This window comes from Podarcis tiliguerta (assembly GCF_965153285.1).
Source record: "Podarcis tiliguerta genome assembly, chromosome: 8".
NCBI classification, from domain to species: domain Eukaryota; kingdom Metazoa; phylum Chordata; class Lepidosauria; order Squamata; family Lacertidae; genus Podarcis; species Podarcis tiliguerta.
In genome coordinates, this window is record NC_139541.1 from 64,912,794 (window position 1) to 65,489,509 (window position 576,716).

General features: G+C 45.3%; 1 protein-coding gene across 9 annotated transcripts; it reads left to right on the forward strand.

Moving 5' to 3' along the window:
- Positions 1-28,916: 28,916 nt before the first annotated feature.
- PTPRU (protein tyrosine phosphatase receptor type U) lies at positions 28,917-395,231 on the forward strand. 9 transcript variants are annotated; one of them, XM_083454719.1, is made up of 32 exons: positions 28,931-29,309; positions 180,226-180,354; positions 215,238-215,509; positions 217,459-217,540; positions 219,238-219,353; positions 221,223-221,397; positions 222,611-222,904; positions 245,638-245,946; positions 268,454-268,563; positions 272,921-273,122; positions 284,609-284,711; positions 286,669-286,942; positions 290,953-290,989; positions 302,170-302,308; positions 313,643-313,672; positions 318,310-318,467; positions 326,674-326,864; positions 331,443-331,515; positions 335,871-335,947; positions 337,920-337,937; positions 340,226-340,262; positions 341,320-341,417; positions 341,538-341,654; positions 347,633-347,787; positions 354,409-354,544; positions 355,886-356,035; positions 357,065-357,241; positions 365,854-365,994; positions 371,038-371,163; positions 378,230-378,387; positions 383,243-383,378; positions 390,995-395,231. In XM_083454719.1, the coding sequence occupies exons 1-32, from the start codon at positions 29,237-29,239 to the stop codon at positions 391,055-391,057; spliced, it is 4,356 nt and encodes a 1,451-aa protein (XP_083310845.1). In that variant the 5' UTR covers positions 28,931-29,236; the 3' UTR covers positions 391,058-395,231. The 9 variants fall into 9 exon arrangements, with proteins under 9 accessions (XP_083310851.1, XP_083310843.1, XP_083310845.1 ...); XM_083454720.1 differs by having other exon boundaries at positions 357,068-357,241; XM_083454722.1 differs by lacking the exon at positions 313,643-313,672.
- Positions 395,232-576,716: the final 181,485 nt, after the last annotated feature.

The following is a 576,716-nucleotide window of genomic DNA, read 5'->3' on the forward strand; positions in this document are numbered from 1 at the left end:
CAAAATATTATGATCAGTATCGTAATATGAAGGCGCCGAGGGCCTTCTGGCGGTTCCCTCACTGCGAGAAGCAAGTTACAGGGAACCAGGCAGAGGGCCTTCTCAGTAGTGGCACCCGCCCTGTGGAATGCCCTCCCACCAGATGTCAAAGAGAAAAACAACTATCGGACTTTTAGGAGACATCTGAAGGCAGTCCTGTTTAGGGAAGTTTTTAATGTTTGATGGATTATTGTATTTTAATATTTTGTTGGAAGCCACTCAGAGTGGCTGGGGAAACCCAGCCAGATGGGCGGGGTATAAATAATATTTATTATTATCATCATCATCATCATCATCATTATTATCATTATTATCATCATCATCAGTATTCGCTGTTGTTTTCAGTCTACAAACAATACAAAATTGATGATTCCCTGCACATTTGCACAGCATTTCCTTTGCATTGAAAAGAACGAAGTGAAATAATGCAATTATTACATAATTAATTATGTTAAATTCTGCCACAGTGAACCGTGAGAGGTATAACATGGGTTGGAACCCAATCTGCAGCCGAACAGAAACAGCACTGCATGTGGCAAACATGGGGCCAAACAGAAATCAATGCCTTTTTAAATTCCTACTCCAGACACCCCTTTTATTGCACATTCATGATGATTTGTACTCACAACACCATTGGGGCAGTCATATGTCACCCCACTTTCAATGCGCCTGCCAAAATTGTGGGGCAGTTATGCTGCTGCATTTCCAACCAGCGCATAACTTCTTGCTTAAACCTCGTGATTTTTCAACCCACAAATGTTCTGGCTCTCACGCTTCTGCCCCAAAGCACGATGATAGCAACTCTTACTTTGAGAGTAATGAAGAGAGCTTTATTCAGGCTGACAACAGTACTGGCTCAGCAGCAAGCACTGGGTGCAGACGTCAAGAATCCAAAGCACACAAGCAAGGCAAGAGATGCAGAAGAGATCAGAAGCAATAAAGACATACCAATTGTTGTACCCCTGCTGCCAAGCTTTTAGAGAAGAGGTGGGCAGAGTTCACTCATGAAACACTCTTGTGTCATGGGGCTGCCACATGTGCAAACACACTTTCTGCCTGGGTGGATTTGTCTGATTGCACCCATGAAAGTGGTTCCTGGTTCTTGGTGACAAGATGGTGTCCGATTCTAGTTCCTCCTCCTGCTCAGCTCCTCTCACTGGCTGGTCAAAGCCCTCCCGGCTCCCCAGAAGAAGAAGAAGAAGAAGAAGAAGAAGAAGAAGAAGAAGAGAAGAAGAGTTTGGATTTGATATCCCGCTTTATCACTACCTGAAGGAGTCTCAAAGCGGCTAACATTCTCCTTTCCCTTCCTCCCTCACAACAAACACTCTGTGAGGTGAGTGAGGCTGAGAGACTTCAAAGAAGTGTGACTGGCCCAAGGTCACCCTGCAGCTGCATGTGGAGGAGCGGGGACAATCTGGTTCACCAGATTACGAGTCTACCGCTCTTAACCACTACACCACACTGGCTCTCAGTTTTGTGCTCCACAGGAGGAGCACTGGTGACAACCAGCACATCTGTTTCCCTTTCTTTCTCTCACGGTTCTGAGGGTGGTTTCACAGTCAATCTCTCCTCCCAGAGAACACTGGGAACTATAGTTCCATGAGGGGAATAGGGGTCTCCTAAGGCTACTTAGCACCCTTAGCAAACTGCAGTCCCCATGATCCTTTGGGGGAAGTCAGACTGTTTAAAGTGCTATGATGCTGCTTTGATTGTATAGTGCAGATGGGACCTGAAATTGACATGGTTGCCCACCACGTATTCCTGAGAGATACGGATTGCCATGCCTTGACCAGAAGAGTGAACCAAGAACAGTCAATTGCTGGGCTGAGCAGGCTGCCCTTTGAATTCTGTGGTTTGCACGGCAGAAAGGGACCGCTCTCAAAACAACAGCCTGGGGACATGAGCGACAGACACTGACCTGTCCAAACTGGGGCAGCATCTTCACCCAAGCAGAATTGCTGTCATCACAACAAGGTCAGCTATTAAGATACAATTGGGCTCCTCGCCAGGCAGCCTGTAATCACACACTTTGCCTTTGAAAACATTTATCCTTGGAATGGAAGTGACAGTCTTGGGAGTCCGGAGCATTTGCAATCACTGAGAAGCCTATATTTTCCTTCCAAATGACTGTACTTGGAGAAAGATTACTTCATTTCAACCTGAGTGTTTTTTCCTTGTGTCAAGTGTCCAGAGTGTTGATCCAGGTTGGGGGAATAGCAAGGTGTGGGGGAGAAGAGGCACTGGGGGAACTGGATTCTTCACACTCAATCAAAGGGGACCTCAGAAGTCATTTAGCCCACCCGCTGGGCAATGTAGGAAATCCCCTACTACAGCGACCCTGATAGGGGTCAATCACCCTATTCCAAGGCAGTCCCTTCTACTGTCAAACACCTCATACCACCAGGATGTTCTTCCTAAAGTTTGGTTGAAATCTCCTTTGTTGCATTTGGGAACCCTCTGGTTTTGGTCCTGCCTGACCTACCCCAGCCAGCGTAATCCTCATCACAGGAGGCCCAGGAGGCCCCAGCCTTACCCCAAGCCCTGGGACCGGTTCCATTTCAGGGTGAAGAGCTGGGATGCTGGGATGTGACTAAGGAGGTGCCATCTGCATCCGGGATGAGTTTGACCTCTGCAATCAAAGCCAAATGGGTTCCAAGCCTGAGGGAAAAGCGGTACCTTAAATGCTAGATGGAAACCTGGTCCATCCATTGTGAGTCAAGATCTCGTTGGGAGTTAAGACCCTCCTTTCATAGAGGCCTCTGGAGAAAGGGAAGCTGATAGAAGAAGGGGAAGTTGGTGTATGGCTCCACCAGCTGTAATAATAATAATAATAATAATAATAATAATAATAATAATAATAATAAAATAATACTTGCACTTTGACGTGCTTTCGAAGGTTGGCAGGAGCAGGGACTGAGCAATGGGAGCTCACCCCGTCGCAGGGATTCGAACCACTGACCTTCTGATCAGCAAGTCCTAGGCTCTGTGGTTTAACCCACAGTGCCACCCACGTCCCAAAGCGCTTAGCTTGTTTTTTAATTACTATTTTGTTAATGTTGTTAATATTGTTTTATAGGTTATAAATGCCATATTCATTTGCTAATCATAAAATATGACTTTTGCTGTAATTGTGATGTTTAGCTTATTTTTTAATTGCTGCTTTGTAAAGAGTGTTTTATAGATCACAATTGCTTTACTGTTAATTTGTTAATTATTCTATATTATTTATGCTGTATTTACGATGTTCTGTTACATTTTATGACGTTGTTGTTGTTTATTGTTTGCAAGCCATTTTGGGATTCATTTGAATGGAAAGCGGCAGAGAAGTACAATCAATCAATCAATCAATCAATCAATGAATCAAAACTGGGGCTTCAGTTTGAAGGAGTTCCAGGTCACATTTGGCATTGGGCAATGAATGTTGCAGAGGGGGTTACTTCTAATGCTCAGCCCTGTGTGTGTTTGTGTCTGTGTAGCCAGCAGGGCACTCTCCAGCATTTCCAAGCAATCGCACAGAGGCTCAACAGGCCTCCAGCTTCCCACCCTGCTTCATTACAGTTCAGGTTAATAAAAATGTTCATCTCGACAGGCCCACCGAGGGGAAAAAAAACACAATTAAAAAAGCCCAGCACTTCATTAAATTGCATCCCAGCAGGAATTGCAGGAGAAATATGACATGTCGCTACTGTTCCTGCTGCCTTCGCCAGAATCGTTATAAATGGGCCAGAGACCTGTTATGTAGGCCTTTCCTCTCCACCCGCTAAACTCACGAGTTGCATGCAAAGTTGAAGTCAAGACGTGAGCCCTGCTTGCTTTGGTATGAACTTTGGAAGCATCGGTTCTCATTGTGGTTGCTGTTCATGGGCTGGGATGAATGGGAGGCGCCCAAGGCAGCTGTGGCATCCAACGTGCAACTTGAGAAAAATCAAGATGTCCTGGTAGCTCCTCCATCCCCAAAGACAGCACTCTTTGTGTTCCCTATGCCATGTCCTCAGGGGTGGAGAACATCCCTTTCCAAAGGACCATATGCCACTGGTGGGCGGGGCCAGAAGCAAAAGTAGGTGGAGCAACAAACACAAATGTTACCTTTGTACAGTAGGCTGGTTTCTATGCATGGTGCTGCTTCAGAGGAAGGAAGGGGGCAAGGCCTGGTGGGAAAGACACACATCCATCTCATCTTCTCCCACAAAGGTTCACCTGCCCAGTAGCTTCCTCTTTTTTTTGCATTTTCTTTACCCTTCCTCTTGCTTCTCCCTGCCACACCCTCTGACCATTCCAATTGCTCTGGGCTGCTCAGCCTAACCTGCAGTGATTGGCAGCTGTTTCAATCTAACTTAAATGAGCCCCAGATCCTGCCAAACAGGCTTGATTGGGCCTCAGTCGAATCCAGTACATAGCCCTGGTGTATATGCTAAACATTCTTGTGGGAGATTGTAGTCAAATATAACCATAGCATGTGTAATGCTAGTTAATACATGAAGGGGTTAAGACCATAGATTTGTACTGCTAGACTCAGCTAGGTCATGGTCACACACCCCACCTGGAAGGAAGTGGGTTAAATTTCTTTCCTTTGTTTATCTCTCTTTCGCATCATGTAACCAGTGAGGGAGGGCATCTGCGGAGGTCGCTCCCAGCCCAGATGGCCGCATGGCTCCTAACAAAGCCATCTTAGTGTTTCTACACTATTAATTTAGAAACACACTCCCTCTTAGCCTACCATGTGAACTCTGTAAGGAATGGAGGTCTGACTATAGGCTCAAACCATGTGATTAACTCACTAGTCACTTTTGTGTTGCTAGACCAACTATTTTGAATTACTTTGTCACACTGTGTAACCAAGATTTTCGCACCTGTGTTTTACCTACTGCTACATGGGTAAATGCAAGAATACGACCTTTGAAGAAGTTTTGTAAGTAAAAGCCATTTAAATTATGGGTCTGTTCACTGCTAGAGGGGTAGAGTAAGGGAGAGTGCTGGAAGCATTTTTAAGTAGGATATTTTAAAGAGTCTAACAACTGATATTTCCCATGCTTCACTGTGCTGCTAGCTCATGTTCATTTTTAAAACTCTGCTGAGACTCTTTTACTGAGAAGAACCTATTCAGTCCTTTGTTTCTGGATATAGCTATCCAGAGCTTTCTTTTCAAACTACCAAATGGGGGTTAATTGAAGCTAAGAACTATACTATCTCATCCCTCTCAGTTCTTTCCTGACACAGAACATAATCTGAGCTAGCGTACCTCCTTCCCTCTTTTGCACTTTGAATAATACAACAGTAACACCTGAAGCACCAGGGACCCTGGAAAATGTAATTTTCCCAGGGCACCTGAATCCTATTTATTTATTTAGAAAACCTTATTTACTGCTTAACATTCAGGAATTCCAAAGCAGGGTACAAATGGAGTAAATTCAAAGAATAACAATAAATAGTATAAAACGATACAGTTGAATGCATTTCCTACAGTTTCCACAGTGACCAACAATGTACACCCGCCAGTACCGGTCAGGAAATGCTTTGCTGAAAGTATAGAATAGATGGCACATGCCGTTTCACATAGTTTCTGTCCTTGGCATGGATCAAGCACTCTGAACATCATGTGTCTCAGGCTCCCGTGACACCTTGAATTGGGCTTTCATTGTCCTCTGCAGCTCAAAGGACGCCGAAATCAGCTTTTAATAAGCACTGGAACCAATTCTAACGGTATTTTTGTGTTTTGTGTTCAATTATTTATTGAGCATCTGTAGTGATCTGGACATTTAGAAGAGAGGAATCAAGAGTTGGGCCCTGCCCACAGGCTGCCAACAGCCTATAATAAGCCACTCTTGCGATGGAAATAGCTGTCCTCAGTTGTGTCATTCATCGACGCAGGGCATGCCCCTTGCCTCTGTTAGATCAGCTGTTGTTGAAGGGAGCTCTGACAGGTCTCTGGGCTCAACCTTGCAGTCAGCTTGTGTCACCATCTTTCTCTACCCAGATCTCCCTGATCAGTTCCCCAACTGCAGCAGGCAGCAGATACAGCGCTTCCTGCCCGCAATGAACAGAGACTGAAAATTGCAACCTTTGTCAATTGGGGTGATTTTTTCATGAAAGGAAGCCAGTTTCTTTCCTTGTGGAATTGCTTGGTGACATTTTTTGGTGTCTCGTGGATGGTCCTTGGCTTCCCTTCTCTATGGCTGCGTACACACCACACATTAAAAGCACATTGTCACCCCCCCCAAACAATCCCGGGAACTGTAGTTTGTTAAGGGTGCCGGGAATTATAGATCTCCAAGGGAATAAACTACACTTCCCAGAATTCTTTGGAGGGAAATAATGTGTGTTCAATGTGCTTTCAGTGTATGGTGTGTACACGGCCTATATAGGTGGAGCAACCTCTTGTTTGGCTTGGCATCCTTTTGTAAAGAAGTGAGGAACCTCAGCTCTCTACGCCAGTCTACCTGACCCTTATAACTCTCCCCAGGTGATGCCCTTCTTTCCAGGCCACACCCATCATAGACCCCAAGCACAAGAGCACTCTCCCATCCTGTGGTCTCCTGCAACTTTTATTCAAAAGCATATTGCCTCTGACAGTACAGGTAGACTGTAGCCATGGATAGCCTTTATCTGCACGAATCTATCCAATCCACTTTTAAATCCATCCATGTTTGGGGCTGCCACGACTCCTGTGGGAGGAAACTTTTGTCTGTTTCGAATCTTCCAACATTTGACTTCATTGCATGTCCACGAGTTCTAGACTTATGAGAGAGGGAGGAAACCTTTTCTCTGCTCATTTCCTACACACCATGCATAATCTTATAGACTTCTGTCATGTCAGCTCTTACTCACTTTTTCTCTGAACTAAAATAAAACAAAGCCAAATATTGTAACCTTTCCTCATTGGGGAGTTATACAGATGCAGCAGATTTATAGACAGGTTTATAGAGAGACATAGTCCAGGATGGTCAACCTGCAGCCCTCCAAATGTTGCTGAACTGCAATTTGCTCACAGTCCCCAGGATTCATAACAAGGAGACATGTAGCAGGGCCTTTTTTGTGGTGGGTCCTTGGATATGGAAGAATCTCCCCCAGAAGCTGGTCTCTGTCCCCTTTGTTGTTGGAATTCCAATCTCGGCTAAGGACACTGGGTTGTAGCCAGCCTACTTTTACTCAGAATGCTGCCAAGTTACTCATGCCCATTGGGTCTACTCTGAGGAGGACTACCATTTCTCTTTACCCTAAGCCAGGCATAGGCAAACTCTGCCCTCCAGATATTTTGGGACTACAACTCCCATCATCCCTAGCTAACAGGACCAGTGGTCAGGGATGATGGGATTTGTAGTCCCAAAACATCTGGAGGGCAGAGTTTGCCTATGCCTGCCCTAACCCTTCTCCATTTGACATGGTGCTGTTTTCCTGAATGGTAGTAAGTGCCGATTTCTGTTTTTCTAATGACTGTTACTTTAGGAATACAGTGGTATGGGGCCTCCTGCTGCTGCTGCACCGCCGGAGCATGATTTCTGTTCTCATCCTGAAGCAAAGTTCTTTACCTGAGGTACTATTTCTGGGTTAGTGGAGTCTGTAACCTGAAGTGTATGTAACCCGAGACAAAGCTTTGCTGCAGTCCTTTCTTGTGCATTGCCCTGAGCCCCGTTGGAGGGAAGGAAACACAACATTCAACTTCACTGGATTTCCACCATTTCCAGTATCAGGAGAGATAGAGAAAACCTTTTCACTAGCCACTTCCCTCATGTCTCCTCTCACTTACCTTCTCTCAACTAAAAAGCTACTTTTACTCCTAGGGGAATCGCTCCATCCACTTGATCATCTCGGTTGCCCTTTCCTGAACCCCTTTCCAGCTCTACAATATTATTTTTGAGTCGAGGTGACCAGAACCGTAGATAAAAGCACCTGCTATTACAAGCGGAACAGCTGAGGGGTACACATAAAAGTCTGGTTTCAGCTACGAAACCCCATGAGACTTGTCCCCGAGGCAGCAGCTGAATCTCCCACAAGGAAATATCCTTATTAAATAGCACCAGGCCATTTTTGCAGTCCTTAAAAGCATCGACCGCAGCCCCCAAAACAATTGTGGTTCTGCTGTCAGGATTATAGCCTGAAGCGACGCTGCTGTTATCTGTGATCTCGTCAGATTTGACAACCTGTAGAGGGCAGCGTGTGTCACTGCTTGGCTCCAGATACCTCAAAGGGGAATGGAGGAAAGAAAACTGTGACACATTGTTCAATCCACAACTCAGTTAAGGCAAAGCAGTTGGGCTTTTAGCCTGTGGGGATCCCGCTGAAGCCAACGTAACCTGACAGATTTAAACTCCAAATAGTTCTGACTTCACAGGGTTGTGTCATTGGATTCTCTTGGCGGTGGAGGTTGGTCCATTGGGGCAAATGGGGCACTGCCCTTCCAGCTGCACTCTGCCCACATCCAGCTCCCACTTGCCTGCCTTCTTACATCCAGTACATGGGGAGGCCCTAGTTACCACCTTCCTCTTCCTTCGTCTTAGGCCACATTCGCACCATACCTTTAAAGCACCATGATGCCACTTTAAAAACAGTCATGGCCTCCCACAAAGGATTATGGGAGCTGTTGCTTGTTAAGGGTGCTGAGAGTTGTTAGGAGGCTCCCACTTTGCTCACAGAGCCTCAGCCATTCAATCAATCCTTCTTCTTAGGGAACTTTGGGCACTGTAGCTCAGAAAGTCAACTGTGCTGGTCCCGAGGGTTAACTGTGCGGCGAGGTCCGAGTCCAGTCCGAGGTCGAGGGTGCAGTATGGAGGCTGTCCGTCAAAGCTGAAGCGGGGTCCAAGGCAGGGAGTCGAGTGAGGTCAGGAACTCTGGCAGAAGAGCAGGACAGGGTGCAGGCAGGAACAGGCTACCAACAATGTTGCTCCCGCAATCTGGGGCTGGCTGGCTTTTATCTGCTCCGAGGTATAGGGCAGCCCTGATCCACAGGTGACTCGCCTCTCCTGGCCTGGAGGTGAGCACTCCTCCTGCAGTAACTTAGTTCCCTCCGCCTCTCTGCCCTGAGTCTCTGCAGCTCAGGAGAGGCTGGAGGGTTACAGGACCCAGAGGCAACCTCAGCTTCCCCTGACGGGGCTGAGAGTGGAGCACCTGCAGGCAATGGGTCCTCCATCACCTCAGGAGCCAGAGCAGACTCAGCTGATGCCTGCACCTGAGGATCCAGCACAGGCGAGGAGCCTTCAGGCTCAAACCCCAGCCCCGGCTTAGCTGGTTCTGGAGGCGGGGAATCCTGCGCAGGCTGGGATTCCTCAGGTTCAGCCTCCGAGTCTGAATCCCAGGCCATCACATCATCACTGCTAGATACATTGTGTATAATTTAACCTTCCAGATGTTGCAGAACGACAGCTTCCATCAGCCTCAGCAAGCATAGCCAATGGCTAGGGGTTATGAGAAACATCTGGTGGGCCAAAGTTTCCCCACATCTGATTTATATGGCTCATGGGCTCACAACATTAACGCCCCAGGAGATCTTGCCTCCCCATTGGGCTCTCTCCATGCCAGAGCTTTGGGTCCATCGCAGAGCAAGAAAAGTTTCTGAGCTTCCAGCACCATTCAAAACTCACACACAAACTCTAGCTGTTGTCTTTCTGTCTTACAAGGTGATGCTGCTTCCAGCTCGGTGAGGGTGGGAAGGAGGGTTCCCCTCCCCCGCTGTTTGTCTCTATGGCAACACAGCAACCTCTTTGGACATGTAAATGGAGGTACTTAACTGGCCAACGAAGGCAATTTTCTTACAAAGAAGCTGGTCTGGCCAGTTCAGCAGGTTTGCTCTTATATATCCTAACCCCGCAGATAGCAACCCCCCCCCCCCCGGCAAACAGTTCCAGAAATAAGTTCAGAGATTCTGTGAGTTAAACAAGGAGCAATCCAAGTGGATTGCAGGGCGGAATGTGTAGCAGAAGCAGAATGCAAGGCAGAATGAACTTAAGGAGTAGCCAAGAGATGAAGTGGGGAAGCAAGAGATGGAGTGCGGAATATCCTCTCATCCCTAAGATGGAGTGTCTGCAATATCTTATCTTGATGGTTGGGCTTTCTTATTATTGGAGCCTGTCCTGCTGCGGCAAATGCCTCCACTTTCCCCTGCCTGCTCTTCAACTCCCCTTCCCTTAAAGGGAATAACTCAGCAGAGGAGCAAGATTGCTGCAGCCAGGACCATCTTTCAGTTTTTGTCAAGCCTGCCTGGAAATACACTCTTATGGATCACATCTCTCTATTAATAGCCCCAGCTTTTAGACAGCCTTGGGGAGAGAAAGGCATGAAACTTATGGAACGTGTCAGAAAATGCTGCATGGGGGTAAGAACTGAAGAAGAAGAAAAAATCTCATCTGGCCCTGGGAAGAGCAGCTACTCTCTCAATTCTCCCATCCTTTAGCAGCCAGTGTTATTAATACCCCTAACGAAAATGTGATTGCATCTGGCTGGAGGAAGATGGAAGAAGGGAGCGGCCTGCCATCTAGCCAAAATATTTTTTAAAAAGAGGAAAGTTTACATTATAGTTTCCCCCCATGACTTCGATGCCGCTGCGAGAACTTTGCTTCCTCTGAGAATTTCTTTCACTCTTACAGATAGATGTTTTCCACTGAAAGAGATAGCAAGAGGTTCCATTCATGCATAGAGCCTCCCACAGAGTAGGGAAATTGCAATGAATTTGCGTTGGTGTAGGTCAGAGATCCACATGGGGCAAGTTCCTTTGCTCCTAGGTCCCAACTGCATTCGTACTACTGAAAATCTTATTTTGGGGAAATGGGAACACACACATATATATAATCTATTAAGCAGTTGTAACGCTGGTAGGGCTAGTATGACAAAGCATCAGACTCATTCATGGTTCTGTGATCTGTGGTGTGGGCAGCAAAGCTTCATGCTGGTCTCTGTGCCACAATACAGTCGTACCTTGGATCCCAAATGCCTTGGTACTCAGACGTTTTGGCTCCCAAACACCCCAAACCTGGAAGTGAGTGTTCTGGTTTGCGAACGTTCTTTGGAACCTGAACGTCCGAAAGGGCTTCCGCAGCTTCCGATTAGCTGCAGGAGCTTCCTGCAGCCAATCAGAAGCCGTGCTTTGGTTTCCAAACATTTTGGAAGTCAAACGGACTTCCAGAAAGGATTCCGTTCGACTTACAAGGTATGACTGTACACCAAACTGCTCTACAAAGAACTTCACTCTCCTTTCCCCAGTGAACACCCTGCTTCTCCCTCTCATAGAATCATAGAGTTGGAAGCGACCTCAGGTTCATCTAGACCAACCTCCTGCAATGGAGGAATCACAGCTAAAGAATCCCTGACAGATGTACACCCAACCTCTGTTTTAGAACCTCATACGAAGAAGACAGTCCACCACCTTCTCAGCTAGTCCATTCCCCTCTCTCCCTCTCCCCACCTCTCATTCTGATAGTAGCTTCAGAATTTTTCAGGCTTCAGCTCAGCTCAGGCTGGACCCAAAGCATAAAACAAGGCTGCTGGATCTTGCCAAGGGCCCATCTATTGCAGCATCCTGTTCTCACAGGGTCCAACCAGATACCTGTGAGACTCCTGTAAGCTGGATACAAGAGAAGAGCACTGTGCCTACCTTTGATTCCCAGAAACTGGTATTCAGAGGCAGAATGCCTCTGAGAGTGGAGGTAGATAATTGTCATCAGTGGCTGTTGACAGGGCCTTTGTAGACAGAGTCATGATCAGCCAAAAGGCAAGGCACAGAATTAGCTTGGAGATGGCGACTGTAGCGGTAGCTCAGGGGCAAATCATTTGCCTTGCATGCAGAATGTTTCAGGTTCAGGTTCAGTCCCAGGCATCTCTAGGTAGGGCTGAACATGTCCCTTCCCTCACATGGTGGAGAGTTGCCGCTGGCCAGTGTTGGTGATACTGAGTTAGATTGTGATGGCCTGGGATTTGGACTCGGATGCTGAACCTGAGGGATCCCAGCCTGCACAGGATTCCTCACCTCTAGAACCAGCTGAGCCGGGGCTGGGGCATGAGCCTGAAGGGTCCTCACCTGTGCTGGGTCCTCAGGTGCAGGCATCAGCTGAGTCTGCTCTGGTTCCTGAGGTGATGGAGGACCCATTGCCTGCAGGTGCTCCACTCTCAACCCCGTCAGTGGAAGCTGAGGTTGCCTCTGGGTCCTGTAACCCTCCAGCCTCTCCTGAGCTGCAGAGGCTCAGGGCAGAGAGGCAGAGGGAACTAAGTTCCCTCAGGAGGAGTGCTCACCTCCAGGCCAGGAGAGGCGAGTCACCAGAGGATCGGGGCTGCCCCATGCCTCGGGGTAGATAAAAGCCAGCCAGCCTCAGTCCCAAGTTGCAGGAGCAACATTGTTGGTTGCTAGTTCCTGCCTCCACGTTGCACCTTTGACCATGGACCAGACTTGGACCTCGCCTCTTGGGTAACCCACGGGACCAGCACATAGATGGGCCAATGGGCCAACTCAGTAGAAGGCAGTTTCCTGTGTCCTCAGGTTGCTATTGTTCTCCTGAAAGGACACTTTGACGTCACTGCTAGAAACTGAGCCAGATAGCTACTGGCTTTGCATTCCACCACCTTCCCAAAGGGAAAACAACCCTTGTTTCTTTAACCCAACATGCCTTAATGCAACTTGAGATCTTTTTTGTGTGTGTGTGTGTGTGTGTGTGTGTGTGTACACGAAGCACAGTCAAATTGAGTTATGTCTGCCAAGCGCTTCCTCCATCTCATTTTAAGAACCAAACTAGACAGCACGTGAAATGTGTGAATGCATTTTTCATGTATTTGTTTTTTGTTTTTTTAAGTGCATGATGGGGAGGAGCAATGAATCAAGACTGGGATAGCACTGAACAAAAAGAGGAGATTAAACCCTTTCCTCCCATGCCCCTGATGGAAATTGCCCCTCCCCAAAGCTATTTTTTTACACTCCAGATATTTCCACTCATGATCACTTCTCCAAGCCTTCAAGGTTGCTAATTCATAGGATCAGAGTTGGAGGCAGCCCTTGAAGGCCATTTGTTCCAGCTGCTTGGTTGATGGAGGAAATCCAGAGCAAGAACATCCACAACACATAGCTGTGCAACCTTGGCGGGGTGGGGAAGAGCTGACCACCCCACGAAGTGAATTGGTTCCACTGCTGAACTGCTTTTACTCTCAATAAGTTAAGAACATAAGAAAGGTCCTGGTGGAAGTTGGAGCCCAACTTCTGGAGGGCCTCAGATTCCCTATCCTTAAGACAGACAGAGAAAAACAACAACACAGTTTTTATTGAATTCAGTGGGACTAATTTTTGAGCAGGGAGAAGGCTGAATAGGTGGCAGCTGTGACTGGATAGCAGCTTGAGCAGGAGGATGCTATTTTGTCACCTGGAACCAGGCATCACCTCCACAGATTGGAGCAGGTCCACCTGCCCTGGCAGGACACACACTTGCAACCCCGATAGTCTTACAAGATGAGCACCATGCCTCGTAACTGAAAGCTTGGGGTGAAGGGTGGAGAAACTTGTTGGGACATCCTCGTCTCTTCAGTCCACTTCTTCCCCTCCTCCTGAATTGTGACCCCTGAACATTTTGGCTGCTGCTGCGCCTGTACCATTACTTGGTACTTTCTTTCTTACTTCCAACTAAGAGCCTCTGCCTACTTGCGTTGAGTGGAAGCCAGGACAGAGCCCTACATATAATGCCTTGGCTTGAACCTGGGACCTTCTGCATGCAAAGCAGAACACTCCCTCACTGCATGCTCTCCCACTCAGCTATGGTCCATCCATTGATGTGATGACCTACATAACTACAACTCCCATTATCCCTGACCATAGGCCACACTGCCTGCTGTTGTAGTTTACAATACCTGGAGGGGGCCACATTAGTTATCCCTGCTCTACTCAAATAAACAGCATTTTTCTACTTTTGCTTCATCCTCTTGCCTTCCGCTGGTCGTCGGAGCCATCTCAAAGCCACAGGTTTTTCCTTTCCCCCTTCTTTTTTCTCATTTCAAAAGGAATAAAGAAAAAAGCTAGTTAATAATTAAAACACAGAGAGAGTGTGGCAAAAAGCACCAAATGTACCATAGTGATGTCAAAACTTAAAGCAGACATCAATGCTTTGATTCCCCGAGATGTGTGCTTATTGTATAAGCATACTGCGGATAGGTGGAGGGAAGAGTTAGTGGGGAGTTGTTCGCAGATTGGAAATATTTCCTTCTGTGTTTTGACGGATTCCCCCTCCTCTCGCTGTTTGAGATAGCCGAGGTTGAAACAGAGAGAAGAAAAATATTGTGCTAGGAGAGATGCATCTACAGGTGTAATAAACCAAGACTGAAAAGCACAAATGTACCCTTATTCGGTGCTTTCCCCCCAAGAAAAATAGGAACTCACCATGAAGTTGTTACAATAAGTTGCTGGGTGACTCAGGATAGCCCTGAACAAGATGCTGGTTTGACAACAGCCTCGTTCAGCACTTGCAGAGATGCTTAAAAATACAGCAAGCTGTCTTCCTAGCTGATTTGGGGGTCGCCCCTGGTTCTGGTGCAGGTCAAATAAATACGCCCCCATCTCCCTCATTCTCTTAGATCAGGGGTCAGCAACCTTTTCCAGCCATGGGCCGGTCTACCGTCCCTCAGACCATGTGGTGGGCCGGACTATATTTTGAAAAAATATATATGAATGAATTCCTATGCCCCACAAATAACCCAGAGATGCATTTTAAATAAAAGGACACATTCTTCTCATGTAAAAACACACTGATTCCTGGACCATCTGCGGGACGGATTGAGAAGGCGATTGGGCTGCATCCGGCCCACGGGCCTTAGGTTGCCTATCCCTGTCTTAGATTCAGGCAGATGGCTGAGACTGCCCTTGAAGGGCCTTTGTGCAAACATATGCATGTGCAGTGGTAGAGGTCTGGCTTAAAGCCTTCTACTGCTACATGGGAGACAGATTGAAGAAGAGGGAATATGAATTCTGGCCGGTCCTACGCTTTCTCTTGCCCCATTCCTCGCTCACCTCAGATTTCTCTCTACTGCCCAGCCCTGATAATGTGTACACAGTGACCTGTGAGTAGGCCCCATTGAGCATAGTGGGAGTTACTTTTGAGTAAATGTGCAATGGATCACACCACTGAAACATGCAACCACTGTAGTTTTTCACAGACATGGCACATCTCCCCTCTAATGAAGAGAAGGTTGGCTGAGCGTAAACTCATCTCGTTCAACATGGTCTATTTAGACTGGCAGCTATCTTGGCCCTGGACATGCAGAGTTCTCTGACAGCAGGAAGAAGCTGTAGTAGAGCGACAGAGCATCTGTGTTGCATGCAGAAAATCCCTGATACAATCCTGGGTATCTTCAGGTAGGTCTGGAAGAGAACCAGAAACCTTTGGCTCCTCTTCTCCTTGAACTGTGTCTACCTGAGCTAGTCATTAGAAGCAGTATTGTACCACTTTAAGCAGTCATAGTTTCCTCCAAAGAATTTTGGGAACTGTAGTTTGTGATGTGTGCTGAGAGTTGCTAGGAGTTACAATTTTCAGAGCTCTCTTTCAAGAGGGATTTATTGTTAATTTACTCTGGAAATTGTAGCTCTCTGAGGGGAGTAGGGGTGTCCTAGCAACTCTCAGCATCTTAAACAAACTACAGTTCCCAGAATTCTTTGGGGAAGCCATGGCGGGTTAAAGTGGTGTGATACTGCTTTAAATGTGTAATTCAGATGGACCCTAAGAACTAGTGCCTGAGTGCCCTTTCTCCCTCCCTCCCTCCCTTCCTTCCTCCCTCCCTCCCTTCCTTCCTTCCTTCCTTCCTTCCTTCCTTCCTTCCTTCCTTCCTATCCCTTTTCCTTTTGTGCTGTGTCTTTTACATTGTGAGGCTGAGGGCAGAGAATTATTTATTGCTGTAAGCAGCTCTGGGAACCTTTCTGAACTGAAGAGCTGGATAAAAATGCTTTCAATAGAATACAATTTTTGTGTTTTTTTAAAAAAATGTCTAATCCCTTTTAAAGAGTGCATCGCTGAATCTTGTATTAGTAGATTCCCTAAACCTTTCCCTTTACTTTTAACTAGTCCTGTCTATGCCAAACAGTTTTCTTGGATGACCCTTGAGCTATGGTATAATGCAGGCACCTGCAAACTTGGCCCGCCAGCTTTTTTTAGGACTACAACTCCCATCATCCCTAGCTAACAGGACCAGTGGTCAGGGATGATGGGAATTGTAGTCCGAAAACAGCTGGAGGACTGGGTTTGGGGATGCCCGCTATAATGGGACAGCGGCTGGATCTCTCTACCATAGTCACTTTCTCCTTGCAATGCTTTAAAAGCAAATCAAAACATCATTTTCCCCTGTCCCCCCATATGGAAATTGCCTTAGCCATTTCTTTTCTAGTGAAGATGCTCCAAAACCCTTAATCATCTGGGTTGCCCTGTCTTTTACTCCACCTTTCCGAGCTCTATAGATGGCAAGCAAGGCTGCCATAGACCTGCCTTTGCTATCAGACGACAGGCAGAGCAATCAAGAGGGAGAGAGAGCCTGCCGCTTACATAAGAGCATCTTTGACTTCATGGAACATTTGATAATATTTGGCCGCCGTCTAATAATAGGCAGTCAATTGACAATGTCTCACCGGTCAATTGACTGGCGTGCTTAGCACAATTTAAATCCGCCTGCAGCCATGTACTTGCTGGGGGGGCTTTTCCAAACCATTTTTCCCCTCCTCCCCCGTGCAGGGAACTGCGTCATGCTTCATCAGCTGCTGCATGCAATCTGAATAACCTTCTCCCAACTATAATGATCGCCACTGGGAAAGAAATCACATTTCCCCGGCCCCTTGCCAACCAATCCCTGCCTGCCCACCCCCAAGATCATGAAACCATTGCGATTGCAAATGGGGGAACATGGTCACGAGATGGGCCATCAAGATGTCTGCATCATCCAGCATCTGTCGTGGCCCATATCTGAATAGAGGGACCACTGATGATCTCAATAACCACCGGTCCCTGTCTTTTTCCTTCTGCTTCTTCTCCTTGTTCATCTGTCCTCTCCAAGTGAGTGAGCAGTGAGGGGAGCAAGGGGATTGGGCAGGAAGCCAAGGCTGTTTCTAAGGGTGTAGAGATGTTGTCCATCCTCTGCAGGAATGGGGGGAACTTTTTCAGCCTTAAAAATGAACCAAGGAATTCCTTCTCCAAACAATGAGTTTAGAAACCCGCCTACTACACAAAACTAAACACACCCTTTGTTATCCTCCAATTAGACAAACCAGAGGCATGGGAAAGTATGGAGTATCACAGGAGTCACCAACCTTTTGGTGCCAGTTTTGAAATTTTGGGGGGCCAGTCTCAACATGGCTACCAGAGTGGTCGTGGCATAACACAACATGGCGGCCACATCTGAAAGGGTGAGGAAAGAGACAAGAGCACAAAATGATGCTGTCTCCACCTAAATGGGAAAAAAGTCTGAGGAAATGTGGGCATGTGTTTAATGTAGGTGGGGTCACTCCAGCGTATAGCAGAACTGAACAGGAAGAGCAAACAGCCTCATTGCAGATATTCGAGGGGCTATTTAGTGAAACCTTTTATGGGTGCCCCAGGTGGTACTGGGAGATATGCTGGCACTTGTGGGTGCCATTTTGACGACGACTCAGGTAGCGTTAAGACGGACCACAATATGGCCTCAGGTTGGTTTCCAAAGACGTTTTTAGTCACTGTAATTAAAATGGGCATTTCTGTTCAGCCTGAATATTGACGCGCTGGTGACGGCAAGAGCCAGTAACAGATTTTGGCACCAGTGTGTATATCTATTTTTTCCCCTATTACACGTTGTTAAATATACCCTTCATTCAACCCAGTCTATTGATTTCAAAGCAACGAGAGTTAATAAAACAGACGGCAGGAGGTAAAAGGAGGGGAGGGTTATGCAGTCACAGACAGCTAGAATGAACTGCTTTCATTCACCCAGCTAGACATCTGCCTTGTTAGTTAAATGTTTAAAGTTCCCTTCTCCCCTCTCACTCTTTCTTTTTCTTTTTCACAAAAAGAGCCCCATCAGCAAAGAACGAGTGGAAGTTAGGACGATCACGTATGGTGTTGCTGTGTGTGCGGTTTCTTTGGCTGAATACTCATATTTGTTGATTACCTTCCCTGCTTGAGATGAGAGGTCTGCTTCGTACATCAACTTTATATATGTTAGGGGTAATATAAGCTGAGAGGTTAATGTGTACAAACTGCAGTTGAAATATGCACCTTCCCCAAGGGCTGTTTGAGATTGCACAAATTGACAGCGAAGTGTGCACAGTTCCCGCCCCATGAATTGATTATGTGCATATTCTCCATGAGGCCTGGTGAATGTGCACAATCACCAGCTACTCTGCACATGAACTAGTCAACTTACATGTCAGGTAACAGGACAGCTCTCACCAACCTGGTGCTCCCCAGATGTTTCAGATGACAACTCCCACCAGCCCCAGCCAGCACGGCTGGTTGGAGGAGTTGTCCAAAACATCTGGAGAACATCAGGTTGGTGAAGGTTGTTCTTTCAAGTCCTTCTCTCAGCTCTCCTGGTACCTCTCTTGCCCCTGCCCAGAATCCCAGGAGGAATTAAACTCCAAGAAGAAGAATTCCTGGAGTCTTTGTGAATGGAGTGATGCGTCTGTTCTGTGTTGGCCAACAACCTTAATCCTGGTAGTAGTAGCAGTAGCAGTAGCAGCAGTAGTAATAATAATAATAAATAATAATAATATCATCACATGGGGCAGAAGGTGAGGCTCAGTGAGAGGGTGGGCTATGAAGATAATTGAGTTATTCCTCCAGTTAATGATCCAACAGTGAAAAAGAGAGGAAAGCTAACCTGCCTTTGAACAAGAGCCTTCAAGGTAGCTTGATATACCTGCTCTCAAGATTAATCTGTGGTTGGGCTTGCCAAATGGTGGGAAGTCCATATTAGACAAAAGGAAGCTCTTCAGCACATAGCCCATAGTTAAACTATGGGATTTGCTGTTACATCATCATCATCATCATCATCATTACTTCTCACCATTCACCTTAAAGTCTGAGGGTGGGTTGCAACATTAAAACAAATTAAAAACAGTTGAAAACATCAACAAAAGTGTCAAAAGCCAGGGTAAAGAGGTGCATCTTCAGCATCCTTCGGAACCTGTATAATGAAGGAGCCACAGATACACCTCTGTGGGGAGGGACTTCCACAGCTTAGGAGCCGCCTCAGAGAAGGCCTTCTCCTGGGCCTCCACCCCCTGAGCTTTTGAGGACAGAGGGACTTCCAAGATGACACCCTCTTCTGATCTCAGCACCTGAGAGGGGTTGTAGGGAAGGAGGCCTCAGATATTTGAGGCCTGGGTCATTTAGGGCTTTAAACACTAACATGAGCAGCGTAACCCGGAAATGAATTGGCAACCAGTGCAGCCGTTTAAAAACAGGGGTTATACGAGGTCCAAATGGACCCCAGCCAGCATTTTGGACCAAATAAAGTGTCAGGCTTAAGGGAATCCAATCCCTCCCATGGTGGCAGTCTAGAAGCAGATAACAAAGAGTTCTTACCAAGTCTTTATTATTCAATATTCACAGAGAGAGAATGTAGAGATGCCGTCCCTCTCCTATTATATGTCATCCCTGTGTCAGCTGATCTGTGCTTTCTGCCTCTGAGCTTTCTGATCTCCTACTCTCAGTGCTTGCCTGGACCTGGGAGGGGTGGGTCAGAAATGCTTTCTAAAGACACTGAGTCTGTCAGCTGTCTCTCCCCTGGTGCTGCTTCTTCTTCCTCCTGTTCCTCTCCCAATATTTCCCAGCTTCTCCCTTCTGCAGCCTCTGAACGATGACCTTCTGTGAACCACTGTTGTAAATCTATACTGTCCTCCTCTTCTCGGGAAGGTTCAGGAGGAGGGGGGGTGGTCCTCACCATTCCTCCCCAGTGTCACGGTCCAGTTCATGGGCGATCAAAGTCCTGGCAGGGGATGTCAGGTCCGGGGGCAAGATGGCGGGGTGGGAGCAGGAACAGGGGTCCAGAAGCCAGGATTCAGGAAGCCAAGAGTCCAAGGGTCAGAGAGCTGGGAGTCAAGAAGCCAAGGATCCGAGGATCAGGAAGCAAGGAGGCACGAAGTCAGGGGTCCGAGGATCAAGAAGCAAGGGGTCAAGAAGCTGAGGTTCAAGGATCAGGAAGCAAGAAGCCAAACGCAGCAAGGCAGGGAGTGTGTTGCTCTGGCAAAGAGCCGAAGGGAAATGCTGACCTTATATCCCTTCCCAGCTCTTGCCACCAGGTGCTGTGAGTTACCAATCGGCCTCTCCTGTGAGGCCACACCTTGCCTCTTCGGAACAAACTTAGGAAGGTCTCATTCCTGCAAATTCCTATTAGTCACAGGGCCTGGCTCCTGCACACACACCCGACACCCAGCCCAGTCCCTGACATGAAGTTTCTGATTCACCTTCAAGGGCAGCCCCACACAGACCGCATTGAAATCCAGCCTGGAAGTCGCCAGAGCATGGAGCACAGTCGGCATGCCATCTTTGTCCAAAAAGCAGCTGTAGCTGGCAAATCAGACGGAGCTGAATAAAGGCACTGCTATAGCATGTCATGATGGCTATCCAACTTGGATGGCTTTAAAATGGGATTAGGCAAATTCTTGGCAGACAAGGCTATCAATGGCTACTAGTCACAATGGAGATATGTTACCTCTAGGATCGGATGAAACATGGACTTTGGGAATCACAAGCAGGAGAGGGCTATTTTGCTCTTGTCTTCGTTGGCAGGAGGTCCACAGAGGCATCTGGCTGGCTACTGCAGAGACAGAAGGCTGGATTGGAAAGACCTTTGGTCTAATCCAGCAGGGTTGTTGTAATGCCTTGTTCCTGGGATCTCCCTGTGGCTTTTTCTTTTTTGGGGTGTGTGAAATGGACTGTTATTTTTTAGAGCCGATTCAGCTGGTTTTTATGACTCTCGGATTTTCCCCATGAATAAGTTAAGATCGCTTAGTGCTCCAAGTATCATTTGATTTAGTTAGGGGAGTTCCTTCACTTCCCAAGTGGAAAAAGAAAGGAGTTTGTTTTTGAAAGGAAGTCTGGAAAGATAAAGAGAGCGGCAAGAATAGACACTACACCGGAGACCGTTGCAGGCTGGTAAGGATGGGCAAATCTGTTTATTATGGTTTCTCGAGGTTTCTCATTTTTCCAATCTTAAAATTCATTTCTCCACATCAGAGAGGGTTTTTTTTTGAAGCCCTCATGAAAATTCAGCTACACTTTGGTGCAAACATCTCCTAATAGTCACATACAGTGGTACCTCAGGTTACAAACACCTCGGGTTACAAACACTTCAGGTTACAGACTCCACTAACCCGGAAGTAGTACCTTGGGTTAAGAACTTTGCCCCAGGATGAGAACAGAAATCATGCGGCGGAGGCATGGTGGCAGTGGGAGGCCCCATTAGCTAAAGTGGTACCTCAGGTTAAGAATGGTTTCAGGTTAAGAACGGACCTCCAGAACGAATTAAGTTCATAACCAGAGGTACCACTGTATATGTATGTCATTTTGCCTAAAACACCTTTTTGCAAAGCGTTTTTTCTGAATATAAGGCCTGCTTGCATGCCATTCTTACCAGTACATGTATATTTATACATGCTTTATCCCCTGGCAGATGCATTTTTGCTCCCATTACTTGGCTGGAGAACTTAATTGCAAAATTCAAAGAAGTGTGAAGGATGATGGTGTAAGTGCAAATTAGATAGGTTTGCCTTTAAATGCAATATGAATTTCTCCTACATTTCTACGGGATGGTGAGGTTAACCCTCAAGCCAACAACTGTGTCTGAGCAGGGCCAGTGCAAGACATTTTGCTGCCTGAGGCAGAGCAGCAAATTCCAGCCCCTGCTCAAGTCCTGGTGCATAGTGGGTGGTCAAATTATTTTTGCACCCAAGGCAGAAAATCTTACATGCATTTCTCTCTCTCCCTGTCATGACATATACAATGGTACCTCTGGATGCGAACGGGATCTGTTCCAATCCTGAAGTGAACACAACCCGTGTCCGTGCGTGCGCAGGTTGCGATTTGCCGCTTCCGCGCATGCGTGTGACGTCATTTTGAGCGTCTGCGCATGCGCGAGCGGTGAAACCCAAAAGTAACGCGCTCCGTTACTTCTGGGTCGTCACGGAGCACAACCTGAAAAGGCTTAACCTGAAGCAACTTCAACCCGAGGTATGACTGTATGTTAAACATCAAACAATTTGCTGTCCTTTCATGGCATCCAAATTCAGCTGCCTGAAATGGGCATCTCACTGTGCCTAATGATAGGGCCGGCCCCAACAGAGACACTTTCGCCTTCCTTGACATCTCAATGCACAGAGTGGGCATAAGTCCTGCTTCCAATAGGCGGCAAATAAGAAACAACAGAAGAACCCCTCAAGGCTCAGAAAGGTGGAACTTATTAAGACCAGCTCTGTGGTTAGAGCCACACATCACATGCGTAGTTCAGGTGCGAGGTGAAGCCGAGTGCAGCATTCTCTTCCTGGACATGCCAGTGGGGGGTGGGGCCAGAGACAAAAGTGGGAGGAGCAAGAGGGTAGTCTCTGCCTTGGTACAATTCCACACACTCCCTTCTTTCCTGCATTCAGGCAAGCAAGAGGCACGATCAGAGTTCAAGGACATATTCCAGCCGGGCAAAAACACTCAAGGAGGGAGCAAAGCAGGGGCAGGGAGGGGTGGTGGCCTGGGGAAGAGGCTTGGGAAGAGTCCCAAGGGCATGGCAGATAGTCATGGAGGGCCATGTCTGGGCAGGTGGTCCCCGATCATTGGTGTAGTGATTCAATCCTTTTGCTGGCCTTTCTCTACAATGCAGGTACCGAGACTATAACCTAGAGTGGCATATGGGCAGGGAGAAAGGCTTTGCCACTCCTTTCCCCTCCTTGGCTGAAAATCCTCACTTTTATCCCTTGTGGGGTACAGCCTCCACCTCCACCCCCCACATCTGAGCCAGGATTTTTCATCAGCCCCACTTCTCCCCCACGCAACCCTGCTTGAGTCTGAGGTGTCTCTTTTCTACCTGCTTTCCTGGGTTTATCTGTATAATTTAGATAATTCCCTGCACAATTTCTCATCAGAGCCATTGATGCGGAGATTGAGCTGGCAAGGGTGGGGTGCGGTGGGGGTGGGAAAGGAAGAAGAGGTAGCTGTGGTGTGTGGGTGTGTGGATGATGACATCCTTTGCACAAGAGATGAGAGAACCTCCCCGGCCACCCCGGCCCATAAATGGACTGATCCTGCCTTTGAAAGTGGCTCTCTGCATCCAGGACTCTCTGCCAGGCTGGATAAGATGCTGCCTGTCGTCTTGGTGTGCGGGGTGCCTCTGTAGAGCTGGCTGGTTGCCTTTTCCTTTTGCTCGCTCCCTTTCTCTCCCTCCCTCTCCTTCTCTCTTTTCCATTTCAAGGCGACGGGGAGCTCCCTCTTTCATCACTCCTTCCTTTCCCTTTGCCAGCTCCTAGTTATCTTGGCTCCCCTGCATCTGTATCTAATGAACACCACTCACATATCTGCGCCACAGCTGGTTTGATTTCATGTGCCGGCTTGTCACACTGTTGGTTTGCGTATTACACAATTGCCGCGCGCCTTCCTTGAAGACTTGCCCACTCGGCTCGCCCTCCTCCGCCTCCTCTCTGTTTTCTTCTCCTTCCAGCTATTTCTTTCTTCAGTATGTGTAAATAGACTGTGTCCTCTACCTTCTTAACACCACATTGAAAGTCTGGACAAGCATCATTACTTGGGGAGAGAGAGGAGGGAAAAAAGAAACATTAACAATAATGGGCTGTTCTGTTTCTTCCCCTTATCCTTGTCTATAAGGAAGAAAAGCTTGGAAAACTAGCCTTGCCCAGCCAGATGTACTCCTGCCTATCCATCACAGTATCAGGGCCTTTCTGTCTCCAGTAATCCTCTGGTAGCTTTCCCCAACCTGGTGCTCTCTGGTAGTTCTTGGACTCCAACTCCCATCATCCATAACCTTTGATCATGCTGGCTGGAGCTGGTGGGAGTTGGAGTCCAACAACATCTGGAGGTCATCAGCATATGGAAATCTGGTCTATACTGACTAATGGGGCCTCGCCAAGCTTTCAGACAGGGGTTAGCAACTTTCCTGCCCTACTGGGAGAAAAGAGGAAGCCTATAGCTTGTGCATGTCGGATGTGGACTGACAGGGGAATGTGCCAGGACAGGGGATAGCAAATAGAAGACAAGCCTGACCAGCCCTCTTGCACCTCTGCAACGGCATGGCCATAAAGCATGAGGATGGTCATTTTAGGGTCCAGGTGTAGAAAGCAAGAACCCAAACAGATCATACTAAGCTGCCTTATACTTGGCATATAATTTGTTCATCTAGCCCAGGGCTGGGGAACCTGTGACCTTCCCGTTGCTGTAGGACTAAAACTCCCATCATCCCTAAGTATTGGCCATGATGGGAATTGGAGTCCAACAGCATTTGGTTGGGCCACAACCCTGATCTAGCTCAAGATTGTCTACTCCATCTGGTAGGGCCTCAGGCAGAGCTATTTCCCCATCACCTGCTGCTACCTGGCCCCTTTAACTCAGGGGTGGGGAACCTGTGGCCCGCCAGGTATTGTTGAACTCCATCTCCCACCAGTCCAATCAGCATGGCCAATGGCCAAGGATGCTGGGTGTCCTAGTTTGATAACACAGGTTCCCCAGGCCTATTTTAACTGCACATGCTCAGGAATTGAACCTGGGGCCTTGGCATGCAAAGCAGGTGTTCTACCACTGAGCTGTGGCCCTTCCCAAATTATGAGAACTCATAGAAGTCCCATGAAGCTGAATGCTGGAAGATTCGGGACAGATAAAAGAAAGGACTTCTTCACACAGTGCGTACTTATACGGAACTTGCTTGCACAGGAGGCAGTGATAACCAACAACTTATATGGCTGTAAAAGAGGATTGGACAAATTCACGAAGAGGGTTGTCAAGCCATGATGGCTATGCTCGGCCTCCACAGTTGGAACGCTTCTGAAAACCAGTTGCTGGAAGCCACACGCAGGGAGAGTACTATTGCGCTCGGGTCCTGCTTATGGGTTTCCTACAGGCATCTGGTGGGCCAGTGTGAGAACAGGATGCTGGACTAGATGGGCCTGATCCTGCAGGGTCATATTATGTTCACAAATCATAAGACACCAGGTGGGATTCTTGCTTCCAAATTAGGTTAAGAACCTCTTTAAGTCTCTGCGTGCTCACGAATGACTTCCATAGCATGAATGCTGAAATCAGCCAGTTTCCAACTGAACATACATTATGGCTAGGGACATAGTCTCCAATTGTCCCTATTTTCCAGGGACTGTCCTGCAGTTAAGAAAGCCATACTGGCTTCTGATTTGATTGTGGAATGCCCCTACTTCCCCCACCAGTGCTGGCACTGCCAAATTCAGGGAGAAGGTTAAGCCACCGCTTGCTCTTAGTGGCAGTGGTGGCTGCGAGGCAGCATCCCATTGACTCTCCATAGCCCCTCCATGGCTACCACCACTGACCTCCTCTCTTGGGCAGCTTGTAGCGACTTCTGGAGAGCGGGTGAGGAAGAGAAGAGGCTGCCTTCGCCAAGGCCCAGACTCACATGACACACCGGCTCTGGGGCGCAGGCAGAGGGCAGGGCTACCCTGGGCAGGCAGAACGGAGCAGAGGGCAACAAGTCTCAATTTATTTAGTTTTTAAAAATGCTTTGTGCATCTGCGTCTAATCTTGCCCCTTTCTAAAATTTATTCACTGGTGCATGTTTTTTTTTTTTTTTTTTTTGTACATCGACCACAGAATAAATTTAAATAAAATAGGAATTAAGGGTGTGTGTTTTCCAGGACAGTGGAGCTTGTGTGTTTTGTGTCCCTTGGTGAAGTGATGGTGGCACTTGTCCTTCTTCTGATAGGAAGCACTCTTTTTTGGGGGGGTGGGGGTGGGAGAACAAAAAATGGGGGTCAAGGAGGCTCAGTTGCAGGGGGAATGAGAAGGGAAATGATAAATGTTCCCTTTTCATCTGCGGAATGTTGGAGGGCATGTAGGAATGCTCTACATTGTTAAGCAAACTGTGCAGTCAGAGCACCAGGAAATTTTTGGGCCTGGGGGCACAGAAGGGGCAAAGTGTATTTCTAGGTGGGAGAGTTGTTGCCCACATGTCAAGATCTTTGAAAGAAAAAACCCCCAATATATTTCAATGGCAGGAGTCCAGCAATTGGAGGGGGGGGGGAGGGAAAGCTCCTTGTTAGGGAGGTCACTTGCCTCCTTTCCACTCCTCTGGTGCCAACCAAAGAACTGAGCTCATTTTCACCTTCCAGATCAGAATGCAATTAGACTCCAAATATTTCACTTCTCTATTTTTTGCGATACATTCCTCTACTCAAACAACATATCAAAATGTGTTTTTTAAAAAGAAGTATTTTAGGATAATATATGTTTGAGAAATGCATCATTTGAGACATCATAAATCTGTATTTTGTGAATTATAATCTTTCCCCCCATGGACCACTGGGAAATTGCCGAGGGTCTCAGCAGACCACTTAATGATTTTCCTGCCTGTAGTAGCAATTGTAATTCCAAAGAATTCAGATTATTACAATAAAATACAACATATGAAACAAAAGAAGGATTAAAGGTACCATGAAAAATTAATACGAATAGTCAATGTGCTGTCTCCAGTCTTCAAACACACCACCAAATAGACCTTGTGGATCACTGATGGTCCAAGGATCGCTCAAAAACAAACCAACCAGAGTTATATAGTCTACAATTTTATATAGATTTAAATATATGTTTAAAATGGTGGTGCTCGCAAAGTGTTTGAAGCTGTATCTGTAGTAAGAACCCCACTCTGTGTTCCATGTCCTTCTTGCTCTAATGCAGATTTCTAATTCTGTAGGAATTTACGTGCAGATCTATCACCACCACACAAGCTTTCTTAGTTTAACTATGTGCTGTTGGAAGAAATACCTTTGTTTCCTGGATTAGATGGACTTTTAATGTGACCGAACAGAGCCCTGCATGTACTTAGCTATATTATCATTTCTCTGCACCACCCTTGTCACCCAAGGAGACATCAAGGCAACACTTGCAGGGGTTTTGAGCAGTCTCCCATCCATCCAACAGCTGGCCAAACCTGCACCCACTCAGCTTCAGCAAGATCACCGCATCTGGGATCTTCAGACCATGCCCTGAGACAGCATCTATAGCCCTGCATTGAAAACCCTCTTTGCCCTCTGCTCCTCCAGCAATGCATCTCCACAGCCTTTTTCATGCCGCAGGGTTTTCCGGTGGTGGCAGAGCAGAAGTGGAACCGGTTGCGCGGCAAAAGCAAAGTCAGACGTCCGCTCTCTCCCCATGTGGGGAAGTGGTCTAGACGTGCACAGAGACATTCTTTGGCCTGAAAAAGCCAGTGTTTTCGAATGCGGTGGATGTGTGCTGAAACCACCTTCGCCACACTTTTGAATCAATCTCTGACTTCACCCTAAAATGACTCCAGGATGCATTTTATCCTAGGCATGAAAGAGCAGAGCAGCTATGAGGGAAAGCGCTGCTGCATTCAGGTCTTGCTTGCAAGCTTCCCATAGCACAGTGATGGCCAGACTTGGCCCTCCAGCTGTTTTGGGACTACAACTCCCATCATCCCTAGCTAACAGGACCAGTGGTCAGGGATGGTGGGAACTGTAGTCCCAAAACAGCTGGAGGGCCAAGTCTGGCCATCACTGCCATTGTGGATCTGACTGGCCACTGTGAGAACAGGATGCTAGATTTTGGCTCAATCCAACAGGGCTTGTCTTATGTCTGCTCAGAGGTTTGCCCCACTGAATTAACAACAACAACAACTTGTTTTTCCTCTCTCTGTCTTAGAGAGGGAGGATCTGTGGCCCACCAGATGTTTTTGTCGACTCCAGTGCCCACTGTCTTCGACCCAGGCTGGGATTAATCTAGGTCATTTCTCCCTCTCTTATTTAATTATTAAATTTATTATGCCGCCCTTCATCCCAAGATCTCAGGCTGGTTCTTCCTCTTCTTCCCCGATTCTGATGTGCTCATGCATTTCCCTTCCTCAAACAGAGCCCAGGGCCATCTACAGAGCAAAGGATAATGGCAAAACGACATCAGCGATGAAAACAAATACATAACTAATTGATTGATAAATTAACACACAAACCAAACCCAGAAATCTGGAGCAGTCGTTCAGGACATTACCATGCCAAATGTAAAGGGGTTAGGGCAGTGGTACCCAACCTTTCTTTGGCTATGCCCCACCTAAGCATCTCTAAAATCCTGATCACCTCCTCCTGTGACATATAATTCTTATTATTCAAAAATTGAATTCATGTTCACGAGGAGGAAGCCTAACAGGCCATTCACTTTTAATAACTCATTCTCGAATTGCCCCCCCCTTTAAAATCAAATCCCCCTGCCCCCGTGGGACGTGAGCCCCAACTTGGTAACCACAGGGTTAGGGTGAACAGAAATGAAGAAGTGTTGCTGGAAACCATAGTTGGGGGGGGCGCCCATGTGCTCGAATCCTGCTTATGGGTTTCCTACAGCCATCTGGTTGGCCACTGTGAGAACAGGATGCTGGACTCCATGGGCTTAGGGCCTTATCCTGCAGAGCTCTTCTTCTGTTCTTAATATAAATTGCTACTCTATTCACTCTCTCTCTCATTCACACACGCGCGCGCTTGCCTTATAGATGCGTAGATAACAGCGGCTCCGAATTGCATTCCTGTTTTGCGCCCCCCGCCCCCCCTTGCCTGCTCTTCTGCCTGCCCTTCCTCACTTCGACCAGCAGGCGGCATCCTCTGCCTTTCCAATCCTGGCCTTCGCCTCCCGTTCAGAGCCGTCGTTTCTCTCCTCCTCTCTCTCTCTCTCCCCCCCCTGCACTTTTTTCTTCTCTTCCCTTCCCTGGAAGCCTGACGTCAGTTCGGTGCTGCTCACCCCCCTTCTCTCTCTCTCTCTCTCTCTCTTTTTTGGGGACGAAGGTTTTCGGTTCCAATCAGGTTCCTGCTATTTCAGCTGCAACTGGGGGAATCAATGGCTTCTCTCGGCAACTTTCCGGCGCGCCTCTGAGAAAAAGCTTCTGCTGAGCTTTGGCAGAAGAATAATTCTTTTTTTTTTTAATTATTTAAGAGAGGAAGAGGAGCAGGGGAAGAAAAGAGAGAAGGGAGTGAGGGACGCCAAGAAGCTTGGAAGAGAGAGGAAAAAAAGAACTTTTTTTGGAGGGTGGCTTTCTGCTCTCGTACAACATGCAGAACACCCGGGCTTTGATCTTCATGTTAACCTTCCAGATCTGCTCTTTGGAGACCGAGACGCCTACAGGTCAGCACCCCGAGACCCTCGAATCCTTCCTCCCCGCAGCCCCCTTCTCCGCCCCGCTCGCTCCCTCCGGCCGCCGCTGCGTTTCGCAGCCTGTTTTCTTGGAGAGTTTGGCTAGGCGTTTCGCGGGAGTTTTGCGCGCATTACTTGCGTTGCTCAACTTGTGCTTTCGCTCTCCTCCCTCGCTGCTTTGCCTGCCTGCCTGCCTTCCTTCTCCCGCTAACTTCGGAGGCGTCTCGCAAGGAACGAGCCGGCGGGTTCTCAGCGCTTGGGAGGCGGCGGCAAACCGGAGTTTGAAACGGACCTGTTTGCCTGGTGGCGCATTTCCTCGTCGGCGTTCGTGGTCCAGGGAAGAGGGTGGCGGGCTGCTGTTGTTTTTGGAGAGCCGGGGCGGGCGGGCGTTGTGTGTGTTTAAATTCCTGCTCGGGAAGAGGCTGTAAAACGAGCCACCGGGAAAACTTCCTCCCCTTTCCCTGCTCTCGCTTTCGGTCCTGCCTAAAGTGATTTAAGGTCCCCGAGAGCTCCGGATTGGTCTGACCAGAGAAGGCACTGGGGCTAAGGGGAGTTCAGTGCAACCCTCAATCTCAACCCCCTCCTCAAATATCCCGGGCATCTCCCCCAACTCTCTTTAAACTGCGGCAGATTTGACGCTTTTAAGCTATCCCAGATGATATATTTTGGAGACCTTTGGGGTTTGGCTTGAATCTGCGTTTCCTCGGTCCCTTTTCCCTTTTTTTTGTCCACTTTCTCGTCGGCGGTGGTGGTTGACCGACCGTGCAACCCTAAGTGCGTCTACTCGGACGTAAGCCTCACTGAATTCAGCGGGGCTTACTCCTACGTAGGAGTGTGTAGAATCGCAGCCTGAGACTTGTGTGTTGCCGAAGGCTTGCAAACGTGTTTCTGGGGAAATAAGGCGGAAGGACCGGTTAGCTGTCTCCCTCATTTCGCTTCCGAATACATATGTTTGTATGTGTATGATTTGAAAAGAGGATACAAGCCAGAGATCACACTCTTTCTCCTGTCCAGTGATGATGATGAAGATGATGAAGTACTTTATGGATGAAACTGTCTGAAAAGGGTTTTCCAGGAGATATTGTCTCTGAGTGCTTTGGCTCACAGTGCAAGAGGGGCGCCTAAACATTTACCCATCTCCTTGCAATAAGTCCTGGGATGCCCCCTTTAGAGGATTGTGTGGCACCGTTTCACCGGGACCCCTTTAAAGTATCGCCACCTTAAGGGATCCCCGGGGGTGTCCAACATACCCCGAGGGTCTTGTGCCTTTTTTTGGGGGGGGCTTCTCTCCCCCCTTAACCCTGCAAGTTGTCCTGACTGTACTTTGCAAGGAGAGAGGTTCCAGGGGCGAGAGGAAAGTGACCGGATAATATACTTGCTCGATTTGCCTTTATCCCGAAGGGAGAACCGTTTCCTTAGAATAAAACACCAGCAAATGGGCCAACTTTTGACTTTCCCCAGTCACTGCTTTTACTGCAAAGCTTGTAAAAGGCAGTAGAAAGTGTGACTCTCTCTATGTGTGTTGTGTTGAGAATGCAAAGGCTGGCTTTTATTTTCCTTGGCATTTTTTTAAATAAAAAAAACAGCTGGAGAAATGTCTTTGACACATCAGACTTACCTAGCATGGACTAGGAATAGATCTGCGTTCAGCACAGATGATTTCCTGTGCTGTTGGCCTGTGAGCAACCACTTCAAACTTGCCTTTATTTGCTAGGAATAGATCTGTGTTCTCCATAGACGACTTGCTGTGTTATTGACCTGTGAGCATCCACAATGTGTGTCTCTCTCCCCCCCCCCCCATGAGAGTCACATCCTTCCTTTAAACCAACACATCACAGAAGGGAACAAAAGAGACCGCTAAGCATTTTTCTTAAAATGTCAAACAGTTAATATTTTTAATGGCACCTCTACTTTTTTTTAATAAAAAAAAATCCCATCCCAATATTGCCATCTCAACACCTGACTTGCATGCCGCCTTTGAAAATATATTGCTTGCAATGAAACCTTTATAAGACCAAGAGCTGTAGGTTGTGGAGAGTTGTTTTTCCTTTCCCCAAAGTGCTACATTCTAAGCCGAGTGTTGTGGTTTCTTTTTAATTCCACTTTGCAGGCATTTTTCACCGACTGAGGTTTCTGTTTTGATTGACGATCCAGTACATTTGTGAACTGTGTCTGGAAACCTACAAACGTCAGTTGACCGGATCGTGGGTGTCGCTGGGGGAGCAACCTGCCCCCACCCCCATAGCAACAACCCCCTGCTTGCTGTGTTCTGGAAACACTTGCTTCCTAAGTCATATCTGGTTTGGCTGGGTCTGCCCCCCCCCCAACTGCTTGCATAAATGCATAGTGCTCAGCGTCTGCTTTCAAGCATTCTTAAAGTTTAAAAAGCTGCCCCTGCGATTTGAAACCAACACCGGTTCTAGTGACAGACGACTGAAGGGTTGATAGGCTACGTGCAAAAGTCTTCAATGGGTTTAATGTGCAATCGGTCCTTCGGGCATCAAGGGATGTTGAGAAGGTGGGATGGCGGGTGGAGGTTTCTCTCGGGTCCTTTCTGCTTCTCATTACCGGCAGTAGCAGGGAGCAAAGTTCCTCCAGATGGAATGAACGGCTCTGGAATGCTCTTGGGGGTGGGGGCACACATGCCTTATTATTATTGCCTAGCCTTTTCCCAGCTGCGGCATGTGGGGTACAAGAGAAGTGAGCTTTTTGCCATCAAGGTGGGAGTTGGTGCGTGGAAGACCTCAGGATCCTCCAGATCTTAGCCCCTCAACCCAACGCTTAGAGGGGAAGGACTTCAAGTGCCCTGGCCCTGTGGATTTCTCTTTGCAGAGCGCTAATTACATCAACATAACATAATAAGCATGGTGTTCCTTCTAGCACAGTTGCTAAAGTGTGTGTGGGATGGTTGACACTGCAAGTTTGAAATCAGTTCTCTTGGGGGCAGTGGGAACTTGCCTCTCCAAGTTAAGGCACAGCTATGGGGCTGGGGCAGGCCTTGCATAGGGAACACCCCCCCCCAGCAGTATCTAAAGCAAGGACGGGAACCTGTGTGCTGCCCCCTCCCCTCGATTTCTTGGAATCCCATCGGCATGAGATGTGATGGGAGTCGTAACCCCCCAAAAAAAATATTGTTAAGGGATGATATGTTTTGACACTGGGGATGCCTCCTGCTGTCTGAGACAAAAAGAAAGCAATGTTTTCGCAGAGCTGCATGCTGAAAGCCCTGTCTCCCAGTTCTTGAGCAACTTGGCATTCTACTTTCATTTCCTGCTGATATTCTGCAGTCCTTGAGCATCTGGACTTGCCTGGATATTCTTGAGTTGGGGCTTTACACTAAGTAGTTAAAGGGCCATGATAACTCAGTGGTGGAGCCACATATAAGGTCCCAGGTTCCGTCTCCAGCATCTCCAGGTAGGGCTAGTGGAGACTCCCTGTCTGTAACCCCAGAGAGCTGCTGCCAGTCAGTGTAGACAGTACCAGGGTAGATGGACCAATGGTCTGACTTCACACAAAGCAGCCACCTCCTATGTCCCTGCATTGTATAGTATAAGCATATTTTTATCTGTCATGTGTGCATGTCTATGAATAGGGAATATGCATCTTTCTTTTCAGTGGAGGGCTGTGATAGGGTTTTCTCAGTGGTGATTTTTTTCTTCAACTGCAATGTCCTTTCTCGAACAGAGGAAAGCTTCTCCCTGCATAAACCCAAGCATTCATTACACCGGTAATGGTAGGAGTATCGAAAGCTGCCTTCCACAGACAATTGGCCCATCTAACTCAGTACTGTCTGCACTGACTGGCAGCAGCTCTCCAGGGCTTCAGGCAGGCCATGGAGATGTCAGGGATCGAACCCAGGACCTTCTGCATGCAAATCTGATGCTGACCCCTAAGCTACAGGCCTTCTTCCTCAGGTGTTGATGGGGAGCTACATTCCTTTTACATGAGCCTGATACTCCAGGTGATACAAATTTGCAGCAAGTTTCCCCCACCTGCCACTCACACCAGCAGAAACTCTACCAGTACTGTTGCTTTGAATGCCCTGCAGGCTGCCTGGCTGAAACAGATGCGGTTATATGGCAACAGTCCTTCTCTTGTGCGATTTAGATAAGTTGCATGAAGTAAGCCACCCATACTCATTAGCAGAGTCTGCAAACTTGTTACTGATTAAAAGCTTGTTCCATCAAGCCCTGAACATCACAGGCAAGGGGAGTTTGTCCTTTTTCGGAGGCTGTTCTTGATAGCTATATATCTATATCTCCTCTGCCATTGGAATGAGCAAAGTTCTTTCCTTGAACCTCACGCAGGTCGCTGCTTGTGCATTGGTCACTTGATGGCTGCAGTGTCAAGTGACAACTTCTGTGCAAGGAGACCCCCCCCCGCACTATGCACCAATCATAGCTTAAATCTGCCTCCCCCAATTTGGTGCCCTCCAGATGTTTTGGATTATGAAACCCTCTTAGGGCGTTTCCCTCAAATATTTCTCTCACAACTTCTAGCCTCGGGATGGCCTGACACTTTGCTTGTGGATGGATGGTGCTGTTTTGGCCCCATCAGCAATGGAGCTCCCAGCCTGAACTTTGGAAACAGAGGGAATGATTTGTTGCCAAGTCCTGGTAGTTGAAGAGGGGCTAAGTCCACTGGTTGTGCCTTCTGCTTGTTGACGTGATGTACCATGTAGAGCCAACAAGCCGTGCATATGCAGATTGATTTCTAGTCACACTCTGCAGACAACGTTTAGGTGCTGACCTTCGGATCGGTCTGCAGAGGCTGCCCACTGTATAGGCAGTGGTAGAACACACATTTATTTCAGCTGCACATATGTAGGTTGCAAACACCTCTTAGCCAGTGCCATTGGACTCACTTGATCTTCCCTGGGGCTGCCAGCCAGATCCCCAGGGCTGATCTGAACTCTCCAGGTGTGCCTGGCCCACTCCAGGTCACAGGGAGAGGGACTGAATCTCCAGGTGGATGAGAGAGCCTTCAGTTTTTATTATTAAGAAGGCTAGAATACCCTTTGGGTCCCTTCCAATTCTATGTATGGCTGTGTGTGCAGCTTGCAAGCTTCAGCCAGGCAGGAGCCAGCTACAAATTATTGCACAGGACCGTGTTTGTGTGTCAGCCTTCCTCCAGTCCCTCCTCCCCTCTCCCAATTAACTTCTGTCTCCAGGGCTCAGTGATGGGAGGGAGCATAAAGGGAGAATGACCATGGCCTATTCTCATGACATCACCAGGGGTCGCCCCAGTGGCTCAGGTTCGTAAACTGAAGTCTCAGTGGCTGGGATGCTGCAGACCTGGCAACCCTCATCTCCTCCCCCCCCCCCCAATAAACCTGTATAGGATTGTTCTGCACATCACCGTGAGCTATGGGGACTAAGAGGTCACAGTTAGGTCTTCCAAAAGGATGAAACTTCCACAGGTGCCTGCAGATTCCCAGCCACTGGGCAGTGGTGAAGGTAAAAATGAATTCCATGGGGAAAAATGGCGGAAGCTTTTGGCTCAAAGGGTGAACAACCACAAAGGAAGAGCATAAGCAAATTCTGTATGGAAGTGGCCATCCTTTGGGATGCCCCCCCCCCCGCTTGCTTCTATTATGGGAATGAAAGCATTGAATGAGTACCATGTTTCCCATACCTGTACAACAGAAATTCCTTCTGGCTGTGTGCCTTTGCACCCTTCCAGATCAGCTCTAGATAGTTGGGAGAGCCTCCGGAGCAGATTCCATGCAGTAAAGCATAATGGCTGCTGAATGTGACCTGATGTACCCTTTGCCAAATGGTCGCAGGGTGAATTGTAAAATAAAATAAAATAAAAAAATAAAATAAAATAAAAGGTAAATAAGGTAAGATAAGGGTAGTCTACAATTTAAAATAAAAGCCTAGCAAATAGTGAATATCAGACTAACAGTGCTCAGAGAGAGAACATCGGTGTTGCATGTGGAAGGTCTCAGATTCCATCTCCGACATCTTCAGATAGGGCTGGGAATGGCCACTGTCTGAAACCCTGGAGTGGGGCTTCTGGTCAGAGTAAACAAAAAGAACACAAGATGAGCCTGCTGGATCAGACCAATGGCTCATCTAGTCCAGCATCCTGCTCTCATGGTGGCCGACAAGATGCAAGAGCACTGTGCCCTCCTGTGCACAGCAACTGGTATTCAGAACAAAATAAAAAAATTCCTTCCAGTAGCACCTTAGAGCACACAAAAGCTCATACCAATAACAAACTTAGTTGGTCTCTAAGGTGCTACTGGATGGATTTTTTAAAAATTTTGTTTCAACTACGGCAGACCAACACAGCTACCTACCTGTAACTAAAACTATGGTATTCAGAAGCATTGCTCCCCCTCTAGCACTGTGGAGGCAGAGCATAGCTATGATGGCCAGCTGCCTTCAGTAGCCCTCTCCTCCAGGAATTGGTCCACTCCTCTAAGTCAGTGGCCACCACTGCCTCCGGTGCCATATTACCAAATAGGCAGAGTAGGCACCAGCCTATGGGCCTCATTGCCACTTAGGGGCCCTGCGACAACGGATCAAAATAACATTGATTTGATCTTGAAAGAAAATTACAATCAAGCTATCTTAGTTCAATGTTATCCCATTAAAGGAGGGGGCCCCTGAGATTTTGACTGCCTAGGGGCCTCCACAGGGTTTAATCTGGCACTGATTGCCCCCTGTGGGGGTGAGTGTGACGTTAACATATGAGAGAGTGCTGGAAGTGAAATAGTTAAACAGGTTACCCAATCAGGACCCAGGGGGGTGGAGTCAGTGGGACTATAAAACCAGCTCTGGGAGGGGCAAAGGGGGGAGTTTGATGAGGAGTTCATTGGAAGTTGGGTGGTTGGTTGGAGTGGGAGTGAGTTGGGATAGAGTCTGTGGTTAGCTTGAGTTAGTGTAGCGAAATAAGCTGAGTCAGGAACAGTTAGGGGCTAGGAAGACAAGTAAATATCTGAGAGGTGGTTTAGTGAGCAGGTAGCGGAAGTTATAGGTCTGGATAGGCACCCCATGAATGTAATTGACCGCTACCGTTTATGAAACCACATGCTTGTTAAACAGCAATAAATAAACAGAAGTTTATGTTTCAATTTAACCCTGACTGGACTCTGTTGTCCCAGGTAGGGCCTGGGTGGTGGCAGTGAGAAATTAAGTGGTGGCACAGGGATCAATAGATGGTGAAACGTCTGGGGACCCTGTGTGATCGCTACAGTGAGTTCCACAGTTTAACTATGTGCTGTGTAAAGAAGCGCCTTGTCTTATCTGTCCCAAACCTTCCAACATTCACGAGTTCTAGCATTATGAGAGAAGGAGCAAAACTTTTCGCTGTCTACCTTATCTGCACTGAGCTAGATGGAGCAATGGTCTGACCTGGGGTAAGGCAGCTCCCAATGTTTTGCTACCTGCAGTCCTCAGCAATGGGTTGTGTGTGTGTGTGTGTAAGCAACTCCTGCCATCGCACGCGGCAACATTACCGTGGCAGCGCAACAAATGTGTGCTGTACTCGGGGCGCATGTGTGCCCTTGTAGCTCCGAGTAACTGTGTGGTATTGCCGAGTGCTTCTGCAACACAAACAGAAAATGAAATACTGTTCTGTGCATGGATGTGCTCCTTGCCTACAAGGAGGGGGCAGTGTGGAAAGCCAGCCAAGTTCTAAATGCTCCCGGATATGATGGATGCACTAGAATAAACAATCCCATATTTCTGCAGTGACGTTCCTCGGGTTCCTGCTGGATTGAGGGGGGGGGGGCGTTGGCCAGGTCTTCTCTGGCTAATGTTACTTGGATGCGAGTTACAAATTCAGTGGGTGGGTGGGGGGTTGACTTTGGACTGGATTCAGGATTCGGAGGAAATGTCTGTTGGAGGCGATGAGGTTTGCTGTAATTATTCTTTGCCAAGTTGTCGTCCAGGATCTGGCAGCTGCCTCTACATTTCCATGTGGGGACTCCAAGATACCCACCCCCAATGGGAAATGGCCTTGCATGCAAAATGTCCCAGATTCAATCCACAGCATCTTCAGGCAGGGCTGGGAGGGGCCCCCATCCCCTTCCTGGAAGAGCCACTGTCGATCAGTGTTGTGACAGTAGCAGCTGACTATGTTATTTGTTGCTGGTTCAGACGGAAATCCCTGAATACAGTGTTAGGAGAGGAAGGGAGTGTGTGTTTTTGAGTTGCTTTGTGTTGCCTGTTAATAAAATTCTTCTAGTCCTCATGCACTTCGCAATGTCATTTGTGTCTGCTGAGGTTTTGGAAACAAGAATGCATGTTTTAAAAAGACTCGATTTACTATATTGCTCAGAATTTATGGGGCCTAAACTGTTACCCTTCAACTTCAAATAAGGGATTTGCTTGTAACAGTAAAAAGGTAAAGGTACCCCTGCCCGTACGGGCCAGTCGTGTCCGACTCTGGGGTTGCGTGCTCATCTCGCTCTAGAGGCCGTGAGCCGGCGCCGTCCGAAGACACTTCCGGGTCATGTGGCCAGCGTGACGAAGCTGCTCTGGCGAGCCAGCACCAGCGCAGCACACGGAAACGCCGTTTACCTTCCTGCTATAAAGCGGTACCTATTTATCTACTTGCACTTAAGAGTGCTTTCGAACTGCTAGGCGGGAAGGTGGGACCGAATGACGGGAGCTCACCCCACCGCAGGGATTCGAACCGCCGACCATACGATCAGCAAGTCGGTTTTACCCACAGCGCCACCCGCGTCCCTGCTTGTAACAGTAGTCTGCTCTAAAACAGGGGTGATACAGGGTTTTCACGTACCACAGAGCAGTGTCCAGAAAATCGGAACAGCTGGCATGGATGTAATTTCTGTAGAATTGATTCAGGTTTTGGTTGCAAAGCAAGCATGTACCAGAATATGTCTGCTTAATCCCTCATGTTTGCGCAAAAGACTGTCTTGCTTTTGGCCTGGAGTAGGGCTGCATATACCCCCACAGAAATCCTCTCAACTGTAAGTTGTTAAGGGCGCTGGGAATTGTAGCTCTGTGAGGGAGTAAACTACAGTTCCCAGAATTCTTTGCATGTGTGCTTTTAGTGTTTGACATCTACACAGCCAATTTAATTACAGTCATACCTGTGGATAAATACGCTTCAGGATAAGTATTTTTGGGTTGCGCTCCACAGCGACCTGGAAGCGCGTTACTTCCAGGTTTCACCACTCGCGCATGCGCAGTCAGTCAAAATGACATACCGCGCATGCGCGGAAGTGTCGAAACGCGACCCGCAGACGCACAGTCACGTCTTACGTTCTGTTCAAGATACGAACGGGGCTGCAGAACGGATCCCGTTTGCATCCCAAAGTACCACTGTATTAGTTTCACACTTCTGTGTAAAACAGGAATAGCAAAGCCCTACATGGCAGGGTTGTTGTGAGGAACGAATAAGGTGCAGATTGCAAAGCACTCTGCAGATGCATTTTTTAAAAAACCCCATGTATTTTAAAGACAACAGGGCATTTTTATGTGAACGACATTCAACTAAACCTTACGATCAGCAGGTGGCCCTTACTCCCTCTTGGCTGCGCTTCCAAGGTTGTCTCCAACTGTTGCACCCCTCGTGATGGAACGCCCTGTTGTTCCTGTTTGAATGAACTTCCCTTGATCCTTTGGTCCTAATTGGACCATTACTGGAGAACACAAGGAGGCTTCTTCTTTGTTCCTTAAACAATGTGGGTGAGGAGAGAGAATCTGCAACCCCCTCCACTAGGAAGGGATTCTGAGACAGAGAGCCTCATGCAAAGAGCCAAGCGACCTCGCCGGAGAGATGGAATGGAAGGAGAAAGCTATGGGATGGAGGGAGGGAGGGTTAAGTGACGGGGTGTCCTCAAGCATCCTAAGGCATCCTGAGTGGGCTGTGGAGCCCTGGCAGCAGCTTGAATATTAATCGGGTCAGCCACCTTTCCAGATGTAGCCAGAATGGTGGGTGCTGTAATTAGGAAGCCTGCTGAGATTTCATTCATGTATTAATTATGATTGTCTCTGTGAACAGAATAACGGCTTCTTCGCCTTTCTTCTACTTCTGGTCTGTTGCTTTTAAAATGCACTTAGTCAAGTGAGCAGGGAATGCAGAAGTCTTGTTTTCGAACCCGGGGGGATGCAAATGAAGTCCGCAGGGGGTCGGTGTGGAGAAGGGAGCGCCCTGATCAACTCTCTACTCCTCTGCCAAGCCTAACAGCCTGAAGTTGTTTTCGCTCCCTTCTGCTCCTCAAAATGACCCGCCGGAGTCTTCCAGAGAGTGAATAAATTCCAGCAGAATAAGCAGCTGCCACCACCGGGTTGTTGTGGGCGAGTTTTCCACTCACCTTCCTCTTTTTCGGATCCAGGAATCTGGATGGGCACCAGCACTTGGTATCCTGCTCTGCTGAGGCCTGTCCTGGATTAACTGTGTCAGCTGGCTGGGAACTGCCTTTTGAATTTCCCACAATGCCCCAGGGCAATGGTGTGCTGCAGGCATTGTGGCCATCCCAATCTGACCTGCGCTGATTGCTGGGCTGCCTCCTGAAACCCATCGAGACAGATGAGGATGCTTTTGCAGAGGAGCCCCTGGACCAGTCCAGAACTTGCCCTTCAGTGGGAAATCCTCCATATGAGACCTTCTTCAAATTATTATTGAATCCATAGGCTTCAGTGTATCACAGATGGATGTAAGCAGTGCTTTTTTCAGGGGGGGGGGATGCAGAGGTATGCATACCCCAAAACATTTTGTGAATTCAAGTTTGGCCTCATTGAGGGGCAGTATTTCAAGATGAGTAGGAAAATAAGAGGTGAGGCAAAGACAGGGAGCACAGCAGTAGGGGCAGCCAGCTAGTTTTGTCCTCCTCCTCCTCCCTACTATATTCTACAAAGGCAACAATGGGACTAAGGAGAAAGAAGCAGATAGGCCGTCCCACCCCTCTGGACTGGCTGTAAGTCGGAAGACAGGCAGATGTTGGTTGGTTAGTGGGGCAGTGTCCCACTCAGCCTAATAGACGTGTCTCCACTGTGGACTAATCTATACAGGTCAGTTAAAACGTTATAAATACATTATAAACATGTGACACCAGAGGGCGCTGTAGAGTAGTATAAAATCATCAATGTAAAATTGCATTGAGAGCTATATAACAGGTTTTTTCTTTTTAGTGTTTCTACAGTCAGTAGAGGGATGTGGGTGGTGCTGTGGGTTAAACCACAGAGCCTAGGACTTGCTGATCAGAAGGTCGGCGGTTCGAATCCCTGCAACGGAGTGAGCTCCCATTGCTCGGTCCCTGCTCCTGCCAACCTAGCAGTTCGAAAGCACGTCAAAGTGCAAGTAGATAAATAGGTACCGCTCTGGTACCGCGCTGCTCTGGTTCACCAGAAGTGGCTTAGTCATGCTGGCCACATGACCCGGAAGCTGTATGCCGGCTCCCTTGGCCAATAAAGCGAGATGAGCGCCGCAACCCCAGAGTCGGTCATGACTGGACCTAATGGTCAGGTGTCCCTTTACCTTTACCTTGCAGTCAGTGTAGATCCAGCCTATGTAACGCCCACATCATCAAGGACAGGATAGAAAAATGCTTTGCTGGATCTGGGGCACATCCAACCCAGCAAATTGTCTCCAGCTAGCCAGGCACCTCTGGAAGCTCACAAGCAGCATTTGAAATTTAGCACCTGGCTATCGGCCACCTGTGGCCAAGTGAAGATGCCCGGGCACCAGGATGGTGCCTGACATCTCCACCATCTGGAGGTGCATGCCTTGGGATCCTTGGATCTTGACTGTTTTCAAACACTAGCAACACATCCTGCAGAATTCTATCATCTGTTGAATTTTATCTGTACAATCAGAATGAATTTCAGGAGCCAAAAAGTCGTATTGAAAAATGCGTCTTCAGAGCCATCTGGCCCCAAAATGTCAACTAGACATTCCGCTTTTGGCGACTGCAAGCCTGGTTTAAGGAGCCATTTGGCACCTAGCTTATATGAGTATCTGACACTGCTCACAAGCAGTTAGGCTAGAGCAGTGCAATGCTAAACTTTGCTTGGTTTCCTATCTCCATTCCATCCCCAAACTCACCTGGTGTTAGGAAAGCGTAGGGACTGACCGTAATTCAGTGGGAGAGCATCTGCTTTGTATGCCGAAGTCTCTGGCATCTCTGGGTAGGGCTGGGAACGTCCCTTGCTTGAAATCCTGGAGAGCTGCTGCAAGTCTGTGCAGACAGTACTGAGCTTGATGGACCAGCATGTTTCTAGTCCTTTGGAGAGGGATGGGAGCTTATTTTGCTTTTAGGGCAAAGCAGCTTCTACCCCTGATCTCAGCCCACCTTTATGCACTTGCTGCAACTTGTAGCTTTAATTGGTTTCAACAGCAGGCTAACCGTGTTAAAATTTATGAATGGGGACCTGGTAGCAATCTAAATAAATAAATAACCCATAATACCAAAGTGTGCTGCTGGGGAATGATGGATTGCTGTAAAATGAAATAGCCAGGCCTTCCAGCAACAGACAACCTGATATTCAACTAGAGAGGAAGGAGGGAGGGAGGGAGGGAGTTAGTGAGGGAGACAGAGATGACCAATGTAACAGAGTTAAAAGTTGGACACTTCCCACCAGAAAGTTGTAATGTGGCAGCTGGAGGGTTGTTTGGATAATTATGGGATGAGGAATGGTGCTTGCAGTCAGGTTCATTGGCTTTATGTGGGTCTCTTAATTTTACTTTTTGATCTCTTGCTGTTTATTTTATTTTATTTTATTTTTGTATATAAACCACCCATGGGAACAGGGCTGGATTAGCCATTAAGCAACATCAGCACACGCTTAGGGCATCAAGGGAAGAGGGCCACCACAGGAATTTTCCGTTGCCAGGTTTTTAACATTAATGGTCACAAATTGCTCAGCTGAGCATTCATTTTCTCAGTTGAAGTATATTAAAAAATCCCAGTAGAACAACTATGCAACAAGGCAGGCTGGATGTCTCATCTCTGCTAAGTATAGAAGCAGACGTGTTACATAATATTAGTTTTGAGGATCTGATAAAAGACTTTTTAATTAGAAAAAGTAGGAAAATCCCCCCCCCCCAGATATAAATCAAGTTGAATTGCAGTACACAAAAAGAAACATTATTTTCCATCATATAGTAGGTTTTGTTTCATTTCAAAAAATAAATAAATTATTTTACGGCCTATTATTGTTTATATTTTGAATTAGATACATAGGGGGGCACCAAAATATTTTAAGTGCTTAGGTATGCCTAAGCAGCCTTCCCATTTGGTCCACCAGGCCTTTTCAGTCTAGCCATGCCTACTTGCCCTACTTGACATTGTGTATAGTGGGGAGGGAGTTCCATAACTGAGGGGCCACTACCGAGAAGGCTCTGTCCCGGGCCAACCTCTCCTCACCACCTCTGAGTGCTGAGGGACTACTACGAGGGCCCGGTCTGCTTCTATTTGTACCTGGGAGGGTCTGTAGGGAGTGCGGCAGTCTTTTAGACATTTGGGACCTATATCATTTAAGGACTTTAAACACGAACGTGAGCACATTGAATTAGGCCCACAAATGACTACAATTCCATTCCATTCCTGCCCATCAGCTGTTCTACTTAGGGCTCCAAAGTCCTTCATATAGGAAGGACATAGGAAGAACATAAGAAGTTGCTTCATACCAGGTCAGACCATTGGTCGATGTTTAGGGTTGCCACATTCCAAAAACTGAAAATCCGGACACAAAAGATGTTGAGCATTTAGGACATATAGGTGGTTTCCGCCCAAATACTGCTTCTGACGGCTGAATCCCAGCTATGTCCAGGAAATTCAGGATGTATGGCAACCCTAATGTATCTCAGTATTGTCTACACTGACTGGCAACTGATTTCAATCAGGAGTCTCTCCCAGCCCCATCTGGAGATGATTGGGATTGAACCTGGGACCTTCTGTTTGCAAGGCAGATGCTCTGCCACTGAGCTATGGTCCTTCCCCATATGAGGGCCTCATGGTGGTCATGTTGAGGACCCCAGCTCCAGTGCTTACACTGACCAACTCAACAAGGTTACATAGCGGCCTGAGCAGTTCCAGGAATAGGAGTAGTTCTGCATGCTGCAGGCTCTTTGAGAATAAACTAGCATGGGCAATCACAACAGCTCCAAGTTGGCTTCATTAATCCTAGATTCAAAAAACCAAATTCCCAAGCTACTGCTTTGAACATAAAGGAATAAAGGACTTTCAAGGAATGAAGATGGTCTGTCAAGGGCATGGTCTGTCACCTTCCAGCCAGAGAAACCAGACAAGGCCAGCTGTTTTACTTGACCTCTTCTGTGCTCCAAAGAGGGGGAAGTGCAGCTCAGCAGTGGCCAACAACACCCACCCAACCAAGGATTCAGGCCAGCCTCCACCGCTCTAGCTGCCAGAACCATGCCGTCCTTTAAGCGGACGACACGGAGCTTGCCACCATTACCTCCTCAGCAAACCGGAAGTCTGAGGTACTGCTTATTTCTCTCCCTCTGACAGCTTCTGCCATGGTAGCTAGAGGGAAGAGGGGCTCTCCACTGGATCTAGATCCCAGCATGATTGAAAAATATTCACGAGCAGCCCTGAGGATGGAGCTGCGGTTGACATTCCTCAGCTCGGTGTGCGTGCATCTCCCCGCCTCAACGCTTTCCTGAGTTAGTGACTTGGAGTTCATTTCTCTGAATGTATATTTATATTTTTCCAGGTTACTAAACTCTGATAATCACGTCTATAATCCACGATAGTCTGTTTATAATGGGCTCATAAAAAGACGAGGATGAAAAGGATTTGCATCCTTGCCGTTGTTCGGAGGGTGGCCAAGGCAGCAGCACAAGGCAGGTGTATCCCATCCTTTCTGAAATAGCTCAAGGGGGACGTACACAGCTATTTAAAGTGGGGGTTCAGAGTTTTTAGGGGGTTTTGAATGCCTTATGCAGATTTTTTAATTTCATTGTTCTGTATGGGACAATGACAATAAAGATATCATATCGTATTTCATCTCCCATCCCCATAACAGCCCTTTTGAGGTAGGTTAGGCTATGAGGCTGTGATTGGGACCGCCCAGTGAGTTGTGTTCACCAATGGGGATCTGGACCCTGGTCTTCTAGGTCCTAGTTCAACACTCTAATCACTCTGTGTGAATTCCTTCAGGTTTTGGTGGCCCATGTCAGGATTGCAAGCTGCCAACCTTGGTGGAAAATGCCTTGTTTGGTGCAACAAGTCAGAAGCCTCTCAACTATCTGGTTTCCCTGCATTAAGTTGGAGCATTTAAGGGAATATTTTTCCACTGTGTCACTTTATTTGCAAATGGATCCTCCTCTCCTGCTTCTTCTGATTATTGTGCTCCTTGAATAATGTTTGTTACCTCTTGGAACAAGCCGGAGCTGTTTCCCACCTGAGGGGAGAACCTTTTTACACGGTGAGCAGGAAGATCCATGTAGGGCAAAACTGCTTCCGTTCCACAGTATGTTGCAAGGGCTGAACAGATCAAGAATCCACGGCCAGCTCTGCCCTGTGCAAACACTACCTTTTCTGGGCATCCATGGCAGGGAAACAGCAAGCAGTGAGCTACGGGGCACAAGCCTGGGACCCCACAGCCATGGTGGGGGTCTCAAAATGACTGCGACTTACTTTCTCTTTTCTAAGCCCCATATCTTTACAGAACAGGAACACTGCTGCTGTTAGAGTGAAGCTCTAGACCAGTTCCGGGAGACCTCAGTCCTGAGTGCGAATCAGGCACTTAGGACTCTCCATGGGCCGACTCCCACTTGCCCTCCTTTATACCCTCCTTGATGCCTTTGCTTAGCTGAAAAGTGTCCCTTGAAGCTTCTTGCTTCCCTGGATAGAGAGCAGTGCGTGTAGAAGCTAGACTACTGTACAAAGATAACATGGGCATGCATTGCTCCGCCCGCCACCAGCATGTGGCCCCTGGAAGGTTGCTTGGAAGGCAGTGTGCCCCTTGAGCTGGAAAAGGTTCCTTGGTCCTTCTCCAGACAGTGACACAAAGCCTTCTTTGCTGTGCCCCAGAGAGGGATAGCTTGGTGCAGGGATGAGGAACCTGTGGTCTTCCAGCTGCTGCTGGACTCCAACTCCCATCACCCCTGATGGCTGGCTGTGATGGCTGGGGCTGATGGGAGCTGGAGTCAGTGACATCTGGAGGGCACCTGTTCCCCCATCCCTAGTGTTAGTACACTGAGTGGCACCAGCTCTCCATCTTCAAATACCTGAAGGGAAGATGGAGCAAGCTTGTTTTCTGCTGCTCCAGAGGGTAGGACCCAAACGAATGGATTCAGATCACAGGAAAGGGGAGTCCCACAAAACATTAGAAAGAACTTTGTGTGGGTAAGAGCTGTTTGACAGTGGAACAGACCCCTCGCCCCCCCCCCGAATGTGGTAGACTCTCCTTCCTTGGAGGTTTGTAAACAGAGGTTGGATGGCCTGTCAAGGATTATTGATTCCTGCATTGTGGGGGCAGGAAATTGGACTAGAGGACTCTTGGGTTCTCTTCCAACTGTACAGTGTTATGATTTTAGGACTTTGGAGAAGTTGAGGATGGGACCGGGGACCTTCTCCAAGCAAAGGATGTTCTGTGCCACGCTGAGCTACAGCCCTTCCCCATTTGACAGCCATTGATCAATAAGTGATGTGTAAACGTAGGTTGGAAGATCAAAGCTGGGCTGCAACCAGCTGAAAGCAAAAGTTGCCATGGGGTGTGTGTTGTGGGGAGGGGGAAATGCTGCCAGCTTGAGCCACCGTCCTTTCTCAAGTTCCAGCCTGTTTGTGGTAATGTATTCTGGAGAGCCATGGTTAATTCATCCTCTTCCCTGGCCTCCACGTTAGCTCTGCCTCTCTCCTGCTGAGAGCGCTATTGTCTGGAATACTGAACAGGCACGTTCTCTCTTTGAACGCCTGCTTGGGATTGGGGTCAGGGATTGGAACGAATCGGCTTGGCTTCCATCCGCCAGATGCGTCTTCCCCAACTGTTGCCCTGTGCGTCTTCATCAGGGCAATGGAGTGTGATGGAAGGGAGAGGGTCGTTGTTTTTTTTTAAGGGGGGAGACAGAAGAAGAAGAGTGTGCTGCGATGAGAGGGGACTTGCTCATTGCTCAGGAAAATAAACCTGTGTGGGACACAAGGTTTCAGCATTACAAAGTGCCTTCTCTGATTTTCTATTTTAAAAGAAAATTGTACAGTGGTACCTCGAGTTACAGACGCTTCAGGTTACAGACTCCACTAACCCAGAAATAGTACCTCAGGTTAAGAACTTTACCTCAGGATAAGAACAGAAATCGTGTGGTGGTGCCATTAGCTAAAGTGGTACCTCATGTTAAGAAAAGTTTCAGGTTAAGAGCAGACCTCCAGAACGAATTAAGTTCTTAACCCGAGGTACCACTGTACTTGAATGCCCTGTGAGACTGTGTGTGTGTGTGTGTGTGTGTGTCAGCAACTGACTTCTTGAGGCTCCCTTAAATGTTCAGTTTTCTTTACTTTCATTAACAAATGCAAAATGGAATATGGCTCTGCTCTGTCTCCAAAGTTGGAGGCAGTAATGTTTCTGAATACCAGCTGCTGGAGACCACAGGATTGGAGAGTGCTCTGCTGCTTGAATCCTGCTTTCAGGTTTCCCCACAGGCATCTGATTGGCAGGGCCAGCCTGCCCATAAGGTGGCTTGAGGCAGCTGCCTCTGGTGGTGGGTTCCTGTGAGGCAGCTCCTCTGTGGGTGCCCTGCCTGTCCCTGTTGCTGCTGCCAGAGAAGCAAGGAGAAGCGGAGGCAGCAGCTTCCAGTAAAATCTCACGAGACTTCCATGAGATCTCATGGGAAGCTGCTGCTGGGAGACCCCAGTAAGTGAGGTTTTGGTGGGCAGGCAGGTGGGGCTCCAATGGAAGAGGAAGTGGCGCCTTGCTGTTTTGCCTCAGGCGGCAAAATGAGACGGGCTCCTTCTGCTGGCTGGCAACTTCAAGAACAGGACACCGGATTATATGAGCTGTTGGCCTGAACCAACAGGCTCTTCTTACGAGAAAACGTTAGGGAAACTCTCTCTCAAGCAATATTTTCTCTTTCAGAATGAAGGAGTATGTTCTCTTTCACAACGAGGAATATTTTCTTCTTCAAAGCACTGCTTTTAAAATAAAACCTCTGGGAAACGCCTGGAACCAAGGTTCAAAGGTGGTCATTTGAGACTTGCCCTGAGATATTTACCCTTGAGGTGCGCTGAAGCCCTGAGAATGGGGGACGCCATAACCCAAGTCTTGGTGCTGAACCTTGGAGCCTGCCAACCTTACCCAAGCTTCTGAAGATGGAATAAGCGAAGCAAGGAGAAATGTGAGGAAAACAGTCATTTCTGAGGGAAAAAACCCCATGCCCCGTTCCCTTCTTTCTCCCCTACTCCTCTGGAAAGATTTGGCCCTTGGGGCAATGGCAGCCATGGGGGTGGTTTCGGCAAGGCCAGGGAGTGCCGGTTCCCTTGGGAGCTATTGCATTGCAGAGGCCACCACCTCCGCTGCTTTCCAGGTCACTAAAGCATCACTAATGCCCATTGATTGGGGATCATGTCGTGTTTTCCCCTTGACTGCCTCCTGGGCCAGTGGGAGAGAGTTCAGTTGCAAACTGTTATTCCCTCCCTGCGGGCTGAGCCCCCAAGCGCTTAAAAGCTAGCATGACAAATTGAATGAGCAAAGGGCAGGCCCTGATATGTAAGGGAGGTCCCTGTTTGCAAAGGACTTGGGATGAGGGGAGAGGTTGAGTTTTGGGGGGTGGTCCAGAGCAGGGATAGGAGGTGTCTGTCTGTCTGTCTGTCTGTCTGTCTGTCTGTCTGTCTGTCTATTAGCTTTTTAAGGCAAACCTGCCTAATTCACAACCAAAATGGCCATCGGAAGAGCCAACTTTCAAAATTCGTGCCACCCTGAATTTTGCATTGCACTTCTGCAACCAAGTAACACATGCAGAAATACACATGCTAGGGTAAAGCGGGCACATTAACGCATATGTGAGTGAAAATGACATACAAAATGCATCCTGTTGCTTTGCAAAAATGTGCATGTTAGGCAAAATTGCACCAACAAATGTGCATATTAGGAGAGATTTGCTGATGAGTTTTCAGGTCCTTAAAATTTTTTAATTGCAAACTGATGTGGAAATGAGAAGAACTGACAAATGGGGGGAAAAATTGAGAAACTGAAATTGTCAGATCTGCTCCTCCTCTAGGCCAGAGATCAGTGGTAGAGACCATGCTTTGCTCCAGGTCTGCAGAATCACATGCTGCAATAGATCTGGTTAGCCTTTAAGACACCACAAGACTCTTTGGTTGTACAGGAGGAGCACAGTTAGCTCAGTTGGTTGGAGCCTGGTGCTGGTAATGCCAAGGTCATGATCCCCACGTGAGCTACCTGCATATTCCTCCATTGCAGGGGGGCGGACTAGATGATCCTTGGGGCACCTTCCAACTCTACAATACTATGATGCCAAAAGTTGGTGTCTCTGTCAAATCTGAGTTTGAAATCACACCCAGTGAGGAAAGCAGAACAAGCAACAAGAGCCAGGGACTCAACATTGGGACAGTTTATAGAGATGTGATGCTCAAGAGGGAACCAGCGGAGAAATAAATAATGGGACCACATAATAAAATAAAAGAGGGGACCTAATGTGACCAAAAGGGATAATAATACCACTAATAAAAACAAATAGACGATAAGAACAGAAACCTTCACTTTAAGTTCTCCAGCAACTGCGCGCTAGAAAGCATTGTATGTTTTCAAAAAAAATAAGGAACCCATAAAAATAGGACAAGAAAAATGAACATAATGATCCTCAGTACAAGAACAGAAATAATAAAGCAATAAAGCCATAATCATCATAATGCAATGTAGGAAATAAAAGCCAAGTTCTTTTGCGTGTTAAACTCCCTCCAGATCAGCTACTATATTGTTATAATTTTATTTGTGTTTATATCCTACCCTTTTCTCCAAGAAGCTCAAGGTAGAGTGCATGGGTTTTGCCCTTCCTCATTTAATTCCTGCAACAACCCTGGGAAGGAGGCTAGGCTGATAGGCAATGACGGGCCCAAGGCCACCCACTTCTCAGCCAAGCGAAGCAATAAATTAATAAGACAAACCACTTAGAAGCTTTTTTTTTAAATGAAGCAATCAATTTTGCTAATAAAAAAATGGTATGGGGTGGGATCCAAACTCTACCCATTGTGTTTGCTTCATATATTTTAGGGGAGCCTGTAGGTTTCTCACTATTTCCAAATTGTCTTGTAAGCGCATTCCATTTTTTAAAAAAAGATGACGCAAACCTTTTATGATCAAGTGTCCTTGCTGCATGTTGCTGCCAGCTTATCATTATGGTTTCACCTGCTAAAATTTCTAGTTTAAGTTTCCTTTATTGGTAAACGAGATCTCCTCATCATCCAGGGATGCCTCTCTCCTTTACTGGCAACCATGTGCCAAGATCGCTCACAGAAGCATTTTTTAAATCCCCTCTAAAGTCACTCTGACCCCGTAGTCAGCTTCTTTGTTGACAAAGGTTAGCGCAAGAGCCAAACGTCTCTGTGGCTGCCGTCCAGTTTGGTTCCTCGTCATTGCACTTGGTTTGCTGAGTCTGGTGGTCCTTTGGACCAGGAAAGGTCGGATTAACAGCATGCAGGGTTCTCTTGTCTGTGTGATCCACGTTAACTTTAGGTACCATGCGCCGCTGGAGATAAATTCTAGCAGTTCTCATAGCTTAAGGTTACCAGATTTTTTTCAAAGAATCCGGAGACACTTTTTTTTTTTTTAAAAAAAGAGAAAACAAGTTATTAAAAATAATAATTAAGAAGTACTATCTTCTCTTCTGTGGTCTCCTCTGTCTCACAGCCTTCCTCGGGGTCCCGGCCTGCTCTCTTGGAGCGCTAGCCGCTGTGGAGTAGGCTTGGGCCGGGCCTGGGCTCTGCCAGGTTTCCCTGCCCTCCTTGTGCTCTCCTACCTCTCCTTCACAGTGGCGGCAGCGGCGTGGCAAGGTCAGGGTTCCCCTCTTTTTACTCCTTCCTCTTCCTCTGTCTTCCTTCTCACTGCATTGGCTCTGGGGTTTTCCTGGCTGCGGAGCACTGCTGGGCAGTCGGCCGGGTGGCCGGGTGCTCTCACTCCCGGCTCGATTTGGGTCGGGGGGGTTAGCGGTTCCCCCACTTGACGCACCAGTTGTCCCTGGTTCCCCCTCTGCAGCGGCAGTCTCAGCAGCCCGTAGCCAGCCTTGTAGCGCAGTTGGTTCTGACTGGCTTCAGAATCTGCTTGCTACTGTGGCGCTCGCCATTTAGCCTCACCGGAAGTCCAAGTATGATGTGTCTTGTGCCGTTGAACCAATCACACAACATTCATTCCCTACTAATAAATCTACAAGACTTAAAATATAAATCCAGGGACATTAAATGAAACCCGGGGACATTCCAGGGATGGATTATATCCAGAGACTGTCCCCGGGAAACGGGGACGTCTAGTAACCATATCCTAGCTATTAGGAACCCAAACACTTTCCTTAGGGGACACAACTGATCCCAAATCCCTCTCCACAACCCATGCAACTTTGCAAAGTGGGGGAGGGAATTGAAGTCAGGAAAACTTTGAAGGAAGAGTTAATTCCCTTCCCCCAGTCCCATCAGTCATGACCCAGATCTCTCTCCCCCCCCCCCCCGCCCCACTGCATGGCTGCTTTCGGCTGGCATTGTAATCCTATGCATCTGATTGGAGTTGCAGTCCAATAACATTCGAACTAAGCAAACCTTGTGCTCTCCTGTTGCTGTGGACTACAAGTACCATCAGCCCAGGGGTGCCAACTTGAATAAAATATAAGGGGGGGGGCAGGTAAGGCCTACCCCACATAATCAGTTACAAGACCCAGTGAATGCACACCATTTGAAGGGCAATGCCCATCAGCTTTGCCCCCCATCCCCCTCAAATATTTTATTGGCAGGACCTCAGCCCCTAGGCGTTAGCTCCTATGTACCAACCCCAGCCAGAATGGTGCGCACTAGCGTGATCTAAGCAACTCACAAGCTGAAACAAACTCTGCTGACTTGGGCTGATGGAGGTTATAATCGGAAACATCGAGGAAGGCTGATCTGAGTGAGCCACAGACTGGAGAAGAGTTCAAGGACTGCCACTCAAATGTGACACATCTCTTGATCAGTAAGCTTAGGCTTTTGGTTTGATCATACTGTTCCTTGTTTGACCAGGAGCCGCCTCAGAAGACCAGCTTCCTTCCTGAGGTTCTTTGATTCCCCAAAGCATGACACTAATCTCCCCTTTTCCATGCTTCAAGCGCTTTATTATTTTTACATCTCATTACAGCAGACATCGCTAATGGCTTCAATTAGTCTAATCCTTAGGACTTGCTAGTGCTTAGACTCCTGTAACTTCAAAATATGGATGCATATGCTGCTTACGGAATCTGGCTTCCTGAGAATATCAGCCGTCCTTAAAAACAAAGCAAAGCCATGCTAGGGGAGGAGTGGATGGGGGGATTTGGATCAGGGCCATGGCATCGGGGGAGAAGATTTAATTCTCCCCCTCCCTGCAGTTTTCATGACTCAAAGTATCCAATCTAGCTACCATTAGCTCTCTCTCTCTGTGTGTCTGGAATGACTCCTACCTGCCTCCCTGCCCCAACAGTAGTGTTCGAGGGGGAAAGGGTTAACTCCCCACTTCTCCCACTGTGACTCCTTGATCTAGGCCACATCCACACTGTACATTTAAAGCACTATGACAAAAGTTTAAACTGTCATGGCTTCCACCAAAGAATTCTGGGAGCTGTGGTTTGTTAAGGGTGCTGAGAGTTGTTGAGAGCTATCTGTTCCCTTCAGGGAGCTATAATTTCCAGAGTTCCCTGTGAAGAGGGACTGGTTGTTAAACCACTCTGGGAACTGTAGCTTGGCGGGGGGGGGGGGAGATAGGGGCCTCCCAACAACTCTCAGCACTCTTAGTAAACTACAGCTCCCAGAAATCTTTGGGGAAAGGCATAAAGTGGTAGCATGGTGCTTTAAATGTATGGTGTGAATGTATGGGAAAGGGGAGTAGAATAGAATAGGGCAGCTTCCATCCTGAACGTGTTTATTCTGCATCATTTTGTTGCACGTATCACTTGTTACTTAGCTAGTGTGATGGGCTGGCTGGAACCCCCCAAGGGATTGGTGGTGGGATGAGGATGAGCGGTCAGAGGGAGAAGAGGGAGGAGGAGGTGTTTGAAGCTGAAGAGGCAACAGGCTTAAGTGAGCAGGAAGAGTCTGTGGCAGAGAGAAGTCCAGAATCAGAGGCAAAAGCAGAGGCTGGAGAAGGGGGGGCCAAGAGGAAAGATGAGTTAGGTTGATGAAGAAGCCAGGGAGATTCCCTCTCCTGTTTTGACCAGCTCCCCTCCTGCCTGGTATCCCAGAACCAGAAGAGGTATGAAGAGGGGGGAGCAAAGACAGGTATGGCAACAGAGTCTCAGATTGCTTGAGAAGTACCCAGGGCAGGAGGAGACTTAGGCAACTGTGGGAAGGTGTGGACCTTCATTCCCCACAACTGCCTCATATGGGCAAGTTTTAGCTGCTCATTATCCTAGGTACTCGAAGCTCCCGCTTGCCTTTCTAGAGGCAGGTGGGCAGGAGGTGAAGGCTATTAAATGGGTAGCAAGCTGACCACCATGTTACACACTTAATACCATGTAGCACATTTGCTTGAGCCGTGGCTGCTTAAGCCCCTGTAAACATACTTTCTAATAATCCTTTATTAACACACAGTGCATAATGGTCTTGTTAGATGTGTCTGGCAACCTTTCATTTGATTAAATGTCAGGTTCCAAATTTAACATCTGCTATGAGAGCTTTGCTGTTTGCTTTTGCCTTTTTGCCTGGTCACTGCTTTTAATTTTTATCTAATCGGCACGGTGGTTTCTCGCTCTGTTGACTTGGGTGTGAAAGAATCCCTTGCGCTTTTTGGCTTTCTGGAAGAAATTCCCTCAGGTTGTGTTAGGAACTACTGGCATAGTTGTAGGAGTGAGCAGACAAGCCCCACTCTTTTCCTTAGGGGTTCTCCAGAGGAGAAGTCATCTTGACTTTCTTGCTCAAAGCTTGCATGGAGCTTAAACAATGCTTGTCTTTTATTGAGCATTTGTTTGTGAGGCGGTCATGCAACAGCAAGCATTCATCCTGATTTGCTTGTGGGGTGTTATATGCTGTACATCTTCCCTGTTAAGTCTTCCTTCATTCCACACTTTTCGATGCATTTTCCTGTCTTGTGCCAAAACTGAAGCTTCTTTTAAAAAGTGGATTTGTTCCACTTGTGTGAGAGAGCACTCTAGTCCATTTTAATTGTTTACCTAAACTGGTATGCACTGGAATCCCTCCTCCAAAATACTAATAGTCTGGAGCAGTGTTAGAAACTCAGATATATAAGCTAGATACCAAATGGCAACTTAAACTAGGTTATGGTCATGACAATGGAATGTCTACAGTATCTGCCATGGGGGCTCCATCCAATGTTACGATTCTCTGATTCTGTGATCTCAATTACATTGCATGACTGAGCTTGCTCTTACAAAAAAATTAAAAAATTGTCCAGTAGCACCTTGGAGACCAACTAAGTTTGTTCTTGGTATAAGCCAGGGGTCAGTAACCTTCTTCAGCCATGGGATGGTCCACTGCCCCTCAGACCTTGGGGGGGGGGGGGCGGCGACTATATTTTGAAAAAAATATATGAATGCATTCCTATGCCCCATAAATAACCCAGAGATGCTTTTTAAATAAAAGGACACATTCTATTCATGTAAAAACACCATGCAGGCCCCACAAATAATCCAGAGATGCATTTTAAATAAAAGGACGCATTCTACTCATGTAAAAACACGCTGATTCCTGGACCGTCCACAAGCCGGATTTAGAAGGCGATTCGGCTGCATCCAGCCCACGGGCCTTAGGTTGCCTACCCCTGGTATAAGCTTTCGTGTGCATGCACACTTCTTCAGATACATGAAAGTTTATACCAAGAACAAACGTGTTGTTTAGTCATGTCCGACTCTTTGTGACCCCATGGACCAGAGCACGCCAGGCACTCCTGTCTTCCTATGCCTCCCGCAGTTTGGTCAAACTCATGTTGGTAGCTTTGAGAACACTGTCCAACCATCTCATCCTCTGTTGTCCCCTTCTTCTCGTGCCCTCAATCTTTCCCAACATCAGGGTCTTTTCCAGGGAGTCTTCTCTTTTCATGATGTGGCCCAAAGTATTGGAGCCTCAGCTTCAGGATCTGTCCTTCCAGTGAGCACTCAGGGCTGAATGGATAGGTTGATCTTCTTGCAGTCCATGAGACTCTCAAGAGTCTCCACCAGCACTATAATTCAAAAGCATCAATTCTTAGTTGGTCTCTAAGGTCCTACTGGACAATTTTTTATATATATTTTGATTGTGTCGGACCAACACGGCTACCTACCTGAATCTTGCTCTTACAACAATTCAGTTCTCCCTGTATGCAAAAATTAAAAACACACATGGTGGAAATGGTATTTACTATGAATTAAGGCAGAAGTTTTTAAGCTATGGTCACCAAACTGGTGCTCAGAAATCTCCATGTAGTTGTAATTGGACCTGTGCCAGTAGTAAAATATGCCTGGCATCTGGCTAGTTTTGAACACTGGTCTGGAGGCTTCTGAAATGCCCTGAGCGTTTTGGGGTGTGTGCATGTAACAAATCTGGGGACAGCTGAATTCAGGAATGATCAGGATCATTGAGTAGTATATCAATTTTGGAGACTGAGTAAATTCAGGATTACTTTATCGAGAGAGGATTGGGGTAACTGAATTGTTTTGGGAAATGAGTTGACTTGTGACATTTTAAATTCTAAATTTACACCTATACATGTAAATTAGTATATGCAAATGCTATGCAGATGTGTGCTGATGAGCCCACACCTCTAATAAGTACACAGCAGTGCTCCTGCATTGTTGTATTTAAGATCTGAATGTCTTCCTCAATAGTGATATTGGAGAATGTTGTCTTCCTTCTGGGAAACTCTTCGCTTAGGTCGTCAAGCTAATTTAGCTAGAAGTGTGTGGCAACTTGGATCAACATGGTACTTAATCAATAAACTTGCCCTTCCAGTTGCAATCAGAAATTCTGTCCTCCATTTCAGTGATTGCAGCATCGATTTGCCAGTAGCAGATTTCTCTGTGTTGTGCAGAAGTTGCTTAAAAAAATTATTATTATTATTTTTAAAGAGTCCTAGGCTGCTTACGAAGGATTGAGCGAGGTCGTCTGGCAGATAAAAGTGTTGGATTGGGTTCAAGTTCTAGCTGGGTCATTCCCAGGATTCTCTGGGGAAAGCCATGTGCTTAAATGTTGGGTTTCATGCCACCCCCAATCTCTGCAAGATTCCAGGGCGTTCCAGAAACTCACCCAGTGCTGTGCTTCCATTGGGAAATCAAGGCAGAGCAGAGACTAGTGTAATCCAAGTTGCTGACTGGTGACCATTAGTGGGAGCACATCCCATAATTTCCCTATGTGCTATGTGAAGAAGCACTTCCTCTTGTCTTATCCTGAATCCTCTGACAGTCTGCTTCATTGGATTCCACCCCCCCCCAAGTTCTTCTGAGATGGGGAGAAAAAACCTTTCTCTGTCAGTTTCCTTCACACCATGTATCATTTCGCCCGCTTGTGTCATGGTCCTTCTTCGTCACCTTTTCTCTAAACTAAGGAAACCCCTGGAAAGGAAGGGTGCTCTTGCAAGGGCCTGTCCTCAAGGCACATTTCATGACTGTTCTGACCCATCCCCAAAGCAGAATCAACATTCAAAGGAGTTCTTTTGCTTTGCCAAGCCAGTGTTTCTGGGAATAAGCTTTTGATGTGAGCCAAAGGTGGGGGTGAGGGGGAATCATTTCTTCCTGTCTCTGTTATTTCCTCCTGTACTGTCTTGTTTCGGAGGTGAGGATATTCTCGTGCTTCTCTTGAACATAAGAGAGGTGTGTGAGTGGTTTTTAAAAAAATAAAAATAACATCACCAACAGATGGGTGATTACAGAGGGAGCTGGTCAATTTTGCAGCGACGCGGAAACAGTACAGCTGGGAGCTGGTGATCAAAGGCAGCCGGTTTATGCCTGAGAGCTGTACACACCAAAGGCCTGTTTCTTATGACCCAAAGATAGCCCAAAGACACATTCTCTGTACAGGTAAATGCCGCTGGGAGGAGCCGAAGCTGATTGAGAGATGTCTTGCACAGGTTCCTGTTTCAAATCAAGTGCTTTAGGGTAGATTTTTTATATAAAACGTGTGTGTTTAAATCCTACCCTCCAACATTTCTCTGATAAAAATAGGAAAGTCCTATTCAACAGTAACAACAACAACAATGATTTTATTATATATACCCCACCCATCTGACTAGGTTGCCCCAAGGCTGGACACCTGCTCCAGAAGGATACCATGAATTAACACAGGCACATTTCTCTTGTCTCTCCCCCAACAAAGGTCATCATACAGGGTGACCAGAGCAGTTTCTGTGCCAAAACTGGGCCTGAACACCAATGGAAATGGATCTAGAAAATCAGTTTCCTCCAAGAGCACCTGGATCTGGTCTGCAACCACCGCTCAACAACCTTGCCCCAAAAGGGGACATTGAAAACTAGCCAGTAGTCACTTAGATTTCCTAAACCCACGGAGGGTTTCTTGAGGCATTACTCACCTCCCTGGCCTAGCTAGCTAGCTGTCCCCCTCTCTGCTAGTTTTTTATCAGGCAAGAAGGGCAAGAGTCCAGATTGCAAGTGGTAAAAGGTAAAGGGACCCCTGACCGTGAGGTCCAGTTGCGGACGACTCTGGGGTTGCAGCGCTCATCTCATTTTACTGGCCGAGGGAGCCGGCGTACAGCTTCTGGGTCATGTGGCCAGCGTGACTAAGCCACTTCTGGCAAACCAGAGCAGTGCATGGAAACGCCATTTACCTTCCTGCCAGAGTGGTACCTATTTATCTACTTGCACTGTGTGCTTTTGAACTGCTAGGCTGGCAGGAGCAGGGACCGAGCAACGGGAACTCACCCCATCGCGGGGATTCAAACCACCGACCTTCTGATTGGCAAGCCCTAGGCTCTGTGGTTTAACCCACAGCGCCACCCACAAGTGGTAGCCCTGACCAATCTGAGCACCTTTTCCACATCCTCAACTGAAACTCACCCATCACAACAGGACTGGGCGGTGCTGTGGACACCCCTTGAAATTCATCTGCTGCAACAGCAGAGTCAAGATCTCGGTGGAAGCAAGTGATTTTATCCTCAAAATGCTTCGCAGTGAGCTACCTTTGGTTCCACCATCTCCTTCAGGCCAGACCGTAAAATGCCCTGCACTCTGCCAGGCGGCACAGCAAGGATGCAATGGAGGCAGCAAAATAAGCCTTCTCTGCTGCCTTCACTACCACTAGGTAGGATCTAGTGAGAACCTGTTGGAAGCCTCTGCCGCTTCTCCTGGCTTCCCTGGTGACGGCAGGCAGGGCACCCACTGGGACACTGCCCTGTGGGATTCTGCCACCTGAGGCAGCTTCCTCAATCTGCCTCATGGATGGGCCGGCCCATCTCCTCTGTAAAGCAGGACGTGTGGCCTCTTCAGAAAGTGCTGTTGCCAATGCCTTAAAGCTCAGCCATTGATTTCCTTTGCCCAGCTGCTGTTCTTCAGCGCCAGCACCAGGTGATGCAATAAAAGCAGGAGATCAACGCAGAGCCTGTAGATGTCTCCAGGGAGGGCCGGCCTTAGTAATTAAGGACATTTGAGGAGCTGCAGTGGGCCCGACTTCCATGCCAAATTAACAGCCAACAGCAAGGCCTTCTCTGGTTAATATTTAAACAGTGTTTTTAATGTTTATAAAGTGACTTCTCTTCTTGACACTTGAAATGGGCCCCTTGCAGGCTCGGCTGCAGAAGGAGATTTATTTTATTATTATTATTTTATTTACTATCGACACCTTCTCGCTGGGACAGCAGCACAGAGCTGCAAATCTATTCCGAATGACCCAGCTTGAAAACAATTCTTTATCCGAAAACAGGCTTCAAGAGACACTGCGAAAGCAGACGTCACGAAAAGGGCAACCGCCTGCCAGACTCCTTATTTTATCATAGCTGAATTTCGGAGCTGGTGCTTGGCCAATTGGCACCACAGAACAGGAGTTTCTTCGACCCTGTCCTTGCTCCTTAAATGTCCTCAGTTACCAGGACCACCCATCCTTTGAGATATACATTGGCTCTGGGTCCATCAGCTGTAAGGTGGACAGGTCAGGAGCATCCCAGATCTTGAGATTTTGGGGCCCAAACCTGATACCTGGGTGCCGCCCCTGGTGATGGAGGTTAATTGGGAGAGTGGAGTGGAGGAGGGCAGTTCCCCTCCGCAGCATTTATGCTATAATTTGCAGCCCACTCTTGCTGGGCTGAAGCTTCTTAGCTGCATTCACAGTTTTCTCATTTTATTAAAGGCGCTGTCGTCCAACTGGAAATTCAAGCCCTCTACCTGCCACCTGCAGAGAGCCAGGCAAACCTGGAGACATCAGGTCAGACTCTGGAGGTCTGGCATCGCTAATCCCCTCCTTTTATTGCACTGTGTGGTGGTGGCACTGAAAGAAAGCAGCAGCTCAAAGGAAATCAATGACTGATCTTTAAGACATCGGCAACAGTGCTATGCCTTCGTTCTCTTCTTTGGATCTGGCTGCCTTAACTCGCTGAAAGGAACTGCAAATACAGGAGCTTAAATCTCGCATTGGGTGATTGATTTTTGGAATACCCTTTGAAAAATATTTTTAAATTTGCATTTGTGGCCCTTTTCATGACTCGTGATTTGCATGCACAATTTATCTGTGCCGTGTCAGATGATAAATTCTGCACACATGGATCTGATTGCGTTTGTTCAGAGGAATACCATTTTTGCAACAGATGCCCCTGACTTTCCAGTATGCTGAGGGAGGGAGGGGGAGAGAGAGAGAGAGGGGGAAAACCCCCCTCACTCTACCCAATTTCTCAACACCATGCATAATCTTGGATGCCTCTTCTGTGTCCTTTACTCTTTCGATGTTGCAAACTGCCCTGAGATCTAAGGATGAAGGGCAGAATACAAATTTAATAAATAAAATAAATAGCCTTTTAAGCGAAAGATCCCCGGACTAATATCTAGGGTAGATACTAGTCTGGGCGCCCCACAATCCTGTTGTGGTAAGCAGTCTCTGGGGTTGCCTGCCCATAAATAAAGGCCTGGCTGAACTTGCCTGGGGTTGGAGGCAATTGTTCATTGCTTGTTCGACTCCTGTAATCTCAGCGGCTCTGGCAACTGCTTAGCAAATGGGGCAGCTTCTCCCTTAACAGCTGAGGATCATCTTGCGCCCGGAGGCCCATGGAATTGATGGCCTCCCTAATTTTTATCTCTGCTGTTCGAACTACAGATGTTTCTCTCCACCACAAAAGTGTCTGATCCTCCTCCTGATATTTACGAGCTGTTTGCTCTCCTTTGCACCCCGAGGTCTTGGGTTCCACAGGTGGCTAAGTTTTGGTTTTCAGCCTTTTCGGTTTGTAAAGTTGTGCAGCCTGCAGGACTGACGACTTGGCTCCTCTGAGCTTTCCAGTGTGATTCCAGATCTGGGCAGAGTCGTAAATCGGGTTGGGGAGAGCGATGCTGCTGCCTCAGCCCAGCTGCTTGAGGGCACTGCTGTGCAGAGATTCCAGGGAGAATGGAGATCATATTGTGGGGCTCTAAGAAAAACACACAGGCTTGCATTTGTTTATATAGGGTTGGGAATGTGTTAGGCATTTGGCACAGGTGCAATAAGACCGGCAATGGAGAAATGTGCCTGTCATCTGTTGTGTGGGTTAGAGAGCTTTTAATCAATGCCTGTGATTCTGGATTACAGTTCCCTGCACTTTGTCTGTTGAATGCAAGCTGATTCCATGGGGTAGTGGAAAAGACTGGGTGGGGTGACTGGCAGTAATGGGTTGCATCCAGCTAAATTTTACCCAGAGTGAGCCCACTGAAATTAATGGACCCAAATTAGTTACGTCCATCAATCCAAATGGATCTGCTCTTGTCATACTTATACCCTCCAACATTACTCTGATGAAAATAGAGATGTCCCATTCCATAATGATAATTTTACTATTTATACCTCACACATCTTACTGGGCTGTCCCAGCCACTCTGGGTGGCTTCCAACAAAATATTAAAATACAATAGTCTGTTAAACATTAAAAGCTTCCCTAAACAAGGCTGCCTTCAGATGTCTTCTAAAAGTCTGGTAGTTTTTCTCTCTGACATCTGGTGGGAGGGCGTTCCACAGGGCGGGTGCCACTATCGAGAAGGCCCTCTGCCTGGTTCCTTGTAAGGCCCTTGGCGCTGGACCTCAGTGTCTGGGCAGAACAATGGGGGTGGAGACGCTCCTTCAGGTATTCTGGACCGAGGCCATTTAGGGCATTAAACATGAAAAAAACTTCCCTATACAGGATTGCCTTCAGATGGTTCAGGGGTCAGATAACACATTTCTCCAATGAAAATTGTTGTTGTTGTTGTTTAGTCATTTAGTCGTGTCCAACTCTTCGTGACCCCATGGACAAGAGCACGCCAGGCACTTCTGTCTTCCACTGCCTCCCGCAGTTTGGTCAAAATGAAAATAGGGACATCCTAAGGAAAAGTGGGACATTCTGGGATCAAATCAGAAACCAAGATGGCTTCTCTAAATGAGGGACATCCCTGGAAAATAGGGACACTTGGAGGGTCTGCATACTCAGTCCTGGTACCTCCCACCACTCCTCTTTGTCCAGCCAGTCCCTAACAATGTTTCATAGAATCCCCCCCTCTTTGGAATGCAGTGCAAAATCTGAGCCCTCTGCTCTTCCCTGCTAGGACTTTGAGGGTGTTTCATTAAACCGTTGATTCTCTTTCGGTGTGCAGACAATTTCTGATGGAAGTGTTCCTCTTCTGTTCCCTCCCCTGTGCAGAGGAGAGCCTCGTTCAGCGACCTTTCAGAGAGCTCTCAGAATGAGAAAACAAACAAGGCTTTAGCCTTGACTGGCAGTTCCAATTAGGGAAGAGGCAGGAGGGTGGCGGTTCTGGGCCTCACCTGACGCATCTGCTGCGATGACTGGCAGGTGCCCCTAGCCTGGAAACAGGACTGGATCGGCCCACCTGCTATGCTAGCAGCTGGTAGGATTTTGTCCTTATTAGATATCCTATGTTTGTGTGTGGAATGGGAGGGAGGAAGCAGCTGCTGCTTCTGGGGTGGGGGTGATTCTCATGGGTGACGTTTCCCCGCTCTTTTGCTTTCCCCTTGGAGATTCTGTGATCTACTTCTGTTTGTGCAACGGACAGAAAAGCTTTTGATCTTTGTGAGTTCAGAAGCTGATGATAATGATTCCAATCGATGGCAGGAGAGTGTAGGGAGAAATGTGCCTTTATAGGCATCAGGGGGGTGGAGGAGGGTTATACTGGAAACGGAGAGCTGCTCCAATATAGCAGTGGTCTTGCGGACGTGATGGTATGCGTTGCTCCTAGGATGAGGATGGCTGAATCCTTGCCTTTCGCTAGTATAGGGATGTGGGAGATTCGATGGAAAAAGAAGTGAGAATTGCTACACTTTGCGTCTTCATCTGTGGCCAGGCTGAATGGAAATCAGGCGAGCAAATACGATCCGTATTTGTTGATAAAATGGCTGTTTTTAAGTCTGCAAGCAACACATAATTACTTTTTTAATGTTGTTTTGATGTTTCCTTCACATTGAAACGAATATAAGTTCCTTATGTTACGTAAATAGATGCATAAGTTATGTAATTTACATAAAATGGCAGGCAGTAAGATGAGTAACATAGTATTTGGGAGAAACTGAACTGTAGGGGAATGGAAACAGTTCTTTTCTCTGAGAAATACAGGTTGGAACAAAAACCACTGCTTTCTTACATCCCAACTTTTGTTCCCTACTGTGTTCCTCAAATTCATGGCCTACTCTGAGTTAGCGGCAGCCCTTGGAAAAGTGGCTAAAGAGTACCCGTCCCACCTTGTACACCCACTTGCCCATGGACTGATCTGGTGGCTTACTATGAAACTGTTGAATAGTTATTTGTCGCCATTTTATTTTCCTAGAATGCCTCAGGCACTGTGTCGTTCCAGGGCATTCTGGGGGGGTGGGGGTGGGGGAACCTGGTGGCTGCCAGTGGAGGCTGTCATTTCTCTCAATCAGAATGAAGTAACATTTGGGGCATTCTGGGAAAATAAAATGGTGGCTGCCTGGAAGTGATTGCAGCAAGAAGAGAAGAGAGAAAAGGCCATGAAAATGAATCTGACAAAAGCAAAACAAAACACCAATCTAAAATAAATGAATAATGAAACATGTGTGTATGTTGGAAAAATAATTGGAATAATGAAATGAAACTATTCCCCCCCCCCAGCTTGTATTCCGGTATAAATCCAGTATCTAAAATACGTTTGTGCCAGATACAATATGTTAAATCAGGTATGGGGAACCTTTGGCCATTCAGATGCTGCTGAACTACAGCTCCCATCAGACCTAGCAGGCACGGCCAATGGCCAGGGAAAACAGGGGTTGCTGTTCAGCAACATCTGAAGGACCATACATTCCTCCACACTTGTGCTAAGCACGGCTGCTGTGCAAACTTGATTCATGAACAAAGGGGGCAGCCCCAGTAGCCCCAATAGTTTCTTTGCAACCATGGCTGCCATTTCCACAGCTACTAAACTGAGAGGGCTGGCCTGAACAACATAAATATTTTTCCTTCTTAGGAACTCCCATTCATATCTGACTCCACTTTTGTGTATATTTCTATCTGTGGTGAAGTGGTTGTGGCAGGGCCGTCTTAAGCATATCCAGCGCTGTGGTGCAAATATCTCTCTGGCGCCCCCCCCCATTTGCCAGAGTTGTTGACCTTTGTTAAGGGGGTGGGGGACTTTGGTTTGGCTTGTTTACATTGCATGGTTTGACGCACGCTCGGTGCTACACGTAAGTAAGAGGCACCCAGATGGCAGCCCAGACAGCCTCCCGCACCCTCCCACAAAGCCTCCCTCTAAGCGCACAGCACCCTTTACCTGCCCTTGTCCAGGGAAGTCTGCATGACAGGAGGGTCAGCAAGCAGATCAGGTGGCTCACCGGCTGTCCCATCCTCGCTCTGCGCTGGGATTGCACAGGGCGCTTCCCTGCTCTACTTGCAGACTCCACAGGGAGGCGCTCAGGCAACAATGCGGCCAGAGAGGGGTGGGAGAGACACACCCTCCCCGCCCCACCCTGTGCCCGTCCTGATTGCACCCGCCAGGTGCCCAGGCAGCCCCAGCGGGAGGGGACACAAAGGGGCTTCCCTGAGCCAGATGCAGCATGCTCTGATGGGTGGCTGAGAGGAGAGGAGCGGGCTGTCCCAGAGCAGGGAAGGGAGCACACCCCGACTCTCCTTCCTGGACACTCAGCCTGTGGCGCCCCCTAAAATCTGTGTGTAAGGCGTCCCTGGGTTGTGGGTTTGTTTGTTTGTTTGGAGTGAGGAGGGGTAACTGCTCATGATAGCGGGTAGTGCCTTTGGCCCCACAGGCACCCAAGAACATATGTTCATCATCAGCACACCCATGCTCTTGAGATGGGGTGAGACTACCTGTGAATGGGGAGGGATTTCCCCTCTTTCTCATTCTCTTTCTCTTCAAAGTGACTTGCTACTGAAAGGCGAGATCTGGTGGGCTCCATACAGTCCTGGCGTTTTGCCTGTGGAATGTGGTTTGTGGTTTTTATCTCAGCATAGCCAGTGGTATCGGATAGTGCATCTTCACCAAACACAGCACATGCCCTTGTGTTTATGTGCAACTCAATCCAAACCAAGATCGGTGAAGCCATATCTAGCAATTTGTGGCTTGCTTGGTGAGAGCGACTGGGTGGAGGTTTCTTCTGTTTCCTTGTCAGTATTATCTGTTTCTTCTTCACTGATTTCTTCACAGGAGAAGCCTGTCTGTGCGGCTTTTGTGGGGAGAAGTATCTGTCTGTGTGTTCCTCAGTGGAAAAACTTTGCTTGCCTTTGAAGATGATCACGTGGTACTCTCTGTTAGCCAAAAATCACAGCCTGCTACACAACATCTTCACCCGCTCTCTGTGATAGGCAAGGGGTGAGAAATCTGATTCAGTTAACATTTAAAGGTGACCTTGCTTAATCTGGTTTTTCTGAAACAATCTGTGAAGCAAAACACAGCCATCCTTCAATGCTGCAGATTTTGCAGTACAGTTCTCTGGCCAGGTAATGTGCACAGACAAAAATGCACACGTTCAGTTAAAGTGTACATAAAAAGTTAGCAAAAATGTATGTTAAGGGAAATTGCTTTGCAAAAATGGGCATATCAGGCAAAATTGCATACAAACACATGACTGTTAGGAGAAATTCACACTAAAACAGAGGAATTTTCATGAGGACTTAAGAAGAAGAGTTTGTATTTGATATCCCGCTTTATCACTCCCCTTCAGGAGTCTCAAAGTGGTTAACATTCTCCTTTCCCTTCCTTCCCCACAACAAACACTCTGTGAGGTGAGTGGGGCTAAGAGACTTCAAAGAAGTGTGACTGGCCCAAGGTCACCCAGCAGCTGCATGTGGAGGAGCGGAGACGCGAACCCGGTTCACCAGATTACAAGTCTACTGTTCTTAACCACTATACCACACTGGCTCTCTTAAAATTCCCCTCTTGCAAATAGATGTGGAAATATGAAGCAATGGAAGACTGGAAAAATGAGAAACCTAGAGACGCCAAAGATGACACATTCACCCATCCCTTTCTTTAACTATGGAATAGGCTGCTTGGCGAAGGGTACCCAGATGTGGTGCGCTTTCGCTGTGGGGTGCTTACAGATGAAATGTTCATTGAGCATCCATTCTGATCTGTTTTCAGGGAGGTTAAACAACATTGACTATTGAATAGGTATTCATCTTTATTTGTTTTGCATGGAAGTTAGATAGCATTGGCTACTTAATGGGCATTCATTGCGATTTGTTTTGCAGGGAGATGAGCCAATGCTGGCTGTTTAATGAGCATTCATTCCGATTTGCTTGCAGGGAGACTAGAATATGTTGGCTATTTAGTGGCCATTAATTCCGATTTTGCTTGCAGGGTGGCTCAACAATGCTGGCTATTTAATGAGCATTCATTCTGATTTGCTTGCAAGGAGACTAGACTATGTTGGCTATTAAATGAGCATTGATTCCAAATTGCTCGCGGGGAGGTTAGATTACATCAAAGTGCATGACATCCCAAACTTTCCAGTGCATTTCTCCATCACAGCCTTACCACCAGAAGTCTAATCTTTTGAAGAAAGTGGGTTTGTAGCTCAGTAGACTGACTGGCAGGAATTTTCTTCCACAGCCTTACCTGGAGATGATGGTGATTGGACCTACTAGCATCATCTGCATGCTGAGCAGGTGCTCTGCCACTGGGCCAAGGCCCTTCCTCATTTCCCCCATATAAATGTCCATGCATTTATACAGAGCCTCCCTCCCCCATCCTGGAATCCCAGGTGGCATCTTATGGCTCCCAGGCAGTCTCCCATCCAGGCAGTGACCAGACCCAAGCCTGCTTAGCTTCAGCAAAGTGGTGGCCTCGCCTGCCTTCAGATCTCACCCTGGACTTGAAAAGCCGAGTGCTGCAGCTGGGATGGTTTTTGGCATTTATATACCGCTCAATTAACCATGCCCTCTGGGCATTGCTCAAGTCCAATCAATAACATACAGATACAATTAAGAACAATGAAAAGTCGATAAAATACAGATGTAACGAAACGATAATGAAAAGCAATCGATAGGAAAGCGGCACCAGAAGAAAATTAGCGCAAAACCGTATGGAGTGGCACAAGATCAATAAAGCAGCACCAAGACTCAACAAGAAGGATGATGGGTTGCTTTTGTTTTGTTTTTTTAAAAAAGGTTTGTCTAGGAAAGAGGCTGCAAAAAAATGTGTTTGTGGCACCCTTGCTTCTTAGCTTTGCTGGGGCAAAGCTTGTACTTAGGTTGCCTTTGTGTATTATATATTTTGCATGCTTTCCCTGACATTAGCTTTAATCTGTACAGTGGTACCTCGGGTTAAGAACTTAATTCGTTCTGGATGTCTGTTCTGAACCTGAAACTGTTCTTAACCTGAAGCACCACTTTAGCTAATGGGGCCTCCCGCTGCTTCTGTGCCACCACGGCACAATTTCTGTTCTCATCCTGAAGCAAAGTTCTTAACCCGAGGTACTATTTCTGGGTTAGCAGAGCCTGTAGCCTGAAGCATCTGTAACCCGAGGTACCACTGTATATGGGCAGAGCAGTATTATTATACTTACCAGTGTGATGGGGCCATTGAAGCCTATAGGCATGAGCTTTGAGCAATACTACCAGCTTGTGGTGGGTGATTAGCAGGGCTGTGTGTGTGTCCTGAAAGTCTACAGTTAGAGGAACTGGGCAGATCATGCAGCACCTTGAGGCTCCTGGCACATCTGAAATTCATTCTGACTGTGCAGATAAGATATCATGGATAGAATTCTACAGAATGTGGGATTAGTGAGTGAAAACAGTCACGATCAAATGATCATGCACCTCCAGATGGGGGAGATGTCAGGTGGTATCCTGGCACCCAGGCATCTTCTCTTGGTTGCAAGATAGTTAGCTGCAAAATGCGCCTGGCGCCTGGCTAATTTCGAACGCTGCGGGTGACCCTGTCATGGTTGATGGGTGGGTGAGTGGCACCTGCAATCGTTGGTCGTTTTCAGTCGACACCAGCCTGAAAGGTGGCCAGGCTTGACTTGGAATGGGTCCACATGCTGTGTGTGTGTGTTGGGGGCAAAGTTCATGCATGAGTGCTGCCCTCTCCGCCCCCCAGTTGACGTTCACTAGCAGGGAAGGATCATTTGCACCAGCCTGAGAGCAAGCAACTTGGGGCCTTGCAACATGCTTCTATTTCAGAGAGCTGTGTCTGTTTTCAGAGATGGGGGTGGGTGGGATGGATGGAGGATCAGCTGCATCTCTGTTCCCAAAAGAGGCTGCAACTTCCTGCGTAATTACCTGAATAAATGCTCTTGACATAATAAGTAGGTACTGCTTGCAAAGCCGAGTGCTGCGGTTGGGATAATTGAATTAGTCGATGTGGGTGGCTCTCAAAAGAGAGTGTAGACATGAATATGTGTGTGTATGTGAAATATATATATAAGTTTGATCTTCCTGCCATAGGGACATAAACATTGGCCTTATAGCTGTTCAGGTTGCTTTGGTCACCAGGCAGAGGATTGTCTACTCTGACAGGAAGCAGCTCTGCAGGACCTCAGGGTGAGAAAGGTCTTTCCCATCGCCTGCTCCCTGCTTCTTCTTCTAACTGGAGGTGCTGGGGATCAAATCTGGGACCTCCCCACTTGCAAAAGCAGGTTCTCTGCCCCAGAACAACACCCCCTCCCCAAACATGCCGGCTTCTCTGCCCTCCTTCAGGGCCCTTGTCACAGAACTGTGCCACAGGCCTTGAGGTCATTGAATCATAGAATCATAGAATCATAGAGTTGGAAGAGACCACAAGGGCCATCGAGTCCAACCCCCTGCCAAGCAGGAAACACCACCAGAGCACTCCTGACATATGGTTGTCAAGCCTCTGCTTAAAGACCTCCAAAGAAGGAGACTCCACCACACTCCTTGGCAGCAAATTCCACTGTCGAACAGCTCTTACTGTCAGGAAGTTCTTCCTAATGTTTAGGTGGAATCTTCTTTCTTGTAGTTTGGATCCATTGCTCCGTGTCCGCTTATCTGGAGCAGCAGAAAACAACCTTTCTCCCTCCTCTATGTAACATCCTTTTATATATTTGAACATGGCTATCATATCACCCCTTAACCTCCTCTTCTCCAGGCTAAACATGCCCAGCTCCCTTAGCCGTTCCTCATAAGGCATCATTTCCAGGCCTTTGACCATTTTGGTTGCCCTCCTCTGGACACGTTCCAGTTTGTCAGTGTCCTTCTAGAACTGTGGTGCCCAGGTCAAATGCATCCATCCTCCTGCTGCCAACAGACATGGCCTCCCCCTTCCCGTCCGCCTGTGAGCATCAGTCGGGGGCACTGTGGGTGGAAATCTAAACACTTAGCTACCCTTGCTCCATCCCTATTCTCACAACAGCCCCCAGGCATTCCTCCCACAGGATTAGGCCTTGCCAGAGGTGTTTTTCACTGGCTGCACACAGCAGTGATTTACGCTGCAACATTCCCCTATCTTGAGTAAATGAAAGCATGGTACAGCCTGTTGAGAAAAGTCACTGATGTAAAATGGGAATAGCCAACAAGATGCCCTCCGACTACCACATGAGATTATTGGCCATGCTGGGTGGGGCTGATGGGAGTTGGAGCCCAACAACATTGAGTGGGGGGCACCATGTTGACTGGTGCAATAGCCAGCCATAACCTTCTACCTGCCCCTGTTTTCTGGGCTTTGTTTATGGTAAATATGAAGCCCCCTTTGGGTTTTTGTAGTTATGAAGGGGCACATTGAGGAGGAAATATTTCTGGGGCCCTTGCAGGCCCCACCTCATCCCCATCATTATTCAGCCCAGTCATGTGGAATGTTCTTCATAGTCACAGAATTATAGAGCTGGAAGAGACCCCTGAGGGACATCTAGTCCAACCCTATTCAATGCAGGAATCTTAATTAAAGAATCCATGACAGATGGCCACCCAATCCCTTCTTTAAAAGCTCCAAAGAAGGAGAGTCCACAACCTCCCAAGGGAATTCGTTCCACTGTTGAATAGCTCTTACCACCAGAAAATTCTTCCTGATGTTTAGTCGGAAACTCCTTTCTTGTAACTTGAATCCATTGGTTTGGGTCGTAGCCTCCAAGGCAGGAGAAAACAAGCTTGCTCCCCCTCCATGTGACAGCCCTTTAGATATTTGAATATTTTGATATTTAAATATTCTTCCAAAACAGATGCAGCAAGCATCTTTCAACCTTTTAACACCTGCTGAAAACTTTCCCGGTCTTCCAGGTTTATGCAAGGCAATTAAGAGCACGTCTTTCCAATAATAGTTAGTTCACTGACTTTGATTTTAAATTGTTTAATGTGTTTTTATTATATATAGATATTATTGTAAACTGCTTTGATATTAAGATATATGGGGAAATAGCTTGCAAAAATATAAGGCAAAACTGGCATCCAAACATGTGGGGATTGGGAGAAACGTACCCTTAAAAAATGATGACAAATTATTCATGATGACTCTATTTCTAAAATCGCATGGAAATGGGGCAAACTAAATTTAAGACTAGGGAAAAGGAGAAACCGAAACTGACAGGTCTGCCCATCACTAGTTTTAGGCACCAGTGAGGGAAAAACGTCTCTGGGAAGTTGTCTCATATATACATGAAGACGAGAGAAAGAAGATGTTGTAAAGAAAAGAGGGAACATCTGTTTACAAAAGCCCAGGAGAGAAAGACAAGAAGCAATGTGTTTGGAGCTGTGGCAGAGCAGAATTTGGCTGGGTACCAGGAGATGCTACCTAAGCACAAGGATGCACATTGTTCAAAGGAATGGTGGGCTCTTCTTCCCTGGAGGCTTAAAGAAACAGTTGGACCTCTCATTGAATGGGTCTAGGAATTTGTGCTTCCCTAGAGGCCAGCCTAGGACACCCATGATGTGTGTGTCATTCCTGCCATTCTCAGGGCTTGCTGAGACAGCTCAGGACTGCACCATGCTGGCCTTTGTGGGACAACTGAGCAAATCCCAAGAAGATGCTCCTGGCCATGATGGCTATTTATCCCTCCAATGTCAGAGGCAGTAGATGCCTCTGAAAACCAGTCGCTGGGAATCTGTGGACTTCCCAGAGGCATCAGGTTGGCCATGGTGAGAACAGGATGGTAGACTAAATGGGTCTTTGGCTGGATCCAGCCTTGCTGTGCTATTGAAAAAAACAATAGCATAGTATCCAGTCCACAGAGCATGGGAATAGGTATTGTTGGAGGGATGACTGCTGTGCTGCTGTTCTCTCCCAGATGTTTGTTCCAGCAGAAGAAGAGGGAGCTGATGGTCATGACAAGACACCATGTCTCTTAATGGTTTGGGGAAAGGGCCATAACCCAGTAGTAGGCAGCTGTCTTGCATGCAGAAGTTCCCTGGTTCAATCCTGGGCATCTCCAGGTAGGGCTAGGAAAAAACTCCTTTCTGAAACCCTGGAGAGCCACTGCCAGTCAGTGCAGGCAGTGCTAAGCTAGATGGACCAGCTGGTCTGACTCAGTATAAGCCAGCATCCTATGTCCTTACAATTACAACTTTGGTAACCCCTGAAGAAGACTATAATCTGACCTGTCCTAAGGCAGCTCCCTCTGTTCCTGATTTTCCAAGTGGCCTCGTAAGGCAGCCTTCGCTTGCAATACATTGCGATAATCTTACCTAGATCTTGCCAGCATATGGATAAGCTGTGGCACCATCAGGTTTACTTGGGAAGGGTCAATATCGACAACTTGTTCCTGGTGCAAGAAATGAGCTACTGCTGTACGTCGTATTGTGCTAAAAAGATGCAAATTCTGCCCTTGCGGAAATCTGTTCTGAGGAGGAGGAGGAGGAGGAAGAAGAAGAAGAAGAGGAAGAGGCTGATTGTGGCTTCCACTCACTGGTGCTTCGACTCTGGCAGTGTGTATGTGTGTATATATATATATTGAAAACCTCCTGGGGATTTTGCTTGGGTCCAATTATGTTAGATGAGCGCATTACCAGCCCTCGTTTTGCTTTTGGCTTGCTTGAAGTTGCTTCACTGACACACGTCAGCGTTGCATAGTGTTCCTGTGACAGAATATGGCAGCTTACCTTGTTTTTGCACTTTCCCCCTGCAGCCTAGCCTCAGGGTTGCAGCAGGTATAGCAGGAAGCTGGAGATACTGATGATGCTGGAACAGCAGTAGCATCTGCTTGTGCAGCTATAGGAATAGGAAGGAGATGTTGCCCAGGGCTGTCTCTCCCCCACCTTGTAAATATGGTGTCTAAGGAAGGAGTGATTCACCCTCCCAAGAAAGGAGAGGCCCCCGAAAAAACATGATCCCTCGTGCTCGAAAGAAGCCTTGCAAGCCAATTTCAGGCTGTGCTCACACTCCTGTTTACTGTGCGCTCACAGATTTTCCAGCGCTGGATTTTTAATCGGTGTTCATGTGATGTTATCAAAGTGCATACTCTACCTATCTTGCATGGTATTAAAAATGTTTAATGCTGCCATTTCTCAACCTAGCTCCAGCTATTCCTAACTGGTCTCTGTCCAAGGTATGAACACCTTTGCATAGGGTAACGGATGTCACTTCCCATGTAGAAAAAAAAGATGTTATGTTTGCCTCTTTCTTTTGCACATCCTCCAATTCAGTGGTGGCCTGTGGTCACTGGCGCAGGTAAGCGCAGAAGGCAGGGAGGCCAACAGTAGGTGGCGCTGGAGCCAATGACAGGCAGAGCCAATTCTAGCTTTGCCCTCATTCTCCTCCCAGCTGAATTCTACAAGGGAAAAACTGGGACAAAGGAGGAGGAAGCTGACAGCCCGTGCCATGGCGCCACCCCAGGGGCTGGTTTTAAGTAAGAAGACAGGCAGGTGAGCCTAATGGACCGGCCTCCTCTGCTCAGATTGTACTTATTCCTGACCTCTCATTTTACCTTGGTGCAAACGGTGATTTAATAAGCTAGTCTGATTGGTTGATGGAGCAACTTTTAAGTCCCGGGTGGGGTGCGGGAGGTCAGAAATGCTTCTTGCTTTTCTCCTCACAAAGTTATCCAGAATCTTTTGGCATCACACATTTTATCCTAATGCAAAAAGCCGCTGGGAGTCTAGCAGCAGCTTCCATTTATTTGTGCTGGCTGCTGTTCAGCTGCTGTTTTGCACTAACAATGATGTAGTGGCATGTTGCCCATTAAGGGAGGCGAGGTGAGGGAGATCACAGAACTAATAAAGTCCCTACCCGACCACGGCCCAAGGCTTATTCTATTCTCCAGGCCCTGCAAAAGAATTGCTGGATAGTAGCCCAGCTGGGGACAGTGATTGTGTTCGAGCAACTAGCCGATTTGTGGCTGTGCATCTCCAGTCCAAAGGCGCCACTCTGTGTTTCAAAGAAACTAGCAGGTTGAAGGGTAGTGCTTTCAATAGCCTTTTGTGCACAAGACAAACCTTGATTTGTGCCCATGTCAGACTATAAATATGAGTGAGTACAGATGAGAGAGATGAATTTCCATAAAAATATTAACTCCATCAGGCTCTGCATTACATTCTTGAGGACTGGAAGCACAAGTTGTCTTAATACAAGTGTGGGGAAGCTTTGGCCCTCCAGGCATTGCTGAACTACAACTCTAACCAGCCCCAGAAAGCATGGCCAATGGGCAGGGATGATGGGAGGTGTAGTTCATCTAGAGGGCTGGAGGTTCCTCATATCTGCCTTAATACTTTTTTGCCATTTTTAAAAGGCGGGCTTTGAGTCTATTTGCTGTATAAAAAGAGCTCTTTCAAAAAAAGATATATCCTGACTTTCAGTCCAACGAAAGGATCACTCAAATGATCTTCAAAGTATCTTATGACTGTAATAGCACATGCGTATGCAAACCCCAAACCCACATAACTCAGCAGCCTTCAGTCTTCCGTGGCCAATGTATGGGGCCAGAGTGAGTTTTCCTTCTGCTCTGCAATCCCAGGGTAACTGGCAGTCAGAGTTGCATATTCTTTCTGGCAGGGAGGAAGAGGAGGAAGCAAGCTCGCTGCCCCTGCTCCTTCTCTAGCTGATGGATGAGACCAGGCTGCTTCCTCCCTCCCTCCCTCCCTCCCTCCCCCTCCCTCTCTCTTTCTCACTTTCTCTCTCTCTCTCCCTTCCACCCGCAACCCACTTACAATAATGTTCTTCCTGGGGTGCAATTTGGGATGTTGGAGAATTCCGACAAAAGCAGAAATGGGAGGACAAATTGTTGCTGCTTGTTTATTCACCCCATGTCCAGAACGGAAATCAATCCATTGGATACGATCAGCATTCGCTGTTGCTGTTGCTTTTAGACCACAAATGATATGCAATGGATCACGTTCCCTGGCCGCCCATTTGCATTATGTTTACTTTGCATTGAAATAATTGGGGTTGAACAACAGAAGGACAATGTAATTTGCCATAGCAGACAGTGCTGGAAGATGAACTGCAGCAGAATGGAAACAGTTCCGTATACGATAAATATGAGTGGGTGGGTGGGTGTGCACTGGAAAATAATGCCTTCCTACATCCTTAAGTGTAACCTCCCAGTAGTCTTGAGTCCTCTGGCTTGTAGCAGAGACCAAGATGTGGCTGCCTGCAAACTAATGCCCAAGGCCAGAACAACCCAATCAAATAATGATAATGATAAACAAACCCAGCTAATACATGGTCCTTCATCAATCACAACAATCACAGAGTTAGTTTAATCATGAGACACTTATCACAAGCAAACAATTCTAACGGTAATCAAAGCCCCCATTACTCATTATCCATAAGGCATGAGCTATTTAATAATCCATTCGAATTCTACTTGAATTAACCGGCAAATAATTAAAACTCAAGGACCGGGAGAGCAGCCATATTTCTGGCCCATTCCAGCATCTTACAACATGTGACCATCTTTGAGCACATCTTTCTCTCTCTTTCACTATCCCTATATATCAGTTGCTGTTGAGCATATATAGAAATTGTTGAACCTTTATTTTAAAACTCCCACAAAATAAATCCCAATTAATGGACCTTTTTATGCCATTCTTCTCTAAAATTCTCAGGATGACTCACAACCATCATAAAAAACCCAGAAAGAAGACTAAATGCTTAGTTGCAAGAAACAGATAAATTCTCTAGGCAGAAGCAGTGAAACAGCATCTTCTGCAAACATTAAGCTCTGGGCGGTTTAAACAGATAGGGCAAGTGCATGTGACAGAGGTTCCTTGAAGGGGCCCAGCAAGCCCCGCCCCTCATATCAGAGCTGACACTGACTGCTACCCCAGACCTCCCCTAAGCACCAGTATACATTGTTGAAAACTGTATCTCTACCTTGGGGATTCTGTGGCCTTCTAGACATTGCTGAACCGTGACTTCTTATCATTAGCTTATATATAAGGGAGAAACCCTATTCAATGTGCACTTAAAGTCAAGTTCACGCATCGCGAAACAATATGGGAACCGAAGCAGGGCCATCCTTTGAAATTTGCCCTAAACCGAATTTTGCAATGCAATTCTCCAATTAAGCAATGTTTGCAAAAATGCATATTTTAGGGGGGAGTGTGTAGGAACATGAATGTATTAGGGAAATAATTTACAAATATACATTATATTACAGAAGATTACTTGGGAAAAAAAGTGTGCATTAGTCAAAGCTGCATTATACAAATATGTTAAGAAAAATTCGCTCTGAAATGCTTTTTTAATAAAAAGCAAATTGCTGCTAAATGTGGAGACCAGAACTTATGATTGGAAAAATGTGAAACAGAGAGAACTGAAATTAACAGATCATTCCATCCCTAAATACCCCGCCCTCATCTACTGATGTAAAATCCAGTACATAGATTTGTATTTTGGATTACAGGTAAATACAAAGAAAAGCCACAACATAGAATTAATCCTGGTATGACACTATGGCAAGATATTAGCTTTGCCCTTGGGGGCATTCTGGTGGTGAAGGGGTGTGAAATGACCCCCGTCCACCTACTGAGTCACAGTGACCCTCCTGTTCTCTTGACAGGTGAATGGAGCTTCAAAAATGGGTTGAGGATAGTTTTGGTTCTGCATTCATTTGCAGTGCATGCATGGCTTTGTTTCTGTCTTCTGGCTGTTCCTGAAAGTGAGATGTACTTTGGTCTTTTCTCTTTCTCTGTTTTATAGCAAATTATTATCTGGATCATCTGGACTCCTTGCTTAGGTGTGTGTTTCTGAATTTTTTTGTTTTGGCAGCAGATGCTCTTGTAGCAAGGACTGAATTGGGAGACCCTCAAATCTCCTGCAGCAGGGGTGGGGAACCGTAGACCTGGGGCACACACTGCATGTGGCCCTTGAAGCATCTCTGTTTGGCCCTCAAGACCCTCCGCAGGCCACACCCCTTGCTGGCCTTGCATTACACCTTTCTTGAGCATTGCTGCCTAGCTGGAATGTATTTTTGAACGTCCTCGGATACAAAGGTATAAGGGTGTGTGTGTGGGGGGGGGGAATAGCTGTGCAAAGGTAAAATTTACATTTCTGGCCCTGCCCACTTTCCCTCTGGCCCCACCCATCACTTGCATGAGGCCCTAGGAAGGTTGCCTAGAGGGGAATATGGCCCTCAGACTGGAAAACCTTCTCCCCACTCCTATACTGCAGCCTTTCCAATGCTGTGATTTTTTTAAAAAAGAAAACAATCCTGTTCCAATATTTGATGGAGAGGAAAAAAATCTCTGAAATTAGCAAAAGGGGAGGGGAGAGAGAATGATCACGGGCTCCCCCAGTTCAGTATATTAAATCAGAAACCTCCTTGTGTTCGCTGGAAAACAGGTCCCAGCAAGGCCTCTATTCTTGCTTTAACTCTCCTTGCTCCTACTGGCATTTAACTTCCCCTATAATTTCCCTGCTCTCACTTGTCAGCAATATTTACCAAACACGGCGCTCACAGGGTCGTTCAGTGGATTAATGCTCAAAGCCGAATTCCACCTCTTGGGCCAATGCAGCAGGAAAAGTGTTTCCTTTCTAGGGGGGAAAACGGCTTAAAAGCTCAGATGCTTGGAGTTTGCACTCAAGAGTTTCTCAATGAGATTATTTAAAGATGCTGCCGCAGGATTCTGAGGGCTGTGCGGCATGCTTTTAAGGCCGTTGATGATGCCGCGCATAATTCCCAGGTGCGGGTGCTTTCTTGTGGATATGAGCAAGCACAGTTGTTTGGATTAATGGACCAGCAAACTGCCTGTTGTTATCATGGGTGGGGGATGTGTAGAGGGAGCATCTCCACAGTTCAGGGTGTTCTAGAGTGGGATAGCCAACATGATGCCCTCCAGATGTTGTTAGACTCCCAACTTCCAGCAGGGGCAACAGTGAGGAACCCTGCAGGGTTGTAGTCTGGCAACAGCTGGAACAGAAGCACAAAGCCTCCAGACCGTCTGCTGAATTAGATCCTTGGTCCATCTGGCTCAGCAGGGCTGACTGGCAGAGGCCCTCCAGAGTTTCAGGAAGGGGTCTCTCCAGGGATTGAACCTGAGACTTTCTGTATCCAAAGCAGATGTGCTTCCACTGAGCTGTGGCCCTCTAGTTGTTGCTGGACTCCAACTCCCATCCGCCTCAGTCAGCTTGGCCAGTGTTCAGCTATGATGGGAGAAGAGCTAGAAATTCCCCAGGCAAAAGACATGTTTTGAGACTGGAGCAGGTCCAGTTGCAACCATGTGGATGCCAGGCAGGTGATTGACATCTCCATCTGGCTGGCCCCTCCAGCTTTCTTAGGCAGGTAAGCAGAAGAGCTTATTTGAGGCATTTATATCCCACCTTTTTCTCCAAGAAGTATAGTCGCACCATCATTCTTGAACAGAATGCTCCCGGAACCATTCAAAAACCAAGGCGCGGCTTCCGATTGGCTGCAGGAGCATCCTGCAGCCAATCAGAAGCTGCAGAAGCTGCGCTGGACCTTCGGCTTCTGAAAATGGTACAAAAACCGGAACGCTCACTTCCGGGTTTCCATCATTTTGGAGCCAATTTGTTTGGGAGCCAAGGCATTTGAGATCTAAGGTACGACTGTATATGGCTCACTCCCATCTCAGTGAATGCCTAAAATGACCTTGTGAGGCAGGTTAAGAGACTGTGACTGGCCCCAGGTCAATCAGTAAGCTTCCTGACTGAGTGAGGAATTGAACTCTGATTTCCTAGGCACTCTAACCACTATACCACACTGGCTTCCTAGAGTACTTCTGCTATAGGACAGCTATATAACAATAAGAATATATTTTTTATTTGTACGCCACCCATCTGACTGGGTTGCCCCAGCCAACTCTTTAAATTAAGTAGGTAAATAGATATGGGTAGAACAAAATGTCACTTAGAGAAGGATCTGAAATATTTTCATGGAAGCTTGATTTTGTTTTATTCTGGATTGTTTTATTCAATGTTTTAATGTGTTGTAAACCACTTTGAAATATATTATTTTAAATATAAGGTGGTATAGAATCAAATTAATAATAATAATCTCACTGTAAAAAGAAAAGCGTCTAGACATTCTGTTGTGGAGACCTAGGTTTCAGGTGCCATTTGGCAATTAGCTTATATATTTGAATTTCTAACACTGGGCTTGGGAGTTGTAGTAGGGTTACCATACGTCTGGAATTTCCTGGACGTACCTGGAATACTATAGTCAGAAGCAGTGTCCAGGTGGAAATCAGTAAAAATGTCCTAGAAAATCCAGATATAGAGCAACCCATGTCTGCAGTGTCATTTTTGCTGATTTTCCTTAAAAGTAGCTCCAAAACATCAGGTTTTTTTGGTGATTTTGCCAAAACAGCTCAACAACTTTGCCCCTCCCCCCAAGGAAAAGCTCAACAACTTTGCCAAAAAAATTTGTCCAGACTTTCACTTTTTGAAATATGGCAACCCTAATTGTAGTAAAATGAGATCTGGGAAGCCAAAGGCTCCCCATTTATCATCTAGAAGCTGCTACTATAGCTGAGCCAACGTAACGATCCAGGTTGCTTTGTTGTCTCAAGACCAGCTGAAGGAAAATATAACAGCATTTGCTGTGAAAGATTTGTGGAAGACATAGGTGAGAGGCTGATCAGCCAGGGTGTCAGAGCAACATGTTGCTAAATCCGCATCTTACCCATCAACTTGCCTCTTTGATTCTAGAGCTGGGGTGGGAACCTGTGGTCCTCACGGTGTTTTTGGACTGTGGCTCCCATTGACCCTGACCATTGGCAGTGCTGGTTGTGGCTGGTGGAGTCCAGAGGACTGCAGAACAATTTTTGCTTGACTGTCTCTTTGGTTGTGAATGTAGGGAAGGATAAGAGCATCGCTGGCTACGATGGCTGTTCTGGCAGCTAGCAAAAAGAGTTCAGGCTAAGAAGCCTAGCGATAGCAGGTTTTTTTGCCTTTCCTATTGGAAAGCGCAAAATGAGACACAAACACAAAATGCTTGTTTAATATTGAGAGCTTGTAACTTAAGCTGCGGTGCCCCAGGAGAAAATTGCTAATAGGCAAAGCATAATTGCTGAGTTGGAGTGTAGGTGCAAGGAAGGGGGCGGGGGAGGAATCCATTTATTCTTATTCAATTTATTAAGCCCCACTGAAAGCAGCTTTAAGAATTCACAATGGCAAAAAATGCAGACCCAATATGTGGGTCCTGAAAATAGTGTCAAGTAAAGGGGTACATCTTCATCGTTCACTGCAAGCTGTATAATGACATCGCCAGACATACCCCTGTGGTGAAGGCGGGTTACACAACTCTGGGGCTGTCGCAAAGAATGGCCTCTTCCAAGCCGCCACCCACCCCGAGCTTCTGAGGGAGAAGGAACTACCAAGAGGTAAGGCTGGCCCACTCATGGGGCAAAGTGAGGCGACTGCTTCAGCCGGCAGAATCCACAGAGGCAGCAGATCTTGCCTCCAAGGAATGCATTGCCCCAGGGCCGTCTTTACCCAGGGGTTCAAGGGGTGCGGTGCACCTAGGCGCCAAATTCTGTGGGGCGCCAGGCATCCGCTGCTGAAGCTGCCTGGGATGTTCAACCGGTCGACCTCGATCGCTGGGTCATTTCCGTTCTCTTTTGTGGAAGAGCTGCAGAATCGATGTATCCGGCGCCACCCCCTAGTGATGTCTTTCATTTTCACATGATCTCAAAAACGGAAGACTGTGAGCCGCACACCCCCCAAAATTCAACAACTTTGACCTGCCCCCCCCCCCCCCGGGGTGGTGTGCTGGGTGGATCTTTGCACCCCGGTGGTGCGTATGCTAAAGACGGCCCTGCATTGCCTGATGCTGATGCTGTGGCCGCACGCTCAGTAGAGGCTGGATTTGCAACCACCTCAGCAGGCCCCCTCTCATGCCACCCCTATAGTGGCCTCCTGGCGAAGAAGAGGCACTGTTGGTCTCCTTTCGCTATTGTTCCCAATGTAGATTTTTACCCACTCGCTCTTCCCTGGCAGGGAGAGGCACCATTTTGTGGTTCACCCCAGGTGCCATAATGTAATAAATGCCAAAATGCCAAGATAACAATAATAATAATAATAATACAGTGGTACCTTGGGTTACATACGCTTCAGGTTACAGACTCTGCTAACCCAGAAATAATACCATGGGTTAAGAACTTTGCTTCAGGATAAGAACAGAAATCGTGCTACGGCGGCAGCAGGAGGCCCCATTCGCTAAAGTGGTGCTTCAGGTTAAGAACAGTTTCAGGTTAAGTACGGACCTCCAGAACGAATTAAGTACTTAGCCCGAAGTACTACTGTAATAATTTTTTTTTAATTTATACCCCACCCTTCCCGGTTCAGAAAACCGGGCTCAGGGTGGCTAACAACAAATTTAAAACACTTAATTGTGATACAACAAAAAACAGCATAAAATACAGTATGCCATCTCTGCCCATCACAGTGTCTGGAAGGGTAGGAGGCAGCATACCAGATAGTTGGGGCATGAGTCCTTAGGGCTTTTAACACTAATGTGAATGCCTTATATTGGGCCTGGAAACAAACTGGCAACTTATTGGGAGCCCATGTCCCTGTTTTATTTACATGGAAGGCATGTGCTCTCTACCCTTGAACTCTGGTTCAGTCCAATCCTCCTGCAGCCATTCCTTATTACTCCTGCTGCCAGACCAGCTTCCCTCTCTTTTATTTTTATTTTTTCCGTCCCATCTGTTTCCTTCCAGCCTGCCCTTGCTCCTGCCTCCGTGCCTTAGCGGCTCCGTCTCAAATACCTGGTGGCCGCATTTGAGAAAACAATAGCATATGGTGTTTTGCTGATCAACCGCACGGCGTTGCCCCACTGTGAGCCTCGCAGCTTCAGGTTTGCTCCCTGAGAACGCTTGCCCTTCAAAGGTTATTTCCCCTTCCTGAGGGCAGGCAGGTGTCTGTTCATGCATCTACGCAGAGCAAGAGGACGGCATGGCTTTATTTTCCAGACTCTGTGTGCGTGTGTGTCCTCTCTGGTGCCCAGATTTCTGAGCTCCGGGGTAGCACTGTTAGCTCCAGCTGAGAGATTTTGGGAGCAGGGTGTGTGTGGACGCCTGTGGGATTAGCATCAGCATTTCTTCTTTTTGAGCCTTAAAAACAATAGTGGCATTAATGAATGCTAATTAGCATGCCTGGCAGCCTCGTCTGAGTGGCACAATCATTTCCTCTGTGATGCTCTTGCTTGATGGCATGTGCTGTGCCACGGAGCGAAGGGTGGATGACTGGCGCTCAGGAGGCTTGAGACGGGCACGCTTGTTTCAGCAAGACAGACTTGGTGAACTTTCGCTGCCAGTTCCCGCAGCAGTAGCTGCTCATCTGGAATGCCAGAGTCCCGTTGGGCAATGCTTGGAGAGTTTTTAGGTGCTCTGGACAGGACTGGAAGCAGCAATTAACATCCTGTCAGGGCCCACAGCTGATGCCACCTCACCCCAGCCTGATAGAGAGGATGGTGCTGAACTACATCTCCCATCACCCCTGGCTAAACGGCCTCGGTCCTGTATATCTGAAGGAGCGTCTCCACCCCCATCGTTCTGCCCGGACACTGAGGTCCAGCTCCGAGGGCCTTCTGGCGGTTCCCTCACTGCGAGAGGCCAAGTTACAGGGAACCAGGCAGAGTGCCTTCTCGGTAGTGGCACCCGCCCTGTGGAACGCCCTCCCATCAGATGTCAAAGCGATAAACAACTACCTGACATTCAGAAGACATCTGAAGGCAGCCCTGTTCAGGGAAGTTTTTAATATGTGACATTTTAGTGTATTTTTCATCTTTGTTGGAAGCCGCCCAGAGTGGCTGGGGAAGCCCAGCCAGATGGACGGGGTACAAATAATAAATTATTATTATTATTATTATTATGGCTATTGGTTGCACTTGCTAGGGATGACTCAGCCACAGCTGGTGGGTCAAAGAAACCCCACACCTAACAACTACTAACAGTGGTCTCAGTTCTCCAAGCACTGGTCCTCATGTAGCCAGAACGGCACCAACCACATTTAAGAGGGAGATATCAGCAGGCTTGGGGTGTACAGTAGTACCTCAGGTTAAGTACTTAATTTGTTCCGGAGGTCTGTACTTAACTTGAAACTGTTCTTAACCTGAAGCACCACTTTAGCTAATGGGATCTTCTGCTGCCGCCGCGCCGCCGGAGCACGATTTCTGTTCTCATCCTGAAGCAAAGTACTTAACACAAAGTAATATTTCTGGGTTAGCGGAGTCTGTAACCTGAAGCATATGTAACCTGAAGCGTATGTAACCTGAGGTACCACTGTTTACCAAAATTTGCAGAACTACAAAAACAAACAAACAAGCAAAACTAAATGATGGGACCCCCAAAACACCTCTGTGAGAACTGAGCATGCTCAGTGACACTGGAATACCGACTGACTGATTGGGAGATGAACGAACATGCAATGGAATGGAAGAGGCAGAGGGTGATTTAGGGGAGCACGACGGGTTCAGTCATGCTGAGCGTGGAACCTTAGGGGTGCTGCCAGGGACCCCACAGCTATTATTTATAGTGGAGCACGAGAGGTGGAGGGGCATCAAATTTGGGTGCTGCACAGGGCACTGCTGAAATTAAAGACCCCAAGATCTGCCGCTGGAAGAGGGAATGGCGTGTTCCATCATGCTGCAACATTTTGCTGCGGGCCCCATTTCTGCGAATGCTGGCATTCCTTGGAGGCGACTGTTTACGTCTAAGGATAGTGTTCTGTTTACTAGATGGGTTTTCACAGTGTGATGTGCAGTTATTACCGTGGGTGGGTAGGAAACGAGGCAGTGCTAATTACTCATCCAAGGTGTGACAGAATTGTGCATCCGCCTTCTAGCTTTCAAATGAGAGTAACAGTGACCAGTCCCTTTTGAGACTCAAAGTGGCTGTTGGCTTTGCAGTCTGCTCTCCTCCAGATTGTGTGTGTGTGTGTCCCTCCAGGTTTCCCCCTCTCTGTATTTACAACTCTTTGTAGCAGACAGTTTTCTGGCTCTGTTTGGTTGAGCGATAATGTCCTATTGATTTTTACACCCGGTGATAATCCTAGTTGACTTTTCTTTGTTATGACAATATCAAGCAAGGATGGTCTGAGCTGGGGTGGACTCGATGTGTCAGGAAAGCTTTGTTGTTGTTGTTGTTTTATTAAAGTCAATTTTTTAATAACATATTGTGAGTGCAAAATTACTCCTTTCTGTTGATGATGGCCATTTCTCCTGCCAAGTTATGATGGCCTGAACCCAGAGAATAAATAGTAAAATCCATGGCCCCCAGTTGCAAAATATTCCCAGGGTATCTTTCAGCTTTGGAGAATAACTGACCAAGTTGGTGGTTTGTGCAAATCATATAGCCTTTAAAAAGTGAAAAAAGTAGAAACCAACATGGTGGACTATTCATGGAAGAATGGAAGCCCGTTTTGGAATATCTGAAAAAATACCATAATCACATGAAATCGTGAGCAGGATTTGAAATATGAGCACCAGTAGAAGATTCATAACATATGAAATAGAAGAATATGCCTTAGTTGAAATGTTTATTGGAATGCAGTATATAAATGGGATGGGATTATGAACAGCATGGAGGGAAAGGCAGGAAGTCAAAGTTTAAAGAGAAATGCACAACAAATTTGGAATCTGGAATATATATGTAAAGATTTCAAAGTTTAATAAAAAGAATTGATCCCAAAAAGTGGAAAGGTGAGATTACACAGAAATGAGTATGCAGATGCTGCACTGAATGCAGCTAGTGATGCCTGGTGCCCAGTGGGGATGGTAGGGTGGAAAGCAGGGACCCTGGTCCACCTATGTTAGGATTATTTATACTGACCGGCAGCAGCTTCAGGCAGGGTTGGACATTCCCAACCATGGCTGGAGACTGAAACTGGGATTTTTCTGCATGCAAAGGAAGTAACTCCAGGGGCATACGAAGTAGGGGGTGGAGGGGGCAGGCCACCCCGGGTGCCACTCTGGGGTGTGTGTGTGACAAGATGGCTCCTGCCTCCCCCCAGCTGTAGAGCGGCCGAGGGTGCACGCAGTCTGTATGGGTGCCACTAGCACGGCGACCGTACAGTCCATATGGGATGCCACTTGTGCGGCAGCCCGTACGGCTGCCACCTTGTACGGAGTGTGCATGTACGGACTGTGCATGCGCAGCAGCCTGTATGGTTGCTGTGCATGTGCACTCTGTACCGGATGCTGCACATGCGCAGTTCGTATGGGCTGCCCCACCCCGGGTGCCGGAGAGGGTTTCTCCGCCACTGAGTAGCCCTTCTCTCTTCTCACTCTGTCTTACATAGGAAGCTGTCTTTTATCAAGTCAGACCATTAGTTCATCTAGGTCAGTAATGCCTATTCGGAGCTGCAGCAACACTCCAGGGTATTAGACAGGGGTCTCTCCCAGCCCTGCTTGGAGAAGGTGGGAATCAAACCGGGGACCTTCTACATGCAAAGCAGATGCTCTGCTGCTGAGCTAGAGCCCGTTCCTTCCCCCATGTCTGTTATGTATGTATATGTTTAGCTGGCTCTCTCTTCTCCCTCTCTCCCACAGGTATCTTTCATTAAATATCAAGGGAAAGGGCACCAGGCAAGCAGTTATTGTTCCGGTATTATTCTGTTGAAAGTTTGCTAGGTTCAATTTCCTGCTCTTGGTTTGATGTGGACCATTTCGGCGTGAAGTGGCAATAAAAGGGAAGCGTTTAGGATTGCAGCAGACGGGCCGCACTTGAATCACAAAATCGAGGGGCTTGAACACAAGTGGGGTGCCTTGTCTGAGCAACCACTTGGCAGGAATTGGTGCTTGCGGCCGCGCAGACAGTTGTCATTGAACAGGGATTGTGCAAAGCCTCAGCGCCACAAGTGGAAAATAGGTTTGGCTTGGTGTGTCATAGGATAGCGCATGGTTCTTCTCATGCGAGCCCACCCACACTTTTCGATCGGCGCTGCTTAAAAGCCCTTTCCTTTGCCAGGCATAACTAAAAGGGAGAGACTGGGAAGATTCCCCCCCCTCCGGGCCAGTTCTCTTGAATTCTCCTCAATGATTCACATGCACGCATGTTTATCCTTAAGCCCTACACGGCTTAGGCTTCGGGTATCTGAGGGACTGTGTTCTTTCATAGAATAGCTCAGCTGGATAGCTCCGTTGGTTACAGCGTGGTGCTGATAATGCCAAGGTTGCAGGTTTGATCTCCACATAGCTGCATATTCCTGCATTGCAGGGGTCTGGACCAGAATCAGTGGTGTCCAAATTTTTTTCAAAGGGGGCCAGATTTGATGAAGTGAAGGGCAGTGGGGGCCGACCAAAGGGCTGACCAGAGTTGTTGACCTGTTTAAAGGATTGAAGTTGTTGAGGGTTGTTTTAGGATTTTACCCTAGGAGATAAACACTGCCACAGGGGCCAGATTAAACCAACCGGCAGGCCGGATTAGGTCCCCAAAACGGACTTTGGACATGCCAGGACTACACGATTCTGTCAGTTTGCATTCTTAGCAGGGGTGGAGGAAGGGGGTGCGGTGGGGGCAGGTCACCCCGGGTGTCACCACTGAGGGGGGTGACAAAATACCACTCCTGGGAGTGATGCGGTGGCTTGGGCGCCCGCAGGTTCTGTGCTACCCCAAACAGTCCGCCTGCCGCCTCCCCCTCAGCTGTAGGGCAGCTGAGTGGGAGGAGGCAGGCAGACTCCTCGGAGGCACCATGGAGCGTCCTGCCCTGGCTCGCCCCTGGGCGCAGGTCACACGCACCACCTCAGGCGCCCAATCGGCTTGCTCCATCGCTGTTTCTTAGTGCAGAAAGTATTGATCTGCTGTGCAGAGATCTTTGCTATTCTAATCAATTCAAGAGGGTTCCGGAAGCTTCGCTGTGTGAAAGAAGCAAGCAGAAGGTTCACGATGTTTGGGTTATTCCTTCAGAGAAGCTGAGTACAGCTGGCTTAAACTGGTTCTGTCAAGATCATGCTTACTATAAAAGTAAGGCCAGAAGGAGCCTGGGTTTCACTTTCTCTTTCTCTTTCCCTCCTGGTGTGGTGTTCTGTACATAGTATGCTTAAGTGTTAAGATTTAGTCTTATTATAAGTTATTGTAAGCTTAAGTTAAGTCTGCTGCAACTGGATTTCTTATGGACAGTGCCAATCCTGAATGTGTTGGATTTGTGACCATTATGCTCAGTTGCCTTCAGCAGCAGTAAAGCTCTGCTGGATGAAATATTAATTGCCTCTGGTCTATTTTTGGGAATCCCACAACGTGTTTAAGTTTTTACTTTGCTAACTATACATTGGAACCTGCTCTGGATCAATATTGAGTAGAATTTCATGACAGATCCTCAGGGTCCCTTCCAACTCTATAATTCTGTGATTCTAGGAAGCTACGCTGGCTCTGAGTTCTTTTGGAGAGGCCTTTGTCTTGGTCACATCAGCATGTTTGGAGGTGACACAAGAGAGGACCTTCTTGGTGGTTGCACCCAGGCACTGGAGCTTACTTCCTTGTGAAGCCAGATGGGTTCCTTCCTTGTTGCCCTTCTGCCAGCAAGTGAAGGCTGTCCTATTCTTGCCAGGTTTTGGGGAACTGACTGCTTTTAAGGAAAGGACTTCTAACAGTGCTGTGCTATTTTTACTCTCTGTGTTTTAACAGATTTGTTTTTTATTGTTTTTCTGAAATCCTATTGCAATTTAATTACCCTTGAACTGTTGAACTTTTATATGCTTTTAGCTGTCTTTGTTTTATCCATGTTTGTTTCAATTTTTGTGCCCCGGTTGGCTCCTGCTGCAATGCTGCCACTGTATGAATTGGTCCTACATTGTGTGTCATCAGGGGCTGAATTGGACCATGTGAATGAACCTTAGATTAGAGAGACTTGCCTGCCGGTATTCAGGATCAGGGCACGTAGTTAGGTTTTCTTGTTTGAAGAAGTTTTAAACAGGAATGCCTGTTTTAAAATCTCAGCCTCGATCCCCGCTATGGGTCACTCGTCACCTAAGCCAGTCCAGAAAGAGAGGATATTAAAACCATGAACTGAGAAGCCAAGTGGGGAAGATGGGCAAACAAAGAGACAATATTATATTCCTCTGGGATCTCTGTGGTTGTGACCATCTCAGCTGCCGTTTGTCCTCTTATGTTTGGCAGAGGGCTGCTAGTTTTGAGCATGCTCCACCAGCCGGTTTGTAGCGAGTGTTTCCAAAATCAATTTGAAAGCATTGTTTTGTTTTTGCACCTGGAGAAGTGTGAACTTTTGATCGCCACAGTGCACATCACACTCCCCAATTAATAAGATGTTTGGGATCTCCGAATTCAGCACATGTTGACAGCATGGAGAGGGGCCATTTCACAAGTAAGACTGGTGTTCGTTTGCCAGGAAAGCCAAGTATGGCTGACAAGCAGCAGCAGAACTATGGGAGGAGAGCCTTGGCCATTATTTCCACTCCAGATGCCACATGTGAACTGCGCGATTGAGTTATTCATGTGTTAACTCATTTTCACTACAAACTTGATTGTGGTGCGCCAATGTTATTGTTGTGTCTTCTCCCAGTGTGTCCTGGGAATTGTAGTTAGCGAGGGGCTGTTGGAGATCTTTGACCCTGCCTCAAAGAACTACACTCCCCAAGGTGCCTCTGAAAGCATGAGCATTAAACTAGTTTAAGTCTGTAGTGTAGATGCAGCCTTCAAGAATCGCAACTGGCACAGAATGCATTGAGGCAAGCAGGTCTAGGAGATATAGCTGCCCCACAAATCTCGATTACCAGGCTGCCTTAGCCAGTTCTTCTGCTCATACTGCTTTTTTGTGAGAGAGGGAAAAATGTTCCTCCCTGCTACAAGTTATTTGGGAAATAATTTTCTTTCTGGTGTTTCAGTTTGTGACTTCTAAACGTGCCCAATAGTGGCTTCCAACTGCTTTCTTGCCCATAATAGATTGCAATGATATATTGCTAATATGCAGCAAGGCTGGCTTATCACATACCTTTTTTCAGAAATAAAGACCCTTCCCTCCTCGCTATTTTGTGTTGCCTCTTGGATGCTCAGCATTAGCGGGTGGCAAGTGTGTGTGTCTATGAGTATGTAGTTTTTATTATTATATACTGCCTTAATATTTGTTCCCTTTTTGCTCAGTTTTCTCCACGGAAGAAATACAAGGTGCTGAGACTTAAAAGAATGGGAGGGGAGCTGGCAGAAATACCCCATAGCTCTTAAAGAATCTACCAAACACTGGGCCACCAGCGCCCCCTGGTGGTTGCACTCGAACAATTAATTTCAGCCTCTTCAAGAATTGTGATGGTTTCAGTGCTAAGCAGGGCATGAACAAAAGAGTCTCGTTAATATTCAGAGTGGGAAGGAAAATCAATTGTTGACAAATGGCAAAAGCAATCAAAGCATATGCAAACAAAAGCTAATTTCTCTGTTATTGCTGGGAGCAAGGGAGCCTTTTTTTTTTTTTAAACACACACCAAATTTTACCATTACATGTTCCCTCCAATTTGGGGAATAACAAAATTAGTTTCTCAAATGGTCTTTTAAAATGTATGACATCTGGATGTGAGAATCAGTGCCTAGGGGGGGATTGGGGACTCTGAGAAATGATCTGCCTATTTTGGAAATAAATTTGCAACGAAAAGAGACACACATTCCCATTGGGTCTCTCTCTCTCTCTCTCTCTCTCTCTCTCTCTCTCTCACAAACTGTAACCTTTCCCTTCCTTTATTTATTTAAACCATTTTAAAACCCCCTTTTATTAACAATTCCAAGACAGTTTCTAATACATAACTATGAAAAAAGCAAGAAAAGTCACATAAATACGTTTTATTGGACAATTCCCAGTAGCTTAGCAGTCCCATCGGCACCGTACATTTAGAGCGCTATCATACCACTTTAAACAATCAAGGCTCCCCCAACAGAATTCCGGGAGCTGAAGTTTGTTAAAGATGCTGGGAGTTGTTAGGAATCTCCTGCCCCCCCCTACAGAGCTACAATTCCCAGAGTTACCTGGGAAGAAGGCTTAACTGTTCAACCACTCTGGGTTCTTTAGGGGGAGCCACAACTGGTGGTTTAAATGTGCTATAAATGTAGGGTGCAGACGGGGTCTCCATCATAAGGACATAAGAAGAGCCTGGTGGTTCAGGGCAATGGCCCATCTAGTCAAAATATCCTGTTCTCACAGTGGCCCAGCAGATGCCCATGGGAAATCAGCAAGCGGGATTTGAGCCCAAGAGCACTCTCCCCACCTTTGGTTTCCAGCAACTGACATTTAGAATCTAGTTACAGGTAGGTAGCTGTGTTGGTCTGCTGTAGTCAAAACAAAGTAAAAAAATTCCTTCCAGTAGCACCTTTTGTTGTTGTTTACTCGTTTAGTCATGTCCGACTCTTCGTGACCCCATGGGCCAGAGCACCCCAGGCACTCCTGTCTTCCACTGCCTCCCGCAGTTTGATCAAACTCTGGTTAGTCGCTTCGAGAACACTACCCAACCATCTCGTCCTCTGTCGTCCCCTTCTCCTTGTGCCCTCCATCTTTCCCAACATCAGGGTCTTTTCCAGGGAGTCTTCTCATGAGGTGGCCAAAGTATTGGAGCCTCAGCTTCAGGACCTGTCCTTCCAGTGAGCACTCAGGGCTGATTTCCTTAAGAATGGATAGGTTTGATCTTCTTGCAGTCCATGGGACTCTCAAGAGTCTCAAGTAGCACCTTAGAGACAAACTAAGGTTGTTCTTGGTATGAGCTTTCGTGTGCATGCATTGCTGCCTCCAACTGTGGAGGTTGTACAGAGGCATCATGGCTAGTAGCCCTCTCCTCCATGATTCATCAAGGCAGCTTCCTTTGTTCCTCTGCTCCTTTGAGCTCCTAGGAGGAAAGGCAGAACAGGCTCAGGCTCTGCAGCAGAGCACCCTGTCTCCAGAGTTCTCACCAAGCGAGTGATCTAGAATTTTGGAGGCATGATGTCTAATAGCCACCAATAGCCTTCTCCTCCATGCATTTGTCTAATCCACTTTTAAAGCCATCTAACTTAGCGGCCATCACTGCCTCCTGTCAACAGCCCACTTTAAAGATAACCCTAAGGAGAAAGAGCAGAGGCCTTGAAGTTGTCCATCAGCAGAGCAACACCTGGATAGCAGATTGAATAGGTTCATGTTCCACCTGGTCACAGCCGTCCCCACTATGTTTTCTATTTAAACCGCAGTATTAATTTCTAAGCGGCATCTGGCCGTGCAAATTAACATATGGAAATTTAATGCAAATCTCTGCCCTCTTCCCCCCTCTTTCTCTCTCTGTGTGATGCATAAGTAGCCATGTTGGGTACTTCTCTGAACTGTGGCTAGCTCGGGGATTGCACAGATATTAGGCATGCACCTTCTGCTGCGAAAATTAAAACACACCAATGGATTGGAATGCCAGATGTCACCCCCTGGAAGACAACTCTTTAGACCTGGTTATTTAGCTTTATGGCTTGTTTATTTGCGAATAAAGTTCTAAAGTTTTCTCGGTGCTGCATAAAGATGACAAAGAATGCATATTCCCTGCCTGCAAGCTTGCAGTTGTTATAGATGGGATCTTATGGGGAAGGGGGGGGAATGCCATTTGGAGAGGACCAGGTGGGGACCCATATGGGGCGTGGCATGTAGATGCCTGTTGCACTAGTGCGCAGGGGTGGTTCTCACTATGGGATCTAAGCCAGCTCCTCTCTCTTCCCTGTCTTTTTTGGGGATGAGTATGGGTTTTTCCCCCCCTGGTGATCACATAGAGTGATGTCATGGACTGGCTGGAAGCAGAGAAACGATGGCAGGCACCAACTGGGGCACTCCCAACATCCCTTTCTGTGGGTCACCGAGGGGCGTGAATCAGGAAGGCTTCTCTGCTCATCTGAAGAGGCAGGGCTTAGCTCAGCCATGAAATCTAGCTTAACAGCCTGTTTGAAAAAAAGAAGATCCCCACACATTTTCCTTCCACGCACACCTGTTTTGTTGTAAACTAAAAGTGGCCTTAGTTGACCCCAGCTATTGCCCGTCTTGCTTATTTCCTGCCTCCACTTGCAATCAGAAAAATTGAGTTGTATCCAATTACATCACACTCAAACCTATTGAAATCAATAGACTTTATTAGCCTGAGTCCATTGGTGAGTCTACTCTGAGCGTGGCATAGTTGGCTGCCATCCTCCCTCTATGTTCAGAGGTGAGTTGCTTATGTAACTATAATGGCACCATCCATGCTGAAGAGGGGAGGTATTTTCCAGACTTGTGGGAAGATGAATTCTAGGGTAGGAATAGGGAACCTCTGGTGCTACTGAAGTTGCTGAACTATAATTCCCACAGCCCTCACAAGCATGACCAGGGATTATGGGAGCTGTAGCTCAGCAACCTCTGGAGGGTCAAATGTTCTCCACTCCTAGTCTAAGGGAGGGAAACGCCCCTCAAAACAGCCCAAGGAGTATTGAGAATTCTTAGTAACTATAGAATAAAAAAGGTAAAGGTAAAGGACTCCTGACAGTTAAGTCCAGTCGCAGACGACTTTGGGGTTGTACGCTCATCTCACTTTACTGGCTGAGGGAGCTGACATTTGTCTGCAGAGAGTTTTTCCAGGTCATGTGGCCAGTATGACTAAGCCGCGCGTGGCGAAACCAGAGCAGAGCACAGAAACGCTGTGTACCTTCCCGCCGGAGCGGTACCTATTTATTTACTTGCACTTTTGGGTGTGCTTTCGAACTGCCAGGTTGGCAGGAGCTGGGACTGAGCAATGGGAGCTCACCCCATCACGGGGATTTGAACCGCCGACCTTCTGATCGGCAAGCCCAAGAGGCTCAGTGGTTTAGACCACAGCACCACTCGCGCCCCTATACTATACTATACTATACTATACTATACTAGTAATCCTATAGAATGCTGGCTGTTATTTCTGAGCGGTGCTGTGATGGCTTCCCTTTGGGAGGTCAAGTTCTCTGTTTCCTGACCGATTCACTTGCTATGAGCTGATCGTTATGATCATGGTCTGGATAGCAGAACTGGCCTGCACTCCTTAGAGTGGGGTAGAGCACGTTCCTTGTGTGCAGAAGACCTCAAGTTTGGTCCACAACATCTCCACGTAGAGCTGAGAAACATTCCTGACTGCGAGTTTGGGGAGATGCTTCCAGTCACTGAGGTTGATGGACCAATGGTCTGATATCAGTATAAGTCAGCTTCCAATGTCCCTTCTCTTTTCGAGAAGGCCCATCACTTAGTGGTAGAGCATTTCTGTTGGCTGCAGAAGGTGCCAGTCAGTTTAGGGACAATACTGAACTAGATGGACCAGCGGTTTGACAGCATAAGTCAGCTTCTTGCGATAATTCCAAAGAAACGATTTATTTGAGGAAGAATCTGACAAGTACATATCAGACAAATATGTTCCTTCCCCATGGCTACATAATTTCTTTAAGCCTGACTAACTGGAGTGCCTTGCAGCTTTCTAGAGCAAATGTTCAAGCTGTGCATTCGTCTTCTCCCCTCCCACTCAAGGCTGAATTATTTCTTTGGATATTGGAAATTGACTAAGGCTGGTCCCTTCCTGTCAAGTTTCATTGTGTGGACCCTTCATTTCCAGTGACAGGCCTGCCCTCTGATTTGATCAAGAAATTGACAGGCAGCCCCCTTAAAAGCTTGTTTTTTTTTTTTACCGAATTTATTTCCTCCCCCTTCTCTAGGCAGCTTAGTTTTGCTTTCCTGCAGAAAACTAATAAATGACGCTGTACGGTCCTTGCACAAAAGTTCAATTATTAACTATTGGGACTTTGCCGGGAAGCTTTTGAGAGAGGAAGATGAGACGAGAGTTGAGACAGAGAGGACAAATGATCAGTGCTTGATTTATTCTTCATGCTTGGCTGTTAAATTCAGAACTGAGAACCTACACTAATGGGCGACACAGGGAATTCTTCCTTGCAAAACAAGACATGCCCATGGCTTTCTTGAAACAAGATGTTCTGGATTCTCTCTGTTCCCCACACTTGTTTGCTTGCTTCACATGTATATAAATGGATGTAACCCCCTGCCCTCTTGCTGTGACCTGGAATTACTTCTGGTGTATGACAAAAACCCTTCACTTCTTTCCTTGGCTCTTCAACTTACAGTATTTTTCTGTGTATAACACGCCTCCGTGTATAAGACTCCCCCTACTTTGGGGACTCAAAATTAAGAAAATGAGGGGGGATACCTCAAAGTTCCTCAGCTTTTTTGGGGGGAGGATTGCCCATAGTTGTTGAGTTTTTTTTAGAGAGAATTGCCGAAAATCGCTCACCTACCAGATCGACAATGCCACTTGCACTCGTCACAAAAGCCACCTATCCTCTGTCCCATCACTGAAAAAAGCATCAAATCGCCTGCCCAATTGCCACAGCGACAGCCAATCAACTCCAGCCCTTGCCGCAGCCACCAATAACAATCTCCGACTCGTGGCAGCAACCAATTACACGTCCCCACAATGCACTATCCGTGTATAAGACGACTCTCAATTTTTAACATAATTTCTGAATGAAACAACCTAGCTTTATACATGGAAAAGTATGGTACTTGCAAGGAAGCCCAGGGCTGTGATGCTTCAGTTAGTGTCGTACGTATCCTACTATTGTGATTCAAAGGGTTTTGACCATGTTTGCTATGAATGGACATAGCAATCCAAGATTTCCCCCTCTCTGTTTTGATATTGCTGTAAACAATCACAATATGTCCAGAAAACTACAGGGGAGAGGCTCTTAAAAAGTCTAGTGTGAAGCGTGAAAACAATGGGTGGGTCTTTGTCTTGCTTGTATCTTCAGAATTGGAGTAGTGTTTCCTTTTCTTCTGCACCTGGGTTGCAGCGTGCCAGGTTACAAGGGCCAGATTCTGCTATATTTATTTGATTTTTGAAAAAATAAGATGTGCAAATACAACAGACTGAAATACATAATAAAAATAGTCACAAATGCCAAGAGGAGTAAAAAATAAATAAATAAAAATCATCATCATCATCTTAGAAAAGAAGGAGGAATAAAATATATTTCAAGGGTCATGTTTATACAAAGTATATCAAGCATTCATAAATGTTGCTGGATAAAACCACACTCATTAAGAAGTTTCCAAGCACAATTCAAAGTGTTGGTGCTGACCTTTAAAGCTCTAAATGGCCTCTGTCCAGTATGCCTGAAGGAGTGTCGCCACTCCCATTGTTCAGTCCAAACATTGAGGTCCAGTTCTGAAGGCCTTCTGGCGGTTCCTTCACTACGAGAAGCGAAGTTACAGGGAACCAGGCAGCAGGTCTTCTCACTAGTGGCCCCCGCCCTGTGGAACACCCCCCCATCAGATGTCAAGGAAATAAGCAACTATCTTACTTTTAGAAGACACCTGAAGTTTTTAATGTTTAATGTTGTACTGTGTTTTTAATATTCAGTTGGGAGCCGCCCAGAGTGGCTGGAGAAACCCAGCCAGATGGGAGGGGTATAAATTTATTATTATTATTATTATTATTATTATTATTATTATTATTAGTATTTGTCAATGATGAGATTGACTGGTCATATAAATCACAAACTGCTCCCATGCAGAGACAAAGTCCTTAATTCATTTTATTTCTATGCCACTTTCCCACAAAACAATAAAGCTCAAAGCAGCAAAGAAACAAGTATGGATTTCAAACAACACTAAAAAACAATTTCATAATAGCATAGCAGAGCAAAAATATAATAACAGAGGGGAAAAAACACATTTCAGTATTATACATGATTACTTAAACAACATGTAGCATCCAATAGCAAAAATAGCAGGTGTTTATTCTTCTCAGTATTATTCTAAGGGGGAAAGAGACCCTCTCCTAACCTAGTGAAATTACCTGAGTGAATATTTCAATGTTGATGAATGTTTGCTTAATCCAATCAAAATATAGCAACAAGATGTTTCTGAGTTCAACATGTGGGATGTGGATCTCATAAAATTACATTTCTAGACGGAAAAGTTCAGTGCATTCTTTCAAGATTTGTAGCATTTTTTTTGGGGGGGGGGGGAGGCAGCAATATACAAGAATCATATTGTTCCACACTTAACCCATGGTGTGCTATTCCAGGGCTCCTGGGTGCTCACCCAGGGTGTGTGTTTCCTTTTGGAAATGAGGTACAGCATATATACAACCTGAGCCTATGATGGAGGGGTTCGCAGCATCAACACCCCAATATTTCAAGCAGGCTTTGGAAAAGAGTACAGCAAAGGCGGCTGCCTGATGCCAATAGTTTGGGGGTTTCCCAAGTTCTGCTACACTTAAAGATCAATTCTTACAAGTGCAGCCCAGTTATTATGTCGCGGCTGTAACTGTGCCAGTTCTGCAGATCAAAGCAGTCAAGTGAACATACACAGCATAAGGTGATCTTGCAAATAAACCGGCTCTTGCCTGTAGTGGCAACTGGGAAGCCATTGGCTCTTAAGTCAGGGCTTCAGTTTCTAGGAGCTGTCCCTGGATGTGAAAAATAATAATAATCTATGTACCAGCCTTTGAAGATGCCAGAGAGCCATAAATGGATGGCTCTGCGTTCAGCTGGAAACCAGCACAGGAGCCTGTCATAGTGAAACAAAGAGAGCAAGTGTTCTCTTTCTCTATTAACCTCCAGATGAAATGCCTCTGTGAAATCTCTTTGAACCTGACCAGGAAGCAGGCCTGGCCTTTGCCCAGCCTTCCCATTGTGGTCTCTTGTTTCACCCAAACTGGTTTGACCGGCCCTGAGAGTTAACAAGGCATTCCGTTCTGAAATTCTCCTTCCCTGTCCAACGGTGGAGGTGTCACTTTCTCCAGATGGCTGCCCCCAACAGCTCAGCCGTAGTTTTCCTCAGAAGGGGCAGTGTCCCTTGTGGTAATGGAGCATGGAGAGCTGTCTACTTTGATTAGGAAGGGGCAAATCTGTCGGATTCAGTTTCTCTCAGGTCACTTTCGCACCACATAGTATGATACCTTTTTAAACATCCACTTAAAGCATTCTTAATACTACTTAAACAGTCCTGGCTCTCTCCCTCCCCCCCTGCAACCCACAAAAAACTAATCCCAAGAGCTGTAGTTTGTTAAGGGTGCTGAGAGTTGTGAGGAGACCCCCATTTTCCCTCACAGAGCTACATTTCCCGAAGTGGTTTAACAACCAATCTCTCTTTCCATTGGGAATTAGGAATCTCCTAACAACTCTCAGAATTCTTTGGGTGAAGCAGTGGCCATTTGAAGTGGTATCATCCGGGTTTAAATGGATGGTGCGAATGTTGCTTTAGTTCCTTATTTTTCCAATTACTATTTTTGTTTAAAACACCGATACCCTTGTCTTTTGCATGTTAGCTCTGGTAAGAAGCAGTTAGAATAAGCTTAGCTTAATTAGCCGACAATAAGAAACATTAAAATCCCATAAAATATGCAGCCCAAACAATAGGATGAGATAAACACACACGATAAATAAAGCAGCAGATAAAACCTACAGTAGATTTTTTAAAAGGAAAGACAATGGCGACAGCAATTAAGAGGAAACCCAAAGAAAAACAGCAGAAGTCGAACCATCTTGTCCTCTGTTGTCCCCTTCTCCTTGTGCCCTCAATCTTTCCCAACATCAGGGTCTTTTCCAGGGAGTCTTCTCTTCTCATGAGGTGGCCAAAGTATTGGAGCCTCGGCTTCAGGATCTGTCCTTCCAGTGAGCACTCAGGGCTGATTTCCTTAAGAATGGAGAGGTTTGATCTTCTTACAGTCCATGGGACTCTCAAGAGTCTCCTACAGCACCATAATTCAAAAGCATCAATTCTTCTTTTTAACAAAAGCTATGCTTTTCCCAATAGTGATGTATGGAAGTGAGAGCTGGACCATAAAGAAGGCTGATCTATCCAGCTCAATATTGTCTGCACCACCCTTTCTCAACCTTGGGTCCCCAGCTGCTGCTGCTGCTGCTGTTGTTGTTGGAGTACAACTCCCATCATCCCTCACCACTAGTCTTGCTAACTAGGAATGATGGGAATTGTAGTCTAACCTTGGGAACCCAAGGTTGATGTTATGTACTGATGTTCTCCCCCTGGGCCAACAAGGGGATACTGTAGATAGTTTTCACTCAGGTCCACGTCAGTTATTTTAGGCGGGAAACCCTGGGTTGTTGTTGATACAATGTTGACAGCCGGCTCCTATAAAAGCAGGCCGGCTGAGCTGTTTGCTGTTCAGTTCTGTCCAGCTACAATAAAGAGCTGCTCTGGAGAAATCACTGTGTCATCTACTATGTTCGCCCACAACTTAACACTGGCGATGAGGATGGGATCAATGGACATCAGAGCACAGCCAGATGCAGCCACCCTCTGAGCAGAGCTGAATCACTGAGCTGAATCACTGAGCGAAATCACTGAACAGAACCAATTCAGAGCTGACTGTTCTGGCTAGAGCTCGGTGTTCCATCCATCGCCCATCACGCTGGCATCGGAACCATGGCTTCACTTGTGCCTCTACCGCCATTTGCGCCAGCCTCTGAATCATGGGACTCCTACCTCGCTCGGTTCGACTGCTACCTCCAAGCCAACGAGCTGACGCAAGTATCACAGGAGCGTAAGTGGGGCCTATTCCTCAGCCTCTGTGGGCCTGAGGTGTTTGAGACGGCCCGAGCATTGGTTGCACCTGAAGCAGTCCAGGCAACACCATGGGACACGATCCAAGAGAAGCTCCGCAACCACTATGCACCAAAGCCGTCCAAGATTGCTGCCCGCCATGCGTTCTACCACCGGAACCAGGCAGAGGGGGAGTCAATCAGCAACTACACCACCGCCCTGCGACAGGCTGCAATGCACTGCGAGTTCCGAGACTTAGACGATGCCCTGATGGATCGAATCGTCTGCGGGGTCCGGGACATCCATCTGCAACGGCTCGGCCAAGCCAGACCTCACGCTACAGAAAGCCATTGAGGAGGCTGTGGCCTCAGAAGCTGCTGAACGCTCCGCCCAGGAGATCCGCAAGTCCAGCAGCCCGCGTCTTGCTAGGAACCCACTTCCAGTGCATCACGAAGAGGCCAGCAGTGATGAGGCATTCTCCAGTGAAGATGATGATGTGCACCAGACAAAGCGGGAGCGCAGGAAGTTCCAACAGAAGTCCAAGGGCCAACCGGAATGTGCCGGCTGCGGAGGCAACCATTCCCGTGCCAAGTGTCGATTCAGAGACGCCATCTGTAGGAAGTGTTCCAGAAGGGGCCACATCGCTAAGGTCTGCCGATCGGCTCCGTCTGACACCCCCCCTTCACCAACTCGCAAGTCCAAGTCTTCACTCCAGTCTGCCAAGGAGAGCTGTTTCGCTCTCACCAACTGCCGCTGCCCGTCTGGAACCACGATTGGCCAAACCTACTCGCCTACGCGACGCAAGCTGAACGTCACGGTGCTCATTGAAGGAGCTCCATGTGACATGGAGATCGACACCGGGTCTGCCCTGTCCATCGTGTCTTGGAGCACCATCAAAAGACTGGTACCCAGAGTGTCCAAAAGGCAACTTGACTCTCACCGCGTACACCTGAGAGACTACCAGGGAAACGACATTCCCGTGGTAGGCGTTGGCCGGTTCCAGATCGCATTCAAGGATTTTTCGGGCCTGCTCCGGTTGGTGGTGGTCGAAGGCCAGCGGCCAAGCCTCCTAGGGCTAGACTGGTTTGATGCCCTCGGCCTGGAAGTCACCGGCATCAACTGCATCTCTAACGCAGAGACTGAGGGTCTGATCAAAGACTTTGTCAAGGTTTTTGACGGCACTTTGGGGCAATATACAGGTACACCCATCTCCTTTAGCCTTGATCCACAAGTTGTCCCCATCAAGCTAAAGCCACGCCGGGTTCCCTTTGTTCTCAAGGCTAAGGTGGACGAACAACTGGACAAGCTGATCGCCCAAGGAGTTTTGGAGCCGGTTGACCACGCCAAGTGGGAAACCCCCATCGTCACGCCTGTCAAGCCAGACGGGTCGGTGAGAATCTGCGCTGACTACAAGTGCACGATCAACAAGGCACTTCAGCAGCACGCTTATCCGGTTCCTGTTGTCCAACACCTGCTGCATTCCCTGGGTGAAGGTAAGGTCTTCGCTAAGCTGGACCTTGCCCAAGCCTATCAACAACTGCCCGTCGATGATGCCACTGCTGAAGCCCAGACGATCGTCACCCACCGAGGGGCATTCCGTTGCCGCCGGTTGCAGTTTGGGGTGAGTGTGGCTCCTGGCATCTTCCAAAGCCTTATGGAGCATCTCCTGCAAGGGCTTCCGGGCATGGTACCATATTTTGATGACGTCTTGGTGTCCGCAGACTCACACCAGCAGCTGTTCGAGTGCCTCCGTGCCGTGCTGACCAGGTTCCAAGAGGCTGGGCTCAAGGTAAAGAGGGAGAAGTGCCAGATCGCCGTTCCACAGGTGGAGTTCCTGGGCTATCTTATCGACGCCTCCGGACTTCACCCGACCACATCCAAGATCCGCGCTATCCAGCAGGCCCCCATCCCAAAGAACAAGACGGAGTTGCAGGCGTTCCTGGGGCTGCTGAACTTTTATAACATGTTCCTGCCCCACAAAGCCACGGTGGCTGAGCCTCTTCACCGACTCCTCAGCACAAAGACGCTTTGGTCCTGGGGTCATCGGGAGATGGCGGCCTTCAACGCGGTCAAGGCTCTCCTTTCATCGGACAGTGTGCTGGTACAGTACAGTGAATCCAGGCCGCTGGTCCTTGCCTGCGATGCCTCACCTTTTGGCATCGGCGCTGTCCTTAGTCACCGTTTTCCAGACGGAAGAGAAGCACCGCTCGCCTACTTTTCCAGGACGCTATCTCAGACGGAACGGAATTACAGCCAGCTCGACAAGGAGGCACTGGCACTTGTGGCTGGAGTGAAGAGGTTCCATGAATACCTCTATGGCAGGACTTTTGACCTCATCACTGACCACAAGCCGCTCCTGGGCCTCCTCGCCGGTGATCGTCCAACTCCACCGGTCCTCTCGCCGCGCATGCTGCGATGGACTGTTTTCCTGGCTGCCTACCACTACCAGCTCGTCCATCGCCCGGGGAAATCGATGGGCCATGCTGATGCCCTCAGCCGTTGCCCTCTTCCAGCATTTGTGGAAGACCCGGCTCCAGCTTCATCGCTCCTCCTGATTGAGGATCTTCCGGAAGCGCCTGTATCGGCTGCCACTGTGGCCTCCGCATCTGCCCAGGATCGCACCATCAGCCGTGTGCTCAACTGGGTGTGGAGGGGGTGGCCACAAGGGCCTTTTGCATCGGAGTTCCAGCCCTTCACAACCAGACAACACGAACTCTCGGCTCATCGCGGCTGTCTGCTGTGGGGAGACCGCGTCGTGATTCCCCAAAGACTCCGTCAACGCGTCCTGGAGGCTCTTCACGTTGGCCACCCGGGAATTGTCAAAATGAAGGCGTTGGCTCGGTGTTACATCTGGTGGCCTAACATGGACGATGCCATCACTGCCTGGGTGTCCGCCTGTCAAGCGTGCCAAGAATCAAGGCCTGCACCACCGGCAGCTAAGGGACACACCTGGGAGACGCCAAAGACACCCTGGTCGAGGGTGCACATCGATCTGGCTGGCCCCTTTCACGGCCGGACCTTTATGGTAGTGGTAGACGCCTATTCCAAATGGCTGGAGGTGGCCCTGATGCCCTCCACCACTACCGAGGCCGTCATCCGGGTGCTGCGAGGACTCTTTGCGACGCATGGGTGTCCTGATGTCCTTGTCTCCGACAACGGACCGCAGTTCACGTCAGGCACTTTTGAGCGGTATCTTTTGGGACTGGGCATCTGCCATGCCCTAACGGCACCATTTCATCCATCCAGCAACGGGCAAGCGGAGAGAATGGTGCGCTCGGCAAAAGAGGCACTGGTGCGCCTGGACCGGGGAGACTGGCACGAGCGGGTCGCCGAATACTTGTTCGTGCAACACATCACCCCTCATGCGGCCACAGGGCGGAGTCCTGCTGAACTGCTTATGGGCGCCGCCTCAGGTCACCGCTCGACCGGCTGCACCCGGACTTTGCCGTGGCTGAACCCCCAGGCTGTGCCAACGCGCCACGGTCTTTTGTTCCAGGAAACCAGGTCTTTGCCTGGAACTATGTGGGGGACATTCCTTGGGTGCCAGCCACAGTAGTGGGAGTCACTGGACCTCGCTCGTACCAGGTGGCACTCGAAGACGGACGCTTGTGGCGCCGGCACATAGACCAGCTTAGGCGCAGGGTTGGGGACTTGGACACTACCGTGGTGCCCCCAACTGCGCTCGTGGCTCCAGAAGAGAAACTTACAGATGGCGAGGCTCCACCTACACCTCCCTCGCAAACTGCCAGCGTGGAGCCGAACCAAGCCACTTCAGAGGGTCTGCCAGACTTACCACAGACTCAGACCACTCCACTTGCGGAGGCTCCACCCACAGCAGCGGATCCAGGGGATTTGGTTTCAACGCCACCTAGGGTCGCACCACAGCCTCAGCAAGAATTGGGTGGCCCTCCGGACTTGGCTACCAGTCCACGGCGGTCTGGCAGAGTTTCCAAGCGCCCAACTTATTTAAAGGACTATGTTGTTGGACATGTATCACTGTTGGTTTAAGTATGGGAAATGTAACCGATATGCTTTTTGTGCCTAATTGAACCATTACGTGTAGTGCTGTATATAAGGAAACCATTACGATTGTAACTAACGCCTTATCTCGGTGGGGAGGGGTGTTATGTACTGATGTTCTCCCCCTGGGCCAACAAGGGGATACTGTAGATAGTTTTCACTCAGGTCCACGTCAGTTATTTTAGGCGGGAAACCCTGGGTTGTTGTTGATACAATGTTGACAGCCGGCTCCTATAAAAGCAGGCCGGCTGAGCTGTTTGCTGTTCAGTTCTGTCCAGCTACAATAAAGAGCTGCTCTGGAGAAATCACTGTGTCATCTACTATGTTCGCCCACAACTTAACAGTTGAGAAAGGCTGGTCTACACCAACTGGCAGCCTTTCTCCATGGTTTCAGATGGATGTATTTTCCAGCCCTACTTGGAAATCCCGTGGCTTGAACCTGGGAACTCCTGACTGGAAAAGCAGATGCTTGACTCCTGAACTGCAGCCCTTCCCATAAACCTTATGGGGTTGATACTCTTTTTATATATACAATATTTTTTATAAAATTTTCAATTTTACATTTCCCTTTCCATGGTTCATTTTGCATATCACACATCCCTGCATATTTTACTATAACCATTCAAATCAATTTTCCACTTTTACATGCATCAAAAATTATTTACTCTGTTAAATTTATCTTAATGCTGCCAGCGTTTTCAGCTGTATATAGTTATTTTCCATATATTCAACAAATGTTTTCCAGTCTTCTTTAAATGTATGTTCTTCTTGCTCTCTTATTCTGTATGTTAAATCTGCAAACTCTGCATATTCTCTCAATTTAAGTTGCCAATCCGTTTTAGCTGGGACCTCACTCACTTTCCATTTTGGGGCTAACAAAACACGGGGTGCAGTTGTTGCAAACACAAATAACCTTTTCTGACACCTAGGAATTTCAATCTGGGTTATCCTCAACAAAAAGGACTTTTGGTTTTTTGGGGGGAAAGTAGTTTTAAACATTTTTTTCAATTCATTGTAAATCATTTCCCAATATACCTTAACTTTTTTACATGTCTGCCACATGTGAAAAAATGTGGTTGATATTCTTGACCTGCTATTTTAATAAATTGTAAGCCTTTTATTTAGCCTAGCGGTACTTCACCTCCATTTTGTGGAGACATCTGTGTATGTGTATGTCAGGTGGTGGTGGTGTGGTTGCTCGAGAGCAAACAGCCAAGACTCCAACCTGTCTTTTCCAGGCTTTATTATCTGTACAAACTATTTTACATTGCAGAGTGTTGCAAGTCCATGTCTGCTCAGTTGCTAGCAGAATCTGGGAGTGGGCGGTTCTTCAACTTGCCCCAGCATAGCAGTCTTTTGACCCCCATCCCACGTCTCCTCTCTCTGCACGTAAACCAAGTGCACAGAGAGGGCGTGGGCAAAGGGGGACCTGCTTCCCCCCCCCGCTTTGCTCAGGCTCAGTGTTGCGGCTCTCTCTTGCATCTTCCGAGCCCTTCCTCCCCTCCCCATTGGAGGCGGGGCTTCCTTCCTCACCGGAGGAAGAGCTGCTTCTCAAGATCTTCAGAGGCTCCCTGTAACCCAACTGCCCTTCCACCTCTTGCCTCTGAGGTGATAGCAGTTCCCTGACAGTGTAGAATTATTTTTTTAGATTGAGATTTATGAGTCCAACTGGGATGAAAGCTGCCCTACATTCTGAGCGTTCAGATTGTACCTGTGGGTCACTGAAGTGCATCTTGGGAGCACAGCCTATTTAGTGCAATGCTCTGTATTCACCCCTGTGAATCGTGACGTCCTGTGTCACAATGGGCCATTCTTTGGCTGGCCATCGTTGGGGGGCACAGCTCAGTGGCAGAGCCACTGCTTTGCATGCCAAAGGTTGTAGGTTTAATCCCCAGCATCTCTGGGTTGCACTGGGAATTCTCCCCTGTCTGAAATCCCAGAGAGCTGCTGCCAGTCAGTGTAGACCTTATTGAAATAGATGGCTCAATGGTCTGACTCTGCAGCAGCTTCCTATTATCACATGTGTGAGAGTTTTGACACAGTCTAACTGAAGGGTGAAAAATAAGCAACATCAGAATTGTACCTAGAATTATTTTCTGATGTTGTTGTTTAGTCGTTTAGTCGTGTCCGACTCTTTGTGACCCCATGGACCAGAGCACACCAGGCACTCCTGTCTTCCACCGCCTCCCACAGTTTGGTCAAACTCATGCTGGTAGCTTCGAGAACACTATCCAACCATCTCGTCCTCTGTTGTCCCCTTCTCCTTGTGCCCTCCATCTTTCCCAACATCAGCATCTTTTCCAGGGAGTCTTCTCTTCTCATGAGGTGGCCAAAGTATTGGAGCCTCAGCTTCAGGATCTGTCCTTCCAGTGAGCACTCAGGGCTGATTTCCTTAAGAATGGATAGGTCTGATCTTCTTTCAGCCCATCGGACTTTGAAGAATCTCCTCCAGCACCATAATTCAAAAGCATCAATTCTTCGGCGATCAGCCTTCTTTATGGTCCAGCTCTCACTTCCATACATCACTACTGGGAAAACCATAGCTTTAACTATACAGACCTTTGTTGGCAAGGTGATGTCTCTGCTTTTTAAGATGCTGTCTAGGTTTCCTGATACAAATAAGCTAATAAAAGATTCAGTGCCCAGATTTCTCCTTTCTGATCAAAGGCCTTGGAAGATGATACTTTTGTTTTAATTGCAATTTGTATCTCAAGTTTTTGTCTTTTGCAGTATATGGTATTTTAAATACGCCCCCCCTTGCATTAGCATTAGCTTTCATTTTGAACAAGCATAGGTTTTAAATGCTCATGTTTTATTCTGTTATTACTTTGTTTCAGTGGGTATGTGATGGTAACAAAATGATTGATTGATAGATTGATTGATTGGTGGAGGTGAGCAACATCTGAGCAGGCTTCACCATGCCAACCACACACACGGAACAGGTGCAAAGAAAAGAGATTAGCTTGTAATAAGCCCTGGTTTTAATTATGAACGTATTACGGTGCGGGCATATCAGAGCCAGAGCTCATTATACAGATGGGAATTATGAACAGGAAAGAGTTGTAATGTGGATCAACTAATTAGAAGTTTCAGCAGCATCTCTTAGATTCCCCCAACCATGAGACACTGGGGGAATATAGCATCCCACAATTAGTCCAGTGTTAGCAGGTGGTAAAAGGAGAACAGTGAAGGCGCCAGCCTCATAACAATAGGCAGGGAGTTCCAGAGTTGTGGGTGCTGCCAAGACTGATTTCATGCAAATGTGGAATGAGTGTTACATGGCACCTGTAATAATGCCAGTTCTGCACATATCATTCATGTGTCTCGGGGCGGGGGGGGGGTAGTACCCATGCTTTTATATATGGGGTGAAACCAGGTTTGTGGCATATTACAAAAGAGCTTATTTATTGTCTGTCTGCCTGTCTGTCTGTCACCATGTAATTCAAGGAATTTTCAGCATTGCTTAGATCAAGCAGAATACAAACCCCACTGTCTCCCCACTATGCAGAATTTTCAAAACTTTACATGACCCCTTTTAGTTAACACCCCCCCTCACTAAATAGACTGACCCACTGTCTAGCCTATGGGCTGTCCAGATGGTGCCCTCTAGCTTTTGCTAGACTCCAGGTTCCACCATCTTCTAGGTGTGATTACAGCCAATCCGGGATCCTGTTGCAAGCAAGTTGTTGCCCTGATGCTACACAGCGAAGCAGAGCCAAAAGCAGCCAGGTATGATGGGAGTTGAAGTCCAGCAACATTGAGGTGTGTGTGTGTGTGTGTGTGTGTGTGCTCACCCAGACTTTCCATGTAGCTAAGCACACTTTCAGCCTAAATCCCCTGCCTTCTTGGCACTGCTAGACCACTAGAAGTACAGTGGTACCTCAGGTTACATACGCTTCAGGTTACATACGCTTCAGGTTACAGACTCTGCTAACCCAGAAATAGTGCTTCAGGTTGAGAACAGAAATCGTGCTCGGGCGGCGCAGCAGCAGCAGGAGGCCCCATTAGCTAAAGTGGGGCTTCAGGTTAAGAACAGTTTCAGGTTAAGTACGAATTATTTAACCTGAGGTACCACTGTACAGGTCTGTTCTGTAATGGAAGGAAAACGGCTCAAACTGAGAAATGCTGTAATGCTATTGCGACTGCCTTTGCCAGCCTCAAAGGGCTGGGAGATGTAGTGTGCACATCTGCGAGATGCTGGCCCGCCTGGGGCTCTGTAGCTCAAGTTTTAAAGAGCTGGAAGAGGCAGATACAATAGCAAAGCAGCCTCCTTTTCAATACTAGAAAAGAGAATTGCTGCAGGAGCCTGCTCCATCCATTTATCCCCCTTCCTTCCTTCCTTCCTTCCTTCTTGAAAGGCAGAGCCTTTCCTATCAGAAGAAGGGCAAGATTTGCCACTACCACACCAAAAGGACACAGCACACATGCTGTCCTGAGAAAACCCCTTGATCCTGATTTGATTTGATTATTTGATAGATTTACAAAAAGAAAAGCACACACCAATAAATAAATTGTAGAAAGGGGCAAGATGAGACATGGATGCACAAAGCATTTAAAAAAAAATCAAGACTCATTGCGCCCCTCCCTGCTCCCCCTTCCTTCCCGTCCAGGGTGGCCCTGCCCCTAACTGCACCTCTGAGCCAGCACACCATGCAGGGCTGGGCCTTGTCAGCAGCAGTCTCATTGCCTCCTCCTCTCCAGCAGCTGCTATGAGAGCCAGTGTGGTGTAGTGGTTAAGAGTGGTGGACTCGTAATCTGGTGAACTGGGTTCGCTTCCCTGCTCCTCCACATGCAGCTGCTGGGTGACCTGGGCTAGTCACACTTCTCTGAAGTCTCTCAGCCCCACTCACCTCACAGAGTGTTTGTTGTGGGGGAGGAAGGGAAAGGAGAATGTTAGCCGCTTTTAGACTCCTTAGGGTAGTGATAAAGCGGGATATCAAATCCAAACTCCTCCTCCTCCACCACCACCACTTCTTCTTCTTCTTCTTCTTCAGCTGCCCAAGGGAGGAGGCCGGCAGTGGTGGTCATGGAAAGTCTATGGAGAGGCAATGGGATGCTCCCTCAAGGCTATCATTGCCAACTCCTCAGCTACTCAGGACAAGCACTGGGTCCTCCTGCTTCCTGAACTCAGCACTGGTGGGGGAAAGAGAGACATTCCGGGATCAAGTCAGAAACCGGGATGGCACTCATAATTCCAGAACTGTCCATGAAACATAAGGACACTTGGAGGGTATGCAATATCAGGAGGCCCACTGGTTTTACAACCTTGCTATGAAGACACATAATTGTGGGAGAATCTCAAACTTTTTTTGTCTTAAAAAGTTTGGATCATGTGTTGCAGCATAACGTGAGAGAGAGAGGGGCAGAGAGACAGAGAGAGCGCGCGCGCACATTTAATGAACATTTATTGAAGCTTCCCGGTATTGTTTTTATTATTGTTAATAATTGTCGCACCTTTTAGCAGACCTTGTCAGTCATTACTTTGAAAGCCCAAAGCCTTTCCGTTCTATAATTAGTAACTGCCACAATGCCTTCCGTTTGCTTAGAGCTCCTTATCCAAGAATGTTAAAAAATATATCACAAGTGTTAATTAAAGTCTTACAATATCCAGGTCTGGGTGATAAAGATAATTGCTTCGCATTCAGAGTGAAAAGCCGTAGGCTCAGAGGGTGTGGAACACAGGGACAGGGAGATGGGTTTGCGTGTGTGTCTGACTGTACATCGGAGCGAAGGCCAAGCTGGTCCAAACCACGGAGAGCAAAACTCAAAAGTTTGATCTTCAATGCCCTTGCTTAATTTTTCTTTTGACTTTCTTGTATTTTTGTTCTCCCGTTGGGGATGCAAGACATCTGAATAGTAAGAGCAGAGGAAGCTGCTGTTGGTCCATCTAGCTCAGTATTGTCCACACTGACTGGCAGTAGCTCTCCAGGATTTCAGACAGTTTTTCCAGCTCTGTGTGGAGATGCCATGGATCGAACCTGGAACCTCCTGCATGCAAAGCAGGGGCTCTAACCACTGGGCTACAAGCCTTGCCAAAATGACCGCTTTGTGGGTCCTTATTGCATGTCCCTTCTAGCTATTATTCCCTCTCTCTTGGAAAAAGAACAGACCAAAAATCCACTCCTATGTCTTTAGGGCTGGGGGAACAGAAAGGTTGCATTGTTGGAGTAGTGTGTGCATTTCCCCCCGTTGGGAAAACAAGCACCACTTCCTCATCTCAGCAGGGTACAAAAAGGGCATCTCAGTGGAGCTGCCCTTAGGCCGGGTTCAGAAGTTCCATTAGTTACAGAATGCAATGGCCAGGTGATGGGATGCATCTGGCCAACAATGTGTGACGCCATTGTTTAAGCGTCTGTTCTAGGTGCCTATCTACTACTGAGCTAGGTTCAAGGTCCTTGTATTCATTCACAAAACCTTGACCAACTTAGGTCCAGGGTACCTCAGGGACCCCCTGAACCGTTACATCCCAGCTCCATCACCAAGATCATCTGTTGGAGCATCACTGGTCATTCCCTAAGTTGTCATTTGATGACAGCAAGAAAAAGAGACTGGAATGGCACTGGCCCAGGCCTGTGGAACAGTTTGCCAATAGAGCTTTTTTTCTGTGCGAGCTTTTGAGTGTCCGCTGAAAACTTTTCTGTTGTGTTGGGCTTATGCAGGTAAATAAGATTACATCTTTGCAAAATAGTTGCCTGCTTTCTGATTTCAACTTTTTTGTTCCACGTTCTCTCTTCCTGTGGTCTTCACCAACTGGTTCAGGCAGCTCCCCATGTTTGTGCATTTGTGGAACGCACAACTACACACAGCTGTGGCGACAGTGCTTAGCCATCATAGCTAGTAGACATTGAAAGCCTTCTCATCCATGAAAATGTTTTCTTTTCAATGTAGGAGAATATTTTAAAAACATGATCCTCAGCTCCTGTATTGTCAAGCCCTATTGCCCTTTCCACTTCCTTCTACTGTAAGGATGGGCAAATCTGTCAGTTTCAGGTTATTTGCTTCCCATTTTCCTCATTTCAAGTTCTGTTCTCCACATTTCCACATTTGTTTGTGAATTTATTTATGTTTCTCAAAAATACCCAGTAGTATTCAGTAGCATTTTGGTCCAAGTTATTCACATTTTGGTATTTAAATTTGCCCAGTATATGCATTTCTGCATAGCACATCCCCCCCCAAAGCATGCATTTATCTATGTGACTTTCCACCAATGTATGCAATTATATGCTATGCACACGTTACCCCTGTATATGCATTTTTTGACACTGCTCGGCAGGAGAACTGCATTGCAAAATTCAGTGAAGTGCAACTTTAGAAGGATGGCTGCCTTTCGGTTTTCATCTTGTTTTTGGAAAGTGCAAATTTGGTAGATTTGCTTTTAAATGCAAACAAAATTAAATGTATCCCCCATCCCTAGTGGACGGTGCTAATAATAATAATAATAATAAATTTTATTTATATCCCGCCCTCCCCAGCCGAAGCCGGGCTCAGGGCGGCTAACAACAATAAAACAGCACAAACAACACTTTAAAATCATTCATTATAAAATTAATTAATTCAAGCCACTGGCAACCATTGGGCCAGAGCTCTGCGAAGATTGCCAATGGAGGGAGTCAGGCTGTGCCCTGGCGAAAGGCCTGGTGGAACAGTTCTGTCTTGCAGGCCCTGCGGAAAGATGTCAAGTCCCGCAGGGCCCTGGTCTCTTGTGACAGAGTGTTCCACCAGATCGGAGCCACGGCCGAAAAAGCCCTGGCTCTAGTTGAGGCCAGCCTAACTTCTCTGTGGCCTGGGACCTTCAAGATGTTTTTATTTGAAGACCGTAAGTTTCTCTGTGGGGCATACCAGGAGAGGCGGTCCCGTAGGTACGAGGGTCCTAGGCCGTATAGGGCTTTAAAGGTTAAAACCAGCACCTTAAACCTGATCCTGTACTCCACCGGGAGCCAGTGCAGCTGGTATAGCACCGGGTGAATGTGATCTCGCAGCGAAGACCCCGTAAGGAGTCTCGCTGCAGCATTCTGCACCCGCTGGAGTTTCTGGGTCAGTCTCAAGGGCAGCCCCACGTAGAGCGAGTTACAATAATCCAGTCTGGAGGTGACCGTCGCGTGGATCACAGTGGCTAGGTCAGGGCGAGAGAGGTAAGGAGCCAACTGCTTAGCTTGGCGGAGATGGAAAAATGCCGCCTTTGTTGTAGCTGCAATCTGCGCCTCCATTGAAAGGGAGGTGTCGAAGATTACACCCAAACTCTTAACGGACGGTGCTGGCACTAATTGCACCCCCGCAAGAGATGGGAGTTGCCCCCTCAATCCCATATCGTCCCGTCCCAGCCACAGGACCTCTGTCTTCGAAGGATTTAACTTCAACCGGCTCCCACGTAGCCATCCAGCCACAGCTTCCAGACATCTGGTCAGTGTGTCTGGGGCCGAGTCAGGATGGCCATCCATCAACAGATAGAGTTGGGTGTCATCAGCATACTGATGGCAACCCAGCCCAAAACTCCGGACAAGCTGGGCGAGGGGGCGCATAAAGATGTTGAAAAGCATCGGGGAGAGTATCGCACCCTGAGGTACTCCACACACCAAGGAGTGGCGCGATGACAATTCCCCCCTAAGCGCCACCCTCTGTCCCCGACCAGAGAGAAACGAGCGCAGCCATTGAAGGGCTGTGCCCTGAATCCCCACGTCGGCAAGGCGGTGGTCCAGAAGTTCGTGATCGACCATGTCAAAAGCTGCTGACAGATCTAGAAGAATCAGCAGCCCCGACCCACCTTGATCCAGCTGTCTACGAAGATCATCTGTTAGGGCAACCAGAGCCGTCTCGGTCCCATGACCAGCGCGGAAGCCGGACTGGAATGGGTCGAGAGCCGATGTTTCATCCAGAAACCCACCAAGCTGTTCAGCAACCGCTCTCTCAATCACCTTACCCAGGAACGGAAGATTCGAAACTGGGCGGTAATTGGATAGATCTAAAGGATCTAATGATGTTTTCTTTAAGAGCGGGCGCACCACTGCCTCCTTCAATTCTCCTGGGAATGTCCCTGTGCCAAGGGACAAATTGATGATATCCCCCAGGAGGGCCCGCACCTCGTCTGGACACGCTCTAATCAGCCAAGACGGGCACGGGTCGAGAGGACAGGTGGTGGGCTTTCCAGCTCGGAGGAGTCTGTCCACATCGGCTGGGGATATCCGGTTGAAGTGGTCCAATACTGGACCCGAGGACAGTCGAGGGGCCTCCAGTTCCTTTATTGTATCCAAATTGGCAGGGAGGTCATGGCGGAGCAACAAGACCTTCTCCGCAAAAAAGCTCGCAAATGCCTCACAGCTGTGTGTCAAATTGTTATTTAAATTTGGCTGTCCCTCAAGGGACGTTAAAGACCTGATTATCCTAAATAATTGCGCCGGGCGAGAGCTAGCGGATGCAATGGAGGCCGAGAAGTAAGACTTCTTAGCAGCCTTCACCGCCATCTCGTAGGTTTTCATAAAAGCCCTATAAGATGTTCTTGAGGCTCCGTCACGGGCACCCCGCCATACTCGCTCTAGCCGTCTGAGGTCCCGCTTCATTTTCCGGAGCTCCTCGGTAAACCAGGGAGCCCGGTTTCTGCGGGGTCGCAGAGGGCGCTTAGGTGCGATCTCATCGATGGCTGCCAGGAGCTGGATATTCCAGCCCTCAACAAGCTCAGTCAATGAGTCGCCAGGGGGAGCAAGGTCCCGCAAGGCTTGGCGGAATCTATCAGGGTCCATCAGCCTCTGCGGGCGAGCCCAAATTGGCTCGCCACCTAAGCAGGGTGGGGGTGGAAAGTCAATCCTGGCTTTCAGAGCGTAGTGATCAGACCATGGTACCTTCATCGAAGGAGACATGATCACATCTATACCTACGCCAAAGATCAAATCCAGCGTGTGGCCTGCTTGATGTGTGGGGCCCGAAACAAACTGGGAGAGCCCTAGTGTCGCCATGGAAGACACCAGGTCCAGAGCCTGTGAGGAGGGAGTGGCATCAGCATGGGTGTTGAAGTCCCCCAATACCAATAGGTTAGGGAACCCCAAGGCCCAGCCGGCCACCGCCTCCAATAGGCCTGACAGGGTGGCTGCTGGTGCGCTAGGTGGCCGGTACACCAGCCAGACAGCCAAGCTCTCCTCGGAGCCCCACACTAGGCCAACACATTCAATGCCGGGGATCGATGGCGATGGTAGAGCCCTGAAAGGACAATCTTCCCGGATTAATAATGCCACCCCTCCCCCCCGGCCCACAGTCCGCGACTGGTGGAGGACAGAGAAACCCGGGGGCGCCATCTCTCGCAAGGTAACTGTTGCCCCTTCGCGCACCCAGGTCTCCGTCACACAAGCCAGGTCGACCCCCTGCGAGATAAAGAAATCTCGCAGGGTGGCGGTTTTGTTGCCTATAGACCTGGCATTGCACAACACCAGTGACGGAGGTGAGTAATCCTTGCTCACCCTACCCTCGTCCCTCGGGATGAGGCGCAGATTGGAAGGGGTACGAGCATATCCATATCTCGATCCCCTTCGCCTTAACTTAAATAGAAACGGGATATGGGTGGCGCTGTGGGTTAAACCACAGAGCCTAGGGCCTGCTGATCAGAAGGTCGGTGGTTCGAATCCCCACGATGGGGTGAGCTCCCGTTGCTCGGTCCCTGCTCCTGCCAACCTGGCAGTTCAAAAGCACGAAGTGCAAGTAGATAAAAAGGTACCACTCCAGCGGGAAGGTAAACGGCGTTTCCGTGCGCTGCTCTGGTTTTCCAGAAGCAGCTTAGTCATGCTGGCCACATGACCTGGAAGCTGTTCTCCTGCTCCCATGGCCAGTAAAGCGAGATGAGCGCCACAACCCCAGAGTCATCCATGACTGGACCTAACGGTCAGGGGTCCCTTTACCTTTAAATAGAAACATTCATTCAATTTAAATAGACATTTTAAAGGATAACTGCATTTCAGTTCTCATATGTGATCTGAGAAGTGTGAATGAGGGATGGTGCAAATGATTTTTGAAAGATGCATTTTGCTTCACCTATTGTTTCAGAAAGTATGACTTAGGTGGGTTTGCCTTCAACCATGACCGGAGTTAAATTTCTCCTCCCCACCCCTGTTCTAACACTTCCCCCTTTAAGCCAGCTCAACCTCCTCGTTCTAGCCTCATTCAACTGGAGCAGGCTTCAACCCATTCAGACCCCAAACCCAGGACCCACCTCTAAGCCAGACATGCATTTGAGCAACTCATTTCTTAACCATTCACCTTATACAGTGGTGCCCCGCAAGATGAATGCCTCGCAAGACGGAAAACCCGTTAGACGAAAGGGTTTTCCGTTTTGGAGGTGCTTCGCAGGACGAATTTGCTATGGGCTTGCTTCGCAAGACGAAAATGTCTTGCGATTCCTGGGGTTTTTTTTCCGCTCCCCACTCCCTTTTTCTAAGGCACTAAGCTGCTAATAGCCTTTTAGCAGCTAATCCGCTAATCCCTTAAGCCTTTAATAGCCGCTAATAGCCGCTAAACCGCTAATAGCGCTAATCCGCTAATGGGGTTGCTTCGCAAGACGAAAAAACCGCTAGACGAAGAGACTCGCGGAACGGATTCTTTTCGTCTTGCGAGGCACCACTGTATTTGTCTGGCTCCTTTTACAACCCACCTTGAATCAGGCAGTGGCCTGATAGTGGTCCTGGTCCACCAGCTGAAGAACAGTGTTGTACTGTACATATAGACCAGGCTTCAGAGAAGGAGTTATTAGGAAACACTTTCAAGTGAAACACCTTTTCCTAGGAAATACCTTCACTGGGAATGTAACTTCTCCTCCACTTTTTGTAATGAGTTCTGCCGATAAAAGGAAGAATTCTCTCTTTCTCACTCTCCCCACCCCCACCTCTCTCTGTTCTGTGCCAGTCTTCTTGGCCCCCCTTTCCGGCCCCCTCCCCAGCCCTTTGTTTCAGGGATATGTTACTTTTCTCTTTGCCGCCGCTGGGTGCGACTGAGTCCCCCCCCCCGCTGCGCCGGCTGAAGCGACTGCATCAAACGAGCGCCCTTCTTTTAATTGCCTCGACAACCTGCAAACCAATAAAGCGTCCTGTGTTCTCGGGCCTTGTGAAAAACACAAAGACATCAATACGATGTCACTTCACTCCAGCGTGGTTTTGTCTTGTAATTTATTGACACAAGCTCAGCGTGGAGCCACAGGGACGCAGAAAGAGTCTGTACAGCATGCTCTCACCTCTCCTCCGCCCCCTCCTTTGTATTTCTTTCTTATAAAACAGAGACCCTGGATCCAAGACTTGGGTGAGGTGACCCTGGGGATCAAAGGTCAGGGAAAAAAATAGTATTTGGGCCACTACCGTGCTGGTTTGTCTTTGCCCTAAACCTTCAGGGCTGGGGAAGGGAGATGACAAACTATAAATAAGGCAACCCTTCCCTTTCATCCTATTCCACCCTGTTGTGCATCCATGCAGGAGAATGAGCTGCAGGAGAAGGGTGTGAAAATAACTATGGAAAAGGCTGGGAAAACTTCCTAAAGGTAAAGGTAAAGGACCCCTGACAGTTAAATCCAGTGACAGACGACTCTGGGGTTGCGGCGCTCATCTCGCTTTATAGGCCGAGGGAGCCGGCGTTTATCTGCAGACAGCTTCTGGGTCATGTGGCTAGCATGACTAAGCCGCTTCTGGCACAACACCGAAAACAGAGCAGCGCATGGAAACGCCATTTACCTTCCTGCTGGAGCGGTACCTATTTATCTACTTGCACTTGTATGCTTTCGAACTGTTAGGTTGGGAAGAGCTGGGACCGAACCTGGGGTTGCGGCGCTCATCTCGCTTTATAGGCCGCGGGAGCCGGCGTTTGTCTGCAGACAGCTTCCGGGTCATGTGGCCAGCATGACTAAGCCGCTTCTGGCACAACACCGAAACCAGAGCAGTGCATGGAAATGCCATTTACCTTCCTGCTGGAGCGGTACCTATTTATCTACTTGCACTGGTATGCTTTCGAACTGTTAGGTTGGGAAGAGCTGGCACCGAACAACGGGAGTTCACCCCGTCACAGGGATTCGAACCGCCAACCTTCTGATCGGCAAGCCCAAGAGGCTCAGTCGTTTAGACCACAGCATCACCCATGTCCCTCTTGGGAAAGCTTCCTAGAAATGTGCAGTTGACATTTGTATGTTTTCTGATTTATGGTTATGGGGGCTGGCCCATTAGGGCAAAGGGGGTGCTCTCCTACCAACTTCTGTCTGCCCTCATGCAGAGCCCAGCTGCCCTGCCTTCTGACTTGCAGCTTGTTCAGGGAGTTGTAGTGACTGTCGGCTTCCGCTCCTCCTCCTTAGTCTCAATGTTGCCTTTGTAGGGCTTGGCAGGTTAGAGGAGGGTGGGGGCTTGAATGAGTTGTCACTGCATAATATTGGCCTCCATGCCTTCCAACCTACAAGGCCCAACAGGCATCATTCTGGGAAGCCAGGATGAGTTCTGTAGCCTTTTTGAGATGTGCCCACACTGGGTTCGTTCATGCAACGCCAACCCAAATTTCTGCACAACAAGAATGACTGCTGTGGTTATGAGCTCCTTGCTTTCCTTTCTCCAAGTTGATTTCCACCCTCATTGCCTATTTAGTGGCAAACCACACTTTGCTACCACATTTGGGCAAACTGTGCTTGCACAAACCATATCCCACCCCTCAAAAGTGGACTTTAGCTGGGTCCCACATTGGTCAAAAGGCAATATGGTAAGTTTTGTACAAATCATAGTTTGCCAGGTTTGTCACAACAAGCCATGGTTTGGCTCTAAATAGGAAAGAAATTTGACGTGCTCTGTGTGCGCTAAAGCCCATGTATTTCCAGGTGAGAGGATTAGAGTGCATCAGACAGAAAATGCATTTGCTTGAGACCTTGGAGAGCTGCTGTCGGTTAGAGTAACAATTCTGAGCCAGAATTGATCCAGGGTGGTATAAGGCAGCTTCCTATATGGCTGAGAGAGTGGTTGGAATTAATGCAGCACATGGTTTGAAGACTCTCAAGTGGTAGTGGTTATTAGGCCTAAGCCAAAATGTGTAGCTTTTTGCAAAACGGTGCCCCTCCCCTGTACCAAAGACACCCCCTCACTATGTCTTAAGGTACAATCAATCAGTGGCAAAAAAACAAAACAAAACGACATTAACCGTATCTATAGAGTTATGTGTAGGTAATTATTGTCCAGAAGATAGTCATAAAAGATAGCTTCTATTTCCTTGAATATTACAATTTGCTGTAGGAAATAAATTGCATGAATTTTCAGCTCAGTGCAATATAGATCGGTGTTTTGGAAATGGCACCATTTCAGCAACTGTATCGTGACCAACTGTTATTATTATCATTAATCGATTCCATTGAATTTCATCCAAACAATTATTAGTCTCAGAAACTCTGTACGGCTGAGATGCATTTACAATAGTGCAAAAACCATTACACAGATGTATGCTATAAGAAAATACGAAGAGCCTGTTGAGTCAGGCCAGTGGCCCATCTAGTCTAACATCCAGATGCCTGAGTGAAACAGCCCTCTCCTCTCCTGCAGCTTCCAGCAACTGAAATTCAGAACCTTTCATACCTTTGACCACGGAGAACAGAGCATTGCCTTCATGGCTAGCAGCCCTTGATAGCCTTAACCTTCACAAATTTCTCTAATCTATTAAAGCCACCCAAGTTGGATTTTTATCATTCCAGAACATAATGAAAAGTGACCGTCATTGAAAACCTTTATTTGATTGCTCATTAGATGCTCTTCTAACTACGTCATATTACTATTATAATAGACCAGATGTTATCAAACTGTTCTGTTACTGTTGGAGGGTTACTTTTCCTCCAGTTCTTAGCTAGGGAGGTTTTTTTTTTTTTTGCAACTATTATTTCCAAGTCTATTTCTAATGCTAAAAGCAAAGTCTTGGAGTCCAGGGATAATGAGTAACCTCTTATCTCATTGTGTTGCAAATTAAATGCCAGAATGTCTGTATTTATTTATTTTTAGCATTTCCAGAATATGTGCAAAAGACTCTGCCCTTGGAGTGAGACAAGACTCATTTGCTTTCCACACCAATTAGATAAAGGACCGGGGAACTATGGCCTTCCAGATGTTTTGGGGCAGGGGTCAGCAACCTTTTTCAGCTGTCGGTCGGTCCACCATCCCTCAGACCATGTGGTGGGCTGGACTATATATATATATATATATATATTTTGGGGGGGATGAATGAATTCCTATGCCCCACAAATAACCCAGAAATGCATTTTAAATAAAAGGACACATTCTACTCTTGTAAAAACAAGCTGATTCCCAGACCATCCGTGGGCCGGACTGAGAAGGCGATTGGGCTGCATCCGACCCATGGAACTTAGGTTGCCTACCCCTGTTTTGGGGCTGCAACATCCACCATCCTTAACTGTTGGCCGTACTGACTGGGGGAGCTGCAGCTTCTCTGCCTCTGATTTAGAGCAGGGAGCTACCCCAGTAGGTTTGGCAGCAAGCTTGGGGCAAGCATGAGAGAGCTTCTTCAAGGTTCAGTTGGGGGACTTGGGCACCATTTTCAACCCATCTTCTCTACAAGGGGACAATAAAGGGGGGTAATATCCTTAAGAGGGATATTGTAGAGTTGGAAAAGGTTCAGAAATGGGCAACCAAAATGATCAAGAGGATAGAGTGCCACCCTTATGAGGAAATGTTGCAGCCCCTGGGATTTTCAAGTTCAGAGAAAAGTTGAGCAAGGGGCGAGTAAAATTATGCAAGGCATGGAGAAAGTGGACAAAGGAAAGTTTTTTTTCTCCCTTAACAAATAGAACTCACTTTGACAGGGTTCTGTGGTCTATTCAGAGATGACTCTCTGATTGTATGTGGTTGTTTTATCTTTGTTCAATAAAATTAAATTAAAAAAAGAACTCATGAACGCACAAGTAGCTGAGTGTTGGAAGATTCAGGACAGATTTTTTAAAAAGTATTTTTTCATGCAGCCCATGGTTGAACTATGGAACTTGCTCCAACAGGAGGCAGTGATGGCCACCGACGTGGATGGCTTTGAAAGACAATTGGACAACTTCATGGAGAAAGCTTCTGAAGGCTACTAGCCATGAAGGTTATGCACTGCCTCTACAGTTGGACGCAGTAATGCCCCCAGTTGCTGGAAACTACAGGAAGGGATACAAGGGACGTGGGTGGCACTGTGGGTTAAACCACAGAGCCTAGGACTTGCTGATCAAAAGGTTGGCAGTTCGAATCCCCACAATGGGGTGAGCTCCCGTTGCTTGGTCCCTGCTCCTGCCAACCTAGCACGTCAAAGTGCAAATAGATAAATAGGTACCACTCTGGTGGGAAAGTAAATGGTGTTTCCGTGCGCTGCTCTGGTTCGCCAGAAGCGGCTTAGGCATGCTGGCCACATGACCCGGAAGCTGTAACCGGCTCCCTCGGCCAATAAAGCGAGATGAGCGCCGCAACCCCAGAATCGGCCATGACCGGACCCTTTACCTTTACAGGAAGGGATAGTTCTCTTGTGCTTGGGTCCTATAAGGGTTTCCATAGTTGGCCACTGTGAGAACAGGATGTTGGACTAGATGGGCCATTGGCCTGTTCCAAAAAGCTCTTCTTGCATTTCTTATCCGGCTTGTGGATGGCTACGGCAATAGGCAGAGCTGTTTGTATTCTGCTTTCCTTTCCTTCAAGACTCTCTGGATCTAGTTATTAGGGAATCAATAGCTTACTCCCCACCTGGCAGCTGGTGCGCCAGTGTGATTGATTTGCTGGCTTCAGCTAAATTGCCACCTTGTACCTCCTTGTCAATCTTCTAATGTTTTTTAGTTTGTTTGTTTGCACAGCTCTTCCCCCTCCCCTCCCGCATGCTTTTCGCCAGACCCTCCCCCCCCCCGCCACCACAATGAAGATGTTTAATTTTAGGATGCGTTAGACTCACATGCTGTTCCGTACCAACCGCCTTCAACCTTCTTCAGTTGCGGGGGGAGTTACAGAGAATATTGAAGTCTTCATTGTTCGTTGCGCATAATAAGAGCACATGCAATACCAATCTCAACAGGATCAGACGTGCTTCTGAACGCCCACCCCCTTTGTCTGCAGGCACAGCTTTCAGAAAGGAGGGGGACGACGGGGAAATACTGGATTTTAATAACTGATACACGTGATGGCTGAGTGCTTTCAGTAAAAGGTAAAGGTACCGCTGCCCGTACAGGCCAGTCTTGACAGACTCTAGGGTTGTGCGCCCATCTCACTCAAGAGGCCGGGGGCCAGCGCTGTCCGGAGACACTTCCGGGTCACGAGGCCAGCGTGACACCGCTGCTCTGGCGAGCCAGAGCCGCACACGGAAACACCGTTTACCTTCCCGCTAGTAAGTGGTCCCTATTTATCTACTTGCACCTGGGAGTGCTTTCGAACTGCTAGGTTGGCAGGCGCTGGGACCAAACAGCGGGAGCGCACCCCGCTGTGGGGATTCAAACCGCTGACCTTTCAATCGGCAAGCCCTAGGCGCTGAGGCTTTTACCCACAGCGCCACCCGCTTTCAGTACATGCCGCAAAATAGAGGATGAGCCTTAGCACCCAGAACCTCTGCTAGAAAACCGTAGAGGTTCTCTGTGCATTTGGGGAGGAAGAAAAAATTATGTGGTGCAGGGACAGTGCTACTTAAGTGCGTAGGTTGGGGTGGGACAAGGTTTTCAAGACTGGCAATTTCACCTCCCTTCTTCTAGAGAGCTCTAGTGCAGTCTTCTCTCTGATCTGCCAGCTTCATATTTTTAAAAACATAAACAACCCCCTCAGCAACCCTCAAGAACTGGTGTTTCATTATTATTATTATTATTATTATTTAAAGTAAAGTAGATAAGAATGGATCAGGCCCATCTAGTCCAGGATCCTGTTCTCACTATGGCCAACCAGATGCCTGTGGGACACTCGCAAGCAGGATTCAAGTCCAAGTACACTCTGCCTGCCTGTGGGGTGCAGGTGGCGCTGTGGTCTAAACCACTGAGCCTCTTGGGCTTGCCGATCGTAAGGTTGGCAGTTTGAATCCATGCGGCGGGGTGACCTCCCATTGCTTTGTCCCAGTTCCTGCCAACCTAGCAGCTCGAAAGCAAAACAGAGCGAGCAGATAAATAAGTACCTCTGTGGCGGGAAGGTAAATGGCATTTCCATGCGCTCTGGCTTCCGTCACGGTGTCCATTTGCACCAGAAGCGGTTTAGTCGTGCTGGCCAAATGACCTGGAAAGCTGTCGGTGGACAATCGCTGGCTCCCCTCAGCCTGAAAGTGGGGGTGAGTGCCACACCCCATATTTAATTTTTGACTGGACTTAACTGTCCAAGGGTCCTTTACCTACCTGTCCTTTACCTTTACCTACCTGTGGCTCAGTGGTGGAAGAATTGCTGCTTTCCAAACCTTGCAAGGCTCACTGGTTTTTTTGCTTGCTAAACACACACACACACACACACACACACACCACACCGCACCACACCACACCACACCCCTCATTGGTTCAGTGGGTGAGAAGAAATCAGCATACCAATTTTGGGGCTGGTATAATTCCTCACTCTCATTCCAGAGGTCAATATTTGGGGGATGAGGGTGGGGAAGAGGCTGGATTTGGTGGATCCAAATTCTTCTCCCCCCCATCAGCCCCTCACATGCCGCCATAATGTCTACTTCATGGCCTCAAAGATCTCCAAATGCTGAGGGGGAATTTCGCTGTGGACGTAGAGCTTTGCATTGCAGCACCAGGTTGGCTTCCTACCTTCTAACCTCCATAGAATCATAGAATCATAGAGTTGGAAGAGACCACAAGGGCCATCGAGTCCAACCCCCTGCCAAGCAGGAAACACCATCAGAGCACTCCTGACATATGGTTGTCAAGCCTCTGCTTCAAGACCTCCAAAGAAGGAGACTCCACCACACTCCTTGGCAGCAAATTCCACTGTCGAACAGCTCTTACTGTCAGGAAGTTCTTCCTAATGTTTAGGTGGAATCTTCTTTCTTGTAGTTTGGATCCATTGCTCCGTGTCCGCTTCTCTGGAGCAGCAGAAAACAACCTTTCTCCCTCCTCTATATGACATCCTTTTATATATTTGAACATGGCTATCATATCACCATCTTTGAGCCCAGAGAGAGAGAGAGATATCCACTGTACCCAGCGGTTTCTACCACTCTTCCTGGGAGTTTAGGATGGCTCCCTAAAGACCTTTACATCTTGAATTGCTGCGGTCAGCATACAAAGTGGGCTACTGTATTGTGAGTTAAGGAATGCCTGATCATGCAGGAACTGCTTCTTGGTGCCACGGGATTCACCAGGGAAGACATTACCCAAATACTCTTGGATAGTGCTGTGTTGTGGGTGTGGAAGAAAGTTACTTCTAGTAACAATTCCCCCCCCCCTGTGGTTTTTAACCTAGAATGTCTGGTGAGAAATTCAGCTGCTTTTCTTTCCAGGGATGGGATGGCAATTAGGAGCGGGGAGGGGAACTGTCAAGGCTGCTATGGCAACAGCCCCAAATTATGATGTTCATTCAGAATTGCGGGCAAACTGTTACCAGAGGTGGCACCGCAGATGGGCTAGGTCTTGTAAGGAAAACTTGTTGTGAATAAGAGCTTTGTGATTTTCAGATGGCGGATGCACAGAGACAGGCATCGCACACTGAGAAGTGGTCACAGCAGGTTCTCCACTGACTAGGTGAACCCAGCTTTGCGGCTTGCCTCCTGCAATTGCATGTATGCAGTGGCGTAGCGTGGGGGGGTGCAGGGGGGAGCGGCCGCACCAGGCACAACATCTGGGGGGCACGCTCGCACTCGCAGCTCTCTGCCCCTACCTGGCTCACTCACTCTCTCTCACTGCAGTGCTGGCTGTGCGAATCCGATCCGAGCCGCCGGGTCGCCGCCCACTGTGGAGGGGAGGGTGCCAGGCGTGTGGTGCGGTGCGGAGAGAGAGCGAGGGACTATCTGGGGGAGGGACAGTGCAGCGGGGGTGGGGGCACAAATTACTTGCCTTGCCCTGGGTGCTGACAACCCACGCTACGCCACTGCATGTTTGCCAGCTGAACTCAGGGAGGGTCAGCTTTTGAAGAAACACCCCCTCTTCTTCTGCCTTGGGCAGGCTAGCTGCATTTTTTAAAAAAGTATATTTTAAAGTGGCATGTATACTATCATCGGGACTGTAAAAACTATTCATAGGATTGCTGATGGGAGAGCCCGTCTGACCTGCGATGGCTGTTTGCTTTTGCACTTAGGAGGTATTTCCCAGACCTGCTCAGAGATGCTGACCCTGGGACCTTCTGTAAGCAACAAGGAGCTATAACCATTCAGCTCTTCCTGAGAAACAGGGCTGGATTTGGGGCAGTCTGGGCGGTTCCCCTGCACAGCGCTCTCAAGGACAAAATTGAGAAGAGCCGTCACTGAGAAGATTCATTTGGGGGCACCAAATTCTGGCCACACTCAGGGGGTCTATACTGGCAAAGATCACCAAAGCCCACCCCTGCTGAGAACAGATCTCCCAGCTGTTGACTCAAGGGCCACGCCTAGGGGCAAAACATGGGAGAGAGGGTTGCAGAGAGTCATCTACACACCACCCACAGACATCAAACACGGTTTTGGTTTTGCCTTGCAGCTGGTAGGGATGGAGGGTTTTTTTGGTTTTTTTTAAGAAGTAGGAATCATCTCTTCCATATTGATGATTGGCAGTCCAAGGGCTGCTCATTGGAAGAGTTAGAATGGAGCAGAAGAGGGCTGAGACTCACCCCCACCCCCTTTGGAGATCTGCCACCCAAGTACAATGCTCTACTTTTAATATTAAACATGGCACAAAACTCCATTATTTCCTAACTCTCCAAAGCACACATAAATATCCAGCCAATCCATCTTATATGGGCTTGAACTAATGCACTGCTGTCCTCTAGTGGATGGAGTTGGAACATCTCAACAGTGCCTTCAGCCCTCGAGTCAGACTTGCCCCGGACCTTGGCTGTTGATTTGGGGTCTCTCCCATGGGATTTCAGTGAAAGTTCTCTCTGAGACATTGCAAGTTGCAACAGAAATTTGGATGCAGAAGACCTGTGAAGTCCTCAAGCCTGCTGGAGCTAGGCAAGTCTCTGGACCAGCCGGAGACTTTAGGAAACCTCACGAGTTGGTGGTTGGAAATATTCTGTGGATATCATTGTTATGATGATGATGATTTTATTTTTTCATTATTGCAAACATGTGTTTATGATTCTGAACAACAACACAAGGGAAACACACCAAAGATTGGTGAAGGATACAGGATGGCAGGGAAGGAAGGAAATGAAGAAAAATAAAATAAAGAGAGAAAGCAAGCTTTAAACTGGCAGTACATGCTATGTATTTAGAAAACTGGAAAGGCAGTGTGGTGTAGTGGTAAGAGCTATCTCTTTCTGGCTCATGGGTCATAGTTTCATTAGGGGCTCCATGTTATTGTTGGATCTGGTCAACAGCGGGTATTGCCACTCCACTCTCTGCCCAGCCCTTTCTGCAGAAGGGCTCTCCCATCAGCAATCCTATAAAAAGTTTTTACAGTCCAGATGCTTGCACCTTTTCGATAGCTATATCTACCTACCTACCTATCTACCTACCTACCTACCTACCTGGGAGGGCCACAGTGTCTCCATCCCTGTCTTGGATGTCCTCAGTGACCCTTTCCCCAAGATAGGGACCTTTTGTTCCCCTTAGGAAAGTGGCAGGAAATGTCCGTAAGTGGTATGCGAGCCCCAGGTTGAATTCAGCTTACTACAAAAGTGGCTGAACTGGAAATGGGACAGTTGTGTTCAGATGGAGGTGCATTTTCATGCATTTCATTCTGAACACTTATTCCATTCTGAGAAATAAGATAGTTGACAGAAGATGGAGGAAGAAGAGACCCATCTGCATGGAGGAGGAATTTGGCTGCAATCCAGTTTGGTATGTTGGGCTGTGTTCAGGAGTGGGAATCAGTCAAGTGAATAGGATGGCATTCATTCACATAGTAGCTGTTGTTTTGTTTTCAAGTCCACAAATGATATGCAATTAATGAAATGTAATTACATTTTCCCCACATTGTTTTGACATTTCCTTTGCATTGCAATGAATGTCGGCATACATACTTTGCCTTAAATTTGTCGGCAGCAAGGCAAATAAAGGAGCATTTTGAGGAAGCCAAACTGTGGTTTGGGTTTTGCATGTCATTTATGGAAGCTATGTTCAATAAAAGACAGAGAGATGAGTATCATAGTATTTGGAAGAAACGGAACGGCAGTGGAACAGAAACGGTGGATTGTGAGGAATACAGGTTAGAACAGAATCGCTGCCTTTTAATGTCCCTAGCTTCATGACTGAGTGGGGATTTGAACCCTGGTCTCCCAGGTCCTAGTCCAGCAGTCTTAACCACAACACCACACTGGCGCTCATTCTGCACTGGCTCTAAAGAGCCAATCAGGGCAGGAGAATGAGGCACACAGAGCAGAAGCACCTGTGGTTCAGCTGATCAGCGAAAGCCCATTTCTGCCAAAGCAGCAGCATCTGGATTTAATTCCCATGGCGGTCCTGCAGCAGGTGCGGGGCTCCGTCCTCTCACTGGCTTGCTAGAGGCGCTCGGCCCGTTGTTCCCTGGGGTCACCTGTTAGCATCTGATCCGTTTCGGAGGATCTCCGAAGCCCAGAATTTGCGCTTCTAGCTGGCCTTCCTGCAGATCATCTTTCCCACAGCAGCAGGTGCACTCCTACGATGCCAGAGATTTTCATAACTGCAGAATGCCTGGGGAGCCGGAAGAGAAATGGGCATCGTTTGGAAATGCAAACGGCGCTGCTTTACATATTAGAGGAGCATAAATATGCCCTGCCAGCTTGGCTTTTATAAGCTCAGAGAGGGCCCCGGCAGATCTAGCACATGTTCGATCATGGGGAATTTAGGCCTGCCACTCTGGGTGTGTTTTCTTTTTAATGGCTTCTTTCAGCATATCCCATCACTCACGTACCCTGGGCCCAAATTAGCCGAGCCGCTTACTTCTTCCTTGGCTGCTTTTGTCACTGTGGCGAATGCAGCAGCAGCAGCCTCAATTATTTAGAAAAGCTCTGCTCTCAGCCTTCATCACTCTCCAATTAAGTTCAGGTTCTTAATTCTTTAAGCCAAGCTCCCTGCTGGATGTAGGGTAAATTATGGGGGGAGGGGGGATGTTTATGATATTCAGAATGATCTCACTTTTCAGAGGGCAACATTTGAAACTTTTCTTCTTCTCCTGTACAGTGGGAGCAATACTCTTGCCCTGATTTTATTTTTATTTTTTTAAAAAAACACCAGGGCTGGGGAAACTTTGGGCCTCCAGACATTGACTCCAACTCCCATTAGCTCTCAACTGACTAGGGCTAATGGGAGCAGCAGTCCTGAATCACCTAGAGTGCCATCCCTGTTTTTGGTTGCCTCCAGCTTGCCAGTCTTTACGGGGAAGAAATACTAGCAATTTAGCAGCTGAAGTGGATTAAAGAACTCTCTCACAAGAAATCCGCCTTAAAAACAAAACAGGGACTTTTCAGGGTTTAGAAGATGGTGGGAGAAATATATTGAATAGTATGGGAGAAATGATTGATTAATAGGAAGACGTTTAAATGCTCTGCAATTCATGTTGTAAGAAGGTGTCAATGTCCCTTTCACCTTTCACCTTTCACACACAGTGCTGTTTCTGTTCCGCTGCAGTTCAGCTTCTGACAAAAACTACGTTATTTGGCTTACTGTCTGGCAAAATTTCACCTAATTAATGACGTTAGCATTATGCAGGCTCACACCGTTCATTTCAGTGCAAAGGAAACACAGTGCAAATTGTGACTTTGTGTTTGTGCATGTGAGTAATCAGTTACATATTGTTCATGTATCATTTGTGGATTGAAAATGATCAAATTCACGAGATTGATTTCTGTTCCAGGCATGGGACAAATAAGCAAACAGTGGCAACATCAGTTCCCATTTCTGTTTTTGCCCAAATTCATCAACATCCCTGCAAACAAATCCAGAAGATTGCTCCTTGTTGTATAACTGCCCTGTAAACAAATGCCCAAAAAAGACCAGGCATAGTTTAACCCCTGTGTAAGCTTTCTGCCAGCAGATCAGGATGAATCCTGAATGAACAATCCATCTGGAGGAAGCTTTAGACCAGTGGTGGCGAACCTTTTGGAGACCGAGTGCCCAAACTGCAAACCAAAACCCACTTATTTATCGCAATGTGCCCAGAGTTGTTGAGCTTTGAGCTTTTATTGGGGAAATAAATGACCAATAATGCCTTCACTGGAACTAGCACACAGCACCAACTTCATCGTCTGCCAAAGTGCCAAAAAAAATCAGCACAATAAGGGTTAAAAAACGAATGCTGCTACACCCAATCAGAAAAAGCCCACTGTTGCAGCAAACTGAAAAACAGACCAATTGCTGAACAAAATCTCTGGCTATAATAATAATAATAATAATAATAATAATAATAATAATAATAATAATAATAAATGGTTCTGGGTTTCAATAGTGGATGCAAGCTGTAGCATGGGGGGGGGGGAGTGGGAGAACAAATGGGGGGGCAGTGTGGATGGGCCAATGGCGTGCATGCCAGCAGTGAGGGCTCTGCATGCCAAGTGTGGCACGCGTGCCATAGGTTCGCCACCACTGCTTTAGAGTGTATCCAATTAGGGCCAATCTCAGTGTCTTGGAGCAACCAAGTTCATGGTTTTCATGACTGCCCATCCACATTCAAGGCAGAAGTTGAGCGTTACCATTGTAACTACATTGCTTGTCGCTCCATTTGTTGCTGTTTGTGGATCAGCTGAAGAAAAAAGTTCTGGAACACTAATATTTATTTTACCTTAAATTGGGCTTGCGAGTGAGAGGGACCAAATGTACCCCACCTTCCAAGCTCTGCTGTGGCGCACTGTAGAGGCTGTTGGGCAGCAGCTCTCCTCTTCCATAATAATTGGTCGTGCTGGGCGGGGCTCAGGGGAGATGGGATTCCAGAAACACCTTCGTGGTCCCTTCCAACTCTACAATTCTATGAACACCTGGAGGGCACCGTATTGGCTTTCCCTGTCCTAAGCAATTTTCTAAGTGAAAAGGTGAGGCAGGCTGGGGAACTAGAGGTCATAGAGCTCTGGGAACCAGGCGAAGGGGAAGTTCATCCCCCCTTACCAATTTGGCTCTCCATCAAAGGGTTCAGGGCCCATGTTCCACTTTATACACCAGAAGGGCATATACCGTATTTTTTGCTCTATAAGACTCACTTTTTCCCTCCTAAAAAGTAAGGGGAAATGTGTGTGCGTCTTATGGAGCGAATGCAGGCTGCACAGCTATCCCAGAAGCCAGAACAGCAAGAGGGATCGCTGCTTTCGCTGTGCAGCAATCCCTCTTGCTGTTCTGGCTTCTGGGATTCATAATATTTTTTCCCCTTGTTTTCCTCCTCCAAAAATTAGGTGCGTCTTATGGTCTGGTGCGTCTTATAGGGCGAAAAATACGATATATGAAAGATGAACATGGCTTGCCCTCCCCAATCACATCTTGTTTGACCTTTAGAAAAGTGGGAACTGTCTCTCTTGGCAGGCATGGAAGTATATATTGTGTATGCGCACACATGCTTCTGGGAAACTTGCCCAGGTTTTCCAGAGGTAGGTATACAGGTATTTAAAATTTCATGCACATGCCTATTGACTTTCATGTTTTATGCAGGGCATCTAGGAAAAGAAGCCCATAGTGGTGCTTCCTGGAGCAAACTCAACATCATCATCATCATCATCATTATTTATTATCAACTTGGATTTATTAATTTCAACCACTGCCTCAAGCCAATTTGCAGATAAGATAATTAAAAACAGTTAAGAATATCATGCAGTGCTTACCTTAGTTGCTCAGCACCCCGACTGTATATTGTATTTGTATTGTGAAGGACTGCACCTCAGTGTTCCTCTTCAAATCTGCCCTTTATTTAGAATTATTTTTTTAATTTAAATTTTAAAATAACCTTTATTATACAACAATTTACATATGACATATACAACGCATAGACAATACATATAACAACATAAACAACATGGACACTAATCTTTATTTAGAATTATGAAGACTGGAACTTTAGTTTATTTTTAGAAGAAAGATCATAGCTCAGCAGCTGAGTCTGTGCCAAGTTATTTATTTTATTTATCTATTTCATAAAATGTATACACCACTTGACTATAAACACACATACACCCCAAACTTCAAAACTTCCCTGTACACGGCTACCTTCAGATGTCATCGAAAGGTTGTATAGTTACTTATCTCCTTGGCTTAGGGGTTGCATCACTCCATACCCTCCAATATTTCTCTGATGAAAATAGGCATGTCCTAGGGAAAAGTGGGACATTCTGGGATCAAATCTGAAACCGGGGTGGCTTCTAGATATCTGGGACTGTCCCTGGAAAATAGGGACGCTTGGAGGCTCTCCCAAAGTGGCCTTTGACCTGGTCCAGCAGAGCTCTTCATATGTTCAGCTAGTTCTTCTCATGTTATTCCTCCCCTCCAATTTTTTATTTATTTTATAACACAAATAAACAACACAAACAGAAAAACAAACAATACAAACAAATTCTTGTCTTATCCTTATTTTTTCTAAACATGGTTATGTGAGCTTCCCCAAGCCCCCCCCCATCTGATTTTCATTTGACCTCATCTTTAGCAGTTTATATATATCATAATTTTTAACCATTTTTTAAAATCACACTTACTTTTACCATAAAAATCTTCACATTTTATCCCTTACAAATAATACTGTTTTAAAATACATTATCTTCTGCTTCTAACCCTACAGCCTATATCTACTTCCAAAGCTATTCTAAAATTTAAATATTAAACATATTTTTTTTCCAAATATTCTTTAAACTTCTTCCAATCTTCTTCCACCATCTCTTCTCTCTGGTCCTGGAGTCTCCCAGTCAGTTCGGCAAATTCCATATAGTCCATCATCTTCATCTGCCAATCTTTGATAGTTGGTAAATCTTGTTTCTCTTCTCATGTTATTCCTAATCATTTTTGGGAATCAATGTAAGGTCTTTCATACGCGGAGTGGACTAGGAAGGGGAGCTTTGGTCCTTTACTTTGTGGAACAATACTGATTAGCATTTCAAACTGATTAGCACGGGGCCTGGTTTGAAACGCAAACCTTCCCTTAAGTGCTTTCAAAGTTGCAAGGAGGATTTCAGCACTTGCATGGTAAATAATCAGAGTCTATGTATACTTGAGGTAGTAAAGAACTGTGGGAAGTTAGGCAGTTATTGCATGCTAATGAAGTGGAAGTTAATTATTAATGCAGCTTTATTGCCAGTTAGTAGCTGGGTAATAGCTCAGCGCATGGAGAAGCATGGCTGGCGATTGCTGAACAAACAGCACATTTCCCTGCCTCTGAGTGCAGTACCCAACAAGCAATTCACAGTGGGGAAAATCACTCTTGCAGCTGGGTATGGCGTCCAGTTCAAATTCCACCATGTTGTGTTGTGTTTTGCCCCCATAATGCTCTGGCAACATTTGAGAAGAGGAGCCAGAGGGACAGTGACAGTGGTGTAGGGCTGGGCGAAATCTAGTTTTCAACACTGCGATGTATCACCAGCTAAACATTGCAATATACTGATATGTTACAATGTCTGAAATAAGGATGGAGCTATGTAGAGGTGAACAGCAGGGCTGCACAATATATGGTTTTCAACATTGTGATATATCAAGATATATCTTGATAAAGTGGTACCTTGGGTTACAAACACCTCGGGTTACAAACACTTCGGGTTACAGACTCCACTAACCCGGAAGTAGTACCTCGGGTTAAGAACTATACCTCAGGATGAGAACAGAAATCGCATGGCAGCAGCGTGGCAGCAGCAGCGGGAGGCCCCATTAGCTAAAGTGGTACCTCAGGTTAAGAACGGTTTCAGGTTAAGAACGGACCTCCAGAAGGAATTAAGTACTTAACCCGAGGTACCACTGTATACTGGTGTATCATGATGTCGGAAATAAGGATGGAGCTATGTAGAGGCATCGGCTGGCTTTACAGTTTTTCCCACATTGTGATTTTTGCATAGCACACATCATCATCATTTATTTATACCCCACCCATCTGGCTGGGTTTCCCCAGCCACTCTGGGCGGCCCCCAACACAATATTAAAAACACGATAAAACATCAAACATTAAAAACTTCCCTAAACAGGGCTGCCTTCAGATGTCTTCTAAAAGTCAGATAGTTGTTTATTTCCTTGACATCTGATGGGAGGGTGCCACTACTGAGAAGGCCCTCTGCCTGGTTCTTGCAGTGAGGGAACTGCCAGAAGGCCCTTGGAGCTGGACCTCAGTGTCCAGGCTAAATTATGGGGGTGGAGACGATCCTTCAGGTATACTGATCTGAGGCCGTTTAGGGCTTTAAAGGTCAGCACCAACACACACATCATGATTCACGAGTCAAAAATTATGAAACCGATATCACGACATGGACTTCAAAGAGTATTTGGACGATATATTGATATATCACCCAGCCCTACAGTGGAGTGGGAGGGAGTTTTGAACCCCAGGCCACACCACATATTGGAGGTCCCATTTTTTTCCTGGTTGCTTGTGTGGTATGTGTTAGCTGTGGCAATGTACTTCCTGCTTCCAAACAATGCCAGAATGAGGAACTGGGGTTCCTGTCCCCCTGTGGTAATATAGAAAGAGCTACAGTCTTTTATCCAGGTCTCCCCAACCTGGTGGCAGTCCAATGACAAGGAATTAGAATTGAGGAAGCCACTGAACCACAGTTGATCCATTAAGATGGTTGTTGGCCAACAGAACCAAGGAGAAACAAGTTGCCCTTTATCTCACTTCCTGTCCAGGAGGGTCCAATGGTGGGATTGGAACACTTTCAAAACCTACGGTTCTATGACTTTATGACCAGCCAGGAAGATGGACTAAGCTGTAGTTCTGGTACCTCACCACATGGGGCAGCTGCACGCAATACAGTGGTACCTCAGGTTACATATGCTTCAGGTTACAGACGCTTCAGGTTACAGACTCCACTAACCCAGAAATAGTGCTTCAGGTTAAGAACTTTGCTTCAGGGTGAGAACAGAAATTGTGCTTTGGCGGCGCGGCGGCAACAGGAGGCCCCATTAGCTAAAGTGGTGCTTCAGGTTAAGAACAGTTTCAGGTTAAGAACGGACCTCCGGAACGAATTAAGTTCTTAACCCGAGGTACCACTGTACTCGCATCCCCATTGAATCATGGCGGCAGGTCTCAGTGGTGTGAGAGGCAAGCAAAAGTGTGGTAACACCGTCGTATTTTTTTTAACCGATGGGCTTCTATTGACCCTCTCGTGTTTGCATCTTTAAATGGCAAGGTTATCCAGGATAAGTGTCGTATTATGTAAATCCTTTGTCTTTAATATCTGGCTGTTTCTCGCGACTGGAATCAAATTGGCATAACCCCATGCATTTACTGGAACTGCTAATGTTTACACATTAGCTTCTTTTGGTTTAATATACGAGCCTTCAAGTTGCAAATTGATGTTTCTGTGAGCTGAGCAAATTATTTTTCTATTAAATGCAATATTTAAAATGGCTTAGAAAAAGGAAAACAAATGACTGGCAAGAATTTTAATATAGCCACTTCCCACGGACCCCTAATCAGCTTATATCAGCTGCTGAAAACCGGTAATGGCTTTTTAAACATTTTTATTTTACTGGGGGGGGGGGAGGTAGGAAGGGAGCACTTATTGCAACTGGCACCGCGCATAAATGTCAGGTTTCGTGTTTGAAATAATTTTCATTAACCTGGCACCTTTTCAATCCGGCAGCGTGTGTTATAAATACTAAGTTAATTAAAACTAGCTAAAGACCCGCAGCCAAAGATTTTGCTGGTTAGCTCGGAGCAAAGGAATATGTGGAATTCAACCCGTGGCCCCTGCCCAACCGTCCCCTTGGGTAAAACAGATTATTTATTTAATTAGTTGACCTTCTGTCTCTTCCTTCCAAAGGAGCCCAGGGTGGCTAACACATAAGTGATAGATCAAAGCACAACTAATACACTTCCAAAAGAGACGCAAACTGGGAAATATCTCTACTTGAAAAGACTTGAAAGGATTTCAGTAGGTGCCAAAAAGACATAAGAGGTGACACCTATATGGTATTCAATGGGAGGAGATTCCAAAGGATAGGTGCCAGTGGTGCCAGTTTGCGAGGGCAATGTGGGGGCGGGGGAAGGCAATGTTGCTCGTATGATGCCCTCGACATCTTGATATCGTGCGCATGACATCAGGACATCGGGAGGAGCCAGGGCTGGAGCCAAACGCAGTGGCCACATGGCTTCAATGGTGGGCTGCTCCTTCTCCGTCTCCTCTTGGCGCCACCACTGGTGGGAGGCTGCTTCAACCCACCTTCTGCACAGGAGGAAGAGCTGGCCACTGGAGCTGTGCTGTGGTTGGCTCCATGCTTTGTCTCTGCAATTTCTGGATATGGGTGGATGCCAAAAATATAGCTCCCCCAAAAAGGGCTCAGCCCCCTGGATCTGGTAGGTGCCATGACACTAAAGGCCTGATTCCTATATTGTTTGGAGTAGACTTCCTGATGTGATGCATTTGCATATCAGTGTCCTACCACCAATCCCCGGGCTCCGAGTCTTCCTCCTCTGAGATTTCCCTTGAGGGTTCTTCATCGTCCAGCCAGTCGCTGACATCTGAGCGACTTTGGATTCTCACTCACTCTCTCCAGCCTTTCTCTAGAGTCTGAGCCATCCGATTTCCATGACCTGAGAACAGGAGCAGCACTTCTCAGTCCAAAGGGTCCTGAGGCAGGGCCATCATCCAAGGCTCTGCTTTCAGAGTTGGCGACAAAGACCAGATGGGGCTATAGACTGGTGCCCAGTCAAAGTCAGATAGAGGTCTAGGTCCAAGGCAGTAAGCACAAAAAAGGAGCGTTTGCTCAGAGTAGAAATTATAAAATGCAAAACCATAAAATAAAACTGAAAAGAAAAGAAAGGAAAAGAAAAGATAAAAGAAATGGAAAGGAAAGGAAAGGGAGAGGTGTATAAATCACCAGAGATCAAATTAGGAGAATGCTTGCTGGAATAATATCTACAAGGGGCCATAAAACTACAGTGGTACCTCGGGTTAAGAACTTAATTCGTTCCGGAGGTCCGTTCTTAACCTGAAATTGTTCTTAACCTGAGGTACCACTTTAGCTAATGGGGCCTCCCGCTGCTGCTGCACCACCGCCGTGCGATTTCTGTTCTCATCCTGAAGCAAAGTTCTTAACCCAAGGTACTATTTCTGGTTTAGCGGAGTCTGTAACCTGAAGCGTCTGTAACCTGAGGTATCACTGTATCTCTGTTGTCCTTGCTATAATGGGCTAAAAATGAGACTAACCCACTGGGATTTGTCAGTTCTAATGCTGTAGGCATCCACTTTTGTCCTACCCCAGAGATTGAGGACAATCCTTTTGTTCTAACCCAGGATCTTCTTGGATGTGGCCCCAAGAGACTGGCCAAGTTGACATTTAAGAGGACACAGCAGTGAGTTGCAGGGTTAAATAAGGCAGCTGGATCTAAAACCAAGAGTTTGAAGGAAAAGATGTTATGAAATTTGGATTGGAGATGTAGGAGGGAATGGAGAAAGCTCACACATTATTGTGGCAGGATAGGGCAAGGACACATAGGATAGTGGCAAAAGCAAAAAACTGGCAAGAGAGGGTGTTTTTTTTGGGGGGGGGGGTGTCTGGTGATGACTAACCAGGTAATGTCTGCCTTCTACCAACAGTATCCTGGTTTTCATGTAGTGATAAGCCAAACCATCGTTTAGCACAAATGAGCAAACAGTGTGGATTGCTGGAGAAAAAATCATAGCTGTCTTCAGGGCTGCCCCAAGAGATTTCGGCACCTGAGGAGAACCACAGAATGACACCCTTACTCTGATTTACTTAGGTGGAAGTCATGGTGTGGAAGAAATCTTGCTTTCTCTGAAAAAAGTACAAAACCAGACTTCTAAACACAACTCCAATACATACAACTGTAGCCCCCACGCAACGAAGCACAGAAAAATTGAGTTGTAGTGCTTTGTGCCTTCTGGAACTTTCAAGAGGTTACCTGCTTCTAGCCTTCCAGCTCTGATACCAAAGGTTACAGTTGTACCTCGAGTTAAGTACTTAATTCGTTCCGGAGGTCTGTTCTTAACCTGAAACTGTCCTTAACCTGAAGCACCACTTTAGCTAATGGGGCCTCCTGCTGCCGCCGTGCCGCTGGAGCCCGATTTCTGTTCTTATCCTGAAGCAAAGTTCTTAACCTGAAGCACTATTTCTAGGTAAGTGGAGTCTGTAACCTGAAGCATATGTAACCTGAAGCGTATGTAACCCGAGGTACCACTGTATTGTGTGAGCTCTGCTTTGTCCTCATCTGCCCAACGCACATAGTAACACACTCAGATACCAGGTTCAGATACCAGCCTCCTTGTAAAGCTCACAGGGTCACCTTGAGCCAATTATAACCTCTCAGCCTAACCCACCTCACAGGCTTGTTGTGAGGGGAAAAAAATGTGCAGGGCAAGGGATCATGTGCTACACTTTCATCTCCGTTAGATAAATGGAATGAAATAGAAATTACAATAGATATAGTTGGAAAAAATACATCATTGTCATACAATGCATAATTCAAAACAAGCTATTCTACCCTAGCCTTCAAAACGACGACCTTTGCATTCCGTGGTGCCTTGCAGTGTCCACACATCAACTTACACACACAGAGAGATAAGTTACACGCAATATCAAATACTGAGATTAATTTTACAGAGACCCCGGAAGGCAGCTAAATCTGCAATCCTATACATACTCACCTGTGAGTGAGCCCAATTGAACAGCGAGACTGACTTCTGTGTTGGTTTCTGCTGTGAATACTAAAGACTGAGCGACATGAAGTAAGTATTCAAAGGATACTAATAATTTAACAGTTGAACAAGACATTGTTTTGCTCCTTATTTGCTACACCCACACGCCTGCATGTTTTGCACGATTATCAAGAACTGAAATAAAACCGGCTGCTCCCCCCCCCTCCCCCCCCTGCAAGCTAGCTCTGGCTGTGTAATACAGTCTGGGGGATTGTCAATTACAAGTTGAGAAAGCAGAGGGTTTAAGGGTTATCCAGGAATGCTTTAAACAAAATGCATACCTGCTAAGCAGAACAGTCACGGAAAGGGAAAATTAAAAATTAACTGCAAACAATCAAAATCAAAATGCTTTTGCCATGGTCATTCCACCATGATTTCTCCTCTTTAAATTACATTACATTTGCAGCCCAACCCACAACTAATACTTGGGGCAATCCCCCCTTTTTTTTAATAAAAAAAATCTTTTAAAATTCAATTTTACACAATACATTTGAACCCAATCATTAATCGTAATAATCAACATTTAGGATTCCTTGAATCCTTAGACGTCCCTCCACCCCTCCATGGTTTCCATTATCAAACTTTTTCTGCTGCATCATATATTTTCTCAATTTTTCTTAAAACAGTCCATTTTCACCTTAGTTTTTAGTACGTTACAAATGTTACTCAAATCTTGCCAAAGTTTTTAGTTGTTTACAGTGTTCTCTTAAATAAATTGTATTTTTTCCCCATTAGCTAAAGTGGTACCTCAGGTTAAGAACAGTTTCAGGTTAAGAACGGACTTCCAGAACGAATTAAATTCTTAACCCGAGGTACCACTATATTTGTGGGCACATGCCAGTGGTGGGTGGAGCCAGAAACAAAAGTTGCTGGAGCAATAGCACTTACTTTTGATCCTATTCTTTGTGTTCCTTTGAAAGAGGATTAGACAAATAAGATTATCAACGGCTTCTAGCCACAATGGCTGTGTGTTCTACCTCCGCTAGGGTTGTCATATTTCAAAAAGTGAAAATCTGGACACAAAACCTGTTGAGCTTTTTTTTGGACCCAAGTCTTGCTTTTATGCACAGTTTATTGGGGAAATCCAGTCAGATGGGTGTGGCATAATAATTAATTTACATATATCTTGGGTATTAAGCTCCCTTACAAACTGGAGAAGTGCATACAGTGGTACCTCAGGTTAAGTACTTAACTCGTTCCGGAGGTCCGTTCTTAACCTGAAACTGTCCTTAACCTGAAGCACCACTTTAGCTAATGGGGCCTCCTGCTGCCGCCGTGCCGCTGGAGCACGATTTCTGTTCTCATCCTGAAGCAAAGTTCTTAACCTGAAGCACTATTTCTGGGTTAGCGGAGTCTGTAACCTGAAGCGTATGTAACCTGAAGCGTATGTAACCTGAGGTACCACTGTATTTCAAAGCATGACTGTGTTTTGCACGTTGTTTCAGAAATGTGAGTTAGGTAGATTTGCCTTTAAATGAATGGAGTTTATCCTCCACCCCTAGTCCAAACTGTGGATTCTTGAAGAAGAGATTGGCGAAGAGGCTCCCCAAAGGATCGTGGATGGTCCCAGAAGCTGAAAGAGAAAAGACATATCTGGCTAATAAGGCAGCTAATGATGTCTTACTGAATGGCGAATATCTGTGGGACGCCAGTGTGCTTTCGTCTACACAATACATTGGACTTTGCCTGCACTTTGCCTAATTAGGTCCTGTACTATTCAAAATGGACCAATTTTCCCTCCCAGGCTTCCCAAATCCCACTTAATTATTGGAGGGGAAGACTTGATAAAAGCTTTTAGAGATGAGAAAATTGCAGCGCCCTGTCATTGCTAGATCACGAAGGGTACAGTCATGCATTATGAGCTGATGTAGCTCATCTTGGGGGGGGGGAGGGGGGCTTTGTACCCTAGAGAATCTGATTTCCATGCTCACATCAATGTTGCAGAAAAACTGAGTGCGATGTTTGTATGAGCAGGCCGTGGGAGGGAGCTGCTCCCCATCCATGTTTGTGAATATTGTGATATATTTGTGGTCAGTGCCTGGAATGGGAAGGCTTTGGGTATTTGCCAGAGCCCTGCCACTTTATAGAGGCTCTATACCCTCCAACATTTCTCCTGTGAAAATAGGGATGTTCTGTTCCATAACAACAACAACAATTTTATTATTTATAACCCGCCCACCTGACTGGGTTGCCCCAGCCACTCTGGGCACCTCCCAACAAATATAAAAATATAATACAGTCGTACCTCGGGTTAAGAACTTAATTCAGGTCTGTTCTTAACTTGAAACTGTTCTTAACCTGAAGCACCACTTTAGCTAATGGGGCCTCCTGCTGCCGCTGTGCTGCTGCTGCACGATTTCTGTTCTCATCCTGAAGCAAAGTTCTTAACCTGAGGTTCTATTTCTGGGTTAGCGGAGTCTGTAACCTGAAGCGTATGTAACCCAAGGTACCACTGTAAAACAATACAGGGCTGCCTTCAGGTGTCTTCTGAAGGTTGAATACAGTGGTACATACGGTTCAGGTTACAGACTTGCGTGAATTCAAGGCATGCCTGACTGTGTATGCGTGCATTGCCACGAACCTGGAAGTGGCACAAATAGAGGCAAAAATGGCCCTGTAAGAATGCGAATATGGCAAAATGGCATGAAAATACTGTCTCGCAATCCCACGAGCCTTTGCAAGTGCAGTCCCAGGATCTTTTTCAATGACGTTTGAGGCCTGTGGAGAGTTGGAGTTTGAACAACGAGCTTGGGAGCACGTGATAGAGGTGGAGAGTGGTGGATTTTTTGTTTTATTTAAGGGGTTTACAGGGGTTTCCAGAGGTTTAAATTTCACTTAAACTCACAGACCATTGGAACGTAACCCCTGCGTAAATGGGGAGTTGCCTGTATATTAGGCAAAACTGCATACAAGAATGTCTGTTTGGGAAGAATTTGCACGAAAACGTGGATGGATTTTGATGGGGACATTTTTTAATTAAAGAAAGAAAAGAAAAATTATGTGGAAATGTGGAGAACTGAAACATGTGGAGAACTGGAAAATTGAGAAACCGGAAAAAAACAAAAACAAACTGGAACTGACAGATCTGTCTGTTCCTAGGCACAGTTGATCTGCTCAGACGAAAACTTGGAAGCTTGGCAAGTCCAAACTCTTTTCAGAGATCAAAAGCAGGTGAGGAATGTGGTGCCTGTGATCTGCGGCATCGCCAGATTGCCTCAAGGTTTTCTTCTGTTCTTCTTTTTGTGGGCCTCAACCTTTGGAATTGCATTCTGTCTGGCTGAGGACATCTCCGAGCAGAGCTGCTAAATATGAGATCAACAGATGCACTTGCTTTTTCTGGCTTTCTGTCACCTGAGAACAGACCGCTGACTGTACCCTCTCCACCAACTCTTTGGGGCCCCGTCACAACCAGCAATGATGTCTGGGTAACCACTGTTATCTTCTTTAGTAGGGTTGTTCTATGACAGATTGCCACATTTTTAAAAAAATAGGTACTACATTTCAGATTTGGGTTAAAATTGCTGTACAGGCAACCCCTGTTTTAGGTGTGGCTGATATGTGCATAATCGCATATACACACACAGTGCTGACCCCAAAAGTGACCCAGAAATGTAATAAAAGATGCAGTGCTATATATATATATATATATATATATATATATATATATATGTGTGTGTGTGTGTGTGTGTGTATGTGTGGTTAGAGGTACTCTCATTTTGACTCAAGAAAATCACCATTCTATATTTCAAATGGGAAAAAATAAATACAGTAAAAGTACAAAGAGTCACAAAATGTTTAGGGGTATGTGTACCCCTGCGTCCCCTCAGAAAAAAAGCACTGAAAATATGTCACTACAAGGGTGGAACAGGGGCAGAACAGGGGTGGGGGTGGGGGGACAGGGCGGGGTGGGGGAGAGAACGGAGTGCTTCAATTGCACACAATTTCACACAAGCACCCAGAACAAAACCCTTGCGCGAATTGGGGGTTGCCTGTGAAGTGTAGGTGGGTTCCCATGAGACAAGACACAGTGATAACAGCAAGAACCTTTATTGAACTACATAACTGGGAAACAGGGGCAAAGCAACTGCTCATATACATTTCTGAAAGCCTGGGCCACTCCCACTCCCAACATGATTGGCTGTCTAAACTTCCAAACTGCGAATCCCGACTCAGAGTTCAAGGGCCAATGGCAGAGGCCCAAATCCTGAAATGTTCTGTGATTGGGCTACATGTATCGAATCAGAACACAGGAGCTTAGATTCCTAGTCCAGCCTCAAGCTCAGGCAAACACAGACCACTGAATACATAACAGTCTGCAGTGGATTATTTCACATGCCAAAGTCACTGGTGTGAATGAAAATTTCCTACGCCTTATAGTTTTTGAATGATGGGGGTGGGAGGGAAATATTATATGCAGTTTTTAAAGCAATTGTTTTATGCAATGTGGACTTAAGGCACTTCTGGGGCCCCTCCAGGATTAGGGGCCCTGAAATTGAAGCTTCATTAGTTTCATAGTAGATCTGCCCCTGGGCAGGAGAGATGTGGAGATGAGGAACAGGTGGCAGAGATATGGGAGCTACTGGTCCGTGCGGTTTTTGCAGGTCTTGGTGTCGCACACAGGGGCTTTCCTAATTGCAGACACGATGAACTTGTTTCGTCTCTGCGCGGAAACAATTAGAGAGCTGGTGTCGGCTGCACTTGGCTTCCCTTGTGTGCACGAAGCCTTGTCTCTTATTAAGCTGGAAATGTCCATGGGGAATGTCGGAAGAGCTGCTGGCAGCAAGACTCGTGCGCTAAGAGGAGGCAGTCCCATATTTCGTTGCCCGTCTGTGTTTTCCCTCCCGGAGCCATCTGATACGTAATGAACGGTTGCAGGGTTAAACAAGGTGGAAATTGGCAATGGATGCTGCTAGCTTGGCTGCCCGAGGCTGTGACAAAGCGGAGACATTTGGTGCCCTGTTCTTAGTTTACCAGCAGTCTCTGGTGGCACTGAATTCCTCTGCAGCTTGGATACCCTGTGGTTTTGGCTGAGAGGTCTGTAACTATAGCGTGTGGGCTGAGAGCTCAGACCTGCAAGGTGTGACTTGTCTGGCTGAAGCAGATTGGATCCAAATGATGGCACAATAAAAGTCAGAGTTATAGTCAGTGGTGGGAAACCTCTTTAAGTCTCTGGGGCAACTTTCCAGCGGCAACATCCTCATAGTGGGTAGGGCCAAGAGCGAAACGGCAGAACATCAAATTTATACAAAATCTATACAAAATTCACATTTCAGCCAGGCAAAAACTGCAAGAGAACAGATGTATCATTTATCTGTGTGTGTAGGTGTATGAACATCTATATGAACCTGCCCAGGCCCTAAGATTGGCACACATCCATCCTCTTCCCTTTTGCTCTATCTCTAACCTTCACCAAGGCTGGGTCATATATTGATATATTGTCCATAAATGATTTGAAGCCCATATTGTGATATTGGTTTCATAATTTTTGACCTGGCAATATATCGTGAATCATGATGTGTGTGTGTGTGCGCATGCGCGCTATGCAAAAATCACAGTGTGGGGAAAACCGTGGAGCCAGCCAATGCCTCTACATAGCTCCATCCTTATTTCAGACATCATAATATATCAGTACAGTGGTACCTTGGGTTACAGATGCTTCAGGTTACAGACTCTGCTAACCCAGAAATAGTACCTTGGGTTAAGAACTTTGCTTCAGGATGAGAACAGAAATCGTGCGGTGGCGGCGCGGTGGTAGCAGGAAGCCCCACTAGCTAAAGTGGTACCTCAGGTTAAGAACAGTTTCAGATTAAGAACGGACTTCCAGAACGAATTAAGTTCTTAACCCGAGGTACCACTGTATAGCGTGATGTTTAGCTCATGATATATCACAATGTTGAAAACCAGATATCGCCCAGCCCTAACCCTCACCCAGCCTTGATGGGTGCTAATGTTCCCTTAAGTATGTGATGGATTTTCTGCTGGGTTTCTTCCAGGCATGGAGCTTACTGGGTGCATCCAGATGACTAGATTGCTTTAGGGAACAGTTGGGGAGGAAGCTCCACTCTCCTAAGGTTCCATGCAGCTTGCACAGGGGGTGAGAGCCACTCCTATGACCTACATCAGTGGTTCCCAACCTTTTTGATACAGCAACCCAGAAGTCCAGATTTACTTGCTATCGCATAAGCTTTGGACCTTAGGTATTTGGCAGCTGTCAGTTTAACTGAAAAAGTGCCTATTTTATCACTGTCGCTTGAGGCATCCAAGCAAAAATTTACATAATGCCCCTATTCATTGTGAGATTTGTTGGTACTTAAACATTCTTCGAGGTTTTGTTTATGGGGACGTAAGAACACAAATCATCTGACTGCAGGGTATTCAGAGGGGAGCTGTAATAGACATTCAGATCAGCTCCCTATATGAACAACTTATGGTGGACCATCAGCCAGCAGCATGAGAACAGACTCCAAGTGTTAAAACCTAAGACCTGAACCATTCCGATGCTTGGTGTGCAAGTTGTAAGAGGTTTGGATACAAGTTGTAAGTGGTATTCATATTACGGTACTTGTTAAGGATGAAAAGCATCCTTAACAAGTACCGTAGGGTTTACTTATAAAGCCTGTGTCTCACTTACACAGCTGCTGTAGCCCACCTGTAGATAATGACCCAGAGATTGGGAAATGCCCAAGTGTACTCACTGCTTTTTTGCCCTGAGTTTCTAAGAATCAGCTTAATATATCTCTGCTAACAGCATGGAGATTCTGGAATCAAAATGTTAGAGAAATACTCAAAATGGCCACGAGGCCAAGCCTTTTGTTAATAATTTAACTTCCATAGGAGGAACATGAGTTGGCTCTCAAGATTAGAACCACCGACCTCAATTCAATAAAAGATGCATGCAACAATAAAATAAAAATCCAAACAAACGAGCAAAATCGAATAATATAAATCAAATAGCAGCAGGGGAATAGTCAAAAAGTCCATACAAACTCTTCCCCCATGTTTGGAATGTTGGATTAATTTATTCTGCAGTCACCTGTTCTCCACCGATTTAAAAGTTAAGAGGGTGTTTGTGCTTTGGGCTAAAGATAGACTAGAAAATCATCATTGTCCTACCGCGTTATTAATAGTGCAAGATATACCTCAGCAGCTGCTGTGTGTGAAGTGGCGTGTGCACCGCATGGTGTCTTGGTGTTCAAATGCATGCGTTGACACCAGAGAAGATGCATCCACTCCCCGCTCGGAAATTTAATTGCTAGAGAAGGGGAGGGGGGCTTTGAATGCTATGAAATGGCAACACGAGCAGCTCGTGCTAACAGTGTTTGAACGGAACCTCTCTAGAGATGGGTGAGGTCTGTGATGATTGCTCTGCTTTATACTGAGTCAGACCATTGGTCCGCATAGCTCAGGGCTTTCTACCCTGACCGGCACATCCTCTCCAGGTCTCAGACAGAAATATTTCCTTGGAGACAACTGGGATTGAAACTGGGACATTTTGCAAGCAAGACATGTGGTCTACCACTGAGCTGTGGACCTTCTCCAGTAGGAATCTGCCTTAAACTGAGTCAAATTATTGGTTCATCTTGCTCAGTATAATCTTCACCAGTCTTCCCCAACCTGTTGCCATTGGGATGTTGTTGCGCTTCAAGTCTGTAACCCTCAACCACTGGGCAAACTCTCTGGGGCTGATGGGAGTTGGAGTCCAATAGCATCTGGAGGGGCACAGATTAGGGAAGTCTGGTGAACATATACTGGCAGCGGCTCAGATGTGAGTTTTCCCTTCAGCTCAAACTGAAGAAGCCAGGAATTGAACTTGGCATCTTTTGCAGGCAAATCATGTGCTCTGTTGCTGAGCTGTGGCACATCCCGATTGCATCAACTCAGAAATCACCCATGTTCTTCCAAACAAAATCAGAATTTGAGTAAGTTTTCTGAGCCTGTCTGAGGGCTTAGAAAATTTTTCGCCTGCCCATCTCTGCCAGCACTCACCTAGTCCCTAAATTCACCCTGCCACCCCCCTATCACATTCCCATTCGTTTTGTGGGGATAAAAGAAAGTGGAAGCCTTTTCTCCCTTCCTCTTTTTGTCACCCCAGTGTACTGGATAACAGCAGACCAAGGTACAGGAGACGACTGTGGAATATGTAGTTCTCCCAATGGTTACTGCTGTTGGTTTTGATCCCAGCTGGAGAAGAATCTGGGGGCTTTAAAAGCCCACCTATTATTTCAGGGAACCTGTGGCCCTGCAGATATTCCTGAACCACAACTCCCATCAGCCCCGGCAAGCATGGCCAATGTGTGAGGATGATGGAGGATGTAGCAACATCTGGAAGGCCTAATGTTCCACACAGGTGGCTCATTTAAAGTGGGCTTTTAAAAAACAACACAACCATGATAAGTGCATTTACAAGCCTGGCTCCAGAGGACTTTGGCGGCAACTGCAGTGATCCTCCAAAGGTAAAATTAGAGATTAAAGTGAAGCAGTGATTCACCATGAAAAAGGAAGTGTTCCCATTAATAAGGGATAGTTGGAGCACTTCTGCTTCTTACTGAAAGGTGGATCCTCCTGTCTTTTAAAGACGAGAGCTCCAGTTGCACAGCTTCACTTCCTTCTGTCTAACGTTAGCCAAGTGTGGGAGGGAAGGAGCATGGCCTTGCATGGAGCAGAAATCTAATCTACTCGCAGATTACTGTATCTCTTCTTGGCTCTGCCAAAGGTGTATGTTAGCCAGGCTCATTAATGGATGTTTTACACTGCAAATAGCCCATATGTGCTTCCTTGGCCCACATCTTAGTCTCTCTCTCCTGCTCCCACCCCCCCCCCGTTTCTCCCCGCCTCTCTCCTGTACTAGCAAATACCAACATGAGCTAAGCAGCTGAAATTGGGTCTGCTGGAGCAGTAGCAATACAACACCGATCTATTCTCTAGTCCAGATGTACAAGGATGCTATTCATCAGGGGTGGGGAAGAAATGAAAGCAGAAGCAAGAGTTCCAACCCCAACCGGGGCCCTTGATTAGGGTGGCCCTGTTTCCTCCTTTACAATTAGAGTTGCCAGACCTCCAGGTCTGACCTAAAGTCTCCAAGTGGCAGGTGTCAAGCTTGAATCTGCAGGTGACCAAGAGTACCTTAAAAAATATGAAGAAGAATGGGCATGCAGCTTGAATTGGCTGCAAATTATAGCATAGACACTGGGCAGGGGAGGTCTGCCTTCCACTGCTTCCTTCTCCATCTCCAGGGCCTACCTGGTGACATCCCCAGGGACTTCCCCTCACAACATCACATGAGGCAGTCCCCAGGGCTTAGGTCTCGGTCTTGAAATATCAGGGTCTGGGATGTTCCCGACTTAGCAACCTTAAGGACAGTCCTCTATTTGAAGGGCTGTCCAGTTCATGGCTACATATGAGCTACAAATTTAAAACATTATTACATTCCTTTAAACTGTCACGAGTTCACCCAAAGAATCCTGGAAACTCTGTTTGTTAAGGCTGCTGAGAGTTGTTAGGAGATCCCCTATTCCTCTCACTATGAGAGGAAGATGATTTCATCCTCAGTGGAGTTAGCAACTGGAGGTTAGGCAAGAGGGATGCCAGGCTATCTCCTTTCTGTATATCCCTGAACCCCTAGAAGCAGGTCTTTCCTTTTCCTCTGCGGAGCTGTTGGCAGCCATTTTGAGAAGCCTGTTTTGGTACTGTTGCAAGTGGAACAAAGGGAACTTTTCCGCATTGTGGCCAGCAAGACCAAACTGCAAAAGGGAATTTTTGGAATTGGGAGCGAACCCGCTAGAAGAGATTCTGTTGCAAGAGAGATAACGTTTAAGAGGACAGTAACATTTGAGTGTGGCATTTGTGTAGAATCTATCTATAATCATATGATCAAGACAGGATATTGCTTGGCGCGTGTGTGCTACATGCCATTTGCTTTCGCATCAGTCCTTTGCTGCGAGCCCCTCTAGGGACCCTGAATAAAGAACCTTGATTTGAAAATATATAGAAGCAGAGCAATGTTTTGTAAAGGGTTATACAAGCTGCTTGGAACTTTTACTGGAAAGAAGTGACAGCCAAGCGAGGCCTTGGCTCCTGGACTGATGATAAGGATGTGAAAAGCATTACTGATAAGAAGCAGAGAAGATCATCTTCAGCTGGCAGAGCAGATGGTGAATCCATAACATACGTGGGTGGTTTTGCAAAGATGCTGATATGAAATGTGTCTGCATGTGCTGTGTAGACAGACGTGTTGGTCACAGGCGATGGCAAATTGTAGGGACACCACCTGGGCTGGATTAAGACCTTTAGAGCTTAATGAAATTTCACACTGATGAAATTCTGTCGTGCAATTTAAAACAAAAACTAAACTAAACATTTTTTTATTGTTTGTTAATCTATGTTAGTAGGATGCCCCCTAGATCAGGTGAGGATATAGGAGTCAACTCCTAGGGGCCAAGGTCCCCTCAGCTTCCCAATGAAATATTTGAGGGGGTTGTGCCCCTACAAAGTTGATGGGAATTGCGATGGAATTCTACTCAATATTGATCCAGAGCAGAACTCCAATGTATAGTTAGCGGAGTAGACATGTTGCAGGATTCCCAAAAAGTAGACCAGAGGCAATTATATTTCATCCAGCAGAGCTTTACTGCTACTGAAGGCAAATGAGCATAATGGTCACTAATCCTATACGTACATTCAGGATTGGCACTGTCCATAAGAAATCCAGTTGCAGCAGACTTAACTTAAACTTACAATAACTTATAATAAGTCTAAATCTTAACACTAAGCATACTATGTACCAAACACCACACCAGAAGGGAAAGAGATAGAAAGAGAAAGTGAAACCCAGGCTCCTTCTGGCCTTCCTTTTATAGTCAGCATGACCTTGACAGAAAGAGATAACAGAACCAGTTTAAGCCAGCTGTACTCTGCCTCTCTGAAGGAATAACCCAAACATCATGAACCTTCTGCTTGTTTCTTTCACACAGAGAAGCTTCCAGAACCATCTTGAATTAATTAGAATAGGAAAGATCTCTACGTATCAGATTAATGATTTCTGTACAGTACTAAGAAATGCAAACTGACAGTGTGAGCACCATGTCTTGTGATTTTACCTGCCCCCCCCCAGTATTTTATTCAAGATGGCACTCTGGTTGGGGGGGGGGGGATAATAAAAAGAACAGAAAGATGGGGGAAAGAATGTGTAGTGGAACATATGGAACATGAGGAACTATAAGAAAGTTCTAGTTTTTCCCATGTTGACTACATTGATTGCTTTTATAAATGCCCCTGGACTGGATGTGAGTAAGATAGCAAGCAGATGGGTGGCGTGACTGAGGGCAGACCAACGTTGCTATGGCAGTGACTCATTTCCCCTAATGCACCACCTTCTGATGATGATGATATTATTTGTACCCCTCCCATCTGACTAGGTTCCCCCAGCCACTCTGGGCAGCTTCCAGCAAACATGAAAGCATAATAAAACAACAAAAATTAAAAACGTCTAGACTGTTGAGTGTCTAGATATGGGACAACCAGAATAACTCTGAAGTGGTGGTCATATATGCTGTGCATAGATGTGTTGACAACAGAACACACAGTAATCCCATATACGTGTATGCCATTGGCCTGGTTCGCACATTATGGTAGCCAAGCTATGTCTTATTGGCACAGTGTGAACATGCTAGCTCTTAAAGAGGCGCTGTCACTCACTTTGAAGTACAGCAGCTAAACCAAGGTTTGGCTTAATGTGTTGTCCAAATCCTTAACCACAGTCTGTAGCCAGTAACAATCTTGGCTACAGTTCATGCTTTCTTTTCTTTTCTTTAATGGCACACACTCTGAGACAATCATTTTTTTTGGGGGGGGGGGGGAAACAGGCTGCTTTAGAAAATACAAGGCATAAGGCTTTCTGAGTAGCAATCAAAGGAGAGAAGCCACAAAAATAGATGCTCTGCGTAAAAATAGAAAAATGCAATAAGAAGGGACTACAAATCAAAGCAGAATCAATAATCAAGTACACATCTGACATATATCACAGCACTGAAAACAAATGGGGTTCAGAAGAAATAATGGAAGTTCCTCAAGAATATGTCCATGAAATACTGAAGGAGGTGAGCTTCGCTTTACCATTTGAGGCCTTAAATTGAAGATTCCCATGCATTTTCTTCTGACAGCAAGGTAGCAAATTCATTAAACTGGAGATTTTAAAATGGAGAACTGAGTCCTTAAATGGGAGATTTCCATGCATTTTCTTCTGACAGTAGGCAAAGTAGTCTTCTGCTTGAATGGAGCAAGGTCATCATCTGGTCTTCTGTGGTGGAGTCCATACCCTCCAACATTTCTCCAATGAAAATAGAGACAACCCTTCCAACATTTCTCCGATGAAAATAGGGATGTCCCCTAAAATAGGGACGTCCTAAGGAAAAGTTGAACATTCTGGAATCAAATCAGAAATAGTGATGGCATCTGTAAATCCAGGACTGTCCCTGGGGAAAAGGGTCACTTGGAAGGTCTGGAAGTCCTCTGAGTCAGAGGATAGCAATGAGACATCATCAGGCTGAGTGACACCCGGTCCCAGAGGCTTGTTTTGTGAAGTGCTTCTGGAGCTGGACATGTGCTGCTTATGATTCAGAGTCCTTGACTCCATGGTCACAACTAAGGGCATAGGAGAATTCCAATGAAAACAGAAGTGGAAATTGCCAATGTTCACTGATTTGTCCCACATGCAGAGTAGAAATAAATCCATCAAACATGACTGGTATTCGCTTCTGCTTTTGCTTTCAGTTTGCACACAATACATAATTGTTATATTCTCCCATTTGCAATGAAATGAATGGGGTAGAATAATATAGAGACACTGTAATTTGTCATTTATGGAATTAATTCAGTAAATTACATACGTTATGTAATTTTTGCCACGGCAGACATTGAGCCGAATAATACAGCTTTTGACGGAAGATGGAACTGCAGCAGAGTAGAAACATTTCTGCATGTGACAGATACAGGAAGAAATGTGTGACAATGCCTTCTTACACCTGCAGTCGGAGCATCGAAGTCCCAGCTCTGTAGAATCCCTGGGTCCCACAACTTTTACAATAGCAGTCTTGGGGACAAACTAAGTTTGTTATTGGTATGAGCTTTTGTGTGCATGCACACTTCTTCAGATACATGAAAGCTCATACCAATAACAAACTTAGTTGGTCTCTAAGGTGCTACTGGAAGGAATTTTGTTTTGTTTTGTTTCGACTACGGCAGACCAATACGGCTACCTACCTGTAACTAGTCTTGGGGAGTCTGGCTTGGTACATTGCATCCACTTGGACTCAGCATCTACTGGATGACCCACATTGGGGCACAGGCTACTCCTATGTGTGTGCTTATGTATTTTTCTGTATAGTGGTACCTCGGGTTACATACGCTTCAGGTTACACACTCTGCTAACCCAGAAATAGTGCTTCAGGTTAAGAACTTTGCTTCAGGATAAGAACAGAAATTGGGCTCTGGCGGTGCGGCAGCAGCAGGAGGCCCCATTAGCTAAAGTGGTGCTTCACGTTAAGAACAGTTTCAGGTTAAGAACGGACCTCCGGAATGAATTAAGTACTTAACCTGAGGTACCACTGTATATATTAGGACTGCTGTATTCCATTGGTTTAGTAGGCCAGAGTGATCTATTTAAAAAACTCTTTGAATCACCTTTAAATGTGGCCTGATGAATCATGCAGCTGATATTTTCTAAACAATATATTTTTTAATTAAAGTGTTTATAAAAACTGCAGCTGGGAAGCACCACTTTAAAAGAATTGCTGACGCACAGGAAGGAAAGCCTCTTCTAAGCTGATGCCTGTGATGGCACATTTGTATGTCATCTGAAAACAAAGAAATGCTTCCTGCTTTGGAAATACTTTTCCCCATCTGCAAACTTAAATCAACAATTGAATGGATTAAGTGGCAAGCAGTACAATCCTATATATGTCTGCTCAGAAATAAATCCCATTGATTATAATGATGCTTACTCGTGGGTAAATGAATACAAGATTACAGCCTTAAATTTGTATGATCAATTTGCACCATTTTAAAAAGTTACGTTGCAGATTCTCTTTCTCAGGGCAGAAAGAGAGAGAAAGCAATTCTGCAACTTACAAAATAACCATACAAGTTACGCTCATCTGTTTTTTATTTTTATTTATTAAATTTGAATACCACCCTATCTATACCTGTCGATCTCAGGGTGCTTCACAGCGTGAAATCACAATATATAAAAAAGAAAATACATAATAAAAATGAAGAAAACCCAATAACCCCCAACTTCCACAACACATTTTAAAAGGGCATTGGATGTCAATCAGCCAAAGGCCTGGTTAAAGTGGAATGTTTTCACCTGGCACCTAAAGGTGTATAATGAACACACCGGGTTGGGAGAGCATCCCACAAACAGGAAGCCACCATAGAAAGGGCCTGTTCTCAAGTTGCTGCCTTGCGGACCTCTCATAAACTTGTAGTTTAGTCGTGTCCTACTCTTTGTGACCCCATGGACCAGAGCACGCCAGGCACTCCTGTCTTCCTCTGCCTCCCGTAGTTTGGTCAAACTCATGCTGGTAGCTTCAAGAACACTATCCAACCATCTTGTCCTCTGTCGTCCCCTTCTCCTTGTGCCCTCCATCTTTCCCAACATCAGGGTCTTTCCCAGGGAGTCTTCTCTTCTCATGAGGTGGCCAAAGTATTGGAGCCTCAGCTTCAGGATCTGTCCTTCTAGTGAGCACTCAGGGCTGATTTCCTTCAGAATGGATCAGTTTGATCTTCTTGCAGTCCATGGGACTCTCAAGAGTCTCCTCTAGCATCATAATTCAAAAGCAGCAATTCTTTGGTGATCAGCCTTCTTTATGGTCCAGCTCTCACTTCCATACATCACTACTGGGAAAACCATAGCTTCAACTATACAGATTTTTGTTGGCAAGGTGATGTCTCTGCTTTTTAAGATGCTGTCTAGGTTTGTCATTGCTTTTCTCCCAAGAAGCAGGCGTCTTTTAATTTCGTGGCTGCCGTCACCATCTGAGGTGATCATGGAGCCCAAGAAAGTAAAATCTCTCACTGCCTCCATTTCTTCCCCTTGTATTTGCCAGGAGGTGATGGGACCAGTGGCCATGATTTTAGTTTTGTTGATGTTGAGCTTTCATACCGAATCAGGACCCTTGAGTTACCAGCTCAGTACACTACCTGGCATTGCCTCTCCAGGGTTTCAGGCAGCCCTACCTGGCAATGCAGGGCATTGAGCTTGAGACCTTATGCTTCAAAGCAGGAGGTGCTCTGCCACTGAGCCTCATCGCTTCCTTGTTTGCAGGTGTGAGTGTGTGACAAGTAGCTTTTTCCTTTGGCTGTTTTATGCACAAGCCTCTCTGGCATCATTTTAAAGAAATTAGCTGCGTGGTAGAGCTCTGTCTACACACATGGAGACTGAACTGCTGCTGTTGTTATTACTGCTGTTGTTATTCTTGCCCCCACCCCTTTAAATCAGACATCATCACTGCTTCCTTTGTTAAAAGTCTTAACAATCTCTGCCGACCATCCCTTCCCATCTTTCCCAAGCTATGGGCCTCCAAGTGGTTACCGCCTTCTATAAGTACCCCAAAGTGATACTGTGACTGTGATACAAAGGACACAATTCCACTCCCTGAGGAATGTCAAGGGGTCAGATACGCCACTGCAATGTCTCCTTCAATTGTATTCAAAGTTATGGGTGTTAATGGAGCCAAGCCTGAAGAGGCCATGGCTGCACTCAAAATGAAGCTGAAATAGCCAGAGCAATTTGTTCAAAATCAATATCTCAGATTGAAAAAGGGCACAAGGCTGAATTTCCTCATTCATGAGAGGAAGCAAATATACTATATGAAGCTGAATCTCAAATGGGGAAAAATCATTCTGCATTTCATACCTTTTTTTTTGGAAAAAACACACACTTTTACCTAAAGAAGACATGTCTGTACTAGAGCTTCCTGTCTTTCTGGAAACAAAGATCTCTTAAAATTGCTTCCCCTATATTCGGTTTACACAACTTGTCCCATCTAAGCAAAGGAGCAGATGATACGGGGATAGAGGCAGTGGTCGAACTTCATGCTCTGGCACTGGGGGGCAGAGAGCAGGCGGGGATGGGGCTGGTGTGCGCCCGGGGGCATGGCGCACCAACCAAAGGGGCATGGTGCATGACCTGGGGGTGTGACCCCACTGGGATCGTGCTGCCAGGGGTGGTGTGCTCCCCCCCCCCACTCCTCCGCCAGTGCATTAGGGGACCAATGGTCTGGACATGGTGTATGGCAGCCTCCTGTGTTCTTATATAATTGCTGCATAAACAACTCTAATAGGAAGGAAAGGCATTTTGCTTGGTGGGTGTCTTCAAGGTCCCCAATTTCCCTTCTTAGGGGTCTTTATCTTTAACCTGGATCTGGACCAGATAACCCTTCAAACAGAGCACTTGTCTTCAGCTGGTGGGTTGGGACCCACTTCTGGGTTCTGGCCTTATCCAGGGTGGGTTGCAACAGGAGCACTACCAGTAAGTGGCAAAAGATGAATGAATTATTCTTATATATTTATTTATAAGATTCAATGTGGCTTACGAGATAAAAAACCCCCAAATAGCCTGTTGGAATAAGAAGGTCTTAGCTGCTGCTGGAAGGACAGCAAGGAGGGAGCCAGTTGACCTTCTTTGGAGAGGGAATTATCTGATGGGTCCCCCAATGTATGTTCGATTTAAAGGTAGGTCCTAGGTCTGGAAAAAGTCAAAGACTACTGAAATAGAGGATGTCCTCTAAAGCAAGACACAGGGGCACCCTACAAATAGCAGGAGGACAGCAAACTGCTGTGGAAAGGTGGTGAACTGAATTTAAGATTGGGAAAATGAGAAGCAGAGACAGACCGATTTGTCCATCCCCAATAGTGGACCTGACATGGCCACATTCATCTCTAATTGTGCAGTCTGTGCGGGCCTCTCCATTTTCCCTTTATGTGTTTGTATTCAGCTTTCATTCTCACGTGAAATAGAATCGATCCTCCTAAGGAGCTGAAATTGCTCTCAGCATCAGTTTTCCTGCTCCTAATCAGAGAGGATACAGTAGAGATACAGCTCGGTTTTATGATCACTTTTTGTTACTTTTATTGCCTCATTTCCTGTGTGTTTTTAAAAATACACATGGCTTAGAAATGTGAATTATTAAGTGGCATATAAATGTCCAAAATAAAATAAACACATCAATGCGGGGAAGGAGATGGCGCAGAGTAGCGTGGAATGTTCCAGTAAAGGCAAGGGAAGTTTCAGGCGGCAAAGAGGCATTACAGTTTGTTGACTCTGTGGTTGTCTTGCTCTGTTATTAAGATACTTCTTTGTTGCAGTTATCTTCTCTGAAACATGATCTGAGCAAGCAGAAGGAGCCAAAAACAAGCAAACAAGCAAACAATGCACTTCCTATGTTTGCAGAATGAATATATGATCACTTTTCAGAGTTCCGTGTTAGCATTTTTAGGAAAGTGGGGAAAATAATATAGATGAAAAACCTGGAACATAATGAAAGTTGTGATTTAGCAAGTAACTCCACCCCCAAATATACTTTCTGTCTTAGTTCATTAGCTCATTTGTTATTTGTGCCTCAGGCGCATAAAGAGGGTGATTCTTACCTTTCATAATATAATGGCTTCCAATATTATTACCTGTCATTATACAGCTGCGATCATGTCATATAAACTGGGACAATGGCTTATTGTATTGAGGGTTGTCAAGTCAGGAGCATCTGAGACCCTCAGAAACATGAGATATAGGGGCAGCCTATATAAATCAACATCAGTTTCTTTTCCTTCTGACACACCTTCCCCTCTCAGTCTCCCGGTCGTCACCCAGGGTCCAAACAAACTCTCAGCTCACCCACAAAAATCTCACACCAAGAAAAGTTTCTGGAAATAGCAGATATCACCCTAGTCTCTCAATCAAAGGGAAGGGCTGAATGTCGCCTCCCATACTGTGGTCCCAGTAAAAAAATTGCGTCCCCCCCATGCCTATTTAAAAACCCAGATGTGGCTACTCATTGCAGTATTGAGGTAACATCTGCCTTGAGATGAGAGCCAGAGTGTTGTAGTGGTTAAGAGCGGTAGTCTCGTAATCTGGGGAACCGGGTTTGCGTCTCCGCTCCTCCACATGCAGCTGCTGGGTGACCTTGGGCTAGTCACACTTCTTTGAAGTCTCTCAGCCCCACTCACTTCACAGAGTGTTTGTTGTGGGGAGGAAGGGAAAGGAGAATGTTAGCCGCTTTGAGACTCCTTAAAGGGAGTGAAAGGCGGGATATCAAATCCAAACTCTTCTTCTTCTTCTTCTTCTTCTTCTTCTTGGCCCTAGGAAAGAGCTGAACCCTAGAACAAGGATTGTCCTCAAAGAGCTGTTTTGTGTGGTCGCTTTAAATCAACATGATAAGTTTCTCTCTCTCACTCACTGTGTACACACCAAGAATCCTGGGAACTATAGTTTACCCCCATGGGGCTACAGTTCACAGCACCCTTAACGAACTAGTTTGCAGGATTCTTTGGGGAAAGTTATATGCTTTATATTTTTAGTGTGTATGCAGCTTCTTTCTCTTTGTGTTGATAGTTGGCTTTGTTTTGTTTTGTTGTTGTAACATACAGTGAAAGGCAGGTGAGATACTTAACAGCAGATGTTGTGGTCCAGTTATGGATCACATGGCCAAATCCTGCAGCATACAGGTGGGAGGTGCGAAATCATGTGTTCGAATACTGACCATACTTTAAAAAGTCGCTGCATATAGCATGCCAGGAAGAGGGTGAGGTTAGAACCACATTGTCTCACGCTGTTCCAGATGCAAGATGGATCTGGTCAAGATTAGGATACTGAGGTATGCTCAGCTGGAATGTCCCTTACCTTCATTTGGAAATGGTATCATTCCAAGAGGGCTGTATAAGATCATTCATCTGTAATTCTCTTTTGGCTCAAAGTGATGCAGCTACATGCTCTGCAATTCCTGGCAACACCTTTTAGCAGCTTGGTTGGTTCAGTGTTTGGTTTGCTGGGGCAAATACCCCCACCCCCTGAGGTGCATTAGGAGTAGGCCAAAGCCTTCTTTTATTGGTAGAGGATGATTGTCTGAGCTTTTGTGAAAGGCCAGGAATGAAAATTTAATCACAGTTGTGAAAGGTTACCTGGATTTGCTTTAGTGGGTTGTCATTTATGTGGAGCTGTTCAGTCTATCAGCTCTGGGCGGGGGCGACACAGCAAAGAGAGGGGAAGTGATGACAGGAGGTCTAGGATGCTCATGAAGCCGGCAGCCATCTTGGAGACCTAGCGGGGCTTAATGTGTTTAAAAGGTGTAAAAATCAAATAGAGTTTTCTTTGCCGCCTCCTCCTCCTCCTCCTTCAGAAACTAGCCCTATTTCCATGACAGACAAAAACTGAACACAGAGGCACAGAATTTTTGTAACTCCCCACCATTTAACAAAAAAGTAGGTATCTATTTGCAATAGCTTCGGACATTTGTATTATGTTATTAGCATGGAGACCAATTATGCATCCTTCCCACCAATATACAGATTTGTGTGTAAGATTTACAGGTGCTAATTTGTATGTCTTGCTGCAAATTCAGAAGCAATTACTATAAATTAGATAATTACTATAACTTAATTGAGCAAGAGTACTCTCTGACAAATAGGGTGGCCACTTACAGATCGCCAAAATAAAAAGGACAAAATGTGGTCACATATGCATATGCTAATACATACAGAGAACTGCCAATTAGAAACAGATCACCATAGCGGGGAACTCTGACACTAGGTGACCTATCCTTGGATGCTAAATTTTGATGGGCTCCTTCTGCTATCCCTTCTTAGGATTATTTATCTTAAACTGGGCTTCATCTCATATGCACTATACATTTGAAGCAGTCTCATAATACTGAAGGGAATGGGTACGTGTCTGATAATATCTTAAGCAGGTTAGGCTAGTTCGGCTGAAGAGCTCCGGCAATGCTTATTTTCTGATAGTATCTTAGGCAAGTCAAACTTGTTAGGCAAGAATGGCCCCGTAGTAAGAATGGCCACGTAGTGATTATATGGGTAGAATGGACACGTAGTAATTCACTACAGCGCAAGCGTAGGAATGCAAGGCTGCTTTCTCCCCCCATGCTCCAAGAAGGTGGAGTGTGTAGGTGGCTATAGGTGATTGGTACAAAGTGGGAGCAGGGGGAGGATTGAGAGTGATAAAAGCTGAATGCACGCTTTGTCTAATGCGCCAGTCTTGGGAAACAATTCCACTGGCGTCCTCTGCGCAGATGCAAATAAAAAAAATTTTTCTCTCTGAAGAAATTGGTCCCTGGTGCTTTTGTCTCCTCCGAGGTGGGGTGTGCGCGCTAATGGGCTCAGGCCCTGGATCCCCTTGGTAAATAAGGCTTCAATACTAGAGTTGCCATATTTCACAAGGTGAAAAAAGTTGAGGGTTTTATTTGGCAAAGTTGTTGAACTTTTTTGTTGTTGCAAGATCTAAAAAAAGAAGAGGTTTTTGATCTGTTTTTAAGGATATTTGCCAAAATCTACACTTCCAACTTGGGTTGCCATACATCCAGATTTTCCTGGACATTTAAGCAATTTCTGCTCGGACACTGTTTCCAATGGCTGAATCCTGGCAGTGTTCGGGCAGTTCCAGATGTATGGCAACCATCTACATAACACTTTAAACATTCATTGCTTCCCCCAAAGAATCCTGGGAATGGTAGCTTTTTAATGGGTCCTCATACAGCTACAATGCCCAGAGTGGTTTAACAACCTTTCCCTTTCCGCAGCGGACTCTGGGAATTGCTAGTTTACACAAACCACGGTTTTCAGTTCTGGTTTCCAGACAAAACATTCGCCTGGTTCTTATGTAACAGCAAACCACAGTTTGCTGTAAAAGAGGGAGCCAAGGAGGGAATTGGAGAGCAAGAGGAAGGGCGGGGGGGAGAGATGCCATTGCAATGTTTGTTTGTGTAGTGCCAAACCATGCCAGTTAGTTTATGCACATTGGTTTTCCTGTTCTTAGGTGTTGTTAGAGATCTTTGAGTTGTATCCAGCTAACTGCAACCCTTACCATGTCCTATTGAATTCAGTGGGGCTTACTCCCAAGTAAATATGGGAGGGTAGGAGCGGAGCCAAAGCCATACTTAGGCTCATCTGTATTAATGAAAATGACTAACTTAAAATCATTCATTTCAACAAGTCTTTGCTGAGGATGATTCAGTTGAATATTACACATTGCAGCTGTTTTTCTGGAAACGCCAATATTCAGCAGTGGTCAAAAAAACCAATTATGTCAGGGGACGTAGTACACAAAATGTTGCCAATACCCCTGTGTAGTGAAAATGGTTGTTTATAACTGCACCTTCTGTATTGGTGCCTTGGAACATTTTCTATACATGAAGCTTAAATTGGCTGTGAGCCTCTCTGCTGTCATTTGTTAACTTCCAAACAATGTAGAAGAGAAAGCAAAATGATATTTCTGGTCACTGTAGGTGTTAAATGCATGTTGCAAAGCAGATGAAAACAAGAGCGCTGCTTTGTAAAAAGGCCTTTTGATTTGTTTCTTCTCCTTTCACCTTTGTACGACCCTGATCTGGGGAGGAGTCAGTGGCAGAGAATCTGTTTTGAATGCAGACCAGACCAGATCTAATCCCAGGCATCTCCAGTTAGGATAATTGGATAGCAGGTGATGGAGAAAGCCCTGGGGAATTGCTACCAGCCAGAATAGAATTGGCTAAATGGAGAAATATTTTGATCTAGCACAGGACAGCTGCCTGTGTTCTTATGACCATCATTGGTGTCATGGCTGGGCAATGGGCAACAGACTAAGGTGAACCAGAAATCAGGAACCGTGGGACAATCAGAGGCAAAGAGCAAGTCCAAAACTAAGGACAAGCCAGGAGGTAGGCTTCAGGAAGAAGCCTGAAGGTTAGGGCCAAAGAAAAGTAGTAGCACATCTGCTTTGCATGCAGAAGGTCCCAGGTTCAATCCCTGGCATCTACAGGAAGGGCTAGGAATACCCCCTGTCTGAAACCCCGACAGACCATTGTTCGTACTGCAAGGCTGGACTACTGCAGTGTGCTCTGGGGCTGGTTTGGAAACTGCAGCTTGAGCAGAATGTGGTGGTTAGGCTGCTGAGTGCGACAGTCTATCTTGAATATATTTCGCCAGTCCTGAAGGAACTTGGTCGACGAATTGCTGCAACATTGAGGACTGCTGTTTAGTCGTTTAGTCGTGTCCGACTCTTCGTGACCCCATGGACCAGAGCATGCCAGGCACTCCTGTCTTCCTTTGCCGCCCGCAGTTTGGTCAAACTCATGCTGGTAGCTTCAAGAACACTGTCCAACCATCTCGTCCTCTGTCGTCCCCTTCTCCTTGTGCCCTCCATCTTTCCCAACATCAGGTTCTTTTCCAGGGAGTCTTCTCTTCTCATGAGGTGGCCAAAGTATTGAAGTCTCAGCTTCAGGATCTGTCCTTCCAGTGAGCATTCAGGGCTGATTTCCTTCAGAATGGAGAGGTTTGATCTTCTTGCAGTCCATGGGACTCTCAAGAGTCTCCTCCGGCACCATAATTCAAAAGCATCAATTCTTCGGCGATCAGCCTTCTTTATGGTCCAGCTCTCACTTCTATACATCACTACTGGGGAAACCATAGCTTTAACTATACGGACCTTTGTTGGCAAGGTGATGTCTCTGCTTTTTAAGATGCTGTCTTGGTTTGTCATTGCTTTTCTCCCAAGAAGCAGGTGTCTTTTAATTTTGTGGCTGCTTTTTTACTGGGTCTAATTGCCTAGGTTATCTTATTGGAAACTGCCCCTTTATCTGCCTTCCTGCTGCCTCACTCTATCGTTTATCCTGGCCTGTTTCCGCTGCATCCCAACATTTGCAAATTTTTACACTTTCCAAGAAAGCAAGAGAAGGCTTGCACGGAGAGACTTGCTTGCTCAAGGCCATTTTGGAAGGCGCTCTTGCCTGCGAGGCAGTGCGGCCTGCCGCATCCCAGCAAACAAAGCCCTTTTCAGAGTAAAGAGGTTCACGTGGTCCAATTAACGAGGGCATTGAGCTTCCCTCAAGCATGGGAGCACTTTAAAAGGATGCTCGATACAAAGAGAAGGAGAAGAAAACTAAAAAAGCCCATGGAACATTTCCCATGGTGCATTAGCTTAAACAGAAAGGGTTTAAGTGTGTAATTAACTCTGAAGCAAGAGGCCCACAGACTAAACAGATCAAAAAGCACCAGGCAGACTCCTGGGCAGCCATCCATATTCCCGAGTTACTGTGGAGTATTTAATTAGGCCTCTCTGGCACCACTGGGTCATTTTGTGTGTGTTCCTTTCTCCTCCTATTTCTCCTTCTTTTTCCTTCCTGCACCATCCCAGAGGGTTTAGCAAGAGTCTCCTTTCTTCTGCATTAAGTGTGCAACATATTGGACTGGATTTGAAAAAGTATATACCCAGAATGCTCCTTTATTCATGTTGGAGGGGGAGCACACCTCCACCTGCCAAAACAAGCAGCTGCCCACGCTCTACCAGGCAGGTTCAAGTTTCTTGTATTTGTTTACAAGGCCTTTAACAACATGGGTCCAAGATACTGCCTGATCCCTTATATCTCTGTCTGATCACTGAGGTCTTATGGCCTTTTGGGTAGAAGGTTACCAGGATCTGGGAACTAGGCAGGGTAGTCCATTCGGGTTGAGTTGCCTTCCCTATAAAGGTGCAGGTATGTAATTTGGAGGTCACTGTGAGTGGTCCCTCATAGATAGGCAGCTTATATCTACTGGGAGCCATGCATCTGGTATTGTGGGCCAAATTTGATGGAACTTCCTTCCAGTTGAGGTCATCCCTGCTGAACTTCTGTTGCTGACAGAATACATTGTTGTTGTTGTTGTTGTTCTTCCTTCCTTCCTTCCTTCCTTCCATCTCCTCCAGCAGGCATTATAACTGAATTCTGATTTCATAGATATAACTCATTTAAATTTTCATTGCATCAAGTTTCTTGTGCACTGCTTACAGGCGATTATAATTAAGCAGTATATAAAATTGTTGCAACAAATAAATAAATACATTTCTGAGAGCGCCTCTAGACTGTCAGAGTTTTATAGAAGGGATTCAAATGCATGCTGGGTAATGCAGCTTTGTGCAATTAAAGTGTCCCGAAAGTGCAACACATCCACTTTTTAAAAAAGAAAGGGACTTTTTGTGGTTAAGAAAGTGATGGAAAAATGTGTTGAAAAATGTTTGATGATTAATGGGAAGATTAATGGGAGCACACCACAATAAATCAGAATGAATGCTGCTTAGATGGCTTTAAAAGAGGACTGGATAAACTTGAAAAGAAGGCTGTTGATGGCTACAGACCATGATGGCTATGTTCTGCCTCCACAACTGGAGGAAGCCGTGTTTTCAAATAGAAGTTGCTACCTGTAAGGGAACTGCCATCGGCTCAGAGGTGAGAAATAGAAGGGCAGTTGTGTTACAGGGAGCCTCCGACAATCTTGCGAAGCAGTTCCTCTTCCAGGGAGGAGGAATGCCCCACCTCCAATGGAGAAGAGGTGCAAGGACCAGCGGATGCTAGTGAGAGCCTTAACACCGCTCCTGAGCAAGCCGGAGAGGAGGGAAGCTTGCCTTTGCCATCGCCCATCCTGCGCAGTAGTCTGAGAAGCAGGGAGGGGCGGAAACGGTTGGGAGTAACAGAATTTTTATGTTGGGGGAGGTACAAAAAAAGACCACTCCTGGATTCTGCTAGCGATTGAGCCAGACATGAACTTATGATGCTCTTCACTGTAAATAGTTTGCACCAAAATAAAGCCTGTAAAAGACAGGTTGGAGTCCTGCCTGGTTACTCTCGAGCAACTGCAACAGACATCTGACACTACCCATAGGCAACTGGTTGACCCTTGTAAGAATAAGATGCTGGAACTAGATAGGCAGTTGGCCTGCTTCAACAGGCTCTTATGATGTTCTCAATGTCATATAATAATGTACCACATAATTCGGAGACATCTGACTTTTGAAGGATTGCTGCCTTTTGGTTCACGAATTGTTTCAGGAAGTTTGAATTTGAGAGTTTGGAACTTCTTCTCCATCCCTAACACCCCTGCATGGAAAGGGCTTCTATGTTGCAACGTGGGACCCAGAAGACAATGGCAAGCGTAGCATAGGCCATGTGAGAGCAATTTGGGCAGGAATGGAGTTGAATTATCTATTGCTTTCCTAACTCAGCAGTTCAGTTCCGTGTTTCCCTCGCTCAGGTTGATCACACAGAAGCCATTAGTACCCCTGTTTGCCTAACTGCTTGCCAAAGGTAGCTGCTGGTTGACAGTGTCATTTTTTCAGCCTCCCTCCCACTCTATTTAAAGCACAGTTTAGTCCTTGGAGTGTCCTAGAGTGGATTAGCACTCCTATAGCAGTTCCTAACTATGTATGTAGCAGCAACCCACAGTGCTTGCAAAACTGCCTTCTGTACAGGGCCTGCTTAGAGACTGGCATTAGCAGAGACGTGGGCCATTAGTCTTTGCTTCTGAAAATATGCCTGTCCTTGTACACTAGCCTGGTTCCTTTTGATCAAGATAATGTTCCTGGCTTGGAAAAGGGATGTGGCGGGCAGCTGTGGGGACAGTCTTCTGGTATCCACCCAAGGTGGCACTCAAGACAGAAAAGTTCATTTCTACTTGCTAATCATGTGACCTCTGCCATGTTGCTTTTTCCTGTTCCATGTTTGGTCTTGCCAGGGGCAACCTGGAAATGGACAAGATCAAGGTAGCTGGTCAGGATGTGAGCTGGATGCATGATCAGGCCAGAAACCAGCCTCACGGATAGGCAAGGAATGTTGCTTTTGCACTGGTTTAGGAAATGACTGATGGTTTAGGTCAGGGATGGGGAACCTGTTTGCCTTTCAAAGCCTTGGTTGTGTGTGCTGATCACCATGGATGGCTTCAGAAGAAGATTAAACAAATTCATGGAGAATAAGGCTATGATTGCCTGCTTACCATGGTGGCTATTCTCTGCTACGTATATACATGCCTGTGAATACTTTCTTTATCCTGAGCAAACCGTTTTATATGACTGGCTTTTCAGACTGATGAAGCGTGTAGCGAAACCTGTAATATATCCAGAGAACGGGTCTCCTTTTGCCCACTTGCGTTATTCTCACATGTGGTGGTTTTGGTTTGTCTTCCCATGATTGATCCATGCATACGGCTTTGTGTTTCCAACTCAAGACCCATTGAAGAACATCTCATCCAGTTCAATCTTTGAAAAACAGCTTTGAAAAACCTTTTCACGTGCTACTTGTTGAATGGTTCATTTCTCCAATCTGTATAACGTTTACTGCACATGTAACTTGTTAAGATAGAGTTGTACATCTATCCACTCCATGTTTACAGGATCTCCAGGCTTTGCCTTGCACATGGCACCTTAGTATGTTTGATGTTTGAATGGTTACAAGTCTATCTCTATTCTAGCTATTATTCTAGTAATTTTGGTTTTATACTTATAAGCCAGTTTGTGGTCTTGCTCTTTTGTTGGCTATTCTCTGCTTTCATGGCTGGAGGCAGTCATCCTTTCGAATAACGCTTGCTGTAAAACCACAGGAGAGGAGAGTGCTCATGTGCTCAGCTCCTGCTTGTGGGCTTCTTCCCACAGGCATCAGGTTGGCCACTGGGAGATCAGGATGCTGCACTAGGTGAGCCACAGGCCTGATTCAGTGAGCACAAATTTCTGGCCATGCCCTCCATGTGCTTTGTGCAATAGCACTCTGCATGTTTGCTACGCCCATCTGACAAAGGAGCGGTTTTCAAAGCTGCTTTTATTTGGGGGGCAGGGGCGGGGTATACAGATGACGGTCAAATTTGTCATTAAGATGAAGCAGCCTACGCGGAGCTTGGATCCTCTTTCGGAGACCGGCGGCAGAGCGAGAAAAGACTGAAGGCCTTGTGCATAAAAAGCAATAACACTAAACCTGTCCGGAGGGAGGAGATGGATTGGCTCAGACAGCTGTGTCTGTGGGGCGACGAAATAACCCCTTCCACGTAATTGCATTTTAAGCTTCTGCTGGTCACCAGTCAAAATTGTTTTATTATGGCTGGATATTAGGACAAATGGCAGGCTTTGGTAAATTTTTGAAATGGAGGTGGAAGACTTTCCCTCTTCTCCTTCTTCGCTGAAGGTGGCTTAGGAGGCAAGGAGGAGAGATGATTACTTTCCTGGAAAAACTTTTTTTGGACAATGAGATGCTTGTGCCCCTATCTCAGAAAGACTGCACTTTAGACTTAAGGGTATTTGCGGATGTGTGTGTGTGTGTGTGTGTGTGTGTGGGAGAATTAGCTCTGATTTCAGCTGAGCATAGGTGTAAAGCATAGGTGATTAACCTGTGGCCCTAGGGCTGCATACGCCCTCAATCCAATTTCATTTAGGCCTTGACTAGGGATGTAAGAGAACATCGTTTTCCATTCCACTTTGTATTCATCACTTGCAGGGCTGTTTCTGTTCCACTGCACTTCATCTTCCCGCTGTGGTGAAGTTAATTTCTTACATAAATTACATGAGTTACATTGTCATTACATTTTCTCAGCCCGTTCATTTCGGTGCAAAGGAAACATAATGCAGATGGGAGCAAAGCAATTCAGTTGGGTATCTTTTGTGTGCAGAAAGCTGCAACAACCATGAATACGGATAACATTGATTTCCATTCCAGACATGGGATGAAGAAATGAACACCAGAAATTTCAGCTCTCGTGTCTGTTTTTGCCAGAATTCTCCAATACTACTTCTCTTGGCCCAATTTCATGTGAGTGGCAAGGAAGGACACAAGGGGGGAGAGGGGCTAGCATAAAAAAGTGAGGAGAGGACACAAAGGAAAAAGGGGTTGCCCATCCACCCTTGCCACACTGGAGAGCCAGTGTGGTGTAGTGGTTAAGAGCGGTGGACTCGTAATCTGGGGAACCGGGTTTGCGTCTCCGCTCCTCCACATGCAGCTGCTGGGTGACCTTGGGCCAGTCACACTTCTTTGAAGTCTCTCAGCCCCACTCACCTCACAGAGTGTTTGTTGTGGGGGAGGAAGGGAAAGGAGAATGTTAGCCGCTTTGAGACTCCCTAGGGTAGTCTGGAAAAGACCCTGATGTTGGGAAAGATGGAGGGCACAAGGAGAAGGGGGACAACAGAGGACGAGTTGGTTGGATAGTGTTCTCTAAGCTACCAGCATGAGTTTGACCAAACTGTGGGAGGCAGTGGAAGACGGGAGTGCCTGGCGTGCTCTGGTCCATGGGGTCACGAAGAGTCGGACACGACTAAACGACTAAACAACAACAGGGTAGTGATAAAGCGGGATATCAAATCCAAACTCTTCTCTGACTCCACCACCAACTTCAACTAGTATGTACCCCCTGACATATACATTCCCTGAAGGGATGGTGCCCTCAACAGAAAACAGGTTGATATAAATAGTTCTCAGGACAGCTGTCTTTGCATTTTGTTCTCCTGTTAGAAATGTCAGGAGCTTTAACAACATAAGAACTATACTACATCAGTTTACTGATGCATGTAGCCCAGAATTGTCTACTAGTACTGGCAGTGGCTCTCCCGGTTATTAAACAGGGTACCCCCCCCCCCAACAACACCTGTATACCTTCCAAGTGCCCCAGACGTTTTGGGGAGCTGCATGAGATCTTGCCCCCCAAGTGCTTTTTGGGGGGGAAAGTGAGGCACGGGTCCCGTGACTCGCTCGGGAGCAGGTCCCGGAAGTTGCACATGATCAGAGGCATACGAAGTGGGGGGTGGAGGGGACGGGCCTCCCCAGATGCCACTCGGGGGTGTGTGTGACAAGATTGCCCCTGCCTCCCCCAGCTGAAGAGCGGCTGAGGGCGCACGCAGTCAGTATGGATGCTGCCCGTACGGGCTACCGCTCTTGCGCGGTGCTGCACGGCGACTGTATGGGCTGCCGCTCTCATGCACCATCCTACAGGTGTCTGTGCAGACTGCCTCTCGCATGGCAACTGTACGGGCTGCCCTCTGTACGGGATGCCACACATGTGCAAGCGGCAGCCCATACGGACACCTGTATGGACCATGCACATGAGTGGCACCCCGTATGGAGTGTGCATGTGTGGCATCCTGTACAGAGTGCACATGCACGGCAGGCTGCTGCACGTGTTCATTCCGTATGGGATGCTGCATGTGTGCAGTCTGTACGAATGTTGTGCGTGCACCACCGGGTGGTTCACTCCGCCCCTTGGCGTCCCACCTCGGGTGCCGGAGAGGGTTCCTCCACCATTGCACATGATGCCTTATGCTTTGAACCTGAGACATCTGGGATTGATTCCTGTTGACCTTCTCCAGGCAAGAGCCAGTCAGCTGAGCCAGTCACCCATGGAACTTGCTCTTTGATGTGTTAGAAAAGAGAGGCTAAGTATGAGGATCTGATGGAGAGAGGTCCAGAAGAGAGGCCAAAGTGGGTGTTTGTGGGAGTCAAAGCTTTGTAGGCCCATGCAGCCTCCTTCCCTCCTAAGCTTCAGAAACACTGTTAACACTGTTTTGTTCAGATGTGAAGTTGACCTTGTCTATAGTTGGGAAGGGCTATAACTCAGTGGTAGAAGGACCCACATTCAATCCCTGGCATCTCCAAGTAAGGCTGGGGAAAACCCCTTTCCAGAACCCCAGACTAGATTAACCAAAGGACCAACTCTATAAATCAGCTTTGTGTTTTCCTATGGGTGGGCTGAGGTATGGGTGTCCAATGGAACATGGGAGCTGGATGCAATTCAGCAATGGGCTCAGTCTAGCCTGCAGGCCGGGGGTTACTAATCTCTGTGGCAAAGTAATTGCTTAAGATCTGCCACAGGGCAGCAAAGGCTTAACCACCTTATTATGCTGTCAGCAGAATGTGAACTTGCTAGGCAAATCTTTTTTGACAATTTAAAGAACAGCATCACCAGAATGAAAGCAAGGAAGAAGTAATTCAAGTCGGCTCTCTGTTTAAGAATCTGATGATTCATTAATTACTTTAATAAAAGACATTTTGTTGAGAGTATGTGAATGATAATTTCTGTTCTTCATTTTTAATAATCATAAATAATGTTTATAGATACTATCATGGTTTGCAATTTCCTGAGATTGTAGGAGATTCTTCTTGCATGCCAGTAAAGTAGGTTAGATAAAGTAGATAAATCCATTAAAAGCAATAGACACACCATTTGCTTATCTAGTGAATTGGTATTCTTGGTTATGAATGAATTTATCATCATTAAATGCTACGTGTCAAACTATGAAATACATTTATTATACTGATGGTTCCTAGACTTGCTTCCTGCTGACCACATTGATGGGAGTGGTCTAAGGGGAAGACCCCATACTTTGACCCTGGTGCCAGGTTATCTCTCTGTCATCCTGATGAGATTCAGAAATTCTAGAAATTCTGGGACACATGGATTTCACTGCCTAAATTCTGGGTCACATGTAATTTACTGCAAGGGGAAACCCATAACTCCTGTTGTCCGGATTACTCCATGTGCAGACATAAAACAGAATCACACAAAGGAACAAAGAAAGCTGTTTTTTCACCATTGGCTCATCTACAATGCCACTGTCTGCCATCAGCCTTTGGTCCCCAAATGTTGTTGGGCTACAATTCCCATCAAATCTTGGGACTCCCCCCCCCCGGGGGGTCTCATTTTAAACATCTACAACTGCATGTTCATCCATACTCCAGTTTTTCTATCAAACCATATTATCCATAGTAATTTTTGCACTACAACTGAAACAAAAACCCTGCTCTTGTTTCCATCTGCTTACTGTGGTCTCCTAAATAACTTATAATCCCCCATTCTTTTGTAAAGTTTTTATCCTCTTCGTTCCTGAGCCCTTCCGGTCAGTTTTGCCATCTCGGCATAGTCCATCAGCTTATTTAGCCATTCCTCTCTGGTAGGGACTTTGTCTTCTTTCCATCTCTGGGCTAGTAGCATTCGGGCGGCTGTTGTTCCATACATGAAGAGTTTGGTATGTCGGTACCTGTAATTCCTAATAAAAAGGCTTCTGGTTTCTTAACAAAAGTTATTTTAAGCATTTCCCCCCCATTTCATTATATATCATCTCCCAGAAAGCTTTTATTACCTTACAAGTCCACCACATATGATAAAAGGTATCTTCTTTTTCTTTACAGTTCCAGCATATATTTGAACTTGTCTTATACATTTTTGCTAACTTAGTAGGAGTCAAATACCACGGGTACATTGTTTTCATATAATTTTCTTTCAGTGTACAACATGCTGTAAATTTCAAATCCAATTTTCCATAACCTTTCCCAATCTTCCATCTGAATATTATGTCCCAGTTTAGCCAGTGGTCAGTGGTGATCCCATCATCTGGGGATCCCACCACAGTTGAAGAACCCTGATTTACACAGACTGGCAGTGGCTCTCCAGGGTTCCAAACTGGGTTCTCTTCAAAGCTAAGGATGGACAAATCAGTCATTTTTGGTTCCCTACATTTCTCAGAGAGCCAGTGTGGTGTAGTGGTTAAGAGCGGTAGTCTCGTAATCTGGGGAACCGGGTTTGCGTCTCCGCTCCTCCACATGCAGCTGCTGGGTGACCTTGGGCTAGTCACACTTCTTTGAAGTCTCCCAGCCCCACTCATCTCACAGAGTGTTTGTTGTGGGGGAGGAAGGGAAAGGAGAATGTTAGCCGCTTTGAGACTCCTTAAAGGGAGTGAAAGGTGGGATATCAAATTCAAACTCCTCCTCTTCTTCTTCTTCTTCTTCTTCTTCTTCTTCTTCTTCTTTCCAGTATTAAATTCAGGGTTCCATGTTTCTTTTGCGATTTGTCATGAAAACTCACCAACATTTTAGTGTGGATTTCTCCTAATAAACACATTTCTCATTTGCTATAAATGTTGTTGTGAAATAAACGAGAGTCTGTGAATTTTGAAAGATGGCTACATTTTGGCTTGTATCTGTGAACCACCCTGAGATCTTATGATGAAGGGCGGTAAATAAATCATGTATAGTTTTGGAGAGGGCAAATTAGAAGAGTTCACCTTTAAATGTAAACTGAGTTAAATTTTTCTTCCATCTCTAACCTGGGAGTAGTTCGGCACTCCTGTCTGACTTGAGAATGCAGCTTTCTGCTCAGAGCTCCTACAGTACTGGTGGAAGAGTGCTGTGTTTCTGTAGACTCGGCTTCAAAGCAAATGAGTGGATAGTCCCGTTGGCTCTCTGTAAAATTACTCACAGCGTTTTAAACTTTCTTCCGTTAATATCGGCAAGAGTTTCCCGGCAGCTGCAATCTATTGAAATCTGCTTTTTGCCACTCAGTTGGAATAAAGTCTTGTGTCACACCAGCTCAGCATCTTCTGCTTCTTACAGTGGCCAATATTTTAAAATAATAATAATGGTCTTCAGCATTGACAGAATGAGGTTGTGTCCCTTGATAATCTTGTCCAGTAGCTACAGGCAGAGCTGAACAACGTGCATTGTTAAAACTAGGGAAGCATTTATTTCTTTATTTTTTGCTTTTAATGGTGACTCTACTTCAAGGCGAGCAAGGCCCAGAATGTCGTGGAGCATTTGTGATGTAGCAGAAGTAGATCCAGTACCTAGTAGAGGAAAGAGCTTGCAAAGGGGCTGTGTTAGTGGAGGTTGGTAGCTCCATCTGCCATTGGTTCTGGCTCTACCCTTGGTCACCTTGCTTGTTGCACTACCAGTTCCAATGGGCACCAGACACCACTGGGCTGTGAATGTGGACTGCTGACCACAGGTTGAACTTAGTCCTCAGATGAAAGCTCTCAAACCCTTGACTTGAAAGTCCCTGTGTATATGTGTGTGCATGAGAGAGATAACGTACCCCTTGAAACTGTGCTTGGGATTAAGAAGCCTCCCACTTCTCCTAAGAGTTGAGTGGTGAGTCGGCCTCAGCTCCTGGCATCCTGGGGCAGCTGCTAGGGCCCCACAGTAGGGCTCCTGAGCACTGACATCCACCCTAGGCTTTCAAAAGAGCCATGTGGCTGAATCTGTATTCCACCATGTAAAGGTAAAGAGCCCTTGACCATTAGGTCCAGTCGTGGCTGACTCTGGGGTTGCGGTGCTCATCTCGCTTTATTGGCCAAGGGAGCAGACGTACAGCTTCCGGGTCATGTGGCCAGCATGACTAAGCCACTTCTGGTGAACCAGAGCAGTGCACCGAAATGCCGTTAACCTTCCTGCTGTGGCGGGATCTATTTATCTACTTGCACTTTGATGTGCTTTCGAACTGCTAGGTTGGCAGGAGCAGGGACCGAGCAACAGGAGTTCACCCCGTTGTGGGGGTTTGAACCGCAGACCTTCTGATTGGCAAGTCCGTACATTTCCTCAAATGCCCTGCAGTGTGTTTGGTACATTATTTTTGCAGTGTTTTAGCACACTATTTTATCAACTATAAGTGTTTTAAAATTTGTGATCTTATTTTCCCCCACATGTAACTTGTTAAAATACTTTTTATTAGTGGTTTTAATGAATATGTTGGACTATCTACTGTAAACTGCAGAGAAGTCTTTTCTTCTAGTGAGCAGTATATATATTGTGTTACTAAATGACTATGTTTTGCTGTCTGGGGAATTGCAAGACATTAAAATACTGCCGCCCCCCAAACCAAATCACTGCCTTTTTACATCCTACCCTCAAGTATACCTATCAGTGATTTCTCTCCCAGCCTATATTAATCACAGTCAGCGCTGTTTCCCTTCTGCTGCAGTTCAGTCACGTACTACGTTATTCATCTTGTTGTCTGCTATTTTACGTAACTATTTACATAACTGACACAACTATTTATGCAACTTTGTAACTCAGGTTCATTCATTTCAATGTAAAGGAAACATCAACAATGTAAGAAAACCAAACAAACCAAATCATGTGTCATTTGTGGACTCAGCTACAACCATGTGATTGAATACTGATCATATTTGCTTGACTAATTTCTGTTCCTGAGCACAGATGAATGTGGCCTGCAGCATTCATCTGTTACTTCATTTACCTGAAGGAGCTGTTGGACTCCCCCCCCCCCCAGAACCCTGTTGAACCAGGACCTAATTCTGCTTCGGTGAGTGTGAATTCACCTACCGTATTTTTCGCCCCATAGGGCGCACTGCCACATAGGACGCACCTAGGTTTTTTTTTTTTTGGGGGGGGGGGGAAATAAAGAAAAAAAAATTATTTTCCCCCCAGGCCTGAGCCTGGGCTCCCCCTGACCCCAGCCCCCAGAACAGCCTGTTATGCGCGAGCCTAGGGAGCCCGGTGCGAAGTCGCGCCGATTTCCCCAGGCTTGTGGAGAGGTGCGCGAAGCCTGGGTGCGCTCTTCAGCGCGTCCCAGGCTTCGGAATGCAGGCAGCTCTGTGCAGCCGTTGGGAGCCCAGTGCAACTTCACGCCGGGCTCTGGAGGGCTGCGCGGATCTGGGCGAAGCCCGGGGCTGCAGGCAGCTCTGCGCAGCCGCCGGAAGCCCGGCGCTTCTTCGCGCCGGGCTCTGGAGGGCTGCGTGGAGCTGCGCAAAGCCCGGGGCTGGAAGCAGCTCCGTGCAGCCATCGGGAGCCCAGCGCGACTGTGCGCCGGGCTCCGGAGGGCTGCGCGGAGCTGGGCGAAGCCTGGGGCTGCAGGCAGCTCCGTGCAGCCGTCGGGAGCCCAGCGCGACTTTGTGCCGGGCTCTGGAGGGCTGCGCGGAGCTGGGCGAAGCCCGGGGCTGCAGGCACCTCCGTGCAGCCATCGGGAGCCCGGCACCTCTTCGCCCCGGGCTCCGGAGGGCTGCGCGGAGCTGGGCGAAGCCCGGGGCTGCAGGCAGCTCTGCGCAGCTCTCGGGAGCCTGGCGCCTCTTTGCGCCGGGCTCCCGAGGGCTGCGCAGAGCTTCCTGAAGCCTGGAGAGCAAGAGGGGCGGTGCGCACCGACCCTTCTCGCTCTCCAGGCTTCAGCGAAAGCCTGCATTCGCCCCATAGGACGCACACACATTTCCCCTTCATTTTTGGAGGGGAAAAAATGCGTCCTATAGGGCGAAAAATACGCTAATCTAAACAGTGGCGGGACTATTTAGCCCCTGTTGTTTTGGCTCTATCTGGGGAATAGGCATTGTGACACCCCACAAAGACATTCTAATACCTTTCACACATGTGGAATGTTAATAGCAGATTCTGAAGGCTTTCTCTTCCTTCTTTTTCTGTTCTTTTTTTTCTTGGTAAAAGTCTTGCTAGCACTTCATGTGGCATGTAGCAGTCTGGCAGCATTCCTAAACAGAATACTCCACTTGGGAATGGCAACAATACATCATAAATTGTCCTGTGAAGTGGGAGGTTATTCAGCCCAACATTAGTTAAGACTGTGCCGTCTCTTTGGTTCCCTCCTGGACCCTCAAAGGACTGATAAATGGGAAGGAATTGATGGCAATGAACCTGTTTTGCTTGTACAAGGTACCAGGTTCAATCTTTGGCATCTCCTGGGAATGTCCCTCACCTATAACCATGGAGAGCCATTGCCACTCAGCATAGACCAGTGTTCTTTAATCTTGGTTTCCCAGATGTGGGTGGACTATAACTCCCATCATCCTTGACCATCAAGCTAAGCTGGCTGTGGATGATGGGAATTGCTGTTCACCCATATCTGGACAACCAAGGTTGAAAACTGCTGGTGTAGGTAATATTGGGGTAGCTTGACCAATTGGTTTGACTTGGTTTAAGGCAGTTTCCTATGTTTCTAACCACAATAAACCACCTATTTCCCCTCAAAAGCAGCAGTTTCTGCCATGTTTCACTTGAGGTGGCAGGTGGGCCTCATGCAACCATAAGTATGTATGTTTTTATTTTGAAAATATCTAACAAACAAGTTCCCAAGACAGCCTAACAGGGAACGACACTCATGATAAAAGCAGGTTGAAAGCCCTTAAAACATACAAACATACTAAAAGCAGTAGAACTCTTCAAAGCCGTTTAGGGATAATGGAGGAAATGAGGGGTGAATGAGGGGAGTATTTCACTTGGTCCTCATTTTTAAGTGAAACTGACAATTATCCTCTGGATTTTGCACAGCCTTTCTTCCTCCAAAGGGGGGAAAGTACCAAAATGTATAAATACATAGAAATAATACACTTTAGTATAAAGTGCATTTCTAAATGCATTTGATGAGGTAAAATACTTTATCACAGACTACTTATTTACACATGTATTTTAGCTCAACAAACGCATTTAGAAATGCACTTTATCCTGAAGTGTGTGGTATACAGGTACTTATTTCAATCCATTTGTAAATATGATTTTTTTTGTACCATTTCACTGATGAATGTGGAGACAATGGAGGGTGAGGATGGCAGATCAAAAGTGCATGGAACCAGAACCAACTAATTCCAGTTTTGTCTCCATCCCCCTCTCTGCAGAGTTTTATAGGGGCAAGGGGGAGAAAGTTGATTGCTGCCATGATACTCTTTGGCCTGGCTTAAAGAAAGAAGGCTGGGAGTTCAGGAGCTGACTGAGAACAGTCTGAGCTTGGTGGGGCAGCGACGCATGGCCTCCTTAACAAATGGGTACCGGGTGCAGGGGGGCAGTGCCAGTTGGTGTGGCCCTTCTCCCCCTCTTCTACATCCCAACCATCTGTCCTCATATGGAATTCAATGGGGCTTGCTCCCCGATTTAAGCAGAGGACATGAATGCAATCAAAGTCATAGAGGCAACGTTGTCAGTTGGACTTATTACCTGGGCATGGTGCTTCTTTCCAGTTAACCTGGACGGGCTTGCGTGCTACAGCTTAAGGTTATTCATTTTTCATTCCTGAAGCCTAAAAACGAGTACTTTCTAAGTCACAGTGCTTCACAAATTGCACCGAAGGTGGCGTCCAGCTGGCAGGGGGCCTTGCTTAGGAAGATTGAGGCCTGAGTAGCTTTGCTCAGCATGTGGCTGTTAGTCATGTTAATATTCCTGACAGACGTTCCCGCCTCTAATCCTATCCAAAACGCTGAAAGAGGGAGGAGGGGGGTATTACGCTTAGCTAGACAAAGCCCTTTCAAAGACTGTGCCTTGCATTGTGCTACCGTGCATTTAACAATTCCGATTTCCGTTTTCATGCTTCTTCTTGCAAGCTAGCTGGGCCCCGTGGGTGGAGGAGGCAAACTTCTTGCTGATGGCAAGACTACTATTAGAGTGCAATGGTTTATTATGCAAAAGGTCCCATGTTTGATGGGAGTTGTAGTCCAACAACAGCTGGAGACCCAAGTTTGGGAAACCCTGCACTACATAAATAACTACCATATTTTTCGCTCTATAAGACGCACTTTTCCCCTCCTAAAAAGTAAGGGGAATTGTGTGTGCATCTTATGGAGCGAATGCAGGTGGAGGCTCTACTCACTGCTCCCTTTAAAGAGCCCTGTGGAGCATGCCCTTCTCCCTCCTCTGGAAAAAGCCCCCAAGAGCTGCACACATGCTCCGTCCACTCTTTAAAGGTAGCGCGGCTCTTGGGGGAGCCTTCCTCCCACTGCCCGGATGAGGCTTAGCTGCGCGCAGCCTCTTCAGGGCAGGGGAAGCCTTCATCCCGCTCAGTGGCGTAGCGTGGGTTGTCAGCACCCGGGACAAGGCAAGTAATTTGCGCCCCCTAACCCGGGGCAAGGCAAGTAATTTGTGCCCCCCCGCTGCACTGTCCTTCCCCCAGATAGTCCCTCGTTCTCTCTCCGCACCGCACCGCACGCCTGGCACCCTCCCCTCCATAGTGGGCGGCGACCCGGCGGCTCGGATCGGATTCGCACAGTCAGCACTGCAGTGAGAGAGAGTGAGTGAGCCAGGTAGGGGCAGAGAGCTGCGAGTGCGAGCGCGCCCCCCCAGATGTTGCGCCCGGTGCGGCCGGCCCCCCCCTGCACCCCCACGCTACGCCACTGATCCCGCTGCCTGGGAGAGGCTGCGCGCAGCTATCCTAGAAGCCAGAACAGCAAGAGAAGCTATCACCTATCCCAGAAGCTAGATCCCTTTTGCTGTTCTGGCTTCTGGGATTCAGAATATTTTCCCCCTTGTTTTCCTCCTCCAAAAACTTGGTGCGTCTTATGGTCTGGTGCGTCTTATAGAGCGAAGAATGCGGTACATTGTTTTCTGCATTTTTTTTAAAAAATGTTTCCCTTCCATTGAAAATAACTGCCTAACAAAATGTTCCAGTGTGGAGTGCTCCTGTTTAGGCTTTCAGCCAGTCATTCCCTTTTCCCAGCATACTACAGGAGGTTAGAAATAAAGGGGAAAGGGGTGGCACACCCATTTTTGGCTCTGGCCCCACCCATTGCTGGTTTAAACTCCACCCATTTATGGCCTGAGCCTCACCCCCCAACAGATTATCCCTGAGGGAATGTGGCCCTTATTTTAGGATGGGAGCAGGAATCCGATTCAGTTTGTAGTTAAAGGTGCATGTACCTAATTTGTACTTTCTGAAACAATATACAAACAAAGACAGCTGGAATTTATGCTTCTCTGATTTTTTAAATGCAGCTCTTCAACCAAGCAATGTGTTAGGAAATGCATCTTCTAGGCTAAAGTGCGAACATAAATGCATGCATTAGTGAGAATGACATACAAAATGCATTACATTACGGAAATTTGCTTTGAGAAAATGCATGCGTTAGGCAAAAATGCATGAGAAAATGTGCCTATTAGGAGAAATTCATACTAAAAAGCTGACCAATTTTCATGAGGACATTTTTCTATATAAATATAAATATAAATATAAATATAAATATAAATAATATAAAATAACCGACCTGGAAATGTGGAGAACTGAATTTAAGAGTGGAGTAACAAAAAAAGAAGAAGAAAAGAAGAGACCAAAATTGCCAGAATTATCCGGCCCTATTCTCAACTGACAAAATGTTGCTCACCCTTGATGCAGAATATATTTGGTTGTGTGTGCATTCTTGGTGCGTTTGTGTATTAAATGAGGTCTGCCTTCATGATTCTATGGCTTCATCTGTGGAACAGAATAATTCTAATTTTAGGGGGATGGAAACCTGAACTGCTGGCTCTGCTGTGTCAAATATCCAGCCGTCTGTTTCACTTCCCATAGCCAGCCACCCCCCACCCCCAAAAGTGCTTTTACTGGCTTTGAAATAAATTGTGGCTGCTTCCCCCAACACACACACAACCCCAGCCATTGTATTAATAGCTCTGGCTCTATTAGAATAAGTTGTAATATGACAAATGGCCTGGCATTTGAGATGACTGCACCGTACTGTTTGTCTGAACTTGCTTGGCTCCTTTATCCCAAATCGCTTGAGAGGTGGAAATAAATATTCTCGGTTTTGCATCAAGCGAGCAAATGACTTGCAACATAGGGGTGAGTGAAGGAGGAAGAGAGGGAGCTGCTTCCTAGGGGAATGAGCGGTTATCCATTCCAAGAATGTGAAACGAGGAATCTATCTTTCTATATTTTGCCAAGCTGCATGGAGAGGGAGAGATAGCTCTGGCATGCCATTCTCTTCAGCAGGTGTGGAAGAAGTAAAATTTGAGTTCCTACTTGCTAAAGTTGGTATTTATGTATGTGTGGAATGGAATGCAGTGGTACCTCCGGTTAAGAACTTAATTCGTTCTAGAGGTCCATTCTTAGCCTGAAACTGTTCTTAACCTAAGGTACCACTTTAGCTAATGGGGCCTCCCACTGCCGCTGCTGCAATTTCTGTTCTCATCCTAAAGCAAAGTTCTTAACCTGAAGCACTAGTTCTTAATCCAAGGTACTATTTCCGGGTTAGCAGAGTCTGTAACCTGAAGCGTATGTAACCTAAGCATCTGTAACCCGAGGTACCACTGTAGAATGAAGGAGCAGGGGCTCAGAGACACTATTCCTGTTGCAGCAATTCCATATCCTGCCCTGGTGTTAAGCTTGTTCCTCTGCTGACTGTAGCAAGATCTCTTCACTGCCATTGGGGATGGAAACCAAGCCTCATGAGGAATGGTTGAGGGTATTTGGTATAATTAGCCTGGAGAAGAGAAGACGTGTGTGTGTGTGAGAGAGATAGGATAGCCGTCATCAAATATCTGAAGGGCTGTCCCGTGGAAGATGGAGCAAGCTTGTTTTCTCTTGCTCCGGAGGGTAGGATTGTCAAGGCTGCGAACAGCAGGACTGTTGTGGCGTCCAGTCCACTTCCACTGTGTCAACCTGTTTCTCCCAGCTACATCGGTGCCTGTGTGGAAGGAATCTCAGCCATGCAGTAAAAGTCTCATACAACAGCTGCTTCTATTCTACGAAGCTTTATTGTACAGCGGCAAAACAACAACCAGGAGATAGCGAAGACATGATGCTTCTCCTGTCGTAGCCAAAACAGATAGTAAAAACTGTTCACATAACAAAGTACAAACCCCATATGTGACATGTTTATGGGACATGGGTGGTGCTGTGGGTTAAACCACAGAGCCTAGGGCTTGCCGATCAGAAGGTCGGCAGTTCGAATCCCTGCAACAGGGTGAGCTCCCGTTGCTTGGTCCCTACTCTTGCCAACCTAGCAGTTCGAAAGCATGCCAAAGTGCAAGTAGATAAATAGGTACTGCTCTGACGGGAAGGTAAGCGGCGTTTCCGTGTGCTGCTCTGTTTCGCCAGAAGCAGCTTAGTCATGCTGGCCACATGACCCGGAAGCTGTACGCCGGCTTCCTCGGCCAATAAAGCGAGATGAGCGCCGCAACCCCAGAGTCGGTCACGATTGGACCTAATGGTCAGGGGTCCTGTTACCTTTACCTTTACCTTTACCATATGTGAACACACTCCAGTGACAGGACATCATTTCCCTTGAGCTGTTAACCCTGTAAGCTCTGGGTATCCTTACAAGGATCTGAACCAATGGATTCACATTATAAGAAAGGAGATTCTAACTAAACATTAGGAAGAACTTTCTGATGGTAAGAGCTGTTTGACAGCTGAACGAACTACCTCAGAAGGTGGTGGACTCTCTCCTTCATTGAAGGTTTCTCAACAGAAGTTGGATGGCCAAGTGCCAGGGATTCTTTAGCTGTGTTTCTTTCATTGCAGGGGGTGGGACTAGATGAGCCTTGAGACCCCATCCTTCTATGATTCTAAGAACTGCCTTGTCCTCCCATGAGTGAATGTGCTTATGCACTTCCATTCTGCCTTACTTCAAGCTGTTCCTTCTTGCAAGCCATTTTAGGGCATAAGGGGACTTTGCATGGATATGTGTGTTTTCAAAATAGCTGCCTGACGCACAGAGCAACAGAAGCCAATAAGTAATTAATAGACTGTTGGCTGGAACATACCCAGTTGCCTGCGCCATCCTCTCCGCAGGGCTAGGTCGCTTTGATTGGGGCCGTCTGGAGCAAAGTCACAGCTCCCAGCTCTGCAGACTTGGCAGATGGACAGAACTGAACGTTGAATACATTGCTGGGTCAGCTGTTCTTGGGGTGTGTGTGTGAATAGTCTAGTAAAGAAGAATAGCACAAGCTGGCCTCACCTTTGTGTTACCTTTGCTCAAGAAAACAGCTCCCAGTACGTTTCCAAGCACAATTCAAAGTGTTGGTGCTGACCTTTATAAACGGCCTCAGCCCAGTATACCTGAAGGAGCGTCTCCACCCCCATCGTTCAGCCTGAACACTGAGGTTCAGCTCCGAGGGCCTTCTGGCGGTTCCCTCCCTGCAAGAAGTGAGGTTACAGGGAACCATGCAGAGGGCCTTCTCGGTAGTGGCACCCACCCTGTGGAACACCCTCCCATCAGATGTCAAGGAAATAAACAACTATCTGACTTTTAGAAGACATCTGAAGGCAACCCTGTTTAGGGAAGTTTTTAATGTTTAATATATTTTTTTTAATATTCTTTTGGGAGCCTCCCAGAGTGGCTGGGGAAACCCAGTCAGATGTGGTGTGTGTGTGTGTGTGTGTGTGTGTATAATTGCATTCAGAAGGTGACCTTCCGGTGGGCCCAGTGCTTCTAGAGAACAGACCCCAGAGAGAGATGGTATTTTAGATCAAGATTTGACCTTGGAAACACACCTCAGTGCTCTTCCTTCTTCAGAATTTTGATCAGCAGAAAGAACAGACCATCCTCGAACTTTGAGGACACCAGCTCCAAACCCAGCACACTCCACAGTTGCTTCCCCATGGCTGTAGACAAAGGATTCTAGAGCAAGTGGCTCCCCTTTTAGAGTGAAAGCCTAATTCATTGTGAGGGTGGAGCCAACAGCCTGAAGGAAGCCCAAACCCTATTTAAGGCTTAGTCTCTGTATGCAGCTTGCTGGAGCAACATGAAAGTTCTCTTTGCATGTGGGTGGGGGCATCATGAGGGGTGGCCCCCTTTCCATACCCATCCTAGAAGCTGACACTTTGTTGTACCTTGGAATTTAACTCTTTGCTGGCCTGCCTTTGAGGAATTTGAGTCTGGGCTGACCTAGCTCTGCTCAGCAGATCCTGGATATTGACTTGAGTAGTATTTTGCTCCAGGGATCCAGCTGGGACAGGCCTGGGCCTAGACCCCTTTCCCCAGCAGGGACCGCTGCCTGAAACAGAACAGCTGGCCAGGGCTGATTGGAGTTGAACAACATATTGTGAGCGACTAATTCCCTACTGCTTTTCTTAATTGTCTCTGAAAATAACATGGAAATAAGCACTAAGCACACTGTATTGTAGCTTTACATGGCTTTTCTGTTAGGTGAAAGTTCGAATATAGCACATAAACTAACAGGTAGGGCAACATTGGGGAAATGGAATCATCTGCCATGTGAATGCAGCCAAACAACCCAGATAGAGAACTGCCCTCTTTTAAGGTTGGGACACTTGGCCACCCAATTCTTGATTTCTTGCTGCTTCTTTTTAGCCGCAAAGCTGCATCAGGGCTGGAGAGCAGCCTGCTAATTGCCTCGTGGAGATATTGAACTGGTGGTGCATCTTTTTAAAACTCCAGCGAAGGACCTTGGGGGAGCAGAGCTGACCAGTGTGACTTGGGGATGGGAAGGGGAAAGAGATTGTTAAACAAGTAACGAAATAATAAATAGGTTCTGCCTGGACTGCTCAGGGGCCATTTGCCTTTGCTCATTCTGCTTGCTCAGAGCTTTCTTAATATGCCTGCTCCCGTTGGCTCAGGGGGCCAGCATTAATTATTGCTGAAGCACTGCCCTGCTTGTAATCTGTGGCTTTTATGGAACAATAGGTCAGCACTCAACAAGCTGGGCTGTGCCAGTTAACAGGCTACACACACACACACACACACACACACACACAGACACACTTACGTTGAACCCCAGAGCCTTCAAGGCTTGGCATCCTGAGGTCTTAGGCAATAGAAGATGGTGTGTGTGTGTGTGTACACAATATGATCACTGCATGGAACAACATAGCCCGGCTGCTGAACTCCAACAGCTTGTGGGAAGAGGGCTTTGATGGATTTGGGAATGACTTTATTCTGCAAGGCTGAGGATCAGCCATAAAACCTTCCACCTTGCAGATTGCTACAGGCATTATCCCCCTCCTTAAAAAAAGTTGCTGTCATTTCTTTATTGGTAATGTTCTTAAATGCATTAAAAAATGCTCTTGCGAGGAAGCTTCCCATTGCAGTGAGCAGCACTCAGCAGCACCTCATGGTATGGGAGATCTTTTCTGATTTTATGCTTTACATATTCTACGAAAAGCCATACAGCAATTACCTATGCCAGAGATCCTTGAGAGTCACAGTCAGAGTAGATCAGTCTTCCCCAACCTGCTACCCTCCAGTTGTCTTGGGCTACAGCTGCCACCTTACCTGATTGTTGACCACAGTGGGAGGGTCTGATGTGAGCTGTAGCCCAACAATAAAAATCTGCAGTGTGCATGGAGTAGATAGACCAAAGGCAGCTTCCTAGGTTTAGTAGCCATTGATAGACAGCCTCCATGCAATTGTATGCTCTATTTGAAAGCTGGTGCCATTGCCACGCCTTTTGGCACCTCCTTCCTCCAATTTGAATTTGAGAGCTCCCAGATATGCAGTGCGCACACAGATACGGTTCATGCACACACCCTCTCAAAACATGCACTGATTTACTGAAATGGCATTATAAAATGACCACCATAACCTCTGGGAGGGGGGTGCCGAGATAACATTAGGCTTCCATGCAGAGGGATAAGCACACATTCTCAAACTCTGTAAAGCTCATTGCAAATTTAAAGCTCTGCATCGATGCTTAGTAGTGGGCCCCGAGCCTCATTTCAGCAAAGTGCTAGAATGCAGCAACATTGTCTGCTCTTTGCTCGTTTTGTTTTGGGTTTGGTCCAGCTCTCTAGGTGAGTCAGATCAAAAAGATGCTCTCAAACCATCTCATCTGTGTTGCCTGAGCAGCCTGGGGCCGAGATTGGGAAGGTGAGAATCAGAAAGGCAGTCTGTAAGGTTCTGTAGAGATGACACATTCTGGAATAAAATACAGTCCCCTAAAATATGAGACATCTGTCAGCCCTACCTTCATCCATTAAAGGCTCTGTATCCCATTTAACAAGACCTTTGGGTGGTTGGTGCTTTCAGCCCATTAAATGTCGTCCTGTCCTGTAAAATTCTCCAGATGGAGCACCACTGAAATGATCCTAGAAGAAGTGAGACCAGTCAACATGCATGGATTTCAGTAGCTGGCTAGCATGTTGATAGGTGTGGCCTATCAGTTGGGACAGGGAAGGGAAATGTGCTTCAAAACAACAATGCCTGCCTGCTAATATCAGTTGCTGCTTTGCATGATGCAAAACCATCCAATTACAAAGTGGTTGAGGCAGCATTGCTGCATAGTGATGTAGCAAAAAGTGTATCAGGCTGGCAGAAGTAGAGAACTGCACAGTCCTCTGTGCAAACTTAAGTCCTGCTAGTTCCATTTGCATGCAGTGATTAGCCAAAGCATGGCTAAGCGTGTATGAGTTAGCAGGCAGGTATTCACAGCAAAAAATAATCACTTCTTTGCTCTTCCCCTGGCCAGCCTGCTGCTGTGCTGTCTGGATCTAAGCTGTGTTTTGAGCTAGCTTTATGTCTGAACCTGGCCTTGTGATTTCTCACCCCTGGACATGCTACAAGAGGTAACCTAAGGCCGCATCCACACTATGAAGCAGTGCCATTCCCCTTTAAGCAGAAATAGCTTGCCCAAAAGAATCCTGGGATCTGTTGTAGTGTGTTAAAGTGCTGAGAGTTGTTAGGAGACCACTGTTTCTCTCACAGAGCTCTGTGAGGGGAATAGGAATCTCCTAAAGCAGGCAATAGGCAAACTCGGCCCTTCAGATGTTTTGGGACTACAACTCCCATCATCCCTGACCACTGATCCTGTTAGCTAGGGATGGTGGGAGTTGTAGTCCCAAAACATCTGGAGGGCCAAGTTTGCCTATGCCTGTCCTAAAGACTCCCTGCACCGTTAAAACAATGGCAGTTCCCAGGACTCTCTGGGGAAAGCCATGACTGTTACAGTGGCACAATGGTGCTTTAAATATACAGTACTATGTAGGTAATGCCTGAGAACAAACATTTTCTGCAACTTGTGGTTTATACCTAACCACGCTTTGACCTAGTGTTATGGGGGAGCTGGGCTACTATGTTCAGTGGGACTTATTCCATAGCAAGTGTCTTTTATATAGCAGTCCAAACAATTTGCATTATATATGTGCCAGATATAGACTACCTGTATTTTACTCTCCCCTGGATCCCCCCACCCCACATCTTGTGACCTTACAACACCCACCCCTTTAATCAGTGTTTAGCCTTGCTGAATCCTTTTTTGATTTTAAATATTTCGATGAATCTAGAACCTGATGGGACTCCTGGGTTTTTTACAAGTTTCATACTAGCAGGGGAAACTTAAATTTGGGGAAACGGGGTGGGAGAGCAAGGAGAGCATTTGCAAATACTTCTTTTGTCCAAGTTGTTATTTTCTGTTCTGTCAGTGGTGACAGGTGAGGTGGCTTTGCTAATTGAAGTGATAAAAGAAGTTGGGATGAGCCATGCAAGGAAATAATTATGAAGCGCTGGCATCACACTGAGATGCCCTTAACTGGCATGCTGATGGCTCTGACACTCTCCACTGCCACTGCCACCTCCCCATGTAAAGGCAACAGTTCCCCACATCAGAACGTAAGGGGCTTGCTGGATCAGGCCAAAGGCCCATTTAGTCCTGCACCCTGTTTTCACAGTGGCAACCCAGATGCCTTTAGGAAGCCCACAAGTTGGGAGTGTGTGCAACAGCACTCTTCCCATTTGTAGTTCCTTACAACCGGTATTCAGAGCCACTCAGCTTCCAGCAGTAGATCTCAGGTGGAGACTGGGCAGCCATCTGTTGGAGGTGCTCTAAATCTGGATTTCCTACATTTGAGCTAGATGACCTACAAGTTCTCCTTCAGCTCTTTGAAACGAGAGCTGTAAGGCAGGATGGATTTCAACGGTGGAAATACCTATCGATTGTGTCCTTTGTGTGCTTTCTCTGATGTTTTCTGTGTCCTCTTAAGATTTGTTTTGTGTCTCTCTTTCTGGGAAAAATATGCTGTCCTCCATCCCAATGTTTCTTTTTGTCTCTATCCCACAGCTGGCTGTACTTTTGAAGAAGACGGGGACTTAAACCAGTGTGAGTATAGCCAAGGTGTTGAGGATGACTTTGATTGGCAGCTGACCCGGAGCTACCTCATGCCCCACCTGACATCTGATCTTCCTCATGGTGAGTTGGAACAAGAAAGAGTCTTGTGGCATTTTGTAGACTAAGAAATGCATTTAGCACCAGCTTTCATGAACCATAGTCCATTTGTTCAGTTGACCAACTAAATGTGTATGTGTTAACAACAACAACAACAACAACAACAACAACAACAACAACAACAGCAACAACAGCATTACTTATACCCAGCCTATCTGACTGGGTCGCTCCAGCTACTCTGGGTGGCTTTCAAAAGAAAATACAAAAAACAATGAAATGTATATACACATACACACCTGAATACCAAGGGAAGAAGAGGGAAAGTATTATTTTACAAAGGAAGGTCAAGGGATTCTCCAATAAGTATGAATAGGTCTATCACAGCAAACAAACACATAGGAAGATGCCTTTGTCAGACTATGTTGGCAGTTGTTTTCCAAAATATCTGAAGGGCACCGGAGTGGGGAAGACTGAATCATAACCTGGTTAGAAGGAACAGGTCTTATGCTCTATTCTAATATACATATATAGTTTTTGACAAGCATCTGGAGCAATTTGCTGCTGCATTAAAGTTTGCAGATGATGTAAAGATATGAGAGATTGGTGATGAATAATGAAGAGGACTTGGCAGTCATGTGCAAAGCTCCATGGATTGCTTGGTAAGCTTAGATAGTTCCAACAATACATGCATTAAGGTTTGAAAAACACCAAGGTCATACATCTAGGAATGACAATGCAGGTAATTTCTGGGGTTGGATGGAAACCATGTCTTAAAAAGCAGAGCTGCTCTGGAAGCGACTTAATGGTCATCAGGATTTGACCTTTACACAGTTGGGTATTTTAACATCACACCAAGCAATTATTCTCCCCAGCTAGCAATTAGTTTCTTCTCTACATGAAATGCCTTGTTCTATTCCATAATGGCTGTATTTGGAGAATAACCTTTGTAGTCTTCTGCATAAGGAGCAAAGGATGTTGTCATATATTGTGGCTGGGTCAGATTATTTGTTCATCTAGCCTAACGTGGTCTACTTTTCTTGTCTACATTTTAAGAAGTTCTACAGAGACTTAGACAGAAGTGGGATCTTTAAGTGAATCTGTTCAGCCAGACTTAAGGGATGGGCAGGCTTATTTTTGGTGCCGATGCTCCTTTGGTCATATAAGTCCTGACCATTAATTGCAGCATGGACATCTGTAGCTAGTTTTTCAAATGATTTGCAAGGCATCTCTCTATTGAAATTGTACAGTAAAATATGGGAAATGGTCTTCACAGAGAATCTAATCCAACAACCTCACATGAGTAAAGGCCAAAAGAAGAATTATGTATTCACAGCAGACTTAATGCAGCACATAGGTAGACTATGGAACTCACTCCCACAAGAGGCAGTTAACGCCACCAACCTAGATGTCTTTAAGAGAGGATTAGGCAAATTCATGGAGGTGATGGGCTATTGATGGTGAGTAGCCATGATGGTTATGATCTGCCTCCACAGCTGGAGGTAGTAATGATTCAGAAAACCAGTTGTTGGAAACCATAGGAGGGGAGAATGTGCTATTGTGCCCAAGTCCTGTTTGCAGGTTTCCCATGTGTATCTGGTTGGCCAGTGTGAGAATGGGATGCTGGACTGGATCGGTTGTTGGGCTGATCTGGCAGGCTTTCCTTATATTCTCAGGTTCTTACAACTGATGAAGTTTCGTAATGTATACAGACAAAACCGAAAATTCGAAACCCGTGCTGAAAGTCTTGAAGAACTTATGGATTGTGTAATACTGTGTTAAATTTGAATAGTGTGTGTGAACTTAACTCTCTTCTCTAATATTGAATAATTACTTGTGTCTCAGTGAGAAACAATCTGCAGTTTATTGTTGCAATGGTTTGTCTTCATTGTTATTTTATTTTCCGACCCTGGCACTGTTGCTTGAATGTTGCTTATTTATTAATAGTCTTTATATGCTGCTTTCATCCCTAACTCCATCCACTTGAATTGGGCCCGAAAGCATACCTGACAGCCCAGAACAGCTGACATAAGCCAGACTGAGTTTCTTGCATTGAGTCAAGGGTTGGACTGGATGACCTATGAGGGACTTTCCTACTCTAAAATTCTGTGCTTCTTATGTGTGTGCTCCCATCTCCCAAGATCTATAAGGAAATGGTGAGCTGCTTTCTGCATCGATTTATCTTCAGGAGTGGCCCCATGTAGAGAGTGTGCTAGCCATCAGTCTTGAGGGTTAACGAAAGCATATATCAGCATAGTGGAATAGCACACTAAATAACACAACGGAAATGTTGAGTACACGGTGCTCACTGCCATTGTCATGTGGATTTGGCACGCACGAGCTATTGTGGGGGAAAGCAAAATGACAGTCCAAAGTAAGCAAATGAGTAATTTTCAGCAAAGGGGCTCCAGTCATTGTGCGATGGATGGTTTCCACAGCTGTAAATCCAGCAGCCTTATACTTTCTCCATTATTTTCATGAGATAAGACATCTGACCCAAGAAATGGAACCAAGGACAGCCGAGGATGATAAATTGCATCTCCAGTGATATACCTTTATCACTATAGAAGGCTTTTAACCTGCCTTTTATCTGGGGGGTTCAGACCATGCTAAATGTGCCATTTACAGAAACTTCTGCTCATCCATAGCTGCTAAGTGCCTGTCTAGATACAAAGGTTTTGCTTTCACTGAAGAAGCGGTATTAGGTGATACATAAATGACAACAAGTGGGTGATGTCACCAATCTGCATTTTACGGAAAGTCCGCATTGCAGAATTTTCTTGCTTCTGATTAGCCATGGGTGGCTTCCCTCCCAAGATTAATTTGGAATTGGCTCGGCCATTAAGAGCATCACTGGAAAACTCTTGCATGGGGGCGGGACACACACACACACAACTTTTCTACCATTCTCTAAATGGACTTGCAGTGTTGGCATCCGAGTTGGCATTGTTGGGCAACAGCTGAGGCCTATGCCCCTGCAGGGAGCCCAGTGCCAGCCTTCCCGCTCTGCTGCTGCAACGATTCAGGGTTGCAGCCTGTGAACCTGCCCCTCTCCAAGTGAGTGAGCAGCAACAGGGGCAAATAGAAGGAAGAGCAGCAGCAGCCTCTGCTCGTCTTGGCCTCTCCTTTTGGATGGTGTCATGTCCTTTGCCTTAGGGTCCCTGTGTTGGCCCGTGGAGCACTCTTGATTCAGATAACAACAACAACAACAACAACAACAACAACAACAACAACAACAACAACTTATTTATACTCCACCCATCTGGCTGAGTTTCCTCAGCCACTCTGGGAGGCTCCCAATCAAATGTTAAAAACAAAGCAGCATTAAATATTAAAAACTTCTCTAAACAGGGCTGCCTTCAGATGTCTTTTAAAAATAGGATAGCTATTTCCTTGACATCTGATGGGAGGGCGTTCCACAGGGTGGGTGCCACTACTAAGAAGGCCCTCTGTCTGGTTCCCTGTAACCTCACTTCTCACAATGAGGGAACCGCCAGAAGACCCTCGGCGCTGGGTCTCAGTGTCTGGGTGGAACAATGGGTGTGGAGACGCTCCTTCAGGTATACAGGACCGAGGCCGTTTAGGGCTTTAAAGGTCAGCACCAACACTTTGAATTGTGCTCGGAAACGTACTGGGAGCCAATGCAGATCTCTCAGGACCGGTGTTATATGGTTCCAGTGGCCACTCCCAGTCACCAGTCTAGCTGCCGCATTCTGGATTAATCGCAGTTTCTGGGTCACCTTCAAAGATGATGCCTCAGTCACCCCAGTCGAGAGGGAGTCCTTGGCTGTAGCTTCTACCCTGTTTTGGCCTAAAGTTGTGACTTTCCTGTCGGTTTGAAGAGGACTTTCCTGTGGGCTTTCTTGTTCCACAACCACATGGAAGCATGAAACTGCACAATAGCCTACAAGCCCTTTAAAGAGGGACTACAGATCTCCCTAGGGCATGGAACCACTTGAACTGAGCCCCCCTGCCAGCATTCTTAAGCCCTCATATGAGTCTAGTCCCTGATCTGGTCAGTCAGAGATACTGCTTTTGAATTGCTTGAAACCGTCAGAGGGGTCCTGTGCTTGGGTCCTGCTTGTGGGCATCTAATTGCCCCCTGTGAGAATAGGATGCTGGACCAGAGAGGCCATTGGCTTCTTATGTCCCTTTCCTCCCTATTTCAGCCCGCAGGGTTCACTGGGAGGTCTCCAAGGTGCTGATTTGCCTTGTCTTGCCTCTGACCCAGATGAAGCTCTGGTAATGATTACTGCTTCCCATGATGGTGAAAACCCCAGTCCAATAAGATAGGTGGCAGTGTGGCTAGGGTACAGAGAGACAGGGTAAGTGAATGGGTATCAACTGCAGTGATGAGGAGGCGGTGAGGCTATTCAGGGAGGCCTCCTCCAGGCAATTTTGCCCAAACCCCCTTCAAAGCATAACGCTCGCACTGGCAAGGCTGCTTGAACATTACTTTATTTAATAACAGCCTTGATATGTCACTCAGTATCACTGCTCTCTGGGCAGCTTACATTAAAACAGCAATATTCAGAAAACAACCAAAAGAGAATATTAATTGCTGGATTAAAGTAAGAATCAGCCTAGTATTTATTTATTTTCTAGTAACAGTGTAAAACATCATAGAAAAAGCACCCAGCATCAGTAAAAATATACAGTCCATCTGTGATAAGCGAGTTTCTCCAGAGAGGGCATTATATAACAGAGGTCCCATCTGAGCCATACATTTAAAGTTGCATACCATTTCAAACAGTCATGGCAGAATTTTGGGAGCTGTAGTCCAGCAACATCATTATATTCCCATGATATTCTCGTGAGGAAGCTGGTAAAATGTGGGTTGAACGAGGTAACTGTTAAGGTAGGTTTGTAGATGACTGACTGACCAAACCCAAAGAGTACTCATTAATGGTTCCTCGTCATCCTGTTAAAAAGTGGCAAGTGGGTGCTGCAGGGTTCTGTCCTGGGCCTGTTTTAGTTTAACATTTTTATAAATGACTTGGATGAAAGAATTGAGGGGATGCTCATCAAATTTGCAGATAACACCAAACTGGGAGGGTAGCTAATGCTCTTAGCTGTCAACCTTTCCCTTTTTTTAGGGAAATTCCCTTATTCTGAATAGGATTCTTCGCAAGAAAAGTGGTACAGTGGTAACTCGGGTTACATGTGCTTCAGGTTACATACACTTCAGGTTACATACGCTTCAGGTTACAGACTCCGCTAACCCAGAAATAGTACCTCGGGTTAAGAACTTTGCTTCAGGATGAGAACAGAAATCATGCTCCCTGCAGCAGCAGGAGGCCCCATTAGCTAAAGTGGTGCTTCAGGTTAAGAACAGTTTCAGCTTAAGAACAGACCTCCAGAACGAATTAAGTACTTAACCCTAGGTACCACTGTAATGCTATTCCAGGCTGCATCAACAGAAGTATAGTGTGCAGATCAAGGGAAGTAATAGTACCATTCTATTCCGCCTTAGTCAGACCACACTTGGAATACTGTGTCCAGTTCTGGGCACCACAATTTAAGAAGGTTGTTGAGAAGCTGGAAGGTGTGCAGAGGAGGGCAACCAAGATGATCCAGGGTCTGGAAACTAAGCCTTATGAGGAACACTTGAAGGAGCTCCTGGAAAAGAGGAGACTGAGAGGAGATCTGATAGCCATCTTCAGATATCTTAAGGGCCGTCACATGGAGGAGGGAGCATGCTTGTTTTCTCCTTCTCTGGAGGGTAGGGTTCAAACCAATGGCTTCAAGTTGCAAGAAAGGAGATTCCGACTAAACTTTCTGACAGTAAGAGCTGCTTGGCAGTGGAACAGACTCCCACGAGAGCTGGTCCTTGGTGGTTTTTAAGCAGAGGTTGTATGGTCATCTGTCATGGATGCTTTAGCTCAAATTCCTTCATTGCAAGGGGTTGGACTAGATAACCCTTGGGGTCCCTTCCAACTCTTAAGATTCTATGATTAGCCTCTCAGAGCTACAATTTTTGGAGCAGATTAATAATTATCCCCTCTTCCCAGGCAATTCTAGGAATTGTAGCTTTGTAGCTGATGGGAGCTGTAGTCCAGCAACATCATCCAAATAAAGATATTCTAAGAGACAAGGCGGTATCCTCCCCACCACAAACACGCCAAATCCCTTGCAGTGAAAAGGATGCTTGATTTGTAATGCATCCAAGCATTACCAGTGGGGCAGATTTCACATTCAAAGCTGGGTAATTACCAACCTTGGGCAACGTAAGTGCTTGAAAATGTTGAGATGAACTGGTTACAACACCTGCTTCCTAGCTCAGCCCAGCAGCAGAGCAGTGCTTCCTCTGCTTCTTCCTGAGGCTGCCCACCTGATGCTTCTGCAAGTCAGCTGACTTGTGCTACATCAAAGGATGCTTTGGCAAAGCAGCCGCCCATGTGGCTGTGTCTACTCGAGAACAGGGGAACAGGAAGCAACTCCCCAAGCATTCAATAGGTTCAGATTCATTCATTTCTAGTCACTGGACCATTACAAAACAGAATTTATGAAAGTGTAAGGCAGCATAGCAGATGCAGACATTAGCCTGGACACAAATGACAACACAAACAAATTTAGAATGCCGAGTTTCCTTGGCAGATCGTAACTTGCCCCTTAAAAAAAAAGGAGATTATTACCCGTAACAAATATGAAAATGATTAAAATGAAATAAAATATGTTATGCAAGTTAAAAAATAAATTATGTAAAACCAGAATAAACTTAAAATCCGGACGCTTCCTGGCAAAACACAGCATTTTATCATTGAGCATTAAATATGAATTCATATCTATTATCCAGCTGGGTCCCAAATGAATATAAAATGAACCTCAATACACATGTGAGATTGCAGACATTCAGAAGTGTCATGTCAGAGGCCCAGTGATAATCTAACTTCACTTGTGAATGCCTCCTCAGAAACTCCACGTCTAGGTTTCTGTCTAGGCTGGGACTTTGCCTTTGAAACAATGGTTTTTGCTGGCTCTGGGTATCAGTTTGTTCTCTGCCCTTGAGCTCTCCTTCCTAGTTTCAACTCTCAGCTCTGACTCCTGTCTGGTTGCTGTGTACCACTCAGTGATTTCTCAGCAAGCCACCACAGGACTCCAAAGTACAGAACCCAAGTGGCCTTAATTTTTCAAATAAGGTCAACCTTCCATTTTGATCCATGAAATCAAAATATACACAGAGCACAAACTTGTTGTAAAATAGCTGTTTATCCCCATCTGAATTGTTGACAAGATAATTGTTTTGGGTTCTTCTCTCCCCCCCCCCCCGAGTTTTAAAGTAATTATGGAGCACCACAGGAATTTGAATTTCACATGCAAAAAATGGCCAATATTTCTTAAAGAGATGCTGGCAGGATCTAAATATTGCCTTCTCAATGATATCTAGCACTGCTTATAATGCAAGGCGTGAGTGTCTTGAGATAGTGCCAACTGGAATCATTGCCACAAAATACCTTAAACATATTTTCTCTGTGTTAGCATCTTAATAACTCTGTAAGCTGGTGGAAAGGGCACTTTGGCTCGGAAACCAGTAAATAAATACTCCTCCTCCTAATAATTTTAAAAGACAGGTCTGGATTGAAATGACTACAGATTTTGGCTTAAACTGGAATTCCAGACAAAAGGCCACACAACCTAGTTTTGTTAATATGCTTAGAAATTGAAAAGAGAATGGGAATTCTATCGTTAGCCCATTTCTGGCTCTGAGCTGGAGCCCATAGAAGTAAATATTCTGTCTAGGTGTAACAAGCTTCTGGTTCAGCACCAAATAGTCAGGACCACGGAGAGCTCCTTCCAAAGCAAGCTTCAGATAGTTTTATTGATTTTATTGTCTTATCTTTTTGGAAACCACTTTGAGGTTCTTAATATATATATATATATAATCAAGTGGTGTATAATTTTTACTAAACAAACAAACAAACAAACAAACAAACAAACAAACAAACAGCTCCCTGACCAGAAATATCACCAGTCTGAAACTTCAGAGATCTGTTGTTAGTCAGCATGGATGATATTCAGCTGCACAGACCAATGCTTTGATTCAGTATAGAGCAGCTTTCTATGCTTCTACCTTAAGATTAATTGCCTGTGGATGTTTACACAAATAACTCTGGCACACCTGGACTTCACCTGTGCTTTTTGTATCCTGCACAAAGACAATGAAATAAAGATTTTGGGAAAGCAACCAGATGCCCATTGTAGCCAATGCACATTTTGTGTTCCATTTTGGAGACCTTTTCAAATAAAGCTGATCCAAGACCGCATGGGTGAAACCTCCTTCCATCTCTTCCTTCTGTGAGTGTTTTTGGCTTGCCATAATATCCCTCTCCTTATGACTCTCCCCTCCTTGGTGGTCTTGCTCAGCTGCAAAGTCTGCATTTTAGGAGCATTCCATTCCAGGCCATGGAAGTCACCGTCATTTCCCCTCTCAAACTTTGAGCACTGGGGAAGAAAACCAAAACACAAAACTGGGGTGTTGTGTCATTGAAGATCATTGGGGTTTTGTTAGTGCTTGGGCAAAATGCTCCATCAGTTTCATGCAGCCAGCTTTTCCGTCGCTTGGAGAGACCATGGATTTCTGTGGTTTGCTTTTGGGGTTTATCCTCATTTCCCGCCTCTTGGTTTGTTTGCTGAGAGTGGACAAGGAAGGTTGGAGGCCACTGCTGCAGCTTTATCAGTCCTCTCCAGTCTATCTCAGTCATTAGGTAGATGAATAATATTTCACATTGCTGTGGCCTCTCTCGGGAGCACTTTGCATCGGAGACTCGTGGTCTTAGATTAAAATGAGTTTTTATTGGATATCTGCCAATTCCAGAGAGCACTGAATTTATTTGAACAGAGATTGGCTGCTAGCCATCTCTCCCACAGCTTCCTTTGACATATTCTTTTATTTTTTCACAGGGTAGGGTGTGAGGGGGAGAGGGAGGTTCTGTTCAGTTTGTGTTTCCTTCTCTCTCTCCACTTCATAAAGATATTTCTCTTTCTGACTTTAACTCTTGCTCACTCAGTCTCCCCTCCTGACTTTAAAGGGGTGATTTATAAGAGGCTACATTTTCATACACAGAACATAAAGCAGGCCTTTGTAGAGAAAGAAGCCCCTCAGCCCTCAACCCATGTGTGTTGTAAGCCAAAAGTTCTTACAGGGAACAGAGAAGTGAAGGGAAAAGTAAGCAGACCGGTTCAGGTCTGATGTAAATGAGATGTTGGACATGTGTGAAGCACATTCCAATACTTCCACAATGCCAATAATGCCAATTAAAGAGCTCCCAATCCATGGGCTGGCTTTGGGATTTTTGGCATGAGCACAATGTAGCCTGGATGGCAGCCAGGATGGCATGCAAAATATGCACGTAAAGAGGATGACAAGTATGGTGCCAGCCCCCTGGCAGCCCCATAGTAAGCTTACCAGGTGGTGGTAGGGAGCTATTTTATTTTATCTGTTTTATTGTCCTGGCAGGCACACTCTGAACCACACCTTAAACTCCTGTAAGAACACAGGAAGCTACTGCATACTGTGCCATCTCAGTATCCCTGAGGCTGACCACCAGCAGCTTCCTTAGATGATATAATAATAATAATAATAATAATAATAATAATAATAATAATAATAATAATTTATACCCCACCCATCTGGCTGGGTTTCCCTAGCCACTCTGGGCAGCTTCCAACAAAATATTAAAATGCAGTAGTCCATCAAACATTAAAAACTTCCCTAAACAGGGCTGCCTTCAGATGTCTTCTAAAAGTCTGGTAGTTGTTGTTCTCTTTGACATCTGATGGGAGGGTGTTCCACAGGGTGGGTGCCACTACTGAGAAGGCCCTCTGCCTGGTTCCCTGTAACTTGGCTTCACGCAGTGAGGGAACCGCCAGAAGGCCCTCGGCGCTGGACCTCTATGTCCGGGCAGAACGATGGGGGTGGAGACGCTCCTTCAGGTTACTGGACCGAGGCCATTTTAGGGATTTAAAGGTCAGCACCAACACTTCGAATTGTGCTCAGAAATGTACTGGGAGCCAATGTAGGTCTTTCAAGACTGGTGTTATGTGGTCTTGGAGGCCGCTCCCAGACACCAGTCTAGCTGCCGCATTCTGGATTAGTTGTAGTTTCCGGGTCACCTTCAAAGAGCGCATTGCAGTAGTCCAAGTGGGAGATAACCAGAGCATGCACCACTCTGGCAAGACAGTCTGCGGGCAGGTAGGGTCTCTGCCCGCGTACCAGATGGAGCTGGTAGACAGAATTGACCTATGCCTCCATGGACAGCTGCGACTCCAAAATGACTCCCAGGCTGCACACCTGGTCCTTCAGGGGCACAGTTACCCCATTCAGGACCAGGGAGTCCTCCACACCTGCCTGCTTCCTGTCCCCCCAAAACAATACTTGTCAGGATTCAGCCTCAATCTGTTAGTCAGCATCCATCCTCCAACCAAGATGGGATCTCATATCGCTGCCCTACCAGGAGATTGAACCTAGGACCTTTTACTTACTTACATACATTATTTTATCTGCATGCTGCCATTCCATAGTCAAAACCATGCTCATGGTGGATAATAACATGAACAAATTGCATAATTACAAACATAACCAAAGTAGTCATAAGCAGTAAATGGAATTGGCATGACCCCTCCTGGGGCCTGTGGAAACCCCAAAATTCCCAACTACGCTGGGAGGTGATGTATGGCTTAAGAAATCATCCTGTAGGTTATGTGTCATCATAGATTATGTGTTCTAACACATCATCTGAACTGCACCTCAGTTCTAACTTGTCCCATGTCTTTATATATTTTTCCCACCTTTTCCCCAGAATCGGGATTCAAAGCAGCTCACAAAATTTAAAACCAATACAGATAAAAGGTTATTGTTAAAAAGTAATTAAACTATTTTTTAAACAATATATATATGCATGCAGATAGTAAAAAGAAAACCCCCAGTGTGGCACACTATTCAGGGCCCTTTCCTTAAAAACAGCAAGTTCCCAAAAGCCTGTTGAAACAAAATGGTCTTCACCTGCTGGCAGCAAGGAGGGAGCCAGTCTAGACTCTCTAGGATGGAAGTTGCCAAGTTCTGGGAGCATCAACTGAGAAGGCCCTCCCTCGCATCCCCGCCAAATGTGCCTGTGAGGCTGGTGGACCTGGGAGAAGGACCTCGCCAGAAGAACTTGAAGTCTGGGTAGAATCACATGAGAGAATATGGTCCTTCAGGTAGCCTGGACCTGAGCCATATAGGGCTTTATAGCTCATAGCAGCACTTTGAACTGTGTGCAGAGAGAGTGGAGCAGATGTAATTAGGGTATCATGTATTCACTGTAACTTGTTAAGTCTCAGTGAGATGCTGGGTACTCTGTAAGCGATGCATTCCTTCTAATATTAAAACCAAACACTCCTGCTCTGTCGCAGAGAACTAGGATACAGAGGTGGGAAAAAGAGGCATTATTTAGCTAGAAGTGTTCATTATGGCAAACCGACCAAAATCACAGCCACAATAACACCAATTATTGTTATTTCTTTAAACAAGAAGCTGACAGCTAGCATTCATAGCAGCTCTAAGTGATATCAACAACATTCAGATATCTTGCCACCTGTTCTGTAATCAATGTATTGATCCCCCCTCCCCCCGGAAGATGCTCAGGAGGGTCTCTAAAGATTGATAAAGAAGCCATCTCATAAGAGGGTGAATTATGTCTTCTCTGGGACCCCTAATAAAAACTTCACTAAAAGAACTCATCTTGAAAGGGTGTTCTACCAAAGCTGGCAAAAATCTTTGAAGGTGAAACAATAAAATGGGTCAATAATAGCCAAGAGCTGTCTCAATCCTGCTATTTAGCAGGGTGAAGCAACCTCTTTCAGGCGGCACCACATGGGGGAGGACAGATGAGGGCAGGAATTTATGTCCAAATGGTGCAGCAGCACTTTTTAAAGTGCTGGCTCAAGTTGCGGTGGAGAGTGCATCATTTGGGCTCTGGTTCAGACAGTAAAATCTCTTGAGCTGTCACTGACCAAGACCCCTATATCTAGAAACTTGAGAGTGGAAATTCAAGGAAGTCCTGTTATTCTTCATTACTGCTCCACTCTCCCTTGGTAGTCCAGGGAGGGGAAACCTAAAGGTGATTCTGTTCTACAGTTCCCATCATCCAACATCCCAGAGGTCCACGTGTTTCCCTGTCCCTGCTTTTGGCATTTGATTGTGGCCTCTGTTGTGTACAGGCATTAGGAAAGCACATCGCTAGTAGCTGGTAGTGAATCCAAATGTGCTTTGAGCAACTTAGAAATCACAGAGTAATTATTTCTATTTAATGCCACCTCACATAAGGTTGTTTCTTGGATCGCTTCAACATATCTTGATAGCAAGAATGAGATTGAATGTTGAGAAGAGAAGAAGAAGAAGAAGAAGAAGAAGAAGAAGAAGAAGAAGAAGAAGAAGAAGAGTTTGGATTTGATATCCTGCTTTATCACTACCCTAAGGAGTCTCAAAGCAGCTAGCAATCTCCTTTCCCCTCCTCCCCCACAACAAACACTCTGTGAGGTGAGTGGGGCTGAGAGACTTCAAAGAAGTGTGACTAGCCCAAGGTCACCCAGCAGCTGCATGTGGAGGAGTGGGGATGCGAACCCGGTTCACCAGATTACGAGTCTACCGCTCTTAACCACTATACCACACTGGCTCTGACAACCCCCAAAACTACAGTGCTTTCAGCAAGCTGTGCACATTCATCTGGGGGTTTCAACAGTCCCCACCCCCACCCCATCCAGCTGCAATTCTCATTCTTTAGTGTTGCAATATTTGTCATTTGGCACCACTTTGTTTAAAGGATTGTTTCCACTGAACTTCTAAGTTTAATCTCCAAATCCTGCAACTTGTCCACATTTAACCCTCTGCTGGGTGAGGAACGTCAATGCTGCAGACCTGGTTAGCAAATGGTCTACCTTTCATTGCCATGGCGGTGGAGCATCCATCTCCAAGCTCATTTTGCAAGGGCAAGACAATCTGGATTCAGGGCAGCATGTGGAATGAAAACAGCATTACTAGTGCTTGATGGATGGCTCGCAGGCTCCATGCTTTATGCTGCTTGACCCCTTTACATTATGAAGCAGAATCAATGACATGATTCCAGTGTTTCGAGAGAGAAATGTCAGAGCTTTATTGATTCAATACTTTTAATTTTCTGAAGTGACTCGAACCCGAGGGCCACATCTCTCTTCTTTAAAAAAACACCTAACAAAGATCGGTCCTCTCTATCTTCTTCAGTGGTTAGATGCAATTATAGCTTAGATGCCATCGCTCCCTGTAAACGAGAACTGGCGCAGTCAGTGCAGACAGAAATGGATCCAAAATGAGACTGCTGAGAAACAAGAGGGAGATATCAGGATGCTGGTAGAACCATCAACGTTTGCAGTAGTACGAATATAAATGCAGTACACCTACCCCTCAAAAAAACGCAGCCCAATAAGGGCTGAACATGCTTTGTATGAAATATTGAATGTTAGTGGAAAAGATGAAATGGAAAACAGTTTTGGTGGAGCAGATGGAATGGAATATCCCAAAGGAGGGCATGGCTGGCTGAGGTCCTGAAGTGGAGCAGTCCTGTTAGAATGTGCAACATTTTGTTGCAGGTCTCACTTGCTTCGAAGACCTGATTGACCAGAGAGATCAGTGAATTGACAGCTTCTTTGAGTTCAAATAACAATATGAAATGTATGTGAGACAGGAAAGAGTGTGTGACTTTGAGACCCTGGGGGATTTATTATTATTATTATTGTTTGATATTTTCTGTGTGTTGACTGTGCCCTAGTAGTCCTGGGGGACCTGCCCTTTATGCTTAGCTGTGCTTTGAAGTCATGATAGTCAAGTGCCCACCCACCTGTTAAATTTGAGCCTCTGGGGTGGGGTGATAGGTTTCTGACCCACCCATTGGTTCCCAGCCATTGAGGTAGGCAAATGGAGTTTGGCAAAGAAAGACCAGGCATCCCAGTTTGCTTAAGTAGAAACCCTTGAATGAACAGGGTCCTCTTACTAGTTGCTACTGAGCCTTGGATCTCATAGGATCAAAATGTTACCCAGCTTTTTGCAATGACATTATTGCAGCCTACTGGATATAGAATGAGCAAATCTTTCTCTCCCCCCCTAATCCATGTCACCTTCTCATTCCCGCTCTCCATATAATCTCATTTCGTTCAGTTTCCACATTAATCTGTGAATTTAGAGCCCCCTAAAAATTCATTTCAAAATACATACATTTTCTCTCAAAAGCTGGTATTTTCTGAGAAGCATAAAGTGCTTAGAGCTGTGTCTCAACAGCTAGAGACAGAGGGAGGCCAGTAGTTAGCAAAATTCTTATCTGCACATGAATCTGGAAGGTGTAGATGAGGTCATTTGGAACAGAAATTCTTGATGGTCAAATTCCTCAATCATTCTAAAATCCTTGGGGCTGTGAATGCATGGAAGACTTTGAAGGAGTTTCCCACTAACCCATATTTTCTTTACAGTATTGTAAAATGTTTCTTAAGCACAGCTCTGTAGAGTCTGCAGGAGCTTCCTTGTATCTTTGCTCATCCATCTGTGAATTTTCTTCTTCAGTTGGCAGCTGCAAGACTAGATTCCTAGATAGATAAATGGCCACGGGGGAGAAAAAATGACTTGTCTCTGGAGAGAAAGGCATTAGCTAATTGAGTGACAAGGTGCAGGTGCTGGGTTGTAGGGGGGCAGGCAAAGTTCCTCCCAAGGGCAGAGGGAGGGAGAGAACGAAAGAATCAAAGAGACTCAGAGAGAAAGAGAGATGTCTGAACATGGGGAACGCCATGTTGTACAACTCACTCATTGGGGCATTCTATTCTCTGTGGGGCCTTCTACCACGATGCAATTATTTTCTCCCCCTCAACATCATAACAGAATTCTGATGCCACTGGAGAGGCTCAGTTTTCTCAAATTATATGTTTGCATGTGTTTTTACTGGCCGGTAGTTAAATCTAGAAACTTGTATGATTGGAACTTTAAGTTTGGGGAAATAACCGACTGAGGTTACAGTCACACTATGCATTTTAACCACCATTATACCACTTTAAACAGTTGTGGCTACCCCTAAAGAAATGTGGGAGCTGCAAGTTTGTTAAGGAGACCTCTGCTCTCATTATAGGGATATAGAGCTCTGAAAGACCACTTCCTGCCCTCAGACCCACTCAGGTGCAGAGAATGGCAGAGATGCCCCTTTTGGTAGTTTCTCCACCCTCAGAGACATTTAGGGGTGGCCTATGAGAGGGCAAATACATACATACATACATACATACATACATACATCTCTGTGGGGGAGGTTGGGTTAAAGGATTATCTGATATCTTGGCAGGCCACACTGTTTTGAGTTTTCTCATAAATCAGAGCTGTAGAATGACTTCATCATCTGTGATTGGCTGCTACAAGCCCGCGAGTGGTGGTTGACAGAGATTGGCCTATGCCCAAGAGTAATTTGTTCTTCCTTCTTGTACGGAGCATTTTTGTGTATTAAAGACGGCTGAGAGGGTTGTTTTCTTTTTTTAATGAAAACTTTTCTTCATTTTTCCTTTGCCAAAGTGAGAACACCCTCTTAAGTTGTTGTGAAAATATCATGTTGTGCCTTCATCATTGATTGACTTCCATTCGCCCCCCCCCCCACACTGTGGTTTTTTTTCTTCTCCAGTAGCTCTTCCCTGGCTTGCCACAAAGAGCAGCACCACCAGGATCATTCATGCATCTGCCCAGCACTAGTTTTCATTTGGACTATGGTCTGCAGCACATCCTTGCAGCTACAGGCTAGGAGTTGGTTGTTGCCTAAGAAACTGCAGTTTGTGCTAACCATAGTTTAACTGTGCTTTTTTTGCTTGTTTTGCGCTATACAAGCAAACCATGGTTTGCCTCTTTGCCTTGTCTTCGCTCAGAAAAACCACGGGATGCTTTACACAAACACACAGAGCACCAAAGGGCATTTGCTTCTTGAGGTGAAGGATAAGATAGTCACCATCCCATTCCACATACAGGCGCCTTCCAGGCTGGCATTTGAACCTTGCTTCAAAAGTGGTGGTGGGACCATATGCTGCTCATCCGGGGGTGCCAGGCTACAGTAGGGGGTTCAGGGCGAGCGACACAACACATGGGGCTCTGCCATCCAGCACCTTGGTGCCACTTTGCCCCTTGACCTGAGACAGTAACCTCATGGATATTAGAGGAAGATGGATTCATCCCCCCTCCCCGGAAGCCTTTCCCCCCTTGCTTAAGTATTCCTACTGTAGCACCTTTTGCTTTCCTGAACTTTGTAAAATTATTGTAGGGTAAATTGCTTGCCTCCTAATTATTGTCCATTTATTTGCAGCAGAATGTTGAAGCATGCAAACACCAACTTATTCTCACCTTAAACTGTATTATTATTATTATTATTAGTAGTAGTAGTAGTAGTAGTAGTAGTAGTATTCAATTGCTGGGAAATATTACATCCAGATCACAGCTGTGCATTTGGGTAAAATTAAAAGCTAAAGAATGCTGAACTTCATTCCATCCTTTGTGAACTGTTATATACTGTATAAGCTTTTTTGAAATCTGCATCTTCCCAACAAAACCTCCCTGACTTTGGTGTCAGTAAAGCTCCTTACTAGGCTTTTGGCTTGCATATGCACCATACATTCATGGGTGGCAATGGGGGAGGCAAGCAAAAGGAGCTCACCCCCACCATTGCTGGACTCCTTGTTAACATTTATTATTCCTTCAGAGACCTTAACAAGGGGGACACAGGTCACCCACCTAGAAATATACTTTGCCCCTTCTGTGCTCCCCCACATTTTTTTTCTGGTGCTGCCACTGTATAGATTTAAAGCACATTTAAAACCCTAAGCATTTAACTTCCCTCCTCCCTTGAGAATAATGGGAACTGTAGCTTACCCACCACAGAGCTACAAATTCTAAGCACCCTTTACAAACTATAGTTTTCAGGGACAAGTCCTACACTTTCAAAGTATGGTGGTATGTATGCAGCTCTTTGCTTTTCCACTTGGACAGCTATGAAGGAGCCTTTTGGATGAAATCTTTTAATGCAAAGCAAGCTCTTTAAGACTCTTAAGCAAGCTTTCGAAATTTGTTTTTGGTACAACTGTATCTGTATATTTTTTTAATGTGCATCCACACCATATCTTGTTCGTATGTAAATACTGTTTGATAGCCTGAAGCACATTACTTTTTCTGATGACAGTTTCTCGAGTCCTTTTTGACTGAAGTATTCTATGCCAGGGAAAATCCCATCAGAACGAAGCATAGACAAATACACTTTCTTCATGGGAAAGCTTTGCTAGTTAGCTACTTCAGCTTATCTAAAGGCTAGGGGCGTGAGACTCTCCAAGGGTGGGCAGATACTGTATGTGACAGCTCTGCTTAATGGAAGAGCTGGCCCTGCAGATCAACATCCCAAGCCATTGCAGAGAGTTGAACTAGATTTCCAGCTGTAAATTCTATGGTTTGTTGGCTGAGGCAGAACTTTAAATCCATCTCCAACCATAGTTTCAGATCCTAATTTGGCAACTACTTGCAAGACCATGATTTGGCAGGTAGTGACAATTTACCCATTGCACAACCAAATATAGATTTGCATTAGGTTAGAACAATCCATCAATCCATGCTTGAGTGCTTTGTTTTTAAAGGGACCTTGCAATGAGATATGGCGCTACACATGCGATGGGAGGAGCAGCCATTCCCCTTTCGTAATTCAAGTGGCGAGCTCTGCATGAAAGAGCGATGGAGCACGCTTGGCCATCTCGCAGGCTCTGGCTCGGCTCCCTTTCTGCAAAGCTTGTCAGTCAGCTCCAAACCCTTGTTCTCCACGCCTGCTATGTGCCCTCACCCCCTCTGTCCACCAGCCTCGTCATTGGAAACTGCTGCTCCTCTGGCCCACTTACTCTTGAGCTATGGTGACATCGCCAGTAGCGCTTGCAAACTCCCTGTTGCCAGAAACCCGACCCTTTTCAAGCTGCTTGCTATGGGAGGGAAGACCTTGCTAATGGGCTCAGTAGAGGATTTTCACAGCAGCACATTTTGTGGCATTGAAAGAGATTTGCTACGCAGCAGATTTCTGGCAATGTGCATGAGGGGAAGGGGGGGGGAGAAGCACATTTTCCTTACACAGGGCATGACTCGCACTGCCATTACAATTTGACTGAAGTCTGAGCTTCCTTCATCCCTTCTGTTTTTGTTTCTAAGTGGCTTTGGCTGTGGTGAAATGTCCTAGTTAATTTCCTTTCATTCGGAGCCCTCTTCTTTTGCCCCACCCCAAGAAAACTAGAGATGAGATCCTCTGCACACATTTCTCCTCTGTTATGAATGGCACTTTTGATATTGCTTTTTGCTGTGGCGTTTTCATGGGAAGCACTCTCCTGATAGAAATGGCAATATCTGAAGGCAAGAGCTGTTTGACAGTGGAAGGACTATGTCAGAAGGTGGTGGGTTCTCCCTCATTGGAGGTTTTTAAACAGAAGTTAGATGGCCATTAGTCAGGGATTTTTTTAGCTGTGCATTGCAGTGGGGTCGACTAGATGGCCCTTGGGATACCAACTCTACAATTTTATAATTCAATGAATCCTGAAAGGCACCCTAGCAGAGTTATTAATTTACTATGTGGGGTGAGAAGATGTTGGGTCTTGGTGCTTTTCACCCCAGCAGTGTTTCATGACACAACCCAACATGCCTGCAATACTGATTCAAGAAACTTGTAGGAGTGGAGAGGAAATTCGTGGAGTCTGCATTTCAAAAGGAACTGGCCAGGTTCTGGATTTATATGTGTTTTCGAATGCAGGTATTGATGGATTACGCACTTTTCTGAATTTTGCAGATGAAAAATAAATGCACAAGCATGTGTGTTTCATGTTGAAAATGTGACCACACAGATGCAACTCGTAAAACTCTGGGATGTGGATGAAAAATTCTGTACTGCCTAATGTGAACTTAATGGATAATGTGCAGAGGATGGTGAACAAGATGATAAAGGGTCTGGAAACCAAGCTTTATTAGGAATGGTTGAGGGAGTTGGTTGCTGGCACCCAGGGCAGGCATGTGTGTGCTGGGCAGGTAGGTGTGTGTGTGTGTGTGTGTGTATGTGTGTGTCAGCCCAGCCCCTAATCCCACTGGAGCAAAGCAGGGATGCACTGTGCTCCCTGCCTGATCACACAGGAAGGAGCCCGGCCAGCCGACATGGCCATTGGCAGGTGGAGAAGAGCACTGGGCTGGGGGTGCCTGGTTCATGCCCCCTCCAAAATTAAGCCCCTGGGGCCATGGCCCCCCTGGCACCCTTGATGCTACACCCCTGCTCTGACTTACTCTGTACCAGGTGTGGGGAACCTTTGGCTATCCTTGTCTGAAGTACAACACCCATCATTCTTCAGGAACAGTGGGGCTGGTGGGAGTTGTAGTTTGGCAACATCAAGAGAGCCAATGATTCTCTGTATCTGCTCTCTACTAACCTGCTTCAAACAACCTGAAAGCTTCCTTATCACCTCATTCACTTTTCAGAGGGTCAGTCAGTCCCTATGGTGTTCCAGCAGAGGACACCAACCCTCCTGATCTGAAAAAAGACCTCAATCTGTGCTTAACTGGCAGGAGGTACTGGTGTTGAGTGAGTGCCACTGGTAAACACATGCATAGTACCCCCCCCCCTTACCCCAAGCAAATGAAGCACAGGGAACAGAGAGTGACTGATCCCTGTTGTTGGGTGTCAATTAAAACTGCCCTCAAATTGTATCGAGCTGGGTGAACACTCTGGAACAAAGGAAGCAGTGTATTGATTTGGCTATTAATGAACTCTCTTCACAGCCAGAGATGGCAGAAGTGCCACTGCTTCTTTCCAATACCATTCTCCCAGCATGGAGTTAGAGGGAAGAACTAGTTATCTGCAAGATCAGTCCCTTTTCCATTTGTGGGATGTGCAGGACCAGGGGAACGCCTTTGTCAGATAAGAAGATGTGATGTGGAAGGCCGGCGATTAGATCTACTGACATATTTTTCTTTGATTAGAGCTGGGGATGTGGAACTGAAATTGTGTGTGTATGTGTGGAAGGTATTAACTCTCCCCCTGGGCCATGTTCCCAATTTAAGCCACCTCCCTGAAGCTGCTAACAGCCTAACTGGAAGAAGAAGAGGAGGAGGAGGAGGAGGAGGAGGAGGAGGAGGAGGAGGAGAAAAAGAGGAATGCAATGCAGGCACATGTCATTTCGCCCCTAGGAGCTTGGGAACAGGCTTGCTTTAAATCAAGAAACGGTGCACATAAAAAGATTAAACCCTTCCTCCGTCATAGCCATGGCCCCTATCCGATCCCCCACCCCCTGCAGCTGCCGATCCAATCATGGGAGATCATCGTGGATTTTCCGTGTCAGATCTTGTTTAGCCCTGACTGTGACAACGAAGGACAATTCAAATCCACACAAAGGGCACAGGATGCCGTGCTTTTTGGATTGCACCACTTTGGATAGCAAGTGGAATGTTGCAATATGTTTGGATGCTCCTCCCTTTTATATGCACATGTGTGCATGTGTGCACACTGCAAGTGAGAGCTAGTGTGGCAGGAAAAGAACTGTCACCTTGCCTTCTCTTTGATGTGCTAGGTACGGGACTTCAAACATCCCTAGAAGGTCCCATGTTCAATCCTCAGTATCTCTGGGTAGGGCTGAGAGAGCCTTCCTAACCCAAAGCCCTGGAAAGCCAGTCAGTGCAGACGATTCTGAGTTAGATGGACCAATGGTCTGACTCAGAATAAGGCAGCTTGCTAGGTTTCTTCCTTCCTGTGGCAAAAGAGTTCAATTTAATTAGTCCATCTCGCCACCTGTGTGTGTGTCCAATGCAAGATTGCATCAAGGTCACAATGACTGTAGGAAGCCACTGGGGAGCTGCATGGCCTTCCAGCATCTCCAGCTGGGGAAATAGGTCTCTAGACCCTTATTAGCCAAAGGAAAATTACCCTTCTGTATCCAGGCCTTTATGTATAAAAACTAGTCTCTGACCTGGGTCTAATGGCCTCCGTTTGGATGAAGGACCTTGAATTGCAGGCAGTGTGTGTGTCTTGATGCAGTTCCTGGTCGGTTCTGCTACTCTAATGACTGGTTGCTGCACCCTAATTGTTGGGTGAGGCAAGCTAGCTTTGTTATTTTATTCTGCACTTGAAGTCCCAAAGGTGTTTTTACTCTGTTAGCCTTTCCTAACTGCCTTATATTGGTAAAAGGTTCTTATTCTATGTTTACCGCCTCCTTCATATAGTGTTGTGTTTATTCCTTTTGTGGCTTCTTGTAGCAAGCTTGGCTCTGAATCTGGTACCTTTCTGCTTGGCCATATACTACTGAGTAATTTAGAATCATTTAGTTCAAATTTGTGGGTTTGGAGCTCCAAAAACAGCGAGTGGACTGTCTGACTCTTGTCTTTGCAGTTCCCAAGGAAACAACCTGAGTTTTCCCTGGCTCAGGACTGGGGGGCTACAGGGGTGGTGGCAGTATGACTGGGCAGGGTTGGACTTTTTCCTGGTCTATCTCACATGGTCTGCAGCCTTGGAAGATAGCACAAAGTTCTTTACATGCTGGCAGTGGTGAGGCAAAAAACAACAGCTTCAAGCTTCTCTACATAGTGGCATCTGTGGGATGTTGAACCTGTGCATGGTTGCTGCAGAGGGTACAATTTACTTATAATGAGTGTGTTCATGTTACCCCCTTAGAGCTCAGTGAAAGAGTGTTTTCCCTGTGCATTTCACAGCTCTTCCCCTCCCTGGCTGTTCACATCAGCACGCCTGCATTTATTTCTGTTTGTGTTCGCTCGAGGTGGCATTGACAGGGCAGGGATGCCTTTGCTCTGTACAAAGGTGTTCATAGCTAGAACCGAGTTAGGGAGAGCTTACAGACTCTCATCAATGTGAAGCTGGATGGAGAAATAACACATCAAAACCATAGCAATCTGTACCAAAAGTGCAAGATGCATATGCATTTTGGATAGGGCTACCAGGGATGCGGGTGGCGCTGTGGGTTAAACCACAGAGCCTAGGACTTGCCGATCAGAAGGTCGGCGGTTCGAATCCCCGCGATGGTGTGAGATCCCATTGCTCTGTCCCAGTTCCTGCCAACCTAGCAGTTCGAAAGCACATCAAAGTGCAAGTAGATAAATAGGTACCGCTATGGCGGGAAGGTAAACGGCGCTCCCGTGCGCTGCTCTGGTTCGCCAAAAGTGGCTTAGTCATGCTGGCCACATGACCCAGAAGCTCCCTCGGCCAATAAAGTGAGATGAGCACCACGACCCCAGAGTCGGTCACGACTGGACCTAATGGTCAGGGGTCCCTTTACCTTTACCTTTACCAGACTTCCAGGGCTGACCTGCAATCTCCAGGTTTGCCTGCACCCCTCCAGGTGGCCAGTGTGATGGGCTTAAATCTCCAGGTGTGCAAGAGTACCTTTAATAGTAATAATCATAAAATTATTAAGATTACTGTGCATGTAGTTTGTAAGTTCCAGCCTAGCGGGAGCGGTCTGTAAATTATAGCACTGACACCATGAGGGGGTTTGCCCTCCTCTGCTCCCCAATTTACCTCCATCTCCAGGGCCTGTTCCCATTGATGAATGGAGCTTGCCCCCATGATGTAATGAGGGGCTGTCCCTAGGTCTCAAGTCTGAGTCCTGAAATCTCAGGGTCTGGGATGCTCCTGGTGTAGGAACGCTAATTTCAGATAATGTTATATGTGAACACAGATTAAAATCCCATCATTGGAAATCCAGTTTACAGTAAACAACACATACCGCAGGTTGCTCATTTTTCAATGGCTGCTGTGTTCAGTAAGACTTACCCATAGCACAAATGCCTAGGATTGCAAACTTCATGAAGAATTCAGTGGCATGGATTGAGAGCTTCGCTTCATTGTTTTGGACCCCCAACATTTATTTATTTTTGGTGGGGGGGGGGTGAGACAGTCCCAGATTGTCCTTTTTGATGTTTTTGGCCACTACTTTCTTGTCTTCAGGCAGAAATAAAAGCAGAGAAATATCTCCTGTTTGGAATACCCTCATTAAAATGGCAAAGAAGTCAGAAGCGGAATAAGTGAGGTATCGGTAGCACAGTGTGTGTGCATCTCCTGAAATGAATGCAGTGTGACTGTCTGGCACACTGGAAGTCCTTGAAGGGATGTTGGAGGCACGACACACATTTCTGAATGGTGCTTGCTTTGAAGATGCCTCAATCTCCTGTATTGTTCTAATTTTGCCCAGCAGGCCAATGGGCCAGCTTGATTGGAAGCAGCAGAAAAGATGGACCCCCTCCCCTGGGAGGTTTGGGAGGGTTTTTATTTTATTTTATTTATTTTGGCCTGTGCTGGACTTTTGCTAAAAAGCATTAGCACTTCCTTGTGATGCTTCACAGCCAAGCTAGAAGCCTTTTCAGTTTTTCTCACCAGGGAGCTGCAGTATATCAGCAATTGCTTTGGAGTGACACTCATTTGCCTCTTCTGGGCCTCCATCCCTCAGCCTATGAAGTCTGTTAACACTCTGAAGTTGGATTTCATCCTGACACAGCTCAGCCACCACTTTCTACTTTTTGATTAGGTTTTCCCTCCTGTTGCTGTATTGATTGCTGTCATGGATAGAGATAGATAGGTGCACATCCTGTATGCCTTGGAATGTCTTTCTTCCTTTTGGTTTGGTGGTCCCTTAAGAACGAAATTAGTGATGGGGCTGTTAGAATTCCTGCTCTATGATTCAGTCATAGGATTGTTGTCTTTCACATGATGGTATATGTTTTGACTCCACAGAGTGAGAAGTGACGGAGACAGGATGTTTGTGTTACTGTGTTCCGTGAAGTGAGACTATTGTCCTTTGTTCTTTTTCTCTTTGCTGTCTGATGCTAGAGAAAGAGGGAGCCATGTTGCAGTGCTCCATGTGTGTTTATATGTAAATAAAGTAGATTAGCCAAAATGCTGAGCTGCTGAGGTCTGTCACGTGCGTGATGTGCAAACTCTGTGGATCCCTAAGTGTGCCGGTGTCTGTTGGCATCGGTCACTGTGATGTTCGGGCTGAAGAAAGCTTATGAAGCTTCTGAACGATCAACCAGGAGGGAGGGAACATGCCAGTTGGGCATGTGTCTCTGCCAGGGTCCTACTTGAGTGTAGGCTGAACTCCTGACAGGGGCAAACAACCCAGGGCTACTCCCAGAACTGGGCTTGGAAAACTGAACTACTTCTATCCAAAACTAAAACTCCAGGTGACCCTGCAACCCTCCCTTCCCCTCTTTTTTGCATGCCCCTGAATTCATCATGCAAAAGGCTGGGCCGGATGAATCCCAAGCTGGAATTAAGATTACTGGAAGAAATATTAACAACCTCAGAGATGCAGATGACACAACTTTGATGACAGAAAGTGAGGAGGAATTAAAGAACCTCTTAATGAGGGTGAAAGAGGAGAGCGCAAAATATGGTCTGATGCTCAACATCAAAAAAACTAAGATAATGGCCACAGGTCTCATAACTTCCTGGCAAATAGAAGGGGAAGAAATGGTGGCAGTGAGAGATTTTACTTTCTTGGGCTCCATGATCACTGCAGATGGTGACAGCAGTCACAAAATTAAAAGACGCCTGCGTCTTGGGAGAAAAGCGATGACAAACCTAGACAGCATCTTAAAAAGCAGAGACATCACCTTACCAACAAAGGTCTGTATAGTTAAAGCCATAGTTTTCCCAGTAGTGATGTATGGAAGTGAGAGCTGGACCATAAAGAAGGCTGATCGCCGAAGAATTGATGCTTTTGAATTATGGTGCTGGAGGAGACTCTTGAGAGTCCCATGGACTGCAAGAAGATCAAACGTATCCATTCTTAAGGAAATCAGCCCTGAGTGCTCACTGGAAGGACAGATCCTGAAGCTGAGGCTCCAATACTTTGGCCACCTCATGAGAAGAGAAGACTCCCTGGAAAAGACCCTGATGTTGGGAAAGATGGAGGGCACAAGGAAGAAGGGGATGACAGAGGACGAGATGGTTGGACAGTGTTTGCGAAGCTACCAGCATGAGTTTGACCAAACTGCGGGAGGCAGTGGAAGACAGGAGTGCCTGGCGTGCTCTGGTCCATGAGGTCATGAAGAGTCGGATGCAACTAAATGACTAAACAACTAAACAACAACAACTGACTTCCTACTCTGGCAGTGGTAGAATGGAAGGAGGCATAGGTGTCTCTTCTCATGCTTCTACACCTGTGAGCTAGGAGCACTAGGAAATATAAATTTCCCAGTGCTACCAACAGAGGCCAGGAGGCAGGGAAGGAAGCCTGAAGTGCTTCTTTGGTTTGGATTAAAATCTTCTATTGGAGGTGAAAATGGTAATCAGGGTCATCCAAAGTATTTGGTCCAGTGATTTTCATTAGTTTTTGGGCTGTGGAAAAAATAACCATGGATATTAGATTATATTTTCTTGTGGGGACGATGACACATTTTTAAGGGTGAAATATTCTGACCTTTAAATAAGAGGTGGCCAAACATTATTGAGACAAAATGCCACATGGGAGTAGCAATGTGTCATTATATAATGTTATTCCCAGCAGCATAGGGCAGGGTAAAATATGGTTGCCCCATTGACCAAAGAGTCTGAGAATTCTTAGAATCTGTCTATTACCCAAAAGAAGTCAAAAATCTCTTTGCTTTATCAAGGGGCAAAAAGTCCTACATGTATGTGTGTGTATATTTGGCTCAGTGTTAGTTATAAACTGTTGGCATTTGAATTACTGGGTCAGAAAATATTCAATCTGGTAAGTTCCTTAATCTAATTTTTTCTGGCATCAACAAAGGACATGAGATCAGTCCATGTATGTATTATTGTTTCTTGGACACTTTTCTGCAGGCTAGTGATGCTGTGTTTTTAATATTCGGTTGGGAGCTGACCAGAGTGGCTGGGGAAACCCAACCAGATGGGCGGGGTATAAATAAATAATAATAATAATAATAATAATTAATTATTATAGTTAATTACCCTAAGCCTCTCCCTTGGGCCTCTCACACACATACCCTTAATTTTGCTGAAACCTTGATTTTAATTCAGTCTTAATTTATTGTGAAAATACACACATTGCCATTTTCCTAATGGTGAGTTGCCATGAAGAGCAACTAAGGAAACTGAAAATAAAGGAGGAAAGAAAATGTCAAGATGGGTGATAGTGGTAGGCTGTTTAAAGGAGGGGAAAGGTGACGCCAAACGAATGCCTATAGCATCCTTATATAACCTGGTCCCCTTCAAGTGTTGTACATCTCAGGTTCCCCCAGTCAGCTTGGCTGGTGGTCAGGCATGATGGGAGTTGTAGTCCAACAACATCTGCAGGGCACCAGGCCAGGGAAGGCTGACCTACAGGAAAATAAATCCATGCAGAGTAGTCCCCAGGAATGTAGAAAGCTGCCTTATATCTGGTGCAGATTGATTTGTCCCTCAAGCTAAGTAATATTTAAGGCAGCAGAGAAGGGGCCACCGGTCAATGTGAAGTAGAGGGCCATTTTCTATGTCCTCCTCATGACAATCTTACTGCGCACTTTTCCACTAAGAAAAGGCTGGTTCCTAGCTTTGGCACATGGAGGTGGTCAACATCCTCTTCCATAAGGCCATGCTCAATGCTGCAGGAGGTCATATTTCTGTGTGAGGTGGCCAAATATTGTGAGGCATGTTGTTTTCTGCCAGGTGCACTTATTTATTATGGCAAAACATAGATACCTCTTGACTGTAGTAAAACCTCTAAGCGGATTGCAAGAAGTATTAAAGCTGTTAATGAAAACAGCTAAAAACACTCTAAAACAATTGAGACTGACAGTCAAAGTGATGCAAACATGCCTGCGTCGATGGGTCTGGGCAGGCTTGCCTAATGAAAATGTTTTAAGCAGGGGCCAAAGAGAGGACGGTGATGTCAATAGCTCTGCTGTTAGCTATGCTTCTGAGATAGCCTACTGGCATGTAGCCCCTGACTGCCCACTCTTTGCTAAATATGACCCTCGGCGGACAAAAAAGGCTGACCAACCCTATCCTATATTGGCAGATTATGCCACACAATAAGCCCAGTGGAAATGTCAGATGACCTCTGCGTGGGGTGAATAATTGAGTGTGAAACCACTTTGCCGTGATCTCTTAAAAACCCAGTTGGGAAGGAGGAATTTGATAATTAAGACCCCGAGGTCATTTTTTTCCTTTTGCCAGGCCACCCCTTTGAGAAATATCCTGATGAAGACTTTATGCCTTTAATTAGATTCCTGACAAGTAGAAAACCCAACGGGTGCCACATTCCCCATTAGGATAACCGAAGAAGGATAGGGGTTCTGTACCCTTAATAGGTGCGCACTAGCTGAAATTGCTTGTAGAAGCCGAAAGAGGTCAAGTGAGGAAAAAAAACTGTATCAACTGAAATTCCAGCTACAAGATAATTAGGCTACACCGCATGTGGCTTAATCATTACACCTCCATGATGGGGAAGGGAACACTCGCTTGGCAAAATCTGGAGTGCTTTGAAACACTTAACGCTGTAGCTTGTGCCACTGACTGCAGCTTTCCCGCTCTTTTCTGGCTGTTTTTATCCTTTTCACTCCTGTTTGCAATTTAAATCTATTTCTTTATTTCCCAGCCCCTTGTTGTGCCTGAGTCTAAGATGCATATGTGGGGAGATGCCTATATTTAACAGCAACAACAATTTATTACTTACCCTTAACCCTCAGGGGGGTTGCAACACAATATTACACAATATGGAAACAGTTTAAAACAATTTAAAATGGCAGAAATAAGGTGGGTTCTAAGAATGCGCACCTCAAGCATTAAGAGCAAGGGTTACACCTTCAGTGAAAAGCTGTATAATGAAGGAGCGAGATACACCTCTGTGGGGATGAAGTTCCACAAGATGATGGTGAATTAAATTTATATCCTAACCTTCCTCCCAAAGGAGCCCAGGGAGGCAAACAACAAGTGGTTAAGCAATAAAAGAAGAAGAAGAGAAGAGGAGTTTGGATTTGATATCCCGCCTTTCACTCCCTTTAAGGAGTCTCAAAGCGGCTAACATTCTCCTTTCCCTTCCTCCCCCACAACAAACACTCTGTGAGGTGAGTGGGGCTGAGAGACTTCAAAGAAGTGTGACTGGCCCAAGGTCACCCAGCAGCTGCATGTGGAAGAGTGGAGAAGCGAACCCGGTTCCCCAGATTAGGAGACTACCGCTCTTAACCACTACACCACACTGGCTCTCAACAATGGCTCAAAAAACAATGAAGACACCTTAAAAACTATTCAAACAGAGATGCAGATGCTACTGAACTCCCATCATCCCTGGCCATTGGCCATGCTTGTTGGGGCTGATGGAAATTGTAGTTTAGCAACATCTGAAGGGGTCAAACATTCTCCCCCCCTTAAGGTATTTCCTTTAAAAAGCCCTATGGATTTGAGAGAACTGAAAGGTACCTGCCATCCAGAGAATTTCATTCTCCCCGCTCCACTGGCTGAGGCAGGATATCATCACTCTGAGGTCCCCTGCAGCAGTTTAATTTTTGTCTCATCCTTGGCTGGCATTGCGAGGAGGAAATATTCGTCATTAATAAATGAGGCCCTAGGAGATTGGACTGTGCAAAGGATGGCTTTCTAAAGACAGCTCTTGGCTGCAGTTCAGATGAAGGAGCAAACTCAAAGTGGTGTTGTTGGGAACAGCGTTTCCTGGGCCAAGTGGGCCCAACCTCATTAGCACATTAATAATTTCACACAAGGGGAGAAGAATTGGAGGCGAAAAGGGAATCGACATATCAGTCAGCATGTGGCTGAGTTCCACTGAATAAATGCTTTTTCTCTTTAAAATATTAGAGGGATGTCGGCTCTGAGGCAGCGATGCTTGGTGGGGAGTGGGAATGTGGAAGATGGTGATGAATACATAGACAAGAGCTTTTCCTCAGCAGTGGGAACCACCGTATGGTCCAATGAATAGAGGGTTGAAGTTGGAGCTGGACCATCCAGAATCAGACTCCCATAAATGTGTAAGACCAGAGGCCTATCTAGTCCAGCATCCTATTATTCACAGCAGCCACCAGATGCCAGTGGGGAGCCCCAAAGCAGGACGTGAGGGCAATAATCAGGGCTGCCCAATCCATGGGCTGAAGCAGCCGCCTTGGATGGTGGAATATTGCAGCCTAGCCCTGCTGCCACCAGAGTTGTGCTGCTGCACAACCTCAGTAACCAAGGCTTGCAGCAGGGTCAGGTGAGTGGCAGCCCCTTCTCATTTCTCCTTAGGGGGCAAAATGGGGTGGGCCACCCCTGGCAACCAGCCTATTTTGCAGTTGTTCCCCAGCAACCGGAATTCACTGGTTGCTGTCTCTCATCCTGGAGGAAGCATATAACCGTTGTGACTAACTCTTCCTCCTCCTCTTACTTATTTTATATACCACCTTTCCACTTACCAAAGTAGTGCTCAAGGGGGCTAACGGCATTCAAAATACAATGAAATAATTAACAAGTAAATGTAAAAGTGAAGCACCAGCAATTAAAATAGGAGGTACAGGGAGAGAGATCAAGGGAAATCATGAGTTCTGTTGATGATATTCCTGTTTTTGCCACTGGAGTGGGGATCACCAAGTATTGGCAGATGCATACCTATTGATTGTTACTTGTGCATTGTTTGCTTGTACATTCTGCTGGTTGCCCGTTTCACCACCACCTGAAGTTCACCTGGTGTGTACATGGGACAGGGCCTGCTTGGTGGTGGTGCATAGGATCTGGAAACTCCCTCTCTTGGGAAACTCCTTTTGCCTCTTCTCTCCCAGCCTTCAGAAAAGGACAGTTGTTTCCACACGTGCTTTGGATAGTCTCTGATTCTGACGAGTCTCTGCTAATGTTGCTGCTGCTTTGGTTGTTGTTTAGTCGTTTAGTCGTGTCTGACTCTTCATGACCCCATGGACCAGAGCATGCCAGGCACTCCTGCCTTCCACTGCCTCTCGCAGTTTGGTCAGACTCATGCTTGTAGCTTCAAGAACACTGTCCAACCATCTCGTCCTCTGTCGTCCCCTTCTCCTTGTGCCCTCCATCTTTCCCAACATCAGGGTCTTTTCCAGGGAGTCTTCTCTTCTCATGAGGTGGCCAAAGTATTGGAGCCTCAGCTTCAGGATCTGTCCTTCCAGTGAGCACTCAGGGCTGATTTCCTTAAGAATGGAGAGGTTTGATCTTCTTGCAGTCCATGGGACTCTCAAGAGTCTCCTCCAGCACCATAATTCAAAAGCATCAATTCTTTGGCGATCAGCCTTCTTGATGGTCCAGCTCTCACTTCCATACATCACTACTTGGAAAACCATAGCTTTTACTATACGGACCTTTGTTGGTAAGGTCTCTGCTTTTTAAGATGCTGTCTAGGTTTGCCATCGCCTTTCTCCCAAGGAGCAGAAGTCTTTTAATTTCGTGACTGCTGCTGCTTTTAGCCCCCAATTAAAGAAATGCAAGAAGAAAGATGGTAGCAGGGCTGCAGCAGCTCCAGCTAGGACTCAGAATGCCCTGTGCACAAAACCCTGGAGAATTTCTGCCTCTCAATTAAGACACTACTGAGCTAGATAGACTATTGATATGACTCAGTATAATGCAGCTTCCTATGTTTTTACCAAAATCCAGCAGGAAGTTCCTTTACTGTTTTCCCCTCATCTGCTTCTCTGTCTCTCTCTGCCATGAATTAAAGAACATCTTCCCTTGGGCTTTGGATTCAATGCACTGAGTTGGGAAATGGGCAAAACAAAAAAATCCACCCTCTTCCTCTCATCTCCGTTCCCGCTATTTCCCTCGCCTTCTGGGCTTTTCTGTGCTGGCTTCTGCTACCCTCCCCACCCCCATCAGCCCTCGGAAGAGAGAAGAGCTGATGAAATTGCCAGGATGAGTGGCACAGCATGAACCCGGCTCAACAGCAAATAAGTATGAAAGCAGATGCTGGTTCAGGAATGATGCAAGGTTTTCCTCCCAGCTGTGAATCTATCTTTGGACTACGTTTGGACTCTGAATGTGGAGCCTCCGAACAGACTTCAAGGCATGTCGCTTCTTGTGCCACCAGCTTAGAACGGGAACGTCTTGGAAGGACGGGGGCCTGGCTGGCAGAATTTGTGCCACAATAGCCAGCAATTCTTCCCTCATCCAGTAGAAGGCAGGGACGGAGCACATCTTCATTGGCCTGCATTTGATAATGCTGGTTTAATTGCTCTGTTTTCATTCGGCCGAAACTGGAATTTGTCCAGTGAATGATTCTTTAAAAAAGCAAAACAAAAACCTGCATCCATGTGGCTTCATGGAAATTAAATGAATCAATTGAGTAAATGCGATTAAAATTTAAAAGGGTACTGTCAAGAAAGCATTCCTAGATTTATATAAATGGGATCATTTTACTTAACTTACAGAATCCAGGGCTTACACTGGTTGGTTGATCGGTTGGTTGGTTGTCTGTTGCATTTTCAGGTTATTCCGACCATGTGTGTCTGAGTAAGGTGCCTTTAAAGGCCCCATCTGCACTAAACATTCAAAGCAGTATCATATTCTTTAAACAGCCATGGCTTCCCCTGTGCTGGGAAGCGTAGTTTGTTAAGAGTTCTTAGAGGAGACCTCTGGCCTCCTCACAGAGCTACAATTCCCAGGAGTTTGACTGTTTAGGGGTCTCCTAAAACCCTTAACAAACAAACATCCCAAACTTCTTTGGGGGAAGCCATGACTGATATGATACCATGTAGTGCAGATGGGACCTAAGATGGCTTCCATTTCTGAGATAGTCACATGTGATTTTTTAATCCACAGGACACATTTGGTGTGTTGTATTCAGGTTACAATTACATATACATGTAATTGCATACATATACTTTTTTTTTTGGCAATTTATTCCCTATCCAGTGATGGGGGGATAATTTAGAGCAGTGGTTCCCCATCAGCCAAGTACTGTGGTCCCCCCTACTTTTGAAAAGGTAGATATCTCTGCAGTCATTTTCATTATGTGAATGGTGCCACCAAACCCTCCAACGTGTCCCAGGGCAAAAACAGGATGCACGTCTTCCAGGCTATGCTCTTGTGTGAGTCATGTGACCTGCATGAGAGCAAAGCCCCCACCCTCTGTTGGGAATGTCCTGGAATGTTGAGGGGTATGTGCCACAGACCCTCTGATAGGCAAGGCATATCCCACAACTGTCATTGATTGATTGATTGATTGTGAAATACATTTTTATTTGATTTTCCTAAATATAAACATACAACAAAAACAATTCCAAATCTAATTCTCAAGATTACTCTGAATCTCCTGACCTCCCCCCGCCACCCCTTCCATGGGTCCTATTGATTCTATTTTCAATTGCATATCAATACTTCTCCAATTTTTCCTTTTCCCAGATTATCTATACATTCTGTTACATTACAAGGGTGTTTAAAATCCTGCTAATGTTTTGACCTGCTTGCAATGATTTTGTATATGCATTATCAACATTTCCCATTCTTTTCTTTTTTTTAAAAAAAAATCTTATCTTATCGATTCCTGAGCTTCCCACTTAGTTTTGCCATTTTGGCATAGTCCATCAACTTGATTTACCGTTCTTCTCTGGTCGGGGTTGTTTCTTCCTTCCATCTTGACAACTGTCCTATTTTAAGTGGGACATCCTTGAATCACAGAAGCCCATCCTGGCTTCAGTTTGCATCATGGAATGTCCCTTTTTTGGCCTGGCTCTCTGGCGTGAGTCCTTGCACCAGAGAGCCAGACCAAAAGATGCTCACTTTGGTGCAAGTCAAGAGGGTTGCACCAGAGCACCTTCCGACCCCTTTTGACTCACGCCAGAGCGACAGACTGGAAGGTGCTTTGGCGCAACCCTTCTGATGTCCCAGTTTTGGGGACAAAAATGTTGGAGGGTATGCCGTGGAGGTCCCAAAGTGCAAGGAAGAGTGGGATGGGGGGAAACCCTCTGCAGATACTTGAATGGTGTGATGGGTGAAGCTGAATCCCTGTCCCCGGCTCTCCCCCCAAGCTGAGCTTCAGAGATGAGATGGCATTTGTTATGCTAATGGCCTCTGAACTGCCTAACAGCCTGCTGAGCACTGCTTAAAGTCAGAAGCAGCTATGTGTTAAATGATTCGAAGAGGCGGAACTCGAAATTAAATGGCTTAAATCCAGGTGGAGATAGGAGTGTCAAGGCAATAAAAGCTGAAGGGAAGCAGCTAGCAAGTTTCCAGGCAAGTTGTAAATAGTTATCATGGTCTATTTGGCTACAATTCAAGTGGCAATAATATTGATAAGGTGGGACACTCTCTCTCTCTCTCTCTCTCTCTCTCTCTGTGTGTGTGTGTGTGTGTGTGAGAGAGAGAGAGAGAGAGAGGAGAGAGAGAGAGATCTACATGGAGGCCTCCAAAAATCCAGATGGGCTGGATGTTTGAGCCCTTGGTGCAAAAGATACAAATTAAATTATAGCTGCCATAAAAGACATTGCTATAATTTCATAAACACCTAATCTTCCAATTTTGGGCTGTAAGGGAGAGACTGATATTAATAGGATGCATTTATAAGTGATTATACTCAAAATCATTTTCAGAACATAAAAAGGAGACCCAATTTGTTCATATGATAGCATCTATCACCAACTTGCTTTGCTTTACATCTGTTTTATTGGTTGTTTTTATACTAGGTTTTTTCCCTTTTATGGTGATTTTGCATGACAATTTCTGGCTCCATTGTGATTGATAATACAGACTTAGGATAATGGTGTTGTTAATAATGGCTTTGCCACAAAGGGGGGGGGGGGGAGCCATCTGTTCTGGCTTCCAAAATTCTTCCATTGCCTTCATCTTCCTGTAAGCCACCCCTTCCTGTCAGCCAGGCTTCAACTGCTGTGCAGTTGCAGATTTCTAAGGACTCAATAGACTGACTGAAATCACATTCACACTGTACATTTAAACCACTACTATACTACTTCAAACAGTATTGGTTCCCCCCCACAGAATCCCGGGAACTGTAGTTTAATAAGAGTGATGAGAGGTGTTTTTTTTTTGGAGACCCTTATTCCCCTTGCACAGCTGCAATTTGCAGAGTGGTTTAAAAAGCTCTCTTTACAGGAAACTTTGGGAGTTGTTCTCTGGTTGTAATTTACTTGCAGCAGAAGTGGGACTAGGGCTTCATTTCCAAAAAGAAAGAAGAGCTGTTGAGGCTCTGACCTGGGCTGTCTCTGCGCTCTCTCTCTCTCTCTCTCTCTCTCTCTCTCTCCCTCTCTGTGTGTGTGTGGGGGGGGGACTCTGTGGTAGCTTAGTGGTTGGAGAAAAATCCTCTGCATATGCTCCAAGGTGCTGTCTTTGTGATTGTTATTTCTGCTTAAATATTCTGTGCCCTGGCTTCACTAACTGATCTCAGGCTATACATTTTTGCTGTCATCTTGGTGTTCCTCAGATAAAAAAATGGACCAATGTCTTCTATGTTCTATAAATGAGGGGTGGGGAATCTCTGGCCCTCCATATGTTGTTTTGACAAATGTAGACATTTCTGCAAGCAATTTCCCCCTAATATAATGCATTTTTGTATGCTATTTTCACAAATGTAATGCATTTCGATGCACACTTCCCACTTAATATATATGCATTTTTGTACATATTGTTTGGCTGCACCCCAAAGTTTGGAGGAACATGCATTTCTTAGGATAGCGTTTTGGTTTGTGAATCGGTTCGAGAAGTGAGAATTAAGTAGTTTCTCACTGAAACTTAAACAGATTCAAATTTCTCCTCCAACCCTAATCCTGTAAAAACTAGCCTTGACTCATGAGACAAGGTAAAGGTGTTTATCAGATGGGCAATGTACTGGGTGGTGTTTGAAGTGGGGCAAGCAGGCAGAGTGATGGGGAACCTGCATAAACCACTTGCTATCACAAACCTAGTCTCTGATGCATGCGCTGCTGAAGGAAAGCTCAATATTCTCCTCTGTTTTTGTTGCAGGATCCTACCTGATGGTCAACTCCTCTCAACATGCTCAGGGTCAGAAAGCTCACATCCTCTTCCAGACACTCAGTGAGAATGACACCCACTGCCTCCAGTTCAGCTACTTCATGTACAGCCGGGACGGCCACAGCCCAGGGACCCTGAACGTCTACGTGAAGGTGAACGGGGGTCCACTGGGCAGTGTAGTGTGGAATGTCTCTGGCTCCCATGGGCGGCAGTGGCACCAAGTGGAACTATCCGTCAGCATGTTTTGGCCCAATGAGTACCAGGTGAGTGGAGAAATACTTTTCAGGAGAGAGCTTGGGTTCGGATTTCTCTGCTACGCAGGCAGGAGGAGGCTAAGAACAAAACAAATCATGCACTCTGTAATTAATCTTTTAAAAATCGTACTTGATCGCCACCGCCATCATTTATTTATTGAATGTATGAATCTCTTCCAGTGAGACACCCTGAAGTGATTTACAGTGTTCTAACATATGTAAAACAGCTTTCTGCTTTTCTTTGTGGACTGTGTAGAATATCCTCATAGGCCCCCAACATTTTATTCCTTTATGGTGAGACAGTGGTCCTTCAGATGTTGCAGAATACCACCTCCCATCATCCCATCAGCATAGTCATTGGTCAGGGATGATGATCACTGGGGTTCAGCAATATCTGGAGGGTCACAGGTTTCCTGTCCCTCCTTCAGGCAATTGGCCACAGACCTTCTTTCAGAAAGCCTTTGGTTGGCTTTTGTTCTGCTTTTAGATTTTTAACCTGATATTTTGCTGCTGGATATGGTAATCTGCTGCAGGTTTTGCTGCTATGATAAGGCATTTTCTATTCCAATTGTTCTATTCCAATTTTTATTCCTGGTTGTTTTTTTTTTACTTTTTTCTTTTTACTGGTGTGTATTAATTCTATGGTGACCTTCAATTGATTTTAACCTGTGGACTTTAGATATGGACTAAGTAGGTTATAGATAGGCAAATCAATCAATCAGTCAATTAAATAATGGATGATAGCTCAAGTTCCTTGGAGGAAGCATGAGATAAAATGGTATTATTACAGTGGTACTTCAGGTTATGAACTTAATTCATTCCGGAGGTCCGTTCTTAACCTGAACCGTTCTTAACCTGAGGTACCACTTTAGCTAATGGGGCCTCCCGCTGCCGCCGCACCGCTGCCACGTGATTTCTGTTCTCATCCTGAGGTAAAATTCTTAATCCAAGGTACTACTTCCTGGTTAGCGGAGTCTGTAACCCAAAGTGTTTGTAACCCGAGGTAACACTGTATTATTATTAGTAGTAGAAGTAAAATAGATTGCTTGATACAAACCCAGAGATGATGCTTGTGGAGTTTTGAAATGTTCTGTTTTAACTTAAAAAATAAAATTACAATCAACCCTATTTCCACCTCCATGGAAGTAAGCCATGTTGAATTCAGTGGAAGCGGACATATATTGGATTTTGCTGTCCCAGGGCTATAGCATCTCCATGAAGAGTGCAGAATGTATGGTCCACCAGTTGTTTCCAGATTCCATCTCCCATCATTCCTGATCATTGGTCATGCTGAACTGGAGCCGATGGAAATTGGAGTACAACACTCCCCAGAGGGCCCTAGGTTTCCCAGTCCTACTCTATTAGAATTCTCTGGGAGGGACTGTGGCTCAGAAGTAGAGTACCTACTTTGCAGGTTCAATTCCTGGCATTTTCAGGTAGGTCTGGAAGAGAACCTTGTCTTAGACACTGGAGAACCATTGGCAGTCAGTGTAGACAGTAAAGGTAAAGGTACCCCTGCCCGTACGGGCCAGTCTTGACAGACTCTAGGGTTGTGCGCCCATCTCACTCAAAGAGGCCGAGGGCCAGCGCTGTCCGAAGACACTTCCGGGTCACGTGGCCAGCGTGACATCGCTGCTCTGGCGAGCCAGAGCCGCACACGGAAACGCCGTTTACCTTCCCGCTAGTAAGCGGTCCCTATTTATCTACTTGCACCCGAGAGTGCTTTCGAACTGCTAGGTTGGCAGGCGCTGGGACCGAACGACGGGAGCGCACCCCGCCGCGGGGATTCGAACCGCCGACCTTTCGATCGGCAAGCCCTAGGCGCTGAGGCTTTAACCCACAGCGCCACCCGCGTCCCCAGTGTAGACAGTACTGATGGACTAATGGTCTGGCTCAGAATAAAGCAGCTTCCAGTATTCCTGACAGGGTTTATCTATATGTACCTGATTCCTTCTCAGGTCCTGTTTGAGGCAGTGGTCTCCAGTGAACACAGAGGATACCTAGGATTGGATGACATCCTGCTCTTGAACTATCCCTGCTGTAAGTATTGCTATAGCCTAGGCCTGGAGATAGGATTCATCTGCTTAATTTATACATCCAAACTCTCTGGTTAGTTTGTGAGCTACTCCTTTCTTTCCTTTCTTTCTCACATTGAGTCTTTTTGTATTCTTATGTGTTGTTCTTCCTTTTTCCTCTCCTCTTGCCTGAATTTCTATTTCGAAACCAAATAGAATTCCATGTGATAGTAATGCTCGCTGTTTCTTCGGTAATGCCTTTCATAAGTGCTTGAAGCGCTTTATATTATATTATCTCAGGGCTAAACAGTTGGAACAAAATTATAACACTCACGGTTTTTTCCGGCTAAGTGCTTCTCAGAATAGACCCACTGACATTCAGTTAGTCATGTCCATCCATTTCGGTGGTCTATGCTGAGTAGGACTAAAGCTGGATACAACCTTGGATAATTCCATCATGCTTTTTTGTAAGTGCTTTATATTTTCTGTCTTAGGGATAAACATGTGAGCTTTGGCTCAAAATTGGGGCTAGGTCTGGGTGATATATCAATATATTGCCCAAAACTGGTTTGAAGTCCATATAGTGATATCCGTTTCATAATTTTTGACCTGGCAATATACCACAAATCATGGTCTGTGTTAGGGCTAGTTGATATATCATCCAAAACTGGTTTGAAGTCCATATTGTGATGTTGGTTTCATAATTTCTGACCTGGCAAATATAGTTTGTGTGTGTGTGTGTGTGTGTGTGCGCGCGCGCGCGCGCGTGTGTGTGTGTGTGTGTGTGTGTGTGTTATGCAGAAATCGCAGCATGGGGGAAATTGTGAAACCGGCCAATGCCTCTAACAGAGCACCATCCTTATTTCCAACATCATGATACAGTGGTACCCCGCAAGACGAATGCCTCGCAAGACGGAAAACCCGCTAGACGAAAGGGTCTTCCGTTTTTCGATGCGCTTCGCAGGATGAATTTCCCTATGGGCTTGCTTCGCAAGACGAAAATGTCTTGCGAGTCTTGAGATTTTTTTCCGCTCCCCACCCCCTTTTTCTAAGCCACTAAACCGCTAATAGCCTTTTAGCAGCTAATCCGCTAAGCCTTTAATAGCCGCTAATAGCCGCTAAACCGCTAATAGCACTAATCTGCTAAGCCGCTAATAGGGTTGCTTCGCAAGACGAAAAAACCACTAGACGAAGAGACTCGCGGAACGCATTAATTTCGTCTTGCGAGGCACCACTGTATATCATTTGGTGAGGCAATTTTATCTCAGCTCTACCAGTGCTCTCCACATTCCTCACCACAGCCCTGTAAATTTGGCCAGGATAGCTATGCCCATATTACAGAGGAAGACTGAGAAGGCCCACCTCAAGGCATTTTGCTGCCTGAGCTGAAGGGCAAGATAGGATCCTCTCCAAATTCCATGCACTGTAGCTGACTGGACTGCAGCTAGATCTAAGGAACATAGGAAGGCGGCTTATACTGAGTCACATTATTGGTATATTTAGCTCAGTACTGTCCACACCGACTGGCAGCAACTCCCCAGGATTTCAGGCAGGAGTCTCCCCCCAGTGCTGCTTTGTAATTCTGTGGGTTCAACTTGGGACCTTCTGCATAGCATGCAGCTATATAATGTGCGTATGAGAGGAGGGGGGGGGGAGGAAGGGAGAAGGACATTCAGTTCCAGGGATTTCTATGGGTTTATTTCTCAATGCATATTTTGGCAGCTAAAGCACCTCATTTTTCCCGCCTGGGTGATGTGGAGGTGAATGCTGGTCAGAACGCCACCTTCCAGTGTGTTGCTTCCGGCAAGGCTTCTGAAGCAGAGAGGTTCCTTATGCAGGTAAGTGGGGTTGGAGGTTACCAAGATTACTGCCCAAGAACAACCTGGGATTTCTCTGTCCTGTTAGTTCCTGATGCCGTATGGTTGATAAAACCACAGAGCCTAGGACTTGCCGATCAGAAGGTCGGCGGTTCGAATCCCCACGGCGGGGTGAGCTCCCGTTGCTCGGTTCCAGCTCCTGCCAACCTAGCAGTTCGAAAGCACATCAAAGTGCAAGTAGATAAATAGGTACCGCTCCAGCGGGAAGGTAAACGGCATTTCCATGTGCTGCTCTGGTTCGCCAGAAGCAGCTTAGTCATGCTGGCCACATGACCTGGAAGCTGTATACCCGTCTCCCTTGGCCAATAAAGCGAGATGAGCGCCGCAACCCCAGAGTCGGTCACGACTGGACCTAATGGTCAGGGGTCCCTTTACCTATAGCATGTGCCCATTAATCCTGGCAGAGAATCAGAGTTAGGTAAAAAATTGGCTTGGCATCCAGTTGTACTTCAATGGCAAACTTCTTCCTATCATCTGTGAGCTGACCATCTTTCAGCTTGGACAGAAGGATGGCTGTTAGGTAAACAATTTCTCGAAGCCCAAACAACCAGTTTTAGGCATGCAGGAAATGTTATTTGCTTGAGAGGAAGAGAGATGCTTCTTTTTACCTCGCCCAGACACCCTTTGCCTCCATGTTTAGCTTGTACCATTCCATAAAGAAATAAGCATTCTAGTGCAATGAACAATATGTCATAAAGTGAGGGTCTGTGAAAGACTAGGATTGCGATAGGACTGAAGTGAAAGGAGTGTGGGAGGAGTTGATGGCATACATCTTTCTGACTGGGGAAACAATGTTTGGTTGGCTGATATTACAGAGGGCATAAAAGATTGGTTGCATGTATGTGAGGGTATTGGCAGCGAGCCTTTGGCTCAAGTGGCAGCTAGGCATTGGTAGAACTTGGTTTGGAGGAGGGGAGGTGTGGCCATCACCTGTCTCTAATCTAAAGGGTATTCCATTAAAGGAATCCAGGGTGTGGATCTTGTCCAAAGCCCGGGGAGGGGCTAGGGCCATGCCACGACCCCATTGGAAACCCTGGGGGAGCTCGAGTTGGTTTGCATTGACGGTGCTCCCCCTATTGGTGGTTGAGCCTTACGGGACTCCCTGCATGACGGGCAGGAGTCAGATATAGTCGGGTCAATTCCAGTGCCTAAGCCAATACCACTCACATTCTGTAACCAATAAGGTTGTGGCCTAAATTTGCCCAATAACCATTAACCTAATATATTGTGTTCGTGTGGCTTATTCATCAAGGGGGGTGGGTAGCCTCGGGGTCTTGACATGCAAATATATCCCTCTGTTTGGGTGATAGTTTGGTGGAGTTTGAGAATGAAGAGCCTATTTAGAGTGAGAGGAGAAAGTATTGCCCCCATTCTGGTTTGGCTTTGTGACAAATTTGATTGGCAATATTGAGATCAGTATATTCCCTGCATGATCCCCAACTGGTTATCATGCATCTACCAAGAATAAGTCTCCTTTAAAGGGTGGGGAAATGAGAGAAATTGCACAAATGGGGGGGGGGGGATGAAAAAGCTTGAGGGGGAGATTGGAGAAGACTTTGATACCCCCTCCCAAACTCCCCTTTTCATGCTGAAAGTGATCACCCATGAAAATGTTGTTGCATCCTAGATTAAGATGTACTTCTCATGTGTGACCTTGTAGGCAAGTAGAGAAACTACAGCATTGGGCACATAATAGGAAGGCATGGGAGGCACATAGAGTAAAAGGAACTGTGTGCGAGAGCCAATGAGATCTTAGCTCCGCAAGAAACGTAATAGAATCCAATGACTTCTTCCTGATGAAGCCATTTATTCTTGTTTTTTGGATGGCAGAGGCAGAATGGAGCAATTGTCCCGGCAGCTTCCGTGAAACACATCAGCCACCGGAGATTCCTGGCTTCCTTTCAACTGGATAAAGTTTCCAACGGAGACCAGGACTTTTACCGTTGCGTTACCCAGTCTGGCAGGGGCTCTGGCGTCTCCAACTTTGCAGAACTGATTGTGAAAGGTATGTAGCAGTGACTGTCAGGAGGGTTGACTTTGGCTTAGGGCTTAGAAGACAGACCTGGAAAGCAAAGAACTAGGGGAGGATTTGACTCCAATTCAGCAGCAGATGCTGGTTTTGCCAAGCCCTGCAACTCATGTCTTGTGTCACTGAACCAAAGCTCTGAGAAAAGTGCTTTGAAGCTGGGAACAGACAGGCGTGACACTGCAGAGTCTTGGCTGCTGTGCACACGTAGCAAAGAAACCCTCCCAAACTCTTGGTGATGGGTGGATTTCGCAAGCCAGTGAACACAAACTATTAGAGGAGGGGGAGGGAAAGCAAATAATCTGCCTTTGCCGCATGTCCTTTGTTCATTTATTTTGACAGGTGCAGCTGAGTGTCAATTATTTTAGATGGAACACTGCGGCACCTTAAGTGTACTCATTTGCTTTGACATTGCTGAACTTTTTTTTTGGAGGGTTGGGGGGGGGGCACGCGCAGAGGGCAACAGAAGAGGTATACAATGAGCTCCATGCCACCTTGATTCTGCTTAGACTGAGCCATTATGGGGAGCATGGAATCTTCGATTTGGAAGAGACCTCAAAAGCCATCTTGTCCAAGCACTGGTACATTATTGATACAGAATCATAGAAGGCCAGGGATCAATGACTCAAGTGTAGAGCCATACAAACCTTGAGGTTTCACCTCCACTGCTGCGTTTGAGAAGATAAGGAACACTGGGAACCTCTTTCCACCCACCAGAGGAGACTCCTGCTGTTTCTTACCACATGCAAAGTTGTGGTCCCTTGTCTTTATTGTTATTTATTAATTAAATTTTTATACTGCCCTTTACCTGTGGATCATGAGGCAGTTTAGAATATCAAAACACAAACACACATTCCATGGTGGTAGCAAACAGAAAGAATCCCTCATCTCCCCGGTTCAAAAGGCCATAGATTGTTTAATTATCCAAAGGCCTAGGAGAAGAGGAATGTTTTTGTCCTCCCTGGGGACAGCATTCCACAAGTGAGGACCCACCACAGAAAAGGCCCTGTTCTCCTTTTGCCAAGCCCTTCATGGAGGAGGCACACAAAGAAGTGTCTCAGATGATGATTGTAGTGTCTGGGTCAGTTCATATGGGGACAGGCAGTCCTAGTAAGCCACTTTCTTATTGATAACCATCCGAAGCTGGTGTGATGGTCTCTTCTAGTAACAACTTCTCTCTCCTTTTGGACAGAGCCCCCTACGCCCATTGCACCCCCGCAGCTGCTGAGAGCAGGCTCGACGTACCTGATCATCCAGCTCAACACCAATTCCATTATCGGCGATGGCCCCATTGTAAGGAAGGAAATTGAGTACCGAATGACCTCTGGGCCGTGGTCGGAGGTTCACGCTGTGAACATGCAGACCTACAAGTTGTGGCACTTGGATCCAGACACGGAATATGAGATCAGTGTCCTGCTTACCCGGCCAGGGGATGGAGGGACTGGCAAACCTGGGCCTCCCCTCATCAGCAGGACAAAGTGTGCAGGTAGGAGCTTTCATTATCTTGGTTTTTATTGAGCTTCCTTGTACCACGAAAACCAGTTGCCATACCACCCCAAATGCATCTTCTACAACAGAGCAGTGATGATTTGCCTACAGGGTAGTATTCATTCTTGCCCATGGGATCAGAACATAAGAAGCTACTACATACAGAGTTAGGTTATTGTTCTGTGTCACTTGCTATAGTCTACCCTGACTGGCAGCGTAATCTACACAGACCAGGAGCCTTCCCCAGATCTACCTGGAAATGCTGTGGGTTGAAACCTGCACCTTCCTCATGCAAATCAGATGCCCTCTCACTGAACTATGGCTCTTCCCTCAAAACACAGACACATTAGAAGCTGCCTTATACTGAGTCAGACAACTGGTTCATCAACCTGAGTAATGACGAAGTGACTGGCAGCATCTCTCCAGGGTTTCAGATAGAGGATATTCTCCATCCTACCTGAAGATGCTGTGGGTTGAACCTGAGACTTCCTAATACAAGGTAGATGCTCTGCTGCTGAGCTACAGTCCTTCACCTGCACAAAATATTATAATTCCAAACCTCATGCCTACAAGTTGATTTCTTTTTTCTGTGCGGCTCTGCTTCCTGCGCTCTTAGCTGCTAAAATCAGCAACTTGCAAAGCTGCCAGCCAGATGCAGCCTGAAGAAAAGGAGGGGCAGGACTGCAGCTTTGTTTTAGGTGTTTGTGGCTGGGACCATAGCAAAAGCAAAAGGCTTGAGGCAATAGCACTTTGTACATTGATCTAGCAATGCTAAGCATAAGCGTCAAGCATTATCCACCCAAAAGCCCGTGTCCATGGAAAATTTCCAAAATGGCTTTGGTGATGTGCACTTAACAAGTGATCACTGGAAAGCCCAAGACATGTCGCCAACACCTGCGCAGTGTAATTTAATGAAGATGGTCAATGGACCTTCAAACTGAGGGAGTGGGGACAGTAATTCAGTGGTAGTGCACCCAAGTTTGATCCCCCACATCTCCAGTTAAAAGGGTCAGGTAATAGGTAAAGATATTTGCTCTGCTCTGCTCTTGGCAAGCTGCTGCCAGTCAGAGTAGACAGTAATATGCTAGATGAGCAAATAGCTTCACCTGTTACGAGGCAGCTGCCTTTGTACCTAAATTGGAATTCTAAGATCTTTAAACTTAGCATAGCTATCTGAATTTGGATTGCTCCAAATAATGGCCAAAGAAATGCTCCTTGCCAAGGTCTACCAGAGTATGGCATCAAGAGAGGTGGGGCAGGCAGAGAGAAGTCTGGAAGAGTTAAAGGGTCAGGATGAGAAAGGGAGTGTGTACAGTCCATCATATCTTATGGCTCATTCACAGATAAAATAATGGAATTGTAGAGTTGGAAGGGATCCTGATGGGCGTCTAGTCCAACCCCCTGCAATGCAGGAATCTCAATACATGGTCCCCCATCCAATTTGAAACCTTACTGGATGCTGCTTAGCTTTGCAAATGTGCTAGCAGGTTGTTTTTTTATGCTGCAGTCCCCTATGTTGCACTGAATAGGCATGGCTGTGGCTAGTTGCTATTCAGTCTGCTGGCCTGGTCAAGAGGAGGCTCAGAAAGCAGCTTGTGTGTTCTTCCTCCTTGGCACTTTGAGAATCAATAGCTGAGTCACTTTGCATTTTACAAGTGTTGTGGTTCACAAAAGTGGCTTAGTCTGGAAGCTGACAGTAGGGATGTTCTTTGTTTGAGGCTCAAGGAAGCTATTTAAGTACCTGTCCGTCTGTCTACCTGGGATGGTATTATGAAGTTCCTTAAGTCCTTGGCTGTCTCCAAGCTGGATGTGTTTACTGTCACTGATGCCTGCAATTAGGCAAGTGTTAATGACTAACCTGAGACAGCAAAGGGAAGGAGAAAGAATCTTTCCGACAGAAGCCGGCTCTTGTGATCCAGATTTACAGTTGTGTTCACCAACAGGGGCCACGTTAAACTGATAAATGATCATTGCTTCAGAAACCGAGTAAAGGAACAGTCACAGCTTGTTGGCAGCAGGTTGGATTAATAAAAGGCTGGGGATGAAGTGGTTTATCAGCCACTGGTGCCCATGGTCTATAATTTATGGCCAATAGTATTCATGTTTAAATCTGAATGGGTTTTGGGAAGATGGGTAAGGCTGCCCCGGTGCCCCAGGCAGAAATACTAATACTACTACTACTACTACTACTAATAATAATAATAATAATAATAATTTATTATTTGTACCCCGCCCATCTGGCTGGGCCTCCCCAGCCACTCTGGGCGGCTTCCATAGAAACAAAGAATACAGTAAAATATCACAGATTAAAAACTTCCCTGAACAGGGCTGCCTTAAGATGTCTTCTAAATGTCAGGTAGTTATTTATCGCTTTGACATCTGATGGGAGGGCGTTCCACAGGGCGGGTGCCACTACTGAGAAGGCCCTCTGCCTGGTTCCCTGTAGCTTTGCTTCTCGCAATGAGGGAACTGCCAGAAGGCCCTCGGCCCTAGACCTCAGCGTCCGGGCAGAACGATGGGGGTGGAGACGCTCCTTCAGAAAGGGCAAGGGAGGGAGCTTCAGAAATACTACATTTTCCTCCCAAGAACTAGTGCCTCCTAAAGGGTTGCTCCATTTAGTGGGAAGACCCTCATTATCCCTCTCTTGCTCTAAGGACATAGCTCCCCCAATTTCTTCCGAGTAGAAGGATGACCCTCTGATAATATTCCCATCTCTTTCACAGCATAGAAGTCAGTGCCTACAGAACTGTACACATGTCTTTTATACTGGCACTTCCACCTCCTCAAGTAGGTGGAGCCAAGTGCAGTTTAGTCTTTGCCAGGCTGCATTAGGCTTCAGATGCTTCCAGCTTTTGGCTGAGACATCATCTCCTAAAACTAATCCAGTAAGGCATGCCGAGAGCTATCCAGGGTCCTGATCTGTTTAGAGATACCTGCCTGGACTTGTTGATCTTTGCCTGACCTAATTTTTCCCTGCCTTTTGGTCTGACCTGTTTATCTGCATTGATTTGGCCTTGTTTATTACTACCACCGCCCTGTGAGTCTCAGGGCCACAGCATAATAGGATAGTGCTTCGTTCTATATGCTGAGAGTACAAGGACGTGAAGAATCTTCTAATAGGCTTGAATCAAAAGAGCAGCATTGGTTGCTTAAACACAGGCATTACATCAATGGAAAGACAAAACTCAACCAGACATTAGATTACCTGGATCTTAGATTTAGTGGACCTGGAAGACAAGGAGAGAGTAGCATATAAAAATCTAGGTATGGAAGAGAGGTGTAAAGAAATATGGGCACATTTTGTGCAAATATATGCAGCATTAAAAGAAAGCATTATTACAGACCATCTGGTATGTTTTCTTTGTCCTTTCCTCTCCCGCTCCTGTGCTTTCTTCATCTTTATTTCCCCCTCCCTTTCTCTACCCTCTTCCCTTATTATTCCTTATTTAATTATCTGTCTTTGGGGGGGAAAAGGTGGCATGTAGGGATGTTTAAAAGGCTCCTTTATAAACTAGTACTAATACTCCAGGATTGTAGGAGCATGTGGGGCTGCCCTGAAGGAAACTACCTTATACCAAAACAGACCATTGATCCATCCAGCTCAGTGTTGTCTACGGTGCTTGACTACAGCTCTCCAGAGTTTCAGACAACCTGGAGAGGCCAGGGGTTGAACATGGGACCTTCTATATGCAAAGAAGAAGCCCTGCCACTGCACTACTACTTTCGCTGCATCCTTTGTTTCTTTGTTGGTCCTGACCTTTGTTTGAGCTTGTTCCTCAAGCCTGACTCCTTTGCTTTGGACTTGCTCTTTGCCCCTGACTACTTCGTTGTCCCATGGCTTCTGGTTTCTGGCTCAACTCAGACTGTTGCCCACTGCCCAGCCCTGACACCAATGAAGGTCATACAAACACAGAAAGCTGCTTTATGCTGGATCATACTTCCCCATTTAACCCAGAATTGTCTATTCTTGCTGGTAGCAATTCCCGGGGGCTTTATCCATCATCTGCTATCTAATTATCCCAATAGGAGATACCCAGGATTAGATCTGGGTTGTTTTGCATTCAAAGCAGGTTCTCTGCTACTGAGTTATGACCCTTCCTGAAATTGCTGCTGGATGGTATCAATTGCTCCTCCTCCTCCTCCTCCTTTGTGCCACTGCTACTTGTTCCCTTACCTGCTCTCTCCATTATTCAGGAACTGCTGGATTTTTGTGCAGCTCCTCCATCTGGGTAACCTCCAAACTGTAGGTTGCAGCTTTTCAGTGTTCTCAGCCCCTGGTCTGACTCCATCCACTAGGCTGTCCATTGTATCCTTCTGGACAGGAAGGGGTATAGATGGGCTTCCTTACTTCTTTACTTGCACAACAGTGTCTTCTTAAACTCTGGTGTTTCTCTCTCTCTCTCTCTCTCTCTCTCTCTCTGTGTGTGTTATTCCATGAGCCTGACTTCTGATTTCCTTCCCTGCCTCCTGGTTTTCTCTATGGTTCTGACTTATTCCTCAATCCTGACTACTGGTTTTGCCTCAGAGCTCATGGCACTTCACCCAGGTGCCTATGGTCCACCTCTGACATCATCTTCTCCCTCTGATCCCAGTCCAGCGATGTCTGCTTCTTGCCATGCAGCAGGTGTGGGAAACCTTTGGTCCTTGGCATTTTGCTGAACTACGACTGCCATCAGCCCCAGCGAGCATGGCCAATGTGGTGGAACAAAGGTTCCCCACATCTGCCATGCTGAAAACCTGCAGAACTGTTTCCCTCTTCCCCGAGTTCTCATGGGAACAGAAAAGAAGAAGAAGGAAGTCTGTGCTTGGAAGGCAGCAACAGCGCAAGGTGTCTGACCTCCTTTGCCTCTCTTAAAATGCTACACTAGTCTTCAGCCTTGGGTGAGAAACTTGTCAGTGACAAAGATGGGAAATGGAACTAATTTCCACCATTGAAAAAAAGAAAGGAAAGGAAACCTTCGAGCCCTTCTAACCTAGACACTGAATTTGCAACTCACGGATGTCTGAGTCTCTGCAGCTACAGGAAGTGTGTGCTCTGGTGGTTAATAATAGTGTCTCTTGAGTTGATTATGATAGGCACGCTCTCTTGTCTCCCTGGGCTGTGCATTATGATTCCTTTTAAGAGAAAAGTGCCCTCAGTAGGGGAAGCCATGTCAGCGGGAACTTGGGGAAACTGTTTGCTGCACGCGATGGGGAGAAAATGGGCAGAGGGGGCTCTGGAACATTAACTGCCGCAAACAGTGCCAGTTGAAGTGCACGGCTCTGCCTCTGATTGACTTTTCCCTTTTCTTTTTCGGCAACGACCTCCTGCAGCATTTGCTCTGCTGTATTGTTCCCTAAGCCTTTCAAGCAGGCTGCTGGCTCTGTTGATGCAAATCCTGTCTCTCTCTTTCTCTCTCTAGAGATGACTCGAGGCACCACTAACTGGATTGCCATAGTGGAGGCATGACCCGAATTGTTCCAGGTGTCTCAGCTGGGAATTCCCAAGTCAAGCTTGTTAGTGATTCAGGCTTCATTAGCAGTGCTTTCTGCTCTTGATCTCTGTCCCTTTGTTCCAAATTCAGATCCAGGCCACTGCCTCCCCTCAATGTTCCCTAGTTAGCAAACATGACCCAGACCTAGCAAAGTTTTTCTAGCAAAGCTTGTGCCCTGATATCTGGGGCTGTAGCTCAAGCGTAGAACATCTGTGTTGCATGCACAAAGTCCCACATTCAATCTCTTGCATCTCCATGTAGGACAGGGCTTGCCTGAAACCCTGTAGATCTGCTGCCAGCCAGTGTAGACAGGACTGAACTAGATGAACCAGTCGTCTGACTTAGTATTAGGCAGGTTCCTAAGGTTCTTAAACCTGGTCTCCCTACCCAATGTTTTGGACTACAACTCCCATCAGCCACTTCAGCATGGCCAATGGTCAGGGGTGGTGGGAATTTGGAATCCGCAACATCTGGAAGGCTCCAGCTTCAGGAAGTCTGCATTGAGAGAAGAAATGTTCTGCCTGCCTGCTTAGTTTAGACTCTTGAGTCATATTTGGAGCAGCCAATAATAATAATAATAATAATAATAATAATAATAATAATAATAATAATTTTATTACTTATACCCCACCCATCTGGCTGGGTTTCTCCAGCTACTCTGGGCAGCTTCCAGCACATAAAAACATAATACATCATATTAAAAACCTCATGATACAGGGCTGCCTTCAGATGTCTTCTAAAAGTTGTTTAGTGCTTTATCTCCTTGGCATCTGATGGGAGGGCGCCACTGCCAAGAAGGCCAATTGATGAGATTGATGGCCAATTGTCATGGCTCAGGATTCCCTGCTCTCTTCTATAGGAGGAGAGGGTCTGGGTAGAGCTAGCCTTATTTCCAGAGTGGTTTAACAACAGGGGCACCAAGTAGAGGGGGCAGGGAGCCAGCCCCCCAACAAAAATTCAGATGAAAGGGCCACCCCCATCCCCCACCCCCAGTGTGAAGTAACTGTATAGGAACTTACTTCTTAACTGAGTCAGAGTACTGGTCCACCTTGCGCAGTATTGCCTACACTGACTGGCAGCAGCTCTCCAGGCTAAAGCACTTTCAGCCCTATCTGGAGATGCCAAGGGATTGCAGCAGGGACCTTCTGCATGGAAAGTAGCTGCTCTGCAACTGAGATACCCCATTCCCCCAAAATGGGAACATAAAATGCTGCCTTATTCTGAATCAGACCACACATCCATCTAGCACAGTACTGTCTGCACTGATTGGCAGACTTTCAGACAAGGGACATTCTCAGTCCTACCTGAAGCTTCCAGGGGATTGAATCTGCTTGCAAAGAAGATGCTCTACCTCTGAGCTATGCCCCTTCCACTTTAAGGATCTAGGCACACACCTGTCTTTCATTTTTCTGTATTCTTGTCTGGGCTCATGGAAGTCCCCTCCCACCATTGCCTGTCTCTCCGCACCTCCTTTCTTCATCTCCCCTTTGCTCTCCCTGTCTGTCTTTTTCATTTTATTTCTGGTCAGTCCCCTGTCACATGTTCACTGATCCCAACATAGTTCACAGAGTGCTGGCACCTTGCTGTCTCTGTCTCTCTTTCTCCCCCACTCCCACCTTCAGTGGAAGTGCAGATTTGCATTTGATCAGCAAAGGAAGAGATGATTGCTGTGGGATTATTTTCTGCACTCATGACAACTGCTGGGCTGCTGCTGCTGCAGGGACAGAATGAGAGGCACCCAGGAATTGAATCATTCTAGCGAGGGTGCCTGGCACTGTCCCCTCGCCTTGCAGGGACATCTTGTTCTCTTTGGGTATCCCAAAGGGAGGCTGAGGATGCAAAGGCATGTGAGAGGATGCTGGGAGCAGAGTTAGCTTGCCCTGTCCCTGTCACTTTGCTCTTCTTCTCTTGGGGCACTGTGTGTGCGAGAGAGGAGGAGGCTGGGAAAATCTCTCTGAGGTTCCTGACTGAACTGCCATGACCTTGTGGACTGTGTAGGGCATCACTTGACATGACATGTTGCCTTGCAGCTCCGGTGCTGCATAAAGGGAGCAAGCTCTACACTGACAGCATCCAACATCCCAAGGTCGCCCTAATTGGCTCTTTGGAGGTCAAGGATGCTGCCTTTTTATCTATTTATTTTCTTGAGCTAGGAGTGGGGTGGTCCGAGGTGGTTAAGAATGCTGTCTCATCCATCTGCAAAGTCACAGGGTGTGTTGTGTCCCACCCACGCCTTGTCGGGACCACCCTGCAGTCAGAAGTGCCTGAGATTCTGGAGAGGGGAGATCCCGCCGCTGGACCCAGTGCATTCCAGGTTCATGACAAGGCAGTGGACTCTGGCAGAACAGCCATCCCCAAATCAACACCCTGGTACAGTAGTTCCCAAACTTTTTCAGGGCACCACTCATTTGTCCCATAATTTCATCTCCAGTGCCCCCTACCCTATAAAAAGCATTCAGAATAGCGGTTTGCAAGACCTACTAAGGAAGATTAGAACACAATAAAATTCAAAACAGTAAGAATTAATTCCATGTTTATTCAAAATCCAATTAAAATTATTTCGTTTAATTAATTCAGCAAAACCAATGACCTTGATCCAGTGACACCAGCTTTTCAAAGTCTGATAGCTATTTATGCCTTGCCTCTTAGTGCTCTCTTGGGTAATACACCCCCTAAGGGGGTGGTACAGCACACTGCCCTGGAATGTGCCCCACCTCTGATGTTACTGTCTTCACACCACCTGGAGCGTTTGCAGACTTAGGGGACCAGATGTCCTTCTCTGAGCCCTCCGTGGGATGAAGTGAGATGGTAAGGAACATCAGGTGTCTCCCACTGATGCGCCAGAAAGAGGTGGAGGTAGCAAGGTCAGCTGCTGCCAAGCTGTTGGTGGTGCAGTGCTTCATTCAACTCATCTCCTAGTCCCACATGTTAGTTCTGGGTCTTTGGTTGGATAGCTCCCATGCTAGAGCAGCTCCTGCCCTGCTGGACAGCTCCCCAGCCTTACAAAGAGCATGGGGAAGCTGAGCATTACAGCAGTATGGCTCTTGCGTCTCTGGCTACCAACCTCTCTCTGTTTCAGAAAAGTAGTACAGCTGCTGGAAGAATCACTGGGCATTGAGAAGTGGTGCATGATAATGAAAAGTTCCTCCATCATATGATTTGTTGACACTACATAGTATCCTCATGTGCTGTCTTGTGTGATTAATGAAAGCATGTGGTTGGCCACAGTAGGAAACGGAATGGATTGCATTGCATTGCACTGAGAGGGAAATCTAAAATCTCCCAGTTTGAGTCATTTCCAAGTTAGGCCCCTGTACATTTCAAGCAGTATCAAACTGCTTTTAACAGTCATGGCTCCCCACAAAGAATTGTCATTTGTTAAGGGTGCTGAGAGTTGTTAGGTGACTCTATTCCCTTCTCAGAGCTATAATTTCCAGAATAGTTTAACAATCAATTCCTCTTCCCAGGGAACTCTGGGTTTTCAGGGAAGGACTGTAATTCAGTGGTAGAGCATCTGCTTTGCATGCAGAAGGTCCCAGATTCAATCCCCGGCATCTCCAGGTATGGTTGGGAATGCCACCTGTCTGAAACTTTGGAGTGCTGGTGGTGGCCAGTGTTGACTGTACTGGACCAATGGCCTAACTTGGTGCAATGCAGTTTCTTATTATGTTAAATGTAGTTCTCAGATCGGGGGGCCCCTAACAACAACTCAGTCAGCACCCTTCAATAAATACAGTTTCCTGGATTTTTGGCGGAAGCCATGGCTGGTTAAAGTGGCATGATGCTGCTTTAGATGTATAGTGCAGATGGCTTTTAATTTGAGGAGAACTAGGGAAGAGTTTGGTCACCTCTACAGGTAGCCATTAATAACTGCTGGTTTTCAGGAGCTGAGCATATTCAGACAAACAAATTCAGAGTGCAACTTTTGCAGCACTTGTATTCAAAAACCGTCCTTTCTTCTCTTCTAGTGGAGAGCAGTACCCCTCAAAAAACTTTCATAGTGGCAGAAATTCCTTCTGTGCGGTAATAGCACCATTGCCTGTGCCAGCCTTTTTCAGATGTGAAAAGTTGCCAGCCTTTACTGGAAGCAGCCCTTGAGCACAGGGAGATTCCCCCTGCGCTGTACCATGTTGCCGGCAGTGATTGACACGGATTGAGTTGCTGCACCAGGGTGTACTACAGCTGTATCGGCTGCTATAAGCACAGGCAACTTTTGTAGTGGAGCTAATTGTATGGATATATTCAGCAATATTAATGCTTTCAGACATCCTTGTTAGCTGATCTTTGACTGAAGCACTTGCGAGGCTGCTTGCATTGGCCCAGGGGTGCCAGGCTGTCTGTTTGCCACTGATCATTTAAATAACACTGAACTTTAGAAAGGAGATTGAAGCTTCAAGACTGGCACTCTCTCAGCTCCGACTTGTGTTGTTCCTGAGAAACCATCCAAGTGCATTGGCCATGAGTTGAGGATTTGGGGTGGACCAGCAATTCCTCTTATGTGGTATTGATCTCCGTCCATCAATTTAATTTAGGTCCATAATCTCTTCCCACAACATCCAGAGGCAGGGAAATCCATAGCTGGGCTGACCCTTCTTTGTGCCCAGTATAAGATCCTAAGAAAAGGCATGCTGGATCAGGCCCAACACCCATCTACAGGTAGTCCAGCATCTTGGTCTTTCCCAGCAGCCATGGAAATTATCCTGGATCCTGAGACACCTGCTGCCATCACATGATGGCAATAGGCCCAATCTGCAGAGCTAGGATAGTGAAAATGTGAGCCCTGGACAACACAAGCAACAAGGCTGGGGATGCTGCAACAGCTGCATCTTTCCATTAATCCTTGCATCTTCTAGTCAGGGGTTTGGATTGCTCTAATAGTCTCACCTCTTAATCTAACTGGCTCTGGATGTAGCCACTACTTGGTTAGGAGACTGTGTGCCCCATATATACCACGCTGAGCATCATGCAGGATGAGCAGGACACCCATGTAATTCTCAGCACCGCAGCTGAAATGTGTCCCTCGTTAGATTGGTAAGTAAATTGTGGAGCCAGCAGTTGTATCATCTCACGTAGGCCTGCAAATTACGGAGCAAACTTCTTCCTATGTGGCTTTGAGCCGAAAAGTGCCCTGGGATTGATATGTATGTGTTTTATAAGTTTATAGGACAATCCATTGATAAATACTCCCTGGGTGGCTTAGAAACAAGACGGTATTAAAAATACAATGCGCTGTAATTAAAATCGACAATATGCAATTATAGCTGGGATGAGCAAGGTGGATTAATTTGCTTCCATGATTGTTCTGGGATTCTTGCAATTTGGATGCAAGAAAAGCTGTTGGATCAGGCCAAAGATCCATGCAGTCCAGCATCCTGTTCCCATGGTGGCTAATTGGGTGCTCACGAGAAGTTAGTCCTGAGTGCAACAATGACCTTCCCACTTGTGATAGGCATACTGCCTCTGGCTAACAGTGGGAGTGGGACATAGCCAGTGTTGATGGTAGCCATTGGTAGTCTGATCCTCCAATGAATTTTTCTAATCCTCCCTTTAAACTATCCATGTGGGTGATCATCATGGTTAATTCTATCCCAGTCTTAATCTGGTCAGTAATTCCATTTCTAGAATGTAGCTAGCAGAATTCTTCATATGTGCCATTAAAGTGTTAGTAATTTTTTAATTTCCGTTTAAAAATGCAACTGTGCAGTCATGTCCCTCTGCCACTTCGGCTTTCATCATAGTTTTAGTTTGGTGGGGGTGGTGAAAGCTTTGCATGGAGGGGCATAGCTTTCCATGAAATCGGAACTAAATAAAAGTTTTGAAAGAACAGCATCTTCTATTACTTCAATTTTAATTTGAAAATCCCCGCTGTCACCATTGCGCTCCTTTGCAAATTAAAACAACAAGAAACAGATGTGGAAATTACTTGTGGCTAGAATGAACTGCTAGGTTTAAAACACAGACCAAAAAAAACACCTCTTCTTTCAAAATTTAGCTGTTCACTTTTCCTCCAGAATAATGCTTCTCTAGAATCCCATGGACTGCAAGAAGATCAAACCTATCCATTCTTAAGGAAATCAGCCCTGAGTGCTCACTGGAAGGACAGATCCTGAAGCTGAGGCTCCAATACTTTGGCCACCTCATGAGAAGAGAAGACTCCCTGGAAAAGACCCTGATGTTGGGAAAGATGGAGGGCACAAGGAGAAGGGGACGACAGAGGACGAGATGGTTGGACAGTGTTGTCGAAGCTACCAGCATGAGTTTGACCAAACTGCGGGAGGCAGTGGAAGACAGAAGTGCCTGGCGTGCTCTGGTCCATGGGGTCACGAAGAGTCGGACACGACTAAACGACTAAACAACAACAGAATCCCAACTGTATCCCACCTCACCAAGATCTGATCATGCACATAAACACTAAACTGTGGTTTGGCGCAGGGGAAGCTAGCATGGTGCTAGAAGCGGTTGGACCCCAACTGATCTGGACAACATTTCAGAAGCAGAAAACTGAAAAAAACAACAACAAACCCTCTCCCTCGCATAACATTAGAACTTGTGGACAGCCACTGAAGTTGAATGCTCAGAGATTCAGGACAAATGAAAGGAAAGTACTTCTGCATTCAGTGCATAGTTAAACTATGGAACTTCCTTCACAGTGAGGGCCGACACCCTAGATGGCTGTCAAAGAGAATTCAACAAACACATGGAGGAGAGGGTTACCAATGGCCACTAGCTGTGAAGGCTGTGTTCTGCCTCCAGAGCTAGAGGCAGCAGTGCTTCCGAATATGAGTTGATGAGAACCATAGTAGAGGAGGGAGCTTTTGTGCTCACCTCCTGCTTGTGGGTTTTCCACAGGCATCTGGTTGGCCACGTTGAGAACAAAATGCTGGACCCTTGGCCTGAACCAGCAGGGTCTTCCTATGTTCTTAATCTCAGGCAGAATCCAGTTACTGTCTCTACTTCGTAGTCACAGCTGCTTCAATAACTGAGGGATGATGGCCATCTTGGGAGCTTCTGACCCCCCCCCCCCAAAGTCCTCCTATCACTAGAAAAGCCCCGGTTCTGATACATATAGGGCAGTTAAACAGATGGTCAGAGGTGGTGGTGGTGGGTCATGGTTGGAATTGAGCAAGCAAGATGGAAGGACAAGCCTATTATTACCATTGATGTTTATAGTCTGCCAGAGACGCAGAGAACGCTCAATAACTTGTATTGATGAGGTCATAACCTCAGGTCCTCTGTGCTCATGTCCTGCAGCACTTCCATACTTCAGCCTTGTTCCTGTGTGGTGCTTTGACCTTGCTTTTGACCTTTGGTATTTTTTAAACATTTGCTATAATACCTTTAGCTTATCCCACAGCAGAACAGGCATTGATCCTGTCCTGCTGTCTCACCCGCTTTGGGCAACTACTCACCTCTGCTCCAGCAACCATGACCTCAGCCGGCTGTCAGCAGCTTTCTTGACCAGGCGCCCTGGAATAAAACCCCCATGCTTGATATTCATCTCACTATTCAGTTCTGAGAACAGTTTAGGGTCTTGTTGCCCTGCTCATGCTGGATCCTGCCCAAAGGGCCTTAGCACAGCTCTCTGATCACCACCCGCAAATCAATATGGGCTCCCTTCTGAAATGTGATAGTCGGAATGCCTTCGGATACATCTTGAGAGTTCGAACGAAGTTCAGGTCTCGGTTTCCCCATGTGCCACTCTGATTCGTTAACGCTTGTTAGGCTGTGTCTCCATTTCCCACACTTCAGCGTTTGTGCAAGTGTTTGCGGAGGCGTGCTTCCAAAGTATCTGTGATTCACAACAATTGAAAGTGATCATGTTGATAACATCTTTCAGAGTGATAGTATTCATTATTCCCATTAATATTCTCATTAATGATTCTTGTGAATAATAACAGGGAGTTGACTCAGCAAGCTCATATTCCCCCCGCCACCATGCAGGTTTTGTATGCATATTTTTGATTGTCTGTCTTTCCCTCATTCCCCATGTTTTCCCCTATTTCTTCCCCCCATTCCCAATTAAAGCAGAATGCTTGAGGAAGCCAGTCTTTGTGATGCAGTCTTTGAGATGCAGGCTAACCTCCTGGGCTAGAGAGTGGTTCAGAATTTAGTTATCCACTGGCTTTCACACTTCTTGAGTATCCCACTACAGTTCTTGGCTAACCCCTCCTCCCCACAACTAAAGTGTCTTTTATAACAACTACAACAACAATCACAACAACAACAACAACTTACCTGCCCTTCAGCTTAAGGTCCTGGGACAGGTTACAACAATTAAAACAGGAAATCTGGTGTGCTAGTGGAACAACAGTGTTGCATGCAGCTCCAGAATTTGCTTCCACCAATTCCTGGTTAGTCATTAAGTGTAAAACGAGTTATGGTTCAAAATAAACTCAGGTCCAGGGGTGGGAAACCTCTGGCCCGCAGGCCAATCCTCACCCCACAGGGGGTATTTTTTGCCTTTCAAAGCCATTTTCCTCAAACCACGCCCAGCTGTCAATCAGCAGACACCACTTAGACTGTCAGCTGGGAGGGTGGGAGTCAATTCCCTAATATTGTGGGTCCCCAGTAGGATTTAACCCCTGCATAATAGCTGGCAGTGGGTGGTTAAATCTTGATCTGTTTAGCTGAGCATGCCTGTTCCCTCTTTGGAACAGAGATGCACAGAAAAAAGTAAACTGCAGAAAAACAGGGGGTCTTCTTGCTTTTGCTGCATGCTGTTGCTCCATTGGAATAGGTACCTGCAACAAAAACAAGCAGGTCCAGTTTTCCCCCTGCATCACTGCATAAAGAAGGCGTACTTCCCAGAGGGAGGAAGAAAAGTTCTGTGGAAGGTGCTCTTTTAGATACTCAGGTTCCAAGCCATTTATGGCTTTATATGCTAAGATTTTGGACTGGATCTAGTAACTCTCTGCCAGCCAAGGTGGTGCTTTCAGGACTGGTGGCTCATGGTCCCATTGGGCTTTCTTGCTTACCAGCCTAGTTGTCACTTTCTGCACTAGCATCAAGGGCAGTTGATCTACTGAAGGGCTTGGATGCAGAGCATCACTGTCTCACAGTGTCTTTATCTGCTTCCCTGTATCCACCCGCCTGCCTACAAGTGCTTCTCTTTATATGTCAGGATGTTAGCTTCTTGGAACTTGGATGGCGCCTTTGATTCCTAGGAACATTATTCAGCTCCAGGCTTCCTTGGTCTGTTGCGCACCAGCAGGTATAGCAACGTGCCCCTCTAAATCTTACTTTATTTGTTAATTTATGCCTTTCCAGAGCACCTACATTAACTAGGTGCTGTTCACAAACGAAAACAAGACAACAGGCCCTGCCCGCCAGGCTTACACTCTAAACGGCAAGACTGGGAAGTGAGAGGCGGGAGCATAAAGCAGTGAATTGTTCACAAGCATCGCAGCTGGTGCAATACATTCTGCTGCCTGAGGCAGGACATCAAAACAGTGTTCCCACCCACAGACACATTCCAAGTCGAAGTGCATAATACATAAGACTAAGCAAGTTATTTTAGCACCTGAGGGGGAAAACCCCACAAGAGTCTCCTCCTAGGAGTGAAAATCCCATGAGTGACAGGCACTAGGAGTCAGATTCCTCTTCCGCAGGTGATGGAGGCAACGACTGCAAATCTGAATGGACGGGTATGCAAAAGCACGGCTACAAGATGAACATGTGTGGTCAGTGCCCCCCATCCCCACAACTCAAGGATGTGACACCGCCATCCCCTGGCTTAAAGGACTCGGCTGTTTAAGATCCTGGAAGATCTTAGGCTGCACTGCTCTGTTGCAGTAGGAGATTGCTACAGACTGCTGAGCCCCTTCAAGTAGAGCAGCATTTTGCAGCATGGGTGGTGTTAAGAATTAGGCTGCACCTGGTAATGCTACTATAAAAGGGCTTTATTGCAGCTTACTTGTTCCTGGAACAACTTCAGATCTTTGTGTTTTTCAGAGCACAGCTTGTATCCAGCCTGGTGTTGTGTTCTGTCTGAACCTCATCTTACATTCCAGTTGAGCCTCCCCAAACCTCATAGGAGGACAACAAATAGCAATTGTAACATAACAGAGTTGGAAGGGACCTTAAGAGTCATCTAGCACAACCCCTGCAACACAGGAATAACCGCTAAATTATCTCTATCTCTCTATCATCTATCTATCTATCTATCTATCTATCTATCTATCTATCTATCTATCTATATCTATCTATCTATCATTCATCTATCTATCTCTATCTATATCTATCTATCATCTATCATCTATCTATCTATCTATCTAATCTATCTATCATCTATCTATCTATCATCTATCTATCATCTATCTATCTATCATCTATCTATCTATCATCTATCTATCTATCTATCTATCTATCTATCTATCTATCTATCTATCATCTATCTAAATTTGTATAAGGAATCTCTGTGAGACGACCATTCAACCTCTGTTGAAAAGCCTTCTGTGAAGGAGAGTCCACCACCTTCCGAGGCAGTCCATTCCACCATTGAACAGCTCTTGCAGTCAAATTTTTTTTGTTCTAAAGCTTAGTTGGAATTTCCTTTCTTGCCATTTGACTCCACCTGTTTGGGTCCTATCTTTTGATGTAGCAGAAGGCAAGCTTGCTCCATCTTCCATGTGACAGTACTTCAGATATTTGGGTGGAGAAGAATCAGCTTTAGTTGTATGTATATATGGAATTTAGTGGTTCCAACCCAACTGAGCTTCATTTGCCAGTACATTTGCTGCTGCTGATACTCTTTGCAATGATGGGGAGGGGAGGGGAGGGGGACGGCATTAGAAAAGGAAAGAAAGAAGCTAAAGGTGAGCCCCACCCTCTAAAAAACTGTTGAGGTGTTAATCTTCACTGCCATTGTGCACAATTCTGCCAAAAACAGCTCGGTCAGAACTAGGCATGCTCAGTGAGACACATGACTTTTTTAGGAAAGAGGAGACAAAGGAAATGGAATGGAGCAGCCTGAAAAAGGGCATGGCTGGTTGGCTGGCTGGAATGCTAAACAGGGGCATTAGGAGAGAAATTACATTTAGTTTGCATTGGGAGGCTAACTTTCCTAATTTGCACTTTCAGAGACCCTATATGAGCTGAAACATGGCCATCCTTCAAAAATCAGATATCTGAATTTTGCAGTGTAATTCTTCAGCTAAGTAATTTGTGCAAAACTCCTTCTCCTTGGATAAAGTGTGCATATAAATGCCCATTTTAGTGCAAATAGCACACAGAAATGCATTGTGTTTGGCAACATTGCTTTACAATACTGCATACATTAGGCAGAATTGCAGACAGAACTATGTATATCAGGGGAAATTTGCACTATAATTTTGATAATTTTCACGAGGACATTTAAAAAAATTTCTTAAATTTCTGATTTGGAAATTTGGAGAATGGAACTTAAGAATAGAAAAATTTAAAATTGAGAGAAACTGAAGTTGATGGATTCACCCGTCTCTGAGTACAATATTTGTTCTGGGTTCCACTTGGGTTCCCTGCTTTGATGCCAGGAATCTGAATTTATCCTTCGTTATTGAGATAAACAACCTTTGTATTTCACAGTGGCAATGAAGCCAGACTCCTTATGAAAGCAGACAACTGCTATTGATGTCAGTTATGATAACTAATTGAGCCTCTCCTCAATGACTCTGTCAAGTGTGCGTCCCTTTCAAGAGCCTGATGCTGAGCTCGTTGAAAAGGCAAGGGCTTCTGTCCTTATTACGTTTGTTATTTGGAGCTTGCTGGAAAGCCCCCTTCTCCTTGCAGAGCAGAGCTAATCAATTTTCCCTCCGTGCTGTTGCCTAATGAGTCCACATCAAAGGCAAAAGTCTGATGAGGAATGAGAAAAACAGAAGACTGCTGAGAGGATTTATGGATCCCAGGGAGAACATGATTCATGCCCCTTCTACTAATTCTGAATCAATCAGTGTTGTTCCTAGTCATCTATCCTAGCTCTAGGAACCTAGAAACCCAAGCAGCTGCTTTTTACTGAGTTATGCCATTGGTCCATCTAGCTGAACATTGTCTACTTGAAGAATGGGGAACCTGTGGTCCTCCAGATGTTGACAGACTACAACTGCCATCATTCCTGACCATTGGCTGTGCTGGCTGGGACTGATGGGAGTTGGAGTTCAACAGTGTCTGGAGAGCCACGGGTTCCTCATCCCTCATCTACAATAACTGGCAACAGTTTCCCAAGGTTTCAGGGAAGAATGTTTCCCAGTCCTACATAGAGATGCCAGAGAGTGAACTGGGACCCTTCTGCATGCAAGACTTTTGCCCTTCCCCTGATGCCTGTGCAGACCTTTTAAAAAAAAACTTAAGCAATGTCTGGAATCTATGATATTTCCCCTGAACTTTTGGTTTTTCTGGGAGCTTCAGTTGTGGTGATGTATTGGTAATGAGCAATTTCTACTGGAGAACAAATGGGCAAGTTTCCCTGTGAACCTCAATCTCTGCAGTCCTACATGTAATGGCAGGTCTTGTAGTGTGTTGTTGCTATGATCTCTCTAATCAGTGGTGACTGGGGTCCATTGTGACTTGTAGGGCAGAAGACAGGGAGCCCAACAGTAGGGGGAGCCAGAGCCAATGCCTGATAGAGACAACAAAGCCTAGTTTTGTCCCCATCTTCCTCTCTTCTGTTGTGGTCGGGATTTGGCACTGAGGTGTGGACAGGAGGATGGGGTGCTCTCAGACTGAATGCTCCTCCAATATCATTCACAGTTCAAAACCCCCAGTCCTTGGTTCGACCTGGCTGCTTGCAGCCTTTCTCTCCTCTCCTCTTGACTCTATGCTACTTTCACTCCTGACCCCTCCTTGCTCTTGACTTGGCATCACTCCTACGCTTGACTTTGACACCTGCCGATCATCCCTCCAACATGGCTCCACCGCCCTCCTCCTCTGACAAGGCTCCACCACCTTCTGTCGCTCCTCAGTCCTTACACAACCCCTCTGCCAAACACCCACCCAGGGAAGTTGGGTTGACAAGGGCACCCAGCTCTTCTACACCTTAAGTTGCCCTCCCAATATTGTGCCTAATGGATTACAGTTGTGGGGGTGTCGTGCCCCTTTTCTGTTGCTTGTCTGCCCACCTGCCGAGCAGCTGTAAAGAGTGGAGTCAGGATTTCCCCACCTGCATTCAGCTGTCAGCGGAGTTGCGCTGTTGCCCACATGCTGCCAGACCCTCAACTGGCGTTGCTCCTCTCTCCTTGCCTGCTGATGTGCTTGAGGTGACAGTGGCGGTGGGGAAGGAGGCATTGGGGGCTCTCCTCTGATCTGATCAGCTTCTGCCAGTGACTACTCTTTCTGCTCAGGGTTAGCTCTCCAGCTTCCACTAGCCTTCTCCAATCATCATGAGACACTGTGATTCCAGTTCTGAGTGCTCCTCCCTGTTCCTCTTGCTTACCTCTGTGTCCATCCCTCCCTGATTGCTCAGGGAGCCACACCACAGCCCCCCAGCTCCTGCTGGGGACTTCCCAACATCCTCCTCCTTGGACCGGGCATGGGGCATGGGGTGCCCCATGACACCTTCTGAAATCTAACAGGCAGTGTCACCCCTTGAAAAAGCAAGAAGATAGGCAGTTGGGAGCTGGCTGAGGGCAGAGTAAAGTTGCTGGGGCAGTGTCTCACCTGCCCTAATAAATCAGACTCCACTCTTTCTAACATATTGGCAGACTTGTATTGCGTGTGATTTCCTTATTCAAAATATTTTAATTCCATATTTTGTCATAAGGTTCTTGATGCTCAGGGACAGATTAAAGCACGCCAAAGCCCTAAGCTGTCATGTTAAAATGCTGCATAGCGTTACCCCCCCCAAACCCCCCAAAACAAAACGTGTAGTATTCCAACAGAAAGGACAACGAAAATAGAAATGATTGTATTTCATATTTGCATATATACTGGCACATAGGCAATGATGCAATTAAAAACTAACAATCCAACTAAAACAGAGAATGCTTGTCTCAGAGTCTCCCTGTTTCCCCCTTTCTTTAACCAATTATGTAAAACTTGCAATTTATTTTTCTTCAACATGCATTTAGAGGCCCCACAAAATTTGAGGCCCTAAGCTGTAATGTACTTAGTTTGTGCATAAATCAGGCACTTCTGAGGAATGGCTACTGGCTGGAATCCCAGTTAGAACTCACATTGCATATGTTGCTAGACACCTGCACTGCTTGCCAGCAGGGTTGTCAAGTCAGGAGTATCCCAGACCCTGAGATTTCAGGGCCTAAGCCCTGAGACCTAGAGGCAGCCCCTGGTGATGACATGGGATGCCCCCCTGTAGTGTAGTGCTGGAGCTTTCAGTGCCACCACACTCTTCTGTTTTGCCAATGTGCATGTGGGCTCCGCTGATAAAATGCACTCTTGATACTTGCATTGAGACTGTTGTTTACCAAAGCTCTGGTGCGCTTGTGTGCAGTGATTGAAAAAAACCACTCGAAAGCAAACCTGATGTAAAAAGGCAGGGACTTGGGGAGGCCAGGTTGAAATCCTCACTTGGGCCATGTCAGTACATTTACAGCAGCACTGTAGCACTATAAACAGTCATGGCTGCCGCCAAAGAATCCTGGGAATTGTAGTTAAGGGTGCTGAGAGTTGTCAGGAGACCCTTATTTCCCCACAAAGAGCTACAATTTCCAGTGGTTATTAGTGAATCCCTCCTCACAGAGAACCTTTGAGAATTCCCTTTTCTCTCTTTTGCTAAAAGAAAGTCACATTAAAAATTAAAAAATCAGCGTATCTCCCCCCCAACAAAGCTCAACAACTTTGGGCAATTCTTGTTGCAGTCCCAAAAAATACGGGTTGTCTTATACATGGGGGAGTCTTATACATGGAAAAATGTGGTACGTACCAAAGCCTGAAAGAGAATAGCTTGGGGGACCACCAGGTATCCACTGGGAGGGAATTCTGCAACTGGGTTGCTGCCACCGAGAAGACCTTGCTTGGTGTCATCACCTTGTAGGCCATGCTCGTTTGAGGGGACCATGGACAGGACCTCTCCTGCTGATCTCAAAGCCTGAGCCAGTAGATATTAGGGAAGGCACTCCTTTTAGTACTTGAGTCCCAAGCCATTCAGGGCTTTGTACACGAGTACTATCACCTTGAAATGGACCCAGTAACTTTCAGGCAAACAGTGCAATACTTTATGAATTGGTGGTGCATCTCATCGCTCCACATAAGAACCTGGCAGAGGCATTCTGCAGCAGCTGTGGCTTCTGGACCATCTCCAAGGGAAGCCCTATGCAGGGCACATTGCTGTAGTCCATTTGGGAGGTTATCAGAGAATAGATCGCTGAAGTCAGGCTGTCTCAGTCTATCTGTAGCTGGCAAATCAGTTCTCACCACTGAGGTCTTTTAGGCCTCGAGTGATAGTTTGGGATTGAGAGGTAATTTCAGAGTACATACCTGTTTCTTCAAGGAGAGTACTACCATGTTCAGAACAGGCCATCTACCAAATGTACAGACCCAGGAGCTACCTGCCCACAGTTTCTCTGTCTCTTCAAGATTCAGGGCGCTGACTCTGGAAGTCTCTCCCCTTAAAGTCTTGCTGGGCAGCAAGTCATTATATTTAAAGTCCCTGTCGAAAACCTTTATTTCCCCCCAGGTCATTTAGACTTCTGTTCTTAGCTTGGATTTTAGCTGGCCAGGTTATTGTTGTTGTGTTTGGTTTATAAGCCTTGTGAATTCAAAGGTGTGGGTTTTTGTTTTTTTAATCTGCCTTGGAAGCTGCTCTTTAGAATGGCTTTAAACAAAAACTAAAAACCGGCTATCAAATCCTTAAACCAACCAACAAAACATCATACGCATTGCAAAGATGGCATTTAAATCAACAAGAGAGGCTTGTAAATCACCATCTAAAGAGCTCAAGAGGTTCTCTTGGATTTTCAGAGCACATTCAGACACATTCCGATTCCTACAAAACAACTTCAGAATACAGAGATAAAATCCAGTGGGACACCATTTCCATTTTAACAACTGCAACAACAACCCAAAATCATGATAGAAATGGTAATTTTATTGAAATGTATCCCCACTTATTTGTTGCCACCGCAGTGTAAATTCAGGCTCTATGTGGACAACTAAAATACCTTTAAAATAACAGCTATAGAAAAACAACCCTCATAAAATTGATAGATTTTTATCATTATAGGAGAGAAAAGAGACAGAGCGGTTAGATTGATTGGTCCGGGTAAGCTGCCAAAGACCTGAGAGGGATGCTATGGCTGCATTTTGCTTCGTCTGGTATTTCACCTCGCGCTGTCTCTTCCAATGATGTTTATGAAAAATTCCAAATATTTAACCAGAAGGAAGTGCCCTGCAGACACAGGGGAGCTGTCGTTGCCTGAAATATTGCGAGAGTTTGCTCGTCCGGTGTTGCTTTCATTCTGCCTTAGACACTGCTGAAACCAACAGCTTGAAATGGCTATGAAATAGCAGAGGTGAATTTATGGGACACTGGGTGCAAAGCCTTGGGGGCGCCACAACTATGATGTAGAATGGAATGGTGAGAGGCGGGGCGGCGCTGAATTTTGCCATCACACAGGGCACTGCTGAAATTGGAGGCCCCAAGGTCGGCCACTGGGAATAGAGATGGTCAGAGGCATCAAAACGATATGTGCTTCCGCAGTTGGTGTGGGTTGTGTTCTTACTGCAGCCATGTTTGTTTTCTCATTCACAGAGTCCTGTGCGTACAGGCCAGGCCCAACCACGAGGCAAGGTGAAGCAGCTGCCTCAGGAAGCAGGTCCCTGAGGAAGTGCCCAAGTGGGCACTCTGCCTGTGCTGCCACCTACACCGCTGGCAGAGAATTGGCGCTAGCGACACCTCACCCAAAATCAGCACTGATGCTGGTGCTAATTTTCTGCTAGTGATGGGGGTAGTGGGACAGGCAGAGGGGCTGGCTGCCACTCTGCGGATAAGAATCCTCCCTAGATTGAAGTGTCTCTCTAAAGCACTCTGGCTTCTTTTGCAGGAGCAGCCTTTGCCACAGAAAATCCCGTCAGGAGGCTCTTTCCCAACAATTAAAAATAATCAGAAAACAATGCCCATAGAGATGGAGAAAGATGTCTACTAAAAAGAGAAGGTTTTGGAATTAGGAATGTGAGGGACTGAGCCTGAGACGCCATTCATGCAAAGCAGACATTCTGTTCCTGGGCTATGGCCCTGCCCCTGTTGTCCGCCAGTGACTGGCTTTCCAGGATCTGTGGTGTTTTCTCGTGCCATCAATTCATTCACTTCTCTCTCTGTTTTCTCCGGCAGAACCCATGAGGGCTCCCAAGGGCCTTGCGTTTGCCGAGATCCAGTCCAGGCAGCTAACCCTTCAATGGGAACCTCTGGGGTACAACCTGACGCGATGTCACACTTACACCGTCACGCTCTGCTATCGCTATGCCGTGGGCACTGGCCACAACCAGACGTTCCGGGAGTGTGTGAAGATGGAGCGCAACGCCAACCGCTACACCATCAAGAACCTCCTCCCCTACAAAAACATCCACGTCAAACTTATTCTCTCCAACCCCGAGGGGCGGAAAGAAGGGAAAGAGATGATATTTCAGACGGATGAAGATGGTGAGTCTTGTATCTTCTGTGGGTAGGCAGGGGAGAGAGATTTGTCCTCCGGGATCTAGAAACTGTTTTCATTAAGGGACACAAAGGAGAACAGCTTATCAGAACCCCATCCAAGCAGAGTTATGTCCTGCTAGATTAATGATGCTGATTTATTGAGAATAATGCATCAAGGTACAAACACAGGTGCAGCAGATGGGATCTTCTAGCCATGCAGACTTAAGGAGTGTTCAGGTATTTGGATAAACGTGCAAAGGTTTAAACTGGAATAGGGGAACCTTTGGCTCTCTAGATGTCGTTTCCCATTCCCATCAGCCTCAGTCAGAATGGCCAATGATCAAGGGTGAAGGGAGCTGTAGTCCTAGAATATCTGAATGACTACAGTTCCCCTCCATCCTTTAGTTAAACCATGGGAAAGGGAATTAACATAAGACCCACCCATTAACACACACCAGCTTTGCCTACTCAGTTCTTGACCTTCGCATGTTGAGCAGAGAAGACTCACGGGGTGGGACGGGACTTTTACCCAAGTTTCTTTGAATGCAAGCAGAACTCTCCCTTTAAATTTTCTCTGCTCAACATGGGAAAGTTGGGGACTGAGTGGGTGCAGCCATGGATGTTGGGGGCAGGGCTAGGAGCTGTGGCCTTGTACTTCCTACACTGGAGGAGGTTTCCTGTTCAGGAATGATGCCCAAGTAGAGCTTTAAGGAAGAGAGGGCTGGATGGAAGCATGCCTGGAGGTGTGTACAGCTCCTAAAGCAACCTCAATGCCATCAGATGGATAAACATGAGTTTATTACTAAGTAGAAGGAGGCTCATCCCTCTCAAGAGCAACTTCTCCATCATCTTTGGAAAGTAATGTTTCAGCACCAATCTCCTAACTGATGGATGGCATTAAGATGTGTGGAGATGTTTGTGTGAACATGTGAACGCTGTAGCAAAGGATGGGAGATGGAAGTGCACACATAAGCTCTTTCCCAGCCCTCCGTTTGAGCTGGGATGGCTTGTAGGGGAATTTATCTGAGTCCTCATTTATGCAGAGGGTTCTTCTCATGAGTAAAGCCCACCCTTTGCACCCACCAACAAATAATAAAGTGTGTGTGATTAGACAAACACCTGGAGATGCTTATAGTCTTTATGTGATGGTGAGACGCATGATTCATTTGCAGGATTGGGGCATGTGTGATAGAACCTTTGTCCTAGCAATATTGTCCTACAACCTCTCATGGATAACTGGCACACATGTGTTTGTGTACACACACACACACACACACACACACACGATGGTGTTGTTGTGAGCCACCTCTAACATAGTAGATGGAGCATGGTATTAATATTTTGAAGGAAGGGGAGATGCAATAGAATGGAAGGCTGGGAGAGAGGAAGGGAGGGAGGGAAGGAAGGAAAAGGTATGCAAGAGGTACTGCAAACAAATGGGAATTTTTGTATGTTCAGTTTTCAGATTTGGGTGGTTTTTGTCCAAGTGTCAGACCTGTATGTGGAGTTTAAACTAGGGGTGAAGAACCTGAGGCCCTCCCAGATGTCCCTGGACCCCAACCCCCATCAGCTCCAGTCAGCATTGCCTGGGATGATGGGACTTGTAGTCAACCTCTGGAGAGCCACAGAGCCTTCATCCCTGGTTTAAACCATCAGCTCTATATTGCATATGTCTGCATTTAGCAAATTCCAGGAGAGCTCATTGATAAGAAACTGTAGAAATATGGGATGCTGCTGTGGTGCAGGGCAGCAATTCTATACTGTTACCATGGTTACCAATGGGACTTATTTATACATGCATGAGACCAGCCGATCGGTGTTCTTCACTTCTTCCTGTCCTGCTTTTCTTTCTTATCTTAGGTTTATTGTAGCATCTAAAGGAAGGAATGGGGCTGGGATACAAGAATGCTTGTGGGGATTTCATTAATTTAAAGCATTTTCACTCTGCACGTTAGCCAAAACGGCTCCCAGAGCAGCTTACAAGATCAGTAGCTAGACAGTTCCTGCTCCCATGTTTACTGTTGAAAAGCCATGGCGTGCAAGGAAAAGGGGATGTGGAGGGTAGAGGGTAAAAGCAAGTTCAAGGCCCAGTACTTAAAGTTGCAGTTTTGGTAATGACCATCTGGGACAGTTCACTTAAACTGATTGAATGCCTGTCTCAATGTGACAGCTGGTCTGAGTGAGAGGAGAGAAGGGAAGGGATAGGAATGGTGTGGAAAGCTTGGAGGAAATGGCATCCCCTTGGTTTTCTTCTGATAATTCACATCCTGACTTAAATTCAGTAGTGCGGCTTGGCATTTTTAGACTTTGGGCTTATGCCTATTACTTTGCTTTGCTCAAAATGTGGTAAGTCAGATGTGTTGCATTTGGGGGCCTACTTGCTCATTCTTCCAAGTGGGGCTGTGGACCTCTGCTCCCAGACATGGAAATAAAGAAACTAGTTGTTGTTGTTTAGTCGTTTAGTCGTGTCCGACTCTTCGTGACCCCCTGGACCAGAGCACGCCAGGCACTCCTGTCTCTTCCACTGCCTCCCGCAGTTTGGTCAAACTCATGCTGGTAGCTTCGAGAACACTGCCCAACCATCTCGTCCTCTGTCGTCCCCTTCTCCTTGTGTCCTCCATCTTTCCCAACATCAGGGTCTTTTCCAGGGAGTCTTCTCTTCTCATGAGGTGGCCAAAGTATTGGAGCCTCAACTTCATGATCTGTCCTTCCAGTGAGCACTCAGGGCTGATTTCCTTCAGAATGGAGAGGTTTGATCTTCTTGCAGGCCATGGATCACTGACTTGCCATGGCGAAGGGGCTTGAATAACTCAGAGAAGCTATGAGCTATGCCGTGCAGGGCCACCCAAGATGGACAGGTCATAGTGGAGAGTTTTGACCAAACGTGATCCACCTGAAGCAGGAACCGGCAAGCCACTCCAGTATCCCTGCCAAGAAAACTCCATGGACAAAGACAACAGACATATAAAAGAAAATAGAAGAGGTGGCAAATTCTGGAAAGCGGCAGATAGGCCCAGGTTGTCTGCTTTTCCAGACCTCACTGAGGCCTGATCTGTACATGCAGCAAAATGAGGAGGGAATGAGGTGCTGGAATCCTAGCAAAGGAGAACAAACCCCACCACGTTGGGTTATGGAACAGGTGGAACTGCAGTGTTTTTGATTTACTTTACTTTAATCATCTATATACTGCTTAACTACAACCATCTCTAAGTGGTGTACATGAAATTAAATACAGAAAATGAAAAACAAGAAGGTAAAAATCTATTAAAACTTTAAAATCGGAGTTTACTTAAAATGTCTGCTGGAATTTTTAAAAGAAGTGTTCATTAGGTGCTGGAAGCTCAACCAAGAAGGAGCCAAGCTGAGACCTCCACTGGAAGGGATTTAGGTTAAATCATAGCTGTCAACGTTTCCCTTTTTTAAACGGAAATTCCCTTATTCCGAATAGGATTCCTCGCAAGAAAAGGGAAAAGTTGAGAGCTATGGGTTAAATACTGAATCTGGTGGAGAAGAGCCATGCATTTTAGATAGACAGATGGAGGGGGGGGGGAAGGACCACCCTCTTTGCAAGTAGAAAACCAGTATAGTAGGATATAGTTAATTTCCTCAATAGGAGCTAGGTTTTTTTTATTCTACTTAGCAATTAGTTTTGTCATGGGTGGTATTGAAGAAAGGGCACTCTTCATCTGCAGTGATGCAGTCCACTCTTCAAGAGTCTACCATTTCCTCTTGTTCCTGTGTGCAGATCAGGCTTGAGAATAAATGTAAGGCAGTAGGGGGTGTTATATTCCCCCCTTTAGCTTTTCTATTTTTGGAGAATTTCATTACCGGGGCTTCCTTTCAGAACAGACCATTTTCCTTTCATCTTTTTTTGTGTAAGCATATCAAAGCTTAATAACAATAACAACAATTACTCTAATTACTACCTTGTTCTCAGTCAGCACCTTTCATCTGTGGATCTCAAACACCAATTAATTAAGGCTCACAACACCTCCGTGAGGTAGATATTAATGGTGACAAAGGGCCGAGGGGGCAGTCTGCCTCTGATGTCTGCTCTCTGTAGATGTCTCAGTACGTCTCTGACCTGGATAAGTGCTGTCTCGTATCAAGAAAGATAATTTCCCAGTTCTTCTGATGCTAACTGGGTCATGGCACTTGATCGGCAGGTTGTTGTTTTTTTAAAAGAAGTTTTTATGTGTTACTTGTGTGCACACATGCAAATCAATACATGCCAAGGGTCATCAAGGCATCAGATTTAGATAATACTTGTCTACCAGGAGTTTAGGCCACCTGTAGCGATAGCCAAAATCTGTCCATTTCAGCTTCTCATTTTCCAATCTGAGGTTCAGTTCTTCAGCTTCCCACACCTTCACATTCCTGCATCATTTTGCTATTTCCCCCCAAGTAAATTCACCAGTCAATTTATCCTAATATAAATGACTTCTTGAAAGGTATTAATTTTACTGTTGTTTCTTCATCACTGCTGTTGTTGTTAAAAATATTAAAATCCTGGGCGTTATGCCAGGCCACTGTGAAAGGTCCATTTAACTTATAATGTTTTCCGGAAGAATTACTTGTAAAGGGTGATTCAGAGAGAATTATAGGGAGAGCACCCCTAGAAACCTTACTATGCTGATAGCTGAGATCTGGACAGGAATGCGAGGTTAACCCATTCTATAAAAATGTTAGCTATTAAACATTGTACTCTTTGTACGAGGACTGAAAAAGCCACTTCCATCAAAGATCAGGCCTGGAGAACAAAGCTTTTCATCACATTCATGCCACATCTTATCACCCAAAAGCAGAATATGGGCCTTTTTATACAGTGCATCATGTCTAGAACCTGAAATGTAAGTCTCCTCGGTCCTAACCTGTCATTGTATTTGAGTACATGACTGAAGTGAAAATGAATTTGGTCTCTATGGAGCATTTAACTCTAAGCCGGGGATGTGGAAACTGCGGCTCTCCAGATGGTTCGAAGTACAACATCCATCATCGCTGTCTGTTGGCTGTGCTTGCTGTGACTGATGGGAGTTGGAGTCCAACAACATCTGGAAGCTCACAGTTTCCTCATCCTTGCTTTAAGTCTTTTGTGTAAGAAGGATGTGTGTGAAATACTTGTGTCAAGGCCATAACCACATGAGCATGAAGCTCTTCCTTAACACTATTTAGCCATTCTGCCTTTTTCATAATTTGTTGTCGTTTAGTCGTGTCCGACTCTTCATGACCCCATGGTCCAGAGCACGCCAGGCACTTCTGTCTTCCATTGTCTCCTGCAGCTTGGTCAAACTCACGCTGGTAGCCTTGAGAACACTCTCCAACCATCTGGTCCTCTGTCGTCCCCTTCTCCTTGTGCCCTCCATCTTTCCCAACATCAGGGTCTTTTCCAGGGAGTCTTCTCTTCTCATGAGGTGGCCAAAGTATTGGAGCCTCAGCTTCACGATCTGTCCTTCCAGTGAGCACCCAGGGCTGATTTCCTTCAGAATGGATACGTTTGATCTTCTTGCAGTCAATGGGACTCTCAAGAGTCTCCTCCAGCACCATAATTCATATAAGCTGCCTTATATCTGGTGAAGAATGATTTGTCCCTCAAGCTAAGTAATATTTAAGGCAGCAGAGAAGGGGCCACCGGCCCTATTCCTACAGTAATTTAACAATCAATTCCTTCTCACAGGGAACTCTGGGAATTGTATCTCTAGGAGAGGAATAGAGACCTCTTAACAGCTTTCAGCACCCTTAACAAACTACAACTTCCAGAATTCTTTGGGGAAGCCCATGACTGTTTCAAGCAGTGTCTAGGTGCTTTAAATGTATAGTGTACGTGTGGTCTCTGGTTACTGGAGATCTGGTGTTGGAAATACACTGTTGACGTTGGCAAGTCTTTAGGGCTTAAGGAGGGTGGGAGAAGCAACTTCTTCCTGTCACCTCTCCCCACCTCTGTCATGGTTTTGGGGGACAGAGAAGCAGATGACTTGCAAAAGGAGAGGAAGAGGAAACCAGCTATACTTAGAAAAGTCTGCGGAAAATGGAGGCCAGTGGAAAGTGGAGAAACATTTGGAATGGGCACTTCTACTGAGTCAGACCCATTGGCCCATCCAGCTCAGTATTGTCTACACCCGTGTTTTCCAAACTTGCTTCTCTAGCTGTTTTAGGAGTACACTTCCCATCATCCATGACCACTGGTCTTGATAGATAGGGATGATGGGAGTTGTAGTTCAAAAACAGCTGGAGGCCCAAGTTTGGAAAACACGGATCTACACTGACTGTCAGTGGCTGTCTAGGATTTCAGGCAGGTCCTTTTTCTAGCCCTACCTGAAGATACCAGGGATTGAAACTGGGACCTTCTCTGCAATGCAATTCAAGGCAGATGTTCTACAGCTGATGAACATCTCCACAAAACTAGAGAACTCTTTGGAAACACCTTGAGTTTACCCTGAGAATTATCTGAAAAAGCTGGAGAAGAACAAGCCTATTCTGAATCAAGATGATGGGGGATTTAACTGATCTCTAACTCATGCTCTTCTGTCAGCTCTCTTTCGTTCTCTCCCTCTGTATGTGACAAAAAGGGGATTTATCCCTGACCACATAAAAAAGATATACGCATTAGTAAAACAATGTGAAGAAGGACATGCATCAGATAAATTCATTGAAAAGAATGAACACATTTATAAACCATTTATGACTTACTGGAATACAAAACATCAAGACGGCATACAACTTTATGTATGATCTTCACCCATATAATTACATAGTTGAAAATGAAATTTGCTTTCTATTTGTGTTTTCCCCCCATTTTTATGTGAAATACCAACATTAAAGAAGCATTAAATCTGCCCAGCATCAAGCCCCTAACTGGCCACAGAGCTAGGAAACATACCAACCAACAAAGACCTGGTGGTGACAGTGACATCAACAAGAAAGATGCTAGCAATAAAATGAGCAGTATTCTGGATAAAGCCGGCCACATTATGCCTCTCCACTTTCAAATAAGCCAGGAGATGGGAGATGGATGCACAGAAGCCTGACAGGAAGAGTCAATTGGAGGTTACCCAAATTTAGTGCCAGAACACAAAGGTTCAGTTTACTTGGAAAGAGGACAGTGAGGAAATACAGTGGGCTAGATGGAAGAGAGAAAAGTCAGGCACAAGATCTACAAGCAAGCTTTCCCTGGGATATATTGGGGATTGAAATGTAGAGAAAACGAAGTGAAACTGAAGAACGAGCAGAACGAAGGCGGATTTCTTGCTGCTATTTTGTCTCATTCTCTGGAAAGGACGAGAAAAACCTGGTTAGAAGTCTTGCTACTGAACGCGGCTTGACCAAGCCAGCTGATTGAATTGAAATCTAGTAAGATTTGAAGGGCCAGAGGTTCACCCCTTCACCACGCCAATGGTGTCTCTGGAAAATATCCTGCTTGGGTGGGAGAGGAATTCAGAATAACACTAAGCATATTGCTCCATTAGTGTAAGCCAGGGGTCAGCAAACTTCTTCAGCAGGGGGCCGGTCCACTGTCCCTCAGACCTCGTGGGGGGGCCGGACTATATTTTGGAGGGGAAAAAATGAATGAATTCCTATGCCCCACAAATAACCCAGAGATGCATTTTAAATAAAAGGACACATTCTACTCATGTAAAAACACGCTGATTCCTGGACCATCTGCAGGCTGGATTTAGAAGGCGATTGGGCTGGATCCGGCCCCTGGGTCTTAGTTGGCCTACCCATGATGTAAACATTTCTGCTTGACTGATGCAACCATCTGTCCCCCCATCCCCCCTTGTGTACTGTCCCAGGGGTTCTCAAAACCCCACAAGCCAGTTTGTGGGGCTCAAGGTGTGGGGAGAGGAGGAAAAAAACCCATTTTGCTAGCAGAAGTCCTTGTGTGGGCTTCTTCTGGTAGGACTTACTGGTTGAATCTGGCACTTTGTTTTTCTCACATCTAGTCCTTTGTGCAGAAGTGCATAGGGACAAAGGATTCTTCCAGATCACTGATATAACTAGCCCAATATTTTCTACTCAGATTAGCAATGGCTCTTCTGGGGCCTTTGCAGAACATTCCTATGTAATGTTTCTCGATCTTTCCCACACCGGCAACCTGATCCTTTACAAAGTGGATATTGAAGGGATTTAATCAGGAAAGTTCTGCATGCAGAGTGTGTCTTCTGTCCCCAGTGTGTTGTGTTCCCTGCTCCAATGCTGTACTTTGGTGATATCGCTGCAACAGGGGAGGCGCCTGCTTTCCACTGCTGAGGGTGGGATGGTCTGGCTTACAGCCAAAACAACTTAAGAAGAGCCCTGCCAGATCAGACCAATGACCCATTATTTATAATCTTTTTTATTGAGTTTTACATTGCACATTTAAATTCCAACATTAAACACCATCATTTAGGATTCCCTGAATCCTTAGACTCCCTTCCACCCTTCCAAAGTTACCATTTTCAATCTTTTTCAACTGCTTTACATATTTTCTCTATTTTTTGCCTTAGTTTTTAGTACATTACAAGCGTTACTCAAATCCTGCCAAAGTGTTTAGTTGTTTAAAATGTTCTCTTAAGTACATTGTGAATTTTTCCCATTCCTTCTTAAAGTTCCTCTCTTCCTGGTTTCTGATTTTCCTGGTCTTTTTTGCCATTTTGGTGTAGTCCATCATCTTCATCAGCCATTCGTCTCTGGTCGGGACTTTCTCTCTGGGCCAGTAGTATCCGTGCTGCTGTCGTCGCATACGTAAATAATCGTTTCTGCTCCTTTGGTATCTCTGCACCTAAAATTCCTAATTAAAAAGCCTCTGTTTCCCCCCACAAATATTATTTCAAACATTTCCCCCCCAACTCATTATATATCATCTCCCAGAATGCTTTTGTTATCTTGCACGTCCACCAGACCAACGACCCTTCTTGTCCAGCATCCTGGACTCACAGTGGCCACCTAAATGCCCATGGGGGACCTGCAAATAGGACCTGACTCCCCTTCTCCTGCTGTGTCCACAACCAGTATCCAACAACTGGTAGAACATAGCCCTCATGCCCAGTAGCTGTTGATAGAGAACCCAAGCACAGGGCCTCTCTCTCTCTCTTCCACTGCTCATCATAATAATGTGCATTTTGATAGCACTGAATATTCAAGCACTGCTCTGGATAGGAAGACCAAATGCTCACTATGTAAAGACGCTTCCGCAGGGAAGTGCATAGACCTTGTGTGTTCCACCCATAATTTGCAATTAACTCCACTTTACAAGTTCAGAGTAAATACCAACATTAATCAAGGGGAAATTGTTTAGTTTCTCATCCAGAGTTTTATCATAAGACTTTACAGCTCCGGGTTACATTGTAATTAATCTCCCCAATTTTGTCACCATTTTTTTCCTCTCCTTCTCTTAAGCTTCAAGTATTTGCAATTAACCTGAAGGAGCTTGTTCCTGTTGAAGACTCAATTGGGTGGAGGATATTAGTGGGCTTAATTTCAGTGCCACCAAATCCCTGTGTAACTGCTCTGGCTCTGTGGATAGCTCATGCACCAGCAGAGTGTACAGGCAGCCTTGAAAGTTAGCCGTGAACATTGTCGAAAATTGTTCTAGAACAACGGTGGGGAGGGAATAAAAGTTGCACAGGAGACTTTAATAGCTGTATAAATGAAGGCAAGATTCAACAGACAACTTAAGAACAGTTGTTTTCCTTACAGGCAAACTTTACAAATTTAACCCATTACTTTTACAATTAATTGACTGGAAAAAACAATTAATTAGCTAAAATTAGGATGGAGATTTAGTCTTCATGCATGCACAGAAAACTACTGCAACATCATTAAGGAAAACCTGGTTTATATATTAGGTATAATATTCTGATTAGTTTAATTCCCCCCCCCCTATTTTTGTTTGTTGAAATATTTATCTCCTGTTATGTGAGCACCTCCAAGGGAAATACAATGCTAATATATATATATATATATACACGAACAAACACCAAATATTCATAGAATCATAGTTGGAAGGGAGCCAAGGGTCATCTAGTCCAACCCCCTGCAGTGCAGGAATCTCAGCTAAAGCATCCATGACTGATGGCCATCCAACCTCTGCTTAAAAACCTCCAAGGAAGGAGAGTCCATCACTTCTCGTGGGAGTCTGTTCTACTGCCAAACAGCTCTTACTGTCAGAAAGTTTTTTCTGAATGTTTAGTTGGAATCTCCTTTCTTGTAACTTGAAGCCATTGTCTTGAGTCCTCCCTTCAAGAGCGGGAGAAAACAAGCATGCTCCCTCTTCCATGTGGCAGCCCTTAAGATATTTGAAGATGGACATGGGTGGCGCTGTGGGTTAAACCACAGAGCCTAGGACTTGCCGATTAGAAGGTCGGTGGTTCGAATCCCCGCGACGGGGTAAGCTCCCGTTGCTTGGTCCCTGCTCCTGCCAACCTACCAGTTCAAAAGCACGTCAAAGTGCAAGTAGATAAATCGGTACCACTCCGGCGGGAAGGTAAACGGCATTTATGTGGGCTGCTCTGGTTCGCCAGAAGCGGCTTAGTCATGCTGGCCACATGACCCAGAAGCTGTACGCCGGCTCTCTCGGCCAATAAAACGAGATGAGCACCGCAACCCCAGAGTTGGCCACGACTGGACCTAATGGTCAGGGGTCCCTTTACCTTTATCCTCTCAGTCTCCTCTTTTCCAGGCTAAACATACCCAGCTCCTTCAAGCATTCCTTGTAAGGCTTGGTTTCCAGACCCTTGATCATCTTGGTTGCCCTCCTCTGCACACATTCCAGCTTGTCAACATCCTTCTTAAAATTGTGGCACCCAGAATTGGACACTGTATTCCAGGTATGGTCTGACCAGGGCAGAATAGAGTGGTACTATTACTTCTCTTAGTCGGGACACGATACTTCGGTTGATGATTCACTGTAATTCAAATCAGAATATGACCAGGTAGTCCAAATATGCTTAAAAGCTACCATGGGTCTTTGTTCAGAATCAAAGAAAAGTTAATGTAAATGAAAAGGTTTTCGGCATACTTGAGAATTGTGAGGATGTTAGTGTATGCAGTACATTATGTCTGGAAGGAGGCTATTCCAAAGTGTGGGTTTCCACCACAGAAAAGGCCCTCTCATTGGTTGTTGCCAGATGGACATTGCCAAGTGGTAGTACAACCAAGATGTCCTCTGAAGATGAGCACAGTGACTGGATGGGTCAATATGGAAGAAGATGGTCTTTCAGGTGGCCTTCTCCCAAACCACTTACAAATTAAGGATAAAACTGTTGAGGTTAGTGAGAAACTGCAGCTTTGAAGTGGACAATTAGTGAGTTGGCAAGAAGCCAAGTGAAGCAAGAGTGCGTGAAAAAAGTTTGCTTGGAAATAGGGAAGTCTAGCAAGAGGTGGTGACTGGCTAAACGTTTTCCCTTATAAGCAGCATGACACAGTAGTTTGGTGTTGGAGTTCAGAGGTTGGTTTGTAGAGTTTGAATCGCAAGTTATGTTCCTGAGTTGTCATCCTGGACAACACAGACTAAGCAGCCGGTAGCAGAGAGTTTTGGTTGAGATCCATCAACAAAAACCTCAATCCTGGCAAATTGGCAGCCAGTGGAAGTCCTTCTTCAAAGGTGTTGCACGTCCAGGGCTAGGTGTACCACTCAACAGCAACCTAGTTGCAGCATTCTGCACTGGCTGCAGCTCCTGGACCAAGAATAATGGCAGCCCCATCTAGAGTACATTACAGTAACCAGTGTGTGAGGTTACCAATGTGTGGGTAACTGTGGCTAGGCTATCCCTGTCCAGGAATGACTGTAGGGATAACCAAGTGTTCACCTGATAGTCCTAACTAATATCAAAGTAGGTGTTAACGATTAGCCTTTTTCATTTCCAAAGGAAGGAGAGCAACCCTTCCTTCAAAGGCAAAGGCTGAGTCTCTCCAATTTCCTTGTGTCCAGCTCTGCATTCCTAACCTATTTTTCTCAACTTGCAATTTCCCCTGCTGCTTTTAACCACACGATAATTGCTCCAGCTGTTTTCTTCTTGTGCCCGCATACAGTTACTCCAGCTGTGCTTTTTGCTGTACTGTAAGCACTCCAGCTGCTTTTCTGATTAACAAGACTTTCTTCTTATCCTTTGAGTTGAATATGATGTCTAATATAGTGTGCTGTCTATGCTTCTCGGGGGATCGATACATCTTTGTCTGAGCAGGGTGATACTGAAAATTGTACATGTCTGTTTCAATTATTTGCCTATCCAATTTATCTAATGTGGCTATCTGAATCTGCCCAGGACTGCTTTATGAAGCTCTTTCTCTGATATATTGCTTTTGTCCTGGAGTGTTCATTAGAAATTCATGTTTTTGTAGGTTGGTTAAATCTTTTTCATGTTAAAAACAATCAGATGGAAAAGTAGTTTTGATCTGAAGGTGGGGAGGAGGCTATTAAAACACTCCTGTTTTGTTGATATATATATATAATTAGGACTGCTAAAGTGCAGGCAAAGTGATGTACTCTGTTGTCATTTTTTCAGTCTTCAAATTCTGTGATTATGACTCCAGCAACCAAATTAGGCTGGTTGCTGTTTCTCTTACTTCTACACAATTGTGCCTGCACAGAAGACTCTTTGACACATTATAGCAGAATATGCATTTGCATCGTTCTGCCATAAGTTGACCTCATCTGTTCTGTAACATTTGAAGGACATTTGCCTGCCTGAATACGTAGCAATCAAGTGCCCAGGAACCTCAGCCACTTGCAGCTCCCAGGGGTGTCCTTACTGCAGGCGGTTGGACACACAAATGGTTTCAAATGTTTCAAAAGCAGCACCATCTACCCAGAGTATGCCAATATGGTATGAGCTTCTGTAGAAAAACATCAACAACTATATCGGATGAACTGGAACAGTGGAGCTGGTGTTTATTGCATACACAGAAATGTGACCTGCAAAAACATATTGCACTGTGAAGTGCTCCTGTTCAGGAATTTAGCCAATAAATAATGTCCTTGCCCAGAATATTCCATTCCCCTCTCAGCTTTTCGTCCCAACCGCCAACATTGTTAGCATTCCATGGGCAGTGAGGAAGCTTAGTCGTTATTGGGCTACCCTGGGGTTTTGTGTTGGAGTTGAATTTTTGCCCCCTTTTTTCCATCTCACAAATAATTTTTGTGTCTCTTCAAACACTGTGGGTTCTCCTAAACACATTGAAACCTCCGTCTTAATTCCAAATTTTGGTCAAAATTCTTCTGGTACCACCCGTGCACACTTTTAGATGGAATGATAGGTCCAGTGATGGCAGTGGTGGTGTCGAGGCTGGTGACACAATCTTCTCTTGTAGATTATACCCTATTGGCAGTAATAATAATAATAATAATAATAATAAATTTTATTTATACCCCGCCCTCCCCAGCCAAAGCTGGGCTCCGGGCAGCTAACAACAAGCAAAACAATCCAACATTCTAAAAACTTTTCACCATAAAATCAATCAAAACAAATTGATGGCAACCAGCAAGCAAGACCCTGTGCAGATTGCCAGAGGAGGGGGTCAGGCTGTGCCTGATATGTATTGAAAGAAAACCAGCTCATCCCTTAGCTTCTAAGGATCAAATTGGGTATTATTTTAAATCCATGGGTGTATTTCACATTTTTTTTAAAAAAAGTCTCTCAATTAAAAAGTCCCAAATGCTGTAACTTTTCTTCATAGGGGATCCATATAACCCCAATGGGGTGTTGGGGAGTGGAAGATGTCAGTTGTGTAGGGTACCCTCCTTCTCTGGGGGCCATGTATGTATTGGCAAAGGAGCACTCCTCCACCAGTAATTGCAAAGCAAAACCAGAGACAAAGAGCAAGCTTTCCCCCCCCCAGAGAGTCTGTGGGGTGCCTGAAACGAGTGCCCCTTTCCTTCTGGGTAAGGCTCCTCTGAGCTTCCTTCCCTGTAAGATTGACCCTTTCATCATCAAACTGGCTGCCAGCTGCAGGAAACTTTGTAAAATTTCCTGTGCCAGCAGGGCAGCTCAAAAGCTAGAGCTGCTCTCAGGCCAACCCCTTTCTGAGTTATTCGCTTCCTACAGAGATCAATGATACGGATAAAAAAAGAGGCAGCGCCGCTGTCATTTGAGCCCTCAAAGGTTGTTCCAAAACATTAAATAATGGAAGCATTTCCCATTAGGAGATGGAACGGTTCATTAGCAGGCAGACCTCTGCTGCCCAGACCGATCCTCCCAAGCAGATGGGAGCTTTCCAGGGGCGAGTGGCTCTTCTTCCATTGAATTTACCATTCTGACACAGCAGACAGTTCCAGCCTACATCCCTTTGTAGGCCCTGTGTCTTTCTTAGTGTTTACAGCTGGAAGGTGATGGATTCCCACCTTTAAGGAAGACACCAGAGATCTGCAGGCAGTGGTGAGAAGTGGAATTGCTTTTTGTTGGCATTCTGTGACCAGGGGTGGAGGAAGGGGGTGTGTGGTAGGGGCGGTCAGCCCCAGGTGTCACCACTGAGGGGTGTGACAAAATGCCAGGTGGCACTCACTGCAGGGCCTGGGAGTGACGCGGTGGCTTGGGCACCCGCAGGCTCCGCGCTGCCCCTATGGCCCGCCTGCTGCCTCCCCCTCAGCTGTAGGGCAGAGGCCCTGCGGAGGCCCCGTGGAGCGTCCTGCCCCATCTTGCCCCGATGCTGCTGGTGTGTTTAGTATAAATCACATGAGATGTCTGAGAAGAGTGTGGGAATGGAAGACTGTCCTATCTCTTCCATCTGAGCGTGTTATTGTAACTGTACTTTCACTTTTGCAGTATGCTAGATTTGTTGTTCTGCCAGAGCTTAGAGAACACAGACGTGATTATGGATTGTCTGTACAGAATCTAAATAAAATGTAGTTTAGATCTACAGATGTTTCTTTCTTCTTGCTGGGTGATGCTAGAAGACTTGTGTGCAGTTTTCAGATGAAAAGTGTCACAGAAAGGCACTCTGGAGATGAAGGGACATGTCATTCCAGAGATGTGCCTACCGGGAGACGCTCAGAGGTCCGGGGGGGGGGGGTCCTCAATTTTCCCCAGAGCATTTTTCCAACAGCCCCACCCCCGTGGGCAGCTGGCCCTGCCCCTAGTGCCCGATCGGCTTGCTCTGCCATTGTCTGCGACGTCACAGCAGCTCACCTGATTAGAGACTTCACTGCTGCAAGCAGAGTACAATGTATATTACTCATTTAGTCCAAACTCAGGACATGCTAAAGCTGTTTTCTTCTCCCTCCCTTGCACCTTCCAGGTCCTAAGTACAGGGGTCAAGTACAGAAGCCAATGAAGAATGGCAATGGAATCTTATTTCAATCTTGGGAAAGTGACTTTCACTGCTCCTGAGGGCAGCAGGCTAATTAGGGGTGTGGGTGGCAGGCTGCATTGCACACACAAATCTGTTCTCCAGCTGAAGGACACAACCAGGGGGATGCTGCCATAACACCCCCCGCCCAGTATCTGCTGCATGAGTTAAGGCCAGGTCTGATAGGTCACACCCACAGTATACATTTGAAGCACATTCCATTCCCTGAAGAATTCTAGGTAATGTAGTTTACCCCTCACAGAGCAACAGTCCCCAGCATTTTAACAAACTACAGTTCCCAGGATTCTTGGGGACTACAATGGACCATGTCGCTTTGAATTAGTTTCAATGTGCTTAAAATGTGTGGTGTGGGTGTGAACATAATCTTATGTCTGTATAATTGGAAGCAATTCTCACGGAGACTTTTCAGTTATATTTGCAATTTTTGGAAATCTCATTGACGCCAAAATAAGCACCGATGAATCAACAAACTGAATTAGTGAAATAAAGTCTCGGTTTTGTTTTGTTTTGGTGGGGTGAGGATTTCATGAAAGTGTTTATCTGGGTCAATTGCATGAATTTTTGGTTGAATCACTGTTTTGCACAAGCTCTAGAATCCAGACATAGTTGCCAAGTATTATTTTTATTAACATTTCTCAGATGCCTTTTACAAGCCAGTCTCAGGGTGACCTACAAACAATACAAAAGGCTTTAAGCATAAGAGCAGCGAACAATGGTTTATCTGTACAATACTAAAAACACCCCAACAAAGTGCCTAAATCATCACCCACACAGTAGCAAATGCCACTCAACAATTAGCGAGCATCCTATCACATACCATGGCGTGGCTTTCCTAGAATTCAAGGTGATTAGGAACTCCTTTTTTTAAAAAAAGGGGGGGAGTCTTCTATTTCTACTTAAAAGATGCCAAAGCACAGCCGTATTTGTAGTGCATCATGCCAACCTCTACATGTAATTCAAACAAGGTGGAATATCCTGAAAATTGTTTCCTTTGTGCCTTCTCGGATTTGATTCCTCAGGTGCATCCCAGACACTTGTAATAAAATGGAGCATTTGCATAGTGCTGAGCACAGATGAGGACTGCACATCTGTTTACATGCGCAAATACATATATCTGCCCCAAAGGTTTCCATAATTTAATAAGTGCTTTGTGTAGGGCACCTCACCTCGGATTAAATTAGCTTGTAAATCAGGTGGAAATGCTTTATTTGCATGGTGGGCTTTTGCTTTTTATTCCCCCCTACTTGTTTTGCAGTGAATTAGCTTGTCCTCCTTACCTCGCCAAATAATACAATATACGAGAGCACTGCAGAAATTAGCAACTGATATTTAGAGTGCCGTTATCAAGTGGAAAGTAGGCGATGCCTATCTGTAGTACCTAAGGCAGAGCAAAGGTCCCAATGGTCACAACACTAATGAGGATTTGGGAACTGGGTTGTTGCTGTTGTTTGTTCAGAAGACAAAGACAGATTAAAGAAACATAGCTAAAGAACATATAAAAGGTTATAGTTTAAAATCCATTTAACTTTCTATAGAATTAAAACGTATCAGCTAGAATGCAGATAGTAAACAACACCAACACACACACACACACACACACAAACACACACGTAAGAGCCCTTTCCTTAAAAGCAGTCAGTTTGCAAAAACCTGCCAGTGGAAGAACAACAAGGAGGGAGATGGTCTAACCTCTCTAGGAGGGGAGTAACAAAGCCTGGGAGCAGCCACCGAGAAGGTCCAATCCTGCACCCAACAACATATGTGCCTGTAAGAGTGGCAGGACTGAGAGAAGAGACTCCCCAAAAGATCTCAGAGCCCAGGAAGTCCATGCGAGAGAATACAGTCCTTCTAAATGCCTGGGTTCTACACAGAGTTCTTCCTCCCAGCTTGCTACTGTCTCAACAGTTTCAATGAACTGTTCCAAACCATTGGATTGTTTCTGACTTTTTTTTTTAAATGTAGGGAAACATTTACAACACCCCAATTCTCACATCAAATATCACTTTCAGATATTTCAAATATCACTTTCAAAAACCACCCTGTGTTTATGCCTTGTTAAAGGTGTGATTCTACCTTCTCCATATTTGCATTCATTAATTTTGCAACCAGCTGACATCCACTGATGAAAAACCAATTTAATTAGAGATAGCCTAGGAAAGTGTCATTGCACTGTAGGTATCAACAGTTCAAAATGCACCTCAGCAGGTGCATTGTGTGCTGCTGCACTGCATGATGCTTTAGGGAAAGGCTCATTGGTGGAGCATCGTCCCAGGTTCCATCCCTGGCATCTCCAGGTAGGACCAAGACAGACCTCTACTTTGACACCTACAAGAACTGCCAGTCAGTGTAGACAATACAGAGCTACTGTATATAGTCTAATGGCCTATATATTTCCCACTTGGTAGAAAGCAACTTCCTAATGTTTCTCTATTTAGGAATATTCTATATTTAGTATTCAGGCACATGCATTTAGGTGCTTCAGTGATCCATTGTGTTCAGATGTGTGTGCCCTAGAGGCAAAATGAATTACTCACTCATTTGAGACATACAAGTTCTGGGGATCCTACTACAAGCAGGGACCTTGTATAGTGCTGTGGAATGGCAGGCTGTGAACCACGTTAGATGTTTGCACATTGCAGACAAGATCCATCCACTCCCTGTTCACAAGATTTCAGATCCCAGGGAGATAGCAGGATCTGCCATCCCATTGATCACCAGATTTAATTCAGGCTCCCACACTGCTCCATGTGAGTCCCTCCCGAAGTTGCATGCTTGGTGGAAGAGAATGACCATCTCAAATAGAAGGAATGTACTGTTCTTTGGGCTAGAAATGTAACAATGAATTCAAAATAACAAATAAATAAATGAGGATGGTTGGCCAGCCTCTTTCACTAGCCTGTCTGTGCAAATCCTATTCCTTTGACTTGTTCTTATGCATGGCTTTCAAAGTGGATTATACAAATTTGTGGAGGACATTGCTCTTAACAGCTGCTAGCCACAATGGCTCTGTTTTACCTCCAATGTCAGAGGCGTCACGCCTCCCAATACCTATTGCTGGGAATCTATCTCTGGAGGGCAGAGACCAGTTGACACTCAATGCCCAGCTTGCATTCCTCTGCTGGGCATCTGGTTGGCTACTGGGAGAACAGGGTGCTGGACTAGAGAGGCAATTGAACCGATCCAGCAGGGCTCTTGTTATGCTCTTATGTTTTTAACTGGAATATTTAAGACTGGACCAAAGAACACACAACCCTAACTTTTTTTTTTAAAAAAAAGATAAAATTAAGAATAATATTTCATTTCCAGGGACTGTTCAGCTTGGCTCCGGCAGACAGATTACAGACCTCCAGCCTTTGCAATCCAACCGCAGAGTCTGACAAAGCCCCCATGATCACAATAAAGTGAATTATAGCTTTAATGCAAACAGTATTATTCACATAACCCCTGAAGCCTGTTTCTGCCGAGGTGGTTTTGAATAATGCTTTTGGACTTCCCCATCCTGCTGTTTGCACCTTGCCCCTGCCCCTGTCTGTGGAGTCGAAGGGCTTTGCTTCTTTGTCTCCCCCTTCTGCTTTTCCTTCTCCTAAAGAGAATATAATCACTCGATTCTGCCTAAAATTAGAGGCTGCTGTAAAGCTTGTGTGGCAGATGATACTGTTTGTGAATAGTGATCTTTGCAAAGCAATTGCCTGGTCTGTTCCTCCTTAATGACATCCTTGAGAAAGGGGAATGAAAGGCGGGCTGGGGGAATCTGTGCTAAATCAGTGGATATTGATCCTAGTTATGGCTCTTTTGCTTGTTGTTTGTCATTGTTATTATTGTGGGTTGTTGATAATTAGAGGGAATGACAGGGCTCCACTAATCCAGCCAAATTGCCTGGAGATTAGAGATTTACGCAAGGCCCCCGTCAGTGGGTGTTGGAGCAGCTGGTTACGAAAGCTCCAGGCCTGAGTAAACGGCAGACAGTCCATCCTTCCTGGCAGAATATGGTGTGTTTGCAGAAGCCTCATGCCAGGTGCTAGTGTGAACCATCAGGACTGGGTTCACAAGGGAGGGGGGGATAACAAATTGATTAATATGGATTGAGGCCCATGTCAAAAATATCTGAGAGAAGGTACAGTGAGGGCTAGCTCCATGTGAAGCCCCCTTCCCAATATCCTTCACCATCACTGACCCCTGAAGGATTGCCAGCTGCAGAGAGAAACACTACAAACTATAGAGGGCGATAGCAATCTGCCTGCCATTTTACATTTCCCACAATGCATTTGGGAGGAAAGGCCATAGCTCAGTGCTAGAACACCCATCTTGCATGTAGAAGGTCCCAGGTTCAATTCCTGGCATCTCCAGGTAGCACTGGGATCATCTCCCTGCCTGAAAACCTGGAGAGCCATGTTGGTCAGTGTAGACAATACTGAACTTGATGAGCTCAGTGTAAGACAGCTTCCTCTCTGTTTGCATGTTGGTGTTGGGTCCCTCCAGACCACTGTCAGAAATTCACAGTGGCAGCTTGTCTTCTGAGGCTCAGTCGCCACTGTCAGTTGGCTCTGCCAGGGCCAGAGAAATGGGTGAGGGACAATATCCATGTAATTGGCCTTGCCCAGGGCACATGGACTTTCAAAGCTGTCCAAGAGTCCTGAGTTTGGGTGGTGGCCCTGGCTACAGCTTCTGGGGGCCCTTGGGCAAGAGACACACTGCAGGAACCCTTCAAGAGCTCACCCAGCTTTTCCTTGTTGCTGGCACTGCTGCCTGTTCCATTGCCTTCTTCCTTTAGTGGAGACTTTTTCAGCCTGAGGGCTGCATTCTCTCTTAGACATCCTTCCGTGGGGCGTGCCAGGGACTGAAGGAAACTGGAGTCCTGAAACATCTGGATGGCAGCACAGGTCCCTTATTCCCAGTCTAGATCACACTAGGAAGCTTCTTCCTGCCAAATCAGAAAATGGGTCCGTCTAGCTCAGTATTGTCTACACTGACTGGCAGGGGACACTCCCAGCCTTATCCAGAGATGCCAGGAATTGAGCATTCAAGATAGATGCTCTTTCACAGAGCTGTGCAGCTCACTGTCTGACCTAATTGGTGTAACAGGACAAAACTGAGCACTGGGATCCAACTGGGGGTTGCGTGCATCAGACCCTTCCTGACACTGCTCAGATATGCAGCCTCCTCCTTCTCATCTCTCCTCATCCTCTCCTGTCTTGCCTTTAGTTAGCGGGTTGACTGCCTTGGCTCAGCAAAAGGCAATTAAGCCGTCCCCATAAAATAAACATGAGCGAGAGTCGCCTGCCGATTCACCAGGCATGTATTTGCCTGAGTGCTAATTTGTGGAGGATTGAGGGCTCAGTCTGCAGTGATCAACCCAGAGTGCTCTGGATTATGCAAACGCAGTTCGGTAATGGTGTGATTTCTCCCTCCTCTGGCTGCTGAAATTTATGTTTGCAACCTAAGTTGACAGGGAAGTTTCATTCCTTGGATCAAGATGACTTTCCCACAGCCTGTGTGATGTAATGGGTAGAGCAGTGCTAGCCCATATTGGACTACAACTCCAATCATCCCTGGCCACTGGGTGTGATAGCTGGGGTTGATGGGGCTTGTAGTCCTACAATGTATGGAGGACACCGTGTTGGCTATCCTGGGTTAGTGTCTGACAAGGAGTGGTGGGACTTGGGTTCAAATGCCTGCTCAACTCCACAGCTCACTGGGTGACTTTGAGGTGACCATCTCTCAGCCTAACCTACTTGGCAAGGTTATTGAATCAATAAATTCCAGGGGCAAAGGGAGATCCTGTCTGTTGTACTTGGAAGATGGTGTGTGTGTGTGTGTGGAAACATGGGTCCTATCTTTGCCACAGTATGTTGCAACAACAACAACAACAACTTTTTTATACCCCACCCACTCTGGGCGGCTTCCAATGGAATATTAAAATACAATAACCTATTAAACATTAAAAGCTTCCCTAAACAGGGCTGCCTTCAGATGTCTTCTAAAAATCTGGTAGTTGTTTTTATCTTTGACATCTGGTGGGAGGGTGTTCCACAGGGCAGGTGCCACCACCAAGAAGGCCCTCTGCCTGGTTCCCTGTAACTTGGCTTCTTGCAGTGAGGGAGCCACCAGAAGGCCCTCGGTGCTGGACCTCAGTATCCGGGCAGAACGATGGGGGTGGAGACGCTCCTTCAGGGATACTGGACCAAGGCCGTTTAGTGCTTTAAATGTCAGCACTAATACTTTGAATTGTGCTCGGAAACGTACTGGGAGCCAGTGTAGGTCTTTCAAGACTGGTGTTATATGGTCTCAGCGGCCGCTCCCAGTTACCAGTCTAGCTGCCGCATTCTGGATTGGTTGTAGTTTCCGGGTCATTTTCAAAGGTAGCCCCACATAGAGTACATTGCAGTAGTCCAAGCGAGAGATAACTAGAGCATGCGCCACTCTGGCAAGACAGTCTGCTGGCAGGTAGGTCTCAGCCTGCATACCAGATGGAGCAGATAAACAGCTGCCCTGGACACAGAATTGACCTGCACCTCCATGGACAGCTGCGAGTCCAAAATGACTCCCATTTCAAAGAATGCCAGACTCTGCATGGAAGACAAGTTGTTGGAGGATACGCCTATCATTTCTCAGTAGCCACAATGGTTATGTTCTACCTTCACTGTCAAAGGCAGTATGCCCTTGAATACTAGTTGACCACTGTGAGAACAGGATGTTGGACTAGATGAGCCTTTGACCTGCTCCAGCAGGGCGCTTCTTATATCCTTAAGCACACTTTGTGCATGTGGAATCTTGCCATCATTCCATGGCTCCCTTTGGTGTTCTGACTGCTGGATTCCAATGCTGGGGAAGATCCATGGTATATTCCTCCCAGGAACATACAGTCTCAGCAAACAGATGGTGTGTGTGTATGCTTGGGTGGACTGGGAGCTGTGTATTTAAATACTGCCTCATTAATATATAATGACCAACATATGGAAAGCTTAACAGAGCGCTGGGATGGAACTCGGAATGGAACATTGCCCATTTGGGGGTGCAGTTGTGCCCCATGATATTTCTTGATGTAGTTGTTAGGCTGTGAAAACAGTACATCTGTGGGGAGCAACTTTAAACATTGCCACTTTGGGGAAATGTTTGTGTTCATGATATTCCCTTGTTGTAGTTAAGGAGCTGTAAGGAAAGCTGTCTTAACAAGACTGTATTTTGACACCCACCCAACCACTTTTCTTCCCGAAACCCTTCCTTGTTTCAGTCCCCGGAGGCATTGCTTCGGAGTCCCTCACATTCACCCCCTTGGAGGACATGATTTTTCTGAAATGGGAGGAACCAGTGGAGCCCAATGGCCTCATCACGCAGTACGAGGTATGTTGTAAAGCCCTTTTGGGGATTCCTTTTTACCAGCATTAAAGAGATCTTATTTATTTTATGTATTTGCTATTACATTCTGCTTTATCTTTCTGAATAAACACAAAAGTGGCTGCTATACAAAGCACAGAAACAGGAACACGTCAAATGCAAGAAACAGTACAGTTAAAAAACCGGGAAAAAACCCAAGGCTGAGCTGGCAACAGATCCACCGAATCCACAGCAGCTGGAGATAAGCACCAGCTAAAAAAAATCAAATGGAAACAGATATGCTTGCTGAAGCAAAATTCAACAGCAAAAAAGAATTTCAGTAGAATCTGAATGCTTATTGCAGAGTCAACTCTTTATTTGGTGTCTGAAGGTGCACAGCATCATGGATAGGTGGTCCCTCTGGAGGGGGGGGTAGACTGTGCACTGAGAAATTCCTCCACCTGATAGATATCCTCCAGTCTTCAGCCAGAGTGAGCTCCCAAACAGGACCTCAGCTGTCAATCAGAATGCAAGATGTTCGATGCATGGTGGAGTGTGATCTGTCAATATATCTCATGGCCCTTTGGGTATCTAGTTCCCCAAGCATTTATGGCTTTACGGGTAGGAAGCAGCACCTTGATTTGAGCGTAGAAACAATTTGCAGCCTGTGGACATCAGACAACATTGGAGTAATATGATCAGTTGGCCATATTACTGGTGGCAACATTGTGTGCCATTTTACAGTTCCAGGCAGTTTTCCCAGGGCAGCCCCAAGTGCTCATGTTGCAGTAGTCAAGTGCTCATGTTGCAGTAGTCAAGCCAAGACCTCTTGGGCTTGCTGATCAGAAGGTCTGTGGTTTGAATCCGTGTGACGGGGTGAGCTCCCATTGCTCTGTCCCAGCTTCTGCTAACCTAACAGTTTGAAAGCATACCAGTGCAAGGCGTCCCACCGTGCCAGAAGTGGTTTAGTCACATGATCCAGAAAGCTGTCTGTGGACAAACATCAGCTCCCTGGGCCTGAAAAGCGGAGATGAGCGCCACACCCCATAGTCAAATTCAACTGGACTTAATTGTCCAGGGGTCTTTTACCTTTACCTTTTAACTATTAACTGCATGATATTTACTCTATTAACTTATCAATGAAACGTCCATATGAAGAAAAACAATATTTTTTGAAGCAATAGGCAAACTTTAGATTATGCACTCGTGTGTCGCAGCAGGCATCATCTTGTGGAAGAAGGAGACAGCAGGGAGGCTGCCTCTTTTAAGATGGTGCTTTTCTGCAGGTTTTTAAAGAAGTGACTGTTTGTTTGTTACATTTCCACAGCACCCCAAAACCAACATTCTCAGGGTGGTTTGCAATAAAGCTTAAAATACATAAAATAGAACGAGACCTTAAATCTAGGACAGAAGAAAACCAGAACAATCCAAAACCATGATAAAACCAGCAAGATGGGGATCACGGCAGCTTAAGAGATCTTTGGAACTCTAAAACACTTCCTGAAACACCCACAGGCAGGTGGGATTAGTAACTAATGTTAGTCCTACTCAGAGTAGACCCCTTGAAATTCATGGGCATTGCTAACATGGGTGACTTAATTTTAATGGCTCTACTCTGCACAGAACTTAGTTGGAAACAACTCAGTGTTTTTACCTGGTGCCAGAAAGATCCCAAAGTGGATGGTAGGAGAGCTGGGAGGGCATTCCATAACCAGGGTGCCACCACAGAAAAGGCCCTATCTTTGGGATCCACCTGCCACCTGCCAGATGTCATTGGGTGGGTGGGTGATGGTCTCAAAAGATCACCATGCAGGTATTTGTGTGAGATTAGGCAATCTGCCAGGTAACCCAATGCCAAACTGTTTAACTCTGTCTAGTTTATTGCCAGTAGTTTGAACTGAGTCTGGAAATAGACTGGAAACCAGTGCAGTGGAGTATAGCAAGGTCACATCTACCACATCCATTATTAGATTGTTGTTGTTCTTGTTTTATTATGCATTGTGTGGTTTTTTTATTGTAATTTTATGTTGTGAACCTCCTTGAGAAGGGCAGTATACAAATTTAATTACATCATCATAGTCATCACTCATAGCTCCTTAACTGTCATGGCTTCCCAAAATAATTATGGGAGCTGTAGTTTGTTAAGATTCCCCTAACAGCTCTCGGCACACTTAACAAACTACAGTCCCCAGAATTCCTTGGGGGGAAGCAGGTTCCCCAACCACCTCGATGGTATATAGGGTTGGGTGTTGGTGTGGAGCCAGTTGACAATAAGCTTGAACTGCAGAGCACGACATGGATGCTGAGCTCCAGAAATTCTGCAAGCTGTCATGCCAGGGCAGACATCTTGGGCAACAGCACACCTGGTGATGGGCCTTTGCATGTCAGGCTAGGCTTAAGCAATGGATAGAGGTTGCATTTTTCCTCAGCAAGGCATTGTCGTCTCCATTCAAAGCGGAGAGAAAAGGGATACATTGTCTTTTGATAGTTTCTTGAATGAGGCTAGCTGTGTGGTGCGCTTTGGAGGGGGGGGGGAATTCTTCCACATCCCCTCCCCAAATGCAGCCAGGCAAAAAAAGCCCTCTCTTATCTCTTTTTTTCTGCTTTTCTGCCCTCTCTGGCATCAACAAAAATTATTAGAGCGCAGAAACAGCGGCGTGAAGAAAGCTGATTCTTATCTCTGTGCTGCTCTGACTGCCCTGCCTTGGGCTGAATGCTGCCTCCCGGAGAATTGACACAGGCTCCATTGTAATTCCAGAGACATGTTTTACAGTCTCGGAGATTAAGGACAACTTTATAGTTCCTTCCAAACCCCATTGTTTAGAATGCAGAATTCAAGCGGCTTTTCATTCCCCTTTCTAAAAGTTTTCAGGCTGGCCCCATTCTCACCGTGGTGATAAATTTTGTTTCTGGACCACTTGAGACTCCAGGCAGGGGATCACAATTCATTGGCTCCTCCTCTATACCAGAAGCATAGAGAGCGTGAGTCGGGGTGGGGGGAGAGGGCAGGAGAGGAAAAAGGAATCTGATTGACTGCCCTCCCCTGCTCCTGATCATCCTCACTGGATGTGCTGATTAACACCAGGTGAAAAAGGTCAGAGTAACATCACAGCCCCGCATTTCTGTCTCTGGCCAAATAAACTTTTGCTTCTGTCCTTGCTGGCAGCTGGCATGTGACCCTTGGAAAGTGGCTCATGCAGGAATGTGGCCCAAGGTTCCCTACCACTGGTATATTGGAACATTTGGTCACTGGTGAGTGGTGAGCCCTTGCTTGGAATTTGAATTGATAGTCCAGATAGTATCTTGCCAACTACCCTACTGAGAACTAGGGCACAATCTTTCACTGAATCTCTACGGTTGATTTGTTATGGCTTTCCAGGTGAGTTCAGCCCCTGCTTTCTGTTACACATCATAAGAAAGAAAGAAAGAAAGAAAGAAAGAAAGAAAGAAAGGCAATAATAATAATAATAATAATAATAATACCACTGAAAGGGCCTCCTTGTTGGTGCACTGGGCTTCCATTCTACTGTTTTTGGAACATAGGAAACTGCACATATCCCATTTTATTCCATTGGTTCATCTTCCTTGACATTCTAATATATTGCCTACTCTGACTGATAGCAGAAATGGCAAACTAATTAATATTAAGGATGTGCACCCATCAAAGAATTAAGTTCAGACCTTGATCCAGAGCTTTGGAAAACAGACTTCCTCTGTCTGCTGTGCTTTAGAAGGCTACACAGTTCAGCTCATGGTCCAAGGCTAAGTCTACTGTGCGAAAGAAAAAGAAAGAGAAAGAGAAAGAGAAAGGGAAAGGGAACGAGAACGAGAACGAGAAAGGGGGAAGAGGCTTTGTTATCCCCAGATCAACAGTTATAACTTAATCCCTTTTGGCAGAAGTGGATGACATTTGTAGGCATGCTGTCCCCTTCAAAGTGTCTAGTTGGCATCAGTCTGTCTTGAGAGGAAATAGAAGAGTGTGCCATCAGAGGTAAAGTCAAACCGTTGGAGAGCTACAGTGCCTGCTGTGGCTGTAGAAACCAGTAAGGGAGAGACATTGAAGCTGGGGTGTTGTCTCCAGGCACTGCGGTCATCTGAAAGGGATTCCCACAAGGCAGGGTTAATGTTGCCAGCCTTCACGTCATGTCTGCAGACATCTTTAAAATGCAGAGTTGGTCTGCCAACAGGCCTGGTGCCTGAAGCACCAAATTACATGCAAATAGAGCCAGTGTGTGTGTGTGTGTGTGTGTGTTCGATTGTTGCAACCCGCCTTGGGACCCTGTGATGAAGGGCAGGTAATAATTGCAACAACAACAATTCTTAACCAGATTTGTTTCTGTATTCTGATGCTGACATTTTCTTAAAGTATATCCATTTCTCCTAGATCAGCTACCAGAGCATTGAATCCTCTGACCCAGCAGTCAATGTCCCTGGCCCACGACGTACCGTCTCCAAGCTCCGAAATGAAACTTACCATGTTTTCTCCAACCTGCATCCTGGGACAACCTATCTCTTCTCAGTGCGGGCACGGACTGGCAAGGGATTTGGCCAAACGGCTCTGACCGAGATCACCACTAACATCTCAGGTTGGTGGCAAGAAGAGCAAAACGGCTGCTGTTTTTTCATCTAGGCTTTGCTCAAAGTTACAACTTGTCCTGGAGTTCTTTGGGTGTCTGCCATTGCAAATTGGATGGGATGTGGTTTGGATGTAGTGACAACATCTGGCAAGCCAGTGGAAGTCATTCTTTTCCCCCACTCTTTTCTTTTCTTTTCTTTTCGTTTTTTAGCAAAAATGATGTGTGTGATGAGCTGGCTTTCTGCTGACAAGCACACCCATATGTGATCATGGCACTGTTGTAAGGCTTCACGCCAGCTGCTAATGCAAAGGGATTGTATTAACAATTCCAGCTTTCCAGCTCACTCTCTTCCCCCACCCTACCCCTGCTTCTCCTCCAGATTTCACCTATCTTTTCTGCACACTTCTATTCGTTTTTCTTTTCTAGTTGACATGGCCTTATTTTAATTGTTCCCTTTGCAGCAATTCCAGCAGGATATTCCCTGCCCTCACTTCCATCTCACAGCTTTGGCGTTGCAGTCCTAAATAGTGATCCCGCTGAAGCTTGTAATTACTTAGTTAGCAACAGAAACTTCCTTTGTGGGCTAAGGCGCCCCGGGAACATTACATTTCCCAAGTTCCCTGCTAACTGGTATGCTGCTGTTGGAGTTACAAATGGAAGTGAGGAAAGGCATATGTAAAGGTCTGGAGTGAGATTGGTGGTGGTGGTGGTTGTTTGCTGCCACTGTCGGATATAGATGAAGAGTTTCCTATGGTGAGCAGGGTTACAGAAGGAGTGCAAAGGCATATGTTCTCTGTCTTGCTCCCAATTATGGGATCACAAGTCCAGTGTGTTCTAAATTTAGAATTGGACTCATGGAATAAGAAAAGCAAGTAGTAGTCCTATAGCCTACCACAGAGTCAGGTCAAGCAAACCTCATATAGTCCTTATTCGAGTCTTGTAAGAAGTGGCCAAGTCTTGCGAAACGTCACAACAGGATTGGCATTCTCATGGGATTTGGGGGAAGTACTGTGGGAATTGGGTGCTTCAGGGGCCACTCTATCCATCTAGATCATCCTTTCTCAACCTGTGGGTCCCCAGATGTTGTTGAACTACAACTCCCATTACCCCTAGCTAGCAAGGCCAGAGCTCAGGGATGATGGGAGTTGTAGTCCAACAACAACTGGGGACCCACAGGTTGAGAACCACTGATTTAGATGCAGCCATGAGTGTGGCTGGGTGGTGGCCCCCTCAGCCTTTTCTCCTTGGTGCTGTGGCACCTGGCCAGCTGAGAGCCAACAGCAGTGTGGTGGAAGAATAGCATTGTGGTGTATATTTGCTCCTCCACCTCAGGCAAAAAATGTTTTTATGAATTTCTCTCTTTCTCACTAAATCAGTCGTGCAGAAACAAGCCCCTAGTCATTAATGATGTGATCAGAAGATCCTGTTCACACCAGTCTCCATGGCAAGCAGGTGGAGGTTTGAGCAGCAACGTGGCATGGAAAACTTTCTGAGTAAAACGCTTCCAGCGCTTTATTTTTCTGCGGAAAATTCTCCCATTTCTTCAGTTCATTAGGCACCACAATTGCAAGCGAATTGCAAATACAGTTTGAGGCCAGCTTAGCAGTTTCTAAGTTCTGAGCTTTATTTATTAACTGCAAGCGATGCTAAATTAAACATGCTAAATTAGCACATTCTCCAGGGCATCAGAAAATTTCCCAGTGCTAACTGAAAATTTCTGAATGCAAATTAGGTTACTTTCCATAGGGTTATTTTCTGGAAAATTTTCTGATCCAACATTTTCTGGAAAACGCCCATCGATGGTTCCAAGCAGACTTTCAAACAAAATCAGTCGATACCAAACTGGGAGTACAAAATTATGCTATGTGGATTTTCTTTGGTTTTCGTCATTTGATTTTGTCCTAAGGAGATGTGGACATTGGTAGAACGTGGACACCTTGGTGGTGTTGCTGACTTAGCTTCTGGCATCAGTGATGGACTGACGCCACAACTGTGCAACCAAAGAGCATTTTCATCACGCCAAAGAAATGGCGTGTGAAGTTGCTGTACATATTTTGTTTCTTGGAAATGCACACACACAGAGAGAGTATGGCTCAGTCTTCAAAGCCTCTTTGCTTATTGGCCCATCCATGAAATCTTCAGAGAAGTACAGCTAGTTAGTGGCCGAGGGGCATTGGTCTGATGCCTGGCAGCCTATTGAGAACTGTGCCGAAAGCCAGGATTTTCTCACCATAGCCTGTATCACACATATATTGCTTGGTATGCAAGAAGCAAGAGGCCGTAGACTTGGTATGCAAAAGCATCCTGCAATTCGAGTCCTAGAAATCCTCCTTTTGCAGAGGATTGGGGTCCCTTGTGGTCTCACCCAGCTTCACCATTCTGTGATTACTGGCTCTCCAACAGCCACTGAATGCTAACATTTTGTGCTCCAATACTGACTGCTGCTGAATTTAAACCAGCGAAATGCCTCCAAGTAGTTCTCTCAGAAAGCTTTCCAGACCCAAAGCTGGCTTCTTGTTACAGTGCGGCTTAAAACATTCACAAGTAATGAAAGCAAACCCAGTTTCCCCTTCCTACTTTGTATGATGGTCACACTTACTCTGACCAGGGACCTGCAGTCAAATAAATGCACCCCCGCATTGCAGTGCAGGGGTGGAGGTGGTGAACTTTTGAACCTTTGGATTATTGTAGTCATGTTTACTGTTTTGTCCCAGTTGCTGCAGCGGCAGCTTCTGGGCTGGGACCCCAGAGTTCCTGCTAGGAACCTTTGACTCCATGTGTAAGTTCCCTGAACTGTAGTTTGGAGCATCTCTATGGGAAGAAAAATATTCTTAGGCTGTAGACTGTCTCTACTCAAACCTATTGACCGTTGAATCCTTCTAGGCTGGGGAGGGTCTGTTTGGGCTGGGACTTTGCCTAGATAAGAGTGGCTTTCCTAGGTGTAGTGTGTTTCAGTATGCTCTTTGGATTGGACTCCTGGCTTTGTTCATTGGCATTGACTCTTGTCTCTCAGCTTTGGTTCTTTGCTAAACTTTCCCTCTGGCACAACATGGGATTTCTGGTTCCTGGAGCTCCACTATGATAACTGCCTACAACTCAGCCCTGACACAGCTGCATCCCTCACAACTGCTAGGCTCTATAGTGGAGGTCCTCCTGAACAGCTAAGAAGGAAGGGTCCACAGGCCCTTGTGACTCAGCCAGGCCAGGCTCTGGTTGGTGGGTCAATGACCTTTAATGGATGCAGTTCACGATGAGGACTGCATTGCCCCAGCAATAAATCATTGCGATTTTGAGAGGTGCTGCTTCATTCTGTGGGTGATTGAGGCTCTCCTGGGAAGCGGATAGTGCTCAGTTATGAGCTTAGAGCATACAGGACCTTGGACAGCTCCATGTGCACCTGTCAAGACAACTGCAAGAGATGTTGTCTCTGCTGGAAGCCATAGCCACTGAAACCTCATGTAGACGGAAAAAGGTCTGAAGTGTAATTGGATCTGCCTCCCTGGAGAAGCTGATCTTCTGTGAGGCTGGGGAGACACATGTACAGCTTGTGACCCTTCATCCTAGAGGATGGTGGAAGGGTTGTGTCTTTCAGCCAGAAGGACCCTGAATATAGTACTAGTGGTACTCCCCCCTGAGGAAGTAGCCTCTACCTTATCTTCATCCAAGTCTTCTGTATATGGCAAGGTCATCAGGTCATGGGTAATGCAGTAGGACAAATAGAGTGCATCTGCTGCACAAGTGCTTTCTGATGGGAAGACGTTGGGTTTCTCTGGAGCAATGAATAGCAACTCAGCAATTGTTGCACAAATGCACCAATCATCTAGAAAGACTCTTGCTCTTTCCAGATGATGTTTCCTTTGTACCTCACAGCTATGACATGTGTGAGGCCAGGATAGTCTGGTATAGGATGTGTTGCAAGAGAGAGATGTCACAGCTCCAGCCGTTCTTTGGCAATTGGGATGAGTGGCAACTCAGTGCAGCTGAACCATCAGGGTAACCACACATCCCACTGCTCTGATTCCTTTAAATATGCTTTCCCTTGAAATGGATTCTTCATGCTCCAGAGGCCCCCTCCTCCTTTCCCAGCTACCCTGCAGTCAGAATTCAAATGGGGGAAAAAACAGTATGCATTACATTTTACAACCCTGCTGGATAATTTACTTGCATGGCGGTCCAAAAGCTGCCTTGTTTACATTACGGGGGCTTTTGCTCTGGAACACATTTCCTAACTCAGTGGAGCGGCTTTGATGGGATCTATTAGTGGGGGTGGTCTGGGAAAGGAGAAATTGAATGCTGCCGGCCCTGTGTCTTCCTAGAAACAGTCTCAGAGAAATGATATTATCTGCATGAGTGGGAAATGTTGTCTGAGGTGGAATAGATAAGGTGGCATCACTGAGCGAGGAGAGTTTGTGTTTTTCATTAAACAGCACAGGACCTTGAGTGTGCTTTTTCTGCACTGAAGTTGACGATTTAGGGAGATAGATCTTGTGTAGGTCAGATGGATGCTGATGCCACAGACACAAAGACTTGATTTTGTTTGCTTTTAACGTGATAAGCATGTCTGTGTGGCTGGAGTCCAAGAGAGCATCTTTGGCAAAGCAGATGTTGCTTCTTCAATGCATGTAGTCAAAGAGGGCTGCCCTGCCCTGTGCTTTTGTTGTTACCTGCACAGGTGAGGCCAAGCCCACCTCTAGTCACATGCAGAGGAAGCCTGTCCCAGCCCAGAAGGAAACAGGAAGTTTACCTGCTGGCTGGACAAACATTCCTCCCCGTGTATAAACATGTTTACTCTAGGAATGTTGTACTTGACTGCTCTTGGGTTTCACATCCCACAAAAAGTCCCAAGTGCTCACAGAGCAGTCACTCCATCGTCATCATTCCGGCTGCACTTTGCCGAACCCTTTCCAGCTCTGCAGTATCCTCTCTGAAGTCAGGCGACCAGAACTGTACTCAGGATTCCAAATGTGGTTGTACCATAGATTTGTTCAACAGCATCAGAACATTGGCAGTTGTATTTCCAGTTCCTTTCCTAATGATCTCTAGTCTAACATGGAGTTCGCCTTTTTCACAGCTGTCGTAATGGGGTCAATATTTCCACTGAGCTGTTCTCTGATATAACAGAGAATTCTAGAGTTGGAAGGGACCCTAAGGGTCCTCTCATACAACCTTCTGCAATGCAGGAATTCTGCCCAAAGCCATCGCTGCACTCACACCACCAACCTTCTAGTTAGCAGCCAGACACACCGACCCATTCCTAAGGTCTTATTCCTGGTCAGTTGCCATCAGTTCATTGGACATTCCCATCAAAGCTATGTCTCCTTTCCCTCACATCCTTCCCAAAGTTTGGAGAGTCATTTCTTCTTGTTGTTTCTTACCTACTCAAAAGCTGCAGTGAAAATGACCTTTCTCAGGAATGGATCTGTGGAGTGCTGGGTGCCCTGCTCACTGTAGGACTGGATGCACTCACCTCTGACAAGCTGACAAGTGGATTTGTGGCTTCCTGCCCTTTACTATCAGCTGCTACACAACATCTTTTTTTAAGTAGAAATGCCAGAGATTAAATTTGGGGCTTTCTGCATGCAAAAGATGTTCTCTAGTCACTGAGCCGTGGAAGAGCAATTGTTTTTGCTGGCACAAACTTGTCGGAGGAAAGTCACCTGTCCCACAAATAAATAGATGTTTCATCTCTGGGACATAGGATTAACATTGCCTGAAGATGAAGAGATTAGCTTTCGGTTTTGATCATCTTTTTTTTTTTTTTAAGGAAGCAGCAATACCATAGTTCTTTTTTTTTTTTTGAAAATAATATTTATTACTTTTCCAACAATTTAAACACTACAATACAATACAATACAATACAATACAATACAATACAATACAAAAACACTACATATCACTAACACATTAAACTAACAAAACCAAACAAGAGCAGTTTAAAACACCTCAAACAATTTCAATATCTTATCTTTCATTCACTTATTTCACCGACCTCCTCACACCTCCCTTTTTGTATTCCACTTCTATCAATTGTTTCAGCAATTCCTTTCCATCTTCCTCTGTTTTCTATCCTATAATTATCTTAACACATTTTAACCTTATTTTTTCCTTTAATATTCTATTAGTCTATTTATACTTAAATCCTTATAACATTTCTACTAAAGCCATATAACTTCATTCCAACATTCTTCTAACATTCATTAATTTTGCAGTATTTCTGTAAATAGTCTTTAAACTTTTTCCAGTCTTCTTCCACCGACTCTTCTCCCTGGTCTCAGATTCTGCCAGTCATTTCCGCCAGTTCCATATAGTCCATCAACTTCATCTGCCATTCTTCCCGGGTGGGTAGATCTTGTGTCTTCCAATACTTCGCGATAAGTATTCTTGCTGCTGTTGTCGCATACATAAAAAAAGTTCTATCCTTCTTTAACACCAATTGGCTGACCATGCCCAGGAGTTCTTAAAATCTCGGCTCTCTTTGCGCTGATAGAACCACTGAAGCTGTTGAAATCACTGAAATTCTACAGCGATGCATTTTGCTTTACAATCCTGTTCCATGGTATCCAACATGGTTTACTCCCGAGTTTAGGATTGCAGCCTGAAAGTGTTGAGAAATGATCCAGTCAATGCACAGAGTGACTACAGCACAACATAAAGCGATGATCACCGACTTGGGTGGTTTTAAAAGAGGATTAGGCAAATTCATGGAGGATAAGGTAACCAATGGCTGCTAGCTATGATGGCCATGTTATCTCCCCCACTGTCAGAGGCAGTTGCTGGGAATTTCAAGAGCTGTTGAGCTCAGGTCCTGGATTTCCTATTGAGGCATCTGGATGGCCACTGTGAGAACAGACTTCTGGGCTAGATGGACTTCTGGCCTGATCGATCAGGCCTCTACTTAGGTTTGCATTTCTTGTATCAGAAGAGCACCAAGTCTCCCATTTCTCTGTGTATTAGGGATCCGAGTTACACATGAGTGTGCACATGTTATGAAATGCATGCTTTTGCCATTACGACAATGAACCTTTGTTTCAGGAAAAGAAATAAATCTTATATCCCAGGCACAGGACAAATGTTTCCTTCTGGATGGTGCCAGGATTAGGGTGGGCAAATCACTCTTATTTTCAATCTGTTACATTGTTCTGTCCTCTTTTTGCATAAACCTCTGATTTTGAAGAGGAAAACAGCAACCTCAACAACATGATAACTTGCATTTGAACACATATTTAAGTATTTTCTCCTAAAATATGTGCTTCTAAATGTTTCCCAGATGTCAAAATATGAACTTTAAGCCTATTTTAGGGCTGCAATATTTTGAAGAGTAAAAAAGAGGACACACAACGAAGAGCAACCGTTTAAAAGGCCATGGATACAACACACAAATGCTATGCATCACAGGCACCCATGCTCTTCCCCATATTGCACAAAGGAGAATCATTTCCAGACCCCATCACACCCCTACCAACATGGGGAGGTAGGGGCGGGAATGGGACCCTCAGCAGTAACAGCAGCTGGTCCGCTTCACCCCACAGAGAATGGGGTTGCCTGTGGCAGCGATTTCCAAGCCCATCCTTCTGCAAACATGGGAGTGAGAGGGGGGAGGAGGAGAGAAACATATTTGTGCTCCCCGCTCCTTCCCTACATGGGAAGGAGGTGGCGCTAATGGAAGAATTGGAGGAGGGAGGGACTGAGCAAAGGAGCTTTGAAGGAGGTGGCAGGCGAGGAATGCAAACAGCAGACTGACTGGAAGGGACCAATGCAGGAAGTGAACAAACAGGGAGCACTTGTGTGTTTGCAACATCAACCCCGCCCTCACCCTCCTGCACCAGTGGAACTGGGAGTTTCTCCTAATGGTTCCAGAGGGTGACATGAGGCTTGTTTTCCTTTCCTCCCGAGGAGGGGGTGCATATGATATGTATGCAAGGAAAAGAAGCCTCTGCTTCCACTTCTCCATGCTTCCCTGTGGCATCCTGACCTCTCAGAAACAGTTGAGCAGGGATGCAGGGAGAGGAGTACCTGTCCAGAGGTGGCTGCATTCTGTGTTGCCATGACTCACCTGTCCTCAGGCGATCAACCAACAGCCCGTCCTCCTTCATTGCCTCCAAAACTCCATTCAAATGTGCCACCACTGCCTACTGTTGATTAAGATGGATGACAAGGTCACACAGTCCCGAGAGAGAAGCTGGAGCAGCAAGGCTGCTTGCAACATCTGTGGTTCCCAACTGAGCCATGGCTATGTGCGGGGCAACCGCTGCACAGGAGAAGGCAGGGTGCCGTTATAATTTGGTGAAAACCCCAGACATTTTGTCCAATTTTTTAAAACTTCTGGGACAGAAATTATACCCCTGAAAAAGAGGAGATGTCCAGGAAAAAGACAATGTGAGGACACGTCCAGGAAAAAGACAATGTATGGCAACCCCAGGGCCCTATTTTGATGCTTTTTTGATGCTGAGTACTGCATCAGAGCATTAAGGAAGCATGGAAATCAGTGAACGGACAAATTCTAATCCATGCATTTGTCCAGGAGGTATAGAGCAAGTTCATTTGTATTGGAAATAGCAAAGATTGCACCCCAAAGCATGTCATTCCAATTAGAAGATGCAGTGGGATCCCAGAACTTGAAATAGTGACAGATTTCAGAGTCCTTTTTTGCCAAATGAGTAGACTATTACTGATCCCATCAATTGCCCTTTCTTTTTCTCTCTGTTTCAAGTTTTGGCAGTGAAACTAGTCATATCAATGCCCACAGTCTGCCATATGAGCTCCTAGTTGTGCCAAGGCTGAAGAGCTGGGAGGGAAGTTTGGGTCTGTAGTCAAACAGCCAGGCATTCTGGGAGACAGAGAGGAGGCCAGGCTGGCTCTCAGGAGGAGGCAAAGCTGGCATTCTTTAGAAGATTGTCTACTGCAGAGATAACAGAACCCCCTGCCGCCGCCACCCCATAATATATGCCAAGGGGAAGATTACAGAGAGGAAACAAAATACTCTGCCTTGCAGAGGCACAAACAAGGGATTAATTGGGCTTCATTAACAAGCCATACAGTACTTAGGGCTGTTTGCTAATGTCTGTGGTGTAGCTATTAACAGTGCTGAATTGGCTGAGATGTTTTTTAATAGGGACACAGGAATTAGGAGGCAGCAGGAGGTGGACCTGAGTGACTGCTGATTAATCAGGACCTGCAGGCTGTAAGCAAAGGGAGAGTGAGGGGCAGGGGGTTTCTGCAAGGGAATTGTGGAAAGGTTTTGCTGCATTGGCTGAAGGGACGGCATTGGACAAAGCAAGGTCTGCGGAGGTACATTTTCACTAATGATTCGATTAGCTCCTTTACCGGTGACACTCCAGAGTTTCAGGCAGGGAACACTTCCAGCTGTACCTGGCGATTGAATCTGGGTCCTTCTACATGCAAAGCAGCTGCTCAACCCTTCACCATTCTTTCATATTTCGGCAAATAACTTCATCTTCCTGCTTCTCCTTCCAGTTTTTTCCTTTCAGCCAGCATGTTGTCCCTCCCCTTGTTTTTCACTTATCCGGCTCTGTCAGAAGCAGAGCCAATTAATATGTCCTTCCCCTTCCTTTCTTCCCTTTCTCTTGTCAGAGCAAAAAGAATTGTGGGATAACCATGGCTTTCAGAATAATCAGTGTGCAACGTGGATGGAAATGAGGTGCAGCGTTTTATGTTGGCATAAGCCGGGGACATTATTCAAAAGGAGAGAACTAGTCAAGGAAAAGAGAGCCAAGGGTTCTCAGTTCCATACAGCTGGGGCTACCAGACATCTAGGTCTGATCTGAAGTCCCCAGGCTTGCCTGGTCCCCTCCAGGTGGCAAGTGAATCCTCAGGTGGGCAAGAGTGCCTTTAATAATAAGAAGAATTGTTAAGAAAATTGTGCATACAGCTTGCAGGCTTCAGTCTGGCAGGAGCTGAGTGAAAATGATAACATAGACACTTGAGGGAGGGCTGTCTTCCTCCCCTCCCCTCTCCCAATTAACTCCCATCTCCAGGGCCCACACTGTGATGGTTCCATGGACAACATTGTGACATCACCAGAAGCCTCCCCTCCTTGACACCACCAGAAGCTGCTCATAGATCTCAGATTTGGGCCCTGACATCTCAGGGTCTGGGATGCTCCTGACTTGGCAGCCCTACACACAGCACACATTTTTCCCCCTCCCAAAGAGCAACCCCCAGTCCCCCAAACATTCATGACTTTGCCTCCCTCTGAAATGTTGTCACATCTGGAATCCAAGAGCTGATTCAGATGCACATCAAAGAACGCTAACTGGCTCAGTTTACCACGTGGGAAGGAGGCAGTTGCTGGCGCTCATAATTCATCCCCCCAAAAAGTGCCATGGGAGTTTTGGTGAAGGCCGGTTATTTAAAACGAACCAATTGGATTTGTCTTTCTGATTCATTGCGCTCATGACCTGCAGAGGAAGCCGCCTAACTGCTCTGTCAAGAAGCTGTTCTAGGCAGCGGGAAACAGCTACACCTAGGCTTCTTGAGGAATATGATCTTGGCAAATTCCCGTTCAACCCAATCTATGCTGCACCTTCCAGTTTAGTGTGCAGATTGGGATCAAGTTATCTGCGGGCTGTCACACTTCTCAAACGTTAAGAGACAGTTCTCAGCTCAAGAACCCGGGAGCAGAAAAAAACCTTGCCTTGCAATGATGGTGGTGGGGATAAAGATGTGCCCCCACATCCCCATTCTACTGGTATTTCCTGTTCATGGCAGTACCATCTGGAGAGGGCTTAACTGATGTACCCAGGGACTGGGGGTGGGAGGACCAGATGGAATGGCATTCGATGGAGGCAGTTTTGAGAAGGGAAGAGCCAAATGACATGTGGTCTTTGCCATGGTTGATGGGGACGGGGGAGACCTCACTGTCTTATATCATTCTCTGATATATCTGGATGGCTTGAAGGAGCGTCTCCATCCCCATCATTCAGCCCAGACACTGAGGCTCAGCTCCAAGGGCCTTCTCCCTGCAAGAAGTGAGGTTACAGGGAACCAGGCAGAGGGCCTTCTCAGTAGTGGCACCCACCCTGTGGAACACCCTCCCATCAGATGTCAAGGAAATAAACAACTATCTGATTTTTAGAAAACATCTGAAGGCAGCTCTGATTAGGGAAGTTTTTAATGTTTGATCTTTTATTGTGTTTTTAATATTCTGTTGGGAGCCGCCCAAAGTTGCTGGGGAAACCCAACCAGATGGATGGGGTATAAATAATAAATGATGATGATGATGATGTCTGGTGATGGAGACAATTTTGGTAAAGAAGGAACCAAATAGCTGTTGCTCCCAACCAGAGCATCTATAGGAGGACTTGCACTGTCTTAAATCAGTCTAAACCAATGTAAATGCAGAACCTCTCTGGGTTCAATACATGGCTTGCTATTTCCGATGAAACATCACTATGCTTGGAAGTCACAACAGCCCCAAGATTGTCCTTCTTGAGCTTATATCCTTTCTGACCACTGCCTTTTGTTTTCCTTTTTAGCTCCTAGCTTCGATTATGGGGACATGCCCTCCCCTCTGGGAGAGTCAGAGAGCACCATCACCATTCTGCTGAGGCCAGCGCAGGGCAGAGGTGCCCCTATCAGGTACAGGAAAGCCCATCTACTCAAGGGACTCATGCATACCACCATTCAGTTTTGAGACAACAAAACTTCATTTATGAAAGGGAAGGGGGATTGTCCTTTTCCTGCTGGTGCTTTCTCTCTCCCCTCCTCCTTGCTTTTAAAATAAATATTAATTGCAGTTCCAGAGGTGGGTTGGATTTGGGTCATGACTGTGGTACTAGCAAAGGGCTTAATCCTTCCCATCCCCCCATGTCATTTACCCAGTTTAGAGTGCTCTCGTTTCTTCTTCCAAGGTAACTCAACTTCTGCTTTCCTTGAAGTTCTATTGTATGTAACAGGAAAAGGAGCTTTTTAGCCTCTAGGGAGGAATCTCCTCACACTTATTGGCTTATAGGAGCCAATCATAGTGAAAGGAGGTGAGTCAGTAACTGAGGATTGGCTCGTAGAGTCACTCTGAAGAAGGCAGCTGGGAGGAACTCCAAGGAGGAGCTGTTCTGTGTGCTCCATTTAGGAATACTGAAACCATACGGTTCACTTTCCAGGGACCATGCTGCAGAAATAGTAACATGTCTTTGACCCCCTGCAACCCCAGACTACTACACATCCGATTGAGAGCCATCCACAACCAGAGCAAGAATGGAAATGTGAGGGATATGGCTGGCAGCATTCCTTTTTGCCATCTTTGTCATTAGACTTTCATGCTGAGAATTGGCGAGCGAGATTTGATTCACCCACTGAACACACATGCCTCCCCACCCTAAGCACCTGTCTTTTCCAAAGATAGCAAAGGTTTGCCTGTTGAGTTAATGCATCCCTTTTGAAAAGCGCTGGTTTTAACACGGTCTGTGCCACAGCACGAAACCTGCCCGTGAATGCTTTGGGGCATTTAAACAGTCCCTTCTGACACACTGTTATTTGCCTTTCTGCTCTTGGCTGAAGGGTAGAGAAAGTTACAAATAGTGCCTCTGACTTGGCATCTTTAATTATATATAACCTACAGGCAGCCAGGCCTGATGTGTGTGTGTGTGTGAGATCAGCTGCGCTTGGCCTGCAGGTCACAGCCGTGGAGTCTGGAGAAAGGGAGAGGGAGAGGGAGGGAGGGAGGGAGAGAGAGAGAGTCTCTGTGGATTTCCTGCGGCTCTTGTTTGAATGTCTTGAGCAAGTGTCTTTGCATCCCATGTGCACCTGCTGGATGGAATCCTCTTCCCTTGACTTTGGCAGCAAGGAAACGCGAGTGCATCATCCTCAAAGCTCTGTGCCTTAAGTCTGGCAGCCGCCTCTTCTAAGACTCCTTAGCCAAGCCATGCATCACCTCCCTTTGCTAGCTATTCCTGTTTCTTACAAAATCGGGCAGCATAGAAATGTTGTTAAATAAATGATCATCATGCGGGGAAAGGGGATGGCGGCACCTCTGCTTCCAGGAGTTACTTGAAACCCACTAGATCTTCTGCCAGTAAGGCTGAACATTTGTAATCCAGTGTCTGCAGGATGATGGTATCACCAGTAGACTCCAGCATTGACGGGCATTGGCAAGCCACAAACTCCCATGACTGTACACTTGACTCTACATGGCTCCCCCCAAAGAATCCTGGGAATCGTAGCTTACCTCTCACAGAGCTATGATTCCCAACACCCTCAACAAGACTACAGTTCCTGGAATTCTTTGGTTGGATTGTTCTCCAAGGGTTTGAAAAGGCAGCTGTAAGTGCAGGTGCCAACCCCCTTAATCTCAAAGCATTCTGATTTATTTCAGCCTGGATGCCTCAGCTGGTTAGATCCTTTGTGCTGATAATACCAAGGTTCCAAGTTTGATCCCCGTATGGGACAGCTGCATATTCCTGCATTGCAGGGGGTTGGACTAGATGATCCTCAGGGTCCCTTCCAACTCTACAGTTCTATGATTCTGTGAAACCATCTGATTTCACCCCTTTCTGTTCTCTTTCTCTCTCCAACCTGCTTCCTCGGACTGTGTCCCCAGCACATACCAAGTCGTTGTGGAAGAAGACAGGCCTAGGAAGGTCAAGCGGGAGGTGGGGGGCCAGGAATGCTTTCCGGTGCCCCTAACCTTTGACGACGCCATGTCCCGTGGCTCAGTTCATTACTTTGGAGCCGAGCTGCCCCCCAGCAGCCTCACAGAAGCCAAGCCCTTCACGGTAGGGGACAACCAAACCTACAGCGGCTACTGGAATCCACCGCTGGAGCCCAAGAAGGCCTATCTCATCTACTTCCAGGCCATGAGCCATCTCAAAGGGGTGAGTAGCAATGTGTTGGATTAAAATGTGATCAGCTGATAGCCTTTCATAACCTCTGGAAATTTTGGAGCTCTGGGACTACCACCAAGAAGGCACTGCTGCTTCCAGATCAGCTGGAACTTAAAGTGGGGAGCTCACACTGACTGATCCTAACCTGATTTTCTGGGGCCAGCTCAGCCCCCTGGGATTTTTTTTTAGAAATCAATCATGCTGAGGATTGGACCTTGCATTTCACAAGGGCAAAACTAGTGCATCATCACTGCAATGGTGGCTGGTGGTATAGTGTCCCATTCGCCTAATAGACTAGCCTGCACTGCACCACTGAGCTACACCCCCTTTCCTGTGTCTGTGTGTCATTAATGTCCAATCTCAGCTGCTTCTGCTTCTTCCTGCCTGGACCTGAGAGACATCCTTGCCTTTTCTAGCAAGGAAGTGAACAGCGGTGCCATCAGGGCAGGAGTTGGGGGCAGCAGAATCAGCAGGAGACCTTCTGATGCTTAGCTGTGGTCCTTCCCCCTTTGCCATCTTTGGAATGGTGGTGGTGATGGGGTAGAGAGTATGTAAGACTGTTAAGTCCAAAGTCTAAAAATCATCAGACTCCACCACTGGAAATGAGAATACATGGATTTTCTTCAGGCTGTCTACAGAGGGAGAAGGGTGGAGATCTTGCTCAGGCATCTCAGCAAGAGACAATTCATTTGACACCCTTTCTTGAAGCGACTCCTTGCATCTGCTAACATTAGGAGATGTCCTCCAAGGACTCCAGGCCTGTCCCCTGCAGCTGTCCCAGTGGGCTGTTCTGTCCTAATCTGCAAGACGATCAAGCTTGGCCTGGCTTCAACAGCCCAGCTTTCATTGCAGAGACAAATCTGATCTGACTAACCCGAGGTTCTGTTCCACGTCTGGGCAAATCTCTTTCAAGGTGACTGCTGGAACAACGGGGGGCATCCTCCAGAGGATCCTTGATGCCTTGACTTGACACATTTTTGCAGCTTCCATCTGAGCCACTGGGGGTGCAGAAGTGGGCAGGCAATGTATAGAAGTCGAAGGCTGTAGAGCCACATGAAGGAGTGTGTGCTGCCAGAGAGAGCTGGCAAAGAAGTGGGAAGGGTTGCCATTAAATGTAAATCCATCAATTCAAATACAGGAAGCTGCCTTTGACCAGTTCAGATATTTTGTCCATGGAGCCCAGGGTTGTCTGCTTTGATGAACAGCATCTCTCAAGGGTCTCAGCCTCAGACTGTTTCCCACTACATGCTTGCTAACTGATCATTTCAATTAGAGATGCCGTGGATTGAACCCAGGACATTCTGGGTCCATGTTCTGTGTTATTTTCTGGAAGCAAGGAAATTCAAATGTTACAGGACCACGGACAGCTCCAAAAGAGCTACTTGCTACAACCAATGTTGGGAGAAGATTGAGGACTTTTATGCCTCCTCCAGGCTACACCCACTAAAAGCATTTGGGTTTTGTTTGTTTTTTAGTTTTGGGAGGGGAGAGATCACTGGGGGCATACATGATAGAGGTTTCTAAAATTATGCACTATGTAGAGAAAGTGGACGAGAAAAAAAGTCTCTCTCCCCTCCCTCCACCTTATCCATAATACAAGAACTCAGGGTTGCCCAATTAAATTGATGAGAGCAGTTTTAAGAACAGACCAGAGAAAGTGCTTCTATGAACAATGCGCAATTATCAGTGCTACAGATGTAGTGATGTTAGTTTAAAAACAGGGTTAGACAAATTCATGGAGAATGAAGCAGTATATACACCATAAATTTTAAACACCTCTCCCCTAAAAAATAATAATAAAAAAAAATTCTGAGAATTGTAGTTTGTTAAGGGTGCTGGGAGTTATAGCTCTGTGAGGGGTAACTGCAGCTCCCAGGATTCTTTCAAGGTGTGTCTCTGTGTTTTAAATGTATGCAACCTAAGTCCATTGGAGGCTGTTAGCTAGGTAAACGAAACCTCCAGGTTCAGAAGCAGTTCCTCTAATTGCAATCTTGGGTAGTGAGTGCCAATAAGAATGGAGCCAAATGGGGCCACTCAGAATCGTAAGAACATAGGAATCTGCCTTATACCAAGTCAGACCATTGATCTATCTAGCTCAGTATTGTCTACACTGACTGGCAGCAGCTCTCCAGGATTTCAGGTAGGAGTTTTTTCTGAACTCTACCTGGAGATGCTGGGAATTGAACCTGAGTCCTTCTGCTTGCAAGCCAGATGCTTCAGCTCTGAGCTATAACCCTTACCCAGAAACTAGGTGGACATGTTGACATGCCCCAAAATGTCTTGATATATTTTTTAAAAAATGCTCTCTGAACAAAGAAACAAAGAAGGGGAGCAGGGAGACAATATAGATTGAGTGTGCTCAGTAGCCACTAAACCTTGGAATGGCCTCCATGAACTCCTTAGTCCTAGAGAAGGGCATGGTTAGCTGCCTGGACTTCTGAACAGGAACACTGTGGCTTGGAGGCAACATTTTGTTGCATGTCTCCTTTGTGCTATTGAGCACTAATTGCTGGTAATAGCATTGTTGCATCCATGCCTTGCTTGTGGCCATCCCAAAGACATCTGACTTAGTCACTGTGGGAAGCAGGATACTGGTATATGTGGAGTGCCGGTTGAATTCTTAGAACTGTAATGACCCCAGGTTGGTAATGATTGACAGAAGCTGTTAATTTCACAGTCCAGCTGCAGGGAGAATAGAATAGCTGCCTGTGTGAGCAGGCAGGGGAGGATGTCTTGGAAAGCTTTATGCCCCAGCTGAGGTTCTTTCCAGCCTCCTCCTTATTGCTGCGCTCTGGTTCTCATGCACCCAGCATCCAAATATCCCAAATGGCACAACAAGGAATCCTAACATAATGAGTAGATATAGATTATGCACATTAAGGAAAATGATGCCCATTTGTTTCATTTTCATTCTTCCATCTGCAGTGATTGTGTTATTAGCATGGCATTTTGGCAGGCGGGCAGGCAATGCAGGGGGGTGCTTGAGGAATCCCACTGGGCAGGCGAGATAGAGAGGGAGGAGACAGGCAGTGCAGGAAAGAAAAGAAAAGTGAGGAACAAAATAGTTTTTCAGCTGGGCAAGTGAGATGGCTCTCTATCAACCTGAGAGGTTACCATATTCTTTCGTATATAACACGCCTCTGTGTATAAGACGCCCCCTATTTTGGGGGACTCCAAATGAAGAAAATGGGGGGAGATTGCTCAGAGTTGTTGAGTTTTTTGGTGGGGGATTGCCCATAGTTACTGAGCTTTTTTTGGGGGGGGGTGTAGCTCAGAGTAGCAACAGCCAAAAAACACCAGCCCTGGCCACAGCAACAAATAACACACCAAATAGCCACTGACTGCCTCCAGCTCGTGACCCCCAATTTTTAACATAATTTTTAAGGAAACAATGTCATCTTATGCTGTACACGGAATAGTATGGTGTATTCATTTCTATCCATAGGCCATAAATCTAAAGGAATTCAATGCTATGGAGCAAATTCCTGTGCAAGCTTTGCGAGTCACTGCAAATGGCATCATTACGATTTAAGAACCAGCTTTTAAATTGGGTATGGGGAACCTGTTTTCCTACAGATATTGTAGGGCTTCAGCTCCCATAAGCCATAACCAACATCAGGGGGGCCATTGGAGGTACGGGTGGCCAGGGACCCAGGGGCCCCCCAAATTTTCACTGACGGGGCTGGGGGGGCATGGCGACCTTGCACACGCCATGTTGTGTGGTGTGTGTGAGTATGTTGGTTGTAAAATGGGGTTTTTCATGTTCATATTGCTATTTATTTAAAAGACTGCATATATTGCATTCTGGTGGAATAACTGTGATGGGATGCAAGCAGGCAGAACAATATTCATTGTAAAAATACAGAGTAAGTTTGCATAAAGCTTTGACAGAGTGTTGTTTTCCCTTCCCACTTTTGAAGCAGAGTTGTTAAAAGAAAAGGAAAGAAAAACCAGGCTTCACGGACCAGTAAAACCTGACTCTCTCTTTTCTTCCCTGTTAGGAAACGAGGCTGAATTGCATCCGAATAGCCCGGAAAGGTAATCATTCTTCTAATTGTGCTTTGCCTATATTATCCCCGTCTATTGTCAAATGGCCTTTCTGATTTGCGCCCTCTTGTTGAGTGACATGCACTAGTTTTACTTCCATAGGTTAGCGGTTTGCAACAAAGTGGCTGCCGGCGAGCCAGACAAGAGTTGGAGAGCCAGCCCATGATATTTTGCTGCCTGAAATCTCCATCCCATCCTTCCTTGAGGCAGATGGAGTTATGTTGTCATCTGAGCCAGGAAATACCCAGGGGTGTTGTTAGGGAATGGCTCAGGTAGGGGTGGGCAAATCTGTAAACGTCGGTTTCTCTCAGTTTCCCATTTTTTACAATCATAAGTTCAGTTCGTCGCATTTCCACATCTAGGGCCAGATTTAGGTTTGATGAGAATAGCTGTCAACTTACAGATTTGAAAATAAGGGACCAGCAGCCTCGAAAATAAGGGATCAGCAGCCAAAATAAGGGATTTTAGTCAACCAGGCTGAAATACGAAGTTAAAAGGGACCAGATAATTTGGGAGAGCAGCACCAGTTTTTAGCCCTTCGTTTCCAGAGGTTGCTGCTCAAGATACCAGCTGATGAAACACTGCAATTAAATAACTACAAGCAGCAACCACTTTTCGTGCAAAACAAAGTCCAAGCTACGAAGATGCTGCTGCAGTTCTGTATCTTTTCTCTCGTGCTCCATCTGCAGCTCTCAGTTCCATCAGGCGGGGCGGGAGCAAGGGAGGGGGAAAAAATAGCGCCCAAAGTAAACCCGCAAAGAAGACCATCTATGCTAGTCTACCACTACAAATCTATGGGAGAAGCACTTGCGGTCCTTCCTCCACTTCCCCCCTCTATGGCTAGCCCTTGGAACACCTGCCCGTGCCTCCGCCGCCTCCTCCTCCTCTCTCTGAACTGCTTTCTCTATGGTTGCCCTCGCTCTCCTCTCAAGGCTCCTCAGCAATTCATAGGCTGCGCCAGGCTGCCCATCTCATCTGGGTCCTTCGGCGGCGCAGCTGCAGTACGGCCTAGCGGGAGCGGCGGCGGCGACTGGCAGAGGGAAGGCCCCAGGCAGAGATGCTCAGTTCAGTGGCTGCGAGGAGGATGGTGGCGGAAGGGCCCGAGTCTCCTGCCAGACCCGGCGGGGAGGGTCTCCCGGAGGCCGAGGCTGGTGAGAGGAGGCCGGAGGGGGCGGGCCGGGCAGCCAAGCAACACAGTGGGAGCCTCCCTCCTCCCTGGCCGGCAGAGAGGGAGGGAGAGGAGCTGCTTCCTTTGACACCCAGGAAATTTAAGGGACATCATCAATAAGGGACAGCAGCGGGACACGGCGCTGGGATAAGGGAGTTTCCCGCCAAATAAGGGAGGGTTGATGAGGCCCTAAGCTACTGAAGGTAATGGGGCCCTTTATATGTCCAGCTGTCCTTTGTCAACAACAAATTGTCGCTGTTTTTTTGTGTTGAATATATGCTATATGGTAATTTATGGACCTAATAGGTATCAGGAGGCTACACAGCACAAAACACTGTTGCTGTATGTAGATTTTATTTTATTTGTTTTTTATCTTATATTTTGGAAATGTACATCCAGTTTTTTTTCTTTCATTATTTTTTTTTGGGGGGGGGGGACTCCCAAGAGGGTGGGGCCCTAAGCTGTAGTTTGTTTAGCTTATACGTAAATCCGGCACTGTCCACACCAGTTTTCCATAACACCAAAGGCACAATTCCTATATTGTGCAGAAAGGACCACCTGTGGGCTTGTCCTCTCAAGATATGGGTTGTAGCAGAAATAAGTTTCCCTTAAGCAGAATTTGGGATTTAATTTTCCAAAATGGAGTGGAGGCAGAGCTTGTGCCATCATGCTTTGTATCTACAATTTTAGTAAGCATGCACGCATAGTTTATAGGCTGTGATCCTTAATACACATACTTGGGAGTAAGTCTCATTGAACTCAGTAATACTTACTTCTGAGTAGACATTGGTTGCCATATGTCCTCTTTTTCCAGGACACATCCTCTTTTTCATGAGTATGTAAAATGAGAGTCATCATAGCGATCCATAGTTAAAAGCAGAAGTCAGCAGATGTGCCCTCTTTTTTGATCTTCAAAATATGGCAGCCCATAGGTTTGTGGCGTAAATGAAAGTTTCACTGCACCATCACATTTGTAGTCTTCAGCTGCTGTATACACAGTGAGTGTAGGTCATGCACACCTGCAGCATGAAACATAAACAGTGAGAGTCAATTTAAATTCTCTGCCAAAGTTCATGGCAAAACATTCAGATAACAGATTTCACTGCAAAGTTCCTCTGCAGGAATTCTATAGAATCACTCTGTGGATTTTCTCACACATCCCTCATCTAAGCCTAAATCACATTTTTTCTAAAACAAATAGAAATGTAGATGCTCAGCAAATCGAGTCATTTGTGTAGATGTTTTTCTTCCCCCTAGCAACATGTTCAGGGTCTAAATAGGAAATGAATTTTCTCCCTGGCATCTGGATAATCCATTGTCCTCAGCTGCTGCACAACTGAAACATTTGTTTTGGGTTAAAAACAACAAGACTGAGTAAAGAATAACGGATCTTGTAGGAGAGCAAATTTGTTGTGCCCTGGATTGGGGGCCCTTTCAACCTTGCTGACATATTTTCAAAGCTGAGAACATGAACAATTGATTTGGTCTGCCATGTGTTCTGGACATGTTTGGTATTTTACAATGGTGGCTGGCAATATTATCCAGGAAAAAATTGTGTAGCTGGTGGTCACCACGAGTGACTCTTCAAGGAGATATTTCTGGGTTGTTCTCTCTCTATCTCTCTCTGGATCCTGGAATTTCAGCAAATAGCCAAATGCTCAGCCTTTCACTGAGATTGAACTTCAGGGCCTCCCATGTGTTTAATAAAATTCCTTGCACTTGGCTAATATGTTTTGCTCCCTTTTGGATTCAGGGACAGAGAGGGGATGGGAGGACTAAGCCCTTAATAAAGCAAGTTAAAAATTGTAGTACAGTAAGAAATGAAAAACGGACATAGCTATATGTGCACAAATGTAACAGCCATGTATTGGTGAAAAGAAGTTACAATAAAATAGGCAGCGTATTATCACAATTGCAAAATGTGCATTTCTGCAAGGCTTACAAAGACCCACATAGCACAAGAATCATATTAAAGAACGCTCTAAGCAACTGACAAGTATCATTACACTTGCAAAGAGTACGTTTCAGCAAGGCTTACAAAAAGCAAATTATTATTACCGTATTGAAGGGTGCTCTAAGCAGCTCACAATAGGCTTCCGGATAAGGTCATGGATTGCCAAATCTTCTTCAGATGATAACACCTCAAAAGGATTTCAAGGCCCTGATTGCAGTTTTCCAAATGGATAACACCACTGCAAAGGTCCAAAATCATAGGCAGGAATAAATCCACAGTAAAGCAAGTTAAAAATTGTGTCTCAGTGAGAAGTGAAAAATGGCCACAATTGGGGGGCTCCTGTGGACCAATCAGACTGTTGCATTCTGAATCCTATTGTTCTAGGACCAATCAGACTGCTGCATTTTGGATCCTATTCAACTCAGTACATAACAAAACCACTCTGAGAATTGTAACTTTGTAAAAGGAACAGGGACTTCTTAACAACTCCCAGCACTCTAAACAAACTACAGCTCCCAGGATTTTTTGGGGGAAGCCATGACTGTTTGTAGTGGTCTAATGCTGCTTTAAATACATGGTGTGAATGTGGCCAGTGTTTGAGTGCTTCTCCTTGATTAGCTGAGAGTGCTTCTCCAAGCCTCCTTTGTTATTATGATTAATGAAAAGTGGTCCTGGAAATCTTCCTTATAGTCATTTGTAATAATACAAAATTTGTTTTATTCAATATAGCTTTCTTTGAAAATTTCAAAAGAAGCTCCTTCTCGACCCCCACCCCCAAATGCAGAATAAATTTCCAGCAGCGTACAATTTGGGATTGTTAAGATTGCTGGGTGAGGATAATGGGACTCATTTTCTTGGGGGGACTGTAACTTTGGGTTGCATGCAGTGTTAGCCCTACTCAGAAGAGACCCACTGAAATGAATAGACGTGACTATTTTACGTCCATTGATTTAAATGGGTTTACTCTGAGTAGAATTTAGCAGGCCATGGCCCTTAGTCTTGGGACATTTCCCCTGCTCCTTTTAAAACTGTTGCAGGTGTTTTATTGTGTTTGGCAACTTTTTATCCTGCTTTTAAATCAATCTGTTGTCAATGACAGACCACATTGGGACTTATAAATGTGCACAGGGTGGTACTTCAAGGCTACAGCCCTCTTGTTAATTTCTCTTTATGGTTCACAACACAGCAACTGGGCAGATGGAGGTTCCTCTGTGGGATTGGAGGAGAAGGAGGCCTTCCACGCCTCTTTCTGTGTTTGTCTGTAATCATGTCCTGCCCTGTCCATTGATCTGTTAAATTGGGATAGCAGAGCATCTTTTTTAAACCGAGTAAATGATATGTGTGTGGAGCACAGGGTGGCATTTTCTGGAATGCAGAACCAGAGCTATCTGGAGTTATGCACATGAATCAAACTGGCAGAGGCTTGCTGGGAGCAAATGTACTGTGGAAGTCACACGAGCATACACACAGTATTAGTTTCAGCTTAGTTTATTGGTCAACCAAGAAAGCTTGACTCCTTCCTTCAGCTACAAGCATGGGAAAAACAATACCAGGATACCAAATAAAATATAAAGCAACAGTAAATCCAGAGACCGGTCATTATCAGCCTGTCTGTTGAAGGCTTGAATCTCTATGAAAGATCCCTCTTGGAAGTTTCTGGGCCTGGACAACATTTCACCATGGGATCACCCAGACTGGTTTCCATTGATTCCACAGAGTCAAAGAAGGGACTTGAACCAAGGGTCAACACTGATGCAGCTGAACTTGCTTCAAGGGTGCTTTGGACATTAAGAAGCGTGCTTCATAATGCTCTCCACAATGCACAATCAGTATCATGGCCTCCAAATGTTTGCCCGTTCCTTAGATTGCAATTCCCTTTCATCTTGCCTCTGGACAACCTGCTCCTGAGCTTCAGGTCCCTTTCTATCACTAGTCCAAAGAACGGAGGAATGTTTCTTTCATCCGCTCCTCACTCTCATCTCTGATGCTTGGCATGCTGCCATGGCTACGCGTCGGGTGCAAGGATCCGGGCCTTGCCAGGCACATAAAGTAGGGGAGGCATAGAACACTCAAATAAATTTGAATATACTAATTCAGGCTGCTTTGCCGGGGGGGGGGGCACGACAAATTCCAGCTACCAGGATTTACTCCACCCCACCCACAATCTATTGGTAAGAACTGTTGGTTATGTGCATATTAAAACTCAAACAAGTGCTTCTGGGCACTTTAAGATGGTGGGTGGTTAGTTTTTCACCAGCACTGTGCCAATGGCCCATCAAGTCCAGCATGCTGTTCTCACAGTGGCTGGATTCAAGCACAAGGGCGATCTTCACGACCTGTGGTTTCCAGAAATGGGAACACATTTCTTCTTCTTATTGCTGCTGCTCCTTCCTACTACTAACATAAGGGGGAGGGACAAAACACTTTCCACTCCAACCCCCATGGCTATCCCTGAACAATGGCCCTAGCCAGGTGCACCATGTGGTGGGGACCGAGGGGTCTTCAGCCTTCCCTAATTTTTCAAGGAGGGGGCTGGGTTCCCCACAAACCATGTGGCCCTGCTCAATGTTGTGCAGAGAGGAGGCCAAGTGCTGGCATTGCGGCAGCGGCATACCTGCGTGTCCTGGCCCAGTGCTAGGTGGGGATGATGACTTGTCACATGACATGTAACATGATGTGTCGTGTGATGTGCCCCCACAATGTGAGGGGCAAGTCAGCGCCCTTGCCTGGAGCCCTGGGAACTGTAACCTTCCCAGTGCTACTGTTGTGTGTTAATAGCAATGAGAAAGCCACAACACTTAGTGTTCCTTGGACACAGCGTGCCAGCAGAACAAAAGCAGCAAGAGAGGCATGCGTGGCTCTTTGGGAGGAGGCAGTGAGTGGGTGAAAGTGAGGGCTGTTGGGACTTTCAAAGACAGGTTGCAGGAGGGACTGGACGACACCATGCTCTCAAGGAAATCTTAGGGGGAACACCAGTATCTAAAACAGCTTTGAATTGGCTTTCGGGTTGTCGGGGAGAATGAGCTACTTTCTGATTTCAGGGTGAATATTCTTGTGCTCCTCTCCCCTCAAGCCTGACTAGGGGAAGGTCACCCATCACTGAAGTTAAAGCCTTAGCAATGGAGGAGGGTAAGCAGGAGTGACAGGGTTTTAATGAAGAGCTGAAAACTGCCAAGGTCCACAGATGCAACATCACAGACAGATCACCAGGGAATGGAATGAGCACTGTCAGAACCCAAAGCATGTTCTGCAGTGCTTTTTGTATGCCATTATTGCTCGACTCTTAAAAATGCAGGGGAACTTCAAGCCATGGGGCCTAACACAGCTCTCTGGGCCTGTCTATCCAGCTGTTGGGCCTTCTTCTCTGGAGACTTCACCTCTCACCAGCCTTGTTCGGCATAAGGAATGCCAGGAGGCAGCGAATTTTGTTCTGTCAACGCTGTTTCCATTCAGCTGCAGTTCAGTTTCTTTCCACTGAAACTTACATAACTCATTGTGCTACCTGCTATGGTTGAAACAAACACAAATTAATTATGTAATTAGTTACAATGCATTTCAATGGGGAGGAAATGTCAAAAGACAATTCAGAAAACAACGTAATTCTTTATGTGAAGTTTGTGGATTAAAATAACAACAATCGTGAATGCTGCTCATAATTGCTTGTGTGATTTGCATTCTGGACTTTGGACAAACATGCAAATTGCAGCAATTTCTGTTCCCATTTCCATGTCTGATGGAATTCTCTGACATCCCTACTCTGCTCTTTCCTCAAGTGCTTTTGCCTGGCTGGAATAGGCCACCTGGCTTGCCTGGTTGGTGAGATTTGTGTGTGTGTAGAAAGCTCTGACTCCTGCATAGCTGAAATGTAGACTTTTGTGCAAAACTAAGAATCACATCTGTGACCCCACCCACTTTATTCCTCTGTCCCCAGCCTCTACTGGCATGTGGCCCCCAGAAGTTTACACATAAAGGAATGTGGCCCTCAGGCTGAAAAAAGCCCCTCCCCCATTTTAAAACAACTTTTGTTTGCTTCATTTGATGTCTCACCCATGTGAATATGCTTTGGGGCAGCTAGATTCCAATTGATCATGAAAGGATCTCAAAAAAATTGTGTAACAGAGCTAACAGGGAAAATTTGTCCCAACTACAGCTTGGTCCATTATTTGGACAGGTGGGATTGATTGATTGATTGATTGATTGATTGATGGGGGAAGGGAGTACATGGCATGTCTTGTATATGTTTGATTGGATTATTTTTCTTTAAATCGAGTAACTAAGCAAAATCATTTTGGTGTTTTTTTAAAAACACACACACGGAACAAAACACCATGTGGGATTAGATTGGATTGTTTGCTAGAACATTAAACAGGCATTGTGCATGCTTCGCTGAAGATGTGCCTTGAGCGGCCATGAAACTCTGCCCAGCCTTTTCCGGACAGAGCCATAGGAAGGACACCCACGCCTCTTTGTGGCTTGGTCTCGGTCATGTTCCACTCAGCTGGGTAACCAGCATACTGCAGGGCATGGCTGGACTCACATGTGCCCAGGGAGGTGGGATAGTTCTTGCTTTTAATTGTAGAGGCCACAAAGACAGACAGGACTCTTAGCTTTCCACAAGGGCAGCTCAAGGTGCCAAGGATCTGTTCCCAACTATTGAGCCGTGATCTCAGCCTCTTTGTTATAAAGCAGCTTTCAGGTGTTCTCAAGGAGATCATTGCTTATCAATGCATTTACCAATTCTTATCAGGGCAATACTTATTTACTTATTTTATTCACCAATTTTCTCTCCTGCCCAAAGGGGCACAGGATGACAAACAGCCAAAACCAAAGACATAATATTTGCAGCGTTTAAAACCATTTTAAAACCAACTAAAACATTTCAAAACAGTTTTAGGACATATCGAAACATTTAAGACATTTAAAATAGTGAGCAATGGGGTGGGGGTGGGGGTTGCAGAATAATAAAATCATAGAATCACAGAATCTAGTCCGTAGGTCTAGTCCAACCCCCCTGAAATGAATGAAACTCAATTAAAGCATCTCCTCTGCTTAAAAATTTCAAATGAAGGAGAGTCTACAAGCTTTGGGGGGATGAGAAAAGCTCCTGCCTGAAACCCCGGAGTGATGCTGCCAGTCAGTGTTGACAGTACCAATCTAGATGGACAATGATCTGACTCAGTATAAGACAGTTTCCTATGTTCCTTCAGTTCTGCGCCATATGTACCAGAACCATCAATCGATGAATTATCAAAGTGTTTCAAGTACCTTGGCCTTCATGGTACATAGGAACCCGCTGGATCAAACCAAAAGCCCCCAATCCTCTTTCCTGTAGCATCTACCCACATGTTTCCAGGAAATCCACAAATCTGATGGTTTATCCATCTAGCCCATTACTGTCTACTTTGACAGGCAGCAGCTCTCCAGAATTTTAGGAGAATTTTAGAATTTTTTTTCTCAAACTGGAACGTGTCCAGAGGAGGGCAACCAAAATGGTCAAAGGCCTGGAAACGATGCCTTATGAGGAACGGCTAAGGGAGCTGGGCATGTTTAGCCTGGAGAAGAGGAGGTTAAGGGGTGATATGATAGCCATGTTCAAATATATAAAAGGATGTCACATAGAGGAGGGAGAAAGGTTGTTTTCTGCTGCTCCAGAGAAGCGGACACGGAGCAATGGATCCAAACTACAAGAAAGAAGATTCCACCTAAACATTAGGAAGAACTTCCTGACAGTAAGAGCTGTTCGACAGTGGAATTTGCTGCCAAGGAGTGTGGTGGAGTCTCCTACTTTGGAGGTCTTTAAGTAGAGGCTTGACAACCATATGTCAGGAGTGCTCTGATGGTGTTTCCTGCTTGGCAGGGGGTTGGACTCGATGGCCCTTGTGGTCTCTTCCAACTCTATGATTCTATGATTCTATGACTCATCACATACTAGGATGACAGGAATGGGGGGAGAGGGCCTTTTCTATAATGACTCCATACCTCTGGAATTCATTGGCAGTGGGGATCATTATAGGGCTTTAAGAGTGCCTTAAATACTCTTTTGCTTCACTCTGTTTCTCCATGAGTTTGGTTTTCTGTTGTTGCTTTGCAGTATAGCTAATGCTCCATATTGTATTTTCTTCTGGGCTTTTTGTAGTCTTGGGACTGGAGGGACATTTTAAAACTGCATGCCTTTATAATTCCCTGTTCCATGTAATACCAAATATTTATACTACAGTATATAAGAATCGGGACGCGGGTGGCGCTGTGGGTAAAACCTTAGTGCCTAGGACTTGCCGATCGTATGGTCGGTGGTTCGAGTCCCCGCGGCGGGGAGAGCTCCCGTCTTTCAGTCCCAGCTCCTGCCCACCTAGCAGTTCAAAAGCACCCCTAAGTGCAAGTAGATAAATAGGTACCGCTTTATAGCGGGAAGGTAAACGGCGTTTCTGTGTGCTGCGCTGGTGCTGGCTCGCCAGAGCAGCTTTGTCACGCTGGCCACGTGACCCGGAAGTGTCTGCGGACAGCACTGGCCCCCGGCCTTTTAAGTGAGATGGGCGCATAACCCTAGAGTCAGACACGACTGGCCCGTACGGGCAGGGGTACCTTTACCTATATAAGAATACTAAATAACTGACTGGACAGACTATTTAGCAGCCCTTTCCAAATACTGAAACATACACATAACCACTTTCCATTTGAAATTTTCCAATTCTATAAATATATGCAGCCTATTCCTTGACCTGAGCTTTTTTGTTCCTTCTTTACAAACTCTGTCTGTCAATCTCTTCCCTGGCCTGTTCTTTCTTCTTAAATAAAGCTGTTCTTTTGACAGTATTGAGTTGCTCTCATAATTTCCTTAAAAATCCATTCTCTTTGGCCTTTGGGTTTTTTTTGCCAAACTCTCATGTACATTATCCTGGAGATTGTTATAATATAGAAAACTTGAGTTTGATTCCTTGGTTTTATATGACCTTTTATATATCTCAATAAAAAGAACAAAAGATCCAGTGGAAACTGATACGCAGAAATATCTTTCAGTAGGGTTACCACCATCCATCATGAGTTTTAATTATTGCAGGAGTTTATTGTGTATTTTGAGATTGTGACTGCATTGTATTTTGCCTTGTGAGTTTTCTTGGGAGGGCATAAAATGCTGAAAAAGAATTTTGAATAAATAAATAAACCTGTCTCAGATGCTGTCCTGGGCCATCCACCAGCAGACCCTCCAAGTGTCCCTATTTTACAGGGATGTCTCTGATTTAGATATGCCGTCCCAGTTTCTGATTTGATCCTAGAATGCCCCTCTTTTCCTCTTTTTCATTGGAGAAATATTGGAGGGTACGGGGTTTATTATTATTATTATTATTATTATTATTTCTTTGGGAGCTGCCCAGAGTGGCTGGGGAAACCCAGCCAGATGGGTGGGGTATAAATAATGAATTATTATTTTTATTATTATTATTATTATTATTATTATTATTATTATTATTATTATTATTATTATTGTTTTTTTTTGTGTTAGAAGCTACCTAGAGTGTCTAGGGCAACCCAGTAAGATGTGTGAGGTATAAACAGTAAAATTATCATTATGGAATGGGATTTCCCTATTTTCATTGGAGAAATGTTGGAGGGTATGAACTAGTGCCATGAATTCTATAAATAAATTGCATGTAGCATGGAACATTTCCCTTTTGTCAGTCTCCAATCTAGTCAGCTTCTTTGGGTGACTAGCTCCTGGTTTTAGTGCTGTGGCAGGAGTGGAGAACCTTTGACCTTCCAGGTGATGCTAAACTACAACTCCCATCAGCCCTTGCAAGTATGGTCAGTGGTCATGAATGAATGAGAGCCAAAGGTTCCCCATACCTGTGTTCTAGGAAGAGAAGCATGTTTGGAATTCTCTTTTGGAATTCAATGCCATTTTGTTCAGCCACTTTAAAAAATATTTTGTGGGAAGGGGTTGAGCAGAAACCTCAACAGCTAAAGAATGGAGCTTCCACACATATTTCATATGCAGGAGAAAGGAGATGGTTCTACAACAGGCCAGAGCTATTTTCTTTTTATCCCCTGCAGCTGCCTGCAAAGAGAGCAAGCGTCCCCTGGAAGTGTCCCAGCACTCGGAGGAAATGGGCCTCATCCTGGGCATTTGCGCTGGAGGACTGGTGGTGCTGATCATCCTCCTGGGGGCCATCATTGTCGTCATACGGAAAGGGTAAGGAAATGTTTTCCCCTTCTGCCTTCGCCATCGCTGCTTCTCTGGTCGCAAAGCTCAATTCACCTCGTTTGGAGCCCAGCAGCCTTGCTCTGGCAGATGAAGAGAAAGGTCTTGGAGGAAGGAGAGGCAGGGAGGGCATCAGCAGTAGCCAGCCAGAGTCTCAGGCCACTCACCTGTGTCCCTCCCTCCCTTATCCTAGTGAGCCATTGTTCTAACCTAGAAGAATCTTCCTCCTTCCTCTAGACCCCATAAACAGGGATCTTTGGGTGAGGGGCACAAAGCAATCAGGGGATCATGGCAGATCAGACAGGACAGACATGCAAGAAGCCTAATAGCAGGTGTGGACAGTCACACCTCATCCTAATTTCAAAGGCCCCCTGCAAGCGATCAGTTCTGAAAAGGGCAATTTGTCTTTCCCCAACAGCCCACCCACCGCCAGCATTCTGCACCCATTGGAAGTGTGCTAAGGGAATGCAGCCCTGGACAGAAAAAAAGAGGTCCCCCACCCACCATAAGTCTTTTAGGGTGTCATGGGTCCTATGTTAATTTTGCTAGGCAGGACTCAGTCAGTAGAGCATGAGACTCTTGATCTCAAGGTCGTGGGTTCGAGCCCCACATTGCGCAAAATATTTCTGCATTGCAGGGGACTTGATGTCCCTTGTGGTTCCTTCCAATTCTATGTTTCTAAACTGGTTTTAGCAGGGATTGAGGATGAATTTATCAGCATGGACTGCATGCAATAACCAAAAGACAAACCTTTAACATCCAGTGGCTAGAAACTGGGCATTAATGTTTAACAACAACAACAACAACAACAGGCAACTATTTATATTAAACACATTTCAAACTGCTTTATATTTCGAAAATGTCTCAGCAGTGTACAGACTAAAACAATCTATTTTATTTAAAGTTGTACATCGTCCTGGTATATGATATGGCAGTATAGAAATACTGTTACGAATGAGCTGAAACAAAAACACAAGCTGAAAACAGTAAAGCAGCAGTATGGAATATAAAAGCATCTAAAAGTGAATAAAACAGAATACCAGAGGATTCAAAAACATGAAGCAGGATGCAGTCTGATGGGTCAGGGGAAACCTGTGCAAAAAGTCAAGGTTTGAAGCAACTGATAGTTACTGCTTCATGTATGGCAGAGGGGAGGGTATTCTACAGCATGGGTGTGGCAAGGCTCATCAGCCTTAATATTCTGTAGGGTGCAGAGGTGCAAGTAGAATTTCCCCTTGTCACACACCTGATATTTTTCACCTTCATTGTTACCATTATATTTTTCTTTGTTACTCATATTTTATTTTGGAAAAGAAGAAATAAACAGAAAAGAAGAACACTAGTAGAATCTCCCCATATAGGGTATTCTATGCGACCTGAGAGGTCTGTAGAGGGACAGGTAATCTTTCAGGTAACCTGGTCCAGAGTGGTTCATGGCGTATGACGTTAACAAGGTTGAGGTCTGAATCCCAACTTGCCTATTCAGAAGAATCTAGGTCTTGTTCAAGATGGGTTCAGGCAGCCCCAGATCGCTACAGGTTGGGTTGGGGGCCCAGAGCTATCTGAGGTTGTTAAGCGATGGGGCTTTGGGCAGTGAGGAGAGGCTGGTGCAAGGGAGTTGCGGAGAAACTGTGAAAAAGAGAGATCTATTGGGTGGCTGCATCTTTGTGGGAGAAGATGGGGGTGGCTTTCCCACCTGGCTTTTCATTCTCCCCACTGCCAGGCCTCAGCTTTTTCCAGTGGAATTTGCTGCCAAGGAGTGTGGTGGAGTCTCCTTCTTTGGAGGTCTTTAAGCAGAGGCTTGACAACCATATGTCAGGAGTGCTCTGATGGTGTTTCCTGCTTGGCAGGGGGTTGGACTCGATGGCCCTTGTGGTCTCTTCCAACTCTATGATTCTATGATTCTGTTCCTTCCTGGTCCTTGAAGTATCTGATCCTGCATGATTGTGTTATTTCCTGAGTGGCTTCCCTTGCATGCAGAGAAGCTGTTCTCTCCCTCCCTCTCTCTCTCTCTCAATGTTTTTTATTGTTTTTTTCCACGTTTTTATACATTTTGACTTAACCATCTCAAACATTAAAACAACAAGGTTCTTTTGAACCTTCAGACCTCCTTCCCTCCCTCCATGGCTTCCATATTCAAGATTGAATTTACTGCATCTTTTCCTGTTATCCATCTGTTATATATCGATAATTATCATAGTTAATTCCACATTACATCCCAGCCAATGATTTTAATTGTTTACAGTGGTCTTTTAAATAAATTAAAAGTTTACTCCAGTCTTTTTAAAAATACTTGATTTTCCTGGTTCTGGATCTTCCCCATCAGTTTCACCATCTCTGCATCCTCCATCAGTTTTGTCTGCCATTCTTCTTTTATTGGTACTTCTCCTTTCTTCCATCTCTTGGCTGCCGTCATTGCATACATAAAAAGTCCTTTATCCTCTTTTGGTATCTTCTCACCTATTATATGTAACAGAAAAGCTTCTGGTTTTTAAACTAATGTCTTTCTAAACATTTTCTTTAATTCATTATATATCGGGGAAGCTGTTCTCAAAGGAGCAGCGCCACACAAGATCAGATCCTCCTGCTTAACAGCTGCGAAGCATAAGGGTCTGATCCCGCACAGTGTTCTTGCACCCCAAATGCACTTATAAAACTCTCTTTGAAAACTCTCAGCCCTGCTCCTGAACTGGACAGGGTGGTTGGCTCCTTGTTTGGCACAGGGTGGCTAGGCCACAGTGTGGGAGAGGCTGGGCTACAAATGCCAGTCAGTCAATCAATCACTTTACCCAGAAGTTTAGAACTGTGGGCAGCAGAGAGAGAGACGTGTGTGAGCTTTTTTGCCTGGACCCAGCAGAGCGGTCCTCAGCTTGGCTTCCAGTGGCAACACCATTCTGCTGTCATTGCTACAACCCAAGTTGCTAATGGGCTGGACAGCTCCTCAGCACAGATCCCGCAGAGTCCTCTGAGCTTCAGAGCTAAGGCTGGCAGGGGGCAAGGCAGCAGGTCAGCAATGCCTGCTTTGTGTTCCGTCTATATTTCATGAGTTCCCATTCTGCCTGGGTAGGCACGATCCCTCTGCCCTTTCAGGAACATTAAGTCCCCGACAAAGGAGTTGGTTTTCCCCCAAGCAGCCCACCAGGGAATGACAAGAGTCAGCAAGGCGCAACAGGTCAGGCCAGCAGGAATCGCAGAGGTTGGACGGAGTCACACGCTCATGAGTCTCTGGTGTATTGGCTGCATGCTATCCACCTCACGCATCTTCTGCCTTTGCACTGCATGCTGCTCACTGCCTGACAGTCCGTGGCTTGGAAGCGGATCGAATTGGGGGCCACCGTGAAACTTTCTGCCTTCAAAACAAAATTGGGCGTCTTCCAGGGAGAGAAAGAAAAAGTGGGGGGTGGGGGGGAAATGAGAATCTGGATTGGAGTCCTGAGCTAAAGATCATATGAATGCCCAGAGGCAGGATTTGTGATATTCTCACAACCCTCATCCTTCTGTGTAAACATACATGCTGGCTTGAATTAACCCATATCTGCTTCTTTATGTTACACTTTCCCCTTCCAGACTGGTGTTTTGTCACAGGTATATTCTGCAACATGTTATTGATGCAATAATAGTGGATTGTTAGTGCAATAGTGGAATAGTGTTGGATCTATACTGCTTTAGTTTTTTTTTTAAAAAATGTGCATTTTCCAAATTTAATAATAATAATAATTTTTTTTTGTACCCCGCCCTCCCCAGCCATAGCCGGGCTCAGAGCGGCTAACATCATATAAATACTACAATATGAATAAAAAAAAAGCAATCAATCGATTAGAATGCATCCCAAAATTAAGTCAAATAAATTAAAATTAAAGTTAAAACTGGACAAATGACAATCCTCAGGTTAAAATACCACACACATCTTACTGTTCTTTTTTAATCACCTCATTTAGTTTTTTCCCCTGTGATGCTTCCCCAATGACACAAAATAGCAACAGCCACAAAATAAATAAACCAGAACATTTGTGGTATCAGATATAACAGCATGTGCACTGAGTGGAAATGGAGCAGTGTAACTGCCCTGAAACCTTTGCAGGTACAAACAGTACTGAAAATGGGGTTGCATGTGACCAACCTGGTGAACACAAATAATAATGAATGCACCATAAAAAAGTATGTTTGAATGCAGCCTAAGCCCTATAGACACCATACATTGAAAGTCATGGCTTCCACCCAAGAATTCTGGGAACTCTAGAATGCTAAGACCCATATTCCCTGCACAGAGCTACAATTCCCAAAGTTTCCAGTGAAGAGGGATTGATTGTTCAACCACTTTAGAATTTGTAGCTCTGGGAGGGGAATGGGGTCTCCTAACAACTCCCAGCATCCTTAACAAACTACCCTTCCCAGGATGCTTTGGGAGAAGCCATGATTGTTTTAAGTGGTATTCTAGTGCTTTCAATGTATGGTGCGAATGTAGCCTAGGTCTGTAGCATAGGAATGTCTTGAGAAAAATGGGGGAAACAGAGTTACGTGTTGGTAGTTGGTGTTGAAGGTTGCTTGTGACTAATGCTGCAGTCAGATTATAGTCTTACAGAAGGGCACAAATCCTGGATGCCATTTAATTTATCCTGGCAAAGAACAATCAAGTCCTGTTAATGTGCTGGGATGTTCTGCCAACTTGTTGTTAAGCATTTTCTTGCGCCCATCTTTCAGATTCCAGAACCATGCCGCTATTTGACTGTAACATAAATGGCTCTGCAAAGGATGACATGCCAAGCAGCGTTGAGCTTAAAGAATTCAGTGTCTGAAGTGGATTTGTTTAACCTTGTGCGACAGGGAGGGGGAAGAGGAGGGAGGTCTGTCTTCTTTCACCTGGGCTCTGTGCCGTGCCAGCTCACGCAGCGTCTTGGCAGACATGAAATGCCAGCTCCGTAGGGGTCCTCATATCAATTGAGGGGTCCTCATATCAACCGAGGAGAGCTTCAGTTCATTTTAGGATTTCTTTTTAATATTAGTTATGTAAGGCTATGCACACATTAGCGGCTTAAAGCACAGTTTCCCTGCCGCTGCTATTCAAGCTGCATTTACACATTGCAGTGCATGCCAGAGAGTGAGTCTTCATCCAATGTGCGTCATGTCATTCCCCCCTGCCAATAAATTTTTATTATTTTCTCAACACCGTTTCATACCATACATCAAATCACATCTATACTTCTAGCTCTGCTGAGCTTATGACTTCCCTCCTTCCTTTCAACAGGTATCCCTTGTTTCTTTAAATCACTTATTTTAAATAATAAATCTCTTATTTATTACATTGTAGGAGTTATTTCAGTCCTGCCAGTGTTTTTAAAGTTTTACAATTATCCTTTAAATACACCATAAATTTACTCCAACTTTCTATGAATCTCTGGTCGTCCTGGTCCTGAATCTTGCCGGTCAGCTTGGCTAATTCCGCATAGTTCGTCATTTTCGCCTGCCACTCCCAATGTGCGTCATGTCTTGGGTCTCTCTGCACCTGTTACTCCCCACACGAATACCATTCATTAAGTTGTTGTTTGTGTGTATACACAATGGCTGTCTCAAATGTACATAGGTGTGACGGGAGCTGTAGTGCCAAGAACACCTGAATCTCTCACCAACATGAACATTAAAAACGAGAATAAAACAACCTCACATACATGTAAAGGTAAAGGGACCCCTGACCATTTGGTCCAGTCGTGACCGACTCTGGGGTTGCGGCGCTCATCTTGCTTTATTGGCCGAGGGAGCCGGCATACAGCTTCCGGGTCATGTGGCCAGTATGACTAAGCCACTTCTGGCGAACCAGAGCAGCACACGGAAACGTCGTTTACCTTCCCGCCAGAGCGGTACCTATTTATCTACTTGCACTTTGATGTGCTTTCAAACTGCTAGGTTGGCAGGAGCAGGGACCGAGCAACGGGAGCTCACCCCGTTGTGGGGATTCGAACCACTGACCTTCTGATCAGCAAGTCCTAGGCTCTGTGGTTTAACCCACAGTGCCACCTGCGTCCCCTTGTACACCCACGTCTCAAATGTACATACCTCAGCTTAATAGTGAATGTGCCTTACGTTTTCAATTCAGGTAGATGCTGGCTTGAGGGTGGGGGAAAACCTATTAAATGGCAGTCTTTCTAAAAAAAGCAAACAAACTACAGGATATGGATTGTGGCTAACCTCCCGTGCACATGGATTCAAACAACAGCAGTGGGTATGCACTGGGGCCAGAGTAAATGGTAGTGTGTACACAGCTGAATACAGTGTTCTCCAACTTTGGTTTCCCAAATGCTCTTGGTCTACAGCTCCCATCATCTCTTACTTTTGGCTAAGCTGGCTGAGGATGATGGGAGTTGTCATCCAGCAATGCCTGAGGAACCAAGGTTGAAAGACACAGATCAAATACAACACAATTAGGGACAAGCTAGGTATCAGTGCTCAGTGCCTTTAGGCAGCTACTGGGACCACGGTTACTTGGCAGAGCTTACTGGTGCTGGTACCTGCCAGTCATAGGTCTATCTAATGGCAGCAGAGGTGGGCAGCCACTTAAATTTCCCACAGTGCTCATGAACAGCACTCACCAGACATCATGGATGATGGTTGGAAATGAAAAGAGTTGGCCAATGCTGCCATTGTTGGACCTATCATCCACCAATGGAGGAGGGAATCTAACAGGGGGCACTGCTGACCTTCCCCATGGCAGTCATAATTTGGGATGCAACACACCACTCTTGATCTTTCATTCTGCATGCAACTCCCCCCCCCCTCAAAAAACAACAACCCAACAACAATTGAAAAGACATATGTGGATAATAATAGAAAGAGTGGCAGGATCTGTGGATCCAAGGGATTCCTACTTCAGCTTTTCAGTGAAACCCATTGAGCAGTATAAAACTCACAGATTCAGGCAGTCAGAACTGACTTGCAGTGTTATAAAAGCCCTGCATTACAGGGCTCCCTTTTTATTTATTTATTGTTACATTGCTAGGGTTTTCCCCGACTACTACAGAGATAGGGGGCAAGCTGTCTTCACTGCTGCCTCCACTTCCTAGCAAATCACCCCATCATGCTGCATAATTTAAGAAGCTAGCTACCAGTTCATTATGTTATCTGTGTTGTTTTTAATAGTTGCTTTCATTTTGGAAACCAGGTTTGCTAGCAAGCTTGTGGCTTATATTGAGTTATTTGAGTTGGAACGTTTGTCCATCTAGCTCAGCCCAGGGACAGTCAACTGGGCGACCTCCAAATGTTGTTGGACTAAAGTTCCCATCAACCCTGCCAGCATGGCCAATGGTCAGGGATAATGGGAGTTGAAGCCCCACAACTTATGGAGCCTACCACTTTGGATGCTTACGGTCTACACTGACCAGCAGCAGGTTTCAGACAGGGGACATTCACAACCCTACTTGGAGATAGTGGGAATTGAACTTGGGACCTTCTGTATGCAAAGCAGATGCTCTACCACTGAGCTATGGTCACGTGGGTTGCTGGAGAGGAATAAGATTATAAAGTCTTGTGAAGAGGAGAACTCTGACTGTGTGTTCTGGAGAAATTGGAAATGGTTTATTTCTTCAATTATCAGCTTCATAAAGGATTAAAATGCAGGTGGTTGGTGGGAGGGAATCAAGCCTTTTAAAAGACTCCTGGGAGATTCTTAGATTGGGTAGATTTCCTCAAAATATTAAAGACACTCCTGCAGAGCCCTTATTCACATTCCTTAGTCTCTGCACAGAGCAGATCTGCTGTCAGTGTTACTTTGTCTGTTACAGCCTTTCCTCAACAGGTTAAGAATCCATTCAGACATCCATCTCTTCGCTTGAATCAAGGTGTTTGGCTGATCCCATTTTAAATGTCGCAGTTGATTAAATCATTTCAGTTGGAGTTCCTTGCAAATCCATGGTCAGCTGCTCCTTGGATTCAGAGTGTAAATAAACAACAGATGGCTGCTGTTTGTGCTAAAGGAATGGCTTGATACCCAAAGTGGTGTCTCTTTCCTTCCTGACAATTCCGTATTTGGTGTGTTATTGGGCTGGTTTCAGGGTTGGCACCAGGCGTGATGGCCCCTCAGCAAGGAGCATCTTGGTGATCTTCCTATTTGGTCCCCCTCACCTCCAAACTGTGGGCTTGGTAGCACTGGCTGGGTCCGAGAAGATGCTTGCTACTTTCACTTTCCCACAGGAGTGATGGTGTGGCAGACACTGCAGGCCATTGCAGGAAATGCAAGATAGTACATGGCTTCCTGCTTGGGATCAAAGAGGGCATCATTTTCCATTTGGCCCTGCTTTCGTTGCATACAGAACTGTTTCCATTCCACTACAGTTCGCATTCTGCCCCAAACTACATTTTCCACCATTGTCCATTGTAGTAAAATTATGTCACTTAAGTAGTGTAATTCATTTTGTAATTTATGCCATCCCTACATTATTCTGCTCCATTCATTTCGGTGCAAAGGAACCACAATGCAAAATGAGGGGGAAATTAACAATTATTTGTGGACTGAAAGCAACAACTGCAGTGAATACTTATGGCATTTGCTGGATTGATTGCTGTTCCAGACATGGGACAAATAAGTGAACATAGGCAATTGTTGCTCCTGTTTCCATTTGCATCATATTTATTCACCAAGCCTGCTTCCCAGACCCATCTGCTGCATCCAGATAAGACCATGACTGGGGGAATGAGAAAATGAGAGAGACAAAGCAGGTTTCAGCTCTGGCGAACTCTGCCAAGGTGGTTGGGCCCTAACAACTGTCAATGGGCTGCTGGGTGCTGATGTTGGATGCTGACCTACCTGGTCTACACAATGCAAAGGAATAACATGGCAGATGCTTTGGACTACAACACCCATCAGCTCTGGACAACATGGGCCAGTGACCAGGTATGATGGAAGGGTTGATGAAGGCTGTGAGAGTAGATTCTTAAGATTCCTGAGGTGTTAGAATAGATTCAACAATGTGATCTCAGTCTGCAGTTCAAAGAGGTAGATTGCATGTTGAGATCACATTGTTGGATGGTCCTGCAAGTTCTCACAAAGTTCATTCATTGCTGAGCTAAGTTTTTGCTTGCAGGGTTTTATATACGTGGGGGAGCATTTGAAAAACAGTATTGTTCCACCTGCAGTCTGAAATGGTACAATTCACTCTGCTGCTATGGGATCTTAGCACCTCACTCTGCTAAGAGTCCCTTTGGCCTCTCAGTGCTTCTGCAGATAGTCTAAAACAGGGCATTTGAAACAGAAATATGTGAGATGATATCATGACCTTAAAATTCAGTCTGGGAACTGAGGCCAAGAGACAGTGGCTTTAATGTGGAGCATTTCAGCTTGGTACAGCTTTTCCTTCCTCCGTAACACAAGGAAGTGACCATAAGCTGCACCTGCAGAAATTATGCCCTCTAATAGTGAACTTGGGTGGTGAGTGACAACAGGTCCCCATGAGAAACATGGGGGAGATACTGGATTCCTCAGAGAAACCTCAAGCCACAGATTGCTGTGTTTTTGAGGGGAGTTGAGAAAATGGAATGGAGTATCATGTGAGAGGGCATGACTGGCTGGCTGGCTGGAACACTAAAGAGGCACCCTGGACCCTGCAACTTTTTTGTTGCAAGCATATTGTCCCTTGTACACAACTCTATAAAAACGTCCAGGAGCCCCATTGCTGGAGGCTGTGCTGGACTCAGGAAGACAATTGTGCAATGCTTTGCTATACCTCTCATGTGGCGAAGTTGACCATGGGAAGCTAATGGAAGCAAAGAAATTGCCTGGGAAACAGCCAGGCCTCCAGCTTATTAGCAGATATGATAGGGAAGGATTTGCGGAGCTATTTCTGGCTGGGGCTAAAGGACGCTTCTTCCCAGACTGATGAGCAATACCTGTTGCCTCCCTGCAGGTTTAGCTGTGACAGGGAGAATGGAACTGTTAGGAAGAATATTAGAAAACACATTGGCTGTGAGAAGTGGAAGATTGAGTCTGCTGGCTAGGATATGTATTGGCCTTCGCCAGCAGTGTGCATTTCAGATCTTTTGGACTACAAATCCCATCAGCCCCAGGCAGCATGGCTGGGGCTGAGGGAAATGTAGTCAAAAACATCTGAGCTCTGAAGGCTGATAAATATACCATTAATATATCTGACCCTCAGAAACACCAAGACAGCTAATAACAGCATTAAAACTATAATGAAGCAAATTGAAACTATGTTTGCAGTGGCCCTTCAAAAGCTACCCCCCAACAAAGAATCAAATATATCTTTAATTGAAAGCTTCAGGTAGCCCTAGGATTCTCCATCTGGCACCCATGACCACCACAATAATGTCACACACCATCTTGGCACTCCCAAATTTTAATTTTTTAAAAAATAAATTAAGTTGGGAGTTGGTTGAGTTTTCTTGTTTTCTTATTTGAGGGGGTGGCTATTGCCTGCTTTTTTTGGTCTGTGTTTTATTCATTGGGGTATAGGTGTTTCTGCTTTGGGGGAGGAGGGGGTTCTGAGCATCCCCAGTTTTTCTTACATGAAATGATTCTTTTGCAGTGCCTGTGACACTTCCTTAGATGTCCAAAAATGACCCCTCCCAAGTCCCAAAAGGTTGGGGACCCCTGATCTAGCCTCTGCATTGCTCGGAGAAATAAAGAGGCCTCTTGTATTTATATTTGCAGCATTAGCACCCAGGGAGCACATGAAGTTTGCCAGAATTAGAATCACAAAGCCTTGTTAAGTTCAGAATAAGACACAGGGTGGTGTCTTAGAAACTCAAGGGTGGGACATAGTGGGATGGGGTGGCGAGATACCTCTGTTATGGGTAGCGCCATAGCTGCTCAACAAAACAAGTGCTCTGTTTTCAACCTGATGAGAACAAATTTGCAGCAAAGCAACTACATCACAATCCCAAGCACTAGATATGCAGCAGTCCAGATTATCTGTTCCTCAGTTACCAGCATACAATTTCAAGGGCACCTGGAATTAGATGTGCTATTTGCGAAGTACGTGTGCTTGCAGGTGTGGGGAAGCGAGTTACTTGGCGTCTTTGCCCTCTCTAAACCTTTTTGGCAGGTGACCTTGCTTGCCCTCCGGGCAGCAGCAAGCATGTCCGAAAACTGCTTCCCATTTCCAGCTGATTGCTTTCTCTGTCTCCCTGCACTTCCTTCCTCCTTCCTTCCCCCTCTCTCTGTCTCCGGCTCCCTTCCCCCCTCCCTTTGCATGGACAATGGCTCAGTCTCTGGTCTGTTGTCATTTTAGGCTCCAAATATCCCATCTTCTCCTTCATTATTTGCTGAGAAAAGCTGCTTATGCAATCTCTGCTGTTTCTCTTTGTTTGCACGCTTGCCAGGAGGAACTACTATTCCTATTCCTATTACCCGTAAGTAATTCTCATTCACTCGCGCTCGCTCCGCTGCTCGCTGCTCCCAGTTGGTTCCCTTTCCTTGTCACATAAATGTTAAAGTACCATTTTGGGGGCTTCAGGGGTGGGGGGAAACGGCTGCTGAACTAAAATGTAGAGACTCCGGAGGGAGGTGGGGAAGGGGTTTGACGCTGGAGGGGATCAAGACCTGGAATGCCTTTTAGAGAGGCTAGATACACCTCAAGAGAATACAACTCACCCAGCTTCCACCATGTTTCATTTAATGGTTTTTGCCCATCTGGAAATTAAACCTCTGCAACTGCTTATGTTGGATTCACCTAAAGCCTGTTTCATGGAGATTAGGAGTGGGTAAAATTCTTCAGCCCCATAGGCAACCTCGTTTGGGGGAGCAGTGTCACATGTTGGGGTCAGCTGGGGCCAGAGGCAAAACTGGATGGAGCAGCAAATATAGATTTTCCTTTCGTACATCAGGGTTGTTTTTACCTGCTCCACAGGCAAGCAAGAGGCAGCCTCAAAATCTAGAGTTCAAGGGCACATTGTAGACCGACAGAAATACCCAAGGAGAGTGGAACAAAGCAGGGTAGATGAGGGGTGTGGCTTGGAAAGAGGGGGTGTGGCTAGGGAAGAGGTGTGGTTTGAAGAGAGGGGTGTGGCTAGGGAAGAGGTGTGGTTTGCCGAGAGTCCCAAGTGCCAGACAGACAGGCCCAAAGGGCTGGATTCGGGGGCCCCACACCTGACATCCCCCACCCCAAAGGTAGATATTGATGAACTGTTGCAAGGTTGCCTCGGAAATTATTTCCAAATCAGAAGGAATTATTTTTCAAGCCAATCTAAAGCAAGCGCATAAGCTCCCAAGGGAACAATGTCTCCCCTGGTCCCTTGGGCCATTACTGCAGGGATGGGGAACCTGTGGCTCTCTAGATACTGTTGGTCTCCAACTCCAACCAGCCCCAGCCATTATGGACTCCATTCCTCCTCTCTCCCAACTGTACACCCCTGATACTTCTGCTGCTCCCAGTGCTGCTTTTTGCCAGGGAAAAGATAGGCAAAGGTCCTTTGAGGTGCTGGCAGTGAGGGCAGGCAAGGATGGGCGATGGTGGTGAGAAGCCTGCTATTCTTTTCCAGCTTGGATTTTATTCCAAGCCAGATAAGTTTCCAAGGACTTGCCTCTCCTTTCAGGGAATCAAAGAAACAGCGGGCTTTGTTCCTGCTGAATATTTCCTTCTGATAGTGAAGCCTTTTCTAGCTTACACAGAAATGAACAAATCTCTTGTTAGTAAACACACATGCTTTTAGATTTCTGTTTACTTATTAATTCCTAATTTAAGACCATGTTAAGATGCTTTTCACACCAGACCAGTCCCAGGGAAATAATGATGCAGTGCTAGAAGAATTAAGAGTACTACGTTTTATTTCAATTTTCTTCTGAATAGAAATGGGTTATTTAAAATTGTATTATTATTTCTACAGATGGTTAATATATTGCATGAAGTTTAATAAATGGAAATTAATAGCAATGCATTTTTTATACAGTGGAACCATTTCAAAGCCATTTGGGAATTCCTGCTCTAGACAATGATTTAACCGGTATAGAAAAGTGTCCCAGTTTTAGGAGGGAGCTTTTGAAATCTGTGGCCTAGAAGCTTTGTAAATAAGAAGTTAAAAGCAAGGTGCACAGAACTAGATTCATTCCTCTCATTTATTTGCTTACAGTGCTTCTAAACTGCTTTTTAAAGCTGCTCAGTATGGTGGACCACAAAATCAGATTATAAGGAAAGGGATTTGGTTAAGTGTTAAGAAGAACACCGTGTGGCACAGGTTGTTCACAGCAGTGTAGCAGATCACCTTGAAAGGTCCGTTTCAATTTTTCATCTCTCCATTTATAAGCAGAAGCTGGATGGCTACCCATTAGGGATGCTGTATCTTCAGATTTCCTACATCTAGATGACCTTTGAGCTCACCCCCAGTTCTGTGATTCTAGAATTGAATATCATGAAACCAAAGAACAGAAGTGCATCGTTTGTATCCAAATAGCTTTAGTGTAAGGGGAAGACACTTTTTCTTCTGCATGAGTTTCTGCCAGTTTTCTTCTTCTCTCACAAACGAGAATACTATGATTGCTGCTGCTGCTGCTGCTGCTGCTCTTCTTCTTCTTCTTCTTCTTCTTCTTCTTCTTCTTCTTCTTCTTCTTCTTCTTCTTCTTCTTCTTCAGGGTTTCACACTGGCAACAAGGAAGGGGTAGCGAAGATGCAAATAAACAAAATGAAAGGTGCAGAATCTAATTTGAGGAATTATCAAGGCTAAACCAGAATTCATGAATTATAGAATGAAGAGTAGAGAGAGAACCAGGAAGCCAAAACAGGAAAGGACTTGGGAAATTTCTCCTACCCTTGCCATGAATCTCCAGATGCCTTTTCTTAGGATGTATCGCAGTGTTTTGACTTTCACCTTGGCATCTTCAGTCTGAAATGCCTCCTTGGGTGTGCTATTATTGTTAGGAGCAATGAAAGGCAAATGATGAGGCATTGTCTCTGTGTTGGTACAGAGCTGAGCAACTTGCCTGATGTTAAAAGTCCTACACTTAAAATCACATCGGGGGACTGATCAATAGTATTGATCAGACGTAAGTGGAGCATCACAAGGATAGACAGCGCCACAGATTCTGCTTTGTTTTGCAAGGAGGTGTCTGTGGGCTAAGTGTATTTAAAAGGGCCATGGGAGTATAAGTGGGCATTGCAGTAATTTTCCTGCACTGCCTGGGAGAGATGCTGAAAAGAAATTGGAAAAGGAGCTTCAGACCCACATTCTTGTTCATTGGAGTTGTGCTAAAATGCCAGTTAAGAGCAGAGAGGGGAGGTGACACTTCATTAGAAGTTATCTATTTAAGAAAGGCCACTGTCAATATACTACTACTACGAAATTTATTATTACACCTCACCCATCTGGTTATGTTTCCCCAGCCACTCTGGGTGGCTTCCAGTAGAATATAAAAAGATAATAAAACATCAAACATTAAAAACTTCCCAATACAGGGCTGCCTTCAGATATCTCTTTAAAGGTCAGCACCAACACTTTGAATTGTGCTCCGAAACACACTGGGATCCTTTAGGACTGGTGTTATATGGTCTCGGCGGCCACTCTCAGTCACCAGTCTGGATTAGTTGTAGTTTCTGAGTCATCTTAAAGGTAGCCCCATGTAGAGTGCATTGCAGTAGTCCAAGCAGGAGATAACCAGAGCATGCACCACTCTAGCAAGAGAGTCTGCGGGCAGGTAGGGTCTCAGCCAGCATATTCCATGGGGGAGCTTTCACTTTTAATCGATCTACACCAAGGAGAATAATGGCATATAGATCTGCTGGAGGATGGATAGTGTAAGCCTGACTATCTAATAAACTCAAAATAGCTTCATTTTCTGTGGAACAGAAACATTTTTGAGTGGTCCCACATACTGGCTGCTTAGGATGAGAAGCAGGGCAGGAGCCAGAAATTTTGTAGTGGTGGAACTTGAGGGGTGTGAAAACATGCAAAGGGATGTGTGTTTGTGTATGTGTGTGTGTGTGTGTATAAAAATTTAAAACTTAGCTTTCTAACATTTTTAAAGAAAGGCTTAGGGTCATAGCCAACTAAGTTCTATTCAGAGTAGAGCCACTGAAATTAACAAACGTAAGTTAGACGCTAATGTTGGATACAGCCCCTAGGACTTGCCAGATCAGATGAAGTCTCTCTCTAATCCAACCCAAATGCATCATGGGCTCTCATCATGGGCAACCCATCAATAAGGTGAAGCCATTTGCATAAGGCAGCAGGTCCAACCCCCACTGCTGCAGTGCCACTGCTGCCAGCCCCACTGGGGCTTTGCCTGTGCCACCACCGCAGTGTCATTGCCCTCACTGCTGCATCAGTTGCTCCATTGCCACTGCATCATGGTGGCAGTGCAGCTGCAGGCAGGGGCACAATCGGGGGAGGGGGACAATCCACCCACCCACCCATTTTTTTCAAGGAGGGGGGTGGGTGGTTCCCCCTCAAAATTCCGTGGTGATCATGCATATGCACTGTGCATATGCCATGCAACAAGCTCATGTCACAGCTCTCCCCATACCTGTCAACGTTTCCCTTTTCTTGTGAGGAATCTTATTCGGAATAAGGGAATTTCCCTTAAAAAAAGGGAAACGTTGACAGCTATGGCTCTCCCCCACTCTGCCCACTGCTACTGACCCCAAAACTAGCATGGGGTGTGTTTGTGGTGAACATGGTAGCGCTCTCTCTCTCTCTCTCTCTCTCTCTCACACACACACACGGTGGAGAATACTTGCAGCAATTCTGCTAGGTGGCCTTTTTCTAGTGGGATTGCGGGCGGTGGAGGAGAAAAATCTCAAAAGATTTATCAGGAGAGATTTGGGCTTGGTTCTAATTACATGGATGCAATACCTGAGCAACCAGGGAGCTTGATGCCTCGATTGCTGTGTGATGTCTGCCCATGACAATGTAAGAAGCTTCCCCTGCAACCAATGTTCATGAGCCTCTCTTCATCCTCCTACCTGTAGAAGTTTGAAAAATGTACCTATTGGGAAGCCCCAGAGAGGACCCCTTTGTCTGATGTGTGCCTGCTTTCCTCCTTTGTGATTTTGCGCCAGGAAACCAGTGAACATGGCCAAAGCGACGATCAACTACCGCAATGAGAAGACACACATGATGAGTGCAATTGATCGAAGCTTTACAGACCAAAGTACCCTGCAGGAAGATGAGAGGCTGGGCCTGTCCTTCATGGACACACACAACTACAGTAACAGAGGTAAGTTCCAGGCAAGCAGCTACATGGAGTGATTTGGCTTTTACATTCTGTGCTGAACCACATAGACCAATGGCATTGGTGCTCAATAACAACATTGGTTTTGCTTAGATTACACCCAGCGTTTCTGCCCATGGTACCTTGCTGCAAGCAGTTCACAGATGTAATAGAGAGGTATCTTGTTTGGCTTCTGTGGGATGTTGGACCGTGCAGCCACACAGGGGCAGTCACATCGTACAGGATGGGGGAGAAAGGGGACACTTGATTCCCCTTGGCTGAATCCCAGTAAGGGGGTGTGGTGTCCCTTCCCACCATTTTGGAAAGTCTACTGTTGTTCAACGAACTCTGAAGAGGAAGAGAGAGTGTCATGTTGCATGCATCTCATGACTGATATGTGCAGGGCAACTGAAGGACTGTCACGTTGTTGCCCAGCCAGGTGTATCTGGTTGGAAATTATGGGTTGTACCGCACTTCATCCAAAGATCACTGGGCGGTTACACATGCACATGTTTGTGTGGTTGTTTCAAACTGTTTTCTATGTTGAAACCTGCCCTGTGTCTTTTTTTAAAAAAAAAAAGAAGTAAAGGGCAGGTAATTAATCTGATGTTGAGTAGGAAGAAGTGGAGGACCTTTGTCTCATCAGGGACATCTTCTTATTCAGGCTCCCTCTGACCTATTTAAGGCTGTAGAAAACCCATTCTGAGTTTATTTAAAATAAGAGAGATGACGGGAGAGAGAGTATCTGCAACACAGGGGCTATAGCCACATGAGTCATGTGGGTACTTGTCCCCCTCTGGGATATTCCCAGAATAGGAGGAAGTGTTTAAGCCCCAGGGTCATTCACAGTCTTCCAAATTAAGGTTTCGAGGTGTGCCTGAAGGCACCAAGTGAGTTTCATTTTGTTATAGCAGATTCTATCACCCTGGAGCTCTGTGGCTTCATGCTCTGGACTTTGCCACAGGATACATCATCCTAAACACACAATGTCCCACGCTATCATGATTTAACCTTCACAGTCAAGTACTCCAAGGCAGGCTGTAAGTGCTTTGAGATTCTAGGCAGGCCCTCCTAGCCACCTCTGGATTTTGGTTTCTGTCTGGAACCAGTGGAAGTTTCAGAATTCTATTCCCAAAATGCTGTGTGGCTGGAAGAAAGAAAACACGAATGCTCATACAATGGACATTTATTTCCCCATAGTTATTTTCTGCCAAAGCATAAACACTAAGGAAATGAGCATTGTTTGTTTGAAGGAATGTTATGTTAAAGCGTTTGTGGTGTGGATTGTAGGTTTCAGACTGGGCTTGAATGGTAGTGTTTAGTTCTCAAAACGAGAACTACTGGTTTCAAAGTGCTGGTTTCAAAGTGCTCTATCCAGACAACTGTATTCCAACGTCTTGCTTTACAGTCTTGGGGTCAAATAATGGATTGGCCTAATGGGATTAAGAACAGCCACTGCTGCAATTTTATTCTTTTTCTGATACAACTTTCATGGGGCACATCTTTGCTAAAAATAAAGCTACATGCTCTCTGTCCTTTGAATGTGCTTGGTGCTGGTTTGCCTCTGACCCACCTGATTTCCATTTGTTTGATTTGACCGTGACTGAATGTTTAAAAATCACAGGCAGTAATCTTATTTGAAATGCTTTGGCATGGTGTAGAGAAGAGGATCTTTATGGTTCCCTTCAGTTCCCATTGCAGTAGGATTCTGAGTCGTTGCTAGCTTGCATATACGGTTGTAGATTTGCCTAAACCAGGGATGGTGAACCTGTGGCCTTCCCAACTCCTATCAGCCCTGTGAAGGATAATGGGAGCTGTAGTCTGGCAGTATCAAATAACATAAAGGTAGAAGAAAAGCCCTGCTGAATCAATCCAAAATCGCATCTGGTTCAGCACTCTGCTCTCATAGTGGCCAACCAGACACCCATGAGAATCTAGAAAGCCACTGGTTCCTCAGCCTACACTTTGGCTCCATTATCTTCCCCCCCGAAAATCTGCTCTGCATTGAGACTGAGACTGATCAATGGATTTTGCTAGTGGTCTGCATCCAAAATTACAACCTCACCTGGCTACCTAGTAACCACCTGTCAGCAAGAGACATTCAGAGCACTGGAATTGTGGTTCCCATCTTGAACATGGCCAAGCATATTGAGGAACCATACTGAGAATGTTTGCCCTATTTCCTCCAGCCTCGCAGCATCTGCTCTCTAAATGCAATGCAACCCCCCTGCCCCAGTCAAAGCTGCAGCTTTGGGATTGGGATGGTCATGATGTCACAATCCCTGCGATTCTTGGGAGCCAGTGCAAATATGGTCCTTAGTGGAGAGGATGTCCTACTTCTTGCAGTGACTTTTATTAGAAGTGCTGCAACATACCTGCAGACACACCCATGCTGCACTTTGTCTACCCTGTTTTCCCAAGGTTCTATATTATGCAAAAACTTTCAGGAGCACAGGGAGCTCCCTCACCGTAGCTGCCCTTTGCCTTGTGGCAGACAGGAATGGCACAAGGGGCATGGAGCTAGCCTGCTCATCCCTGTACCAACCACCGTCCTCCATATGTGAGCATGGCACAAGCTATATATAAACCCAAGAGCAAAGTGCTCTGGCCAGAAACCAGTATATAAATGTAGCAACTAACAAACTAAAATGAATATCCTTGTATTTTCCTGGGGCTGTTTTTTTGTTGATTTCTGATTGCGGCCGAGCTGTTGTGAACATTCAAGAGTTAATGCGGCAGAGCTTCCACGTTAGGCCAAGACTGATAATTTCACACCAGTGAATGCATTTCTATGCTGATTTAGTTGTAAAGTAATTCTTTCTGTGCCCCAGTTTCAGCCATATGCTAATAACACCTGCTATTGGAACTTCAAGATGCTGCCTTGCTCACATCTTTCCTCTGCAGACTACAAGATTAATATGGTTTGTACCATTGTCTCGCAGACAATAGAAGCCCAGAGGGCAAGAGTTTCCCTGCTTTATACATCTCCGCAGGACTATTATTTTATTTTAGTTACTGCACCATTTCAGTTTCTTAGAATGCTCTTAACAAGACCAGTTTGTATGAACAATTTGTCTTCTGCGAGCATCTGAAAGAGCTTTCGGCCCAAATTTGCTGCTATTGCTTTACATCTATTGAAGGCAATGGAATGGCGCCTGCTTTGACTGGCAGTGGGTTTAACCTTGTTCTTGGGAGGCCCTGTGGAAAAGGGAGTTTTCCAAAGCAATTGCCAAGGGGCTGCAGCCTCTTTCTACATGTCCCCATAGAAAACAAGAGCCCTGCCCTGACTCCCACACCAGCATTAAACTTAGAAGCTCCTGACATCTGCTGATCGGAGTGGACTTTGGTAATATGGTGCCCTGAAAAAGGATGGAATTTGGCTCCCCCCAATAATAATAATAATAAGTATTTTCACAATAATTCATTCTGGTACAGTTGCTTTTTATGGATTTTCTCAGTAGGTTGACTGTTAGCACCTGTCTGTGTTGAGAGACAAAAGGATGTCGGGGTGATGTCAAACCACTGCATTAGCAGGCTCAAGCCTGGGCAATGTATATGGAGGTCCTGGGCTACCCAGATGACAAGATAGCCTAATTGATGTGGTCCAAGGGAAAGCAGAGCAATATGTTTGGCACCAGCTTGGCTGCTGGAGTTGCCGGAAGGAAGTGTACAAGGCACCATCCAACCATCTTAGGGACTCCACTCTGGATTTTTGCTGGGTTTTTCCTCCTTTTTTCCACCTGAAGATATCCCACAAGGCAGCAGAGATTTAGGACCACAGTTTTCCTTCTCCTAGATGGGCTCCCTTCCCAGGTTGATGAACCCTACCTGCCCCCCACTTCCCTCTTCAGCATGTGCAGAAACCGCCTTCTGGGCGGTTGGACCCACTGTTGGTCTCATCTGCTCAATCTGCAAGTGCCTGTCTTTGCTTGCAGAGGAAGTCCCAAACTCGCTGAGGGTTTGAGACCCATCGGCTGCCCTCACCTGGTTTAGCTGACCAGTTGAAGCCATTCCCCCTAGGTTTGGCAGGGGAATCACCTGCACCTTCCTAAATCTGGTGATGTGACTTTAAGGCAGCAATGAAGATTTGGCATACTGTGACATCAAGGCGTTCATTTGCCCACAGACTGCCTGGGGGCTTTGTAAAAGACTGGCATCCATTCTCATTTGAAAGAACAAGCAATGATTTGGCCTGAAGAAGTCCTTACTCTGAGTGGCCATTCAGACTGGGCCTAGAGCAAGGATGGGGAGGCTGTGTCCTCCAATTTCTGCTGGAGTACAACTCCCATCATTCCCATCTTGGGTGGGACTGATGGGAGTTGGAGTCCAACAATATTAGGAGAGCTGTGTCTTTCCCACCACTGCCCTGGAGGCCAAGAAAATCAGCAGTGACAGCAGTAGTAGCAGGAGAGAAATGGAGCCACTCAAGAAAAGGTGCCCAGCAGTAGCACAGGCCTATATGCCAGTGGTGGGGGACCTGTGGCCCTCCAGATGTTCAATGCCTGCCAGTCCCACATGACCAATGGTAAGAGAAGACAGGAGAGGTACTCCAGCACTCTCGGGGGGGGGGGGCAGAGCTTCTCCACCTCTATTATATGTGTCCACTCAGAAGCAAGTCTCATTTAGTTCAGTGGGGCTCCTTCCCAGGTAAATGTTGTATAGGATTTCAACCCGAAAACACCCTGTCCATCCTGGCTCCCCCTCAAAATGGAGCTTGCGGCATTTTAAACAGCAGTGAACAACTACTCCTAACTAGGTTTGTTTAAAGCCCATGATTTATTTATTTGTTTGCCTGGGAAAGCGCGTGCAAGCTAAGATACATGCATAACGCTGTGTTCCTACCCCAGGGAAGCTCTGAATGGCTCATTTCCCAGAGATCGGGAAAGGCTAATTTTCCCGGGGAATAAGACATTTGCCACGGCTTCTGTTGTTGCGGTAATGGTTTCTGCATGCTATCTGAGCCCCCTTGTGCACATCACTCTCGTACAATTTCCTTTACATGCTTGCCCGATACATCTCTGTGGGCTTTTAATTACCAAATGCACATGCTGCCTTCTGGAAACCGCAAGCAAAAGGGCAAGGAGGGAGGCTATGTGGTGACATTTGCCCAGAAGATGAATAGATGCTGGAGCTGTAGGATTGAGCCCAAAAGGATTATTATGATGAAATGTTGTTAGGGCAACTACTTCAAGAACTCTGCCATGCAGGGGAGTTGTGACTTGAGCAGAGCTCACCATACAGGATAATGCTGAGAGAGAGAGAGAGAGAGAGAGAGAGAGAGAGAGAGAGGAGGCACTAAGTAAGATGAAGAGAACTTCAGGATACAGGAGGTGTGCAAGTATCAAGAGAATTTAGCAACATAAAGATGCATTCCCAGAATTACTTAGTGTACATTAGCTGTCTTGAACATTGCTTAACTACCCTGCCCAACTTTAAATGAGAGTGAATTTTCAGGGGAAATGGAGGAAACAAGGATTCTAAACAGTGATGCCACTGAAGATTAAAAATATCAGGCTCCAAATATGGATTTATGATTTGGGGGGGGGGATTCTGAATACAAAAGTACACAATACATACGATATTTTATGACGACATCGCCTGCCTCTCTCAAAATGGCCTATGGCTCATGTTCAAATAAAGCCTAATGACCAAAGATTTGTATCCACCAGGAGCTATGCATTTAGTACTGTGGGCCCAATTATACGGAACTTTCTTCCAGTTGAGGACAGACAACTGGAAGCTCCCTACTGAGGTTCTGGTGTCTACTAAATGCCCCTTTTTTATTATTCCCACCAACATTTTGATTGAAGTCTGATTTCAGAGTTTTAACAGATTTTTATTTGTATGGGTATATTTTGTAAACTGCATAAAGACAATGGTTGTTAAGTAGTATGTAAATAGTTTAAATAAATAAAATAATCACATATACTTCAAGAAGAGAGCATGCACAATGTAAGTGTAAAGACCCTTAGCCTTACCATTTTTGGGTTGGGAAGCCCTGCATTGTTTACAACAGTGCCTTATCTGGCTACTGAGCTATACTTGCATACTGGAAAGCACCTACACATGTGCAATAACTGCACATTTAGAACTCTCAACAAATATTCCCCCCTTTTCAGTGTTTTCCAATTCTACTCATAATTCCTGTGTTGTTTCTGAATACTGCTGAATGCAGTTTGCCCTTCTCTAATTCTAATTTGGGTTAATGAATGTGAATACAGAACCAGGAAGGGTCTTTGTGTGGCCTAGGGAGAGCTTTATCCCTAGGGAGGTCCCTTTGCTGTATAATTGGTTTAAAAGCCCTGGTCTACCTTGTCGAGAGAGATGTTGAGTTAATTCCACTCAAGATGAGTGGACTTCATTGACGTCAGTAGCATCATATTACTGCCATTACCAGAGAGATCAGTACTTGATCCCAGAGAAGAAATTGCATTTGTGAACATCTCCATTAATTTTCTATTTTTTTTAAAAAAACAAACCACTTTAAAAAAATGATATTTTACAAATACAAACATTTGTACAAGTCGTTTTGAACCGATCACTGGAGAAAAGAGACAAAGTGGCTGAAGTATATTCAGGGTTGTCTCTTTTTTTAACAATTTTTATTTGATTTTACAAATTTGTTCACACAAAAAATTGCAAATTATAAAAATTACACAAGATTCTTCCGAATCTCTAGACTTCCCTCCTCCCCTCCATGGGTTCCTTAATTAACCTTTTCAACTACATACTATAAATCCTCCTAATTTTCTAGTCCTCCATTGTATCCAAAGTCTCTGTAACATTACAAGAGTTATTTAAGACCTGCCAAAGAATTCAGGTGTTTATAGTGGTCTGTCAAATATAGTATAAATTTCTCGCATAATTTGTTGAAGTTTTGATCCTCCTGATTTCTGATTTTCCCAGTCACTCTTGCCATCTCTGCATAGTCCATTAATTTAATCTGCCAGTCCACTTTGGTAGGGACTTTATCGTCTTTCCAACCTTGGGCAAGCAGCATTTATTTAGGGTTGTCTGGTCCTCACATGCTTTAAAGTAGTACTTTTCAAAACCTATCTATGTGCACCACCAGCAGAACAGCACTGGTTTAAAGCCATCAGTTTGTAGTATAGTTGGACCAATGTCCAAGCTGAACCATGCTCACGAGCAACCAGGTCTTCCTTCCTCTTTCCAGTAGAAGCTGGCTGTGCAGAGTTCTGATTAGCTGTCTCTTGTGACAATCATAAATCTGTTTCAATCCCAACTCCATGTTTGGCTGTGCAGAGTGCTGATTGGCTGGCCCTTGTAGAAAATCATAAAGCACAACTCCCCCTGTCCTTCCCTTAACAGCATTGTTTCAAGTTAAAAGAAAATAAGCTTGTATGTGTGTGTGGAATTCGCCAACTAGGGATGGGGGAGAAATTCGATTCAGTTCGCATTATCTGAAACAATATGTGAACTTGGTTGTCCTTCAAAATTGGAACTTTTCTGAATTTTGCAGACCCAGAAAAGAACCTTCAGGTCATCTGAATGTGGTGCAATTGAGCAAGTATAGTCAGATTTTCAGGACCTTGGACAGCCCCACACAAGCAACTTGCTCCAAGTTCTGCAGTCCCCAAAGAAACCTTTGTGTTCTCAGTCTGCGCTATCACACTCAAGCCTCACCTTTGTTTATGTTTTCCCCTGGAGACTAAGTAGCTTAAATTATTATCTAGCACTCCAACTCATTCCCCCAACTTATTTCCTAGCTTGTTGTTGGCATCGGTGATCCAGCAGCGAGGAGCAGGGAGTTCCAGTGGGGAAGATGGTTGCTTGTTTGGGAACCTCAGTCTATGGGGATACCTGAAAAGGCTCTGGCTCAGAACCAGTGTGGAGACCAGCTCTTCTGTGATCTTTGGCACTGGCTTTTAAGATCTGGCTGTGCCCTTGTCTAAGGTGGAGTCTGAGCTACTGCCCAGGGTAGGTGGCTGGGGTGTCATAGCAGTCTGTGGTAAAAGATATGAATGCAGCAGGAGTGTTAGACTCCTTAGGTCAACTGTGTGGAACCTGCAGCCCTCCAGACATTGCTGAATGACAACCCCCATCATCCCTGGTCATTGGCCTTGCTGGCTAGAGCTGATGGGAGTTGTCCTTCAGCACTGACATAGCTTTACAGAGGGACTTGTGTTGGTTCCTGTTGTTCTCTGGATTCCTTTTCCCACCTCTCTGTCACACCATGTCTTATCATTCCCAGGTGACCAGCGCAGCAGTGTTGTCAACGAGTCCAGCAGCTTGTTAGGGGGTTCCCCTCGACGTCAGTGTGGGCGTAAAGGCTCCCCCTATCACACCGGGCAGCTCCATCCTGCCGTCCGAGTGGCTGATCTTCTCCAGCACATCAACCAGATGAAGACTGCAGAAGGCTATGGCTTCAAACAGGAGTATGAGGTGAGAATTTGGCCCCAGGCTCTACCAAATTCATAATCCCTGATAGTGATATGTGAAGCCCACTGAACTTGAAAATGAGAAAGTGAGAGAAACACCCCTGTTTTGAACCCTGATCCTCCAGAATTCTGCACATGGGTAGAATAACCCCCTCCTATCTGATCCAGATATTTGCCTACAGTTCACAGAGGGCAGTGAGGAGGTTGAGGACTAGCACACTGGTCCCCAATCTCCCTTATGCTATTCTAATAATGTGGGGGGTGATGGACAGGGAGATTAGAACACTGGTCCTCAATCTCCCTTATGCCATTCTAATAATGTGGGGGGTGATGGACAGGGAGATTAGAACACCCAAACTGAGCTCTAGATCTCTGGAATTCCTGTGTTGCTATGGCACGGTAACCAAGATGCTGGCTTAGCCTGGGGAATTCAAGGGGAGTTTCTGTCTCCCGGCTCCTTTCTCCTTCTTCTTTTCCGAAAGGACACTGTTTTTTCTGAAAGGACATCACCTCTTATGCCATATCAAAATGGAACATGTGCAGCCCCTCTGCTTTGCGACACTGTCAGAACAATATGGTTTATGTTTCCCGTGGGACATGCCTATTGAAGGTCCCTCCATTCTCTCTGCCAAAAAATATTACTGTCTCGTGTTCAATTGTTTCGGATGTCTGAGACACTCGCTCCTCTCCAATATTATGAATTTGACAAACCTGAGCTAGTCACAATAATTAGGGCACCTTGAAAAGCTGTTGTATATGTTCCAAACCAGTCATTTGAAAGGCACTTGGATATTAGGAACAAGCAAGGCAACATATCATTTTCTTCCACTTTCTCTTTTTTGCTCATAGCAGCGGGGCTGCAGTTATTTCACGTGTGCACAAGAGGCTTGCAAGTGTGTGTGTGTGTGGCTCTGTGAAATAACAGGAAATAAAGAACCCTGGGAAACAGAAGATTCCATAATCTGGGGGGTGGGGGGTGGGAGGGAATGAGTCATTTCTGCAGGGAGGGAGAATACAGATGTAGTGGAATGAATCCACTTTAAAAGTGCCCCCCTGGGGAATCCCTTTAATGAAAATAGACATGGATGAAAATATATTTCCACCCTAACAGTGATATAACTATATCTGTGTGTCTGTCTGTCATCTATCTATCTATCTATCTATCTATATGTGTGTGTGTGTGTGTGTGTGTGTATGTATGTATATATATATATATATATATATATTTGCTTTCGTAGATTTTCACGGGTACAGGAATGCAGGTTTTGGTGTCCTCGGGTGTCTTCCCGTGTAAAAGTTGGGGTGTCTAGGCGACGTTTCGACGAGGTCTCACTCGTCATCTTCAGGCTGGTGCTTTCGGCTTCTTGTTACTGGAACAGAGCAGGATCTTAGTGTTTGAGTTCCTATAAATACTGTTGAGGAGGTGTGGTGTATAGCCTCCAATGTTCTGGGCAGAGAGGAGGTTCCCAGGCTAGTGTGCCTTTTCTTCTTTTGTTCCTTAATTACTTGAGGGATATCTTGAGTGATTTCTTGAGTGATTTCCTGAATCCCACTTAGGTGGGTCATTAGGTGTGGATTAGTTGCTAAAGCCTATACACGAAGCCAAGCCAGAGCACAACCAAGTGCAGTACAGCCATCTTCTCAGAAAAACTCTTCACAAAGTTCAAGAGTTCAAGACACGAAGGCTTTAGCAACTAATCCACACCTAATGACCCACCTAAGTGGGATTCAGGAAATCACTCAAGAAATCACTCAAGATATCCCTCAAGTAATTAAGGAACAAAAGAAGAAAAGGCACACTAGCCTGGGAACCTCCTCTCTGCCCAGAACATTGGAGGCTATACACCACACCTCCTCAACAGTATTTATAGGAACTCAAACACTAAGATCCTGCTCTGTTCCAGTAACAAGAAGCCGAAAGCACCAGCCTGAAGATGACGAGTGAGACCTCGTCGAAACGTCGCCTAGACACCCCAACTTTTACACGGGAAGACACCCGAGGACACCAAAACCTGCATATATATATATATATATATATCCCCTTCAAAATATTTATTCCAGGGTTGTTTACAATGTAATTTAAATGAAAACAACAATAAACTATACACTAAGACAATTAAAAGTAATAAACACACCATATAATCAGCACAGTGCAGACATTAAACTCACAATTAAGGCAGCAAAGTAAAAACTTCAGTTTGAGGGTTTGTAAATGTAGCATCCTCTCAACACAAAGGCTGCTGCTGTTACCTGAGGGATGCAGTTTGGAAGCTAGCAGTTCTGGTCCTGAAATGTGCAGTCCATAGGGTCTTGGCTTTTGAAAATGTTGATCTTCCTCCCTAAGTTGACTTTAGAGCAGAAAGCTCTAAAATGAAAACACTAAAAATGTCTGCTACACAATTAAGGGTGAAATCCTATGCAAATTTAACTGGCTGTAAGTCTCAGACTGTGCAGACATTGCACTTTTCCTGCACTCATCCACACACAAACCCAAATCCTGGGAACTGTAGTTTTTAAGGGGGTTGGGAATTGCAGCTTTGTAAGGGGTAAACTACAGTTCTCAGGATTCTTTTGGGTGGGGTGTGCTTTAAATATATAGTGTGTCTGGAGTCCTATTTAACTCAATAGTGCTTGCTCCTGCAAATACAAGGAAAAGATTGCACTGGAAAAACAGAAGACAACCTAACAGTGAAATCCTATAGACTTGTATGCAAAAGTAAGTCTTTTCCATGGAGCTTACTTCCAAGTAAGTAGACATAGGGCTGGAACCTTAGTTAATTAATCATATGAGTTTTAGTTGATTGATGAATTAAATCCCCATTTTTCTGTCATTGATTAACCACCCATTTTTCTGTTTTCATTCCAACCTATAATCCAAAAGGATGCATACCCACACAACACATATCAGTGGGAAACCTCAAGGGAAAAAGGATACTTACTTTGTTTTTAAGATTATCTTCCTATGCATTATCAGGCATTATCTACAAGAGGCATTCTCCTTTCTAGCACAGGAGAAAATGCCTATAAGAATGTAAAGATCAGACCCAAAGACCTATCTAGTCCAGCTTTATGCTTCCACAATGGCCAATCAGATGCCTCTTCTAAGATGGTACTTGCCACCTGTAGTTTTCCTAGCACCTGTATTAAAAAAAAGAATCTCTCTCTCTCTCTCTCTCTCTCTCTCTCTCTCTCTCTCTCTCCATCTCAAACCCTTGGTGAGTTAGGCTCTGGTAGATTGAGCAGACAAGACCAAAAGTGGGCCCAATGGTCAAGAGGACGGTTTCTGAGGATGTGGCTCACCCTTGATTCTGAGATCTGTGGGGGACTCCCCTGTAGCTTCTCTTGTTTTACCTCCATCCTGGAGCATGCAGCTACAGAACCAGGGCCCTTTAAGGATTGCATACAGCTTTCCCAAATGGGCAGAGACACTGCAAGGAGAAGGCCTTGCCAGCCTCCTCAAGAAGAGCCCTGATGGACCAGGCCAAAGGCCCATCTATCCACTGTCATGTTCTCACAGTGGCCAGTCATAGAATCATAGCATTGTAGAGTTGGAAGGGGTCCTAGTGGTCATCTAGTCCAACCTCCTGCAATGCAGGAATATGCAGTTGTCCCATATGGGGATCGGACCTGCAACATTGGCATTATCAGTGCCACACACTAACCAGGTGAGATCAGATGCCCAGAGGCATTTTTTCGCCTGCTGAGGGCCGCATTTCTTCAAAGGTAATCTGTTGGGGTCCACATTCTAACTGTGGACGGGGCCAAAGCCAAGAGCGGATGGGACCACTTCTTTCTCTGCCTCTCTCCACCCCTTTATTTCTCTCTTCCTCCCTACCCCAACATGCAGGTAACTGGAGTTGGGATAGAGATCCCTCTTGCCATTTATGCAGAAATTAATTTTAGGGCCACATGCATTGCAGGGGGTTGGAATGGATGACCCTCAGGCCCCCTCCCAACTCTTATAATTCTGTGAAATTAGACTGAGTGCTGCCACACATTACTCACCTCTGCTTCAGATGCTGTACAGTGGTACCTCAGGTTACATACGCTGCAGGTTACAGACTCCACTAACCCAGAAATAGTGCTTCAGGTTAAGAACTTTGCATCAGGATGAGAACAGAAATTGTGCTCCGGCGGTGCAGCGGCAGCAGCAGGAGGCCCCATTAGCTAAAGTGGTGCTTCAGGTTAAGAACAGTTTCAGGTTAGTACGAACCTCTGGAATGAATTAAGTACTTAACCCCTAGGTACCACTGTACTTGACTGCTCTGTGGTTGGCCACAATATGGATTCAGCTTTCTTGACCCTCTGTGTGCATGTTTGTTTGTTTTTATAAAAAAAGTGGGTCATCTAATATTTTAATGCAGATCATCTTAATATTCCCGCAAGATATGTGCCCCTCCTTCTGCCCTGGTCATTCATTGCGGAAGCCCCTGGGAGCACCTCACCTAGGCAGTGGGTCTTGGTGCTGTATGGTAGAGCCCACACCTCGGGGAGCATCCGGTATCTGTGCTGTCAAAGGAAATTATGTGTGCTTGTTCCCCAAGTATTCTTTATGCAGATAATAGACTTCTGTTCTTCCTAGAGTTTCTTTGAAGGCTGGGATGCTTCAAAGAAGAAAGACAAGACCAAAGGGAGACAGGATCACATGCCAACCTGTGAGTGTCAGAGACAAAAGTTCTTTAAAAAAATAATAATCCACAAAGAAGGGAAAAATCAATCTCTTTCTTTCATTTCGGATGTTTGAACGCCCCAAAACTCTCCAGCGTCTGGAAAGTATGCATTTGGGTTGTGGTTTGCAGGCATCCGAGGACTGTCAAATGCACAGCAGAGGTTGCATTTTGCTCCAATCCGGGTTCAGTTTTGCAAATGCAACCACTTCATTATAGCCTGCAGACTTCAGATCTTTGCACCTCGGGGGGATTCCATTTAGTTTGAGACATGTCATTCCTTTGCCTGGAATTAAATATGTCACACAAGTTGCTAGCGCAGGCTTTGTGGGCTGGAAAGTCAGTTGCAGCCGGATAAAATTCTGCCTGGCAGGAGGAAAGGGCTGGGAGCGTGACGTGACCTCAAAACTCTGAAGGGAATAAATGCCGGTGCTCAGGTAGCATTTATTAACTGAGAGCAGTGTTGCATAGCAGTTAGAGTACCAAACTACGACCCATGAGTCTAGGATTCAGGTTCACATTCAGCCAGGAACCTTTGGCTAGTTAGTCTCTCTCAGTGCAACCTAACCTCAGACAGGGTTGTTGTGCAGGGGGAAGTAACCCTAGAGATGAAGTTTCAGTTGAATAATATGGTAGCGTGGGCCACCCATTCGATTCTGTACCAAATACAGGCTGTGAGGAACAAAGGAGGCTGCTTCATACTCAGCCACTGGTCCATGTAGCCAGTGGGTTCCAAAGTGTATGTGCTGTCATGCTAAAAGATCTACCGTATTTCTTACAAAGGCAGAGCAGGGATTTTGTGGCACCCGTGACACTTGCCAGTTCTGCAGATCAAAGTAGTCAAATAGGCATATATAGTGTTCTCGAAGTTACCAGCATGAGTTTGACTAAACTGTGGGAGGCAGTGGAAGACAGAAGTGCCTGGCGTGCTCTGGTCCATGGGGTCATGAAGAGTCGGACACGACTAAACGACTAAACAACAACAACAACAGGCATATATAGGGTTAGGTGATCTCACAGGTAAACTGGTGCCAGAGTTTATATTCTAACAGTTACACCTGGTGTGCTCTGTGGTGTGATGAAGGGTCAGCATTGGAAAAATGTTCCTAGTGTAGTGTTGTTCAGGATGCGCTGAAACTGCCCATTGTTGTTTGCTGCCACCACTGAGTGAGTCAGCTGGGCCCATCAATGGAGAAGAGGCTACATCAAAGGGCTCTTAAGGGGGGCTTAAACCTCAAACCCGAGTGTGATAGCATTCCACTGCAACATTTCAAATACTTGTCAACTGTTCAAGAAGTCCGACACATGGCTGCGTGGTGTGTCTGTCTGTCCGTCGGAGAATGTAGAGTTTGGTGGTCGGGAGAGTTTTGGAAAGAGTTGAATGAGTAACCGGGGACACCCCCCTCCATAGAACAGAGGGGGAAGCTGCAATTCACTTGGAATCTGTGCTGTAAAATAACTCCGCTAAAGACTGGTTTGCCTCTGCAACACCATCCTAGCCAACTATTTTTACCGCTTCTAATTATAGCCTCCCGTTCTCTGCGTTTTGCAAATTGAAATTTCATGTGAACATGATGCCAAAAACGAGAGCTAATTGTTCAAAACAGCTTAGTGGGAGCCAAACTCAGATTCCACCCCATTCCCCAACCAAACGTCACAATCAGGTGGCAGGCAGGGCCAACCCACCCATGAGGCAAGGTGAGGTGACTGCTTCAGGCGACAGAATCCACAGGGGCAGCAGACCTTATGTAGATCTTTATTATCCCGTTGTTCCTGATGCAGATCTTCACTGACCCCTTGTTCCCTGTCAGAGAGGGAGGGCGCCATTTTGTGGTCTGCCTCAGGTGCCCAAATGTCTTGGGCTGGACCTGATCACTGGGCAGGTTCTGCTTAAGAAGCTCTGGGAAGTAAGCTGCCCATTGACTGCACTCTGCACTGAGGCAGTTCCATCTTTCTGCCCTGCATGGAACAAAGCTGTCTGTCTCATCCTAATGTTGCCCTTTCCTCAACTCTGCTACCATCATGGTGCCAGTTGGCATGCAGCAGATGTCTTCTTTGGGTGGTGACATGTGTTCTGGGTCGCTGGTCTTCAGCTGATGGGTCAGGATCCAAAACTACATCATGGCCTGATCTAAGGTGGGTCACAACAGCAGCACTACCATCATACAAGTAGAAGGTAAAAGTTAATAAGTGGGTCCCCAGAATGCATATGTGGGTTAAAGGTGAGTCTCAGGTCTGAGACTAGGTAACATCTGATCCACCATATCTCAGGTAACCATGATCTTACAGTCAAATGCATTAATTCTGCAGAGTTTGTTAATGTAGAGACGAGAGATTTATTCAGGATCAGTGTAGCTGGCTGGAGGTGATCAGTGAATTGATTAACAAATGAATGCATGAATTCAATCAGAATAAACGCTGATATGAATATAGAACAGCCATTTTGAAGGGGGAAATGCATTCTTCATTTTTTAAAATCATTTTTATTTGATTTTACAAATATAAGCCATTCTTAGTTTTTAGACGAAGTATTCATGCATCTTGAGTAGATACATTTCCTCTATTCCCAATGTTCAGACTGTGAGCGCTGCTGTTTGTAGCGTCAAAATGGCACCTCCCACCCCTAAGGTATCACCAGGCTTGGGAAAACACTTAAGGTTTGCAAAAGTCTGGAAATCTGGTGGTGAAACCAAAGAGGGGCCTCAAAAGCAGCACAGAGTTCTAATGGTTTCAGTGTGTAAGGAATGCTTGAGGAAGAGGATGAAAAAGTATAGTGAAGGGGGCTGGCAATAGAATAGCGTGGCTAGATTTCTGAACAGGAGCACCATGCATTGCAACCTCCAGCAGAAGTTGGTGGCAGGGCTGTCTTACCCATAGGCGCTAGGGGTGCGGGGCACCTGGGCGACGGGCTCTCAGGGGTGGCAGGCTGAGAGTTCAGGACCCGAGAGTTGAGTCTGGGGAAGAGCCCACCCATTGATTGGAGTGCCACGATGGGCTCTTCTGCTAGGGGCATGAGTTCGGGGGCGACCAAGCCAGCAAGACACTGAGGCGGCCAGCCGGCTCCGCCCTCCTGCACGCATGGGACTGGGCAACCTGGGGTGGGGGGCGCCGGGTGGATCTTTGCACCCCGGCGCCACATATGCTTAAGACAGCCCTGGTTGGTGGCATGAGGTGGGTGGGGTGGCATTGCTCACCCGGCTTCCCAACACAGACCATCCATTCGAGTTGCTGAGAGGGAGAGGAGCAAGGGGGCAAGGAGCTTGGCATGGTGCAAGCTCAGCAGTGAAGCCAATCCAACACTCCTGCCACTGCGCCTACACTGCACTCCCTGCTGCCTCCTCTTCTCAGTAACTAGCAGCGACTCCGGGCGTTGGAAAGCAGGTGAGCATCACCACCTCACCTGCAGCACCCCACTGACTGCTACTGCAATATCTTGTTTTAGATCCCATTTTTTTATGTCAGAAGAAGCATTCCCTCCTTTGCGCGAGATAGGAGAAAGGAAATGTTGCTTCGAAAGGGCATCTGCTGCCCCCAAATTTGCAAGTACATCCCTTAAAATAATAATGCAGGTTTTTTGTGTGGTTTTTTTAAAATAGAAAAACTGCTGCCTGATTAATTGGAGAAGCCTTTTTAAAAGCTCAGTAGATTTTTCATTGCTTGATCAATTGTTTAAGCATTGCAGCCCTGGTATGCCTGTTCTTTAAATCTACCTTAGAGCAAAGCCTTGATCTCGGCTACATTGTGGCAAACCTTGAGGAACCTCTCAGGTACCTATTGTGGCTTTTGCATGGAGACTGGAGAATTCAATCAGTAAAGCTTTTGACATTGTTCTGTGTGGCTAGGGAGCCGAAAGGCCTTGGGTTTAAAAAAGAAAAGAGCAAAAGAATGTGAAGCTTGAGGATTCTGGCCAAACCCCACAGGCAGGCTGAGATGTGGAGGATCACAATAATGGCTACTGGTTAGAAAAGAAGGGCATGTTTTCTGGAGTTCTGTGCCTGACGACCAGAGCTCAATTAGCACCATGGCAAATTGCAAATGCGGGTCACCATAGAAAGAATCATGTGATTGTTCAAGACTGCAGGAACTCAGTTGTAATGTACATCATGCAGGAACTCTCTGTGCTGTACACCCAGGTTTCAGAGTCCTGGTAGAATGACACTAGGGCTTGTAGTCCGTGTTTGAGTTGCACTGATGGAGTCTGATGTAGTCACTGTCCAGTAAGTGAATGGAAATTTCAAAGGAGAAGCACCTTGAACTTATGAAATGGGGAGTCAAGAGATGAAGGCCACCCAGTGGCTATTGTCCTGTCCTGGACTGATAGTCCTATCTGATTTTGTTTCCAGATGATCGGCATCGAGTTAAGCTCCATCCACTTCTTGGGGACCCCAACTCAGACTATATCAACGCCAACTACATTGATGTAAGTGCATCAGCGCCCTTGACCTGTTTCCATCGCCTTACCAGCAACCTTCTCTTCAGCAACATCTCAGAGTCTTGAGTTTTTTTGTCTCATAGAAACCTTCTTGGCTGTGTGATCTAGAATTCTCTTTGTCTTCCATGTTTTCCCTGTGTCTCTCTCACACATGCCCCCTTAGGAGCTCCACACTTCATGCAGCCTGATGTTACATCTGCCCCTGCTGTCTTTAAGAATGCTCTTCAGTTCCTGAGGAAAATGCTACCTTTCCCTTTTGCTCCAAGAATGGAACATGATGGTACAGCAGTAGATCAGAATAGGGTTAGATATATGTGAAGGACCATATGCACTCTCCTTCAAGAATGGGAATCCTGTATCCCTCCAGATGTTGTTGCACTACAGCTCCCATCAGCCTCAGTGACTATGGGCAATGGTCAGGGATGATGGGAGTTGTATTCCCTCCCACCAACACATACCAAATAAGGACAAACATAAATTTCTCATCCTTTGACGATCCATGTTATGTCTAGAGATGGGCATGTTTCCTAAAATTTATTCAGGTTCTTCCAGGAAAAGAAAGAAGGAGTAAATTTTCTGAGACAGTCCAAATATAGATGTCAGTGACCCAAGTGAACTGTAAGCTATAATAAACAGCACATGCTCCAATACCAGAATCGATTTTAGAAATTACCCCAATTAAACCAAAATTAAGTCAAACTAGAATGCAGCACAGACCAAATTCATGGAACAATAAAGGAACAGAACAAGAGAAACCCATTTGCCCAACCAACTGTGAATAAATGGTGTAAAAATGTACATTGAAATAAATGCAAGATTGTGTGTGATGAGTCAATAACTGTAAAACTATAAAGTGAAGATACACACAATATGTGAAATATAATGCTGTCTGTCCACTGATAGAAGGAGCCCATCAACAGAATGAGGGAGGGGGGTAATTTTTAATGATTTCATCCTACTCCCTTCTAAATCTGCTCTGGAGGGTTTCCCAGCCCTCCAGTCAGGCTCCCGTGATGAGGAGGAATTGCCAACAATGGTTTCCCCCCTCTGTTCCATTGGCACACAACCTAGATACCCCACAATACAGAGCAACTATGAGCAACTAAAACTTTTATTTAGCATGTATTACAATGGTCTGCATGGTGGCAATATGAATTTCATCAAATGCTTTTTGGAGGCTCACACCTGAACTGTTACAAATACAGTCTATATCCATATTATGGCCATCCACTAACACATGATTTCAATAACAGAATAGGGACAATATAATATTATAAGTGATCTCTAAATCCCTCCACAAGTGTAAAGCCTCTGGAACTATCTGTCCTAGAGCTGAAACTAATTTCCTTTCAAAGCGTCTCAGAAGTTTTCTTCTGCAAATTTTGACATCAAACATGCACTGAATAGTTGAAGACTTGCCAGTAGTTTATGATACCTATAGCTGACATTGAGTCACATTTGGTTTCAGTATTGGATATTTGACTTGATATTTTACTTTGGTAGTTAATATATGATGGTATTTGATAGCTGACAAGCAATGACATCTACCACATTTGACAATTAATGGCTTATCTAATTTTGGGACACCTGCCTAAATCAAAAGATGCCAGAATGTTGAAAACACTCAAATCTCAAATGCCACATTCAAAATTGAAATTTGAATTTCAGATTCAAAATTTGGCAAACCAACCAATGGGGAATTTCTGTCAAATTTCTAATATTTGTGAATCTTTATTTCAGCTCTAGACTGTTCATGGCTCTCTAGATTGTTTAAGTGAGGCAAAAGAAACCAGATCCAATCCCAGTGTCCTTTGCTGCTCCTCCTTCTCTGCTCATCTATGTTGCTGTCTAATGTGCTCCCTCTACTAAACAGTCTGGTCTTCCTCAGATTGTGTCTCACTAATCTGTCTGTCTCTGATCTCTTTTTCTCTTGAACCTGTGTCCGATTGGGCTTGCTAAGATTCGGATAAACCGAGAAGTAAGTATATGTCGAGTCCCTCTCCTCTATTCCATCTTTCTTCCATTTAGGAGTCCCTTAAATATTTATCCAGGGGTGGACAATGTGGTTGGGGGCACATGTGAACCACATGTGAAGTAGTGGTTCCCTCTACATCAGGTGTGTGGAACCTTTTCCTCTCCCCCAGATGTTGCCTAACAACAACTCCCATCACCCCTGGCCATTGACTACATTTGCTGGGACTGATGGGAGTTGTCATTCAGCAACATCTACAGGACCAAAGCTTCCCTGCCCCTACTTTAACTCACACCATCTTCAAATATCTGAAGGACTGTTCTATCTCCAGTGTATGAGTCACTGAAGGACTATAATGGGTTGCATGGTGGCACAGATGATGTGGACTTAATCAATGCTTGCTGAGGGCTCATGCTTGAACTGTAAGCTTCCAGAGACTATTAGCAGGGAGGGAGCTTTTCCAAGCTGGAGAACATCCCCTTCTGGTTAGATGATTGAACATGGGTGCATATTAGGTCCTTTGCAGAACTGATGACTTCACATATAAAATGCAAAATGAGAGCGTAGGTGGCCACACAGGGAGCCTCATGTTTAGCTTTCAAGCCAACCTGCTGTGTTATTGGTTACTAGCACTGTTACATCTTTCTCTGCTCTTTGGGCCACTGCTCCCCCATTAGGAGTTACTAATGTGTGCAGTAAGTGGCTTGGATGAATGAAGGTGTTCACAATCATTACTTAGGACCACATGACTTCTGCGAACAGCAAGGCTGCAAACAGGGCTCTTGTGCTGCTCTCAGTTCCTTGCTGCTTGTGAACATTAATCAAGGCTGCCTTCGTGTACTGGGAAGCACTTGTAGACTGCTGTTTCCCTCAAGGTGACCCATGCTTAGGCTGAATCCCAGTCTCCTGTGTTTGGCCTTGTGTGCCCTGTATGATGGTGCCGGGGGTAGAGGTGGAACACCAGTTATGTTCAGACAACTGGATTGAAGTGAGGGGTAGCTGGGTTCACACATGCAAGCTCCACTTCAGGCCACCCAGTTTTGAGCAGGAGGGTCTGAATGAGGATCTAAGCATATTTAGGCTAACATGCATATAATCCTCTCTCTGTGTTAGGGAATAGCTGTAGCTCAGGTAGAACGTCTGCTTTGCATGCCAAAGGTCCCAGGTTCCATACCTGGCATCTCCAGGTAGGGCTGGGAGAGAACCCTAGCTGACACCCTGGAGAGCCTCTGCCAGTCAGTGTAGATGGCACTAAACTAGCTGGACCGGTGGTCTGGCTTAGAATAAGGTGGCTTCCTGTGGTCTTGCGCATGCTTTCCATTGATCAGGAACTGTGCCTTATCAGGGTTCCAGGTGGCAAGGAGAATTATAAATGTGTTCAGCTGAATGTGTTTAGAATTCCCTTTTCAGACCTTCCAGATGACCATGGGAAGCCTGCAAACAGGGCATGAACGCAACAGCACACTATCCCAGCCACTGACACCCAGAGGCAGATTGACTGATACACTGGAGATAGAACAAATCTATCATGGCTTATAGTCATTGATAGATTTACCCTTCACAAATTGGTATAATCCTCTGTTAAAGCCATCCAAGTTGGTGACCATCACTACCTGTTATGGTAGTGAGTTCCTGAGTTTAACTGTACACTGTGGGAAGAAGTGCTTTCTTTTGTCTGTCCTGAATCCTCCAAACACTCCGCTTTCTTTGATAGCCCTGGGTTCCAATATTAAAAGAGGAAGAAAAAGACCTCTCTCTGTCCACTTTCTCCACATCACATACCATGCCATGTATCTTGCTCTGCCTTACTAGCCTTGTTTCTAAACTTACATGCCCCAAATGGCACAACCTTTTCTTGAAGAAGAAATGCATCCTTGTTGCCTTAGCAACAGCATCTCACTGCCCATTTGGAGTGAGGACAGTGAGAGATCTGTATTTGCCCTCAGTGGCATCATAGTACTTTAAATCTGTAGTTTGAACGTGGTCTTGGTCCAAAGCATGCAGGATCTGGGCAGGAAACTGGGATGTAGGCACTGTGGAAGGGCTTTAGTGGATATTCTGGTTGAGTGACTTTGCTTTCAGAGGGACCCTGGCTGAGGATCCGTTTGGACATCCTCTAACCAACTTTGGAAGTTTGTTGGGGCTTTGGTATGTGTGGTGTAAGGGGATTGGTTTAGTCAGCTTTAAGAGCAACAGATCTTGGGACCAATGTTGCTGGTGGTGTTCAATGCGAATGCAGAAAGTATTTCCACCATTCCCTCCCTACCATAACGCACTGTCTTATTCCTTCACAGGGTTACCACAGATCCAACCACTTCATAGCTACTCAAGGTAAATCATTCTTATCATCTTCTTCCTCTTTCACATTCTGGTATTCTTGCCCTCCTTGTTCCTGCACCACTTGGGCTTGTTTTGGAGAATAATGATGGTGATGCTAATAATAATAATAATAATAATAATAATAATAATGGTGGTGGTAGTAGTATTTGAGCATGTAAAGTTTTTCTCCAGGGAGAAAACTGCAGGGCAGAAGACCTAAGCCTGTCTCCCACACATTCACACGCACAATGTCCCAAGCACAATCAGAATTGCTCCTTTATCCATGATCGCTATTATTAAAAAATAATAATCACAGGAGATCATTAAAAATGATGGCTCTCCCATGGCATCTTTTTTAATGGTCCTGAGCATGTGGGCAGCAGGGACCCAGAAAAAAGCAACAGTGCAAAACTGAGTGGGGGTTGACATATTCAATCCCTGGACCACCCTTGGTTTAATTATTGTGATGATTAATTAAAATGATATCCTGTCTTTCCTCCCAAAGGAGCCCAGGTGCTGTGTATATGTGCCCCCCCAATCTCTCCATCATTGGTGGACTCGTGGGGATTAGCAGATCCTCCTTCATCTTGAAGGTGATGGAGTGTGTGGATTCAGCCAACCCAACACATTAATTTATGCCAATTCAAGATGTTCATTTTACTAAACAATTTAGACCCCAAATATCTGAAAGGAGACACTCTTGGTAGTCCTCAGAAGTTTGGGATGGAGGTGTCTTGGGAGACGGCTTCCTCTGTGGCATTCCATTGTACCACCACCATTGTATCGTTCTCCCCATTCATTGAAGACACACCTCTTTACTTGGCTTTTGACAGATGAGACTTATTTTTAAGTTCCGCTACTCCCTGGTGCAGTTTTTCATGTACAGTACATTGTTCCAACTGCTTTTTAATACTGTAATATTGTACTGCTGTAACTCACCTCTGAGATTTTTGTGGTAGAGGGTGGCCAGGAAATACCTGAAACAAATCAATAGCCACCTCATTTCTGCACATGACGTCCTTTAGCAGTTTCTGTGGTTGCTTAGTTCTCTTCCATCTCAATGCTCCAGGCCCCAAACAGGAGATGATCTATGATTTCTGGCGGATGGTGTGGCAGGAACACTGTTCTAGCATAGTGATGATAACCAAGCTGGTTGAAGTGGGAAGGGTAAGAGACTCATTCTGTTCTCCTCTCTCCACCCTGTGGGTTCCAGAGGGGTGTGCTTTATTAGCCCTGACCCCTCGCCCTGCCCTTAGACACACAGATGATTTTATTTTGCTATTGCAGGTCAAGTGCTCCAAATACTGGCCAGATGACTCAGAGATGTATGGCGACATCAAAATTACCCAGGTGAAGTCGGAGACATTGGCGGAATATGTCGTGAGGACGTTCACTCTGGAGAGGGTAAGCTCTTCAAGCTTCAAAGCTCAGCACAGTCCTGTCTGTGGAAGCATTGCTCTTAACCCAAAAGCTGGTACATTGGCCATGATCCTCCAGCAGCAACAGGTGGCAGAGATGTGTTTCACTGAGGCTTCCATCGCTGGCAAAAAGGTCTGCAGGCCAGGAAGACTGCAGGAGGGCTCCTATAGAACTAAACAATAGCAACCACTGAGCATTGAGAAGCCATTTTCACTATCAGGACTCCTTCTGGGAGGCTATGTGTGTGTGTGTGGGGGGGGGGTCATCTTTCTCTTCTCAACTTAGACACCCTCAGACCTTGCTATTCTGCCCACCCATACTGGTCCCTGGAGTAATGTGCAATGCTCATGTGCAAAGCCTATGGTTAGGGTGAGGAACCTGTGGCCCTTCAGATGCTGTGGATTCCAACTCACTGAATATTCTGGGATGGGAAGGGATTTTCTAACAGTTGGGAGGGGGTTGTTTTTAAAAAATCACAACCCATTTTCTTCTTATTTTGGCTATGAATACTGAAATATAAGACACTGATAGTTTGTGCTGGTTGATGAATGGAGCAGTGGGTTAAAAGAAGAGTGAGCAAAATCACTGCCTCCTACAAAATGTTAAACTATCTGTTTATCTCTATCATCTATATCTATCATCTATCTATCTATCTATCTATCTATCTATCATCTATCTATCTATCTATCATCTATCTATCATCTATCTATCATCTATCATCATCTATCTATCATCTTCACAGTTGAGCTTGAAATTCCTCTACTCTACTCACAGGTAGCAAAATGGGTGGAGCAATTTGAGTGGAGATGGGAAAAAGAAATTTCCTTCCTTCCTTCCTTCTGTTGGCTTACCTCCAAGATTTCTACATAGTTAAAAAGCACCATGTTTAGGCTATAAATCCACAAAAGCAAATGGTATTCCCCCCAAAAGCAGGGGCGCCAACTCTAGGGGTGGAAGCGGCTTCGGCCCCCTCAATATTTGTGGGGGCAAGCCTCAATATTGAGGGGGCCGCCATCCCCTGCTGCTGCTGGGCGAGCGCTCGTGCACTGGGTGAGACACATCATGTGAAGACCAGCCCCCTCAATGTGGGAAGCAAGTCGGTGTCCCAAAGATAGAGCTTTCCTGATGTATTAGTTCAGATCCTAAGATTATTGAGCATTGTTGTCCTGACTGATTTGACACACAATATCCATTTCTCTAGCAATCAGTCATAGGCACACTTGTGTACACAACCCCCCCCCCCTGTTTTCTTTTTTTTAAAAAAAAAATGCTATTTTGGAGTAGCAGGGAAAGGCATTAGGTACACATCGTTCCCCATCATTACACATTCTTACGAAGTGCTGACCTTCTTCCCAGGTCATAGATCAAAGGGCTGATCAGCTTCCTGTGCCCCAGCCTGGTGCTTTCCAGAGATTGTTGGTCTACATCTCCCACCACCCCTGATCATTGGCCATGCTGGCTGAGACTGATGGGACTTATAGTTCAAAACATCTGGATGCACCAGTTTGGGAAATGCTGACATAAAGAATCCAGGTTTTTTAACGGCTCAACAGACCAGGCTTAACATGCAAGAACTTGTTCATCACCAAATGGCTTTTTTCTCTCTGCCTCTCCCTTTTGCAATCTGCCATAACTCTTTGGCACAATGCTGCTATATTTGGGACACTTGTTTGCAGCTGCAGCTCTGTGATTTTCACTCCCCAAAATGAGAATTGGGGATGTGCATCATATCCTTAGACACTGAGGGTAGAAAGAACCTAGAAGGAAGAGTAGTTTGTTTATTGACTTTGTATCCTGCCCCTCCTTCTGCTGGAGCCTGGCACAGCAAACCACAAAAGAGGACCATTGAAAAGAAAAGAAAAGCATCTTTAAGACATTTCAAAACCATTCCCCGCCCCTAAATGTACAGTGTTTAGAAACAATCACACACCCTCACAGTTATTAATGTATTAGTTTCTTATGAGCCATCAGATGCCTAGGTAAACAGGGATATTTCAACATTTCTTCTGAAAGTCAATAATGAGGGAGGCAGATGCACCTTGCCAGGAAGGGAATTCCACAAACAGGGAACCACCACCAAGAAGGCACTGTCACAGGTCAACATCAAGTTGGCTTAAAGACTCTTTGAAAGTCCACTTTCATATTGTGGTGCGTGTGTGATGTGAACAAACACAAATAGGTGGTTTCCTTTGACGAAGAAGATGGAAACATGGTGACATTATCTGGAAATGTTTTCTTTGAGGAAGAAAATTATAACCTGGGCCTGGAGATGCTGCTACTTGATGCATCTTCCTTTATATATGCTGTGTTGTGTACAATTTTGACTTTAGGATGCAAGGTGTTAAAATCTGGAACTGGATTTCAGAGGAATGGGAGCAAAGCTACTGGAATGTTTCAGGGTGGACTTCCCTTTTAAATTATTTCTTTCTGTTTTCTGCTGCTACCATCATGGCAGCCAGATGCTTTTTCTGGCAGTGATAAGAGTGTCTTGTAGTTAGGTAGGTAGGTTAGTTAGTTTGTTTTCTGAGATCTAAAGCCACAGAGCCACAAAGAACCTTAGGGAGTTCATGATTCACCTCATCTTGTTATGCTGTGATCCAAATTCAGGATTTTCTTATTCATAAGAATATTTATAAGGTGGCAACTAATAAAAACAATACCAAGGTAGTGCACAATGAAGTCAGGAAAACATATTAGAGCTATAAAATCATAACATTATAAAACCACAAAGAACAGAACAAATGGCCAACACTGAATCAAATAAATTCTCTAAAAACACATCCCCCTCTCACCAACCATGCTTGGTGTTCAGAATTCCTCCATCTGAATCTTCCTTGTTTATACACACTCTTTAGGTACTCCATTGAAGGATGTTCTCTCAGTAAATAGTGCCGCAGAACAGCCCTTTATTTACGTGGTCATTCTTGATGGTTTAATTTCAGGCTAAGCGCCATGTAATTGCACAGGGAATGGACAATTATTTCTGTCTTCTAGACAGGAGCTGAAAGCTTCATGGCAATTATTGAGCAGTTCTACTGTATCTCGAGACACCCGCAACTGTAATTCACCCCCCCTCGCCCTGTAATCTAGAGGAACGTTAAATCACAACCTTGTTACAAGTAAAGTACCCGAGTTCCGTCGGGATCTGGTTGCCTTGTAATCGTTCCAAGGCATTCGCCGCAGCTCCAGTTTCAGGGAGAAGGACCACTTAATCAGTGGCCTGGGATTTCTCCACCAAAAAAGAGGACGGAACCTCCGAGCCAGTGTATTAAATCGTGATACCAGCTCAGCCAAGCTTAACAGAGATGCAATATCAGACTATGATGAGTGATTTAGGGTGAAAGGAGATGTCTCCTCAAAAGGAGAGCGGACAGCATGACCTCCAGTCATGGGGTAATCCGGTGAATATGGGATAGATTAATCTGTCAGTGTTGGTTTCTCTATGTTTCTCATTTTCTCAAAGCATAAGTTCAGTTCGCAATGTTTGCACATCAGCCTGCAGTTATTATTTGCTTGTTAAAATGATCTCACTTCGTCAGCCTTTTAGCGCTCGTTGTTCCTACTTTTGCATGCCGTTTTGTCCAGTCTACACATTTCTGGAAAGCGATTCCTCCCTAGCAATCTTTGCATGTTATTTCCACTGATAAAGGTATTTTTGTATGCGGTGTACACATGCAACGTTTCTTGGGCTGGAGAAATGCATCACAAAAATTCAGAGAAGTATCCATTCTGAAGGGTAGACGCATTTCAGTCTGCGTGTTTGTGGGGGAGCAAAGTGTGACTTAAGGGGGGTTTGCATGAAAATTTTGAACTGAATCAAAGCTTCCTGGTTCTGCTGGGAGGGCAGCAACATGGGAAATACACAAACCTTTTCTGAGATGAATCTGCCAAAGTGAAGTCGTGGCACCTGGGTGGGAATTTTGATCAGGCAGCAGTCCTGCCGTTAGAGCTGCTTCATGTCAGAAACCACTGTGTTTATGCTCTTATCTCATGCTGCCTGTAATCATGAGCAAAATCTAGCACCTGTAATTGCTTTCCACTTGGCATCATGCCACACCGAAATCTAGAGAATTCCCAACAGCTTCTCCTACATCAATACTTAGATGTTCTGGGTACGTAGCAAGAGTTCTGGTAAATACAAGAGGTCCCCATCGGTGTTGGCATTCTGCCGGCTGTTGAAGATGCACCTGCTTAAACAAGTATTCCCTCGAACTTGAACTTTCCTGATTTGATTGTTTAAATTGCTCTTCAAATTGGTTTAACTGTTACGCTTTTTAACAGGATTGTTTTGTTGTGATTTTTTAAATTATGGATGTTCTTAACATGTTGATGGAATTGTTTTGCTTTAGTAATGTATGAATCACACCATTGATTATTAACGTGTAAGCAGCTTAGAAATCACTCAGGTGTGTAAGCAGTATATTAATGAATTAATTAATATTAGGTGAGCATCCAAGGTCAACTTAATTTTGAGTGTGATAGCTGCTTGTTGCAGTGGTTAACATCTTTCATGGTGAACTTTATTATTTCCTCCAGTTTTGAGAAAATGCAAATTCCAAACTGCTGGATCCTGTTCAATAACCTTCTGTTTAATTGCAAAATAATAAAAAAATCCCACTATAATTGAGGAACCCTTTTCCCTTATGTGTTCATAAGCTGCAATCAAGTCATGCTTCTGCAGCAAACCACACATAAATGGTGTGTCATGTTCAGAATTTGTTTTAAAGGATTTGATTTTGATATTTGTAGTTTACCTACTTATTTATTTCATTTATATGGAAGAGCTCAAGACAGTTTACATGGGTGGTCCCTCCTCATTTTGTCCTCACAATAATCCTGTGAGGTAGGTTAGGTTGAGAGAAAGTGATTTTCGCTGGTCACCCAGTGAAATTCATGGCTGAGTGGGGATTTGAACCCTAGTTCTAGTCCACCACTCTAGTCATTATACCACACTGCCACTTTTCTAACAACAAAGTTGAGCTCAGAGCAGCTAATAATGATGATAATAAACCTTGGCAAAACAAACAAACAAACAAACAAACAAACAAACAAACCAAAAAACCAACCAACCAACCAACCAACAAACAAACAAACAAACAAACACCATGGTAAATAAGCAAAGCAAGAACAAACAACTCAAGGAACAATGCAGTTCAATGAAAACCCATAATAATGTTAAAAATAATGATTCCTAATGGTTAATTAGAGGTGGGTAACCTGCCCTCAAAAGATGTGCTCACCCCATATTGCTGTTGTGATTTTATGTGATATTGGCTGGTCTTATTGATCAGGATATTTTTATTGCTGCCCACTTTGAGATTTATTTTTAAATGAAGAGCAGGCTATAAATTTCTCTAAAGAATAATGTAATGCATTGATAGCACTTTTAAAAACAAGGCCAGGCAGTTGGGGACTCCAGAATGCAGCAAAGGAATTGGGATGATGAGAATTTTGGAAGCACCTTTAATGCTAACCTCCACCTTCCTAGGGAAACATCCAGTGCCCGATTTACATATAAGCTAAACAAGCTATAGCTTAGGGCCCCACTCTCTTGGGGCCCCCCAAAAAAATCAAAGGAAAAAAACTGTGGATGTACATTTCCAAAATATAAGATAAAAATAAAATAAAACAAAACCTACATACAGCAGCAGTGTTTTGTGTTGTGTAGGCTCCTATGATGTAAGTAATGGGCCCCGCCTGCTGGCTTGCTCCCTAAAATATCACTGGTTTGCTCATTTCTATATATAGGGTGCCTACATTGTACATGGACTGGTTGCATAAATTGCCATATATTCAACACAAAAAAACAGCGACAATTTGTTGTTGACAAAGGACAGCTGGACGTATAAAGGGCCCCATGACCTTCGGTAGCTTAGGGCCTCATCAAACCTAAATCCGGCCCTGGAAACATCTGTAGGGCTAACCATTCTTTCTCTCTCCCTGTCCTCACCTCCTCCTTACAGAGGGGCTACTCAGCGAGGCATGAAGTAAAGCAGTTCCACTTCACATCATGGCCAGAACATGGGGTGCCTTACCATGCTACCGGGCTCCTGGCATTCATCCGCAGAGTGAAGGCCTCCACGCCTCCTGATGCAGGACCCATCGTTATTCATTGCAGGTAAGTTCAAGACTAGGGATGCAAGAAGGCATCATTCTCCATATCACACGCAAGACTCTTTCTCTACCTTGATTTCAGCAAGTCCTTTGCTACCTTGATTTCAGCAAGGCATTTGACAAGGTGCCCCATGATATTCTTGTAAAGAAGCTGGTAAAATGCGGTCTTGACTATGCTACCACTCAGTGGATTTGTAACTGGCTGACTGACCGGACCCAAAGGGTGCTCATCAATGGTTCCTCTTCATCCTGGAGAAGAGTGACTAGTGGGGTGCCACAGGGTTCTGTCTTGGGCCCGGTCTTATTCAACATCTTTATCAACGACTTGGAGGATGGACTCAAGGGCATCCTGATCAGATTTGCAGATGACACCAAACTGGGAGGGGTGGCTAACACCCCAGAGGACAGGATCACACTTCAAAGTGACCTTGACAGATTAGAGAACTGGGCCAAAACAAACAAGATGAATTTTAACAGGGAGAAATGTAAAGTATTGCACTTGGGCAAAAAAAATGAGAGGCACAAATACAAGATGGGTGACACCTGGCTTGAGAGCAGTACATGTGAAAAGGATCTAGGAGTCTTGGTTGACCACAAACTTGACATGAGCCAACAGTGTGACGCGGCAGCTAAAAAAGCCAATGCAATTCTGGGCTGCGTCAATAGGAGTATAGCATCTAGATCAAGGGAAGTAATAGTGCCACTGTATTCTGCTCTCGTCAGACCTCACCTGGAGTACTGTGTCCAATTCTGGGCACCACAGTTCAAGAAGGACACTGACAAACTGGAACGTGTCCAGAGGAGGGCAACCAAAATGGTCAAAGGCCTGGAAACGATGCCTTATGAGGAACGGCTAAGGGAGCTGGGCATGTTTAGCCTGGAGAAGAGGAGGTTAAGGGGGTGATATGATAGCCATGTTCAAATATATAAAAGGATGTCACATAGAGGAGGGAGAAAGGTTGTTTTCTGCTGCTCCAGAGAAGCGGACATGGAGCAATGTATCCAAACTACAAGAAAGAAGATTCCACCTAAACATTAGGAAGAACTTCCTGACAGTAAGAGCTGTTCGACAGTGGAATTTGCTGCCAAGGAGTGTGGTGGAGTCTCCTTCTTTGGAGGTCTTTAAGCAGAGGCTTGACAACCATATGTCAGGAGTGCTCTGATGGTGTTTCCTGCTTGGCAGGGGGTTGGACTCGATGGCCCTTGTGGTCTCTTCCAACTCTATGATTCTATAATTCTATGATTCTTCCTCTGGTGGTTCATCTTCTGCCCTAAACCACATTGTTCATATCGATGTCCACTGTGGCAAATTTTCATGCCTTAAGTCATTTTACATACTTAATCGCATAAATTGCATGAACTATACAGTGGTACCTCAGGTTACAGATGCTTCAGGTTACAGATGTTTCAGGTTACAGATGCTTCAGGTTACAGACTCCGTTAACCCAGAAATAGTACCTCGGGTTAAGAACTTTGTTTCAGGATGAGAATATAAATTGCGCAGCAGTGGCACGGTGGCAGTGGGAGGCCCCATTAGCTAAAGTGGTGCTTCAGGTTAAGAACAGTTTCAAGTTAAGAATGGATCTCCAGAACGAATTAAGTTCTTAACCAGAGGTACCACTGTATTGCCATTATGTTAATCCACCCAATTCATTTCAATTTAAAGGAAACACAATGGGATGGGAAGCCATAATCAATTCTGTATTGTTTGTGGACTGAAAGCAACAACAGCAAGTACTGATCGTATTCACTGGATTGATTTTTGCTCTGGACATGGAAGGAATAAGCATTTTCCTCATCCGTTGCTGTTTTTTGTTGGAATTCCCCAACGTCCCTGATCAAGACTATTAGGAGGAACCATTAGTTTTTGCCTAACACACATAGAGCCTTTTGTAATATAACTTGTAAAAATATACATTATGTTCAATAATGAGAGCATGAGGAGAGAATAATGATCCTTATGATGAATAGGGTCCTCAGCTCATGGTTGAAAAAAGTCAGCGAAGAATTGGGGCACTATCTGCAAATTAGTAGTAAGGAGATATCACAGAAAATGATGACATTTCACTGCTTCCAAGACAAAAGTCATCACAATTAAAAGAATGCCCAGCTGTGTGATTCTATGGATAATTGTGGGAGTTTTGATATAGAGTCCTTTGCTTAGATCACATCATCCAGTTTCTGTATCATACTTTAAAGATCAGTGAAATACAAAATTGGCTTTATTGCTGGGAGTGGTGGTGGAGACAGCTGAGGCAGGTAAAGAAACCAGTGCTTTATGGCTTGGGCTTTGGAGCTTAATGTCCCAGTAACCATTATCAAAGGTTAGCCCAGACACCGAGGTCTTCCACTGATGGTCTTCTGCTGCTTCCCTCACTGCAAGAAGTGAAGTTTCAGGGAACCAGGTAGAGCCCTTCTCGGTAGTGGTGCCCTCACTGTGGAACATCCTCCCTTCAGGTGTCAAGGAGATAAAGAACTATACAACTTATAGAAGACATCTGAAGCTCTGTATTGGGAAGTTTTTAATGTCTGATGTTTTATTATATTTTATATATTCTGTAAGCTGCCAAGAGTGGCTGGGGAAACCCAACCAGATAGGCAGAGTATAAATATTATTATTATTATTACATAGGGAGCTGGTCTACTATTTGTCCGCTAGCTCAATATTGCATGTTTTGGACTGGCATTGGCTTCCCAGTATCTCAGATTGAGGTCTTTCTCATCGCATGGTACCTGGCCCCAAATCACACAGTGACTGGCCCAAAATCACACCCAACGAGCTTCATGGCTAAGTGGGGGATTCAAACCCCAGTCTTCCAGGTCCTAATGTGGCTCTACTCTAACTGCTAGACCACACTGCCATCCTCACAGTTACATGGCCTGCATGGCTACATTGGCTATTCTGCTGAGACGCTGGAAGACCATGAATGTTTCACTCCTGGTCTTACACCTGCTCTTCTTCTTCTTTTGCTTGCAAAGCAGCCCCATGCTAGCACAGAACACAGCAGCAGCGCTGTTCCTCGCTGTTCTTTATAACTTCTGCATTCTGTGCTCTTTCTGTGCTAGATAAACAAGAAAAGACTGATGAATGAAAGCTGGGGAATTTCTCCTCATCACCACTTTTCTCCCTCTCTCTCTCGTCGATTGCTTCATCAGTATTCATTCATCAGGGACAACCAGTATAATTAGTTTCCCCACCCTAATCATTGATAATCACAGCAAGTGATTCATCTGCCCCAGAAATTAGTATATGTACTAAGAAGGTCCAATGGAAAGGAGAAGCGGCTTCCCTTTGCGGCATTTGGAATTTTGCTGGGGCTTGGATGGGTGGATCTTTGTTCAGGAGGGGATCTGTGGGGTCAGCTCTGTGCTACAGGCAAGCTTTCCCTAAGGAACAACAATCTGTCATGAATCTGCTTCTCTCGGCATGTGTGTGAGTGAGCTGGTTTTGTCTAAAGCAGGTCTGGGAAGGGACCTTGGCAGAAACCTTCTGGCTGCCGTTGCAGGAATATATCGATGAATGAGATGTTGGCTGTGTTCACGCATAGTGCTAAACCATAGTTGAACATTATGTCCTTGTGTGCTTTCCCTTCCTCTCTCTTCCTCTGGTGCAGCTGTGAAGAAGGGATTTGGTTAGGTTTATTGTTTATTATTATTATTATTAAACTTATACATTGCCCTATACCCGGAGATCTCAGGGCGGTTCACAACAAAACCACAACATATAAAATCATACCAAAAGCAGTAACCCAATAACACCCCCCAAAAAAATCCACATTCTAAAAGGATGTCAATCAAATCAGCCAAAGGCCTGGTTAAAAAGGAACGTTTTTGCCTGGCGCCTAAAAGTGTATAATGAAGGCGCCAGGCAAACTTACCTGGGGAGAGGATTCCATAGACAGGGAGCCACTGCAGAGAAGGCCTGTTCTCGTGTTGCCACCCTCCGGGCCTCTCGAGGAGGAGGCACACAGTTTGTCTTGATCAACCATCTTCAGCTAGTGCTTAATGGACATATCACATCTAGATAATAATAAAGGTAAAGGTAAAGGTACCCCTGCCCGTACGGGCCAGTCTTGACAGACTCTAGGGTTGTGCGCCCATCTCACTAAAGAGACCGGGGGCCAGCGCTGTCCGGAGACACTTCCGGGTCACGTGGCCAGCGTGACATCGCTGCTCTGGCGAGCCAGAGCCGCACACGGAAACGCTGTTTACCTTCCCGCTAGTAAGCGGTCCCTATTTATCTACTTGCACCCGAGAGTGCTTTTGAACTGCTAGGTTGGCAGGAGTTGGGACCGAACAACGGGAGCGCACCCCGCTGCGGGGATTCGAACCGCTGACCTTTCGATCGGCAAGCCCTAGGCACTGAGGCTTTTACCCACAGTGCCACCCGCGTCCCATTTATAGATAATATAGATAATAATAGCAATAGTTAATGATAGATCCTAGCTGAGAGACAATGCTAAACTGTGGTTAGTTGAAAATGGAACCAAATGCCCCCCAGTCTCCCTTTGGAGGAGGAGAGTGGGATGGGGGAGTCTTGTGCAGCTAACACCAACCTGGTTTAGCTGTGGGTACCATTAACATATGGTTTAACTAATTTAGCACTTCATGTGAACCTGACATTTGCCCTGCATTTCAGAAACCCCAGGCTACATAGAATTGTGGTTGGCAAATGATCAAGATGAAAACACAACTAATAACAGACCCCACTCTCATGCATTAAAGCCAACTTGTGACCCATGAATTAAAATGGGCTGAGGACTGAAACCTAGTTGTCTCCTGTACTATTCAACACTCTAACCACCACACCACACTGGATCTCAGCCCTACTCTCTCTCAAAAACCATAAAAAAGCTACAAAGAAGGGTTGGAAAGCTTGGATAAATTCTATTTGTCTGGCACATTCTTCACTGTTGTTTAAAGAAAAGTAGGTATTGATTAAAAACAAAACAAGACCCACAACATTAAAATATAATAACATCACATTTTAAGAAACCCACTTTTCAGGTGGTTAGCCTTGACTCCCCAAAGCTTGCTGTAGCAAATGGGTCTTTCAATAAAAGATGTGCTCAGGCTTGGACTTGGTTGAGTTTCCAAAGACTTCGATCACGGGGAGACAGCCATCAAGAATTCATATTTGCCTTTAGCATTCTAATTCATTGGAGCAGTGAAGGAACATATGGAAGAAGTTAGGCCAGCCTTTCCCAACATGGTATATTAGGAACAGAGGAAGATGCCTCATACTGAGCCAAACACATTGGTCCATCAGGCTGCCTCAACCTCGGCCCTCCAGATGCTTTTGGCCTACAACTCCCATGATCCCTATCTAGCAGGACCAGTGGTCAGGGATGATGGGAATTGTAGTCTCAAAACATCTGGAAGGCCGAGGTTGAGGAAGCCTGAGTCTACATTGACTGGCAGCAAGTCTCCAGGGTTTCAGATTGGGAATCTTATCCCACCCCTACCAGAAGATGTTGGGAACTGGGTGTGGGACTTTCTGCATACTCTACCACTGAGCTGCTCACCTTCCCTGTTATTTGCTTGGGCAATTTATTTGCCACTTACATTTCAGCAAGTTTACAGCATAGATTAACACATCAGAAATAAAAAGTACAAAAAAAGACCAGCAAATTTCCACATTCTGGAAGGCACAGTCAACAACTAAATGGAGCATCCTCTTTAGCATAAAAATAAACATTACACAGAAAAATCAGCTGCAAAATTACAAGGAAAATTCCAGATAGTGAAACACAGCAGACAGCTAAACAATATATCCTCAGGAAATAGAATATTACAAATGAAAATCAGCTAAGAAGTATGAATTCCACATTTTTAAATGACATGATTGACAATCAGGTAAAATAAAAATCAGCTCACTCTTTCCACTCCTCAATATGCTACATCAATTGTACAATCAAACAGACCAATCCAACTGAATTCCCAACCCCTTATATAGCAATAAACAAAACTTATTCTAAATGCAGCTAAAAAATACATCCCAGTCAGTCTCACTCAAGTATACCTTTAACATGATCAACACACATGGAACACATTAACACTATAAATCAGTGGTTCCCAAAACGGTTGGAGGAATTGTCAGGGGTGGGGTGGGGTGCTGGCGTTGTAAATGGCTATCAGATAGTGAAAAGCTGGTGTCACTGGATCAAGTTTATCAATTTTGTTGAATTAATTAAACTAAATAGTTTTAATTGGATTTTGAATAAATGTGAAATCCATTGTTCCTGTTTTGAATGTTGTTTTGAATATCTTTCTTTCCTGTTTTGAATATCTGTCTTTTGTGAGTAATGCTCTTTATAGGCTTTGGTAGCGGGCACTGGGGAAGAAGTTATGGAACCAAGGGTGGGAAGCCTGAAAAAGTTTAGGAACCACATCTCTAAACCAACATACTCAAACTTACTATTCTTTCACACCGCCAAGTCACATTGCCCACACTCTGCAACCAACATGGTGACCTCCATCATCCTTGACCATTGGCCAGGCTGGGTGGGGTTGATGGGAGTTCAGAAAAACAGGAAGAGAAGGTACCAGGTTGGAGAAAGCTGTGTTATGCTTAGGCATTTAAGAGTCTACCATCCTCTCCTCCCACATCCACAACCCTCTGCAGTGCCGGCACAGGGAGGACAGGCTGTTACATCGTCTTGGACGTGATGCTGGATATGGCTGAGTGTGAGGGTGTTGTAGACATTTACAACTGCGTGAAGACACTATGCTCACGGAGAATCAACATGATCCAGACCGAGGTGAGATTTGGACATGGGGGTATGGTCCCAGTGGAGACAGGGATGGACTATGGGTTATTGTAACAGCATGTTTAGAATGCAAAGCAGCACCCCATGGATTCATAAAATGACAATCTCCTGGTTTTCATCTGCCTTGCACCAACTTCCTGTTCTGCTAAGGCACCGGTAAGATTGGATCCTCTTCTTTCTTTTGCTGTGTAATTCCCATGTTCTCCTACTGGGGATCCCAAATTATTATCACTCTTCAAGACCTGTCATAACCTGCGTCCCAACAATTCACTGCTATAACATGCTATAACATCCTGTCCATGTTCCGGCGTCACACTAAGTTGTAGTTTAACCAACTATAACCTAGTTATAGCCAACATGGCTTCCTCCAGATGTTGTTGGACTACAACTCCCATCATCCATGACCACTAGTCATGCTGGGGCTGATGGGAGGGCAGCACATCGGCTACCACTGGTTTAGTGTGACATGAAAATCCTTAGGCCTCAAGTTCCCTTGTTTCAAACAAACCAAAGCTAACATTACCTACAGTGTGCCGCTTCAGGCAAAATGGCAAAACTATAGTTTAGCAAATGAAAGGGACCCAGCCCTATTTGTTGGAGTTCAGTCCAGCTTTAAGGATGCTTTCAGACACCTCCAAAAATATCGTGGTGTAGTAGCATATAAATATAAGCGCTGTGCACTGTCCATCTTACATCCACTCTATGGCCCTGATCCATGGCCCTGAACCCAGTCAGGGACACCACCTACCCCACCCTGGATCTGGGTCTGAATTAGTGCAAGGGGGAGGGGCTAAGATTTAGGTATGTCCCCCCCCCCCAAAGCTTGACTCCTGGGAGGAGAAGGAGATGTTGCATTTTCCTCCCATAGTCAATTCTTCAAGGCTTCTCCTAGAAGCTGCTTTTGAAAATGGGTATCCTGCACCACACCAAATCTGTACATAGTGCTCATTTGCAAAATGTAGTAAAGCTGCTTGAAAAGCATCAATGCTATGGTGCTGCTTCAGGGATGGGCCTCAGACATGAAGGAGCACCAGGTGGTGGACTCCCACCTTCTCCTGGGAAAATGCAGCCAGTGGTCAGGGTATTCACAGGGTTTTCCTGCCCAATGCCTGCCTCTCATTTCTATCCGATGCCCTGACAGCCACAGATTGCTCCTGGCCATCCAAGCCAACCAGTCACAGTCCATGCCTGTCTGCACTTGACTCATCTGATGCTTAACACCCTCCTAATATTCCTGATTTGGCTGAGGCCTTGGACCTCAGAAGAATCTGGTGAATTATTTCAATTGCATAAATCAATAACCATTTAAACTTTCATTCCCTTCTCCTGAAGGAGCAATATGTCTTCATCCACGATGCCATCTTGGAAGCCTGCCTGTGTGGAGAGACCAGTATCCCTGTCAGTGAATTCAGGCCCACATACAAAGAGATGGTCAGGATAGATCCTCAGAGCAACTCGTCACAGCTGCGGGAGGAGTTCCAGGTGAGTCCATGAAAGCTGAAGGCTTCTTTGAACCAAAGAGACTTTCTTCAAGCGCACATTATGCCTTTGGACCCAGGATTGCCAAAAGCAAGAGCCCAGTATAGCCTAGGCATGCATCTTTTGTGATAACCAGGAACACAGAGCTGGAAGAGACCGTTGGGGTCTTCTAGTCCAACCCCCTGAAGTGTAGGAATCCTTTGCTCAAACTGGGCCTTGAACCCACCACCCTGAGAGTAAGAGTCTTTAGTTGAGGTTGTCACCTTATTTCCAGGCAAGGACACAGAACCATGTTACTAGCAAATGTTCAAAGCTTTTCCCAGAGTGGAGGTGCCAGGATCAGACAAAAGCTTTCACTTCTTGAATTTCTGCTTGCCATGCAGTTGTTGAAGGTGTAGGCGTAGCTCCTGCCAGCCTAGCATTTCGAAAGCATGCTAGTGCAAGTAGATAAATAGGTACCGCTGTGGCGGGAAGGTAAACAACTTTTCCGTATGCTCTGGTTTCTGTAAAGGTGTTCTGTCATGCCAGAAGCAGTTTAGTCATGTTATGTATTCAGGCCACATGACTCGAAAAGCTGTCTGTGGACAAATGCCGGCTCCCTCGGCCTGAAAAGCAAGATGAGCACCGCAACCCCATAGTTGCCTTTGACTGGAGTTAAATGTCCAGGGGTCCTTTACCTTTACCTGAAGGTGTAGGAGTTTAGGAAGGAAAAAGAGAAAAATGACAATTCTGTTTTTGGGAGGCTGGATGGAGGATGGAGAGGGGTGTGGGTGGGTGTGGGTGTGTTTAAATTTAGCCAAAAGTACAAAGGTAGAATTTGCATTCATTGCTCCACCCACTTTTGCCTCTATTCCTGCCCACCATTGTCACGTGAGCCCCCCAGAATGTTGACAAGAAGGGAATGCAGCCCTGGGGCTAAACAATGTTCCCCACTCCTGATATAAAAGAAGGGTGCCTATTTATTGTGCCTGTTAAATTTCTCCTGACTCTAAGATTATGAAATGCTGCCTGACCTGGTTTCCTTGTGTCCAGCAGACTCTGAATTCTGTAACACCCCACCTGGATGTGGAGGAGTGCAGCATCGCCCTTCTGCCGCGCAACCGGGAGAAGAATCGCAGTATGGACGTGCTGCCTCCAGACCGGTGCCTCCCCTTCTTGATCTCCATGGACGGAGACAGCAACAACTACATCAACGCGGCCTTAACTGATGTAAGTGCATTGCCGGGGTGTTATGGGTGGGGAGTGGAAATGGAGGAGGCCAAGCCCCTCTCTATCCTGCACCTGATAAGGTTCAAGCTGCCACATTCAGGCTCCAAAGCCATTGAATGGGAACGTGGAATCAGGACCTGCCTTTCAAAGACTGAAAAGAAAGTTCAAAATGCAAAGTTTTATAAGTAAGCAACTAGATAAAGGTCTAGATATACTTTCAGAAAATGCACAGTTGTTGTCTCATCCAGGCTATAATTAAATGAGTTATATTTTAATCGGCCTTTGGTTGATTCATATTTTGTGCTTTGAATTGTGTTTGGGAGGGGGTATTGTTTTGTTTTGTTTCTGTTCTAACTATTTATTTGTGCTTTTATCCTGTATTTTTATATTGTGAACTGCTCTGAGATCTTTGGATGAAGGGTGGTATTATAATAGAATAACACAACATAACATAACATAAAACATAACAACATAACATAACATAACATAACAAACAACAACATAACAAACAACAACATAACATAACAACGTATTTACAGCAGAGATGAAATGAAAGTATTTCATTCAAAATGGCAGCTGCGATGGAGTGAAAACTGTCCCCTGCAAATTTCAGGGGACTGGAAAAATTCTAGAATTTATTTTGAGCTAGGAGCTTTTCCAGATGAGTAGCTGCTTCCTGCTCTCTCTCTCTTTTTTTCAAATGTGGTTTGGAGCTCCTCCAACAATGCCTCCCATAATAACTCACTATGATTATAATTTAGTGTCTAATATACTGTTTTTTCTTGTTGTGAACTGAAACCTATTCAGCATGCACCCGTATTTCCCAGGAAGGATATACGCTCCTTAACAGCCTGTAGATTGATTTGGAATCAAACATCCTCTAATCAAAAGGGGTATAACTCAGTGGCAGAGCAAGTGCTTTGCACGCACAAGTTCTCAGCTACAATCCTCGGCATCTCCTGATAGAGCTGAAAGATACTCTTAGCATCAGTGCCTGTCACTGTAGACAATGCTGAGCTAGATGGAACAGTGGTCAGGCTTGATATGAGGCTATGCACTTTAGAGAGTTTTGGCTAAACATTAGGAAGAACTTGCTGATGGCTCCATCTGTCTGAGAATATAACAGAAGCCGGTACAAAGACATTAAAAACTGGTCACTTAAATGGCTGGGACACCGTATTTTCTTCTACTTTTGGAGCACTGATCAGAGAGGGGCTGTAGCTTTGCATATGAAATGACCCAGGTTCAGTCTCTGCCATCTTCTCCAGTTAACAGGATCAGGTAGACCTTTATTTCTCACAAGAGCTTCTGTCAGTCAGAATTGACAACACTTGCTTAGATGGATGGATAGTCTGGTAATGGGCAGCTGCCTATGATCTTCTCTGCTCTTCCTAGACATTTCTGTGCTGTGTGATTTGATTTTTCAGTTTCAGTTCTTTTGGCTCACTTTGTCTTTTCACCTGTTCTTTAAAAAGAGACACAAAGCACATTCTAGTCTCTCTGTCTCCAAGAGAAGACAGTGATGTAAATTCAGCAACCACTCCTTGAACAATTCTACCTCTCTCTTCTCTCCTCCCCCGCGGTCCCTTTTTCTTTCCAAGCCAGGGGAAATAAAATCCATTATGCATAGAAGTTCCTTTGCGAGTGCACGGGCTGAACTGACACGCCGTGTTATTGTAAATATGTCTAACAAAGAGCAGGGAGAAGAGGGAGTCAGGAGCATCCAAGCTGAACACTGCCACTGCGCTCCCGTCTCAGGAGCATGCCGCAAAACCGAGACTTAAGTGGTAGCAAGGCAGAGGGAGCAGATAAGCTTTTCATTCGCTCCCACCACACAGATGTCGGGATGGGGGGGGGGGAGTGGTGTTGGTCCACATTTTAATTCCCATCTCCATAACTGTGCTTCCAGGAGTAACGTGCAAAAGAGAAGATCCGTTATCCTTTGAAATTCACACATCTATGAATTTTGCAATGCTGTTTTGTGAGAGAGAAAAAACATAGATTAGGGGAAAGTGTGCATTTGTATGAGCACATGAACATGCATTCTGGGTGCAGAAAATTGCTTGCAGAAATGTGCATGTTGGGCAAAATTTCGCACAAGCCTCTGCCTTTTAGGATATATTCACATTAAAAATGCATATGAATTTTCACACAGACTCTTTTTTTAAAAAAAATAAAAATCACAAACTGATGAGGAAATGTGGAGAAACTAAGTGAACTTAGAACTTGAAAAGTGGGGAAATGAGAGAATTAGAAATGGACAGATAGCATAGGTTAAACAAGTGGGCATGGGAATCATGCCAGCTCAGTCTGCCCATGGTTTGGCTGTACTCCACTGGCTTCACCCCCAATTTCCATATGCCTAACAGGAAGTCCATAATATACGTACATTAGCAACCCCCAAGGTCAGGGACTTCAGTCAGCCAGGGTTTCCAGCTCTGTGGACTCCCTGTGTATGTTCTGTGCTCTCAGGTCCTGATTATTCATGTATCTCTATCCCTGCTTTTCCCAAGTTGGGTTTCAAGGTGGCTCAGAATTTTCCCCCCAAAACATCGTTTGAAATAAAAAGAAACTAGTTGAAAACAATTGATAAACTCCAATGAAACACATTCAAGACCAGCATTAAAATACCAATTGCCTTGATAGCAGCCCATTTGTCAACATCATCTGCATCTAGTTTTCAAATACAGTGGACCCTCTAGTTATGTAACCCTCTGGATACTTAACTTTTGGGTTACGAACGTGGCAACCCTGGAAGTGTATACTTCCAGGTTTCGCCCCGTGCGCATGTGCAGAAGTGCTCTGTGCACTTTGTGCATGCCCAGAAGTGCTCAATCGCGCCACGTGCATGGCCAGAAGCGGCGCCTCTACCTACGGAACTTTCGGGTTGTGGATGGACCCCCAGAACGAATTTAATTCGTATCCGGAGGATCCACTGTAAAGGCCTTTCTGAATAGGAAAGTCTTAGCTTGATGGGGGAAAAGATAATCCAGATAGATCTCTCTCAGGGCCAGACTACATGTCATACTGTTCATATAGTTTTTAATGCAGACAAAAAGATAGTAAGTTCATTGGAAGATGGAGTCTGCTGTCTTGTAGGACTCCATAGATCCATATTCTTTCCCTGGGGATACTATAGTAATGTACATGTGTGTGGTTGGATTGATTTTTTGAGTATTTGATAACACCAACTTAAAAGGTTTTTAGGGACTCAGCTATACAGCTGCAAATAAAAAAGTTTAAGTGTGTTGTAAAGTGCAATATACAATTGTGACAGTAGATGGCAACAGTGAGCTATGGCAAATTCAATATATTTTTCAAAACATTTTTTAAAAACAGCATTTTCAAAGAGTTTTTTTATGTGTGTGTAGATTCCACCTAGGTGTGCATAGGCAGATAGATATGAAATTTTTAATTAGTTACCAGTATCTGTATCTTAATATCTCAGTTCCTCGAACTATCTTTATATTTACTATACAGAATTTTGAAAATAATAAAAAGTGTTTAAACTAACCACTTTTGTTTTGAAGAAAGAGCCACAGATTGAGGGGCCCTGATCTGAAACAATCCATGCATTATGGATTGAAGCCTTTCCCCAGTTTTCTGCTGTCAATCACCTCCCTGTCATTGCCCCAGCTCCTATTTCCCCTCTAAGCTGCTGGGTTCCCCCAGATTTCCTTCAGGCTTATAATAGCATAGCTAAGCCAAGACTCCAAAACACTAAAAGCCACTTGTGGACTCAGGGCTGGCCCAAGACACCTTGCTGTCTGTGACCCACCCCATTCCAGACATTAAGTGGAATACTGTAACGATTCTTTCTTTGACATTAGCGATGGGATATTTTCTTCCACCATGACTCAAGGAAGCAGGCTGTGGAGTGCTAGACAGACTGCACGGCACCCACAGCTCTGTCCTTGGAATGTCTCATCACCATATCCAGCCCATCAGTATCTACTGCCTGAGGTGACTGCCTCGCTCTACCTAATGGTAGGGCCGACTTTGTTTGAACCTGTGCTTTTGGCAGGCCTGCTCATGAGATAAAAACATGCCTGTTCAGGCTTTCAGATCACATCTTCCCACACAATGGAGCCCGTCTAGAATGAGCACATTTTTTCACAATCCTTTTATCCATATGATATGGCCAGCTGCGGCACTTTATGCAAACGAGTAAAATTCACAATGCTGGTTTTCAGGTAAAAGGGAAAATAAAAGTAGATGGGCAAATTAATCAGTGACCTGTTTCAATTAGCCAGAGAGGTCAGTTTGGTGGTGGTGGGGAGAGCGTTCTGAAAGCTGACAGTGACGTAAAACTTCCAAGGAAATGGAATAATCAAGGGTAAAGGGCTTCCTCTGTAGGTTTGTCTCTTGCCATCAAAGCACGAAGGATTTGATTAGATCATGATGTGCTATATCCTTATTCACTTTCCAGAATCATCAGGGGCCGCCTTTCAAATCAACCCTTTCTTTTACTTGTGTGCCCTATGGCATTTTTGTAAATAACTTGGGCACAACAGGGAGTTGACCATTTGATTCATGGCCACTTTTAACTGGGCACCGTCGTAAATCTAGGCCTAGGCCTGGAACAAAAGTTCCAGTCAAACTGTGGCTTCAGGGTTCTTAGGTCTGTACCTCAGGCTCATTTGCTCCATCCTCAGAAGGGCACCCACAGTGCCAGTGCTGCAGTCTTTGCCATTGCCCAATGGTATTGTTGGCAGATTAAAATGGCGGCTTGCCAACAGCATGCCACTGCTACTTAGGAAGTCAGGAATATAGAGGGCAGGTGGATAGATGGACTCAGAGTCAGCAACTGCTGAGGATCATAGGTGCTAGTGCCAGGTTTCTCTTCCTTCTTCCACACACTTCAGTTTCCTCACTTCCTGGATTGTGATATCTATAGTGCATTCTGGTAAGCTAAGATCCCTGCAAATATGCATTTGCTTCCAAAAGAGTCTTGTGGAGCAGAAGTAGGATTTCTCTGGCTGTTTATTCTAAGTCCTCAGGCCATTGCCCTTGTTTGGAGGACAAAGTAGAATATGGTCTGACCTGGGCCCCTTAAACTAACTTGGGGCCTGAAGTGTGGTGGAGGACAGAATTTCATTACCAGAGTTGAAGTAAGATTCAATAGCCAGGACAGTCATCTTCTCTATAAGGAATGGAATGGAAGTGCCATCTTGGCCTTTTTCGTCAGGCAGCAAAATGTCTTGATTGGCCCTGCTAGAAACCATGCTTTGAATTGAGTTTGCCTTTTCTGAATAGGAGGGAAACTGGTTTGTGGTAAACCATAGTTTCTTCAGTTCATGTGCAACAGTAAACTGTGATTATTGCAAACCAATAAGTGATGGTGGGACAGGGACATTGGAGGAGGGCATTGGCCCAAGACCAAATGGACCAGATTTGATTTTGCTGTGAAATTTGAACTGTGCCCAAAGGAAGAAACCAGGGCATCACTGAAAAGTCAGGTGTGAGAGCAACACCTTCCCTTCCAACTGGAGGGAAGATGAGATGGGCTAATTTGATCCTGGGTGCACAGGTAGCTGTCTTGTGTTGAGTCTGACCATTGGTCCATCTAGCTTAGTATTGCCTACACTGCTTGGCAGTGGCTCACCAGGATTCCAGACAGAGTTCTTTCCCAGCCCTACAAGGAGATTCCAGGGACTGAACCTAGTTCTTTGTGCATGCAAAGCAGATGCTCTATCTCTGAGCTGTGGCCCTTCTCCTGGGGTTGCCTGTTGAAGGAGAGAGCCCTAATAGCTGACTCTGACTTGCACCAATTAATCACTTAACACCATCAGCTTTCCTGCCCAGATCCCACCTCTCTTCATTTCCTGCATTCCCAGTTCTCCTTTCTGTTCTGATCAGGTAGCAAATTGCTGTAATTATTTTTATGCAAGCACCAGAGCTGAAGAATGAAAAAAAACCTGGTGCTTATCCCTCCATTAAGTCGCAGCCCATGGAACTCATGGTACTCTTTCATCATTTGTGCCCCACTTTGCTGCCTTTTTAAGCAATTGGTGTTTTTTGTGGGGGGGGGGAGGCTCTGTAAAATAACAAATTCGTCCTGAGATTCCCTTTGTCCAACTTTACCTCTTTGGAGAGAAGCTGATCCAAATCACCCGGCTGATGGGAGAAAAGAACTCAAGACTGAGATTATGCACTCTGTAACAGAGTTTGAAAGAAACTGAGAAAGCTGGGAGATGTTTTCTAAGTGCAGGGAACTTGTCACTTGAGCTCATAAGTGTTGTTTCAAGGGCTCTTTAGGAAGGCAAAGAGCTGAAGAAGAAAAGCTCTGCAACCCTGGATTGTCTGCTCCATCTCTGCAGGTGCCCCTAAAAGCCCTTGCTTCTTTTGAAGTGCTAACAAGCCTTGCAAAGTCATTACCTTGAGGTTAAGGGTCTTTTCTTTCCTTCCCTCCTCCCAAGAAAATGTTTGTTAGAAGCAAAGCTTAGAGGAGCCTGCCTGGCTTTTCTGTGTCTTACCATTTCCCTCTCTCTACCCATTTCAAAACCCCAATAAATATTACCAGGCAATGTTGGCTGTGTTATAGTTTAGATCCGAGAGCTGCTTTCTGTGCTCTTATTATCCAAAAGGTATAACTTCCGGGGGGGAGGGGGTGAAGAGATGATCCACTGGGCAGACATTTTTCACACTGGTTCTTAGATCAAAGGAGACGGAATTCTGTTTTTTTAAAAAGAGACCTGAGTGCTTTTTTCCCAGCGAGCAATATCAATGGACAGAGGCTCATTCTTTTTAAAACTTTGTGTTTGCTGGGAATGAGGTCCTAAGTGGGAATGAGGCTTTATCATATCTCTGTCCTTCAGCCTTCAATTTAGTTTGATCCAAAATGGGCCTCTGCGCTGACTCGCATTGATATGTATATGTGTGATTTTTCTTCACCAGATGATTATTTGTTACAGGCCTCAAATTATAAGGCAGACAAATGGTATCAGATTAGAGATTCTGACTCCTGAGTTTGAAAGAGGATCCAGCTTGCTCCAAGATCCCCAGTAGAATTACTTATAAATATGGCACAGAGTGTGTGGGAGAAAAGTATACTCATAAATTTCCAGGCTTGATTTTACATGAGGGCATTGACTTCTGAAGTCCTGCATGGCTTGGAACCAAAGTCTCTCTAGATCCACCTGCTCCTAGAATCATAGAATCATAGAACTGTAGAGTTGGAAGGGACCCTGAGGATGATCTAGTCCAATCCCCTGTAATGCAGGAACATGTAGCTGGTCCATACAGGGATCGAACCTGCAACCTTGGTGTTATCAGCACCATGTTCTAACCAACTGAGTTATCCAGGCTCATCCTTTATGAGTCTCTTTGAGGCCTTTCTTCAGGGATTCCTCACCCCCTAAGATCAAGAGGGTGGGGGCTGAGGATCAGACCTTATGAGAAACAGTTGAGGGAGTAGGGTTTGTTTAGGGTAGCCCGTCAAATATTTGAAGGGCCATCACATGGAAGATGGAGCAATCTTGTCTTCTGCTGCTCCAGAGTGTAGGACCTGAACCAATGGATCCAAATTGCACAAAAGGAGATTCTGACTAAACATCAGGAAGCGTTGAACTAGGACTAGGAAGGCCCAGGTTGCAATTCCACTTAACCAAGAAATACACAGGGTGGCCTTGGGTCAGTCAGTATCTCTCAGTCTAAATTACCTCACAATATGGGTCTAATCTGGGGGTGGGCAGGGGACAGAGCCACCCCAATATTTTCAAGAAGGGGGCAACTCCCCCCCCAAAAAAATCTGCAGTGATCCTCAAAAGGACGTGCCAGGATGAAGATACTTAGCCCTTTGAGGATCACCAGAGCATCTTCTGACCCCCCCCCCCAAATGTTGGGCACACCTGCCTCCCAAGTTTTTTGTATGTATAAAAGGGGGCGGAGAAGCATGTACATTGCCTTGAGCTCCTTGGAGGTTAGAGAAGATATAAATGTGATAAAATAAAGACAAACATTTGTCTCACCTCTGAGCCAAACCCAGAGGATTCAAATGGCAGAGTAGCAGGACTGAGGGTACCAGCACTCAGCCAGGATTTCTCTGGGAACAGTGGGTGATATTCAGTGTAAAGTCATACCCAGAGCAGACCCCTTGATTAATGGGATCTACTCTGGGTATGACTTACATTGGATATCACCTACTAGAAGCACATTTAGGCAGTTCAGCTTCCATCTTTTAAAAGCTCACATTTAGTGTTGATCAATGGAGTTCCTTAAATAATGCACGGGGATCTGAAAGTTGTATGGCATTTGATTCATCAAAAATGGCTATTTTACACATGGTCACTATCACTTGAAGTTTCAAATGACTAGTGATCAATCATATTGCCTGTTTTACTGAGATATGTGCTTTAGTAGACAGAAGGTGGATGATGTTAAGGAAGTGATGATCCTTCTGCCACCTTTAAGTTTCCCTTGTGTTTTTCAAGATAACCAATCCAAATGGAATTGGATTAATCCTGCACACAATCCTTTGCTTTAGAATCTCAAAACCCAGATTTCCATCTTCCTCCCAGTCAACCTTGGAGATTAGAGCTGTGATTTGCTCCATCTCTTCCCTCTGATATGTTGCTCTGCTTTCATCCCATGACTCTTTCTCTCTCCTTTAGAGCTACACAAAGAGTGCTGCCTTCATTGTGACCTTGCACCCACTACAGAACACAACCACAGACTTCTGGAGGCTGGTGTATGACTATGGCTGCACCTCCATCATCATGCTGAACCAGCTCAATCAGTCCAACTCTGCCTGGGTGAGTAACAGAGAAACACCTGTCACTCATTGCTGTTGCTTCTTTGAGCAGTCTGTTTGCTCCACTTTGCATTTATGTATGATGTGGTCTTCGAAAAGACAGCCAGATCTATTTGCATTCAACTAATATCTCCAGGGTTTGTGTATGTGTGGATCAGTGGAATTAAGAATGTAAGTAATATATGAAACTTGAACAGTCAAATCACAGTTACATAGTCTAATGCACAAGCTGATTCTGAAGCACAAAATAACCATGTTAAAACGATTCTGGTTAATTTAATTTCAACAAAATAATGACATAGTCTGCAAGTCTGTTGAAGGCCAAAGCGATCTGAAGCAGAGGCCAGTTTGATCTGGATTTGCTAAAGGCTGGACTGGCGGAATGGGCAGCCAGCCACTAATTCTGTTCCCACAGAATCATCACCAGAGCCATATGCATAGCAAACATTTAAAGCGCCATGATACCACCTTAAACAGGCATTATTTCCCCCCAAGATTTCTGGGAGCTGTTCTTTGTTAAGGGTGCTAAGAGTTGTTAAGAGACACCTATACCCCTCACAGAGCTACAATTCTTAAGAGTGGTTTAACAATCAATAGCTCTTCCCAGGGAACTCTGGAAGCTGTAGCTTTGTAAGGAGATGATGATGAAAAGAGAGCTGAGTTGAAATTCTTCCCCTGCAAAAGTCAGGGGGATTCGTCTCATTACAGAGGAGCAGGAGAAATATTACAAAGTTGTGTGTGTGTTTGGCTTACCTTACTGTTTTAAACAGGTTTTTTGGCTGTTCTTTTAAAGTGTGAAACAACTGAGCCCATAGCTTACATTCTCATTCATGGAGCTACTACTTGGGGGATTTTGACTGCAGCCCAGAGATTATTGCAATAGATAACAATTACTTTGGAAACACAAATAGTCCTTTGCTTATTCTGGATGAATTAGGAAGAAGCAATACATGCCAATAACATCTTGCTTGCTTAAATGAATTAGCAAGAGAGCCACACAATTAAACTCAAAACTGCTGCCTCCCGTGTTGTTTTTGCTGCATTTGCAGCACCAAAGAGAGCTCTCTGGGGTGCGAGCCTGGGCAGTGTATATGGAGGTCCTGGGCTGTCCAGATGGCAAGACCCCCCTCTTGGCCTCAGTGATGTGGTCCAAAGGAAAGGAAAGCAATACATTTGGCACCAGCTTGGCTGCCGGAGCTGCCAGAAGGACACAGCCTCGACAGCACAATCCAATGACTCTCTTCAGAGACTCATAAACCGTTTTGCCCAAGCCTGTAGGGAGTTTGGCCTTATCACCTGACAAATATCCTGGGTTAGGATGTTGCCAGCACTCCACGCATCAGCATTGGTGACCGCATGCTTGAAGTGGTAGACAATTTTGTCTACCTGGGTTCCACCATAATAATAATAATAATAATAATAATAATAATAATAATAATAATAATAATTTTTATTTATACCCCGCCCTCCCCAGCCAAGGCCAGGCTCAGAGTGGCTTACAAGCAATAATAAAAACAAGTTGAATGATTACAACTTAAAATTAAAATTAAAATACAACATTAAAATATTTAAACATTAAAATATTAAAATGTAGCCTCATCACAGGACGAGAAGGAAAGGAAAAAAGAAAGAGAGGGAGGGAGGGAATCAAATTGGCTCCAAGCCAAAGGCCAGGTGGAACAACTCTCTCTTACAGGCCCTGCAGAAAGAAATCAGATCCTGCAGAGCCCTGGTCTCATGAGGCAGAGAGTTCCACCAGGCTGGAGCCAGAGTTGAAAAGGCCCTGGCTCTGGTTGAAGCCAATCTAACTTCCTTAGGGCCCGGGACCGCTAGGGTGTTGCTATTTATGGACCTTGAGGCTCTCCGTGGGGCATACCGGGAGAGGCGGTCCCGTAGGTACGAGGGTCCTAGGCTGTGAAGGGCTTTAAAGGTCAAAAGCAGCACCTTAAATCTGACCCTGTACTCTACCGGGAGCCAGTGCAGTTTGAAAAGCACTGGGTGAATATGCTCCCATGGCAGAGACCCCGTGAGGAGCCTCGCTGCAGCATTCTGTACCCGCTGGAGTTTGTGCGACAGCTTCAAGGGCAGCCCCGCGTAGAGCGAATTACAGTAGTCAAGCCTGGAGATGACCGTCACATGGATCACTGTGGCCAGCAACCTCTCCATCGACCCTGAGCTGGACAAGTGTACAGTGGTACCTCAGGTTACATACGCTTCAGGTTACATACGCTTCAGGTTACAGACCATTGGGAGTAGTGCAGAGAGAAGAAACATTATGGTACACCTGCATGAGCAGAACCGGATGCCTCCATCTAAAGAATCTCTGCTGCAACAAAACATGTCTCCCCCATATCAGTGTCTACAGCCACAGCAGGCACTGTAACCTTCCAACGGTTTGACTTTACCTACCAAGGCACACTCCTCCATTGCCAGATGGTTGCCAACCAACACAGTTTAGCAACACCACACTCTGGCCATTAAAAATCCTCTGTATGGAAGGGAACTCTTTGATGGATAGTCAGGACTGGATGCCAGGAAGGGCATGGGACTTTGAATCTCCCCTCCCTGGATTCTTAAAGCCTTCTTGTCAAGTTCATGGCAGTTTTAAGAGCCCATTACAAGTCCGTAATGCTAATTTGCCTGAAAAACGCATTGGTTTCTTCTTCTTAGCATAAAATTGGTATTACAGAGTCTTAATGGATGTCTGGAGAAGACTTCATTAACTGGATTATTTTATGAGTCAAGATCAGGCACTTTAGTGCAAATGACCCAAACCTACAGTTGCAATGCCGACAGGGAAAGTAAGCAGAGGAATGAATTAAAGGCCCACCTCGGGTGAAGAGGCGCCTTCCTCCGTCAGCTGCACTTGCTGAGCTGAAGAGGACTGCTGCGTCCTTAAATAACAGAACGAGGAAATGAACATTATCCCTGGTGCTCCCGTACCTAGGAATCCCAGCAATTCTGCAAGGCCAGAGGGAGTTTATTCAGGAGTGAAATTAAGGCTGGAAGCAATTGACACAGAGGGAAATCCGAGCCGGTAACTCTGCTACACCAGAGTTTGGGAAGCTTAAAGATAAAAAGAGTCAGAAGCAAAAGGCTTTTGGTAGTGGATGAGGCGCTCTGCCTTTCCCAGCTTCTTTTCATGTTCTTAGAGCAGCTTCCTGAATTCTTTTCTTCCAAGGGATGGAGGCCCACTGGGACTGGTAGGACACAAAGAGGGGAGGCTAATGACAGGCAGAACCAAAGGCAATGAGAAGAAGATCCAACTAATTCTAACCCCCCCCCGTCAATCATTTTCCCTCCAAGGTCAGCACTGAGACCGAGCGCAGACCCTCCAAGTGTCCTTATTTTCCAGGGACATCCCTGATTTAGAGAAGCCATCCCGGTTTCTGATTTGACCCCAGAATGTCCCACTTTTCCTTAGGATGTCCCTGTTTTCATTGGAGAAATGTTGGAGGGTATGGTGTTATCCAACCCCCGAGCTGTCTGAAGGCAATCCTGTATAAGGAAGTTTTTTTTAACAATGTTTAATATTTTATTATCTTTTTATATATGTGGGAAGCTGCCCAGAGTGAGTGGGGCAACCCAGTAAGATGCGTGGGGTATAAATAGTATAATTATCATTACGGTATGGGATGTCCCTATTTTCATCGGAGAATTGTTGGAACATATAGAAGCAGAAGGAAACTGACAACCAGTCAAAACTCCTAGACCGGTTACAGCAAAGAAGACAGGCTGTTGAGGTCTGCCTGAAGGCTGACTGAAGTTGTCAGGGTTGTGTCCCATTTGCTTGTAATGGACAAGCCTCCACTGGAAGAAGGAATCTGCAGATTGAAGTTTCTCTCAGTTTATCATTTTTCCAGTCTTAAATTCAGTTCACTACATTTCCACCTCACTTTGTGATTTATTAATTTTAAATAATATTCATCATTTTAGTGCACATTCTTAATAGGAACATTTTTAATGCATTCTTTTTAAAAAACTAATATACACTTTTTGTGAGCTGTTTACCCCTAACCCCTTCCACTCTATCAATATGCAACTCTCTTTCAGCACTACCTTGTTCTGCCAACCCCACTGGGCATCTTATTCTTTGGGGATGTCTGCATAGTGCTGTTTAGCCAGATCTTAAATGTTTACCAGCTTAACACCAACAGCTAATAAATCAACCTTTACAGTGAAACAGCTTCAAAAAAAAAGGTGACTTAGAGGGTATATCCCTTGCTTGAACCATGCCTTGCCGGAGGAAGTTTTAATATCCAAATTATAGCTCTGAGTCTGGAAGGCATGGAGATCACAGAGATTTATAGCCCCTATTAATAACCAATTATTTCTCAAACACATTTGCCATGCGGTGAGGCCTGGGCTGCCGGATGGCCCCAAATGCTAAATGTTCTGTTAAAGTGCAATGACAAACATCATATATTTTGTATTGACGCTGCCTTCCTGGCTGTCGCGCACAAAAACAATCACATCGGTGACCCCTGAATGGAACAATACATCAGCTGCGCTGCTGGGTGGGAGATAGCAAGAGCAGGATCCCTTCCTAACAGTGATCTTTCTCTGGCAAGTCTAATGCTTGGGAATATTAAAGCTCTTGTTGATATAAACCTCCTGTTGATATTTTCAAGCGGGAATTGGCTGGGGGCGTGGCTCAGTCAGGGGATGTCTCTGGTTGATGGGGAGTCAGATAACTTTGAATTGCTTCCCTACTAAAGAATATGGGTTTTCTTAATTCAGGGAAAAAAATAATACAGCTAAAGGGGTGTGTGTGTTAGAGACCCCTTGTGGGCTATCAGATGCAGATTCATCACAGGTGTAACCTGTGGAATGTTTTGCCTTTGTCTTGTGAGTATGTCTTAGCAATGCATTGGGGCCTGAATGGATGCAGTCCAGTACATAATTGCCTAGTATTAAGTCCATCTGAACTCAGCAGGGCTTTCTCTTGAGTAAACACGTGACTGCACGGCAAGGCCGGTAGCATCAGCAGTTGGCTGTATTCCAAAGCCCAACTTTCATGACTGTGTTCTTTATTTCTCTCTAGCCTTGTTTACAATATTGGCCTGAGCCAGGACTCCAGCAGTATGGACCAATGGAAGTGGAATATGTTTCTAGGTCAGCTGATGAGGATGTTATCGCTCGTCTTTTCCGGGTTCAGAATGTAACACGGGTGAGAAGCTCAACTATACCGTTCTGTTTTGAAATTATGTTGGTCTTGGGTGTAGAATTATTTTTTCTTAGACTGAACATGCCTAAGTTGCCTTATATCATCTCAAACAATTGGTCCATCTAACTTGGTATTATCTACACTGACTGAGAGCAGCTCTACAGGTTTCCAGCAGGAGTGTCTCCCAGTTCTGCAAGTAAACTGGCCCCAAGTTCTTACAGGCTTTATATACCAATAGTAACACATTGAACTTGGCCCGGTAAGAAATCAGCAATCTGTGCAGATATCTGAGCAGAGGTGTTATATTTACTGACAGGTTCTCACTCCTGTTAGAAACCATGCTGCAGTATTCTCAGCTAACTGCAGTTTCTGGATCAAGCACAAATGAAGCCCCACATAGTGTGCATTGCAGTAATCCAGCCTTGAAGTCACCAGTGCCTGAACTACTGTGGTCAAGTTCTCTCACGCCAGGAATGGTCAAACCTATGGTACAATAATAGTGGGGCATGACAGCTATGTTCTACCCCCCATGATTGGAGGCAGTATGCTCCCAGCTGCTAGGACTAGCAGGTGGGGAGAATGTTCTTGCCCTCAGGTCCTGCTTGTGGACCTTTTATGAACATCCAATTGACCATTGTGAGAACAGGATGCTGGACTAGATGTGCTACTGGCCTGACCCAGCAGAGCTCTTAAAACACCTCCTTTTTCAGAAATCTCTAGACTTTGAGAAAACTTCATTTTCAGGTTTGCAAGTGATGGAGTGCTCTCCATCCAAAGTTTGGCAGAATGATACAAAATCTCTCTCCCTCTGCCTTTCCCCAAGTCTGTTCAAAGAGCCCAGTCCTTTAAAGCATTCTCTTTTGCTTTTGAGTCCTCTTCTCCTTGTCTTGCATAATTGGTTTGGCATGGAGATGACACAGGTCTTTCTTGTCTCATTCCCATGCTGAAACTGCAGGGGCTGTTTTTAATAAGTATCAGATGCCACCACATTCTCCAGCTCCTGCCAACACTTGTCTTGCAGGTAACTTTGTGTATAATTTGCAGGCAGCCACTATGGTAATGGGATGCTCAGGGAACTAAATGTCAACAACAGCAGATCCTTTCTCTGTCGCCCAAGAAACTCGGCAGCCAGCAGAATCATCTTGGCTTGCCAAGAGAAAGAGAAAATAACATGGACACAGATAATAACTCAATGGCAGGGGTACATGCTTTGCATAGACGGTCCCAGGTTCAATCCTTGCATGTCCCGTTAAAGGGATATTGACATTTCTTGTTAACAGGTGATAGGAAAGATGTATTCCTAAAATCCTGGAGGGCTCAGCCAGTCAGACTAGATAGGAAAGAGCTGGAAAGACAAATCACATGACCCAGTGAAAGACAGCTCCCATTCTCTTTCCCCAATTGTGTTCCTTCTCAGACAGGAGTACCAGTGAAAGTTGCCAAGTTTACAGTCAAGGGTTAAAAGGTAAAGGTACCCCTGCCCGTATGGGCCAGTCTTGACAGACTCTAGGGTTGTGCGCCCATCTCACTCAAGAGGCCGGGGGCCAGCGCTGTCCGAAGACACTTCCGGGTCACGTGGCCAGCGTGACATCGCTGCTCTGGCGAGCCAGAGCTGCACACGGAACGCTGTTTACCTTCCCGCTAGTAAGCGGTCCCTATTTATCTACTTGCACCCGGGGGTGCTTTCGAACTGCTAGGTTGGCAGGCGCTGGGACCGAACAACGGGAGCGCACCCCGCCGCGGGGATTCGAACCGCCGACCTTTCGATCGGCAAGCCCTAGGCGCTGAGGCTTTTACCCACAGCGCCACCCGCGTCCCATTTATATTATTTATTGTCAGCATATTTACTGTTAGCTGCACAGAGTGGCTGGGGTATGTATATGTATGTATGTATGTATGTATGTATACTAATACTAATACAAATACAGTGGTACCTCGGGTTAAGTTCTTAATTCATTCCGGAGGTCTGTTCTTAACCTGAAACTGTTCTTAACCTGAAGCACCACTTTAGCTAATGGGGCCTCCTGCTGCCGCCGTGCCACCGGAGCACGATTTCTGTTCTCATCCTGAAGCAAAGTTCTTAACCTGAGGTAATATTTCTGGGTTAGCGGAGTCTGTAACCTGAAGCGTATGTAACCCGAGGTACACCTGTACTAATACTAATACTAATACTAATACTAATACTAACCTAATCTTCAACGAAACTAAAATTAATCTCCCAGTGGCTTACATGAGTTACAAGCAAACCACAGTCCCTATTTCCAACTTACAATCTAAAAGACACAACATGAAAGGAAAAGGGGAGGGGGGGAAAACAAGCCGTCAGGCACCATTTATTTCATATAACAACCTGCTGAGATGAAGACAGTTCAGGAAGAGGAGGGGACAAAGGCAGCTGGACTCTTGGTAAAGCACTTGCAGTGAGCCCTTTCTCTCCCATTGCTACAGTCAGGAGGAAAGGTTGCTCCTAGCTGACAGCTTGGGAGAAAGGAGGAGCCAATGTTTCTAGGCTGGAGGTGGGAATGGAGAAGAGAATATATACTTAATAAGGTTCAATAGCTTTGTAACAACACATTCCATGGCAGGGCTGGCCCAAGACAAAATGGTACTCCTCACCCATTTCATGTACCAAAGCTGACTGGACTAGCAGCTGACTCTTACTTCAACTTGGTGCCCAGCAGCACATCTGAGGGCAGCAGCCTAGCTTTGGGAGCACAGAGCAGGCCACAGACACGGTTCTCTTCTGCAACACCTCACCCCCATTGCCAGTCCCCTCAATGCCTGCTTTCTGTGGCAGCTGCCTCATTCTGCCATAAGGGGTGCTTATGAGGTTGCATGAAATCCAGTACTTCCCAATGGTTGGTGCTCTCTTCCAACTCTAAAATTCCATGCTTCTATGAAGGACCACATGCTTCCCAACCCAGAAAGGAGAAGCTGATGCTTGATTGACACTTGCATTTTTAAGTAGCCTTCAAACTTTTCAGACCTGGGACCCACCTTTAGTCCACTTGGAACCCATAACTTACTCCTCCCCCCCCAAAAAAAAACCCCGTACATTTTTAAGGTGGTAGTGCTGCTGTTTCAAGATCAGGCTGTGACCCTGTTGTTAGTCCCATCCTACCAGCTAAAGACCAACAGAACCAACTGATATCTCTTTATAATCATTTCTCTTACAGTTTTAATATTTCATATTTAAACTATCCAAGTTTTGAATGGAATAAGGTGAAAGCTTTTCTTCTCTCTTTATGAGGGGCCAAATATTTGTTTTATTATTGCGTACAAAGACTTCAGGCTTCTGGTTCATTGTTTTCTTTTGCCTTTTCTTCCCTCTTATGTTTTTGTACCTCTAATATCTTTGATTAATATTTTATCTGCTTCAGCATTTTTCTAGTTTCTGAAAATAAAGGAAAGGGGGGGAGCAACACAGGGGGGGAGAGAATGATATTAAAGTCTTAAAGCAAAACATTTTGACTTTTGATGACTGAGGAGGAAAGGGAACCTTTCCATTGCTGAGACAACTCTGAGGTGTGTCAGCACCTGGGAATGTGTACACACAAACACACGGACAATTTTTAAAGCATCGATCAGCACTTTAGACAAATTTGCTCTGGATCCCAGAAGGATGCAGTTAATCACTAAAACCATATATTTCTTGCAGTGATTAACAAAACAAAGATATTAAAGTCTTTGAGCAAAAGAAAAAAGAAAAGAAAAAGAATTGTTTTGGCTTCTGCCTTCCTCAGCTGCTCTGAGGTAAATTAAAATTCGCTGTAGCTAGGAATGCCAGAGAATTCTGATAAAAATGGAAACTGAAGGAGAAAATGTTTGCATTCTCTTATTTGTCCCATATCAACCCAGAGAATATGTAACAATCTGTCACTGAAGACTGCCTCTCCACCCCCCCCCATGCATTCTGTTTTGTGGGAGAAAATTCCCCTTTGTGGATTCAGTACGGAAATGCAAGCCAATTAGACTTTATTCAGTAATGCATTATAAGACAGAGTCCAAAGGAATTTGTGAGAGATTTCCATCATGGTACATGCTATATAGGGTGGGCGAGGGGAGCGTCATCTAGGCAATTATATCTTTTCTCCAAGCATCTTCTGCCACTCCATTGTCCCACCATCTCTCACCCAACCACAGTCTTTTCCAACCCACTTTTTTTCTCTGTACTCACAGAGCCCTCCTTATATCTTATCTGGGGGCCATATCACAGCCCCTCCAAACTGAGCATGAAAACAGCCAACCTCAAATTGTAGAGATGGTGAATAGAATGTGGCCATTTTAGCTCTAGCGCTAGTTTAAACTGGAGCAAAGCATGTCAATTATATCATTATCAATCATCATCCTGTATCCACATCTGATTGGCTACCCAGTGCCAGGATATCATTACATTTCCCATGTAATCCCTGATTAGCTGGAATCTTTCTGGGAAGCAGCCTAGACAAAACCCCTCACAAACTAACAGAAGCATACTTAGGGGTTTTAGAAACCAGTGTCTGCTAGGGGCACAGGCCGGGGGGGGGGGGTGACACAAAAATCACCTATTGGACTATGGAGGGTGCAATGTATATGTGTGTGACAACATGTGAAAGTTTTCTGTCCTTCCCACAGTGTGGTAAAGTGATTTTTTTGGGGGGTGGGGCCACTGATACAGCTCCTTGCCAGGGGTGCAAGGAATCCTAGACATGCCTCTGCAAGCAAACAGTGGTGCCAGAGTGACAATCTGAACACACAAAACAGGAGCTTCACATTTCTGGAGGGTTTATGGGGTCTTTTGTCCCCATTTCACCTTGAAAATTTGGCTAAACTCATCCAAGTGCATAAGTCCTAATGTATGGGTAAATACATCCAGTCTTCTTTGCCGATGGCTCAGAAATCTGTCATTGATTGCCTTCTCTCCAGTTCTGTGCCTCTCCTGCCCCAGCCCATTAATAAAGCATTAATGACAGCTTTAGTGCCAGTCCCAGAGATTCATCTCATAAGCCACTCTTGATTCTCATTCTTCCCTCCCAAGCCTATGATTTGGTACTGAGCTCTGCATCCACCTGTTTAAACCCTGGGCTCACTTAGCTGTGTGCACATAATCCCTCTCCTTCCAGAGCCCCCTAACCACATTAGATTGCAAAGCTAACCAGATTACTAGAGTATTAAAGAGCATCCTTTTCCTCTCACAGCCTCCCTTCCCTTTCGAGATTTTTTTTGTTTGCAGAGAATACCAAATGTATAAAAACAGGTGCTGCTGACAGCCATCCTTGCCAGGACTGACATTGTTACTTTTGGTGTTGTGTGTTCATGTGTGTTTGTGAGAGAATGAGTGGAGGGCAATACCCAAGAATAAGCTCATTATTATGACAAATCTGAACTGTGGGTGAGCAGATACCGTTGCTTCCATTCCACCGTTGTTCCACGAGGTCACATAGCCCAGTGTTGCATCCTGCCCTTCTTTTGATTTAACGCAGAGAATTTCTAAAAATAATTCTGCAGCTAGCACATTGTATGGGAGCATTTTCTATTCCGTCCTGTATTTGTCGCATGCGGCAGTGTCTCCATTCCACTGCAGTTCAGCTTCCGCCAAAAACAGTATTACTCAGCTCACAGTTCACTGTGCTGAAATTACACACCTTAATAGTTTACATCATTCATTATGGTGCCATTATGTTATTTTCTCCACCCCATTCATTTCAATGCAAAGGAAACACAATGCAAATGAGAAAGAGGGAACATAATCAGTTACATATCATCTGTTGATTGAAAGCAACAACAATAACAACAACAGTGAATGCTGGTTATATTCAGTGGATTGATTGCCATTCCCATCATGGGATGAAAAGTGCTGGTGATTTCCACTCCCATTTCCATTTTTGTCAGAATTCTCCAGCATCCCCATCAGCGTAACATGGGCTTGATTTCCTTCTCTTTGTTTTGGCCATTTTCTCCCTCTACCTTAACAGTTTGCTCAAGTACAGAATACACAAAGAATGTTGATGCACTCATATGAGCATCTGATTGTGTCATATCCCATGTAGGAGTTTTCTAGTTACAGAGATGATGGTATTAATTTATCATGCTTATTAGTCACTTTCTTTAAAAGTAAAATAAAATGAAAAGTAAACTTAAAGTGATTTACAATATTGAAGTCTGAAGTTTATTACAACCCAGTCCAGAAGCCCTTGACTGTACCTTGCTGGAGATCACCTTTGGCAGAGTAGAATATCTCCTTTCCTGAAAAATTAACAGCAATGCAAGGTAATAAAAGTAAAAAATCTTCAACTGCTGGATCAGCGCCCACACATGAGTGATATTGTGACCTGTGATAGGACTTGTGACAATGGGACTCCTCGTTTATCCTCATTTATTATTATTTTTTGGAAGAAGATCAGAAGTATAGTCTCCTTTCATTCACTAGTTGCATAGAAATAGAGAATTTCAGCAGGCACCATGATAAGCAATAGTGATAGCTAAAATGCCCTATTCTACACAATGGGATATAATACCTTGCTGATCATATATCTGGTGACAATAGAGCATATTTCCTCATGCTGGTGCCCCTTCCCCCATTGTTTTGGACTACCAACCCTTCCAGCATGACCAATGGGCATGAGAGTTTGTAGTCCAAAACCAGTGGTGGCTGATGCCCTTTGCGACTGGTAGGGCAGAAGGCAGGGAGACCAACAGTAGATGGCGCTACAGCCAACAACAGGCAGCGCCAACTAATCTAGAAATTTCCCCATCCTTCTCTCTGCTAAGTTCTACAAGGAGGTGGAAGCTAACAGCCGGTGCTACCCCCTGGACTGGTTGTAAGTAAGAAGGCAGGCGAATGAGGACTGGTTGGTGGCAGGCTGTGGTTGGTGGGGTGGTGCCCCATTTGCCCAAGTGGACCAGCCCCCTGTCCAAAACATATGGATGGCACCAGGGTAAGGAAGGCTGCTTTGGAGAGAAAAGGTCTGTCTGTGTGCACACACAAATTTTAGGTTGTAGTTCAAGATGGGTCGTGTGTCAAAAAAGCCTGAAAACATCTCACCTAAGCATGCTACCCTAAAGTGGGGGAATGATGTGCTTTCTCTAGTTACAGGAAGGGCACCTGATGGTTCGACACTTCCAGTACCTGCGGTGGTCAGCCTACCGAGACACCCCTGATTCAAAGAAGTCCTTCCTGCATTTATTAGCCCAAGTGGATAAGTGGCAGGGGGAGAGCGGCGATGGAAGGACAATCGTCCATTGTTTGTAAGTGTCACCTTGCTGGGTGGGGAGGGGGACAAGGGTCCGTCCTTCTCTTTTTTATTTTTTTTATTGATACAACAAGAAAAGAAAAAAGAGAAAACAGAAATACCAAATTACACACAGAAATAGCAATAGACACAGAATTTTCTTAACAAACAATAAGACATAAATTGGTCTTAACACTAAAGACCCAACCTCCCGTCTATTCCATATTTCAGTTTCAGATAACTTATTGCCAATACACACTTTTATCATAATTAAACCTTTTCTTAATAGATCTTAATTCTTATATCTGCCTTGCAACTATTACTGAAGTTCCTCGAATGCTGCAACCGAGTTTAAACTACTATATTTATATTTCAAAAATTCCTTGAAAACCTCCCATTTTGAAACAAATTCCTGTTTTGATTTATTCTTTATTTTTTCTGATAGACCATCTAATTCTGCATATTCTGTCAGCTTTTGAATCCAATCTTGTACAGTGGTACCTAGGGTTAAGTACTTAATTCGTTCTGGAGGTCCGTTCTTTTTTTTTTATTTATTTTCCAAATGATTGGAGGTCCGTTCTTAACCTGAAACTGTTCTTAACCTGAAGCACCACTTTAGCTAATGGGGCCTCCTGCTGCTGCTGCACCACCACTGCACGATTTCTGTTCTCATCCTGAAGCAAAGTTCTTAACTCGAGGTATTATTTCTGGGTGAGCGAAGTCTGTAACCTGAAGCATATGTAACCTGAAGTGTATGTAACCCAAGGTAACACTGTATAGAGGGAATTTCATTACTCTTCCGTCCTTCTCAGTTGGAAGGAGGTGGTGTTCACTTTATCAAGCCACCTCCACTTCTATTACCTCTCGGTTTAATTGTTAAGAAGGATTTGCGATGCTGGTGTAATGTTGTGTTACAACAAAGTTGTTCTTTTTGTAGTATAGCCTTTGCCAAACTGGTGCTCTCCAGGCTTTTGAAAGGGTCTTCACAATGGCCAACTGTTTATCATTAACAGGATTTAGCTTTGTGTAGGTTCTGAGGAAGTGGTGGAAAAGTCTATTGATCCTCATATGTTGATGGTTTAAACCCCCTCCAAAAAAGGTGTGTGTGTGTATATATATATATATATATATATATATATATATATATGAGGCAACTTTTACGTTTCCAGATTGATTGGGGCAACCAGAAAGCTTTTAATCAAAAATGAATTACCATCTTGTCTGTCTTCGTTAGCCGAAGGATAATTTGGCAGTGTATTTGCAACATCCAGAGCTTTCCAGAGGGCAAAGTTGAAACAACAGAGAGACAGGAGAGAGAGAGAAAAAAAAAGAAGAAGCAACTTCTGGCTTACAAACAGCAATCTTGCATGTGTCTGGCTAATTTGATTATATCAGGTGTAAAGGATTTATTAGCTCTGATGGGAATCCATGCCCTGCAGATTTTACAGTGTAAACTGGCAACATGCCTGAAATAATAGGGGAGTGTGGGGGAGGAGGGGGGGGGAGGAAAGTCTGAGCTTCACTGGGTCTCATCACTTTACACAAAACAAAACAGGTGCTGGAGAAGGAATAAATAAAGTTGCTCAGATTTGCTCTGGGAGCTTGAGATAGTGCTGATGTCATTTGCAGCTGTTTAGTTTGGCTAACGTGGAGCTGTTAAAGCCTAAACTGTAACTTTAAAGGAGGGATGGGGAACGTCAGCCCCAGGGGATGAGTGCATCCCTCTGTGATGGCCTGGGATTCGGACTCGGAGGCTGAACCTGAGGAATCCCAGCCTGCACAGGATTCCCCGCCTCCAGAACCAGCTGAGCCGGGGCTGGGGCTTGAGCTTGAAGAGTCCTCACCTGTGCTGGATCCTCAGGTGCAGGCACCAGCTGAGTCTGCTGTGGCTCCTGAGGTGATTGAGTACCCATTGCCTGCAGGTGCTCCACCCTCAGCCCCGTCAGGGGAAGCGGAGGTTGCCTCTGGGTCCGGTAACCCTCCAGCCTCTTCTGAGCTGCAGAGGCTCAGGGCAGAGAAGCGGAGGGAACTAAGTTCTCGCAGGAAGAGTGCTCGCCTCCAGGCCAGGAGAGGCGAGTCACCTGTGGACCAGGGCCACCCTATGCCTCGGGGCAGATAAAAGTCGGCCAGCCCAGTCCCAGGTTGCAGGAGCAACATTGTTGGTAGCCTGTTCCTGCCTGCATCCTATCCTGCTCTTCTGCCAGAGTTCCTGACCTCACCTGACTCCCTGCCTTGGACCCCACTTCAGCTTTGATGGACAGCCTCCATACCGCACACTCAATCTTGGACTACACTCAGACCTCACCGCATGGTTAACCCTTGGGACCAGCACACCCTCTTTATTTGGCCCACCCAAGCCTTACCTGCAGATACTGAGGCTTGAACCTTATACTTCCTAAAAAAAATTCCTTCCAGTAGCACCTTAGAGACCAACTAAGTTTGTTATTGCTATGAGCTTTCGTGTGCATGCACACTATACTTCCTGCAGGAAATTGTATTTTCTCCCACTGAGCCATGACCTTATTTTTCTGCCATCCTTGAAAATTGCCACAGTGCAGGAAATCTGGCTCTTCACCTCCTTGTTGCAGACTATTAGTATTTCAGATTTCTCCACAGTAGGAAGAAAGACAATGCTCCACAGGCACTGCTGTGTTCTGAGTGGACAAGATGAGATTAAGGAGATTCTCTGCAAAAATTGTGCCGGCATTCGTTGGTCTCTTCTGGAGTCACATTGTAGTGTCATTCCTGGGTGGGAACATTCTGGGGAGTGAGAAGCAATGAGGGCTGTCTCTTTGGTCAACAGGGTAGCCAATTTTTTCTCCCAGAAAATGCAATATGCCATTCCCACCAGGCCATGTTGCAGCAAATGCAGCTGGTCTGTTCAGAAGGCGGTACCACTACCACTTGAAAGATGGCAAAGCTTTGGTGTGTTTTTTTTAATGAAAAAGCAAATAATAACAGAAGAGAAGACAGAATAAAAATATTGAAGCAGAGACAAAAAGGGTCTTTGATTATTTTTGTTATACAGAAACACAACACCCTCCGGCGCTTCATTTTAAATAATGGTAAGATGCAGAGCCCATTCAAAATTTTTATAGATTTCAGACCACGCTGGGAGATGTTTCCTATTTCTGTATGTTATTTTTTGTCCCAGCAATTCTTATGTCTGTGAGTTATTTTCCCAAGCAGTGCTGAAACTGACTTGCCCAAATACCGGATCCCTGCACTAATACAAATAATGTAATGCTTAGTATTTATATAATACTTTGCTTAAGAGTTTGAAATGCTGCATTACCACCATCATATAATAATGCTGGTATTATCCCCATTAGCAAAGTGCTCCGACTTTTGGTGGGATGAGCGTTTTCCCCGCCCTCTCCATTTTCTTTGGACTCCCGTCTGTATTTGCATAGGAGCAAAACAGCCCTTCTGAGTCTGCTCAACAATTTAATCTCTCAGCAAGGATTATTTCTCAATCATTGCCACCAGCCTATATTTAATTACACCCAAGAGACAGCAAACCCCTTGATCCAGAGCCTTAAAAGTGGCTACTCTGGAAAGCCCAGGGTAATTATGCAACATGGGGAGGTGAGCGCGTTCTGAGCTTAAGACCCTTTTCTAAGGAAGCAAGCAAATCTTCGGCAGCCTCTTGCATAAACCATGGCTGCAAACTTTGAAATCCTTTAGACAAAACTCAAATTAATCATTTCAACAGTTTTTTTACGGAGGGGGGGGGGGAGAAAGAGTGATGAAGCCTAAAACTTGGCATAACTTACTGTGATGGCTTCTGCTCTCTGCACTTCTTGACCCGGTTGGAATTACTAAACCAGACTTTGAGAACTTACAGATTCTTAAGAGTCCTCCGTACAAGACTTCCAAAAGCGCAAAATGGAACTAATCTTCAGCTTTGAGCTTTGGATCCAGCTGAACTTAGGTCTTATTGGTATCAATGGGGCAATCGAGTCATGTCTTGAGTATCATTGCTTTCAGTGGGAATGGAGTTCAACAAGCAGGCTCAATCTAGTCCCCACGTCTGCCATCTGGCTTCTGTCTATTCATGTGCCTTACGCAAGGATTGGCTAGAATCTAGAGAAGCCACTGTTCCTGCATCCTTTTCCCCCACAACGCAAAAGCCTTAAAGATTGGGCTCAAGGTGACCATCAAGTCCATTTATTTATTTTGCATTGCTTCCCATACCATATCCTGAAATGATTAACGATAAAAAACACAAACAATGAAAAACATACATAAAAAACAATTTCAAGTACAAATCCCTTATGATTTGCGGAGCCTTACTTATTGAATGTAAGAAGTCTGTCTAATTTCTGCTCTCCAAAGTTATCCTTTGGGTTGGGTACACGCAGTGCTTTTTTTCTGGGGGGACAAAGGGGTACACATACCCCTAAACATTTTGTGAATCTTTGTGCTTTTGTCCATTTACTGTATTTATTTTTCTTGATTCAAACAATAAAATGATGATTTTCTTGAGTCAAAATGAGAGTACCCCTAAACTTTTTTAAAGGGGGGAAAAAGCACTGAATACCTGTACATTACTTTGGCTTGTTTTTTTCCTCTCTCTCCACTGCTGGATAAAAAGCAGTTCACCATTCTGTTGCTGTTGTTACATTTATATCTCATCTTCCCTTCAAGTTGCTTAAGGTGGTATACATGGCTCTCCTCCTATTTTTTCTTTACAACAACCCTGTGAGGTAGGGTAGGCTGAGGGTTAGTGACAGACCCATTGCCACCCAGTGAGCTTCATGGCTGGGTAGGAATTTGAGCTCTAGAATCCAAGGTCCTACTCCCAATACTGTAACCACTGGGCTGCTTTAATATGCTGACTGTTCCCTTGCATTTAATTTCTCCTGCAGAAACGGGGGAGGCCGAAGCGGCACTTACTGTGCCTGCACCATGATCTTGGAGATGATCAAGTGCCACAAGCTGGTGGATGTTTTCTTCGCTGCAAAGACCCTCCGCAACTACAAGCCAAATATGGTTGAGACCTTTGTAAGTAACAAAAGCACAGTTTCCTTTGCCTATGCCTTTTGAAAATTTTGCAGCTCTGTGGAATTGGCAGGAAATGACAGAATTTTCTGCAATAATAATAATAATAATAATAACAACAACAGTAATAATTTATTATTTGTACCCCACCCATCTGGCTGGGTTTCTCCAGCCACTCTGGGCAGCTTCCAATAAAGATTAAAAATACATTAAAATGTCACACATTAAAAACTTCCCTGAACAGGGCTGCCCTCAGATGTCTTCTAAATGTCAGGTAGTTGTTTATCTCTTTGAAATCTGATGGGAGGGCATTCCACACGGCGGGTGCCACTACTGAGAAGGCCCTCTGCCTGGTTCCCTGTAGCTTTGCTTCTTGCAGTGAGGGAACTGCCAGAAGGCCCTCGGCACTGGACCTCAGCATCTGGGCAGAACGACGGGGGTGGAGATGCTCCTTCAGGTATACTGGGCCTTTAGTATACCTCAAACTGTGATCATGACCTTTGGCTTGCACCACTTTTGTAAGATATGTTGGTCAATGGCTATCAACCATGGTAGCTCAAGGGAACTTCAATATTCATAGAATTATAGAGTTGGAAGGGACCCCTGACGATCATCTAGTCCAGCTTGCTGCAATGCAGGAATATGCATCTGTCCCATACGGCGATCGAACCAACCTTCATCCTTGGTGGTAATTAGCAGCAGGCTCTAACCAACTGAGCTATCCAGACTCAAGCAGCACGATATCATTGGATACTAGTTGCTGCAGAGGGCTGTTGACTTCATGCCCTGTGGCTGGGCATCCCTAGTTGGCCACTGTGAGAAACAGGATGCTGAACTTCTGCTCTGATCTTGCAGAGTCATTTTTTGCTAGCGGTTGGTATCATAGTCCTGACCAGGAATGAAAGAAAGCCTTGCTGTTTTCTTTAACTGGCAGGAGGTTAGTGTTGTTAGGAGCTCAGCCTACACTCGAGTAGGACCCTGGCAGAGACACATGCCCGACTGGCATGTTCTCTCCCTCCTGGTCGATCGTTCGGGAGCTTCATAATCTTTCTTCAGCCCGAACATCACAGCGACTGATGCCAACAGACACCAGCACACTTAGGGATCTGCAGAGTTTGTGCATCATGCGTAACAAACCTCAGAAACCCAGCATTTGGGTTAATCTACTTTATTTACATATAAACACACATGGAGCACTGTGAAATGGCTCCCTCTCTCTTTAGCATCAGACAGCAAAGAGAAAAAAACAAAGGACAATAGTCCCACTTCACAGAACACAGTAACACAAACATCCTGTCTCCATCACTTCCCACTCTGTGGAGTCAAAACATATACAGTCATGTGATAGACAAAATCCCATGACTGCAATCATGGAGCAGGAATTCTAACAAGTGTGACAATAGATGCTAGAGGAGGCTTCCATTTGAAGGGAGCTTCAGCTGGGCATGGAAGGCCCTAGGTGGACATTCAAGGATCCCCAAGCATAAAGATAGCAGATAGGGTTGGTGGCTGAGGGCTGACCAGTTCTCTTCCCAAGAGTTTCTAAGCTCACCTTCCAAACTTTCCTCTCTCTCTCTCTAGCTCAATACATGCTTGCCAGGAGTTATCAGGATAGAATCCAGGACCTTTATCTCTCTGTGAGATGGCCCTGCGTGGTGAGCCACCACGACTGCTGCTGTTTACTGTCCCTAATTTGGCACATTATATATTGGGAAGAGCAGGTTGTGGAGGGCAATTCAACATGATGCTAAGTCATGCTGTAGATCTGAGGTGGGATCTGTTGTCAACCTGTGAGCTGCATTCCATCAAGAGAAACCTAAGGGACACATGCCACTGGTAGGTGCGACCAGAGGCAAAATGTGGTTGGAACATGGGATAGGGCTTTGATCAGCAGGCTACAATCCAGCCACACAAAAGTCAGAGATCCAAGCAGGCAGGCAAGAGAGGAAAAGGCAAGGCACTTGAGGAGGGTATGGAGCAGGGCCAGTGAGAGGCGTGGCCTAGGGAGATGGGTGTGGCCTGTGGAGAGTTCTAAAGGTCACATAGAGATGTCTAGAAGGCCTTCTTGGCTGCAAGGAATTGCCTTAGGGCACACTATGCAGCTAGGTTGCTAAAGCTAAACAAATCTAAGTTGGGTCTGTGCCTGCATTGGATGCCTCCTGTATGCTGCTATGACTTCCATAATGGAAGGAACCACAAGGATCATCTAGTTCCACCTGCTGCAGTGCAGGAAAGTTTTGCCCAACATGGGGCTTGAACCCGCAACCCTGAGATAAAGAGTCTTTTGCTCTGCCAACTGAGCTATTGAGATCAAGCCAAATCAAAATGAGGATGAGGGCAATGGTTGTACACAGTGTTAATCCTACTCAGAGTTGGCCTACTGCAATGAATGAGCATGACTAATTTAGGCCAATTCGTTTCAATGGTTCTACTCTGAGTGGAACCTAGGATGCAGCCTGTCTTGTGTGAGTAAAAGTAAAATAAAAAATAGTGCAAATATAGCACCCAGCTGTAGATGGGAGTGGGACTGTTGGTGCCGTAATTGAAAGGTATGTTTCTACCCCATTCACAGTCCATGCACTCAAAAACTTGATAAACCCTTGCAAACAGGGTAGTGGATTTGGGAGGGGTGCATTTTGGTGCAGTTCTAGAGACAAACCCTACAGATGAACATTTTGGTTTTCTAAGCACACCCATCTGCAATGCCGGAATCTTTTTTTTTCTTGCTTTAAGTAGCGAGTCATGCCAGGAACAGAACTGGAATGGCGATGGCGGGGGGTGGGGGTGGAATATGACATTTGCGAAGTCTGGATTATCAAATTTCTACCTTGCAAAATGAAATGTCTTTTGGGGTGGATGTGATTGCATTAGGAATTAAAACCACAATTGGAGCAGGGGAATGGGGGGGGGGGAGGATAGGAATTAAGTGAAAGCAATAAAAAAAATTGCAAGAACTGGCACAGAGTTGGACAGCCTATTGGGCTAAATTGCAAGGTATTAGCAAATGCAAACTAGTGTTTTCATCCGGAACACAATCTTTCCCCAACCTCAGCTGAACCTGCAAAGGCTGTTTCCTGAAGACTCAATTTAATGATCCACCACAGGAGTAAATGAGATCTTGTCTGTTTTGCTATTAGTAGAGTTTCACTGATTTGCACCCGCAGAGGATCTGGCCCCTGTGTGCATCCTTTCTGCTACAGACCTTTGATGTTTCAATGCTGCCATCAAGGAAAGCAACCTTCTTCTTCTTCTTTTTCTTAATCCAAAAGCATTAGATAGTTGTTTAATCTCTTGTATAGTTGCCTTCACTCTTTGATTCTCTTCCCTTCTGGAGACCACTGGCACCTGAGGCTCTGGGCTCAGGTTTCCCCAACCCACAAGAAACTAATTGGTTTCTTAAAAAGTTGGCTGCTGCTTCCATTGAAGGAATTGTACTTAAGAGTTTGGATGGAATGCTTTCTCTAGCAGCCAGCCAAACTTCTGTTGTTGCCTATATCTTAATTGCTCCTTTCACATGTTAAAGGCCAAGTCAGAATGATTGGGAGGGCACAGTCCATTGCATGAACCCCTGTCTGCAGTCTGAAGTACAGACGGCAACATTTTTGCTCGCGTCCAATTGACATGCGGCTGTCTACGCGTGGGTCCTTTTGGACCTGGAAGAGGGCAGAACGGGGTGGTGGTGGTGTGGAATGGGGCATAACAGGGGGCCAGGAATAGAACCCCCATGCAAAATGGTTGTCACCTGTAGTGCAACCCAGACACAGATTGGCCATCTCAGTGAAAAAGTAAAAGGGGCAACCAAAATGATGAAGCAGATGGAGCAACTATCGTATGAGAAAAGATTGCTGTGTTTGGGACTTCTTGGTGTACAGATTTTAGTTTAGAGAAAAGACAAGGAAGAGGTGATGTGATAGGTGATGTTTTTCTCCCTCTCTTATAATGTTCATGGACCTCCAATGAAGCTGAATGTTGGAAGATTCAGGAAAGATGAAAGTGTTCTTCAAAGCAGTGCCTAGTTAAAATATGTGATGGCCACCAGTTTGGTTGGCTTTAAAAGAGGGCTGGATAAATTCACGGATGATATTGCTATCAATGGCTACTAGTCATGGTGACTATGCTCTGCCTCTACAGTAAAGCTTCTGAATAGCAATTCCTGGAAACCATGGAGGTGGGGTGGGGAGAGTTCTAATGTGCTTGGGTTTTGCTTGCAGGTTTCCCATAGGCATCTTGTTGGCCACTGTGAGAACAGGGTGCTGGGCTAGATGGGCCATTGGCTTAATCTTGCAGACTGAAATCAAGAATTTTCAGAGCAATTCAATCACCTCTCCCCGGGTGGCAGGGCAACCACAGACACATCCTTAGCCCCTCTTCCAGCTGAGCTGGGATGAGAGAGAATTTCTTTTTTCTTTTTTTGCATTTAATGGGAAACTACCTCGTTTGCATTTTTCAAACTAACACACAAACCAAAACAGATATCCTTTGAAATTTGCACTTCTCTGAATTTTGTGGTGCAGTTCTTCCACTGCCTAGCAGAGGGATGCCTCTGCCCAGTTCAGACCCCCCTCCAGCATGGCAAATCAGAGTTTGGGGTAGTTCTGCCCTGTGCTTTGGGTGGCTCGAGATTTAGCTAATTTCATGCCATAGCTATTGCTGGGCCCCAGTACGCCACGTGGTACAAAATGCAGAGCAGGTGCTTCAGGGACTGTTTATTTCTGACCAATTGGTTGCAAAATGGTTGGCATTGCTATGTCCCGTCCGTTGCCTTCAGACCTAACACTGACACCAGATCATTTTCTCCAGAATATCAATCACGATCCTTTTTCTTTTCGCTTTTAAGGTGCCCACAGTTCACACAGCCCCCCGACTGTGGCATAAATGTATGATAGTCTCAGACCATCCCAGTAGGAAACTCATATAATACAAAAGAATTATCCATCATATCAGCTGCAGGATATAGATAAAAGAAGAGCACTCTGCTGCATAGACGACCTCTTAAAAGGAGCTGTCGTTTTTCTACTTCAGAGAACACCCTTTCAAAATGTGGTCTTGGCTCCTCTTTCATCTCTTTCCCAGGCTGTTGCGGACTCCGCTGAAGCCTAAATCCTCCCCCTTCCTTCCTACTCTCCTGACATCCTAATAGCAGATCATTCTTTTGCACTCTGGCTTTCATGAGAGTTTGTTGTCTCTTCCTTTATACAGCAACGTTCCTTTCCCTTTTGAAATTTGCTTTTGGACAACGAAGGTACGCAGAGAAATCTTAGCCCATCTTCCCCAGTGGACCTGAATTTTCCCAGCTGGATTCAATAGCGCTTACTTCCAAGCAAGTGAGCATAGGATTGCAGCTACTGCAGAGCGAAAAATGCCACCCCATTTCACAGAGGCTTTTGTGGCCCTGTTCGCAGCCACCAAAGGGGGAAGAGATCAATAGCCTACCATTGCTTAGAAAAGTTATTGTTATTTTTATTAATTGTTAAATTTGTATACTGCCACGTACCTGCAGATCTCAGGGCCGTTCACAACATAAAATCACAATATATTAAAAAGTACACAATAAAAACAATAATAAAGACAACTTAATTACCTCCGCCTTCCACAACACATTTTCAAAGGGCATTGGATGTCAATCAGCCAAAGGCCTGGTTGAAGTGGCATGTATGGATCTTTTCCTTATGCCCATCTTGTCTTAACAACCCTGTGTGGTAGGTTACGTTAAGAGATAACCATATTCAGCTATGTGTGCAGATAAAGAGCTGTCAGGTTACCATTGCAAGCCCTACACTCAAACTCTACATAAGAGATCTCAGTACAGGAAGATCTGAAGAGGATTACTTCTTATTTGGATGGAATTTTTTAAAAATTATGTGTTTATTGTAAAAATACATATTAATGGACAAAGCAATTAATATATCCCTCATGTATTTGAGGTTGTTTTATTCTTGATTTTAATGTTTGTGTTGGTGAGAGATTCAGATGTTCTTGACACTACAGCTCCTGTCACACCTCATTACAGCATGTGGAGGATGGGGAACATGGGGGACACTGTGGTCTAAACCACTGAGCCTCTTGGGCTTGCTGATCAGAAGGTTGGCAGTTTGAATCCTCGCGATGGGGTGAGCTCCCGTTGCTCTGTCCCAGCCCTCCAACCTAGCAGTTCGAAAGCATGCTGGTGCAAGTGGATAAATAGGTATCGCTGCGGCAGGAAGGTAAATAGCATTTCCGTGTGCTCTGGTTTCCATCACAGTGTTCCGTTGCACCAGGAGCAGTTTAGTCATGCTGGCCACATGACCCGGAAGAACTGTCTGTGGACAAACGCCGGCTCCCTCGGCCTGAAAGCGAGATGAGTGCTGTAACCCCATAGTCGACTTTGACTGGACTTAACCGTCCAGGGTCCTTTACCTTACCTTATGTGGAGGATGCTACATTGCCTAGTCACTGACAATAAGGAGCTACATGGACCAGTGGTCTGATTCAGTATCAAGTCACCTTGCTGTGTTCCAGACCAGAGCAAATGCTCATCTCTTTGAGGATCCTGTTTCCCTCAGTAGCCAGCCATGGGTCCCACGAGCAGCACAAGAGGGTCATAACCCACACCCCAGGTTTTTAGTGAATAGTGTTCCTCACTGAATAGTGTTTCTCAAAGATGCAGTGTTGTATTTTCATCACAGTAAACCCACTGAAATGAACAACAACAAGAAAAAATAGCGGGTCTGCTCTGAGAAGGCCTAGCATTGGTTACATACAACCCATGTTGTTTGTGACCCTGGAACTAATATATAGCTCATCACTAATCCTGACCTGGTGCCAGTCACCATCTCTTAGCCTAACTTCTCTCACTGAGTTGTTGAGAGTACATAAAATGGGGAGAAGCAGAAATATGTACACCATCTTGATCTCTTGGAGGAAAGGTGAGATACCAATATAAAAATAAATAAAGTGATAAAGAATTAAATTAAATTGTAGTGAATTTCTCCAGCAGGAGGTGTTTTCAGGGCCGGGTTTAGGTTTGATGAGGCCCTAAGCTACTGAAGGTAATGGGGCCCTTTACATGTCTAGCCGTCCTTTGTCAACAACAAATTGTCGCTTTTTTTGTGTTGAATATATGATATGGTAATTTATGGACCTAATAGGTATCTAAAGCCATTTGCACATAACAAAATATGTACATCATAGGAGCCAAACAACACAAACACTGTTGCTGTATGTAGGTCTTATTTTATTTATTTTTTATCTTATATTTTGGAAATGTACATCCAGGGTTTTTTCCCTTTAATTTTTTTGGGGGCCCCCAAGAGAGTGGGACCCTAAGCTATAACTTGTTTAGCTTATATGTACATCCTGCTCTGGGTGTTTTCCAGCATTTTTCGCAAGGCTGGGCCAGAGACAGAGGAGAAATTTGCTTGGTATGCTTTTTGCAGTGGACTGAGCTGAACTTGCCTTCACTCCCAGTCAAGTTGTGCACTTTTATGATGCCATTTTGGTGAACAAAATGTGCCCATAAGAACGTGTACCTTATGTACCAAATGCTTATTTTATGGGGAAATGCGCTGCAAAGCATTGGTGAATGTGCACTTTGCCCATTCTTAACAATCCTTCTTTTTTCCTCCCCCTCCCCCTTAAAGGAACAGTACCACTTCTGCTATGACATAGCCCTGGAATACCTGGAGTCACTGGAGACAAGATAGCACCTTGCCAGAAGTGTGCAGGCAAGTGTTTGTTTTGGGTTTGTGCCAAACATGCATTTTGCATCCAGACTTTTGAGTAAGAGCAAGGAGGAGGAGGAGAGAAGAGAATACAAGGAAAAGAATGAAAACTAAAAAGGCAAGATATGGGGCCATGTTGTCCATCCCCTACCTTCATCTTTCCTCCTAAGCTTCTGCTCCCACTTCTCCAGCTGCTGGCAGAGCAGAGCCTACACAAACTCATCCCATCTACAAAATGATTGTGTATGTGCCAGCCTGGAGTTTGGCACCTGTGTGTTGTTTGTGCATGTATGGACCGGTGTGCTGGAAGAGCACCAGGCTTAATCTCCTTGTGACTGCACCAATCACAGCCTAGAAAGGGATCCATGCCACCGAGACTGGGAGGAGAGCTGAAGTCCAGCATCTTTCACAACGACCACAGGAGATTTGAAGAAACAGTGGTGTTCTGAAAGCTTATAAGAAGCTCTTTGAAGGCGACCATGCAAAATCTTGGCAACCATCCTTCTGTGGGAAAGTGTGCGCCATCTTGGACTGACAGTGGAAACTGGGACGTGTACAGTTTATCGCTCTTTGTTTATAATCCTACGTTTATTGTTTCCAGACTAATGCCTGCCTCCAAAGAGTGTTTCTGAATTTATCCCTGGTCTAACCTTACCTGTAGGAAAACACAGTGAATGAATTCTGGGGATTATCTAAGAGAAAGAAAGCACACAGGCTACTTGCTCCAAGACTAAGGTAGCCAGACCAGATTTTATAACAACCACCATGTCTTTGTGCCTGGATACTCCACTCCAAACAGCAGAAGCTTTAGAAGGGGCTTCCCTTTTAGAGCATCAATCCTCCAGCCCTTTCAAGGCATTTTCAAGAGGGCTACCCCAACACTGAATCACCCCAGATATCACACCATTCTTCAGAATGTCAGCCACTAGAACTAACTGTCTCTGTCTCAGACACATACATACAGTGGTTTCGGACATCGCCAGCAAGTGATTCGGCAGAAAAGTCTATCCTCCAAATGGGTTTGACCATATTTCTGAGGACTGGCTAACAAGTGGGGACAAACGGGGATGAGACAGATGCCAATGGCAATGCAGATCCATTCTTTTTTTAAGGGTCAGGCGTGAGCTTCAGGTTGTGGGCTGGCTGTGGCTTTGAGATGGAAGGAGGTCACTTGTAAATTATTTCAGCACATAGGACTAATGTGGTTCAAATTCATTTTACCTGGAAAGGTAAGCCTGCTCTCCCGGCACACAGGGACAGACACTTCCACGTTTATTTTCTGTAGCTTGGTTCAGTGAATCAGAACTTCAAAAAGCATAAGTTGTGGTGGTTACCAGCAGAAGAAGTTGGGTGGGTAGCATTTCTTCATTCTGTGCCCTTAGCTGTGAAGTTGGGCCTGCAGCTGGAGTGTGTGTGTGTGTGTGTGTGTGTGTCAGAATCTGTGGGGCCACTTTCCTTCCCTTTCCTCCATCAGCCACCTCCCACTCTGGGTAACAGACGTTTCATAGATAATTAACAGAAGAGTGTCTTCCTGCAAAGACGCTCTTCATCTCACCACTGAAGGACCCTAGTTGCAGTCTCAGTTGCTCCCATAAAATCCTGATTGGCCACGACACTGACTGAACTAGCAAAGAAAGGATATAACTCTTGGTGGCTAGGGGTATGTATGCATCCATCAACCAGTGCAAAGGGGAAAAGATGGGAGACCTATCCAGAACCCCCTTTTGTGCACATTTAGGAGGGTTACCTTATTTGGCATCCATTCCTGGCAGTCCCCATTCATTCCCCAAATATCTGCATCATTCCAGAGTGATGATGTCGGCCAAATTGGGAGCCACCAGATTACGTGGGGATCACTATTTGTTCCACAATGCCCTGAAATGGCACAATGTTCAGGGCATTTTTTTTTTTTGGGGGGGGGGGGAATAACCTGGTTGCTGCCAGGAGGAATGAATCTTTGCACAGCTGCAGCAGCACCAAAGCTGGGGGCACAAAGTAGTGATTTTTAAAACTAGGGAGGAAACCCCCAACATCAACAAATGGGAATACCAAGATGGCTTAAATGCTAAGAAATATGAAGCAAAGAGTAACAAAGGCAAAAGGTATTCTGAAATTGGGGTGGGGACAAGCCTCGCAGACCCCTAATGAGTACAGATTTCTAGTCATGTGATAGAAACCAGCCCCCTTTTGTATTGAGCCACTGGCTTTTGCATCCAGATGACCAATGGTGCCTCCAAGAAGATTTAGGGCACCACTTTCCTGCAGGGGTTAAAGACAGTTCAATAGGTCACTGTGCAAAAATGAAAACCAAAATTGTTCCTCCTAGCTAAGAGGAAGCCAAACAAGGCCTAGGGTATATTATGGCACTAATGCTGGATATCAATGCCAGAGTAGTGGGGGGAATTATCTGAGTCTGGGACTGATGGAAACCATAAGCTGAAATTAAAGGGCTCCTCTACACCTTTCTGAACATAGAGATTCATACTGAGAAATGCTACTATTGTGAATAGCAACATGTGGCTTCCTGTGTTCAAAGCAAAAGTCACCGCCACTCATTTTTCTACAAACTTTTTACAAGAGATTTTAAAAGGCTGTGCCAATGGCACTGTTTCACAAGGGTGTAGAATGTGGCACTGAATTCAGCTTGCTGAGATCTTTCATCTTAGTTGTGTTTTGTTTTGTTTTTTTAAAAAAGAACAACACATGATTGAGTTCCATTCAAGACCACGGATGCATTCTTGAAATGCTTGATGGACTCTCTAAAGACAGAGGTTTTGCTGAGTTGGATTTTCAAGGATTGGCGATGGCGTTTCAGTGCTCTGGACAGCTCCCGGCCACCTCCTATGACTACAAAAATCGGAACAGATTATACAAAATGGTAAAGATGTTGGAATCCTGCAAAATTAAGAGGCACTGTGCAGATTGGGTTTATTTGCATTTTTTATATTGGTTTCCAAATCCAGCCTTTCTTAGTGCAGGATTCTATTTCAGAGTACAGATACTGTGATACGGCAAGTCTCCTTGATTAAAAGTAACACGGGATGTGTCCCAAATACCAGAAAAGCGTCCTTCCTTGGGGAAAACAAGTTTTATGGAAGTAGTGCTCAGAAACCTTCACTTTATACATCTAGCAAGTAAGACATCAGTCAAGCAATTATTTTGAGGATGCTTGCTAATATCCATTGTTTTCGTTACTGAGCTGTGCGGCCCTATTTATGGAGAAATAAACAACTAGTGCCATGTGCATTTCCTTTGGATCAGACACCCCAATAGTTAACGCCCATCCAAATGGAAAAGTCTGTTTACATGGCAAATAAATAAATAAAATGCAAATAAGCATATATATTTTTTATCAAGATGTGTACACATATTGCAGCAAGCATCATCATAGAAGCATATTTCCCCTCTCTCTCACACACAGTGGGGATGCCAATTTTGATACATAACTGTAATTTTTTTTATTAAATAAACAATTTTGTAAAAAGTTTAAATCTGCCCGAATATTGGGGCAACACTTTTTGGGCTACCAGAATGGTCTGAATCTATTAATGGCAAAGCATTGCAGCCCTGATGGCTAACTATGCAGGTCTAAAGATGAACTGGGGCATCCATCTCTCAGATATTTTGGATCAAGGAGACTGCGCCAATGCAATCCTATGCACATTTACTCTGAAGTCACTCCCACTGCATTCAAGCTCTGGTGTCATGCAAATGTGCACAGGATTGCAATTCAGTTTAAAAAAATAAATAAATAAAATTAAAGGGATGCTAGACGTTCAGGTCTGGATGGGAGGAATATTTCCCAACCCGCATGATGAAAAAAGCAGCAGTGGTTAATAAATGAACCATCCAGATCTCTTTGCTCTGAAGTTGCGACGACACAATGGGACTTTGGGGGCTCTTTTGATATTCTCGTTCCTTACTTTCCACCGTATGTTTGTTTGATTCTTTGTGGGAAATGACATTCTGCAGTCTCACCTGTTCTGTCCATCAACACCTGGCTGTTTTGCTGATGCTCGGGAGCTTTAACTCTGAGTGTGGACTCCTGGTCGCCCGAGTAGACGTAACGGGCTGCTTCATTCATCCCACTGGAGAAACACAAATTTGTATGAAAAATGCTAATGCCTTCAATAAAGACAAGACAGTTCGTACAAAAGCTATCCTTCCAAGGAATTTATATATATATATAAATAACCTCGGTAGAGGCAGATTGTGTAATAAACTCACGTGTCATGTGGAATCCACACATCTGTAAAAGAGAGATGCTAAACAAAACTTGGGGTTTTGAATGGCAACAAATGTATTGAATTATTTTAACTGGATCTTCAAATGGGTAAGACTGCTATGCGAAACAGTTAGGCTATCAGAATGGTCTGAATTTATTAATCTCTAGAAATCTGAGTGATAGGAATGTGATCCCTCAGTCTCAGATTTGTTGGACGAGCTCCCATGGCTCAAGGCCTCGGAGCAGTTAATTCCCCACTCCTTGCTAGCACATTGAGGGAATTCTGAACTCTTCCCACACCCCTCTAGCCATGAGGCTTTGAGTGGTTGAGCAAGGTTCTTGTCCCTACCCTCCAGCCATGAAGCATTGATGGACAGGTTTGATGAAGCAGCCCTTCATCTCCTAGAACTTGCTTCAGGGTGCTCACCAATTATTTCTCCTCCTGTCCCAGTTTACCGAACCTGACACTGTAACTTCCCCTTGCAGTGGAGAACCACCTGATGACCAAGGCCAGTGTGGGCAAATGATCCCCACAAGAAATTCAAAGTGAAGTGGGACCTCTTGCATGGGGGACTCTCTATATGGCTCCAAGTAAACGGCAAACAGAACAAGTCCTATACTAACCAAGGTTGGGTAGGAGAGTGCCTGCCAAGTCGCAACTGAGCACAGGGAGAGCTCATGTCAGATAAAACAAGCTCGAGATGGCCTCTCCTCAGCTAATTCCAGCTGGTGCCAAAGGTCATCTCAGGATTTAGTGGGCTGGGTATAAAAGTTGATCCGCCCAACTGTGCCAGGAAACCCTCCTGCCCTAAAGAATGGTAAATAGGACCCGTACTGGAGTGGAGTCTTGTTTTGGTAGTGGAAATAGAGAAAAGCAGATGTTGAGAGGCGATAAAACATTCTAGATTTCCACAGTGGGGTAGGCGTGGGGAGAATCATGTCATGCAAGTGCATTGCTCAGGTCAGTGTTCCAGAAAACATGCAGCACCAACAGAAAAGTAATACAACCCTAGTAACGCTGCTTCAACAGAGGTATAGTGTCCAGAGAGGAAGTTACTGTACCACTCTATTCCACCTTAATCAGACCCCACCTGGAATACTGTGTCTAGTTCCAGGCACCACAGTTCAAGTAGGATATTGACAAGCTGCAGCAGAAGGGTGACTAAGATGATAAAGGATCTAGAAATCAAGCCTTATGAGGAATGGTTGAAGGAGTTGGGTATGTTTAGCCTGGAGTAGACTGAGAGGTAGGGACGCGGGTGGCGCTGTGGGTAAAGGCCTCAGCGCCAAGGGCTTGCCGATCGAAAGGTCAGCGGTTCGAATCCCCGCGGCGAGGTGCGCTCCCGTTGTTCGGTCCCAGCGCCTGCCAACCTAGCAGTTCGAAAGCACTCCCGGGTGCAAGTAGATAAATAGGGACCGCTTACTAGCGGGAAGGTAAACGGCGTTCCGTGTGCGGCTCTGGCTCGCCAGAGCAGCGAGGTCACGCTGGCCACGTGACCCGGAAGTGTCTCCGGACAGCGCTGGCCCCGGCCTCTTGACTGATATGGGCGCACAACCCTAGAGTCTGTCAAGACTGGCCCGTACGGGCAGGGGTACCTTTACCTTTACTTAGACTGAGAGGTGTTGCACATTTATTTATTGAAAGGACTTTCAGGGCACACACAAAAATGCAGAAAAACACAGGAAATGTTTTTAATGTACAGTGGATGCTCGGGTTGAGAACGTGATCCGTGCGGGAGGCACATTTGCAACCTGCAGTGTTTGCAATGCACAGCACAGCACCGTGTCTGCGCATGTGCGGATCGCAATTCGGTGCTTCTGCGCATGGGCAAAGCGTGATTTAATGCTTCTGCCCATGCACGAGTGCCGAAACCCAGAGGTAATCCATTCCGGTACTTCCAGGTTCAGCGTGGTGCGCAACCCAAAAACATGCAACCTGAAGCGTCTATAACCTGAGATATGACTGTATTTTGATATCTAGGTTTTCTCAGCATTTTCACTTTTTGATGCCATAACAAACTATACATTAAAATACGAATACTCAAAACATGGCAATTTAACCATTCGTTAAAGCCATCCGCATGTGCAGCCATTTCCCCAAATGTTACCCCAAAGCAGACTGGAAGAAAGACATTCTCTTAAAACCCAGCAGTGACATTAGAGAGAAATTTGAGTCAGTTTGCATTTAAAGGCAAATCAATGAGACTTGCATTTTCCAAAACAATACGCAAACCAAAACAGAGCCCTCCTTCAAATTCATGCATAACTGAATTTTGTGATGTAGTTCTTCAGCCAGACAATATTTACCAAAAATGCCAATAAAAAGAGAAAAATAACATTAAAAATGTCTACATTAGTCAAAACTGTACACATACAAAAATGTACTTATTAGGAAAAATTAGCACTAAATTGTTGATTAATTTTTATGAGGGTTTTTTTTAAAAAATTGCAAAATATGGAGAACTGAATTTAAGATTGGAATAAATCTTTCCAACCCTATATTGTCATGTATCTCCCCCCACTCGAGGAAGTGCCAAACCTTAATCCCCATCCAGCTTCATTATTGTTCCACTTTAAGATATGTTTAAAATGCTCCATTCTCTTGCAGCTTAGGAATTCGTCCTTTCTGAATTTCTACATTGAATGCCTTGATCTGCGCCTTTCAGACTCATATGTGCATGAGAATTTAGCTGTTCACTGGCTTTAGCACTCCTCCAATTATTGCAGCTGTCAGCAGTTTATATTATAAAAATATGCAATTAAATATCTAAAAAAATATTTTGGAGAGAAAATATGTATTTAAAAACATGTTTGGAAGGATTTTTAATTTCCTTTTTTTACTGTAGAAAAAATATTATTATTCATTTCATTTCTATACAGCTTTACATTTTTAGGAAAAATTCTCAGAGCAGTTTACAATATATTAAAAGACCAAACAATCCAAAATGAAACATTACCGAAGAAAATAGAAGGGGATTGTGGATTTTAAAAACCACTAAGTGAGAAAGAAGAGAAATAGGTACATTCATCCATTCCAGTCTTGTCTATAGCTTTTGCTGCAAAAATAGCAGGCTGGAGGAAGAGTAATTCTACAGTCTTATCCTCTGTTTATTTCCGGTAAGGCAGCAATCAAATAAAATGGATGTATGTAGTATGGATCTGCTGATAGGTGGGAGATTGGGTGGTTAATTGCTTCTGATAGGCTGGTGTGACCTAACAGAATAGATACTAAGGATTTGCAGGGGATGCTGAGGTTAATGAAATGGAGACCTGGTTTCATTTGTGGAAATTAACATCAAATGTCTGCATTCTCAATGAGCCCGATGTCACATCTCATTTCTGAGATGAGCTGCATTTGCTAAAGGGTACCACTTGGTCCATGCGCTATGTCTTGTTGGTGTATCAGCCAGCTGCCAAATGATTCTGACCAGAGCATAGGTGAACCAGAGACCTACAGAGTTATTTTATACTGATCCATGCCGGAGCTCAGAGCTGATTCCCCATCCAAATGATGTGCGAAGGGAAGGAAAGGGAAAAAGGCAACTCACACAATGATTCAGTGAGTGATTCAGAGAGCCAGTGTGGTGTAGTGGTTAAGAGTGATAGACTCGTAATCTGGTGAACCAGGTTCGCGTCTCCGCTCCTCCACATGCAGCTGCTGGGTGACCTTGGGTCAGTCACACTTCTCTGAAGTCTCTCAGCCCCACTCACCTCACAGAGTGTTTGTTGTGGGGGAGGAAGGGAAAGGAGAATGTTAGCAGCTTTGAGACTCCTTCGGGTAGTGATAAAGTGGGATATCAAATCCAAACTCTTCTTCTTCTTTCAGTCTCGAGGGAAAATTCAGAGTTTGAGAAGAACTTCATATGGCCAGATGTTTAATATTTTCACTCTTATCTCTCGACAAGGGCAAGCATTTTAAAAAATAAATAAATCCAAGTGCTTTAAGGGGTAACAACTTTCCAACTCTCTTTGAGATTTTCATCCAAGGTAACACAAAAATCTTGTTTATGGGCATATGTACATAGAGACCTATGTATATAGAGACATATGTGTAAATATATATAGACACTGTTGTTCATATGGATAATGTTTATCGGTATTACAAAATCAGTGGTGCTCTTTCTCCCTTCCTTTTTAATAAAATTCAAAACAAAAAAACGAAGCCAATGAAATAAAACATTTTCAAATGGCAAAAAGGAAGTTCTAAAATTTTATTCATGTGCTCGGGAAAGGGGAGGATGTTTATTGACATAATAATAATAATAATAATAATAATAATAATAATAGAAACTTGCACTGGTTCCCTTGCAACTCTGTTATGGGAATCATGCCGACTGACGTTTTCCATCTCTGCAGAAGGCAACATCTTCATAAATCTCTCCCCTCCATCCAGTTATGCCAGATGAATTCTCAGAGTTCAATGGGACATTTCAGCCAGGCTGTAACATTCAGGGATGGTAGGAAGAAGAACCAATGAGGGGTGTAGCTTGAGGAGGGGCAGGGTGTGACTTTGAGAGGGCTAGATCAACTGAGGGGCCACATTTGACCCATAGGCTGGAGATTCCACTCTCCTGACTTACATAACCCGGTCGGTGAAACTTCTGTTCTAGGGATGGAAAGATGTTGGCCATTAAACAGCACACCTATTCAGGTATGGCTAGACCATGGGTCAACAAACTAAAGTCCATGGGCCAGATCAGGCCCAATTGCCTTCTGGATCCGGCCTGTGGACGGTCCAGGAATTGCCGCGTGGATTGCCAGCATGCATGCTCTTTCCTGCTCCCCCCCTCTTCCTCACCTGGCGCCACCACCTCCTCCTCCCTCCCTCCCTCCTCCTGGCTTCTCTCTGCCCTGCCTAGAGGAGGAAGGGGGCTGGGCTTTGTTGGTGCCAGCAGCAGCAGCAGCACTCAAGTGGCCGTGGTTTTAAGCAGCCCCTCTCCAGAGCCCTTTCATGCATCTCTCATTGTCCCTCTGCCTCCGCTGCTGCCGTCAGCCCCTGCCACTCGCAAGACACAGGTAAGCAGCCACTGGGGCTCATCCAGTGCTGTGGAGAAGGGAGGGGAGAGTCATGGGGGAGGGATGGCTTATAGTCCGCCCCCCCCCCCAGTCCAGACAGTGGACTGGCTGGAAAAGTTTGCTGACCCCTGGGCTAGACCTTTTTGCCTTTCTGTTTTCCACAGCCCTTCAGCATCTGCATGACAGACAGTAATTCAGCAAGTCTTGGAGTTTGCTCATACCATCATCAACACCATCTGTTTATTTGTATGCCACTTCTCCACAAAATGGCACCCAAAGTAGTGAGCAATTCAAAAAATGGATGAAGACATAATTAATAGAAAGAAGTAAATGCAAAACATTGAGCCAAGTGGCCTAATTAGGAGGGAGAAGAATGCTTTCTCAAAAGTAGGATGGTAGGATACGAAACATCATCATGTTTCAGGTGATGCACCTGTATCCAATAGTTTGGACTGGTTACTCTGGCTTCAAACAGTCAAGAACCCCACCTGGAAGGGTGAGACTAACCTGTTAACAGGTTATAAAGCAATAAATCAGATGGCTGTCCCACAACCCAAGTCCTAAGCATCCATTCACTACCGGCATAAACCAGAAATCCTCAGGTCCTGGGAGACTAGGGTTTAAATCCTCACTTGGCTATGAAACTTACCTTGCACAAGTCACTGTCTCTCAGCCTAACCCAGGTTGTTGTACGTGTTAAGTGAGGAATGAAAAAGTCTGCCACCCTGAGCTTCTTGGAGAAAAAGGTAGAATATAAACGCAAGAAAGAAACAAATGGTCCCTATTTCCCTCCAGACTTACAATTCTCAGAGTTTCCTTGATTGTTAAACCTTGATTGGCAATATATATGAGAGAGAGAATTCCTGGATTCCAAGATCCAAGTTTGGGGCAAGTTCTCCTTGGTGAGAGAAACTCAGCAGAGATTTAAAGTCACAAAACATGCAACAAAGTAGGCTGTTAGACCTTTAAAATATGCCCCCTAAGTGAGTTCCAAAATGACCTGTTAACAAGTTTATTTCCAAGTTTCCTTCTTCCCCCAGCATAGGAAAAGACCACACGTTTAACATTAAAAAATGGTTTACTTACAAATTCTCTGAAGGTCAGATTCATGTGCTTCAGTAAAGTCACACAGGCAGTAAAATTCAGCTTAGCTGTAAAATGGTGAAAGTTCCTAGGTTATTGATATGGGAACTCAAGAGTGGATTGTGAGAGTCATGCAGTTGAGCTGGAGCAACCAGCTGAACCTTCTTCACATACTGATCTTCTCAGGTGGACTGGGGAAGGAACAAAGACTTGATTACCCATTTCCTCCCAAGGTAAGGGGGCGTGACCTAGGCTAAGCCTGTCAGGGCATCTTTCTCTATAGTATTAACCCCTTCATGCGTTCATTAGACTTAAGCATTTTGGCTATATGAGACTGGTTATTCCCCAAAGCCACTCTGGGAATTGTGGTTGCTTAAAATGGTACAATGGTGCTTTAAATGCATGGTGTGAATGTAGCCTAAAGTTCCTTCATGATCCCTAAGGGATCATGTCAAAATGACTAAACTTTGTCATTAAGGAACACCCCCAAATTCCCAAATGCTAGCAAGAAAAATATATCACGATATAGCAGACCCCTTAGGAATTAATGGGGGCTTGCTGGGTAAAATTAACCATTGTTGGCTTTACAGCAAAAAGGAAGAGGAAGGAACTCCTTTATGCCATGCCTAACTGCAAAATAAAATTACATTGTGACCAGGGATTTCTGAGTAAGAGCTTGCCAGCTTTTGTCTGGGGTGATTTATACATAACAAAGCAAGCCGTCAGTTTAATGCGTTGTGATATTAAAGACTTCCAGTAAAAGTTGAACCTTAATTTAATGGAGGCGCACACCAAAATAAAACTTTTAAAAGACCCTAATTGAGTCGTCAAGCCTGTTTTGAATCTTTAATTACGGATGGTGAAGGATGTGGTAATTAAATGTTGCCAATAAATAATAAAAAGAGAATAATGTAAATTAAACTCGAGAGCTCTGTTTATAGTGGAATGTAATTACGGCGGTTGTCCTTTCTGCCTGTGAGTACTGGCAGAGAAGGGTGTTGCTGTTCTCCCACTCATTGAGAAGTCATGTGCCCACAAGTGTTGGTAACGACTGGGGGAGGGGGGAAAAGTCATTTCTGTTGGCTCACTTCCAGATTTGATAGACAATCAACACCTCTCCCAACCCTGCTTCACTTGTAGAAAGCTGCTGTGGTACTAAAAGACACAACTGGCCTTTCTTCATATCTCTCATGTAAGAGTAATGAATGCAGTAATTTCACGTGGAGCTCTTCTTTACAGGTATGCGGGCACTGGAACAGGTCATTGATGGTTGCTGTTGAAGGACCAGGAAGGAATTTCCCTGCATTAGCAGGTTTTGCCTTCCCCGTAGCAAAACATCACAACTTTGGCTGTTTCACGCCTAGGGCGGAATCCTTTAGTCTACCTTCCCTAAATTGAGGGGGGGGGGCATGAAACGGTGACCCAGCCCCCCCCCCCCCGCGGCGGCGATCCCAGGGTTCCCCATTAAAGGGGTTGTGCTGAGTGGAGTCACTGAGGGGAGTCACTCAGTTGTGCTGAGTGGAGTCACATACGCCGTTAGGTTGTCAGTGCGCTCCCCTGCGTTGCAGCAAAATGGGGCTGCAGGCTCTCTGCTTAAACATACGTTTTCCAGAGGAAGCCCAATCCCCACACAGTTTGGATAACCCTGATGTTCCTCAGATCCCCAGCCAGGGACTGGTAGGGATAAACGCCCAATGCCTAAGCCAAGGTCTCCCTACATCTGAAAGTTTAATAAAGTTGTGGTCAATTTTAATCCCATAACACATTGTCACGAGTCATTATTCCTCCCGGGGTCGCCTGGGCTCGGGGTGGTGGTGGCTCCACCTGGCCACGCAATGAGTCATCACTCAAGATGAGTCACGAGTCACAGTGACTTAGCAGTTTGCTGTTAACAGTTAGGAGGCTTGAATGATTGTGTAGGTCTTGTAGGCCTTACTGCTTCTGCTCTCAAGAACCTTTGTCTCATGACACCCCCCAGTTGCTCTACTTCACACCCTTCAGTTTTTGCTTGGCTGAGGTTTGTCCTTGAACTCTGATAGTCTCTTGCCTGTTTGGGTGGAAGACTGCCTGTGTGTGAGCATGCGCAGAAATGGGCCTTCTTTACAAAGGTAACATTTGCATTCATCGCTACGCCCACTTTTGCACAGCACCACCCGCCCCTGGCACATGGTCCTCCGAAGGTTGCCCCAAATGGAATCCATTTCTCATTACCCTTCACTTCTTAATTTGCCACTGGACTACTGCATGTACATGGTGTATCCAGGCAGGTTGGATGGCATCAGAAACATTGGCCACTTCTCCACATAGGCACAATAGCATCTCCTTGACCTTGAAACCTGTGAGACCTTCACAGGGTGTATACGGTCTCCCATTCGATCCGTCTGCCTCTGATAAGTCATGTTCCATCTGTAAATCAACTGATCGATTAGATGAATTGATTTTTTAATTAAAAAAAAACCCACCACAATTTGAGCAACTAAAAAGACATTCTCAATTAATCTAGCAAGACACTTTTAATTACTTTTATATAAGTACCTATGAACAGAGAAATCTGCCTTGCACTGAGTCAGATCATTGGTTCAGCCAGCTCAGTATTTTCTGCACTGATTTGCAATCGCTCTCCAGGAATGCAGGCAGGGGTCTCTCCCAGGCCTATCTGGACTTGTCAGGGAATGAACCTTGGTTGTTCTGTATGCAAAAGCATGCACTCTGCCACTTAGCTATAACCCTGTGGTACTTCTAAAACTGGTAGGTAGCTTCTTAGGCGAGACATTCCTCCCCTCTCCACTCTCACACAGATGGAAGCACCAGAGGGGGCCTGCTGTGACATATGCACACACTAGCTCAATAAAAAATGAAGCCCATATGTTATTTTTTTTCCTTTAAAAACTGTTGTTTTAATCATAAGCATTTTTTCAGAATAAATTAATTAAAGCACATATAATTTCTTGAGTGGCCATAATTAAGTGTATGCAAAAGAGCAGGGTGGCTTCCAGGAACATTCAGTTCATCTTGTTAATCCAAAGTTTGCTCTAATGGATGGAGCAGAATCTGAAATAGATATATGAATGAATCTGAAATATAGAAATAGATAGATATATGAAAGATAGATAGATAGATGATAGATAGATATATAGATGATAGATATAAATGGATAGATTAGATAGATAGATAGATAGATAAATAGATAGATGATAGATAGATGATAGAGGTAGATGATAGATAGATAGATGATAGATTGATAGATAGATGATAGATAGATAGATAGATAGATGATAGATATAGATGATAGATAGATAGATGATAGATAGATAGATAGATAGATAGATGATAGAAAGAAATACAGTGGTACCTCAGGTTACATATGCTTCAGGTTACCTACGCTTCAGGTTACAGGCTCCGCTAACCCAGAAATAGTACCTCAGGTTAAGAACTTTGCTTCAGGATGAGAACAGAAATCGTGCTCCGGGTGCTTCAGCTTAAGAACAGTTTCAGGTTAAGAACGGACGTCCAGAATGAATTAAGTACTTAACCCGAAGTACCACTGTATATATAAATGGATTGCTATTATCTGGCAGAAGACAACACCACCTGACCATCTGCTAACCTCAAACCCTTGCAGGACCTGTTTAAAGGATCGGCATAGTCAAAAGTCTCCCAAAGCCCACATCCCAAATACTTATCTGCTTCTTCCACCTAGGAACATATGAAGCTACAGCGCTCCTTCTTGGTGCCTCTCTTTGTTCAGCTGCAATGATGGGTGCAAAGAAGAGGAGCAACGCAACAATGGTCAGACTTGGTATAAGGCAGCTTCCTCTGAGGCTGAATGGGGTTCCACCAACGCCAGTCTCCTTACAACCAGCCCAGGGGGTGGTACTGGCTGTCAGCTCCCTCCTCCTCCAGCCCTGCCATAATAAAACCCACAGTGAGGAGGATGGGGGGTCAACCTAGAATTAGTTGGTTCTCCCTGTCATTGGTTCTGGCTCTATTTACTGAGCCACTCTGTCTCCCGCTTCATCATTCCCAATGAGCACCGACCAACACTGGGTAGCTTCCTATGTTTCCATGTCCCCCCCCCCCCCGCCAAAACCTGGAGTCAGCACAAATCTCTGGTCTTGGTTTCAAATCATAACACTGACCTGGGGCAAATTGCTCTGCCACATTCTCAGCCTAAGAAAGCCGTTCCACCAAACAACCAAGGTTAGGCCCCTGGTTGCTAGTTGCTAGGAATTCGGCAGCTGCGATTATTAATTCCAGAGCCGCAGAGAGAAATAAAGGTGCTAGGTTTTAGCGGAGGCTAATTCTGGTCTTGCCAACATTTTGAATTCAGCAGATTTCCTAGAACTGCAATGATGTAATGCTGGAGAAACTAGCATCTCAATAAGAAATAAAATGAGCAACCAAAAATTCTAGCTCAAAGCAATGCAAGGAGTTGCTGCTGACTCCCAGTTTCAGAGCCACGGACATTTTAGACCATTTCTAATCCCAGGTTTTCACCTTGTTACAGATGTAGTCATTTAGCCAATGCCCATATTTGTCTTTCGAAAGGCCTCTTTAACCGCTGAGTTATTTATCCATTTATTTGTTTAAAATTTGTTTTGTTTGTGATATTAATTAGCTGTTATTCAGCTCTCAGAGTGGCTTACAAAAACTGAGCAATAAAATCACAGCAAAACAGATAAAAACCAGCACAAACACCCATAAACTGAACATCTAAAAGGCCTGTACAAATAATAATAATGAGAGAGATGTTTACCTGCCCCCTGCATACGTGTCGATTGTGACTATTGCTTTCCCCTTTGGTCCTGAATGGTTTCAGGGAAGAAGCATAGCTCAGTGGTAGACCATCTACTTTGAATGCAGAAGATCCCAGGTTCAGTTCCAATCATCTCCAGTCTGGAATCCTGGAGAATCTCTGGCAGTCAGTGTGGAAAATACTCAACTAGATGGACCAGTGGTCTGTCTTGGAATAAGACAGCATCTTATGTCTCTTTGGTCTTGACTACGCATATGATCTTAGTCTATAATCCTAACCCCACTTTTTCTACTGTTGATTAATGCATCTGAGGAGATGCGTTGTTAGACAGTGGAACAGACTATCTCAGGAGGTTGTGGACTTCCCTTCCTTGGAGGTTTTTAAACAGAGGTTGGATGTCCATCTTTCATAGATGCTTTAGCTGAGATTCCTGCATTGCAGGGGGTTGGACTAGATGACCCTCAGGATCCTTTCCAACTCAACAATTCTATGGTATATGACCAAAGTAGACATGTATAGGACCAAACTCTCTGAATGAAAACAACTGGGCATTTGCCAGTAAACACGGATAAATTTCCTTAGGATTGCTGCCTCTGTGCTCAGTTTCAAACGAATATGTTGCATCTCTGATGAAATCCAGTTTTATAAATAGCAGAAAGCTTTATCTTCGCTTTAACCAGCCTAGCAACCTCAACTTAAAGCTAAATGCATAATTTGCCACAAATTAAGCATAATGGGACTTGAATAATTATGTTGACTTTTAGAAGTACTTACGGATAAATACATGATTAGATATTTTGTATACGCCAAAGGAATATTTGTTTTGTGATGTGATATATATATATATATATATGCTTTCGTAGATTTTCACGGGTACAGGAATGCAGGTTTTGGTGTCCTCGGGTGTCTTCCCGTGTAAAAGTTGGGGTGTCTAGGCGACGTTTCGACGAGGTCTCACTCGTCATCTTCAGGCTGGTGCTTTCGGCTTCTTGTTACTGGAACAGAGCAGGATCTCAGTGTTTGAGTTCCTATAAATACTGTTGAGGAGGTGTGGTGTATAGCCTCCAATGTTCTGGGCAGAGAGGAGGTTCCCAGGCTAGTGTGCCTTTTCTTCTTTTGTTCCTTAATTACTTGAGGGATATCTTGAGTGATTTCTTGAGTGATTTCCTGAATCCCACTTAGGTGGGTCATTAGGTGTGGATTAGTTGCTAAAGCCTTCGTGTCTTGAACTCTTGAACTTTGTGAAGAGTTTTTCTGAGAAGATGGCTGTACAGCACTTGGTTGTGCTCTGGCTTGGCTTCGTGTATAGGGGCGAGCTGTGGTTTTGTGGCCTGTGCCAGCCAGATCTGTGTAGGGATTGCAGGGGGGTGCAGCATCCGGAGGTGCCACCCTGGTTTGGCTACTGGATGGTGTCTGTAATTTATCTGTGGAGAGGGTCTGGGTTTGGGTCTGGTGTGGTTGATTGGTGATGGCGTTCTGTGTGCCTCTGGATCTGGTGTCAGATTTTGTGGGGAGGGCTAATTTCCAGATGTCTGGCAAGCGGGATGTGTCGTCACGCTTGTTCATGTTGTGAGGGTGTTTCTCTATCTCGATGGCTTCCATGATTATTCTCTTGTGGTGATGTTCCATGTTAAAGAGCAATTTGGAATCTGCAAAATTAATTTCGTGTCCTGTTTCTTTCATGTGTTCTTTCCAACACATGAAAGAAACAGGACACGAAATTAATTTTGCAGATTCCAAATTGCTCTTTAACATGGAACATCACCACAAGAGAATAATCATGGAAGCCATCGAGATAGAGAAACACCCTCACAACATGAACAAGCGTGACGACACATCCCGCTTGCCAGACATCTGGAAATTAGCCCTCCCCACAAAATCTGACACCAGATCCAGAGGCACACAGAACGCCATCACCAATCAACCACACCAGACCCAAACCCAGACCCTCTCCACAGATAAATTACAGACACCATCCAGTAGCCAAACCAGGGTGGCACCTCCGGATGCTGCACCCCCCTGCAATCCCTACACAGATCTGGCTGGCACAGGCCACAAAACCACAGCTCGCCCCTATACACGAAGCCAAGCCAGAGCACAACCAAGTGCTGTACAGCCATCTTCTCAGAAAAACTCTTCACAAAGTTCAAGAGTTCAAGACACGAAGGCTTTAGCAACTAATCCACACCTAATGACCCACCTAAGTGGGATTCAGGAAATCACTCAAGAAATCACTCAAGATATCCCTCAAGTAATTAAGGAACAAAAGAAGAAAAGGCACACTAGCCTGGGAACCTCCTCTCTGCCCAGAACATTGGAGGCTATACACCACACCTCCTCAACAGTATTTATAGGAACTCAAACACTGAGATCCTGCTCTGTTCCAGTAACAAGAAGCCGAAAGCACCAGCCTGAAGATGACGAGTGAGACCTCGTCGAAACGTCGCCTAGACACCCCAACTTTTACACGGGAAGACACCCGAGGACACCAAAACCTGCATATATATATATATATATATATATACCTTCCTGTTGAGAATTTAGATGGAAGAGTTTTGATGGTTATGTTAGCCATTAAGACTAGCACTTGACGAAAATTACTGCATTACGTTTGTCAGAGAGGGTAGTAAACAGGAGTCTGCCTGTGTATTCAGCTGCCGTTAGAGGATGATGCTGAATGTGTGGTACCCCTGAAAGTCTTCACTCTGGTCCCACTGCTTATTTTTGAAGTCTCTCTTGACCATCCTTCTGCTGCCATTGATTGCTCACTAGACCACAGTGAGGATACAGAGTAGCATCCTTTGTTTCCATTGCACCTTTCATCTGGGTACATGTTATAGCCCTCCTCCCTGGCCAAAGTCGGGCTCAGGGCGGCTAACATCAGATATATAACATTAGTATAAAATCAAACAATAATTAAATGACCTCCTAAAAACAGGTCAAAATCAAATTAAAGTCTAATTAGATGGCAATTAGTTGGGCAATTGAACTGGGTTGCAGGAACAGGAGGAGGAGGAGGAGGAGCAACAACAGGTCCACTCAAGGCATCTTTCCCCAAAACTGACACTGACTTCAGCCTAAGGACAAATAAATCAGTCAATACTGTACTCAAACTCAACTAACTGTACTTCTTGGGTTATTTCTATTGCTGTGTACTTTTATTTATTTTACTGTGAAAATATGCTTATGAATAAAAAATTAAAAAGGGTAAAAATAAACAGCTGTCAAGCTGTTCTTCCAGGGAAACCTAGACAAAGATGTCATACAGTTTTCAGAAGGCATGGACCACCTGGGAGTGCTGCATAATTACTGTACTTTTAATTTTTTCTCTCCTTACCACCATCACAGGCAGCAGTGCTTGCAGAGCTCCTCCTGGTGGCTGCTAACTATTATTATTATTATTATTATTATTATTATTATTATTATTATTATTATTATTATTTTTCCACCCTTCACACTAAGGCCCCAGGGCAGGTCACAACAATTTAAAATACAGCATTAAACACAGTTTAAAACAAATTAGAAGCCGGAGAATTAGGGTGGGTCTCAAAAATATACATCTTGAATGTGTTGTGGTGGTTAGAGTGTTGGACTAGGATTTGTTAGACCAGGGTTCAAATCCCCACTCAGCCAAGAAGCTCACTGGGTGACTTTGGGCCAGTCACTGCCTCTCCGCTTAGCCTACCTCACAGATCTGCTGTGGGGATTAAATGAGGCAGGAGAAAAGCATGTTTGATACATTGAGCTCCTTGGAGAAAATGAGCACTGTTTAGTGAATGGGGAAGGAATTCCACAGCTTAGGGTCTGCCACATATAATGCCCTCTCCCAGCCTGGCCTCCCTCCCTCTGAGGGCAGTGCATTGCAATAATCCTGTGTCATTGTTCCCCCTCATAAATTCCAGATGTTGCAGTCAAACGTAACTATGCAAGACTGCTAGTAAGTGCATGAAGGGGTTAAGATCATAGTGTAAGTCCTCCCAAGCTACCCTCCCCTTCCTGATTGGCCCCTGGGGCATCATATGCCAACCCTAGCTCCTCCCTTAGGCAATACCACCTTGAATCTTTTTTCTGGGGGAGTTGAGCTGTGGCAAATTTGCCTCCACTCAAGGGTGCATTTTTGCGTGCAGTTTTGTATGCTGTACACATTTTTGCCAAGCAGATTCACCATTGTAATTATCATCATCATTGGTTTATTAATCTCCTTCTAAACGACTATTTCAAGGTCATTTTTGCTAAAGATAACATACAAGATTGCAAGGATGCATTGTTATTTGCGGTAAAGGTAAACGAACCCCTGACCATTAGGTCCAGTCGTGACCGACTCTGGGGTTGCGGCGCTCATCTTGCGTTATTGGCCGAGGGAGCCAGCGTACAGCTTCTGGGTCATGTGGCCAGCATGACTAAGCCGCTTCTGGCGAGCCAGAGCAGCGCACGGAAACAATGTTTACCTTCCTGCAGGAGCGGTACCTATTTATCTACTTGCACTTTCGAACTGCTTTCGAATTGCTAAGTTGGCAGGAGCAGGGACTGAGCAACGAAGCTCACCCCGTCACAGGGATTCGAACTGCCGACCTTCTGATTGGCAAGTCCTAGGCTCTGTGGTTTAACCCACAGCGCCACCCGCATCCCTATTTGCACAAAGATGTGCATTTAAATGCATGCTTTACATCAGTATATGTGCACATTGTTGTTTTAGAATGTGCAGATTAAGTTAATTACTCCCCCATTCATACCAGTAGCATGTCTCCTGATTTGCAAGCAGGGGGCATCCTTGGCCCTACCTGTAGATGCCATGGATTGAACCTGGAACCTTTCCTCTCAACACCAGGGAGATCCGGGCCAGGGTGGGTGGGTGTCGGGAGTCGGAGCATATATGCTCTGTGCTGTGTGTCAACAAGGATTAGAAGAAGGATCCATGAATGGAAGAGGACAAGACAGGTCACTTCTAACAATACCGTGACATTGGCTTTGCAAAATCATTAGCAGTCTTTTTGGGGCATGTTTGCCACAGATAACGGCACGAGGAAGGAGGTTTTGCGCATCGTTCCCAAGGGCTGCCGAAGTTGGAGCCTGGATTAATCATTGAAATGCAAAACATTCCTTTCTCTAAGCAGCATCAATCCATCAGGAGGGATTGAGCATTGCAGCTTGCCTCTGGGAATAGGAACCCCAAATAACCATCTCATAACCAGTGCCGGCTCACCTCAACTAACCTCCTCTGCAATATTCTCTCTGGGCTCAGCCGTGCTGGTGAGGAGGCAAGTTAAGGAAGTCTGGAATAGCAATGAGACTTAGTTATCACTTAGTAGGAGTCAAGCGCCAGTGTTAAATGTTCTCATGCAATGATGGGGAACGTATGCCCTATAGATGTTGTTAGAGTTCAGCTCCATCATTCATGAGCCATCACACTGACTGAGGCTGAGTTGGAGTCCAGCAGCATCTCAAATTGAATTATGGTGCTGGAGTAGACTCTTGAGAGTCCCATGGACTGCAAGAAGATCAAACCTATCCATTCTGAAGGAAATCAGCCCTGAGTGCTCACTGGAAGGACAGGTCCTGAAGCTGAGGCTCCAATACTTTGGCCACCTCATGAGAAGAGATGACTCCCTGGAAAAGACCCTGATGTTGGGAAAGATGGAGGGCACAAGGGGATGACAGAGGACGAGATGGTTGGATAGTGTTCTCGAAGCTACCAGCATGAGTTTGACCAAAGTGCAGGAGGCAGTGGAAGACAGGAGTGCCTGGCGTGCTCTGGTCCATGGGGTCACGAAGAGTCGGACACGACTAAACAACAACAATCATCTCAAAGGAGATGGGTACCCCATCCCCACATTTCCGGGCAAAGATGGTAATGCCAAACCTTCCAGACAGAGCCCAGCTATGTAAGTCAGGATTTACAAATGAGCCATCTGGAATTTTCTGAAAACTCCAGCAAAAAAACACAGACATTAATTACTCTAATGGGTTGTAGGAGAGAGAAAAAGATTGTTCTGCATGTCTTAGAGGTCAGTCCCTGATAAATTGCAGCTGTTTCACTGTTCAGTGCTGGGAGATGATCAGAAGGTTTGCTTTCATAAAGCAAGGGTGAAATGTTTGGGGCTCCCCCCCCCCATCCTTACTGCCTGGCAAGTGTTACTGACTAATGAACCCTAGTTGAAATATTACCTGGCATGAGAGTTGGCATGCCAGTCCCTTCTGGTCTAGCTCCATGCACATCGTTCAGATGGGATATGCCTGGGACATGAAGGAGGTTGGGAAAGCAAACTCCCCAAAAGCCAATTCTCTACAAGCTGCCATAACAAAACAGCAGGCAGTGTGTGAGGTGGTGGGGAAACCAACATTCATTCCTTGAATATTGTTGTGACAAGAATTTGGGTGCCTTTCCTTGGTGGCCAGTGGGTAATAGTGCTATTTTTAAAAACTCATAATGCCTCAGGTGCCATATTGTTCCAGGACATTATGGTTGGAAGCCGCCCAGAGTGGCTGGAGAAACCCAGCCAGATGGGCGGGGTATAAATGATAATAATTGAATAATAATAATAATAATAATAATAATAATAATAATAATAATATCCTCACCCTAGTGGTGCCATATTGAGGGTTTTTTTGTAAACTGCTTTGAGGTTTTATTGTAATCAGCATATAAAAAAATGTCAAATAAATTCATTTTCTGTGTGTGGCATCTGTCAACCCCCCCCCCCCCAAGATTGCTCATGCCACTGCCCCTACCTGCCCCATCACTTCTGCCAGCACCCCTGCCTCGATGCCCATTGTGTCACCTCTGCTGCTGGCAGAGAAGCAGTGCCAGCATCAGTGCCAGTTTCCAGGGAGATCTCAGCACTGATTTCAACCTGAGGCTGCTGCTTCACCCTGTCTCATGGGTGGGCTGGCGCTGTTTAGGGCTGTTTTGTGCAGCCCTGGTTGATGGGTTGTTAAACCCTGGCAAATGATTAAAGGAAGAAAAGGGGCAGAGTCATTTTATTGGACTGCTTGGGCTGGACTAACCCTGATGCATGACCATTGAAAATTCTGTGTTCCGTACAGAGGCAGCACATTCTATTTTTCTGTTGAGTAGCTGGGACTGATCTGGGGAAAAGGGAGACTAGTGACCAGTGACCAGAGAGGGTGGCATCCATGGCACTCAGTCAAAAACTCCAAATGTGCCTGCAGGATTCAAAACACTGGCAGCCCCTGTTCCAATGCACAGCTCCTGGAAATAGCCCTTCTCCTTGAGGCACAAATTAGCATTTAGTGTGTTGCTCCTGGATTTGGTTCGTGAACCTTATCATTTAGGTGTGTGGAGTGGTAGAGGAGATGTTAGATCCAGCAAGCCTGAAGTCTCTCCATGCTTAATGCATGGACATTTTAATAAGGCATTTCTTCTCCAACTGACGTATGAAGGCTGATTGCTAGCACGTTAAATGCATTATTCATTTATTTGCCACACAACTAACGGAAGACATAATCAGACCTTGGCCAGGCAGCAGCAACAGAGTTTCTTCAAGAGTTTCTTAAAATGTATGGAATGTATGATATTCATTCCTGTGTATAGTGTAGCAGCAAGCTGAATATTTTCTCCTGCGTAAACAAAATTTCCATGCCCATGATTGGCTTTGATACGGTTCAACTGCAGCTCCACTTGAAATGGGAGAAAAGAACCTGTGCAGTGATTGGGGGAAATGTACCCACAATTAGATCTATCAGAATGAATTTCATCATAGGTAGGATTAATTAACTTGCAATTGACACTCAGGGCAATTTCACGGCATACCTCCAAGGAAAAGTTCTACACTGGAAAAATATGATATGGGGAAATGATTTATTTATTTTTAAAGGAGTGCAAATCATCATACTTGTGAAGAAAAACCTGTAAATGATCAAATAACATAGCTCATTTCTTTTCTTGCTTTTGAATAATGGAGATGTGTAGCTTCCATAATTGTTGTTGTTGTTTAGTCGTTTAGTGCTGTTGTTTAGTCGTTTAATCTTTCCCAACATCAGGGTCTTTTCCAGGGAGTCTTCTCTTCTCATGAGGTGGCCAAAGTATTGGAGCCTCAGCTTCAGGATCTGTCCTTCCAGTGAGCACTCAGGGCTGATTTCCTTCAGAATGGATAGGTTTGATCTTCTTGCAATCCATGGGACTCTCCTTCATGGATCGCTGCCTTGCCGTGGTGAAGGGGCTTGAATAACTCAGAGAAGTTATGAGCTATGCCATGCAGGGCCACCCAAGAAGACAGGTCATAGTGGAGAGTTTTGACCAAACGTGATCCACCTGGAGGAGGAACTGGCAAGCCACTCCAGTATCCCTGCCAAGAAAACTCCATGGACAAAGACAACAGCTTCCATAATACTAGAACTCAAAGACAGCCAATGAAGCTGTTCTCTCTCGGTGGCTGACCAGATGCCCCAACAAAGCAGGACTAAAGTTTAAATGCATAGAAAAGCTGCCCTGTGCCAAAATTTTAAACCACTCTCAATAACATATATGCATAAACAGTGCTTTTCCCTGGGGGGACGCGGGGGGACGCATACCCCTAAACATTTTGTGAATGTTTAGTTTCTTCTCTAGCACGCTGAATCTTCAGTTCCATTGCTACCCCCAATGGCGGCCTCGTTCCTGTTATGGTGTTTCCTGACTCTCGGACGAAAGCAAGCATTTAATGTGATTGGTCCATCTTGTTGTTACCACCTCCGATGGCGGCTTCCTTTCCTTTCCTGGTGTAACGCATGTTCTTTGTACTTTTGCCCATTTACTGTATTTATTTTTCCCAGTTTGAACTTTAAAATGTTGATTTTCTTGAGTCAAAATGAGAGTGCCCCGAAACATTTTTTGAGAAAAAAAAGCACCGTGCGTAAACAAGTAATATTTCTTATTGCTTCAAAATTGCCTATTATACATATTGCAAAAACACAAGCAGGTGAACACAGCAGGGTGTCAGATCTGTGATCTCCATCTTGATGTACAAAACCTGTTGCTATATTGGTAAGCTCCAAAATGCCTTAAGCTAAGGTGTGGGAAGGTATCTGAAACAGCGAGAAAGAATATCATGGGTCAGGGGGATGAAAAGCAGAAAGGGAGGGTAAAGGCAATACATGGTGGTTACCCGTATCACTACTTTGGGAAGAAGGGCGAGGTATAAATTCACTGAAATAGATAAATGGTTGTAGCTTTTCATTTCCTAAGGGGAAGGGGAATGTGCTGACCCAAAGTCCATGGCCACAGCCAAGTAGTAGAGCATCTGCTTTGCATGCAGAAAGTCCCAGGTTCAAAATCAAACACAGGAGAGGGTCGTGCCAAAATGGGAGAGCTGTTTGCAAAAGTGTGTGAATTAGGCTTAATTGCATACAAAATGTGTATATTAAAAACGCACTAAAATGCAGAAAATTCTGAAGGGGAAACACTTTTCTTAAAAGAGAGAGAGAGAGAGAGAGAAACATGGGGAACTGACCTATCAAGACATGAAAACTGAAGCAATTGTTCCACCCTGGAATCCACAGGCAAAGGGTTTGACATGACATTTTGGGATTTGGGTGTTTTCTCAAGTTTCCCAGGGAAGTTAAAATATCCCAGGGTGAGGATCCAGAATCAAGAGGTGTCCAGGCCTGAGCCATGGTTAATTAGTGTACTGTAAGGTGAACACCACAGTCACAGGTAAGAATCCAAGGCTGATATCAGAGCCAGGAAACCTGCTATTAGGGAAAGGACTATCGCTCAGTTGGAGAGTATCTGCCTTGCAGGAAGAAGGTTCAATCCCCCCATATTCAGGTAGGGCTGGGAAACATTTTCTCTCTGAAACCCTGGGGAGCTGCTGCCAGTCAACATAGATGCTATTGAGCTGAATGGAGCATTTGTCTGCTCGGTGTAAGGCAACTTCTGTTGCTCACACACAATCCCAGGCCAAACAGGAAGCCCATTTACGACCCTTCTTGTCTAGAAGGATTCAATTGCCATCCTGGGTGGCCAGTCCAAGTTCTGAGAGAGACCCCAGGCAGGCAATTGCTTCAGTCTGCAGTGTTGGATTTCACTACTAGGACTCTAATGTTCCGGCCTGAAATGTGCCTTCTGCTAATTATTTCTGATGAGATTTTCTATTTAATTAAACAAAGAAAAAAAACGGCTATTTACGGGGTGGGGTGGAATTAATACCGAGCAAATTGTGCTTGATTAAAACTTGTGATGCTCACATTTGTTAACAGATTGCTATTTCAAATGATTTTCTTCTTGTTGACTGCCCTGAGATCATAGGATATAAAGGACAGGCATTCCATTCCATTAGTGCAAAGACGTCTGCTTGCTCCATGGAACTCCCTTTCTTCTGCCACATATCCCCTAAAACCTTTCTGGGTTTCCCCACAACCTTCTAGAGGAGATTTGGGGAGGGTGTGGGGTATACATGTGGGGAGGAGAGGCGAAGATTCTGCTGTGCAAGTGTATATCCTTCTGCTAATGGAACAAGTGCATTGGATAGAACCCATGAAGTGTGTGTGTGCGTGCGTGCATGCGTACGTACGCGTGTTTGTGCCTTGACATAGTTTGTTACATACCACTCCAATCTCCAATCAGTGTGGGAATCCAGGTGTCTTGGTGCTCACCCAGGGTTTGTGGTTCCTTTGTGTCAGGGACCGTGCTGAGGAGGGCTGCACTGAGGAAGAATGGTGGGAGTCACCCCCTCCTCCTGATCCTGAATCTTCGAAGGAGCAGGAGGACAGTATAGATTTGGAACAGTGGTTTGCAGAGGGGCATGGTTCAGAAGGCAGAAGCTGGGAAATACTGGATGGGGAACAGCTAGTAGAAGAAACACTGGAAGAGAGATGGTTAACAGATTCACAGTCTCTGGATAGTATCCACCCCCCTTCCTCAAAGTCCCGGAGAGCTCAGAAAGTGTCAGAACAGGAAGCGCAGAGGTTACAAATTCAGATTACAAGAGGTAGGAGTGGCGTAGATTAGTTGGGATGGGGGGGGGGAGTGACCTTAATTGGGAGCACCACCATTCTGGTTAGAGGCTGTCTTTTGTCCTTCACTGTGTTTATAAAAGAAATTAACTGGTAAGAATGTCAGTTTGCAAGCCCCCTCCACAGAGGCTGGCCCCTCTCACTGTCCTCGGAGCTTGCATACCGGTAACCTCCTCTGGCTGACATCCAGACAGACCAGGGAGATTTTGATAGGCGACATTTTCCCAAGCGTGGGTAAATGCACACCCCCTCCTCCTCCTGCTTCCGCAGGGGAAAGAAAATAAGTCAGAAATCTATTTACATGATGTTTATTTCTGACATTACAGCACTACAGAAAAACATGTCCTTTCAGTTCAGTTCTTCTAGCAGGTCTGACAAACTTCCTGTACATGCGCACAGAGAAGGTTTCAAATTACACTCTTCACAGAGACTTTTCCAGCCTGTGAACTTCCTGGGAAATTCTTCTTTCCCACAGATAGGCGCATCATGTGATGTCAACAATCTGGCTGTCTGCAGCTGTGATGTTTCCATATATTGACAAAGAATTCCATTTTGTTTGAGCTGCTCATTTATGGCCACGGGGGAGGAAGCCGATTTCCCGACGCCTGACACTTTGGAACTATTAGAGTCCAAGTTCATCTCAAAATAAGTAATCATCCTTGCCAGCCCCCTTCTCCCTTTTAGGTAACCCCACACACATTTCAGAAGGTAGAGAATGGCAACCAGCCATAGAAAGTGCTCACAGCAGTGTTCTTCAACTCCGCCCTGAACTTAAATAAATAAATAAATTCCTGAGCATGCTTGAAATGGAAATTTCACCCTCTCAAAAAACGGGCCTTCGAGTTGGGCTAAGTGTGTGGGCTGATTCAAAATCAGGGTTCATACACCACCCCTGACATCCCTCCCCTACTTCACCCCCCTCCCCCCGGGTACAGACATGATTACACAGGAATGCGGGGAACTGCCTTATACATTTAGACATTTGGTCAACATAGCCGAGTATCTGTCATTCTTCATGGAATCTGATGCCCCTCCCTCACTGCAGACTTCTAGTAATGGGGAAAAACAAGAAGCTCTTACCAAGGTATTTTATTCAATATTCACAGAGAGAGACGTAGCTTGTCGCCTCCTGGATAATGGCGTTGCTCCAAGTAAAGTTCCCACTCCCTCCGCCTCTCCTATTATGTGCCATCCCTCTTGTCAGCTGATCTGTGCTTTCTGCCTCTGAGCTTTCTGTTCTCCTACTCTCAATGCACGCCTGGTCCTGAGAGGGGGTGGTCTGGAATGCTTTCTAAAGACACTGAGTCTGTCAGCTGTCTCTCCTCTGGTACTTCTTCTTCTTCCTCCTGCTCCTCTCCCAATATTTCCCAGCTTCTCCCCTCTGCAGCCTCTGAACAATGACCTTCTGCAAACCACTGTTGTAAATCCATACTGCCTCTCTCTTCCCTGGGAAGTGCAGGAGAAGGGGGGGAGGGCGATCGGCACCATTCTTCCTCCGATGTCTCTGACAGTATCGTACGCGTTGACTGGTAGAGGCTCCCCAGTATTGCAAGCAGGAGCCCCTCCCAGCCCTAACTGGAGATGCCAGAGACTGAACCTGTGATCTTCTTTATACAAGGGGAATATGCCCTTACCACTAAGCCCCAGTCCCACCCACAGGTTACCTCCTCCCCTTTTATGAAGGCAAGTGTTTTCCTTTGGTTTATTCATTTATTTTTGCAGAGTATGTGACAGATCTATCAAAGGCCTCCTGACTATTCGGCAGGATTGCCTGCAAAACACTGTGATGGGGGCGGTGGATGTGGTGAGGGCAATTAACCCGCCTCCCCAGTGAAGGTATAATATTCGTAAGCATCCATAAGAGCAACACACATTTTTAGAGGATGCTGCAGAATTGTTACAAGTCACAGAAAGTATAGGCGGTGTGTGGTTTTGAACACAGTTTCCTCAACAGGGGTTTTGAGAATTTTTTTTTACAGTTGGTGATTTATCTTACATACAATGCCAACTTCTGCTGGGTCATCTAGTCTTGGTTTATATAGAAACTGAAATTGGAACAGTACATGGCTGCATTTGGATTTTGCTAGCTGAAGCATCCTAGATGGTCCAATTTTGCATGGGCATTTCAAGGGCTGTGGCTGTATTTCTTGCTGCAGGTCTTTTCAAATTAAAACAGAACAGGAGGAAATATAATAAAATTGTGTTTGTTCGTTGCTTTACTAATAATTCTAGCAGGAATGTGGCTTATTTGATAATATGCAAATGTAATGTTTTATGTGGGCAAAACACAGCTTTCGCTCTTGAGATTAGAATTTAAGAAGCAAAATCTAGTCTTAGAAGCCGTTTAGTTTTATGAACAGTAAACGTTTGGAAGCAGATCTCAGATATTTTAGTCCTGGAAATCCTACAGATGTATTTGCGCTATAGAACAAATTCTGATAAGCGGTGGCTGAAGCCTGACGATTTTGAAGTTTTCACACTGAGCAATACGGATCACGATGAAAAGCTTGATTTCAAAGCTTTTCTTCAAGAAGTCAATCTGGTCAGTAATGATGTTGTGTTTCTCCTGGCTCAGCTAAGAAGCTCGGTCAGAAGAAAAGTATCCTTGTAGTGCAATCCTGCTCACACATGTATAGATCTGTGAGATCACTTAGACCATCTGGGGAGATTCTACTCTCACATTGCAGAAGATCATAGGGTGTTTTCTGCTACTGCCCCTGTTCTGTGGAATACCTTCACCCTGCCATATGTGAAGCCGGAACCACCAATTTCTTCAGCCCTCACTTGACGTCCTGTGTACAGTTCAAGGCACCACAGTTTCAAAAGAATGTTGACAAGCTGGAACATGTGCAGAGGAGGGTGATCAAGATGACCAATTGTGGCGTTTGCCTCCTAGGAGGGTCATAAGGAAAGGGTTAAATGAGTGTGATGTGATTGGCCAGAGAGAAACTGAGGGGAGGAGTTACAGTGAGAGGTGGAATTGTGTGAAAGTCAGTTGAGAGTGGGGAGTTAGAGAAGGAAGAGGGAGGATATAAGTCTGTGGGTTGGTTGGTTGAGTTGTGTGGTGAGAGAGTGAGAGGAATTGTTAGGTGGAGTCAGATGGTTAGTTGGTGTGATGGGATGATGAGCTGCTTGTGCGTAAAATGCAAGTCCCTCAGAGTTTGATCAGGTTTTCAAACCTCTCCCTGTGACGGAGCCCCTCCGGCATGGCTGCGTCAATCGCTAGCAGAATCCGAAAGTGGTTGCTTTCGGAATCGTTTCCAACATAAAAGCTCCTTAACGGAAACACGTCTTCTGGACTCTCGGCGTGACAGTTTCCGGCGAGGAATGGGTGTCCCTATAGGAGGTCCTGAGACCTCCCCGCTGTTTTCGCTGGAAGCGTCTCTGAGCCATCCCTCCGACTCACCTTCCCTTGAAGTTCCTGCTCTCCCCCTACTGGTTCCCTCTTCTGCTGCTACGTCTCTCTCAACCTCAGTGAGCCTTTGCACCTCCTGTCCTTCCGATGGCAGTTCCCTGACATCCACCTTCCCTCCAGGGCCCCCTTCACCCCCTCCCGTCTCCTCCCCTACGGGCTGTGAGGAGGTAAAACCCCTGAAAGAACCTTCCTCATCGTCCGAAGTTTCGAACACTTCCCTCCACTTGTTGCTGTCCCTGGTCTCTCGGTACTCCTCATCATCGGAGTCCATTCCCTCTTCCAACTCCGACTCCGCGAATCCTTCCAGTTCCTCTTCCTCGTCGGTGGTGCTGAAATACTCCCTCCTAAACCTTGCTACCGGCTGTGGTTTCCTCGGGAATCTTTGGTGGAACGTTTCTGTTAAAACCTCGTCATTGACCTCCCCTGCAGTCACCCAGGTGTTTTCTGACTCCGGTTCCCCTTCCCACGCCACCAAATACTCCACCTGATTACCCTTCCACCTGGAATCGAGGATTTCCGCTACATGGTTGCTGCTTTCCTTTTCTTCCAAGGCTGGTCCCCTGGCGTGCTCCCCTTCACGTCCCCCCCTGTATGGTGACAGTAACGACCTGTGGAACACTGGGTGCAATTTCATGTGGTTGGGTAACCGGAGTTTGAAAGCCACTGGGTTGACCTGCTGAATGACCTCAAAGGGTCCCAATCTTTTGGGTCTTAATTTTTTACAACCCCCTTTGAACGGCAACCCTTGGGTTGACAGCCACACCTGATCTCCCACCCTTATGGTTTCACCTTCCCTTCTGTTCTTGTCTGCCTGCTTCTTATATTGTGCCTTGGCCCTTTCTAAGTTGAGCTGGAGCTGATGATGGATCGCTTCCATCTCTTCTACAAAATGTTCGGCCGCTGGGACGCTCCATCTCCCCCCTCCATCCCCTGGAAATGCACTGGGGTGACACCCGTAATTAGCCAAAAAGGGGCTCATCCCTGTGGACACATTCTCCGCATTATTGTAGGCAAATTCTGCCAGCGCCAACTTTTCGACCCAATCGTTCTCTCTGTCATTGACATAACACCTCAGATATTGTTGGAGGATGCCATTAGCTCTTTCCGCCTGCCCATTGGTTTCAGGGTGCCGGGCGGTCGAAAAATTGACTTCCACGTGCAGCAAGCTCATGAGCTTCCTCCAGAACCTGGAAGTAAATTGTTTGCCGCGGTCTGAGATCACCCTCAAGGGGGCCCCGTGCAACCTAAAAATGTGTTCTACAAACAACTTCGCTGTTTCTTCCGCTGTGACTGCATGTGAGCATGCTACAAAGTGGCACATCTTAGTTAACAGGTCTACTACTACCATGATGGCTGTTTTCCCCTTGGACTTCGGCAGATCCGTCATAAAATCTATTGATACCGCTTCCCAAGGCCGTTCTGGTGTGGGTAATGGTTCTAATAACCCTGCCGGCGCCCTTCTTTCCCCTTTGGCTCTCTGACATTGGTCACACCCTCTTACATACTCCTTTACATCTTCCCTCACCTTGGGCCACCAAAATTCCCTGGTAACCATCCACATGGTCTTGTGTTGCCCAAAATGTCCCGCCGTGGGGCTATCGTGCAACTGCTTGAGTACTCTTCCCCTCAATTCACCTTCTGGTATATACAGTGCCCCTTTGTAATACAATGCCCCATTTCTTTCCTCAAAACCTCCGGGGCTCTCGCCCTCCCCCCTGAGACCTCTGAGCTTATCCTGGGCATATTCATCCTTTTCCGTTTCCTCTACCAGTTCTCGTCGCCCCACCAGCGCCGCCCCACACACCCAGAGGTCCTCAGGGATGACATGTCTCTCTTCGATTGCCCCCTCCCCCTCCAAATACTCTGGTTTGCGTGAGAGAGCGTCCGCCCTGACGTTTTCTGGACCTGGCACATAACAAATTTCAAAGTGGAATTTGGAGAATTCCTGTGCCCATCTCACTTGTCGTTGGTTGAGCACTCGTGCTGTTCTCCAATACTCTAAATTCTTGTGGTCTGTGCACACTTGCACCTTGTGTTGTGCCCCAATTAATAAATGTCTCCACCTCCGGAACGCTTCGTGAATGGCGAGTAGTTCCCTGTCATACACCGTGTAGTTCCTCTCGGATTTATTCAGCTTCCTCGAGAAGAAGGCACACGGTCTCCACTCCGACGTATTCCTTCCCGGTTGAAGAAGTACCGCCCCGATCGCCCGGTCGGATGCATCGGTTTCCACTCTCATGGGTTTTCGTAAGTCCACATGCAGAAGTTGTTCTTCCGAGGCGAAAGCCCTTTTCAGTTCTTCAAATGCTTGCTCCGCCTCCGCCGTCCAAACAAACTTCTTCTTGCTGCTGAGGCAGTCGGTGATGGGCGCCGTCAAGTGTGCAAAGTTCTTGATGAACTTCCGATAAAAGTTCCCAAACCCCAGGAATCTTTGCACATCCTTCTTGGTTTTCGGTGTCTTCCATTCCAGTATCGCTTGGACCTTGCCTGGATCCATGGCTAATCCCTTGTCTGACAAGCGGTACCCCAAGAATTCCACCTCCTTGGTATGAAACTGGCACTTCTCCAGTTTCACCCACAGCTGGTTGGCTTGCAGCCTGCCCAACACTTCTCGCACGTCCCTCACATGCTGCTCCTCATCCTCCGAATACACCAACACGTCATCTAGAAAGGCCACACAATTCTTGTAGAGCAAAGGTCCCAGGACGTGATTCATAAAAGCTTGAAAGCACGCCGAGCCTGCTTGTAGACCGAAGGGCATAACGAGGTATTCAAATGCTCCCAAAGGGGTGAACATGGTGGTCTTCCATTCATCCCCCTTCCTTATGCGTATCAGATTGTACGCCCCCCCGCAGGTCCAGTTTTGTAAAAATCTTTCCCTTCCTCACCCTGGTCAAAATGTCATCAATTCGGGGCATAGGAAAAGCCAGGGGTTCCGACACTGCATTGAGGGCCCTAAAGTCTACTACAAGTCTCGGCTTATCTGTGTTTTTTTTGTCCACAAAAAACACTGGGCTGCCCCCCACCGCTCGGGACTCTCTGATGAAACCTCGCTTCAGGTTTTTGTCAATGAACTCCCTCAACTCCTGCATCTCCCTGTCTGACATGGCGTACAGCTTGCCCACCGGGAGTTGGGCCCCAGGGAGTAGCTTGATTTGACAGTCAAAGGGTCTATGCGGTGGCAGTTTGTATGCTTCCCTTTTGCTGAATACGTTGCTCAGATCTGCGTATTGCGGGGGCACCTTCCCTTTATCCATTACTTCCATCCCGGCTAGGGTGACTCTGGCTCCTCCCGGAACCTTCCCCTGCTTGCAGTGTTCTAGGCAATGCGCTGACCCAAAGGAGACCACCCTCTGATGCCAGCCCACTAGCGGATCGTGTAGCGCCAGCCAGCTCATCCCCAAAATGATGGGAGCTCCTCCCAAGGTGGCCACATTAAACGCTATCCGTTCGGTGTGCCTTGCCACCCTCATTATCATCGGGACTGTCTGTTGGCTAACTTCTCCTCCCAACAGCTCTCTGCCGTCAATCGTGGTCACCTGCAAGGGGCTAGTTAAAGGGATGGTCTGTATCTGATGCTCAGCTGCAAACTCCTTACTCATGAAATTACAGGAGCTGCCTGAATCCAAAAGCGCCTTGATCTGTAGTGGGTGTCCGTTTGGCAGCTCTAGCAACACCTCTATCACTAAGGCAGGTCTGGGAGGTTCTGGCGTGGGCACTTTCACTGCTCTTTGGCCTGGCTGCTGTGCCCCGACGGTGGCAGCCAGGCGTTGGCTTTTACTTGCTCCTTGCTTTCCTCCTCCTTTTCCCCAACAGCTCCTGCCATCCCTTGCCATTCCTTTCTTTGTGGGCATACTCTGGCAAAGTGCCCTGGCTGTTGGCAGAGATAACATTTCTTGGCGCTCTTTCCCTCCTTCTTCCGCCCTTCACTGGGATTAGAAACCGCGCGCGCCCGCGCTGTTCCAACTTCCATCGGCTCTCCCGGCGGGAAAGGTGGCTCTGGAATGTCTGGAATGCGGAGCTCCCTCCAACGTTCTCCTTTCCCTTCCCGCCTTTCCAAAGCCCTCGCTTCCTGGCGCGCTCCTATGGCCAGCGCGGATTTGGTCAGCTGGTCCATAGACTCCGCCCTGGGCCCCCGGGAAAGTTCATCTTTAACGGCCGAAGAAAGCCCCTCTTCGAAAAGCATCTGGATGGGTTCCGCTGATAGGTCCCACCCCAATTTGTGAATCAACATAGTAAACTCAGTCCAGTACTCACTGACAGATCGGCTCCCCTGTTTGCAAGCCATTAACTGCCTTCGCACCACTCCCTGCTCAATGTCGCTGGAAAACATCAGGTCCATGGCACGGAAAAACTTCCTCGTGTCCTTTAGGATCTCATTATTCACTGCCATCAGGGGTCTAACCCAGTCCTTCGCCCCCGATTCGAGATGGCCAATTACAAAAGCCACTCGCGATTCCTCATCGGGGAAGTCATCAAACTGCAGGTTGAGAGCGTATTGCATCTCTGTTCTAAAGGCATGATAGTTTCTGGGATCTCCCCCGAATTTCTGCACCAATCCTGGCACCTTTCTGGCGAGCGGGGTGGTTTTCTCCTTCCCATTTTCTGCATCCTGAGCCCTCCTCTCCTCAAGCCTCGCCGTTTGCATGGCAAGCTGGATTTCCAACGCCCTGTACCTTTCTTCCAGGCTTGGACCCCCTCCAGCTGCTCCTGCTCCTCCGGTTCCGGCTGGGTCGCTCATGATGCCTCCCCCTGCACAAGCTGGCTTTCAGAGACTTTCGGATTGCTGTGATGGGATGATGAGCTGCTTGTGCGTAAAATGCAAGTCCCTCAGAGTTTGATCAGGTTTTCAAACCTCTCCCTGTGACGGAGCCCCTCCGGCATGGCTGCGTCAATCGCTAGCAGAATCCGAAAGTGGTTGCTTTCGGAATCGTTTCCAACATAAAAGCTCCTTAACGGAAACACGTCTTCTGGACTCTCGGCGTGACAGTTTCCGGCGAGGAATGGGTGTCCCTATAGGAGGTCCTGAGACCTCCCCGCTGTTTTCGCTGGAAGCGTCTCTGAGCCATCCCTCCGACTCACCTTCCCTTGAAGTTCCTGCTCTCCCCCTACTGGTTCCCTCTTCTGCTGCTACGTCTCTCTCAACCTCAGTGAGCCTTTGCACCTCCTGTCCTTCCGATGGCAGTTCCCTGACAGTTGGGATAATCAGTTTGAAGTTGTTAGGTCAGTATAGAAACTAAGATTAAGAAACTGACAAGAAAAATTAATGGAAACCTTAAACTTGTAGGTGCTTATAAAAAGAAACTTGATCATTTGTTAATGTTAACAACTGTCTGGACTCCGTGTGTACCCGTGGGAAATGGGTTGGTGGCAGTGAAGAGGCAATCACAGTGGTGGCACAGGGATCAATAGACTGTCAAACATCCGGGGACCATGTGTGATCACCACACCAATGGTCTGGAAACCAAGCTTTATGAGGAATGGTTGAGGGAACTGGGTACATTTTGAAGAAGACTGAGAAGTGATAGGAAAGCCATCTTCAAATATCTGAAGAGCTGTCACATGGATGATGGAGCAAGCTTGTTTTCTGCTTCTCCAGAGGATAGGACCCGAACCGATGGTTCTAACCAACTGATATGTTTGAGCCCCACATTGGGCAAAATGGACAAGGTGACTCTTGTTCTCCCGTCCAACTCTACAGATCTGTGATTTTATGGTCTCTCCCCCTAATAGCAAACTCAGAAAGTGAGTGCCAATAGGACTGGTGCCAAAATAATGATAGTGAAAAAAGAGCATGCTCAAGAGAACTTCAATTTACAGGAGAGAGAGAGAGTTGTTGTTTACTTGTTTAGTCATGTCCGACTCTTCGTGACCCCATGGACCAGAGCTAGCCAGGCACTCCTGTCTTCCACTGCCTCCCGCAGTTTGGTCAAAGTCATGCTGGTAGCTTTAAGAACATCCCCTTCATGGATCACTGCCTTGCCATGGCGAAGGGGCTTGAATAACTCAGAGAAGCTATGAACTATGCCGAGCAGGGCACCCAAGATGGACAAGTCATAGTGGAGAGTTTTGACCAAACGTGATCCACCTGGAGCAGGAACCGGCAAGCCACTCCAGTATCCCTGCCAAGAAAACTCCATGGACAAAGACAACAGGCATTTAAAAGTTCTCGAGAGAGAGAGAGAGAACCCTAAAGAGAGGAAGGGAGAAAAACCCCTCAACAACTTAATAAGGAATGAGCTTGCTGAGCAGCCATGAAATGGAAAACATGAGGGTGGGTGGAATGGTGTCTACTAAAGGAAAGCATGGCTGTCTGGATGGAATCCTGAAGAGGAGCAGTCCTGTCAGAAGGCGAATTTGCACAGCAACATTTTGTCACGGGTCTCATTTCTTCTGCATTGATCCGTTTTATTTATTTACAGCCTTTGTAAGCTGTCCCATAACATCAAGTTCACTGCAAGGTATGCAAACTGATTTCATTGGGTGACACTTGGCTCTAATATCACGTGGATATTATATAATTTTGGATATAAGCTTCTGCAATATCAGTTTTTCATTAAAATACATCGGTACACAAAGCTGGCAATTTCCTTGCGTTTTGTAAATCTGTAGCAGACTGTTGTAGGGATAAGACGGATCCTTGAAATTGAAGGCAGCTACTCATTCATTCCAGTATAAACCTTACAAAGTTAACTTTGAATAGAGTAAGTGCCTAGAGAGGCTCAGAGTGAGCGGGTCTTTATTTGATTATCCGCATATTATCTAGTATTTTTTTATGCCTACGATTGCAGGCTTTCATTGGGATAAAATTGATTCTTTTGAGTTAACAGGCATCCCACGGAGCTTATATGGATTCCCACCCCCACAGAAAAGCTTCATTTAGAGTTTTCATCTCATTGTATTTTGTTTTATAGTGACTATCAATAAAGTAATTATGCATTTGAACACAGAGACAACGCGTTTTGACTTGCTGGTTATTCTTAACCCCTGGGAATGCCATTCTTTAAAGGAAGGGTGCCACTCAGATGTTGGGAGTACAATTCCCATCACCTTTGTTCTTGGGCTGCACTGGATTGGAGTTCGAATCCAGTTCCACACTGGCTACATCTGCTTCCAATACATACGGAAAATGTTGTTTTGTTTCCACCCACAACTGGACCATCGTATGGTGGCTGTATCTTTCCTTCACTGTGTTTCCTATGAGAACGTGAACAAGTCAATCTGAAGCAGACCAATGGGAAACTCACAAGCAGCAACCCAGCGCAAGAGCCCTCTCCCCTCCTGAAGTTTCTGGCAACTAGCATTCAGAGGCATTGCTGCCTCCAAATGTGGAGGTACAGCATAACCCCCATGGCTAGTAGCCACCAATAGCCTTATCTTTCATGAATTTGTCTAACCCAGGTTGGTGGCTATCACTGCTTCCTGTGGCAGTGAGTTCCATAGTTTAACTAGGTGCTTCATAAAGAACTTTCGTTTATCTGGTCCTCCTTCATAGCCCCGAATGTTTGTGTCTGACTGGGATGTGCCCTTGAGCTCTGATAATGCCTCTTGCTTGCCTGAACGATCAAGAAGAGTGTATGGGGGCAGGCGGCGGATCTAGTCTACTATAAAAAGCACCCAATTCCTCTGTACAATTTTGCCTCTGGCCCTGCCCATAGTTGACATGTGGCTCTTAGAATGTGGCCTTCAAGCTGAAAAAGTCCCCCACCTCTGCTTTACATGAAAGCTAGTGTTTCTCAAGGAGCCTGGAGAAATGGGCTAGCGCCTTATTTCCCCACTCACCCTCTTTCTTATAGTCTGTTTATGTTTCACAATCTATTTAATTATGTTCCTCTTTTTAAAGAAAGACTAGTCTGAACAAGGGAGGGCTGCAACAAAATGCTGCTGTATAAAGTTCTGCTGTTTGGAATGCTCCATTCTGTTTTCACTCCCACCCATAGGCGACAACCCCAGGGGTCCAGCTCTTCTGGGACCTCCAATATTTTTTTTGGGGGGGCATGTTTTTAAAAATACGGGGGCAGAGGAGGCCGAGCACTGAGCAGAGTGTGATATGGGTTCAATGGCCGGCTCCTTCTTCTTCTCCTCCTCCTCCTCCTGCCACTGAGGGGAAAGAGGGAAAGCAGCCCCCAGCCTGTGGTGGCAGCAACAGGAGCCCCAGAGAGGAGATGCTGACAGCCGTTGAAGTCGCGCTGCCACCACATTCAGCTCCACCCCCTGGCTCCTCCCAACGCCCTCCCATCATCGGCCTTTCAAACTCCCTCACAAGTTGGCATCTTTGGCCCCACCCATTTCCCCTATGGCCACTGAGCATGCTCAGCTTTCTTTTGGGCTATTACTGCCTCCCGTTGATATCTTTTCTAAAGGTTGTTTGCACTTCTGCACAGCCTGTCTCCCCACCCCATTCCAAGATTAGTGATACCACAATCTTGTTCAAAAAAAAAAAAGGTGCCTTTTAAGCTATGCAAACCCTGTCACTCAGACAACTGAGCCACTGCTGGTATATGATGATGTGTGCATATATAGAAAAATGGAAGCAGTTACCTATGTAAACTCTCCGTATTTAATTCAGGCAGCCGTATCCGTTTTTCTATATTACGCCACATGCAACATTGACTCAAACACCCGTGCAAGGTTTTTAGGCTTGCAAAACGCAGAGACCAGGGTGAGTTATTCAGGGAGATGTAATGATTTCGGGCACAAAATAGTATTCTATTTAAAACTGTCACAAAACAGCATTCTATCTAATAGACCGGTATTAAATTCCATCAGTCAGGGTGCCATGCTTAAGAGTTATGGAGGCAATCTGTAGCTTCTAGACAATTTTCAGAGAGCCAAAGAAAACCTCTTATTTCAGGCTCTGCTCAGATTTGCATAAGACGCTGTAGTCCTCTTTGGCTGTCATGAGTTAAGCAAAGACACGAAGGAGGGCAGTGAGGAGGTTTGCGAGAGCCTCTGCTCTGAAAGCATTCCTGCTACTCTCCAACTTGTGGAAGATGGTTTTTTGAGGCAGCATGCTTTCTGCACTTGTGGAGCTTCCCATGCACCTTAGAACCCCAATTTTCCAAGGTTCTAAGCCATGGCAGACCTACATATATATGGGGAATGGGGCTTGGGGCACAGCAGGCAAAGATAATCTGAGGGTGACGTAAACAACCTCAAGGGCATCAGTGTGTTTGTGTAAAATACGTATTGTGTGAACTTCACCAGCAGGACATAGATGTCTGCCCAAGGTAAACACAAGGTTGTTGACAATGGCTGTCTCTCTAATTTTGTGACATGACAACCTCTTCTACTGGCTGCTATTTTGTGACTGGTGCCCCAGCACTGTCTCAAAATTTGAGATGTATCCACAGGTCCAAAAAAGGCTGGTGATCTGTGCTGTTGGGTATATGCAAAATGCTGTGAAAATATTCATGTTGCAGAATGAATTGTTTCTGCTAAGACTATGTGCAACAATCACTGTTGATTCTTTTGGGAGGAGGATTTTGGATGCTACTTTGATGTTCACACTCCGGCAAACAGGAAACGCAGGCTGCCTCCACCCAGAGGAACACTGATTATGCTGTAAAATGTTTCAACATATGGTCACCTGGAAGGCTTAGTAGCACATATTGCAGGCTTGAAGTATCCCACACTCACTGCAGTAATTTCAGAACAGATGATTAAATGTTGATAGAACTGTGGATTTGCCAGAAGCAAAAACCAGGGTTCCCTTCTCTACAGCCAGCTGGTGATCTGAAGTCAGCGTTGCCTTTGGGCATCGGCATAGATGGCAAATAAAATAAAATAAAGGCTTTGTGGAGAAATAGCATTCTTGCCATTAGAGAGGCACACATGTCAAGGAGAGACAGATGGAATCATTCTCCAGGCTGGGCTCTGGACTGTTACAGTGTCAATGTGACAAGAATTCTAGGGACTACCAAGTCGGTATGCAGACAAGTGAAGGCTTAGGTGAAAATCCTTCCTAAAAGGAAGGTCTTAGACCTCTGCAAATTGTCCCCATTACATTTTAAATAGGAAAGTGGGAGGGGTTTTTTTTGGGGGGGGGATTCATGACAACCCACAGTAACTTTATCATGCATTGATCATTACCAGAGTTCAACTGTTGCTTTCCTTAATCAAGAGATGGCATAAGACAGATGGATACAGATGATAGATAGATAGATAGATAGATAGATAGATAGATAGATGATAGATAGATAGATAGATAGATAGATAGATGATAGATGATAGATGATAGATGATAGAGAGATAGATAGAGAGATGATAGATAGAGCTTTTTCCTGAGGCAATCCCATCCAGTCAGGGCACTATTTTGACATCATAGCACTACAGAGTTAATCAGATTTGGCTACATGATAACTGAAGTTATCTGAGAGTCTCAAGATAATCATCTGAAAGCCAGTATGGTGTAGTGGTTAAGAGCGGTAGTCACGTAAATCTGGGGAACCGGGTTCGCGTCTCCGCTCCTCCACATGCAGCTGCTGGGTGACCTTGGGCTAGTCACACTTCTCTGAAGTCTCTCAGCCCCCACTCACCTCACAGAGTGTTTGTTGTGGGGGAGGAAGGGAAAGGAGAATGTTAGCCACTTTGAGACTCCTTAAAGGGAGTGAAAGGCGGGATATCAAATCCAAACTCTTCTTCTTCTTCTTCTTCTTCTGAAGTCACAAATCAGAGTGAGGGGACTGTGGTTCTTGCTCTCGCTCAAAAAATCCCGAAAAGCTGCAAAAAATCCCGAAAAGCTGCAAACCTTGTATGGGTTTACAAATTCCTGCCCCCGCTCCCAAATAAAACTTGCTCTGTTTCAGCTCAGTCCAAATCTGTCTGGCCAATTTATTTCAGATATTTCAACCTAGCTTCCTTTGAGGGACAGAGAATTTACTGTCATCTGTTATTTGAATTTGCATACCGCTTTCCCAACATAAATAAGCTCAAAGCAGCTCACAACAAAGCAAAAATAAAAACCAATACCCTTTTGCAGCAACGAATGCTAAATGGTTTCAAAACATAGCATGGCAATCCAACAAATAATTTAGTTTGATGATCTGAACATTAGAGCGTTTTAGACTCATTATAAAACAAATTATCAATCATTACAATATATCAGCTAATGGCAAATAAAACAAACATTTCAATGCAGTTGCATGTCAAGAATAATATAACTAGCAGCCCCTGCGTGGCAGTACTATACCAAATGGTACGAAAAGTAAAAATGTATAAAATGTTACATAGAGGCTAAAAATGGAAAGTTTATATGAAATAAAATGAGCACATTAATTGCTGCCACATAAAGCTTCACCTGTAATGCTAAGCTATGGTCCCAATGTTGGTGCTAAAAATGATCCTAGAGCAAGAGGGAAAACTGCAAAAGGAGCAGAGCAACTAAAATTGGAATTGCCAATACCTGTAAGCGTTACATAATCAAAACTGTAGATGTCAGAACCATTGCAATACAGCAGCTCCACATTTTTAGTGTGCTACACCACAAAAGTTCATCACTTCCAAACCTTCATATGAGCATATTCTACAGAACAATCCTGACTCTAATTCATTAAGCGAGGTCAAATGTTTTAGCACCAATCATGCACACATGTGCAATAACCCAGAGGGCCATGGAAACAACAGCAGACTTTGCACATGTTGCTCTTGAAGCGCATTCACGGTGCCACAGCATTCGTTTCTACATGGGCAGAACTCACAGTTCAGTTAATCCGATGGACACCCAGCAACAGCGGAGCCATTGGGGAAAAATCGCTTCTGTGTTAGGTCTAGGTTTGTATATTATCTATTTATTAAGAAATTTACTAAGAAATTTTTGCACTGCCTTCCACAACATTCTCAAGGCAGTGTGTGTGTGTGTGTGTGGGTGGGTGGGGGTGGGTGTGTAACATCACAATGTAATAAGTGTAGTGGAAAACAAGCAGGAAATAAATTGAGCAGATATTGTACATAAGCACCAGCATGGGCAGGGTTACACAGATAATCTTTCAGGAGGTGCTGAAATGTTATCTGTGAAGGCACCTGCTAGTTCAATGGGAAGGTATGGGAAAGATGGAGAGCACAAGGAGAAGGGGACGACAGAGGATGAGATGGTTGGATAATGTTCTCGAAGCTACCAGCATGAGTTTGACCAAACTGCGGGAGGCAGTGGGAGACAGGAGTGCCTGGCGTGCTCTGGTCCATGGGGTCACGAAGAGTCGGACACAATTAAACGACTAAACGACTAAACAACTAAACAACAACAATGCCACAATGGAAAAGGTTCTCCCTTCTGGAAGGATGGCTAAATCTGTCAATATCTGTTTGTTTCTCATTTTTCCCATTCTTAAGTTTAGTCATCCAGAATTCCACATTTCAGTTTGCAGTTATTATTCTTTAAAGTCCTCATGAAAACCTATCTGCATTTTAGTGCAAATGTTTCACGATGTATGCATTTTTGTATGCAATTTTGCCCAACATACACATTTTTTGCAATCAGTCCCCTCAAATCTCATGCATTTTTGTATGCTATTTTCACTTATATGCCTTTTCCCCCCCAAACTTTGGTATATACTCTGGTATATTCTTCTTTTTACACAGTTGAGGGCTTTGGAAAGTGCAGAGAGGTGCACATTTCAGAGGATTTGTTTTGGTTTCTGTATGGTTTGGGGAAGTGGAATTAGTTAGCCTTCCCTTTGAGTGTAAACAGAAGTGATTTTCTCTCCCATCTCTACTCTCTGGTCACAGCCAATTGAACCTCCCTTGGCTGCATTACTATCAAGTGGGGACTCAGCAGATGTATACAGTAATTATGCTGGGAGTATGGCTGATGGTTCTCCCATAGGCAACCTGGTTCCAAGTTGTCCCAGGTTGTTGTGTTGGTGAGGATCTGCTTCTCTGGGAATCTAAGATTGATTTCCATGCCAAAAGTGGGTCAGTGTCCACCCCCCCCCAAAGAAAACCAGAATTATTTTGAGCATCCTTTGAGTAAAAATTTTGAGAACCCTTAAGCTAGGTCATCTCCCATTAGGTCTGGTGTTCCATTACCCAGGGAGCTGTCTGAACTCAGAGACCTTCTTGTTTTCTTTTCCTGTTTCTTTTTTTTCAAAAAAGGCTTTGATTTCTGTGAAGCTTTAGAGGGCGTCGAATGAAACAAAGGTGTTTGCAAGGTTAAGATACTCTGCGTCTCAACTTATCATAAAAGGTTCACAGCAATTTACAGCTGCGGCAGCAAAGAACTCTTCACGGGGGGAAGTGGAATGCAATTTAAGAGGCCCAAATTAAATAGGAGGCTGCTACAGCCCTCACACTGCTTCCGATTTAATCCCCGACTAACGTCAAAGATTTGTTTCATTTTCTGGCAGGTTGCTCGCCCCAGGAACCCCAGAGGTTAGCTGTATCTGGGACTGCTATTGCAGGACGCTTTCCACTGAGAAATCACATGGGACCTGAGCCTGAAAAATGTACCAGATGTTCACTATAATAAATAAGAAACAAAAGTGTGGAACTGCTCCAGGACACAATTTTCAATGTGAAGGTAACCTCGTTTGCTAGCACTATGGGCCCAAGGTGATTTTTGCTAGGGAATGGGATGCCAGCTGAGCGCATAGCCCTGCCAAGTAGGAAAGGGATATTGTCAGGGGTTCAGGAGAAGAGTCGCAGGAGAGGCAGGAAACGGAGAGCGAGGGGGAGGAGTCTGAAGGAAATGTCAGCGACGACAGTAGTCCGAGGTCTCTGAGTCTCTCCAGTGACTCGGAGGATTCACAGAAAGGGGCCCCCATGGTCAGGGCAAGGGGGACACCTCGGGAAGAAAGGGCCAGAGGGGACTCAGAGAGTAACAGCTGGAAATCCGGACCAGCTTCCCCCCCAGAGTGCAGTAGGGGGGAGGAGTCCAAGGCATCGGGATCAGGGAGCGCGCAGGCAGAGGGAGAACGTGAGGCAGGAGTGGCCACACCCTCGTCAGGGAGCGAGGAAACGGTCATCAGGAAAGTTAAACGCGCGCGCGCGCCAAGTTCAAATGTACAGGAGGGCGGCAAGGTGAGCAGCCCGGGTAGGGAGCCAGGTCCTAAAGCCCGCCGAAGAGAGGGGGAGGAGTCAGAGGGGTCAAGCTCTGCGTCAGAAGAGTCCAGGAGGGAAGAGACACCGGGGGGTAGTAAGACCCAGAGGAAGAGAGAGAGAAGGAAGAGGTGGAGTAAGATTAGGGTGTTAAGCTGGTGCACAGGGGGCGGAGATCCAGATAGAGCTTCGCCGGTCTAAAGCTCAGACGTAGAGCTGGGACGCTGAGACTTGTAAATGGACACTATTCTTCAATAAAGACTTTGATACTGTACTACCGGCTAGCGTTGGTCCTTGGTGAGCTGGGACCCGGAACCAGCTCTGACAGATATGAATAAGGTTTGTATAGGCATTCTGTGATCGGCTAAGGTTGAATTAAGCCCAGCAGGTCAGGGATGAGGAAACTGTGACCTTCCCCATGTTGTTTGACTCCAATTCCCATCAGTGCCTGCCCATTTGGACAATGGTCAGGACTGATGTGAGTTAGAATCACATAATTCTTGGGTCTTCGAGTACAACTTTCTGCAGTGCAGGAATCACAGCTAAAGAACCCCTGTCAGACAACAACCTAACTTCTGTTTAGAAACTGCCAAGGAAGGAGAGCCCACCACCTTCTGTTCCACTGCTGAGCAGCTCTTACCATCAGAAAGTTCTTCCTAATATTAAGATCTTCCCAGGTGAGACTGGGCGAATAAAGGCAAGCTCCCAGGTGAGAGCTGGAGGGTCTACCTCTTTCTATAAAAAGCATCTCTTTCTTAAAAAGCAGAGATATCAGCTTGCCAATAAAGGCCCGTATAGTTAAAGCTATGGTTTTGCCAGTAGTGATGTATGGAAGTGAGAGCTGGACCATAAAGAAGGCTGATTGCTGAAGAATTGATGCTTTTGAATTATGGTGCTGGAGGAGACTCATGGGCTGCAAGAAGATCAAACCTATCCATTCTGAAGGAAATCAGCCCTGAGTGCTCACTGGAAGGACAGATCCTGAAGCTGAGGATCCAGTACTTTGGCCACCTCCTGAGAAGAGAAGACTCACTGGAAAAAACCCTGATGTTGGGAAAGACTGAGGGCACAAGGAGAAGGGGATTACAGAGGATGAGATGGTTGGACAGTCTTCTCGAAGCTACCAGCATGAGTTTGACCAAACTGTGGGAGGCAGTGGAAGACAGGAGTGCCTGGCGTGCTCTGGTCCATGGGGTCATGAAGAGTCGGACACAACTAAACAACAACAAACCTCTTTCTATGTGAGACAAGGATTAAGAGCTACCTTTGAGGGAGGACTCTACATTTTCTTTTGCTTTTCTTTTTCTGTGTTTTTTTTTTATAAAAAAGATTTCATTGCATTATAAAAAAGATCTAATGAAGTCTTCTGGGGGAAAAATAAAGTTCTTAATAATGTTTAGTTGGAATCTTCTTTGTGGTAATTTTAACCCATTGGTTTGGGTCCTATCCTTCGAAGCAGCAGTAAACCAGTTCGCTCCATCTTCCACATATTAACGCTTCGTATGTTTGAAGATGGTCATCATATCACTTCTCAGTCTTCTCTTCTCCAGGCTAAACATACCCAACTGCCTCAAAAATCCTCATAAGGCTTGGTTTCCAGACCATTTTTTTTATCATTGTCAAGCTCCTCTACACACACTCCAGCTTGTTAATATCCTTCCTAAACTGGTACACAGAGCTGGACACAGGAGTCCAGGTGAGGGTCCACTACATTTTTTTGCACTTGAACAAAGAGATTCCCCCTAAATCTTCCTCTCCTGGCCATGCTCTGTGAGGACTCCAAATCTGTTCAGGAAGACAAGGGGAAGAAGGAGATGGGAGATCAATGTGGGAAATAATTCCACCCCTGTAACACTGCTTAGTATATGATGTTGTGATGTGTATCATGGGGCATTGTTGGTATTTTAAACATTTCTGATAATCCTAAACTTCTAGATCAGATCTAGAAGGTGGCATTCATGTTGATTTCTGTGTTTATTCTAGAAAAGCGGTTCCATTTGGAAACTTGCCTTGAGAGAATCGCTAGATGAAGTAAAGGCATGTCCTGGAATTAGACATGACTGCCTTTAATTATGCTCTGATATATGATGGTCTATGCAAACAGACCAATGGATTTAATGCCACTTCTGCAATGGATCTGATCTTGTAAACAGTGGAGAGATGTTGATTTCCATTGACTGTAGATAATGCTGTTTGACGTGTTCTGTGCCTTCCAGAAAGAGGAGGGGGGGGGGAAGCAGTATTGTTATATTGATCTCATGGTCAATCTGGATGGCATAGAAAGAGGCATGCATAGAAAACGGTTTGGGGTGTGTTTGTGAGATTTCTACATGTTTCTACACATACTTACACACACCTCTCTACCCATCCTCTATTCAGGCAAGCAAAAGGCATCATCAGAGTGCAAGGACACATTCCAGCCAGGCAGAAACATTCATGGATGGTGCAAAGCAAGGCCAGTGAGAAATGTGGCTGGGGAGAGGGTTACCTGGGGCCTCAACTTCCTCACTTGCTGTATAATAGCCCAGTATGATGATGATGGTGACCATTTTGCAGGTAGGTGAAAGCTGAAGCCATTCTTTGAAAGTCCTGAGGGCCAGGTAGAGTGGTTTGGGGAGGCAAATTCATTTCAACTCTAGGCCTGAGATTCACTGCTCCTTTTTATTCGACTGGATTTATCTTTCTGTCTTCTTTTTAAAAGAGCATTTATGCTGCCTTTGTCCCCATTAGATGATGCATCTCACCTTATAGGAATAAACAAAGCTGTGCCGTTGAAGATGTCTTCCGGCGCTAAACTGTACAGAGATCTGTTAATATTTCCCCCGCTAAATATCTGAAGAGGCAAGAACGAACTTGGCACTCTGTGCTATTGGCTAAATTAAAATGTCAATTTGGTGTCCTTTTGATTTAGATGGGGGAAAGGGAAAACATATGAGCAGAGGGAGGGGAAGAGAGAGAACCAACAGCCCACCCTCCCTTTGAGGACTTGGCGCAATGAAGAGGCACAGATTAAAAATGAACCCACAGGGCACCTACAATACATTTCCCTCCTAGTGCCTTCTCTTTTCATGCCCCGCAGCTCTGAACACCATTTCTGCTGGCTTTGAAAAATGTCACCGTGTCTATTGACTGTTTTTCCTTTCACCTGCCGGCTGGCGGGAAATGATAAAAGGAGTGTATTGAAGGGGGCATTGCCTTTATATTTCGCCCCCTCCCTCTTTGGTGAGTTCATTGCTTTGCTGATGAACTGTTGCTTTTACATCTGGATGCTTTTTCTTCTCTCCAAATGCCACATAATTATTTATTAGTTCAGCACATGCCGTCTTTATATTAGAATCGCCTGGGAAAGTTTCCAAAATATAGAGGAAACCCTCCAACCCAGACAAAGACAAGAGCACCAGGGGCGGAGTGCAGGTGTGGAAGCGGGACAGAAGTAGTCTTGGAAACAGCAACAAAACCATCCAGCAACAGAGAAAACAAAGCCCACAGATAGAAGAGACAAGGACCCAGTTCTTCTTGGAAGTTTGGGTGCAACTCAGCTTGCTGAAAGGGGTTTGCATGGGTCAGAACAGATATATGGGACCTCCAACTTCCCAGACTATCCCTGTCCCTTTCTATCTGTGCTGACATCTCTCTATCTCTTTGATATTTAGAGTGATGTGTCTCAGGTTGTAGCCTGTTTACAACGTCCTGCTCTTCCTCACAGTCTTTCCCTGGACTTCAAGGTCATCTTGGATCTATCTTCTCAGAACAAAGGGGCAAGCACGGCTTCTCTGTTTCTCCCAATAGATAACTAGGGTTATAGAACTCCTTAATAACAAGAATGTGCTTCCTTTAATAAACATAACTTTCCTTATTTTATATCAGTCTGAATACCTTTCAACTAAAGGTGTGCTCAAGCAAGGATTCCATTGTCGATACTTGACTTCTGCTGCTGCAGATAAACTCCATATACTTACAGTTCCCTTGGCAAAGTCTTGTATTTAACTGCTGTTGCTGGTGAGTGAATGGGCTGGTGGAGGACCTGCAGATTGCTCTGTCCCTCCATCACTGGCCCACTTTATTTCCACACTGCTCACAGAGGAAGGGAAGTATCTTCTTCCATAACCAACATGGACAATCAACTGGGTAATGGAGATGGGAAAAGGGTGGTTCATTCCTCCTTCATCAGCTTGCTTGGAACAACCCCTTCTGATGTAACTTAAGAGGTTAGTAGTCTTTGTTTCCCTGCTGGACACACAGGAGGGAGCACAGCCCCATGGAAATGCAGGCTACTAGAATTAGTAATTCTTTGGAGACAGTGCTTTGAGTGTGCTTGGTACGTGGACGTGATCATCGTATATGATTGCCATTGCAACAATTTATTGATTTTCGTTTTTGTTCTTTTGTGAGTCACTATATCCAAATGGAAAAGTGGCATTCAAATTTTGATAATAATAATAATAATAATTAATAATGGAACTATGGAGTTCGAAGGCACATCCTTGAGAGTATGTAGCTACAACATCCCAGACAGATGGATCCAGCCTTTGCTTACATACTTCCAGTGAAGGAGATCCTACCACTCGATCCCATTTCTAAATGGCTCTTAACATTCTGATGTTTCTCCTAGTGTTCCATGGCCAGTTGCTTCCCTGTCAATCCCATGCTCCTGGTTCTAGATCTTATCTCTTACTAGTGCTGAGTCTACTGGATAAGGGATGCATTAGGGTACATTTGGAAATTTAGGGCTCCTATACAGTTTGAAGTGTGTTCTCAAGAGAGGAGAAGCTTTTGTTGAAAAGTTTGACTCTGTGTGTGTGTGTGTGTGTGAGAGAGAGAGAGAGAGAGAGAGAGGGAGAGAGAGAACAAAAACTATGAAACTGACCTACGTGGGGTATATGCCCAGCATTTGGAAACTACAATCAAACTATGTTCTTGACTTCACAAATAGTAGCCCTGAGCAGGAATGTCAACCTAGGCTTTGAGTATCTGGCCCTTGGAAGGTCCTGCTGCCTGCTAGCATGACAGGGTTGGACAGGAAGCCTTTGCAACTTCTTCCCAACTCTTTGTTTCTAAGGCCGGAAACATCTTTTAAAGTTTCTATCAAAGCGACAACAATTTGCTACACGCCTGTCCTTTCTGCAGGGTGCCCAGTGCCCCTGCTGCTGTCTCCTCCTCCTCTTGCGCTCTAATCAGGCCACATTTTCATTCCATTGGTCACACTGTGTTGCACTTATCTGAGCCAGCTGGGTTAGTCAGCAGCACCGGAGGATTTTAGCCTACAAAACGGCAGGTTTGATTTAGCCGTCGGGTCAATGCCTTCACACCGCTGAGCTCCGCGGAGAGGTTTCAAATCTTGGAGTGAAAAGAAAACTCAGCAGGACAAGTCAGATGATGTTGTTGCCAGCCCTCCAGCTAGCTGTGGTGCATGTAACAAAAGCCTGACCTGCCAGGCTCCCGCTGAGTGTGCTGCTTGCATCCATGAATTACCACTCGCAAGCATCGTGCTAGACAAACTTTGTGTGGCATTGGGAACATTCTTTGGCTGGCCTCCAGTCTCTCTTTCAGTGACTGAGAGGAAAATTAGTAAGACGGGGGGTTGGCACTCTTTTGATTTTGTTGCTGTTGGAAAGAAGTCAGATAATTTCTGGGTTAATCCAAAGTGTGCTGGGGAGAGAACAGGTAAGAAAAAACACAAGCTTTTTAGAAACTATTTCTTACCCCAGGTCAGGAATAGGGAACCAGCTACAGCCAGATTACAACACCTATAATCCTTGGCCACTGGCCATGCTTGCTGGGTTGATGGTAGTTGATGGAATCTGGTGTCTAACAGCATTTAGTCATGGGTTCCCCACCCTTGCCCCAGCAGCTATCAGCTGACAGTGCCAGGACTGAACTATGAATTGGGTTCAAGTTCTAATATGTTGGAAAAATTAATGGGGAGAATATGGAGAGAGCCAGTGTTGTGTAGTGGTTAAGAGTGGTAGTCTCGTAATCCGGGGAACCGGGTTCGCGTCTCCGCTCCTCCACATGCATCTGCTGGGTGACCTTGGGCCAGTCACACTTCTCTGAAGTCTCTCAGCCCCACTCACCTCACAGAGTGTTTGTTGTGGGGGAGGAAGGGAAAGGAGAATGTTAGCCGCTTTGAGACTCCTTAAAGGGAGTGAAAGGCGGGATATCAAATCCAAACTCTTCTTCTTCTTCTTCTCAAATGGGATCACTATCTATTCATTGAGGCTAATTGCACCAGGATGATTTTTAACATGGGCAGATGCAGGTATTAAGAACATAGGAAGGACCTCCTGGATCAGGTCAGTGGCCCATCTAGTCTTCATCATCATCATCATCATCATCATCATCATTTTATTTGTATTGCTCCTTTCCATAGTTAAAACTATGCTCAAGGCAGCTTACAACATGACAAGATTTACATAATTACAAACATAACAGAAGTCATAAACAATAAATAAAACACTTCAAAAAGCACACAACCAAATGGAAACATAAGATCTAAAACTAAAGATACAACAATAATATCAATAACAGCAACAGCTCTCTCAGCCCCCAGCCCAAGAATCTGTTCAACAGCCTCCGCTTTTGTAGCTGGAGTCAGTCAGCACTGCACTCTCCCAGGCCAGATGGGAAAGGGCCAGCAAGGCAGGGTGCAGTTCTTCCAGGGCTCACAGCCAAGATGGGTCTCATTTAAAACAACACAGATAAAAATGAAAAACAATTTAAAAGCAGCTGCAGTCCTTGTGAAGCCTGTCAAGCCAGGTGGAAAGAGGCAAGGGCAGGGTCCTTCAGGCCCTCAGCAGACAGTCCTCCTCCCATTCTCACAGCAGTCAATCAAATGCTTGTGGGAAACCCTTAAGATTTGAGCACGGGAACATTATTTCCTGCTTTGGTTTCCAGAAGATGATATTCAGAACTGTCACTGCCTCTGACTGTGGAGGCAGAAAATAGCTATCATGGCTAGCAGCCATTGCTAACCTCCTGCAAGTGGGTAGGGCTCCCAGTATTCTTTGGGGAAGTCATGTGATTTAAATGTGTGTGTGTGTGTGTGTGTGTGTGTGTGTGTACGCTTTAAATGTATGGGGTGGAATCTGCCCAGCTGCTGGAGGATACAACTATCAATGACTAATAACCACAACAGCTATGTTCTACCTTCATGGTCAAAGACAATATGCCTCTGAATACCAGATGCTGGAAACCCCTGGAGGAGAGAGTGCTTTTGTGCTCAAATCCTGCTTGTAGGTTTTCCACAGGCATCTGGATGGTCACTGTGAAGCACAGGATGCTGGACTGGGTAGACTATTGTCCTCACTCACCATTTTGGAAAACGAGCTTTGTGGGGTGTGGTAGTGGAGAATTTGCCCTGCGATATCTTCAGAAAGCGAGCTCTGCTCTGAGACACCAAATCCCCTCTGGTAAAAAGGGGAAAGCAGAACCTTCATTGGCGACACCACCCAGAATGCGCCTCCCAGCTGTTAGCAGGGTGTCCTAGGATGCGAAAAACAATTTGAGGAGGGTCATAGCTCTGTGGTAGAGTAATTCCCAGCATCTCTAGGTAGGGAATGGGAATGCTCGCGGTCTGAAACCCTGAAATGCTGCTGCCAATCACTGTAGACTGAGCTAGAAAGAAAAATCTCCTTAGTGCAAGGCATCCTACTTTCCTGTGATGCAGACCCACATTTGTATGGAAGGCTCTGGATAAGAAAGACTTCACTAGGTGAGTTGGTACATACATTTGTTAGTCTCTGTGTGTGTGTGTGTGTGTGTGTGTGTTTGTGTGTGTGCGCGTGCGCTGGACAAGCTACAATTTTCTTCTGCATGATATGATAGATGGAAACCTTCCAATCTTTTACTTATGTATTTTATATATATATAAAGGCCCTGGGCTGCCTTCTGTTCCAAAGGTTTCTTTTCACAGTTGGTTGCCAACAGCTACATGGCTTCCCTGCTGCCTTAACTATCAAGGAAAGCTACTTTGCAAAGGAAGGCATTAAACAACTTATTTCAAAGCCTCACGTGTTCAACCATCCTCCAGATCACCAAGCTGCTATTATGGCAGGAGAGAAGATGCCTCCCGTGAACTTCTCTGTCAGAAGCTATAGCTTCCCTTTCCGACAAGATGGCCACCAACCACAAGAGATAGCGTCTACAGGGGGAGAAAACATTGGTTTGCTTTCTTGTGTGTGTGTGTGTGTGTGTTTTAATAATGAAAAGTCTCTGTTGCATCAAATTATTTCCTCGCTTAGCAAAGAGCACTGTGTGAAGTGTCTCTCATTGTGAAGTGTGCAGGCAGGACGGTGATGTCAGGTAAGATAATTAACTTCTGCCCGCCAATCTCTCAGCCAAACACACATGCACACAAAACAAAGAGTCAGAGGGAATCAACATGAGTCTGAAAAACAAAGCCCCTCCTAATTGGCTTTTACATACAGAGTTGCTTGGAGCACTGCCCTGGTTGACTTTTCGAAGAGATGATGCAATCAGAAGCCGGCTTGTTCTAAGCATTGCAAACTTCAGTTGATTGTGTGACTGAAGAGTGCCCTTGCTGAACAGCTTGGTTTTCGAGATGCCTGCTCCCTGTCGTCAAGAGATTACAGGTGCAAGATGATGTGATGTTTTCTGATTGCATCCGTGTTAGCAGGTACATTCCAGGGTTGCTATGCTTAGATAAGAGCAGAGTAAAGGACTGGTGAGAAGGAAAAAGGCATCTGAGAGTTTTGATGCTGTGGAAGTTTACACAGGGTCAGTTGCAGTAGCCTGGCATGGAAATAAACACCCAAGGTTCTTCAAAATGGTACCTTGAGAAACAGAGGTGAGCTTTTCAGCCTCCAGATGCTGCCAAAACCTTTCTCTGTTCCAGATCCTTATCTCAGCTAGAGAAGGTTTCCTGGCTTCCTTCTTGCCCCCATGCCCACCAGCCATCTCAGGGCCCCACCTTCTCCTCACTTCTCTTTGCTTGAGAATATAAGAAAAACCTACTGGATCAAGCCAGAGATCCATCTAGTCCAGCATCCTTTCTCACAGTGGCCAACCAGATATTTGTGGGAAACCTACAAGCAGGACCTGAGCACCAGTACTCTCACCCTCTGCAGTATCCAGTAACTGGTATTCAGAAGAATTGCTGCATCGGACCATGGAAGCAGAACATAGCCATCATGGCGGGCATTAGCAAGGTGGCTGTACCAGCTGGACTAGATAAGCAGTGGCGTAGCATGGGTTGTCAGCACCCGGGGCAAGGCAAGTAATTTGCGCCCCCTAACCCGTGGATTTGCGCCCCCTAACCCTAACCCCCAGATGTTGCGCCTGGTGCGGCCGCCCCCCCCCTGCACCCCCCACGCTACGCCACTGTAGATAAGTCTTTGGTCTGTGGTGGCAAGTTTCTTATTATGTTCTTGTTATGCACATGGCAACAAGACAAACTCGCGCTCCACACTGTGCCTACAGACAGATTTGGGTAAAGGTCTCTTCTAATATGACTCTTCAAACCCTGTGATCTAGTCTCCTTCAGTTCAGACTAGGGGACGAAGTTCCTGCACCTTTCATAGTTGAAAAGAATAGAAGATTTCAGTGGGTGTAGCTTGCCAGAGTCCTGCTAGGTAACGGTAAAGGGACCCCTGACCATTAGATCCAATCGTGGCCGACTCTGGGGTTGCGGCCCTCATCTCGCTTTATTGGCCGAGGGAGCCGGCGTACAGCTGCCGGATCATGTGGCCAGCATGACTAAGCCGCTTCTGGCGAACCAGAGCAGCGCACGGAAATGTCGTTTACCTTCCCGCCAGAGCAGTACCTATTTATTTACTTGCACTTTGACGTGCTTTTGAACTGCTAAGTTGGCAGGAGCAGGGACTGAGCAATGGGAACTCACCCCGTCACGGGGATTCGAACACCGACCTTCTGATCGGCAAATCCTAGGCTTTGTGGTTTAACCCACAGTACCACCCACATGCTAGATAATGACAAATGTCCACTTTGTGCAGCAGCATATAGAAGAACAGAAACCATTTTGGCATGAGCAGTATACAAATTAATAAATAATTACAATAGCCCAACAGACACCTCTGGAAAGCCCACAAGTAGTGCTTAAGTGAAACAGCAACTCTCCCCACTTGAGATTCCCAACAACTGGTATTCAGAGCCATTTCAACCTCCAGCACTAGAGGGGGGAAATGGCAACTGTGGCTAGTAGCCATTGATCGCTTTGTTATTCATGAATTTGCCCAGCCCAAGTTGGGGCTATCATTACATCTCCTGGGAGCAAATTCCTACAACCATATATTTAAAGCAGATTGTTCATCGCAAAGAAACCTGGGAACTATAGCTTGTTAAGGGTGCTGGGAAATGTAGCTTCACGGGGATTCCCAGAATTCAGTGTGGGGAAGCCACACTGAATGCATGGTATGGATATGACCTCTGTTTAACTCTGTGCTGTGTGAAGAAGTGCCTCTTTCGTCTGTCCTGGATCTTGCAACATGCAACTTCATTGGATGGCCGAGGTTCTACTACAGTGGTTCCTCTGGTTAAGAACTTAATTCGTTCCGGAGGTCTGTTCTTAACCTGAAACTGTTCTTAACCTGAAGCACCACTTTAGCTAATGGGGCCTCCCGCTGCCGTCGCACGATTTCTGTTCTCATCCTGAAGCAAAGTTCTTAACCCAAAGTACCATTTCTGGGTTAGCAGAGTCTGTAACCTGAAGCATCTGTAACCTGAAGCGTCTGTAACCCGAGGTACCACTGTATTATTATATTAATGAGAAGAGTTCTACATAACTACTTGAGGTACAGGCGTCTCATCCTCCTGACCTCAGTGGTTCAGATCTGCTGACATTCCTGTTCATCTTCCCCAGAAGTGAGCATAGCCGTCTTTGGACCCAGAAAGGAACTACCTTCTTGAGCAGGAGAGTAATTAGATCCTCATTTCCACTATAGTTTAGAAGCTCCATTGGAGGCCCTGTGGGGCAAACATTTTCTTTGTTAATGACACTGTAATAGATTAAGACAGGGCCTGTCTCCCAGCAAACATTAAGCAAAAAGAAATAGATTACCTCAGGGAGTAGAAGGGCTGGCACTCGATCTCACGGCTTGCATCTGAAAGCAGGCACAGCAGCCACGCTAATGCTTGTGCCAAGCTGACATATGTAGGTTAAGGAGGAACACAGATATGCTTTATAGTTATCATGTCTAAAACAGCTACCCTGTATGTCGGGACAGACATCCTGTGGGTGTCAGGGTGTTTGCCAGTACCACCTATGGTCCCTGCAAAAGTCTCATTACAGTTGAATGTAACTGATCAGTAGAAATGACCTGAAAAAAGAGGCAATGCACCTGCTGGTGTAACCCAAGAATATATATGTATGAGTGTGTGTGTGTGTGTGTGTGTGTGTATATATATATATATATGCAGGTTTTGGTGTCCTCGGGTGTCTTCCCGTGTAAAAGTTGGGGTGTCTAGGCGACGTTTCGACGAGGTCTCACTCGTCATCTTCAGGCTGGTGCTTTCGGCTTCTTGTTACTGGAACAGAGCAGGATCTCAGTGTTTGAGTTCCTATAAATACTGTTGAGGAGGTGTGGTGTATAGCCTCCAATGTTCTGGGCAGAGAGGAGGTTCCCAGGCTAGTGTGCCTTTTCTTCTTTTGTTCCTTAATTACTTGAGGGATATCTTGGGTGATTTCTTGAGTGATTTCCTGAATCCCACTTAGGTGGGTCATTAGGTGTGGATTAGTTGCTAAAGCCTTCGTGTCTTGAACTCTTGAACTTTGTGAAGAGTTTTTCTGAGAAGATGGCTGTACTGCACTTGGTTGTGCTCTGGCTTGGCTTCGTGTATAGGGGCGAGCTGTGGTTTTGTGGCCTGTGCCAGCCAGATCTGTGTAGGGATTGCAGGGGGGTGCAGCATCCGGAGGTGCCACCCTGGTTTGGCTACTGGATGGTGTCTGTAATTTATCTGTGGAGAGGGTCTGGGTTTGGGTCTGGTGTGGTTGATTGGTGATGGCGTTCTGTGTGCCTCTGGATCTGGTGTCAGATTTTGTGGGGAGGGCTAATTTCCAGATGTCTGGCAAGCGGGATGTGTCGTCACGCTTGTTCATGTTGTGAGGGTGTTTCTCTATCTCGATGGCTTCCATGATTATTCTCTTGTGGTGATGTTCCATGTTAAAGAGCAATTTGGAATCTGCAAAATTAATTTCGTGTCCTGTTTCTTTCATGTGTTGGAAAAGAGAGGAAGTTTTTTCTTCTTTTTTGACGGCATTCTTGTGTTCTGCGATCCGTGCATTTATTCGTCTGTTTGTTTGTCCAATGTACGTGGCTGGGCAGACTTTGCAGGGTATTTCATAGACCCCTTGGTTTTCCAACTGAATTTTATCCTTGGGGTTTCTGAGGATATTGGCTATTTTTTGGTTGGTGCAAAAGGCTGTTTTGATATTGTGTTTATGGAGGATTTTGCTAATTTTATCTGTAGTGCCCTTGATATAAGGAAGGAGGGCTATGCCATTGTTTTCTTCTGTGTCTTGGTTTTTGGGGGGTGTTTCTTTTTGGATTAGCTTCGTAACCCTGTTTTGCTGGTATCCATTGGCAATTAACACATTTGAGAGATTCTGTAACTCAGTTGTCAAGTGGTCTTCGTCAGCCAGGCGTTTGGTTCTGGAGATGAGAGTCTTGGCTACGGAGTTTATTTGTGCAGGGTGGTGGTGTGATTGTGCATGTAAGTAGCGGTTGGTGTGTGTTTTTTTCCGGTAGATAGTGTGTCCTAGGGAGCCATCAGGTTTTTTGTAGATTAGGACGTCAAGGAAGGGAAGTTGGTTGTTGGCTTCTATTTCCATAGTGAATTGTATTTTGGGGTGTAGGCTGTTGAGATGTGTGAGGAAGCTATCCAGTTTTTCCTTCCCGTGTGGCCAAATTACAAAGGTGTCGTCAACATATCTGAGCCAAAGTTTGGGTTTGTGTTCTGACTTGTCTAAAGCATTGGTTTCAAAGTGTTCCATGTACAGGTTAGCGATGACCGGTGAGAGGGGTGATCCCATAGGTGCTCCTTCTATCTGTTTGTATCTTTGTCCATTGTGGATGAAGTACGTGTTGGTTAGGCAGTGGTTGGTCAGGTCCAAGATGTATTCGGGGGGATTGTATTTGTTTTGAATGGCTGTCAAGGCTTCATTAATGGGCACTTGTGTGAAGAGAGATACAACATCGAAGCTCACAAGTAGGTCATTGGGTTGTAGGTTTTGCTTCTTTATTGTTTCTATGAACTGGAAGGAGTTTGGAACGTGTGAAGAGATGGATTCTGCATAGGGCTGAAGTTGCTTGGCGAGAAATTTAGCGAGATTTTGTAGAGGTGAGCCTATGGAGCTGACTATTGGTCTGAGTGGTGTTCCTTCTTTGTGTATCTTGGGGAGGCCGTAGAGTTTGGGGCATCTGGATGATTTTTCTCTGGGGATGATTCTTAGCTGGATTTCTTCACTGATAGGAGAGGCTTTTATTTTGGATTTGGTGGTTTTTTCCAGATAGGTGGTGGGATCTGTTTTTATAGGTTGGTAGGTAGGGTCTTGGAGTAGATTTGATAGTTTTGCTTGGTAGTCCGATGTGTTCATCACAACAGTGGCATTACCTTTGTCTGCTGGGAGAATGATTATGTTGTTGTCTTTCCTCAGGTTGGTGAGTGCTTTCTGTTCTTTCTGTTCTGCAAAGTCTGCCCAGCCACGTACATTGGACAAACAAACAGACGAATAAATGCACGGATCGCAGAACACAAGAATGCCGTCAAAAAAGAAGAAAAAACTTCCTCTCTTTTCCAACACATGAAAGAAACAGGACACGAAATTAATTTTGCAGATTCCAAATTGCTCTTTAACATGGAACATCACCACAAGAGAATAATCATGGAAGCCATCGAGATAGAGAAACACCCTCACAACATGAACAAGCGTGACGACACATCCCGCTTGCCAGACATCTGGAAATTAGCCCTCCCCACAAAATCTGACACCAGATCCAGAGGCACACAGAACGCCATCACCAATCAACCACACCAGACCCAAACCCAGACCCTCTCCACAGATAAATTACAGACACCATCCAGTAGCCAAACCAGGGTGGCACCTCCGGATGCTGCACCCCCCTGCAATCCCTACACAGATCTGGCTGGCACAGGCCACAAAACCACAGCTCGCCCCTATACACGAAGCCAAGCCAGAGCACAACCAAGTGCAGTACAGCCATCTTCTCAGAAAAACTCTTCACAAAGTTCAAGAGTTCAAGACACGAAGGCTTTAGCAACTAATCCACACCTAATGACCCACCTAAGTGGGATTCAGGAAATCACTCAAGAAATCACCCAAGATATCCCTCAAGTAATTAAGGAACAAAAGAAGAAAAGGCACACTAGCCTGGGAACCTCCTCTCTGCCCAGAACATTGGAGGCTATACACCACACCTCCTCAACAGTATTTATAGGAACTCAAACACTGAGATCCTGCTCTGTTCCAGTAACAAGAAGCCGAAAGCACCAGCCTGAAGATGACGAGTGAGACCTCGTCGAAACGTCGCCTAGACACCCCAACTTTTACACGGGAAGACACCCGAGGACACCAAAACCTGCATTCCTGTACCCGTGAAAATCTACGAAAGCATATATATATATATATATATATATATATATGCAGGTTTTGGTGTCCTCGGGTGTCTTCCCGTGTAAAAGTTGGGGTGTCTAGGCGACGTTTCGACGAGGTCTCACTCGTCATCTTCAGGCTGGTGCTTTCGGCTTCTTGTTCCAGTAACAAGAAGCCGAAAGCACCAGCCTGAAGATGACGAGTGAGACCTCGTCGAAACGTCGCCTAGACACCCCAACTTTTACACGGGAAGACACCCGAGGACACCAAAACCTGCATTCCTGTACCCGTGAAAATCTACGAAAGCATATATATATATATATATATGTTGGTAAAGGACCCCTGGACAGTTACGTCCAGTCAAAGGCGGCTATGGGGTTGTGGCGCTCATCTCACTTTCAGACCAAGGGAGCCGGAGTTTGTCCACAGGAAGCTTTCCGGGTCATGTGGACATCATGACTAATTCGCTTCTGGCACAACAGAACACTGTGACGGAAACCAGAGCGCATTGAAACGTTGTTTACCTTCCCGCCGCAGCAGTACCTATTTATCTACTTGCTAGGTTGGCAGGAGCTGAGACACAGCAAAGGGAGCTCACTCCATCACGGGGATCTGAACCACTGACCTTCCAATCGGCAAGCCCAAGAGGTCTAAACCACTGAGCCACCCAGCTCCATATATATATATATGTATCTGAATACACCCCCTCTTCCAACTCAGCTCCTGTCTGCACTGACTTGGTCTCCCCTACACTGAACTTGCTCCCTCAGACATAACCTTATCCCTCTGGATGTCAGGACTTGATAAGTGGAGATAAGCTTCTCTCTGTGAGCCAGAGTGATGGTCGATGATGTAGGTTTCTTGTGGTGTGGCAGCTATGTTTTTGTTGTCACTATTCATTCAAAGATCTTACCCGTTTACATATAAAATGAGGGGCAAGTATATTTTCTCCAGCAAATGGCACACATGGGTAAGGGGAACAGAACCCTTCCCCCTTCTTACCTCCCTACGGTCCCTTGCTTCTGGTATTTTTCTCCCACGCTCAGTTAATTTCCAGGATCAAAAGATGGGCTGGGGGGAAAGATGGGTTGCACAGGGGAAGGATTCAGCGGGACCCTCTTCCACTCTTTCTGAGTGCTGGGGAACAAGGGTAAACCCAGCACCTTCTGCTTTCCAGACAAGTCTGAGAAATGGGCCTTACCCTACCCCACTTTGCCTTAAAACCAAGTGCTGAGTAAGAAAGCTGCTCCTTTAAGAGAAAAGTAGATTTATTTTACAGCACAGAGCCAATTTCAGTTGATCTTAGGAGGTAGAGCTATTAGGTGGGTTTGTGGAAAGACAAGTTATTGCGTACTAGTAATACAAGCAGTTTAATTTGAAGACAGTCTCCACTCTAATCAATCAGGGTGTTGTGGCACATGACATGGTTTCAGAAGGGAGTGCCTAAAAGGAAAATAAAAGGGGGGGGGGGAGGCACCTTGATTAAAAGAGAAAGTGGATCTGAAAAGTACCCAAAGAAATGAAGTCTGCGAGTCGTGCTGCAGAATTTGACGACGTAGTAATGGAGACAGCAGGTTAAGAATGAAAAGTGGGTCCTGAATATTGTGGGACCAGCAAACAGTTGATTATTTTTCTTTGCATGTGACTAATCTAAGCTGAGAAGACAAGCTGTTGCAGATAGAATTATGGAAAAGGGTTTTGGGTTCTCAAGGAAAGCAAAACATGTGAGAGATGTAACATTTCACAAAGAGGTGTGTGTGTGTGTGTGTGTGTGTGTGTAGTTTATCTGAAGAATTTTTAGCAGGCTAAGTCAATGACCACAATCTCGCATCATGGGCAGTTTTCACAGCCTCCAGTATCAGGGATCAGATTGCAATCAGACTTGAAGAACTGGATCTCAATTTAGACAAGGCAGTCAGTAGATGTGCCAAGTATGGAAGATTACCTGTACCAGGCTAAAAATAACAGGATGCAGGAGAAGATGGACAAGGGGAAAGGAAGGGGGGGAATCTGTTCCCCCTTAATCACCTAATAAAATTATTAAATCTGTTTTAAATTTTCTCTTATGTTGCTTATGAAAGCTAACAATTACAGACCCATCTTACGGTTCTCCTCCTTCCACCAGCCAAAATGGAACTAACTTGCTATGCAGTGTAAGTTTCTATTTGTTTACTATGAAGTAAGCATATGTCACTTCCCTCTAGTACAGGAGTGGAGAATCTCAGACTCAGGAGCCAAATGTAAACCTATGGGGTCTCTCTCTCTCTCTCTTGCCCCATGGGTTTTCCTTAGGTCACAACACTCACCTGCCATGCTTGAAATAATCGTTGAGTGATTTTGTCTGGTTGGAATAAATGTTTGAAATGTGAAAAATGAAAAAAATAGTTTGTAAGGTTATCCTCCACTCTCTTCCCTCTACTCTCTTCTCCTATCCCTGAAGGCAGGGCCGGATTTAGGTCCTAAGCTACTGAAGGTAATGGGGCCCTTTATATGTCCAGCTGCCCTTTGTCAATAACAAATTGTCACAGTTTTTTGTGTTGAATATATGCTATATGGTAATTTATGGACCTCATAGGTATCTAAAGCCATTTGCACATAGCAAAATATGTACTTTATCAGAGTAATAGTTGAACTGAAATACAATTAAGAAGAAGTATATTAATAGTGAAATACAATTAAGAAGAAGTATATTAATAGTGAAATAATTGCCAGTGATATTTTAGGGAGCAGGCTAGAAGGCGGAGCCCATTACTTACATCATAGGAGCCCACACAACAGAAAACACGGTTGCTGTATGTAGGTTTTATTTGTTTTTTTTTAGCTTATATTTTGGAAATGTACATCCAGGTTTTTTCCCTTTAATTTTTTTGGGGGCCCCCAAGAGAGTAGGGCCCTAAGCTATCGATTGTTTAGCTTATACGAAAATCTGGCACTGCCTGAAGGTAGCCAAAAGACTTTATAATGTGAACAAAAAAAGGGGGAGGAAGAGAGATTGCACATTCTTTTGTATTTCATGAAAATCTTTAATAAAAATATTTTTTTAAAAATGTGATAATGGCTGTTGCTTGCTTGAATGCAGGGTATTTTTTTTTATTTAAATTAACAAAAGCCATATACTGCTTGAGTGCAAATTTGCTCACACCTAAAAATAATGTAAACATTTAACTTCCCAGTAAAAAGAGTTAGAACCAGCTATTTGAAAGTATTCAAAATATGACTAATATCGACAGTACTTAAAAAGGAGACAGCCACCAACAACAGCTTGGATGACTTTAAAAGAGGATTAGACAAATTCACGGAGAACAAGGCTACCAGTGGTTACTCATTACAATCGCTGTGTTTTACGTTCACTCTCAGAGGTAACAAAATAAAACACCTTACCAAAATGCACATATTTGTGTGGATTTCTTTAAAAAAACCCCACGTACCTCGAGTTACAAACGCCTCAGGTTATAAACACTTCGGGTTACAAACCCGAAAGAGTTACCTTGAGTTGAGAACTTTGCCCCAGGATGAGAATGAAAATTGTGTGCCAGCGGCGCAGCAGCAGCAAAAGGCCCCATTAGTGAAAGCATGCCTCTAGTTAAGAAGAGTTTCAGGTTAGGAACGGACCTCCGGAACAAATTAAGTTCATAACTAGAGGTACCACTGTACACATTTTTGCAAGCTAATTCCTCTAATGATTTTGTATGTTGTTTTCACTAACAGACGCATTTAAATGCACACTATCCTGTAATATATGCATTCTTGTTCATGTTGCTTGGCTGGCGGGCGGCTTTGCAAAATTCAGAAAAGTGTGAATTTCAAAGGCTGGCTGTACAGTGGTACCTCGGGTTACATACGCTTCAGGTTACATACGCTTCAGGTTACACATTCCGCTAACCCAGAAATAGTGCTTCAGGTTATACCACCTTTTCCTCCAGGTTGCTCCGGGTGGCATAACATAGTTTCCCCACTCCTCATTCAATCTTCATAATAACCCTTCAAGGTAGAAATACTGTATTACCAGCAATGTCAACTTGGAGGCAGCTAGGGATGGAAGGATCTGTCCATTTCATCTCTCTCATTTTCCCCATCTTAAATTCAGTTCTCCACATTTCTTCAGTCTAATTGTGATTTTTTTTTTAAAAAAATCAAATAGTGCAAATTTCTTCTAATAAACACATTTTTTTTGCAAGCAATTTCTCCTGATCTCATGCACTGTAATGTGTTCATTTTTATGCACATTTCCCCCCAAAATGTGCAATTTTTTGTAAGCATGGTTTAGCTGGAAATCCACATCATGAAATTGGGATAATTGTGCATTTCGAAGGATAGCTGTGTTTTGCTTCTTACATTATTCCAGAAAGTGCCTTCGTACGTGAATGGAACTGAATTTCTCTCCCATTTTCTAGAATCAGCCCATTTGAACTAGCGGAGTATAGCAGTGTTGCTGCTCTTTTTCTCAAACCCCTCCTACACTCAAAATATAAAGAAATTGCTGAGCATCAGATACCAGATTATAATATAAGATTCAGTCCTTGGTGTCTCGTTTGCTGGCTTCCATAAACATAGTTTCTTGGCAGACAAATGGGGCTGTTATCTGAGGGTTGTACTTCTCCCTGCCTGCTTCAGCTCTTTATTAACTGTTTAGAAGGTCTCTTAGGATGTCTTGAAGATATCTTGCATTTCCTTTTCTTTACTTTTCAATTCTATTAGCTCAGCAGAGATCATGTTTAGCATTTGACTTCAGTGGGGTTTAAAATCCTTCTGTTTACTCTTTTCATATTTGAGCATCTTTGTAATTGCCCTGCTTTTCATGATATTCCTGGCATGGCTGGGAGTTTCCCTGAATTGAAGGGGCAAATGTACGTAGTACACACTGACATCTAAAAACTTTGGCAGCTGCATCTTTTAGAGAAAAGCTTTCAGAATGGGCGTTGCATTTATTATTCATTCATTCATTCATTCATTTAAATGAAGCGGTGTGTTTGCTTTTCCATTGTAACACCTCACCCCACCCTATGCTTATCTTTATTCCATGAGATTCCAGACACATGATATCAACTGCTTCCCCCTAAACACAGCAGCCGTAAGGGTTATGAAGCACGTGTTTGTGTCAGCATGCAAAGGGTCGCAAGGACAGCTGGCTAGCTCCAGCTGGGTTGTCTCCTTCTAGCCATCCCGCTGTGAAGACCCATTGGCCTCTGCTCCGACGTAAATCAGCAATCAAGGCTTCAAAGCCAGGGCACACTATATCAGCAGAGCGAACTGCGCACACAGAATAAGCGTGAGGCTTGTGGAAGCATGCTACAACTATGGATTTATTAATCATAAATCAGGACAAAGGAACATGTCATCTCTCTCTTTGTCTTCTCAGAGAGACAGGGAGAAGCAAAAGCTATACACACAATAGAAGTTCCCAGCAAGTTGTGCTGGTATGTAAACAGACATGTGACATGCAACAGTTCCATGTCTGCAACTAAAGGTGGAATGGAATTTTCCAACAGTTTGCACGTAATATTACACATGCTTTGGCTACAGTTCAGAACACATTTGCTTAGGAGTGTGTCCCATTGAACTTGGTGGGTCTTCCTTCTGAGTAGGCATGGATAGGTTTGTACTGAAAGTAGGAATGGGTAAATCTGACCATTTCAGTTTCTTGTGTCTCCAACCTTCAATTCTGCACATTTCCATCTCAGTTTGCAAATTCTGATTTTTAAACAGTCCTCACGAAAATTCAGCAGAATTTTCACAAGAAATTCATTTGGTTAGAATGTGGTGCTGATAATGCCAAGGTTGTGGGTTCGATCCCCATATGGGATGGCTGCATATTCCTGCGTTGCGGGGGGTTGGACTAGATGATCCTCAGGGTCCCTTGCAACTCTGAAATTCTATGGTTCTACAGACTCCAACAGCAGGCAGAGCTGGCACAAAGCCAGATTAAGATTAAAAAATTAAAAAATGTCCAGTAGCACCTTAGAGATCAACTAAGGTTGTTCTTGGTTTAAGCTTTCGTGTGCATACATGTGTTGAGCCCAGAAAAGATAAGACTGATTGGCAACATTATAACACTCCCTAAATACCTGAAGTGCATAGAGGAAGGCAGAGACATTTTCTGGGCTGCCCCAGAGGGCAGGGTTAGGTCTAAAGGGGTTAAGTTACAGGAGAGCAGATTTTGATGGCACATTAGGAGAAATGTCCTGATGGTAGGAGCCAACTATTACATTAAGGATTTATAGTATAATCAAATCTGGTCTATAGCTATGACTGGAAAAATTGACTAAAATTTTTAAGTATGCTAGAGGACAAAAAAATTTATTAATTTTCAGCTACATGGCAAAGATTATTTATATAGAAATGATGATAACAGGAGGAGCATTTCCACCCCCATCGTTCTGCCCAGACACTGAGGTCCAGCGCTGAGGGCCTTCTGGTGGTTCCCTCGCTGTGAGAAGCCAAGTTACAGGGAACCAAGCAGACGGTCTTCTTGGTGGTGGCGCCCTCCCAGCAGATGCCAAAGAAATATCTGACTTTTAGAAGACATCTGAAGGCAGCCCTGTTTAGGGAAGCATTTAATATTTGACGAATTATTGTATTTTAATATTTTGCTGGAAGCCACCCAGAGTGGCTGGGGAAACCCAGCCAGATGGGCAGGGTATAAATAAATGATGATGGTGATGATGATGATGATGATGATGTCCAAATACAGCCTGTGAAATACACGACTGTTTGAAATTCTTAGTTTGCATCTTAAAGTGAGAATATCGTAAAAACCTGAGGACAACATCCTGATATTGGTAAACAAAGTGTGTGTGTTTTTAAAGGACAATATTGACTCATCTTCTTCCTCCCCCCTTCAAATACTGAATGTTTTGTGTGTGTATGTGTGTTTAATTTTCATTTTCATGAACATGTATTTTTTTATTTTTCTTCCAATATATTATTAAAGGATATGCTTTTGATTACACACAGAGAGATGACCCATTTACCCAGAAGGATGGGGGTGGGTGGAATAGGGTGGTTCTCCATCTCTGGACATCTTCAGATCAAGGTGGGCAACCTAGTCTTGAAGATGCTCCATCTTACATCATTGGGCAGCAGCCAGCATTTCCCAGCAAACTGCCATGTAACTGCCAGGTAATGGCCGCACAACTGTTCTAGAGAGACTCTAATAGCAATGGAGATTTACCAGTGGTCTTACAATTGGTGTCAAAAGTGCTTGGTTAGATAAGGCCAAGTGGACAACCCCCTCTAATCATACAGGGTGTGTGCGTGTTTGCGAATGGGGGAAGCATTCCCCGGGCTCTGCGTGCAGCAGAGGAGGGTGATTAGTGCTAATAGAATCTGAGATTGATTGATGCTTCAGCAGATCTGTTTTTAACAGCTGCCTGGAAAAGGTGAAAGGGCTCATCCCAGGGATTAATAAAGCAGGTAAGTATGTCCTTCTTGCAGAGGTAGCTGTCAGAGAAGAAGCACAGGGAAACCAAGGCAAGGATAATCACACCAGGAAGGTGCGATTTTTTTTATGTTTAAATAAATCTCATGAAAACCCCTCAGCATTTAGTGCAAATCCCTTTGAATGTGCACATTTTTGTATGCAGTTCGGCTAAATAGACACCATTTTGGAAAGCTAGTTCACCTAAAACTCGGCCCTCCAGATGTTTTGGGACTACAACTCCCATCATCCCTAGCTAACAGGACCAGTGGTCAGGGACAATGGGAGTTGTAGTCCCAAAACACCTGGAGGGCTGAGTTTGCCTATGCCTGGCCTTATACAGTGGTACCTTGGATTACAAATGCTTCAGGTTACAAACACTTTGGGTTACAAACTCCTCTAACCCAGAAGTAGTATCTCAGGTTGAGAACTTTGCCCCAGGATGAGAATGGAAATTGCGCAGTAGTGGTGTGGCGGCAGTAGGAGGCCCTATTAGCGAAAGTGTGCCTCAGGTTAAGAACCGTTTCAGGTTAAGAATGGACCTCCGGAATGAATTAAATTCCTAGCCCAAGGTACCACTGTATATATTGTATTTCTGTATGCCATTTTCACTAATATGTGCATCTTATACATGTTTTACGGGTGGCACTGTGGGTTAAACCACAGAGCCTAGGACTTGCTGATCAAAAGGTCGGCAGTTCGAATCCCTGCAACGGGGTGAGCTCCCATTGCTCAGTCCCTGCTCCTGCCAACCTAGCAGTTCAAAAGCATGTCAAAGTACAAGTAGATACCGCTCCGGCAGGAAGGTAAATGGTGTTTCCGTGCACTGCTCTGGTTCGCCAGATGCGGCTTAGTCATGCTGACCACATGACCCGGAAGCTGTACCTCAGCCAATAAAGTGAGATGAGCGCCGCAACCCCAGAGTCTGCCACGACTGGACCTAATGGTCAGGGGTCCCTTTACCTTTACTTATGCCCTTCTGAACACATTACATGGCTGGAGAACTGCGTTGCAAAATTCAGAGCTGTGCCAATTTAGGAGGATGACTGTTTTCTGGTTTGGGTATCGTTTTGGAAACTTTGAAATATGTAGGTTCACCTTTAACTGAAAGCTAAATTAAATTCCTCCCCTCCCCCAACGCATGGAAATGAAGGGAACAAGACATGGCCTAAAAAGAAGTGTGTATGGTGTTGGGGAATCTGCCCAAGTCTTTGACATGTGTGATCATCACTCCTGTTATTCACAGTTAAATACCACGGCCTTTTGGATCAGATTATCATTTTCAAGAGAACTCTTTTTTAAAAATAAACCAAAAAAAACCCCTTCTGCTCTCAGCCCAAAGAGAATAGAACAATTTGTTCTAAATCAAAGCTAAGAACAGAAGTGATTTTTTAAAAAATAAATTAAAATATACTTAGGGTTTTGGTTTTTTTAAAAAAATAAAAAAATAAATAATAGTAATAATAATAATAAAGGTAATTTGACCTGGAGCATGTGAGTATTTCAGATTGTGAATAAATCTTGCAGTGATTAACGCCTAATGAATTGTAAAAGGAGGGAGTGAAAGCATGTGCCTGAAGGCACAGCATTTGATTTGGGACCAGAGCCAAGAATAAAGAGGCAAGTCACGTGTTGGTGGATTGAATGAGGTCCGTGTTTTATGAAAACTTTCAGAGGCAATAAAAAAAAGCCCAGTTTTGCAGTTGAAAATTTAACTACTGTATTTTCCTCTCTATAACACACACCTGACCATAACACGCACGTAGTTTTTAGAGGAGGAAAACAAGAAAAAAAATCTAAACGAAACAGTGGATGTATGATATTTGTGGTTCATGCTGTGGCCACAGACATGTGATCTGACGGTGAGTTTGGGGAGCCCAATGCAAAAATCCTGAGGATCCATGTGGATCCATGGTTTGTAACCACGTTTTTGCACCACTGCGGTCCCAGGCAACAGTGGGTGCGTGATTTTTTTGGTGCAAGATGTAGCCATGGACATGCTATGTGATCTGATGGTGAATTTGGGGTGACCCAGTGCAAAAATCCTGAGGATCCATGTGGATCCATGCTTTGTAACCACGTTTTACGTGGGGAGGGACGGAAAAGCACTCAGGGGACAAGGAGAATGCATGGGGTGTGTGGAGAAGGATGCTGCTAATAATGCAGAAGAGGGGTATAAGGGGAGAAGGCCCCTCTCCTCTCCCGCTTTGCTCCTTTAAAACAAGCAGGCTCTGCTTCTCTCCCTCCACCACCACCCATAGGCATTCGCTCCATAACACGCCCAGACATTTCCCCTTACTTTCTAGGAGGAAAAAAGTGAGTGTTATGGTGCAAAAAATACGGTATGTTGGGGGCTGAGTTCATTCTTCAGCCCATTGGATATGCAAGATGTCTAGGTGAGTCTGACCGTACCCTGGGAAAGAGACAGGAACTATGCCAGAAAAACCTCTTCCCTAGCCTAGACCTTCTCAGATGAGACCTTTCTGTGGGCCAGAGCCCCACAATTCCATATGGGTGACAGGGATGAACCAGTCTGTCTCAGTCTGTCCCATTCTGTTTTGGCCTGTGGGCATCTTAAAATATGACCCACTGTGTGTGTGTGTGTGTGTGTGTGTTGGATTTTAGAGAAATCCTTAAATTTATAAGAAGTCACGAAAACCAAACCAAAACAACCAAAACAGAGGAGTGCTTGTGAGATGCAATGTACCCTATCCATCTCCATTGCTATTAACAGTGGGAAGCTGCTTGGAGTACCATCAAAGGATGCCGTCTCATTTCCTGTCTAAAAAATGTTGCAGTGTGGAATATGTTGCACTTCAGTATATTCCAGACATTCCACCCCACCCCCCGTTTCCTGTTCTTCCCACAGCAGTCAACCTTATTCTGCACCCACTAAGCATTTGGCTTTCTTCAAGGGGAAGTTTCCCTTTCTTATCCCTGCTTTGTGATTCTGAAAACTCTGCAGTCCCCCCCGGCCTCCTGAGCCCTCCCACTTGTGCATGGTTGATGCAACCTTCGTGACAACATTCCGAGCCTGAGCATCGGAAGCATATGGAGCAATAACCACGTTGCTCTGTAAGCTGCAGCTAGGTGACATCATGCTTTGCGGTGGTCTATTGCAGTCAATCCTCTTGGGTGTGGGTGGTGCTGTTTGGGCTGCCTAAACAATGGGTGCTCACAGCCTGAAAACTGGAAACAGAAGGAACCACTTGTTTGCAAAAATATTAAATTTTGGAGTCAAGTTATTTGTCCTAGAATTTCAAGCTGGGATGAGAAGTGTCCTCAAACAAAGAGCTGGAGAAATGCTAGCGGTTTTGCATTTTCTCACTATCGCTGCTGTGTAGGCTTTGGTGCAGAGAGGCTGCAAGAAGAGGAGATCCTCATGTACCATCTCTGGATGGTGGCCCAAGCCATCATCCCTGCCAAGTGCAGCTGAGTGATTAATTTCCCTGCCTGAGCATGAACAGCTGTGCTAAAACAAATGTCCAGGAACAGAAATTTCCTCTCTGGCTTGCAGCTTGGGGAGAGAGCGGGAGAGACAGAGAGAGGAGGGCGACGGAACATTTCATTCTAGAACACTGTCATCGCAAAGCTTTCTCAACCTTTAATGCCACCCCTCCTTTGTAAACGCTATTTAAACAAATCTGAAGGAGGATCCAAACCTTTCTTCCTTCAATATGCTGTATCCTGTTATGAAGATGTAGAAGGGAGTTTTTTGTTTTCTTAAAAAAACCAGCCACACACAAAACATGCCAAAGTGTTTGAAGAAGGTGGAATTAGAAAGACAGACACTGAAATGTGACACATAGCACAGCCCTAATGGCCCATGGTTTCGGGAATGGCTACAGTTCAGTGCTAGACCATCTACTTTGCATGCAGACAGCCCCAGGTCCAATCCTAACTTTGATTGACTTATTCCTATAATTTGAATAATATCATTATTCTATTATATATTCTCTACTAACTATTAGGCTACATGTTGTGCTTGTATTGTTGTGATTGGTTCTTATTGCAACACAGGGGTTTGTTCCAGGTTCAATCCTGGCATCTCCAAGCAGGACTGGGGGAGAACCATGGAGAGCCACTGCCACTCAGAAATACAATATTGATGTAGATGCACCAGTGGCATGACTTGGTTTGACAGGATCCTGTGTTGCTATAGTTCAACGGTAGATCACGTTCTTTTAACATGGAATGTCTCAGGTTCAATTCATGAAATCTCCAGATAGGGATGAAGATTCAGTCAGGGCTGTCTTAAGCATATGCAGCACTGGGGTGCAAAGATCCGCCCGGTGCCCCTCCCAAGTTGCCCAGTCCCAGGCATGCAGGAGGAGGGAGCTGGCCAGCCGCCTCAGCATCTTGGTCACCCCTGAACTTGCGGTGCAGAGCTGCCCACAGCAGAAGAGCCCGTCACGGCGCTCTGACAGATGGGCAGGCTCTTCCCCAGACTTTCAGCCTGGCACCCCTGAGAGCCTGGCGCCCAGGTGCCCCATACCCCTAGCGCCTATGGGTAAGAGGGCCCTGGTTTCAGTAGTGGAGCAAGTGATTTGGATGCACAAGGCCCAGATTGAATTCTAGTGTCTCTGAGCAGAGCTAATAAAAGCCTGCATGAAAACCCTGGAGAGCCACTTCCACTCAGTGTAGACAATTCTGAGCTAAATGGATCCATTGCCTGACTCAGTACAGTGGTACCTCAGGTTAAGTACTTAATTCATTCCAGAGGTCCGTTCTTAACCTGAAACTGTTCTTAACCTGAAGCACCATTTTAGCTTAATGGGGCCTCCTGCTACTGCCGCGACGCCAGAGCAGGATTTCTGTTCTCATCCTGAAGCAAAGTTCTTAACCTGAAGCACTATTTCTGGGTTAGTGGAGTCTGTAACCTGAAGCGTATGTAACCTGAGGCTCCACTGTATAAGGCTTGTTCCTACAGAAAGACAGCCCGGCTAAGGGATTATTTTTTTTAATAACCTGAGACAGGCCCATGGTTGTCATGGCAGACATGAAATCTTGAGCCACGCAGGACAAAGCAGCCCCAGCAGGAATGCTGATGTTTCCTAGGACCATCAGCCTGGAGATCTCAAGCAAATCTTCTAGATGACCTGTCAGCTCAAGCGGGGAGATTTATTAAGCAGTAGGGTGGGCAATCTAGTGATGAAATAACAGTCCTGTCTTATAGGCTCAACTTTAAAATTGGCAGATTGTTGGACAGGGACTCCCCTCTCCCCGAGTGTAGGTAAATGCTACAGTGAAAAAAAATGTGAAGTATAGATTCAGACCAGGGATTGGGAACATCATGCTCAGGGGTCAAATAGGGCTGTTCCAGACCTGTCCGGCCCTTCATACTCTCCCCAGGACACACCTCTTCTCAGCCACATCCACTGACAGCTTTGTATCCTCCTTGAAGTCCCCCCCCCACCTTACTAGAATGTGCCTGTAAGCTTTGCTTGCCTGGATGGCGGACAGAGACAGATGTGTATGTATGCAGAAACCAGCCTATGGTACAAATCAATATTTGTTGCCCCACCCACTTTTGCTTCTGGCCCTGAGCACCATTGTCAGGAAATGTGAAAAACCTTCCTGGCCCATTATTTAGCCAGTTGAGTGGATTCAGGGGAGAATAGCAATGGTAGTCAGGCATATAGAAAACAGGTCCCATGAGGAACTAAACAGCTTTAGCCTGGAGAAGATGCAGCAGATGGGTGTGATGCCTGAAGGACTATCATGCAACAGAGGTAGATTGAATTGGCCTATGCTACAAGATTTGGGTTGGATATCGAGAGAAACCTGTTAACCAGCTAGAGAGGATCAACAATGGAAGCAATCACTTCTGGAAAGGTATATGTCTTTCAGTACAGTCATACCTTGGGATGAATACGCTTCAGCTTAAATATTTTCAGGTTGTGCTCCGTGGTGACCCGGAAGTAACGGAGCGTGTTACTTCCGGGTTTTGCTGCTCACACATGCGCAGACGCTCAAAATGACGTCGTGTGCATGCGCGAAAACGGCAAAACGTGACTGGTGCACACACAGATGTGCAGTCACGTCTTATGTTCACTTCAGGATGCGAATGGGGCTCCGGAACAGATACAGTTCACATCCAGAGGTACCACTGTATATGTCTTCTAGCAGAGGCTGGAGGGCTCTCTGTTGTGAGTACTGAAGCTCTGGGTTTTTGCATTCAGCAGGGTGCTGGATTAAAATGTTGAATGGACAATGATAAGGGAGGCACAAAGGAAACCAAATGACTATTGTCTTCAATCATAAAGAAGCCATTTGCTCAAATGAAAATGCATTAGTCTGCATGTGGTCAGAACCAGAAATGTCAGAGCACCAGCAAGGGGGGATCCTGATGGGTAAGCTGACCAGATGCATCAAATGTTTTCTTTCTATTAATGCCCATGGCAGGAAGACAACCCAATGAGGCAGGGATGGGGATGGGGTGCAAATCCAATTGGATGACAAACCTTTAGAAGTAAATTAAGCTCGGTCCTCTTCCATAACATGCAGCCTATAAAGGTGAATAAATTGAAGCCCTGACAAAAGGGGTCTAAAATTCATTTCGCAGAGCGGGGCTGCTATTGATAATATCATTAACCATGATGGGAAGAGCAAGTGAAATGGTTTGAGCCCTTCAGACAATCAATACAGAGCATTAGCTACTTGAATTGCCTTCCAAAGGCAACATCCTGCTACGGCAGAAAAGGAGTTGTTATCCCTTCCTAAAATAGACATACACAAATGAGATGAAGAAATTCAGCAGGTGGTGATTATCCTATCATAGAATCATAGAATCATAGAGTTGGAATAGACCACAAGGGCCATCGAGTCCAACCCCCTGCCAAGCAGGAAACACCATCAGAGCACTCCTGACATATGGTTGTCAAGCCTCTGCTTAAAGACCTCCAAAGAAGGAGACTCCACCACACTCCTTGGCAGCAAATTCCACTGTCAAACAGCTCTTACTGTCAGGAAGTTCTTCCTAATGTTTAGGTGGAATCTTCTTTCTTGTAGTTTGGATCCATTGCTCCGTGTCCGCTTCTCTGGAGCAGCAGAAAACAACCTTTCTCCCTCCTCTATATCACTTTATGCCCATGCTAGAGAAAGTGGAAGTTGTAGCAATTAATGGGCTCGGGACCCTGGCAAGAAAAAAGGGTCAAATCTACATGCTTTGCTGCCTGTACAACTTTTTTGACTGATGTATGGGAAATCACACGAACCAGACCTTTGAAGAGTTTGCATCCCCATTGCTGGATATGAACTATTCTAACCTCCTCCTCCTGCCTGGTGGACTCAACTAGCCACCCCACTTGCTTCCCTTGTTGGGCATGGTGCGGCTGAAGAAGCTAGAGCGGCTGGTGGTGGATGAGCCATGGCGCAGTGAGAGTGTACTAAGCATAGAAGTGCTGATGAACTTCCTGGTCAGCCTCTACACTGAGTGCAGTCAACTCTGGACTCGCCACTCTGGAGGGGCAGGATCATACTGAAGTTCCTTGAGTGGGAATGGACCTCCTGATTACAGAGGCTACCTGGAGTCAACATCCACCTTATCACTGGTGGTAGGTGCAAGAAGCCCACTACCTGAGGACCCCTGGCTGGTGCAGCATCTGGCTGAGCTGGTTTCACAATGAGCATTATGTGTATTATATGTATTTTAATGGGGGTGTGGACAGTGTGCATGTGAACTTTACAGTGCTTAGCTTATTTGTTTTTTTAGTTGCTATTTTGTTAATGTTGTTAATATTGTTTTATAGATTATAAATGCTGTATTGATTGGTTAATCATATAGTATGTTGTTGGCATCCGTTTGTCTCAAGATACAATGGAGTGCACCTCCAGGGGTGAATAATATGACCTCTGCTGTAATTGTGATGTTTAGTTTATTTTTTTAGTTGCTGCTTTGTTGATAGTGTTTTATAGATTGTAATTGGTTTTTGATTATTTCTTAATTATTTTATATGATTTATGCTGTATTTCTGATGTTCTCTTCTGATTTATTATGTTATTGTTATCTACTGTTTGTAAGGCGCTTTGGGGTTCATTTGAATGAAAAGCAGTATAGAAACACAATAAATCACATCAAGTCAGCTGTTTTCCACTATACCTGTCTCAAAGCAGCTTACAAAGTGGTGTGGTTTTTTACCTTCACCAAGGTTAACAGCAGAATCAGCTGAAGCGGCTGCCTTCTGGCAGCTGCCATTTTCTTTTCCCAAAATGCCCTGGGCATTCACAGGGATGTTGCAAATATAATATGGTCCTCAGGAGGCAAGCACAATCCCGCTCCCTTTCCGCACATTAGGAACACCAGAAACTGCAGTATACAGAGTCCAACTACTGGGTTCATCTTGCTCAGTATTGTCATCAGTGACTGGCAGCAGCTCTCCATAGTTTCAGAGTGGGGGCATTCGCAGCCCTACCTGGAGATGCTGGGGATTGAACCTGGAATTGCTCTCTTCCTCCACCCAGGTGCCCAAGGGGCATCATCATAGTTCAAGGTAACATCCCAGGTAAGAGAGAGAGAGAGAGAGAGGAGCTATGAAATAGAGCTGGTGAGGCACATGGTCTGAAGAGAGTCCCAAGGGCAAGTTAGAGAGGTCTAGAGGCATTAATCAAGCACAATACAATTGGGTTACAATTTAGACCAGGGATAGCTAAAGTGGTGGCATCCAGATGTTGCTGAAATTCATCCCATTATATATCAATCAACCATATTGGCTGGGCCTCGTGGGAGTGCAGTAACTTGTAGGGGACAGATCATAGAACTGTAGAGTTGGAAGGGACTCTCAGCTAAAGCATCCATGACCGAAGGCTATCCAACCTCTGCTTAAAAACCTCCAGATGAAAGAACAGATTAAAGAAACAGGGATGGCCACCAACTTTGGTGGCTTCAAAAGAGGCTTGGACAAATTTGCGGAGGATAAGGCTATCTGTGCTGGGCCCAGGGATAACCCGTGAAACAGTCCAGGACCGGTCCAGAATCCGAAGGTTCCACTAGGAGTCAGTCCAACAGGGCCAAGGCAGGATCTAGCATACAGCAATGTTGCTCCCGCAATCTGGGGCAGGGTCCGACAGCCTTTTATCTTTGTCGGGTTAGCGGCCGGTCCTGATCCCCCGCCGACTCACCTCCCTGTTTCACCCAAAGGTGAGCACTCCTCCTGCGAGTTACTCAGGTCTCTCCTTCTCTCAGACCTTAGTCTCTGCAGCTCGGAAGACATTGGTAGGTTACTAGACCCAGGGGCCTCCTCAGCCACCCCTGACCCAACCAGTAGTGGAGCAGCTGTAAGTGATGGCCCAGCTGAAAGCAACAAGGTAATCCCTGCATCTGGAGCCAGGGCAGGCTCAGGCCCCTGACTTGGCCCAGCTGGTGTTTGTTGCAGGGGAACCTGTGCAGACTGGGACTCTTCAGGATCAGGCCCCAGACTTGGTTCAGATGATGTCTGAGGCAAAGGATCCAGTGCAGACTCCTCTGGTTCTGAGTTTGAGCCCGAGTCCCATGCCATCACACTATCTATGGCTACTAGCCAGGATGGCTAGGCACTGCCTGCATGGTTAGAGGGAGTAATGGTTCTGAATGCTAGAAACCGCAGGAGGGAAGAGTGCTCTTGTGCTGTGGTCTTGCCTGAGTGTTTCCGAAGGGAATGTGGGTGGCCATTGCAAGAACAGGATACTGGACTGGGCTGGCCAGGCCACTGGCACAGCAGGGCTCGTATGTTAGCTGCCCCTGGTTTGGATGTCACTCTGAAACGATGAGAGCTAGAACCCTATTTCCATTCCAAGGATTTCTCTTTCCCCCTCCTTCCACGAATTCTAAAAAAGATAGACACTTTTAAGAAATGCGCTGATACCATGAGATCCTTCAGAAAACAATTATCAGGAGCATTGTAGTGGAGGTGGGCGGCGGCAGAGGGGTGTCCGTGGGCGGTGGACGAATGACAGCATTTGCAACAGGAGAAATGGAAGGTCAGGGAAGATTTCAACTGGCTGCAGTGAACAATTTTAGCACAGTAATGCCTGTGGGCGTATCAAGCCACAAATGAAGCTCATTGCAATGGGGGGAGGGAAACGTACATGGAAGAAAGTTCAGGGTGGGTGGAAAATCTGTAGCATATGATTAATTAAAGGGACCCATCTCCACGCAGAGCTCCTGTTCAGCTGACAACAACATTTGCTTGTGGAAGGTTTAGATGCTACCAGACTGTGCTAAGTGCAGAGAGGGGCAGCGTGTTCTCCAGCACCCACCTCATTTCATCGCCTCCACCTTGACCTATGAGGCTGATTGAAACAAATAATAATCTTCTAACGGCAATTATTCAGATTCAAATGGCAGTGACATATTTAACTAGTCGGATGGGCTGAAGGCAAAGACTTACTTCTCCAGCAATGTAAACTCCACACTAGGGATGGGCGAAGCTGTCAATTTTGATTTCACTCACTTTCTCGTTCTCTTCAATCTCAAGTTCAGTTCCCCACTTTTCCACATCAGCATTTCAGTGCAAATTTATCCTAATAGACACATGTCTGTATGCAATTTTGGCAAATACGTAAAGCAATTTCCCCAGACATGATGCATTTATTTCATGTCATTTTTCAAAAACACTTTGTGCACACTTTACTGCAGTATATGTGTGAATCTGTCAATTATAGTTTCATCCTGTTTCTCATTTCCCCACTTTGTAATTTCTGTGTTCATATTTCTGCACGAGCTTGCAATTCCTTTCAATAAGAAATTTTTTTGGGAAAATTCATCAGCAGTTTATGTAACTTTCTATGAGCATGCCCATGTGTGGATGCAATTTGGCCCCAAGTGCTCATTTTTGCAAAGCAATTTCCCGTAATATTATCCATTTTTGTATATCATTTTTACTAGCAGATGCATTTTTTGCACACTTTATTGTAGCATATGCATTTTTGTTGGGTTGCAGGTGGTGCTGTGGTCTAAACCACAGAGCCTAGGGCTTGCCGATTGGAAGGTCAGCAGTTTCTAATCCCCGCGATGGGGTGAGCTCCCATTGCTCGGTCCCTGCTCCTGCCAACCTAGGAGTTTGAAAACATGTCAAAGTGCAAGTAGATAAATAGGTACCGCTCTGGTGGGAAGGTAAACGGCATTTCCGTGTGCTGCTGAGGTTCGCCAAAAGCGGCTTAGTCATGCTGGCCACATCACCTGGAAAAACTGTCTGCGGACAAACGCTGGCTCCCTCGGCCAGTAAAGCGAGATGAGCACGCAACCCCAGAGTCGTCTGTGTTTGGACTTAACTGCCAGGAGTCCTTTACCTCTTTTTTAAAAAATGCATTTTTGTACATGTTACTTGACTGGAGAAGTGCCTTGCAGAATTTGGAGAAGTGTGAATAAATTTCACAGGATGGCTTTGCATTAGTTTGCTTATTGTTTCATAAAGTGCTAACAAGATTGGTTGACTCTTAAAGGCAAACTGCAATGACTTTCCCCCTCATCCCTCTTCCATGTACATGGAAATGTTGTAAGCATACAGCACTGTGTGTGCAACTTTGCGCATGTGACACTATCACAGGTGTTCAAAGTATTTTATGTATTGCATTTTTATCCCACCTAATTTTCTCCAAGGAGCTCAAAGTGGCGTATATTGTTCTTCTCCTCATTTTATTCCCACAACAACCCTGTGAGGTGCATTAGGTTGAGAGGCAGTGACTGGCCCAAGGTCACCCAATGAACTTCAAGGACAAGTGGGGATTCGAACCCTGGCCTCCCAGGTCCTAGTAGTTCTGAGTTCAGGGCACCATATGTTTGTTTAGAATATTTACACCCTGCCTTTTTGATGTATATATTAAGTTAGATACGCAGCTTATGGAGAGGGGAAAACTTGTAAAACAGGAAAGAGAAACCAGGAAAACAGTAAATCACAATAATTATTCAGCAAAGCTACATAAAACAAGACAAAGGCTCAATAAACTTCAGCAACACAGCAAAGATCCTAAGCTGCCATAAAACAGTACTGTTTAATTAAAAGCTCTGAGGGGAAAATAGTGATTTTAACATGGCACCAAAGGGTCAAACTAGACAGGGCCGTAACTACACAATCCTTTGTGGTTCTGCTCAGAAGTACATCCCAAGTAACCGAACACAAATGATTGGTTTGTGTGAAGTATTTTACTGTGAAACGGGATCCTGGAGTGGCTTACAAATATTAGCAAGATAGTTCCCACTATCAACTTTACACTATCTAGAAGACATTGCACAAAAGGAAATGAGATGAGGAGGGAGGAGGAGAGAAAAAAGCAGATTAATGCACCAGACCTCAATGACAAGCTTCTTATAATGACTACCTGGAACAGAAACAGGTTAAGGACTGAAAGATGCTGGTCTCTTAGCTGAGCTGATGGAGTGGCCTTGCTCTTCTCCCTCTGCCACAACCTGATGGAATGTCTGCTGTTAGGTGACAGCTGAGAGAAGGACTGTGATGTGATACGAGGGTCATTCATTAAAGATTTTCCCTGACCCACTTCTGATTATCATAGGAGGATGAAGTTGCACAGGTATAATGATACATCTCTCCATAGGTAACGTGGTAATTTGTAGCTCTGAACTCCTAACAGTTTCTCTGTTATGTGTGCTAACGTGGAGTGACGTCTGATAACGGAATCAGTTGAATGCAGAGTGGTCATCAGGTTCCTGTACTTGAAAGGGCGCACACCACAGGAGACGTTCGATGAGATGAAAGGACTTATGGGGAGGATGCCCCATAGTATGACGTAGTCAAGCACTGGCACTGTCAGTTCAAGTGTGGTCGCACTTTGGTGGAACGGCTCCCATTCCTGGGGACCACAATCCACCATTGATGAAGACACCATCCAGCAAGTGGAGGTTGCCATTCTGGAGGATCGCCGTATAACCATTTGCCAACTAGCTCCAGATGTCAAGATCAGTGTGTGCTCTGTAGAAAAAATCATCAGTGACCATTTGCACATGGGAAAGGTGTCTGCATGGTGGGTTCTCCAGCTGCTGATGCCTTTCTAGAAGCAAGAACGAGTCATATGCTCATGGGCTCTTTTGGCCATGTGTCACGAAAACCATGATGACTTATTTGCCAGACTAATTACTCAGAACGAAACATGGGTCCATCATTATGACCCAGAGACTAAATCCCAGACCAAACAATGGAAGCACTCTGCCTCACCACCTCCAAAGTAGGCACGTGTCCAACCATTAGCAGGCAAGGTCATGCTCACGGTATTTTGTGACCAGCGTGGAGTAGTGATGATGGATTTCCTGGCAAAGGGTACCACAATTACTGGGACATGCTATGCTTCACTGCTGCAGAAATTGAGGAAGGCCATCAAAATCGAGAGGCATGGTATGCTGAGCAAAGGTGTCCGCCTCCTGCAGGATAACGCCCTCGTTCACAACTCGCATGTTGCTCAGATGGAAGCACGGTTCTGTGGCTATGAAATCCTTCCTCACCCCCTTATTCTCCCGACCTCACACCATTGGACTTCCACCTCTTTCCAACCATGAAGTTATTTTTTAAAGGCAAGCTTTTTCCAGGCAATGAAATGCTGGTTTCTGAGGTCAAGTTGTGGCTTCTGATGCAACCAGTTGACTTCTACAGGCAAGGTCTCCACAGCTGCATAAAATGATGGGAGAAGTGTTTGACTCTTGCTGTTAGTTATGTAGAGATGGACTAATAACTGTGCCCAGTTTTGTTTGTCTCAGTCCACTGGAAGTACATCAGGAGAAACCTTTAATGAACGCCCCTTGTACCATCACACTGTCCCTACAGTGGACAGAGAAAGGCTTTTCACCCTCTCTCATAACATTAGAGATGTGGACATTCAGTGAAGCGGAATGTTGGAAGATTTGAACAAAGGACTTCTTCACAGAGCATAGTTAATACGGCACTTGCCTCCCACAAGGGGCAGTGATGGCCACCAACTTTGATGGCTTCAAAAGAGGATTAGACAAATTCAGTGACCCAGATGTGAATGTTCTCCCTCCACTGTCAGAAGCAGTGTACTTCTGAATACTTGTCACTGGACACCACAGGAGGGGAAAGTGTTATTGCTCTCAGATCCTGCTTATTGTCTTCCTATAGGCATCTGGTTGGCCCCTGTGGGAACAGGGTGTCAAACTAGTTGGGTCTATGGCCTGATCCACAAGGCTCTTCTAACATTCTAATGTTATTGTCCCCTGCCTCAGATTGGCTGTCGGCAATGTAGGCAGAGAAATGACTAGCTCAACAATGTCATGTTATTTATGTATTGCCTACTTCTTGGTGTTTACAAGTGTGTCCTGTGTCTTTCAACCAAATGGTGCTTGAGCCGTCTAACAATAGTGATAAGAATGCAATAATAAAAAGTAATAAAGAATACAAAGTGAAACTTGAAATGCCAATTTCAATGAAGCAACTTCTGTGTAAATCTAAAAATGTCTTTGCCTGCCAGAAAAGAAATGATCAGAGCCTATAGGACACTTAACTACGAAGAGGCGAGGATGGAACACAAAATGGCAGCAGTAGCGAGTTTTTAAAAATAAAAATAAATAACACCCAGTTACATCCTCAGAATGCATCCTTTGATTCTACGTTCAAAGATTGTTTTCATAGCAGTTTCTTTTAATGCCCATTACATTTACATAAATAGTTGGTCGGCTGTTAATACAGTTAATGAATTATTCAAGTAAGTACCCAATTACTTCAGTCAATGCCCAATTATAGCATTCCCTCAATATTGACACAGAAATAAGTAATAGTTTGGGGCTTTCTTCTGTTTGAAGCACTCAGTTCCCCAAACACTGACATGGCTCCTCTGTTTGGTTTTTCTTGTTTCAAATGCACATGTAATGCCAAGTTTCAGGTAACAGAGAGCTGAATCCTGAAGAGGGCTTGCTCCAAAATAATCATACCACAGGTTCGATCCCCTCTATTTCCAAGAAGGCCTGGACAGACGCTATCTGAAACTTTGGAGAGCCATTGTTATTCACTGGAGACAATGCTGAGCTAGAAGAACCAGTGGTCTAACTCAGCTTCATGTTTTCCTATTCTTCTACTGCATCTGCATCGTGATTTTGGGGGGTGACTGAGCCAGCGAGATGCTGAGGTGGCTGGCCAGCTCTGCTCTCCTGCACGCCTGGGACTGGGCAACCTGGAGGGGGGTGTTGGGTGGATCTTTGCACCCCAGCGCCACATATGCTTAAGACAGCCCTGTGTAGATTCATATTAAAATGGGAACCAAATCAAATTTCTTTCCCCCACCCCACTGGATCTAATGGTAGAGCCGGCCTCAGGCCCAGGACAAGCATCCTATCTCCCCAGTGGACTTGGCCCAAGTGTTTATGTGCATGGTGAAATTGATTGAGCTGTCACTTGTGGTGTTTGGGCTAGCTATGCAGATTCTATAGATATGCCCATGGGATCTGTGCCTTGCAGTAGTTTCAGCATTCACCTCTTTCCCTGTTATTCAAACTGAAGACACAGCATCCCCATGTGGAGCATTTGCAGTTAGTAATAAAAGCATATGAATGAACAAGCAGGGAAAAGTCTAGGGAACATTGCTTAGAAACTGCTGGCGGCAGCCATGGAGCTGTTCTGCATGGGAAGTGGCTCTTTACAAGGTGGTGTCCAAGGAGGCAATTTTAGGTGAACATCCATTGGAAACAATCAGACAAGTGTATAGATTACTTTTGCCAATGAATTTAAGGCAAGGCTTTCTAGGTCCATTAATTTTACATACTGCAAATTAAAACATCAAACCCCTTTGGCACACTACGTTTTCCAGCTTTGGATATACTCACTTTGGCACTTATCTAGGAAGAAAAGAAGTGCATAAAACGTTTTACATACTTTTAATTACTTTGCAGGGGTTGTGTGCATGCTGCACAGAAGTTTATTATTTTATTTTACTTATTTCATGAGATTTATATACTACATGATTGTAATCATGATTACAAGATTGTAATCATGGCCACCAGGTTTCAAAGTCACCAGGAACCAATCACCGTCTTTGGGAGGTGCCCTAATTTGTTGGATATACATCAAAATATGTGGCATAATTATTCTGGAAGCTCTATGCAGCTGAAAACTCCTAATAGAGAGATTCAACATGGGAAGCTGTCTTCTACCAAATAGCTGGTCTCTCTAGAACAGTATTGCCAAGGCTATCCTTCCCTAACTTGGTGCCTTCCAGAGGTTTTTGACTACATCTCCCATCAGCCCCAGGGAGGCCAACATCTGGAGGGCATCAGAAGGACTGCTCCGCTCTGGTCAATGAGAGCTTTCCTCAGGAACAGGCCTTTCCTAACTGTGCTGGCTGAGATGCTTTTGACAGGGGATGGTGGCACCTGAATGTGAGGGCCCCTGCATGTAAAGTGGACACCCCCAGCCTGATGCCTTCGAGAAACTCTTAACTTAAATTCTCATCAGCTGTAGCCAGCATGGTGCATGGTCAAGGACAATGGGAGTTCACAATATCTGGTGGTGAGGAAGACTGTTTCTCAATGCATTCAGTCACTGAGCTTCGGCTCCTTTGCATGCAAATGGTTCCAGGTTCAACTCCTGATATTTCCAGGTAGGGTTGGCGAAGACCCCCACCTGAAACCTCAGAGAGCTACTGCCAGTCAGTGTAGACAGCACTGAGTTAGATAAGACCAGTGGTCTGACTCAGCATAGGATGAAGCAGCATCCTATGTTCTGTAAGTTGCAGAAACATGGTCAACCTAGAACAAAATAAGAGGGAATTTTTTGTTATGTTTTGTGCTCTTGGTCCCTGAGTTAGTTGCTGGAGAATGAACAACGAATATGGTTTAGAATGAAAAAAAGAAAAAGAAAGGAAGAGGAGAGAGTGCTTCATTATAGTTGTCTATATTCTGTAAGATAAGAAATGGAAGATTGATAAGCTGTACCAAAAACTATTGAAAATGTGGTAGATGAAAAGCATTAAAGTGTAATGTGTCATTTGTCATGCAGCGGTGTGTTACAACGAGGGTACAGAAACTTCACTGTGTATATTAGGAATTAACAGTGTTAAAACGATGACTCCTCTAGAAAGAAATGTTGATTGGCATCCCTAATATACGGAGGGGATAGAGTGGAACAGGGCAGGACTGTCAAATAGAAGGTTGCTTAATAAGAGCTATAGAGGCCTATGAAAAGTCCACAAGCAGGACATGAGAGCAACAGCATTCTGCCTTCCTGTGGTTCCTCGTAACTGGATTCAGATGTATACTGCCACCAATGGTGGAGGTAGAAGACAGCCATTGTGGCTATTAGCCATTGATAGATTTCTCCTCCAAGAATATGTCCACCCCTCTTTTCAAGCATTCCAAGTTGGTGAGCATCACTACCTCTTGTGGGAGTGAATGCCATACTCCAACAATGGTCTAACAACATGAAGAAATACTTACCTTTGTCCTGAATTTTCCAAGGTTGCATGGAAACAGGGTGAAGCAATGGAAACAGCCACCTTGAGTTCTGCTCATGTGTAAAGCCTACACACAAGCAGAAGGAACATAGATGGATTCCCTAAGCTCCACCCCTGTCACTGTGTCCATCACCTTCCAACTTATGGGAAGAGAAGGTATAAAATGGGGAAGAGTTGTGACGCTCCCTGTGAAATTTAGATTCTGACTATCTGGGCTTCTAATTGTGCAGGGACTGCTCACAAATGGAAGAAGCTTCAGAAATGTCCTTCACAAACTGGTGGCCAACTTAAGGGAGAAGTTTAGCACATTTGACCCCCTGCACTTTGCCTCTTCTCTCTCCCTCTTGGTAAGAACCAACATCAAGAACTCATTGCTCCTCATGGTGTGACCTCAGCCAATAGAGGATCAGTTTATGAGATTGTTCATTACATAGCACCTCATAGCTAATAACAATAACAATTTTATTATTTATACCCTGCCCATCTCCCAGCAGAATAGTAAAAACATGATAAAACATCAAACATTAAAAACTTCCCTATACAGGGCTGCCTTCAGATATCTTCTAAAAGTCGGATAGTTGTTTATTTCCTTGACATCTGAAGGGAGGGTCTTCCATGGAGAGGGCACCACTACCAAGAAGGCCCTCTGCCTGGTTCCCTGTGACAATATACCTTGTGACATCACTGAGGGCCAACAAAGCCCTCTCATTTCCCACACTGTGAATGGGCAACAAGGGAATAAAACACTGTTGCCAAGGCAACAGGAATACATTCCTTCATGAAGTAAAGGTTGCAGCATTTGGACTCTTTAGTTTAGAAGAAAAAGTGAGTACGGGGTTATATACAGAATTATCCATGTTCTGGAGAAAGGAGATAGAGAGAAGCTTATTCCCTCCCTCATAATAGTAGAACAAGGACTATTCAATGACACTGAAGATTCAGGAAAGAGTGTTATACAATGTAATGCTAAGTTAAAGGCACTTATATTGGTTCCACTGACTTTTTTTTTCTTTTTGGCAGCAGCAGAACATAGTAGTTCCAAGGACTGCATGAGCAGTTTGCTAGTAACTTTGCAATGAGTTTCTGCTCGTGCAAATGTTGTGTCAAATTCCTCTGTTCTGCAGCATTAAAACTCTCACATCTGTTAGTGTGAGCACCCCTGGCCTAGCAGACGGGGAATATTGGATGCAGCCCAGAGAAAAGAAAATTCTTCTTCACACCCTGCACAACATGTAATGATGGCCGTCAGCTTGGATGGCTTAAAAGAAGATTTGTGGAAGATAAGGCTATCAATGGTTATTTGAGAGTTGTGTACTGTCTTCTGAAAGCCAGTTGCTGAGAATCACAAGTTGGGAGAGTACTGTTGCATTCCAATTCTGCTTGTGGACTTTTCATAGGCATCTGGTTGGCCAATGTGACAACAGGATGCTGGTGTAGATGGATCTGGCAGCGCTCTTCTCATGTTATTATGGTAAATAAGTGTCAGGATGCTGTTAGCGGCTCCCAGCTGGTTGCTCAGGAAAGTATAAAGACAAGGAAAGGTTTCTTACCATCCTTTTTTATTTCAATCTTTACAGAGAGGGGCTATAGAACCGCTTGGATAATGGTGTTGTCCTAAGTGAATCTCCGCCACCAGTCTCTCCCACTTCCTCATTCATCACTTCTACAGGTGCTGCTACATACCCTCTGCTTTTGAGCTCTTTGCTCTCCTACTTTTAAGGCTCTCCGGGTTCTGGGATGCTTTCTGATGACACCGTGTCAGTCAGCTGCCGCTCCGCTTCTGCCTCCTTCTCCTCCTCTTCCCCCATTATTTCCCAACTTCCCCCTCATTTGCCTCTGAGCTGTGACCTCCCAAAACCACTGTTGTAAATCTATACTGTCTTCCTCTTCCTCCACCCTGGAAGGGTCAGGATGGGGAGGCAGTCTCCACCATTCCTCCTCTGCCCAGTCCCCGACAATAAGAGACAATAAGAGCATATGGTATTGTAATTGTAAATGAGCATGGCATTACAGCTCACCGTCTCCTTTTCTTACCATTGTTGCAACTCAATCACACCCTTAAGAACAATCCTCCCATACCATCCAGGGACAGTGTAGCTAAGATAACTATACTGCGATCCCTAGCAACTTTTCTGTAATGGCAGAATATTTCAACCCCAACAGTGCATCATAGCCAAAGCGCAATGTAAGGGGTATGTTAATAGCTGTGACTGTTGCTAGAGGTGAGAGCCCAGTCACGCTTCCTGCCCTCTTGTGCCTCACCTCCAGACAAAGCCATGAGAATCAACAAGCAGCTGAATCCGTTATTATTTCCAAAGATGGCCTTTCCAAGCTGACAAAGATAAGATAAAACTCAGAGCCAGCCTTCTTCCTCTAAGGAGTTGTTTGTTGCAAATTACTGACAATCAGTCTGGAAAAAGTTTTCCAGCACAATTGATTACATTGTGCAGGGTGGGAGTTGAAACCCTTTGGCTGATTTGGAGTGGGGATGGAAATTGCTTATGATCCCTCTATGTGGATGCCTCATTTACACTAAATACGTACAGAAAAATACACCCAGCCAATTCCCTTAAGGCGCTGGGAGTCATAAGCTGGAGAGGCTGCCTTGAATTCAGAATTTTCATTCAGCTAGCCTTTAACTCTATGGAAACTGCGGCCAGATATATACGATGTAAATAGCAGGTTTTATGGTCCTTGTCCAAAGCACAGAAAAGTCAATGGGTGTCTCTGTGGATTCACTGAGACTCAGATCAGGCCATGTAACATTAAATAGAGATATAGAAGGGGGAAAAGTGAGCAACGGCATCACTAGGGTTACTGCATGAATACCAAGCTGCATTTGCTTGGCTCAAGACCCTGTCTATTTATATTCCCTTTACATGAACAACCAAGCAAACACATTTACTGGCAAGAAATGGTGGCGAAAAGAAGGCATTTGACGCAAATGCCGAAGTCCATTAATGGGAAATGAATGACTAATTTGCAAACTCATGGGTTCACTCAGGAAAATGAATTCTAAGAGCTGCACTCTTCTATTCAAGGAACAAAAAAATTAATCGGTATGACATGCATAATTCAATGCAGGCCGGATAATCAGGTGTTGAGTGCCATTGTTGCATTGTAGATATACAATCAGAGCAGGATGACCTGGGTTTAAATTCTGCTTCAGAAATCAAAATTTCTGGATGATTTACAAAACCATTTTGCACTGAATCAAACCATTTGTTTATGCTGCATAGTATTGCTTCCTCCAATGAGCAGTGGCTTTCCAAGACCTCAGGCTTCTTTCCAGCCTTGTGTCAGGGTTAGGCTATGGATAACAGAGTCAGAAACTGGGTGCTGTGCGACAAATTAGAAGTCAGGACCAAAGAGCAAATCAGGACTCACCAGGAAGCAGGACCAAGAAGCAAGTCAGAGGTCAGGGGTGAAGCACAACCAGGAGGGATGAACCAAGGAATAAGATGGAATTCACGTCTGAAAAACAACCAAATATACACGGATACACTGGAACTTAGGAATACCTTGCTGCTCAAGCAAAACCCAACCAGAACAGGAAGCCCTCTTACACCCCTTCCTGTCTAGGAAGCTCTAATAGTTAGTTGGGGAAGGCAGACATGGCACAAGAGTTCAGAAGCTGCTACTTGTACTTTAGTGGTTCATCATACAGACCACTGCACACATATCCACTGTTCTTTCCCCTCCACATCATATATACAGGGCCAAGGGTCAAGTCAGCATGGCAAGCCAGTGATTGCAGCACCATGGATAGCTCCCTGGTAGCAGCTTGCTGAAGGGGAACTGTGGCCTTATGAGTCACATTAATTCAGTTCACCCGTACCTATCTCCACCCCCTTGGTCCAAGGACTGCAGGTATAAAGAGGAGAGCTTGTTGCCCTTCTGCCATTATGTCATTGGACAACTTTTTATTTTTAAAAATTGCAAACTGATACGGGACTATGAACTGAACTTACAAAGTGGGGGGGGGGGGGGGGTTTGGGATTTGAGGGAATGAGAAACCGAAAGAAAGCAAAATTGGCAGATCCGCCCACTCTGAAGGAATCCTATTAAGCTGCTGTATTGTTTGAGGCAATGGCTTTGGATGGCAGGCACCAACAGAAGTAATTTAATGGGAGCGATTTGTCCAGCTTTCACAAAGTATTAAGCAAGGAATCTTTTTTTGCAGCCTATCAACCTATCTATTCTGACTAACCCAAATCCTGATTTCAAGTGGGCCCCTTTAGAGATACCTGTGGCTATTCCAAGGCAAAGTCGGTGTCTTCCTTCAAAATGTCCAAAACCAAATCAGCCAGCATTCCTAATTCCTGAATTGGGGCTCAATCCGAATCTCATATTCAGTGCACACCCATAAAACATATTCCATAGAATGATTACTGCAGGGAATGTTCCTACCATGTTATATTCCACCTCCTTTGCATGCCATGCAGTTATTAATGCATAACAGGTCAGCTCTGCTCTCCAAAAAGGTCTTTGTTGCCTGAGAATGTAAAGCAAATACATTAATTCTAGGAAGGATGCCAAGGGAGCCATAAACAAGGAAAACCAGTGTTAACTAAACAGAACATGGTGTTGCTATGCCAGATTTTAAAGAATGTTACTGCTTTTCTTCAAGGGCAGTAAAGCATGTTCTTTTGTCTATCCTCTGCAAAGAATAGGATCTGGAAATCACCTGGCTGCCACAGAAATTACCAGCATGTAATGGATTCATATGTGTCCTCTCTACCCATCCCACTGAAATAAGGTTTGGGAGAATCATTCTTTTGTAGCCAACAGAACAGGTTATGATGTGTATTTGACTGATGTTTGTCTGTGCCAATTAGCTAGTGGGCCAAGGGACTGAGGTGAAAGCTGTTTCCTGGTCCTGCTGGATCTCTCAGTTGCCTTTGACATCATTGACCATGATATCCTTCTGGACTGTCTAGAGGAGTTGGGAGCTGGGAACACTGTTATGCAGTGGTTCCACTCCTTTCTCCTGGGCTGTGTCCAGAAAGTGTTGTTGGGGGGTGAGTGATCAAACCCCTGGGCTCTCACTTGTGGGGTGCTTCAGGGCTCCATCCTCTCCCCAATGCTTTTCCACATCTATATGAAGTCACTGGGAGAGATCATCAGGGGGTTTGGGCTGGGTATTCACCAGTATGCAGATGATACCCAGCTCTAACTCCCCTTCAAATCAGAACTAGTGAAAGCAGTGTAGGTCCTTTGTGAGTGTCTGGACATGGTTGGAGGATGGATGGATGGTGGCTAATGGATTGAGGTTGAATCCTGACAAGACAGAAGTACTGTTTTGGGGGTACAGGTGTGTGTGTGTGTGTGTGTGTGTGTGTGGCATTCCCTGGCCTTGAATGGGGTAATTCTGCCCCTGAAGGGCCAGGTGTACAGGCTAGGAGTCATTTTGGACTCACAGTTGTTTTCTGGGCAGCTGTCTATCAGCGCCACCTGGTGTGTCAGCTGAGACCCTACCTGCCCACAGACTGTCTAGCTAGAGTGGTGCATGTCCACTTGGACTATTGCCATGTGCTCTACATGGGGCTACCTTAGAAGGTGACTCGGAAGCTACAACTAATCCAGAATGCATCAGCTAGACTGGTGACTAGGAATAGCCACCAGGGCCATATAACACCAGTCCTAAAGGATCTGCATTGGCTCCCAGTGTGATTCTGATCACAATTCAAAGTGTTGGTGCTGACCTTTAAAGCCCTTAATGGCCTCAGTCCAGTATACCTGAAGGAGTGTCTCCACCCCCATCTCTCAGCCCTGACACTGAAGTCCTCCTCTGAAGGTCTTCTGCTGGTTCACTTACTGCAAGAAGTGAAGTAACGGGGAACCAGACAGAGGGCTTTCTCAGTAGCGGTGCTCTCCCCTTGGAACATGCTCCATATGTCAAAGAGATAAAGAACTATACAACTTTTAGAAGACATCTGAAGGCAGCCCTGTTTAGGGAAGTTTTTAATGTTTGATGTTTTATCATATTTTAAATATTCTGCTGGGAGCCGCCCAGAGTGGCTGGGGAGGCCCAGCCAGACAGGTAGGGTGAAAATAATAAAATTTTTATTGATATAATTAGCCATGAGGAACATTTTAAGGTTTGATGCTTTAAGCCACCCAGAGTTGTTGTTATTATTATTACTAAGTTCAAGGTGCTGATTCTGACATGCAAAGCCCAATGCTGCTTTGGACCAGGACACCTAAAATATAATCTTGCCTCTTATATACCTAACTGAGCTCTGCAGAAGAAGGCATCCAGTAGATACTATCAGGAGGTCCGTTTTGTATATTATAAGAATTGTGTCTTTAGTGTGGTGGCACATGCCGCTTGGAATGTGAGGAAGGTAGCATATGAACATCAACATTAATATCATCATCTGTAGTGCTCGTTAGCTCCTCTGGTTGGCAATTGCAATTGTTCCCAGGGGCCCCAAAACATTGGCAATTCCTATTATCATACTGGACTTGTTATAGGACGGTAGATGGGTGGCATCAGTTATGTTATGCAGATATGGTCACATTGCTACCTACTTGGATTGTATAAATTGGTATACCCCTGCTTGGGAAGTGTGAATTACATAGGTTTGAGTTAAAATGGGAACCAAATTGATTTTTTTCCCATTCACAATGCACACACTTTTAGGAGATGTGGGCCAGCTTTCTAATATCATTTATTCTCTTCTGAATTCTGAGGTATGTGTGGATTCTTATGTAGCTAGAAAGGCGTGACCTACACACAAATAAGAGGTATCTGCAAAGAACCAACTTCTTTGCACTGCGCATAGTTAACTTAAGGAATCTTACTGTGGCCAATAGCTTAGACAGCTTTAAAAGGAATGAAACAGATGCATGGAAAAGTCTATCAGCAGTTGCATGGCCTATTAGCGCTATATGCAGTGTCCAAGTTCAGAGCAATCTTTCACAGACTACCAGTCTTTGGGGAGGCACAGTGGGAGAAGGCTATTGGCTTCATGTCCTGCCTGAAGGCTCCTCAGAAACATCTGATTGGCTGCTGGGCAAAACAGGATGCTGGTCTGATGGAGGAGGGCTCTTCTTACATGCTTCTCATTCTTAGGGTTTATTTTCATATTCATTTTGCAGCTGATAAAATCACCCCAGCGGATGACTGTTGGACAAAAGCCCTTTAAAAGTTATTGCATGTTTGGTGGTTTCCTGTAGGGATAGGTTCAGCCAAATGGCTCTCTGTGAGAAAATGAGGCAGTAAACTCGCCATGTGAGAACTTTTAGCGTGGCAGATGGAAGGTTGCAAACGGGCCCCTCATCTCTAGAGATGGCCCCTCGTGTCCTGGCACGATATGAAATTCTGTGGCCTTTGGCAATATCCATTTAACATTGCCCGAGCCACTGAAATCTCCAGATACTATTCTTTGCTGGTTTTCATGAAGGTTACAAGAGGCCACACTGAATAGGAGGCAGCCTCCCCCATTGCTATAATTGCAGTCAGATCAAAACAATATGTTTCCATGGAAACCACAGTTCATTTCCCACAGCCCACTCAGTCCTTGGCTAAGACTGGATTAACTTAATTGGGAAGGGCTATGCAGAACCATATTTGGGGGCCCAGCATGTTTATGCTGTAAATCCCGTCTTATCCTTTTCAAGGGGTGTATGTGTGCCATGATAAATATTCTACATATATGCAGCCTGGGATACACAAGTTTCTTCCCTCTTGAAACACCTTCATATCTTGCACCCTCAAATTGCCATATTCTGAACTTTTCTGTAGCTGGGGCACTGAGCCCTGTCTTGCAGAGAAACTGCTATGCTATGAGTTGCAGAGGATTTTATAGGAGCCCACGGTATAGGGAAGGGACAGGAAGCATCAGGTCTGAAAGCAGACCTCCAAGTCACTCTATCTGGCCCCCAGGGCTCTCCCAGGTCACACACCCCTCCCTTCACCTACAACCCTCACTGTTCCTGCTTCACACACCTCGTGGAAAGTTCTCACCTGGCTGGAGTGTGGCCTTGAACTTTGATGATGTCTCTTGCTTTCTAGGATGGAAACAAGTTTGTGTAGAACATAGCCTACTGTACAAATTTCCATTCATCCAGGGCTGGATTAAGACCTTCAGAGGCCCTAAATACTGAAAACATTACGGAGCCACCCATAGATCGTTAAAAAAATAGTAATACAAGTGAATAGAAAAATAGGGGGAAAGTGTGTACTGGAATATAAGGAAGTGTTACAAAGTTCTGATTTTTCCCATGATGACTTAAAAAAAAAATCAAATTATTTGAAAAACAATTCTACATTTTTTAGGACTGCACCCAAATGCAGACCAATATTTTCAGCTTGTGTTCTGTTTCCAGCATCATCTTCCTCCTCATGCTTTCCTTGTGGACTTCAAGATGACAAGTCATCTTTAATTATTCTCTGAGATAACAAAGGAGCAATCGTGGCTGTTTTGTTCTTCCCTTGACAAGTTAAGGCTAGAACAGGAAACACCCTACAAAAAATAAATTTATTATTTCCTTTCTTACAAGCATCTCTCTCTGTCAGTGTGATGGCAGCAGGTGAAGTCCACTCCCTAACCAAGATTCTCCAAAGTTAAGCAAGACCGTGAAAGTTCCAATATACTTTTGGGGGCTCCATGCAGAAGCCATATTAATTAACAAACTTATATGCTTCTGCATGCCTTGGGAGTCCCTATAGGCATATTGAAACATTAGTGGTTCTGCTTCATTTCCAAACTGATTGGCACTCAGCCACCCAAGTTCGCTTTCAGTAGGGACGATAATGATAATGATACACAGTACGCAGACAAACCAGTGGTATGTGCTGCTGATTAACATTTATTTATTTAGAGCATTTGTACTCTGCTCTTCAGCCAAAAAGGCTGTTAGAGTGGCTTACATACCACCAATTAAAACAAGACAGTCCTTCCCAGCAGGCTTAAAATCTAAAACAAAAACAGAGCATAAAAGGGGGAAAGGACAGGGAGGGAAGAGCAGGGAAAAACAAGCTCAGGCACTAATTCTTAGACCATTGTTCTTCTAATGACCAGGTGGCACAGTTCTGAGGCAGGAGGTGCCTGATGGAGCTGGTCTTTCAGCAAAAGCTGATGGAAGGAGTCCTTCTTCCCTTCTCCTCCCACTGAGGCAGCTTGATGGAATGGCTTGCCTCTAGATGATGGCTGAGGAAGAGAGAGGAGGACTGATGGAGTTGGTCAAAGTGAGCCCTCCTTCCCAGGCCTGTGCCTTGTGCCTGAAAATTTATGGGTTGCATATATGCCATTATTTGCCAAGTTGGCTCATCGGGAAAGGTGAAGGCTGGAAATGTAAGCATAAATGGATGCATCTATTTTCTTAAAGGGACGTGGGTGGCGCTGTGGGTTAAACCACAGAGCCTAGGAATTGCCAATCAGAACGTCGGCGGTTCGAATCCCCGTGACCGGGTGAGCTCCCGTTGCTCGGTCCCTGCTGCTGCCAACCTAGCAGTTCAAAAGCATGTCAAAGTGCAAGTACCTTCCAGCGGGAAGGTAAATGGCGTTTCCGTGCACTGCTCTGGTTCGCCAGAAGCTGCTTAGTCACGCTGGCCACATGACCTGGAAGCTGTACGCCGGCTCCCTCGGCCAATAAATCGAGATGAGCGCCACAACCCCAGAGTTGGCCACAAATGGACCTAATGGTCAGGGGTCCCTTTATCTTTACCTATTTTCTTAGCCCCATGTCTTCCTATGGTTCCATTTTTATTTTATTTTTGCCGCATTTATAACCCACAGTTTTCTTTTTTTATTGCCCCCATTCAAAAAACGCCAGTGCTTTGTGCTAAGGTTGATCTTAGTGCTTCACAAAGTAAGCTCATTTCCAAAACTTAGTGAAAGACTCTGCGTGCGTACATCAATATGTCACTTTCCTTGTCTCCCCCATGACTGCCCTTTAGAAAGTAAATATGGCATATTTCAGTGCCAATCTGCTGGTTCTGTAAACCCCCAAAGACTGTGGCTTGGAGGAGGAGATGAGAGCATATTTTGTCCACGGGTAGATTTCAGTGAAAGCGACAGATGTCTTTCATTAAACCTCCCCAGAACGAGCTGTTCAGGAAGCAATATGTATTCAGGCAATATAAATATTTCATAAAGCCATAATAGATGTTATCATAGATCCTCCGTCCAATATTTATTGCGCCCATAATCTCTGATACACTGTGCCGGGCCATGCACTTCCTCTAGCACAGACACCCAGGTATGTAGGAGATCATACGGAGTACACTGTGAGATCTGCCGTAAATTGTTCTTAAAAAGACTTGGAAGCTATTTGTTATTTCTGAGGATAATGAAACAAATCTGTTTGTTGAAGGCACCTTTTCATGGTGGGGTTTCAAAGCAGACAGACTTAGTGTAAATCCCCATCCTTAGGCCATCAGAAAACATTTAAACTTCAGTTTCATGACCTAAGAAACTTCCAGTGGATTCAAGTAAGAGAATCTAGGAATCTAGGAGTCTACATGGCTGCAGATTTCTCTATGGTCAGAAAACAAAGGACACATCCCAAACTCTCCTCTGAATTTTCTCCTGGAGTTGGGAGCCCTAAATATTCAGCTCAGCATTCCCATTAGTGGGCAGCTCTGCTCTGATGGAAGGTTGCAATGTATGGGACTTTTTTGTTTAGAGAGGCACCATGTTAGAAGTTCATACAATTTTGCATGACATGGAGAAAGTGGACAGGGACATTTTTTTTCTCTGTCTCCCATAACATTGGCAACCAATGAAGCTGAATGTTGCAAGATTCAGGAGAGATAAAAGAAAGTACTTCTTCAAGCAGTGTGTAGTTAAACTATGGAACTCACAGCTGCAAGAGGCAGTGATGACCACCAAGGCCCAGAGAACATTGCTGCACTATCCTCCTCATCTGGTTCTTATTTGGGTAACACCCAAATAGAGTTTAAGTTCATGAGGAATTGTATGCATCAAAAAGTAATAGGGGCATATTGTCAGACCACTGGCCCATTGAAATAAGCAGGAGGAAGCTGACAGCCAGTGCCACCCCCTGGGATAGTTGTAAGGAAGAAGAAGAGGAGGAGGAGGAGTTTGGACTTGATATCCTGCTTTTCACTCCCCTTAAGGAGTCTCAAAGTGGCTAGCAATCTCCTTTCCCTTCCTCCCCCACAACAAACACTCTGTGAGGTGTGTGAGGCTGAGAGACTTCAGAGAAGTGTGACTAGACCAAGGTCACCCAGAAGCTGCATGTGGAGGAGCGGGGAAGCGAACCTGGTTCACCAGATTATGAGTTCATAGCTCTTAACCACTGCACCATGCTGGCAGATGGGAGCTAAGACTGAGGGTGTTGGGGCAGCCATTGGTCTATCTAGCTCAGTATTATCTACACTGACTGGCATTTCTGGAACCAACTAACATGGGAATGAGCACTAAACTTGCACTAGATTTCCAGAAGTGGCTTTTCCATTGTATGGAAGCTCAAAACATTGAGGAATAAGCCAAGGAAACAGAACCAAGTGCCATGTGAGTGGAGCTTAACTGACAATCACGATTCTCATACTGTTTGTATGTGCAAGTGTGATGAATTTGACAAGCAAGGGAAGTGCTGGACTTCATCTGCAAGTACATTTCCATTAACCAGGAGTGCTGTTGACACACAGGTGCAATTGGTGATGCCCTGAGCCAATCGTTTCCTCCCTGCTCTATTCGCAGGCAGCAGGAGTGTGTGTGTTTGTCATTTTCCTGGTTTTTTGTCGCTTTAGTCTGACACTACCTGATAAAGATCTGAAACCCTTGAAAACGAGAGCCTGACAAGCCGCGGTCTAATTTGACACATTTACAACAAGGGCGGCATTCATTGCATTAGACAAGTTGATGCAGCTCTCAAAGCCAGGAGAGGAATGGCATGTTGGAGTGGCACAGAGGCCCCCTCCTTTCTATTGTGTTATCTCTCACTGATCATTCCCAGGCACTCCCCAGTAATATTAATCAAAGGCTCAAGCATCACTCCTTCGTGTGCTAATGATTCATTTCTCTGAGCGGAGGAACTTTGAAGAGCTCACAATTGAGTGGTAAGCAGGACAGGGAGAATTCACTTGAAATACAGTTTTCATAATATGAATGTCTTTGTTCCTACAGACATTTCCCAGCGATCCTTTCAATAGCCTGGGAGATTGAAATCTTTATTTGCAATCCCATATATGGTTGTGATTGCAAACATCATGTCAGCAATTGACTGTACTGAAGGCCATCTTGGTCTCTGACAGGTCTGGTTCCCATTACTGCTTCAGACAAGCATTCTGAGGAGTTCTGGATTGCTGGTGTTTTAATCTCCTACAGTGCTTCACAGAGATGCTACACCAGGGTCAGTTTGGAGAGAAGTAAAATGTTAGCTCCTATTAGGTCTACATTACTGTACCCAAGGACAGCTATCTGGTGCTGACTCGGGTGCTAATGAGGTGCTGATGTCTGCTTATTCATCCCATGTCCTGAACACAAATCAATCCAGAGAATGCAATCAGTATTGGCTATTGTTGTTTCTTCTAGTTGCCAAAGGATACATAAAGGATACAAAGGATACATAAATGATTGTGTCTCTCCCATTCACATTTCCTTTGCACTGAAATGAATGTAGTGGAATAGCATTAATGACAACAAAAGTTATGTAGTCTAGCCAATTATTTACATAATTTGCATAATTTTACCACAGTGAGACAAATACCATATGAACCCATATGAACTGACCCAGACCCTGAAATCATCATCTGAGGCCCTTCTTCGTGTGCCACCTCCACGAGAGATCTGGAGAGTAGCAACAGGAGAACGGGCCTTTTCTGTGGTGGCTCCCTGCTTGTGGAATGCTCTACCTAGGCAGGCTCACCTGGTGCCTTTGTTACATATCTTTAGGTGCCAGGTAAAAACATTCCTCTAATCCCAGCCAGGCTTTGGGCTAATTAAGCAATCTATGGCCTTTTAAACTGTGGGGTGTGTGCTATTGTTTTTGTTTGTTACTATGTTATGTTTTTCTATGCTTTTATATTGTAAACAGCCCTGTCATCCTCAGATAAAAAGCTGGGTAGCAATTTTAACAACAACAACAACAACAACAACAACAACATAGATCTTAGCAGAAGACAAACTGCAGCAGAATGGAAACAGTGCTGCGTGTGATGAATTTAGAGCAGAATAGAAAACAAGGGCTTCTTACATCCCTTCCTGTATCACCATTTCTGTGTGCATGGGAAGCTTACCCCCCAGCTAAAAGGCTTCTAGGATCATTTTCTACATGAAGGGGGGGGGGACCCACCCACCCATACCCTAACAAGTCTGAATTGATTCACAGGAAATATGGGATGAAACGGATGCTTTCCTTAATTAAACCTTCTACTTTGAAGGAGTGCTCCCTCTTTGTCCCCATCATTTCATTTCATTTCCCTCTGCTTCTAGATAGGGAAGCACCAAGGCAATTGGCTATTTAAGAAGTTGTATCCTGGCACTTATAAGCATAGCATCCCTTAATGTTAAATATAGACGAATGACCTCCAGAGGGAGACCATGCCTGTGTGCTAGAACCTCATTACTCCATCCCTGCCTCAGGCAGGCAAGCAGGTCCTAGGAATTCACCTCCAAACAGAAAAATAAATAAATAAATAAATAAATAAATTTCAAGCTGTACTTTTCTCAAAGGCATCCAAGCTGGAGAAGAGGTGGCCTGGGCTGTCAATATTTGATAGAAGCTTATAATTAGCTGCTTCATTTCAGTATGGGGTCATTTGACTCCTAATCAATCCCTTGTGGTTTTGAATTACATGATCCCACATTCATCTTGTCTAGACGCTTGACAATTCTTACACAGTTGATTCTTATTCCAGAAGTCACAGGGCTGCTCATGATTTGCGGTATTATCCTGTTGGAATTGAGATTTGGAATGGTTTTGCTTTCATTATCCCTCCCCCCCCCCCCCATTTTCTAATATAATTATAGTTTTGCTTGTTTCATGTTTAGACATTCCTGAAATCGTCCCAGTTGTGAAAACTGCTGTCAGGGCCTTGAAATGCTTTTGAGGTGCTGAGTGTTTGGGGGACATGTGGATGTCTTCCTCAACAACTAATTATGTTGGTAGCATTCCTTATGGGAAGCGTTCTTTGCAGTTGTCATCTGAAGAAGATTTCCCCAAGCAAGGCCTTTATCTGGAAGCCTGTCTGTTACAGTCGTGTGCCCTTCAACATTATTTTGTGGTTGTATAGGACAAGGACATTTCTGCGCACACATCCAATAAAGTGTTTCTGAGGACAAGCGGGACCAACCGAATCCTCTGGGGATTATGCGAATGAATGCAAATAACGCAGCAGTGGCTGTTGATTCTGCATATCAGAGTGCTGCATGCTCAGAAAGGAAACTAGATTGCTGGAAAGAAAGTTTGCAATCCGTTCCCAAACAAGGAAACAAAACTAGCCACAAATCTTCTCTTCCCATTTGTCTTTTACAGAATGTGTGCTCCTTTTCTTGGTGTGGAGGCAATGGAAGGCTCACACTGGTGCATAAGTATATTGGCATATGCAAATCAGTGGATTAGGCATCCAGGTTTTACCTCGGACAGGCTTTCTCCTTTTGAAAGCATTTCTTTCACGCTGTTACATTATCAAAGTATGACAGTCAAATACACACAAAAAACGACTGAAGGTGTTCGCATGCAGAGAGGAAAGTCTGTGGAAATAAACAGTAAGCCTTGCCAGGCAGTGCTCTGCAGAAAATACTGTTAATCAGAGAACAACAAAGAAATTGCTCAGTCCCCGAATTTTTGAACACAGCAAAAATGAATATAAGACGAACCCTGCTAGCTCAGGCCATCTAGTCCAGTAGCCTGATTTTGCAGTGGCCAACCAGATGCCTATAGGAAGTCTAGGAAGCAGGACCCGTAAATATAATAGCACTTTCCCAACTTGTGCTAAATAAAGGAGCAACATGCGTTATTATTATTGGGGGGGGGGGATAATGTATGTTTAGAAATGGAAATGAGATAAAATACTTATTTAGATTTTTATTTTGGAATAAAGTACACATTTAAGTATGAATTCCATAAATTAAAACCCCCCATAGATCAGTGAAGAAAATGGATAGAATGAACACATGCGAAATTGACACTGCCTGAAAATAGACTGATCGCCTATTCCTTGCAATTTGGGATTAGGAGTGATGCTTTGGCATCTCTCTCTCTCTCTCTCTCTCTCTCTCTCTCTCAATATATATATGAAAAACATCCCAAAATTTATACACTATCTCACAAGAAGTCCACTTCAACATGACATGTGTGTATGCTTGCATGTGAGTGTGTGTGTGAATTATGGTTGTTAAGTCAAGTCTCATTCCATTAGACATAAAACCACACGTCAGGCTATTTATTCACAGTGTCATTAAAAATTTCCCACCTTTTTTGTGCTTATATTTATGGGTATGGAAGGAAGGACAATGCATCTCGCTTAGTGGAACAACTTCAGAATGATTCATGGATTATGCTTTCCGTCCAGCCTCTCGTGGTACTTTGTTAGCATACATTGATTGCCTTTTGAAGAGTTTATTGCTGCATTAGTAAATCAGGGGAAGATTTACTATGCTAGTTTTGAATAGTCGCCGTGATTTAGGACCTTCAACCTCTTTGTGATGGGGATAACCCCAGCAAAACGCATAGAATGGGGCAAAGATCAACACGAGGAGGTGAGCACGGGAGGAATATGGGAGTGATTTTCCGCTTCAGAAAGATGCTTTCCACTAACTTTATTTATCTCAGCTTCATTAGCAATGCAGTCATCCATCTAATATCCAGTGGGAATCCATGTTAATTCCCTTTCCCACTCTGTGGGGCTTAGCAATGATAATAACAGGATTGCTGTGAGATGTTGGGGGAGACATAGCATGGTTATGAAACTCAAAGCATCAGTGAGAAGGATTGCTTAAAGGAAAGGATAGTCTTGGGAGTTCTCTGCGCCTCTTCAAAGTCCTAGATTTTCTAGTTTATTGTAAGATTTGTACTGCACAGTGGATGAGTCCAAGGTACCAAGCTTGGGATCAGGGTCCTAGTGGTGGTAGGGCTAGATGATGCATTGTTAGCCCCAGAGCAGTGGTTCATCCCTCTTAATATTTTGTTTTTGCTGGGGGGAGGGGTTTAAATTCATTCCACAATAGTTCCCATTTAGTGAACCAAAGTTTGTTTTTAGAACAGGACATTTCCTGCTTAAAAACCTTACACACAAGCAGAGGAACATAAGAAGAATCTGCTGGATCAGTCCAAGGGCCCATCTAGTCCAGCATCCAACCAGATGCTCTTGGAAAGCTCACAAGCAGCATATGAATTCAATAGCACTCCCTCATAGAATTGTAGAGTTGGAAGGGACCCCAAGGGTCATCTAGTCCAACCCCCTGCAATGCAGGAATCTCAGCAAAAGCATCCACGACAGATGGCCACCCAACCTCCTCCTGCTGTTTCCAGCAACTGGCATTCAGAGGCATACTGTCTCTGACAGCGGAGGTAGAATGTAGCCATCAGGATCAGTAGCCACTGAGAGCCTTATGCTTAAGCATAGAATCTTAGCATCATGGAATTGGAAGGGACCAGGGTCATCTAGTCCACCCCCTGCTTCTTGTGGGAGGAAATTCTATAGTTTATCTAGTTTGTACTGTGCGATGAAGGACTTTCTTCTATCTCTTCTGTCCTGGCTAATGCTTCCGCAAAGTGGTATGGGACTGCCTCTCCTGGTATGTCCCACAGAAGAACTTACGGTCTGCAAATAAAAATATCCTGAAGATCCCAGGCCTCAGAAAGGTTAGGCTGGCCTCAACTAGAGCCAGGGCCTTCTTGGCCGCAGCCCCAATCTGGTGGAACGCTCTGTCACAAGAGACTAGGGCCCTGCGGGCCCTGACATCTTTCTGCAGGGCCTGTAAGACAGAGCTGTTCCACCAGGCCTTTGGTCAGGGCGCAGCCTGACCCCCTCCTCTGGCAATCTGCACAGAATCTTGCTTAATGGTTGCCATCAATTTGATTTTAATTAATTTTTATAATGAAAGGTTTTTAGAATGTTGGATTATTTTGATTGTTGTTAGCCGCCCTGAGCCCAGCTTTGGCTGGGGAGGGCGGGTTATAAATAAATTTTTTTTTTTATTATTATTATTATTATTATTATTATTAGTGCTCTTGCCCATACAGTATGCTTCTCAGCTGAGGCCAGTTTCCCCCCCAAAAAAAATTCCTTTCCCATGTTTCTCATTTAGGATGGGGGTGGGTGGGAAATCCTCCTTTCACTCCTATGATTCTGTGAGGTTGTTGGCAGCCATCTGCCTCAGGAGTGCCTTCCAACTCAACCTGTTGGAAGGTTACAGCCTCTGCTGTGGCTGTAGAGACTGGTCAGGAAGAGGCATGGTGCCTGGTGCTTGAAGGAAGTTCCCCAGAAAGCACTTCCTAGGGGATCCGGCCATCTTCCATTCTGCAGACATGACCAAGCCATTATAGACACCACTGAGATCCTGTGATTTCAAGCAGATTTCTTAAAGGGGGTTAGGATAAGATGAGAAAGATCATAGCTCATTGGTGGAACCCATGCCCCATTGGTGGAGCCCATGCCACATTGCTTTCTGGGCAAGCACCTGGGGGGCACATTCCAGTGGTGGGCAACTTTTTGCACACACCCATCTTTGTCCACCCAGGCAAGCAAGAGGAATCATATCTGGGTAGCTCACTTGGTTAGAGCAGGCATAGGCAAACTCAGCCCTCTAGATGTTTTGGGACTATAACTCCCATCATCCCTGACCACTGGTCCTGTTAGCTAGGGATGATGGGAATTGTAGTCCCAAAACAGCTGGAGAGCCAAGTTTGGTCATCACTGGACTAGATGATGATCTTCAGGGTCCCTTCCAACCCTATGATTCTGTGCAAGCTCAAGCACACATTCCAGCAAGGCAAGAACACTCAAGGAGGGTGCAATGCAAGGCCAGTGCTAGGTTGGGTCCTGGGGAGATCCTCAAGGGCTCGAAAGAGAGGCTTTGAGGGCCACATTTGGCACCTGGGTCTGCGCTTCCACACTCCTGCTCCTTGAGAGTCAGCCTATGGACTTAGTGAGACATCTGAATAAGCATGCATAGGACGAGGCATTAGCAAATCATGCTCAGCCACTTCCAGATTCACAAAGCCAAGAGACACTTGAAGTTCCCAACTAAAGCTTTTCAAATGGAGAGGAGATTAGATGTGAGCCTATGCCAGAACCATTAATACTAGCCTTGGGAGTTAATGATTCTTAAAAGAAACTGCTGTTTCGCTGTCCATTTGTCAGGGGCAAGCGGTGTCTAGACCTTGGCTGCTGAACATGAGCATATTTAACAGTAGTCTTTCTTGCTGCTTTCTTTTTGTCCTTAAAAAATAAAATAAAGAATCTCACACAGTTAATATTTTATGTGCATCTGTAGGGCAAAGTATTAGTTTCCTTCTCCAGGACAGATTTTAATAACTTCCCCACCACTTTTATCATTCTCTAATTGCTTTACTGGGAAGCACAGGGAATTCTTCTTAAGGTTTCTTTGCTGTCAAACGTCGGGCTTAAGATGAGTCCAGGGGTCACCAGTGTGGTGTCTAAAGACACACAGAGGCCTTCCCTGGCACCCCCAGGGCCTCTGGTGCCCACAGGCTGGAGGCAGAGCGTAACCATCCTGACTAGTTGTTGTTGTTTTAATGCACTAGCCACCTCATCCTTCACAAATTTGCCCACTGTTCTTTTAGAGCCATCCAAGTTGGTCGCCGTTCCTGCCTCCTGTGGCAGCAGATGCCACAGTTTAATTACTCGTTGCATGAAGAAGTACTTCCCTTTGTCTATCCTGAATCTTCCAACATCCAACTTCATTGGATGTCCATGAGATCTAAAGTGAGAGGAGAAAATCTTTTCTTGGTCCACTCTCTCCATGTCAAGCATAGTTTTACAAAGTCCCAAACACTGCAACCTTTCCTCATAGCGGAGCCGCTCCATGCCCTTGATCATTTTGCTTGCCCTTTTATGAACCCTTTCCAACTCAACAATATCCTTTCAGATGTGAGGTGACCTGAACTTTCCACAATGTGCTGTGGTCTAAACCACTGAGCTTCTTGGATCAGAAGGTTGGCGGTTTGAACCCTCACAACGGGGTGAGCTTCCATTGCTCTGTCCCAGCTCCTGCCAACCCAGCAGTTCGAAAACACACCAGTGCAGGGGGCCACTAGGGGGCGCATTGGAAGATGGCCGTCAATACCATATCTCCGACCCACACAGGGTATTTAAGAGGCTGTTATGGGAGTAGACAGCCTCCCTTGTTGCCCCAAGGAAATGGGGAACACTGCCCTTGCCTGCTGTGCCCATAAATCACCCTCTAATTCGAAAGAAGGGGGTGAGGGCCCTAGGCAGAATGCCCCCTGTGGACCTCAGCTCTCCTGGACGCTGTCTCTGATCGCACACTAGCTGCAGCAATTTGGAATAATTAATTACAAAAGAAGCAAATGCACATATTTCAAGTGGAGAAGGGGAGTGAAGTCTGCTAATTTAAGTGACCTCTGCGAAAGAAGACGACGGGCTGGAGAAACAGGAATATTTTATGATGAAGATACACCAAAGGCGGGGTATGTTGACAACGGGGTTGAATGGGGGGGCAACCTTTTTTACTTTCCTTCTATGTGATTTACAAGAACCCCTCCTCATTAGAACCATTGGTTGAACTGACCCAAGCAGGATGATTAAGGTCTGTGTGGAGATAAACTTTAACCAAAAGTATGCTTTATGGAGACCGAGAAGCAATAAGAGCTTTTGGGAATGGCGCAGCAATTAATTAGGAGTCGCCATCTTGCCAAAGGATTTACAGCCGGGAGGAAGAACGGATTTGTTTTCAGACTGCATTCCTAGTGAATCTCCTCAGAGGTTTTGAGAAAGGAGGCAGATTGGTGAAGATTAATGATGCTAAGACTGTTTTGATGTATGGAAGTGATGTTATATGGAAAACGTCTGGATATGGCTACTGGATAAATAAATAAAAAATCCACGCAGGATTACAAACTGTTCTAACCAGCTTGCGGAGACTATCAGAGGTCACAAAGAGAAAGGAAAAATATATGAAAATAACAACAAGAGATGTGGAAAAATAATAAGAAATGACTGGATAGTACTGTGAACATCATAAGGTTAGATTTGTAGACATTAAAACAGCAGTAAGAAGCAAGAAGTTGATTGGATCCCTTCGGAACTTGAAATATGGGTACCCCCAATAAAAATTTAAAATTCGGCTCTGTAATTTGGAATCTATGTAATTTGGTTTGATTTGATGTGATTGGTCGGTTAATAAAAAATTATTCTTAAAAAAAAGAAAAGAAAACTCACCAGTGCAAGATAAATAGGTACTGCTGTGGTGGGAAGGTAAATGGCATTTCTGTGTGCTCTGGTTTCCATCACGGAATTGCATCAGAAGCAGTTTAGTCATGCTGACCACATGACCCGGAAAGCTGTCTGTGGACAAACGCCGGCTCCCTGAAAGCAAGATGAGTGCCGCAACCCCATAGTCGCCTTTGACTGGACTTAACCATCCAGGGGTCCTTTTGTTGTTGTTTTTGTTTAGTCATTTAGTCGTGGCCGACTCTTCGTGACCCCATGGACCAGAGCACGCCACGCACTTCTGTCTTCCTCTGCCTCCTGCAGTTTGGTCAAACTCATACTTCGAGAATACTGTCCAACCATCTCGTCCTCTGTCGCCCCCTTCTCCTTGTGCCCTCCATCTTTCCCAACATCAGGGTCTTTTCCAGGGAGTCTTCTCTTCTCATGAGGTGGCCAAAGTACTGGAGTCTCAGCTTCAGGATCTGTCCTTCCAGTGAGCACTCAGGGCTGATTTCCTTAAGAATGGATAGGTTTGATCTTCTTGCAGTCCATGGGACTCTCAAGAGTCTCCTCCAGCACCATAATTCAAAAGCATCAATTCTTCGGCGATCAGCCTTCTTGATGGTCCAGCTCTCACTTCCATACATCACCACTGGGAAAACCATAGCCTTAACTATACGGACCTTTGTCGGCAAGGTGATGTCTCTGCTTTTTAAGAGGTTGTCTAGGTTTGTCATTGCTTTTCTCCCAAGAAGCAGGCGTCTTTTGATTTCGTGGCTGCTGTCCTTACCTTTACCTTTTTACATGCAGTTGCACCACAGACTTGTATAACAGCATTATGATACCTGCTGTTATATTTTTAGTCCATTTCTTAATGATACCAAGCCATAGGATTTGCCTTTTTCACAGCTGCTGCACACTGGGTTGCATAGGAGACAATGCTTAGGGGCCGAGGTCCCTTTGCCCCCACCCAATAAAATATTTCAGGGGGCTGGGCCTCCTAAAGTTGATGGGCATTGCCATTCAAATGGGGGGGTGTGCTATGGCTTGTGATTAATAATGCAGGGTGGGGCTTACCTGCCCACTCTATATTTTATTCAAGTTGGTACACTTGTTGGGTTGACTATATCTCCCTCAGTGTACCCATTCCCCAAACAGAAGAGACTGTTTTCCCTCTCTTTCACTGCCACCCACTCCAAAGTTTGGTTTAAATTTTCAACCTTTTCAAATACTCTCCCAGCACTAGGTGAGAAATTCAGTTGCAGATCTCAAGCATGTCGTCATATTTGACCCTGAATTGCTTAGAGAATGAATATTTTATTGTGGAGTGGAACTCACAATACCCCTTATCATTCACATATCCACCGAAGTACAAACTTAATTTCCAATTCTGTGGTTCCCATTCTGTGCATTCTAGCCGTCTGCACCTCCCATGGTTCCTCGGGACATACACAGGCATGAAATCTTAATTAAGAAGCAGGAACAAATAGTTTCATGCAAGACTGATATTTTGACTTCCTTGTCCTTTGTGGACGGTTCCTAGGCAAACCCCCACTGTGACTATTGAGCTGCTAATTTAACAAAAGCTACAGAGCTCTTTGCATTTATGGGCTTGGCATCGGCAAATTTCAGCACAGAGAGAGATTGAAGCGGCGGTTGCTGATCACTTTTCTTAACAACGTTCCCCAACACCTGCTGTTTAAAAATCACCCAAGGGAATGATGTCAGGAGTGGGCACCTGTGGTGCAGGCAGAGCTGTCCAACAAAGCGTGTATTTGGAAAAGTGGCATGATTATCCTTATTGCTACAAGTGCTGTGCCAAGAAGAAAAAATCTCTTGCATTCCTCTCCACCAAATATTTTTGTACCACTTATTTTTTTAATATACTTCATTATTTACATTTGTTCAATACTTGGTACAGATATGACATCCAATATCATATACTCTCACAAGTGAGACAGAGTGTGTGATGCAAGCTAAAATAAAGCAGGCATAGGATATTCTTACTAAACCACTGTCCAGAAATGCTTAGGAATTATGTCTGACCACAAGGGTCTTTGCGAAATTGGAGGAAGTAATTTATTAACGTAAACAATGAAGGGGGTACCAGGTAATTGTCAGGCGTCAGGGAATCCGATCCCCCCACTGTAGGCTGCCAGAAATAAATAGACAAGGAAAGCTCTTACCAATGTCTTTTATTCAATATTCACAGAGAGAGGCTTAGAAATGCAGCCTGTTGGAGTAATGGCGTTGCTCCAAGTAATCTCCAACCCCCCTTCTCTCTTCAGTCATCAACAGCACCACCCACCTTACGGTGGCCACTTAGGGCCATTTGCCTCCGAGCCCTTTGCTCTCCTACTTTCAAGGCTCGCCGGGTTCTAGGAGAAGGGGGGTCTGGAATGCTTTCTAGTGATAACGTGTCAGCCAGCTGCTCTGGCTCTGCTTCCCCCTCCTCCTCTCCCATTATTTCCCAACTTTGCCCCTCATCTACCTCTGAGCCATGACCTTCCGCATACCACTGTTGTAAATCAATACTGTCTTCCTCTTCTCTGGAAGGTTCAGGAGCGGGAAGTGGTCTCCATCATTCCTCCTCTGTCCAGTCCCTGAGAGTAATTGAGAAAGATTTCTGCATTTTGGCTCCTCTAGCCTGTTAGTTGTGCTCTGTGACTTTCTCCACCATGGCTAGTCCCCAGATCCTATTCCACCAACCCTGTAGAGTAAAATGTGTATGGGACCTCCATTGCTGAGCAACTTCCATATCTGCAGCTGCAAGTAAGAAAATGATAATATCTTTATTTAACACATTTGGCTTTATGTCAAGAAATATTGACTCTAAAGCTAGTCCATTGGAATAAGTTGTTGCACTATAGTTGGAGACATTATGAAATATTGCATCAATTAATGGGAAAAGAAATTGTGTTCGAAAATTATCAAAAGGGAGAGAAAATGATAGTGAAGTTAGCAATTTGAAAATGTGTGAAAATCAATTATATTTACAGAAACACAAGACCTTTTGATGAGTGTGTTGAAAAAATGACATTGTATGACTTTGCTTCCAACATAAAATAATGTTGTGCTGGTGTTACACGCACAGTTTCTTCAAAATGTCAAAATGCTACTAACATCACATATCTATAGCTATAAACCAAATGGTTGTACAAAGAATGTTTTGGAAGAGTTTGCAAAGTTATCATTCAAGTGAAATTCATTTGGGTTGGGTGTAGATTTATTGTTGCTCTTACTTGACTTCTGAGGTGGTTAAGGTGGGGTTGTGAGTCTCCTTTCTTTCATTCTACAAATCATCTTGCCAGCAGTCCACACTCTGCAGTCTTCTTGGGTACCCAAACATCAACTAAGCCTAGGGGCAGCCAGGGATGCTGAGGATCACCGGTGATTTAAATCCAACATTGCTTTAAAAACATCACCACTACCACAGCTCTTAAGAATACCACAGGCAGTGTTCTGGACAGCATTACTTTGTAAGGCCTATAATGAAGGTTTATGGCCTATTGGAGGACAAAGGAAAGATCTGTGAGGTCTATTGGAGACCATCAAAATTGATAATGGTGTAACCCTGCTAAGTTGCTGTTGTTGTTGTTGTTGTTGTTGTTGTTGTTGTTTTAATGCACAAGCAAGAATACACACCACTCTTCCACCTCTTAATTATTTCAAGGTAAGAAAGTGCAAGAGAGAAATTCTACACACACACAGTTAAGGGATTATGGAGGAAAATTAATCCCTCTTACTTCCCCCGCATAAAGTCCATGAACTGATTTGTTTGAAGTTTGGCAGTCTTAATCCATGATCCTAGATTAAGAGTGCCTATAAATTTCAGCCACTTTGGCCAAAAGCAAGGGGAGGGATTTACAGACAATTTCTTCTGGATGGCATGTTAGGGGTTAAACCAGATACTGATGCTTACTGTGTTTGCCTTAATTCTGCTCACTGCATTTTGAGGAGCGATGCTGGCATGGCTAAGAATCCCTGCTTTGAATGAGTACTCCATCCTTAGAAAGGCCTGGCAAGACAGAGGCAAACTTCATGATCCAAGATGAGAATTAATTTTAGAAGCTTGCCCAGGTAAAGAGAAGTTCAGGAGGAGCGGAAGGCATGAATGAGGATACACTGAAAGAATGGAGCAGGGACAATCTGCTCATCAATCTACAAGGAAACTGTCAATTGATATTGCGGCAGTTGAGTGATGAACTCACAGGCACTGGCTCAGCTGCTGTCACTCATGGCACAGCAAGAAAATCAATTTCATCTTGATTGCACATTAGGAGGTAAAGTTTGGAGCCATCTCTCTCGGAGTGGTCTGCTGTGAACACCACTAAAACTTATGACAATGGCATTTCCTCTGGTCCCTGATGTACCCATTAGCTCTCAACAATGTGAGGTCCAAGGGAATGGCTTGAAGGTATATAATGCCACCAAGTAAAGCAGGTCTGGGCAGATGGATGGATGATCAGTAGGAAACCTCATGTATGGCCCTTTGGATTTCATAACAGGCATGATTTGATTTGGTTTATTCTTACATCTCTATCCCGCCTTTCCTCCAAGGAGCTCCAGCGGGCATGCATGGTTCCTTCCTTGTCCTCTTGTCTCCATAACAACCATGTGAGCCTTAGAATGACAAGCTTCAGATCACCCAGTACGTTTTGTGGTTGAGTAAGGATTTGAACTTGTTGCCTTTGTCCATGGAGTTTTCTTGGCAGGGATACTGGAGTGGCTTGCCGGTTCCTGCTCCAGGTGGATCATGTTTAGTTAAAACTCTCCATTATGATCTGTCCATCTTGGGTGGCCCTGCATGGCATAACTCATAGCTTTACTGAGTTGTTCAAGCCCCTTCGCCACGACAAGGCAGTGATCCATGAAGGAGAGTCCCATGGACTGTAAGAAGATCAAACCTATCCATTCTGAAGGAAATCAGCCCTGAGTGCTCACTGGAAGGACAGATCCTGAAGCTGAGGCTCCAATACTTTGGCCACCTCATGAGAAGAGAAGACTCCCTGGAAAAGACCCTGATGTTGGGAAAGATGGAGGGCACAAGGAGAAGGGGACGGCAGAGGATGAGATGGTTGGACAGTGTTCTTGAAGCTACGAACATGAGTTTGACCAAACTGCGGGAGGCAGTGGAAGACAGGAGGGCCTGGCGTGCTCTGGTCCATGGAGTCACAAAGAGTTGGACACGACTAAATGACTAAACAACAAACAACAACAAGGATTTGAAACTGGCTCCAACACTCCAACCACTACACCACACAAAGTCAAACTATGCTCCCATTTCTGATGTGTGCTTTTCACATTGCAGCTGTGATGCCTGGGCCCAGAAGGACAAGTCAGGATTGAAAGAGCGGTAGAAAATCTATTCCCCACCCATGGGAGGAGAACTCTGCGGGGGGGGGGGGGAGTGAAGAGCATGGAGTGATTCCCTTATAAAGAAAAGTTGTGGCATTTGGGAGTTTTTAGTTTAGAGGAAAAGGGAGTAAGAGGCGACATGACAGAATTTTATAAAAATTATGCATAGCATGGAGAAAGTGAGTGGGGAGATTTTTCTCTCACTTACTTAGAATTCTAGAAATTGTAAGCATCCTATGAAGATGCTTTGGGACAGAGAAAAAGAAACTACTTCTTCATGAAGTGCATTGTTAAGCTATGGAACTCACTTTCACAGGATCCACCAACTTAGATGGCTTGGGCGATTGGGAGGCGGTTATTAATGGATACTAGCCATGATGGTTCTGCTCTGCTTCCACAGTCAGAGGAAGTAATGCTTTTGAATGACAGCTGATGTTATTCCCCTCCCTGGGAGGGGAAAGTGCTCTTATGCTCAAATGCTGGACCAGAGGGGCCATTTGCCTGCTCCAGCAGGCTCATCTTATGTTCTTATGCAGGATGTGATGGGAAATGGCCAAGTCCTTTCTGTCAACCCTTAAAATGCTAGGCTAAAGAGGAAAAATGGGGCTGGGTGGTGCTCTGGCTGGAATTCAGCTATAAAGTACATTAATTACGGGAATTCCAATAAAAATTGTGGCCATGTGACACTCTGCAGACGAGCCAATGAACCCACCCTTGGCTGCGCTCAGCACCAAGTTCATTCATTATCACAGGGCACTTTATATCAAGTGTCACCAAAGCACTGTGGGGCTTGTGAAGCGCTCAGAGGCATCGAGCCCATTATGCGCCTTCAAACGGAGGGAAACAAATGAAGCCAGCTTTTTAAATAATGCTAATAAAAAATTCTCCGAGGCTCTTTTGCAAATTAATTGTCATTTGCTTTCTCAGAGACAGAGCGGGCTGTAACAAAGCGACAGTGCTGCTTATGGGAATCCCTTTGGCTTGATGGGAATCCCGCAGTGGCAGCCCAGGCAAACAGGAACCTGTAGTGTACCATTGCTGAGCATCTAAACAGAAATATGGAAGGCCGTTTTCCATGTGTCCTGTGTGGAAAGCTTTAATCTGCAGGAAATCACGATGGGAGGATATTTCCTGGTCAGCCACAGGACTGGCCTGGAATCCTAGGGTTGTCTCCAACTAGGTTCAACACAGAATATACATATTGAAAACAATGGACCTGAGTTCTATGAAGAACTTGCTGGGTCACACCAATGGCCCACTTAGTCCAGCAGACTCCCAAGAGAGGTGGCGGACTCTCCTTCCTTGGAGGTTTTAAAGTAGAGGATGATCTAGTTGAAATTCCAGCATTGCAGAGGGTTGGATGACCCTCAGGCTCACTGTTAATTCTACAATTCTATGATCCTATTCTTATAGTGGCTAACCAGATGTCTGTGGGGAAACCTGCAAGCAGGACCTGGGGACAAGAGCATTCTGCCTACTTGCAATTCCCAGTGACTGGTATTCAGAGGTATACTGCCTCTGACAGTGGAGGTAGAACATGACCATGATGGCTAGTAGCCATTCAGAGCCTTATCCCCCAAGAAGTTATCTAATTCTATTTTAAAGCCGTCTGCTGTGTCCTGCAGAAGCAAGTCCTATAATTTAACTATGTGCTGTGTGAAGACGTGGTTTCATTTATGTGTCCTGAATCTTGCAACCTGTCTTGTCTTTGTATCACATCATGAAATGAAAATCACTCAGGGAATATGATGATGATATATATAAATATATATATATATATATATATATATACACACACACACACACACACACACACAGTGGTACGCTTCAGGTTACAGACTCCACTAACCCAGTGCTTCAGGTTAAGAACTTTGCTTCAGGATGAGAACAGAAATCGTGCTCCAGGGGTGCAGTGGCAGCGGGAGGCCCCATTAGCTAAAGTGGTGCTTCAGGTTAAGAACAGTTTCAAGTTAAGAACGGACCTCCAGAACAAAATAAGTACTTAACCCGAGGTACCACTGTATATTTAAACTGTCTTCTGCTTAATCCTAAACTCCAATGTGAGGATCTGGAACAAAACAGGCATAACAAACCTAGTTCTGTTCCATTGCTGGCATTACACTCTGTCTCGTAACTGAAAATGGTCCTTCCGTTGGTCTACAGCTTGGTGGCTTGGTGGGACCTGCTAGTGGTTGTAGCAGTTTTGTAGGTTGCAGCAATGGAGCTGTTGCCATTTTTTTATATTGTGTTGCTTCTAGAAAAAGAGAAAGGTAATTCCATCCCATCAGCAGACTGCAGCAGGGAAGCAAGCTTATCCCATCATGACTCTGCTGAGATACCAGCTGCATTTGGTTCTGCTTTATTGTCAACTACTAGCAATGCCATCAGGCTATCCTAGCTGCTTCTATCCTAGCTGATTAAAAACTTCAGCTTTAAGAACTGCTGCCTTCCTCCTCCTTCCCTTTCCGCATTTCCTTTTGTGTTAAGTCTTTTGCACTGTAAACTTGTACAGAGGTGCTTAAATAATAATAATTGATCCGTAAGCTTCTCTGTGAGCCATTTTGACGGAAGAGTGGAACAAAACTGCATTCAATAAATAAATAAAGAATACCAGAAGCAACAGAGGATAAGGGCTCCTACATATCTACAAAGTGTAGCATAAGTGAGGGAGGATTTAAAGCTTTTGTTCCCCTTGCAAACTCTTCTTGCTGAAACATCCGCTTTTAAGGAAAGGGCTGTTTCTCCAAATCCTCAATGGCAGTGACAGTATTATCCTTCAACGGGCAAAATAACAACTTGGATTTCCTGTCATTTTTATCCACGGTAATTTCCAGAGAGCATTAACAATTCATGGGTATTCTGTAAAGCCGGTTACATTATTTTATTCTTTTTTTTTAAAGCAATTATTATTATTATTATTTACTTGCAACCAAATGTGTGCTTGGCATTGTGTTGCTTTTTGTTATGTCTCAAATCCTTTTTCGAGAGGGCTAGGAAATGTGGGTCAGGCTTTGCAATAAGTGCTCAATTAATCATTATTACAAATCTTCGGCATTTTTCATAATAGCGGATATCATAATAAATTGATTTGGTTTTCAGGGAGATGGCATATGAAAATTTGCTGATCTTTTGTGCAGACAGATTATGTTTCCATTTCAATGGGTTTGGATACCGACTTTCCCACCCCCGTGTCCGCTGTGATTATAGTACTATTCTTCTCTTGCATTGGACTTTTAACGGTCTGTAGGAAAGGAGGTTAGAGCTACACATATAGCATAGAAAGCTACCTTACATCAGGTCAGACTATCTATTCAAGCAGCCCTCTATGGTCTACTCAGACCAAGGTGTTCCTTATCACCTGTTATCTGGCCACTTTTCTTTTCAAGATGTGAAAAATTGATTTAAATAGACCCAGAAAAACTGTCTGCGGACAAACGCTGGCTCCCTTGGCCTGTAAAGTGAGATAAGCGCCACAACCCCAGAGTCATCTGCAAGTGGACTTAACTGTCAGGGGTCCTTTACCTTTTTTATATTTTCTGCATGTAGGTAGAACCATGAATGTTTAGAGTTGAAAGGGACCCTGAGGGTCATCTTACCGAATCCCCTGCAATGCAGGAATTACAATTAAAGATCCTTGACAAAGGCTGCTTAAAAACCTCCAGTGGAGGAGAGTCCACTTCCTTCCAAGGTAGTTCATTCTGCTGTTGAATAGCTCTTACAATCAGGAAGTTCTTCCTACCGTTTATCATATTTTTCGCTCCATAAGACGCACCCGACTATAAGACGCACCTGATTTTTAGAGGAGGAAAGGGGGAAAGTCCCGTTTTGGGGGGGATCAGCTCACAGTTCTGCAGCTTCTTTAGGAAAGTAAAGGGAGCCATTTCTACACTGTCCAGACAGATAATCGAATCAGCCAGTCACATGTACTGGGGAAACAAACAGCCTCCGTCTGCAGAACATTCAACAATGGAGGCCTGGGCAAGGGGGCGGGGCCAAAAAGGGAGCCAGCAATTGACCACACATTTGCTCCATAAGATGCATAGACATTTCCCCTTACTTTTTAGGAGGAAAAAAGTGTGTCTTGTGGAGCAAAAAAATACGGTAGTCAGAATCTTCTTTCTTGTAATTGGAAGTCACGGCATCAGGTCCAACCCTCTGGAGTAGCAGAAAACAAGCTTGCTTCACCTTCCATGGACAGCCCTTTAGATGTTTGACAGCCCTTTAGATGGTCCCCCCCCCCCCGGTCATTCATTAATCTCTTCAACAGTAACAATAGACAAAAAACCAGTATAGAAATGCGATAATAACTAAATTTATATCTCTGAATTCCAGTGGCTGGGAATCACAAGCTGGGAGAGCGCTTTTGCATCCATGTCCTGCTTATTGGCATCCCAATAAGTTGACCTCTGTGAGAATGGGATGCTGGACTAGATGGGCATATCAGCTCCAATCCTGGAGGCAATGTACAATCATGGTGACTAGTAGCAACCTGCCAAATACCCCGTTTTAAGTAGGGTGGCCCTGCTTTCTTTGAAGGCTCCTCAAGCTCTGCCTTTGTCTCATTGCTCCCCGATTTCCTGCAGCCTAATGATGGGGGCTGCAGAAGCAACTCCTGAGGTAGCGGCAGCTTTCTCTTCCCCACCAACATGGTGCCCTTCTGGGACTACAATTCCCATCAGCCCCTTGGGCAGTGCGGCTAAGGTAAGGTGGGTGGCGGATGGTGATGGGTGGCAGCAACGGCAGGCAGCGAGCGAGTGAGTGGGCAGGTGGTGAGTGGCAGTCAGCAGGTGTGTGGGCGAGCAACGGGGGCAGTGGGATGGGATGTGTGTGTGTCTTTGTCCCATTTTGCCCTCCCAAAATGTTGGAGAGTTTGTAGTAGTCATTAATAATTTTAACCTCTGTGATTTTGTGCATATAACTCTGGTGTCAATCTTCAGGGAATCTGATCCCTCTCACGGGGGCAGCCAAGAAGCATAAACAATAAAAGTTCTTACCAAGTTATTTATTCAATATTCACAGAGAGATATGAAGGAATGCAGTCTCCCCTAGATCATGGTGTGGCTCCAAGTAAAGTCCCACCCTCTCTCTCCTATTCTATTTTACCCCTGTGTCAGCTAATCTGAGCTTTCTGCCTCTGAGCTTTCTGCTCTACTACTCTCAATGCACGCTTGGTCCTGGGAGAGGGGGGCCAGGAATGCTTTCCAGAGACACTGATCTATCTGCTATCTCTCCCCTGGTGCTGCTTCTTCCTGCTGCTCCAATATTTCCCAGCTTCTCCCCACTTCAGACTCTGAACTATGACCTTCTGCAAACCACTGTCCTCCCATTCTCAGGAAGGTTCAGGAGAAGGGGCGGCGGTTCCCACCATTCCTCCTCAGTCCATCTGGTGCTCAAATGTCTGCACTGAGTGTCCATATGCTAGGATATGTAATAATTTACAAGGTCCTTAACAATTTGGACCAATGAAATCAAAGAGGTCTTTGTGGGAGTTTCTGTCTGGGGTCCCCCATGGCTCCAATGTACGGCTTGTATCTACCAGGAACTGTGTGTTTAGTATTGTGGGCCCAGTTTTATGGAAGCTTCCTTCCAGTTGATGTCAGGCAGGCCTCCTCCCTGCTGAACTTCTGGCACCTACTGAGGCTTTTGTTTTGTCTTATTCCAGCAGGCATTTGAACTGAGTTTTAATTTTATAGTTTCATTTCTGTTTAAATTGTTTTAAGTTCCTTGCACACCACATAGAGACATCTGTAACTAAGTGATATATGATTTGTTGAAATAAAAAATAAGTTGATGACCATCCCCACATTCCATTGTTTGTTTGACCAAGTGTATGTGTGTGTGTGTGGGGGACTCCCTTTCAGAATAACTGCCACACTTAGGGAGAACAAGGATATAGTTTGAGTTCTTCACTTGCAGTTTTAAAAATCATGCAATGTGTCGACACAAATAGAAGTTCTCAATATTGCAGTTGTTGTATAAGGGATTATTATGATGACTGGAATGTAATGGAAATTAATAAGATTTTGGAACCCAGAAATAAAGCAAACTACTATGTCATCAATTCTAGCACGTGGGGGGCCACCTTATCTAAATTATATAACTTGGTATTTGAATGATTGGTATTAATAGTTGTATTGTAAATTGGTATTGCTATACTGAGGCTATTATTGGATTGTAATTGAAAACACACACACACACACACACACACACACACACACACTTCCTTTCAACTGTCCAGAATTTCCTACCATTCATTTAATCCAATGACCTTATTCCCATGCCCTTCAACTGATCAGGACATCTTGGGTTTTTTCACACAAGAGCAGAACACCAAAACAACAACAACAATATTTGTTGCTGCAATGTCACACCACAATCTCACTCCTGTGGTCCTGCGCAGCACTCAAAATTCACATACTTTTGGGTGTCATGCTCTCCCACTTACAATTCAGCTTGAAATAAACCATGGGTAGGCAAACTAAGGCCTGGGGGCCAGATCCGGCACAATCGCCTTCTAAATCTAGCCCATGAATGGTCCAGGAATCAGTGTGTTTTTACATGAGTAGAATGTGCCCTTTTATTTAAAATGCATCTCTGGGTGGGGCATAGGAATTCATTCATTCTCCCCCCCAAAAAAATATAGTCCGGACCCCCACAAAGTCTGAGGGACAGTGGACTGGCCCCCTGCTGAAAAAGTTTGCTGACCCCTGAAATAAACAAGTCATTTCCCAAGTTTGCAGGAAAGTGTTGCTGTTGTTTCCCCAAGCCTAAGTGGGAGAGATTTCTCCATCAATGCTTCCTCCTCAGCTTTCTACAAAGCTGCATATTATAAACATTATTTCGGGAGGAATAAAACAAACTATAACATATTTAATTAGTGGAAAAATTGAGTATATATCTTGTTTATGAGCTCCTTGCTGTTTGATGGGTGACATAAACCTGAGAAGAGTTTATGAGCCCAAGAGGTATTTGTGCAGGTTTATAGGAAATGGCAGGAAGACATTATGATGATGATTAAGGGGCAGATTGTTAACTATGGGACATAATCGACTGCTACTTTAATTTACTTAGGCTAGGACAGGATGTGGGAAATGTGGCCACAACAAAGGAGATTACTTGCACTTGGAAAGGGGAGGGAGTGGTCACTACTAGCCAAACAAAGTATCAGTAGAGAAAGTAGTAAATCCATTTTTTTAAAAATAACAGAAGTGAAAAACACAAAATGTAAAGGTATGTAAAGATATGTCACAATCCTAGCTGTGGCTACTCAGAAGTAAGTCCTACTAAACTGAGTGGGGCTTATTCTCACCTGTGGCTCCCAGAAGCTGTCAGAGCATCCACACCCCAAGAACGGCTTCTACTGGCTGGCTAAACCAGGTGAGGATAGCTGATGGGTCGCAAACACTGAGTGAGTTAGGGACTTTCCCTGCGTGAGGAGACAGGCTTGGCAGATTGAGCGGATGAGACCAATAGTGGGTCCAACAGTCAAGAAGGTGGTTTCTGCATGTGCTAAAGAGGGAAGTGAAGGGCAGATTGGGCTCACCAACCTGAGAAGGTAGCCATTGTAGGAGAAGAAAAACTCTGACCCTAAACCTCTGTTGTCTTGCAGGATATCTTCGGGAGAAGAAAAGCCTAAGGAGAAAACCCTACACAGAGTGGAGTCCCAAATATGGTTGGATTGTGGCTTATATGCCTTTTTCTGGCAACTCCTGCAGCCAAGCTGGTGCCAAACATATTGCTCTGCTTCCCTTTGGACCACACCAGTAAGACCAAGAAGGGGGTCTTGTTGTCTGGGCAGCCCAGGACCTCCATACACACTGCCCAGGCTTGCACCCCAGATAAGTCACTTTGGTGCTGCTAATGTCGTGATTTGACTTCACCCTAGGAAACACACAAATGACAACAACCAATTCCCAGGTAACTGAGGTCTGCATTACAGCAGCAGCCACAAGAGAAATCCAATCCATATGAAGGCAGTGCCTACTTCCCTTTTCCATCTTAAGACTGATCAGAAGAAGCCTCTGTGTTTTCAACATCAGTCATCATTTTCTTTTCCCACTTGCTTTGTTTACCATCTGTCTGATGATGAGTTTTGGAGAACCTGAGATATTCTGTACTATTTTTGGATATTTTGGTTGACTTAGCATGGAGTTTAGAAATGAGGAAGATCTGAAAATGGTTCCTCATCATCCTGGAAAAGTGATAAGTGGGGTGCTGCTGGATTCTGTCCTGGGACTGTTTTGTTCAATGTATTTATAAACAATTTGGATGAAGGAATTGAGGGGGTGATCATCAAATATGCAGATAACACCAAAACTGAGAGGGGTAGCTAATGCCTCAGAAGCCAGACTCAGGATTCAATATGACCTTAACAGCTTAGAGAACTGGGCCAAACTAACAAAACAAATTTTAATAGAGACAAATGTAAGGTTCTGCACTACAGCAGGAAGAACTAGTTGCACAAATAGAAGATGGGAGACACATGGCTTGCCAGGAGTACATGTGAAAAAGGATCTAGGGGTCTTTGCAGACCACAAGCTTAAGATGAGTCAACAGTGTGATGCAGCAACAAAAAAAATGCTAGTGCAATTCTAGGCTGCATCAACAGAAGTATAGTGTCCTGATCAAGGGAAGTAATAGACTTACTGTATTCTGCCTTGGTCAGATCACACCTGGAATACTGGGTTCCAAAATTTAAGAAGGATATTGAGAAACTGGAATGCATGCACACGGCAACCAAGATGATCAAGGGTCTGAAAACCAAGCCTTATGAGGAACAGTTAAGGGAGATGGGTTTGTTTAGTTTGTAAAAGAGGAGTCTGAGAGGAGATATGATAGCCATCTTATACCAGGGGTGTCTGTTCCCCACCCCTGTTATAAAGACAGGCAAAAACTCCTAGATATCCTTCCCATTCAGTGCTAGCTATGCTTTGCAAATTATCATCAGTTGATGGAAAGGCCACGTAATCCTGTGTTCTCTTGGACAGGGTCACAGGAGCAGTAGGATGCATGAGTCCTCTCCTTCTCTTAGAGTGTTTTGTCTGCCTACTTGGTAGCGGAGCATTGCAATAAACGTATCTTCAGTATCAGTCAGCCTCCCCAGTTCCCCTCACTACTTCCTGATCTGAAAAGGCTCCATGGTTGACATGTGGGGCACCCAGGAAGGCTGCACAGTGCAGAGCACTGGTGAGACAATTTGTAGAATCAAAGGAAGGACCACCTTCAAAGTAGCACGAGGAGCAAAGCAGCAAAAGTAAGCATGGCAAAATCCGTGCGCACCACCTGAGAGAATTTCACAATTCCACCCCCCTCTAATTATAACTCTGTAAACTCTTTCGAAAGATTATTTGCAGACCATTTGGTTTATAGCTATGTGTGTGATGTGAGCAGTGTTTTGACATCTTGAAGATGTTTGTAACACCAGAAGAAAAATACTTTTATTTCAAAAGCAAGTAACGCAATCTCATTTTCAATCCCAACATCACAAGGTCTCGAGTTTCTGCAAATGAAATTGATTTCACACATTTTCAAATTGCAGACTATTAAATTCCCCTCACTTAAGATGTCTGCTCTCACTATTAATAATTCCTGTTACTAATAAATTAGACGGCACCTTCTGCTTGCAAAGATCCACCCCCTCCAGTTCTTGCAATGTTCTTCCTAACAACCAACTTGTGCGGTATGTTAACAGGCGGAAACAAATAGCACAAAGTTCAGCAGAAATAACGTAATTTATGAGTATAAATAATTATGGGTTTCAGCTCTAAAAAAAGTAACAGCCTCAATTCAGTTGATGTGCAGGCCCTTAAACCAGCAGATGATATGGTTCTTGTTAATATATTACTGAAAATCAAATTTGTACCCCACAATTCCTGCAGTGAACTCAGGGTGGCAAAGGTTGGTGAGAATCAGAAGTGTGGAGCGTTGCTGTTGCTCCCAGGTCTCCTTGTGAGTTCCCCATAAGCAGACAGTTAGCCACTCTGAGAACAGAATGTTGTACTAGATGGGTTTTTAGCCTGATCCAACAGGGCTCTCTTGTTATGTTCTTTGGTGCAGGGGAGAGAAAACGCAGCTCCCTTAGATCCAGCTTAAGCTGTTTATGCCTGCCAGCAAGTACCAGTGCCGGATTTATGTATAAGCTAAACAAACTACAGCTTAGGGCCCCACTCTCTTGGGGGCCCCCAAAAAAAATTTAAAGGAAAAAACCATGGGATGCGATGCACATTTTCAAAATATAAGATAAAAAACAAATAAAATAAAACCTACAGACAGCAAAAGTGTTTTGTGTTGTGTAAGCTCCTATAATGTAAGTAATGGGCCCCACTTGCTAGCCTGCTGGCTTGCTCATTTCTATATCAATTACTTTGATAAAATACATATTTTGTTATGTGCAAATGGCTTTAGATATCTATTAGGTCCACAAATTACAATATAGCATATACAGTGGTACCTCAGGTTAAGAACTTGATTCGTTCCGGAGGTCTGTTCTTAACCTGAAACTGTTCTTAACCTGAAGCACCACTTTAGCTAATGGGGCCTCCCACTGCCACCACGCCACCGGAGCACAATTTCTATTCTCATCCTGAAGCAAAGTTCTTAACCCAAGGTACTATTTCTGGGTTAGTCTGTAACCTGAAGCGTATGTAACTGAGGTACCACTGTATTCAACACAAAAACAGCGACAATTTGTTGTTGACAAAGGACATTTGGGCATATAAAGGGCCCCATTACCTTCAGTAGTTTAGGGCCTCATCAAACCTAAATCCGGCCCTGGCAAGTGCCCATGGTGACCAAGCCTATTGAACAATATTATCTGCATAGCCTTGGCTCCACAACTGCACCATCATATTCACACGATGAGAATTTGTGTGTTGGGCGGCGAGTGGGTGTGGGGGGCAGGGAGTGTTCACCAGGTATGTGTTACTCTTTCTGCAATTCTGCATCTACTATGGTAGAGCCCGACAAGGCAAATTCTTAGAGAACTCTGCAGCAAATTTCTTTTATGATAAATTTCAGCTCAGTTCTGGTTTCATGGCCATACTCCCTTGCTAAGGAAGGAAAGAAAGAAAGATCAGGTGCACATAAGTCCAGAGAAAGAAGACAATTGTCTCCAACCTCTCCCATACAAATAATTCCTGAACCATTTGTGTGTTTGGTTTATTGTCTCACCTATAATTACCCAGATTATATGCACTGTCCCAACCAACCTCAATCCAGATTCCTCCTAGTCTAGGGCCTGGCCCTGACCCTCAGGATAAGTTGGCTCTGCCTAACCCAAACCAGGATAAGTTGGTTCTGCCTATCATTGGCTCTGGTTCCACCTACTATTGGGCTCTTTGCCTCCTACCCTACCACTCCGAATGGGCAGCAGCCTCTACTGGCTGTTGTGTGATGGCATAAGAATCATTATAGGCACAATTGATGTGCCAGTTGTAGGATGGCACAACATTTTTTCTGCCCCTCATCCAGCCACCATGGGCTGCAGATGTTGTGGTGATCCCACTGCTATGAAAAAAACAAAAGAAACACCCTGCCAGTGTGGGGTCTCTTTACATTGCATCCTAAGTGCTTCAAGTTATGGGATATAGACCTAATCCCTTTAATAGAGCTCTTAGCTATTAAATTAAGTACTTGCTTTGGCTTTGGTAGACCACTGTCATTATTCCTGTGGATTATGTCTTCCTGGTGGCCCATCATCCTTATCCAAATACTCTCTCATATTTCAACCTCTGGAGCTCACTTAACATTCAAAGTGAACCATCCGTACGGCATGCAAAGCCATTGAACTAGCAAGGCATAAATCTGCCACAATTCCCCCAGTGAAATAAATTGCTGCAAGTTAGAATGAAGCACACAAGATACTATCATTTAGCACTGATGATCTGAAATACAGCTGTGGATCAGCACACTTTGCTTCTTTGCTGGGTATTGGGGTAGATACGTGGGTTTCCCTCCCCTCCTCAACGGTCTTAAAACTCACCAGGGATTGGAATAATTGTGGCCATAAAATGGCTGTAATGTATATAGTCACTTTTGTTCTCCTTAGCTGGACTGCTGAAGGTTAAATATTTAAGGAAAAACATAATAGGTAGGTTTTAAACTTCACAAGGCAGTAATTGTAGTGTCCAATTCTCTCTACAGGTGAATGTGGCCCTGATGCTTCTAATCATGACACCCATCAATAATGAGCTTCTGGTTGTTCCATGTAGTATTGATAGTGTCATCCATAGCCTACAATGCGTAGCCAATGTAGTGCCTTCCACGTGTAGTTGGAAAACCCCTATCATTCCTGACCATTGGGCCATGTTGGCAGGGGCTGATGAGAGGCACGGTCCAACAATCTCTGGAGGACTACTTCTGGACTAGAAGAATCAGTGGTGAAATTCTGTCAATGGACTGTTGTGGTTCTATCATTCCCTACCTTTAATCTGTGTTTTCATTTAATTCATTCATATAAGAAAAGAAAGAGTCATTCCATTGTCTGGAGAGGTCACTTCCTGGTTCACATGGAGAAGCCATTTTCAACAGAGCCCAGAGACAGAAGTGCACAGCTGTGTTGAGGCAGCACTGGGTGTTGAAATGTTGCACCCCTAATAATTTTACACCCAGGGCAAGTGCCCTTGTGCCACCCCCATGCTACGCCACTGGTTATTTCTAAATTTCCATCTGTGCATAGCATTTGTCCTTCTTCCGATGGGCATCTCGTTGGCTGCTGTGAAACAGATAGCTGGACTAGATGGGCCTGATTTAGCAGGGCACTGTTTTATGATGACAGGGTTGGGCATGTGACTCCTCTCTCTAGAGCTGACGTAATACCCTCTTTCTGCAAGTAATGCAGGAAGCCTTCTCTTGGCTTTTAAACCGTAGGAGGTCGGGTTAATGGAGAGCAAATGAAATAGAGCCTTCAGCAATGTGGAATGGTGGTGATAGGCAGACCTCAGGGAGCGATTCTTGGCGTGAGAATAGACGCGTGCTCCTATTTGCATCTGTGAATTGTTAGAGGATCATAGGAAGTTATGCATATACGTATAATGTGAACAGGTACATGAACATTAAATATTAGTCTTCCTGCCCCAGTGAAGGGAAGGTTGACCTGGCTCGGCATACATTTGCTTTTTGGAAGAGGTAACTAATGACCATTAGTATTCAAGCCAAAGTCTTTGAAAGATTATATGGCTCAATCTTTTTTTGGCCCTCTAACAAAGGCAATCTATTTCCAATGCACTCTGGAGGCTCCTGACCTTTTTGTTACTGGAGTTTCTTAAATTTTTATCTCGGAAATCAATGAAGGAATTGGAATTCCACATCTCATTTTAAGGACAAAGGCAGAGAACTGGAGGGAGAGAAAATGATTACAGCAGGGCCGGGAGAACGGGAGGCAGGGCAAATCCAAGCTCATCCACTTTGCCTTGTAAATTCTTTAACAATTTAATTACTGTGCATTTTGTGGTTGGGTTTTAAAGCTTTGGATGCGATTCGTTCTTTTCCATTCCCACCCCCTTCTTCTTTTTTATTTCCTGGCATTTATAGAGCTGCTTGCCTTCTGCAGTTGATCTTCCTGGTGAAAGAAATTATTCTCCATCCAATTAATCTAATTAGAATGTAATCAAGTTGTAGAGATCTGTGCAGCAGTGTGAGTGATTAGGAAAAATTACCTCCCCGTGAAGAGTTTAAATTTAATTTTGGTTCTATAATCTAAAGACCAAATAAAGGGGACATACCATTTCTGCTGCAAATTCCACATTGTGCGGGACATTATATTTCAGGGGTGCTGGTGGAGGAAAGGGGAGTGGGTGGAAAGGCAGCAGTTTTCAAACATTTCCAGCTAGGACAAAATGGATAAAGAGTAGCAAAGAGGGAGGTTTTTAGATTCAAGTCGCACTGCAAATCACCCTTCCAGGTAGCTGAATCCCCTGTGTCACACTTACCTTCTTTCTGATCAAATGCAGCCTGCCCCTGGCAGTTTGGGTTCTAAAAAACACATGGAGAAAACAATAATTCAACCATGTAATGTGCAGGTTGAAACGCTGCTCTGCTTAATTTGGATCCCACATGGTAGAGAGGTTAGAGCACTGGACTAGGATCCAGGAGATCAGGGTTCTGGTCCCTACTCAGCCATGAAGATCAGTTACTATTTCCCAGCCTACTCTATGTCACAGAGTTGCTGTGAGCATAAAAAAGAGGGAGTGAGGCCATGTATGCTACCTTGAGCTGTTTGGAGCAGGGGGAATGCATACTTTGCCATGATGTAACTTCTAGCTTTGAGCCTGGATCTGGACTGTTGTTTCTTTTACCCTCCACGAAGGCACAGCTTCCAGAACCCTTAACAAAGTGCAGTTCCCAGAGCTCTTTGGGGAAAGCGATGTGCTTTAAATGTACGGCGTGTACACAGCCTAGTTGCAAGTGAAATGAGGAAGGGGAGAACCAGATCCACCTTTCCCAGACTAGGACTGCTTTTGGTTTATACATGTTAGGAAGCAATTTTCCTCCTGACTAGGCACATTCTGTGCTCTCTGTTGAAGCTTGACTATCAGTTCAGGCTCAACACATGTGTTGACAATTCAACAGGTTTATTAAGAGGGTTTAGATAGAGCTTCCTGGCAAAACTGCCGCAGTTCTCCTAGAAGAGAAAGCAGGAGAGGGTGTTCCAGAGGTTGTGTTGCTTTGCTTTGCTGAATATAACACGTGTTTGAGCAATATTGCATGATCATGATCTAACTACAGGACAGGTTTGCAGGAAAGAGCCTTTAATGGGCTGCATTGTCAAATGATCCAGAGGCAACTGCCTTGCCCCTGTCACCACCGCAAGGCTCTCTTCATAAGGCAAGGCCTAGCCTCCATTCATACTTTCAGCAGGGAGCTGAGGAAGAATAGCATGATGGACTAGTTCACCATGTAGAGAGACATCTGGCTGCCGCAGAGGGAAGAGAGGCGAACCAAAGGCCCTCCTCTATCATCTTAGCCAAGAGATCAGCTGGGTTGATCCCTCTCCATAAAATGCTATCTATTGCCCATCCCTAGGGTGAAGTCACCAGAAGGAGGTGCCCTTTAAATGTTTCACTAGGATTGCAGGAGGCCCTTCCCTGTGGGATTCATCACATGGTTCTTGTGTAGCTGTCTTCCTGCTTCAGGTGTCACACAGGGAGGGCATCTGGAAGATAACAGGGGTGGTCCCAGAAACAGTGTCTTGCAGCAGTCAAAATAGAAGAGAAACACAAGAATTAAGATCAAGACACATTCAAAAATCACAGGAGTGCTATGAGTAGCATTGTCAAAGTAGCAATCCAAAGTCAAAGCACAGGTCAGGTAACCAACAGGACAGCAGGTACCCACTAGTCAAGGAACTATTGCAAGGATTTTGCTCCAGTATTCTGTGTCTGCAACTAAAGCTTTTTAATCTTGAATCTTCAAAGCCCCCATGCAGAACACAACTGCATTCCATATGGGTTGCCCAATGATTTACTTTACTTGTGAGGAGTAGCTTACTCATGAGTATCCCTTTACTCTTGTCCTGAGGAGTCCATGTTCTTCAGGGAGGGACTCCTGTGTCTGGGTGTTGACTTAGCCCATACTTTTAGATGCTGGTATTCCTTAAGACTCAATGGCCATTCGACTTACGCCTCTGATTACATGAAGGGGCTATCCATATATTGAGGAGCAGGTTGGATTGCTGTATCCCCTGAAGGCCCTGTGTGTTCTCTCCCCCCCCCCTTCTTCAGTGTCACTTGGCATGGGCTTCTTCTCTGCATTTGCCTTGGGGAGTTCATACTCTAAAGAGGATTCTTCAAGTAGGGTCATGGCAGTAATGTTTAAAAGCGCGCACACACACTCACACACGTATACCTGTGTCTTCAGGTCTTTCTCCAAATAATAATAATAAGAAGAAGAGTTTGGATTTGATATCCCGCCTTTCACTCCCCTTCAGGAGTCTCAAAGCGGCTAACATTCTCCTTTCCCTTCCTCCCCCACAACAAACACTCTGTGAGGTGAGTGGGGCCGAGAGACTTCAAAGAAGTGTGACTGGCCCAAGGTCACCCAGCAGCTGCATGTGGAGGAGCAGAGACGCAAACCCGGTTCCCCAGATTAGGAGACTACCGTTCTTAACCACTACACTACACTGGCTCCCAAATACTGACACCCTGTGACTTCTGCAAGACTTTCAGCATGACAGTTCAGTAGGGTTGCCATATTTCAAAAAGTATAATTCCTGACACCCTCAAAGTTGTTGAGCTTTTTATAGGAAACCACCCAAATAGTTGAGTGGTTTTTTGGGTGGGTGTGTTTTTTTGTTTTGTTTTTTTGAAACTTACCCCCCAAATAGTGATTTGATTTCAAGCTCCTTGAGCTGTTTCTGCTGCTTTTGTGTTGCCATACACCTGTGTTTTCCCTGACATTTTTACACCCCAGAACCAGGACATGTCAGGAATTTCCCTGACGTATGGCAAGCCTACAGTTAAGCCATAACATGAGCCCATGGAGATGTCCTTCCTGGTGGTGGGTGGTGCCCATTGGGACTGATAGTGCAGAAGGTAGAGATGCCAAACACTGGCCAGAGCTAAGGACAGGAAGAGCCAACTAAGTCTATTTTTGCCCCCATCCTCTCCCTGCTGAGTTTAACAAGGACGACATTGAGATTAAGGAGGAGGAGGAGGAGGAGAAAGCTGATAGGCAGGACTAACTCCTGGATTGCTTGTAAGTAGGAAGGCAGGCAGCTGGGGACTGATTACAGGCAGACTAAGCTTGTTAGGACAATGCCCCCTTTGCCCTAAAATGGACCAGCCTCCACTAGCAATTCCCACAGTGCTCCTATAATGTATAAAGGCCATCTTACGCAGTTCGCTCAAAAGCAGAGGCTGTGCAGCGAAGCTTCGTACTTTCCCCCTTCCCTCCCTCAGACTGAGACAAATCTCCAGGAAAATTCATTACGCGGTTTAAGTGACAGTATTTATCATTCCATTCGAACGTTCAGACTCACAGCTCTCCTCGCTCTCACACAGGCATGGCCATTATAATTTGTTTCGTTCATATTTTCCCCCTGAAGTTAGGCTTCAAGAGTGATGGGTTGAAAACAAAGAACAAAGTGAGGAGGAGCTTGGGGCTAAAAGCACAACAATGGGCTAATTTATGGCCCGTTGCTTTTTTTCATAGGGGGGTGGCAGACAACAGTTGTAAACAATGGTTCCTTTTTTTAAAAAAAAACTGCCATTCTGTCACATGACAAGGAAGAAAGCAAAACAACAACTTGCATCCCAAAGGCAATTTTAAATCTTGTTCCAACTACTTGATATCCCAAGAATTCATAGGAACATAATAAGAGCCCTGCTGGATCAGGCAACGGGTCCATCTAGTTCATCACCCTATTTTCACAATGGACTAAGAGATGCCTATGGGAAGCCAGCAAGCAGGAGTTGGGTATAACCTTGCTCTCCCGACTTGCAATTTCCAGCAACTGTTTGGGGTCTGCTGCCTCTGACAGTGGAGGTAGAACATAGTCATTATGGCTAGCAGTCTTTCTTTTCCATGAAATTGTCTAATCCTCCTTTAAAACCAGCCATCCTTACCTCTCGTGGTTGACAAATTCTGTAACTTGGCTATGCATTGTGTGAAGAAGTATTTTCTTTCTTTATCCATGGTTTATTATGGCCTTCACATTATTACAACAGAACTGTACCATCCCTTAGTCTTCCCCGCTCCCTGCTTCTCTCTCCCCCTCTGATCTTGTGCCCTGCTTTTAATAGTGTATTATCGTCTCTGTTACTCAGTTTATTTTGGCTGTCCTGGTCTTCCAAAACTCAGCTTCATTGGATGTACAGTGGTACCTCGGGTTAAGTACTTAATTCGTTCCAGAGGTCCGTTCTTAACCTGAAACTGCTCTTAACCTGAGGCACCACTTTAGCTAATGGGGCCTCCCGCTGCTGCCGTGCCACCAGAGCACAATTTCTGTTCTCATCCTGGAGCAAAGTTCTTAACCCGAGGTACTATTTCTGGGTTAGGGGAGTCTGTAACCTGAAGCGTATGTAACCTGAAGTGTATGTAACCCGAGGTACCACTGTACCAGAGTTCTAGTATAACGAGAGAGGGAGAATAAGTTATCTCTATCCACTTTTCCCACACCATGACTAAATTAAGACACTTCTATCAGCTCCCCTCTTGAATTACATACTTGGATGCTGTCCTCTCTTTCTAGTCCTTCCAATCCAGTAATAGGCAAACTCGGCCCTCCAGATGTTTTGGGACTACAACTCCCATCATCCCTGACCACTGGTCTTGTTAGCTAGGGATGATGGGAGTTGTAGTCCCAAAACATGTGGGGGCCGAGTTTGCCTATGCCTGTTCCAATCCTTTGCTTCATCTATGTCCTTTTCTAATCTCTTTTCTTGTGCCTTTTGTGTGCTCTTCTTTTGTGTGGATTAAAAAAATATACTCTGGGCTAGTCAGTGTTGTTGGGCAACAACTGGCAATCAGCCCTGATCATTGGCCATGCAAGCTGATGGGAGCTGTAGCCCAATAATGCCTGGATGTTACCACATTGACTCCCCCAATATACGTACATCAGCAATGGCAGTAATGATGGAAGAAATAGTACAAAGATAGATGAATGACATAGTAGACTGTAGCCAACAAAAATCTACTTAGCGTTGACACATTTTAATCAATTACCTTGTTACTTATGTCCATTGATTTCAATGGGGCTGCTCTGAGTATGAGTAACATTGGATATAACCCATGGATATAGTAAAACACTGTAAATTTGTATGTTACAACACTAGAATGGAGCTGAGACAGATCCTCTTATTTGCAAGCTGTTTGCTAGCTTCTTGCCTAGTTGCTTCTTCTTAAACCTTATCATGTTTCCACTAGCCACACCTTCTGTCTGGCTTTTTCCTTCCTCAATCCCCACAGGGAATTTTCCCAGCAGATCTTCCACTTACAAAACTTACATATGGGTTGCATATGTAAATTTTACATGCTTTGGCAATTGGATCCTCGTTACACTGGAAGGCCACCCATTAATTCTTATACAAAGACAAATTCTCATTGAGTCTTTGGTCATCATGAGGCCCTGGGAACCCATTAATTCCCATCAGTGCTATCATCTGTCACCATCAGATAGTTTAAGAGACCTAAATCTTGCAGACCCTTATAAACCTCTTGATAGAATAGCTTTTAAGATAAAAATCTGAGTTATTCCTTTCTTCTTTTATTAAGCTGGTAAGTTATTTATAGGGGATAATATCAGTGGTTTGTTTATTTTTCTTTAAAAAGTGCCTCTAAAGTGGATCCATAAAATATTAATTCCCCCCATGCTTGTATGTAAATTCTATACATGTACTGGAGTGAACAAAATAGTCTAGAAATAGGAAGACGGTACTGGGATCCAGCAATCTGTTCTAGTTGCAAAAGCTCCAGTGTGTGGATGAAGCCATGCTCACCCAGTCATATCAATGAGGAGAGCTGCTCAGCATCCATATCATCGTCTGCACCCTAATCTCCAAGGGATGAGAGACTTCAAGGATGCCAGCACCTCTCCAGAGTTTGGTTTCCTAGGAGTGAATGTCAATGGAGACTGAAGTGTCTTTAGGATATATGGTTTTATTGACAAATATATACAAACTGAGGACAAGATGAAAGGACTCACAATGTTAACACTCCAACAGATCCCCATTAGGTTTCCAGGAAGGTTGCTAAGTCACACCTTTGGGTCCACCACAGATCAAGGACAGTCTCTGTGTCTCCAGCTTCCAACTCACACACAAACTCTGGCTATTGTTCTTCCACCTTGCAAAGTGATGTTGTTTCCAACTCAGTGAAGTGGGGAGTAGGTTTGCCCCAGTTTGTCTCTATGGCAGTAGGGCAACCTGCTTGGACATAGAAATGGTGGTACTCAGCTAGCCAGTTAAGGCCATAATCGTACAAATCATACAAACCAGATTCTGACTGCTTCAGCAGCTTCTTCTACTAGATTTTAAGCCTCACTGGATACAGAACCAGAGGCCTGGAAGGCACCCATAAATATAATCCAGACTGACACCCCCCCCCAAAAAAAATCCTATAATAATATATTTGTGCTTCTAGGTTAGTGGGTCCTTCTTTGAAATTGTGGAGGAGGGGTCTGCATCCATATGAAATACATCTTTACATCAAGGTCTTCCCACTTTCCATACAAGTCATTTATTATGTGATAAGTGCACATCAGGGCCATAGAAAGCTCCCTTTTACTGGCTCAGATCATGGCTCCATCTGGCTAATTCTAGCTCCAGGGTTTCAGTCAAGGGACATTGCAAGCCCTACTTGGAGGTTGAACCCAGGTTTTCCTGCCTGCAAAACCCTTCCCTACCTTTGCACATTTTGTATGTCTTGCCTCAAGCATACTCATGGCCATGGGGATGTTGCATGTTCCTTGTACCACTAGAAAATGCAATCCTTTTCTCAGATAGCATGTTGATTACTACTGTGATTGCTATATGGAAGGTGACTGGCTGTGCAAGTGTCAAGGACACTTATTGTTTGTGACAGGAAGATGCCAGTCTCCAGCTTATGAACTTTGATCACTACATTACTGGAATTTGCATGGATGGAATGCAGTTTGAGCTGCAGATGGGCAAACACTGCTCATCTCGATGTGGAATGGATTCGGAGAAAGCTTGGGCACCCCCCTCTCAATAAAATCTCCAAAAGACCTCGCTCAAATGTTTCCATACCAACTCCTGTACTGTCCTCATCCTCCAGCCGATTCCTGTCCTTCCATCCCTTTTCTGGCCACAGTGATAGGGGAGGAGTGCGAGGTGGAGGGCTGAAGGCCCTTACTAACAGGAAGTTCCCAGCACAAAGGTTTCTCTAGGAATTATATTTTGCCACAATTTACTGATCCTTGGTCAGAGCCCATAAGCTCTGGAAAATTCCCATTGATTTTTACACTAGTCCTGTCCTGTCTATAAGACTTTCAGGCTTAATGAAGGCCCAGTCAGCAACACCCCCCACCCCAACTTTGCTCATTCCTGTCACTGTTGATGGAAAGTAAATTTGAAGGGAAGTTAAAAAGGAGGTGGCAAGGGCAGCTCATTGTATAAGGATGGCCAGACCAGTCTTAGCCTTTTTATTTATTTCTTTTTGTTAGTTTTGCTACTGCTCAATCACATGACCAGACTGTTATCTCTCTCTCTCTCTCTCTCTTTTGGTGAACTTTAAGAAAGAACTCGTGGAAAATCCATGTGTAATTTGTGCATATTTTGTACATTTTTTGTACACGCTTTTCAATGCAACTCATGCTCTAAACATGTATTTTGTAGACATTTTTAAAATGCCGAGTATATATTTTTGTGCATACTGTTTCGGATTGAAAGTGCAATGCAAAATCCAGGGAAGAGTGAAATCTGAACAACAACTGAGTTCCAATGCTCAAGTAAGTTTGGTAATGTTGAACTGTTGCAAAAGCAGACCAATCTAATGCCACTCCCATTTCTATCTCAGAATGGATCAATCTGCTTCACAAGGTAAACGGGAATTCAGAAGGACTTTGACATGGATTACAACTGGAGGAATTCACTTCCACCCACTTCTCAATTCTGAAACTCACCAACATTACTAGTTGAAGCATGAACATACAGAGAGATTCTCAGATCCAGCACAGAATTCTGGATTAGGCTTGAGGAAATTAGTGGTAACATCTGGATCCCCGTCTCTGCTTTAGGGCAAGTCCACAAATTGCTACTTTCTACAGAACAGTCATTTAGCATCCCAAATGAGGAAATGTAGTACATTTTCATCTGAGAGCATGCTCTGGTGAATCACTTCTATTTGGGAAGAGGAAGAAGAAAAAGGAGGTCTCAATATCAGCCAGCTCTTAAGAGTTCCCTCCCCACAACGCATAATCTACAAGCTGATAATTAAACCATGAGTTCGTTTGAGCACACACAGAGAGCTGTCCCCACCATCACCTCCAAACATAATATTCAGGCATATCAGAGGTCAGAGAGTATGACTTTCAGACTAGTTGAAGCCTTTATAAGAGCTGCCAAAATCTGCTTCCGAATAAGGCTTTTCAAGGAGAAACGCTTGTGGAGAGCTGCTTTTTCATTCCATCCTTGTGCTTGACTCTTTTAGAATGATAGAGATGTGGGAGCCCCCTGTAGTGTGTGTTGGGGGGGTGGGGGGAGTCTTTTGGATTGCATGTCAATTTCCCAAGAGAGAGGGTGAAGATCCTGTTCTGTCTAAAGCTTCCTAAGTGGAGGGTACCCTCTGATGTGTCATTGTAGTACATTACCTCCCTGCCTGTAAATCTCACTAATATTATAAACTGGAGCCGTGGAAAGGTCAAGTCGGTGAAATGCTTCTTTTGAGTTCCTTAGACAGAACAGTAGGCAATAGTTTTCAATTATTAACACTCAACTTGCAAAATTGGGGCCCCTGCAGGCTCCTGCAGCAATCATAGCTCTGTGCCAGCCCTGCTCGCTCTGGAACTGCCTCATCAGCATTCTGCCTGTTCTGTGCTACTCTCCGCTAAGGTCACCATGCGGCTTTCCTGACTGCTCTCAGTAGGGATGGACCCATTGGTCTATTTCCAGGCCGTATCAATTTTACACATCCATTCTGACTTGTCTCGGCATTAATCTGAGCAGGTAACTCACATTTTACATGTTCTTGGCCATTGTGTGTATAAGCAAAATCGTGTAGAGCCGGAATGACCCCTAGATAACCATTTGAAAACTTTTTTTAAAAATCGCTGCACTTTCTGATGAATGACAAATGTGACTCTTAGTCCTTCTCTCTGTTGCTGGATGCTACTGTGGATGATATGTGAACTAGGGGGGTTGACCAGTAGCCAGAATAAGTGCTTGGCTGTGGTTCAGATCCAGAGGTGGGGTGTATGGGTAAATCTGCTGCTGGTGATGATTCTTTATGGGGGGGGCATGGTAATTGGCAGCTGCTGCTGCGCCTCTTGAGCTCATCAAACATTTCCTTGTTCCTTGATACTTCCTTCAGAGTGTCTTTAATCCCACAGATGATCTTGAGGCTGCGTTCCACAGTGGGGTCGAACTCTGCAATCAGATCGTTTGCATGCTTTATGACTTAGAAGAGTTTAGAAAAATTCTGATGGTTCCAGCTTACTGACTCATGCTCACCATCCTCATTTTTGCATTCTGAACTTGATCTGCCCAGTTCCCCCTCCTTTTCAAGAGTTAACAGCTGCTGGCCCTCAATCAGCTCTTCCATGTCTTCCTAGACAAGGTCAACAAAGCCATCACCACCCACTTGCCTGGTCATCTGCACAATGTTCTTCACCTCAGTGGCAATGCTTGGAAATCCCTTGAAATTGTGCACACATTCCTTCCACAAGTTCTGCCAGCATCCACTCATTGTTTTGGGCTTGATTGTATCCACTGCTTGTTTGAAGTAGGTGATGTAATGGGCAACACTGAAGGATTTCCAGCATGCCATGAGGTCAAGATTCTGATCACTATCCATTATGTTGATCATCCAGGAGGTGAGCTTTGTGTAAACAACTTTGAAGTAGCAAATCACACCTTGATCCAGAGGCTGGATGGGTTCCCTTCCAACTCTATAGTTCTATGATCTCTTCACCACTTGGCAGAGATCATAACATGTGCTTACATATATGCACAACATGATAAGATGCCTCTAGGTGTTAGGAGAAGCCAGCATCTGCACATAAGAGCTTAGGAAGTTGTCTTTAACTGAGTTAGGCCATTGATCCAACTAGCTCAGAATTGTCTATAGTGACTGACAGCAGCTCTCCAGAGTTTCAGATCGAGAGCCTCTCTCCCAGCCCTTCTGCATGCAAAGCAGATGCTCTACCACTGAACTATGGTGCTTTCCTCAACTTACACAGTGGTGGGGGCTTAAGATCTTATTTAGCAATGACTGAACTGCCCTGGTTTGCTGCCCTGCCCCATCAGACATACTTTCTTGTGCTCCCAAACCACATCATTCTTCTATTGTCTATGGTGAGATGCACTCAGCATGGATGGAAATCTGTGAGAAGCTCAGTGGAAGAGAAGAGGGGGGAAAGGAATTTTGATACCAATCCATTTCTCGCTGCTGGGAAAAGGGATAGTTCATTGGTTGTCGATATTCTCCCGCTGTGATAAAAGCTTAAGAAGCTGCCTTTTTAGATGCCTGCTGTTGAGCACAGGTTGTAAAAAAAAATAAAAAATAAAAAATTTAAAAACCCAGAATGCTGCTAGTGAAAGCACATAATCATTTGGTGCAGCTCCAGCAGTCCAGGATCCTGGTTCCTGTAGTTTCTCTGAGGAGCACCCTTATGAGAGGCAATCTTCACCCTGCTGCACAAAATCAAGTTCATGCTGTTTGCTAGCAAAACTGACAGATGCAACTGATCGAATCAGGCCAACACCATAGTGGGCCTGCAACTCTCAGGCCACATTTACACCATTCGTTTAAAGCACTACCTTTAACAGTCATGGCTTCCCTCAAAGAATTATGGGAGCTGTGGCTCGTTAAGGTTGCTGCGCACCGTAAGGAGACCCCCCGTTCCCCTCACAGAGCTACAATTCCCAGAGCTCCCTGGGAAGAGGGGTTATTGATGTGAATCTGGAAACAACTGTTGTATTTCAAATGGAAATGTGGTGGGGAAGATCGCAATCAGGTGACCGTTATGCCCATTCAGCCTGCTTTCCAATGGTTAAGACCATAAGGATCTAAGAAGAGTCTGGTGGACCAGCCCAGTGTCACACCCTCCAACATTCCTCAGAAGGAAATAGGGACATTTCTCACTCCCCCACAAATGACCCTCCTCAACCCCGCATCACCCCAGAGCCTTTCCACCACCAGTACACCAACTGGACACAGCACACACACACCCTCGACTGTCCTGAAAAAAGCCCTTGATCCTGATTTTATTTTATTCTTTGGTAGATTTACAAAGAGAAACACACACACTGATAAATAATTTTTAGAAAGGGGCAAGATCAGATGCTGATGCACAAAGTACTTAAAAAATCAAGACTTCTGGCACTCTGCTCCGTTGCCCTTTTCTTCCCACCAAGCGCAGTCTTGCCCTCTGCCTGTACCTCAGGGCTGGTGGATCATTCAAGGCTGGGCCTTTACGACGACAGCCTCTCCTTTCCTCACCCACTCTTCAGCAGCTGCTATGAGGGAGGCCAGTGGCAGCAGCTAGGGAGAGGCCATGGCAGGGCAATGGGATGCTCCCTCGCAGCTGATACTGCCGCCACCACTGTTTAGGGCAAGTGTCGGCTCATCCTTCTCTCTGAGCTCAGCAGCAGTGGCACTGGTGGGGGAAATAGGGGCATTCTGGGATCAAATCAGAAACTGGGATGGCTTTTGTAATTCTGGGAATGTCAGGCACAGGGCAGAGGAGGAATGGTGGAGACCGGCTCCCCAGCCTGACCCTTCCAGAGAAGAAGAAGACAGTTCAGAATTACAACAGGGGTTTGAGGGGAGTCACAGCTCAGAGGAAGATGAGGGGGAAAGCGGGGAAATAATGGAAGAGAAGGAGGAGACAAAGCAGGAGCAGTTGGCTGACTTGTAATCACTAGAAAGCATTCCAGACCCACCATCTCCCAGAACCCGGCGAGCCTTAAAAGTAGGAGAGCAAAGGGCTCAAAGGCAGATGGCCCTAAGCAGCAGCCATAAAAGGGGGGGGGGTGAATGAGGATGTGGGAGAGAAGGAGGCATGGAGGTTTACTTGGGACAACACCAAGAGGCTGCATTCTCACACCTCTCAGTTACCATCAGAATAAAAGCAGATGGTAAGGACTTTTCCATGTCTTATTTGTTCCTGGCAACTTGCTGTGGGGTTTGTTCCTCTGTTGCCTGACAAGGACTGTCTCTGGAATATTTGTTTAGGTGTTTAATCATGTCTGACTTTTCGTGACCCCATGGACCAGAGCACGCCAGGCACTCCTGTCTTCCACTACCTCCTGCGGTTTGGTCAAACTCATGTTCGTAGCTTCGAGAACACTGTCCAACCATCTCGTCCTCTGTCATCCCCTTCTCCTTGTGCCCTCCATCTTTCCCAGCATCAGGGTCTTTTCTAGGGAGTCATCTCTTCTCATGAGGTGGCCAAAGTACTGGAGCCTCAGCTTCAAGATCTGTCCTTCCAGTGAGCACTCTGGGCTGATTTCCTTCAGAATGGATAGGTTTGATCTTCTTGCAGTCCCTGGAATATAGGGACACTTAACTTCTCACAGTGATCAAACAGCTTCCTGTATCACAAGCAGGACCTGAGCACAAGGGCACTCTCCCCTCCTGTGGTTTCCATCAACTGATAATCAGAAGCATGACTGCCTCCGACTGTGGGGGCAGAACATAGCCATCATGACTAGTAGCCAGTGATAGCCTGAAAGGTTTTCATGAGCTGCAACAGGGATATACAATGCAAACCGGCACCTCAAGGCAGGACTTGGCAGTGAGCATCAGGCAAACAGTTTAAACAAAATACAGTTTTACAGTTCATTTCAGTTAATCACAGTGTCTATGTTCCGAGCTGATCTCCCCAGAATTGCCTATAGAACAAAGCAATGGCTGATTGGCATTCCATTATGACCCTGCTCAACCATTCATAAGGCAAAGAGAGTGGGGGGAAAGATTTGATGGAAAGATTTGATTCCATTTTCAAGCTAGACTAATTCAAAGCCCCGTGCATTATAAATCATAGCAAATGTTCTTTATAAAAAATGCATGCTTCCAGCCCATGTGCTCTAGTATCAGATCTGTGATTTATGTCTGTACCTTATTAAGTTGGAAAACAAGCCAGGGGAGAGGGGGCCAGCACTGCCCGTCAAGGAACATCTTCCTACCCATTAAGGGAGCAAAATCACACTCTGTAGAACAACCAGAATAAGTATAACCAGTGCCTTTTTTCTGGGGGGGACGGACGACGCAGGGGTATTCACATCATTTTGTGAATCTAAGTTTGGCCTTATTGAGGGGCAGTATTTCAATACGAGTAGGAAAATGAGAGTACCCCTATACATTTTTTTTTTTTTAGGAAAAGAAAAGCACTGAGTATAACATACATGGTTTCTGGGTGGAATAATAGACTAAACTTTTCAGCTTCCCAGTAGAAATCCCAAAGCAGAGAACAAAGGAGGGGGAAGAATCCATGTTCTGTGTTTGGAAGGGGAGACTCCTTGGACCAGCTAGTAGCAAGTCCCCACCACCACCACCAACTGAGAAACAACTCCTGCCAAAGCTCTTGGCTGAGAGGGGAGGCTAGTGGCCACAGCAACTGGAGGGACAGTTACCCAGAGCTGGGATGGCATAGAGTGGGGAAATCCTTGCCTGGTTGCCTAGGGCTGCAGTGACTCTCCCCAGGAGCCTAAGGGGTTTGACACACATCCATAGATTGCTAGGGGTAGGGAAGAAATTTGTTTGGTTTGCATTTTAATGCAAGCCTACTAAATCTGTCTTTCCCGAAACACTGCTTGGACCGAAACAAACCTGCCCTTTGAAATTGTATAGGATGCATATGCATTTCTATATGGTTGGTTTTTTTTTTAATTACTGCAAACTGATGTGGAAATAGTGCAAACTGAATATTGGAAAAATGAGAAATTGAAGTCTTGGGCAACTTTAAAAGTAGCTTAGACATTTGGAAATGTAAGGAGAATGAGGGCACCTTTTATAATATGTGGTGGAAATGTAAAGTGATAAAGGAATTCTGGGAAATGATATATAATGAGTTGGGGGGGGGAGTTTAAATAACATTTGTTTTAAAAAAACCAGAAGCCTTTTTGTTAGGATTTGTAGGTGCAGAGTTACTGAAGGAACTGTAAAGACTGTTTATGTATGCTACAACAGCTGCAAGGATGCTGCGTGCCCAGAGCTGGAAAGATGATAAGGTACCTACTAGGGCAGACTGGCAGATGAAATTATTGGACTATGCAAAATTAAGTGGGAAAATCAGAAATCAGGAGGATCAAAACTTCAACAGACAATGGGACAAATATAGATTGTATTTGAAAGACCACTGTAAACTGCAAACCACTGCAAACCACTGTAAACACTTGAACTCTTTGGCAGGTTTAAAAGAACTCTTGCAATGATACATAGACTTTTGATATAATGGAGGACTGTAAACTAGATGGACTTGTAATAGGCAGTTGAAAAAGTTACTTGGAGAATCCATGGAGGGGAGGAGGGAAGTCCTAGGGTTCGGAAGAATCTTGTGTAACATTCTAATATTTGCAAGAATATTATTTCTGTGAATGAACTTGCAAAATCAAATAAAAAACTAAAACTAAAAGAAGCTTAGACAAATTCCTGGCAGATAAGACTATCAGTGGCAACTAGCCGTGATGTCTGTGTTCTACCACCACAGTCATGGGTAGCGTTCTTTCTGAATTCCAGTTGCTGGGAATCACAAATGTGGAGAGTTGCACTCAGGTCTTGCTTGCAGGTTTCCCATAGGCAGAGTAAATCAATAGAACACCAGGTAATAGTTCAGGGGTGGGAGTAGTCAGGTGACTCCCTGGCTTGGTACATCTGCATTCCCATCCCTATTTGCAGATGGCAAAGGTGAAGGGAGTATTTTGCTGAATATGATAGGATAATAGAACTGTAGAACTGGAAGAGACCCCAAGGGTCATTCTGTCCCACCCCCTGCAATTTGCTTGAAAGCCAGACACACTGACCAGTGCTGGTGGTAAAATTCTCCAACCAATTTGATCAGAAAATGCTCTTCTGAGAAATTTGAGCTCACTTAACATGGGATGAAATCAATTTGTAGTTTGCTTTGGTGGGTGAAGGAAGAAATGAGCAAAGTGAGTGTGGCTGGAAAAAGTAGGGGCCAAGCCCATTGCTTCCTGCAACAATATTTAAATTGCATTAAACAATTTTAGAACTGGATCTGCAGTCGTACCCAAAACCCATGGATGGCAAAATTGGGAGTGGCTGTTTCAGTGAATATTCCACAGGGGAGGACTGAAATTCTCCAACAGTTCAGGAAGAACTTGGGGAAAAATATATCAAAGAATTTATTTCCTGCTTGTTCCCTAGTATGAATGTTGCACTCAGTGACATAAACATTAATGTGTGGACACATTCTTATTCCCAGCACACTGGTCAATTTGGGTGACCTGAGAGCCATTTGTTCTTCACTTTCAGGCTCTGTGGCAAACACAAAAATATTAGAAGCTCCTTCTGCTCTTTTGCTGTCTGTGTTCCAGATCTATAGCTTTAATAAAACAAGACCTTTTAAATATAAAAAGAGTATTATTAAAGTTTCCAGTAAATCTCAGCGGTGGCTGCAGGCTGCTGAAGGACCATGATGCTTGTATCCTGTCCCCCACCTATTTAAAATTACTTTGCCCACCTCAAAACTACTTTATTGACATTTGAAGCTGCTTGTCCTGAGTTAGATGACTGATGGTTCAGCACTGGCTATTCTGGCTAGCGGTGGTTCTCCAGTAGAGGTCTTTCTCATCAGCTGCTTGGCTTTTTCCCTGCCTGCCTTCTAAGTTACCTGTGTTTTGGCACTGGGCTGCCTCTGGACCTTGCCTCTGGTGTTGCCCCTGTGTTTTAACTTTGTACCTTATTATTATTATTATTATTATTATTATTATTATTATTATTATTATTTATACCCCACCCATCTGGCTGGGTTTGCCCAGCCACTCTGGGCGGCTCCCAACAGACTATAAGAAACATGATAAAACATCAAACATTAAAAACTTCCCTAAACAGGGCTGCCTGTTTAGGCAGATTCTTCTTTTTGGATTGCCCCTGTGAGTAACCCAAATTTTGCAAGATGGTCCTTAGATCAAAAAGAAGGGTGGGTTTTTTTTTGTGTACAATTGGATGCCATTGTGCATCAAGATGGTGGCCTGAATCTTTCAAAACTGCACTAGTTTTAACCAAATTTGGCAGGAAACTAGTAGACTGAAGTATCTGTTTATAAATCTCAGTATTTTTTCCTTAGAATTCCTGAACAATGCCTCAGGAACTAGCAGTCTGAAGCAAAGTATATTAATCATTTGTATGCATTGTTGCGCACCACACTATTCTCCAAGTGGTGTGAGAGTCCTGGGGTTCCAGGCACTGACCCAGGGTTCGGTTTCCTTGCAATGGGGGACAGCAGAGACTGTGGTGTCTTTATGATATATGGTTTATTTACACATATATGCAATATTAACCTACGTACAATGGAGGGGCTCATAGCATTGCTTTTCTCATCGCCATGGCCTTGGATTCAAGCAGAGATCAGGTATGGCTCCCGCCCTGCTTCCAGCTTCATTCTCTCACACACCTCAACTCTCAACTCTGCCCTTTGTATTTCTAACTACCAGTGAGTTGAGGGAGGGAGGGCACCCATTTGTCATCTGACACAAAACCACTTCCTTTGCTCCTTTAATGGCCCATACTTAGAGGGCCATAACCAACTAAGTTGTCTGGCTATTTCAACCATTTGAATCCTTGCTTAGATTTTAACCATTGGTGGATCCAGGAATTAGAAGGGACTCGTGCAAACCCCCGCTCCTCCAAGCTCACAACAATTTGGGAACAAGTGGATTTGTTTTGGAAAGAGGCCACAGCTGAGCAAAAGAGCCCATGCTTTTTATTTAGAAGGTTCCAAGTTCAGTTCCTGGGGTCTACAGTCACAGAGGATCACAGAGCAGGGAACTGTCCAAGGTCCTGGAAAGACACCACCACCAAGAATATACAGTGCAGAGCCTGATGGAGCAATGGTAGGACTCACTATAATGTAGCTTCAGAGGGTTGCAGTATCACCCCCAGCCCCTGGCAGATACTTGCTGTGAACGGCTGGATGATAACAGAAATCCAACTGGTGAAGCTTTTCCTGGCAAGGGTATGCAGTGAAGGAAAACAGTCTTTTCTTGTTACAGGTAGGTAGCATTGTTGGTCTGCTGTAGTCAAAGCAAAATAATAAAAAAATCCTTCCAGTAGCACCTTAGAAACCAACCAATAACAAACTTAGTTGGTCTCTAAGGGGCTACAGGAAGGAATTGTTTTTAGTCTCTTCTTGGTTTTCTGCAAAGCCCTTCATATTGAGTTAATGTCGGTTTCTATTAAGCAGAGACTTGATAGCTGCCTGTCAGGGATGCTGTAATGGTGGGATTCCTGCAGCAGCAGCTGGGACTGGAGTTCCCATCACTCTATATTTCTTCAACATTTTGTTATGCTCAGGAAACAGGTGGCAACCCCAAGGAGACCTGGCTGGCAGCCTCTTTACACCTTCCCCTCAGTGTTTAATTTAAGACTGTGAGCATGAAATTGTAGAGCAGTGTTGATTAATGAATTAACAACATTCATCACTAATTTATATATGTATCTGTATGACACGGAAGGTGGAGATCGGTTGTTTGCAGCAGCACTTGGTAATCTCAAGCTTGCACACACACACACACACACACACACACACACACACACACCCTTCAGGAGCCATTAGTGACACCTTAAAAGCTGCCTTTAATATCCCTGAGCAATTAAAAAGCAACTCACCCCCATCTCCACACACTCACATTTCCTTGCTCTCTAAAGCCTTTATGCATTGCAGTCACAAGCCAAGATGTGCATGTTGATCCTGATAGGAAAAACTACGATTAATGAATAATGGAGCACTGACAATATATTTCTGCCAGGCTGAGCTGTCGTAATTCAATCCACATAGGTGGGTCCTCGCTTAGAGGATCTAAAAAGCAATGCAATATTAAGCAAAATAAAGATGATAGTTTATTATTATCTTTCTGCAGTTCCCGGTCTCTTGTGCTTGAAGAAGGAAACTGCCTTGGCAATGCAAGGAGAAGTTTAAATACAAATTAATCTGCACATTAGTTATTGCTCTGGAGGTTGATGGTGAGATTTTTCCTGCATGCTGAAAGCGTGAGAGTTAGTCTTGCAAACAAACTCACAGAACCTCTTTGTTTTCATCTGCTGTGAACATGCTGCAACTCATTGTTAGATCCCTGCCATCTCCCAGTCAGTTAGAAAAGACTTGTGTCTGAATCTTTGGAGAATCACTGCTAGGCAGCATACACTGGGGGTAGTCAATGTGGCACCCATCAGATATTTGGACTACAATGTCCATCAGCCCCAGCCAGCATGGCCAGGGATGATGGGAACTGTAGTCCAACAGTACCTCGGCTACCCCAGCGTAGATAATACTGAACCAGATGGACCAATATTCTAACTCTTTATTTACGCAAAGAACAGGTACAGGTTCATCACCATGACAGCCATTACTATAGCTATCCTCCATGAATTTGTCCAATCACCTTTTTAGAAATGCTGTGGGAAGAAGTATTTGATGAGATAGTGAGGGGGGGGGATCTCTCTATCCATGATCTCTGTACCACGATGCAAGAAAGTTTGCACAAATTCTTGCATGAGCTGTTTCACAAATGTGCTGTTTTCCTCCTGCTCTGGATTCAACCTGTTGCATTTGGGGGGTATGGCTGAGATACATCTGCCTGCCTGCCTGCCTATCTATTTGCCTATCCATCTATCATTTCAAAGCAAATAAATTTAAATAAAAGTCAAATTAAGAATAACCCTCAGGGGAAGGCATACATTTACATCTGCAAACCACATAAACAATCAATCCATCAGTATGAACTAGAGTGAAACATTAGCTGTACCATTCATCATTCATGTCCCATAAACAAACACATTCATAATTAGTCACTGAGCTCAACAAGCAGTAAAAACAAGTGAGGACATGCACAATTTATTGTGTTTGACACAGGGAGAGAGCAAGGTCAGGGCCAAGAGAAGGAGATTATTTCTCTCTCTCCTGCTTTTCCTTTTCACTGCCACATCCATTTTCTTTTTCTGGCTCCAGAAGGCCCTGAATGAGCAAAGGGGATGTGGCGGATCTACCTGTGCTCTGCACCATGAAACCATCTTTGGAGACACCTGTCTCACCTGCCTTATCTCAAGCTAGACTATTGGTCCTATCAGTACTAACGACAGTTCCTGGCAGTGACTCTTCAGTCTCAGACAGATGTCCTATGTATTGTGGTTATTAATATTGCACATTTGAAAGCAATACATTGAATAAAAACTAACTGTTCTTGAAATAAAAATTGTCCCATACAAAAATATGGTTCAAAAGCTTTACTAACAGAACTTGATTCAAAACCAGACTTAAAACAATAATGTTACATCCAGATAGTTGCGTAAGAAAATGCACTCGTCTCAGCACTGGTAAAATATCTTAGAAATATGAAATAACTTTATCCAGAGCTGAAAACAAAGCTCTGCCTCTCCTGCAAAAAGGTAAAGGTACCCCTGACTGTTAGGTCCAGTCGCGGACAACTCTGGGGTTGCACGCTCACCTCGCTCTATAGGCCGAGGGAGCTGGCGTTTGTCCACAGACACCTTCTGGGTCATGTGGCCAGCATGACTAAGCCGCTTCTGGCAAACCAGAGCAGTGCATGGAAATGCCGTTTACCTTCCTGCCGCAGTGGTACCTATTTATCTACTTGCACTTGACGTGCTTTTGAAGTGCTAGGTGGGCAGGAGCTGGGACTGAACAACGGGCACTCACCCCATCACGGGGATTCAAACTGCCGACCTTCTGATAGGCAAGCCCTAGGCTCTGTGGTTTAGACCACAGCGCCACCTGCGTCCCTTGCCTCTCCTGCAAACAGCCTTCATTAGCCTTTTTGCTATTTTCCTGGAGAGAATCATTGGCATGGCCTTTCTTCTTGCGTGTTTCAGAACAAAGACTACTAAGACACCCAAAATGGAGACCTGCAACTGAATACCTCAAGTGATCTAAGCTAAACACCTTGTGACAGAGTACCAGAGATACATTAACAGTCAACCATTAACCGTCAGATTCTCCTGTGAGCTTCCATTTAGCTCAGTTGAATTTTCCATACCATGCTTTCAGAAGTATACATGCAAACACATTTCCATTTCAATGTACAATTATGGACATAAAGCTTGTCTGTGAGTTTCCTCTCTGCCTTGAAGCCATTGAGGGGACTTGTTTTTAGCTCAGGGGATGAGCATTGCCAGCCGCATTAATCCCTGAGCACTAATGTGGCTGGCCATGCTTATCCCTGTGTACATGGTGCTCTATTCTTCATGATGACTTCAAGTAATGAAAGGAAGGAGGACAGGATTGGCATCAAAAGATGGTGTCCTTGGGCAGCTAATGAGGCACTGATACCTGCAGTTAGCAAAAAGGATATTATTTGCAAATCATGTCATGATTGATTACTGACAGGCTAGAATTTGAACTAAATTATGGAAGGTCCTGCAGAGTTGGCAGAATTTGAAAGGAAAAAGAAGAGCTGCTAAGTCTGGTGGAGTGGGGAAGCCAAGAAAACAATGGGGGACATGGAAGCTGAATGGTCTGGAGTATTAGGAAAGTAGGGTAAAGGGAATGGCTTAGCTCCATTTTGAGGGGGGAGACTTCCTTTAACCCAGACAGTCACAAAGAAATTTTACAACATAATCCTAACCATGGCCATATTCATGCCATAAACTCAAAAGACGATTATACTACTTTAAACAGCCTGGCTTCCATCAAAATAATTCTGGGAGCTGTAGTTTGTTAATAATTACCGCCCAGTCAGTCTAACATCAATACCAGGGAAGATTCTGGAGCAGATCATTAAGCAAACAATCTGTGAGCACCTAGAAAGGAATGCTGTGATCACCAATAGTCAGCATGGATTTCTGAAAAATAAGTCATGTCAGACTAACCTGATCTCATTTTTTGACAGAATTACAAGCCTGGTAGATGAAGGGAACGCAGTGGATGTAGTCTACCTTGATTTCAGCAAGGCATTTGACAAGGTGCCCCATGATATTCTTGTAAAGAAGCTGGTAAAATGCGGTCTTGACTATGCTACCACTCAGTGGATTTGTAACTGGCTGACTGACCGGACCCAAAGGGTGCTCATCAATGGTTCCTCTTCATCCTGGAGAAGAGTGACTAGTGGGGTGCCACAGGGTTCTGTCTTGGGCCCGGTCTTATTCAACATCTTTATCAACGACTTGGATGATGGACTCAAGGGCATCCTGATCAAATTTGCAGATGACACCAAACTGGGAGGGGTGGCTAACACCCCAGAAGACAGGATCACACTTCAAAACGACCTTGACAGATTAGAGAACTGGGCCAAAACAAACAAGATGAATTTTAACAGGGAGAAATGTAAAGTATTGCACTTGGGCAAAAAAAATGAGAGGCACAAATACAAGATGGGTGACACCTGGCTTGAGAGCAGTACATGTGAAAAGGATCTAGGAGTCTTGGTTGACCACAAACTTAACATGAGCCAACAGTGTGACGCGGCAGCTAAAAAAGCCAATGCAATTCTGGGCTGCATCAATAGGAGTATAGCATCTAGATCAAGGGAAGTTATAGTGCCACTGTATTCTGCTCTGGTCAGACCTCACCTGGAGTACTGTGTCCAGTTCTGGGCACCACAGTTCAAGAAGGACACTGACAAACTAGAACGTGTACAGAGGAGGGCAACCAAAATGGTCAAAGGCCTGGAAACAATGCCTTATGAGGATCGGCTAAGGGAGCTGGGCATGTTTAGCCTGGAGAAGAGGAGGTTAAGGGGTGATATGATAGCCATGTTCAAATATATAAAAGGATGTCACATAGAGGAGGGAGAAAGGTTGTTTTCTGCTGCTCCAGAGAAGCGGACACGGAGCAATGGATACAAACTACAAGAAAGAAGATTCCACCTAAACATTAGGAAGAACTTCCTGACAGTAAGAGCTGTTCGACAGTGGAATTTGCTGCCAAGGAGTGTGGTGGAGTCTCCTTCTTTGGAGGTCTTTAAGCAGAGGCTTGACAACCATATGTCAGGAGTGCTCTGATGGTGTTTCCTGCTTTGCAGGGGGTTGGACTCGATGACCCTTGTGGTCTCTTCCAACTCTATGATTCTATGATTCTAAGGGGGCTGAGAATTGTTGGGAGATTCCTATTCACTGCTCAGAGCTACAATTCCCAGAGTGGTTTAATAGCCAATCCCTCTTCGCATGGAATTCTGATATAATATCTTTGTATATGCATGCCTTCTAACATTTCTCCAATGAAAATAGGGACGTCCCATTCCATAATGATAATTTTACTATTTAAACCACACACATCTTACTGGGTTGCCCCACCCACTCTGGGCAGCTTCCAACATATACAAAAACATAATAAAACATTAAGCTTTTTTTTTTTTTTTAAAGAACTTCCCTATACAGATGGCCTGGGGGGTCAGATAAACCCATACCCTCCAACATTTTTCCAATGAAAATAGGGACATCGTAAGGAAAAGGGATGCGGGTGGTAAAAGGGACGCGGGTGGTGCTGTGGGTAAAAGCCTCAGCACCTAGGGCTTGCCGATCGAAAGGTCGGCGGTTCGAATCCCCGTGGCGGGGTGCGCTCCCGCTGTTCGGTCCCAGCGCCTGCCAACCTAGCAGTTCGAAAGCACCCCTAGATAAATAGGGACCGCTTACTAGCGGGAAGGTAAACGGCGTTTCTGTGTGCGGCTCTGGCTCGCCAGAGCAGCGATGTCACGCTGGCCACGTGACCCGGAAGTGTCTTCAGACAGCGCTGGCCCTTGGCCTCTTTGAGTGAGATGGGCGCACAACCCTAGAGTCTGTCAAGACTGGCCCGTACGGACAGGGGTACCTTTACCTTTTTAAGGAAAAGTGGAACCTTCTGGGATCAAATCCAGAAACCAAGCCAGCTTCTCTAAATCAGGGACGTCCTTAGTAAATAAAAGAAGAAGAAGAAGAAGAAGAAGAAGAAGAAGAAGAAGAAGAAGAATTTGGACTTGATATCCTGCCTTTCACTCCCCTTAAGAAGCCTCAAAGCGGCTAACAATCTCCTTTCCCTTCCTCCCCCACAACAAACTCTGTGAGGTGAGTGGAGCTGAGAGACTTCAGAGAAGTGTGACTAGCCCAAGGTCACTCAGCAGCTGCATGTGGAGGAGCGGGGAAGCGAACCCGGTTCACCAGATTACGAGTCCACCGCTCTTAACCACTACACCACGCTGGGACATTTGGAGGATCTGCATATGTTATTTTCAACCATCTATGCATTTTCATGCACACTTTACCCTGGTATGTGCATTTTTGCACACATTACTTGGATGGATAACTGAATTTCCAAATTCAGAGAAGTGCACATTTTGAAAGATGGCTGTGTCCCAGTTTGTGCTTTGTTTCAGAACATGTGAATTAGGGAGGTTTGCCTTTAAATGTAAACAGAATCAAGTTCTCTCCCCCCCACCCTTCATATTTGCCCATTCTGATGCCTTTGTTTTCAGCAGAAAAGTTGACTGAAAAGGAGCCCCACAGGGGAGGGGGGAGTGAAGCTGTGCCAGAGCTTTGCGGTAGGCCAAAGGGATAAGTGTCAGAGTCAACCACAGAGAGTTTATGGGCAAACCTTTTAAGAGGTTTTTCTGCAAGTTGTAAGTCTTCAAGCTTTGACTGTTCGAGTATTTTCCTTTAAAAAAACGAAACAAAAAACCAAGCCCATTTATTCAGAATATTCTTTCTAATTCCATTGAGACAAAATTTATGTTAAACTCCCAGGAAAATATATTTGGTGCTATCTTGCTCCTCAGCCATGGGCTTTTCTCTCTTTTTCATTCCATCCTGCTAATGGAATTATTGAGATACTTTTTAAAAAACCACAGAATAGGGCCTTATCTTAACCTTTGCTCCCCTATTGTAAGTGATTTAGTGCTACTGTTTTATCTGGACAGAATTAAAGGTCGCTCATCTTCTCCTTTTTCCCCCTTTCCCCCCTTCACTCACACATCCCCTCCATAAAAATACATAGTATGGTCTAATCGTTAGAGAGAGAAAAGAGAGAGGAGGAAAGAAAAACACCTTTCATTTTGAAAGCAGAGGTTATTCCTGAGAAAAGCTGATTGGCAAAATACTGTCCTTTTTGTGTGTGCAAAGGAGCTTGTCAACTTAACAAATGTCCCTGAGATGGCTGGCAATGAAATAAAGAAGAGTGATGGTGGGCGCTGCTGCCCTGGAAAAGTGTCACTTAAAGAGAGAGAGAGACAGAGAAAGAAAATGTTGCAAATTGCAGATTAATTCCAACCCTATTGAGGGGATTCAAATCTGCCCAATTATAATTCCATGGGGCAGGAGAGCAGAACTTCATATGCTAAGCATGCACACACTCCTGTGTCTCATGTCACCCTTTTCTGAATCCTGTCTGCATATTGGGCTCACATCTCCAAGGAGGAAATCTTGCCCAACATGCAGGAGCTGTCCCCATGAAGTTCTCGGTGATCCCTATGCAGGATCATAGAATAATAGAACACGATGGCTGGGACAAGTTCCACGGGGGAGGGGGGAGCACTGGGACATCTGATCTCGGTGATCATGGGCAGGAGGCGGAGTTACGCTAAGACCAGACCATGTCATTACCGAGGAGGCAGGTTTAGTCGTTGTTTGAAGACTATCCCTACCTCCGGGTCTGGCCTTGACCGGATGGATACTGGAATCAACAGGGAAAACCCACATGACCTGAAGGTGTTGCTGTGTAATGCCAGGTCAATGATGAAGAAAACCACTGCCATTCACGACCTGATTGTGGATGGAGGATTTGACCTGGCATGTGTGACAGAGACCTGGTTGGAGGAAGCAGATGGGCCTGTCCTTGCCGCTGCTTGCCCACCAGGTTTCTCTTACGCACAGCAACCCAGGCCTTGTGGGCGGGGAGGGGGGGTTGCAGTGATTTTTAGGAAGTCACTAGCTTGCACCAGGCATCCTACTGGGAAGTTCCAGTTTTCTGAGTGCATGTTCTGGAAGTTAGGCAATAGGGGCAGTGCAGGATTCCTTTTGGTGTACCAACCTCCTCGCTGCACCAAGGATTCCCTGTCCGAGCTGCTTCAGGTCGTGGCGGATTTTCTCCTGGAGACACCTAGTTTGGTTGTCCTAGGGGATTTTAACATCCATGCTGACACGACCTTACAAGGGGCTGCTCGGGACTTCGTGGAAAGCATGGCCTCCATGGGGCTGTCCCTGAATAAGTTTGGCCCAACTCAGAGTCATGGACATGCCTTAGACCTGGTGTTCACGTCTAGTGACATGGGTGACCTGACACTAAGTAAAAGTGAAACAAAATAAGTGCCATGGTCAGATCACTTCCTGGTGCAACTGGACTTCTCTGCGACCCTTCCCCTCTGCAGGGAGGTGGGACCAATTCGGATGGTCCGCCCCTGCCACTTAATGGATCCAAATGGTTTCCAGAGAGTGGTAGGGGATGCTTTATCCCATGTTAATGGCCTTTCAGCTGATTCCCTGGTGGCCCGCTGGAATGCGGAGTTAACCAGGGCTATTGACTTTCTGGCTCCGAAGCACCCTCTCCAATTGCATGGAGCCCGGACAGCCCCATGGCTTTCTTCGGAGCTGAGGGCGATGAAACAATCGCTGAGATGGCTAGAGCATCGGTGGCAGAAAACTCACTCCGAATCTGACCGGACACAGGTTAGAGCTCAACGTCGAGCCTACCAAGTGGCGACAGCAACAGTGAAGAAGACTTTCTTCACCGCCTCTATTGCATCTGCAGAAAATAGTAGCAGGAGACTCTTTCAGGTGGTTCGCAATTTAACGGAACCACCTTTACCACCGGGGCCTTGTAAAGACCCCAAGTTTTTTGCAGATAAAATCACTCATATTTGGAAGGAGCTAGACACCACCGTGGGAGCAGGGCTGGGGCGGGAGAGTGCTAGAGCTCTGTCTGGTCAAGTTGCATGGAATCAATTTCAATCCGTTACCCCCAAGGATGTGGACAGGCTGCTTGGACGTGTGAAACCAACCACCTGTCTCCTTGATCCTTGCCCATCCTGGCTAATAAAAGCAAGCTGGGAAGGGCTGGACGATGGGCTCTGCGGGGTGGTGAATGCTTCCCTCTGTGAGGGAACATTCCCAGATTCGCTGAAAGAGGCGGTCATTAAACCGCTTCTTAAAAAACCATCTTTAGACCCGGCCAGTATGGCCAACTATCGCCCAGTCTCAAATCTTCCATTCTTGGGCAAGGTGATTGAGCGTGTGGTTGCTGAACAACTCCAGGCACACCTGAAGGATGAGGACCATTTGGATCCCTTCCAGTCGGGATTGAGGCCTCATCATGGGACTGATCTGCCTTGGTCGCGCTGGTTGATGATCCTCGGCGAGCTAGGGACAAAGGTGAGAGTTGTTTCCTCATTCAGCTGGATCTCTCAGCGGCCTTTGATACAATCAACCATAACATCCTTCTGGACAGTCTAGAGGGGCTGGGAGCTGGGGGCACTGTTATACAGTGGTTTTGCTCCTTCCTCCTGGGCCGTGTTCAGAAAGTGGTGGTGGGGGATGAGTGTTCAGACCCCTGGGCCCTCACTTGTGGGGTGCCTCAGAGTTCCGTCCTCTCCCCCATGCTTTTTAACATCTATATGAAGCCGCTGGGAGAGATCATCAAGGGGTTTGGGCTGGGTGTTCATCAATATGCAGATGATACCCAGCTCTACCTCTCTTTCAAATCAGAACCCGTGAAGGCGGTGAAGGTCCTGTGTGAGTGCCTGGAGGCGGTTGGAGGATGGATGGTGGCTAATGGATTGAAGTTGAATCCTGACAAGACAGAAGTACTGTACTCCCTGGTCCTGAATAGGGTAACTGTGCCCCTGAAGGACCAGGTGCGCAGCCTGGGAGTCATTTTGGACTCACAGCTGTCCATGGAGGCGCAGGTCAATTCTGTATCCAGGGCAGCTGTCTACCAACTCCACCTGGTACGCAGGCTGAGACCCTACCTGCCCGCGGACTGTCTCGCCAGAGTGGTGCATGCTCTAGTTATCTCCCGCTTGGACTACTGCAATGCGCTCTATGTGGGGCTACCTTTGAAGGTGACTCGGAAACTACAACTAATCCAGAATGCGGCAGCTAGACTGGTGACTGGGGGCAGCCGCCAAGACCACATAACACCGGTCTTGAAAGACCTACATTGGCTCCCAGTACATTTCTGAGCACAATTCAAAGTGCTGGTGTTTACCTTTAAAGCCCTAAAAGGCCTCGGCCCAGTATACCTGAAGGAGCATCTCCACCCCCATCGTTCTGCCCGGAGGCTGAGGTCCAGCGCCGAGGGCCTTCTGGCGGTTTCCTCATTGCGAGAAGCAAAGCTACAGGGAACCAGGCAGAGGGCCTTCTCGGTAGTGGCGCCCGCCCTGTGGAACGCCTACCCATCAGATGTTAAAGCGATAAATAACTACCTGATATTCAGAAGACATCTTAAGGCAGCCCTGTTCAGGGACGTTTTTAATGTGTGATATTTTAGTGTATTTTTGGTTTCTATGGAAGCTGCCCAGAGTGGCTGGGGAAACTCAGCCAGATAGGTGGGGTACAAATAATAAATATTATTATTATTATTATTATTATTATTATTATTATTATTATTATTAACTGTAAATTTGGGAGGGACCACGAGGGTCATCTAGCACTTCCCCTGCAGGGCTTTGAGGAAGGGCCTTTTCAGTGGTAGCTCTTCCCATGGGGAGCTTCCTCTCTTCCTACTGGGGTGTCTCTGGTCCCATCTCTTTATAGTTTCAGGCAGTTGGTTAAGACACACCTTTTTTTAGCAGGCCTCTGGAGGAGAACAGTGTTAGTTGTTGCTGCCACTGTTAAAAGTAATTTCTACCTAGTGCTTTCTCATGAGTGCTGTTATTTTTTTAAAAAGATCGAGCCATTTTATGGATTCTTTTTGCCGCAACTGATTTTTGCTGTAAATCAGCCTGTAGCTTTTGTGATGAGTGGCATATGGTGGTAGCTACAAGGAAGAGCCAACAAGTGGATGCTGGTCCATGATTAAAGCAAAGTGGTCCTGTCCCACCAACCTCAGTCTGGGAGAGGAGAGGAAAGCAGATTCCCTCCCTGCCCCAAATGTCTACATTATGGTTGCAGCCAGCTCCTGCTGGGCTGAAACTTGCAAGTTGCATGCCCAGTCTTGTTAATAGTTTAAATTCAGGGGTCAGCAAACTTTTTCAGCAGGGGACCAGTCCACTGTCTCTCAGACCTTGTGGGGGACTGGACTATTTTTTTTTTGGGGGGGGGGGATGAATGAATTCCTATGCCCCACAAATAACCCATTTTAAGTAAAAGGACACATTCTACTCATGTAAAAACTCACTGATTCCCGGACCGTCCACTGATGTGATTATTTCTAGGACCCTTTTTGTGATTGTAAGTTGTTTTAAATTGTTTTAAATATTGTGTTTTGATGTTGTGATGCCCCCTGGGACCTTGCGAACAACAACAACAACAGGTGTCACAGGCCAGAATAAAGAGCTGTGTTTTCAGTGTATATAATGAAGCACCAGATGCAATATGGGAAATCCCAATGTGGTTCTTCTGATATCTTTTCTTGGCTTTAAGATGGAAGCTGCCTTATACTATGTCAGGCTATTTCTGTAGTGGCTCTCAGTCCTTCTTTAGCAGAACATTCTGTCAATTGAATCTGGGACTTTCTGCAAGTGGAACATGTAGCCTACCACTAAGCGTGGGCCTCTCCCAACGACCGCACAGCATAAACTCTGCAAACTCATGGATTTTATTCAATCACGTCTCCTGACATTTGGAGCAATTACAAAAAGGAGTCTTATGTCTTGCCTGCTTTCATTTGAAAACAGTTAGGGACTCGCAATTAGTGATGTTTTGTTTGTGCTTTTCCCCTCTGCCGTCAGCATGCAACTGCTTATTTCTAGCTCTTGAAAGCATTAATCAATTAATCCCTACAATACATGGGTTAATGGCTCGATGATAGATAGATGAAAAGTGGAGTTCAGATTAATCACAATGAGCCATCTGGGCTCTTCCACTGCTGCTGCCAGAGATTGACTGCCCCCCCTCCCTCGATTGCCTTCCTCTCTTTCATGCTTCTCTGAATCTAGAGGTGGTTACAGGACATAGAATATGCAGTAGTGTTGCAGTCCACTACCATTAAGTGGGAGGATGGACATTGAGGAAAGAAGGACACTGGCTCTACTCCAGCCACCGCCCCATTCTAAGCATGATCTACAATGTTGGATGCAACTGCAACAGGGTCGGGGAAACTGTGACTTTCCCGATGTTGCTGGAGAACAACCTTCACCATCCCTGATCACTAATGGGCTGATGGGAGTTGGAATCCATCAGAGATGAGACCATTGCACACTACCTCTTTTGGCTATTCCATTATGTAGCCTTAGCCCACAACCCAAGCATCTCCCACAATACCAGTTCCCAGTTGCTTTTCTATCTGGCTTATAGCAGGGGAAGATCAGTTATCCTTAATCACTGAACCACTCACTATTTTTGTTTGTTTTGGTCATTCCACCCCGTCCCTCTCCAGAATTTCAGCTGATAAACTTTCTCAAGGTGGTTAGCAGATTTGGAAGCAGTATGGAACCTATAGAGTACATGTTCTCTGAACTATGGGCAAGCTCTGCTCAGCAAGAAGAAAGGAGGAGTGAATGACTAGAGAGTGAAGGAAGCTAATGTTCATTAAATGCAAAGTCCCCCTCCAGGAGAAAGACTTTCTCCCTTTACATAACCAACAATCAAACAAACAAACGCACACACACGAAAGGCCCTAGAGCTATCCTCTATTAGCTGTCATCTACAAGCAGATCCAGAGCAACAGCAATCTACGTTAAAGCCCTGCAGATCGCATCCTGACAGCTCCTGAGCTGTTAGTAGGGACTGCATTAGCCCAATCTGTCATCTCTCTGTCTCGACTTGTGGCGCTGTAACTCACTGCGACAGTTTCCCCTGTCATCTCCGAGAAGGATGTAGGTTGTGGAAGGAAACTTATTACTTATGGGAGCACGGTGGCAAGTGGGACTAGCACTGCATAATGAAATCTCTGCTTGCCATCCGCATCATGTATCACCGCTATAATAAAGAAAAAGAGGGTGTGTGAAGTGAGTTTCTAACATAGCATTTATTTATGTAATGGGAAAGGACCCCTGCAGCTGAAAAGGGTGACTGGGCCTGATGCACAGGTGACCTCTAGGGGTGCTTCCACATCCCCCATGGAGATCAGGCTAGGAATGAAGGAGATATTGGATTGGTCTGCATTTTGAAATGAACTGCGCTAATTTGTCAGTCCTGGCCTTCTGCATGGATCAGAAAACAGCTATCAGTTGGTTGCTGATGATAGATTCATAGAATTGTAGCCTGGGTAGGGACCTCAAGGCTCGTCTAATCCAAGCCCCTGCAACTCTGCAATTTCTATGATTCTGTTATTATCAGCTCTTTACCTGGTATATGACATGTTTCTTGTCAGGACCCACCCTATTCCTGTGACTGTAATTTGTTTTAACTGTTTTTAATACTTATTTTTAAATCATTGTAACCTACCCTGGGACCTGCTAGTGAAGAATGGGTAATAAATTTAACAGCAGCAATGACCTCTGTGTGTGGCAGATAGTCCCTGATGTGGTGATATTTTGCAAGCTCGGCATAAACCTGGTCCAGAAGGCTGTATGTTTCTGAATACCAGTTGCTGGAAACTGCAAGTGCAACTTCTGCTTGGGGGCTTTACTGTGAGAGCAGGATGTTAGTCTTGATGGGCAATCGACCTGGCCCAGCAGGCTCCTCTTACATTCTTAAATAGAACCAGGATGTACCTGGTGTTCTGGGTAAATAATTGTTGGGATCACAGAGTCAGAGGTGGCCTTCAGTTATTAGCTGCTATGCCTCCTCCTTTAGTCTTCTTTTCTGCAAAGAAACACACTCAAAGGGTAGAGCACGGGTGAGCAAACTTCAGCCCAGGGGCCAGATCTGGCCCAATCGCCTTCTAAATCTGGCCAATGGACAGTCCGGGAATCAGCATGTTTTTACATGAGTAGAATTTGTGCTTTTATTTAAAATGCATCTCTGGGTTATTTGTGGGGCATAGCAATTCGTTCATTCCCCCCCCCCTTCAAAATATAGTCTGCCCTGTTGCTTAGCAAGCAGCACTATGGTTGTTTATATCATGTGAGTGTCTGAGAGCATGAGACAGGAAGTCTCAGTACTGTTGGAGTACTGTGAGAAGTTACTTTCACTTCTGATTGAGAAGTTGTTCTGTACTGCTGCTGAGAGAGAGCGGACATGCTGATGGAGTCTCTGTATATATGGACTGTAAATAAAGTAGTTTATAGCTACTGATTGTCTTTTTCTTCTGCAATGAGATGCCAGAAAACAAGCGTGCTCCTCTCAGGAGGGAGGGGTCGCTTATCACCGGTCTCTCTGGACTGAGGAAGAGGATGACCACCGGAGAGATGCCTTGGTGTCTTGGGAAGGTGGTGGCCTTCCCAGGCATTTTTTCCAACACGCACCCCCCCAAGGTCTGAGGGACAGTGGACCGGCTCCCTGCTGAAAAAGTTTGCTGACTCCTGGGGTAGAGTTTCAAGAGGATCTACAATGCATCCTGCATGACTGGTACGTTGGTAAGAGGACTGGTTAAAAGAAGCTAAGACCCTCCATTGAGGTTTAAGCACTCCCAGACATCACCATTCTGGAGAGACATGTCAGCTTGTGGAAAGGGGACATTCAGAACATGTCAGCTTGGAGGGGAAGAGTTTTGGAACCCTCTTGAACTAGTCTGCCTCATTGACTCAAAATGTATTGAAGTGGTAGCCCCCAGAGGTCGTTATCATGCAGCTCCCATCAGCTATAACCACCATGGCTGATGGTCAGGAATCATGAGAGCTATACTCAAGAACACCTCAAGGGCACCATATTTGCTCTCCCTGGCCTACTGACATGGGGTGGTGTAGGCTGGAAGAAGTGGGGAGTAGTACTCATTAATGTCTCAAAGTTCTGATTCATATTGTGGTTCCCCAGATAAAGCAAGTGATGCAACCTACCATGCCTTACTTAAGAAGACTGGCCTGTACAGGATATTAATAAATATGACTGTCAAACCCATCACAAATCCTTGCATTCAATAAAGTTGTAGTATTAACTTATCCTAATCTTTGCTGTCATGTCTTTCCTCCAGCACTGGGGGCCAATAAGCAAATATCTTGACAGCTAACATGAATAAATGAATTATGGCACTGGAATACAACAGGGTGATGTTTTATGCTCCTTTGCCATACCAGATTGGACATGAGATTAGAAAGCACCTGAAGAGATTAGCTCCGCATCTGAGTCACAGGTGTTACAGATGCGGATTTAACTAGAGTGCAACATTTAGTTGTTTCCATTTGGAGTTATAATGAGAGAAATATTGAGAAGAGGTCACGGGAAACATTGCTTGGGGATGTATCCAACTGAGTTCCACTAAGAGCCAACCTAGTGAAATTAATGAACCTTAGTTAGTCATGTCCACTAACATCAATGGGAACTCCTCTGATTTGGGTTAGCACTGGGTAGACCACCCCCATGCTCCAGGAAGTGGTACTCATCCTTCACAGGCACGTCAAGCCACATCAGAAACATTTAAACACTTTTGTACATTTATTTGTCATTCCCCACAACAATGATTTTCTGGGTAATGAACAATTAAAACAAATTAAATCCACAAATTCAATAAAATGCCAGCACAAAATAATATAAAACAGAAGCAACCAATTTTAGAGCAGACAGCAGTCCCAAAATTAGTTACAAAAGAGTCACAGATTCATCCATAGTGTGAGGACAAGAGAAACCTGTGGCTGTCCAGATGTTGGACTTAAACTCTTATCAGCCCCAGCCAGTACAGGGATGATGAGAGTTGAGGTTCAGCAGCATCCAGAGGGCACAAACAATGCCCAACAGCTTGGGAAAGAAAAAAGACTTCAAATGATAGCCTCAGATGTGGTGTGGCAAGTGAAGCAAAGGCAAGGAAGTAGCACTCTGGACAGCTTCATGCAGGGCTAAGGCTGGAGACTCTATAGGAACAGAGCTCAAATGTTGTTTCAGCAGCTGCTGCAGCTCCATTACAGTTGCTATTTCTGCCTTTGCTGAGAGGTCTTAGTTCAAGGAACCCATCCTGCATTATCCGTTGATCCCCTAGGGCTTCTGAGCTGAAGCCCTCAGAGTCAAAGGAGCAGAAAATGATGTTTGCAGGTTTAAGAGAATGATGTAATGGGTTCCTCTTTCTGACTCCAGGTCATTATGACCTCCTCTTAGCAGGATTTAATGGTATTTCATAATGCAATTGCTTTAAAAATGAGTAAAAGACAGGGATGGAAATTGGACCCAATTACCATACACATGACACCATCAAATGCTCCACAAGAGCAAAGAAGTGGCTAATGGAGACTTGGGATCCCATGCAGAGGAGGCAAGAATTTCAGACCAGGATTAGTGCTCTGAAGGAGACTAGTGTCCTCACCAGGAAGGTAGCGGAATAGCCTGTCCTTGTGGTATAGAAAGAAGCTCTCATTTCGCTTGTGCTAAGGAATAACTTAAATACAGTGTTATGCATAGAATCTTGACATTGTAGAGAAGGCCATGCTTACAGTTTTGTCCCATGCTTATTGATCAAGTGAGTTGTAGAACAGTCTGAGAAAGCTTTGCATCTCAGAAGCCTAGATGCCTAGATTGATGTCTTTTGGTGGTTTTCCTCTAGAAGAAGTCACCTTTGGGGCAAAGTGTGCTTTGTGCAAACATTACAGCTACTAGATGAGAATGTATTAAAGCAACAGCTTTTAGTCACCAGCTACTTGTGCACACCAAGATGGAGTCTGTTGTACAAAGAGGAAATTGAGAAGCTAGGTCCAGTGTCTTAGTATTGAAGCCAAGCCATGGTGGTGCCTGGAAGTCATAACAGACGGTAGGTTTTTATTCCTGAATAGGGTAATGGTGATGAAAACACTGGGGATATTCAGGGAAACAAGTTCATAGACTTTCAGGTGGGTATGTAATAGTAGCTTCAAACAATATTTAGAGATGGTTTAAGAGCTCCCCTCTTCCGCTTCTCTCCCAGAAATTGAAGCTATGTTCAGTGTAGTTACTGCATGCTTTTAAAATGGCACTGCTAATGCCCCTGGGAAATTAATGCCTCTGAGAAATGATGCTTGGAGTATCCATTTTTAAAGCACATGGCAGCTACACTGCCTATGTGCACAGCTGAACTGCAGCTTTGCTTTTAATGGGTTGGGGGTTTTTTTTGGGGGGGGGAGGCAGACACAGGGGAATCCATCCGACCACCTTGTAGTATTATTTGTAGGAACTGCCTCTCACAAAAATATCACAACCAAGCAAAGATCCTCTTCCTCTAAATCTTCAAGAGGTTTTTGCCCCCCACCCCAGAAGCTGCTCTCAAATGTGAAGAAAACATTTATCTGCAACATCAGGGGCATTTGGTATTAGGAGAGGCAGGCTTTTTCTTCTTAGTGTGCTGTTGGACAATCATTTTATAGTTGTACCCAACTCTACTAGGGTTAGAACCATTGAAATTAAGGGGCATAATTAACTTAGGTCCATTAATTTCAATGAGTCTACTTGGAGTAGAACTTGTGCATTGCTTTACCCTTTCCCAGTTTTTGATTATTTTTATGTGTTCATATTTTGCCTTGTTAACTTGTCTTGGGACCTTTTTAAAATATATAAAGCAACTAGCAAATAAGATCAATAAGAACATTAGGGGTGACCATAACTGAGGGATTGCACAAAAATACACCAGAGTCATGAATTCATTTTTGCTTAGTCATGGTCCTGGCCCAGGCAAACATTTACCATCCTGGAGGACCCAGTGGACAGTCTGTATGGGCAGGGCCAGTACAGAGCCTGAGAGTCCTTCAATGCTAGGAAGGTGTTCCAAGCTGTAGTTCTGATAGCTCGGCACATCGTTCAGCCACACAAACGTAAGACGCCCAGTAAACCTCCACACGGGTCCTCCACACAAGCCAACAATGTTGGCTTACTGTGAATTTTGTGCCCTTGGCCATCACATAACTCATGTACTTAAGCAATATACTATGCTACTACTGCTTGCTAGCATTTAATGTCCTCATTGTTAATCATCACATTTTGATGTGTGCCAGTAAAGCTTGCCAAAAAACCCGAGGATCTATTGATGGCAATGGTCCCATCTTGAGTCCCTTTTAAAGTTGCCCTCTGACCCGCCACATCTCACTTAGGCCTGTCAGGGACATAGGGCGGCACAGAAATGATATTTGCAAACGCGCCTCGTTACATTAGGGGAGAGATGTGGTGACAGAGAAGCCAGAAGGTTCATTAAGAAAATCCTTTAAGAGTGAGTGATGATTGGATCAGACAGCATGCCAAGGGAGCACGTGGGTGAGGGTGGGGCAGGAGTCAGGAGAAATGTGTGGGGAGCACAGGAAGAAGAAAGTCAAACAGATGGAAGAGGCAGATGAACTGACAACAGCAAGGATCATTTCTTGCACTGGGTTAACCCACTCACTACATCAGTGACACTTAGAAACAGGAATTCATACATGTACTTTCCCATACCAAGAAATGTTGCTATGGCTTAAAGGTTGATGCATGACGTGAGATGGATTTTAGTTATGGGGGCATCATTAAGCAAAGTAGTTCTAATCAGCCTCATGGTGTTGAGACGTGGGTGGCACTGTGGTCTAAACCACTGAGCCTCTTGAGTACTGGTCTGGGGGAAATGAAGAAGAAGAAGAAGAAGAAGAAGAAGAGGAGGAGGAGGAGGAGGAGGAGGAAGGAATAAGGTTGCATATGTTGAAGAGTATGTGATCTTATTTCTTCTTCTTCTTCTTCTTCTTCTTCTTCTCCTCCTCCTCCTCCTCCTCCTCCTCCTCCTCCTCTTCACTATTTCTTACTTCCCCCCCAGACCAGTACTCAAGGCAGCTTAGACAAAACTTAAAAACAACACAAATAAAATAAAAAACTAATTTTATATATATACACGTCCAATAAAATTATGACAAACATATCAAAAGTCTCCCATTGCTCTAATCCACACAAAACTGAACACAGTTGTGTTGCCCTTGAAATTTATCAGGGCTCAGGGAAGCAGGCAGCACACAATACTATTATTCTGATCTCTAATGGGAGGAACTGGGACTTTATGCCACATTCTCCCCCAGTGTTGCCAGTCTTCCCGCAGACTCTGGAAGACTTTTGTTTGTTTGTTTTTAACATCCTCTCTCCGCAGTCAGATTAGGATGTGCAATTTAAGAACTGCACCAGTTACATTGCCAATACAGTCAATGAAGGGAATCTGTCACTCTTTGCAGCAGCGCACTGCAGCAGTAGATCAGCCTGGAGCATGGGTTGCTCTAAGGAGGCTTGGCAGTTGAGAGAGCGGCCTCCCTCCAACAATGAATGAGTCTCCCCTCTGACAGTGTTGAGAGCTTGGAGTCTATCACATCAGCTTAATGGAGCATCGTCAACTTACCCCAATGAGGCACTTAATCGAAGGAACATTGATACCACTTGGGTTGCCAGGCACACTTTTATGACAGCTCTTTGCACAGGAGATGTCTTTGTGCACTTAGCTCTTTCTTGGGATAGACTGACATGAGGGGGCTCGATGAACCCTCCCATTAAGGGAGGTCTGTGCACTTTCTTTATGGGGAAGAAATAAAGAGGTGGCTGGATAAAGAGAGAGATGCAGCACATACTTGCTTGGAGGAAATAACACATTCTCCAATGAAAGCATCTAACTGATGATGATTGAAGAGCCATTGCCAGTTAGAGTCGGCATGAGATTGATCAAGAGCAGCCAGTGTGATGCCTTCCCAGATGTCTTGTTCTTCTCCCATCCCACCCAGTGCTTCCAAAGGGCACCTGGGCTCCAGGTGCCTATAAGTATGGGGTTCAGGGGGTGCAGCTGGCCCTTGTCCAGGCCCTGCTCTTTAGGCTGAGGAGGAAGAAAGCCCTCCCTGAGAGCCAGTGTGGCGTAGTGGTTAAGAGCGGTAGTCTTGTAATCTGGGGAACCGGGTTCACGTCTCCACTCCTCCACATGCAGCTGCTGGGTGACCTTGGGCCAGTCACACTTCTCTGAAGTCTCTCAGCCCCACTCACCTCACAGAGTGTTTGTTGTGGGGGAGGAAGGGAAAGGAGAATGTTAGCCGCTTTGAGACTCCTGAAGGGGAGTGAAAGGCGGGATATCAAATCCAAACTCTTCTTCTTCTTCTTCCCTTGTCTGTCCTTGTCCTAGAGGTGGAACCTCTCAACCTGGCTCCCTGATGAGCAGCAGGAGTCCTTTGGTGGGTGGAACAGGGCTGCTTTAAAGGGGCAGGCAGGTTGGACTCAACAGCAGGGTGGGTGAGTCCTGATGGTTCCTTACATGGGGTGAAAAACACAAGAATACACTGAAGATACAACAAGCTACTCGGGTAGAAATCTGAAATTCTTTTTTTTAAATTCTAGGTTGGAAACAAAATGAGCTCGTTCAGAACTTTTCAGGGAAAAATCTGGATGGAAATAATTTTGTTTTAGCAAAGAAGTTCATGTACCTGAGAGAGAGATTGAGGGTCTCTGTATTCAAGACATCACTTTTCCATACCATAAGGTTTTTACTCCCACAATTCCTCACAGTGCTCCAGACTACAATTTCAGCTTTTTCTTTCTTTTGCTGGTGCCCAAGTTTCTTGCAGTATTACTGATCTCAAATAGCATTAGCTTTGTCAGAGTAGAATTCAGATTTTATCTCATTTGACAGAGGCATTTATGATGTAAATACTGGGTGGGGGCAGCGTAGGAGAGCGGAACCCTTGTTTAATTTGTGAGTTCTGCTGTTTTGTCACAGCAGTTAAGACTCTGCTAATAGATTCTGACTTCATGAAAATTATACGTTTTAAGAAATGGGATTTTTAACAGACAAGATCCTCCTGATAATAATGCAATAAATATAGCATACTGAATTGTTCCTGGCAGCAATTTTTGCTTGTGATATACAGGCTGATCATCACATATACCAACCAGATATATGCAGATATCAGGACACGTTTCTTAAAAGGATTATTATGTCTGATCAGTGGCTGATGAATATCAAGTTGCTTGATCAGAGACAGGGAAAGAAACAGGGCAGGGGATGGGAACCTGGTTCTTCTATTATTTCCTTGAGGTAAATGACCTCATGGCACATTATTGCAAAGATGGAGGTGTTAATTCAATAGTTCTTACCAGAGCCATTCCCTGTTTTGGTTCATTTCACATGGAAGCCTTTTCGCAGAATGGTGGAATTGCATCCTGATAGTTTGGTCGTTAATAATAATAATAATAATAATAATAATAATAATAATAATAATAATAAGTAGTTATTAGTTATACCCCACACATCTGGCTGGGTTTCCCCAGCTACTCTGGGCAGCTCCCAACAGAATGTTAAAAACACAATAAAACATCAAACATTAAAAACTTCCCTAAACAGGGATGCCTTCAGATGTCTTCTAAAAGTCAGGTAGTTGTTTATTTCCTTGACATCTGATGGGAGGGCATTCCACAGGGTGGGTGCCACTACCAAGAAGGCCCTCTGCCTGGTTCCCTGTAACCTCCCTTCTCACAGTGAGGGAACCACCAGAAGGCCCTCAGAGCTGGACCTCAGTGTCTGGGCTGAATGATGGGGGTTGCTATTCCTCATCCCTTACATCCCAACATTGCGCAGGATGACTGAAAAGAGACCCTGCCTTCAACCGCGTGTGGATTAGGGTGGACTAATAATGCAGAGATCCCAAAGGCATAGATTTGGTTGGCTCAAGACATTTTGGCATCTGAGGCAAAGCACAAAATGGCGTGCCGCACAGACCCCACTAAACAGGAAAAGGGTTATGAAGATTTACATCAGAAACAAAGAGGCGATAAAGATCAGAGCTGGGGAAAGAGAGTGAGAGGGGACCAGTGGTGTCTCCTATTCATGGAGAGGGCACTATGGAGGCAGTATGGGGACAGTGGGGCTGGCAAGGAGCTGGCAGATCTGGCTTCCAAGGAGCACACTGCAGCTGCTTCTGGCATCACAGCAGCACCAGTGGGGGATGCACTCCTTGGAGGCCAGATTTGCCACCCCTTGCTGCCCTCTTTTTCAGAAGTGGTGCACAGATATTGGGGGCAGGGCATGGCAACATTAGGATCGACACAGTGGGTCATGGTCCTGCTCCCTTAGTGTATGTGGACATGGACTTGATGTTCTTGATTTTGTCACTGGACAGACCTGCAAGTGGAAATCGAAGACAGTAATTGCACTCTTTATGTGGTGCTGTTGTTGTTGTTGTTGTCGTCATCATCATCATTATTTATTTCATTTCTATACCGCTTTATATTTTTAAGAAAAATCTCAAAGCGGTTTACAGAATATTAAAACGCCAATAAAACACCAATAAAACAACCTGAAGATAGTCAAATATAGAATATACAGTCAAAGCAAGATAATTAACAGAAAACTAAAATATAATCTTAAAGACTTCAAAATAAAACATTACAAAGGAGGTCAGCTACAGAATACAGATTTAACACAAAGTTAACAAAAAAATATTAAACATTTCTTTTTTAAAAAACATTGCTAAATGAAGTCAAATATAAAAAGCACATTTAAAGCAGCACAATTAACAGCAGAATAAGAGACTATTCTCACAAGCATGACATGGCTGTTTGGCAGGCACAAAAATATGGGGCAAAAGAATCCAATAGTTAGGGTCGTGAGGCATAGGGATGTCCCTCTGGTCTCACCAGGAGCCTCTTTAGCAGAGCTGGTGAGTGTGGGCCTTGCCCCCTAGGGCAGGTGGAAAGGGCCTTGCAGGGAGTGGCCTTCCCGACTCACAGCCAGGCAATGTAGCACTTTCCTCAAGTATTCAAACATTATGTTTCGCGTAAAGCAAATTGGAATTATTATCCCACATTATGAAGGAATGTGGGCAATGGCTGAGAAATAACAGTTTGCCAAAGGCCACGGCCCCTAGATTATGCTCTTTGCACTGTACAAGCCCAGTGTGGTAAGCTCTTAAACAACGGAAGAGTTCCTGCTGACACTGATAAATTGTTTAGGGGGCCTGCTTTGCCTCCACAATGACCCTACACTTTACACACCGGACTTGAAATATTGTTTTATTTACCAGTCACCTAATACAAAATATCTCTTGGCAACTTACCGTACATGCAAAATGGCGATTCCTGCATCGCAAGAGGTTGAACTCGTGGTCTCTTACAACTCTAGAATTCTACGGTTCTGTGATCATAGCTCTCACAAACAAAAACAGCACAAAGCATATTTCAACAGGTACAATTAATTTGAAACATATCAAAAGTTGAAATGAACATAAAACTAGTAGAACCAAGTTAGCCGGGCCCATTCATTTTGGTAGGTCTCCTCTGAGTATGAATAACACAGAGGCAACCCCAAGATCTTAAGCTCTCTTAGTTTATTTGATCTAAGCACACTGGGGGGGGGGGGGGGTTCATACCCACACAGATTTCTCCAGCTCGCAAACTGTTAACAGCAGAATGTTCTGCACTGAAAGGATATCTTTCAAGCCTGGATTTGGCAAGTTCTTTCAGCTTAATGGTTCCCTCCCATGGAAGATAAGCTCCACTGGTGAAAACAGTTGCTCAAATGGCCTTGTTAGCATGTGTAATATTTTATTTCTTTGAAGCTGATTAATTCTTATCACCAACGCCAGCTCTTTCCATCCATTTGCTAGATAAATATTACTCCCCATTAACACTTGGATCCCATGGGAGTGTGGCAGAGTTGTGGTACATTGGTTTGATCTGAGATAGGTTTACCTTGGCTGGTAGCCAGTTCTTAGGGCTAGGAAGATACTGGGTGTCTGTCTGCATGCCTTTAGCATTCCAAACAGGTGAGGTGGGTAGTGCTTGTCTGACTTTAAACTTCCTCCCCCTCTCCATCATATTCCGTTGAATGAGTGTATGTGTGGGTGGGTGGGGACGGCAAAGACAGAAGCAACTGCCCATGACTGCATTTTATCAAATGAGGATACAAGAGCGAATTATGAATGCATCACTCCAGCAAAAATGCCAAAATTGAAGCACGGGCAAACTGCAGGCAAGAATGGGAGACTCACCTTTGTAAGAAGACACAAGGATGCATTTTCTTTCTGGCTATCACAAAGTGGCAGTTTATCAGTTAGAAATGCTGTATGATCAGGAGATTTTGCCCACCCCACCCCATCCACCTCGGGGCTTACAGAGTGCTCAACACTGTAGGAATATAAATGCTTTCTGGGGTGAACATAAGGATCTCCCCTCATCTCTAATCCTAATGGAAACATTTCCCAAAGTTTCAAAAGAAAAGTCTTTTGTTTCAATAGCATTTTGAAATTGCATGTTATTTCTTTTTTCATTCTTTTTTCAAGCTAACTGGATGGCCCAGGTCCACATATTGCATTAGAGGGCTCGGCTTCAACTTATGCAGCCTTGTAGCCAGTTTTTCTCAGAATCCCACCTTGTTAAATCTCTCCAAAGCACCCCACCTGAACTAGGGATTTGTCCCAATCTGAGGTACACTGGTAAAATAATAATAATAAATGCTAGTAAATAGTTCTATTTTTTTTCTAGAAAAAGAAGTGCTGGAATTCACCATGAACACCCCCCTCGTTCTCTTAGAATGGCAATGGCACCCACTTGAGAAGTGCTGGAACTGAGTTTCGGTGAGTTCCTGCTGGAAAAAAAGCCCTGCTGGTAAATAGTTTCCTGCATGCCTCTTGAGACAAAGTCTTATTGGTTCTGTTGATCTTCAGCATTTCCCCAGGAGTAGCTGCTGGAAAAAGCTGCACATAGTTGCAGCTTAGGGAACAGTATGTATTACATGGCAATGTGTAATATTGTTAGACAGCCATTGATGCTGAAGAAATTGCATTAGACTTCAAGCTGTTCTCTTGGGATGATGAAATGTCTATTACTTGGGACAGCGAGAGCTTGTTTGGATGTGGAGTGAAATGGTGTCTACTGTTTTATACTGCTTTAGAATACTAGCTCTCAAGCCATGGTCTTATTATCCATAGTGGCACTTGAAAAATTTGCCAGAGGATAATTGAGAAAAATCCTGTAATGGCTCCTCACTTTCCCCCTGCTCTGCTTCTGACTACAATCTCCTTTCATCTTTCAAAGACACCTTTGGGAAAGTTCTACATCGCATGGATCTATTCAGTTCTGCAGACACTCTCTCACAGGAATACTTGGCCAAAATTCCCACTGCTTCAATAGAGCACCCTTCCCTACATTGGTGACCTCCAGTTGCTGCTAGACTACAACTCCCATTATCCCTGACCTTTGGATGGGGTTGATGGGAGTTGGAATCCAACAAGTTCTGGAGGACACCAAGTTGGGGACTGCTGGGTTAGAACTCTTCCTCTTCAGCTTTTACAGTTTTGAATTCTGCCTCTGGCAAGAGGGATTGGCTATGAAACCATTCTGGGAACTGCAGTTATCTGAAGGAAATAGGAGTTTCCTAACCACACTCATCGCTTTAATGAACTGCATATCCCAAGATTCTGACCTGGACCGAGCAATGCATTATAACCATAACCCACGCTTGTAGGAGTTGAATATGAATCTATTTGGCATTTATTCAGTAGAAAATAGCAAAACATCTAGTAAAGCATGAGAAACAACATGCCAAGTGGGATGATCAGAGGCTAGAACTAGCTGACTTGTTAGCTTTCATAGAAAAGCTAGGAGTTTGACTCACACTGTTGCTTTTAGTTCAAAGACCTGAGAATATCTACAGCAGACCTCTTTTTCTGCCAGGAATGCGAAAGGAACGTGACAGCCAATTTTGGATGGGATGAATACACCTATCAGCCTTGTCAGCATAGTGCAAACACTATGTAATCAAGGAGGGAGGGAGGAACATCTCCATCCAGCTCCGACCCTGACAGATTCTGAATCCTGGCTATAAGAGAGAATTTCCATCGTTGTCCATGAATTTGAACAACTGAAGGGACCTAAGCAGAAAGGTCTTGCTTGAAAGCCTTCTGCTTGGCTATTAAGTGTGCTGTTTCATGCCTGAAGCTTGGGGTTACCTTTGAAGGTGACCCGTAAACTACAACTAATCCAGAATGCGACAGCTAGCCTGGTGAATGGGAGCGGCTACCAAGGCCACATAACACCGGTCTTGAAAGACCTACATTGGCTCCCAGTACATTTCCGAGCACTATTCAAAGTGTTGGTGCTGACCTTTAAAGCCCTAAACGGCCTTGGTCCAGTATATCTGAAGGAGCATCTCCACCCCCATTGTTCTACCAGGACACTGAGGTCCAGTGCTGAGGGCCTTCTGGCGGTTCCCTCACTGTGAGAAGCCAAGTTACAGGTAACAAGGCAGAGGGCCTTCTTGGTAGTGGCACCCGCCCTGTGGAACACCCTCCTGCCAGATGTCAAAGAGAAAAACAACTACCAGACTTTTAGAAGACATCTGAAGGCAGCCCTGTTTAGGGAAGCTCTTAATGTTTGGTGCATTACTGTATTTTAATATTGTGTTGGAAGCTGCCCAGAGTGGCTGGGGAAGCCCAGCTAGATGGGGAGGTATAAATGTTGTTGTTGTTATCATCATCATCATCATCATCATCATCTTTAAAAAAGCCAGGTCTAGAAACTGGACTTCCTACAGGCTAGCTTTGCCTGGCATTCCATGTGTTGGAACTGGCCACACTGACAAAACTAGAGATCTCCAGCTGGAAGGCTTGGCTTTACCCTATTAGTCTTTATGTTTCTTGCTGAGCTGATAAGTATGCATATCTGCAGACGGTAAGCAGACTCAGCTAATTAGGCTCTATGCAGGCTTATTGTGCAATTTATGCTTCAATATGCTGTGTGCAGCCTAGTCCTGTGCTTTAAGCTCAGATGCAGGCCAGCTACATGTATTGCATACAGATTTTTGCTATACATGAGTTAGGAGTGTGGTCTTCACCCTCAAAGTGTGTGGGTTGCCTCCAAATCACAAAGAGCAGCTGTCTTTTGGGCAGAACAAAGGGCGGGGTATCTATTCCAAAACTGTAGCATTTGGTTTTGTCATTCACCTGTAATCTCAGAGACTCACTTTGAGATACTGTTCTGCACATTTTCGCTTTCTTTTTTTCCACCTGTATGGCCAGATGCAAAGGAGCTTCTGCATCTTCAGTGCTTGCATAGAAAGGGGGATTTCAACAGCACAGCTTGCCATTTGGGGTGGGAAAAGGCTGCACACCACCTGTCATCACTTCTGCCACACCAGTGGTAAAGACACAGGAAGCCGTCTCCTTTTTGACCTCTTAACATTCTCTTTCTTTCCTTCTGTTTCTTTTCAAAACACCCATGCACAACAATTGTTGTCAGGGAACAACCTATCTGTGGGTCACGATCTCCTCACTGCAAACCAGCTTTCTATTGAATTTGGGGGCAACTGGCTTACAGAAAAAGTATCTGCAGCTTTCCATCCCTTAAAAGAATAAAATATAGTCAGACCTCAGTTGTCAAACGTAATCCGTTCCGGAAGACCATTTGACTTCTGAAACGTTCGACAACAGAAAAGTGGAAGAGGAAGCCTCAATACAATAGGAAAACTCAAAACGGAAGCCATGTAGCACATTCGGCTTCTGAAAATCATTCAAAAACCGGAACATTTACTTCTGGGTTTTTGGCATTTGGGAGCCAAAACGTACAATAACAGAGGTGTTTGGAAACTGAGGTTTGACTGTACTGGATTGTTGTGAGTCCTGTTAGATCATTGGTAAGTAGTATAGTTTCTTTTCTGCAACAAACTTCCTCTTGCTGCTGCAAACTCTTTGGATTTTCCTCTGGTCTTTTTGAGCTACAAGGAGTGCCCATAGCTCAGTGGTCCACCACATATTTTGTCTGCGTAGAAGGCCCTAACCTGCATCTCTGGGTTTGTTTGTTTTCTAATAGACTCAGGTAGCAGGTGATGGGAAAACTCTGTGCCTGGGTTAAAACAATTAGGCAGGGGAGAAGCAACTTTCCTGCCAATGTTTTGTTGCTGCGGCAATGGCTTATTCAACCGCCAAGCAAATGTGTGAAGCACATTTTCCATGAATGCGTTTGGACTTTCAAGTGCTGATCATCGTTGAGCATCAGCTGAACTGGAGACCTCGTGTTTGACTCCTGCTTTTCTGAACTCATACCACCCCCACCACCTCAAATAATCCCTTTGACCTTTTTAAAAGGCTGCACTTGGCATTTGCTTCAATGGCACATCACTTCTCATTCCACGGCTATTCTGTTGCTGATCCACAGCTGAGGTAGTTCACATATTTCATTTCCCCCCTTCTTCATCTTTTGAGGATGATGCTTCGAGGAGTGACCTTCAAGGAGACACCTCTGGGGGGCTCAGGAATCAAACCACCTCAGGCTCCAGGTGGCCTTTGACATGTTGTTTCTGAAACCATCTTTAATCAGGTTGCTGCAGCCCTTGTATTTTCTGGGTATGTATCACAGCACAGGCACAGAAGGGAGACTTTGTACTGTCGAGGTAAGAGCTGCAAATGTTGCCAGCTGTCCCTGGAGGATAACTTTTCATTATTGATGTGGAAAGTGGAAAATAAAATAGACTATTATGCTTTTTATCTTCAGGGAACATTTCTCTCTCTCCTCTCACCCCTCCCCCCAAGATATGAAAGCATTTGAATTCAGAGAATCATTTCCAGCACAATGAAGAAGAAGTCAATTCAGAGAGTAGCAGGCACATTTATTTACAGTGCGGGTGACTTGCGACGGGTGTCTCATCCATGCCCACTTGCATTGTCCTCAGCCAAGTCATGAGAGGGGATATCTCATACCTCCAGTGGCACAGCTGGTTTTTTTCCCTTTTTTTTTTTTTTTTTTTTTTGCTTTACATCCATTGAAAACTCCCTTCTGTTCAAAGAGACTTTCTTTTCTATTAGAAATAACTCACAAGGAAATAAAGTTTTATTTGTTTAGTATGAGAAGGTGGGTTGCTTCTGACAAGGTGTTTTGCATGCATACCCATGTGTCTTGTATCCATTGTGATGAGATAAGGAAACTCTGTCCAACTGCAATCCTCCAGGCTTTTATGTCTACAGTGGAACCTCTGTTTTCGAACGTAATCCATTCCGGAAGACTGCTCAGCTTCCGAAACATTCGAAAACCAAGGCCCAATGGACGGTCAGCAAAATCCATTGAGAAAAAAGAAAAACATGCAGTGGAAGCCATTTGACTTCTGAGGCATGTTCAGAAATGGAAGCAATCACTTCCGGGTTTTCGGCATTCAGCTTCCAAAAAGTTCGGCTTCCGAGACGCTTGAAAAACCGAGGTTCCACTGTAGTATTCAAGACTCTTTATCAGGCCACACCCTTCTCCCTATGTGTGAGCTGGCCCTGATAATGGATCAGATATTTTGCTTCCAAGTTGTTTAGGGCTTTGTGAATTGGCAACCAGTGCAAAGTCTTCTTCATTGCAGCGGTGGGACCTTCCCTCCCTTCAGACATGAACATGCTTCTTTCTCTACCCGGTAAAATATGATGATGCGCTTTTAGAAAGCTGCTGTGTTGCCATTGAATGTATCTCTAGTCCATGGTTGCTGGATACCTGTGACGTGTTCACCCAAACCCAATTAAATGTTGCACTTCCAATCCGAACATGGGGAAACACGTGAAAGAATGCAGGCAACCATACATATACGCATGTGTGTTTTGCTAGTGGGCCTTTGGCGTCATTCAGCCGAATCTCCTTCAGCAGCAAGTTTCACATTTAATTGCAAATGAGGAGGCCATCACATGCTGAACTAGGAGATGAGAATGTTAATGAATGCTCTTTCGGGCTTTAAGGAAAAGATATTGCCCAATGCTGTGGAAAATTAAAATTTGCTAGTAATATGCATGGTAAATTTAATGCTAAAGACTAAAAGACAAATGGGAAGCGAACTTAATCTGAGTTGACCCCATTTTGCTAGAATGTTATTTGTATATATTTCACCTCCCTACAGGAAATGTGTGTGGGGGGAGGCTAATTAGTTCTGGCATGCTGAATATAAATTATTGTTGTTGAAAACATTTTTTAAAAAATTCTTTTAAATAAGGGAAGTCTATCTGGAGATATCTAGTGGGTGTTAAGCAGTGAAGAGTGCTCCAAGACATTTTAATGCTTTCGGGTGGGGGGAAGAAGAAGCCATTTTTTTCTGAGAAAACAAAATAGAGCACTAGATTAAATAACTGATAATTAGATAGCCTTTAATGGGGCTCAAAATCTGCTGACTGGAGCAGCCTGTCTCCATTTGCTTAATGATAGGTCCAGGCCTGTGCTGATCTGAAGTTTTCCTTTGGGAGGGGACGGAAGTATATGAAAGAAATGGTGTCAGAAAGCGCAATCTGTGAGTGGTCAAATGGGGTTGCTGTTCGAATAAACCACAATGATTTCTCAACTCCGTCATAAGATGCACCAAGTGACCTGGGTCCAGACACTCTCCCTCCAACCTCCCTTACCAGGTGCTCATGCAGATTATGGGGACACTGTGTGTGGTGTCCTGAGACCTTTTTTTAAATAGCCATAATTATTTAATTGCACCATTCTGTTTTTGATAAGGCAGGGGTGGGGAACCAGTGGTGGGTTGCTATACCAGAGGCCATGCAGAGAGACGTGTGGAAGGGAGGGCAAACGGATGGAGTACACATGCACATTCAACTGCCTAATGACATCCACATCACCCAGAAGATTGCAGCCACAGAGATAAGTAAAGAAAGAGTCGTTCCATTGTCTGGAGAGGTCACTTCTTGGTTTACATGAAGAAGCCGTTTTCAAATAAATCCAGAGACAGAAGTCTACAGCTGTACAGAAGCAGCACTGTGTGTTGAAATTTTGTGCCCCTAACAAAATTGCGCCCGGGGCAACTGCCCCTGTGGGACCCTTCCCAAACAACAGTGGTACCTTGGTTTACGAACTTAATCCATTCCAGAAGTCTGTTCTTAAACCAAAATGTGCTTTCCCATAGCAGCGGGGGACTCAATTTACAAATGGAACACAGTCAACGTGTTCTTATTCCAAGGCAAAGTTCACAAACCAATATACCTACTTCTGGGTTTGCAGCGTTCTTAATCCAAGTTGTTCATAAACTAAGCTGTTCTTAAACCAAGGTACCACTGTATCCCACTGTGGCGAACCTCTGGTCAACTAGGACTGCCAGCCCTCCCTATTTAGCCTCTGAGGTCATTTGGCCCAAGCCATGTCCACTTGCCCTCTGCCTGACATCATATATGGCTGGGTGAAAATCAAAGCTGGGTCAAAGAGGGGTTTGTAGGCACAGCTGATCATCTGATTGCTGCCACATTCAAAGCCCTTTGCAAGGTCCTTTGAAGCCCCTACTGAGGACTCAGCTATACAGCTGCAAATATAATGTTTTAAGTGCATTTTAAGTGCATTATTCAAAGGTGACACTAGATGGCGATGGTGAGCTCATGGCAAATTCAATATATTTTCCAAAACGTTTTTTGAAAAAGCATTTTCACAGCTTTTTTAATATGTGTCTAGATCCCACCTAAGTTAAATGTCAGGGCTCTAAAGCACAGTGCAGGGACCTCCGCAAACACCGAGGAGCCACACGAAAGTGACAATCACGTGACATCATTATGCTGCCAGGTGATTAACAGGTGAGTCATCCCCACCTGTCTATAGCATGGAGATAGCAGCAAGTACGTGTGAAACACTCTCTATTCTGACACTAAAATGGTGGTGTACACATGGCAAATGAGATCTACGGTTTGCTTTTTAAAGAATCTGTTGATTGCCAGCACCTGCAACTCTCTTGCACGCTGTGAATAGTGCTTTAAAGCTCTATCAGCGGCCAAGACTTTCCCCACTCCTCCATAAAAACACACCCTAGATCAGTGATGGCAAACCTTTTAGAGACCGAGTGCCCAAACTGCAACCCAAAACCCGCTTACTGATCGCCAAGTGCCAACGCGGCAATTTAACCTGAATACTGAGGCTTTCGTTTAGAAAAAGCAACTCATCCATTGACATCTTTTGCCTTCAAAGAAAAGCACGACGACAGAGCTTTCCATGATACAAGCCACTTTCTATCGAAAGGGAAAAGTTTGCATTTGGCATGCTTTGGAACAATTAATCTGATTTTTGCTGTCGTCTGCATGCTGGTCATTTGTCTAACCTTGGCTCGTACTTGGTAAGCTGTCGGATTATCTGTTCTAGAAAGAGAGTTGCAAAAACGAAGATACTGGGAATGATATTTCCTCAATTTCCCTTTGAGAAACTCTTTTATTTCCATTTCACCAAGCTGGGCAACGCTTTTCTGGTCGGTGTCAAAGTGCCGTCGGACCCTTGATGTGCGACACACAACGCTTTCCTTGCACAGAACGCTTTCCCATTGCGTTTAACAATCTCCCACTACCTGTTCTTGCTCCCCCCCTTCCCTGCCGTATTCCTTTTTGGGTGTTTCAGACTTGGAGTCTATAAAACACAATTATTATTTTTTTAAAAAAATGAAACACCCAATACAAATCTATCCCTGGGTCTGCGTCACGACGGCCATCCTTGATTCCTCTGGCTTTCTAGTAACAAACTCTGGTGAAATTGGTGCTGGGGCGATGGCACGTGTGCCCACAGAGAGAGCTCTGAGTGCCCCCTCTGGCCCGCATGCCAGAGGTTCGCGACCACTGCCCTAGATAGACTGTGTGAGGCATTTTCGTTAATATGAAAAGATAACAAAAAAGAGAACTTACTGCATGACATGGGTCAGATGCCAAGTGAGGAGGAAATGGGTTTAGAATGAAATGCTCTTGCCAAATGCCACCACAAACAAACACAGAGAAACACATTGCACTGGAATTAAAGTGAAGAAATGAATAGATGTGGCAGAATCATAGAATCATAGAGTTGGAAGAGACCACAAGGGCCATCGAGTCCAACCCCCTGCCAAGCAGGAAACACCATCAGAGCACTCCTGACATATGGTTGTCAAGCCTCTGCTTAAAGACCTCCAAAGAAGGAGACTCCACCACACTCCTTGGCAGCAAATTCCACTGTCAGACAGCTCTTACTGTCAGGAAGTTCTTCCTAATGTTTAGGTGGAATCTTCTTTCTTGTAGTTTGGATCCATTGCTCTGTGTCCGCTTCTCTGGAGCAGCAGAAAACAACCTTTCTCCCTCCTCTATGTGACATCCTTTTATATATTTGAACATGGCTATCATATCACCCCTTAACCTCCTCTTCTCCAGGCTAAACATGCCCAGCTCCCTTAGCCATTCCTCATAAGGCATCGTTTCCAGGCCTTTGACCATTTTGGTTGCCCTCCTCTGTACACGTTCCAGTTTGTCAGTGTCCTTCTTGAACTGTGGTGCCCAGAACTGGACACAGTACTCCAGGTGAGGTCTGACCAGACCAGAATATGGCCACCCATCTCTCAGCAATGTTGCATCTGCAGCGGGTTGACAGTCTTCGAGGTCCTTTATGGATCTATGACTCTTAAGAGATGATTTGGAATAGACCTTCTTAAAAAAAAAAAAAAATTGCAGGGGGAGTATAGTACAAATGTAACACATAACCAGCCTGCAAACAGATGCTCTCCGAAAAGTGAAGTGACACAGGATGTAAGAATTCTGTTTTGTATCCTTCCACTTCCCCGCTACCACTTGTCAGTGACAGAAAGGTTCTAGGTGAAAACAAGCCCACTCACACGCTGTCACACATGTGTATGCTACAAAGCCATATGGCAAATATCAAGCAAAGTAAGCAGGCTATTAGGCCCGATTCTGTATCAAGAACATGTCTTGCTTTGTCTCATAGGACCCCTTTCCCAAGCGTCGTACATTAGCTCCCCCTCAGGTAAAGCCAGTGTCGTTACAGGGGAATTCAATGCAAGTTACCTAGGAATAATTTCCTCTGTTAGAGGGCAGAGCCCTGTGTGCTAAGCAACCTGTCAGAGGAGTGAAGGATGCTGTCACATTGCCAGTGTTGCAGAAAGATTCAGCCACTAGATCAGTTTGCTTCTACACATGGAATAAAGAGAAGGTGCCTCCATATCCTTTGTCTCAGACACTAAAATGTATTGGGCCAGCCAGGACCGGATTTAGGTTTGATGAGGCCCTAAGTTACTGAAGGTAATGCGGCCCTTTATATAGCCAGCTGTCCTTTGTCAACAACAAATTGTTGCTGTTTTTTGTGTTGAATATATGCCATATGGTAATTTGTGGACCTAATAGGTATCTAAAGCCATTTGCACATAACAAAATATGTATTTTATCAAAGTAATTGTTGAACTGAAATACAATTAAGATGCATATTAATAGTGAAATAAGAAGAAGTACGGTATATTAATAGTGAAATAATTATTAAGCTCTAACTGTATGTAAGTTTTGTTTTATTTGTTTTTTATCTTATATTTTTGAAATTACACCCAGTTGTTGCTTTTTTCCTTTAAATTTTTTTGCAGCCCCCAAGAGAGTAGGGCCCTAAGCTATAGCTTATTTAGTAAATCCGGCACTGGGGCGAGCCCTGTTTGTGACAATGTGTCAGAACTGAGCTTTAAAGACTGGGAATGTAGCCGCAGCTCACAGGGGACCTCAGCAACAGACTTGAGTTTCAATTTTCACCATTCTGCTTGACTCCCAAGAAGTTCAATGGCAGAGATAGGGAGCCTGTGGCCCTCCAAAGGACACTGGCTACAACTCACATCATTTCTGACCATTGGCCATGCTGTCTGGAGGCGGAGTCTAATGGAAGCTTGAATCCAATAACAACCAGGGGGCCAAAGGTTCCCCATCCCAGCTTTGTGGCTGTGTCCTACTAGAGAGGATATGTGGCATTAATATCCAAAGTCCTGAGTAATCATTCTGAATTAAACTCACAGTCCAGAATAAAGAGGCCAAAAAGAGGTCACATCCACACAATTCATTTAAAGCACTCTAGTTGTTGTTGTTGTTGTTGTCTAGTCGTTTAGTTGTGTCCGACTCTTTGTGACCCCATGGACCAGAGCACACCAGGCACTCCTGTCTTCCACTGCCTCCCGCAACTTGGTCAAACTCATGTTGGTAGCTTCGAAAACACTGTCCAACCATCTTGTCCTCTGTCGTCCCCTTTTCCTTGTGCCTTAAATCTTTCCCAACATCAGGGTCTTTTCCAGGGAGTCTTCTCTTCTCATGAGATGCCCAAATTTTGGAGCCTCAGCTTCAGGATCTGTCCTTCCAGTGAGCACTCAGGGCTGATTTTCTTAAGAATGGATAGGTTTGATCTTCTTAAAGCACTCTTACACCATATTAACAGTCATGGCTTCACCCGAAGTTTCCTAGTTTGAACTCTAGTTTGTTAAAGGTGCTGGGAATTGTAGCTTCAGGGAGGGGGTCTCCTAACATCTCTCAGCACCCTTCAGAATAGACTGAATGCTCACCTCGGAAAAGAGCACAGATGAGTGGCAGAGCTTCTGCTTTGCATGCAGAAGGTCTCAGGTTCAGTCACCAGCATCTCTAGGTAGGGCTGGAAGAGAATACTGCCTGAATGCTGGAGAATCTGTGCACACAATCCTGAGCTAGAGGGACCAGCGTTCTGACTCAGTATATGGCAGATTCTCATGCTCCTCTGAACAAGTGCACCCAAGAGGAAAGACAGATGCTAACCGTACATTACAGATGCAGATGAGGAGAAAACAGCGCAGAGAATATGGAAATGTCTCTTTTTCGACGCTTGCTATTGGCTTGGTCTTGATGGACCAGTTGACTCTGAAGGGGTTTTGACACCCCCTGCAATTGACTTAGCAGTATCTCAGGTCTGTAGGGTAGACACCGCCTTAGAGAATGGAAATAAGCTTGCCTTTAGCTTGGCAGGAGCTCAAGAGAAACTCATCAGCTGATGATCAAAGTTGGGAGTTCAGATGAAAGGGCCTTAAAACTTGTCTCGGGGAAGCGGCAGTCCCGTCATGCCCCATTGACAGAATTTCATTAGCTTGTAAATGTGACAGGTTATAATCAACCTGTCCTGTTTTAATCTCCACTGCAGCAGCCCTGCTTCAGAGTTTTAATATACAGATATATATTTAAAATTACTTATTTGAATTGTGAATATGCCTTTTTAAAGCAGAATATTTCCCAAGCAAAATTCTCCAAGCTCAGGCTGGGGAGAAAAAACACACACACACATTCCAATATAGGATGCAGTTTATGCATGTGTTGGCACATACCTAGCAAGAATAGACAAAAAGTTAATGAGTGTGGTGACTCATTGTTACAATCAATTAGCAGCTGCTAATAGAGTGTCCAAAGTGGTAGGACTATTAGAACAAATTATTGTTAGCAAACTGAAACCTGAGTGAAATTTCAAAGATTTTTTGGGGGGAGGGGGGCTCCTGGGGGATTCCTTTTTCAAAAACTGCCAATGCTTGCTATCTCATCTGTCATTATTATTATTATAATAGGCCACCCTGGATATGGATTTGGCATCGTTCCAGAAAAACCTTCCCCAATCTGGTGCCCTGTAGAAGTTTTAGATTCCAGATCTGGTCAGCCCCAGCTACAATGGGCAACTGTCATGGATGATGGGAGTTGTAGACCAGTTGGTGATGGATCAGTTCTGTGGCTACACAGCTGATGAGAAAAGGTCACCGTAATGTCCCAAATCAAAGTCTGTGGGTGATATCTAAGGCATAGTCAGAGCCATGAGGAAAGGTGAGGAGATCATCTCACACAGCAGGATCCACAGGAGCAGCAGACCTTGGTGTAGATCTTTATTCAGAGCCAGCCCACCCATGAAGCAAGGAGAGACGACAGAGGCAGCAGATCCTGATGTAGGTGAATCCGCAGAGCATCTTAGATAGGGCTGCCATATGTCTGGGAATTCCCGGACGTGCCCTCTTTTAGGGGTCTTATATGCCCACACGGGGGGAATTTTACATTTTAAAGCAAATGTCCTGGATATTGGTGTTGTTTTTTAGTACAGGTTAGATCCTATACTGTACAATTTGGGATTTTTTTTTCTGAACCTGATTGGCACTTGGTTGCAGTTTTTTTGTTTTTTGTTTGCCTTGCCTTGGCTTTCTATTGTTAGGTGGTATAAAGTTGTCTCTGAATAGTCTGAGGGATCTAAATAAATAAATGATAATGATGATGTTGTTGATGATGATGATACAGTCAATGTCTGTAATTCCTGAATGTGATTTCCAAGATGAAACAAATAAGGGCCATTCTGAGAAAGACTCTCCTCCCTGAAAGAGAGGGGAGTGGTTGTGGGCGGGAGCCCGAGCTCCGCCCCTAGCAGGGGGCAACTGCCCCCTGCTTACCTAGCTCACCTGGCTGGCGCCCCCGCCCACCAGCCGGCACCCAATCGGGTGCCGCTGGGGGGGCGTGTCCAGCGAGCTTTAAATCAGGGCGCCAGCCCTCCTCCCGGCCTCTTTCCTCCTCGTCTCGCCGAGAGTCATCAGTCATCACAGGGAAGAGCCACGAGGTTTGGAGTTGGGGGGTCTGTGTGTGTGGAGGCTTGCCTTTTAACTTTAGGAGGCTTGCGTGCGCTCATTGCTTTACGGCTTTTAAAAATCCAGGTTTGCCTTGCTGTGTCCTCTTTTTCCCATGTAAAAACCTACATTTAACCTTCCATTCCCCCCCCCCCTCCTGGTGCTTAATTTGCTTGTGTGGTCTAAGTGTGAATTACCTTTCTTAAGCTGCAGCTTGTTCCCTTGCCCAGCACATGCCCCCGGTGAGGTCTGAGTGTGAGTGTGGCTCCATCTTTCTTTCTCCCTTGTCTCCTTGCTTGTCTTCCCTGCCTCTGCTTGGTAGCTGTGCGTTTTATTTTAATTTTTGGCCAGGGTGCTTGTACATTTCCCCTCTATTGCCCTTGCCTGTCCAATTGCGTGGCTGGTCTGGGTGACCGCATGGTGCTGATAATGCCAAGGTTGCAAGTTTGATCCCTGTATGGGACAGCTGAATATTTCTGCATTGCCTGGGTTGGACTAGATGATCCTCAGGGTTCCTTTTCCTGTTCCTTTCTAATTTTAAGTTGTGTGTGTGTGTGTGTGCTTGCAGCGTGTGTTGGTGCCTGCCGTTTATTGATTTATTACTCTTCTAGCGTGGGTTTAATTTACCTTGCCATCCCTTCCATTGGTACCACTTAAATCGGGAGCCCCCTGTAAATTTTAAAGGCTGCCGGGGCTTGGGAAAGACTGTACGCTTAAACCTCACCCCTCTTGGTTTCTCTAAGCCACCCCCCCCTTCGCTTGATGTTTGGAGGATAGAAATAAGGCAGGGCTTGGGGTGGACAATTCAGGGTTTCTGATCAGGGAACCATTCCTCAGCACGGCATGTTTACACGTTTAGAACCTTTGAAGGTGTGCCTTTGCCTGGTTCTTGTCATTGGCTTCACTTGCCAGTACAGGCTCCCTAAAGAAAACCACTTTTAAACAACAACAACGACAACAACAAAGCTCACGGCAAATGTCCTGGATATTGGTGTTGTTTTTTAGTACAGGTTAGATCCTATACTGTACAATTTGGGATTTTTTTTTCTGAACCTGATTGGCACTTGGTTGCAGTTTTTTTGTTTTTTGTTTGCCTTGCCTTGGCTTTCTATTGTTAGGTGGTATAAAGTTGTCTCTGAATAGTCTGAGGGATCTAAATAAATAAATGATAATGATGATGTTGTTGATGATGATGATACAGTCAATGTCTGTAATTCCTGAATGTGATTTCCAAGATGAAACAAATAAGGGCCATTCTGAGAAATCACCATAGAATGTGACAGCAAAGCCTTCTCAACTCTTACTTGGCATTCTGTGCTGTTGCCCATTATTTTGCTTCTTCTAGGGATCTCATCTGAGGCTTTTCATCACTTACAAAAGTTGGGATCTGTGAAATCCGGGCCAAAGCTGTGAACTCTCCTCCCCTAAATGTCAGTCTCCAGCCTATCTATGGAAATGTCTATAAGGAACTTTTAATATATATATTTTTATGCTTTAATGAATATCCTTAGAGGGCCTTGTTAGTTGCGGAGCATTTTGCTGTAGATGTTGTCATCATTAGCAGGGGGTTCTCATGCTCAGTTCCAATATCTCAGCTCTCGCCCTCTAGCCCTGCATAATACCTCTGTCTCCTGGCATAAAAGATTGAAGAGAAAGCATTTGCAAGCCATCCAGCTTCACTGAAACCCTTAAATACGAGACACCTGAAGCAAAATTATCCTGCTAACTTTTATCGCCCAATGGAGGGAGTCCAAGCAGCTCTGAATTGCAAAGTAGAAATAACACCAAGCAAATTGATTACCGTTGTTTATTACACGCAAGATGCCTGTGACCTTTGCAACAAGCCATTTGGCCAGGCATGGTTTTTACCAATTAAGCTATGAAATTAATAGCCCAATCCAGAACGCTGTGTAATACTCGTTCAGGGAACCCTTTAGCTGGCATGAGGCACATCTCATCATGCTGCGTCACTATTATACACTTCTTCAAGAATCACTTTTGGCATTCTGGGGTCCCTGGGTATTGCAATCATGGCCCTGTTTCCATCTGTGAACTCTGGAGGGCATACATTACAGCAGTGGGTCTCAAACGGTGGCGTTTTCTCCCCCTGAGATGGTACAACATGCTTAGGATTGTAAACGGCTGCCTTATATCAAGTCAAATTGCTCATCTAACTAGTTCAGTATTGTCTGTGTTTCCTGGCAAAGGCTCTCTAGAATTTCAGGCTAGAGTCCCAGCCCTACCTGGCAATGTTGAGGACTGAGCCTGGGACCTTCAGCATACAAAGCAGATACTGTACCACTGAGCTACAGCCTTTCCCCAAGTGAAGTATGAAGTTTCATGGAGAGGCATGATCCTGCATCACAGGCAGAACCTGCCTTTGCAGCCCCTCTATTGCTACTGTGATATTGGCTGGCCAAACCATAGAAGCAAACTAGTCAACCCCCAGTGAGGTACCAGTATGTGAGAAATATGCTGCTTTTTCATTGCTTTCTAGAATAAAGGATGCTGTTAGTAATTGCTTTCTTATAAAGGTCAAAAGTCTGCAGAAACAGTTAGAATAATAGTGTGTGTCGCTTTTTCTAATGTGTGGTGCTTTTGCCAGATTTCTGAGAAGGGTGTAAGTGATAGCTGACCACAAACAACTCTAAGATGACAGATATACACATTCAGCAGAACTCGTAGTTAAGATGCTCGTGAGTCACATAACTTGTGGTTGGGACCCAGATATGAAGGCTGCTTGTACCTGTGGCTAGTGGTCAAATTGTGGTTTGCCTTTTTAGCTTTATGAGATATGAAACTCGCTAAATAGTGGTCAACACGTGTGACTAGGACAACTTGTGGTAAGAATGGATATACAGTGGTACCTTAGGTTACAGACGCTTCAGGTTACACACTCCACTAACCCAGAAATAGTACCTTGGGTTAAGAACTTTGCTTCAGGATGAGAACAGAAATTGTGTGGTGGTGGCGCGGTGGCGGCGGGAGGCCCCATTAACTGAAGTGGTACCTCAGGTTAAGAACAGTTTCAGGTTAAGAGCAGACCACCAGAACGAATTAAGTTCTTAACCCGAGGTACAACTGTACTGCTTGTTGTATTTTATTGATACCTATGGGTGCTTGTGTGCATCAATAGAACAGAATCCAATCTTCCTTGTCCTCCATTATTGCTTGAATCCACCATAAGGGTTAAAGCGGAAATAGTGCTTGATTGTGGCACGATGAATATTAGGCGAGCAAATGAGCCAAAGTGTGTTGAGTAGCTATAAAATGAGTTAAATGCAAGCCATGCATCAGATTGTTTTGGCATCATGTTGAATGATACTTCTCCCTCTCCCTCCCTCTCTCTCTCCAACTCGTGGACTGTTCCAAATTAATTTCACTACATTGCCCCACCACAATTTACACTAAGTATCTCTTAAGGCTGCCCTTGGTCCTTTCCACCTTGAGCCAATGGGGGGGTTTATACCAGAAGACTGCCTGGCAGTTAACTGTGCTGTATGTATATCATCATCTCAATGACTCAGAAAGCTTCTCTGCAAGAAGTTAGTTACAGCTCACAGGGATAGCATTTTTATTTTATTTTTTGCTTCGTGGGGACAACGTGAAGCTGTCCGTCATCATTAGGGCACTTTGCTTTAAAAGGCGAGTCTGACAGAAGCGTTTTGTTCAGAGGGGCAGGAGATGAAGTGAGAGGATGTTTCACCAGAGTCCCCGGGGGATCCCGGAGCCTCTTCCCTTGATCCGCGGCATGCTGTGGCTGTAGCTGGGGAAAATTCGTGTTATGCAAATACCAGAGTTAATAATTTATCACCTTCCCTGCTTCTTCATAGGAAGATGGATTTGGGATTCATGTGTCTGGCAGCTGAGAGATCAGAGGCATGCCGGGTACGCCAGGCCATCGTCTTTACAATGACAGGACAGAGATGGGGAAACGGGATGCATTTGAAAGGTCTGCCCATGCAATTCAAGGTGAAACTTCTGAACTGCATTTTTTTTTGCTTGTATGGACTGGCTGAGTTAACGCAGTGATGTGAGCCAGGAGGATCTGAGAAGCAAGGGTTGCTGCAGCTGAACTCTAGCGACGGACCTTAAACACTCCCATGGATTGTCAGTGATGATTCAGTTTCTCAAAGGCTACCTTGCGACTTCAGGAAATGTCCTGTGGTGCTGCGGTCAGTGCACTAGTATGCCTGCCTCAGAAAGAGGAGCTCTGTTTTCCAAGGTGTGTGAACATTTCATATTGGAAGCAGTGGTATATTTCTATCCTCCCCTCCCTCCCAAACAAGCTGAAGGAGGCAATATGTACACATAAATAAAAAACACATTTAAAACCCAGTGCAATTATGACCTCTAAAAGCATTTAGAGCAGCAGTTATACCAGAAGGGGTGTGGGAAAGAGCTTGGAAAGACTTGGTTGGGGAAAACGCTACCCCCAGCGAGCGTAGCTTTTCTCTCCCAAACATGTATCTTCTCTGGGAGAAAGATCTCTCCATGGATTTGCATAGACAAAGGGGCTGGGGGGAAAGCATGGATCCCCAGGAAAGGCTGGGGTGGATAAACATCACTCTCCTAGCCAGGGACAGCACATCCTGTTTCACCACCTGAAGCAAAATAGGACTGTGCCCCCAGAGGCAGGTGATGGGCCATGAAGGGCAGGGGAAATAGTGGCAGCTTTCCTTGTCATTCATCCCAAACATGATAGTATAATGTATGGGTAGGCAAACTAAGGCCTGGGGGCCGGATCCAGCCCAATCGCCTTCTAAATCTGGCCCATGGATAGTCCGGGAATCAGTGTTTTTTTACATGAGTAGAATGTGTCCTTTTATTTAAAATGCATCTCTGGGTTATTTGTGGGGCCTGCCTGGTATTTTTACATGAGTAGGATGTGTGCTTTTACTTAAAATGCATCTCTGGGTTATTTGTGGGGCAGAGGAATTTGTTCATATTTTTTTTCAAAATATAGTCTGGCCCTCCACAAGGCCTGAGGGACAGTGGACCGGCCCCCTCCTGAAAAAGTTTTCTGAGCCTTGTATAATGTATTTAAATGCGCTGTTAGTTGCTTGGATTCCTTCAGGTAACAAGCAACTCACAAGTCTAAGCAGTGCTTTTCTTCTGGGGGAAAAATGGTGCCGATACTGGGTACCCATGAGTACCCCCAGAAAAGAAAAAAAGCACTGAGCACACCCCTAGTAACTAAGTAGGTACCGTATAGGCTATAATGTAACTAGTAACTCCATGCCGCTATTACTCAGTGCCAGAGGTTCCAGTCTACAATGATCTGCCAAGCAAGAAATTCACATTTACAGTCTTTAGTTTGTTTCTTTTAATTAATGATCCTTGGATGCTCCACTAGAATGATTCCACATTGCATTCAGCTAGGCAGCAAGAGGTCCTGGAGCTCACAAACAATTCTCTTCTTATCAGATCATCAGTTCCTAGGAACTGGAATTAAATGTACTGCTTCCTAGCCTTGGAACAATGGTTCCAAATGATGTGAAATTTTCGAGATATAAAAGACACAGGCTGCATTCAGGTTTATTGCTGGTTATAAGGCTAGCACTTCTGCCTCGATTTCTAACGTTCTTTTTAAACTGCAGTACCTTCTGGTGTTATGGAACTGTGGCTTTTTGATCAATATACCAGCATGTCAGGCTAAGTTTTAAATGGTGGGAAAGAACTGTACAGCACCCCAAATTTCATCAGTGCAGACCTGCTGTGATTTTCTGCATTACGGGGGCTGAAAATTTACTTTTTTTCTTTTTGGAGGGAAGAAAATAACACAGAAGTGAGTGCTAATCTTCCAGGTTTCCAAAAGTGTCCTTTCATCATGGGGAAGAGAAAATAAAACACACAAATTAACAGGTAGGGAGACATTGGGAAGATGGAATAAACTCCCATGGGAACGCAGCTACAGTTTTAATAGCAGGGGATTTTTATATCAAAGTCAAAACTGTGGGTACACAGAATGTAAGAAGAGTCCTCTTAGATCAGACCAAATTGCCATATGTGTTCATTTTTTTCATTTTGTACTAGCAGGGTGTGTGCTGAGGTCACCTGAGCTGCCTGAGGTAGCTTCTTCACTTTGCCAAACAATAGGGCCATCCTTGGAAATGAGAATGGGGTTTCACACATGAGCCTGAGGCCTTTTGTATTTGGTGCATGTTTGTGATGTAGCACAAAATTGCAGCCATTGGCTGTCATTTCAAAGTGAGCCATACAATTTAGTCAGATCCACAAACCCCACACTTCCATAACCATGCACTGAAATTGCAGCCAAGATTCATGCCACACTCTTCCTGGTGCCTTTTTCTTAGTCATCGTAGGAAATATGTTAGTGTTAAGCAGCCTTAGGAAACTTGTTAATGTCTTTGCTTGAAATCTACTTTTCTTTTTTTACCTCTTCTCTCCCTCCCGTCTCCCCCAAAGACAGTAAAAATGTCTAGAAATATTATTGCTCACTGAAAAGAGATTCCTCTTCTCAAAATCTTTATTTATCAAAGGGTCGATGGTTTGAACAGCCTCTTGTTTCTCTCAACAGACAAAGGAAGCGCTTAATTATTTACCGGTTTAACTGTTTTGTCAATTGCTCATTTTCAGTTTGTCAGGGCTTTTCAGGAACCATAATGATGTATCTGAGAAACTGCAGCTCTCCCAAACATTTTTTCACAGTAACCAATTTAATCACGTTACTCAACAGAGGCTTCTCCCCACCCCCCCTTATTATGCACAAGACCCACCCAAAACAATATTCCAGATGCTGGGAGAAAAGCCATACCCATTTCTGGGATATACCAAAAAAAGGGGGGGGGACAGAAAGGGCCAACTACAATGATCAAGGGGTTGTAGCAACTCCCCTCAGACAAAAGGTTACAATGTTCGAGGCTTTTTAGTTTAGAGAAAAGGAGGATAAGGTGGTATGAGGGGAACATGACAAAGGACAGGCTTTGCACAAACAAAGTGGCTAGAGAAAAGTTCTTCTTGCTTTCTCATAATACTGGAATCAGTGGCCAGCCAATGAAAGCTGAATATTGGAAGATTGAGGGGAGACAGAGAAACACATCGTATAGTTCACACATCATATAAACTATGGACTTGGCTGTTGGGGCCAGGTAGCGCTTTTTCCACTTGGCAAATTGGCACCGACCATTTGGTTTTCGTCTACCTAGTAGCAATCGTCACAACTTTGTAAGGTTAGGCATTGGGTAAGCCTTTGTTTGGATGGAGGGGAGGTTGTAACCTTTTCCTGCCCCTCCTCCATAAGGGTATCCTGTTTAAGGGATCTGGAGGTGTGAATTCTGTCTGATGCCTGGACATGGGCTAGGGCCATGTCACAACCCCTGTGGGGACCTCTTGAGGTGCCCCTATTCGATGTAAGTTATAGGGTGCCCCCTATCAGTGGTTTACCCTTAAGTGGACTCCCTGCAGATGGATGGGAGTCAAGATACAACCTGGCTTCACCCCAATGCCTAAGTCAAACCACTCACACCTGTAACCAATAAAAGTTGTGGCCTATTTGAACGCATTAACCCTAATACTTCGTGTCTGAGTGTTTATTGTTCTCCTGGGAACTGTGGGGCACGGGGGCCTTGGCACGCAATATTTTATTTTATTTTTTATTTTTTATTAACAATTTCAACGTAACAAATATCAAAACATCTCATATTCATTATTTCCCCCCCCATCAAACCCTCCCCCCTGAGACTTCCCTCAGCTCCTCTCTCTAATTTCTCGACTCATATTGTTCTCTGCATACTGTAAAATTGTATAAATCCTTATATTATCTATCTACTATGTTAACAATCAATAAATTTGTGTATGTTTATTAAAAACCTGCCAAGGAATCTAATTCATTTTGTTGTCTTTTTAAGTAATGTGTGATAAGTTCCCATTCTTCTTTAAAGACACAGTTGTTCTTATCTCGCAGTTTATATGTCAATTTAGCCAGTTCTGCATAGTTCATCAATTTCTCTTGCCACTGTTCTTTCGTCGGGGTTTCCTCATTCTTCCATCCTTGTGCTATCAAGACTCTTGCCGATGTTGTTGCATACATAAATAAATTCTTTGTTTTCCTTGGCAGGTCTTGTTCTACAATCCTTAACAAAAATGCTTCTGGTTTTTACAAATGTCATTTTAAACATTTTCTTCAATTCATTATATATCATTTTCCCAAATTTTAAATTTCTCTACATTCCCTCCACATATGATAAAAAGTCTGGCACACAATATTAATACCAACTGCATCAGGCTCCTTCCTCAAATGTTAGCAGCCATTCCACCAGGCTATCGGCAAGGGGAGATGGACAGGACTACACTGCAGGGTCTTTCTGCTTGCAAGGCATGTGCTCTACCAATGTGTTCTGGTCTTATACATTTCTTGTTGCCTTTGGGCAGTCACTTGGCTTGGGAATGCTACATGCTCTATGTGCTTGACAAGGTTTGGGAGGCAGATTTTCCTGAGTAAGGAGAAACATGGTTCGGTTTGCCTTTAAAGGTACTGAAAATGATTGCCCCAAGGTGGCTGAATTTTTGAATAGGTTGTTGTAACTAAATGAGCTATTATTCCATCTTCCCATCACCTATCACTTTGGAACCTGTATATGGTAACAGACTGGGACTTGAAAAGTGAAAAACTTATTTCTTAATAGGGGTTCCATTGTCAAATCCTAGAAGACCTTCAATCTTCGCAATTTTGATTGCTGGTACTCTAAGGCTTGGCAAATTGCCCTCCTTGAAAAGATATCTCATAAACTGAAAGTATCTAAAGGGCAGAGCTCGAATTAGTGTTTTTCTTTCTTTCCCCAGTATGGCATGATTTTATTTCTCATATGAATATTGAGGCACACCATTGCT

What these genes read in the sequence shown, in the direction of transcription:
- PTPRU (XM_083454717.1), top strand. Translation starts at nt 29,237, where the DNA reads ATGCAGAACACCCGGGCTTTGATCTTCATGTTAACCTTCCAGATCTGC. An exon ending in CAGCAGGACAAAGTGTGCAG is followed by an intron (nt 222,905 to 245,637) that starts GTAGGAGCTTTC and finishes TTTCTCCGGCAG; the next exon opens with AACCCATGAGGGCTCCCAAG. An exon ending in AGCTGCGGGAGGAGTTCCAG is followed by an intron (nt 356,036 to 357,067) that starts GTGAGTCCATGA and finishes TGTGTCCAGCAG; the next exon opens with ACTCTGAATTCTGTAACACC.